We start from the raw sequence: 418,882 nt of genomic DNA, 5'->3' as shown, positions 1-418,882 counted from the left end.
ATTTAATAAGGACAAAGGGTATTTAGGTGTATTTAAAACAGATTTTAAGATGTGGTTGGTCAAAACAGGAAAGAACTGAATTCATGATTCAGGAAACTCCCTCTGAAGTAAAGCTAGTGGATACAGGGAACCAGAGAAGGTGGCGACAACGAAGTAGTGGCTGTTAAACATACAACTAGCAACACAAACTTCTTTCTCTATTCGGAGAAATGCATGGCATTAGCCTTTTTCTTCCATCACATCATGAATTTAGGATGTCAGACTGTAATTGTTTTTTTTTTTTAGCCAACACAATGCAGTTCGCAAGGACTTACTTTAGATCTTAGTCTAATCCTACAGTCACCATTACTAGAATTGTTCTGTGCATCATCAGTCCTAAGTACTTTACAGATGTCATAGGAAACCTGACTGTTGCATACTGCCTATCCACAAACTTCTCATGAAGAATCATCTAATTGTCATCTGCAAACCTTGCAGCACAACAGAGCAACAAGGAAGCTAATTACCATCATGCATCTGCAATTTCCATTGTGGTATACAACTTTTGTTTCTACTGCTGAAACTGTAATCATTTCAGAAATATTGTGGTTTTAATAAGGCATTTCTATTAAAGTTCATCCAGCAAGTATTTATTTTGGTAAACTACACAGAGTACCTTCATGTGCTTGTGGATTTTACATTCGCTTGCTCAAAGAGGCAACCAAGTACAATCTTATACTAGGAAAATGTCAGAAAAAAAGCATGTCTATATGCTAATTAAACTGCAGGTTATCAGAGGTTACCATGCTCAATGAAAAGACAATTAACAAATAATTAACAATAAATTAAAAAAATAATAATAATAACAATAGCTTTGTCAAAACTATTTGGAGAAATGCATCCTAAACAGAAAAGGAAGAAATGCCCCTAGTAGATCCAAGGACTCAGTGATTTACAAATAATAGCAAATTAGAGCTTGAAATCCTTGATGTTTCTTGACTCCCAAGCTTTTTCCACTAGGTTACTTATGCAATTTCAGGTTTTTAGATACGAGATTCCCTACAGTGGAGCAATAGAAGACCTTTAGGATTTCTTGCCTAGATTTTCAAACTTCAGAGAAGGCAATGCCTCTTTCTTCAGCCTCCTAAGTAATAATGACACAGCACAGGCTTTACAATCAAGCAAAATGATGCATTACACTGTGCTTGCAATATTGTCCTTCACAAGAGTGGCCACTGAAATTTGAAAATTCTGCAAAGCAAGGTTTACAATACACCACTCAGCCAGTAACAGAATGGATGGAATCAAATATAGCATTTTTAAGATGGCAACTGTTTTTCTACTCCAATTCTTTGTATTTGTCACTGTGATGTCTAGCATACAGCTGAACCTACAGATAATGGGCTCTTCTGACACACCGGTTTTGCAGTGCATCATTCCACACGGGAAGAGACAGCTTCAATCCCTCGTAACGCATCATCGTTCATCTTCAGGTACTTGTAAGGACTGTGGCAAATTCCACAATACCTTTTCTGTAAGTAATGACCACAAATTGATCTTTCTTCGCAGAACTTTGCATTTCGTACATAGCTGCTGACTAAATAGAATAGCTCTTCAACTTGAAATCTTTCAACTCCGAATCTTTCTTACATGTTAATTTTCTTAACAGAGAATGACAAGAGTTTACTACAGAGGGACAGATCAGAGAAATAACATGCTCTTTTTCCTCTGCTTATTGCAATAGTTATCAAAGACCTATCCAGCTTTGCTGCTCATTCTTTTCCTCCATCTATTTCAAGGCTTATTTTAAAAAGAACACTGTGACCTGAAAAATGCGTGTAAGTGGCCAAAGATTGAATATTAAGTTTAAAGAAGAGAAGGGGAAACAAAACATCAGTGAGACCAGTAAAAATGAGGCAAGTTTTAACACATTTAATGCTCACTTTGAAGAGGTGAAATCTTTGCTGTGCTTTCAATTTTCAGGTGCCTTGCCCTTCCAATTAGAAATTAGAATTTAGCACTGAACCACTCAGGGAATTCCCCAGATAGGAACAACTAGAACAGAATTTATAGATTTTTAATGGGTTTCTCACTTTTGGATGAATGTGGCAAATTTTGCACAAAGGTATTTGAGGTGAACACTGGCTTTGCAGCTTTCTCTATGATGTTTCTAATTCATTTATCAAAACAGATGGGTGTAAATGCATCAGAAATAGTCATTAGTACATAAGCATGAACAGGTACGTTGTAGAAGAGGGGTACTTCTACTGTATTAGGTGAATCCACTGCAGTACAGCTGAACAGACTACCAAAGGTTGTGTATTAGCTGAAATTGTAAAAAGTTACAATTCAGAATGGCTTTCCTTCTGCTAAAACTTAATTCCAGGTGAAATAGGTTTGGGGGAAGAAATTGGAAGTTTCTGACCCAGCAGTACAAGGGTCATGGAAGAGGGAATTCCTATTTGATGACATCCCTCACCAAAGTATATTGCTGTGCTTTTCTTTTGCAAACAGGGAAATTCCAGTAGCAAGGGTTTGTGAGGTTTTCTAGCCATATGAACTTAGTTGTTAGTTCAATTCTCCGAAGCCCTACTTTATGAGGGTGTAATTCCATTATACTTTATTTCCTTTCCCGAAGGGTCAAATGTGCATAGAAATAATAGAGCAATGTAAACTGAATCTGGTGTCTCATACCCCATCAATGAAGGCCATATATACAGCACCATTTATGAGCCAGTGACTGTTCTGTAGTCCCTCTGGAAAAGTATATTTTGTGCAGTGCAAGATGCCTTCCCATGTGCTTTAGAAGTTAGGGGGAAAACAAAGAAAGCTGCAGAATTTAAGATAACTTGCATCCACTTTAATTTGCATTCCTGATACCATGTTATCCCCTCTTTCCTCCAAAAGGAGATTCATTATACTAAAAAAAGGAGAACATTTTTTTTTCTGGACAGGTGTTCTTGCCAATAAAATTGAACTTTTATTTCAAATTCTTACAATAAAGCTGTATTTTGTAATACAAGTAAGTAAACCCAGAAGACAAAAGATTCACTTATTCCATTTTAAAACAGTGGGCTCATCCAGTCTGCATGAGTTCCTGTTCATTACCTGCACTCTTAGGGCTTTTTCAGGGAAGTAGAAATAAAGACATAAACCAAGTCATCTAGGTAATTAAGTTATGGTCCAAGGCAATTTGTACCACCACAGAAGTGGTGATCTGCTCATTCTTGAGGCTTTTTGAAGGAAGGGTCGAGTGGCAGAAGTTTCTTTATAAACTCAGAAGTTTTTCATTGAGAGCAATCTGTGACTGCGTGAGGTTTGCCAAGTAGGTTACCATCAGCAGGTCCTGAGAGGAAGGGAAATAAAAGCAATGATCAGAAATATTAACAAAGATTATAGCCTATTATGGAGATGTGAATTTTTAACAGCTGTAAAGCAGTGTAAAATCAGCTACTGGAACTATTGCTGTCTTCAGTGTCCTGCCCTGAGGAATGCTTCCCTCACAGGAAGGAGGTTTTGGTATTCCTGGAACATGAGACACTACTTGTGAAAGTTTAACTCTGAGTTCACCCATGTTAACCAGGCAAGTCAAAGGGTATAAGCAAAATTAAAAATTATTTCTGGTCTTGCAGACTATGGATGAACAACAGATTCAGAAACTTAGCCTTCTAAAAATCTGTGACAGAAATGAGGTAGCACACTAAAACCTTGCTCATGCTCTAAGTGTCATGTAATGAGACAAGAACTTCAGCTCAGGCAAAGAAAGGTGGCAAATCACCAATTATCCTTGAAATCTATAATGCATTAAGCTTGGTAATTCATATTACCAAGCCACTCTAAAAAAACAATCAGCACTGCCTTTCAGATTACTTGCATAATTCATAAGTGCTTTTAAATTAATTCTCTCATTTGCAGTTGTCTTTAAATTATAATGAGCTCCTTCATCCACCTTCAGCTTTTAAAACATCAAATTAGAGATGAGAAAGGGCTGTATTTTCTATGAACGTGTTGGTATGAAAGAGTAGTTTTGATCATAGACAAATCTGTGTCTGTAGGACAGATTTTCAAAATTATTGGCAATACACTGAAAAAATAAGACAATAAACTTACATTAATGTTGCTGTTTAGCATTGTCTCAAAGTCCTCTGCTGAAATCTTTGGCACCTGGTTAATAAGATCCATCAGGAAACGCCCAACGGTGTTGTCAGCAGCCACTTTGCCTGACTACACATAAGAAACATACTTAGCGTGAGTAAAACCCTTTGAGTTTACGATCCAGAAAGAAAACATACAAAAAGAAAAAACAGATGTGTAATCGTCTATCAAACTTATCTGCTGGGTCATTAATAGTTGGCCTTACCAATACATCCTCTGCATACTGCAGCACCATAGTCAGGGTATCCTGAATCCTGGCCGAGGCTGACCCCACCTGTTGTAAGTCACTGGACAAGCCAATCACTCGATTAGGGCTAAAACAAGTCTTCATGATAAGATCCACTGGAAGCAAAAGAAGGATCAGTAAGAAAACTGAATGCCACTGAGGACAACTTAAATCCTTAACTTGTTGCAGATTTTTAGATAGCTAAGTAAGACTGTTTAATTCTCTGCAGAATGGCAGTTTTACCAGGATTAAAAAAAGAAAAGTACTTGAACAGTGTCACAACAATGGTTAGAATCAAAATAGGAAGAAAACATTCACCTCCTATCCGCTCTGTATCATAATAAACATACTTCACTGTTAGAGGTGTGAACATCACGCCCATAGTTTTACCAGGGACTCCCATCGGGGCACTAGGAGAAAAGAAAAAGTTTTCAGTATTGACATATAAAAGAAAGGAAATAATATACTTCCATCTCAGTGATCTCTATTAGCACTGACGTCTGAGCAAGTGTTGGTTACTCATTCTCACTAAAATCAGCAATACGAAGACCCAGAATGAGTGAGGACAGAAAATCAATACAGGCGTATTATTAACTGCTCATTTTTATCTGAGAATATTCCTAGCTGGTCTGACATTTGTTGACATGACAACATGAAGCGCTAGGTGCTATTTTAGCCAGTTTCTTCTGGCTTGTACAGCACTTATTTTTTCTATCCTGGAATACTCCATGCTCTTTGAGAAATCATTTAAGGGACAAACAAAAATAGGACAAAAATTCAAGAACAAAACTCCGTATTGTATTAAAGTTTGTTTACGCTTTCAGTATGGGAGATGTGATGGAACAGCTTTCTTTTTGAAGATGAACAGGCAGGAAGCAGAATGATTTCTGCTACAAGAAAGGCTGGGGTTTTATCTTGGAAGGAGGAGAGTTCTTCAACAAGTACGGGGAAGAACAGTGAGGTGCAATAGTTTCATTTCATAGTATCTAATCTCTATTATCAGTTGATAATTGCAAATGGAAGGGGTGAGGGGAAAAAAGACTGATCAGTAAGATGTTCTTTCAATCACATTCTGATTGCACTAGAACTTGGACTGCTGAGCAGTAAGGCTCAGTGAATAAAGGCTAGCATTCAAAGAGTACGATGGAAGTTAATGACATTAATGCTAGCTATATGAATCCTGTGAAGTGCCATGAGTATGTTCAGAACACTGTTAATACCCAGTTTTCCACCCACAATGAAGAACCACCTTATGAAGGTTAAGTCTTTCAACATATATACACTGGTCAAGACACTTCAGTGGAAAGAAAGCTATGATCTCTGGCTCAGTTATGGTTCAGCTACTGCACAGTATTGTCCAAAATAGAGGACACTGCAGCCCACTAAGTTTCTCATTATTCTCATATGGTCTTTCTTGGTAATTCAGACAGCCCCTTCCCAGAGTACCTGACGTAGGCTTTAATGCTCATGCGTGAATTCTGCAGACTTGTGTCCACAGTCAGGTGGATTGGATTGTGCGCTTCCCGGCTGTAGTACTCATGGATCAGGACAGAGTGTTCTGTGATGTCGTGACCTGTTGCATACCTTCAAAAAAGCAAACATTGAAGAGCCATTCTTCTAACATTCAAGTGCCAAGTATTTGGTATTTAACAGCTTTGTATCCTAAAACCCTAATTTCCAACCACTGAGCTGCGGAGCATAGTAAGTACAAGTGTTTTAACTAAGGAATTTGTAACTTTATGGCCAGCTGTCCTAGAATTGTAGGGTTCAGGCTGGGTGCACACATGCCCAAAATGTGCAAAGGGCCGTTGTAGTACTATCCACAAAGAGTCCAGTCGCCATCAGACACTGAACAGTCAGTTATTGGTCACTATGGCCTGGACCAAACCTTTATTTCCTTGGAAACAGAAGCATGCCAAGCAAATTTGGACCACCCAAGTAGATCTTAAACAAATCACACATCTCTGTTCAGGAGGCAAGACTTGTTCATCTAGCTCCTTCAGCTGCTCTGCAATTAGCCTCCCACATACACAGAAAAACTCCTGTCATTAGAAGTGCACTTTGCCATGCCATTAAGAGGTTGCAGAGGAAGGTAGGAATTCTGTGCTTGCAGGATTTTGCTCCACAGGAACAGCATTAAGCTATTTTGTAGCATCAGAGAAGACACGAAAAGCCTAACAAAGCTATCCACGCACACACATATTCTGTCCCTATTGCACCCTACTGGACTTGCTTGGCATCACCAAGTCCTGCCACCTTTTCTCAGCATCCAGGTGCTCAGAGTGACATCAGACTCCTCATGAGGCCTTTGAAGCTAAACTCGAAGCTCCTCTTTTATGTTCTTCACTCCAACCAGTCACCTCCCACAGTGCAGACTGCATTACAAGTGGCTAGGCAATAGCAGATCCACGCAAGCATTCTCTTGCTCACTTTTGTGATACTTTTTCTAGCCCTAAGCAAAACCAAACCCTCCAGGACTCCAGATGCGTGTCCTGTTCTAAGTTAGAGCGCTTTTACAGCTGGCTGTCTAACAGGGGCCGTACTGTGAGGAGGAGGAGGTATTTTGAGCAGCGCAGGGACTCTCTCAGAACTCACCAGCCCAGGATGATCTCGCTGGGCGACACCTTCTTGTGCAGCTCGTACATGTTCTTGGCGAACTCCATATCCACCGCCACCTGCAAAGCGGGACAGGGCCGGGTCACCCCTTTGCGGCGAGGGGGAGCGCAGGGGGGGCAGCCCCGTCCCAACCTACCTCATCCTCGGACTCGTTGTGCGGCACGGAGAAGCAGTTGGTCACCTCCACCGAGTGCTTGTCCACGGTGCCTGCGGGGAGAGGGCGCCGTTAGCGGGGCTGAGGGGCTCGGCGGCCGCCCCCCCGTCCCGTCCCGTCCCGTCCCGTCCCGCCCCGTCCCCGCGGCGCTCACCCAGCAGCGTGCCGATGACCCGCGCCGCGCCCTCGTTGCGCCGCTCGAAGCTGTCGACGATGGAGGCGAGCACCACCGGGTGCAGCCGCACCACGCGCCCGCCGGGGAAGGGGCCCGACAGCGCGGCAGACAGCGGCGGGGCGGGCTGGGGCTGAGGCGGCGGCGCCGGGGTTGGGGTCGGGGTCGGGGTTGGGGTTGAGGCCGGGGCCGGGGCCGGGGGGGCGGTGGCGGCGGCGGGGGGAGGCGCGGAGGGGGGGGGCGCGGCTGAGGCGGCTGCGGGGGGCGCCGCCGGCGGGCTGGGAGCCGGGGGGGCGGCGGGAGGCGCCGGGGCCGCAGCGGGTGCCGGAGCCGCCATTTTGCGAAAGAGAGAGGGTAGGAGGGGCGGCGGGATGGCGATTGGCTGAGCGGGGTGTCTGTCACGCAGCGCCGCGTTGCTATTGGGGAAACGGGTGCGCTAAGGGCCGCCTGGCAGCCGGCAGCCAATCAGCGGGGACGGGTGTGGGTGGTGCTCCCGTTGGGGCACAGCACGCTGCTGCGGATGGAGCATGGCCTCGGTCCCGCCCTCTGGGCGCCGGCAGCTTCTTTGATTGGGCCGTGGCTCGCACCGCCTCCCTGCCCCTCAGCTCGCTCATTGGGCGGCGCCGCTCTTAACTCCCGTCCGTCAGCCTGAGGCACTCGGGCGGCGCTGCGCCAGCGCGCAGCGGCCGCAGGGGGGCGGGGGGCGCCGCCTGTCCCGGCCCGTCCCCGCCCTGAGCAAGCCCCTGTCCGGCCTCGCTCAGAGCCTACCCCACGCAGCCTCCGACAGCGCTACGGGACAGCAGGTGGCTGCAGCGCTTGCTTTTCGCCTCTAGCAGTGCTTTCACTCGAGGCTGTTGGTGCTCCTGGGAGCGCCGAAGGAGCCAACGGTCTCCCCCCCCCCCCCGCCCCGAATAAAATGCGCAGTGGGGTGAAGCTGTGCCAGCCAAAACCTGCATCAGCGCTCTGGCACTGCTGTGTCCGTCGTGTGGGGCTTCAAATAACCCAAAACATCTCCAGGGCGCTGTTCTGCAGGACAGAAGAGCGCAGAGGTGGCTCCCACACCTCTGCTCCCCGTGGCTGGGTTCCCTCTTCACCTTCCCACATCACAAGCTACTTGAGCAGGGGGCTTCTCGATTCCAGCTGGCTTCATTAGCTGAGGGACAAATCCCACCAGGTGGTAAGCAGCTTCAACCTGACTACTGAAGCACATCGGGAGCAGCTCAATAAAAAGAAAACACTTTCTACTCGTGTACTCAATTCGGGGAACACCTGTAAAAGCCACAAAGGAGACTAAATGCTAAAAACAAGCAGTTTAATTTTTTTTCTAAAAGTGCATCCCCTAGTGTGTGCACCTGTGAAAACTGGATCTCCTGTTAGGCTTTCGCTGTGCACCCTTCACTTCCTATAGGTGTGCCCGGTCAAATTGCGTAAGGCTTTAAAACCTTCCTACTCCAGGAGCTTTGGTGCGTCAGTTTAATGTGTGAGGCGTGCTTGTTAGAAAGCAGCTGTTTGATCTCATTTTGTTTGCATCAAACTAAGCCTCAGTGCTTAATTTTGCATAGTCAGCAGAGAGTTCATGTGAAGTAAGCAAGTTCTTTAACATCTGCCCATTATATCTTCACATTGCCACCTTTAAAATTGGGCAACTTAATACACACCTGCAGCTGTGCTTTGAAACTGGCAACTGTGACACTCTTCGTTTAATATGTTGGCAACAAGGTGCTGGACAGCATGCCAGAGAGTGCATGTAGTGAGTTAGGATGGGTAGCCTTTATCTCCAAAGTCAAAGATCTGCGGTCATGCAGAGCCTGCTTTGTACAAAGCCTGTATAAATCTTTCTAAGGGTAAGAAAATCAATCGTGGGAGAGTGCTTGGAGCAAAGGCGTCCAAGCTATAAAACTGTTTTTCTTTGCTGAGTGACTGGTGAAAAATAGAGACCTTCATAATTAATATCGTTCTGTAAATGATCAGTTTACAGTCTGAGGGGAGCAGTTACCAGTGACGCATATTTGTGGTGCCAGTTGTTGCAAACTGTGTGTCCATCTCTGTGAGGCAATTAAGATGTTTGTATACCACCCCATTACAGTAAAATTAACATGTTTGTATACCACCCCATTACAATGAAGTCTGTCTGGAGGAGAACAGAAGACACATTGTCACATGAGAACGGATCAGTGTGATAACACAGGCCCTTCTGCTTTTCCATTTTTCCTTGCTTGGTTTCCCTGCATCTGATTTTGACAATGAATATAATTAACCTTCTATCTAGCTTTCGTATGATTTCACAGTCCTTATGTGTGACTGAGTCATGATTATTGCATATGCTGTTATGTCAGCTGCATTTTCACAGATGATATATAATTTCTGTATCAGCGGCTATCTTCTCATCTTGCTTGTATTACTGGAAGCAGCAGCATCTCTTGCACCAGAGGAAAAAAAATATTGTGTTACAGGTAAAATAAAATATTTACAGTTTATTTGACTTCTCATTTCAGGGCATAGTTTTATCTGGTTAGTTTCGTAGGATTAGATCTGGCACTTTTATTCTGCTATTAAAAAATAATTTTCTGTTGTGTCTAAGAAGTTAGGAGAGCCTTTCTGTCATTTCTGCCAAGAGAAAAGTCTGTCACTGAGCTTGACATACATTTCATGCAATCTTTCTTATTTTGGAAAAAATTAATATCAAATCTCATTTTCTAAATCGCTTTGGGGTCAAAGGAGGGAAGTCAGTTTTTCTTCTTGGGATCTCAAGTCTGTCTCCATCCTTCACTGTGCTCACAGAGCTCCCTCTTCACCTTCACTCACAGTCAAGTGGCCCCACTTGTGTTGTCTCTGGGTTATCTGTGTTTTTCAGGACCCAAATGTTCTACCATCTGTCCAGGCTTCCTTCTGTATAGGAAGTACTGATGGGCAGCGGCCTCTCTAAATAAAATAGGTAGTAGTTTTCTTGTTTAGTCTTCATGGAAAGTCTTACTCACCTGCTTCCCGTGCTTTTGGGATTGCTAGTAGATGAAAGGTAGTTGTTGGCAGCAGCCTAATTCCCACTGTAATGGGTCAGCTGATTCATCTTTGTGTTAGCAAGAGGAATTCAAGCCCTTCCCCACATTTGCATAATGTTTTACAGGACTGCCTTAATTATCAGAGAAGAGAACAGGGAACTACTGAGGTAATGCTAGAGTGAAAACCCAAATACTACTAAAAAATAATGAGGTGTACTGTTAATTGCATACCACACTGATATAAAAATATCCCTTCTCTAAAGTTAGAGTGATAATGAAAGTTATCATCAGGTGTTCAAAAATAGCACACCGGAGACTGCTGTGTGCTTGTTAGTCACTATGCAGAAATACAGAAATCCAAGCTAAAATAGAAGTAATTTCACAGAATAACTGGCAGTGAAGAGTGACTGAGAGAAATGTACGCAAGCTGGCATATGTAGGGCAACAGATACTTTTGTCGTTAGAGTTTTAGAGACATTGAAGATGGGGAAATAGAGACATATATTGAACAAAGGAGGTAGCTGGAAATTTAAAAAAAAAAAAAAAAAAAGAAACCCAAGCACTAGCAAACCCCCAGAGGTACAACGTAATTGGCTGAGGCAAATGTTGACATTTTTAAATTGCAGAAATGTGTCCCCATGCCATTTATTTAGCTGTTCATTATTCTTGTATGTACCAGATCCTTTGCTTCTGATGGTGGGAGCTAAAACAAAACAAAACAAAAATATAATAAACAAAAAATAAGGTTGGAAAAGACCTCTAAGACCATCTGGTTTAACTGTCCCCCAACCACCAATGTCACCCACTACACCATGTCCCTAAGTGCCATGTCCAACCTTTCCTTAAACACCCCCAGGGACAGAGACTCCACCACCTCTCTGAACAACCTGTTCCAATGCCAAACCATTCTTTATAAGAAGAAATTTCTCCTAACTTCCAACCTGAAGAGGCTGTACAGTAACCCCCTCAGATATCAGTAATAACTTGGAGCAGGCTTTTCCTGAAAATAGAGTGGGTTTTGAAGTTTTGTTTGTTAGTTTGTGTGTACTTGTTTTTGTTTTACTTATTTATTATTATTACTTATTTATTATTTTATTTTATTTTTACATGATAGCCTGTTACCCAGGAGAAAAGGAAGTGGCACATTGTAGCACATTAAATTCTGACATGCAGGGTAAATGCTCCGTGTCTGGAGGAACAACCCAGAAATGAAAGAAAAAAGAAGGGGCGGGGGGCGTACCAGAAATACACTGAGAAAAATAAAAGAATCAACTGAATAAAAATGCAAAAAAGTGGAGAAAAGTAGAATGAAAATTTTTTTGTTAGTGAAAAACTGGAGGATTATTTAAAAAGGTTGCAATTAAATAAGAAATGACAAAGAAAGTTTAAAGTTTATGAAGGAGAGGCAGACAGGTATATGGACAAGAGAAATCTTTATTTATAGAAAGTGTGAGGTAACAGAAAATTCCAAGAAAATGGAGTACCTTCTGATAAGTGAGTGAGAAAAGTTGATACTAAATCCCAGTAAATGATTATAAACCTCTCTTTTTCTATATAGAGGAGGACATTTCAGAATAACTGCCAAAGATAAATTTTGAAAAAATCATTTATTTCGTTGCCATATTTACAACTCTTTTGCATCAGAAAAACATGCCACAGGCTGCCTTGTTGAATGGAGGAAAAATTGTTAAATGCAAAAAATAAAATATTCTGAGCTATTTCAAGGCACTGAAATGGGATGTAAGAAATTACTCCATGGTCCAGAGAACAGGAGCTGAGTTTGTTGGTTTGAGGGATTCTGCCTCCTTGTTTTTTTTTCTGGAGTTATAGAAAACCTAGTACTTAATAAAGAACAGAAAAAAAGATTTAAAAGTAATTTTGCACAATCAAACGTATTCCTTGAATAGTTTAGAGAATGGTTCTCATACTTTATCATCAGATATATTGTATCTTGAATAACTGCGCTGTATTTTGAACTGTTAACTCTAATGTGTGTTGACTTTATCACTACACTTATCCCTAGCTGTGTTAGCTGCTTTTGCAAATGCTCTGAAATATCCTTAGATGGAGAGTCCTGGCTGTTTTCATGTCCTGGCCAAGACTGTATAATTCTCCAAGAATTAAATCAAGGTGCCTAAAAGGGCAGTCTTTCATCCCCTCTTACCGGTGCTCTTTTCTGGCTGCGGGGTGTCCAAACACCCACGGCAGGCTCTAAGGCTGCTCAGATGGTGCTGGCGAAGCCAACAAGGCAGGATCCCAGCGCAGGCATTGCCCTGTAAGTCAAGTGCCATACCAGCAAGTTGAGGAAAATCGGAACTAGTCAGTAGTGACACCCCAGCTTACACAGACACATTGCAAACATTTGCAGGAAGAGAGATGTTGCCAGAGCAGTTATCTGTGAGGCATTTGTCTTACTTTAGGCATTGTACAGACCATCGTGAGGGCTTCAGATCCACTGAAGGAAAGGCACCAGGAACAGGCCTTGCTGTGTGCACTGCTGCACAGGCTTTGCTTTTGAGAATGCAGGAGAAGTGCCAGGAGGGAAGCTCGGAGGTGCGACAAGGATTGCCCGTCTCTGCGTGTGTACAAGGGGCAGGGAAGAGGAGCTCGCATTTGGGGAAGGTGAGGCTCAGTGGTGTACCCCTGCACCCTGCTGGCAGCTGGCCGTGCCCATCATTGCTGGCAGGTGCTGTTTTGTCATCCACAGACACCCAAACCACCACCTTTGTAAAAACTTAACTCTGATTAATCAGTGACTTAACTCGGCCTGCTTTGAAGCGAGTTGTGTGAGTAAAAGTTTGTGCATGGCACTTTTGCCTCTCATATTTATTGTAGACATTTCTGTGCCATGCCAGTTTCTTTCTTCAGTTTATAAAATTAAGGTAGGATCATGAGGTAGAATTAACTGAGGTGAAATTAATGTTTCTGTGGTGTTTCACAGAAAAATGGCACATGGAGCTGTAGGTATGGATGACATAGCGGTACAAGCCTGAGACGTGCTGTACAACCCCCAATTTAACTGAAATAAATGGTAATGAAAGGTATTTGGGGCCCTTGGTGAAAACACAGACTCTCCAGCTGCTTCAGGACATTCCAGCATCTGGATGATCTATGACTGTGATTAGTTTCTGCTTTTGACTGAAATCATGCTCAGAGTCAGGTTTCAGGTCAGAGGCATGCTATCTACTGCTTGGGCTTAAAACTAAGAAAGAATGTGCTCGCACTGACCTCTCAAGGCAGTTACACACACTGCTTTGCAAGATCAAACTCGTGTCATGACATTACATTACATTCCTCTTGCCTACCCCCTGCAGTGAGAAGCAAAGAAAACCTAGATATGACTCCTGGCTTTTCTTTTTTTCCTGTGTAACGCGGGACAGAAGTGTGGCAGCGCTACCATCCTCGTGGTGTAATCGCCCTGCGTGAGGCAGGCAGCCTTCAACACAGGGCCCTTTCGGCTGCTAACTTGCTGCTACTGTGCTTGGCTTGATCATGTTTGTAACAGAGCAGTGCCGTGTCCTTGTGTACCTACTGACAGCCAAATAGAGTGAAATGTAATGTCACCGATTGCAGATACGCATGGAAGTCCTTGTACAGGCAGATTTCAAATATTAAACATTTTTCACACTTGTAACAGTTAATGCATTGGTGTGCTGTTTGTGGGAAAATGTAATCTCTTCCCTCCAGTCTCTTGGTTTTACCAAATAATTTTACAGCTCAGCTTTGCTTCTCTTACGAGCAAGCATGTCCTTTCCTTGGTGTCATTTACAGCTTGGGTCAAAGTCACCACTTTCTGTTCACTGGAGCCCAGACCAAAATCATACGTGACCCCATAGGCCCTGAGCCGGGCCCTTGGGACTGGTGCTGCGAACGGCGTCACTCAGCACGGCTTCTGCCTTGGTGCCTTGAGGTGGAACCTGCATATGAGGTGAAATAACTAGACTGGAAAATCTGAATTGCATTTCATGGGGTAGGGAAGACTGCCTGGAGATGGAATGGCAAAAATCTTGCTATTTTGTGAACTCCAAGGATTTTGTTTGCAAACTCTGATGTGATTTTTACACCATTAATGTCTGACAGTGTTGTCTGGTTCCTTTTTTTTTTTTTTATTTTAGCATAAAGCAGTTGCATCATGATAAACATGGGGGCAATGAGGGAGAAGGTGAGAAGATAATCATTTGCATACAGAAATGGGAGCTGAGGCAGTAAAATCTAGGGGACAGTTACTATATAGGAGCTTGGGAGACAGGAGGGCCCATTGCGTTTCTGTCACTGGCATCTTGGGTAAGAGCAAGTTGTCCATATAGCTGGAGCAGTGGCAGAAGCATGCTTTGGGCAGTATCTTAGCTCTTCTGATGTAGCATTTGATAACAGTTAGATAGTGTTATTCTGCTCCTATCTCTGCCTCTGACTTTGGGGAAGTCATTTAACATTTATATCTCAGTTTTCCACTTCTGTCATACTGACTGATGATATTCGACTGGCTAAGTTTGCTTATAAGACACCCACAGACAGTCTTCAGAGAAAAGACAGGAAAGCCCTTGCTCTTTGAGGAGACAGCTTCGAGAGGAAGCTGGAGAGTGCATTTCCTGACCCAGAGACTGAACTTTGGAAAGGGAGGAAGCGTTCCACTAGCCTAGGGGGGAGGAGGAAAGTAGCTGTCTGTGCTGTTTTCTAATAATAAACAGAAGTAATTCTTTAGATGAGGTGAGTTCATGCTGCTGAGACCTCAGATATAGCAGCAAAATATGATTGTATTTTATATCAATCCTGTTCATCAGGAAAGCTGGGGCTGTGCTACAGTATTTGCAAGGGCTGCTTTTGCTAAATGCTGTCCCAGCCAATCAGTCTGGATCTGAAATGCCCCAAGCACTGGCATATAAATTCTCCTTCTATAATCTGTTTGCTAATCTGCCTTTCTGCATCAGAAAGCAAGATTCAGCACTGGCTGAGAGAGCTGCACAGGGCTGGTTGGACTGATCCGCACGAAGAGCTAATTCCAAGCTGCTCGATACTCCAGCAGAATCCCAAGCCTCTACCTCTCTGTTCAACCTGAGTTCCTGTGGCAGGTAGAGGAGTACATGAACATGAGTAATTAGGCTGTTCTGGTGAGATATCCAGGCCCGTTCTGAAAAGTGAGAGGTTTTGTTTGCAGATACAACTTCACAGCTGATTTTGTACACCCAGTGTAATTTGACCTGAAAACTTCATCATTTCCAGGGTGGGTTTTAAGTGTTCTGGGGATTTTCTGTTCTAATTCTCTCAAATATTTGCCATTTAATACTCTGGATTACATCCCTCTGCATATTTTTTTTTATTATTTTTTTTTTCATTGGAATAAATCACAAGAGCTGATCCATCACTGAAATACCAGCCCGGTCATTTGTTTCCAGAGCTGCCAGCAAGGCTGCCCTCTGCCAATGGCAGAATTTATGAGACATCCCTCTCCATGCCCCGTCATCCCTTAGCGAGCTCTGTCTAGAAATCTGTCCTTTTCATTCTCTGCCTTCTCAAATCTGCAGTGGATTCTGTCTCTCTTAAAAAATGCTGTAAAACTTCTCTCCCAGATCCTTTTGTTGGTAGAATTTTTCCATACCAAATCTAAATATATTTCCCCACTTTAAAATGTGTTTCCAGGATCATACATTTCATGTGTATATGCCTTGGGATATTTTATGGAGCCTCTTAACAGAATGGTCCAATTTAGTAAGTACATGTTATCTGAAGAACCAGCCTTTTGCATTTACAATTGCTTGTCCCTTTTTAGCAAATCTGAGAGATAAATCCCTTCTTCAGTTCTGAAACAAAAGATTTTTGAATGGTAGGAGAGGCCTACCCAGAAAAAGGCATTGTTTTGACTTCTTCATAAGGTGTCTCCCAAGGGCTCTGAATGGTAGGAGCATATAGGTTTTGCAGCCTTGAGAAGTACTGTTTAATATTCATTCCTCTTATATCTCACATGACATTTTGAAAATTGGGTAGCCAAAAAGTTGCTAGGAGATACTTTTCTGGTAACTTTAGGCCAAGGGGCATACCATGGAATATTTCCACAGTTTATCTGTTTTTTAGATGACTGCCCATATCTGGAGCTTGGACTCCAAATATTCACTCTGTAGCCCGTGGTAAAATAAGTACCCTCAGCAGGTGATTTGAGCACCTTGCTGCAGTCTAACGTAGATGCTCTCAGTTGCCCTCTGAAGGCAGTTGTCTTCCTGAGTGTTGGTTGTATGGAGAGTCTGCAGAGCCTACATGTCTGACGTAAGCATCCAATTGACCTGCTTCATACAAACTGTCGGAACGCATTCCTAACCTGTGAAAAGAAGATTCCAGCATGAGACAAAGTACTGGGATAGCATAGACCCTAGGCCAGCTAGTGCTGGCCTGCAGGAGGGCAGCTGCGTTCTGAATATTTGGGAAAGAGTGGGAGGCTGTGCTAACAGCTTGCTTTCCTGTTCTTGCTTCTGCACTCTGATCACCATATTCCAGTTCATTTATGCATTCTTTCTCATTCTGAGCAAGCCTGCTGCTATGGCTTCAAATGTCTGTAAAATACAGTTCAAAAAAAAAAAAAAGTATTATAAAAAAGTATTATCTCTATTAATTATCTACTTTTGCAGGAAGGGTTTTGTTTGTTTCAATGTTGTTGTTTCCTTCGCTTATATTTTAAACAATTGAATGAGTGATTAGAAAAATAAGAAGTAATGCTAAAGACTAGTTTTGAAGGTAGTACAGCATCTCTCCAGCAAATGAAAGTCTGGAACATTGGACAAGGAAACAGAAGCTCTCAGAGAAGTAGAGGTCAGACATATGTTGTGTTCAGTGGAACTGAGTCAGATTTTTCCTCAGTCTCTGCACTCAGTCCCTGTCAGCCAGTACAGTCCTGTATTGGCTGACATCACCTTCAGAGATACCTAGCGTGTAGGAAAAACTATGCTTAGGGGCACGGATGGAAATATTGGTCATTTGAATGTAGCCTGGAGTCTGTCTGCATCAGAAGATATGGATCACAGCACCACCTTGCCTTGCAGGAGAATTATGGAGATAATTTTTTTAGTTTGTTAGAAGCTCAGATATTCTGTTCTGGGAGATGTATGAGTACTCTAGATAAATAAAGGGAGTGAAAAAAGCTTCTCTGCAACATTTCTTCTTTAAAGCACTTCGGAGACTGGCAGTCTGCAACCTTTCATCAGTGTTTAAATTCAGTCTCTTGAAAAGAAAAGCATCTCGCTCTCTGTGGTAGTTTGCCGTTTCTCAGTTTGAAACCAACCCCCAGAGGGTTTCTTAAACAGCTGACCATTAAACACAGTAAAGAACAAAGATCAATTGAAAACACATTTAGATGCAGCTTCCTGGCCTGCTTTTAATTTATTTGAATGAGCACTGGGAATTATTGCCATGGCTATTTTGGCCCTTTATTTGTTCCATAGTTTTTCATATAAACAATCAACTCCAGGGATGCCCAACCACTTTCTGGATTTATTTTTTTTTTTTAATATATATATTTAATCTTTTCCAAATATTCCCAAAGTTATCAAAGGATTATATTTTTAATGCAGAAAACATGTTAAATAGAAACATGTTACTGGAAACAGAACTATGCTTATGAGCCTAGAGGGACTTTGCAAGAGATTTGTTTTGCAAACAGAATTTGGGTTGTGGGACCTTAAATGTTCAGTAGCCTCTTGAGTCTGGGATCTGGATGATCATCTACTCACCTGGAGCTCCACAGGCACAAAAGGATATATGGCTCCAAAGGGTTTGCAGTACAGATGGAAATAAGGAAGTCAGTGGTTTGCCTGAGTGTACTTGTGCCTTTAGGGGGCAGACAGGGAATCCTTAATGTAGCTTGTAGCAGCCTCTGGGCATGAAAACCCCTGAAGCATGTGCAGTTCTGTCCATGGCTGTTCTGAGACCTGAACTCCTTTTGTTTAAGGTGCCATGCCACAGTATTGCCACCAGACCTGTGGGGCCAAACACATGGCTTTGTTGTGAGTCTCGCAATATTTGCTTGGTTTTGTTTCTGGGGTTTGCTTCTTTTCTTTTTTCTTTTTTTTTTTTTTTTTCCTTTTGAAAGGTTACAGGAATGCTAAAGTAAGTGATAATATTAGCTTTTAGATTTTTTATGTTTTTAATTCTCACCATTGCAAAGAAAATAATGCACATTGTATCAAATAACTATTGCTTTGTCAATACGCAAAAACTTTCACATGCTTCTTCAGATTTTAAAACCCCTTTCACAGTTTTGGGGAGTTTTAGTTAGGATATTTGAAAGCTTTGAAAGGATATTTGATATGTTGAAAGCTGATGGCAATATAGCATCACTGTATCACTGTCAAGAAGAAAAAAACAATTAACACACCAACATACATATGCGGTTAGACCAATGCATGGCAAATCCAGTGGAAGTGCAAGAAGCCCTAAGGCCATATCAGCAGAGCAGCCCCTTTGGGTTAATACACTCTTCTCAGCAGGGCCACTTAATTTCTGTGCTCAGGCAGCTCTTACGTAGCGTGCCCAGGCTAACTTGCTCAGCTAGCACAGCTGCCAGGTGATCCATCATACACCATCTACAGTGAGTCTGGGGGCTCTGGACAAAAAGGGTGTGTATGGAACAAACTTCTTCGTGTCTGTGGGAGCCGTGTACTTTCTTACAGGTAGGCTCACAGAAATATGGACGTTGTTGGTTAAGACTGGCAGAGCTGTTGATGGTTGGCCACGGCAAGTTAGCAAAGCTTTCCCTTGGTGTGCCTGTTACCCCTGGGTGCCTGTGGATGCCAGAACAGAGCTCTTCCAATTTTACTTAAGTTAGTGTTCAGTGTTTATCATCTTTGTACAGCGTAGGAACTAGAATTATGTTTCCTGTGCAACAGTAGGCCTTTTCTAAAACTTAATTCTGACCATGGGTTCATAGCAGTACTGATTTGAGTGATTTAATTGTTGTTCAATGCATTTGTTTTGTCAGCTGAAGGCAAATTACAAGACATATGCTATGCAAACACAACATGGCTCTTAATTGTTTTAGGTGCTATGTCCAGCTGCTGTCACCGCAGGGGGAAATCATCTGGGTTTTGGGTAGAACTTTTGAAAGGTCCCAGGACTGCTCCAGTTAGGGAGAAATATACTGTCCTTTAATCAAATGTGAACCAGGGCTTCCAGGGACTGTAATAATGTCTCAAGTTGAATTTGGCTCTTTTGCAGCCCATCAAAAGAAGTCGTCCTTGACAAAAACAATATTTTAAATATCTGCTCACAAGCTCTGGAGCCAAAAGGTTGCTATTTCATTTGGCTAAATACCTTCCCAGGAAAACAGCAGTCCTGAAGCTGAGCCAAAATAAGCCCCAGCAGATGCTTAGCCTAGAGAGCACTAGACTGAACAGCTAAAGTTGTTGAAAGAATGGGGAGGACAGCCGGCCAGTTCTGCTCCTGATTTACTGTGTGGGCAAGCTTCATCTCTTCTGTCCCACTGCTCTGCCAGCTACAAGACTTCTCTGGTCTGCTTGCCACCTCACTTCAGCTTCTAGGGCTGAACCCAGTTCTTGCTGTAGTCACCAACAGGCCTTCTGTACGTGACAGCCAAGGAGTCCAATGTCATCCTTTCCCAATGGACTCTGTCTAGCTTGAATAGTGGGAACTCTTTGCATCAAGAGGTTCTCCTGTGGCTTTCCATTCCTGCTTTTCATAACACATCTAACACTGGAGCTTGTAATAATAATGATAATGATAATGATAATGATAATAATAATAATAATAATAATAATAATAATAATAATAATAAACATAAACAGATGAGATTAAAGAATTGTGAAAGCTGTGCTACTTTGATAATTGAGATTGATCTAATTGGCTACACAGCTCTCCTTTCCTTCCCATTTGCTGGTTCTGGCCTTGTCAGTCCTCATAGGATGCTGTCTTTGTGCTCAGATCTGGTGAGAAACATATTAACTTTCTTGGTGTGTTTTTTCTTAGTGCAACGTAGGGGTTTGGGACTCTGAGGCAAGGACAGAGCAGGACTGTAGTGGCCAGCAGCTGGATTGGTTTGGGTTGTTGTGGAAATACAGCCTGATGGTGCTATTCTAGGACAGTTTCTCTGAAACTGCAGCATAAGGACTTGGTCATTTACCAGGTCCTGAAAGTGAGGAGAGGTGAGGACAACCAAGCTGAACAGCTTTCCTGGGGCACAGAGATATTTGACCAATAACCAGAACTATTCAGACTGGAGGCACAGATCTCACCAGGATCTAAGCAGCTGATTGCTGCTCTTCTGGAAACAGGCAGTCACTCTAGATAGCTTTGTTCAAGTTAAGAAATAGCAAGTGTCAGCGCTCAAGGCGAAAGCTAAATATATGCTAGTTGTGCTTTGTGCTGCAACAGAGGCTGGGGCAGATTCTTATCTCGCTGACTTTGGGGTATGCTGGAAGAGGTCTTCTGTCTGGTGTAACTGATAGCAGGGTGACTTGTGAAATTGATGTTTTCTGGAGTTTGAGGGGAAGAGGAGTGGTAAGGAAAGAAGGGCAAGTGGCAAGGATACCAACCCTGTTCAAAAACATCTAAATTCAAAGAAGCAGGTCTTTTTTTGTATGTGTGGCTCTATTTATTTAGACTAGCTTTGGCACCGGGTTTCTTCCTCAGACAAAATTCAGAAGGAGCTTTGCCTTGGCTGCTCCTGTGAAGGCTTTGCCCATGGAAATCGTACAATGTGATTAATGCTCCTTTATATAAACTCCAGCATGTCCGAATCTAAGGTAATCTTCCATAACTGTAACTCCAGAAACACAGAGGAGAATGGTGGTGGGAGAAAGACATGGATTGCTTCAAAATGGGAGTCATTTGCACTTAAAAATAGCCAGTGTACACTTTGGCAGAAGCATGCTGTGCCCTGACAGGATACAACCAAAAAGAGATTAGTGGCCAAGCAGTACTCATCGTGAACAGGAGATGTCCTTCAGAAGGTGCTGGCTCACATTGTCTCCAGTAGCTTTTGTTGGGCAAAGGGGGTCCCAAAGGTACTGAGCTGGGGCTTTTGCAATCTGGGTAAATTAATATCCTGATAGTACTCTAATGAGGTGGCATAAGCTGGCAAAGTTCTCGGGAAGTCAGGACCCAGGGCAATACGCTGAAAAGCTCAGCTTGACTAAGAGCATCTGACTCTCCTGTAAGTCTGTAGTAAGTATGTAGCAGTGCTGGGTTACCAAGAGTGCATCTGAGGAAAGAGCCCTGCCAGAAAACTCTTGTTCCCTGTGTTTCCTAGGGGTCAATTTGGGCACATCTTGAACAAGATTGCTGCACTGCAGACTGCTTGGTTTGTATGGCTTGGCTAGGGCTGCTGTTGGGGGATGTTTGAACTTTGATTTGCTCACTGGTCCAGATCTTGTGAGGTCTGGTAGAAGAGGTTTTCTCTGTCCTATGTTTAAAAAACCTTAGTGGTTTGTGGTAAAAACTGGAGTATTGGCTTCAGCTTCGAGTTAATGAAAGTGTAGCAACATGCCACGGGGTGCAGCAATTGACAGATGATATACTAAGAATTGTTCAGTTCCTGTGGAAGTGGGAATAAACCTCTGATACCTGATATTAAAGAACTCCTACAAGTTTGGCTAAGGCTCTTCATTTAACAGTGCTGGGTCTAATACGTAAATTAGCCATTCAGGTTCCATCTAGCAGAAGCTAGATGTGGTTGCTTTGGGGTAACTACAAAGAACTTTATCTTCAGAGAGGGACTTAACATAATCTGAAACCAGCTGTCTCTCTTTCAGGGTAGACAAAGTCACAACAAGAAAGAAATGCTGCTCATGGAATAGAAAATGCCATGGGGGAAAAAAAAAATGTCTCAAGGAGCAGGCATGTTATTCTCTGTAATGGGATGCACATGTTTTTCCTCCAGTTCCTCTCTGACCTTGTGCAATATTTCAATTAAAAAAAAAAAAAAAAAAAAAAAAAAAAAAAAAAAGGCAACTAAATTGCTGAGATTAACTTCTTTGGTGTGTTTCAGGCAGTTTTGAGTGCTACCATGAAAAAGACATTCGCAATTCTCCAAGCACTTACTGCTGCTGTACAAAACCGGAGTACAAGCAGTATTTATTCTTGAGCACTGTCAACTTGCAGTGTTTCTGGCACATAGGAAATCTTAGCTCATGCGTATACAAGTTCAGAATAGAACCACTGCTTGCAGCAATGTGAAAATCAGAAAATTTTACATGCCCCCTTGGAAATGGCAGCTGCTGACTGAAGTCACCTGTTTGCTTCTTACACAATGAGGTGCTGAGCAGCACAAAACAGCTGAGCAGAATAGGGATGACTCCAGCTCTACCAGTGTCCTCTATGTCATTAATGTGATCTTACTTGAAGATGTGCTTGGGTTTCTCAGTTTTCTTGGGTCTGAGATTGTCTCACAATTTAGCTTGGGTTTCTCAGTTTTCTTGGACTTGAAATTGGCTTATAATTTAGCACAGATAAGTGCACTGGCAACTAGAAAGGAAATGGATGCAACAATACCGCTTACTTGGGACCTTATACCAGGGCTCTGTGATCCTCTTCTGCTCCCTTTTGTTGTTGTTGTGTGGGTTGGAAGTGAGAAGGGCAAGGACACAGATGAATTAAGAAACACAACGGCTGCTTTGCTCTTGCAGCTCCTAGCAAATTAGGGTATGCTTCTGAAAGTCTAGTATGACACAGATGAGACCAATTTGTTCCTCAGTTAAAGAAGATAAATAGCAAATGTTCCTGTAAGCATTTTTTTCTGATCATGTTTATGCAATTTATCACATCTTTGTGATTTACAACCCTCCTGTAAGTGGAGGACAACATGTTTTGGGGTAGTGAAGTCCTTAGAGCTCTGGCAGCTGATTTTGATCCAGCTAATAACAGAATTTCAACTGTTTTTGATTGATCCAAGACTTTTCCCATGTATGACAACGAGCTGCACTTGAAAGTCCTCAAAGCATTACTTCTGAAGTATTCTGTTTCCAGATAAACCTTTCTTTTTAAAGCTGGACTTACTCTTCTGAGTCTTCTAAAGCATTGATCAGGCTTCTGAATGTGTTCTTTGGACACTATACTAGTGAGAAATGTAAAAGTGTTTTCTATAGAAAATTACACGATTGTTTTTATTAAAAGCTTCATACCTCCACCTGCCTGAATATGACATCAGGGTAAGTCAGCTGATGGTATAGCATTGAATAAAAAAACTCTTTCTTACTTAGGATGAATTGGAAGTATTTGTTTTTTGTTGTTGTTGTTTTTGTTTGTTTGTTTTAAATGGCATTATTTGTGTTGCATCCTCTGTTTTAGCTGAAGTTTCCTGTGCTTGGTTTTGCTGATGGGTTTAGTGGTATTTGTGTCCTACAGCAATAAATTAAAGTTTACCTCCCCTTATGGTGTAAGTGGCCTCATGAGGTGGGACGTTGGGTCAATGTTGAGCTGTATTGGGAGAAAAAGAAGGCTGTGTATCAGCTCTCCAACTGCCTCTCCATATGACCGAGTCTGACTAGATGAAAGTTGATGGCTTTGTTTTGTAGTTGTTCTCAGGACTTCATGTGGGAAAGTGACCTTCTTTGTTGGGATTCCTTGCCTCTGACAGCTGTAAACACATAGCAAGTAAATAGGAACTACCACATTTAGTCAGTTTGGGTTTCTAGGCCAGTACCTTTTTCTCCATTAATAAATACTTGCAATTCCTTCCAGGCCATTGGAAGCATTGGGAAGATACTCTGCACCATGAAGGTGTCTTCCTGAAGGAATAAAAAAATGTTAGATGAAGAACCAAAACTAACATGAAATAACAAGCTCCTGAGTATGCCATCTTTCAAATAAAGGGCTGTGGCTTAAGGACTGACTCCATGAGCATCTGAAGAATTGACAGATCCACCCTCAACCCAAACATCTTGGGGTGGTTCTCCTGTGCTCGGAGGGAGGGAACCAATTCCAGGAGAGCACTCCCCAGCGTGTTATGCAACCTGAGCATGCAGGCATTCAAAGCATTTCCCATAGGTGATCTTGATGTTTTCAACTCCCTAAGGAGGCCAGCCTTGGCCTCCACTTTGATGAACTCTGGCTGCCTTCCTGCTGTTTTGGGAGGTCAAGGGAGTGGCATCTAATCACTTCTGCAAAACCCTGTGTAACACCGTGGTGTGTGGCACTGTCGAGATCCCACAAGAAGGGATACTTGCACCAGATAGCAGTAAGGCAGAGCTGACAAACAACACTGAGCCAGAGGAGCTGGGAGTTTTGATCTGCAGCATATAGAGAACCTTATAAGCTGTGCTTTCTGTGTGCAAGACTATGCTGTTTATTGACAAATATAGGTTTGATTTTTTAGGACAGATCTTGGAAGTATCATCAGATGTTTGAGACCACCAGTCAACTCAATGATCCTCATGTTTGTTGAGTGGGCATTTGATACAAAGATCAACACAGAAGGGCATTTACAGTGGAGAACACACAAGTGATAGTAGAAAAGTAGGATTTTGTATCAACTCAGCATATCTGATACCATTGATTTGAAGATGTGTACTGTAGTTTGGCTTTCTAGCAGGCCGTCTGCCTTCTTGAGATGGAGAAGGACCCAAGTGTTTTCCAGAGAGCTGGGGGCTAGGAACAAGTCAGGAATTGGATGAAATGTGTCCAGTCTAAATGGAGGGATGGGGTGATACTAATGTTAAAACGTGAGAACTGAAGCATTCTGGGGATTGTCTGTAAAATTTCTGAATATATCAGGTGAGAAAAGCTCTATTGGGAGGCCAGAGCAAAAGGGTAAGAAAAGAGATGAAAGAACTTGTAACTAATATCGCCTGTGTCTCTGGCTCTGGATGAACAGCAAGATCCAGATTCCATTGCTGTCGGGAATCTTTCAAATGTAAGAAAAAGAATCTGTGAAAAAGGAAGCACACAAAGCTGTAAGATGGTGGCGTACTAAAATCCTCACCGCAGCTAAGAAATACGAAGTTGGTCTTAACATATCTACTTGCTAATTCCTCTTTTGAATTCTTGCTGCTCCTCGGAAAATTCTGCCTCTATCAATCAACTTCTTTATTCAGGAAAGCACTGTGTTTACAGTTCTTCAAAGAATTATTGTGGGTTTCCTGCAGGCTTGTAAACCAGCCATTTATTTCCTTTAGTCATAATCTTATGCTTGCAAGAAAAAGGGTTTGGAGACTTGAAGTTAGGCTGAATTGTCTTCCCATTCCTTTAAAGCATGGTTGCAGGAGCTGTCTCTGCTTATTACTAGCTAACTGTGTTACCCTCAATGCTGTTTGCTTTGTCAGCTCTAGATGGGCTGCTTTTTCCCAGTTACTGTTGGACTGGAGATGGTAAGGGTCTGTCAAAATCACTTGAACAATGGTGTTGGTTTAAATACCTGGATTTTACCACAAACTTCTCTTGATCATCTTGTAACCATAGGTCTGTATTTCCTATCTTCCCATCATATGCATAATTATAAGCTCTTTAGGATAGTGACTTTTCAGCTCATAAGGCTTTGAGGGCCACTCATAACCCTTAAGCATAGTATCAATGCTGTTACCAATAAAATGAACCGAAGTCATTGGCCACTGGCTCATTATTCAAGCCACGGAGCACGGTCAGAGCTGATACTTGCAGGGAACATATCCTAACTGAGCCCTTGGTATAAAGCAAAGCACTATTTCTTGCTATTATTGACATCAGCTCAATACTGTTATGGTGTGGTTTGTTTGTTGTTGTTTGTTTGATTGTTTTTCCGGCCAATATTATTTTGAAGGATGTTTCCTCTATTGTGTGTTTCATCACAGAGTACTCTGTTGCATTAGCAAGTCAAAAAAAAAAAAATCTAGCTCAAGTTTACTGTTCTGGAAATGCAATTTCTACTGGTATGAGCTAAAACTCTTCCAAAAATAACTGAGGGTTACATGGAATATACAGTTCCATATACAGTTCTGTTTTGACATTAGGTAGATCTGGCATTATATGTTAATCTGAAAGATAACTGATCCAATTAAAGTAGCTCAACACCATCTCCAGCTGAGAGAGGAGGGGAAAAAAAAAAAAAACAACACTATTTTTATACACTATAGCTCTTGGGCAACTTGGATTTGTGTCTTTTGGAACTTTTTTTTTTTTTAACTTGGAGACCAGATGGAATTTTGGATCCCATTTGTTAAGTTTAAAATATGACTGAAAGGGGCAAATCTGGCACATAGGTTCTCTGTGTCTGCTGGTTCAGAATTTATTCATAAGAGTTCTTCTGAGAATCAATTCAGTAGCATTTTTGGAAAAATAATCTGATATTAATAGAATATTATACAATGAAACTATACATGGCTGATTCTGTACCTGACCCCTCCATGCCCAGAAATTTTTGGAGCAATTGTCTGTGTGCTGAAATAACTGCCTGGAGAGGAAATTGGATAAATGTTTTCTGTCATGATACCTGTCTGAAAAGGGTCTGAGTCACTTACAGGGCGATATGGGATGCCTTCCATATAAATAGCAGTAGTTGCTGCAAAGCTGGTTGGGCATACTGGCAGGAGCTACGCAGTTAGGTGTGTTCTGCTGAGCACAAAATTGTTCAGAAAATCAAAGCAATTGCCGCAGAATGGAAAATTACTAAATAAGTGCACCATAGAAGACGTGAGGGTATAAACTTAGTATCTAGTCCTTCTCTTCATTCCTCATTTAATTTCCCCTTAGGGTGAGTACCAGTAAAGTTCAGTTTAAGTCATGAGCCCTAAATTTGTCAAAAGTACTTGAATAGAATATTCAATCAGTAAATATAGGTGACCTGAAAGACAGAGAAGATGGTTTGTGATAGGCATGTGAAAGGTCATACTGTTTAACCCTGCAATGGAGTTTGTGGTATTTGGGGTTGACCTTTCTCTTTTGGCAATGGAGAATATTTTCCAAAATAGGCACAAGCCAGAAAATTCCTACGCAGGAGCTCTCTGAGTTGAGTCCATTCCTAGCAAGGGCTCAGATTTAAAGCATCCAGTTTTGAGCTGTCTTGAGATGGAACTTCTTCTTCTTTTCAGATGAGAAGTGGGGTTATTCTCTTGTAGTGAATTAAACAGTTGAAGAGAATTCTTATTCATATGTATATATATATTTATTTTTTTCCCTAGAGTCCTGAAGTCTATTGCTAAGTTGATGAATTGTCTCATTCATCCCCAATCACTTTTTCATTTCTGCCCTTCTCCACCACTACCCCTACCCCCAGCTCCCAAATGTCCAGATACTATTTTAATAATCTTTTACCTAAAACCTATCTAGCTATGACCTTAGAAATATTGTTAGTACAACTGATTACAGTGCCAAACTCTGCAATAATTCTTTCTCCCTTCCCAGTTCAGATTAAAATAGGCAGTGCAGTGGCAGTGGGGAACATCTTGCATGCTTGACAGATACAGAATGGCATTTTGGTATGCTGGCTTACAGCAAGGCCAGGAGTTAACCTGGCTGGAATAATAGACAACCAGCAGAGTCAGAGATCCCCTTGATAGTGATCTGTATCTGATGAAGGTCATAAGGTTTTGCATGATACATTTGCTAAATAAATAAATAAACAAATGCTGTGGCCCAATAGGCTGTTTGCTGCTTCCTACCACGTGGAAGACTTGCATGCAGACTGCTTCCATGAGATAACATACAAGCAGAAAGAAGATGGTTTTCTTGTTTTACTCACCTTTTAAAAGCATCCTCTTAAGGGAGTTATGGACGATGACTTTCAGAAAACAAGGAAAGCTTTGCTGCTGGTAGAAGAAATCAGAAGACAACAGATAGCAGAACTCTCTCTTGTTAGCCAAGCTCAGTCTGTTTCTGGCTTTTTCCTGCATGTGTTTAGTCCTTGTCCCATTCTCTTTTGTCTCCCAGCTGTGGGACATGTGGGACTCATGGCATGACTTGAGCATTGATCTGAATACATAGTTCCCAGCCCTGTGTTCTTGTAAATCTGGTGTCCATTAACCACTACCTAATGGGAGTTTTAATCCAGGACTGTAGATTACAGACAATGATAAACAAAATCCTTTCTCTTGATGACTGGTAAGTAGTATTAAGTGATGGCAATGATACTCACCTGCTTGTCAAAAATAAAAAATAAAATAAAATAAAATTAATCTTCTCTGTGGGCTCCTAACAGATGTAAATGGGGAATGTCTGGCTTGGTTGATGTAATTACTGTTTGTTGTATAAACTCTGAAAACTGCTTATTGTTAGAGAAGAGGTGGGTGTAGCAATTATCCTCTAACAGGCTCTGTTAATTAAACAACAAAGATTTTGCCCAAAAAGGCAGTTAACAACCCAATAAAAATGAGAAAGATTGAAGTTACAGGATCACCTCACCGTTTACAGCAAATATTTCTTAGCAGCAGAAGGTGGTGCCAGTGTCACTCTGTCATTCATGTTATGCAATGGACAGCACAGAAAACTTGCCCAGGCTCAGCAGGACCTGAAGCCATGGGTTCCTCAGGTGTCTACTTCTCTGCTGTTTGCTTCTCTGTCAGTAACTGGTTTGTTTGGTAGCACAGTGCTTTACGGGGCATGAAGCCAGAGGGTTCTCTGCTGCTTCCTGGAAACCTGATAGCCTGCGCTACTGACTTTATAGAGTTTGGTTCCTTCTTTTCTACACAGACTTCCAAACCATTTGTTCATTTGCATTCTGCCAGAAGATAACGCTCCTCCAGGCAGTTGAGACAATACTCTGCAATGCGTAGTGCCAATGCAGAGAATGAGAGACTGCAGCTTCTCGTGAGCTGCTTGGGAAGAAGTCGTGCATGTGTGTTGGAGAATTTTTACATTTTTGCAGGGAAAGGCTGTTGCAGAAGACTGCAGGATGCATCGCAGTACTCAGTGTAGTACATCACATGGTAATGACACTAAGTCATCACCAGATGTTTTAAGGTCTTCCTGGAAGACTGTTCCAGTGGTCTGTATATACTGCCTGAAAGGAGTTCAAAACCAGGCTGGCAGTATATACATCTGAACTGCCCTTCTGCAGGCCAACATGAGTGTAAAATATATTTGAGAAGTAGCTTAAGTGGTAATTTGTTCTTGCTCTTTCTTATGTTTCCCTTTATCTTTAAGCTTTGCCTTATAAGTGTTATTGCAAGACAAAAACTGGAAAAGAAATTAGAAGGAAACACAGAAAAAGAGGCTAAGCGCTGAAGGTTGAATAGCATTGCCATGTTGATTTCTATGCTTGCATAACATAGTCTGAAATGCTGGGAGCCGCTGCGTTCTTTGTGCTCTGTTTTTTTAACGTTGTACCTTGCATAACAATATACATAACACGCAAATGCATAACATTGTTCATATACTGCAGTTTAAGGAAACTCCCATAGAATCATGACTCTACTTAAGAGCAACAGGAATCCAACAAGTTGGTCTTTTTTTTTTTTTTTTTTTTTTTCCTCTCTCCCCTGTTTAACACTTCCCATAAAGGTGTTTAATTCTATTAGGAAAACTCTACCACTTGTGGATTTTTTGATACCCCCTTTCCCTTTTCAGAGGGAAGAAGTAGCTGGAACTGTGAACACTTTAACTGGTTACTGGTATTCAAAATCATCTCCCTTTCCCAGAAAAAATACTTGCAAACTCATCATGCAGCATGAACTCCAGCTTGTTGTGATGGTAAAGTTGCCTTGTAACAGAGACGACCTTCTGTTCAATGGTTTCTACTGTTACCAGACTCAAGTATTTTTTACAGATTGAGGAGATGCTCTGCAGAGCCCTGAACTCCTAGATTTCTTTTTCATTCAAGGATCAAATGCTTGCAGCTGTATGTGGAGAAGGAGATTGACAGGGAGAGAAATGGCAATGTCAGACAAAAATATTTGTCGTGATTTAAATGTCACAAATTATGTCAGGACTAAGTACTCCATTTAGTCTACTGCCCATTTAAAATGATCAATGTCATTATTTTTCCAAAGCAATTGACCAGGTGGTTAAAGCATCATCTTGCTAAGTTTGCTAGCAACTACAGAATAATATCACAGTATAAAAGCACAAATTAGTGCTTGGCATAACAAAATTGATCTGCAAATTGTACATATTTATGAGGAATCATTCTCCTCACCCATCCCTAGTTCTGGGGAACATTTTTTCCAGTTTTGCAGTGTGATTTTAAGTCCTTGATTTTTGGTATTTAAATGACTGATGCTGCATGCAAAAATCTGTGCACAGAAATGTTGCTTTTGGAAGGATATCGTAGCTGAAATTGGAGAGTCACTGAACTAAAAAAGCCAGAGCAGACAAGGAAGGAACAAAACTGCTGAACCTTGGATTGGTTAGTGGAGTTTCCACTCTGTGCAAATAGAGCTGTCCCAGAAACTACTGTTCTGAACAGACTTCACAATGGGTCCCTACAGCTATAAAAAGGCCTGCATGAAAAGCCCTGTATTTTAAGAAATATCTCTTATTCATATGCTAAATGAATGACTTAGCTGTTCAGTAGCTTGAACTCGTGCAGAAAAACATTAAGAAACATAGCTACTGAAAACAGTCTCCTCTTAGTGTGGATTTCAGCCTGAAAAAGTCTCATGTGTGATCTTAAAACTAATCATACCAAAGTGTTCCTCTTATGTTGTCTAACGTCAATCATGGATGTCTTTGAGGCTTCTCTGTCAAAATTAAAGGTCAGGGTAGTATGTTTTGTACTTGTGACCCAGATAAGGAGATGGCATAACATGTACAAACTTCTGAAGAGGCTCTTCAATGAATATGTGAACAGCAGGTAGACATTGATATATCATAAATTTCCCAGGTGATACAATGTCTGGGGCAAGGCTTGTTGGAGGCATGGCTTTTCAATAACTTCTCTGACTGGGCCAGGGTTTCAAGAGACCATCCTGAAATCTTTTGTCTGGGTCCAGAGGCTATCGATGGGAAAACTTTATCTCTGGGGGAATGGCTGGTACCAAGCCAACATGGTACCTGAGAAAAAGGTTTGGGGTGAAGTGGTAGAACTGGAAAATGAAATTGCTTTCTCTGAAGTCTGAGCTGAGCTGAGAGTCAGACTCTGAGGACACTCAGACTTCTACAGAAGTTTTGGAATGATGACATTACCAAATGTTTACTGACCCAAATGATGGAGCCTCTCTGGTGGCACTTGACTATGATCTCAAATTATAATTCACTTCACAAGCTTTAAATGTCTGGAAATGATGTGTGTGATGTCTATGTTCCCCTTCTCCCCCACGCCCATGGGGATCTCTAAACCCTGTAGCTGAAGGGACTTTGAGTGTTTTCCACTAGATAGAAATATTCTTGTGCATTGGATAACTGCTCTCTACTTGCAGCTAAGCTCTTTAAGGATTACTAAAATGACAGGCAAACTGTAATTATGCTACAAATACTAATTATTGGAAAAATATGAAATTCTAATTTTAAGACTGCTAAATATTCAAAGCTGCTAAATATTGTTGTTGGGTTTGCTTTTTTTCCCCCAAGACTAAGCTTCAATTTAACTTCACTTTTAATTTAAGCAGCTTTATGAAACTGATTACATTATTTTGGAATTCAACTGGTAAGCTCTAATAGTTGAAAATCACTCATAGTTTGAAATCAGTGAAAACACTTGAATGGGGAGAAACAACCATAATTCCTTAAAGGGAGTACTCTTGCTGTAAAATATCCCCTAAAAGACAAGTGCTACCTTCTTATTTTTAAAGAAACACGCTTGTTTTAGAGCAACTGCTGGTGACTGACGTTGGTCTGGAGCCAGGCCTCAGGGAGCACTGTGAATTCTTGTTTCTGCCACGAGCTCCCATGACTCCGGAGTGCCAGCAGGTCCCTGGGAGGTGTAGACAAGCCCTGCCCGCTGATGCCTCTTCAAGAAGAAAACAGGGAAAAGTAACAACAAACTACTGACCCCATTTACTTTTTAATTGTAGTTTAACGCTTTGCTCAAGTTCTGTTTAAAATCTTTGTAATTAAACAGCACATGAAAAGAAAAGAGCCATATATTCCCGGCAACCCAGCAAAAGGCACTTCATATCCCAAAGAAGGAGACAACTGCACGTAAATTGATAGCCTATTAGGTTTGTCAAATGTGATCAGTAGCAGGAATGGGGATATAACCCATGTGGATTAACAGTCCCGTCGCCATAGTAACTTCAGCAGAGTTTAGAACTGAAGCCTGATGAAGAACACAGCCCAGGATGGTTCGTTAGCCTTGAGCCTTTATCTACGTGTAGTAGCTGTTCATAATGAATACGTGATGTGATTTCTTTTTGCCCTCCAACCTTCTATTAACACTGCAAATGGGTTGTTTATGGTTTATTCTGCAGTTGTTCGAGCTGCTGAGGCTCCCTCCATACCAAAGGCCTGGTGTTGCAGGTATGATGTAGGGAACAATAGGCTGCAATTTGGTATTTAGCTTTTGCCGAATGGGTTTGGTGGCCACTGCCCAACTTCAAGAATTCACGTGTACCTAGCAGGTTATGCTCATTCATATACTGTTCATTCTTTAAAACTAACCTATATAACTGAGTTCACCAGATACCACATCCCAGCTCCTAAACTGGATCTAGAGTGACCCTCTGTGCATGATTCAAAGGGCAGATAACAGCAAGAAGACCTTAAGTTTCTAGGATGGTGTTTTAAATCTTGTTGTCCTCTCATTGCTGTTTCTTCTGTGCTTGTTCAGCTCTGTGCATGTGCAAGTTAGATATCTACAGCTTTTGAGAGCGGCTACCATTATAGCATGCAGAGAAACATGTTGCTGAAGCCCACATTTATATCTGCCAGCTGGATCCTGGTGAGGAGGATGAAAGCCTGGTCCTCTACTCCCCTGTGGCGGGTGCTCTCTGTAGCCAGGTCTTTTGTCTTCAGAGCTGTTAACCTGATACGTCTTGTGCTAATGTCCTTTGACATAGAGATCTTACTGAACCGCTAGAGTATAAAACTAAAAACAAGTGACTTAATGCAAGAGAGACTGTCAAAGCCTTCTTCAACTGAAAGTGAAGGGATATAAGACAGGAGTTTTGATGCAGACTGTAAATGGACCTCCAAGCCGCAACAAAACATTATCCATAAGGATGTTTTATTCAAAACTTTGTTTAAAATTGCTATTTTAAGCAGTTTTGTCCTGGAGAAACCTGAGACTTGGCATGAAAAGAGACAGCAAAATCTTTAAATGGTTACCAGACAGCCAGGCCTGGCTAATCCACATAGCTTTTAAAATCCCCTATTAGATTAATAGAAAAGCCTGTGTTGCTGACCTATTGGCTTGCTTACACTTTAAGCCTTTGGATACCTAAACATCTGGATGAGGCATCCTTGGGTTAATGAAGTCTCTGTGCAGTAATAGTTAACTGAATCCCTCTTTAACTTTTAGCCTGCTGTTTGACATATATCCATGTGTGCCCAATACCTTGTGCTTGACCAAAATGTAATATATTTTGAACTCCTATTAACAGATGCGAAAGCATATTTGAAACTGTACTGCCTTCTGCGCTGACTTCTCCATCAAACTAAGTCTGATTCCTCAGTTTTCAGCATTTTGTGTCTTGTGAGATCTAGCTCTTTGCTGTTATTTTCAATCTGTTCTTTTTCTAGGAGTGCTGTCTAGATTTAACTATTTGTAATGGCCCTGTGATGTGCATTTTGGCTGTCCTTACCACTTACAGGAAACTAAGACTGTAGTATTATAACTGCATAACTGGTGCACGCAGTCTTGGGCTGTGTGCCAAAACCAAGAGGGGGCTGGGGGGCAGGGGGAAGCAGGAACGAGAAAGGTCACGTTCTCAGAATAAGTGGCTGCAAGCTGGCATAAATTTGGAAATTACATCTGCTTGTGCTAGTGATGAATGTGGCATGAAGTGGTTGCCAATTCTTTTCAATCTAGAATTTAGTTTTGTAGCCCTTGTGAATACCATGTAGGACTCCCATCTTGACTCCGGGAGTCTTACCTGCTCTGTTTCTTCAAAGATGATGGATTAAAAACATTGGATGGCTAGGTCGAAAGGTTTGGAACATGATTCCAAATGTTTAAATGGGCTGAAATCCTAAAAAAAATCCTATTCTGGAGGTGAGATTTTAGCGTACTTGGTAGCTTCACTAGGGTTGTGTGTGTGCTTGCTGCTCAGATTGGCTCAGGAAATAATAGTCACTGATGTAGTTCAGAAGTCCCAGCCTAAGATGCCCTCTTTTAGGCACTCTGTGAGCAGACACCCATAAGTTTAGGACTGTCTCTATGATAAATCTGAAATGCTGTTAGGCTCTGAAGAGACTTCTGTGTGTCCTGAATAACACTTCTCTTACAACACAGGAATTGGCTCTGACTTGGAGGTGCTTGGCATTTCATTTTAAATTATAGCAAGTAAAAAAAAAAAAAAAAAAAAAAAAAAAAAAACCAGTTACGGTAGAAGGAGATATCAGTCTGTTATGAGGCCATAGTTCCATCTAGGATGTGAGCCCAGGAAAAAAATCAGGCTCCAGTATACAAACAATTGATGCAATTGAGTCTTTTTTTTTCTTTATAGAGCCCTGCAGAAGACCTACAGTTTGCAGGAATGGGACATTGACTTTTTACTGTATGGCAGAGTTGTGACAGATATTCTTTTAGTACATTGCATCCTACTGTTTTCATGGATTTGATAATCTGCACAGCATTAACAGTGGGTATTATGTATCCAGTCCTACTGAAGCTAGCAAGCCTGGACAAGTTTGTGTTGTGTTGTAGTTCTGCTGTGCCAACAGGAGAAGATTTAGAACCTTTTACTTGTCTGCAGGTGGGTTTCTCTCTTTTTTTGTTTCCCCCCCCCCATCTGTTTAATTGACAGCCCAGCTGGTTACTTTGCCACAGAAGGGAATACAGTTCCATAGAGCCCAGAGGCCTACAACTGTTTCTAGACTTTATACTTGAATCCTAGCAGTAGTGGAGTTGGGGTGGGAAGGGGAGTGGAATTACATAATTGCAAAACCAAAGATAATTGGAGTGACATTTCGTAAAATTATGAGCTAGGCTAATGGAAAACTGCAGATAAAAAAAAAAAAAAAAAAAGGCAGGAGATGTACACAAAACCTGATCCCGTGGGAATCACTTTCCACAGTCCTCCCCTTTTGACAGTGTGTAAAGGGCAGGATCGTTGGTTGGTGTTTGGTGTTAGTCATCCCAAAACTGGATCAGAAGAGCTGCAAAGATTGCCAGCTTAGGCTCTGACACAGCCCAGCTGCCTTCCAGCTTGCACTAGTGCCTGGCTTTGTGCAACTGATGCCACTTCTGTTAGCACAGGATATAAAAACGTGCGTGGCAGAAATAGGAAAATGCCACAACTTTTCTGCAAGAGTAAAGGATGGCACAAACAGACCAACAAACAAAAAACTAACTGAAAAGCCTTGAATCTTACTGTACTTACTGTTTGTTGGTATTTATCCATGCAGCCTTTTGCTCACAAGAACGTTCCTGGGAAAAGAAGAATGAAATAATTGCAGAATGTGCTTGCATGAGCACTTGTGCACGATTTTGTGTACTCGCTGTGGTTTGAGTCATGCAGTGAGCCACAAATGGGTACCATGTAGGTTAGGAGAATGAAAAAAAGATGGTGGGTGACTGACGTAAAACAGCCTCAAATTGGCTGCCTTAAAACTGCCAATTTATTCATGCTACTAGGAGCTCATATAATGAATAAAGAGCACACTTCTAAACTCAGTGTTCCTTTTTTATTTAACAATTTCATAAATGTTTGTTGGAGACTTCTGTTATAAGCAATTGCTTACATCAGTTTTCAAGCATGTTTTGCCAAATTAATTAGAACCATGACTTCACAGCGGAGCACACTCAAAAATCTGAACCACAACAACTTTCGCAAATAGATCTATACTCTACATCTTCCCAATGCAGTTGATCGCTTTACAGAAATAGATTCACTGAATTAAACAGGTTCCTTTGTAGAAAAATGAAAGTACAGCCTAATGCTGGACTTCATTTAGGAAATGCTGCAAATGCATAGCTAGATACAGGCCTGGAAAGTCTGGTTGGGACAAGTGTTGCAAATATAAGGGGATGTGGGTCTGCTGAGGTCACTGGATCCCCTGCACTTACAATTTGCTATAAAACCTTTTTGTGCTGTCCATGCTTTTCACATAAAGTGCCTCTAACAGTAGGATTATAAGCTTACTGCTACTTTGCCATCAGGTTGCTTCCTGACTGTAAAAATTGCTCTTAAATTCTCCAAAACTGCATCTTAACGAGAACGGACCTCTTACTTTATTTGGTCATAAAATATCTGTGCCCAAGAATGATGCAAAAGCTCTGAGAAAAATATTTACCTCCTTCATTGAGTTTCCCAGAATCTCATTTGCTTGCTCTTCTTTGCAGCTATGAAAAAGAAGCCTAAAAAGAGGGACATGTTGTACTCAGCGCAGAGAAGAAAATTTCACAACAGACAAGGCCAGTGAAGATCAGTCACCATTTTTGTGCAAGTAGGTATAAACTTTGCCAGATTAAATGTATGTTAGAGACTAAAAGAATTGTATGCTTCCTGTGGTACAACCTAATATACACGAAGTGGCAGCCACACAGCTCTTTATGGTCACATTGCTGGGCTACTCCATTGTATTCAAAGTGTCCGGATCCAGCTCTGCCTGCAGTTGTGCAGCGTCACCCTTTCTTGCTTGGTCTTACACAAGCATGGCCAACTGCTTAAGATGATGTGAATGTTGCCTAGTAACATCCATGCATGGAGTAACTGTCAGAGTAGTCCCTGCAGGGATTACTGCCTTAAGGAGTGCTAGACGCAGGGAAAGCTTAAAGTGTGTGTTTTAAAAATACATGACTACATTAATATGCTTACTCATTCCTATACTTCTAACATGAGGTAACACTGAGGTTCTGGTAACATGGAGATTGGCCTCATTATCTACGATATGCTGCTCAGATCGGCTCAGCAGTAGCAGTTGCTGTATCATTATCTGTAATAAGGGTAAAATATCGGCTATTTTTGATGTTATCTTTTATTTGCAAAAGATGTTCAATCGCTGCTATTGACACGAATCTTTAACTGCTGTCTTGTAGTAATTGCACAATGTAGTGGATTAAATTTTTTTTTCTTGTCATCTGTAATTTTGCAAGTGGCAATTCTTTTCCCTGCTAAATGTGTTTCTAAGCATTTTAAATGTTAAAAACTTGAATAAAATCCTAAATATAAAGCACCTTGGATTATCAGGTTGCTTTTGTCTGCTAAGCCATGATAATCATCATGTACCACAGGATTGTCTCTCAAGAAAATTGTATTAAACATTTTGACCTTGGTGAGTTCATAAGACCTGGCAGCTTGTGAAATTTTGTTAAACTGCACTTCAGAAAAAGCTTCTAAGCTGACCAGAGCTAAATTTTACAAAAAACAAACAAACAAAAAAGTATAAAGTAATAGAAAAACTCTTCTTGGTATGACAAAGAAACAATTGAGGATTGAAAAGCTTGAGGAATTTTGAAAGGCAGATGATGACTAGATGAGGTAGCTGGGTTTAAAACAAGCAAACAAACCTACACAACTTTAACACTACTGTGTGCATGAGATATACAGTCAGTAATGTTTTCTAATCCAGTGTTGTTATCGGGCTCTGAATTGGTCCTGTTTGTAGCCAGACCATATCCTGCAGGGGAATTCTCAAGGTGGAGCCTCTGAAATAAGCCAGATTTTAGTTTCTGTCTAGCTCATGCAGCTGAATTTACCTCCTTATTTTAAAAATAATAATAATAAAAAAGGTTGTTCTTCAGCTATCTGTTGGGGATCCTAGTAACTGCCATCCAGAAATTCAATGAACTGAATATAGTTTTCTCAGTAAAACTGAGAATTTCTACAGTTAGTACAAATCTGGTGCAATTTAAAAAAATATATATGTGCTTATAGTTCATGGTTTTAGCTGAATTTGGCAGAGTGAAATATCTCACCATGGCAATGCAATCTAGATAGCTCAGACTAAAGCACAGACAGATAGCGGTGGTAGGCAGAAGTCAGCAAATTAAACTAGAAATGGTATGTAAGCTCTTAATGCTGTGAATAAATTAATGGCTGCAAAATGTGCCTAGAATGGAGTGAGCTTTATGTAGCTTGACATCTTTATATCATGCTTTCCCTCTAGTCCTCAAATAGTGAGTGGCCTCCTCCTCCTCCTCCTGAGCAGTTCTTGAATCACAGTGGCAGAGCACAGGCCCTGTGGAAACCATCATCGCTACCAGGTTAGGGGGTGCCAGCAGGTGGTCCCTGACAGGCTGAATCATCACAGTTGTGGCTTGGCTCTGGCAATTCTTCTTTGCCTAAGTTGACGCTAGCCATGGGAAACCACACATTAATATTCTCGTTCAGCTTTGTTGTTTATCCCCAGCTACCAGCCTGCTGCCTCCAGAGGCAGATGTTCTGCAGTTGGAAGAGTAGGAGCTTAGTGCACCTTTCGGAGCCTGCCTGTGTTTTTGTGCGACTTACACGCGCTCTGGGAGTCTTGGCCTCCAGCTACCAATAATGGTTTGTATCCAAAACACAGAGCAGAGGGCTCAGAACCATCAAAAGAGGAATGCCGTGACTGATGTGAGATGGGGCACCGGGGAAGCTGGCTGTGCGAGGCAGCTCAGGTTGCTCCGCGGTTGTGCTTGGACACATTATGGAGAGGGTGCAGTATGTGACGGAGGGGGGTCCTTTCCCCAGATCTGGTGGGATCGGGTTGGATGCTGTGGCAAAGATGCTGAAGCTGACTTTTAGCTCTCTCATGCTGTGGATTCTGGCTCTGATCCTCACTCAGACCCTTTGGACAAGTTCAGCCTATTAGTGCAGATTATGTTTAAGCTACTGGGAGTAAGGATTTTGTCTGCTGTCACTATGTTTTCCTTGCCTTGAACAGTGGTCCTGCAGAGAGCACAAATCCTTTTTTGTCTTGCTTTCTCTGAAACAAGATTACCTTTGTTTCACCCTGGGGTGAAGAACCTGACCCTTTTAAATGACTAATGGTGACACAGACCTTCCCTTACCGGTACTTTCAGCATCTTCAGCACTGTGTGCCATTTCCCAAACACCATGCACACGGATTTACTAAATGTACCAAAGATGATAAATTTACTTGGGGAACTATTTCCAGCCCAGAACACAGTGTTGCTCTTATTTGCTGGTGGGCCTCTTTATTTCTTTGCCAACATTCCTGCATGTTTCTGGTTCTTATTTATTTATTTTTCTAATGCTGGTTTCCTCCTGTTAATCACTCCAAACCTATACAAAAGTGATTTTCTCGTGTTACGAGAAATCTCTTACAGGGCACAGACCTTATGTTACTTCCTGAATATTTAATAATCTCTTAATTAGACTATATATTAAATAGCAAAATACTTGCTTAGATCATTTACTATTTCTGTCTATGGCAAACTAGTATCTGCAAGCTGAGCCCTAGGGACTGATTCTGGCTAATCATATAGCACATAAATCATAAGCAGCCTCCATGTAAGCTGCTTTGCAATACCTCAGTGTCTCAGCCTTGATAGGACCCTTCCCTGGAGGATGATCCAACACCTGCCTATTAAGTGTGAAAAGACAGGAATATGTAAGGTAGATTCATTTGTCTCCCTCTTACCCAGCATAAAATGAGCTGGCAAGCTTAGATTTTTGGGAACCTGGTTTGGGACTAAAGATTTGGATTTTTTAGCATTTGGGGACTGAAATACATGAAGCAATCCTTGCAGCAGAAATATGTCAGTTATAATTAAGCGTCATCTGTATGTGTGTGGGGGAAAAGGACTGAAATGGGTGATTTAAGAGCAAGTTCCTCCCACACTGCATCTCTGAGTGAGCATGGGGGTGAGCTGTGCTGCACTGCAGTGTTTTTTACATCTCTTCTGTTTTGAGGACCCAAAAAGTGCTCAGGAAACAAATGAGAGTCTAACAGGAGGGGGGCTTGTGGGAAAGCAGTTTCAGGCCTTCTTATCCCACGCTGCAAATGTGTCAGTCTGTGAGGTTTGGCAAACTGTGCATGCATTGGGAGGATAGTCACTGAAATTTTGGGAACCAGTACTGGCAGAAGAGGTCACATTGAGTTTTGTGGTTATTACTCAGTCATCTCTTTTTGAGGTTCATGCAAGCAATTTTGGGGAGTAAAACTACGTTGCTTTTAAAATGCATCTTTTTATTCTTGAAGAGCAGGTATTTGGGGAAGGAAAAGGAGGAATATTGAGGGAAAGATCAACCTCATTCCCTTCACAAAGCCTTCAGCGCTGCTTTTGGTTATGCCTGCTGAGCACTGTGCACAGCTATTGAGTGTGCTCACTCCAGCTTTCAAGAGCAGAGAATAAACACTTGCAGCCTATTTACTCAGGAGGAACCTGTCTGCCAAGTGGAGCCACCTCCCTCCTTGGTTGTGTTTATGAAAACGCTGCTTAAATGGGAAGAAACAAGAGAAGAGCAAACAGATTCCTTGACCCACCCAGCACTTCTCCCTGCAGCATGGCCACTCCTGCTGTGTGGGATCCGTCACATGATGGGGAGATGCTGCTGGGAGCTGTTATTTTAAAATACTGGCAGCACATCCTCGGGTGGGACCGCTCCGTCTTGTATCTTCTTACATTCTCCTACTAGCTACTTTTCTTGTTTTATACCTCTTCTTGTTCTGGCTGTATGACCTATAACAACGTAATTCCTGCTTCTCCTCTGTCTGACTTTCTCACATGCCTTGAATAAGGGCTATTGTGTGGATGGTGTGCCAAAGACCAGTCACCAAGTTTGACTCTCGTGAGTCTCCAGTACCCCTTTCTCCTCTGGTGAGGAAACAGTTACTCATCTCCAAAAGGCCTGGATGACTTTCCACAGGGCATTAACCCACCTGCGTGGGGCAGTCTGTGCTCAGCTGCGTAAGGAGGCAGCGTAATTCCAACCGCAGATTATCTGTGCAAGGCATGGTAAATGTCCTTGGGTGCCTTTGCTCCCCAGAATGGTAGCGTAGCCAGAACTTCAGTCAGACTGCAGGCTCCTGCCGCGCGCTGTGCAGCAGCTCGCAGTTCTCTCAGAGCCTGGCTCCAGGAAGTCCTGCCTTACCGTGTCCCCTTCCACTCACTGCACAGCAGCCTCCTTCCCTTTTATTGTTTGGGATGACGGCTGTGTGTAGGCAGAGGAGTGACAAAGCATATGTGAGCCCTCACATTATGTTTTTTCAGTGTCTTGCTGTTTTGAATGGTAGTTAACGATATTTGCAAAGCTTCTTGCTGTTACACAGGGTCATTCCGTTCCAGTGAGGGACACCCACTGGTTCTTGCTGGGTGTTCAGAAACAATGCACTGGTCACAAAAGCATTTTGCTTTAGCAGTTGTTTCTGTTGGCTGGCCTGCTCGTGATAACATCTCCTCCTGTCGTGTACAAAGAGTGCTTGAGCTAAAGGCTTTAATATCTTGCGTGGTCAAGGTTTGTTTTAAGGGGTATAGTAGTTTATTTTTGGAAGGAACTGAGGAGCGGTCACATAGCATTGAACTCTCCTATCCTGTTTATCATCTCTGAGCCCAGCCCTTCTCCCAAAATGGGTTTTCAAGATGTAGCACTGTGCTTAACTACAAGATAAGATTTGGCAGGCAGTTTTCTGCCTTTGGAAAAGTATGGGTTGGCACAGGAGTTTGAAAATGACTAGAGGATAAACTACTTAGGCTAATTCACACCTAGAATCATATCACCGACTATTGAAATTCCTTTACAAGTGGATTTGTTCTCTTTTCCCCATGTGTTGCCATAGATCTGTTGGAGTGTGACTGCTCTGGCCAGGGAAAGGCTGATTAAGTCAAAGAAGGGCTGATTGATACCTTAGCTGAAAATACTTTTTTTTTTTTTCTTTTCTTTTCTTTTTTTTTTTTTTTTTTAATTGCTTGAATTTTCTTGTTCTTATGTATCTTGTCCTGTTTAGTGTTTTGCTTGCACTCATGGCAGAATCTCCTACACATGGCTTTTTCCGTAGTGCAGAAATGTGTGCGAGGAAGGTAGAGATAAAATTACTACTTGAGAGCTGTCTAAACTAGACTGATGGATACCAGCAACCCTAATTTGCAAAGTAATGGAGTTCAGAATAATCTAATTTAGTTGTCTGAGAACTATAATTTTGCTAGGCTCCTAGTTGTGTGATCAAGCAGCACAACTTTAGGCTATAACAGAAACTCTGGTGTCCCTAAATGCCTTGCTTATATAGTTTCTCAATGAATGCTGATAAGCAAGGCTGTAACAACCCAGGTGCTTAGGTCTATTGATGTTAATGAGACTTAAGGATGTTCTCAAGTGCCCTTCTTGAATTGGTGTCTGACTACTCCACGACTTTCCCAGAAATTGGATCCAAGTCGAGAGAACTAAGTAAACTCAAGTTGAGCAAAGCCTTACAACCTGCCTCAGTTGAGGGAGGGTGATGAATATTTATATTTGAGTGATGGGCAGAAGATAAGGAGTACAGAAGGCTGCAGTGTGTGCCCTAGTGCTGTAAAAGCATCTTTGAAAACATTACCAAAATCCCCTGCCTATCACTTTGACCAATCAATAGATATAGGGTAACCCTTTTGGTTTGGAGTGACAGTCACGCAGCATAAGCTAACAGGGCTCCTCTTTGTATAGGCACATCTACAAATACTTATCTACAGTGTTTGAAATGGATCTTCCCATTTTTGAAGAAAAAATCATTTTCTAATGTTCTAATCAAATTCTAATCAAGTTCTGCTTCCCTTCTGTAGAAGATGTTGGCAAATGCATTTGAAATGGTAGTTGAGCTCTGTGCCAGCCACTGCGAACCTGTGAGCAGATGTTATCTAGCGAGGTTCTGAATTAATTGGACACCAGCTCTCTGAAAGACCTGTATCCTACAGGGCTGTTTTCTCAAATGTAATTAAGTGCTGAATGCAGATGGGAATAGGGCAGGAGAGAAGGCTAGGGTCGCAATGAACAAAGTGGTTTCCCTGGTTTCTGGCAAACAGTGTGCTAAAATTGGCCCAGCAAAAATTGGCCCTTTGTATCTTGCTCTAAAAGTTATCTGGACTGTTGCTGAGAACAGGAATTGTTGCTGTTCAGGCTTTGCTAACTTTCTCAGCTGCATTTCCGACAGGAGGAGCCGAGGAAGGAACAGCTGCAATTGTCCCATGGTGCAGAAGGATTCCCTCCCACAGAAGAAATCCCCGGCTGAGTGGATTCACTAGCATTTAAGCCTGCTTAGTGTCAGACATAAGGCAGCTGTAACAGCTTCAGAATTGGGTCTTTCAAAGATAACCCTTGGTGCAGAACAGCTGATTTCCAAGAAGTGGTGTCAGAATGCCTTTTTTGATGTTTGCCTTTCATGGATTTCAGTGTATAGTCCTTGTGCATCCCATTAGGCATTACATATGTGGCTTGCAGTTGTCTATAATTAGCACAGTTAATCTGTAACCGTGAGGTTTCAGGGCCTTGTAAGTAGTACCATCTCTGACAGTAATGCTCTACTGTCCCCAAAAAGGATTCATCTTTCTGGGTAGAGCACTACATGAAATTACATCCTCTTTCTCAAACTGTATATCGAACTGTAAAGTCTCTTTCCATAGCTTAATGTACTGCCTTTGCCTTCTCATATCTTATGTGGATGTCGTATTCCTACTGGTGATGTAGGTAGCTAACCGTGCCTGCTACATGGGTATTTCACCTTGGCCTCTCCTTCCATCAGTCCCGGTGATCTCTTCTTTATTAAAAATAAATCGTATTGACTAGGTCTGTTTCACAAAGCATTAGAGAGATTACTGGCAGAAATGAAATGCAGAAGCAGTTGCTGTTTCTTCGAGAGGTCATGCTGGCCTGTTAGATGTGAGAAGCCCCCGGCAGTACCCTGTCATCCTTGCTGTTTAGGTACAGATCTTTGGGATTAGAAATGCTTAGCAGTGGCTTGATTTTAGGATAAGTGTAACTAAAATGAAAAAAGAAGGTTTATTCATAGTGCAAAACTTCTGAACAAATCCACAGATTCTAGAAGACTGGTCAGAACAACCGAAATGCTGTGTTCTAAGTGCTGTAATTTTATGGTGGGTTTTGAACACCTAACATTTTACTGAGTCCTTGAACAACAGGTCAGGTGGGTAAGAATTTTATCAACAAATTTCTGTTCCTTTTAATAAAATAAAACACTGTGGCATCTGTCCCAGCCAGAATTGCGGTAGTTGCCTTCCCTGCTGGAGGTCATCTTGTTCCATGAACAGAATATTTACTTAAGCATAGAAAATTCCTTCATGTTCCCTGATAGTTTGCCTGGAAAATAGCAGTAAAATCACAGTGCAAGCCATGTAATTACTGTGGTAGTAAACAGCAATATGATGCCCACACATTTCCTAGAATTTAATTCCTGTAAGCTTCTGATACGAAGCACTTTGTAAAGCTGACCAACACATGCTAGATGAGAAGTTTCCAAACAGATGTTTGCTGTGACAGCACGCCTAGCTATGGAAAGTCCACGGTGGATGGAGTCCTGGAGGCTGCACTAGGGGTTACTTGGATCTGCATAGGCCTTGCACAGTGTTCCTGGTGGCTTCGTCTGAGAGATGCTGTGCTAGGCCTGGCCCAACGTGAAGGTCTGCAGGACAGTAAGTGTCATCCCACCTTTTGTCCTGTGAACTGTAAGGGAAACGGGCATGGGGCAAAGGGACTTGCCTAAAGCCAGACTGCAGGTCTGTGACAACAATAAACTGCACATGGTGGTGGGAGAACTGCAGTGAGTCTCCTCTCCTCCTAGCTTATCTCTGAGATCTTTCATTACTGGGGGGGCGAGGGAGCAGATGGGGTTGCTACAGATCATTGGCTGCCCCGTTACCCAAACCAGTCAGCTTAAACACAGAGAGGGGACGTTTGGCTGATACAGCCACAGAAGTGCATAGGAACAGCACAGCCAAGCTCGCAGCACAATCTGCTTGAAAGAAAGGCAGGTATTAGCGCTGAAGATTTTATTTGGGCTGTATCTGTGCTAGCAAAATAGAAAGCCGTGTTCCTCTTTAAACAGCCTGACTAGGACTCCAGGTGTTCTTATCATGATGGTATCTAGCCTTATTTTGATAGCAGCGTTGCTTAGGGCAACACAGGAAAGATTGCTGGTGGTTTGAACTCTTATCACTGTTGAGCAGACCCAGGGTCATCTCTGCTGGGGAAAGCCATTCTCTGCAGCCTCCTGGGACACGCTGCAAGAGGAAGAGGTTTGGTTTCTGGAACTCCCATAAAAGAAACTTTGCTAGCATTGACGAAGAGGTGTCAGACATCTCACCCTGCAGTGATTTTCTGTGTTGAAAGCCTCAGATGATTTTAAGCTGAGATTGGATATGCTCATTGGCAAAATTATAGAAGGTGTAGTGGGAAACTTCATGCCGTATATGCGACTCAGCAGTAACGACAGTCAGAGCTTATGTGGGGACAGATTCCCAGAGGCTCTATAAATAGCACAGCGTTACATGGGCTGGAGCTGACTTACGCTCTCTGTGGATTTGATTCCTTTTCTCTGGAAGACTGGGCTGTGAAGTTTCTGTCTAAGAGAAATTCTCTGCCTGTGGCAGCTGTGCTGCTGGAGCACTAACTTAGGCTAAGAAGTCACCTAGTAGCCCCTTGTGTAGGTGCAAGACACGTTCACAAAGGGGAAACCCTGGCTTTGCCAAACCAGTACCTACCAGTTTGATGCACTGTAACCTTCACCTTCATCTCCCTCCACAGCTGATGCTGAAGCACCATGCACTGATGCATGAGTCAAGTTTCTTTTCCTCTGCCAGTTTTGAAATACTGTGCCAGTGTTCGTTCAAATTACTGCTGCTCTCATTCAGCTTGTGAAATTCACAGAAAATTTTAACAAACGCAAGCTTGCAAAGTGCTTTTTTTTTTTTTTTTCCCCTCCATAACCAGCAGTTGGAGAACTAGGTTTCTTGCTAGGTGCTGTACTAAGTATGGCTCATCACAAAGCAAACAGATTTGTGCTCGATCTGCTCTTCATGGCAATTGTTTTAGGAGGCTTGTACTTGCTGTGAGAAGCCATGTTTGAGATATGACAGCTAACACAGTTTTTAAGCTGTCAAGTCCGGTCTTTAGGTGGTTTTTGGAATATAAAAGCATGTGTATAACAAACCTCTTCCCCTGAACCAAGATTTTATTTTAGATATTTATCTTTCCCATTCCTATTGTATTTGAGAGACTTGTAGTCTTTATGTAGGAATTATCTGAGTGAAAACAAGGTGTGCATCCTGGAGATAGGTATGTGTGGCAATAGGCTGGGGGACTTTGCCTTTGATATTTGACTTCAAAATTAATTTTAAACCTGAGATGATGAAAATAGGCTAGCGCTGGAGCTTTCTAGCTTCTCAGCACTGGCTGAGAGATGGTACTATGAGACGTGCTCTGCTTTCTCATCAAATGGCATTTCTGGGGAAGCTTCAATATTCCCCTTAATAAAAAGCTGCAGCTTTGTGTGATGTGACCTGAAGGCTGTGACAAGGCGACCCTGCACTCTGGCACCACCAGCTAGGGCTCTTATTGCAGCCTCCAGCAGAGGTGCTAACGAACAGAAATTTGTTTCCTGAAGAACATTTTAGCACCTACCTTGAAACAGAAGAATCTGTGAGCAGAACAGTGTGTGAGATCTGCCTGTATTCACGGAAGGGTGAGAGGAAAGGAAAAAGAAGTGTCTGCCCCAACATTACAAGGGAGGGGTAAATCTTACCAGCATGATGCAGAGGGGGAAGTTGAGTCAGGGAAGGGCCTTTTCTGTTGTCACCCAAGAGGCGGTGGCAGATCAGTTTCATTTCCCTGTTCCACGTTACCTGTGCTGAACCCATCCTTGTGTGCTTTAAATCTCTCTAGTTACAAAACCAGGCAGGCCAAAATGTAGTTGAGATCCAGCTAAGTCATTCCCTTTGTCAGGGACGCTAAATAAATTGAGAAAAATTGCTGAAGATGACTTCACTGATATTGGGGTGGAAAAGAGGGGTAAAGGGAGAAAGTGAACATTTGGAGAAATCCTCATCCCTGATATTTTAAAATTAAAATCCATATAATTTAACTATTTTCAAAAATTCTGCACACTGCAGACACTCAACATTTGTGAGGAAAGGCAAACAAGTCCAAGAAAATTCCAACTGGGCACCGGCAATCAGCAGTCACTTAATCTTTACTCCTTGCATTTGCTGTTCTTTTTCTTTTATTACTTCTCCTTCCCCAGCACAGCTCTGTTTTTAATTTCCATGCTAGTGCATTCCTAATGTCATGTAAATAATGCTAGGGGACATGTTTCTACCTCACCACATTTAATTTATTTGACAGTTATGACACCAAGATACTTGATTTGTGCATTCAGAGTGTCAGTTTTAAATAAACATTTCTCATTTTAATACTTCGGAGAATGCTGTGAGTGTTACGACAACTCACTCACCAACACTGATTTTTGGAAACTACAGCCATCAAATTATCCCAATATACAGTCATAGAAAAAGAGCCCGCTATATGCAATAATTTTTGCAAAATAAAACTATGAGCACATTTGGTTACAGTTTATGCTTTGCCTGTGTTTGCTGAGCTCTAGCTCAGGCTCACCAGAGCCTGCATGGTTTGAGGTTTGGGACCAGAGGTCAGGAAATACTTCTTGTAGCACAGCTGCTTGCTGACTGGCCTTGGACAAGTTTCATCTGCCTCTTCAAGGGCTTCGTTTGTCAAGAATAATTAATAGATTCTTAGATTACCTGGGATTTCATGATTACGTGGAGATATTTGGAACACTGCAGTGACCTTGAGTTTTGAGGTGCAGAGCTAAGTACCCCTGTGTTTGTGTTTGGATAACAGGGATCTACAGCACTGACAACTTCTGAAAGAGAAAGATCTGATAACAGAACACAAAGAGAAGCCTACGTGTGATGGATCACTCGCACCTTGTGTGCTTGACCCTGCACCGTGTGGAACCTATTACCCTCTCCTTCTAAAGCAAAAAGAGCTCTCTGATGATGTTTGGGGGGGAAAAAAAAAAAGGAAAAGAGAAAAGCAACCCCTCTGTGCTGAGCGCTTCGTGGATGCCTGGACGCAACAGGAAGAGAATGTAGAAAATGTTTGTCAGAAATGAGAATACATCCAGATGGCATAGACCTCATTTTTACAGGAATGGCATTCACACAGAGCAAGAGTATTTCCTTTAGGAGAGTCTGCAGGTAGATACAGAACAGTTTCTGTCAGAATAAAGGAAGTGCTGCTACAGAGAGCAGCGCTGTGAAAGAGCTGGTGTAAGGAAACCAGTCAGTGGAGGAAAGCAGACGTACCTTTTGGGACAGAAGGAAATCAGGAAAAAAAGAAAGGGGAAAGAAAACAGATGGAACATGGCATTTATATAAAAGCAATTAAGACGCTATCAGTTACTTGGCAACTGTATGGCTGTTTCTACTACAGGGAGGAAAAAGTGAGCACTTGCTGTTAGAGCTTTTCCCTTGGGATTCTTGAGGTTGTTATTACTTAAGTTCACGAACACCATGTAAGTTAGCAAAGGAAGCAGGGAAAATAGATGGACTTGGACTTTCAGGCTCCCAGGACCTGCAAGATCTTCCCTCACTGGAACTGGAGGGAGCAAATAATGTATGTTCCCCAAGGCTCCAACGAGTCTTTGGTTGTTCTCATTACCACACAAGTGCTGACTACACAGGGTCTCAACAGAACCTCAGTCTTCCCTTACTTCAATCCCAATAAAGTCCCTTAATAAATGTTTATCTTTTAGCAGAATATCAAGTAGTAATAAAAAAAAAAAAAAGTAATATGACACATGAAAGCATGATAGTTCTATCAAATAGAAATGTCATCAGCTTCTCTTAAATGCAAGTAAAGCAAGCTTGCCAAAATTTTGATCACTTTGTGGCATTAAAAAAAAAAAAAAAGAAAAAAAGAAAAAGAGAACACCTTTGGATAAACACAACCTCCACAACTATGTCCTGACCTTTTCATAAAGTAACAGGACTGGTTTGCCAAGACTTCTTGTTGTTTTAGATGCCTTTGGTTTCCTCTCTTTTCTCAGGGGTAGAGCAAGAAGGTGGCAGTTGAGGTGTGGAAGCTTTAGGCAGGATTCAGGTCAGGATTTTGTAGACCTGGTGAGCTGTGACTTTAGCTGCTTTTTGGTTCCAGGAAGAGAAAGTTGCCCTCAAATGAATCTTGGATTTTGTAGCACCTTGTAGTCTACAACTGGAAAAAGTATTAGCCACGTCCAAACTCCCATCTGACCCAACCTCAAAATAGCTGAGGGAGGGGACATGGCAGTTAGCATTTAGATTTACTCCATGGGTGCATGGATTGCGTTACCAGTTCTGGCCTGGTTCCAGCTTGTGTGTGAGCCTTGTGCAGATCGGTGATGTGCTCAGCAGGAGTTTGGACACACCAAACGGAGCAGGAACCTCCTGCTCCATACAATGCGCCCTGAATGCGGGAGAAGAGTGTGTGGGTTGGCAAACCCTAAGGAGTTCCTGCTTCCTCCCACTCGTCTCCCTCCTTACAAGTGCTGAAGTCAGAGCTGGTCATTAACTAGCAATGTCAGATACCTGTTACTGGAAGAGTCCTTCTTACCAGATCATTTCTACCAAGGCACTCCTCTTCTTTGATTTTTATTTTTTTAAGGTAACGGTGTACTGTGGATATATTTCAAGCACAGTCGGCTTGTTTGAAGTTTCTCTTTGAAGAGCAGCACACTGCTCAAGCAGTAAAGCATCACTTTCAGGAGTCAGATACATGCCCAGCAGCAGAATTTTTGTCTTGCAAAGAACAAGCTGGTTCTGTAGGTTAGCGTAATGCTGAAATGAGCCAGTGAGTGGCTCCTACAGCTGTGGTGTTTTATGCTTGGATTTTTATCTGCAATACATGGCAGTAAGGAAGGTGTGAAATTACTCTCCACCTGAAATCTAAGGAAATCAGTGAACAGGATTTTGCCTCCTCTTTCTCCGCTGATGCAGAGAAATTGGGTGACAGTTTACTAGATGGCCAATGATACCTGAATGGGGCTCTGTCCTTTGATGATTCCCAGAGGCAGATGAAAGGCATGGTGTCTGTCTGGCAGGCCTTTAACAGGCTGGGACCCAGCCTTGGAAATTTGTTCTAGAACGGTGCTTATTGGGAATGTCAGATTTTGGCTATTTAGACAGTAGGTCCTTTGGAACAAGCCTTTTCAGTGAACATATTTATTACAGAAGTAAGTAGTCTAAACATGTCTGTGTCTCACCCAGGACTTTATTATTCTCTGTAGTTATATTGCTGGTGAGCATAGTCAAAGGTTTGAGTCAGAGGGTCAGAGAAGGTAAATCCACTGTGAATGATGGAGTGTTTCTGCCAAAGACTTAGGAAGCAGGCATTACCAGAAACTTGCCTGTTTTTTCTCAGTTGTATCAGTTAATTTACAAAGAGATATTATCTTTGTCTACAAAACTTGCTCCAAAGGATTTTACTAGTAACATAACTCCTAGCTGGGGTTTGGTAAGCATTACCCACACCCAAACATGGTATTAGTGAAAGATACTACCTGGTTAAGTACCAAGTATTAAGTATTAAATTGTATTGTATCAAATTGATTTCTCATGCACCTGGTTTCTTAACAATATATTAATATACACTGTTTTCACGGCTCTTCCAGTGGTAGTTGTTACTGTTTTCAGAACATGGGTGCTCATTATTTCTCCAAGAAAAAGGAGAGGAAAAAAAACAAACAAACAACATGCTTGTTTAGATAGGATAAGTCAGAAAACATTTTGTTTTGAAAACAAAACAAAAATCATGTTTTACTAGAAAAATATCAGCTTTGGTACATATAACAAAGCCAGAGAAGCAATTTATTTTTCATAGCTAAAATTTCACCTTCTGTTTAATGCAATTACACTGAATTCTTGTGTCTGCTTTGTACCATCGATATTTATCTCCTTGTTTGACTGCTTTTTTCTGCTCAGGCACCTTTCCTATAGTAGGAGGGACTCCTTTACCGAACTTCAGCTACTCCCCAGCTGTCCTTCACAAGCCTCCTCAAGGCCTTTCTTTGCTGCACTGCCTACAAATCACTGTCACCTAGTAGCTTGGAGCTGGAGGCCATCTGTGACCATGGTGACTGCTGATTTATGGAAGCACACCCATCTTTGTTATTCACACCACCTTCTTGTACACATTTTCCCCTTAGTCACTGTATTTTTTCTTGTCTTGGGAACATGGAGTGCAAAGAGTCTGGGGTGGGAACTGCCTAAAGTAATGAATAAGAGGTGCAAAATAGATCAAGCAGAGCTTTGTGAAAAATATATTGAGAAATAATAATATGTTTGGAGTGCATATTTGTCAAAACAAGATTGTATCAAATATAATTACAGAGAAGGACATATCTACTGAGGTATGTAGGCCAGAATCACTGATCAAGCCAAAGACTGGAAGGACCGTGGTGACATAACACTCACTATCATTAAATCTAGCCAAGCCTCAATCTAACTTAGTGTAGCCTTGAAGCCATTCTGAATTTTCTTGTCTTTCATAGCTCTCAGGGTGCAGTTGTCTCCCAGGGCTCACCAGGGCTTTGACACTTTGGGACATGCATGTAAGCCCCCAGTACTGGTAGCTGAGAAGAGGGCACAGTGTGACAGAGATTTCTCTGGTAGATTTGTCCTGTGTCTCCTCTGTCCTGGAGAATTCTCAAGGGACAAGTTAGAAGAGCTTTATGGCTGCCATGCCTCTCTGGAAAGAGGCCAAACATTTACCTTTTTATAAAACTATATTAAGGCAATCTAGGAATGGATGTAAGTGGGAAACGCTTGAATCTATGTAAAAAAAAATACCTTGTTATATTAATCAGAAGATAAATAATATGGAAGACCCTGTATCTAGCAGGTATAAAATCAACTCATGGTAGTTCAAACATTTCAGAGATACATGCTATATTCAACAACGGGGGCCCAGTCCTGCCACTGCTGAAGCAATGGTTGCCATAGTCAGGACAGAATTCCCGAACTGTTAAGTGAGGATTATTTATTTTTCATAGCCTTATACGACATGTAATCTGTTCATTGCCCTTGTCCTGCCTTCTACATTTTTATACACCGTAGCATCAGTCTGAGATGATTTTGGTGGAAGAGGGTTTATATATGCACAGATCCTTGGTGCAGAATCAGCTTAACCTTTTTGATTTATTTCTCAAAGCTCTCCTGCATGTTTTCTGTCTTGATTTTCTTGTCAAAATGATTTAGTGCAAGTCTCTGGGGATGCCTGGTGCATTATGTGAAACTGGTGTTATTGTTGTCCTAGCAGACTCAAGCAAAGGACTGCTTTTTGTGGAACTGTTTCATGTTACATATGCTAATAATGTCAAACTTCTGAAGGAAATTCTCCTGGAACAAACTCAAGCTGCCTTTGCAAAGCAATCTCTTTAGTCTTCCCTGTAGTCCCCTTTTTTCTCTATTCGTTGCTTCCCCTGATGAGCTGTTTTTGGTTTGAGACTCTGCTGATTAATAGTTTCATCTCAGTGCTCTAATTTGAGCCTGATTTTCTAGCAAGGTGCTGAGTGCACTCTGTGAGTCAGTGGGAGTGGCTGGTATTCAGCACTTTTGCAAACCAGGACGCTTACCTCAATGCCTTAGTATGGTTTAGGAGCTTAATTTAGGCTCCTATTTTTATAAACCAGAATCGTGACATCCAAGTATACTAACTGATGTGTTCTTTGAATAATTGCAGCTAGTATTTTTAAAAAACGATGAAGTCACAGCCATTTTTAATGAGATTTGGGTGTCCAGCTCCTGGAACTTCTCTGAAAATCCTGTCCTGTCCCTCTTGTTCCACACAGCTTAGGACTGGAAGGGATTTCTTTCCTCTGTGTATCAACTGAATATGCTGAATACGTGCTGTGTACCTCTGCTTGTCTGAAACTACCATGCCAGTGTAACTGGGACATGGTGATTGCCTTAAAATGTGGGAACAATCAAAATGTATAGATTACTATAATTCTGGTTTCAGTATGTGAGTGTGCTGAATGTGCTTGGGAATGTAGAGGGGGAACAAGAAGGTAACAATAAGGGTTTCCATGTTAAGCATTTCTCCAAGAGGTCCTGCAAATCTTTGGTGCCACTGGCTCTCTCTTGCTGCATAACTCGATCTGATGAGCATGTCAGATCCTGAAACTTCAGCAAGCTTTTTGCAGGTGGTGGCTGAAGCGAGGTGCAAAACAAGACAGCCTTTGATAGGTGTATGAATTTGTAAGTGTATGAGGAACTGCTCACATAAATCCCTGTGCTGCCACAATGATTTATTATATGTGCAAACCTCAGAACATGGAAATGGAGCTGTCGTTGTGCAGGCTAATAGCTAGATCTGGAATGAATTAATACAATGTCATAATTCACTAAAGGAGCTCTGCTCATGCCACAGAACCAGAGAGTACAGTATGAGTGTTTTATTACCCAAGCAGTGACCAGAGAGTACATAAACAAGTATGGAGTGTGTACAGCTGTTCTATGCACTGTCTTGCTTAATAATTTCTATGGCATTGTACTTCGGATTTAAATAATAAGTGCAATACAGGTGGTACTTGGATGAGAGATGTCAAGTAATACTAGTTCATGCTTTATAGGATAACCTCTTCAAAAATAATGTTTGAGTTTTGTTTTAATTTACCTCTCCAGAGCTCTGTACTTCATACAAGTCTGTAAGGAAATACAACTATTTCCACTGCAATCCAGCTTTTGACAGCCCTTTTTGCCCTGCTACACAGAACATCCCACTTTTTTGCTCTGTCCTCAGCCCACTCCCTTGCCACTCAGACCAGACTCACCCTGTGCCCCACCAGGAGCTGCTGTCCTGCCAATGACAGGGGACACTGCTGGGTGCCAGGCTGGGGAGTCTCTTTTCTAAGGATGTCCTGTCCCACGCTTATACTTATAGTCTGGGCACTGTCCTCTCGAGCCATTTCAGTCGGTGCGGAAGCACTGCTGTCACACAGAGAAGGAGGTAGTACTCAAACTAATGAAAATATCAACCCTATGCAGCACTGTTCTCCATTAGTTGCAATTTCAGAGTGGTCTTTCAGTAAGGTGTATTTCACTGGAGTGACTACAATCCATCCTGGCTGAGAGACAGTGAATAATGTCTAAATTGAAAAGGAACAGCCTTTGCCCTTTGCTGCAAAAACTGATAAATATAAATGCCATTGACTACCACAACTGTTTGAATATGTCAAAGTAGACAAGAAGCTAAAAACATACAGCTAACTGCAAATATTAGTAGAAAAAAAAAATAGAAAGCAGACATAACTTCTGCCATTTCCTTTGACTGTTGTTTTTTTTTAATAATTAATTTTTTATAATATACTATCATCTTCCCCACCTGAAGTGATGCACGTGGCCAGATGTCTCAAAATCTCTCCCATCTGAGCATTAGGAAAGCTGTACAAGGCAGGTGAAATACACAGAAACTCTGGAACTGGATGGCCTCATCATCCTTGTCACAGCCACTAGCAGAGACAGTGAAGAGCTGTGGGCTGTGATGTGTAGAGAAGCTTGCCTGTGATATATATATTACTTATCCATGTATTTTCTACAGAGATTTTCAGGGGAAAAAAAAAAAAAAAAAAAAAGTATTTCATTCACAGTATTTCATACTTGGTCTGGTCAGGCAAAAGAAGGGAGAGAGATTTCAAGAATATTTTCTTCTGGTTTTAGGGTGCCCCGAGACTGACCAGCAGTACTGAATGATCTGTGAAGTAAAAGGCATAGGGCTGAGCGCTGCCTTCCAGTTCCCATGTTTATGTGGGTGGGATGGCTGCCTTGTGGGGCTGAGCTGGGCATAGCAAGCAAGCTCAGCAGCTGTGAAAACTCATCTTTTCTTCAGCTACACATGCACATAAACATAACACTTGGTGATACATGGAATAAGGACGTGGCAGGAGGAAGAAGACTACAATCAACAAGATGTGAACACTGCTGACCCCCAGTCTCATGTAGCATGTGTTTCTGTGCACATCTCTGTGTCCTTACACAGGTATCTTGTGAATGATTTGTGGGTATTTTTATGTGAAAGATGCATTCTGAAATGTTACATCACAGAGCTCTGTGGGTTAACATAAGGGATGCTATTTTTCTTAATCTCCCCTTATTTCTTTATCAAATACTGCTTGAATCTCTCTAATCTAGTAGTCCTGCTGTCAGTTTCAGAACTGCCATGAAGCTGATGCTTTTATAATGACCTTTCCAGATATTCTCATTTTTATTGTATTATAAATCCTGGTCATAATAAGCTCATTTAATTTGTTTTCTCTTACTTCTAAGAGTAGACACTATCTCTTTCTTCACTCTTACAGTTGGTGTGAACGCATGATCAAACTGGAGAGGGATGCTTTGTTCTCCTCCATCCTGTGCCCCTTCCAAAGCTCCCCTGTGACTCGGGCAGTTCATTTATTTCCCAGTCCCCATTAATCATCGCCATGTGTGCATCATTCTGCAGCACAAACTTTGGGCCACGCATGGCTGTTGAGCAAATGTGGCAGACAGACGTGAGTCGCTGGTCATACTTCCCAGGGTGAGCAGACCACACACAGATACAACCGCCGGAGGCTGAGAAGTCAAAAGGGGCTGATAATATGGTATGGAGCAGCTTTTTACAGTCAGAGGGTGAGGGGGAACTCTGAATCTTAGTTTTGCACAGAAACTGATTAGAGTGATTTATTTTAAAGAGAGATCAGGTCAGATCTCTGCTGATAGTATGTTCCTAGGAATCTATTTTAATGTGTAGCCAGCTTGAAGTGAACCTTATCAGTTTAAGTGGAGTTTCACAAGGGATTTGGTTTTTTATTCTTCGAATTGAAGTATGCTTCACATAGGAGATGTAAATCTATCTACACATTCCAGGTTGTGTATAAGTAATGTTTAGCTGCTTTGAGATGTTCAGTTAGTTCCAGCATCTGAGTTGCTTAATTGTATGGTTCTTCTGGGTTTGTAATGTGCCTTGCTGCTGCAACAAAGAGGGAACAATAAAAAAAACAACAAAATGTGGTGATGTAGCTATAAAAGAAATATATATATTATTTTTTTCATACAGCAAATATTTAAGGAGCAGAGCTTACTGTTGTTGAATGTCACAGGTCAAGATTTTAGCAAGATTCAAAGTGATGCTGGGTTTTATATGCCCCTCTACTACTCTGTCTAATCACAAAAACAGCAACAACAAAAATTATGAAAAGTTCTGTGTTTCATGCTGAAACCTGAAGTTTGTAACCATTTTAAGATGACAGCTAGTAAAGACATTAAAATATGAAGTTTTTGCTAAACCCTTCTATGTTGCCAGTGGTGGCTTGCCTGAAATCTGAGCCCTAGTATTTTCCTAGTACTGACTGTTTATTCTGCTACCACATCCCACTTACTTTTTATTTTTGTATGTATATATTCCTGTCTAAGGGTTCCTGAAACCAAAGTAATGAATTTTAGTGAATTAAGCTTATATAAAAAATATTAGCATTAACGTATCATGTGGCATGTTATCAATTCAATTCTCTATATAATTATTATTTGGAAAAGTTGTCTTCTCTTTCTCTTTCCTAATAGTAATAACCCAGATTTGTGCATGCATAAGAAGATATCGTGTTTCATGAATATACACAGACTTATAAACATTTAGAAAAGACAGAAAAAGGAATTTACAGAAGCATGCAGCATAAAATGAATAAGGAAGCGATAAAGGCTTTCCTAACTGTCAGTGCCTGCTTTGCATGCCTCCCTCGGGGCCCCTGGAGCATTGCAATTCAGCGTTGCCGAACTCTTACTTGTGGAGGGGCTTTTCTCAGTTTGGTCCCAATCTATCCATATTCTGAGATGAAGGTAACTCAGGTGCAGGAGCGATGTGCATAAAGCCACCAGGGACCTGTTCAGCACGTAGCTCGTGTACTGTGTTGCGCCAGAGCAGCTTTGCCCAGTGTGAGCAGTTCCAGAGTGCTGCCCTGCTTCGAGGCGTTATTAGCACTGATGGGATGGGTTCAGCAATGTCACGAGGTCTCTGCCAAAGACTGAATTGCATCATCTGTTGATTTTGTTGAAGACAAACCCAACACAGTGATCTGAAAGCACAGTTCACTCCTGTTCTGCCTCCCATGTCTCTGATGTGTTCGTTTTCCTTCTCCAAGCAAAGGCAGCTGTGCTGCAGTCAGTTTTGCCATAGCACGCTGGGAGAGCCCTTGACTTGCTTGGTCCAGGTATAAGAAACGTCTTGACTGAGCATCCCAAGACCTTTCTACACCTCAGGTACCTGGCCTGTTTGTATGGACACTGTTGTGCAGGCTGCCTTCTCTGCCCCAGCTATGCAGGCTCTCCAGTGCAGCTAGACATACACAGTGTCACTCTGGTGTCTGCTTCCTCATGCTGTTAGAAGGAAAGGCAGGCCTTAAAATATGTAAGTTTGTACCCCACAGCTTGGTCACCTGCAGTAATTATACCTTTGCTTTCTACAGCCTTTTTTTTTTTTTTTTTCTTTTTAAATTCACTGTTGATAAAAGTATGGCTAGCTTTCTGCCAGAGGTTTGGAAAACCTCTGGATGTCTCCTTTTCTACTTCTAGTCTGAGTCTTGAGACTTTTGGCAGCACAGCTTAGCCTACAGTCCTGCTGCTGCGACTCAAAGTTATGACAGAAAACATTTCGTAGCATAGTCATTAAGTGTGTTGCTAGCATCAGGTTTCAACATGCTCATAAATATTGCTCCATCAAAAATGCTGGCATCAGTGGCAGGATTTGTACCTTGAGATTGAAAGATGATCTCTAGAGTAGCCATCAGATCACCATTCTTCTTTCCAAGGCGGTCTTTTGTCCATCACATTTTTTCCTGAAAATCTTTGAAGTTTAATCCCCTAACACCTGATGCAGCAGGGTTTGTGTCATTGACAGAAGACAATTACCATCTAGTCCAGCAACTTCTATTTACATGAAAAGTGCTTTCAAATTATGTTAACATCTGATATTTTCTGCAAACCACATACGGTATGAAATGTTTCTGATTCTAGTGCAGTAGTCTCTATTGCACTTTTATCCTCCTGACAAAGACCATTTTTACCTGGTCAGTGAAGGCATAGGATGACTCCATGAATGCACCCAACTCACGAAGGGATGTGTAATTTTTATATTGTTTTGAAGCACTAGTAAGCTGGTAATAGACTTTCTCTATTATATGCAGTTAATTTTCCTTAGCCACTGAGCACCTTTTACAGACTTAAGCTGCAATGAAATAACAAAGAAATGGATTAAATTTTCCAAGACCACATTTATTACAATCTGTTTATCATAACAGCCAACATTCAGGCAAATTAAATGTTCATTGGAAGGCAGAGCAATTTCTTTAATCTGTGTAGCTTCAAGCATCACCAGAAGACAATGTTCACAAAGGATAATGATTTTTACATAATGCATTGTGTGCCTTGGGCATGAGAATATACATATGTACGTACATACTTGCATAGGTTTTTGCATAAGAATGTATCTTGCAGGATTGTATTTCTCCATACCTTAGATTGTGGCTGTGCCTGGCTATCAAAATTGCTAGTAGCTGTGTCCTTATAGCAATCACAATAAAGCTCTCATAAATAAAAAGAAATAAATAAAGAAAAAACAATAGTACGCTCTCTGGACACAGTGCTATAAACTGACATGTGGCTATGTTCTTAAAATGGTTGCCCCAGCCAGTATGGATGGCATGAGTGGTCCTGATGCCATATCTGAATATATTTATTAAGTAAAGCCATATGACTGATGGTTTTAATATTTGTTGCATTTGCATATATTCACTTAGTTAATATGCAGAAGACAAAAATCTGTTCCCAAGCTTCTGGGCAATAATGGCAATCAGACTACCTTGGCACTTGAGATTCATCATTGCAGTCCAGCATCTAAATCAGCACCCCAAGGCTTTGCCCAGCAGTCCCCAATGTTGTTATCCTGCAGTCACTTCTGGAGTACATGTGCTAAAAGGTTCTTGGTCTGTTTGCCTTTGTCTGTCCCATCGGAGTCAGTCAAGCAAGGGGCCAGCTGAATAAGGAGGCTGTTTGTTCATTAGGAATGGTCTTGCAACAGTCTGAGCACAAAGGCAATAATACAAACACACCACTGAAATACTCCAGTAGTAACAATATCTGTCACTGTTTAACCCAGTGTGGTTTCATATCCATAATCCTTAGGTGGAAGCTATATATTTCCCTCCTTCCACTACGTTATGTTACCTGCTTTAAAAAAAAAAATAAAATAAAATACGGTTTTGTTTATCATAGATAAGGTTTGTCTTGATAACAGCTTGGAGACAATAGCCTTAATACAGATAGGCTCGCAACTAATGGAAATGCTGGGACTGTGAAATAAAACTGAGATTATACTAATGGCTTGCAGATAATGAGAGAAATTTTGAGGGTAATTCAGAGGTATGAAAGAGCAGATTTCTATTCTGGAATATAAAAGCTGTCTCAATTTGAGTTAACAGAAAGGATCATGCCTTGCAGGCAGTGTCCACTGAAGAAGGGTTTGTGCATAGGACCTTAGACTGGGACTCAGAACAGCAGGGTTTCTGTCCCAGGTCTCTGGCTTGATTTTAGACTGTGCCAGCCATTTAATTTTCTGAGTCTCAGAAATAATGAGCTTTGCTTTCTGTCTGAAACTGCTTGAAAGCTACAGAGGAAAGGTGACTCCCAGCTTGGTCATTAAGGGTATCCCAAATTAAATAGCAGAAGTATTTCTATATGCTTATAAGATGCATGTCATAAAGATGTGGCTCTTTGATCCTTTGTGTGTACAGTATAAAGCACTGACACTCCCAGAGTGGAGAGGTTTATTCAGTGAAAGCCCAGTGACTCAGGGTATGTCTTTAAGTAATTCTCCATAATTTGTATATGTTTATTTCAAACAAATGCTAGCACAATGACGTGAAATTAGCTAAGTATTTCAGAGCATTAGGGATTCTGTATACAGAGTGCATGTCTCACAGTTTTAAGCCTGAGATGGAGACAGACATAAATTGTGTAGCAGAACACAAATGTGAGGACTTAGGGTTTTGCTTGACTGCTTGTGAGAACCTAAAACATTGCTGCCCCCAGTTTTCCTTTTTGCCCCTCAGTTGGAATTAACCGCTCTGTAAAGGGGGTGCAGAGCAGGATGTGGGCTCTGTATGCATGAAGTATACCTCACGTACCACGGTCTCTCCTAGGACTCCAGTACTGGAATCCCAGCTCAAGCTACTTGGTCAGTCAGCTGCTGGGCCCATGCCTGAGGCTTGTGAATAACACTTAATTTACCTCAGAGGAATGGCGACTACTTGGAAGAGATGCTTTTTAGGATGTATATAACAGATAGATTTAGGAATTAGAAGAGAAAATGGATGAGTCAACAAGGCGTTACACTTAAATCAGCTGTGAAGGATGCAAAGGCCTGGCACTGAACCGGATGCTGGAAGCGGGCTCCCCATGACGGGCTGGGGCTCAGCAGGAGTTAGCAGCCCAGTGCCAGGGAGGTTTGTCAAAGGACAAGGAGCTGGAGTTGCTCTTTTACCCTGGCCCTGGCATTGTGCAGGTTTCATGCTAAATGTCCACTCATCAGGATAAGAGGCTCTCCAAGTAGGAAAAGGACTATTTTGGGAGCTTAGGACTGGAGAAGGGCTCTGCAGCTGGAAACAAGTCCCCCCGAGCATGTTTTGAGCATGGCTTTTGAGTGAGGCTTTGCAGGTAGTGACTGTTTTTAGCCTAAGTTGTAAGGAGGTGAGAGGGAGCACTCACGCAATTTTACTTCATTCTTTGATGTAAAAGAAATTTCAAAAACAAAACAAAACAAAAAACCCTGTCTCTTTAATAGCTGGGCTGTGAAAATTACTTCACTGATGACCCCAAAATGACTTTAGAGCCTTTAAAGGAAAGCAGGATTATGATGATATGATGATGATTATTATTATTACTTCAAATTCTGAGATATAAGTTTACCATTATTTATTAAGGTTCTTTATGCAAGATCGATCTGAACTTAGATCTAATATTATATGCAAGCTGAAATTTCCATGATTAAGGAAAGATGAAGGAATCTTTTTTTTTTTTTTTTTTAACCTTAGGTTTATTTTGGGTTTTCCAGTCTGTATAATGTTCTTTCACACTGTAGATGTTTTAGGTTTTCTGTAAATGGAGAAAGATTTCCTCATTGCTGACAGAAATACAGTGAGAAAACAAATTAATTCCTAGCAGAGACTACTTTACTACTCTCTCAAACTGCATTTAAGACTTGAGTTTTCAAGTGGCAGTAGTGAGGAGTAAGTAAGCCTGGCAGTCAGTGCTGCTGAGTGAGAATCAACAGGTTGGGGCTCTGGGGATGGACCTTGGTCTAAAATATCACAAGCTTGGGCTCTCTTGCCATATTCATTTCCAAAGACATTTAGATTCATCACATCTCTTGGGTGGTTTCTGTTCTTACATTTGGGTTAAGAACAGGTGTAAAGAAATGCAAAGATGCAGAAATCCTAAAGGAAATAACAGATCTTTTCCAGATCTGTTCAGTTTAATTTGTATTTATAATGAAAAGTTAGGCTGCAGAATCTGGATTTGTATTTTATCCAAAGCAAACAGCCTTAAATGGTTCTGAATAAAGGATAAAATCTATCATCACCTGTACTTTTGCTCATCAATTTGTCCGTGCCAACAACTAAATCTGTCTCTAAACCTATGTTCTTTCAGCAATTTCACTTTTCAGATGTGTCCTAAACAACACAGCTCAGCTTCTCGTACCATTTTTATTTATTTATTTATTCACTCTCTTTCCCAGGGTGGATGGAGCAAGAAGGGACAGAAGAGGCCTTCCAGTTCTTCCTTGAGCGGAAGGGAAGAAATTGTCCTGAGTCACAGGCGATTCCTGTTCTTTTAAGGTAGGAATAATATGAAATCTTGGAAAGGGAGATCGCAGGAAACACAGCTGATCCGAGGAAGTTATTTTTACAGGTAGCCATGGACATTGCATGGTCTTATTGATTGTTTTGCAGTTTCCTCACTATTGACTTTTGAGATCTGGCACACTTGATGTATTGCCAAGCTTTAGTTTCTATCTAGAAAAAATATGTTGCTACCTTTAGAGAGGGAGGGGGAAAAGTCTTCTAACATGAATGTGGTTGTTCCCTAGTTTAGATCTTATAATTCTTGAGGACTGGATTTCCCTATAGATTTTGAACAGAGATGAGAACATATCAGTTAAAGAAAAATATGTTTAGATTTCCCTGAACCAAATCCTGAAATGCACTTGGGCTCTCTTTGTGCTCTTTTTATGCTATTTATTATTATTTGCTCGCAAACATTCTGGTCGGTTGTCAGAACTATTCTTCACAACAAGCTGAAGTAACCATTATAATGCATTTATGGAAAGCACTTCAGGTTCATAAGCGATTACCATTTATATGGAAAACCTTATTCTAAGCTTTATCTATATCTTATCAGGGAATACAACATTACCTGTTAAAATAACGAGCTGTGTTAAACTAACAAAGATGGCTTTGTATTTTGTGTGTGTACATGTGTATATGTATTCATATATACAAATGACCCTGCACAGCCTGCCAGAAAAGAATCATTTGTTGAAGTGGTTTAATGATTAATTATGCCAGGCAGAAACATGCGCCCACACACCCTGTCACAACTGCACAGCAAGACATCGCCTTTGAGGAAGCATGGATTTCTTGCACATATGGTCTGCAATCAACTCAGCTGAATACAAACTTTCTTGAATTTCTGCATTAGAGACAGGGAACATCTCTGTGGAAAATGGTATGCATGGCAGCCCTTGCTTGAAATGAAGAGGCAATGCCACAGGGGGGAGAAGTGTTTTGTACAAGGCAGTACACAGAAGTGGTGGCAAAGCTAGAAACAGAGCAAGGTCTCTGAACACATAAGTCTGTATATCCTCCTCCATATCACCCTGTCTACCAGGCAGAGAGAGGAGTAGGCTGTGATGGTGGAAGCCAGTGCAGGAAAAGTCCAAATATCCCTCTGTTCAGAAGAAACCGTCTCAGTTGGCAGAGCCTGCTTGTTCCATTCACCTAGTTCCCAGCAAGAGAAGTGTTAAACCAGCACTGAAAGCCCTCATTCCTCCTGGGATTCAGAATATAACAACAGATGCCAAGGTTATCTTTGTCCTCTCTCTCCAGTGAGGCTCCAGAGTAAGCACAAACAGAACGTGGCTTTCTTCCCTTTTTCTTATCGATACCAACAAGAACCGTATTTCTTTACTGTGATTCCATTTATATTTTGAAGAATAATGGTAGCAGAACTCTCTGGAGACTCTTAAATGGTTTTAAAGTAATTCTGAGTCTTTCAAGGACAAATAAGGGCTGCTAATAGAACAAGTGCAAATCTTTTTTTATAAGCATTCCTAGAAGACAATGCTATCTTTACTCTATAGGTGAGCCTTTCCAGAGAGCAGCTCCCCTCATTAGTCTGTGAAAAATTGGCATAAATCACTGTAATCCCGATTTAATAATTTGAAATGATTCAGATGTAAAACCAGGGCAGTGCTGCGTAGTGGATACAAGGTGAGATCAGCATTAAGAAAGACTGGGATCACTGCTCTGCTGTGCCACTGGTTTGTTGGCTGGCCACGGTCATATTGCCACTCTGCCTCAGTTTCTCCATTTGTAAAAATGGAGGCAAGATTGTCACCTTACCTTTGCTCACCACAGATGTGGATGGAGGTCTATGATATAGATGAGGTGGATTCTGCCTTTTAATTTGCCTTTTATATTTGGGCCCTCAAACTCTGCAGCTTTGTAGTTCACATCATCATTTCCTCCCTACACTTTTCATACAAGACTAAATGGGAGAGTACTCCTCTTTTGATGGAAGCCCGTGTGCCTTAGCCAAGATACAAAGTCGACAGAAACAGCAGTGTGATGATGATCCTGGCCCATTCATCCTGACAGCAGAAACAAATGTGTCTCACTTTTGCTCTACCATTTACTCAAGCAGAAAACAAAACAATAGAGATGGGAAAAGGTCTGAAAGAGCTGTCACAGAACAAGTGCACCATGCCAATAATTTAAAGGATTAAGAACCCCAAGCCACATGTACTGAGACAATAGCCGGGGCCATCCTGTTCACTGGGTTCATGGATTAGAGGGATGTTTCGTATCATTCTGTTTTTCTTTTCAGCTCTGATTGAACAAACATAGCCTGCATGCTCATAAATCCCTTGTTAGTAATGCAAAATTCAATACAATTTCCCTTTCACTACACTCTATGATTTTGCCTTTGGAAAATGTTGCAGTTGTTCTGTCTGGATGCCTTCACAGAATAAGCATGCCTTTGTGTCTGGTTCAAACAGTATGATGTTGAAGAGGAACCCCGAAGAGGGGCCTGGTGTTGGTATACCTGCACTGAGGCTGTGAAGATGAGAGGCTGACCCTAGCTACATCACTTGATTCGCTTGTCTAAACTGCTGCGTATTATGTGGGGTAGTTCACCTTCAAGGTGCACTTTTGCTCAGAAAATAGCTATGGAAATGTCATGCTTTGGAATCAGTGCGGTCAAAGATTTTGTTTTAAAAATATGTTTGTATTTTTAAATAATAAGATGCATGTTTAAATAAGGTGGCATTCTGCTGTGCAAAGTGTATATGGGTTTGAGTCAAGCAGGGATTTTTCTTCCTCTCCAATCACTGCCAGCAAGGTGCTGGCAAGCGGTGTCCCGTCCAGTTCCCACTCAGGGCATCCCCCTCCCAGCACTTCATGGCAGCACTGAGCCTGTTTTTGCAAAGACCTGATGGGTGCCTTCTCCAACATAATCTAGAGGTACAGTCTGGGGAATGTAATGGTCAATCGGGTAAACCCTCATCATCATGATGATGATCACAAAAGTCTCACAGACTTCAATGACTTTGGAGTATTTGTGACTGTATATTTATCTGAATATTTATCATTTAGAAGGAACAATGATGTTGCATCTTTTGTGAGAGTACAGAAAAATTCAAGGGAGGTATCACAGCTCCTGCAACCTGAATGCGGACTCAGATGCAGACTCAGCTGTCTGTTGAATGTTTGTGTTTATATTTTTGTTCAAAAATTCAGAATTTCATTCTAAAAGGGGAAAAAAACAAATGTGGTGAAGCCAAAGCCTTCCTAGTAAGAAAGATTCTGATCTGCTTTTGAGTGCTTTTTGTCTGTGTTGTACCGTAATCCGTTTATCTCTGTTTTCTCATAGCAGCTATTTAGCCATTACATTTATCTTGTTTCGGTGAGGGTATTTAGTTTAGAATTAAAATTCCAAAGCACCTGGGTAATGTCTCAAGGTTGCAAGTGTGGGACAGTTGTTAAATTAGCACACGGGACAAACCCTTAAAAGAGCGAGATGGATGCCTGTCAGTTGGTGTCACCGTGAAGGCCATTAGACATTTTTACAGGCCTTTAATTGAAGTATCAGTGCGAGCAGCCTCCTCCCTGTACTTGTCCTAGAAAGAAACCATTCAAGAGAAAAATAGAGCTCAGTCCTTGCCCTCTGGGGCAGTTTTGCTGAAGATGGACATCATCACAGGGAATATTCATTCAGACTGAGCTGCCTCTGCTAAACACCTTCAGACACTCAAACTCTATGACGAAACCTAGTGAGTAACCTCTTCTCACCAGCAGCTTTGTGATGAAAGATTCACTCCCTCTGCTAACGCAGCACCTCATGGGAGGGGCTGAGCTCACTTCCTAACAATCGACTGGCCCTGCTATATACCTGCATTCATGCTCTTTTCTCTCTGTGTCATCCTAGAAGTGAAATGGCTAGCTGCTAGTAACATAACAGTCAATAACAGGTCTTTAATACAGCAGGGGCACAAGCAGGAAGGCAGGCTTCCTCCTCCTGAGTGGAGTTTAGGGATGGGGCATTTCAAGAGACAAGTTTTTGCAGTTTCCAAAACTCTTAGCAGGTGGGCATCTGTAAATTAACCTGCTGACATCAGTAAGGTGCAAAGCCACAGGAAATGCTGGCTTCTCATGGACAGCCTGAATATATTTTGGTGGTCTTTTACCCATATGAACTAAGTGGTGCAGGCTTGTTTTTCTGGGGATGCATTCTTGAAAGCTGTCTGCTCTAATTAAGTAGATGTTCAGAAAAGCTTGACAGGTCTTGAAAACTGGGTTGTGTATGTAAGTATGCAGTCATAGTTTGTCCATGGTTTGACTTACAGCAGCCTGCTGCTGGAGGTAGGACATTTGGTGGTCGTTCCTCAGATGTCAGCGCTCAGTTCGAGTCCTAACAGACCTGTCTCCTCTGTTCCAAGCAAGAAAGACCGTCACTCATGCATGCCTTGTGATCCTGTCATCTCATTTGTACTGATGCAGGTCCATAAAGCAGCTGTGTAATCTTTCTAAGGATTGTAGGAGTGTATACTGACAGTGAAGACACAAGGCCCAGGACCTCTAGCACTGAGAGGTGCTAATGAGGTAGAAGGGTATGGCCAGCTTCGCTTTGTGCCCCTCATGTATCTATCTGATATAAAGATCTGTTGTGTTTAGCACCTGTCTGCCTTCCCCACACTAGAGCCTGTGACAGGACAGGTATTCTAGATCAGAGTTGGCATTCCTAGGTCCAGGGACAAACTAGCAAATTTACTGCTTAAATTGAAGGTCCTTGAGCTGGTCCATAGAAGCACTGTTTCAAGGCAGGCAAATAACCTTTACAGATCCTGACCAGGTCAAGAGAGATCAATGCTACAACAATTATCTGGCTGTATGTTGTTCTTGGGCTCTGCCTCTTTTGTATGGAGATGTATACACACGCAAATTCACACATATTTTGCACTTCAGCAAATCCCTAAATCGAAAATGAGTGCTTCAGGTGTTAGGTCTACCCCAGGGGGTTACCCTTGGGATAATTCTCACAGACTGCTATCCTGACAACACAGGGAGTCTTTTGCAGGGGAGAGGGGGGAATCATTGAATAAAATCTCATCAGTTTTTTTCTCCTTGATGATATTCAGCGTGAGTACTGTGAGGTTTTGTGCCTATGTTGGTTCAATGGTTTTGGCAGGATGCCACAAATTTTATCGCCCTTCTCCCCATTGGGCGAGAGAGAAGCAGACAGGTGTGGCGAGCGCTTGCCCCGCAAGTTATTTTCTGCCCAAGCTGGATTTCAGATTTGGGATTTCCTGGCTGGCCATCCTGCTCTGCGATTGTGGTCACGTCCCTCTCCCGTGGGGATTGCGAGAAGCGGAGGGCTGCTCAGCTCATCGTGGCAAACTTCCGCTCCCCATCTGGAAGGCAGAGAGCTTGCCTTTTGTACGGGTTCAGCTCCCTGAAACTAAGGAGGTTTTTCCAGCTGTCCTTGAGAGGTTAGTGGGCTTTTGAATGGGGCAAAGTCTGGTGCTGAGCTTCCTTTGCATCTTCGGGCAATTGTAGCCAAAATACATTTGATGTTTTCTCAGCTGGCAGATTGATGTCTACTTCATTTCTTTTGGCAATTGCTTTGAATTATTTGGAGATATTTTTTGATCCATGGGTAGCAATCAAGACAAGCTAGATTTCTATGCCTTTCAGCATATTAAAGGTAAAAAGAACTTGGAAGGAGAAAAAGAAAGAAAACAGAATTGTGAGTGCTGAAGAAGAGAAAGGGATGCAAGATGTCATGGTAGTCTGGGGAAGATGAAATTCCCTCCGTGTCCACTGCGTTTCCTCCTTACACAAAGGAGCTCCAATCAGACCTAGTGTGGATTGATTCATTTCGGTGTTGTGTGCATGTGCTCTGCTCAGGACCGGCTGCCTTACCCTCACTTTAGGAGAGCACCTAGGCTGATGCCGTGCCTCTAAGCATGAACGGAGCCTAAACGGCAATACCGATCCTATGTAAGGCAGGGTGAATGGGGCAGGGATCTGTTAGGGATTTCCCCTCTCTATTTGATTTTTTTTTTTCCTCTCCGGATGAAGCAGTCAGCAATGTACCGGTTCTCTCCTCGCCCTTCCTTCACCCCTTCCTCCTTGCCGTGTAACCCACACGTATAAACCCGGCGGCGGATGCACCGGAGCCCCCCTCGCTCAGCACCGGTAAGCCCGCTCCTATCGCCCCCAGCCCCTCACCGCTGCCCCCCCGGCAACAGGTCGCCAGGGGCTGGGGCCCCACGGGTGGCTCTCCTCGCTCCCCAATTTTCATTTTAAAAATTTGATTTATTTCTTATTTTTCCGACCCCCCTCCCCTCCCCGGGTGCTGTGGCAGGGCCCGCTCGGTGCCGCGGGGGGGCGGAGGGAGGGGAGGCGGCGCCCATCGGCCCCCGCCTGCCGGGGAGAGCCGGGGCCGGGCCGGGCCGGGCCGAGCCGGGAGAACCGAGGGCCGGGAGAACCGGGGGCCGGGAGAACCGGGGGCCGAGGGAGCCGGGACCGGGGGAGCCGCCGCCTGGGCTGCCCGGTAAGCAGCGCCGGGTGTCGGGCTGGCCGGGGGCGGCGGCCGGTGGCTGCCCCGGCTCCGCGCTTGCAATGTCTTTGGCTCCATTTTATTCCGGAGCTTATTTATAGCCATAAGGACTCGGTGTTCTTTAAAGGACCGCTCTGCCGGGGGTGTCAGCCCCTCCGGGTGTAGGGCTGTAGGTGTATGAGGTCGGCGTTACGCCGCGGGTTTTGCGCGCTGTGATTCACGCGTTGTTATTTGCAGGTTAAAGAGATCGCGGGTGCAGAGAAGTAGGTTTGGGAAGGACTTTCTCCTGCTTGAGAATTGAAACGGTATTCTTCCGTCGGTGGGAAGAGGGAGGAGAACGTAAGGCTGCCTTTAAAATTAAAGGCAATGCGCACAGGCATTTTCTGTGCGCCTTCGGACTCAGCGAACTGAGCGAGGCTGGCGTGGGGAGGCTGCGCCTCCTTGTCCCGGGAGAGCTGGGGCCAGGATGTATGCATTACAGTTGTTCATTCATCAGCGCCTGCGGATAATGCAATTACCAAGTCAGCAGCGCATGGGGGCTGCCCTGCGTGTGACACGCTGAGGGTACGGTACCTCGGGAACCCAACGCTTGCCATAGTTCGGGTAAAACAGGAGCTGGGGATGAAACCCTGGTGCTTGAGGTAGAGAGGCTGCTGGTTAGCCGTGGTCACTGTCACTTCTGAGGACTTGGATTTTGTGTGCTTCTATGCAGAGGTGTAAGTACCTTTTGTGATCCGCTCATAAGCAATTCAGGAGCAAAAGAGGATCTCTGGCAGCTTCAGGTAGCCCCAGTGCTTGGTGAATGGTTTAGATGCTTGAGAATTCACAGTGCTTTAATTAAATTCTGTCACAAAAAGGGCTTCATTTGGCTCTCTGTTTTCTATTTACATTATCAGAGTCTGCAGCCCCGATATGGCTACCTCTCTCCTAAGTCATCTTGGAAAGAAAAAAAATCACCAGCATGATTGTCGTGGACCTTATTTATTTATTAGGCTATTAGGGTAATGAAGAAAAGCCATGCATGCCCTGCTGTGCAGATCTCATTTCAGCAAAACTGCCTGTGCTCCTGCTGCTACCCATGTTTGATTTTTAACCAGTGAGTGCCCTGTGCTCATAGCAGCGCCGCGGCTGCTGTGCCTCCACGCGTGGCTACTGATCGCGGCTCCCCGGTCAAGGGGATCGGAGTGGAGCCCACAGGATGCTGCTGGGGGTTTTTCTAAGCTCAATATGCTCTTCACTCTTCCATCCGAAGAGCAATGTTTGCTCGCTTGCAGTTTCAGCTTCTTATTCTGCCCAGTACTGCTGTTTGTGCTGCTGTTCCAGGGCGATCTCTGGTACATTAGTAATTTGTTTTTATGAATTGTGCTACTGAAAGACTGCTCTCTTTTGTATCCGTTACTTCTGTGTCACAAAAAGGAAGCATTTGTCCTGGACAGCTTCTCTACCAAGAAGGTACTGGGAAGGCAAGGGGACGCTTAGCTTGCTCAAGGTTATCAGCAGAGGTACTGTCTCCTGAGTTGTAGGGACTGGACCATGTTGGTTCCGCTGCATATAGGTGCATACAGAAAACACACATATGTGTCACATTAGTGTCCCTGTTGACTCTCATTTCTTCTGTGTTCCTTTTTCTGGTACAGTAAGTATATTTATAACCTTAAAATGATAATAGTATTTTTAAAGATAATTCCGTTCTATAAAGCCAATAACATTGATAAAATCATAAAAAGACAGAAGTAGTTATATTTAGGCAGTCAAAACACAGTGATTGTGCCTTCTTTGCAATGTATCAGATTTATTGCAAACATAAACACACACAAACACACAAGCTCATGCCTAGCCTGTCTACAAGAAAGAAACAGTGCCCAGTAACTTGCACATGCCCAGAAGGCTAACCTAAAAGTCAAGAACGTAAGAATTGTGTTTTCTCTGTGAATGCTATTTGCAGCTTCCTTTTTCACCAACACATAGGCGGCTCAGAGAGTACAAATGTGAGGATTCCTCCAGAGGAAGGTCATGTGATGAGCAGGTCTCTTCTTGTGTTTTTTATATGTAGGGGAGGGAAAATATTTGGGGGGGCGTGAGGAAAAAGGAGAGCTCAGGGAGACTTCGAAGCACCTTGCAAATGTGGAGTGGCTGAGTTTACTGTTTTTGCAGAGGTTGAGTCTGGGAGAAAACCAAGAACATTAAACCTTTGTCCAAGTTACATGTTCCGTGTTTAAGAATGGGCTCTGCGTATGTATGCTCAGGTGCACTCATGTGTGCAGGCACACAGGTCTCTATTGAAAGATGGCAACAGATGTTGGTCACAGAACGTATTTATTGATTGATTTGTTGCTATATCCAGTGTGATAATCAATTGATGAAACTAATAGAAAATGCTCTGTCTCAATGGTATCCTGCAGCAGAGAGCTACACCAGTTAATTACCTGTGCCTGTATGTTTCACGGGTGTTTTTTTTGAGTTTCCTAGTCTTTAACTTCATTAAATGCCTCTTTGTTCAGGTACAGAATAGGGCAGACAGGGAGGTCAAAGCAGTGTTGTTAATGTTTTTATTTATTTTGTTTGAGCAAAGTCTGTGGTATATGTCTCCTAAGATGGATGAACAGTCATTGTGAGTCCTTTGCAATGAGCCAGAGAGGTTCTGTTGGTCTAGTCCTGAAGTCTTCAATCCCCTCCATAATCCCATTAACTTCTGTGGAGCTATATATGTGAATGAGCATTACGGAATTAGGTTGTACAGTATGTGGCATTTCTGGTGCAAGTGCTAAGACAGGGTCAACACTTTCATTGCTAAGCCTAATTTATGTCATAGCAGAGAATACCAGAAGAGTTGTAGAAAATGCTTGCACTTTTAAAAGTGAACAAGACGTTTTCAACAGGGAAGCTTTTTTTTTTTTTTTTTTTTTTGGTGAGATTTTTTGTTTTGGATTTATTTCCCACTGGGAAATGCACTGGCAGAAGGATAACGTCCAGTGTTCCAACAATTATTTTTTTTTGATTGAGGCCTTTGAAGTTCTTAGCCATGGGTAGGTTATTTTATTCATTGCTCTTATAGTGCAAAAGAATATGCTAAGGCTTTTTCTTGCAGCTCAAGATTTCTGAAGTAGGAGTCTATCAAAAGACTGAGTTTTCAACAATGCTGAGTATCCAGATGCTTCCCTTCACATCTTTTGTTTTCCTTGAGTGATTGGCGCTTAATCTATATACCTAAATAGGCATTTATGAACCTGACCTTCAGCTTCAGTGTGATTTCAGCCTCGTTTCCTGTGCAGACCCTGTTCCTGTGCTGCTACCCTTCTCCGTGCAGGTTTTGGTCTGACTTGGTATTGGGATCAGCTAGTGGAGAGGGTTCAGGTAATGATGATGCCATGTCTTCAGTCTCAGCTGAGACAGCATTTATCCAACCAAGCATGGAAGTAAAGGCAAAGGTGCTCCTGGAGATGTCGTTCAAAGAAGGTGTTACACTACCACACACTCTCTGGTTCCTCAGAACTCCACTGTTCTTTCTGCATGAGAATTGGTCTCTGCCAAACTGCAGCATGGGTAGTGGTGACTGGCCACACTGCAATAACACTGCTAACCAGGTGCAGTTATGCCTCATTCTGCTTCTTGCGTATGGGTGCTGAATGTTGCTAAAACGGACACTATGTGCCATCCCACAGATAAACGCTGTTTAAAAACTGGAAGGAGTAACACCTTTATATACATGTATACCTTCTCATGGTCTCACTAAGATGTCATGAAACATGATTAAATAATTTTGGATCCCCGTGTCATAGATGCTGTTCATTGGAATGTGCTTAGAAAAACAAATAGTATTAGATGAGAGTTATTAGGTAGAGGAACTGGTTTAGTGATGTGCTTTTCCAATCAGAAAATTCATATCTGAATTTGGGGTGTGAATGCCTATATGCCAGCCAGTGTCTTATTCTCTCTCTCTTTTTCCTTTACTTTCACACCTGTCCAATGTATACAGTGTAAACCCGGGTGTTTGGATTTCTTACCCATTCACAATAAGGGGAAACAATCTGAATTGATTTTCAAGTATTTTTGTCTTATATCCTGTGTTCAGTCCCTCTAGCATTACAGAATAGCACTAAATCTGTTTATCTACAGATGCCAGCATAGGCAGGCAACTTTGCCACCATTTTACAGCTGAGAAAAATGACATGTGGAGAGAAGAAGCAATTTCTACAAGAAATTATCTTTGATATCCACAGCCAATCTTGTAATAATTTATTGATGTTTGCCCTCTTAAAAAAACAATGCAAACTTTGAAGTGAGTAGCCTTATCTTAGAAAGCAAACTGTTGCTAAAATTATTCTTTGTTAGGATGACTACTGAAATAATTCCATTTCCTCTTATCCTGAGAACCAAGAGAAAACTACTCAGTGCTCTAATGGCTGGGATCTGCAATGTCTGTATCAAAATGAGTAAACAGGAAACACAGCAGCATGCATGAAAACAGTTTGCCTACAGGTTTGATTTATAGCTATTCTGGTCTTTCAAAGAATTGATTGTTTACATAATATCCATGAAATACACCCTAAGACCAGGAGACTCTTCTTGTCTTGAATAAACACAGTGGCACTCACTCACACAAACAGCAGAAGTTACCTTTCCTTAAATAAAAAGGAGCACAATTAAGCTGAAAGTAACTGTGTGGAAAGGGAGACTCATAAAAGAATGCGAGTCCATTTTAATTTGTTTCTATGTTTGTATTGATCCTAGCATGTAAGATCAGAAGTAGCAGTTGTTATTATGGGTTTTGTGATTTCAGCCCACTTCCCAGAGCCCACAACATTGCTGTTACAAAGATCATCAGTGGTGGCCTCACAGGAAGGCCAAGCCAAGGTCCTCACAGTCAAATGCCCTTTGCAATCATAGCCATGGCTCTTCCAGATCACGCAGGGCCAGACAGTCATGTGAGACCCTGAGAGGGGAAGAGGCCAGATTTAGGGACTGTCCGCTTGGAATTTTGCCCAGCTGTGTCAATAGCAGCAACGACATGAAAGGTAGCCTTAGCCCTTGCCTAGCTCAGGTCAATCCTGTAGTTCAGAAAAGCTGAAAAATAGCTATGATTCCTGTGTTGGAACAGAATCTGGTATGATGTGATGTCAGATTATAGCTATCATTATCCCAGAAATATTCAGATCAACTCATCCAAGAGTTTATACAGTATTTATGGTAGATCATGATACGTTCACAAAACTATCCCAGTCTAGGAAAATTTATAGGTATTAGCCATATATGGCTGGTGTTATTTAAACAACGGGTAGTATTAGATCATGCCAGGTCTGTTCTGCTCAACAGACAACTGTTTCCTACTCTTTGTGTTCATTTTTTTGCAGTATGCTTTGAGCTAAGTACTGTGATAAACTACTTACAAGTGGTTCTTCAAATAAGTTGTCTTTGCCGTGGTGGTTTTTGTAACTCTAATTTATAATTTTGTAGAATTTGGGGGAGGAAAGTGTTGCTCTTACAAATGGTTGCTTTTCTAAAATAATGGGTGGAATTTATTTGCACACGAACTACCTCTTATCCTTGTGGAAAGTCATTTTTGTGTTTGGGGAGGAGGTACTGAGGGAGCAACCAGTCATGCAGTACTGAGCTCCACAAGCACGTAGTGGATTTTGAAGTGTGGCTGGCTGTCTTCTGCTTAATTCCTCATTGAGGCATGTTTGGTCATCATAAGAGGCAGCTCAGCCAGAGCTAGGTAAAGGGTGTAAAAGCCAGGAAGACTAATGTGATCTGTCCATATCCACGTTGTATGTTGGAGAATGACTGAGGTCCCAGATGCTGGGTAACCCGCCAGCACCAGGGATCTGACAATGCTGTCCCTTGCAAAGTCTGAATTCAGGGTGAGCTCAGGCTGCCTAAAAATCCTACCTGTCCTTGCTTCGGGTAATGTGAGGCTGAGGGGTATTTTCAAAGGATTCCCGCCTCATCTTACCCACCTGAAATCATTACTGCAAGGGTAGATGGTATGACTAGAGTCTGTACCACGTCAGGTCTCCTCGCAGTGCTGCCTGTGTCTGAGCTTTTCTCTGGGAACACCAGCAGGGTCACTTGATGCCCATCCTGAGGTTCCTTCCAGGAGGTGATTTCACTGCTCTATACAACTACCAGGATACAATCTCTATCTCCAGAAGCCTTACAGAGGAACTTTGTATTAATTACAACGGAGCCCCCTCCCTCACGTACTGGGAGAGGTACTGCACATAGTATTCTGTACATCATCTTAGACTTACCAGTCAAGTTTTGTGCTGCAAAGAAAATTATGATGAAATACTGCTTAGCACCCTGTACCAGCATAACATGTCCCTGAAGAAGAAATCTTCTCAGAAACGCGTTGGGCACAAGTCAGCATCACAAAGAAATTGGGAAAGAACACGTCACATGCTCAAACATGTTGGGCGACAGTTAAAAGCTACACATGCCCCAGACTTACAGCTTCAGAAAAAATGATTAGGTTTTGCAGTTTCTTCTGATGCAGTGTGACATTCAGAGGGCTAGAAATAGCACTCTGACAACACATTTTAATAGATGACTAGGTATTTAGTTTTATTTCTTCTCTTGAAAGGTCTGGCTGTGCTGTCAGTACAGCTAGTCTGAAAAGCTCTTGGGCTGATTAATTATTAAAAGAACCCTCTAAATATTTTACACCTTTATATTTTTTATCTTTTTATCTTATCTATTGATATTTTTCCTCTTCTAAGAGTTTACAACAGCAGAGGAAAACCTACTCACAGTATGCGCTAAGAACCTGTATGTCTCCCTGTAAAAGATTCAAAAAGAACAAAGATTCTGTAAATATTTGTTTCCTTGATGCATCCTTGCTTGAGTTTCTTCTTTCTCTCTTTCTGTACAGTACCTCTCTGAGTCTGTTTTCTTGGGTAAGTAACCAAGGAAATGATTTTGGGGGTGTTTTTTTTTTTTTTTTTTTTTTAAAAAAAAAAAAAAAAGAGATTTCTGTTGTACATTTGTATGTCCAGCAAAGTTATGCAAGGTGTTATGTGAATGTAGAATAAATGCAAATCCATGTGGCAGAAGAATTACTTCCTACAAGGTAAGATATACCAAGCAAGGGTGGCATGGTTTTGTAAGACCAGGTGAGACAAACATTGATGAAGAATTCTTAGTTTGGCTCCTCCCTTGCATGCTGCTAGGCACCTGGCTCTTGGCTATAGAGACTCACAACTCACATATATGCCAACTACACAAATGTGTGAAAAATCACAGAATCAGAGAACCCAAACCTGGAAATCACTTTTCTTCAACATTGAGGATACTTGTAGCTGAACATAGTACCTTGTGCACATCAACAGCCTTTGCTTGCTGTTCTAGCATCTGGATTTTGCAAAGACTTGCACAAACTGTGTTGTGGTTCTCCTAAAAGCAGTGCTTGATTACATGTATCATGGCAGTGCTGTAATACAAACAACGTATGATTATAACTGTAAGGTGCTCTTGGTCTTTTTTTGCAGCAGGTTCTATTTTATTGCTTGGATTCAAACAGCATAGGCACCAACCAAGGGCAAGGTCCTTGTAACAATAGGCCTTGAGCAAATATGCCAGAGATGGCAATGAGCACACTTTTAGTCCAAATAAGTCAGAAGACTGGGAGTGGGAGGATTAGGAGGACAGAAAGGCAGCGAGGCATAGTGCTGCTGACATGGACTCCAGTGTGAGGACTGAGATGGAGCCTTGCGGGCTGATGTCTTTTCCTATCTGTGGCTTTGCAGCTAGACTTTGGTCTGTGACCTAGCATCCTTGGACAGTTTGTGTCTTCAGTAGTGAGTCCTCTTCTGCCACAGACAGGTGAGACAAAACTAGCAGTAGAAAACCCATAGGCTTTCTGTCCTTTCTTATCAGTCTGTGTAGTTTTACAAGAGTTCTCCTATGAAATGAAGACTTTCATAAATAATACACTGCTCATTCAATCATGAGATACATTATCCATAGAAAAAATGACTGAAAGTACTTAGAAGAAGAAACTAACAACATCTTCACACAGAGATGGCTATCTGACTGTGAGATTGATACTCAGGATAGAACAGATCTTCAGGCCTGGATACACTTGGTCTTTATTAATGATGAGGTTTTTATTTTAAAAATTCTTAAAATATATATCATTTATAGCTTCAGTTTGTTGATCAATCTCTGGATAACTATTTTTAAAATAGCGTCAATATTAAAATATTGATTAAAATATTGAAAAATATTTTTAAAAATTACAGTGTTAATATTTTAATATTTTACTGAGCTTGTTTTATTAAAAATTAGAGAAAAATTAAAAATATAGAGAAAAATGAAATGAAGAAAGCCCCCAAAGACTGTTTCAGATTAGAGTTCCTGGGTCAATGTGTCTCTTTGTATAACAGATGGATGTGAATGGGGAAAATGACTGGCAATCAATCTTTTTGCTTATGATACTGAATGAGAGATTATTACAGTTACATCAGGCTGTTTATGTTTTATTTCTAATTAGCTGAGAAATGTGATGCACATATTTTTACGTGATGGTTATGATCTATAAAAATGCTAGTCTGTCTCTTGGTGCTAAAAACAAGCAGTAAGAATTCTATGAGAAATGGTATATCAAGCAAATAAATATGCTGGAGATTCTTGGGTAAGAATCCATGGAAGGACAAAAGGGAATCCTGTTATTTAGCTCAGAAGGATGGAAAGTGGGATAGGCTGGGCAGTCAGGCATTCCACATAAAATCATTTTGTTAGGTGCAGGAAATGAAAGAGGCAGAGGTGTTCCTTCTCACTGCATCTGGCTTTAACTCGTGGCACTCCTGCCAGTAAGTCTTTTTCCTCGATTTACATATTTGGTACGTCTGTTTCTCTTTGGGTGGAATTTTGATTAAAAGGAACCCAAGAGTCTTGTTTTGCAATCAGGTTGCTGGCAGAATTAGGAGTACCTCAGCATCTCCACTCGACTCCTCTGTCTCCTGGCATCTCCTCCCTTGGAGGAAGGTTTATAACGTTAATGGCTCTGATGTGCATAGTTGTGAAGTTGGGAGATGGCTGCTGGAGAGTCACCTGCTATTTTGTGAGGCCTTATTTAAGAGAGGGCAACAACTGTCTGCCATCTCCCAGCCTTCATTTTTGTTCTTTCTTGCTGTCTTGCTTTGTATTTTACTGGAACAAACAAGCTATGACAGCACTCAGATTTGCATATTTGTGCTCACTGAAAACCATAGTGTCAGGCATGCGCTCATTGTGTTGACCCAAACAAATGTTCTGCTGCTGATACTGCACTCAATAGAGCTCAGACACTGCGAGCTGTGGTGTGTGGTGACTCATGTTTCATCAGACTCTGCGAGCTGCCGTCCAGCCTCAGATTCTTCTTGCCAGCGCAAGGGACCCCAGACCTGATCCAAACTTAGTGGAGTTGATGGAAACAATCTCATTGGCTTCAGTGAACTAGATTCATCCAGGAAGGTTTTGGGCTGAGCCTTCGGACAGGATGTCAAATAAATTCTCCCTTTTGGTTTTTAAATTGAAATAAGTTGGCCTGGAATTAATCGGGAGTGAGAGAGAATGTAGAACCACTGCAGTGGCACTTCAGTTCTTTGTTCCTTTCACGCAGTGCTGTAGGCTCAAAGGCTGGAAGCCCCTTACAGATGTCCCACAGTCGGCAGGGTTCACAGAAGTCCTGTCAAACACCACACCGCTGGCCCTGCGATTCTCCCTGATGGTGTGGAGGGCCTGCACTGACAAGGGCTGGTGCGGGCAGAGTCCAGCCCGCAGGGAAGGCCCAGGCCCCAGCGGTTCAGTGCTCCCTGGTGGTCTCAGGCCTCCACACATTCCTCAAAGGCAGTTAATGGAGGAGCTCTGGAGAGGGCCCAGGGCATTGCCAGCTCAGCACAGCAAGTGAGGACAATGTGGGCATCTCCACCTCTTCCTCCCAAAGCAAAGATGTTAGAAATTTCCCCAATCTTAATCTGTATGCACAAACATTTACTTACTTTTTTTGATTGTCATTAGAACTGGGTGGAGTTTCATTTTTTCTTTTTCCATTAAATGTGAAGTTTCAGCTGGTTTTGTCAATTTTTGTCCTGCTTTTTTCTTAGATGCATTACTGTGTATTTTAGTTTGTTTGTTTTTAAAAAGGTAATTATTGTTTAAATTACAGAGCCTGGTATTCATAAAGACTCATAGGTCAGCTATATGAAATACTGTGACTAATTCGTGGCATGCCCTTGTTCTCTTATAAAAGATTATAAGCCATTGGAGAAGAGAGATGATAGATGTTTCACTTAGTAAATTGTTCCTTTTATTTTACAGGAAGATTAAAATTTTATGACAAACGATTTCCTGTCTATCATAGTTTTTAGTCCTCTAGTAATATCTGTCAGTACTGTAGCAGTTCTAGACCACTGGGTCCCCTGTTTTTGTTACAAAGACAGAAAAGTCTGTAGGAATTTCAGGCTGATTATGGACTTTAATTGTGCACTAGTATGTTCCCTGTTACTTGAGGTAAAGCAAAATCACTGTTAGGGGATAGTTGCTCATGAATCTGCAATTGGATTCTGTCCAGGTTATATACACACATAAGTCAATTCAGGGAAGTTTTTACACATGAAATCTAGCCATTGAAATGAATTTTTTTTCATTTTTTATTTAAAAAAAAAAAAGGGTAATTTTACATAGACTCATGACCTTCAAGAATATCATGCTGCTTCTCTGGCACATCAACTAAGACAAGAATTCAGTCACCCGGCAACAAAAGTCTTTCGTGAATCCCAAAGTATGAGTACAAGGGCACACCAGAGCCTTCTGCTCGTCTGCTAGCAGTGAGTGACAAATTCTGGCTTCTTGAGCTGCTGGATGCCAGAGACCTCCTTATTCTAGGCAACTTCTTGATGCTGAGTTAGTTAATGGCTGACAGTTAGCTTCTCAGACAAAGCTTAATCCTGTGAAAAGTCTGCTTTACTTGGCATCCTGCCAAACCATGATCCGTCCTTGCATTAGTCAGAATTAATTAATTCTGTTTCTAATAGCTTAGTAAACTAAGGTCAAATCTGAGAATGCAATTCATTTTGTATTTGGGAAGGCTCCCACTGAAATGAAGACCATTCTGCACGAGTGAAGAGCCTTGGGATTATTGCCTTTCATTATCAAGGCTCTATCAGAAGTGAGTCACAGTTCTGTTACCTCGTCTTGTCATCACGTAGGTGCAGACAGAACGATAAAATTCATCTCCTGCAAGCTGTTGACTGCATGCAGGATAGATGCAGGGGAAAGCATTCGCCAGCAAGCCTAAGTGAGCCTGTCTCAGCACCCGTCCTTGTCTCCCCTTGACGTTATGCCCATGTTCTAGTTTGCACATGCTTTGGAACAGAGCTCCATGAAGCACCTGTCATGCCTCTTGATGTGGTGTCTTTAATAGGGGAGGTTTCTATTTCCAGCTCTGTTACTGATATAGAGCAGGGTGACGGGTAAATTACACAACCTTCTTTTATGCTTCCACTCTCCCATCTATGATACGACTGGAGAATTTTTGCCTGCCAGTAAGTGTTGTGTTCTGCTGTACAGTAAGAACCTTGTTTTTTTTGTGCTGGTGCTCAAGGCTGTGATTTTTTGAGGTGGGCAGGGAGTGTTTTGTTACATCGCTAATATTCAAATTTACGTGAAAACATAAATGATTCAGGAAGCAATGTTGATGGCTTAGTGCAAGGCAGTCCTGCTAGGTGCATGCTGATCATGATACCATGATGAGTATGATGACTACATATTGAGTAGTTAGGGAACTCATAAGAGAAAATGTGAGAAGGAGTTCTCACTGTCTCTGCCTGGCACTTTGCAAGTGTACAGAGGCATTAATTCAGGTGATAGCCCATTTTTTGGATATGGCATAGTGGCACAGTTCCCAGCATCCATTTTAACCTACCCCAGAAGCATCTGGGTTCCCTGCAGTGAGTGGAGGAGCTCCCCGCCTGTGGTTTGTGGGAGTGATTTTTGAGTCATTATAAGTGGAAAGTGCAGCAGATGTGTGAGACGCTATCTTCGGATTTAAAATTAAGAAAGAAAAAAAAGTTGTCTTATGATCTTCATTACCATAAGCTTCTGCTCTAAATATTGGAGCTTTCTACATTTTCTATTGTTCGGTCAGTATTTTATGCGAGTCCACTAATCACACGAGTTTTCAGAAGCCATGTGTGTGCTCTTTCATTTCTGTTTTGCTTTGCCTTCCATGAAGTGTTGAGATAAGCACTTTTATAGCCACTGAGTGGTTGTGGACCATATGTTCCTGTAAAAAGCTATCATTTCCCACTGAGGACTTCTGTTTCTATTAAGCCATTCTGGACGTGCGCTACATGCTGGAATACCTACTGACTTGACATGCTGCATTGTAACCCCCGCTCAGTACAGTACTGAGGCTGAGACTTCAACACAAAGCACAGCTCAAGTATTTAGAACCTAACCAAATCAGGATCTGAATCTGAATGAGGAAAAAATGACTTGTTTAGTTGTATGCAACAGAGAACACATCCAGAAATTGTCCTGGCATGATCAAGGATAGAGGAGCATTGTTTATGCTCCTGAAACATCTAAGAGTGCAGGGGCACTGAGGCGGATACACAATGAAATAGAGGAACATCCATTCAATCCACTAGATACCCTGGGTGTTAAAGAAATGAAATAACAGACTGTCACTTTCCCAAGTCATTTTATACCTCAGAACACTTGCATGTCACATAAATGGCTTAAATTAATAAGTCCCATGCATCTTCCCAAGGTCCATGCTGTTGCTATAGAAGAGCCACTATTTCATGAGTATCAGCCAAAGTGATTGCTAAGTGCGCCCAGTATGCACACAGCGTTCACATCCTTCTGTGTGAATTACATGCTTGAGCCCTCCCAAAGTACTCATGTAATTTTACTCCATTTTTATTAGCATTATTCTAATAAGGGGTGACCAACCTATGCCTGAAAGGCTGTCTGCCTCTTCCTTTCTTCTTTTTTTTTTTTTTTTCCCCAGCTAATTCAGAATCAAGCAGGGCTGTGGCTGTGATGGAATTAACTGTTTTTTGTTGTTGTTGTTGTGGCAGCTGCTTGCGTAGCATGTAATACAGATTTGGATTTACACTGAGGAAGGGGTTGTGCACAAAGCTTGCTCCAACTATTCAAGTAAAGTGGGTAGTCTTCCTGCAGGAAAAATTGGGTTCTCGTGCATAAGAGCCCCAGTTATGGACGAGGAGACTATTGTGCTCTGTGCTGTCTCAACCAGAACAAAATAACAATCTGTCTTCAAAGAGTTCAGTCTAAGGACTGAACCGTCCATGGATGAGGAACACCAAAAAGATAAAATGTGTGGGCTTCTTCTTATTTCACTGTAGCCTTCTCTGGTTACTCTGATAAGTTATCCCAACTCCATTTACTATAGAAGGAATCTACACGACAAGTCCTCGGTTAACTTTTGGATGCCCAAATTAGGAAAGCTGGAAGCACATAAGCCAAGGAGCACAAGGAAGCAGAAAACAAATACACTTAGCCTGGAGAGCAAGCAACTCAGCACACAGACTTCTGTCAGCTGATGTCTCATGCAACTGTTTTCTTTCCTTAATCTTAAAAAGATCAAAAGTGTCTAGGGTTTAAAATTGTATGTTTTTAGTCCAAAAAATTTAGCTTGTTATGCAAATCTTATGATAATTTCCCTTCATCCTACTTTAATATTTTATAAGATAACATAATTATGAATCTAACATTTATATTTATCATATGAATGCAGAGCAGCTAAATGCCTGCTAGATGGTTGTCCTCAAGCAGATATTTTTATTTCTGTACCCCTTACTCCCCATATGCAAAGTGGATGAACTAAATGAATGAAATATTTAATGTCCTTCTGGGGACTTTTGCAAGCTATCATTAAGTAATCTGTAAAGGATAAAAAGTACACGTGATATTTTTTTTCCCCTGTTCTATATAAAAAATAGGCCAAAAGGGTCCCTCCCCCCCACACCCCCTTTTTTTTTAACCTCTGGTCTTCAATAGGAGAAGAAGCATTTCTCATTTCCTCTATTTATTTATTTGCTTCTGCCAGGGTGTATGATCATAACTGATTATCTGGTAGAATTATCTAAAGAATATTGAGAGAATGAAAACTAACTAACTGTCTAGGGAAGAGGTATTTTCATTCAGATTGCTTAAAAGTTTAATACAAACAAAACCCCCAAGCATTCAAGCACCTGAAAAAAAATTCGGGAGAGAAGTTGTTCTTTTCTAGAATGTAATAGATGAAAGCTCAGATAGATGGCTTAAGGAGTTCTAAGTCTACATCTAATACCTCTAAGGAAACTACAAAGTTCAAAATGATGATGAGATATTTTTAAATGAAAAGGGTAGGCAGCAAAAAAAAGTGTCCCAAACACTCTTTTCTCTCATTTTAAACAGTTTTCAGACCTTTAGGAATTAGCAAAAGAGGATACAGAGCTTTAAAGGTCATCTTTTATGTATTTTACTGTAGAAGTCAATGTTAAGTAAATTAGACTGTTAAGCAAGATAATACTTATGTCAGTAAATATTAACTAAATATGTTGAACAAGTCTTTTTGTATGAAGTTAGTCAAGCCGCCGCTGTTTGCTCTAAGTGGAAAAATTTGTCTTTGAATTGCAACTTTTTTTTTTTTTCCCTCACCAGTCACACAGCTTCACAATTTCTGTGCCATTGAAAATGGAGGAGTTTAGAGAATATCCGTTTTTACTGCTGTTGATTATTTGTAATTACTCTGGCTTCAGGGAGTGATTCCATTTCTTTGTGTGTGAGGGTTTTCCTTTCATTTGATCAGGTCCTAATCATGGCACAGTGGTTGCTGTGTAAAAGCTGACTTGAATAAAGGCTCAGTGCTTCTGTCGGTGTGCTGGTGTGACTGGGGGTGAGAGACGAACAAGGCTGGGAAGGAAGGGCTGGGGAGGCTTCTAGGCAGAGACTGTCTGGCAATACAGAGCAGGGTTGTTCTCCTTGCCTAGGAAACAAGATAAGTCATAAAGTCACACCCTGTCCTTTGGTTCCAGGCAGAAAACAAATGCTTGACTCCTGCTTTTCTCTTAGTTATCTCCACGTATCTTGTTAATGCTGTGAATATGTCTTACATCTTTCAGATTAGGTCTTTATTTTTATTTATTTATTATTTTTTTTTTTAAGAAGGCTTCCAGATATATAAATTTGCTTTTCTCATTAGGTGTTTGGGATTGTGAAGTACTTACGGTTTGTGATGGGCTGGTTTTGTGCACAGCAGCACTGGAGAGTTCAGGTTCCTGTTAAATACTGTATCGGTTTGTATGTGGGTACACTCAGTACTCTGCAGGATACATGGGAGCCATTCACTTATGTATCCTAAGTTCTCCGCTGCCTTTGAAGTAGCTGCTAAGTATTCACTATCTCCTAGCTTAGGGATTGATGGTTTTGGGGGAAGAGGGTGTGTTTGCCATCCTCACCGAGGAACCACAAATGCAGTGTGCTTTGTTGCCCCAGGTAATGTGCGTGTTGTACTCAGCAAGGCTGCACAGTGTTACTTCACTAAGGTGCTAATTGTTTGCATAAGCTGTTGTTTTATAGATATTATGGGAAATATGCCTCTCAGAGCTTCACTGTGTGAGAGACAGCAACTACAAGAAGATGACATTGAGGAGAATGCAGACTGCAAGAGGAGAATCCTAGATGAGTCTACAGCCTCAGCTCATCGCCAGATTGTTGATGCTTTTTTTTAAGAATGGATGAGGAGGTGATACATTCTTCAGTAACTGGATCACTTTAAACTCAGGCTTAAGGTCCAGGCTACATTAAGAATAGAGTTTTGACATGGATTTGAGCAAACTGTTCTCACTAGAGCTGCTCACGCAGTAGTAGCAATATAGGCTGTTACTAACACTGGACCGTCCCAGTAAGGTGTGAATCTGAATTTCCTCTCCATCTGGGTTTGAGCTGGAGGTATCTGGAATAGTCAGGTTTAGGTTTCATCCTTATAATTCTGTGTGTGTAAGTACCTGTTGTGTGAGACATGGGGTGTCCCAGTGGATCAGTCAGTCCTTTTGGCCTTACAGACATTGTCATTGTGAGTTTGGAGTGATCATTAGTGTGTGTTTTCCTGTAGAGTACAGTGCCTGTCCATTTTCTCTAAGGGAAAATGCTTTCAGTTATTTTTAGCTCATGCTTCAAGGAACCTTTGTATTCTACAGTATTGAAATATAGCCAATGACACCTGCAACAGAGGCAAAATAGCCAATGTAATGCTAAAAACCTTTACATTTAGTTCGCTGAACCTGACATCATTTCACTCTGACTCATCTTTCAAGATAATCAATCTATACTAGAATTTAAAGTCAGGATATTATTTTTATCATCCTGGTTTCTGTTTGGAACCTTAGGTGTTGGTTTTAGTATTTCCCCTCACGAGCAGGGTGCTGGTGAGCTGTGAGGAGCTGAGTGGCAGTAAGAAATTGTTCAATGAACATGTAAAGTATCTATAGCAGTTCTTGACTTGCGTATGTGGGTATCTCCAGAGCTGATTCCCCAAAATGAGGTCTGAACTCTCAGAATTCTCTGACTGCTCTTAGAATTCCATTTTGTCTTCCTTCTTCTTTTGCTAGCAAGGCTTGAACTAGCATCCTTCATCTGAGCATCCCTAAAGATTGCATTTATGTGGTATTTTAAAACTGAGATCAAAATTGGATGTCTCAGGCTCAAATGGTCAGACCTAAATTAGTTTATTAGTTATTGATGTTTTTCAGGCATTTAAAATGATTTAATAGGCACTTCAGGTGATTAAGCAAGGGTCCCTTTCTCCTACCCAACCTCTCTCTTAACTTCCTTGGAAAAGAAAAAGTGAGGAGTTATTTCCATGGCAGTACTGAGGTGGTGGATTGTTTTTCCTCTGCAAAGCATCAGAGGAAATTTTCAGAGGAAAGCATCAAAATGTGATTTCTAAAAGCTTTGAACCCAAGAAGTAAAAATGAAATACTTATATATATATATATATATATATATATATGTATACATGTATATGTATATTTTTCTCAGACAGGCTTATCAGTCTCTTAGTTATTACTCTGGTGCATCTAGATGCAGGTTATTGAACAGATCCTGCTAATCATTTCCATGTATGCAGGTAGGCTTTGGCATAAAATGCCCACCCACTTTCTATCAGACATGTTCTGTTGTGCCACGCACGTGTTGTACTGTTTGCTCTCCCATGTGTTTCATATGTGGCAATAAAGCACGGGGGCTGGTGTTTAGAGAGAGGAGCTCTGAATCACTCTGTGCTTCTAATATCAGCTCTGGTGGAGTCCAACTGTCATGTTGGGCAAACTCCTTCATTCCTATGCCTCATGGCTCGTGAACCAAAAGTGCTGTGACAGGCAGGCGCCACAGGCCATGATGGATAGTCGTGGCGAAGCATCCCAGTTTCACGCTGTTGCTTGCTGCCTGAATTGAGACTTCCCAGCCCACAGGGCTGCTGGCATCTGTCACAGGCCTGTATTTCTGCTGAGGGCCACCCACCACTTTACGCTGTGCTTAAATCACACGTGAAACAGGAGGAATGCTACCTATTCCAACAAATCCACCCCTGTGCCTATAGCATGAATTGAAACACACTTTGATAAATGTTTGTGACGTGCTGTGGAGGCTTCAGCTACAACATGCTGCGGCAGGAAGCCCCAAGGGATGGGAATGGGTTCTAGAGGGTCCTAGAGGAAGGAGATGGATGTAGGGACAGGCTCTGTGGAGCACTGTGTTTCAAGTGGCTTTCTGTCTGTTTATTTTGGTGATTTTGTTTCTGTGTAAACCCACACAGTTCTTCTGGCAATTTTGATAGACTTATTTTCAGGCGTTCAGTAAAGATTGTGAAGCAGAGCTAAGAGATATTTACAGTCTGTCTTTATGCAGTATGTTGCTGATCAACATATTTCTTTTTTACCCCCCTCTGCCCCCAGATAAAACGGGAATTGTGGTATACAGTGCACCAGGAAGTAGCGAGGGTTAATTACTCATCCCACAATGCTTTCAATGTGTATAGAGTTCTTGACAGGGTTTTTATGTCTAAATACAGATTCTGCCTCTCTGATCTATGGTGAGGGCTGAAAGCAGGTACTCTGAAAAGCATCCGTCGGCATCTAAGTCATGCTGTCTGAGAGCTTTATGTAACTTTTGTTAAAAGTTTATTGCAACAACAGTGTGAGGACTTGAATCACCAGGGAGGTTGCTTGAAGAGTAGAAAGGGCAAAGCTATTCCACTTTTATCAGATGAGTAGGGCTGAAATTCTGCCTTTGCTTTGAGCGGGGCTCATGTTGTTTGGTGAAATATAAAGTAGATTATAGAAGTGTTTGTTATGAAAGATAAATTTATAATAAGTGTTGCATTCAATACATTTCCTTTTTAAGTAGAAACAATATAAAGAGCTTAATCCAGCACAGAATAAATCTCAGTTTTGTTGCACAGATTGTATAAAACTAGGCTGCTCTGCTCTACATTTGCCTTAAACTGTTTATGTTACCTAAAATGTCATTCCAGACGAGAGTTTGGCTTAGGACTGCAGTGAAAGCCATTTTATTCCATGTATGGACCTGGCCTCTCAAAGCTATTTTAGTGGGTAGCTAGAAAATGTTTTTTAGTGAGCCATAGTTTCATTTGTGTTTATGTGCATTGGCCAGTTTGATGAGGGAACTACATTGTTCTGCAATTCTGCTCTGCTCTCTTTCAGGGAAGAGACAGGAATTTTCAGGTGCAGGCTGGTGTGTTTTTTTAAACACTTCATTTAAAAACACATTTCAAAATCACTGTGCTCTCAGTTTAGCTACTGAGGAATGAAACCCTTCTGTGACAAGAAGAGGGTCTATTAAAAAACAAAACAAAACAAAAAAAACACCACCACCACCAAAAAAAATTAAATCCCCTGTTGGGGTGTTAATCAACATTGCCTTTAACAGAACCAGACCATTTAAACCATTGCAAACACTGGTTGCAGCTTTCACATCTCAGCCTTCATAAACTCATTCATTTCTTTTATTAGAACACAATTATAAATGGGGTGAAGAATATCCACTAAACCAGCAGATACTCTTCATCAGTGAAATCAAGAGCCTTTATTTAAGCTGTTGTCCTTGTGATCACATTGTGGCACTTCTGCAGCAGTCCGATGTAAGGATATGGCGTAGATCTGTTCAGCTCCAGGAAGGGCAGCAGGGTATTTGCTCGCAGGACAGCTTCCCTTAGGGTGGATCCCCAAAGAGTGGTAAGGGAAGTCTATTTGTTTGACTGTATTTTTAATTCGTCATTATGCCATCCCAAAGAAATCATCTGGAGTCTTTTTATGCTTGAGGCATAATTCGGTGCTTGTTCAGAATACTTGTAGGTAATAACTGGTATGATGTGATCTTTTAACTTAGAGAAAATGTTTTAAAAGTGATGTATATGTGTAATATTATATATAATTATGCCACTGAATACTCATTTGAAAGTGCAGAACCAGCATCTTCCGCTGTAAGTAGCAAACAGCCATTATAATACGGCTACCTAGTTTTCTCCATATATTTTCTAATAGATCCTTTATTCCTTCTGCAGAGGATTTACCTCTGGAATTAAAAGCCAAATTGCATGCCTGACAAGGCACGCAGCCATTGCATTGTGACTACCAACTGCTGTCATCCGTTGTTATGATCTTTATACTTTAAGTGACCTAGAGTCAGATTTTCAAAGGTATTTATTTGCTTAAGAGCCATTAGACTCTAAATGGGATTTCAGAATTGCCTAAGTAAATTAGGCTCCTAATTCACACTGTAGATCTGATTATGAGGCTCCATGTATTTGTAGGTGCCTAAACACCTTTGGATAGCTGCCTGCTGGATACTAGGAACTAGCCTGAAAGCACTATGGCAGTCCCTGAAGGCCATGAAACGTTGGTCAGAACACAATAATTTCAGATGGATTTTGAAATGAGTAGTATTTAAATTACTGAAGATGTGAAAAGCTCTGGATTTTATTATTTATGTTTGTCTTCCAGAGCACTGAGTCACAAGCTTGAGTGAGCCCATATTGTAGGGCTGGGCTGGAGTGGACGTGGGGCTGATAGGATGCAGACGTAGCCTATGCTCCTTCAGCATCAGTTGGTCTACAGTCTGGAGCCATTTCATGCTTCTTCCTATAAAAATTAATTAAAAAAAAAAAAAAAAAAAAGTCCTAGAAGAGACGCTAGCAACAGTCAGAGAGATCCATGGACCTCAGTGTTCTTTATTGCCTTTCCTTGAATGATCGCTTTCATTCAGCCTCAAGTTCCTGCAAAAGAAAGTTTGTCCTTTGGACATATGTTCAGTAGGCAGTTCTTTGGGAACTTCTGTTTGTTTCCAAAGAAATTTATTGAAAATGTTTTAAATTTATCCATTAAACCTAGTACTTCAAGTCGTGTGGCAGTCTGACTTTTAAATACTTGGAATTAATATGATCATTACTGATTTCTTATGTCTCAGAGCATTGTTACTAAGCTCTTAACAAACAATTAAGAAGGTTCTTGCACAAGAGAGAAGTTTCATTCCAAGCCTGAGACTAAACTCAGCTAAGCAGTAAGTTGATCCAGCTCGCCTATTCTCTGCTTCTGTGTTATGCAGACTTAGATCAGTGTTGAAACTCATATACATTCTGTATGAATATTCTGTGGGTTGAGAATCTTATGACCTACCTGGGATATCACTTTGGGCTATATGCAAATTCCAGTTATAGGTGTGCAACAGAGACATTATGTTACTGTCTTTCATAGATGGTGTAAGGAGTTTTAGATAGTCTGAAATGCTCAGTGATGTCTTAAACGTAAATGACAATGGACAAATTCCAAAAAAGTGTTTTGTCTCAAAAACCAACTTTGAAAAGTCAAGACAAATTCCTTTTTTTCTTCAGCTGGGAATTTCACAGGTGCTGAAAGGCATGAAATTGCTAATAACAGTTGGGTTCCCAAATACCTTGAGCCTATCTGAATATTTGGAGTAGGAGAAGTCAATAACACTCTTCTGAGAATGTACCAGATGGAGAAAATAAAACACCTGTTTTTGAACAGTGGTTTGCAAAAGGCTGCAAATAGAGCTGGGGAAACATTATTATACTCACAGTTGTAATGGCATGCTGCTGTCATTTGAAAATGCTGAAATTCTGTAATAAGCTGTTAAATGGAAGTCCATCCATTAATATACCTTTTAAAGTTTTCCACTGCAGGTTCTTGAATGCTTTTTTTTTTTTTTTTTTTTTTTTTTTTTTTTTTTTTGCTACAATAGGCAGTTTTTGTTTGTGCTGGCTTGAATACCAAGTACAGTTAGTTAATAAATATTTAATTGCCATTAATGCAGAGACTCTTGTTACATAGGAAATTATATTGTTCAAGAAAAGCCTCAGACCTGTCCTCATATTGGAAATGGAGTTCTAAATATTTATTCTAAGTCCACTTTTGGAAAGGTTGCTAGTTTATTCCAATTTAAATTATCTTTGAAATGGCTTGATATGAAAGCTCTGTGTTCTACTGTGTTTTTCTTGTGATCATGATGGGAGTTGCCAGATTATTGAACTTGCTAAAAGGGGAAGGATCAAAATAAGGAAAAGTGTTGTGATGTTTGATTCTGTAGTGGTAAACAATCTCAAACCATCAGAAAAACTGATGTGCATCTTAATATCTAAACCCCCAAATGAATTTGTCCTTCAAGATGGTCGTTCTCTTTTGTATGCAGCAACAGGTTGCGCTGTGGTTTGGCCAGTCTGGTTTGCTGCTTAACAGGCATCAGGTTGCTCGTGGGTGTGGATAGTGAATTAGTGCAAAATCCCCACAAATAGGGCATTGAATGCTCAGACAAACAGTGTTTTGGTAAATGACATTGTAGCTTGAGAGCAGAGTAACTCTGTTACATTAAATGATCTGTCCAATGTAACGATCTGTCCATTTGATAGCATGCTTGGAGTGTCCTAAATATTATGTTTATTTGTTTGACAGGCATTTTGTTCTCCTACTGAGAGTTTGAATGGTTCATTGACAGTAGCAATTCATCTATGATAATCTACCTTGAAGCTGTGTGTGTGTGTGTGTGTGTTTTAGCTTTCATTAAAAATGAACTAAAATGATTTGTTGGGGAATCAGAATGAAATGCCATTTAGATTTAAAGCACTTTAAGCAAAATTGCTTTTCATGCAAGTTCCTTTGTAATGTCTTGTTCTTTTCAGTGCTTTTTGTAGCACTATTCTCGGAGAGATGAGCTCACTAACAAACAAGAGACAGGGACTGTAAGATAAAAGTCTAAAGCCTTGATCAGATACCTCAGTGTGTGCTGTGGGAAATCTTTGTATCATGGAAAAAGCTGTTTAAAAAATAATTAAAGAAAAATAACACCCCATTGTTGTGAGATCTGTGGATATTATTCTTTGTGTACAGCCAAGAAAAAGATCCAGACTCAGGAAATGGTATTTAATTTTGTTTGTTGTCTTAGAATTTAAACTCCATGATCTTTTCTCAGCAGATACTGAGACAAAGGAAAGGAGGCTAATTTTCAAAGTACCTTATGGAGTTCCCTGAGACTGGTTTTCCCCAGGTCATTCAGTTTATCTGCTCTTTGACTAGGAAGACCAAAATGATAAGTTGTTGTCTACCACAGCCTGCGTGTTAACAGAGAGTGGGAAGGATGAAAAAATGTTGTTTCTCCTTTTTCTATATGGCTACATTTGATGGATCTAGCACTTCATAGATGGGAAGAAAATCTGAAATTATTTTTTAACTGCTGTTAAACAGTTAGGATCACGGATTCTATTCCTTAGGCTCTGAACAAAGGTAAATTTAGTTCCAGCCCCAAAAAGTTTACAGTTCAACCAGACATTATAGGACATACAGATTTTGTCTGTGGCCAAAGGAAAATGTCTTTGCTTACCGGTCTAGCTGAAGAATAGTATAATGAAGTGGCCTAAAACAATACAGTGTAATTCTGGCTTATGACACTGTTGAGTGCTTTTGCATACTTATAAACTATAGCAATGGCTGCTACTAAACCTCACCTTATCTAATTTCAGCTCAGACATCTTCCAATTATTTTATTCTCATTTAATTTGACATATACATCCTGAGTCTAAGTCTAGCTACCTTTTGACCATCAACAAAGGCATTTTTGAAGTAAAATGTTGTATCAGTTCACCAGTACTAACTCAGCAAAGAAAGCTGTGTATATTGTGTGTCAAAAAAAAAAAAAAGAAAAAAAAACAAAAAACAAAACAAAACAAAACAAACAAACAAAAAAAAACAACAACAACCAGCCAACCAAAAAAAAAATCTTTATTTGAAAGTCTTTTATCTTCTCTTGTTACCTTGGCTCAATTTGCAGTATATTTTGAGCATACATGTTACTTTGTGTGCATGGTCACAGTACAGATAAAATTGTGGGTTGAAATATGGCTGTGCTTTTAGAATCAATTCTGCATGGCTTTTTTCAATGCCTCATTACAGGAAGAACATTTTAATTTCAGCTATGCGACAGATCTGTTCAACTTGTGCATACCATGGAAAAGACGGTAGTAAAGCAAAATGAGTTCAGGCCTCATGGCTTTGAGAGCTTTCCGAGCAAGTGTAATGCTCCAGATTCTTGGTGCAGCAGTCCATGCTGAAACAAATAATGTTAGGAGATTACACAAGGGAGGGTATTTCTTTATATATTAAATTCACTCAACAAATCACATTGACTTTGGGTTTCTTGTCAAATCACCAAACTTCTACAATGGTTTAAAAAAATGAGGAAAAATACTTTGTTAGAATGGCAGAAGTGTTATGTCCTAAGGAGTCAGGAAAAGCATATAGATGTTACATAATGTGTTTTTTTTAGCACTGTTACAGTAGCTTCTTCATTGTGACCAGAATTTGGTTATATCTTTCTAGCAAAATGCTAGATATGTTTCCACAGGGAATATGTTGTTCTTCTAACATTGAAGAAGCTTGTTGATTTTTTTTTTATTATTTTTTTTTTTAATGGAATAGCTGAGTCAGTTGTGGTTTAAATCCTGTGAAACGGTTGAAGCCTTTTTATTTGAGATATTGAACAATAAATGGCCCTTCTATTCAGATGGTCCCAAAGCAAAACATAGGAAATTCTAGCTGTGGTGGACTCCTGCCAAGCAAGGCACATACTAAAAGCTTTTTTTTTTTTTTTTTTAATAAAATAAAATAAAAAATTACCCAAATTTCACTCAAACCCAAATATCACTCATCAGAATGAACAATCTTAGCCAATGCATGAAACTAAAAATTCTTCTGCCCATGAAAACTCTTCACATTAAACCTATAAATACTTTCTGTAGGTTAGATAACGCTGATGCACATTAAAGCACATTACAGTTTGTTTCCAGTGACTGCAAAGTTTTGGAAAAATTCCAGTACAATATATTTAGCAAGTCACAAATTCCTTGAAATCGAAATGTGCTGCAGAGATAGCTCAACTTTGACAAAACGTTGACAGGATCCTAACTGCCAAACACATTTCCTGTCTGGGTGCCTGTCTGGTTCCTTGGTTGTCCATTTGCTGGCTTGCCTGACCTCTGAGTTGCTGCCTTGGGGAGATCCTAAGTGTACCCCCTCTGAGCTCCAGGTGCTCAGGATCCCCAGCTTTCCCTGGATGAGTACTCTGCACCTTTTTTCAAAGAATGGATAAGGCTTGATACTCTTTCATTCTAAAGAAGAGAAAAAAATAATTCAAGATGGAAAATTTCCCTGTGAGTAAGAATTACCTTTTTGTGCACCATTCTAGAACATGCATCCTACTGGCACATAGAAGGACAACTTAGGTATTGTATTCCTGCACGGCAGAATATTAACGCTATCCTTGCATTTTGGATTTTGGTTGGGGGGAAGTACTGTGAAACAGAAAGATTTGTTCACATTGTTCAGAAAGCTTCCTTCAAAGGAAGCTGAACTCAGCTCTTCAGCCTTTAATGCTGGGTCACCCTGCTTTCCCTTACGAAACAAAACCAGTGTGGTCTTCAGCACTGAAACCTTGCCACTGTATTCCTGCTGGCAGTCATGGTGTTTGATGGTCTCTTTGGATGTAATGGCATCGCTCATGTTGCAAAGTGGAACCTTCTTCCCACTTGAGTGCTGGCTCCAGGTGCCCGTGTGGGTGTGCTGCTGCAGTTCTGGGTGATGGTATGAATTGTAACTAAATCAGAAGATCTGTTCCTGTGTACTTCAGCTATAAATACAGACATCTTGTTATGCGCTATGGTTCAGCCACATAATGCTCAAGAGAGGCAAGTGGGTGAAGTTGGGGGAGACTTCTACTTTCTTAGCTTTTAAACTAAAAACTGGTAGACTTAGATCATATTTTCTTTATTGTTCTGTTTCTTATTTAGCTTTAACACAGCTTGGCAAAAACAGGAAACATCCACAGAAGTTGCTGACCTTATCTCCAGTAGCATTTCCCTTCCCTCAGCTGCACTAGTGCTCACAGCAGTTACAGCTGCTGATATTTTAATTGCTGCCTGGTGTCCTCTCCCTGTCAGCATGCTGGCATTATTATTCGGGAGTGCCAGCTGGTGGCCATGGGCCACTAGGGCTAGCAGGAATACAGGCACAGCTGGTCTGGGTCACGTCCCTGCATCATTTAGTTTGTGAAAATTTCTGATGGCCTCCAGCTTGTGGTGGAAAGGATATAGCAGTTGAAAAGTATCTTTCATTATCATAGACTAATTAGAGCTATCCTGTCTTCCTGAGGGAATATGTACTAATACCCAGTAGTTACAGAAGATTAAAATCTGGCAGGAGTTATTGGGCTGAGGAGGAGAAGATGTGCTTGTTTCTGCTCCTATGTCCTTTAGCACCTTCTTATGTCTTAACAAAATGTAACTGGATGTAAAGAAAAGCTGGGAAAAATGAGAAAACATTCCCCATTATTCAGAGTCTGTATAGCCAGCCCCCAACCGAGGCTACAAGTGTTTTCTTTCTCACTGTGGAAGTGTGATTACATGGCAGCCTTGCTCTTCATAATTTGGATATTTTTTTCCATCCTTTTCTTCTCCTTCATTTTTGTTTTGTTTCTCACTTGTGCTGCTGAGGCTGGTGCTATTTTGCCTGCATCTCTAGAGTGACAACAGGCTTTGCGTTTGTGCCTTCCTAATCGGAAGTGATGACAAGCCCTTGAACAGAGCACCGTTGCCCTTGTCCTCATGAAATATTTTATCCCCTCTGATATCATTGGACATGCAACCTTAATAAAGGCCAGTTTCTGCCATTGGATATGCGTAAAAGCTGATCGCTGTTATCTTTGTGCAGGAACACCTCACAGTGACATCTGTGGCTGTGCTGAACACGATTTCCTCCATTTCATGGGAATAAGATGATACTTGTGCATTATTAAAAGGGCCTAACAAGTTTCCTGGGGAGAGGATGTGAAGTGCAGTGTACAACAGTATTTATGTAATTAGCTCCTTGGGATTTTAATGAAAAATGCTGCTATTTTACAACCATAATTTTCATTTTCTGGCAGCCTCAGGGTAACAAGGAGACTGTAAATAGAACAGGGCCCCTAAACTGTTGTTTCTGAGAGGAAAAGTGGATGATGTTGCTGTCTTGAAGTGATGATTAGCTGGGATCTGATCAAGATTTTAGTGTATAATTGTGAGGATTTAGTGTTTTGTCATCACAGAGTCATTCGAAGGATGAGACACAGTGTGAAACTTTACCGTTGCCCCCCAACCCCCTTTTTCTTTCATAATAGTTAAAGAAGATTCAGAAAATAAGCAGCAGGAGCTGAATCAGAATATGTATATTGCCTCTGACTTCCCACTGCACCCTTTTTCAAGTGGAGTTATGTCAGACACCTGGTCAGACACTGGGTCTCTTTTGATGGAGTGTGGGATTAAGTCCTAAGCAGACTTCGCCAAGGAATCTTTACCTGTCTTACAGTATGCCTTGGACACAATCATTATGTTATCTTCCACACATTTCAAATGCTTTGTGTGGTTCAGTCCTGTATGTTTTCCTTCAGACCAAATTTTCAGGTCACCTGCCAAATGGTGACGATGGAGAATACAGGCTGAACGAGGCAGTCTGAAGGACTCCAGGGGGTTAGATAAAACCTTGCTGGTGGCATTGTATTTTTTGACAAAGTACTGTCTGTCTTGGGTCCCCAAAAGTCTGCAGGTGTGTTCTTGGCTTGTAATGATTGATCTGTTTTCCTTGAGTTGCAGCTATCTTACTGCAGCTTCGGAGCAGCTTAGATCCTCTTGATTCCAAGACAATTTCTGGGAGAGTTTCTCAGGTCAATGGCTTAGCGTCTCTTGCCCTGTTGCCTTCTCCCACAGAACAGAAATATTCTAGTGACCTCAAAACTAATGCATTCCAGCATCTCTGGGTGGAGACACTCACATTTTTGGCAATGTAGTTTTGGAACATCGTTCTCCATTCATTCCCACCATCTTTAGGGATGCTTGTAGCAGAAGTTAGAACTTGGAAGCACCTGCTGGAAGCTAACTCCTCCAGAAACACCAGAGAGACAAATTTTGCTTTATATACCATAGTACCCCCAGTGAAGTCAGAACAGATTTCTGTCTGTGCATAAAGGGAAAGCATGTCATCTTCTGACTAATTATGAACCTTTATCTTTACTGCCTTAATCAGCCCACTGAAGTTCATGTTTATTTATTGAAGTTTCTCATGATCTGTGGCTACTGCTATATGTCAGAAGTTCACAAACAAGTTTCACTGTGGCATTTCACATCTGAAATTTTCAAAAATTATTCTTTATTAAAAAAAAAATATGTTTGGCTTATTCCCCCTACATTATTGTAGTCTTTCTTTCCCAAATCTTTGGATATGATTATTTAGTTGAAACCAGTTCTTGCTCATACAAATAATCTTGCTTATCCAAATAAGTTGAATATGCCACTGTTGTGAATATAAGGTTGTCTGCATTATCCTGGGATGTATTTCGAAAGGTTTGTTAAAAGTGACAGATAATTGGCTCTGCACTGAGATGGACAAAGGAATGTATTGGGTCTTGACATGGGTACACTTCCATTGCATGGGGATAAGAGTCAAATCTGCAAGGTTAAGGTCCGGATTGTATAGTCCGTAAAGTACTCTTGTACATTTGTACTGAGTATTGTTTTACCTAAAACAATGTGAGGAGTTGGACTAGTTACGATGCCTTATGTATCAAAGATACTACATCTCATTCTTACCTACACTGGTGTAAATCTGGAGTAATATTCTTAGAGTGAAGGTGTTGGCTCCAGTGTAATGAAGATCAGAAGCTTGTATAGAATCTATCTGAGAGAAACTCAGATATATGAGGTCTTGAAATTGCAGTGCTGGTAAACAAAAGCAGATGGAAGTCAAGTAAAATTATGCGTTAGTATTGGCATTGTGGCATTACACTTTAAACTGGTGTAACGCCATTAGCTTGAGAAGATACTTTCACTGTACCAGTTGAGGATCTGGTCTTTTGAGCCTATATGTACTCCAATTAATGCTGCTAATATCATAATAAGTTATCTTAATTACTTCTAAAAATGTTCTCTTCGTTTTCCAGATGGTGCCCTGGATATGATGGGAAATTGCCCACTCAATTTTGCCTTCCATGGGCTGATAACAATCTGTTTATAAAAGATTTAAAATCCTCTCTTCCTACATTCATGTTCTGCTTTGGCCTTGTTTATTCACAACTGAATGCCTCTGATTATTTTAGCTGTCATGTGCTCAGTATTTGATGCTTTGCATAGCAGAATTGGAATAAACTGACTGTGCTATAAGATGTTCAATGTATACTTAAAGCAATGACCATTTAGCTATCTTATTTCCTTAGCAATATTTTAAAGATTAATCATAGAGAGTGATGTAAACCAAGAAAAAGATGGTGGAAATAGATCAGAAATTACATAGTTTTCCTGATGATGTTTGCTTGAAATTAATACTTTGTTAACTTGGTGCAGAATTCACAACAACTGCAAACAACTTGTTTTGTGATCAGATATGCAGGGCTAAACTTGCTGAGCCCATTTCTTGGTCTTTGATTAGTCTATAGCAAGCAGTCTAATAATTAATACCAGTGGCAGATGTGGCTATGTTTCCCTTGGGGTTTGGAGGCGTGGCTGCTCATTTGATAAACCCCAGATAGGGCTGGTGATTCAGTATTGTGTCGACTTCTAAGCAGCTCAACAACAGCCTCTGTCCCCCCAGTAGGGGACACCTGCGGGGAATCCCTGAAGCTCAGGCAGGTCTGCCTTGCCCATATGCAGCCTAAGACAGCTCCTCAGAAAGGGTTACCTGGTCACTGTGCAGGGGAGCAGACCTTTGCTGGGCCATGTTTATCAACAGTTATGCCTTGACTAAGTAAATAGGGCTTTTGAGCAAGGCTCAGATTTACTAACTGAAATAGTGCTGTTCACGCTTCAGCCTCAAGCATGAATTAAATTCCTCAAACTCACACCTGAGAAGATGTCAGCAGATGAGTCTTGTTCCTGAAGGAATGGGTGTTGTCTTCTGTGCTATTTATTGTAGTGCTTCGTGTATCCTCTGTACCTCCTTAGTTGTGTATATATGTTTTTAGTTACTTTGTAGGATGTATTTCACATTGCTTGGTGCTTTGTACATCAGCACGAAGAGATTAAATTTTGCCATTCTGACTGGGTGTTGTTCAGAGCAAGATGTACGCTTGTTCCCAAGATGTACGCTCATCTTGTTCCCACTGGGGCGATTGTTTATACTGCTCACACAGTCGCTTGTCATTGTACCCAGGGATATGTAACTTTCTCTTTTTACCTAAAGGCAAAATTATTTTCTTACTGCATTGCTTTGGGTAGTTTGGCTTTAGGTATAGATGTTTGATGACAGAGCAATTTTGGAACTGCTGAAATAAAAACAGTAAATAATTCGTAACAGGTTTGATGCCATTGATTCCTGTTTTTCAGTGTTAAACTATTTGTTAGTTAGCTTTAGTTACATATAATTTTTCTATATGATGATTCATTTGTATTGTGATTGTTTCAGTGATGAGTCAAGGTCTTCACATCCAGGCTTTCTACAAATGCAAAACAAACAGCCCATATTGCCCCTGGGGAAAAAAAACAACCAACCAACCAAACAAGCAAACAAAAAAACTAACAAAAACAAACAAACAAACAAAAAACCACCTTAGACCTGCTTAGATCTGTCCTACTTTACATGTAGAACAAATGTGAAATTATTATTAAATACAGTTCCATTGGTTTTGAAAGTGGATTTTTGTGCTAGCATCACAGAGAATGCATGAAGTCTGTTTTCTGTGCCATGTAGATATTCAGTATTACAGCCAGAGATGAGGAGACCATATGCAACGAACTGTCCCAGGTGACACAAAAGATTTCATTTGGCTGGGGGCTGCCTCAAGCCAACACAGGTGGTGTTCTTTCATTTACAATAGCTCCCTTTAAAATATAAATGACTGCATTTATAACATCAGCTCCTTTTCTCTCTTTAGAATACCCCTGCTCAAATTACATTACACATAACAAATGTTCTCACTCCCTTGAGAATTAGTTTAATTACTGATATAGGTGGGTAAAGGATATATTGTGTCTGAGATATTAATTTTACCATGCTTTAATTAAGAGGTCAAGTGTGAAAGGCTGCAGAACATCTTCGATTTAAAGGTGCTGAACAGAGTGGTGGAAGGATAGAAGGCTCTGACACTGTGAGGCTTTTACTGTCTGCAGGAGTATTGGTTTTCCTTCTGCATCTCATTACAGTGAAGTTTGCATCTGGAAAATACATGCCATCTTTCATTCAGTCATCGTATTTTCTAACATTAAAGGCTTTTAAGTCCAGAGTCATCTGAGCACCAACATGATGTGGCTTTTGCCTTTCAAAGGTGCTGGCTGCTCCTAAGTACCACTGGTTCCCATTAGAGCTGTCAGCATCATGTTCTCTCAACCAGCATGTTTGAAGAATGGGGCTGCAAATGTCCCGTACCCCTGTGCTCTGGCAATGGGGCATGAGGGGGATTTGTAGGGAGGACTTGGTACCAGAGGGTACCAAGTGCTGCCACTTGTGAACATCCAGTTGTTTCTTTCTTATGGCTTACTGTGAGTGTGGGTGGATTTCTTTCAGCATGGAATTTGAAAGTCTTGTTTCTTGCTAGCTCAAAAATCAAGGAAATGGACTTGGAAAACATTCAGGAAGAAAGAAGTAAAAAAATGGGGAGGCAGAAGGAAGGGATGTCTCATAACAAGATTACAGAAAACTAGGCAGTAAGAGTGCCTTGCAATAGGGGGGGGGCGGACATCAAATGAGCGTGTTTTGCTTGCCTTGGAAGCTGCAGCAGCCATAGATAACTAGTTGTAGATAGGAACAGATGTTCGCTAGCCAGCAATTGAAAGTTTCCTCAAAAATTAACCTGTTACATGTTCAGAAAGACTAAGTGATGAAGTAGAGCAGTACTGTCACTCTCTAAACATCTGTAAAGAGGACAGATGATGATTTTTATTTACATCTTTTTCATCATGTAGTGTCTATATGAGATGCTGACTTATTATGATGTTCTTGTGATGTGATATACAGAAAGTTTCTTTACAGAAATTTTTTGCTCTTTATTTTATTTTTCTATAGCTGTTTTCTGTAAGTAGTGGCTATTCTCCTTTTTACTTTTAAAGGATAGTAACGGTTCAGCTATGCCACTGCCTTCCTTTGTATCCCCGGAGGAAAACTGGTGTAATACTGGAAAAACAAAGAGTTAAATATTTAACATGTACTATTGAATGTTCTCGCTGAAAAAATCAGGAACACTTCCAAGCAGTGAAAGCAGACTTTCCTTTCCTGTAGTTAAGTTTTGCTGTTAACCTTCAAAACTGCAGCTTGCTTGGTCATTATTTTAACGTGGTTAAACATTAAAAATCACGAGTCCTCCATTTCTCAAGTGCTCTGACCAGGGCTGCTTCTCCTTTCCAGGTGATAGACTTAGTGGAAAAATCTCATGCAGAACATTAATGCTGAAACATATAATAAGTTTTTTTTCAAGGTAAGGGGCTGATATTTTTCCTCTGCGCTTGGGCTTAGAAGTACAAGTTCAATGCTTGCTCTTTTAGTCAGAAAGGCAATATTAATACATATTGTGATTTGGTATTGATGCTACAGTAACTTCTTTAGGCAAAATCAGAAAAGCATTCCTATTGTGTTAGAACACACATAGCCGACCCCTTTCATATTTGCTGAGGACTTGACTTGTACTTTCAACAAATCTAAGAAGAAATACTAGCTTCTTAACAAATTTCTTCCTTGTCTTAACTGTGTTTACTGTAACTTGGCTTAAATCTCCTTTTTTTTTTTTTTTTTTTTTTTAATCTGGCAGCAGCAGGATTTTATATTAGATAATCTTTTTTGACTTGCATTAGTCTTTTTATCATTAACAGAGTTTCTAAATAACTTATAATGGCAAAGTCTGCTGTGAGAGTGCATGAACTAGACACAACCTACTGTGCTTTCAGAGAGGCTTTTTATTTGTTTTTCATCTAATTCAAGATCTATTCAAATCTATTTCCCTCAGTAACTCATAATTTTCCAAAAAATCAACCCCTCACATGGAAAGCCCAGGAGAGTAACACATATTGCCCATTGTGTACTTCTCATCATCTCTCTTAACTCTTAATGTAGTAAGCAAAATGATTTTAGCTGTACAAAACTGTGGGTGCTCCCTAGGACAGGGATTAAAGTCCTGCTCCCGTTAAGTGCTACCCCTAGCCACAGCTGTAAATGTGCTCTGAGGAAATGCCTCCTTTTCTGCTGCTGACTTGAAATGTCACTGCCAGTCTCTGCTGACATTTTAATTTTTTTCTTTAAGAAAGGTGCACAAAGAATGTTTTTTCTCTCTTAGCAGAAGTGATATGTTCAAAACACATATTTATTCTGTCTTCCTGATTGTCTCAGGTGTCATGACTTCTGCCTTTATTTACTGGGACTGGGAATCTCTGCTAAAGTTCAGGTCTTTGAAGAGCAGCTCAGGTATCAGCTTTGGTGAATCAGGAGATGTAAAGCTTGTGGCCCTGAACTTGAAGGATTAGATTGGTTAATATACTATTTCTGGTGTGGTATTGTTGAAGCTTATGTCTGCATATGTAAAAATTATGCAAAGCGATACAGAGTCCTACAGAAAGAAAAAAATGTTTTTTGTTGTTGTTGTTTTAATTCTGATTACTTGCACTTGTACAGTAGCATCACAAAGCAAGAGAGGTTTTGGCATTTGCATGAGGCACGTGCTTCTGCCCACAAACAGCCAGTAAGATAAGTCAATAAAAACAAGCCATGCAAGGCATGAATTGCTTAGAGGTAGAAGAGAGCTATTAGGCTATCTAGCCCTCCTGCATGCCAGTGAAGAATTGTTTCATTTGGATTGGCTTTAGAGGAGAGAAGAATAGCTGGGTAAAACATAGGATAGCATTTTCCTGTGTGACAGGGTGGAAGCCCCTCTGTGCTTCAGTTTTTACATTTGCATCTACCTTTGAACCTTATAAGCATCAATAGCCCACAGAAATATTTTTTTGACTTAAAGTATAACAACAGTCTGAACAGGGGCAGTTCTCATTGCACAAATGTGCAATTTTGCTCTGTGGTGAATTTTTCTCATTGAAGAAGAACAAGAAGTAAAGGCAAAAATCTGTGAGTATGGTTAGCTATGAGAGTGCAAGTAAGTGTGTGCGTGTGTGTGTGTGTTTGACAGCTCTATCCATGTTATACTAATTGTAAGAACAAAATGGCTACTCAGCCTGACCATGGGGGAAGGAATTTTACAAAAGCAACACATTGCAAAGAGAACAAAGGCCTCACTGCGTTGTGGCTCTGTGCAGCACACTGTTAATGCAAAGCAAGCTACCATTTCCTATTAAAGTAGTGTCTCACATTCGTGAGAGGCTGTACTGCGAAGTGATTTAACTTACTGGGAGCTGATGCATCTAGTTCTGGCACAGACATATGAGGTCTCTGTGGTCAAAAAGGCAGACAAACATGTTGGAGCTGGTGTTTTAAGCAGCTTCATCTGGTGACTGCACAGGGAATTGCAGGCACATTTGTTTCATTGCAATAATTTCTTGCATTATTCCCCCTTTTGTCTGTTATTGTTTCTTTACCAGTATTTGTGTTTGAATTGAAAAAAAATTCTGTGGTAAATTATGGGCATGTCCCACTTCTTTCCAGGCCTGACATGTTTATATATACAAAGAATTATGGATGAATTAAAGAGGACCAAAGAAGCTCAGAAATTCTTTGGAAAAGCTTGTCAGATTTTTAATTAATGGGCATGTAGCAGAGGGAATGAAATCTGTTGCTTAATACCATAATAGGCAGTGCAGTGCTTCTGCTTCTCTCTGTCATCCTTAACAGACGGATTTATTTTTGGTAATGAGACATTTATCCCCTTTGCATCTATTAAAAACCGATTCCAGTGTCAAAAATCAGTTGGAAATAATATGAAGAATGTTAGCAGTGAAATGTGTCTGGTTTTTTTGGATGTTTGTCAGAGGTCCGCCAAATCGCGAGGATCCCCTTTCACTTTATTTTAGTGTGTTTTTGCCTTGCTGCAATTTACATTTCCAGATCATTAAGATGTTATCTTGATTGCACCAAATAATTGTGTGAATATTTGGATTCTCTATAGAGGTGTAATAGAATTACTCGCAGAACAGTAATTAATATACTGTCAGTATAAATAAGTGTTTTTCAACATTTTTCCTGTGTGAGGACCCTTAATTTTTTTTATTAGCCCCAGATCCCCCCAGTACCTGACTTAAGCCGCTTGGCAGCAGACTTGCTTTTCTTCATGCACAGAAAACCACTGAAAAATATCAGTGGTAAGTGGCAGCCTCGTTCAGCTCACCTAGTGCCATGGAGAAGGAGTCCACACAGAAGTAATTGTGGTAAAAGTGCCCATTAGTAAAAATAAATAAATATATAAACATATCACTTCTGCATGCATTTCCTACCCTGATGCAAAGCAATTCAGTTTGGAAAGTATTTTCATACTTGTGGACTGGGTCATTAATGTCATATGTAAGCAGGTCAACGAGCAGACCAGTTTTCTTTATCTGCCAACAGAGAAGCCTGTGTGGGCTCTAGATGAATGCAATGCATTTTTATAGGCATTTGTTCGAAATCCTGTGGAATTTATTAGATGCCCCCTAATAGATTTTCAAACTATACTATGACGTTCTGAGGGTGGGATATAATTTTCCTAGTGAGATCTGAAGTGCTTGACAACTGGTGAAAAAACAACTGCTTTCTTTTAGGTTTATAAATAAGCATTTTTTAAACAAACTGGTGCCTCTGTGCACTTCCATTTTGTTTGCAATAGAAGAGAGGAAATGGCCAGGATATCAGAAAGGCTTAGTGATACGAAATGACCTAAAAGCTTATTCCAGGAAGTTTATTTTCAGAAAGTGTTGAGTATTCAAACTTTGAGAACCCTTTAAAGTATTTGTGATTCACACCAGGCATTCCTTTCAGTCTTGGTTGATACGCATCTTGTAAAGGTGATGTAAGACAAAATGGATTGATGCACAGAATGCCTTGACTTTTTAGCTGATGAAGTGCTAATTATAAGTAAAAACTGCAACCTGTCTAGTAACAGAACCACAGATAACAAATATTAAAAGGTTACCATTCCAGATGAGTTATTTCATCCAACTCCATGGGTGAAACATCTTTTCCATGGAAGAAATTGCATCCTTTGTGATTCTCTTCTGTACAGTACAAACCCTACAATTGTCCTTACCTACCCATTTCCTTCCATTCTTCCGTTCATGCATAAAAGTTATTCTCTTCATTTGGCTACTGCTGCAGCCTCTATTTCTATGTATTATAAACAGTGCTACCCTTTCTTCCCTCTGTCCTCCTACACACACTTTTGAACAGCTCTGGTTGCTAGGATTACAGTACTCATAAGGCTGGGGATGGGAAATGTCCCTTCGTCATCGGCTTCCTTTTGTGATCTTCTGTTCTTCTTTGCATTACTGACGTCATTTTTTCCAAAGGCATTTGTTGTAAGACCTCTCAGCAGCAGTGCTGTTGCTGCTGCTGCTGTGCTCCTCAATGCTCTTCCTGGCTTTTTGTTTGAAAGGCATGGAAAGTCAGTGACTAAGCTGGAGAAAATGACTTAATTTCATTCTGTGCTCTGAGTTGAACCTTCAGTGTCTTGTCTGGGGGCTATTTTAATTTGTGATGAAAAGGGGCAAGCACTCCAAAGTGGCAGAGGCAGTGACAGTTTTGTTTTCCCTCTCCTTCATCTCTGCTCCCCCACACTCAAGTTTTACAGACATGAATGCTGACTCTGTGGTGCATCACATACAGTGCAGAGCTGGGCATGTTTCTCCTTCACAAGAAGGTGTGTGGAAAATGATGGCCTTCATACTGCTACAAGTGGCACAGCAGCCATCCTTTGATGTGCAAGACTAATTTTTGCAGGGCAGAATTGAAATGGTGTTAGACTCTTGTGGGTAGCAGGATGGATATACATGCTCTTTGCTTTCTAACGTGTGCTTCTATTCCACGAGGGCACTGGTGTGTTTTGTGTTTTTTTTTTTTTTATTTTATTTTTTATTTATTTTTTTATTTTTATTTTAATTTCTGCTTTAAAGGCTTAACAGGGGTAGTAAAAGTATAGACTGGGAGGTTGAGCAGAGAGTGTGTGAAAAGCTCAAAGCTCATGGTCGAGGTAGGGTTTAGAGGAGGCAATGACGTGAAATAGTTATGAATGAGGTTTCTGCATGAGATGCAGGAAAGATTGCCCAGAATATACCTCATTGTACCTCCAGCAGCTTCCAGAATCATAACGTCTTTGTTCTTGGTATCCAGGATGTGCACTTTTGCTGTTAATACTTTGATATCCAAACATTTCCACCCTCGTAAGTAACTTAGAAAATTTACTTGAACCCTAAAATAGTGTCCCAGTCAGAACATATGTTCTGTACATTATTTATACTATTTAATTTAAAAGACAGTAATTCAGATATTTTACTTCATCTTTCTCAAGCTGTCTGGACACTGCATGGCTGTCACATAAGCAGGTTAGACTGTTGGGCTTGCCAGAGAGGAAATGTATACATATTTTGCCCACACCAGACCATTCTGCAGGGAGCAGGCAGCATCCTGGACACTGTTTCTTCAAGCTGTAATCCAGCAGTTTGAAAGTAGAATTTGGTTGTGCTATTACTGCCCTTCTGGCTGTTAGGAATGTAGTTGTAATATGTGCCTGATCCTCAGGGATATCTGTAGGAAGCATGTGTTCATGATTGAACTTAATTGGACTCTCAAAGAATTTCTCCTCTGTGGCAAACGAGTGGAAATAACAGTCCTTTGGCACTCCAAATCAACATTAGATAAGAGTGGTTCATGTCAGAGTTGCTTATCTAATGGCAACACTAACTGTTACTGCTATTCATAATGTTGTGTGCTCCAGTTATACTTACGTGTTTTGCTGTCTTCTGGTAAGTGGAAAGTGTCAATTTCCTTGAATAACGTTCTTGGAATCAGGGCTTATGTATTTTGCTTCATGTTCTCTGTCTTTGGACTCTAGATTTTAGCCAAAACCACCGAGTAGTTTTTCTTGAAATGAGGTCTGACTTTTGTTTATTACTACTTTCAGAAGCATTTTTTTTTTCTAAGTATGGCTGGGGATAGGGTGTGATTTGAGTCAAAAAGCTATTTTTGCAGGTAAACAATCCAAGTTTGACACATTACAGGTAGTGTGTGCTCAGCATTTCCTTCCTAGGTAAATTAATAGAAAAGAAAAATGTGTTGTACCTCTATGTTTTCCATAACAGCACTGGCATTAGAGCAAGAGTAAGTCAGATTATGATTTGAGTAGGCTTAGTTGACCCCATGCCTAAAGGAAAGGCATTGGGTAAGAGATTTGATCCCAAGTTAAGTTTAGGATAGAAAGAAAATATATGGGTGTGCCTTTTTTCTTTATTAGAGCTTTTCTGTAGGGATCTTAGATTGTCACGGCACCCAAATAGGGTATAATAGCATTACTTTTCTCTCAAGAGGTAGTAAATGAGAAATGAAAAGCTGAATACCATGGAAAGACAGACAGCCAAGCTGGGCTGGCAAAAATGTGTCTGTTGGTGGAAGAGGCTTTAGGGTAACCGTGGTATCACACCATGTCTTACAGGTATACCCAGTAGTGTTATGGCATGGTTATGGGTTGCACTGCCCAATGTGGCGGGCTTGATGCATTGAATTGTGAGGAGAATGAGCCTCAGAACCTGAGGGTTGAGATCTGTGCAGTGCCTCAGTCCTTGCTTCTGGGTTGATGCAACTGGTGAGGTGGATTGGTTCCTGAGAGGAAGAAAGAGGTGGGAACACTTGAAGGATTTTACTTGCTCCCCAAAACAACACTGTTGAAAAGGAGAAACTCCTCACTGACTGGCAAGGGCGTTCCAATGAGTGCACAAACCTTACAACTGAGAAGGAAGAGCAGGACAGAAGAGACAGGCTGTCTCATGTGGAGCAGCTCCCTGGGGGCCTGCTAGTGCACAAGGCAGCAGGCACGAGGGGTCACTTGCTGGTGTAGGCCGGAGCCCTTCCCTCTGGCTGGAGGCATGCTGGGGAGACTTTTTCTTCTTCCTCTTTCTGGACTGCAACTGTCCTGACAGAGATAGAACTTGTACGATGAGAAAGGGAAGTTTGGATGTAATATATTCAGCTGAAGGAATACTTTTAGTCCTATAATGCCCTTCCTGCAGGGAAGAAGCGGGTGTCTTTTCCCCACCCAGAGGTACCTATGGGCTACCATTTGAGAAGCAAAGAAAGAAGCAGGGAGGAGGTTTTCAGTTTTAAAAAGTGCCTACTTATATATTGCTAACTGACAGCTTTTCATTGGGAGTATACAGGAACCTTGTCATGGTCGTAGCACGATGATGTTGCTAAACTGTGAGCTCTCCCCATCCTGAGGCTCTGTGGCAGGGGGACAGCTTGGAGTATAGGCCCTGCTCGTATCATCCGCACTGGACTTGGAGAGCGGCAGTTGAAATCTGCTGCTTTTTGGCATTTCTGATTACTTGTCTATGGTGGTAACAGCAGAGAATGGATTTCCTATCTGCTGTCACTTGTTGAAGACATGTAGAGAATTGCCTGTTGTGAGCAGGGAAACGGATAAGTGAGTTCCCACTGTACAGCCTTAATGAGGTCAGAAAAGCCCAGAACCTAGAATTAAATTTGAGTAGAAATCCTGAAAGCAGAACTTCTGCAGGGTTTAGATCTCACTGAAATGCTCTAGACAGCTTTTGTAGATTTGTCTTTCTGGGCAGCTGTTTTCCCACTTGATTCTTAGGGGGATGTTCAGGAAGAGACAGGCAAGAGACAGGAGGAGGCACTTTTCTGAGAGCCTGTAAGATGAGAAGCAGCAGCATAGTGTCCACAGGAGAGAGCTGGCCCTGTATCCCACTGTATCCCTACTTGTGCATATCCACAAGCTGCATCCTCTGCCAGTAGGAAGACACCTGACCAAACAGCAATAGCCCCAACTGCAACACAGAAATCTCTCTTCATGAGAAGTTTTGTCTTAGTCCTGTCTCATGAGTATCTTTGTATTAAGTACAATGTAGTAAGAGTAGTGTTAAAACATTAGTATGCATCAATTAAGCTGCGATTTATGTGATGACCTGGGAGAATTCAACTGTTTACTGACTTTCGTGGTATTTTTAGGGTGTGTAGAACACTTGGAGATTTTCAAAGATGGTGAATAGAAGTTATCCTGTATGAGTTGAGTATTTTGCACTACTTTAACCTGCTCTGGAATCCAGTACCTTCTAGTTACCAAGCAAGCCTGTGTCTAATATATTAGATCAAAACATATTTCTGTTTCCAAATGCTAACAGCAGCACATTCAGTTCTCTGGATTTCAGCAGCTAAAGTGGGTGTTGCAGGAAGTTTGGCACTGTTTCTCTTTACAGAATAATAAACACAGATGATGTTGCTTTGGGTTTCATGTAGACATGGAGGCTCTTTCCTCATAAAAGCATACTCGTAGTCAAATGGTGACTTTTAGCTTTTAAAAAATAACAATACTAGTTGAAGTAGATAGGCTAGAAAAAATCATATAGATTTCTCACAGACCCCAGTGTCGTGGTGGTTTCTTCTATTTTAGACTAAGAGACTATTTTATAGTTCATTTTTCCAATAGATGCATTAGATTATTATATTGTAAAACACTTGCTGCTTTTCTCTTTTTCCAGGAGGAGGCCAGGGCATACCTGTGGAGCTGTGGCTTCTCTTTCTGCAAGCTCTGCCAAAGGTATGTATTTTATGCATTGTTACACTCCCCAGTATTCATCTCAAACACAGTATGGAAACTTTCAGAAAAGTGACTTGCAAAGCCATTGGTAGAAGAATACTTGCTTGATTTTGAATGCAATATTTTAAACACCAGATATATGTCTTCCTCAGAGAGTTGCATTGAATTAGAACTAAGCTTGAGAATTCAAGTCAATCTGTACATCATTTACCACCCTGCTTGTACTGTCTACCGTGAATGATGTTCAAGACTGGGCTTTGTGGTAATGGGAAAACGCTTGGTTTCAGAGGCTTCAGGACAAGAACCAAACTATATAGCATGTATGTATACACTGACTTCAAAATCATGGCCAGTGTGTGTTGATTAACATGATTCCCCAGGGTTATGCCCTAACTCACTCAGTTTTCACTCCTGGGCAAATACAAGACATAATGGAAGTGCTGTGTCCTTCACTTGCTGAATCTGAGAGTCTCCATAGACCTCTGTAAGGAGGTCTTGTTTTCTAATCAAGGACTGAATCAAGGTTGTACTGCTCCTCCTCAGCAGCTTGGTACCTGAAGCAGTTCTACCAGGAGAATTGCCTCAGGTGGAGAAAGTGCTTTCAGCAGATGTGTAAGATTTTGACCTAAAGATAGGATGGCAAAGTAAATAAGAACCTGATGTTCAAAGGTTCAAAGCTGTTCCTGCTGTCTAGTTTGTTTTATAACTTGGAAGAATTGAAATAGCTTTTGTGGCGATAATTGTTAGCGTATGATTACAGAGTTAAGAATAAAGAATCTTTTTTTTTTTCTATAAATGTTACTATGAAAGACCAGAATATAACTTCATATTTCCAGTTTTTCTGAACTAATGTAAATAACTCTGTAGTCTGGTTATTAGTTTCTATTTAATTCTATAGGATGTTGCAAAATTCCTGAGTAAAAATCCGTGGTTTGTAACAAACTCTAGATTTCCATGTGTCTGCTTTGTCAGCTTGGCAATGTCTGCCCATCTGCCCAGTAGCAGAGAAAGCAATGTCGGATGAGGAACAGTGGGACTGACTTATTTATTTATTTATTTATTTTTATTTATTTATTTTTTTTTTTGCTTTTGAGCAGAGAGCAGGAAGTGGTGCCTTTGAACCATCACAACGCATAAGCTTTTACTGCTTCAGTTTATGCTTCCCTCTGTACCTTCTAGCCTCGCACCACTTCCCCCACGTCATTTTTAGTTGGATACATGTAGAGAGGGTGCCTCAGTTCCTCAGTGAGCCATGGGCAGGGAATATGCTCAGTCTGCCTTTCAACATCCCAAGAAGCATGAATGGTTTCTAGTTCTGCATTTGGAAAGCCAGATATTCTGTGACCCTGTGTGAACTCACCAATGCTTTTCTCCCTCCATAGACCCCTCTTTTCAGTGTGGAAGAAAGAACTGAGAGTGATTCAGAACTAATTTACACAAAGTTTTCCCAAGTAATTCTCAACCACCCATGGGTTTTCCTGGAGGAGCAATATACAATAGGCTTTTGTCTCCAAATGGATTTATTTATTATTTTTGAATCTAAATGCCCAGCTTGACCCCGATCTTAAAGGGTTTTTTTGTCTCTGAGGCATAGCAGTTCATCCTTGAAACCTTTTGAAGATGGGACTCTTCTGTGAATACATGAGGTATCATAAATCGTTCAGTACTAGAATTAATGCAAATTATTCTAATTATATCTGAGTCAGAGCTTGTTACATTTTAAATGAACTAGAGACAAAGTAAAGTGGTCATGAAAGAAGTTTTATAGTTTCTACAGAAATATATTTTTGTGAATTAGATATGGATTCCTTGACAAAAACAATGAGGTGGCGGAGGGGGAGGAGAGGGCAACAGGTTTGCAGTTCCTACAAGCTGTGAGCTCTAAATAAGCTGTGTAAAATTAGTTGTTAACTATTCATTTTAGCTATACGTTTGGGTACTTGAAACCATGTTCTTTAGAGGCAAAATAAAATAACTAACAGCTCTCAGTTTTATTTTCTTCACTTCAAATTACTTTGTGTTAAGCATGAAGGCATTGTACTACTTGTCCTCTTGTACCAAGAGGCTTACATTGTACTTAAAAGTGTTTTTTGATGGTCTCTGACTAGGCAGAATAAGAGAGTGGACTTTCAATGTGGTCTGTTTGAAGACCCTTCCTGTTTTAGTTTGATTGTAAGTATTTGGCCTCGTAGAACACAGCTTTCACATGTAAGCTCTGGTATTTGATGAGATGAAAAGTTAATGAAAATTATTATAGCTCCAGGGAATGCGTTTCTGATACCAGTTAGTATAGGTAGAGAACTGCAGCCAGTTTTCTTGTAAGAGCCAAATGCTTGCAAGTAAGTGAGAATCTGTAAACAGTTTAGCTTCCAGTCATATGGGAGCAGATTTTCTGAAGTTTTTCAGTTCTGATCTTTCCAAATTCTATGCTGCTAGCTCATCTTCACTTAGGAGCCATGCCTCTCTTTGCCCCTGTAATATTTCTAACTTGATAAATAGCAGACAACTTTCTTCCTAAAGAGTTGTTATTGTCACTAAAATCTAAACCCTGAAAATTGTGCTGGTCACAGGTAAATAAACTTTGACTAGTACTGAAATCTTGTCATGCACAATTGTGAAAATGGGAGAAAACGGGGTTCTTAGCTCATCCATGATGATATATCTGTGTTCCCTGCAATACTGCTTGGTCAAATCTACTTTTAAATTGCTACAGTGGTGGTTTATGAAACTGAAGAAACTATATAAAGTCCATGAGATATGCCTGTAATAGGATTTTTTCATAATAGAGTCATCTTCTGCATTTTAAACTGACTTCTCTTGGATACAGCTCCTTTTCTTTCCTACTGCCCACTGACAATTGTCAAATCTTCTAAATTCATCACTTAGTCAAATCTCTTCCAAGGATAAAATATCTTATTAGTGAAACTGTATAAAAATTCATAGGAAAAAGATCCGAACCCTAAGATGTGTTATTGGAGATAGACGGCTAGACAGGGGCCCCATTTCACTCCTCCTTTCAGAGCCCCTACAAGCATGCCACAGTAGCAATTCTTAATATATCCCTGGATTTCATGTCAACAGTGCACAAATTGCTGAGATGAAGGGATAAGACTTGTCATCACTAGCTTCACCATCAGTAGCAACCTGATACAGAAAGAACATGGGCGGAACAAACCCCAAAGATATCTATTTGTGCAGGTTGTGGAAATTTATGTTGCGGTTTGTCTCTATGAGTGCTAACCTTAGGCTAGATGACATGAAGACCTGAGATGCTTGCTGCCCTATTGCATATTCTCCGTTAGCATCACCATATTTTATTCATTGGCCCTGAGGCCAAGACATCATACATTCCCTGTTTGCTTGAGCATTCATTATTTGTGTGGTGTCAGTGATGAATCATCTGGCTCCTATTTGGTCCATGAAATAAAAGCTATGCGTCCGATCTGCTACTGGGCTTTCTCCTTCAGAATTATTTCTAACACAGGTCTTGATACACTCAAAGAAACATTATGCCAAGAGTGGAGTGGAGGATGGACAGAACCATTCTAGAGTCTTCAGCCAACATTAAAGAGGAAACAAAAATTTGAAATACTTCTTTAAAATTTTGTCATTGTGGAGGTCTGGATATAGATAACATCAAGGAGATAAATCTCAATGGCTGAAGCTGAGCCTACATCCATAGCACCGAGCTCTTGAGCTCTATGCTGATTCAAAACTGGAAAGAGGAGATGTGGCCATTTCCAGTGCTATGATGGATGTTCATGGACCATTTCAACTATTGCATCTTTTAACATTGAGACTGCAGTGTCACCAAACAGCTGCATTTATTTATTTATTTATTATTCCAGAAGCTTCTGACAGTCAGCAAGGATTGTATCCAAACAGTCTCAATGAGGAGTAGCGCACAGCTTGTTCCAGCAAATGCATTATTACCTATTAAACATTTATACAGCAGTATAAAGTTAGACGAGGATTCACAAACATAAATAAGACCTGTTCTTTGCACTGTAGAGCTCCCAGTCTAAATCATGCCCAGACGATGACATACAGCACAGCTGCTTGTAGGAGGAAGGGTGAGAACAGTTTGAAAGAAAAGTGATTTCTGAGAAGATGGTGACTGGAGAAGGGGATTTGCAAGTCTATGAAATAAAAAATGAAAAGGTGCAAAACAGAGTGAAAATAGGGTTAGGAGGTAGTAAGGAACAAAGAAGAAGTTGTTAGTTATAAGATAAATTTAACATGAAATAGATTGGAGAATTCTCTGTTTTTACCATTTTTTCAACATTCAAGCTGGATGGGACACTCTTAAACGGCTTTCTACCAACTTTCTCTGCATAATAGCAGAATGGAATAAAGTCTGTGGAAGTCTCTGTCTTGAAAAGCAATTAATATAATTTCTTTGGTCTACCCTGATCAAAACACAACAGTGTTCCTTCAATATCTATTGATCTTCTGAGCTTTGCACTTTATCCTGAACAAGAGCTCATTATGCTCCACCTGGGAAGCTTCTTTGTTTGCCTGGGAACTTCCAGTACTGGATTTATTCTCTCTAGGTTCATTCAATCTATGTTCCCTCTCAGCTTTTATTATTATTATTTTTCTTACAGCAGTATCAAGGAATTGAAAAATGAAGGGTTGTACAGATGTTTGTATTTGTTGTCTGGAGCCTGTCCTGTAAGGGAGCTACAGAAAACACTGCATGATTAGTCTAGTGAACTGTATGGGAAGAGAGAAATAATGGTAGTATTATCTGGGGCTGGCTCTAAGCAAACCTGTCTAGGGCACAGGTACTCTCTGGTCTCAAAAAACAGGCTGACTCCACTGTGGCACTGCTGACAGAAAGAGTATATAAAACAGAGGGCTAGTTGGTGTTGAGAAAGGAGTGGCACCTTCCATAAGCATCAGTTTCTATTTTTCCTCTTTGCTCTGTTGACAGCATCAGGAACAGCGGGGCTCCTCAGCAGCTTTGACACAGCCAGATCCATCATTCAGATGCATTCAATTTTGTCCATACTGCTGGGAAGCTTTTAGCCTGTTAAAACCAGCTAGTGCTAGTTCTTAGTAGTCCATACAAGTAATTTCATGGTAGTACTGTGAAATGATACAGGTTTCTGCAAATTTTATGTTACCTTGAGGTTTCATCTAAGATCTAGGCATGGTGCAAGTACAGTGAAAGACAATTGCCACTATGAGGAGGATGCACTGTGAATACACAGACTTGCTATATGTAGCATTAATGTAGACTTTTGCCTGTTTTTGAAAAAGCAGGATATGAAGTGACTTAGCTGAAGTCATCGAGAGTCATCGACTCTGGGCAAGGCTGAAAATGAAACTAAAGTTTTTGCCTGGGGCTTCTCAGTGCCTACACACCCACCCATTATGTCCCCACAGTAAATCTGCGTGTGGCATTTGGAAAGGAAAATTTTTCTTTGCCCCAGGACTGCACTTAATGATCTCAGACCATTACTCTTTTTTCTCACTCCCACGGTCATTTTTAATACATAGCTATCAGAGGAGTTACTAAACATTTGGCTGAATGCAGCAATTTTTATCAGAGCGCTCATGGAATGTGAGAAATCACACACTGGAGAGCTACTTGCACAGAGGCAGCGAATTTGGGAGCAAGCTGTCAGGAAAGGGACGTCCTGTCACCAGCTCTTGTACTTCGACACAGTTACCAGCAAAGTGAGCGGTCGGTCACACCATCCGTCCTGCCTGGCCGGCTCTGCCAGCTCAAGTCCATTTGTGAGCAGTGTAACAAAGGCCACAATGGGGAGGACAGGAGCATAGACAGCATAGCTACTGGGTAGGTCCTGCCTGGGGCTGGGACCAGAGTGAGGGCTTTAAAGAACCAAGTCCGTGTCAACAAGGTCTTCATAGACTGTCTCCATGTAAGTCTCCATCTAGAGCTCTCTGCCCCTGGTTTGGGCAAAACCTGGGTGACTTAGTTTCATGTTTCTGAGAGCTTCATCTGATCCTTTGGAAGCTGCTAGAAATTAATAGTCTTATCTGCTGTTTGTGGCGGGGCTGACCGACCAGCCGATGTGGCACAGTTATGTGCTCCTTTGTAGGCTGACGGCACTTTCAGGATTTGGCCTAGGTGAGTAGTCCTGCTTAGAGAAACATCATACTGCATGGGGAGCCATCTTTCTCCCAGCAAAACCTATCTCTACATCAGAGTAGCTGAATTTGTAATATCCTAAAGCTGGGATTACAGCATCCGTCTGCTAAAGCGTGTTCCTTTTAGATTTAATTTAGGTAGCATAAGACTGTGAAACTGTCTTGAATTGGCTTGATATTGAAAGCAGTTTTGGAAACATGAAGCAGAGCAAAGGTAATTTGTGTAAAAGTATAGGGCCACTGCAGGCCCTGGTGCCAAGGACAGACAGCTGGAGAGGGAAATGTCACAGAGAAGGGGGATGGGGCACATGAGATATCCGTAAACTGAAGATTTCTATTTCCAAATCCCAGTTTAGTGGCAGCTAGAAAACAAGGGAAAGAGGTAGAAAAGAAAGTGAAAAATAATTGAGATTATAAGTAATTCTGCTTAGCAAAATATTGCTAAGAAATTAAATTTCATTCCTGAAAAGAAAACAAAAAGTGCCAGACTAAAGCTGGTGATGCGGAGGTGAAATGGGAACCAAAGGCTGTGCCAACGTTAAACCTTTTTTTTTCCTTCCCACATATTATCACAGGGAAAAGTCAAAAAAAAAAAAAAAAAAAAAAAAAAAAAAAGTTTTTCTCCTGTTCTGGAGCCAAGCTGGGTAGATTGATAAAGCTTGCGCTATTTCAGGTTTGGATCTGAAAGATCAAGGAGATAAATTGTTACTTTCATGGGAACAAATAGGAGGGTGGCAAGAAAATAAAGGGTGAAGCACATGGGAAACATCTGCTCCGAGGAGGCTCTTTAGAAATAAGCTTCAGCAAGAGGGCAGGAGAAGCAGCTGTACTGCTTGCAGACCAACAGAGCTGCAATGACAAAGAGGAGAGGAGAGGAGTGCTAGTGGTAAGGTTTCAGCCAGACCTGAGAAACAGGCAGAGTAAGGACCTAGACCACAGCTTTGTGGCTGAGGTGCCTCTCTAGTCTAGACTGAAGGTGAAAATCTGGAGGGTGTGTGGGTAGTGCACTACCTCTAACCCAGACCTAGCTCGGGGAAAGGTACAGGGCACTGGATTTGTGCTGAAAGCAGGATAGGTGGTTAGTTTACAGAATGATTTACCAGAAATGGTGCCTCCTTCACAAAGAGGATCTTAGCACTCTGTAATCACGAGGGAACTGAGCTCTCTGGAGAACATCCAACCATCCAAAGAGGGATGGTGCTAGTCTAGGGCTTCCAGACTCTGCTTTTTGCTGTGTGAGAGGTTCTTTAGGTGACCTTGACCAGAGCATTTATGAGTAGATTCAGGTGTTTGGTTCCAACTCTTTAGAAGTGCCAGGTGCATTTCTCCAGACATACAGACAATCCTACTTGTTCCCAAATGTTTGTCTTAACCAAACCTGACTTATTTTCTTGGTTTCTACTTGGTAAAAGATTTCCAACTCTAAGAAATTTCACTTTAAGTTCTTCTGTGGAGCTATCTTTTCGTGACTCGTGTAAACTGATCCAACTCCTGGCTAGCACTGGTGAGGTAAATTGGGAACTGATCCAGCTAAAAACGTATCCATCAAATACAAAATGGTGCCTCACTGATGCAGGGAAGCTGCTTTGTGTCATCTTAAGCAGGAGAGGTGCCCAGCTGCCACTTTCCCAGAAGTGCTGATCAATTTCTTGTATGTGACTTTGAGGCTTCTGGTACTGAAGGCTTTTAGATTAAATAAATCAATGATCTGACCAATGGTGGCAACTCCTCCTTCCTTCAGAAAAAAACAGCTCCTGTTTTCTTTCTGAAAAGTAAAATTTTTCCCTCCATTGCTAAAATTAAACTGTCTTTTTTCCCATTGTCTGTTTTGGTTTTTTTTGCCTTTTTTTTTTTTTTTTTTTTGCTTTTTTTTTTTTTTTTTTACCACATTGCTTTTGGGAGACAGATCCAAATCCCACTGAAAGCAATAATAGGATTCATGTTACTGATAGCAGATTTTGGATCAGTAATAAACTCGGTTATTGTGCCTGGGGATTGTACTGTTTATACTCCCTAGCTCAGTCTCTATATCTCATAATGTATAATAAAAGATAAGTTGGAATAAAATTCATCCTATGTACCCAATTGTCTCTTATTACCATTTGAATTTATGGGAAGTCTTCCTACACTTAAAGACCACAATTGCCCTAGAATTGATCTAATCCCTATTTTCATAAATCTTTTTTTGGATGAAAGCACCTCAAAGTGCTCTACAATGACTGTTCAAACCATTCCAGTACAAGTCTTCCTGTGGTTGTGCTACAGCACCATTCCCATAATGAACCACAAGAAATGCAGTTGTGGGATTGCTTCCTTACTAGTTGAAAAGAACTATCCACAGATGGGAAGAGTTGCTAATACTGCGTTTTGGTTGGGACTAATATTTTTTTCCAGGCTAGGTGGGCTGCAGAAGGAAAGAAAGACAAAACTTTCCATGAACCACAATAAAAATAAGTTTTGCCTCCCTGGTGAGAAGAGCCACTCCCAAAGCAGAATGCTTTTAGGGTGGGTGGGGAAGTTAGCTGGAAGGGAGAGGCTTTGTGCTCCAAAGAACAGATTCAGACCATCGAGGGTCTGTTCAGCATCTCTGATGCTTGGCTGCATTTCCTCAGCTTGCCAGATTTCTGAGTTAGGTCAATCTCTGGTTTTATACAGCATGTGCATTTTTTGGAAGAATCCTGAGACACTTGAGCCCTCTGTGCTCAGAATGGATATTAAAATATCCCATTGGACTTCCATATAAATTATTTTCCTTGGTCAAGAAAGATGCTGGGCATGGGCACCCTGCTAGTCTCTGTTGAGGAAATGTTTATGTTTTTGAAAAGATTGCACTGCTGAGAAAAAGAATTAGGATGTGTTAGGTTGAAAGTGGTGATTGAGAGTTTATCCAAAATTACTGCACTTAAAGTCCAGGATCATGTTTGATTTTTAAGGAGACCAGATTTGCTTGCAGGTGCTAGTTAAGGAACAGTGGCCTTTCATTATCTGTTAGTTTCTGTGATGAGAGACCGGTTGGGATATAACTTGTTGACCAACAGCCCTTCAGTGGTCTTTGTCTCTGTGAAAGCACAAAGCTGTTTTTCAAGGTAGACTATAGAGATGGCTTGAAAAATTCAAATATGGCAAAAATCGGAAAGATCCTACGAGCCCCCTCATTATGTCATAGAAACGGTGGTCTAAAGCCAAAGTTCATAATCTGGGTATTGATAAGGTCACCAGGAATTTTCCAAAGACAATAGCATCACTAGTAAATCAGTGCGTGCCATTTCAGAACCAAAAACTGGAAAGTCATTGTTTTGATACATTTAGCCATCCGGTCTGTTTATATTGCAGCTCCTTTCTCCCTCTCAATATTTAATTTGAAGTAGTTACGAGTGTTTCCGGAAAGCAATGATTGCTAATGAAAACTGTAAAACAATGTGGCAAAAGAAGATCTTACATTTTAATGGCAGGATTAGCTGTGCTATGCTTTCAAAACCGGGAAAAAATATTTTTCACTTTTCAACTTTTAGATCAATTTTTTCCTTGAAAATCAATCTATAATTTTCCCTTCCTTCACCTGAATACCTTTGCTTTCCTTTCCTTTTCATTTCTTTGTTCCATCCAATGGAAGAGGGGTAAGGAGAACTTGGTAGAAACTTACGGATACACCTAAGCTATTGTATTACTTAAAAAAAAAAAAAAAAGAAAAAAAAGAAAAGAGACAATACAAAAACTCTGAGGAACTGTACAGAAAATCTTACTGGGTTACAGTTGCTGCAATAAATTATATTAAGCTGCTTTAGACCATAATGCATGTATAATTCTTGTCAGCTGGGCATACAGAAGTCTATATGGGTGGACCCTCAGACCCTCTAGTGACTCTCCTATCTGTACAAGTCCATGTGTTTGAAGGCTTTGTGCTAAGGCACTTGTTCAGAGGAGAACATAACTCACTGAACCACTATCTCCCTCTGTAGCACCTAAGAGACTTCCTATTCAGCTCTTGAATTGTCACAAGTCTGCTTATTTTAGTAGATTTTGGTGCAGTTACTGTGTAAGGAGGAAAGTCCATGGATGTGAGCATCCAAGAACGTGTCCCATCAGTGTCCTGAGCTCTCATTCACCTACTGACCAAGTATCTGATGGCACCTTGGCTGTTGGGATAAACTAGATTCCCCTGCCCTGTAGTTACATGGGTTACTCCATCACTACTTCCCTGAATGTCTTCTGCCAGGAGGTGTAGTTGCAACTACATGAAGGTAATGACATTTCCTCTGATCTTCTCTTGATTTACCGTGTGACTCTTATTTAAAAGAGGGAAAGAAAGGGGGAATGGATGGAAATAGCATTTTTAGTCAAGCCTTGAAGAAGGGAAGGTAGGACCATATCTAGGAAAGGCAAATTTTCTCAAAGTGACTTTTAATTCTGTTGGTTCTCTAGCAGTAAGTGCATGGTAAAGTGAAAGAGAAAGGATGGACTTGTCAGGACACAGTGGTAAAGACAACTTAGGACCACAGTTTTCTTCCATGAATGGGTCAAAGACCAGGACCTGAAGATTGTTCAGGTGTTCCTCCTGTGCAGGAGGAAGGAGAACATCAGTTCTTGCTTTAGCTTCCCCTGCGCTTGCTATGGAGGGGATGTTACTTGCTCTTCAGGATGGGTTAAGTGAGAGAGTATAGAGGGTATGGAACTAGGAAACAGAGTCTCGATGACATGGCGGTCTTCACTGTTTCTCAAGCTTAGCACTGAAACACTTTCCAGAAGGCTCTTTCAATATCAGTGTGAAGCCTTGCACAGGAAGCACTCACTTTCTGAGGTAGGCCAAAAGGTCTGTGATTTGATAATTTGCAACTTTCTGAGGTCTGTGATTTGATTCTGGTGATCTGATTTGTTTGTGGTGATCATGCTTCTTGCATGAGGAGGAAGGCTTGACCAGCCCAGGATTTAGAAACCACCTTTCGTTTCTAGAAGTGTTTTGCAGCTTAGAGGAACTGTCTGGCAAAGGTGGTAGCGGAGCTTTCTTTTGATACGAAAAAAAAATCTGTCAAAATCTGACAGTACCAGACCTTAGACTGGAGATTGCTTACACAAGAAGTAACCAAAAATAGGCAGCATTTGAACTCTACGGTGTGTACGGAAGGCAGTAAATATTTATCCGTCCTTTCCTTCCCTTTGAAATAAACACTGAAGACTTCACTGTCATTCAGACAATCTCTGTTTCTATACTAACCCAGCTCTTTAAGGGAGACGTCTATTTCCTATTACAACCATAACTAAACTTGAACTTGAACTAAAATATTTTGAAACTTGAACTAAAATATTTTGCGTGCTTTTGCAGGCCTACAGGAAACATTAAACACACAAAGACAGACAAACAGCTCTTAAGTCCCAGTTTCAAATTAAGTGGAGAAGGGAAGCAGAGTTTGTGGCTGCTTTTCTCAGACCAAGTCTGAAAAGGATCTCGAGTCAATTGGATTATTTTGCATAGAAGTATCTTGTTTCTGAATATTAATTAACACCAGCTGTCGAACCAACAAGAGCTAGTGGGCAGTTTCGCCTTTTGCCACACAGTGAATGCTTGGCTACTACAAGTCTATTTTTAAAGTATGTCTCTCATTTAAAAAAAAAAAAAAAAAAAAAAAAAAGAAAAAGAAAAAAAGGAACCTTCATTGTCCAGCTCTTTGCTGCTATAAGAACAGTCATTACCCAGTGATTGTCTGCTTGCCTTACATTGAAAACTGCCAACTGACAGTATATAAAAGTCACATATGTATTTAAATTAGCTTAGATGTTAAATATCAGATTTCACTACCAGAACGCGTTAGCTAGTGTAACTGTAGGCAAAGGGACAGAGAATAGAAAATAGGAAAAACGACTTCTGAAATCTGTTAGGGAAAAACTGTTGGTGAGAAATTTTGCACATGAAGTGGTTATACTGGAGTGAATGATATAGCAGGGAAGAGACATAGGCAGCAACGTGAAAATCAGGACACTTCGGGTGCTGCCTTTGAGGAAGCACAAAGTCACCTCAGGCCAACTTTTAAGGGCAGTATCCAACTTTCTCATTTTGGCTAGTGGTCAGAATTTCTAAATAGTTTGATACTTGGAATCTTAATGTACATAGTTAATGCCCTGTTTGTGAAATAGACCTAATACTACTGACAATTTCCCATTAAGGGAAATTCTCTGTAGTGAAAATTAGGTAAATGGGAATATACAACCACAGGTGTGGCTTAAAGATCCTCCTAATTCAGTCCGCTGTCTTGGCACTGACCAGTGTCACAGGTTTTGGGAAAGAGTTAATGTAGAAGGCAAATGCAGACTGCTACTTCACCCGAGGTATCTGCACCTTCTAGTAACTTGTGGCCAAAAACTTTCCAAGCTAAGTGTTTTAGCTTGGGATCATACCTTTTTTTCTTTCTTTTTTTTTTTTTTTTTAATATATGTATATATATTTCATTTTTGAGCTTGCTTACAGAGCAGAGAGCTCCACAAGCTCCTGTGGCAATGAGGTTTGCAGTCCAGTTATGTACTCCATGAAAAGGTATGGTCCTTTGTTCTAAAACTTCTGCCTGTGGTTTCTTTCAGTGCCCCTTAGTTCTTGTGTTACCAGAAGGAATGAGCCACCATTCCCAAAGTAGCGGATTCGATGCATTTCAAGATTTCATAGAGCTCTCTCATTTCCCCTCTGTCAACACTTTCTCAGACTGAAGAATCCTCACTTATTCAGCATTTCCTTGTCAAGAGACAGTTCTGGGTCTTTGATTGTTGTTACCCCCTTCTTCTCTTCCTTATCTAGTTTTAACTTTGAGGTGCTAATCTGTAAGTGGCACGATATCAATTCTAGATGTTGCAATTCGTGAATTAATACTTGCTGTTTGCTTGGGACTTCTTGGTGGGCAGTCAGTCTAGATGAATGGAGTATTACATTACAGGCAGATTTAAGATTCTGAAAGTGCACACATACTCACACTAGTTCTTGCAGGGAGGAGAAGGAGGGTCTTTTAAGGATCTATTTCCCCTAATACAGTGTAATGATTTTGAAAATGGAGAGATAACTATCCAGTATGTTATATTAATTTCTGAGCTGAGTTAAAGACAGATTTCCTTTCCTTTCCCATTGCAGACTAAGAAGAAAAAATGTTTTTCTTATAAAGATTCCAGAACTAAACTATTTTACACCCAGGAAACTTAATCAAAAACTGCCTGGACATCCTTTTCCTTTCTATGGCAGCTGTTTCCACTCTGTATTTTAATGAGTGGGCTGAACTTAAACCTTTGGGGAAGGGCTTTCCTCTCCTTTCGCCCCCCCTCCTGGCATCGGTACGTAAAAGGCTGCACTACAGTATCGTGCTCTGTGCTTCTGGTGAATGAGTAAATGCCTGTGGCTGGACAGCCCAAAGGAAGGGCTACATCATGTTCTCAGCTGGTTAAGCTCCTTAATGCAAGCTTTTTAAAAATTTCCTGGATGTTCGTTTGATGTGATTTTGGCTGCAAGAAGTAAGTATTTAAAACCTCAGAAGATTTAAGACCTTTCCAATCTCTTCTAATTTTTCCACTATAAATAACTTGTGGTGTATCTGTTGTCTTTGGAAGGAGATTCTGTTGGAGTTGTTTTATGTTACATTTCCTGTTAACTGTTTGAATCTCTTCTGAGCGATTTAGAAATTCTTGCCTAATGTTGTATGCTGAGATTCACGGAGGGAAGTAGCTCAAATGGTGTTGTATGTGATGTGCAGTGGAAAGTATCAATTCCTTTTGACTGTATAACTAAGTGGGACTTACTTATATCTACAGATGTTGTGTCCGAAATAGTTTTTTGAGTCTCCTTTTTCTTGCTTTTTCTCTGCCAGCTGAATGACTTTAAAAAACAGAATGTAAAAAGCCTGGCTGTGTAGTTTTGTTCAATGTCTAATCAGTCGCTCTCGTTTGTGCTGAGAACATCTGCTTTGCAAGTTTCTGTCCGCTTCCACAGCAACACAATAATTTCTCTGTTTTCCGTATGCTTTCTCATACTGAGCAGAACTGAGAAAATGGTGAAAGCAGCAGTACTTCTGTGTTTCTTTCTCTCTTTTTTTTTTTTCTTCTGGTTTTCCTTCAGCACTAGATTACATTCACTAAACTCAGCAAATAGCAGAATTCCCTCTGGAGTACTGGGAAGCAGCCCAAGCTCGCTACAGTTGCGTTTCGCAGGACTTTTCTTGTAGCAGGGTTTGCTTTTTTCTCTCTCTCTTTTATGGTGTGCTGAAATTCTTTCTGTTGTAGCTGCGTTCCTGATTGATTCCATTCTCTGATGGGCGTCTTTTGCCTGTGAAATTTCCCCAAACGAACATCCTGAAACAAAAGTAAGACGGATGCCATGTGTATAACTGCAAGTTCAAGTTGAGAAATTCTTAACTGAAACTGGGAATAAAATGAGTTCAACTTTAAGTCTTCTTAAGAGGTGCTAATTTGGGGCTGAAATTGCCTTAATTTATCAGAAAATTGAGGCTGACAGGAAGCCTTAGAAACTAAGTTTCTAAGAGCAGATGCAGGTCGTTATGGGACTAGAATAAAACTGGAGAAAAAGACCAAAGATCCAGCCCAAATGTCAGTCACTATTCCTGCCTTATAGTCCAAGTGTCCACATACTCACACCGACTGGGACTTTTAAAATGAATTCTCCCATATTTATATCAGTGTAACCAGAAGAATCAAATCTTAGGTCTCATATAAATTGTTTTAACTGTGATAGGAATTACTGAGTCAAATCATTTGGTGTGCTGCAGCTGGAACCATTTAGACTAGCCTCTGTCTAGAACCAAACCCAAATGTTTGCTTTTAGGTAGATTGGGGTGATAACTGAAGATTGTAACCCTGTCTCTTTCTCCTGATTGTTGCTGATTTTAATGCTTCCATGAGGTGTATTTCATGCTTGCCAGCACCTTCCAAAGCACCCTGAGCACCTTCCTAGTCCCCCCATCCGTGACTGGAGACAGCTGTTAGTGGTCTGAGCTCAGGAGGCTGAACAGAACTGAATGCTGTGCCTCGCGTCCCTGTTAAGTTTTCCCAGATGATTTCATTGAGACTTAAATACCAAGTTTGCTATTTTAGAGCATTCTGAGGCAAACAGTCCAGCAGAGGCAAATGCTTAGAGCCAGAACCCAGAGCCTGGTTGCTAATAGCTGGTAAACCACCTTGTATAGAGCTTTCAGCCTGTCCTACAGGAGGATTCCCCTCGTAAGGCTCCTCTGAGGTGGCTGAATGGTCTCCCATTATAGAAAATCCTCTCTGTTATAACCTGCATGATAGCTTACTGTCCTGTACAGCTATCAGTTCCCGCCCAATGAGAGAGAAAATAACTGGGCATAGCAGCCTGGGAAGTCTAGCCTCCCTATGGCAGGTGAAAATTAGTTTTGGCAGTGAACTGGGGCTCACTAGGAGGAATAAGCTGAATACCTAGCTCTGCTGCACACAGTGTGATCTCTAGCATGTTATTTGATCCATCTGCATCAAGTTTCCCCACCTTTGAAAGTAATAATGCTTTATTTGTCTGTGTTGTTTGTATCGGCTCTGAACTAGCCTGATAAGGACTGCAATCCTAAATGTACCCAGCACTTCAGGGATGGGCTGTGACTGAGCTGTTAGATACTGCTCTAATAAAAACATTGAAATATGAAAACAGATTCTTTGAGGTAGCTGCATCATCTGCATGTATCCATATAGAAAGCATTTGCTGAACTAAATATCTGCTGCAAGCTTTTTTGGGAAAGAATTGAATCTGTCACACAGCGTATCTATTTTACTTAGATTTATTTCAATTAATCAGTAAAAGTGAGGTCTTGGTTTCTTATTTTTGATTTCAAGTTCTGATAATATCTGAATGGAGGCAAGCACAGATGTGTGTTGAATGTGCCCTATGAGGCAGGCTGCAGTGATGTTTAGCACATGAATATGTTTTAATGTACCATTCTAAATTATTTTTAGATTCCATTGAAATCTGCTGGCTCTCTCTGTATGTGGTAAAGATACCCCAGGGCCAAAACTGCATAACTTAGGGGTGTCCTGTTGTACAAGAAACCCCATATAAAAAAAATCCTCCATTTCTGAATTCCAAAAACTGTGTTATGAGCTTCCAAAACTCTTAAGACCTACTTAATTTTCACAGAGAATAAACCATGAGAAACAGAGAAAAGCGTATTTCTTTTTGTTTACCTCTCATCATCTTGCCATGTTCGTGAGAAGCTTTTGGCACTCAAATCTGTGCTAACCTGTTTTGCAGCTCCCTCTCAGATGCTTCTTCAGAGTTTTTATTCTCACCGTGTCCTGATAATTTCTTTGTGACTTAATTGCTTTCAACTCTGTTGATTGCAGTGATGAGGAAAAAAGAATAAATTGAGCAAATACTGGGTAAACAGAACAAATTTGAGCCCCCCTTACCAAGAAAGGAGGAGTAGGTAATATATAAAAAAAACTTGTAGAGAACGTGTTTAAATATGATTTTCTGCATGGTGTGTGGCTCCTTAAAGATATATACTCTTAAAGATTATATACTTTATGAAGAATAGAGTATTATCTGTAACGATGTACTTAATTGTGGATAGTATATGTAGAAGGATTGTTATCCATGATGTACTGAAAATGTATGGGTGGATTTTGCCTTCAGTGTACTTGGTATTCTCACTCTTCTGAACTTATGTTGTGAATTGGGGAGCAGTTGGAGTGGGAGAGAAGGTGGGGTTCTCAAGTGAAGTAATCATTAATGATGCCAATGGAAATCAAATGGCACTAGGAATCACTTTGGACCAGTTTTTCTCTGTGTTATTCATCCCAAATGCTTTTTGTAATTGGGTAAACACAGCCCTTCTGGTGGGAATCTGTGTGGCTGCAAGTGCTGGCATGGATCAGATGCCATAATGAGGACCAGAGGTTGGGTTTACAGCAGTAAAACTGAACTCCAGAGTAAATGTGTTTGGGATTTATGCTGGGTAGAGATGGGTAAGTGAAGTTTCTGCTGTTGAGAAATGCTGCTATGATTGAATAAATATTAGCCAGAGTATTTTAGGAGCATATAGCAAGTAAAGGTCAAAATCCTGTTGTTTTGGGGTGGGGAGGCTGAATAAGTGCATACTTTGTACATGGTATTGATTATCTCCTTTTCAAGCACTTAAAAATTGGTGGCTTTAGTCCTGGTTTTTAATTGAGAAAATGAGGTGCTGTGCAGAGGTAGCAGAAGGCAGGGAATAAAGCTCAGATTTCCTGAATCCCAGTTCATCAACAAACTCTTTGAGAATCCGAGTCCTGCCAAATTATCTTGAGGGAGGAAGCATGATGCTGAATTGTGATTACTTAGCAGCACTCTGGGTGCATCCTAAAAGGTTTGAAAGTTGACTGTTAACAGTCTGTTTTTCATACAGGTGAATCTTGCTGGTGTGTGGCTACACATCTTCTAAAAGCATGGGGGTGGAGGGGGGGGGAGAGAAGAAAAAACATAAACATTGATTTTATTTGCATATTACAGTAATACCAGGAGCAGGATATTGTCCCTGTTAAATCCCACATGCTCATGGGTAATGTCATTTGGTTGTCTGAGCTTCCACATGACATCTCCTGGATCTTTCCTCAGCACATTGAGTTGTGATTTTTTTTTTTGTTGGCATTTTCTTCCCCTCTGATATGTTTGTTTTTTATAGGGAAGCTGAAGACTGCTGTAATGCTCTCTCTATTAAGACAAGTACTGTGAAAAGAATTTGTAACTTTAAATTGTTAGAGCTTTTCATATGATCAGCCACTCCTAAAAATGGCAAAACATCACTGTTTCATGCACGCTGAGGGGTTGTAAATAAGAAACTATCCAAAAATACTGTAGCTCTTGGCAGGCACTATAACATTTGGCAGGAAGTTTGTCTGCAGATAACACACAAGACTACTACTTTAAACGTTGGTTTCTTTTTTTCTTTGGTAAGATCAAAAGGTTTCCCACAGTTTTTGGCATAATTTGTATTTGAACTGTTTGGGGCACATTGTGTGTAATTAAGTTTAGGGACTTGTCCAAAACCTCAGATTGTCAGCTCCTACACATAAATGGTAACTCATCTATCACATCTTCAGTAGCAAGGGGGAGCAGGCTGTCTCAGAGCCATTTAAAATGCTTTGCTTTCATATTTGCCAAGTTCTTTTATTCTCTGTAGGTTTTAATGACTCAGACTCTGAAGTCTCTTCCATACATGGTTAAAGTATAACTGCTGCTTGGAGGTGGAGGGGGAGGATGGAGGGAACAACTTACTAAACTGATAGCTTTAAACAAACTTGAGTGGTTTTCTCAAAACAGCATTTTGATCCCCTCAAAGTCAGATGTGTACGTTCACACAGGGGGCATCTCCATCTTAGCTTCCAGCATAACGAATGGAAGTAGGTCCATGTACAGTGAATGCCATGTGTTTGCATACAAGAGTAGCCAGCTTTAATTCTCTATCCAGGCCTATCTGAGCAAGGAGCCTCTTCTGAGGTGGTATTTCTGCCTTCAGCCTTTCTGCCTTCATCCATCTCTTACTCACACCCTAAAGAAATAACTTCACTGCCATCTTCTAACAATGCACGCCTTAGTGCAGACAGCACTTGGGAGCAGGTCAGCAATGGATGGTTGGCAGAGCTGTCAGGTCACATGTCTTGCATCTGATTCTATTTTAAAAAAATCCTCCAACATAATTTAAAATGTTGCGTGACTTACTGAGCCCTCTGCAAAGCAAGAAGTGTATTCAGGTGGGCTGGTTTGCAATATTGCTCGCTTGTGTCAGACGGAGTTGTCATTATTCTTCTCTGTTGCAAGCCTGTTGTGTCATATTGGTCAAACTATCAAGCTGTTCTGGGTAGGAATTTCAGAAGTATATAGCACAGTAAAATCTGTTCCTGTTCAAGCTGATGGAGGCCCAATTCTTATTTCCACTAAGGTTTCATTATGCTGCTTGGCAAGGTCAGGATCCTTAAAACTAGGCTTTTTGCTCTGCCAGAGGGGTATAAAGGGACCTCATGCAAATGCAAATCTGGCCCTGGCAAATTTTCCATTGACTTCAGTGGAAGGAAAATTAAACAAACGCAACGGCTTTCTTAAAATTTTGTTTTATTCTTCTTCATTTCCTGACTGTTAAAATAGGCCTAATAACACATACTTATCTCATACAATTGCAGTAAAGCTAAATTAATGTTTGCACAGCCAGCTGAAGTTGTCTGGTGCTATGTGAGTGTCAACTAGCAACACCGGCTTGAACTAATTTGTCTGCTAATCAGTGAAGTGTACGTGGTATTTTTTTTGTCTCCTTTAGAAACATTCCCAAATTCAAGTCATTTAGTTTTATGAAGAAAAACAAAGTATTGATTATGAATTGGAGACCCCAAGGTGTGGTATGGACTTGCGATGTGGATGGTTTTTGTGCTGTGCTAACTGTGCTGCAGGTCACAAGACTGTTATTGGAAGCCAATTTCTTTCTGTCGTAACGCTACAACAATCCATCATTTGCGCATGGCATTTTGTAACAGATCCTTGCTAAAGTTCACAAAGATACGAGGATCACTGTCTTCTAAATGCCACGGGTATTTTGCAGATAGATAATAAAGCATTTTGTTACTGAAATGAACTGCCTTTTCTTCTGCCGTTGACATTCTGAAGCTCAAATTAATACCACGCCCTGTAGCTCAGGATAACATCGCTCAATTTGTATTAAAGTGCTAACAGTAAATAAAAAATGTATTTTAGGGTGTTCTTGTTACATGATCTTGTTGCATGAGCAGTTGTTAGGTAATTTAAGAAACCACTATATTAAGTGTTGATTTAATATGAACACAGATTGCCATACTAAACAGATGCTTGCAAACCCTGTGATTGCAAGAAAAATCCTTGGTTACATGAGTAATTGCTTTGCTGTTGGTGAAATCACTCATGAAAAGGCTGTTTGCATATGATGGTGCAAAATCACATCCTAAATACAGAATGCACCATGGCTATTTTGTGGAAATGGGGGACTAGTTGAGCTGTGGGGCTTCTGCCTTCCCTTCAAATAAGTGAGTATGGTGCAAAATTGATTGTGATCTAAAATCTTACTTCAGGAAACCTCATTTCACTTCTGTTCCTTAGTGCTGTCTCTGGATTTACATGATCAATAATGTACATAAATCTTTCATGGGCTTAATCTGTATTTCCTTTTTCATGGTGGCATACTTAATCCCTTTCGACGTTGAAATAAACAGGATCTGCCAGAACAGATTATTAAATACAGCTAACAATATTGACTATTTTTGGAATGCAAATTGGTTCACCCATAGAAAAATTAACTGTGGTTTGTGCATATGGGTGTCGTAAAGCAGGCTGGAAATGGGTAAACCAGTGCTCTTCCAATAACTGTGCAGGTAGCTGAGAGGGCTCCTTACCATCTCAGATGCGCAGTGCATGTAAAGCATCTTGTTTCTAAATGCATTATATTTTATCAGCTACAATATTTTATAACTGATACAGTTGTCCAGATCTCCCAGTATGCCGAATGGGCCTTATCCAGAAACCCCCCAGTGATGAACATAGAGTAAGGCTGCAACCAGGGTGCGCATTTCATCTGAAGAATCTAAACCCAAATCCTGCCTTAAGGAAAGGGCCCTGACCTCATCTGTATCAGAGCAGGGAGGGGTGCTGGGACTTTTGAGTCTCATTTGAGCACTCAAATGTACAACCTGTGTGGGATCTTTGGGAAGGTGAAAGTGTTATGAAATTGCTGTTTTAATGCTCAGGACTTCCATCAAGGAACTGTAGGCATCTGGTTAGTGATCTTTAATGTCACAGGATCCCAAATACTCTATCATAGGCTGGTCTATATTTTAAGTACCACCCCACTTACAGTCTGGAATTGACACCTTCAGCTGTGGTATTTGTACTGTGTGTGGTTGTGTCCAAACCAAATTGCTGTCAAAACTCAAACCACAAGTTTAAAACCCACAGCTTGAGGTCTATTACAAGCTGACATGACCTGACTATGTATTTACTGTTCTTGTAGGAAAAGGCAACAGCCGTTTGTCTGTTCAATATTTCCTTTTTCTTTTTGTAAAGGGCTAAGTATCTACATGTAGCAGGGAAAGAGGGGAGCCCTGCAAAGAGGAGCTGCTGCTGGGGTGCCATAACCTAGGTCTAGCTAGTTGCCATCATCTCAGCTGTTCCACCTGGGCCTGTGACAGGGGGTTTATTGCTGTGCTTGCTAAGGTGAGGTAAATCTCTTAAACTGGGTTTCCTGGCTCTCTCTGTAGTTAGCAGAGAAAGAACAGCAGTGCTGTGGGGTGCTTCGTTCCAGCTTGTATGCCTGCCTTAGGACAGGTGACTTCTCTGCAAGCCCTTGTCACTGACTGCAGAGGTAACACTCTAAAAGTCTGACATTTTTCTAGCTCTCCTGAGGTGAAGCAGATCCTGTCATTAAAGGATTATTTATCCTTTGTTTGTGCATGCGGAAGTGTCCATTTTTAGAATCAACAGAATAGCAAATTGTTTTCATTGTTATCCTGAGTGAGGGTTATGTTTTACAAAGTTCGTTTGCAAGTCACACTTTGACAATGCTTTTTGGAGGGGAAGGGGACGTGGATTCCTGCTGCTGAAGAGCACTGAGTGGCTGATCTTGTTGGGAAATAGAAAATAGAGGATTACAGAGAGATTACACCTGCAGCAGTCAGCAAGATCTAAAACTTCTGAAAAAATAAAACCCTGAGAGTTTAAGGCTACTAATGTTTCAGACGTGTGGTATGTTTGGTGGTTATTTAGAGCCAAATGGGATTTTACCTGTTTGTCTGTGTGAAGTTGTTATCAAGGAACAGAGTTTTGCTCTGAATGTGTCACATAATTGTTGTGAAAACTTACTGTTACTAATTTCTGAGGTCTCTAGTGTTCTGTCACTGTATTACTTTATTCCATGTGGCTCTTAAACTATCCCATAAATATTCTTATTATAAGGAGGGCCATCCTTATATGTGCTGTGCACATAACACCTTTGCTTAAAGATAATAAATGAAAAGTTGCTATACCTTTTGTTTATTTTTTTTTTTACTTGCCTATCTTAACAGAGTAGGGGTTAGAAACTCTTCAGGTTTACCTACTTGTCTTTTTGTTCAGTAAATACTTGGCAAGCTGAAAAGAAAAAACTGCAGATCTGTGTGAAGATGAAAACCGAATGCCTGCAATGTGAAGGGAGCTCAGTTCTAGCAAAGAACAGAAGTGTCTGGAGGAAGTTAGGGACAAAGTTGAATCTGTCTAGCAAAGTGCAATGGCACTTGCTTGTTGTTTGCTCCCTCAGAAGCCATCTGCAACTGCAGTTTTATAAATGCCTAAAGTTACAGTACTACGTAATTCTGGTTAGTGACACTGATCATGTGCACAGAGCTACATAGCTGCAGGAGTATATTCTAGTTCTGTGGGTTTTTTGAAACCTGGACCTGCTGGAATCCAAGCTACACCAGGGATTCCTTAACAAACATTGCATGGAAAGATCCAGGTTTTTCTTTTGGCACAGGGGCTGGCATACTGTTTGTTTTCCTTCTGTCAGGGGTGGGAGAAAAGAGATGCAATACGATACTGTCTGTGCATGTCTTCTCTTTTCAGATTGATGGAAGAAAAAAAAAAGACTAATTTGATTGCCAAGCGCACTGAATTCCTTTAGTCACAGGCCTCACGTACCATGGGCAGAAGCAACATCAAATCTCACTTTGCAGACAGCAATGTCTACCTTGCTCTGACGTGACCCGAGCTGTGTGCTGGTGGCACAGGTTTGGATAGAAGGTGCTGTCGTGCATGTGTGGCGAGCTCCTCTTCACAAGGCACTGGGCAGCTCATCTGGGGGAGTCTTTTGTTTGCTCCTGGACCAGTTTCAAAACAGTGTTCTAGTGGGATGCTCACCACACAGAGCAGCTCTCTTTGGAGTCATCCAACTTCTGTTATGCTGTTTACATGCTTCTCCAGGCACATTTGTGGAGTGAGTGACTGTTGAAGGGTGTCAACACTTCATTGTACAAGCTTATTAATTAACTCAATATCATGATTGTAGACATGAATTCCCAAATCACACTGGTTATTTAGAGAAACAGTGTGGAGAGGGCTTGCTCTTTTATTAAGGATTCCCTTTGTGGTTTGGGAGTCTACTGGCAACTGATTACACAGCAAACTCAGTACATGTGGCTGCTTGTGACTTCCTTGGGGACTTCAGAAAAGTCACATCCTGCCTGTGCTCCAATTTCTGCATCAGTGGAGTGGGAGTGACACTTGCATAGTCATAGTAATAGGGACTTCTTAGAGCTGCTGTGAAGTTGAGGTGGCATGCTATAGAAATGCATCTTTTCTTTTTTCTGACTGAAATGCAGCATTACCCTTGTGGTTCTTGATATGAAGAGTAGGCTGGGGCTTTTGTACCTATAGCAGTTCTCTTACTGCCTCACAGGACAGGTTCCTGCTATTTGTAACAGCATAGTTTCCATTTGCCATGACAGACTATTTCTAAGCTTTGCTCATAATTTAGGACTAGCTTATGTCACTTTATTTGTCTCTATAGATGCTTTCATCAGAAACTAAATCCAGATGCAGAGGGTTGGCAGCGGATCAGCTTGAACTACCCAAGGTTTTGCTGAGACTAAATAAGGCTTAAATATTTTTGTTCTGTTTCCTCTTCACCTTACTTATTATGCTGGCATCGAGAGAAGCATGTCTGCTTTCCTGAGTGTTGATCACCCTTGTGCATAGTCAGTAAGTGCTGTTAGCAATGTTTAAAATACAAGTGACTTGTTGATGCAAGAGAGAGACAGGGGTTTGAATTGCCAACCCTCCTTGTTTTGGCAAACCTATTAAGATGTCAACTAGCTTGTATGGTGGACAGGGTTGGGGGACCTGCAGTAGCACAGCCCTGACATTTGGAGCTGGCAGCCAGCCCTGAAGGTAACCGTGCACTCAGTCTGTTCTCACAGCGATTCTCCTAAGAGGTCTATATCTGGTAAGATGCTGCTGCTGGCAATTTGCATGACAATTCAGACTAATGGCCAACAGCATTGTCACCTGCCGCTATTTGTAATTAAATAGTACCTCTCTGCATCTCTGGGTAATTACCATGTGGGTTATAAGATGTGCTATAACATACCACATTCAGTAAAGACCATTTTTTTTTAACTTTTGCCGTCTGCTTCCTAAAAAGCATTGATGGAAGCCAACTTTCTGCATGATGTGGCTACCTACACAGAAGATATCCTGAGTTTTCTGTGCACAGGAGCTGGGGGTGAGGGATGGCTTACACCCAGAGGGGTGTGTGTGACAGTACCACTTCAGGGGCATTGATAGCCCAAAAGCCCTCATGGTAAAGCAGCTTGATATTGTCATTCTTTCAGAATAAAAGCCACAATCTCCAACCCCTCAGACTTTAGTCTTAGAGCAATAGAAAGTGCTGTTCTGATCCCTAGCAGTTGAGTCAGTGAAACAGCATGACTTGGCACCTAGTTATAGAAGAGGTTGGGGAGGGCTGTTGCTTGCCAAATATGCAAAGCGTTTCTGTGATTTACTTCAGCTAAGATGTGAAATACATCCCACTCAGTCTGGGCAAAGGAGGAACCCTGGGGCTAGCAAAGTGCAGGGATTTGAATGGCAAATAGAGATCGAAAAAAGCTGTAGACCCCCAAGGAGTTGCCTTGTCTCCTGCCTGCTGGAGGCCAGCCTGTGGTCATGAGAGCACTACCTCTGAACTGAAGCCCTAGAACAGCTCTGTAATGTGATGCAGTGTAAAGATGAGGTTCAGCATGAGATGAGAGTTCAGGCTTCTCTTGCTGAAGAGCCCCTGTAGTGCTTTGTTCAAAGGCAGATGCTATTGGAACTTCCTGGTGCAGTTAGGGCTTGTTGCTACTTTCCTGCTGGTAGGAAGATCTCTAATTTGTGATACAATTTAGTTATGCATAAAAGGATAAAATGCCAACTGTTCTGGTCTTGTTTTCTTAAAGCTATTACGGGAAACATCTCAAACACTGCAAGTTAATTAACTGCAGACGCTACTTAGTTACCACTATTAAATCTGTTGTATCGTCGTCTATATATGGACTTCTGCATTCTGAAAGCTGTAAATTAGAATTTGTCCTTTTACTTATCTTAGGCTTGCTGAATACTTTCCCATGAATTATGCAAATAACAAGGAGAATAAAACAAGCCAGTATATATCCAAACTTGGTTTACAGAAGTTACTGAAGTAGAATTTCTTTGTATTTCAGAATAGTCTTCTTCCAGGAAACACACATACCAGTGACTTCAGCAAATCAGTCTTCTATGGAAGATCTCATCCTGTACCATTGAGATAATTCACTTTATGTAGTCTAAACTGCATTAGAACATGTTTAGTCACTGACCTCTTCACTGAGCACGTGTAGCATTCCTCTTTCCTTGTTCCTACATGACAATACTCTGATAGCAAAACAAGAGGGGATTAATTTGTACAAGAAGTTAGGCCCACATGAAATGTATGGCTGCTATGCTGTGACAGAAGTATGTGTACTGTGAATGTAAGTTATGGAAAAACTGCACCTTCTGGGTGCCAATGACTTCACCTCCCTCTTTCTTTAGGGAAAAAAAAAAAACAACAGCAGAATCCCAGTTCATGGGTATAACTGCACTGACGTGAGCTTGGTAAAGTTGGTCATGGATCTTGCTTCATCTCAGATCTATTTTCCCCTCATCAGCTCCCTTTCTTTTTATGGGTCCTGTTGTAATAGAGATGACACTGTTTCTCTCTTGTGGAGCTCAAGAATTCATTTACATACAGGTGCCTATTTTTTTTTTCTACAATGAAGCCTTAGGGATCCGCTTCACCTGAAAATCAGTAAATGTTTTGCCATAGAGTTTGTAAGTACGAGTCCTGAACTTAGATGATTTATCCTAATTGCATCATCAGCAAACCCAAGACGTGTGGTAAGTGCTGCCTCAAGGGGGCTGTGAAAAGTGATGGGCCGAGCTCAGGACTTCTGGTATGAAGGGGACTGGGGTGAAGAAAGCTGTATGAACAGTCTCTGTCTATTGAGCTATTTCCATGGCATGGATGTACCTTGGTGGTCAAGGTAGTGCATAGTGCTTTGAACTGTTAAAGAGTCTCCTTGGACCTGTCTTGTGGAGTCCTGGCTGGAAGGAAAATGAGAACAAAACCAAATAAAAGTTTGAAGCGTCTGTCTTAATAAAATGTGGGAAAGGGGGAGAAAATTTTTCATAACTACTGTGAAAGCTTGTTCAGCTTCTCTTGGCACATGATACAGCTGGAAGTTTCTATACCATATGTGAGCCATGGGGAGTTTAGAATGAAATAGTTCTCCTTCTAAGGTCAGAATCTGTTTCAGAAGTGAAATATGTTAGCCATGAGCACACATTGCAAATAAATATAACAGTCGAACAGTCACCTTCACTGCTCTCAGACCCTGTGGATTTTAGCAGCTGAATAATAAAGAACTGAGTCTGTAATGCTGGCTGCTGCTATTGATCTTTGGAATGGGAATATCTTCCTAACTCTTTCCAGTCCTGTCATGCTGCAGCAGCCTTGTTTGCCCTGATCACAGGGAAATGTGGTGGAACAATGCTGTCTAACACTTGCCGAGATCAGAAGTAGAATGCAGGGGAAGGTCCTAAGATCCTGGCAGTTTAGCTAATGGACATCGCATGTCCTGTGGTTTGCTAACTAAACAGATGTTCACTTACAAAAAGACAAGTGAGTACCTTGCTCTTTTTAGGACAAAACCAATAATGTTTGAACAACTTGTTGAAAATATTTTGGCCAAGTGTCCTTATAACTAGCCCAGTTGTGTTATAATAAAGCCAAGCTTTCTATTATCTGAATGGATGGGAAGGAAAAAGGTATTTGTCATCACATTATGGGCTAGATGTGAAGCAGTTGAGTTACAGATCTCCTGAAATGGGCTGCTTTTACTGTGAAGTTATATTCAAAAGGTCTGTCAGCCCCTGCTATTTGGATAAAACTGTCTGCTTGGGCCAAAGCATTCTCTGCTTTTGAATGAATGGCCAGGCTCTGCTTATCAGCCCCTTGGTTAGGTCAAGCAAGCTTATAGGGGAGTGTTTGCTGATTTCCCTGCCTCTGTTAAAAGGAGCATAGGTAGAATTGATGGATGAGTGAAGGGGATGTGAAGAGAATTTATCCTTTCTCTGTTGGTATACTAGTTTCTGCACAGCACTGATGTGGTCTAGCTTCCATGAAGCTAAAATAGTAAAATGTGAAGAAGTGGAAGACAGTCTGCACGAGCTCTGGCATAGGGTTAGTACAGAATTCATCCAACCAAGATGTGGTCTCATAAATGGCAGCACTGTCTCAGAGTGAAAATGTTGACTTGGATTGAATGTATAAACATTTGCAGTCATCAGTAAGAGTAGTAGAACTTTACACAGTGCTGAATAAGAAACAAGCTGGGTTTGATCTGGGTGTTTGATGTCAGAAAAGTTAGGCTTGCATGTACTTCTTGGATTTCAACGTGTTTTCATGTTTTAAAAATAGAAAAATGGAACAATTGCATTTCAGTAACATTTTTGCAAATCACAAGATTACTGGATAACTTTCTCATAGCCCTGCAATGGTATCCTTCGTCCCTTTTTAAATTCTGCAACCATATTTGACTGTTTTGTCTGAGCTATCCTAGACATCTGTTGCATTTGTCAAGCACGTAGTCCTGTTGTCTCTTGGCTCCAACGTGTAATCTGGCATATCTTTTGTCTCTGACTTTTTTTAATGATAAATCTGAAAAGTTTATAGTTCATTTGAGTATTTGTGAGGTGTCCTCATCTCTCAGATATTTAATGACCATATTAGGGAAGCTCTGAAAGCCCAGAGAACCTAGTTTATAGGAGTAGTTCTGAAAGTTTAGCATGCTTAGAAAATTTGAAAAACAACTTGACTTAATGGCTTGTATCTTATGCAGAGATGTAAACAACAGCCGAGTAATCAAAGCTTGGCTGATTCACCAACATGAGGGCTTTAATATCTCACAGGAGGTAGAAGAAACGTCCAGTTAATCATGTTCATGGGTAGCAACTATTCTGACAAGTGACCTCTTGGCCACTTGTAGAATACAAGTCTTCTTGGAGACTTCTACAAGACTTCTTGGAGAAGGTACAAAGGTATGTACATCATCCTGTTCTTTCACCATTCCAAGTGACACCCCTAAAATGTTGGGGACGACCATCATGGTGCAGAATGAGAAAGTTATAACCACAACACGTGCTTTCTTGTAGATAGGTTCTGTGATGTATTCTGCACAACCTGAGAAGGTATGCTCTATTCTTAACTGGATTAGCACGATGTCTCCCACCCCATGGGATATTTAGCTATGAAATGTATCTGCATTTGGACAGAATCTCAATGCATAGAAGCACCTTCGGTGGACAAACAAGATTGTCATGGTTAATTCATTATGATACAGATAAGAATCCATTGGATTTTTTAAAAGTATACCAGGATTTTCTCTGCCGCTTTGACTTTTTTTCTTCTGAGCCTTTAATACATCTTTCAAACTTATTTTCTGTAGCTGCAAAGAAGGCTGTGGTTGTTACATATTCATGTGTTTTTTTAAAAGTAGAAATTAAGGAGGCAAGGCCAAGAAAAAAAAATATTCCTTTAAGAATGAAGATGCCTACTCTGCAAGGTGATGGTGCCATTACTGTGCTCCTCTGCTGTGGAAGTACAATGCTCACTGCTGCAGAAAGAGCAGGTAGTTGTCAGCTCTGGAAGATGGTGCTTACAGCTTGGGCCTTCAAAGGTGATAAATAGGGCCTCTACAGGGAGCTAAGTCTTTAGGAATGTGTGAAGTAAACAGTGCCTAAGCCTTGCGTATATTTACATTAGGAATACCGATGTGAACGCTTAATTGATCTCACCTGGAGACCCTGAGCAGCCTGTCTTGTGCCCTGGAGCACAGTGCTAAGGCAGCTATGTAGCAGCTAGTTCAGGGCTCGTGCACATCTCTGCATTATGTAGAATAGACATTCCCAGAACACTTTTTTTTTTTTTAGTTGAAATATAAGATTCCTGGTTACTGCATAAGTTTCAGCAGCTCAGATCTTACAGGGGAAAAAAAAAAAAACAGCTATCACAGGAATTGCGGTTCAAACACAGGAGTTGGCATGACTGGGCCTTTTGTATTCAGTTCACATCCTACTTTCAGCTTCTTACTGTGCTTTGACTTCACAAGGAAGAAAACCCCTGGGACAAGGGTACAAATTCTGTGTTGTGCCCACTGTGATGTAAACTGTGGAAGGCATTGGACCCAAGGGGAGCTACTGCTTAGACTCTTACGCTGCCTTTTCACGGAGCTAGATAGGCTCTTGTGTTTCTCAAGTCAAAGCTAAGCAAGGCGTGTTCTCCTGGCATCAGAAGAAAAGGACAGAGCTTCCTGCCATACATTCATAAAGACAGATGGGGAAACAACGTCCCCTGTTAATTTTAACTCTCCCCTTTCTTGAGCTTTTGGAGTTACTGGATATGTTAGACCTCAGTGTGAAGAGACTGAAGAAAACCTCTGACTTTGTCCAGGCTTGCTCTTTTTTTTTTTAGTGATGTTTGGCACCTGGCAGGATGCAGCAGCAATCTGAGACCCTTTTTGCTTGGTGCCTGCACATGGGAGAATGATGGGGTCCAACTGGGGGTTCCTAAATCCAGCATAGCCAGGAGCACTAGCATCATCCTGCCTCTAGAGCACTTGTGCAATGATCAAAGGGAAGCAGTGGCTCCTGAGAAATGTCACAAAGTATTTCAACAATTATTCTACTTGGCATCTTTTCAGCTTCTTATTTTGGCACTCTCCTCTCTTGTCCTCTGGTTCTGGAGGTCTTTGCATTAAAATAGGATCTGTGTTTCCCAAAAGAGAATGGTCAGAGCATGCTGAGATGTCATGTGCTTTAACTTTGTCGTTCTGCCACTTTAAATATTCTTGAATCATCATGGGGATTACCCCCTGCCCCAAATTAAAGGATTTCACTTAAAGAATCATGAGGGGTTTTTGTTTGTCATGAAAAAATATATTAGAATAAATTTCACTTGCCTCTTGGTTCCTGATCTATTCTGGTTGTTCAAGTCTTTCTTTTCATCATGTCAGTAACTTACTGTGTGTGTTTTGGGGAGTTGTTTTTTCTATGTATTTTAGTTGAAAGCTGAGATTCTTGTGCAATCTTTTGTTTCCATCAGGTCAGGCTTTATGAAATCACACATCGTAAAATCTGACAACACCCTGCTAGATGTGTGGTGCTCAGAGGTGTATCAAACTGGGAGATGGCACTTAGTGCTGTGCCCATTCTTAATTGAGAGATTTTATAATGTTTAGAGCAGATCATAATTTCTTACAGGCAATTTTGGACAGGTTCAAGCTTAGAGAATTCCCCAGAATATTCTTTAGTTAAAGACTGGATGCTAGAGCTATGTGAGAAGACTTCAGTATTTTTGCAATGATGCTTGGGAACTAGTGCAGCTGCTAAACAGCAGAAGCTAAAAATCTGGACTGGTATTTTAGCACCAGGGCATCGTTGGAGACGGGGTGGTTTTTCAAGCCAGTTCACAAGAAATGAATCTCTGTCGAAGTCTGCATGCTTTGTGGTGGTCTGAGTATGAAGACCAAAGATGGAGTGTTTTGGTCTTCATCTTCATTCGTAGCAGCGGACTGAGTCATCGCTGGGACAGATTCTAGGGGGAGAAAGGCTGTTGATCTAAAGTAAGCAACTTGCTGCAGTGCTTGCTAGCTTTCCAGCTCGCTGGAGGAGTAGAAATAGCAGTTGTTGTACCAGACTTTTGCTGTAGGGTTTCTTCTTGGCATTGGTGCAATCCAAAATTCTTCAGAAGAACTTGTATCAGTGTTCCCTCAGAGTCTGAGCGCCCATCTCACAAGACGATTTAAAGGCCAAACAGGAATTTTACATCCTTTCTAATTCTGATGATGACTTGGAAAATGCACACTCTGCCTGAAGGTGCAAATACAGGATGGCAAATGGAATAGAGAGCGATGCCATTGAGCTGGTTATTTGTGTAACTCTTCATGTAGCTCTCCCAGCTGTAGGTATTATTTATGCTAATAAAATTATCTAATCCTTTCTGAAAGCCAGTACAACTCTAGTATTCCGTCTTTGCCCTGTAGTAATAAATTCCTCAGACTGATTTTATGCTGCTTTATTATAATTTTAATAAAAGAATATCAATTACATTTACTGCCTTTCTATAGCATGAAACAGGATAAATCAGCACATTCCAATCTTGCTTCACAATTATTCATTGCTTTACTTGTAGCCCAAAATCAATCGGCTTTTCTTCTTTGCTTCCATCTTTTCCAGCTAAATATTCCTCTAATCTTTCATTATAACCTCAATGTATGTTTGCTGCTTTTGGTCTCTCGAGCATTAATTTGACTCAGCTGTCTAATTTTTTGAGGTTCCCTGCTATTATTTAATTATACACTGGTTAGTGAGTCAGGTTTCCTGGGTGGCTGCTCTGAGGGTCTGCCTGGTCCTGGAGCATTGCAAATCTCAACCCAGGGAGTGATGTGGTCCCCAGGAGTTCAACAGCTTACAGGTACCTGCTTTGGGGCTGCTCAGTCTCTGCTGTAGCAAGCCTAGTTTTTCCATTCCTTGCTTTCTGTGCTTGAAATGAGCAGAAATTCTCTTAAAAGCATGTCTGTGGTGCAGCAGGGAGCTCCCCAGTCTAGCAGCTATCATAGCATCCTTGAAAACCCTTCCTGCATTTCCCCTTTCAGTATCCTGTAGCAGTACCCTGCAGTATGTGGTAGATGTAACCCAGAGTGCTCTGAGAGCTTCTCTCCATTTGCTTTTTAAATTCCTTGAAAGGCTTCTTAGCAGAAAGTTTCTTATTGAGTTGTTTTCACCCATTGTAAGGGTGCCTTGCAATTAATGTAACTGCAATTGTACCTGATGTCACTTTGCCAGCTACTTTGTCACTTGCTGTGTTCGAGCATAAGATGCAGAGTTGGCAGGGAATCTCCTGAGTATCTTTCACATAGCAATTACAATGAAATTTCTTTTGTGTTCTATATAACAACATCAAAACAGCGTGAAGCTTAAAGAAATATGGAAATGTGAATTTATTCTTTAGAACAGGAAGCTTTTTTTCTGTATTCCTGGTATAGACCCTTAGCATTTGTTCTTTTTGTCAGGAGCAGGTCATGTTTTAGACTCAGGATCTGAGTCTAATTTTCCTCAATTAGGAGAGCAACAAAGAGAAGAATATCCCTATTTACTAAGTCTCTGCAAAAATTAGGCAAATATATGAACAGATGTGTGCGAAGGTGTGTAAGCATGTGCACAGTTGAATGGAAGCAAGGAATGAGGCTTGCTGCCATAAGACACAGTTGTGGTTTTATTCCAACTTGGAACTTGCATAGAGAAGAAGCAGAGGGGCGTTTCTGTCAGTTACGCAGCTCTTGGTATATTTGTACTAGCTTCTCTGTGAGCTGATAGTGACCCTGTGCAATGCACTTTTCCTCTTCTCGTTTCCATCTGTTCATCTTTTCTGTTTCTCAAATGACTGGAAGCCTGCTATTGATTTTGAGATGCATCCTTGGTTTGATGTATATTTTATACAGTGACCTCATACTGGCAGAAAAAATGATTTCAGGACACTTTCAGTCTACCCTCAAATAAAAGGAGGATATTTCCAAATCGCTGCAGTCTATTTGTAATCCTCTGGGAATAATTGAACTGAAAGAGAATCACTATGACCCTAGTGGTTATTGATCTCCACAGAGCAGGTTCTTTTATTCATGGAAGAATTCAGCCACTTTACACCAAAATATAGAGAACAGAGTACGATAGTCTTTCTCTTGGTGTATGCACAGCAGCACCAAATTATAACAGTTGTTTCTGTCTCTAGCCTGTTGTGATTTCATTTGCAGGCAATGCAGTCACTGAATTAGATCCGACAGATTCTGCTCTGGCAACAAGACGTCTGCCTGCCATGCCCCATTGCTCCTGCAATCCATAGCAGAGCCCTCCCTATGCCATTCCACGGCTGTATTTCTCATTTCCATCTGTTTGTCATTCCATTGTTCCTCGAATCGTGGAGAGGCTGCTATTGCTTTTGAGATGTGTCATAAGCTCGTTGTAGGCATTTTCTTTCCTTTAATAGCCCCCTTTGCCAAGCAGTGCAGTTGAAGATACAGTAAGGGGAACTGACAACTTACTCCAGCTGTTCTGCTCAAGCAAATGCCAGTGGCTCTCCTGCGTGTCTCCCCGCTCCCTGTCTGCATTGATTTTCTGTTTTTCTTGGCAGAAATTCTGAGGCCCATTATTACAGCCACTTAAAATTAAGGGGGCCTCTTCTCTTGAAGTGTTAGAACAAGAGAGGTTTTACCATTATGAGGATGAGGAAAAGAAGTACTTGTACTTTAAAGGATTATTGATATGAAATCTAAGGCCAAGAAACTTATTCCTGTTCTGGATTCTGTATGCTTCATCTTTTCTGTGTTCATTGAGATAAAATTCATTACCACAGTTGTTAGCTATGAAAAATTATATTCACCATGGAGTTAACTCATGCGGCTGGATTTAAAGTCCCAGCTTTATTTATGGCCACTTAATGTTTCTTTCAACCAGTGAACAAAGATTTTGTACCCTAGGGCTTAAAGTGATTTGCAGGAAGGTCAGGTAGATATAGAAATACAGTCTTTCTTGCATGGTGCTGTTGAGACGCAAAGGGAGGGAGGCTGTGGGAGCAAAAGGCTCCTGCTTTCCCTGGGGATGCTAGGTGCTGGTTGGGGCTGCAGTGTGAGTGCAGCAGGGCTGCAGCCTGCACAGGGCTCCTGCACCCCAGAGCTGTGGCTGCTGCCCCTCCCCAGGTGGAAATGCCTCTCTTCCTTATGGTTAATCTTCCCGTGTGCCCCACAGAGCTGTGGGTGGAGAATCACAGTCTTACTGCAGCATTTTCATCCTTGGCACCCAGCCCTTTGTGAGCGGTGTGGCACATGGTGAGGAAGACATTTGCTGCCTCCTCTTTTCTGCTGGTGCCTCCTGCCCCAATCCCCCTCTCCCAGGCAATTTTACTGTCTCAGCTGTTTTGAACCAAGAATGGTGGGCTTGACCTCAGTGAGATTTTGTTGTGCTTTTTTTTTTTTTTTCTTCCCCATCCTCTCTGGTATATGCTGGCTATTGAGTCTTAGACCTGTAATCGATGCTATGCCCAGAGGCCAAGTCACTGTGTATTTGACCCTTTGCCTTGGTCACTGACCCACATTTCATTCAAACGCATTGGTAAATAGTGGCACTTCTTATGTCTTTAAGATTCCTGTACCAGACAGGGAAGATTAAAACTGTAGGTATCTCCTACTATCTTGGGGCCTGGGCTGCCTGCCAGCTCTACTTCTTGAGGAGCAAGTGTTTAGTTTGAGAGCGAACAGTGTGACTCATTCTCCTCCTTGACATGCTTTAGTACATGTAATGAGTGGTGACTTACATGAGGATGTACTGAGGCTCTGCTGGAGCCGACTGAACTTGGGACACTTTAATCTCACATGTGGAAAGAGGAAATGAGTTAATCTGCAGTTAAATATAGAGGTGCTGAAAGAGGTGGGAGTGGGAGGGGGTGATTCTAATCTCATGTAGGTTGGGGTCAGGCAAGAGTAACCTCTGTATCTGGATGGTATTACTCTGCAGTAAGTCATACGTCGCCTCTGTGGAGCTGACAATATTAGCTAATGGAAAACGGAGACAAAGTGAGAATGCGCCCTGAGCTCTGGCGTCGCAGTGATACTGTTCTTTCAGTTCAATCTCTACATGGTGCTGACACTCTTTCTCTTTCAAGAGGTAACCACTGAATTACAGGGGTAGGCAACTGCACGTTGCTGAAATTATATCTCGAGGACTAAATTTGAGAAGAGCTGATACACAGCCTTGGTTCTCTGTGACCATGAAGATGTACCATGACTTTGTTCCTTTATTTCGCAGCGTGCATTTTTCTGATTGTTCCTGTCTGCTGTATTGAGCTGGGGATGCAGAAGGCTCAAGAAACCAGGCTTGTAGCACATAAGTTTATCTTGTTCTAATGTGCTTTCCTGATCAAAGAAAAGTTCCTTGAAAAACAATGCTGTATCTGCCCTGTAGCTATCCCCTTCTCATCTCCCTTTGTGTGCAAATGGGGTCTTAAACTCCGTGTTAGACTGTGAGCTGCCACTGGGCATTCTCCACATCCAGCTTCCTGCATATGCACTTGCTGGGAAGGCTGTGTTATTGGACACATTACTGGTGTATATTAGCTGCTTCTGAGCAATTTTTCTCTACAAGGCCAACCTTAATAGACTGCCATGCCTGAGCAGAGAAGGGTCTTATGTACTGAGCTGGCACTGCTGACCAGAAAGCGTGTGCTGCCTGCACCACTGGGGAAGAGGTGAAATGGATCTTGCTGACTCACTTGGGTGAGTAAAAGCAGGCCTTCAGACATGGGCTGAGCAAACCTGAGAGGAATTTCAGTGGCAGCTAAGTGTTGCTGCTTCTGAGAAAGCTTGAGCTAACGTGCTATGTGCCAACAGTGTTTCTTCAACACAGTTGAATCCCAAGTAGTCCGTGTAAGGAATTTGTGTTCGGAGATCACATACTATATAGGGCACGTTTGCTGAGCAGTAGGTGAGTGAAGCTACTGGTTTACATTGGTTTACATTAGCTCTCTGAGGTGAAAGGTCCATCAGTTAGAGGAGTTCGGTTTCATATTGGAGAAAATCTAAGACAGCTTTTAGAGATCAAGATCTGCCCTGGCATGTACTTGTGCCTTTTCTGTTGACCTCACTGGGAATTGTATGCCTTTACAGGGTTTGGCTTTGAATGCAGATTCATAATAATATCACTGTTCTTTTTACTCTTCCTTTTGGCCCAAAGCAGTTTTCTGTGAGTCATTCAGTCCATAGACCCTGAACACTGGTCATCTGATAGGGACTGGCCCGATGTCCATGAGCAGTCCGTATAGATGACATACAAAAAGCTTGGTAAAATCTAACAAACTATCTAAAAGTTAACAGCCAATAACATTGGAGATGGCGTGTCAATAACAAGCTGATTCAGTCCTGATTATAATTAGCTAAAACACTTCCAGAATCTCATCTTTGCTGCATTAGCTAAGGACAGCATTTTTGTTGGATGTGACTTACTTAAACTAGAACTCACATGATGGAGTGGTGCAGATAGGATACTTTTAAAAGATGCATTGATAGCTGTTCTTATCTGAACCACCAGTCTTATGATTTCCGGAGTTGAACATGACCATATGAGACCACGGACAAAAGTAATTGCTCTGGCTGAAGATGTTACCCTTGTCTTCCCTTCCCTGCTCCTGCTTGTTGCTATATTTGCTCACAGCTTTACCAGCTGCACAGTGCACATGAGTGAATTCTGCTAACCTGCAGCTGATGGGATGGTGACAGGCACCTTGTGATGGAAACACCTTCAGTCTCTCTAGCTAGGCCCAAAAGATGGGTGTCTGCTTCCAGCCTTGGAAGCAGGATGGACTAGTGAAAAGCATTGTGCTGGGAGCCAGTTTCTTCCTGGCACTGATCCTGGTGTTATGTGATCGGGGTCAAATCACTCCTCATCTATGAATGTGTTTCCCCTTCATCCGTCTTGTCCGTTTAGATTCCTTGGAAAATGGACTGCTTGTTCTTATGCTGGACAATGGCGAAATAAAAATATTGTTATCCTGCTAATCTTAACAACTTCAAGCAGCTCTTTTCCGAAATGGCTGTAGAAATGGCCTTTAAATCTGAGTATTGTTTTTTCTTTCCAAACCTTTGCTTTTCCATTGCAAAGCTGGCCCCACGCTGATGTGTTTTATTGTTTTCATTGCCATTGTACTTGCTTTGATTTTGCAGCTCAGTGCACAAAGCGCAGGGCCCTGGACAAACAACATGATGAAGTCAAGCAGGGTCAACCCCGTTCTCTTTTTACCTTGGAAACAATGTGGAACTCCCGGGTTTCTTTTGCTTGGCACCTTTAGTTCTTGGGCTTGAGGCTCTGTGTGTGTCTGCTGCCCTCCTGTCGTGCTCAGGTGCAAGATCACTTGGACAGGGTTTTTCCATTGCTGCCTAGGAGGGGACAGGAAGCTGTGCTGTCTGCTTTGTGGTTGCAGGGGCTCAAGCTGTGAAGAATGGAAAAATCAATGGATAGCAGTGTGCTGAGGATGTGTCCATGTCTACAGTGGATCAGGTGTTACCTGGGCTCACATAGGCTTGTCTTGCTGGGTCATGCTTGGCTTCTGTTTGGGATAGTTTTCTCCTGTTTCTCACCTCTCCTTTCTGCTTTTGGCAATGTTCCTTTCTCCATGGAGATGTGGTTTGAACAAGTGTGGCCTGTGGCCAGCCCTTTTAAGAAGTGCCAGGTTACTGGTTGTTGATCTGAGAAAGGGAAAAAGAGCTGGACAATTTGATTTTGCGCTACCATGGTATCATCAGGCATTGTAACAGCCCTCAGCACGAATAGAGCAGCTTCAAGAAACACTTGTAAAATCGTGGACCTTGCTGCTTTTGTACTTGCTGCTCATTCCCATCTTGTTCCTGCTATCCCCTTCCTGCGTCTTGTGAAATGCCCCCTAATCCTGTCTGGGTACTGGGACCAGCTGAGGTTGTACTGCAGTGTGCCATAAGCAGCAGTGATTTAATGAATTAAGGATTGGAATGTTGTAAACTCGAGGAGTGTTTAGACTTCACCATCACTGTTGGATTTCTGTTTTAAATATTTTTTTTTTTCTTCCCCTCAGTTTGCTTGATTTCAGCACTCCCCTCTTACGTGGCCACACACACTCGAAGTGCCTGGGTGGGAGCCCTGGCATGGTTATGTGCTCCTGTGTGCTGATTTTGTGGCTGGCCCAGTGGCTCAGTCGCTGTTGGGGGGCCTGGCAGCTGCTCACACAGGATCTGTCAAGTAGTTTTTGCACTATTCAGTGCAAAGTCTTCCAGCAGACTCCTTCAGTAGACTCCTCTGTTACAGCAGAGATCAAATTCTAACAGCACATAACACAAGAACACGGCTGGAGTTTTAACAGAATTAAAATGTTAAAATTCATCTCTGCACTGCTGGGTTCTCTAGTTTTGCTACCACTGGCAGGAAAGGAAGTTTCGCCACTGACTATAGTGGGCACAGTGTTTGTCCAAGCTCAATCTTCTTGTCAATCCTAAATTGATTTTTACCAAAAGTAATTTCCAATAATTCTCCAGTAGCCAATGTGAGGCGCGTTTCCAAGGAGGAACTTTGAATGTTGAGCTGTCTCTTCAAGACTGTGACACTGAACTGACCACAGTCGGTGTTCCCACATCTTCCTGTGCTCCGTGGCTGTGTGCCAGGCGGGAGCCTTCTCTAGAGCAGCTCTCAGCATCAGAGGAGATCCTATCAGTTGCTTTTTGTACTGCTTATTCTCTCCTCCCCCTCTCCACCTAGCTGCTAGTCCTTGTGATGAGCAACACATTCTCTGCTTTGGGCAGCTTTTGGTAGCTGGGACTCAGGCCAGCTTCAGCCTTTTGCCAACTCACAAGGACAGGTCAGGTTGGAAGAGCAAACAAACAGCAGTTTGTGCCAGCATGGCAGCTCCTTGTCTCACAGCAAAACCAGACTTGACCTTGTAACTGGAGTGTTAACTCTTGATGCGTTCTCCAGACAGCTTTATAGGAAGCTGTCTTCCCAGTGCTATCAAATGATCAAGTGTGCTGCTTAATGTAGGGAGATTTTTGGGTACTTTCATCTATCCCTTTTTACCTGTTGGAGATGGAGAAATTAGTAGGCTGTCCTGGACAGAAAACTCTGATTTGTTTCATCTTGTGTCTTCCTAGAACTATTCCAGTTTTATTGAAAAACTGTCCTGATTCTCCTAGGCTCATTCTTCAGGATGTCAGTGGTTCCTTAATGAAATCATGAGCTTCTTTGAAGTTATTACTGGCGCCATGTGAGCATGTTCTGAGATGGCTCCCAAATAAGATTGCTGCAATCTGACTTTTTACCTCTGACCATCACCTTCTGTTTTCTCTGTGCCATGTTCATGTGCACCCTGTATGGTCACAAGTACTTCCAACCTGCGAGGCTTGCTGGCTGACAGGCTGGTGTCATACCAGGCCCTTGGAGGATCTGGACCTGCATTGCTTGTCCAAGGAAACGTGATTCCACTGCCCTCAGAGCTTGGTTAAAGCACACATGGGGATTTGTTTAGTCTTCCAATGTGGGCATGTAACTTGGTCAGTTGGTCTCCTCAGGTTCTTTATAAAATTGTATACAGGCAAGTGCCAAGAAGGCAGCGTGGGGGAGAGGCTGAATTGCCCACTGGAGAACCCCCCTCTTCATTCAGTGCAGAAGAAACCTATGGAGACTATCTGACTAGTTCAACGCCATAAATGACATGAGTAAAATTGAGTGGTGTCAATATTTACCTTATAAATCGACCTGCAAAAACAGCTTACTAAAGCCAGGCTGCTGTTAATGTTATTGAGTGAAACAATAAAGCTGCACAGCCATCTATCAAATCAATGTCAAATCTAACCATTTAGATTTAATACTGGACTGGAGTTAAATTGTCACATTTAGTAACCATCAACCTGCTAAAAGGGAATTTGTCCTCTGCAAATTCAGCCTCCATGGTTGTCTGTCTAGCTGTATACCCTAACCAAAGAATGTCTGAAGAGAAACTGATGTGTGTTTCTTAGTGCCTCTCCCCTTCTTTCTGAGGGTGTCTGCTCCTTGCGGCAGGGAGCTCCCATCTCACCATTGTTGCTACCCCAACTCCCAGCCTAGGCTCTGTATCAGACAAGCCTATTCATGAATCAGGGATAGTTGAATAAGATGTGCATTCACTCCTCTTTCTCTGCATTTTTGCGAACAAGTATATTAAATTAAGCTGATATCAGCAGTGATTTACATCAGTAAATAGACTGTAGGTTGTGGGGAGGCGTGAGTATTTCTGCTATTCAGCTGTCCTTGCTGCTTGGGGGGATCTCCAGCAGAAAGGCAGGAAAACGGATGTGGTTTCAGCCTTCCTTGGAGACAACCCAAAACATCAGTTCTCACATAGGGGATGATGCTATGATGTGGATCTGGGCAGCCTGCTGTTTATGCTAACTGTGCTTCCTGCACAGTGAGTAGAGGTTTTTTTTTTCCTAAAAGTAATGCTATTTCTGTGAACAGCTGATTGCTTTGGTACAGACCTCTCTGTAGTTTTGTTGAGCAGCCGGACCAGTGGCACTTATCTTTTCTCCCCGTTTACCTTTTGTAGGTATGTGCTGTAACAGAACAGTTGCATGTGAAGAGAAGCTGGAGTGGAAGTTACTGGTGGAGGATCCCATCCTTCTCAGCTGGGTCTGAAGAGTTCGTCGACTGTGGTGAGTTACCCTGAAGGGAAGGGGATGGAGCACCTAATCCTGACCTAGGGCACCAAAATTGTATATATCGCTTTCTCACTTCAGCAGTGAAAGAGTTTTCTTCCTAGTAACAGCCTACTTGGGCTGTGCAGCAGAAAGCTATGTGTTGGTCAGAGCACCACTGTATCATTTGGGGTTATTGTAGGTGACCAATCAAAAGCTCCACTGCTTGAAAAAGGATCAAGCTCCAAGTGCTATTTTGTGGTGACTCTTGGATGTATTTGATCTTTGCGGGAACTACGATGTTTTATCTAATTTACTTATTGTATCTTTGGATATGTTCTCAGATATGTTTCTCACTTGTTATCTGCACTTGTGATATCCTTTGTTGTCACCAGGATCAGAATAAACAGCAGATACTTTGTGACTTAGTCTAGGTCAAGAACATATGGTGGTGGTTATATTTTGGAATTGTAGTGAGGGCTGGGAGGGCTACATCCAAGAAGCGGCAAATACAACTTCTTTGTGCTACTTATTTTTTACTTTCTAAAGAGACTGAAAGCATCGGGGGAGCAGTCTCTCCTGCCTCTACCCTTCCCGTTTCTCTGTACAGGTGCTCTAGTGATCTCAAACTTCAGCTTGGTACAATCATCTTGACTTCTTCCCCACGTAACACTGTACTGCTTATTTCTGTGCCAGAGTTGCATACATACTGACCCTATGATTCTCAAGGGTTGCTCATCTCTCTTCTTCGGTCTGACTCTTCCTTTTTCCAGAAGCTTATGGGAATGCAGGAGAGTACACATACACCATGCTAGTTTGCATTTATTGTTTAAGATCTAATTAGGGCACTGTATTATTTTTTTTTACCATGACCTGCAACCTAGGAGAACACAGTGGGTAAATCCTAATCGTATCTTTTGCTGTTGTACATGGAGGAGCAAGGTGTGGAAAATGCTACTAAGCAACTCCAAGACTAGACTAGATGTTGATCCTTTTCTTTCTCTCAAAAGAGAGTGAAACTACCTGTTAAAATATTAAGTGCATGCAGAGAACAGTTGCAGCGAATGCTAAAGGGCTGCTGTTCTCACTGGTGGCTGGATTTCCCAGGGCTTGCAGGAAAGGCTGTTGCCTTTCTCAGTTCCTTAATTCATTGCTTCAAGTGAAAGCTGAAGGTTATTCAGGATGCTGTGAAGTGCAAAAAGACCTCTTTCCACTACTTCACCTGACTGTCTCTTAGAGGAAGGTGTTGCACAAAACATTATTTTGGCTACAGGCAGCTGATCACACCAGCTCTACCTGAGTTGCACTACAAAAGGGGTATAAACAGTGCCATGCTGCACCGGCAACCAGAGCAGTAAAAGTGAGTTTGTAGAAAGCAGGAAAATGGCATTTTCATGTTTTCCATTGAACTTCTGGGAACAGATGGAGAGCTGATGAGGCAGAGATGCTGGAAGGGACAGTGTGTTTCAAATGTTTTCCTTAATGTCTTCCCAGTTTGCTCATAGACTCGTAGTTCTTGCTTATTCAGTACAGGGTAGTTAGTGTAGGACATGAGAACTTCAGTGCCTCAGAGCTCTCCTTGTGTTTTTTGGGCTAAGGGACTTTTTGACACAAAGGGTTGTGGGAGCAGCTCATGGCCTGATAGGCGACATCTTTGTTTACTCCTTTCCAAGCTTCCATGGCAAAGGGTCTGGACTTTCTGCATAATGACCCAGGAGTGTCTTGACTGAGCCCTGTACTGGCACTAATAGGCTAGTCCTGCCTTTCCAAACAGCCTTCTTGCTGTTATTTTTTAATCTATTTAGAAGCCAAGAAGAATCTAATCAGAGCCCAGCAGTGCACTCAACAGCAGTCATTATCATTACTTAGTCATCCAGTCGCTGTTTCTCTGCTCTGACAAGAAACATTGGAGCAGTGGAGAGGGCATGGGGGAAGATTAGTTTTTTCTCTTAGGCTTGAACCTCTTCACGGACACACTTTCAATAAACATATTCAGGTGTTCCCCTTAGAGGACAGATAAAAGTTCACTGATGCATTCAAAGCATTATGTGGCAGCCAGTTTGTGAGGGGAATCAATGAGATGGGGTCGTTAAACCTTTCTTAACTCCACAAGGCAGTGACTTGCTGTGAACTGTGAAATCTGATTATCCTCTCATTAGCTTTCATCATTACAAATGTAACTGGTTAATAATTCCAGCCAGCTGGCCAAGTTAGAGTCAAATGCAAATTTCTCTTCAGCCTGGTGTTTTGGGCTGGATCTCTGTTAATGACATATTCAATAAGTGCAGTGGGCAGAGCTGCTGGGACCAGATTTCCATGAATGCACAGGCTTCTCTACTGGAAAACATGTTGCCTCTTTTGGCTGTATGGTTGTGTTCCTGGAGAACAGTGAACCAGCTGGGGGTAGTCTGATTTGATATTCACTTGTCTTTAGCTATTAGGGTGCAGAGAAGATGCATTGTAGGAAAATACTGAGATGGGTAGACAGCACAGTCTGCGTTTTCTTTGTTGCTGCTTCTGCTAGTTTCTTTCTTTACTGTTCTACCTCTCCTTTTTTACCCTGGACCAACATACAAAATCACTGTTGTTCAAATAGCCAGTAAGCTCATCTGCTGGCCTGGAAACTGTGCCAAATATCTGAGTATTTTGAGTCTGCAAAAAAGGTAAGAGGATTTTACAAAAAAAAAAAAAAAAAAAGCTTCCTTGCATGTAATATAGGAGATGATTTTCTCCTGATTCAACCTTAATGTTGATTCAAGCTCTACAGCACAAAGGTCAGTAACACTGGTAAATAGCTAGTGCTATTACACAGCTTTTAATATTGGTTGGGTTGTATTCTGTTACTTTCACAGCCAGCAGTACCTTTCATTAAATGTGGTGCTGGTTGGGTTGGTAAGGATTGAGGAGTCTGGACACTGGTTAGCTAAGCTTACTTTAAGAAGTGTCATCATTTTCTGCAGTAGGGGATCAGAGCCTGCATTCTCTTGCCACACACTCCAGTGATCACTGAGCCTAATCCACAAATCACAGTGCAAGTTTTTTGCTTCCACTTTGCCTGAATGGTAAGTGGCAATGTTGGGTACAAAGGGCTGGGGATGCTGATGTGCGGGTGAGGGTACACATTTCCGTGGTTGTATGGTGTAACTACCACTAATTTCCTTAGGATTTGGGTAAGCATAGCTGAGTCCTAAGGTTTTTTTTTTTTTTTTTTTTTTTTTTTTTTTCTCCTGCAGTGTTGCATTTAGCAGGCCTTTAATTATACATGATCGCTGGGATCGAGATCAGTAACTATTCAAGGTAGATGGGCAAGGTTGTACTTTCTTTAATGCGTGAGAGTTTAAATAGGAGAGCAGCTCAGTGGGATCTGGGAGAAACTGCTTCTAGGAGGCTGCTCAACAGCTGATCACTCCCTGCTTGTGTCAGCGTGAGGCATTGCTTCACAAATCCTTCTGAGTCCTCAGTTCAGCAGGAGCCATGCCTCTCTCTGCAGGCTCCCTTAAGATGCTGCAGACCTGAGATCCTGATCAGCTGTAACCCTACCAGTTAGCAAGTCTGGCCTTTTTAAATACTCTTACAACATGTCCCTTATCTCCAACAGCCAGAAGGGACACGTAGTTCTTCAGTCCAGCAAAGAAGCCAAATTATGCCTTTTTTTATTTTTCAGTTGTAAGAAACAATATTCTAGCTGCTGCTCTACACACTTAGCCGGCTACTTGCTTTCACCGTATTGATACGCAGGTTACTGTTACCAGGGCCTCTTGCTAGCTCTTAACTTCTGCCTTGCAAATTTGTTCCTACTAGCAGATTACATTCCTGTCTCGGGTTCCTAAAAGGCCTGTACATATCATTGCAAGGAGCCTTGCTCAGTCTCTGGTGATAGTCTGAACTCCTTCATGCCACACAGATCAGCTGTAAGTGCGTCCTGAGTCCTTGTGCGATTGCACTGAGCTGCCTGGCAGGCTGCAGGGGCTGCTGGCTGCAGTGTTTCATTCCGTGGTGGCACTGGTTCCCTTAGCTTTCAGCTGGGGAGGTCTGAACTGTGGGCTTCAGGCTCGGGTCTGAGACATGCAAGGGCATCTGGGTGTTGGGAGCTTTGGGGCAAGCTAGGGCTCATCTCTGAGCAGAAGTGCTGTAAAACTATCCTAACCAGAACCCGAGAGGCTGTTTTGTAACTCAGCAGAAGCTCCAGCCCAGTAGGGCGAGGATTCCGGGTGAGTGATTTTGCTCGATAATGGTCCTGGGTGTAACTCTAGCAACAGCGTGTTATTTTGGCCAAGCTTTGCTGTGCAATTCAAACCCCAGTTTCTCAGAGGAAACTGAACTAAAAACATGAGCACGATGCAAGTTTGCTATTGTCTTCCATCTGCAGAACCAAATAAACTTTCACTTTTAATATCTCCTGGATCTATCAAAAGTACCGTCTTTTCTAAACTGCTTTCCCTGGTTTCTCTTTGACCAGGGAAGACCCAGTCCCATGGCACATCAGGGTGGCATAAAAGAGCAAGCATGGCTGTATGATGTTTATCAAAACAAACTATCAGTTGTGCAGCAGGCTTTCCAGGGTAGCTTATAATGAGAATCAACCCACTCCCTCCAGTGACAGGATTTATGTATGGCTGTGACAGTAAAACAGATGTGATGAGGGTAGTCTTGTCCAGGGGCTAGAGCTGTGGTCCAGGACATTCTAGAACTGGTATCTGTCTCTGTTATGCCAAAGACCTCCTTGTTTAGTCTCTTTTGCTATTTCCTTCAGCTGTTGAAATAAAGCCATGGTTATTGTGGGGAAATAATGTGGCAGTGGCTGTGCAGCACTAAGTTCTGGGATGATTGCAATGGATACTACACTCTTGCTGGGGGTTGATGGTAAAACAGCAACAAAACTTCGTAAAGCTTTATATCTTGTAGTCAGGGCTGACATCTGGGGGGCAGGGAACAAGACATCTGGCTGTGCTGCGCTTGCTGCCCAGTCCTCCCTTCACCCATGTGGAATAGCGATTTCTGTGAAAGTCCTTCAGTTTTCCATCCAAGTGTTTGTCTGTAGCAGAAACTCCTCTCTCCTTGCCAAGCTACTTGAAGGCTGTCTAGGCTGGTTCCTGCAAAGACCAGAAGTGTTTTGGACCCAATTCTTGACCTGAATTTACCAATCTGAATTTGACTTTGGGCCAGCCCCTGGATCCTTCCCTACTTTGCTTCTCCAGAGCTGCCATTCTCTCATTGACTAGAGAGAATTATTTTCCAGTACGGTTTCTGCTCTCTTGACACTTTAATCACAGTCACTGAAGACGAACTGTCAGAGGCTTGTTTATAACCCCCTGCTACACACAAGCAGGGCTCCCAGCTGATAGAAACTCTCATGTGGTCAGGCTCCAGAACAGACCTGGGGAGGAGATCAAGGAGATTATCTTTGGGTAGTGAGGGAGGTCCCCTATTGTGCACTGTTGTATAAACAAGTTTGCTTCAAGTAGTTGAAGCTGGTGATGATTGCACAGTTTACTTTGGAGAATGTAGTGTTTTGCTTTGTGTTTTGTTTTGTTTTTTTTTTTTTTCTTGGCTTTCCTAGTTCACTGGTGAGAACAACTTTTTTTCCCCCAGTTTGTTTTTTTGTTGTATTTTTGTTCTTTTTTACTTTTGTAGAGGGGACAGTAGGGTCTGACCACTCGAACTTTTTTCTATCATCCTTTATTTTGACTGTTTATATGTCTGAAATATGTCTAAACCTTCCTCTTCCACCTAAACCAAATATACCTGACTTAAGGGGCTGGAACCTAAACCTAGATTCAGACCTGAATTCGGGGTAAATGAAACCAAAACTCCAAATCCAAGCTCTCCCCAACATTAGTCTTTTGGCATTTGGTAATAAACATGGGCATGGAGTCCCTTTGTTTTCTGTAATCAGATACTACCAATGACATGGTCACATTGAGGTGTGGGATTGGTCTTTAAAAATAATAAATAAAAATAAAGTAGAACTTCCTGGCCTCTTCTGGCCCCTTGGCCAGTTTACTGAGTCAGAGCTGTGCGTACATGTATACTGGCTAATAAATACTTCATTTGGTGGGGTATAGGTATTGTGATACCAAAAGGTATATTGGGGACAGGGAAAAAGAACATCTTGTGTTGAATATCAGACTCTCAGTCAGCATTTCACAACACATTGGTAGGGGTTTATGTGCATGGGTATTTGGAGACCTTTGTTCTGTGTCCTTCACTAACACTTTACTGAGAGTCTAAAGGTACAGTAAGTGTAGCAGCCTTTGCTCTGTGTTCTGCTATCAGCAACTCTTGCCATCAGTGTTGCTTTTTAGGTCTTGAGTGCTGAGCTGCCTGCCTTGCAGTGATTTTCAGTACGTTTTTTTCCAATTCCTAAGTTTGGCAACAGATCAGTGCCTGTACATGCATGTTTGAGCCATCAATATCTGGAGACAGGCTGCAGGCAAAGACTCTGGAGTGTCAGTCACAAAAGCCTGCAGTGCTTGAAGCTCTGGGTGCTGTGGTCTGGTGACAAAGACAGTACTGAGAGATCTGGGGCTCTCCTTCAAATTACTTCCCTTATCAAACTACCAATTGGCCTTGCATGAACCAAACTCTAAGTTCTGCTTTCAGGAGGTCCTGTTCTCGGTTACTTGTTCTGTGGATGTTTGCTGTGGAAGGAGAGATGATGCTGTGGTGCTACCACAGCATCCTCACCAAGAGGCAGAGCAATCCCTTGCCCTCCTGAGAGCTGGCACCGCTTCCCCTGCAGCGTGTGCATTGGGCTAAGGGGGAGCCAGGCTGTGCTGTGGTGGAATTGTTCCACACTTGGACATCCTAGTACAGCTTATGGCTCAAAAGGTTGCTAATGCCCCGTGGGGTGGGCATTGTACAGTATCTAGTAGCCATGCAAGTGATTAGTTTGTGTCACGTGAGGTGTTTATGCGACAAATCTGGGCTGCCAAGTGTGGAAACTTTAGCTGACCCTTCAGCTCCAACCCATTGAAATAAGATCCGTCATGTCTAGTGCTAATGAAAATACCCCTCCCTTGACAAGCAGACGCTCCCTGGTTATTAAAGTGCTTTTTCAAGTACTTCCCCTGTGCTTTAATCAAGTATTTCTTCAGGGTCTGCCTGTCGCTTCCCGTCCCCCTGCTACCACGGAGTGTCATCTCCCAACTTTCTCTCCTACCCCCAGCTCTGGAGCCACGCACAGTCACTGTCTTGCATGATGACAGTGGCATGCGAGTGACAGGCAGGCTGGGTGGGGGTTGGCTGCTGGTGAGCAAGCCTAGTGACAGGATGGTGTGACTAAGAACCAGCTGGCTAATTAAAGCACAGGAGGAGGAGGAGCAAAGTATTTAAGGGCGCCAGAGAGGGGGAGAGAGGCCTCCACAAATTTCTTGTTATACTTCTGCAGCCAAATGACTGGGCAGCACAGTGAAAGGGTTCCTTAACTCATTAGTGCCTCATATGGGGTGAAATTGAGGGACTAAGAAAATGGCACCATTAACTGAAAAGTCTGAGTCAAGGTAAGGGCACTATGTTTATTCCCAGTTGGTTGAAGCTGGAACTCCTGGAGCTGCTGTGAGCTGAGCTCCCAGGACTTTACGTGGCACTGGCATCTGCTGACATGCAGTGGGTGGGTAGGTCTGTTGGGGCACTACTAACTGATTTTGAAATTGCTTCTTTTGTTTGTGAAGGTATTTCCAGTTGTTGCTTGAGAAGAGAGGGGAGATATCTAAAATGGGCTTGTGCTTACATGGGCTTGTGCTCTGTTTTGGAGGAACGGGCAGGTCCTCACCTCCATACCCAAATTCTTGCATCTTTCTCCTGACTAATTTTATGGGAAAGAGTGGTTGAAAGCAGTTCCTGAGAGCAGATTCCAAGTCTGTTGCTAAAATGAAAGTGAGAATGGATGTGGAAGTCTCAGCAATAGGGAACTTGGTCACCTGAGGCTGGAAGAGTCAGGGAAGCGAGGATGAGGTTTGGTTTCTGGAATGTGACATCCTGCTACTTCTGGAGGTGCTTCAAGTGTCAGACCACTACTTAACCCAGCAGTTTGGTTTTCTCTCAACATTTTCAGTACTGAGCAGAGGAGGAATTGCTGTGTCCCCATTCCAGCATGTTAGGTGGCTTTAGAGGCAGTGCTGTCCAGTGAGGTTAGCCAGCCAGGACTTCAGCCTGGACTCCCTGGCAGGCGTGGCTTTGTTGCCTGGCCTGGGATGTGTGACGGTGACCAGCCTTCTGGGTTTTGCTGGGACCATTTTGTGCCTGATATTCAGGTAGATGAACTGGTTCTGGGGGAATTTTTCCTGAGTAGCAATGCCTCCAGCTTGGCAAAAGCTAAGGAGAATGACCCTGTCTAACTTCTAGTGCACCTCTGACAGGGCTATAGGTGGAAGTGGGGTATGCCCAAGTCCCCTTATGCATAGCCTAAACTTAGCTTTTCCTGTGGTTTCTCGGAGATCATTGCAGTTGTGTTTATATGAGGGCAACTTTCAAACTGGTTTTGCTTATTCTGAAGCCATCGTAAAACACCTGTACAACTGACACACACACACCTTGTTTGCACTGTGCTGGCTCAGTTAATTTCAGATATTGCGTGAAGAGGCTTGAATCTTCCCTCTGTGTGTAATAGGAGTATCAGCTATATGGCTTGCAAGGTGTAGCTTAGTGTTTGTTTGTGCAGAGCTTGAAAACAGCTGGTGCGAGCAGAGGTTGGGAGTAAAAATTGTTCGATATGGGTGCCAGTGTGAGCATTCAATACCAGTGCAACTCTTCTGCCTTACACAACTAGGAATCCCAGAACGTATCTGGGTTTGTATAGGGTGATCTGTAGTATTAAAGTTATCTGCTTTATATGTCTGAGACACACAAGAATCTTTTCTCTACAAACATCTCACAAAAAAATAGGCTAGTGTGGATCTGAACTTTGTGATGCTAGTCAGTCTCTAATTGATATTTCTACTTAATGCAACTTCCACTTATTTACTACTTCACTGTTTGGGAGCATATGACAGCAGTGAAAACAGCCATTGTAGTCTTTACTATACAAAATCATGCAAGAGAAGCTGCTGGATGTTGTTTAGATGATCTAATTAATTGTATTTACAGAATGCCATTCACTGTATTAAATGCGATGTAGTGTATGTGTGCCCCTCCATCCTGTGGTTGGCTGAATAGATCCATTGTTATACATAATTAGGGCTTCTGGAACTTGGGTTTGTTTATTTACAGCAATTGTTCAGCAGAGACACAAGTGGCCCCATATCAGAGGTGTACACAGAGCTGAGCGCAGCACACAGCACCCCAGCTGCACAGAGCGTACAATCGGTCTCAAACCAGATGGAACTCAACCTTCTGTTTCTTCCAGCTGAAGTGTAAAACCAGCATCCTCGTGGCTAGGTGTGGTCACTGCAGATTGCCCAAAAGATTTCCCTTTTGCAGAAAGGTAAATCTGGCACTGAATTAATTTCCCATTATTAACCGTAAATTGCGGTTTCAGTAGTTACATGTGCCCTGCTTGAATTCCTGTGACTCAGTTAAGTGTCCTGAACTGTCCCAGGTTGTGGCAGGCTGTTAAATCATTTGCTGCTTTCCCTCTGGAGCTGGCAATCTGAGAGCTGTGCCCAGAGTTCCCATGCACAGGCTGCACATGAGGTGTTAGCATACTTATCACAGATAAATCTGAGCAGAAAAGCCCATTTCTAATGTTCTCAGATGCCGTGCCTTGAATCTCCTGCTAAAATGAGTACAAGACTTTAAAATATTCCAGATTTTTTTTTTCTGTCTGAATCTGTGATGTACTATGAGCTACTTGGTCATATAGGTGTGACACAAAAGCATTTGTTTCTTTAGTAGGCACAGATGATGCCCAGGCTGCAGCTAATGTCACTGTGATCTCAGCCACAAAATACAAAAAATAAAGGGTGGTCATGGCAGACTCAGGAGGAAGTCGAAGCCCAGCTACAGCGCATTTAAAAACCTATTGTCATAAGAAGAAATGTTTTTGACTGGAAAGCTGCTGATAAGAGCGGTTAACTTATTCAGAGGGAACCAGTGACCCACTGCATGTCAAGTTACTCATTTGTCTCCTCTGTGCCAAACAACCCTCTGGACTGCTGTTTTACAAGCCCTGGATCTGTGGCTGAGCAGAAGGCTGATGGCTCACTCAAGCAGGAGCCACCTTTGAGCCCCAAAACCCTGCAGGTATAAGCCCTCATCACTTAATGAGGGTTCAGCAGCTGATGAAATTTTTCCAGTCTGTTTCTTTACAAGGGAGGTCCCTGTAGACATCAAGTCACTGTCTGAACTAGCACTGATCGTAAAGCTGTGTCTAGTAGGCAGGCCAGAATTAGAGTGGACCAAAGAAGCTGATCTGCATTTTAAACCTTGCCTTTTCAGCTCTTGGGCGTGCCAGCTGTAGGCTTCGCTCTGATTCTGTGATATTAAGCAGAGTTTAGGGTTTGGACTGCCAACCTTTTAAAACCTACTGCTGTTTACTAGATTTTAATGAGCTGGATGACAACATGCAGACCAGTTGCTTTGGAAACATTTGTTTATGGGTTTGTGAAATGAAGGCTCTGAGGTGCGATCTCTTTCTGAAAATGCATGGAGAGGGGAGCACACGTGCTACTGAAACAGAAAAACAATGTTCATGCAAAACAGTGGAGTGCTAGCTGTTTGTAAACTAAATTTAGGCTGCAAGTCAGAAACTTTGTTCCAGCTACAAGAAAGGAGTTGTGGAGGCAGGCCATATTACCAGTTTCAAGCTGGAACTTGAAATGTTCCTGCCCAGGATTGTATGACACAGTTGCCTGCAATAGCATGGGAGTAGGCTTTGATGACCCCGGAGATCCTTTTCTGCCCTGTGTTCCAAAGTGGTGACCTTGAACTCAGTTCAACTCAGGTTGTTGGTAAATTTTGTTTACTCTGAAGTTGGTGACTGGAAGATGACTTGATTCAAAAGCATCTGATTTCTTAAAGCCACATCTCCTGGTTTACATTTCCTATTTGACTTTTCTTATCTATGCAGTGACATGTTACTGCTAAATTGCACAAAACTTGGCACATGCCCCAGATATACCCATTAGGAAGAAAACAAACAAGCACCATATTTAAAAAAAAAAAAAAAAAAAAGACAGCGATACTGCATATGAAATGTGCTATGCTTGTTTATTCCAACAGCTGTAAGTTCAATTATTTATAAGAACACACTATTTCAGCTTGCATTCAGTGCTGCCATTTGTTTCATGTAGCTGAGCCTTTGCTGCTCCTGCTTTGCTGTTTTAACACTTGCTGAGGAGTGTGGGGCGGCTGTGTTGTTCAGAATCAGTATGACTCTTCTGTGTACTGCTTATTCATAGTCCTTTCATGGCATTTATTCTTAGGAGCATAATGTCTTCTGAAGAAATGACAGAATGTTCTTTAACTCTTAAAATAAAAATGACAGCCAACATGTTTCTCTTTTATTTCAGGATAAGAAAATAATGATACTTAGAGATGATTGCATGGGTTAACCTGCAGCTGCCTATTAGATGCTAGTTATTTTCTATTGCCACATTTCACATGACAGAGTGTGAGAGGTGGAGCAGAGATGTACTTTCCAGAGACTTTCTTTAAACAGAACCTCCTGGTAGGAGACACTGGCTGCAGCACAGCCCTTTGCCTTCTTTCCAGCTTTGGGAACCCATGTTGCCAGCACAGCTGGTTGAGCAGAGCATCTGGATCAGAAACACTGGTGACAATGTGAAAAAGGGTCTGAGCCAGGGACTAAAAGACTGAGTGCCATCAGTGATGTACAAAATCTGACGAGTTTTTGTGATTGCCAATCCTCCCTTAAGTCTGAAAGTCTCTCATTTTCCTAAAAGCCTTATCTCATAGATTATTTATAGATAAGATTTTTTTTTTTCCTTTTAAATGCAGCACTAAACTCTCAAAGCTCTTGTACATGGAGAGAAACTTTTGCAAATATAAAAACTCAAAACTGAGAAGCTAACATAGGAGTCTGAGTCTCAGGGATTTAAGGGGCCTGTCTGATAAATCTTGAATGCTTGTGGTTAGCAATTGTTTTTAAATCCTAAGCAAGTCATCAAAGCTATCAGTAACAAGAGTATAAACCAAAGGAAATTACTCTTCCCCACATGTACATTAGACCACCGAAAATAACCACCGCCTGTGACTCTTAGCTGAGATACCAGTGACTTAAGAGCGTGTGTCCTTACTTGGGACTATTAATGAGCTGTTTGTTACCTCTGGCCATTGCAGGGGGAGTACTTGAATGTTTAGAGCATGTGAGATAATCCAGAGACATGTTGCACAGCAGTAGTCACCACTTATCTGCATTCCTCCTAAATAGGGCTCTAAATCCGCTGTGCTGTGTTTCCACACCAAGTAGGGAAGGAGCTGCAGCCTTCGGAGAAATGTGCTGGGGTGAAAGGGAGGAAGGAGCCGTTGAACATCTGCCTAGATGTACGAGGGAACTGGCAAGGAGCTGGTGGACATTAAGTACAGACACTGGCATCTTCAGGACTACAGTCGCTGGCATATGCCCTTAGGAATTCATTACCTTTCATTGTGTTTTGAATGTTTGCAGCTTTGAAACCGTTGTTGCTACATCTGTCATATTTCAGGAAAGGCATGAAAGCCTGGCAAGGAGACAGGGGACTGCTGGTTACGTCAGGGAGCTGGAAGGAGATACTTGGGTGATTTTGTGTGTGTGTGGTTTGGTTTTTGTTTTGTGTGATCTGGCAGTACCAGTTTTCAGTTTAAGACTGACACGAGGGATCTGTTTCTGGTTCCTTTTGAATGGCTCGGTTACGAGGTGTGGGTGAGCATACTGCCCATGTCTATGGGACTGGCTTGGCTGTGTCTACAGGAAGTTCTCTAGAGCAATTGGGAGCAGCACATGCTTCCAGATCCATCCCTTTTGCAGCCCGTGGGCAGGTTGTCTGGCTAACCTGGCAGAGATGCTTTGCCCAAGGATGCACCACCCAAATACTCGCAGAGCACTGACCTTGTGTGTACGTCCCCAGGTGCTAGAGGGCAGCACTTTGTGGGGGCCATGGAGCCAGATGTGCTCTGTCTGAACCATATGTCTGGTCCCAAGAGCGGCCTTAGGCTACTCCATAAAATACAACGTGGATGTAACAGCACTTCAGTGTGTGGTTTAGGTTAAGCTTGTGGGAGACAAGTAGGAATAACTCCGTGTCCTGATGCAAAAATGCACTGAGGCATGTTCTCAACTTCAAACATGCACCATAATTTCTTCAATCTAAACAGCAGGTATTTCTACCTGTGTGCAGTGAATCTGCACAAAGAACTGCAAGTGACCTAAATCAACTTTAAAATCAACTTTAAAACTGAACCTCTGGAGTTACAGGAGTTGAAGCACTCTGGATTGCTTATGGTACTCCCCAGCCCTCTGAATCCATTCTTTGTATGGGAACCTGTGTTAAGTGTGCACTCACTGGAGTGCTTGAGCAATGCTGATTGGTTTCACAGTTAATGAACACTGAATGCTTGTTATTTTAATTGAATTCTGAAATCACTAGCAAGCATGGGGATATGTAGAAAAATCATTTTTCTGCATCTAGTACCAATGAGTTTGTACACCTTCATTTAATTTTAGAAAGCTTATTTCTTTAAATGCAACTTTATTTTTAATCTCAGATCACTTTTTATGAGAAAGTAGTTTGTTCTTCTAAGGTGAAATAATTGAGGTTTATAGGTGTGGGGTTTTTTGGCCTCTCCTCAGTCTCCTTCAGTCTCCTCTGCTCTAGGCCGAACAAGCGAAGTGACTTCAACCACTTCGCATACATTTTGCTCTCTAGATCCTTCACCATCCTTGTAGCCCTTATTTTGACACTGACTGATAATTTTATACTGCGGTGCCCAAAACTGCACACAGTGCTCCAGGTGAGGTTGCACCAGGACAATCACTTCCCTCAGCCAGCTGGCTGTGCTGTGCCTGCTGTACCCAGCATATGGTTGGTAGAAACCAAAGACAGATCCTGTATTGGCAGACGAAGTAGGGCAGCGGGCCTTTAAGTTTCTGTTCAGGTGGTTTGAGACTGTACCCCCTGAACCCACACTGTGTTCCGGTGGGATCAGCTTCAAGTTGGCTGTGTCTTGCTGAGCCTTCCCTGGCCCACAATATATATCTTATGTGGATATTTTAATGAATAAAATAATTCAGTGTTGGTAGCTCTTCCTAGAGTGACGTGCCTGGAGCCCAGGTGTTGGCTAGTTTTACAGACTAGTCCGTTACTATATCTGTTTGTTTAATTTTCTTTCCTTTTTGAGTATCTGTTGAACATGCTCATTATACTCTGGCTGATACAAAATGAATACTGGATAAGAATGGGGGGATTTCAGGCAAAAGGGCAAATTTACTTCCCTGAAGACAATTTCTATCTCTTACAATGTTGTATTGTTGATTCCAGTTCTAGTAACAGGAAAACAAGTATCTCCGATTCTCTTCTTCAGCTTCTTAGCAGCTTGGAAGGAGAGAAGGTGGGGAAGGTGTTGTATCCCCTTTCTCCCATGTTTCACAGATTAGTGTCTTTTGGTTATGCACGATTGCACGGCTTGTGATACCTACTCCTATTCATGCCCTGGGATGCATTTAACTACCTGGAGTCACTCTTGCTCTCTTTAGTGCTTTTTTTTTTTTTTTGAAGTCAAAATGAAAGGGTCTCTAGGACCTTTAGAGAGTTAAGACATCCTGGCAAACATAGACATGTTTTGTAGACATGCTGTTCTTTCACTGTCGAGACTAACATCAACAGTGTGATGCTGTGAAAGCTGTTAGGCTGCACACATCAAATCCTGCTTGGAGTGGGTACTGGGTAAGAATAGGCTCCACAGTTGTCCCCTGTAGTTTCTCAGGACTGAAAATTGACTTTTCCAGTCCCAGGCTGATAGTTTTTCCTCTCGGGTTGGTGATTTCATTGCCTTTGGTTCCAGGAGGATTAAAGCTTCTAATTTTAAGTTTCACGTACTGGAGTTTGTTCCTAAAGATACCAGTAGCACTGCAGGACTGGAAATGGTTAGCACAGAAGTTAATATGCATTTCTACAAATGTTTCTTCTTCACTGTAACATCTTCCAGAGGAGTGGCTGACTTTGATATGAGCAGCAGATTGTCTTGAAATCTGGCAGTGGCCTAAGCTGAGGGTTTTAGCTTAAAGATGGTCTCACTATGATTTTTTTTTCTCCCTGAAAGTGATACACTTCATATGTTAGAAGCTAACCAGACTTGTAATTTTCCATATATAGACTTATGCTTTAATCAGTATCTCATGATTTGGTGTTGAGGATTCACTTTAAGGTTTGAAAGTAGTGCCTCTAATTGGGTGGAAATACTCATCAGTTTCTGATGATTATGAATAAAAATTGTAACTGCTGACTGACATAAATTCGTTTGGGTTCTGAACTAAATTTCTTGATGAAACTACAATTCTTACCTTGACTTTTGTAATGATTGTTCAGCATCATATCTACTACTGCCTGGGCAGGCATGAAAGAAATTAACCATTCTGTCTTTCACTTTAAACAGAGATAAACAAAATCCAGAAGTGAAAAGGGCAAGTCCCTCTGCCACAATGAGCTCTGGTAAGTCTGTTATTTTCTATTTGCAATCATTAGCCTACCTCTTTATATTCTTTTATTCCTCTTCTGTATCTTGGCAGGCAAAGCCCTGGCATCACAGAATGGTTTGGATTGGAATGGACCTTATAGACCATCTAGTTCCAACCACCTTGCCTCAGGCAGGGATGCCACCCACTAGGTCAGGTTGTCCAGGGCCCTATCCAACCTGGCCTCAAACACCTCCAGGGATGGGGCATCCACAACATCTCTGGGCAACCTGTTCTAGTGCCTTACCGCCTGTGGAGTAAAGGATTTGCTACTAACATCTAATCTAAATCTCCCCTCTTTTAAGTTAAAAGCTGGTACCCCATGTCCTATCACTACACTCCCTGATAAAGAGTCCCTCTCCAGCTTTATTGTAAACCCTCTTCAGGTACTGCAAGGCTACTATAAGGTCTCCCTGAAGCTTTTTCTTTGCCATGCTGAACAACACCAGCTCTCTCAGCCCTTTCTCATAAGAGAGGTGCTGCAGCTCTCTGAGGAAAATCTCAGGGAACCTAACTATTGGAGAAAGAATGGGGTGGCTTCTTAATAAATAGTGTCCTGGATTGACCTTTGCTGTGTTAATTTGGCTTATAAAGCTCAAATAACTAGAAATATTTTGAGACAAGGTAGGTCCCTTCAGCTTCTTTTACTTTGTAATACAAGATTAGAATTCAAAATTATTGTGACTACTTGAAAAAATAAAAGATCTGAAAGAATTGGGTATGTTTTAGTAGTGGTGAATGCAAAATTTGACATCTGGACAAGAAAAATCAGCTGCTCAAACAAAAACAAGGGAAGAGGAAATGGGGCTATTTGGCAAGAGTAAAACTGCTGGGCTTGTCTAGGTAACAGGCAAGCCACAGTGAAAAACTAAAGCAGACACCATACTGAAATGCCATATGTAGGACCCATGGAATAATATTCTCGACTGATTTTAGCACTTTATCATGTTTCAGCGGGGGTATCATGTCCAACGTTTAGCACCACATTTTGATAAAAACATGAACCATTTGGAGACAGCCTAGAGGAATTATAGAAAACTAATCAGAAGTCTGAAAAACACGATCTGGGAATTTGAATTAAAAGTTGCTAAGACTTACAGCTTGTAAAACACTGGAGTAGACTGCTGTAGGGTAATACCATAAGTTGGTAAGAACTGTTTAGCCAAATGTTTGTCAGCAATGACAGAGGTAGAGTTGTTTCTGCCGTGGGTCAGGAATAGAGCATTAGATGACTTTTGCAGGTTCTTTCCAGCATTGTCTTCTGTGTTTCTCTGAATTCACAAAAGCCAGTTTTATTCATGTCAGCTGAGGACCCTGCAGGCTCACATCTCTCTTTTTCCATAGAGAACATTGTGATCTTTATATTGGCCCTGAGTTCAGCAAATGTTTTCTCATTAAGCTGGATTTCACATTAAATTTCCTTCAAATCTCATATTTGAAGTGGTGCAAAAGAGTTATCCCATCAGCTTTAAGAAGCAAGGCTTCAGTGTGAAAGATACTTGTAGCAAAAGGTGGCCGTTCTCCTCGTTCCCCTTGGGCCCCAAAGTCAGTAGTTATTGGGAAATTGCAAAGCAGTCCGGAGTGCCATAATGCAGCATGCAGCTTGAGTACTGGGGATTGCGGGCCAGCTCCATTATCTTTGGGTTTCTACACACATCTGGCTGATGCAATAGTGAAGAGTATTTGCTTTTTCTGTGCTAGAATGTGCATGTCCCATTCAGAGCTGGAACACCACTGAGCTGGGTGCAATGTGCACGTATAGAGAGAGTCCCCGTTTAAAAGAGGCTGCAGTCCAAGTAGGCGAAGAGGAAGGCAAAACAGAGCTGTCATCCGAGGGAGATCTGTCTCCAAGCAACATCTCCTGAGACAGTAGGAATAATTCCTAGCTCCTGAATCAATAGCTCTGACCCATGGCATAGTCCGATGTTAAATTCAGTTGCAAATACTTTAACCCAGAAATAATCTGTTTCTTTGTTTGTCTTGCAGAACACAAAGAAATTGATGTTGCAAAAACTGTTGTGAATGGGCTTAGCAGCAATGGACAGGAAAAAGGTGGGTTAAGAGCTTCAGACGCACCTCTGCAGCTCCCCCTGCATGTCAACTGAGTGATGTGGTTGACTTCCTGGGCATTCGCTGCAGCAGGGGTTTCCAAATTTAGTTTGCCTGGCGACTGATACAAGAAAGGCTTTGTTCTGCAGCATGCCAGCAGCATTTTTTAGCTGAACAAGTGTTCTTTGTCTCTTAAGTAACAAAAGGTGGCAGGCTAGATTTGCATCTTTGTATATTTCCAGTGCTGTTTTGAAGAAATATGTGCACTGCTTGTGTTAATTGTCACCACCTGAGAATCCATATTTCAGTGTGTTTAGACAGCATGGATTTTCAGATACCTATGTATGAATCCTGTTCGTTTCAGAGGGAGGTGAAGGTTTGAGCCCAGGATTAAAGAGCTGGAACTAACTCTTTAGGTAATAAAGTGATAAAGAAATCTGTCATTAGCAACAAGGATTTTAAATCCCAGCTTACCTGAACAAACTGGTCATCACGTTAATGTCAACAGGTCTGAAGCGTGCTTTACAGCATTCGATATTATATAGCGATGGTGTGTGTTTTGGCACAGTGGAAGTATACGAGTGTATGGGTTGGTTGTCTGCAGGGTTCATTTCCTTTCTTTTCCTTTGATGCCTTTGTATAGTGGTTAGTATTATGACTGCTTTGTAGATGGCTGAATTCCATCAGTTACTGAGCAGAACAGAATTAAGGTTTTTCCCTAAACTGTAGACTGTTTGGAGTTGGGATTTATTGTTTTCACAGGATTTGCAGTGCTCAGGGAGAAGCTTGGAGAACAGGGTTCGATTTGGGTTCCTTTTTTTAATACAAGTGGATTTAAAACCATCTCATCAAATAAAAATAATTTTATCTGGAGTTAGAAAAAACTCTTATCAAGCTCTTCTTATATCCTCTTGCTTGAAATCCCTTTGCCAGGTTGAAATCTCTGCTTTCCAGTTTAGCCTGGGACTAGAAAGATCCCACCAAGAGGGGGTATAGACGCCATCCTGATGTCCATGCCTCCCTCAAAGTGGCCCAGCACTGAGAATTGGTGTGTTAAATATTAGTAATGTAGTTCTTGCTCCTGATTTTGCCGGCCTGAAGGAGGTGGAAAGAAGGGAAGCACCTGGCATTTTCCTGTCAATACTTGCAGAAAACTAGCAGGTTTTAAAGGAGAAAATCCTGGCTCTACAGAAATCAACAGTACAATTCATTACTCTTGTGGAACTGTGACTTAAAAGGTGTTTATCTTGGCAGGTCTCGTTAAGCTTTACCAATGAGTAGGGTGTTTTTTTGTTGTCGTTTCTAATAGTTCTACATTAGTAGCAATGAAGAGTTGGAGAGGAAGTAGCAGGTATTCTGGAGAGTTTTGCAACAATTGCTAGCACTTTGCACAGTGTAATATGGTTTCCCCCTGTGTTACTATGCCTGGCGCAATTAGTATGCAAAATGATGAAGTGCAGTAGAAATTTTTAATTCTTAAACTGATATTTTTTTCTGAACTGGGTTTTTGATGCTGCACTCTGTCATGAGACTGTTTTCAGGATTATTTCATGTTTCTCTACTCTCTGTTGAACTTGTAAAGCACGTGACATAAAATCCAGAATTCATGTAATGCACTAGTTTAATTATCCACTCTGAACTTCTCAATCTGTGTTTTTTTCACTTTAACTGAGCCGTTTTAACATTGACTTAATATTTTTATTGTTTTGCATGTAGTGTGTCTCAGCAAAATGATTACACTAAAAGTTTTTGATGGCTTCTAAAAACTAATGCTTCCAGATTCTCATCCCCTGCAGCGCAGTGGCAGTCAGCAGTTAGTCGATTCAGTAAGCAGTTCTGCACACTGCATAAAATAGACACGTCCTGAATTAGGACAAGCGAAGGGATATTTTTAACGGTTGCATCAGTGCTCTCTGGACTGCTTTTGTATTTGAAATTTCCTGCTATTGTGTCTCCAAGTACATTAGAAATTTTTGTGGCATGCTTCCCAAACTCTGTTCTTCCCTTTTGGATGTGCCATTTACACTTTTGTGTTTGCAGCTGTTGATGTCCCTTTATATACACGCTCTATTTCTGCCGTTAAAATAATCCCTGTGAAGAAAGTGAAAACTTCTCCTCACCTAGTGCTGCCTACAGGTATCTTCTCCCCACCCTGGCCTTCCCTGCCCCACCCCGCATTAGTTGGCCATCCATCATCTTTCTTTCTCTCTGTCTGTCTCCTTCTCTCTCTCTTTCTCTGCTTCACCCACATGCTTTGGCTAGTTTTCAGCTTCATCCTTCTCACTGTTTCCAGAGCTGTGGATTTCATGAGTAGGTAATAAAGTTAGCTCCTGACGGCACCATGCACTGTTCTCAATTATGCTGCTCCTCTGCAGACATAATTGTGTCTACTTGAATCTGGGATCGTAGTAAGCTCTTCTACTAATGCTTGGTTATGAATGATACTGTTAGTACAGCCTCATTGTGAAACGAGCTCCTGATGAATCAAAGAATATTTCCTGCCTATCTTTTAGTTTTTATGAAAGTAAACAGACATCTGTGCGCACGCTGACTTTATCCATGTAAAGAATCTGTAAATAAGGATGTCAGGCTCTGTTATACCCCCCACCCCCAAGCACATGTTTTCCTGCTAAAAGTACAAAATTATTTTTGTACTCTGCTGGATTTGGACAGTCGTGCTAGGTTAGCTGATACTGCTTGTCTCTTCTGATCTGCCACACATGTTTTGCTGTACGAAGTACAGGGCTGATGTCTTCGTGTTTGTTAACATCTGGTGGACTCCTGTAATGAGAGATCTGGATATTTGTTTTATTTTTCACCTAAATTGTGAGGGAATTCAACATCTTAGCTGTTTGTCTTCCTTTCCCAAAATGAAATAGTCTGACAACTTTATTTTCAACCCTTTTTAAAACACCCTGATTTTTTTGAGTTCAGACTTTTTTTTTCCCCCCAACTCTTACTGCTTTGATTTGTACTACATCTATAATTTGTTATATTATAGTGAAGTGCTTTGGTAGTATCCCATGAGAATTTCTATTAAATTGATTGGTTTCTTAATATTTCTATTTTGTTGAGTCACTGTTTTCAAACACAACTTCTAGTGGAAAATTCTCAGCAGATTACATCAATATCTGGATTTTTGAAAACTCAAAGTTCAGGGATGGTCAGATCTGATGAAAGAAATCCAGTCCCATCTCTTATTTTTTTTTATGGTAAGCTTAAGAGACTAGCTAGTGAATGTTTTTCTTCACACCATGGTAGACCTTGTAAAAGTGTTGTTTTATGGACCCTGAAGGTTAGAACTATGCATTTGAGTGTTCACTAATCAGTGATGATTTGACTATTGTTTATCCAGTTATCTCCGGAAGAATAATGAGCAGCAATATACTATTGCTGTTAATAATAGTGGCCAAGATCATACCTGACACCTCACCAAATCACAATGTATGTGCAATATTTGTTGCAAAACAGCCCAGCAAATGTGATAAAAGAAGCCTGATACAAACAAGGAGAGTGTGCAGCATTAACCAAACAAGCAAAATAGTGGAGTCAGAGCACAGGGGAGAGCTTCAGGATCCAGCTGTAGTTCAGTGCTGGTTTTTGGATGTGGGCCTCAGTCCCTTGTGCAAGCTGCTGGTATTTGCTGTACAGCACAGGTGAAGTCTTCCATGTCCTGCTAAAACATCTCTCCTCAATCTCTGCGGAGGGGTCAGTCCCAACATTTTTTTGTATTGTCGAGGGTCCTGCCACCCGAAACTTAGTATCTAAATGGAGTACAGAAATGACAAGAGGAGTCAGGCACAGAGCACTTACTGTTTTTTTTCCTGGACTAATAGTCCATGGTCAATTCCAGGGCCCTTTTCCTCCAATATAATGGGGACACTTCTATTTTGTGGTGAGCTCTAGGTGTTTTTCTCTCTCTCTCCAGCGCATGTGAAGGGTATATAGGGGAAGAATATAGAACAACGGCAACCCTTTACTCTGTGGATGTCTGAATAAGGTGTGGTGACTCCCAGCAATATATCTATGCCTCAAAGTACTCTTGAAACTGGATTCACAGAGCTTAAACCTTGGTACTCTGGTTTGAACATGAGTCCAAAGAGTCCCGAGGCTGCGTGTTGTGCTGTGTGGATGTGAATTGTAGACAGAAATAGTGTCCTGTACAAGAGTATTTCCTAACCTTGTTCTGCATCCAGTTCTTTAGGACTTTTTCAGAAAGGATAGCTTCGGGTAGCAGATTTACGTGTAGGACTACAGGAAAAGTGGATTAAGTAGGGAATCAGGATATTTTCTATCAGTACAGCCTTTATTTAATTTGCAACATTGAGGCAGCCTCTAGAGGGGCAAAACTATCCACACAGATGTATTAAATGCTTCTCGGTCAGAGAAGTCACTTTCTATTTCAACAGCCACGTGGGTGACCTTAAAGCGTGGTCGGGTGTGTGGTATGAGGCTGAAGTTGGCATACTTCAGCAGCATTTGCTAAGTGCGGATCCGCTACCTGAAACTGCTTTTTGAGGAAGCCCTAAAGCATTGGAAGCCCAAGTAAAAGCCTTCACCATGGTGATTTCGGTGTCAGTCTTTTCCCTTACTGCTCTTGTCCACCTCTGCTCTTGGTGTTTCATTACGTTGTGGCAGTGTTCTGCAACCGTGGCAGAGGTGTTGTCATGGTCTGTAGGCACAATGTGGATGTAGTTGGGCACTGTCTTACTGATGTCAGCCAGGCGATGCAGTTTTGCAGTAAACATAAGCTGTTGTTTGGGCAGCAAGCAGCAGCTTTTGCCCCCTCTATCCAGTCTGGAGGCATAACTGTCACTATAATAATACTTCCTAAAGGGCAACTGCATTGCTCCCGGGGCATAGGGAGCTTAATCCTCACCCCGTAAAGCTAAAAATCATCATGTTGTCACTTGTGCAACACAGCACATCCTCAGAACACCTTCAGGCTCCCTGTGCATTGTCATGGTAGGACAAGCACTTCTGTTTAGGTAGGTCAAAATGAGAAGTCTGGCAGCTGCAGGGGCAGTAATAGTGCATAAGAAAGGGAGGTGATGTGTTTTGCTATGGAAGTAGCTTGGGTAAGTAAGAGTCTCTTTAGGCTTATTGTTTCTACAGATATGTTAGAGGAAACAACTCTCTGGAAAGGTTTTTAAATAAGGGTAAGAAGATAACAAACTTGAACTTCAAGGATAATGAATAGGATGACAGGGAAAAAACCCAAACCATGGACTGAAATGCACAAGGGTAAGCGTGCGCTGAAGCTGTGCTGAATCAGGCCTTAGCCAGAAAGCTGGCATGACCTGGTGTTGTGCTCCACCGGGTGATCTAAGCAGGTATGTTAAATCTCCTACTTTAGTGATTTGGGTTCCCGTGTCAAAAAGGTGCAATACTACCATGAAATGGGAGGAGATGGCAAGGACGTAGCTTGCATTGTCCTGCCGTTAGATTGTATTTGGCATAGTTGCAAGATTTTGTCCTCCAGTAGGCCTAAGAGTTTTTCAGTCCAGCACAAAAGGAATTTTTAAGGCCTTAGCATGAAAATCCCGTTGCTTTATACCACTGTGACATCCCTACAGAACCTACAGAAAAGTCTTGGGTATAATTGTGTCCTGCTAATTCATGCAAAGCAGACCAAATAAAGCAAGTGGACTCATGAAATTTGGTTCAAACACTCATGCTTTTTTTCCTCCTCTCTTAGCTCTGTTACACTGACTCAGAACTTTTTCTACATTCATCAGTTACTTGAATACAAAACTGCTTTGATTTCTCAATGCTTTAAATCCAGAGCTAATCTTCATCAACATAAACATTACTAGATCAATTCACCCAAAGACAGCCATGCTAAAAATACTCCATAGAGCTCTGATGGCTTCTAATAGCTTTCATCTAATATCTCTTTCAATGTGTCTCCTCTGGGCCTGTGCATTTCCTGTAGAAATGGATCCCACTAGAGTCTGCAGTGGAAAAGGAGCTGTGACCCTCCGGGCATCTCCAGCCTACGAAGAGAATCAGAATCTCTCTTCACCGTGTCCTCAGGATGCTGAGCAACCTGAAAGTAAGTGTAGTGGGTGCGAGGTTAACTGGAATATGTTACCTCATGGTAAGCTCATATGAGGTCAGTCCAGAGTCCTGGGGAGGTGTTGTTGTTTAACTTTTAAACTAAGACTTAAAGCCCCAGATCCTGTACCAGAGTCAGAAACCTCTTGTAAGACCCAGACCAGCAGAGGGAGATGAAGTCCTGCTGTCTCCTAGAACAGGTTTCATGACCACTCACTCTTTGTCTGTAGATTGCTTACAGCTCCCTTTCGCTGTCAGGAGCAGCAAAAAATCTCAGCTGGTTGTTATTCTTTAGTTCTGTTTTCCTGGCAGGCTCCTATCCACCTCCTTTTATCCCAAGCCAAGGTGGACCAGAAAGAGGCCGGGTGGTGCTGCTGCCACCACGGCATTCACTTGGGTTGTCAAGGCAGCAGGGATGGCATCCCAGACAGGCAGTGTCGCCACAGAGTTCTGCCATCGTTCAATAGCAGATGTGTAATTACTTAATTGTAGGAGACAGGCAAAGCATAATAAACCTGTCCAGTGTCGTGGGTCTGGCAGAGAGGATGAACTCCCAAAGGCAAGATGCTGTTAAGGGGAAAGAGGGGGGTCAAACTTGCTCCTGAAAGCAAAACACACATCATTTCTGGATGCATTGTTGTAGGAAGGGTGATTCCATTAATTCCAGCCTCAATGTGCCACTTTCTGCTCTGTCTTCTCCTCCCCCTTCTGCTCCACCTATGACCTCCCCTCTTTTCATGCTTGCCATTCCCTATTTCTTCATTCCTGCCCCCCACCATTGCCTCACTCCTTTCTGCTGATGGCTTCATAAATTTCCTGCAGCCTGAATGGCAATGAGCCTATTACTATGGAAATGAGATCATTAATACTACTTTTGCTTACTCTCTCAGTCACTTATGAAATGTACTTTGGAGCTGGAAGTCCTTTTTGCATGTAACTCGAACAGCAAAATGACTAGCAGGGGGAGAGTCAGTGGGGAAGAACCCAGTGGGAGGTGGGTAAATAGTTGATGAGACTAAAGCATCTGTCTGCAGGGACTCGGTTGTAAAGTGACGTTGTATTTTATTTTTTTTTTAATCCTCTTCACATGCATGCCCTTAGTCATCAAAACCTGATCTGTTTGCTGGCAGTCCTCTCCCCCTGTTAATCATACACAGTGATGTTGACAAGGGTAGATATCTCTTCATAGGCTGTATTAGGGCTGAATACGGGGTCCCTGCATTTCCAGTAATGTGTGGTGTTTGGACTTAAAAGCTTCAGCTTTAGAAACTAGCTAGCTGGGCTGCCTTTTTGCCTCTGAAATAAGAATGTCAATGAACAATTGTTTCTTCATTGCTCTGAATGAATTGCCTTGTGTTTACAAAGGTCAGAAACAAGGAGGGCATCATGTTTAGGACTGGTCTCTATGGTAATTAGGCAGCCCTGTCAGAGAGCATTTTATGTGTGAAATGAAGTAATTTGACTCTTAACTTCAGTTGGTACATGTTTTCTGTAAATGTAACAGTTTATTTCTTCCCCCCCACCCCTTTCTTTTCCTTTATGCTTATCCTCCACCCCCATCTCTTCTGTCCCTCTTTTCTGTGAAATGCCTAGGTCTGGAGCCAGAAAACACAGAAACAGGTACAAACATTGGCTGCATTTGTTGTTGCTTTCTTGGAAGTATTTCTTGTTGACTGGAAAAAAATCCCCTCCTTTCACTCATTCTGTAGCTGGAGGGAATCCTCTGTGATCTGACTTGTTTCCTTCTGCTTCTAGATGACTGGAGGTCATCATCTACTACTGATGCCAATGGGGATGCCCAACCATCTTCTCTGGCTGCCAAGGGCTACAGGAGTGTGCGTCCAAACCTTTCCTCAGACAGCAAGCCACAGGTAAGCCTTTCTTCTGCGGCTCTGAGGGTGATCTTCTGGGTTCAAACACTCATTTCATGGTCAGGAGTCCTGGGTTGAACTCCAAGCTTTGCTGCAGACTTGGGTAAGTTGCCATGCCTCAGTTTTTCCTACCTGTCAAATGGGGACAATGCTTATGTCAGCAGAATGCTGTGGAGCTTTTGTGTTCAGACAGACCGCAGTGTTTCCTTGGTGGATGAAGAAGGATAACAATGCTATTTCTTTGCACGAAAAAGGTGAAGTAGCCATCTATTAGTCTGTCTTTTGTGTTGGTTTATTTCCTGCTGCAGGCTGAAAGCAAAGTTAGACAGGGTGTTAAAAACAAGTTACTGGGGAAATACCCTTCAGTTTTAATGCTGTAACTGATACAAGCCTTCTAAGGCTATCAAGGGAAAGGTTATTTGAACCCTAAGATAAATTGCTGAAATGAATCTATTAAAAGAGGTGTAACTTCATCCTTTTTCTTCTGGGTGGTTGGTCTGTAGAGAAGCAGTCTGATGAGGAAGCCCTTTGTTAGAAGCTGCTTTCTTGTATGAAATGGAGTCCCTTGGAAGTCCCTTTGTCTCCTAGCAGGGTGACTGCTCCCATCATCAGGGACCTGTAGCAATGCTACAGAACAGACACCGTTCTTGAAATTGTAAGTGAAAGTGGAATATGGCACAGCTCAGAAGATGATGGGGAAGGGAGCTGCACCCTAATGAAGATATCCATTTGCTGTCTGATATTTACAGCTGTAGTCGCTTACTGATCTTGTTGATGAACAGACAGAGCACTGATGCAGTTGGTAATTCTTACAGAAGTCACAAGGACTATTGTCTGAACAGAGATGAAATGGAACAAAATGGAAAAAGGAAATTGCAGGTAGTAAATTAGTATTTCCTGATACCATACAGTGATAACAGGAGGCTTAGCCCAATCATTTAGGGAAATACTGTGGCAATTTGAATTCTTCCAAACTGAAGCTACTTTCCTTAAGAAACCAAAAGTGATGAGCCTCTTCCAAAACCAGAAGCCCTTCAAAAGGAGCACCTACCAACTCACTTCTGCAGTCCTTGCACATCAGGGATGAGGATGAAAGAGGAGTAGCATGAGTTCAGTAGATCATGAAGATCATGAGACAGTAGCTGCAGTTTTATGAAACTATTCTAAACCTATATCCATGTAACAAGAATATATGCTGGTCCCAATTCGTCCTGCTGTGTGGATGAATTTTAAAGGTGATATTCTTTCAGATTTGGGTGTTGTGAGCTGTTAAGACATTTTAATTCTCTGCTTTTTTTGCATCATGTGTGTGTGCATTTTAAACTATGTTAGCAGTGATTTAGCCAGTCTTTGCCCATAAAGATACAACAATGGTGTGTATGTGTAAAACCTCCTTTTATAGTCTCCAGAGGGTTAATTTGCAGGAATGCAGGGAGCTACTGTTCACTAGGCTGGTGTTTTAGTTCTATTCTTTTCAGTAGTTCATTAGTTTTGGCTACTGGCAACAAAGAAAAAAAAACAAACAAAAAAATACACTTTCTATTGCATAGTTGCTTTACTTCAGAACAATCTGGCTTTCAGCAAAAATTCACTGTGATTGGAATTAGAGTTTCAGTCAGCAGGCAGTTATGGAGTACCAATATGTTGTAAAGTACCAAAGACAGTAAAGCTGCTCCCCTAACCCTTACTCCGCTTTCTCACCCCTATCTTGGTTCTGGAGACAAATTATGATTTCAGTTTCTCAAGAAACTTTAATTGTTCTGGTTTTGTCAAGAGCATTTTTAAGACTGAAAAGTCCTGAAGAAAACTTAAGAGCCAGTTTTTCAGTGGGATAAATGCTGACTTTTTACTTAGTCATCTGTGACAATCTATTGTGTTCGCAAGATGTTTGCTTTCAATAGCCCTGGCAAAACTGTGTAACATTCATCTTCTGGCAATGCACTTAACGTGAAGCAGAGATGGGCTAGAGCTCTGAATTCAGCTTTGTGATTTAGATGTACCCAGTGCTGGAAAGCATGTGGTTACAGAGACATGAGCCAGGGTTTAGTTAGCCAGGATGTTAGATCTTAATTCAGCAGTGTGTAGGCAGGGCCTTGAGATCTGAGTAATGCTTGTGTGCTGCAGTGAGCAGTGCTGAGAGAGGCTGTGAGAGTTGATGTATGTGGATGAGTTCTGCACTGGCTTTCCAGATACTGTATTTGCTTTTTGTTCTTGCTGTATTAAAACCTGCTTAACCCAAGTCTAATGACCGAATTCATTCTTCAAATTTATTTTTTCCCTCCTTTTTCTTTTCATTTTGTGCTGCTTCTTCTATCCCTCTGTTGCTTCTTGACTCTGCCTGGGCAGGCCCTTCCTCCTCCCCGTCCCCCTCTTCCCAAAGAGGAAAGCTTTGCATGGCGTCCTCGCACTGACACTAAAGTGACCAACCTGCTGCCGGTGCCCATCATGGACTGCGTGTACCTGAATGCGCCCAAGCCTTATGCGCAGCGTGCATCACCAAATGCCAGTGCATGGAGTTACTTCTCATCACCCACCCCCTATGGGGCAGTCCCCAGTGGGAAGCAAGGCTTGCCAGCAGGGCATTTTTCTTCAGGTTCTAGAGATGAGGTGCATGCTGGGCAGCCACTCTTGGAAAGTTGCTCCTTGTCAAATGCATCATCCATACAACGCAGCTCTGACGGGGCAGGTCCCAGTAGTAAGGCTGGAATGAATTCCAGTCATGAGACGAAGGCGGATAAAAAGGTCACCAGACTATATGTAGCTTGTTTATCTAACAACACTTGCTCGGCCGCATCTGAAAATTCCACTGGCACCACACATGACCCAGCAGCCAGCACCAGTTTGGGTGCTGAGCTCACTCAGGCACCAGCCACCGACATTGTTTCCTCTGTACCGGGAAAAGCTCTTCCTGCTCCTTCTCCTCCTCCTATTCCTCCCAGGCCGTACTTTTACATTGTCCTCAATAAAGACGCAGTTAGTTATGGTGCGGGCCAGCCTTCCTGGACTCAGTCATCACCTCCGCAAGCTTTGAGGGACAAAGTGCTAGAGCCCCAGAGCACAGCTGCCGCAGAGGACAGAATGAGAAAAGAGCCTTACCTTACTCAGCAGCGGCAGCCGCCGTACAAGGCAATGGGACGCAGCATGGTACATGTTTTCTCTGTAACCTTGTTTTCTTCCAGCCATGTGAACGGTTCTTTAATTCATTGTAATGTTCCCTTAATGCTTTATCCCCCTCCTTCCTAATTTCTGAGCATCTGATATGCCACCTGAGTCTTGTGGTCTTCCACTTGATAATATTTAACACTCTGTGCCCCCCAACATTGATCTGTGTGTTTGCGTGTGTGTGTTGTTTGCAGGGGGTTGGGTTGGACTGGCTAGGATCTTGCTATTTTAGGAAGGTGTAAAAGGATGAAACTCTGTAATGTGATGGTTAGTGCTTCTCAAGTGATGGGTGAGTGCAGCACTGTTTTGTGGTTTGATTTAGCCTCACTGCAAATGACAGGAGAGAGGGGTGGTGAGGGGAAGGAAGATATATTTTTATTATTATTTATTTTTTTTTTTTTTTTTGCAAGAAGTTGTGTGTGTGTGTGTTCATGGAGGCCAAGGCCAAAAGACTGAAGAAATATGTTTCCCTAGGGAAAGAAAATCTGCTGGGGCTTTATATCATTTTGGGTGCATCTTTGCATGACACTATATGGCTGCGTTAGACTAAAGTACCGGTCTTCCCCATTGCATAACAACACCTTGTTTCCTACAGGATGCCACTGCCACCACCACAACTCAGCCTGGAGTTATAGTAGTCCCCCTCCTCCAGGTTAATCCAGACAGACAGCAAGAAGGCAGCTCCAGCACTCCACCACCGCCTCTGGTTCCTTTCGGGCAAGGCTCCGTATTCCCTGAGACTGTTTCTCCTGGCACACCCTTGACTTTTCCGACTTTAGATGATTTCATTCCCCCACATCTCCAGAGGGGTCTCCACCATAACCAAGCACCCTCTGCATCTGACACATTGCCCTCTGCTTACCCGAAACTGCCATTCTTCTCATCACCACCTTCACTTGTCCCTCCGGTAACGGGGGCTTTGCACAGGGGCTTGAAGCCTGAAATCACTGGAGTCATCTCACATACAGTAAGCTTGCCAAGTACCCTCCTCACCCTTTTCCTAAATTTATATACCCAGATAAAAATGACTTTCTCCTTGGCATACTAAACTTGAGAGGAGTGATGACTCACTCCCTGCTAGCAGCATGACAACTGAAACCTTGTTTACGTCCTGTGCTAGTGCATGCGTGTTGCCTGCCTTGTGCAGCTTTGAACTTCTTATTGACTTCTCCTACATGACATTTGACTGTCTACCTTTGTGCCCATTCTGCTAGGTGATACATATCTTAAGAGTCTTCACCAAAATTATCTGAGAATAATTAACTCTGTGTAAACAGAATAGCTGCAACTAACTGATCTCTTCAGGCTCTTTTAATAGCATCGTTAAATGTGTTTCAATAACATTTGAAGTAGCGACAGCAGACCAGTTAAAGGTTAGGGCTGGCTTTCTGTTCCACTTGGAGCCACAAGACTGTATGGTGTCTACGCAAATTCCTGCTGAAGCCAGTGTAAGATTGCCGGTATTCAATGACCTAGAAGCAATAATATCAGTTACTGAGCTAAGACTCCTCCAAGTGTGTAGGCGCCATGGGATAGATCAGGGAAGAGTATCTGTTCAGTTTGGAATTCCATCTTTCACTGAAGTCTTTACAATTTTCAAAATGTACTGCAATAATTTCAGCTTGAACTTTACTGCTTTCTTCCTGGGTTATTTTTTTATAAGCTCATCACCTTCTTTTAAAAAGTCTTTAGGAATAAGGAGGAAAATGGCTGTAAGTTAAAGTTGCAGAGCAGGAGGGGGAAAAAAAAAAAAAAAAAAAAAAAAAAAACTGACCCTCCTCCCTCCTTGTAGAGAAAGTCTTTAAACAGCCAGATCTCTTATATGGCAGCTTGAGGGCAAGTAAACAGGTCAGCAAATGCTCCCTTCTCTTAGGATGGTACTTCCTTTACTTTCTTTGGCCTTTGAATCTATATTCAAACATGTGCCCTGAACAGGCATATGGGGACAGGGCACAAAGGGAAAAAAAAACAACCAAAGATGATTATTTTTTTTTTTTTTTTTTTTTTTTTTTTAAGTTTTTAGCATTGGCCTTTCTGCTCCTGCTGGAATCAGTGGGCTTTTATTGTTGAGAATAGTAGAAGTATTTTTATGGAGCCTGTCTGCAGGCATCCAAATCATAGGGGAGTAGTAGAAATTTTTTTCTACCTGGCTTTCGTAAGATGAGTTTTGAAACGTTAGTTTCATGCGTTCTCACTTCAGGCATGTGGCCAGAGAGCTGTTTTCCACAGTGATTTAAGGGGTCTTTGTTCACCTAGATTGGTGACTTAACTGGGACTCCTAAGCCTAGATCTAACTCCCCTTTTCTTTTTGTGATTCTTTGTATGTTAGTTATCAAAGTGAAGCTCAAGCACATCTCTCCTACCTCTTCCAGATTGTGTTGCTGAGAATATTATCCCAACCAGTGAAATAGGGCAAAATGTCTCTTAAACCCCTATTTCTGAAGACTGTTGGTTAGAAACCTTCTCTTCTGTCCTTATGAAATGTCTATTGCCTGATCAAGATGCTTCTTGGAGCAACATAGCTCTATCCAGCCTACCCTTCTCCTCTAGGCTGGACTGACTGTAGATGCTTCTTCAGATTACAGCAAATTCTCAGTATGATTTGTCTCTGATCTCTGGCCCAGGCTCAGCCCCTTATCTGATCCTGTAAGTCCTTTCCACTGACACTGGTGGGTGTGAAGGGCACTGACTTGCACATAGCCATAAACACCAGGAGAAAGGATTCTTCTGGAGTAATAGTCTGTCTATTGATTTATTTTTTTTCCAGCGGTGATTAAAATCCCCCTGAATGCTCAGCTCCATTTCACACACCAGTAGCCTGCAGCATTCCAATCTGATGATGGAATAGTAGAAGTGCAAAAATTTGGTACACCATTATTCCACATTCACTCTGATTAGATGCTTATTCCCCCTTAACTTTAATTGTAATCGTGCGTCCAGATTTCTCAAGAAGCTTTGAAAAATCTCAGCCTAAACTGGTGCATGCATTCTTATGCCATCACCCCTTCTTTATCTTTTCCCCTTACTGTCAACAAAAGCTTGATATTCTTGGACTGAGAGTTTTCAAAGATGAACTAGTTTTTTAAGTCTCCCAGTGGCCACAACTTGTATTTCTACAGAGCAACCAGAGCTGTGGTGATACGAAAGGTGGGTTTGAAATTAATAAACAATGGAGCTGGATGCATTAGGAAAGCAAGAGCAGCTTGCTAAACATGTTCCAGCAGCAAAGCCACGTTGAGTATCTTCCTTGCAAGAATCCTGCTATTTATGCTCTATCTATTTTGTTTTGTTTTTCATGATTTTAACCATGTAGATGTGTCGCGGTCTCCTGAGCGATGGTGCTAACCTAATTTCCTGGACCTTCTTTACCATACCAGCTGCAGTAATAATGTTTCACTCCAGAACTGCATGAGTTTTGCATGCTTGACTTCTTGCAATGAAAGGAATTCTTTTAAAACAACTTCCCCCTCCCAAAAAAAAATGTTTGTGTGTGTATGTATCAGGGGAAGAGTGTCTGCATCTTTCCCCACAACCAGAATTGCTTTTTTTTTTTTTTTTTTTTTTGCACCCTGTGTTTGCTTCAGGAAGCAGAATTAATTTAGTGCCTTCTTTTGGGGTTGGAGTACCATAGTACTGCCTTAGCAAACTAATCACGTTAACAAGGAGCAGGGTACATACGTGAAGCAAGGTAATGCTCGTGCTTATGCCTCTTTTTACTAAAACTTGCTGTGATTATGCTTATCGTTCAGTCTAAAATGGCTTTTTTCTTCGGATTTTCCCAGTGTTGTAATTTTCCTGCATGCTGATGGTATGTTGCTCTACTTTTCAGGACCCAGGTCCTGTGCTAAATGAAGTGTCCCAGCCTAGCACTGGCACTGACTACTCAACCTCCTTCACGTCAATCAACAAATCGTCATCTGCCTATCCCTCTACCACAATCGTCAATCCCACTATTGTCCTCTTGCAGCACAATCGAGGTAAGGAGACTTACAGATAGGTATTTGGACTCAAACTGAGTAATCTGTTGAACTGCAAGAAACTAGAGAACGTGTGTGCCATGGACAATGAAGTCCATGCTACTACGAGATAATAAAGCTGCCTTCATGAATTGTAGTGACCAGAGCATACAATACAGAGGTGAGGGGCAATGCGTACTTTTTCTACTTAGAACCCGTAGATCAGAAGCCACTCTGACATTGAGGGAAAGGTCTGTAACTGGACATGTGTATAAGCTATGGCAAGTTGCATTTTCCAAAGAAAAAAAATATATCAGAAAATAAAGGAAAGGCCTGCATTCATCTCCTTTTAATCAGTCTAATTAAAAGCATTCATTGGTCCATTCATTTGTGTTTCTCAAGGTATTTTATTTTTTTCTTCGATGCCTTTGTAAAACAGTCTTCTGTCTTTGGCTCCAAAGATAGTGTCCTCGCTGTAGCCCAGCTGATTGTATCACTCATGTAAATAGATTATATCTTTTCCTTTCTGCTAGCATCTGAAGCAGCTTTGTGTATGGCCTCCTGAATGAGGGTGCCTAGATTCCCAAATGTTTTATCTGTATCGAGAGGAGAGAACGTTATCTGAGGCAGCCATTTTATCTCAAATCTTTTTGTTGCCTTCCTTAAGCAGGGATATTAATAGTAGGTTTTTGATATTAAATCTGGACTATTTTGAAGCATGTGCCAAACAAGAATATTTTCTCTCTGTAGATCTTAAGAGCACAAGGGACAAACTCGTATAATACAATGGTCCGTATACACACTGGCGTTGAGACAAGTGATGTCAAGTCATTCTCTTGATCAATTACCTTCACAAACAACAATTTGTTCTGTCTTGAATGTCTTGCCTCTGACCATCAGCCCTCATGATACTGTAGCCTGATATATTGAAGAGCTTCTCTTACAACGTTTTTTGTCAGTGTATAGATCACAACTTGATAAGCAACATGACTGAGCTATGGTAACTGTATTCTGATGCATGTTTTCCAGTCTTTATTAATCAAACTTGTAATTTGCAAGAATCATATTGAGCTGGTTTGACAAGGCACCTTAATCATCAATCTGTATCAACTGATGCTGTATGTGCCATGCCGTTTTCAATAATAAAATCTTGTATTAGTCATTACGATATATTCTTTTCCTGGGATTACTGTCAACGTGACAGACATCTGGCAGTCGCATTTATGCTTCTCAAATATTATCACATCTACCTCCTTCCTGTCCTGTGGACTTTCCTTTGTATTCCAAATCATACTGAGGATGAATGTCAACAGTCCAGCAAGCTGTCCTTCCTGAAAATGCTTTATTTAGAAAACTGTTCTGAAAGTCTTCAGTACAGTTTACATGAGCGTGCTGATTTTCAAGCAGATGACCTCAGTTGTCATTCAGCATGGACCTTAGGTACTGTTGAAGTGGAAAGCATTTCTCCACCAGGCAGTAGGACGTCAGACTTTTTTTCTTCATCCCCTCCTCAAAATACAGAATGTAAATAATGATTGGATGCATCATCTTTTCAGCCCTCTTACAAGCAGTTCCAGTGTGCCTATTCGGTAAAATACCAAGACTATCAGTAGGTTTCTGTTTATTCTTCATGAACCTTGAATTCTCTTGATGAGTCTTCTTGAACATTCTGTGAATTTTCACTTCCATTGTCGTCATCTTGTACTTCCTAGCATGTATTATTTACTCATAGGTATGTTTTCTTACTTTTCTATCAATGCATTAAGAGTTTCTCAGTTATTTATGCTTCTTCTCCTATCTAGACTTTATTCCAGCATAGCATTAAGACTTTTTTTTTGTAGTGTAACTGATGTGTTTTTTAAGTGATTCTTAGATTTTAGTGATCTCCTGTGTTTCTCCCCTGGCTGACATGATTCATATTTGGTTTCATCTTTATGGATCTTATTCATTCAAAGCTGTTTTGGTCTAATGGCACATAACATTTTTATTGGATTATGGTCCCCCTTCCCCTGATAGTTAATTATATTTTGTTCTCAAATCAATTTCTTTATGTCAAGAACAGGTTTAATATAAATTCCTCTTATGTGCTATGAATACCCTTAGAGTTAGAAATTTCAAGGTCATCTTAATGCTGGTAGTCTGAAGTCTCCAGTAGTTCAGTTAGTCTTCCTGATGAATAATGTGTGTTTGTTTGTTTTTTCTCGTCAGTGGATTATTGATTAATCTTTCAGGAGCTTGTTATCTTACTCTTTGGAGGGACAGTTGTAGCAAATAGGACAGTAGGTGATATCTTATACTTTATTTGCTAGTTCATTAATATATAAGCATGTAAGATACTTTGCTTTGGTGCTATAAAAGTCTTAGAAACAGGTAATGATTTTTGAAGCACAGAAGATACTTCATATCCTCTCTTTTTTTGTCTGCTTGATCTTACTTGGTAAGTCATGATGAGAGATCTGTTTGTTTCTACTGGATTTCAATGATACCAACTGGTATTACTGACAGAAATGCGAACAATACCATTAATGCTTATAAACAAGTCATTTCACATCCTCTAGTTCATTCCTAGCACCAAAGTAAGAATTTCTTCCCTTCACAGTTGTTGGTGCCTTGATTTTATTTATTTTTTTTTTTGACATAATTTTTCAATAAATCTACTCAAATATTTGTTTCCTCTTCCCCCTTTTGTTATTAGTTTCAAATGTTAGTCTCTTCCACTGCTTCTCTGGGAACTCTCAAGGCATGTTTAATCATTCCTTTACTATTGCCAGCAGTTTCTTCTACTATATTCTTCTACTTAGCCCTTTCTCTGAGAAGCCTACAAGTCTTTGGCCTTTGCCTACCATCCTGGAACACAAGATCAAGGATAAAATCCTCATTAGCAGGTGTGGACCTGGGGCTGCAAGCTGATTTTGGTCAGGTGGGAGAGTGAAATAGCAGATGCCTCCCCCTCCTCAGCTTCTATCTATCAACAGCTCTCTTCTCTAGTCAGAGACAGAAGTGAAAAGAAAACCCACACTTCAGATAAATACATTTTTTTCATGAAAATGCTATTCATCCATGATATTCTCTCCCTCATGGATGAAGAGACAGGGAAGAACTCTCTAGCATGGATCTTTAAAACACCATTATTTTTGCCAGAAGACCTTAGTGACTGAACACAGTTCTCTTCAGCAATAGCAGTGACTGAAGCTGAGATCATCCTTGCATCCTTTCTCCTCTCTCATAATACACAAGACTGACTCCTGATGGCCTGCATGGAAGAGCAAACCCTGCAGTAGGTGATTCCCATCTATTTATTGGCTTCAGATTGCAAACCCTTTCTTTTCCTAATTGCACACAGTCATATGTTGACAACTATCACATGAGCATAATGCACGCAAGCAACTTGCCCTTGGTGGTTAACAGAGCAAAAACACTGGGATTAAAAAACAAAGTTCATACATATTGGCAAGGGAGCTGCCCTTAATGAAGAGACATATCGTCCTCTCTTGCTAAGTTGCTCCATTTAGTATAAATGTCCATTGAAGGTAGGTTCTGCTAGTAAACAACATACAACTGGAGGATGTGTTTCACCTACTACACAGTTATTTCCTGGGTAGACAGACATTGCATGGCATGATTTATTATGAATATTTAACAGGTGTGATTAATATATTAAAGTTTTGGGATCTTTGCATTAACTCTATGAGCATTCAAGAGTGTTTGCATTTTGTATGTCAGTAAAATAGCTTCTTTTCAAATGTCTTTTGTGTTGGTTGACTGGATTGATTACTGGGGAGTGGGTAGAGCAGAGAACATAGATCTAAGAATCCTTTCTTTATTCCTAGCCATGACTTGGATAAGTCATTTGGGCATCCATTAGAAAGCAGTTCCGAGTGTCAGCTTCACGGTGGTGAAACACTGTGGAAGCTACCACAAATGTCCTAGTCTGGGAACTCAGAGATGGAAGGCCCTAAAACAGTGATCATTCTGAAACTGGCTGGGGGCAAATCATTCAGTCTGTGGTGCAGTAGTGTGTGATGAGGCTCAGCACACCAACAGTGGCTTGGTCCTTTCCTATATCCCTACAACATGCTACAGCATTATTGTTTTAAAATGTACTTAATGGTAACAGTTATTTATCAAGTTGTTTGACTGAGAGTTTATTATTTTTAAAATTGTCTCCTGTCCAACTTTTTCCATTCTCTCTATTAAAAAATAAAAAACAAAAAACACCTCTTTGCAAATGTATTGGTCACTGCATCATAAAATTTGTGTTATTCACGAGGCTGCTGTGTGGAGAAGAGGCTGTGGATTGTCACTTTGGCAGGGTATTTGAAAACAGATTCTCTCCAGCAGCTGCTGCTGTTCTGTCTGCAGCGTATTTCTTGCCTGTCAGAAGTGCAGCACCGGAGCACTTGCTGTTTGTCTCACCCATTTGTTCTGTATTTCTTTTTGTTTTGTTTCTTCCTTTACCACAGAACAGCAAAAAAGGCTTAGTAGCCTGGCAGGTATGATGTGAAAGGTCTACTACCTTCCAGCTGCTGCCTCTGCTGGAGCAAAGCTGCTCCTTCAGCTCTGCTAGCTTGTGGAGTACCTTGAGCAAGCACACGTCCTGGGAACTGTAACAATAAATAAATGTTTGTCCTGGTTTAGTCCAGATCACTGAAATGTCTGATTTCAGTCTCTTCTCCAAATGTTACTCTCTGGACATGCTAATATACTTAGGTCCTAAATTATTAGTTTATTCCTCCTTAAAACATAAAACACTTTAAAACATTACAAATAAAAATACAAGGAAGCCACTGCTCTGGCTCTGCTGTGGGGGACCAGGTCTAGCAGGCTCTGCGGAGCCTAGTCTGACTTCTTCCACCGGGCTCCTCTGGCTGCTGCACCAGCCTCTCTCTCTTTTGTGCTGCCCCTTATTGAAGTGATGGGCTGCCCCCAGCTGTCTCCCTGCTCCTTCCTTTGGTGGTGCCAAGTGGACACCGCTCAGCTGTGAGTTTAAAGCTGGCCTGCGAGCCCAGACAGAGGTTTCCTGTTGGTTTTCTCTTTCACAAGGTGTTTCCCTTCATGATCAGGAACTCCTTTTTTTTTCTAATTCTCTAAACTAGAGCTAACTCATGGTGCAGCTTGTTCTGGCCCAAATGATCATTGATCCGCAAATGAAGCCTGTTTTGTACAGCTGGGCCTGCACCTGCTCTCAGTATGTCCAAACAACCACAAAGGTGCTGCCTGCCACCTCATCCCCCTGCTTCTCACATTTGCCACACAGTGGTAAAACTGTTGCTGCATGACCCCATATTGATGCTGCTGCTCTGGGAAAGGATGGCTCAGGTGCCATGGGATGTACTACCTGGTGCAGCCTGGTTATCTGTATGGTCAGGCACCAGATTTGGCTATTTGATTTTTAAATACCTCAGAGCCTGGTATATGCCTCCAACAGTACTTATGAAATCATCAGAGCTGTGGCAAATAGTTCAGTGTGGAATTTAGCTGTTAATTCTTCCAGTTGGAGGGGAACAAACTGAGCACTTCATATAAAATAGTCCTTTGCACCAGGAACATAGAAGGACCGAAAGTGCATCTGCATTCCCAGGGAAGGGAAACAGGATGAAAAAGCTAAACAAGGATTTAATTGATGCTTTGCCCCGTTTTGACCTTTCATAAATGTTATTTCATTTTTTTTTAAGAAAAAGAAGACAAAGATTGAGTGATTGGCTTGAAATCACCAAACACAAATCCTACAAGTACAGAGTTTCACAGGACAGAATTGTGTTTGCTCGGGGTACCAATAGACCAAAGCTTTGTTGTGCACGAGCTTTTCCTCTGCTAACTGCCTCTTTCATTTTCCTTCACCTTTAATGGCTTTGGGCAGCATGGTGATGTGCATGTGAATAAAACCCCTTTCTCTCTCTTCAATGCATGCAGTGATGTAAAAAGGATAGGACCCAGCAAAGCCTTGATGAGGCAGACTGTGAAATCACAGATGTTTCCTCCCCAGACATGCACATAGAAAAAGTTTTCAGCAGAGCCTAAGGACTGCAGTGCTGCAGCTCTCCAGAGCATAGCAGATCTTCAGAGCAGTGTGAGCTCCCTTGGTTCCTTGCCCAGGGGTGCTGGTGCCTGCACCTATGGCTGTCAGTCAGGCACCATCAAGGGATTCCAGGTGGAAGCAAAGCAGGCTGCAGCAATTAGTTGTTTCCCCTCATAGAGAGGAAATGTGCATGTGCTAACCAAGAGTATAGTAATTTGTTGTTTGCAAATTCTGGTTAGGGCACAAACATGACCTGGAAATATCACATACTGACTGTAACAAATAGGATTGTCAGGCAGGTGAGTGCAAGCTATTAAAAAATAGTGCCTCACTGCCACATGGGCTGCTCTGTTAGATTGAAATCACCAGCAGAAAAAGGTGAAGAATGAGATTGTGGAGTTGTTAATTAGACCAAAAAAGCAGTCTCCAAAACCAAATATCTCTTGTCTTACATAATAGCTGAGCCTATCTCGAGGTGTGTGAAGGTGACTACCACAGAGATGCTAACCTGCTTTTACTCATACCAAATATTTTCTTGGTAGATTCCTTCAGTCCATCTGCTGGCCACAGCTGATGGTGACACAGTCTGTCTCATCAACTATTTGCTAAGATTTTTGCCTTAAAAGAAAGTGAAATACAGCAAAGTGGTAGAATGCTGGAATGAGACGATAATCTTCTATTTTCATTTCCAGATTCAGTGCCAGACAGACTAGTTTCTGATAAAGTAGATTTGGCACTCACACGGGACAAGCCAGTTCAGGAGATAGCACCAAGTGAAAAGAGGTCAATGGAGGAGAAGAGAAGAATTGTCAGGAGCCCTCAGCACATGCCTGATACCTCCGTTGACGATATTGGCATTCCACTGAGGGTAAGACAATGCTGGACGAGTGATCACTGTAAAAATATGGGCCAGATTCTGCCTGTCTTGAGACTTAGGGTATTCCCTAAAGCTGCAGGAGCTGCAAAGATAGAAGATGTAATTCTAGTTCCAGCATATCTTATTACCAGCTTTGTTATCAATAACATGTTTCAGCTGTATCAGGTTAAAAAAATAAATATGATCATCTCTTTTCATCCTACTTGAGAATATTGTTCATTCACTGCTAGCAGCTAAGGGAGAGAGATTAATCTTGCATTATTTTAACCATCTTAAAGGCAGTTATCTCTTGTAAACAACATGTGTAAGTTACTTCAGTGATTGGGGAAATCATAATGAAAACAACTCATTCTTACAACTAGTGTCTGGAGTGACTTGAGCACTACGTGTGTCTGACTGTCCGTTTGATACAGAGGAAATCGGCATATATGACTAAACTAGGCATAGTGTCTGCTTTTAGATGAATATAATAAAATTGGATTACAGCAGACAATCTTCTGCACAATGTAAAGTTCTACACGGGCTAGAACATAACCCCTAAAGAACTTTCAAAGTATTATCAAAGTATTATTAAACTAGAGCAAAGCCTGTAGCTTCATTAGATAAGAAATTCTACGTCAGAGTGAAATTACTCATATTTTATTATAGCCTTGATTTTCAGGTAAACATAATAAATGAAGTAGGAATCAGGGTTCTAACCATACTGCTGCTGCAAGATTTGGTTTTTTTGTTTGTTTGTTTGTTTTAGAAAGAAAGCTTTGAAGTGCTGGTAGAATTCATGTCTGTGATTATTTATTTGCATATTTATTTTTCTGATAGAATACAGACAGATCGAAGGACTGGTACAAGACGATGTTCAAACAGATCCACAAGCTAAACAGAGGTACTGTAAAACAGATATTTTTATTTACTTCAAAAGACCATCATAACAATACTTTGTTTCAGATATGTGAAGAATTGTACTATGGATGATCAATAAAAGCCTTTTATGTTAACTAGTATTTACTCTGCACCACAGAACACAACTGATGTATTTAACATCTCTGGAGACAAAGATGACAAAATAGTGAAGTCCAAAGAAACGTCTGAGTTATTCTGAGGTGTACTGCAGTGCCTTCATGAAGGCTGTTTGAGAACCGAAATCAGAAGGCTGTAATTAATTTCATACTTAGAGAAAACAGATCCCTGAACTTCGTCTTTAGCAGCTGACCCTCCCTGCCCCTAACACTTCTAATTGATAGGAAGTCCTCTCTGAAACAGCACTGTACACAAGAGAACTTTTTACACTTTAAAGCTTTAGTACCTGCCTAATAGAGCTTGGTTTGAGGCACACTGAAACCAATGGAAAGATATGCATTGATTTGGGGGAATTCAGAATCTGAATTCTCTCTTCAAAACCTCAGATTTTCTTCTTTCAAAATTGTGGTAAGCTCTTGCAAACATCATCACGGTGTGTTCTCAAGGAATCCACTACTTTGAGGCACTTCTGTGCCTGGCTGCTGATACATTCACATTTTCTTCTGTGTGAGAAATGGCTGCAGTAGTGTTTGCAGACTGAACGCTCTGACCAGCCTAATGTCCAGGCAAATGCAATTCAGAACTGCGCTTACATAACAAACCCTATAGCATGCAAAACTGGAGCTGTATTTGCCACTGCAGATGCTGTCATGGTGAGCTTTGTGCATATATAGGCACTGCATTGTATTGGATGGAATGAGAAAGAACTGAACAATTTCCTCCTCCCAGCGCTCATAACAGGTTCTTCAGCTCAGCCAGAGCCTGTACTTCAGGATGTAGAGAACGAGCTCAGTACTTTCTGCCTCCAGGATCTCCCCCAGGGCCTCTACATGCAAGGCAGCAATGAGCAAGAAAGCATCTGGGTAGCGTTATGCTGTAATGTCAGCATGTGAGAGACTGTTCTGCAGCTTGTGTGGATTCTTGTCTCTCCATTCTTCCCCTTTAAATCTTTACTCTCTGTTCTTTTTTCAAACCATGTTCCTCTCCTTAGACACTCCTGAAGAAAACCCTTATTGCCCTACCTACATATTTCCTGAACTTCCTGAAATCCAGCAAAAACCTGAAGGTACCAGAAGCTTAGTCAGAGTGTATGTTGTCTCGTGCTTTGAGTTAACTGTACTATAGCACCGTAATAGTAACTAGATTCAGGTTCTAGATTTCTGTTATCCATTTGTTACACTAGCTGGAAATTCAGTTATGCCCAGCATACCTTCTTGTGTGATGCATAAAATAACTAAGTCTTTGCTAATCCATTAATCTTTTTAAAAGTACAATGATGTTTACACAAGTGTTATTAAAGTAAACGATAAAACCATCTGGTGGTAGGAAATTGGGGGATGAAGCAGAACCTCCGCTTCACTGTGGATAGTCTCAAAATCCACTGCTTTTCTCTGCTGCAGAAGACAATCCTTATTCTCCTACATACCAGTTTCCTGCGTCTACTCCTAGCCCTATCTCTGAAGGTAAAAATAAAGGACCCTATATATTTTTCTGCACAAATGCTGCCTTGTCCATTTATTTTCTTCCTGGAGTTTTTTCTAGTTGCTGAGCATTATCCTGCATCATAATTATTTGCTGCACTCTAAGCATTGCCTTGACTGTATGCCGCCTTTTGGCTTTGCAGTGCTCCTCTGGCTTTCTAACTAGTAGTTGACTAATGCTGCAGACCTGGGGTTTGCTTGGTTTTATGCGCTTATCAGTTGTACTTAGCCATGTGTGTGCAGTGATTATTTAACATGCCTAAAACGCTGACATACATGTAAAGATGCGGTTTAACTGAGATTTATTCTGCCCCCCCCCCCCCCCCCTTTAAATCAATATGTTTCTTTAATTATTCACTTCTGTTTTTGACTATTAACACAGTAATAGGGCCAGACCAAAATTCCACTGAAGTCTATTGGTGAAATGACTGCTTGCTTCAGTGGGTTTTGGATCAGTCCCTTGATGTAGTCCTTTAAAATAAATATAACTCACTAATATGGGTTCAGGGCTGGTCTTATGTGCACTGGCATATCTAGGCAAGGACAGATTTTGACAGTCTTGTCAGCATATCTTGCAACTTGTAACACTGTATTTACACCAGCTTCCTCATGTGCCCAGCAGATTCTTTTAAACTTCAAGTACAACCTAGAATCCTTTGTCAGTCATGTTTCAGGGATGATGGAATTGTATTTACTGTCATGACAACCCTATAACCATGTACATGCGTATGAAAATACTGATATATGAAAAACATTGGAATCTGCTGCGCATATTGGGCATGCAGATGTTTCCTGATTAGAAATTTGTTGGTGGTGACAGCCTTATTGGCTTGGTGTTTTGCTATTTCTTTGGATCCTGCAATTTAGGAACTTGCCTATTTAGCCTGTGCCTCAAGCCAACCCTAGTGAGACTGTTAATTAACCATTTTATTCAGTGTTTGTATTAAACATTTGGTGGGTACTGTGTAAAAAAAAAAAAAAAAAAAAAAAAAAAGCATTCAACCTGGGTTCCAGCTGAGATGCTCAAAGAATAGGGGATGTAAGGTGCATTTCAGTGTGACAATGAATATGGACTAGTGTCATAGAGGTATCTAATATGTTTATTTCTTGGTGAAACCTGCAGGTGAAGAGTCCTGTCTAGCAAATCACAATGTAGTATAAATCATCTACTGTTGGCAGAATGGCATTTCAGTATGGATGAGAGAGAAACAAAGAGCCTCAATAACTAGTTGCTAAAGGAATTTTACAGTGATTCAATTTTCTTGTTTGTAATGAAGTTTGAGAATTCATTTTACTCTTGTCTGAACTAACGTAGTTTGCAAAACCAATGATCTTAGTGTATTAAAAGTCTGGTTTCCCATAAATGTCCCCTATGCGCTTACGAATGTGCAGATGAAAGTAATTTGCTGGTTTAGGTAGTTGAAATTTTATTGGACCGAATGCTTGCTCTTTATTCTCAATACATTGGGAAATGCTTCTCTAACACACGCTTGGATTCCTTTGTCGATAAGGAATCCAGAATATCTAATGACATAGCAGGGTTGAAGTCCATGTTTCATGTTCAGATAACATTTGAAAGTGATGCATTCAACTGCAGAGTGCTTATACACAGAGGGGTTGAAACCTCAAGCCTCAAATTTCATGCAATCTAAGTGTCATAGTCTTTTTGCCTTGGGTTGATGGTCTAAAAACACTAAGGTTTGTGTTTCTCTTTAAAATGCCTTCAAAGTTTAAGGATATTGAAATCTAGAGATTTTGGCCAACCAAAAAAAAAACAAACACCCCCCCCCCTTTTTTTTTTCTTTTCAAAAAAGGAAAAACTACAGATTTGCTAGGAAGTACAGGGGAGCTGTTTCTTCTCACAAAGAAGAAACATATTTTGAAAGTACAAACTGGTGATACCCAGCTCCAGTAAGGAGCGTCCCATAGATAAAATGCAGCTCTGAGAAGCAGGAGATCTTATTCTAATGTTCACCTCTGGTTTACTCCTTAAACTTTATTGAGTCATTCCAGTTTTCTGTGTTTTAGTATTCATTGTTGTAAAAGGGGAGAAAACACAGATATTATTCTTCAAAAGGTACTTGAAGAGATAAAACATTATACCTGTCTTCCTTATTGTAGATATTAAAATATTTGCAATTGGAATCTTGCATTTATCTGAAGTGATCTTTTTTCCTGTTTTTCCTATCTGAATGATAATCGATAACAAATATTGATATTTCTCTTCAAGTAAGTAGATCGATTTTTTCATTGATCACTAACATTAAATACAAGAACTGAATGGGTGCGAAGATATTTTTAGATATGTTTACATGTTTTTGTAGGGACAGACAGTGGCTTACCGAGTATTTTGCTACCTGAATAAACCCATCTTTTAAATGGGAATAGCAGTCAACTTTTTCAACAATTCAGTATAATAACATAAAGTAGATCAATATTTATTTTCTGTCATTTAGGTCTAAATCATGGAAATTGGCCTGAAAATTGTCCTTCATTACTTTTTTAGCCTGAAGGTTATAATAAGCACTGAAGAATCAATAACTATCTGCTTGGAACTTAAACCTTCAGTTTAATTCATTCTCCACAAGAACTCAACAGAGGAGCTAAGAGTTAAGACTTCTTTGAGCCTTTCTGAAAGGCTCGATTAAGCCACAAGTGCAAGCTGAGGTCAGCTGTATTAGCCAAATTGTTTTTCCAGGGGATGAAGTTGGGTGAAGCAGCTCCTTGACGTCCTTCTTGAGAGAGAAGCTGCAGATTTTTTCAATCTGTTGATTGACATCACTAAGTTCATGTGACACTTGTATAGTATAATCTTTTCTTTGTATATTTCTGGTTTTCTGTATTTTTCTCTGATACTTTTAGTTGTTTATTCACAGAGATAATAGTAATACCTTTGCTTGAAGTTTTCTTTGCAGTCATTGCATTATATTTTTCTGCGTTTTGCCTTGAAGTCCTGTACATATCTCATGTATATTTCCTGGCTAGTTTGAACCTCATCTGTAGAGAAAGGTGATGGGCCTGTGGGTCTACTTTCCAGTTTTGAGCCCAACTCCCCCTGCTACTATATGTGGTTCATTGAGGATTTACTCCAAAGCATGCTGAAGATGGTGGAAAGATAGTGCTAGGCTTTTGATCAAGCCAGAAATACTCTCTAGGATGATGTTCACTGCTAGCCTTTATAGAGCTGCTTGAACATCTCAATTACATTATCTAGGTGTATCTTTCTTATTTAAAACGTAAGCTCTTCAGACAAGGACAGTCTCTTGGTCCAAGTAACATTCCTGGCACAATACACACACGTATATCTGTGCTTAAAAGATAATATGAGTCTGTGAACATACTTCAGTTTGGTGTGCTACTTAATACAAGGAAGATGGCCCACTGATTATCATGTGTGATTGAGAGCAGGACTCCTCAGACCTATTACTGTGTCTAACACTTGATGAGTAATTTTAGGTATATACTTCATCTTTTAGATCCTTGATTTACCTTTCAGCTTTTGATAAAGTGGATCTAATAACACTTGCTCTAGAGGTGTTTTGTGACAAAAAGTGATTATTTTTAAAGTGCTTTGAGAGACTGGAGAAAGGTATTAGTGTAAGTACAACATTAATATTTATATCTCATTTATAAATTATTTTTAAATGCAATCTAAACCTCAAAAAGATTTTTCTTTTTTTAGGATCCTCTTTGTGGTAAGTGTTGGGCAGATTACTCTCAAATTATGTCCAGTGTATTAGTATAAGAAATGAAAAGGATCTCTGATGCTTCTCTGGGGCTTTTTCATCTCACTTGCAAAATGCTTTTGTCTTTCAGATGAAGATTCTGATTCATACTCTCCTCGTTATTCCTATTCTGATGAGAGTAAGTAATTCCTATTTCTTGTGTAATCTTTCAGACATAAGGGGTATGTAAAGGATATATTTGTTGGCCTCCCATCCTGTTCACTAACATTCCTACATTTGATTTACTCTACAGCCAGAAGCCAGCCTTCAGTTCCCCGCTCCAAGAGTGAGATGGACAATATTGACTCGGAGAAGGTGTTTAAGAGGTCTGCCACTTTGCCATTGCCAAACCGTTCTTCATCGCGGAAGTCAAGCCCAGAAAGGTGACCTGAACTAAGATATGTTTGGATCAGTACTGGAAGAATCTCTGAAAGCTGTAAATGGGAAGGGAACAAAGGTGGAGGATCTAGGTCCACAAGTCCAGTTAAACTTTTTAGGGAGGTAGAAGTGTAGTTTCAATTCAGATTATTCTACCAGGCACCCATGAACTCCTTTATTGTCATAGTGCAGTCACCCATTGCAAGTCTCTCTGTGGTTGTATTTGGTTGTTACCAGGCATCGCACCCTCTGTTAGATAGGTAGCTTCCTTCTGGGGTGAGTGTTTCCTGGATGTCGTGTCTATACAGTACCTACCACAGGAGCACAGCAGAAGATCTCTGCTCAGTGTGACACTGTAAAGGCACCTCTGAATACAAGCAAATAGCAATAATTGCAGAGGAAAAGCATTTGAATTTATGTTGAGCCTTGGTTAATAAATAAATAAATAAATAAATAAATTCTATACTATTCTTCTCTGAGAATCCCACCCACATGGACTTTATTGGAAGCAGGTTCTAGTTAGGTGTGTCATTTCTGATATTTCAGTATTACTTCTATTCTGATCTTTTGTTTTGTTTGTTACCATGTATTTTAAACCTCATTGTAACAGCAAAGAATATATTTACCAAATGAAGGAAAAAAATTGGGCAATGAATATTTAATGTCCTGCAGAATTCTCCCCGCTTTGAATATACTACTTTTTGGGAAGGCGCTGGACATCATAGGATATGGACACTACATGTGTTATGACTAATACTGTCTGAGCTGTGCCAGTGTGTATACAGAACAAAATTATAGTTGTTTGGATAGTTAATGGACTATTTTTACAAGCTATTATTTACAAGCTATTTTTACAAATGTCAGTCAGAGGTAATGGGTTCTTATCTGTAGAAAAGACCATTTCTTGGATCTCAGAGTGCCACCAGAGTCAAGAGCAGTTCCAGGTACTGCACAGTAGTCAGTTAATCAGTGACGTGACCAAAAAGAAGGGGTTTAGCAAAATGAGATTTTATCTGAGTTCTGCTCAAAACTTGGATGTGTTGGTACTTGTGAGTTTAGTTGAAGTCCATTATTAAGCTATTTCCAATCAGGAAAGATATGAAAGTCTGGCAGTTTATTGAAAGTACAAGGAAGAAGCCCTTATGCTCCAGTGGTTTCAGTATTTGAGTTCTGTCAAACTCTGCCTGCTGTAGAAAAACAACTACATGCTCAGAGCCCTATCTAAACTGGGCCTCTTGCAGCAGGTTTCTTTCCTAGATGAAAGAAGTACCCTGATTAAACCAGGATTAACAGGGGAAGGCGTCTGTCAAAAGAAAGTATTTGTCTCCGTGGAAACCACAGCATTTTGTGTTAATTGATCTTTCTTTCCTCAGGACTGACTGGGAGCCTCCAGACAAGAAGGTGGACACTAGAAAATACCGTGCGGAGCCCAGGAGCATTTATGACTATCAGCCAGGAAAGTCTTCAGTTCTGAACAGCGAAAAGATGGTAATGTTTGTCTTATCCTACTCTGTACCTTGATCCCATGAATGTAATACACTGCCTGAGTGCTTGTCCAGTTCCATTCCAATATGACTCCTTATGTTTGCATTGCAGTGCTCATGTGGTGTATTTCCTGTATATTTTGTTTAGAAAACTGTTTTGCATAACTTCTTAACATTGTCTCTCTCTATAAAGCAAGATCCAGGGTGACTGAGAGGCTTCTTTACTTTTGGACATGTTGTTTTCTGTGTTAAGTATGGATCACTAACCCTAGTTTTTAATCCATGTTTGACACTGACCTCTTCGGCAGCTGTTTTGCCAGTTGTACTTTTTCTAGGGCACAGCAGTAGAGTTGAAGGAATTATACAACAAAGCAGGATGGTTCAATTTATGTGTTCTTCTGATGCCATTAGCTTTAAACACCAAAAAAAAGTAATTTTTAGACTGCCTGTAATGTGCTTTAGGGGATGCTTCTGAGGTGCACTGGGATATGCCCCCCTGGCTGCTTTATTCCTCAGCCATGGCTGGGGTGGCAAAACTGAATGTGAACAGGCTCCCCAGCTACACAGGTGCATAACCTGGAGTACTAAGTGAACTGTTACCGATTTCATTTTGAGTTAGTGAGTAAGCTGTCAGTTTTGATGGCTAGGGGACATACAGAAGTCTCATTCTGCAGGCTTAACTGGGAAGACTTGGCAAGGCAGATAGGTGGTGCTAACCTCAGCCAGTCCTGCATAAATCACCATGAATCAGTGTCCTTCAGGCTACAAGTGCAATACTGTAAGCACTTGATTGGGGTTATTAGTGAATAGCCAGTTTGTTAGATAAAGGTGTAATTGTTCGATATAGGCATTAATTTAAAGGATTTGATTGGAAGTGCTAATTGCATGTGGGATTCCAAATGTAAACTGGACTCTATGCCTTAATAGCTCAGACATTGATCTATACATGGAGTAGGTAGATGAACGACCCTGAAAAACATACCATGGATTTTGTGCTGAAACACGAGCATTGTACAGCAGTTTAAATCAATAGAAACATAAGAATCAAGTCTGATCTGGGACCTGGAGTTTCTTATTACTGTGTCTTTTTTCCCTCCAAGTGCAATCAAGGTCCATCACTTTTTAAAGATCCTGAAACGAACTTCTTTTCACACCTGTGTCCCTTCATTGACTTCAGTGAAGTTGCTCCTGGTTGGAGCATGATCTACTGCCGATTGAAGTAGGCAATGGATTACTCCCTTGATTGTGATGGGAGCTGCCTCAGCCCAGTACAAAAAGAGCAAGTGAGGAGTGGTTTGAACATAGTATGACTACTCCATTCCTGCAGCCCATCCTGGAGCAAGATTTCTGCTGACTTCAGTGGCAGTTTTGTCTCATGATAAACAGCCAAGATTAAACCTTGTGGCAAAAGGCCTGCTTCATCTGTGTATTTAAGCCTTTGCAAAAATTCTGATCTCACCAGTGGCACTGTTTACATGTTCAGACTTCATAGAGTATTTAATTGAGCTGTTGAATCAGAATCTAAAAGCCATGAACAGGATCATCATCAGCATAATTGAAAAAATTGTACAGAGCTCATCAAAGTTGAGAAGAATGTGATAGCTGTATTACTTCCAATGTTATTTTTTGAGCTTTAATTTCAAGCAATAGAAAGAAACATCTTGAAGTAGTGGCTTTGTGGTCTCCATCAGTCTCATTAAATACAACAGTAATATGCTGTTTAGCAACTAGATCTTTCTTTGTGTTTCTGAGGAGGCTGCAGGAGATTTGTGGATATCTGCTAGTAATCACACCCAGAGCTGTGGCTATCAGAATCCTCCATCATATGAAGCATTAGGACAGACTTTGTTTTGTATGATCAAAAGGGAATTTTCTTTTCAACTGTACTGTTTCCTGTCCTGTCTGATTTTCCTTCATTTTAGTTTTTCTGATTCTCTAACATTTATTTGTGCAGAAACAAGTAATAATGTCTCTCTCTCTGTGTCCCTTCAGAAATTTCAGAAATGCTCTCTGTCTGACCTGTGTCCCCTTTGTTTTAGAAAACCACCTTTCATGCTGTTTGCAGTGTATAGAACAGGGTTTCTCACATATTCATGTACTGTTAAAGATGCAGTATTTTGCTGTATTTGATTTGTGTCTCACTGAAACTGCCTTTTTTAAAACCAAAGGATGATTTTAAAAAGTTCAAGAAGTACATGCAGCTTTGGTCTTAGTGGAATTGTCTGATAGTAGGACTGAGGGACTGGTTGACTCCCAGCTCTTCCATTGAGTCTCCCTGTGACTCTGGGCAAGCTGCATAATCTCTCTGTGTAGGTCTCCTGATCTGTAAAATGGAATTCATTCATATTCATGTCTCTCACAATGATGCCATTAGGCTTAACTGATGTTTGCAAAGCGGTCCATGGCTTTTGTGAGAGAGGTGCTATAGAAATTCCAAATTATAAGGCTAAATATCAGCATTTTAGAATGGAAACCATGGGATCTGCATCTTTAACAGTCCCTTTCCGTGTATTCTTTGCATAATGTTATCCTTCTCTTTCTTCCATTCCCCTGTCACCAACTCCTTTAGACTCGGGATATAAGCCCAGAAGAGATAGATTTAAAGAATGAACCTTGGTATAAATTCTTTTCGGAATTGGAGTTTGGGAAACCGGTAAGTTTGATAGTTGCAGTGACCAATAAAATCAACCTACCATTTTTTTTTCTTTTTTCTTTCTTTCTTTCCTTCTTTTTATTATTATTATTATTATTATTATTATTATTATTTTTAATTATTGTCACATCTCTTGCTAGGCCCTAAACCTGGAACAGTTGTTTTACTCATTTAAAAATGTGATTGTTCATAACATCATTCTGGTGTTGATGTAAAACAGCTGTTGTGTGACTGCTTTAAAGTACTTTGAAACCATTTACCAACACTCCCCACCTTCCAGCTATATTTACCAAGAAGGCAATATTTTTTTACACCACAGTTCAAGCTCTATTTTTATTGTTAACAGTAGCAGTAACGTCCCGTTCTTACTAATGAAAGTCTTCTTTCAATGCTCTTATTCTCTCTCTTCCTAAAAATATTTGGGATAGCTTTAATTCAAAGTGAATCACTCATTTATTTCTGGCCTTGGTTTGCAAGCTATAGATCAGTAATTTCCAGCTATCCATAACAGATTATGACCCCACTTCCTGCTCCTTTCATTATGCACTTAGCTGCCCGTTGTCTGAACCGGGTGCATCAGTCTGTTTGAGCAGCCCCGACCATTCCTTGAAACCAAAGGAGTTTGAGAACAGCGTGCTTTCTTTTCAAATGGAGCTGTGTTTTTATGCTTGAAAAAGCATAGCCTTGATTTCTTACTCGGGAAAAGGATGAAGCAAAGCTTAATTATTTGAATTATTTGTCAAAGGGCCTTTCTGATGGAGGAACACATCAGTGGTGAGGGCTACCTGCAGAAAAAAAAGAGGTAGTGGACTTTGAGAACCAGGCCATAAAATGCTACCCTGATTAGATGCTCTGCATTTCATTATTAAATAATGTTTAATTGTCTGTTCTTACTGCATCAGAGGGTCAGCATCAGCCTTTCACATTTATTCAAGTGTAGCAGCGATTTCTCCTTTCTCCTTGAGGTCTGTTGTCAAATGCTCATGCGCACCACTTCTGAGCACTGCTGGGATTTCCTTCCATGTACAACCAAAAAAAACATTTAGGGTTCAGTACTGGCTTCAAAGGCTATTGAACGTGGACACCAGAGGGCAGACTTTCTTTAAACCTAAGCTTTGCTCATGCTTCTCAAGAAAGTGACAAAATTCCTCTGCACAGAATATAGCTGCCTGAATTTGGGTACCTAGCCTGATCACATCATAGAAATAATGTAATTTCTACTGAAAAACAGGCATGATTGGTGTCTGGATGTTCCACTCTGTGTTTCAGCACATACTGTTTCAGCATTACATCAGGCACTTTAATTGAGGATGCCATCTCAGACTTCTATAGGTAGCTGCTCTTGAACCTGACAAATTCAGCAAAGCTTCGTCTGAGCTTGGTGGCCAGAGCCAGCAGAGTACTCTTTATGGAGTACTGTGAACTGTGCTCAGTTCAGCCATGAGAGGACCAGACTTTTGTTATCAGCTACTGGTTAGGCACAGAGCATTTCAAGTGACATCTCCTAGGGCCTGTGATTTTCAAAAATTCTGTTTGAGCAAGCTTCCCCCACTAGTGCTGCAGATAATATATCTTGTAAAAGCATAATTTCCCCTAATTTTATGTCTTTAACTGCAATTATGTGACACGGGCAAGAAACACCCTTGCTGAAAGGCAGCACAGGATTCTTATGAGGCTGTGGTATTGCTCCCCGAACACACCAGAATGACCATGAATAGGGATTTACATTGAGGAAAGCACATGCACTTCCTAGGGCAGCCAAAGCAATGCTCTGCTTGTCCAGCATCCCAGATGCATTTCTAGGCAGATCTACGGACATGCAGCCAGGGAGATCACTCTGCAGCATGGATGATTTTCCAGGGCACTGCTGATACTGAATTCCCACAGGTTTCTTTCTTCTTCCTTCTGACTGTGACTTCACAGCTCCGTGAAGCCCCCCAGAAAAACCCCTGATGGTCAGTAAGTCTAGAGCTCAGTTGCCTTCTGTTGTGATTGTGGGCACTTTTCTCCCAGCCCCTCCTGGGATGGCACTGAGCAAGCTCTTTTCTATTAACAAAGAAGCAGGGGGTTGGAGAAAAAGGGTCTGTGTCCTGTCTTCTTACCTCCTACCCTCCACATCTCAAACCTAAATCTTTGTAGCACCATCTTACCTATTCACCTGCAGCTGCTGATCTTATAGATAAGAAATAGGGATTTACAGTGGTTGCAATCCCCACAGTGGCTGTCCAAGTTTAGAAGTGAGTCTAGTTCATACTACAGATCCAGGCCGTAAAGAAACCTGAAGGACTTTGGACGAAGACCCGAGTGTTGTAGCTCAGTCTTACCTTTGATGGACTGACACCAGGAGATTCTCTGTCAGAGATGCTTTGATAAAATAGTTATATAAGCCAGTATGGACATACATACAGGGTGAAGTTGAGCTTGCCAACCAACAAAGGTTATTTTTGTTTGGAAACACAGAGTAAACGTATTTTGATTTCACAAAGTAAGAACAAAGTCTGTTTGAGTTTATCAGTGAAGTGCATGTTTGATGGGAGACGGTTATCATGGCATTATTTGGATATGACAAAGGTCTTACATTTTGAATATTCCTTCCCAATTTATTTACATGTATATAAAACAGGAAAAATCCTATTTTGAAATAGGAGCCTTTTCCTGTAGAATATTTTTTAAATAACTTGTTTCCAAACTTCACTATCTCCAATGAGAAAAACAAAAGCCAAAAACCACCACAAACACCCCCCTCCTCCAAAATAGAAAAATAGAAAATAACAACTCTGCGTTCTCATTGCCCCACAATGCCAACACTGGAAATTCAGCCATTTGTTCACATGGTATGTATTCAGAGTCTGCCGGGGGTGGGAAAGATATCTCCCTTTTCTTTATCAAAGGCCCTTGTTTTACCCTTTCCTTTTGAAAAGAAGAATGAGCAAAACAAACGCTTTTTATGACCATGTGTTTTTTTCCTTGTTTTGCTTTGTGTTTTTTTCTTTTATTATTTTTTTTCCTTTTTTTTTTTGTGTGTGTTAAGAATGCTTTAACCACCAGCTGTGGGCTCCTCCTAGAGAGTCCAAAATGCCTCAGAGCACCTTGCAAAAATAAAACTGTCCTCAAACATTACTGAAAACAACCCCTCCCTGACTTGCATGTATGCTCCCTTTTACCTCCCATGATCTCCTGATACTTGTGCTAGAGTGTTTTTATCCCTCTCTCTCTCTCTTTCTCTGTTGTTGTTTTTTTTTTTTTTTATATATATATATAATTTCTTTTCAGTGTTGATGCAAAACCCCTATTGTATTCCCTCTCTGTTCTAATCCAGTTTCCATATTCTCTGTGATGTCTTTCCTTATCTTCATTTCCTCATTTCCTTCCTCTGCTTTCCATCAGCCTCCAAAAAAGATTTGGGATTATACTCCTGGAGATTGCTCTATCCTTACTAGAGAGGATAGAAAGGTAATTGTGTCTCGCATACGTTGTACTACAGCATCCAGTGCGTATGTATGTGTGTATGTGGATTTATTTCTTTATTTCTTTTGTAGCACTGCTTGGGTTTTGTGTGCTTGTGATTTTTTTTTTTTTAATTGGGCTTCAGCTCATTAGCCTAACAAGTAGCTAGTGAATTGATTTAATAAACAATTCTCAAAAACATAATCAACAGTAGTTTAGAGTGGTGGTTTTGCTATCTGACTTGCAATGATAATTATACTAACATACTATTGAATATTGTTACAGTATCTTTTTTTTTTTTTTACAGGTGGGTTTTATAACTTTATGGTTTGTAGAAGTAGATTCTAGTAGGCCTGCTGTGCATCTTTTAATTTTGGATCTTAAATGCCTAAATCAATTTCCTCTGTAATGATTGAAATGTGATTAATTACTAGTGAATTTCTGTGTATTGTCCATACCATCTTTGTCTTTTTCAATTAAAAAGGCTCGCTTATTTTTTTTTTCAAAATTAACATTCCTTTGGTTTCCCCTAACCCTAAGCATTATTTTCCCATTCTTCTTCTCCTTCTTTAACCAGACTGATCTAGAAAAAGACCTCTACCTCTACCAGACTGAGTTAGAGGCAGATTTAGAAAAAATGGAGAAGCTTTATAAAGCGCCACATAAAAAGCCACAGAAGGTATTTCCTATTCTTTTCATGCTGCCAATCCCTGTTTCCAAACTCTCTGCTCTAATCTATTCACTGCTGGATGATTATTAAATGAGGTTGGGATAAATAATGGTTCTGACCATTCTGACTGCATGGCTTGCTGTGTCGCTGTCAGAAATAATAGAATGTGATGCTGAGAATCCGGCTTGAAATCCATTTCAGATACAGTGATTTCCTCTCCCCCCATTCCCTTTCAGCTGTCCTCCACCCCCACCCACCCCTTTCCCCCTTCAGGGTTTTGAGTTCGGTGTCTGCAAAAAAAAAAACCCTCTCTATTTTTCACATGAATAGGCAGCAGCAATCAGATTAAAATTCTTGGTTGGTGTCACGTCATCATCTTGTGCCTTTCAAGCGTGTTGCCATCAACCCTCCCTTCGTACAAACCCTGCTGCTCCCTGCTAGGAGCGCATGCCTACCCAAGATTTGAATATTCCCAAGAGATTTTGCACAATTTTCCTTACGCTGCACCTTGTCATGGCCTTCTAGGGCAGGTCAGCTGCTGCTGCTGGTCCGAGGGTCTGCAGGACTTGAACCGTGAAATGACAGATTAATTTGGTAACACGCCATTTTTTCCCTTTGTTGTTGGCTTTTTTTTTTTTTTTTTTAAGCTGCAGCATTTCACCAGGACTTGAAAAAGCTTCTTTTTCAAACACAAGATTTGCTTTTTTTTTTTTTTTTTTTCATACATAGGAATCCTCAGGTAGATGAGAGGAGACCTAGTGCAGCATTTCTTTTTAAATTGCCATCATTTTTTTAAATAACGTACCTAGGAAGTGTTAGATGGATTTAAAGCAAGCGGATAAGAACTGGCTTTTGCTATTGAACCTGTGCAGCTGGCATTGCTTCTCTTAAGTAAGGAAACTGAACTGAAACATTGCTTTTCTTGTTAGTGCTTTGATATTCATCTGAATGCTTAGGAATGTATTGTGCTGCGGAAATGTAATGTACCTTTAAAGCAAAGGCGGGCAGTGACTGGTTGGGGGAAAAGCTTGGGGAAATAATTATGAGCATGTCTCCTGGTCCTGGCCCAGCTGGTTATCTCTTCTTGCTTTTGGCTTTACGCACAATGACTCATTGGCAGACAAAAGAATAGGCGCTGCAAAAAGGCATCGGCTGTGCTAAAAACCTGTCACTGCCCTGATGGAACTCAGGAAAATTGTCGCTTTTCTGCAGACATTGACAGCTTAAATTGCATTTAGACTTAAACTTCAATGTCTCATAAAGGCTAATATTCAAGCAATAAATGGAAAATTACTTAAGCAAGCCTTTTTCTTTCTCCTCGTGTATAAGTGGCTATCAATGACTCCTTTGTTTGGACTTTTGCAGAATACAGCAGGTGTTACTCCTCTGGAAACTTCCACAGACCATTCTTCCTAGTAAGTTTTCCAATTGCTTTTTGATGTCTCTCGTACAGTCTGAGGGCATGTGGGGCAGGGTTTAGGGTGTTGGAAATGGGCTGGCTTTATTTTTTGGTGATGGATATAGACAGCCATATATCCCATGAGAATTATGTGTGTGCTTTAGATGAATCCAGATACTCCGTCTGCTCTTTGATCTTGAATTAATTTTGAAGTGATTACTTAAGTGATTGCATTGTCTAGATAAGAATTGCTATTGTGCCTAGGCAGCTACTTTCAAAAAAGCAAACAGAATCTTAACTCCGTCTTTACGAAACTGCATGAAGCCACAGCCTATTTGCAAACAACTTTATTGCCTGGAGGGGAAAAAAAAAAAAAAAAAAAAAGTTCCTTGTGTATGGCAGATTGGTTCCTGTTAGAAGTTTTCAGTTATGCATTCCAGAGGAAAAGGATGCTGTTGATGAAACACAATAATTTTCTAGTTTCCAGGAAGGGAAAAGTAGTTGCAGTTGCAATATTTCTCAGATCCAGTGTGGCACTGGTTTTCTGGATGAATACTTAATATAACAGTGAACTCTGTCTAAATGAGTTATACATTGAACTGGTTCATTTTGAAAGAGGAAGAGAAAAAAATCAAGGGCAATATGCTGAGTTGTCCATGTAACTGGACTAGGTGCATCGCATTTCTCATAGACACAATCTCCCCTGCATGCATGGATTATTAGGAAAGGTGCTTTCTCCTCCAGACATCCATTGACATCATTTTGTTCGTTGTTCCTATGACTTTAGTTTTGTTTTGGTAGGGAGAGAACAATAAAATACATGGAAATCCCAGAGATTAACATAAAAGGATAGCTTATATTTGCCAAAGACTGGTAAGAATCCTGAAATCCTGACTGTCCCCCAAGTGTTACAAAAGCTGTGAATCTTCTGTTTGTTTTTGCTAGGCAGGCCAGCTTTGCTCTCCTGCATTCAAGTCATCTTATAGAGCCCATGTTAGTTGCCACTGATGGTTGTAGGAGCTGTTCTGGACCTTGAAAGCTGCATCTGTACATACAGAATTAATATTTACAACTCAAGTCAAGGAAATTGCCCTTCACCTAAACGCTGTGCATAAGCATGTGCATAATGTATATGTGTTATCATACATTTTAAAGCCAACTTACCTCTACTTTTCATTACACAGAACAGCATTCTGTTCTGCAAGGCATCTCTCCCCTGTGCACAGACTGATCTGTTAGCAAAGGCCAAGGTTTCCACCCATGGCAGCACTGTCTGTGCCCTTTCTGATACCATGCAAAGCATTCAGAAGTGCCAACGTCTGTTCTGGCGGATGAGAAGCAACCTGGGTAGGGTGTGAATGGGAGGCAACAGAGAGGGCCAATGAAGTCATACATTCTTACCTAGCCTGCTTATAGAGAACATGGAGAAGAGCTATCTGGAGTTTAATGCTTTTTTTTTTTTTTTTTTTCTTCTCTCTTTGGTGTTGCTCTTCCCTCTGCTCACCTGATTCTAACCTTCTTGCAGACTGCCCCAGCTCTTAAATACAGCTGGCTGGCCCTGTCGGGGAAGAAACCAGTATAGGGACTCCTTTGCCAAATACCTCCTCTCTCTCCCCTACACGCTTTCCCAAAGCAGGGAAATTATTTTAACCCTTTGTTTTTAACAACTGGGCTCAAGTGCTCTCACATCTCAGGTGAGGAACCTCAAGACAGTCATGGGTCCCTGCAGCAGCTGTCAGGGTTTCCTCAGGAACCTGACAAATAGAGGCACTGGAGTAACACACACAAGACAGAACAGCTCTGTAGCTATGGTTATGACTCAGGCCCTTGCTTCTATTTGAGCATTGCCTAGGTAGAAGTGGTGATATTATTCCATTTCTCTTTAGTGGTGTTTTTCACAAGGCCTTTCACTTCAGAAAATAATTGATGGGACTGCATATGACCTGATTTTCCTTGTCCGGAAACTAAAATCTTCTTTGTGATCCAGACATTGTGTAATTCCACCCCCATAGCCAGTCCTCTGATGTGTTTGAAAGCTTTCTCTTTACCCTGTAACTACAGTGTTCATCCAAAATAACCAGATGCACGTACAAATTTAGCCACAACAAGCAGGCTTAACCACAAGCATTTCCACACTCTCAGAAATTTGAATCACCCCTGGACATCACAGTGAAAAGAAGCTTTCAAAAGTTTCCGTGATTTGGCAAAAAACTTTTTTTTGTTTGGTTTTGTTTTAACTTTCTAGCAGACATGCTTTGGCCTCAGAATAGCTTTGTGTGTGAGACTGCATCTTATTCCAAAGAGCCTGGTTGAGCATGTACAAGGACTGGTATTGGATGAGCTCAGCTTTTAGGAAAACACAGTCTGCCTGATTGTTCAGCAAATCTTTTGCACCTGGGAAAACCATTCATACCATGAAATATTGTTTTTTGTTTGGTTTGGTTTTCTTTTTTAGAGAGAATACAGTGAAATTTAGAAATCATGTGGGAGATTACTGGTTCATGACAGAGGAAAGGGATTTGTAATAACTCTTCACTATTTAAGGGCCTAAGAAATTACAGTTGTGCCCACTTTTAACATATATTTCAGAATCCAGCATTTTGTTTGTATGTCTGCATGGTAGACCTAGAGTCTGTGACTTCGTATTTCCTCTAGTGCAAGCTTGAGGCAAAGCTGAGCAGAATTGTGCCTGTCTGGGAAATTTCGCTGGTGTTTAAACAGTAGTGTCTGTAGCCCAGTGCTTGTGCTTCTCTGCAGTCCCTCACTGATTAGCTTGGAAAATTGCTCTGTGAGTCTTGGTTTATAATGTTGGCTGGGAGGCCGAACTGGTTGAGATGAATTCCTGAGCAGCAGTGCTTTGTAACCAGGGGACAGGAATGGCTGGCGTTTAAGAAGAGAGGGCTAGGGCTGGAAGATGTATGTGCTACTGCTAGCTAGCCACTGAATTTCTGTATGTTTGCAAGGAAATCATGCATTTGCTCTGTGACCCCGTTGTCTCGTCTGTAAAATAAAGGAGGAGTGCTTTCCTGCCTCCTGTTTTCTGGGGGATTGGGCTGGGAGAGTTCCCTCAGGTGGAGAATGTTGTGGTAGTGCAAAACTTGCAGCACTATTGCAATGTACACATAACCTCTTCATTCAGCATCAGTTCTTTATGTACAGTCCATTTTGGGTTTGTAAGTGTAGTTTTCTCTTTCATTGCACGAAGCTCTCAGCAAACAGAAGTGACCCACTGACGTTCTTTGCTGTTTTTCTGTTTTGCAAACTGTTTTCCAGCTCCACGTATTCTCCCAGCTACCACGCAGCGAAGAGGGAGACAGAATCAGCACCAGGGGACTTTGCTGGCTTGGAGAATGAAAGACAGATTTACAAGAGTGTGCTGGAAGGTGGAGATATCCCATTCCAGGGGCTGAGTGGTCTCAAGCGACCTTCTAGCTCTGCTTCCACAAAAGGTAGGCGGTCAGGGTCCTAACCTGACCTTTGTTCTGCACAAAGTGTCAAAAGTCTGGTGATATGGGGCAAACTCCTGCAGGGTTTAGAGTCCTATTCAAGCCAGTCGAGGTTTCCTCTGTCCTTCCTCTTTGCCATCCCTGGTTTTCTCTCTTTTTATCTCTCAGACTACACTGGCCAGTATTTTTCATGACCCCTTTATCTGATCCAGGTTCCTCTTCTTACCAGGAACCAGCTCTCTCCCTCCTGCACCTCAGCCACATTCCACACCCTCCTGTTCTTCCTCCAGGCTGCTCAGGCTGGCCTTGCTGTCCATCTGCTCCCACTGCCTTGTCATGCTAGAGCCCTTCCCTGCCTTTCCTGCTCTTCCTGCTGCGGGGGTCTCAGCAGGCCACACCATGGCTGCTGGCCTGGCCACCCTGGCATAGCCAGCACCATGTGCTCCGCAGCCTCCTGCCTGCGAGGGTTGTACAGAGAATGCACAGGACATTGAACCAGCAACACCCTACGGTCTCTGAGGCACCAAGACAGCAGAGGTTGCTGCATTCTCCTCCCTCTTCCTCCCCCCATTGTGGACTTTCTAGAAGATTAGGTCAAGGAAGAGCCTGACTCCCATCAGGGAGTTATATTGGGGAATGCGTCCCTGAGCCAACTTCAACCTAAAAATGGATTGAGATGGGGAGAGGACAGGGGAAGGAATGCTTTGGGTTTCTGAACTGCTCTCCCTAAAAATAGTGCATCACACCAAAAAGGTCTCTGTCTCCATCTTCCAGCTGTTTTTCAATATTATGTCCGGCCTGTAGGGCAAGGAGTCAAACTGGAGATGAACAAAACAAAATCTGGTCAAACAGTAATTGTTCCCCAAACTGCAGTTGAACCTGAATGGTTATTTTGACAGTTTAATTTGAACTCAGATTGGAAACAGACCTAAAAAAATGCAGTCACAGCTCATCTCAGTCTGGATCTGATGTCAAAAAAATGTTCTCATTTGACTTCTTGATTTTTAAAGCAAACACAGGCAACACCACACTGTCTGAAGCACACTCAGCTTATTCCTGGTATGGGAAATCTCTAAGCAAGCAGCTCTTTGACCAGGCCAGCTAATGTGGCATGCTTGTGCTTGCACAGTCAGCCCTTGATTTTCTTCTCCCTCTCAGGAATAAACTCTTTGGCACATGCACTGTTGTGAGACCATAGTAGGTGTGATTACAGGCTTGGTGCATTAAGCCGTTTTTGCAATGTTAGTGCCTCTGCATTCGTGCTGACACCCTGATCCTGCCCAGAGTTCAGCCGCCCTTTTTCATAGTGCCACAGCTCCCCTGGAAGCTGATGATGCTCAGCACTTTTTAGGAGGGTACCTTGAAAGTGCAACAGGCCTGTTTCTGGCCAAGCCTCTCAGCTTAGAAACATTAGCAGCACTTCACCTACTCCTGTAAGTGCAGCTTGTTGTGCGGTGTCTTCCTGCTTTTCTTTATATTTTGGAACTTTGTTTCTTTAAAGTGCATTGTATGAAATCCAAGCATGTTCTCTCTCCTTTCTCAATAGCTTTCTAGCACTTAAGCTAACAGGTTGTATTTATTTTATTCTGCATGCTTACCAGTGGATCGTAAAGGTGGGAATGCTCATATGACTGCACCCTCTTCAGTTAATAGCCGAACCTTTAACGCTAGTCATACCGGTATGTTAGGTCACTCATGTAAAAATAAGAAGCCCTTATCAGCTGCAAAAGCCTGCATTACTGAAATCCTCCCTTCCAAATTCAAACCCAAACTAGCAGCTCCAGCTGCTCTTGTGCAGGACAAGAAGGGTATCTTGCTATCTCATGAGAAAGCTCAAAGTTGCGAAAACCTTCGTAGCTCCATTGCCTTGTTTGATAATAAAAAAGCTTTTATGGTAGACATAGGGGAAAGCATAGAAGACATGTTGATGAAGTCGAAGCAGGAGTATGCCATCAAATCTGGCAGTACCATGAGCCTACAGGAGTATGGCACCAACTCTAGGAAAGGCTACCTGTTCCCTGCCTCCAGGAAGAGCGGGATGGAGTTCACAATGCTGTATAAAGACATGCATCAGATCAACCGGTCCAGGATCAATTTGAGCACAGTCTCCTCCTGCAGTGTGAGAGATATCGCATCTCAGTTTGAGAATGAAGCAAAGGACAGGATGGAGCACGGCCTTAGTAGAGAGGATTCAGAGCAGATCCCCAAACACACCGTTTCCTCCCGTATCAGTGCCTTTGAGCAGCTGATCCAGAGATCCCGATCAATGCCCGCGCTTGATTTTTCTACCGGACCAAGCAAGTTCACCACTTCTCTCCAATCTAAAACTTGTCTGAGTTCTGCCTACTCCGCAGAGTTTCTTCTGGATTTGCCAAAAACACACCGAGAAGAGAAGGATGCCACCAGCTTGGCAGACAAATCCTCCCGCTCCTGCAGCAATGTGGAGGACACAGCTTCGGATGTCAGTGATGCCATCCCTATGGACACACTTTCAGTTTGCACAGATGAGATAGATCTCCTCTCAAACGCATCCAATGACAGTGGTGGCAGCAGCAGCAACCTCAACGGACCTCAGAAGCATAAAATCAACAGATGCAAAGGCACATGCCCAGCTTCCTACACCAGGTTCACTACCATCCGAAGGCATGAGCAGCAGCAGGCCTCCAGGAACCCTGATTCCAAAGGGGATATCTTTGGGGACAGACACACACTCCCCAGAAATGTCTACCTGATGAGCCCACTCCCCTTCCGATTGAAAAAACCCTTCCAACACAAGTCCAGCAGGACTCCACCCCCAGGCTGCCTGGAAACCCAAGCAATGCCCAGGCCCGACAGCCCAGATGACCCCATACAGCTGCAGGGGAGCACAGGAGATGAGAGTCACCACTCCCAGCACAGACTGTGCTCCAGAAGTAGGCCTCTGGCTCCCAGGCGCCTGTCTTCCTTTGACATTGTGGAGAGGCTTAGCTATTTTCCCACCAGGGGATCTAGCCGAGATAGCTCCATGGGCCGGTCTGATACTCCTGACTCCTTACACAATGGGAACCCAGTCCCATATGCTCTATATCACAGCTTGGACACAAACAACAACCCGCAAAGTGAACTTGGGACGTATCTAGGAGGTGGCTTTTTGTGTTCTTTACCAGTGTCCCTTCATCTGTCTTCTTGCTTTCCTTTCTCCTCCCCTTTTCTTCCACAATCCCTGCATTTTTACCCCCCATCTTTGCATCCCCTGACTCTCTATTTTTTATTTTATTGTATTTTTTCTGGTATGTCTAATGTCCTTTGCGTGTCTTGCTGAGCATTTTTGTTCAGGACATATTAACAGCTGCACTTCTGAGAAACGATTTCTGCTGCCTTTCTAATCACATCGTGTTCAGTTGGTCTCAAGCAGCTCCTGGGATGCAAGAATCTCAACATGAGTTATTTCTAGTCCTATATCATTTGCAGACATGGGAGTATAAAACAAACCCAGATGATTTGCTATAAGGAGCAGTTTCTCAAGGTCATGTTGTGTGTGTGTGTGTGTGTGTGTGTGTGTGTGTGTGTGTTAAACTTTTCTCAGTAGTAAAATGCCAAATCATATTTTGATGGCAGCAAATCTTTTCTTCACAAAGTCCTTCTGTGTTTTTACTCTTTCCCGTACCTTTATTTTCTTCCTGGTTTTGGATCTTTGTTAACAAGTATAGTCCAAAAGGGAAAAAAATGAAAATGGTTAAATTATCAACATCTGATTGGCAATTTGGTCAATGGCAATTGAGAATCCTTACCGTTGTAATGGAAGCAAATTTTTAAAATATATTTATTTTTTTCCTTTCTGGTTATGCTAGATAAATCCATCTGTATTTTAACTTCCTTATGTTGTTTCGAAGTAGATTCAGAATCACCAAGGCATTTTGCACCATTTGATTACATGGAAACTCCCGAAGAAATTCTCCGCAGACGCTATGATGATAAAGAGGTAATAATGCCTATAATGCCTTCTTTTGTGGCCTAGTAACAGTTGCGGCAGCTCTACATGCAAGAAATAAAGCAGTAACTCTTTTAGAAGGACAACTTATATGTGCATTGATATGTATGTTGGAAGTTAGAGCAAAAAGGTAGACCTAGTATGTTTTATTTTTAATACTACTTTTGCCACTAATTTACTGTATAATGTGTAGTCCAGTTTAGCTTTTATTCAAAAAGAACCTGATAGTTCTTATCAATTGCACAAAGCAATATATGGGGGCTTTAAAAATGTATAAAGGCTGGAGAGGTATGTGAGATGCGGTATAACACCTTGGTACTTGCAGATAAAGCTGAAATGGTATTTCTACAAGTGAATTATATTTTTATTGTTCTCCATGAAAGCCACCTGAGTCAGTATTAATCAAGCTGGTCAGAAAGGGTTTATTTTCATGCAAGAGTCCTCAGGTTTTGAATAACAAATGTAAGGCGTATCAAGCCACCAGGAAGTGTGAAGCTTTTCCCCAATGCAGATTAGAATTCTTTGATATCTCAAATTGTCAACAGAATGTATCAGCCCTTTTTGAAATGGCTAGGTGATGTATGGACAAGCTGAAATACTAAGAGAGCGACAAAGGATGTTCAGCACTGACCGTATTCAAGTTGGGTTAAAGAAATTATAAAGTGATTGCGTTCTAGGGAGCTTGTTTAATAAATAAACACAAAACCAAGCAACAATTTTACTGAAGAATCATGTTACCTTTCTGAGTTCAAATAATGTTTGTGTGGGTTTTGAAATGTGTGTAAAATCTGTTCTTAATTCCAATGTGAAAAATATACCTTTAGCTTTCTTCTTCCATGAAACAGTAATCCCCCCACTGCCAAAATCCAGCAAGAAAACTCATGTAAGAGCACAACTCTGAGTTCACTAAGACATGATGGCTTCAAATTATAAAATCATTCAGTTGGAAGGGACCTACAAAGGTCATCAACTTCAACTGCCAAACAAGTTACCAAAGAGCCTAACTCTTCAGCCTACAGTCAGTCCCAAAACGTGCAAGAACCCTTCTGCATGGTTCCCGAGAATTCTCATTTCCATTAATGTGCCAGAGCCTAAAGAAGTCCAAAATATTTCTGTGGGGTTTGTTTATTTCATGAAGTGTGTTACATGAACCCAAAATGAAGTATGGGAGAATCTGATACCTGAAGGTGGGTTAGGCACTCTCCCAAGCTCCTTTCAAAGCTCAGAGGGGTTTGGTGCCTCAACTTACCTGTGGATCTGATTCAGGTCTCTTGGAAGTCGAGAGAAACTCCTTATTGGTTGGAGGGGGTGTTGCATCAGCCCCCTGCATTATCAGCAAGCTTCGAATTTTCTTAGAAGTTCCCAAGACCTGGCCAAAACTTAGAAAACCTCATTGACTTCCATCAGTGTTGGATCAGATCCACTGTATGAGCTGGATTTCTGTTATGTGATAATGGGAATGTACTTTTGTGCTTGCTAAACCAAAGGGTATTGTGTAATTAGTAGAATCAGTGTTTTATGTTGAACTGTAAAGTTCCAGCTTTTTGCTGGGACCTCAGGAATTTTATGCAAGTCACATTTGTGGCAGCTTTCAAATGGCCTTAACTAGATAATTTACTGCCCATTTTATGCAATTTTATGGCAGAAACTTTTAGAGGACCAGAGACGGCTTAAACGTGAGCAAGAAGAAGCTGATATTGCAGCTAGAAGGCACACAGGGGTTATTCCAACGCACCATCAGTTTATCACTAATGAACGATTTGGGGACCTCCTAAATGTAGACGATACAGCAAAGAGGAAATCTGGGTCAGAGGTCTGTTTTAGTTACCTCAGTCTGCTGCTTGACCCAAAGCAATATTTGCCTCTCACAATGTTGTGCTATAGGCCAACATTAGCTCTTCGGAGAATGTCGTTTGTTTTTTTTTATCCCTTTTCCCCTTTCCCATTCTGGCTTCATTTAGAACTGCTTTGACTCTTGTGCCTGGTAATTTAATAGATATCTCTATACCAAGCTGCATATGTTAAAGCATGCCTGCTGAGAATTGCTGGTGCACACCTGTGATGCATGCCTTTAAATATCAGCTACTTGTAGTAAATCAAAGGCATTCTACATCCTTTGCATCATATTGCTACATCGCCTTCTTGTCTGTGCCTTATGCTTAGAAACTTCATGTCTTGTTGATTCTGGCCATGCGACTGTTTCATAGTTGTTGTGTTTTGTTTTGTTTTTTTTTTTTTTTAAAAAAAAAAAGATTGTTTCTTCTCCTATCTAAACATGCTTAATGTCCTTGGGAAAAAAACGGAAAAAGTCTCAGCATGTTCCACTGAGTACAACCTGGTCAGTCTTTCTGAAAGAGACAAAGGAGGAGATAGATGTGTTTTTTTTCCCTGAGCCCGAGGCAGTTCTCCCTAGACTCTCCCTGGATGTTAGGCCAGGTGTGCTGGCCACATGCTATCTCCTGCCTTACGGATTGCTGCTGTGGCTCTTTACAGCTCCTGTGTTTCCCCAGAGGTGCAGCACAGTGGCAGTGGGTGAGGTGGTCACCATGTGGATGGAGTACATTTGTCTGCCCCTTGTTTACATAGCTTCAAATGCAGTTGTGCCATATAAATGCATCTACTTCTTATTTTATGCTTCATTACCAAAATGACTTTTAAATTGTCTGAGTATTCAGTAGCTATTAGAAAAACAGCCAGCTAAATCATGTTTTGAAGCCTAGGCCTGCTGTCATCATGTCCTCTTTGGCTTTTTAGCCACTGAAGATGTTTTTTATGCACAGGCCTAATTTATTTGTACTTCCTCCTGACCTTCGTCTCTTTGCTACCAATCCATACTTGGATCACATTGTAGAATTCGTCAAGGCCAGGTAATAATCAGTAAAGAGCCACATCAAATAAAATCCTTTTTTTTTTTTTTTTTTTTTTTTTCCCTCAGCTGGTTAATTTTGCTTTCTGATTCAGACACTGAGGGGATTTTTTTTCGAGTCCCGGTAACTGTAGTTACTGGAGCAGCTCTTGTTAACCAGGGTTTGTCAAATTTAAACGTTTACTGCTGTTAAATCCCTTTTCTTTAGAGCATTAATTATGGTTATACCAAAAGTGTTATACCACTTTTTGCCTTGGTAAGGGAGACCCATCCAGCATATTTGAACTGTCATACCAGTTGCACACCAGCTTGTAGCAGAATACCTGCATTCAACATCCTTCCCTAGACTAATGGTAGCTATAGAAGAGTTTGGGTTGTTTTTCCTTAGAAGAGGATGGAAACCCTAATTATTATCTTAATGTGCTAATTATTTTTTTTTTTTTTTGATCTCTAGATGAGACCTGCTAGAGCCAAGTTTGACTTTAAAGCGCAGACGCTGAAGTGAGTATAGCTTGTTACTATTGCTTTTGGTGTTCTTCCTCTGTCTTTTCCCCTAGGATGCAGCATTTATGAAGTTTCATGCCATTGGATTTGAGTGTGTCTTTCCAGCAACTCAGTCGAAACAAAGTTCACAATATGGCAGGTGAAAGTAATATGAATCTTGCAGGTCATAGCCTGTAATGGTCCTTTAGGAAAATGTCTTCTTTCTCAGGGTCAGCAAGAGATTTAAACAGGTGCCTAGTTCTAATCATGTAGCTGGGCCTTTGACTCAGGGTTTTCCTGATTCAGGAACTGTAAGGATACAGACTGGTCACTGCTCCCCTGATATCTGTGGAAAAACTAGCAGATGTTTCTAGTGGCATTGTACCTTCAAACTCTGTTGTGGTCCTTGTGATGAATCAAACAAGAACAAGAACCTTACTTTTTGCATTTGCCTTTTCATGAACCTGGAGAGTCTCTCATTTTAACATTGCTAAGGAGGGAAGAAAGAAAAGCAGATTTCAGTGAAGGAGCAGCTGTTTTCCTTCTCAGGTGCTAACGCCCTGGGATGGTTTTGTTCTATGTTCTATAGGTGATGATTTGTAATGATTTACACAACATCTCCCCAGGACCTGTAATAAAACTGAAGCAAATGTAAGGATTAACTGATGTATCCCTAGAGGAGAACATACCAGAGTACCAAACAAAAATAAAGCAGAGCTTGTGAAAATCATGGTAAGAAAGGCTGGGTTTTCTTGTGAGGACCCATGTAGTAGATTTATAAGCCTAGTACAAGCTTCCCACAGTGGTTGTTCCTCAAGGTGCAGATATTGATAATTTTAGCACTGAAGACTCTGGATTGAAATCCCAGTTTTTAAGCCAGGTGAGGTCAGTGGTTGTACTGGCTGACCATAAGCATAATAAGGATCAACATTTGTGTGTGAGAGAGGTCATCTAATCAGCAAATTAGTTTCCATTAAAATCATGTGTCCTTTTCGAAGGCTCTTGTGTAATGCCTGTTTTCAAAACAGGAATTGAGCAGAACTTTCAGTCCTTCCATATCCAACACAGAAACCAGCCAGTGGCATCTGTTGCTTGAGTTTGACCCCAATCCTGCGGGGAGGTTGTGTGGTCAGTAGGGCCCTCATAGGTCTGCTTTTTTGACACGATTCAAAAGAACAAGAGAGTCCCTGCACATCGCAGTGTGAACAGGATAATAATTCTCAGCATGTAGCTTTCACTTTGGTTGGAGTGTGATATATCAATAGGGCTGATGCAGATCTTGGTACCTATGAGTTGCTGGACAGTTAACACATCTGATCTTCAGTGATATTCTGATGGAGTGCTTGTGTTGTTAACAGGGAACTTCCTCTGCAAAAAGGAGATATTGTTTACATTTACAAGCAGATTGACCAGAACTGGTATGAAGGTGAACACCATGGCAGAGTTGGCATCTTCCCACGATCATACATAGAGGTAGCTGGAAATGTTCTCTTTTCTCACTCCCTTTCTCCAGTGACCACTTCATGAACTTTTTGCATGTTTATCACTTGATTTTGTTTGTTCATTCTAGCTCCTTCCACCAGCTGAGAAAGCTCAGCCCAAAAAACCATCACCATTGCAAGTATTGGAATATGGAGACGCTATTGCTAAGTTCAACTTCAATGGGGACACCCAAGTGGAAATGTCCTTCAGAAAGGTGGGATTTCTGTTGTGCTATTGAATTGAACCCAGACAAAAGTGGTTTTTTTTTATGCTAGCAACTTGCAATTTCCAAATGAAAGCTACAACAAGATCAAGTGTTTAGTGGTCTGATCCTCCCCAGTGGAGATGCATACAGTCATATGAAAATGGTGATTTGACAAGAAGAAAGCTGTTTTCCCCTTCTTTTACTCTACAACCTACATTGTTAAGCAGAGGCAGGCAAGGTTCTGTGGTGCTGGAGTGGCTGCCTACATTTGATTGCAGAGTCAGAGAATAGGAATGGGTTGTGGAATGGCTGTTCAGAGCAGTCAGGCATGTTTACAGAGAAATGCTATTTAATCTCTCAACCAACTCAAGTTTTTTTGATGATCAATTTATATCTTGTCAGCCTTCTTTTCATTGTAAGTGAAGGTGGCACTTGTAGTTTATATTAAGAGTCTGGAAGTCACTTCATTTGTCAGCAAAACATGAGAGATCATACAGACACCTAGTTTAAACTGCAGACTGGTGCTTACTCCCTGTACACCTCATACCCCTAAAGGTCTCACAGTCATTCAATTTTTTCATGTGGCTTTAGTACATATAGTCTTGAAAACATGAGGTAAGTGTAACTGAGTCTGTAGGCAGCATGAAAGAGCACCAGAAGATCTGCATCTCCTTCTCTGAATAGACAAGTATCATTCCCACCCAGAGATTAGTGTAAGAACCACATAATTTGGGAATAAGGGAGGCTGAGAGCCACAGATTATTTTAAATCATCTGCAGCAAGATTAAAAGCGTAATATGCTTTGGAATGATCATATGTTAATATGTTGAAGTCAGAACTCCATTGCCATTCTTTCGACAGGGTGAAAGGATCACATTGATTCGACGAGTGGATGAGAACTGGTATGAAGGAAGAATCTCTGGCACCACTCGCCAAGGCATCTTCCCCGTCACTTACGTGGAAGTACTCAAACGGCCAGTGGTCAAGAATGCCATTGATTATCCAGACCCACCTATGTCCCTCTCCCCTAACCGCAGCATGACAGCTTCACCACAGGTATTTGGACTGGCTGCAGCCAGTTACTGCACCTTGTGGAACAGAGGGATGTTGCCATTATTGTGCAGGAAACAATAGGTGGGAAAAGATCTAGCTAACACTAGTGATCTGCACTGTAAAGCCCTTGTGCTCCCTGCAGGATGCTGAAACTGCAGGAAGAGGTGATGTTTCATTTACCAGAAAGGTTAATGAATGGGTAATTTGGGGATTTGGAGACTCAGTTTTTCTTCTCTGATCTGTAGCTTGAATTCAAGCCAGGGCGAAAGGGCTATAGTTAATAGCCATCTGAATAAGTTTCACTGCCAAAGATGGAATGAATCGGTGATCCAACCTCTCCTGAGTGGGTGTTTACAGGCCTCCACTGTGATGAGTGGATTTTTTATTATGATTATTAAAAGAGCATTATCATGGACTGTTATGTGCCATAGGAGCTGTTACTATGGATCCCAGTCGGTTTGAATCGTGCCATACCTTTACTCCAAAATGTTCCAGATCAGGACCAAGATTTTAGGAGACAAGGTCACGAGGGTGTGCTGCAGTATTTGCAACTCTTGCTAAATGAGCTCAAGTTTAGAGAGCAGACCTCTCTGGGATCTCTCATGATTTCACTATAAACCATACTACAGTTCAAACCAGAAATCAAAATAGCAGCAGATAACTGCATGGGGAATGTTGGAATCCCAGAACGTTTGCCATGGAAAAGGTGTCAGGGAGGCAGTGAGTCTCTAAATCCCTTTGTTTTGCTCTCATTCTGCAAATACTCACACTTTCGAAGGTCAGCATACATGTCGAGGATGTGTCTGTGAGGTTCTGGTGCGTCCCTTTTCTCACTTGGGACTGAAGTAAGGTTGTTCTGAGGTCGAGACTGCAAGGAGTGAAAGTTGAGAATTGGGATCAGGAGGAGGGGATGTACAGTACAGGACAGACGGGAAAGACTTCTGTGACTCAAGCCTGGAGTTTGTGTGGATTGTCCCTAAAAGGAGTGGTTTTATTCTTACCTCCTGTGTAAGGAGGAGAGGCTTGTTGCTTCTTTGGGGTTTCCTGTGAAAGCGGTCCCCAGATGCATTTTTCCATTTGAGCTTGGCAGTCTCTTTGTAGCTGTGGCCCGTCTGCCACCAGCTCTCTGCAAGCTCTTCTCCCTTTGGTGGAAGGGATTGTAACCAACTTTCTTTGGTTTCCTTTGCTACTCCTTTGATTCCTTCTTAGTAAAGCAGTTCTCTTCCATACTTTTCCGCCTAACTTGGCAGAGAACTGAGAAACAATCTAATCAGTGCTAATGTAGTTGATCTCACTGATGTTGCTGATAGTAACAGACTAGGGCAGAATTTGGTCCTGTGCTCTACCTTTATAAACATAGGACTTTAATCATCCAGAGTCTAAATAGCCATAGCAGGTTTTTTTTTTGATCTGTTTCTCCTCCATGGCTTCAGCAATGCAATTTTCTTGAGGAGCAGGCATTACTTATGGTAGGGTTGGATAAAGTCAAAATTCAATGCAGCAATGAATTCTGACTGCTTTCATAATGTGAGCTGCTGAAGTCCCGGGTATTACTGCCAGGCCAGTCAAACGCTATGTTGCTATCCTGGATGATGGCTTCAACTGCTCCCTGAGGGACTTTGGGCATATGGTAAAAAGTGTAAGGTCTTCCACAAGACATTTTGTGTCTGGAATACTGGTAAAGACTGGGAAAATGCATTAGGAGCACAGATGAGGACTGGACTCTGTGGTTGGGGTAGCTGTGGACAGCACGTTCTCTGACAGGGTGCGCCTGTCTGTGGAAAACTTACGCACATGCTTGATCACAGATCTGCTCCTCTCCATGCTCGCTCACTCTCCTTTTACTTTTGCTCAGTTGCTTTGTATTTTCCTTTCTTATTTTTGTTCATTTCTTTCTTTTTCTCTTCTGCTTTTGTCTCCTTAAAGTCTCCCAGCTCTGAGCTGCTCCATACACCAACTCCTCCGCCTTTGCCTTTCGCACGCCGCGCCTTATCTCCAGAGGTGCAGGCGGTCACATCCGAGTGGATTGCTCTGACCGTGGGAGTGTCTCCTAGCACCACTCCTGCCATAACTCCTCCATTGCCTCCTCCGCCTGAAGCCTCCCTCCCTCACACTGACTCTCTCGCGCCTTCTGCTGCAGCCAGCCCTTCCCCCTCGGTCAGCCTCCACCACTCTCATCTCTCGGGCTCCTCGACTCCCAGGTCCATTAAATCCCCATTGCCCTCTTATTCATCCAGACCTCAGTCCTCCGCTCGCAGTTCCTATCAGGCCACTCCGCAGAGCGAAGAAAAGTTTGTTGGCTCCCCGTCTCCTGGCGCGAGCTACTCTAACTCCCCTCGCTGGGCAGGTGGGAGCCCTGAAAGCGTCCTCGCAGAGCAGCGTGGCACCCCTGGCAGCCAAGCCTGGCTCCAGAAGACCAGAGAGGGCAGCAGTAACCCCGAGCAGGGTTCCTATGCTGGTCCCAAGATCTCTGTTGAGCGCTGCCTGAAACCGTCCCAGCTAGACATGCGTGTGAGCCCAGAAAAGAGACCTCTGAGTTCCTATGAGGACAACCAGTTGTGTCAGGAGCTAATGGCTATTGTGCAGGGAGGTAAAGCAGAGAAAAGAGGCGTGAGGAAAGGTGATCTGGGAAAGTTTCAAAGCGGGGAAAATAAGGTACTTCTCCTGCATGTGTGTGCACTGCTCTGAATCCCTGATTTTACCAGTGTGTTGGGGTTTGCGCTGCTCTGCTGGCCACACAAAGCCAGTGGCTGCCACGTGTCCTGTTGGTGACTGTAAGACCTTCATCCAGGATTCACCAGTGGCATTCACTGGACAGCAGGTCAAAAAATTTTAGAACAGGGCTCAGGAGTAGTGTAGTGAGAATTATTCTAGAGTAGCACAGCAACTGACTCAATTGGTCATGTCTAAAGAGGTGACTGTCCCAGACAGTGGCTGTTACCAGATGTGTCAGATCATAGAATCACAGAATGGTTTGGGTTGGAAGGGGCCTTAAACATCGTCTACTTCCAGCCCCCCTGCCACGGCAGGGACACCTCCCACGAAATCAGGTTGCTCAAAGTCCCATCCAACCTAGGTTGGATAAAAGTATCACACAGGCCTCATGCCCCTGTAATTCACCACATAGAATACAGGCAATTATTTGATATTCAAAGATTTTCCAGTGTGCAATGGACCATCTTTGGTAATGGGATTTATTTCTTCCCCCTTAATGCAAGCACTTCTTGTAAATGTCAGCCTGGCTTGTGGAATCACAAAAACGATTCCTTGCTGTGGAAGTGCAGGATGGTTGATCGTGGAGTCTGTGCATTAGTGAGCTTTAGTTTTGGATGTGCAAGACTAAGTCAGGGAGGTTTGCTTCTTATCTGTGCTTTGAGTGGAATTTATTAATTTTGCATACCCAAAATGCTGTGACGTAGTCCAGCCCCAAATGCGAATTAGACCAAGTGTTACTTTCCCCCAAGAGTATTTAGGTATGTTACAAGAGGGAACGCAGGGGAACCCTCTAGTGGTTTCTACATCTTCTGCCCGCAGTCTTCTGCCTTACTTTGCAGCCCTCAGTTGGCTTGGTGTCCATTGTGGGCTACAGCCAGCCGAAATACATGACAGCATCCTCATGCTACCTTGTACAGGAGTGGGAGTTTTGAGAGCTCAACATCGTAGCGTTATAAGTAGCTTCTTGAATGCAATGTGATAGCCTCCTTGGCATGCCCTATCTAGCCGATGTTAAATAATGAAGGACTGTGGTTTCTAAGATGACACATTTCACACTGGGAAATCTTAGGACAAATGGCGTGATTTCTGCTTGAATCATAACCAGAAGCATATTGAAAGCTGTGTAAAATCTATGCTGTTTACCATCTGGATGTATTTTTAGCAGCATTTTCTACAGGTGTAACTTGCATGTTCAAAACAGAATGAGGTGGTGAGTTCAGACAAACCAGCTAGGAAACTGCACCTGCCCTTGCATGGAGTTCAGTTTGCTGTGTGTGCATCAAATTTTACTGCATAGCAAATGCTCTTATCACTAGGAGTGATTGTGATAAGAGTGCGTGTGCCAAGCTGACCAAATTTTCTTTTCTTCAAAAGACTGCAGACTCAAAAGCATTGTCTTCATCTGCTCCTCTCTCTTCCTCTGCCCTCTCTTCCTCTACTGTCACAACACAGCCACCTCCCAGACTTACACGCAGAGTCAATAAGCCACAGGTAATCATCTTTGCTGATTACTCTTCCATTACCTAGAGTTGTTTCCATGCCACGACATTGTTTTGTCATATGTTTATCCATTCACTGATTCGACAGGTGAGATATTTCTCCTGCCATTTAAGTAAGCATTTTCATTTAAAAAATAAAATAAAATAATTTTAAACAGTTTCCAGGGTGTGCAGAAGGACAGGTATGAGCAAAATCTTCAGCTGGTGCAAACCCGCATAGCTTTGCAAGTCAATGGGTTTCTGCCAGTTTGCACCAGCTGAGGATCTGATTTTCTGTTCCTTCAAAGGATTAACTCAGGACCTTTCAGTTCTTCAGCTGTTGATAGGTTCTGACCTTGCATTCCTACAGCTTGATTTCATTGCAAAGCGGTATCGGTGCTTTGTTAGCAGGAACAATATAATGTAAGGTACTTTGATTCAGCTTTTGTTTAACCACCTGAGATCAGGATTCAGGGCTTGAGTGTCTCAGAGCTGGGATGAGGCACGCTCAGGTTGGTATCAGCTGTGCTGGGGACCTGTCCCAGCCTCTCAGGTAGGATAGCTGTAGTTCAGAGGTTCTCAGCTCAGCTGCTGAGAGCTACAGTCATCTTTAAAGAGGGGCACAGAAGTGTCTGTGTGCAGTAACCAGCTCGACCTCAGCACTGTGTGGTGGCTCTTCCCGGCTTCAGGAAGGAGCAATGCTTCTGGTGACTCCTCAGTCCTTCCAGGCAGCTCCCACACGATGGCGATGTTTGAAACAAAATGCTCAGAATCAGCAAAAAATGGACTGAGGTTGGAGCAGCGGGTTTGGGGGCAGCACTCGTGGCTTGGTCAGTGAATCAAGCAGTTGCTCACACAGAATGAGTGTGGGAAAGAGTTGCCAATTATACTTATTTTCTTGATTGCTTTCTGAGAGAGAGATCCAGTTTTAACCCTGAAGTTTCCCTGTGTCCTTTACTCACCTCATTTCCCATGCTGACTAGCATGCATTTCTATTTTGGGTGTTACACCTGTATGTAACAGGACTCTGTTGCCTTTTTTTTGAGTTGAAGTCAAGCCAAAATTTATGTTATGTGCCTTGACAATTGGCCCATTGTCAGTGTCAAGTAAAAATTGTTTGACAGTCAGTAGTCTTGGCCTCCTTTCTAGCTCTGAGCCTACAGCTATTTAGGGAGCAGGAGTGGGATTTATATGTGCAAATGACTTTCCCATCACCTGCATGGCCCATACAGAGGCTGATACCTTCAGCAGAACTGCTGCTAATCCCCTGGGGGCCTTCTTAAAGGTCTGTTGTCTTTTCATTGATTGTAATCAAATGAGAAGAGCATTTAGTAGACATGGAAACGAGACATTGCAGACATTGGGAGGGCAGGGCTGTGTCCTCACGAGCAGCTGGATGAGGGTCCTGGCTTTGCCCTGGTGGTGTGAGGAGTCTCAGTCTGGGGACAGCCTGCTCCTTTCTGCTTGTGCAGAGGCAGGCAGAGAGTTGAGTAATTTCACTCACTTTGTGCTGGCAAAAAGGAGAGGAGTGGGCAGAACAGGCCTGCTCGGGCATCAGCACAGACCAGCTATGCTGCGTTCATTACTTAGCACTGCCTCCGTGGTAAGCTTTTACCCCCACCCAGTGGTTTGCTGCTGCTGCACTGGTCCAGCAACACAAGGCTGGTTAGCCAAGCCACAGCTGCACGTCCTGCAGCAGGCACTAGTACCTCACACCCACAGGAGATTCATTTTTCTGCTGTAGACACAGCCTTTAGCTCCTGCTCCTGGGGCCAGGGAGTATTTGCGTTAACTCTGATAGCCTTTAGGTCAGGCTGCTGTGCACTGCAGCTTTTTCAGCATCCTTTGTGAGAGCTCTTGGGCCAGCTTTCCCCTCACTCCCACCGGAGCTGGGGTTTGACATGCGCAGCAGGTTTCCTGAGCAGTCCTCCCTGCTCATGGTTCTCTGTCCACATGCAGGAACGTTGCTGCTGCTGTGTGCCTGTCTCTGAGGGATGCCAATTTGTCTGCCTTCGTCCGTCTGTCTTGTTGGTCTGTTCTGCTTAGCTTTCTTTGCTCATGTGGTCCTTTTAACTCCCACCAGAAAAGGATTGGAAGACAACACATAAACAAGAGCTACAACAGGTAGACACCCCCCTGATGACCCTTGATTCTACTAGGAGTGTGGTGAAAGCACTATTGAGTACCCCCAGGATCTTTCTTCCTAACAGTAAACACCTGCCTGGGGACTCCTGTAGGCTCTTAACATGGAACATCTTTCTGGTATTCCCACAAACCTGTGGTGCTCCTTAGATCCCTTCTCTGACCCCATATGAGATGGAAACAGCAGCCAGCTGTGCTTCAGAACTGACTGTCTTGCATACTTGTGTAGTCTGGAGACAGAGACACTTAAACATCTGCTTAGTCTTAACAAAGCACTTAGTGTGACTGAGAGGGTAGCACTTGGGTTGTCCTGATGGTTCGCGAATGCTTTGTCACTTGTAGGGCCCTCAGTTTAACTGCAGCAGCTGCAGGACTGGATCAGCTTTTTGGGGGAACCTCTGTGTTTTGTGCTTCCAAGGTACCAGGAAAGGGAACATGGCCAAGTTTCTGATGTTTGTAGGCTGTGTCTGCTGGTATTACAGATATAAGCCAGTACCATGGAGCACTCAGAAGTAGCGCTAATTTTTTAGCTCTCAAATAACTAATTTAATTCAGAGTTATTAATGCTTTTTAGAGAAAAGCTGGCCAGGGAGGTCACAAATAATCAGTGAGAAATGGACCATGCGGTCTTAAGGAGCTCATGGAGCAATTCCAGCTGTCAAGGTATTAGTAAGGAGCAAGGAAGCACTTTCTTGAATTTTAAAAAATCGTTCTTACAGCTGTCTCTCACCTCAGACTGGAAATTGGTTTTCCCAGCCACTTTACCACCTGGGTTAGTCTGATCACATCAGATTTGATGCACTATATTCAGTTGCTCTGCACAACATTAATTTTAAACTTCTAATTATTCTGTTAACCTTTCAGGGCTGATGACAGACAGGCAGAAATGACTTCCAGAAATTCTGTCATTATTTCAGGCTTTGAAGATAAATTCCACTGCAATTATCCCATCCCAATGACATTTTGTTTTCTCTCTACAGAAATATGCACAATAATAGGACATAGTGTCTTAGGGCAGTGATCCCAGATCCCAGCCCCAGGCAGCACAGCTGATTAAGGGGGTGTTGTTGTGGGGTTGGGTTGGCTCGGACTGGGTCACAGTCCTTGAGAAAACAGACAGCTCTCAGTTGGAACCATGCCCATTGTATTAGAGGTCCAAGATGTGGTTCAGAGGAGCTCTGAGAACGGGAAGTAGGCAGGGATGAGCTCATCACCCTACACTTATCCAAACTCCTTGAGCATGCTTGTGCTGAAGGTGTCACAAAACATCTTTATCCTCTGCTTCTGCTCAGTGTCAGGATGCCATGAGAAAGCAAGCCTTTCCCTAAGACTGCGGTGCAGCCACAACTTTGAGAGCACAGGATGACAGAAGGGCACTGTTGAAGTGAAGAGGAGGAGGGAAAGCATAAATTTGAGGCATTTGGGTGAAATATTATATTGAGTGATCACAGAGGAAGGCAATGTTCTGTATCTTATCTGGTCCGGTTTGCTAATCGGTACTGCACAGATCGTTAGAACTGCAGTAGTTCAGGCATCCCATTGACTAGAGCACACGCACAGCATTCCCCTTGCTTTCAGTAGGTGTTCGAATCTACAAAAGCATGCAAAACTAGGCTCTGGATATCTGTGTGGCTGCCTCAGTGACAGTCCCCTTCCCCATAAAACCTCCACCCCCTTAAAGCCTGGTTTTCCTTGCTGTGCCCTAGGACATGTGAGCTCCTGTGAAGAGGTGTGGCTGGGGAGGAAGGCAGAGTCAAAGGTGGTGGTGTTTGGAGCTGAGTTTTCACTCAAGGCCTCCTCTGACCTGGAGCTCTGCCTTGTTTGGGGGATTAACAGAGCAGTTTGCATCTTCACGTGGTACAAGCTAGAGTGATGTTGGTGATGGGGCTATGCTACATTGTGCCTTTTGAGGACCTGAACTGGTCTTTTTTTTTTTTTTTTTTAAGAAGCAAGCAAGTTCTCTCCTGTGTCAAAGTCACTGAGGATTTTTCTAAAACCAGCAGCAGATTCCTCTCAGCAAGTTTGATGCACTCAATCACGTGCTTCTGTCCTTGTTTTTCACCCCTACAGGAATGCAACATGATGCTGTGTATCATTTCTGGTTGTAGCTGTGTCCATAATCTTCCAGCTCATCCTCTGAGTCCCTGCTCTAAGCTTCTGTTTCGCTGTCACCTTCCTCTTTGCAGCATCCTGTGTGCTGCATTGCTGTAGCCCTAATGTCTTGTTTAAATGAAAGACCTTGTTGTCCAAAAAGAGTGGTGTTGGGGTGGGGAGGGGAGGAGTTGTTCTTTTTCTTTTGTTGTCTGCACACCATTTATTTATTTATTTTTAATTCTGACCAGTATGACATCTGCTAAAATGTCTTCCTTATCATTTGCTTGGTGATCACACAGCCTTCCCACCATTCATTGAGAGCTGGACCAGATCTCACAGAGTCTGAAAAGAGCTATGTGGTAAGGCCACTGTTTAAATCAGATGTGTAGTCCTAGCCTCTCTTCACCCAGGCAGAACCATCTCAGTAGAGTATAATATGCCAGCACCATTTTTAGCTGCAAAGTAGGTACATTTTTATCTATTTACGTTGTCTTGTTTGCAACGGAAGTGGGGAATCTAGCACTTAGAAAAACTGCCATATTCAACAAGAAGTTGGGCTAATTGTGCTGCCAATCCCTGGATATAAGCTAAATGAAGCCAAATGCATGAATGGAGCAGCCCACCTTGTGGTCTTGAACTGACTTCATAGCATTTTTAATGATGCCACTGCAGAACTAATTGCAACCTCTTATGCTGCTGCTTTTTAAAATATATGTATATGTATTTGTGACAAATCTTCAAACTAAATGCCAAATTCTTCTGTATCTTGCCTGTTTTTCCATGCTTACACCTGGATCCCTTCTGCACTCCACTACCTGGATGTTTACCTGGATCTACAACTTTTTTCTTTTTTTTTTTTTTAACTGGACTTATGTACTGCATCTGGAATGTCCCATCTCTTCCTGTCTATATTTTCCCCTCCCTCCCCCCTGTTGACTGTTCTTTGGGTGTTCTTGGATGTCAATGCTGCCTACCACGCAGGAAGCTGTTTGCAATGAGATCATAAACATTGCAGAAAAGTCTGTTCATTACTGCAGTACTATTTCTCAGCCTCTTGACTCTCGCCACAAGGTGACCTCTAATGACAATAAACCATCTCTCATCATTTCTCAGCAACCTCAAGCACAGCAGCAAGGAGCCAGCCCTGACAGAAGTCATACACCACGAGACATGTAAGTCCTTTTGGCTCCTGTCTCTTCCAGGAGCCTTGTCTCTTACTGGTGGTGAAGATGGGGTGGTGTGAAAGCTTCAGCATCTCAGGGGTTACATTCAAATAATGGGAAAGTGACAGCTTTTTTTTGAAGAACAAAAATAGCCACATGATCATAGTGAGAATTCTAAAACTGGGACCTTTTTGTCTGTATACCACCTGAAGCAATGACCTCATGATCCAAGACTGGGTCGCCTTTGGGCTCTTGATTCATGCTGCTTACAGAGGCGCTCTCACTGCCTTTGTATCTGAAGCTGGAGGTGAATTACCATCCACTAGCTACACCTGGCTCATACGGCATGAATCATTATGTTCATCCCTTTACTTAGCTTCTCACAGTACAGTGAGCAATCCCAACACCAGCCACCTCATGCATTGTTGGCTAGGTCCAGGGGAAAGTATTTGGTTTAATGATCTGAGAGACCGAGGCTGAGATCTTCAGTGGTCTCTGTTGGGTTTAAACCTGAAGCTGCCATTAATCTCAATGGTGTGTTTCACTGTTGGTTTTGAGAGAAGTAACCTGCACTGTGCACTGGTGACTGAAGTTCACTGACAATTGGCTCCTAAAATGAGTCTTTACTTCCCCCAGCCTCCTTTCAATTCTCCTGTGAGAATTGAAAGTCTCGCATCAGCTTTGTTTTCACTCCCCACAGCCAGGGGACCCATGCATCCACCAAATTTTCCCAGAAATTTCTTAACAAAAGGATGTCAGAAAAATCCAACAGCTAACGTGTGCTATTTTTCTGGTTTCAGAGTTAGCTACCAAGCCCTCTACAGCTACACTCCTCAGAACGATGATGAGCTGGAACTGAGGGATGGTGATATTGTCGATGTCATGGAGAAATGTGATGATGGCTGGTTTGTGGGTGAGTGTGACACTTGGAAGGCAGCAGGGCTCTTTGAGATGCAGATGAGCGATTTTGCAGAGCATCTAGAAGATGCTTTCATCTGAAGAATCAAAAGAGGGTGAAAAAAATCAACTCAACTTTTTTGGTGGTTTCTCATTTTTTCACACCAAGAACGTTAAAATTAGGCTGCAGGGTGATGGAACTTTGTTTTCTTTGCTAGCTGTCTAGATTTTCCTTTTTGTACCTTTGATTTCCCTTTTCCTCCTGATCCTCCTTGCTCACACAGATAGCAGAGCAGCAGAGGGAACCAAGGAAAGCTGGATTTCTGTATCTTTTCCAAAGCTGAGGGAGCTATGATGAGTTACAGAAAGTGGCAAGTAGGGGACAAAGGGAACACTTGTACGGGAGTTGCAGTCCCTGGAAACCCAGCCTCCTTTGTAGATGTGTATTTAGCAAAATCTAACCCTGTATCTTCAAATAGTCAAGTCTGGACAGTGCTATCTGTCTCAGCAGTGCAAATCTAGGCTCATCCTTGGTTGTTGAGGAAGATTAGCTCATTTGAACTGGTAGGAGTTTGGCTCCTAGACTATAGGCCCAGAAGCTTTCACCAGCACCCTATCCATTGTTAAAAGGAAAGATCAAAGATGATGATTAGCAGAACTAGTTCTGATCTCTTCTATACCAAAAGGCTCTTTGGCCCAGACTCCTATTTATTTTTAGAAAGCAATGCCTGGAAGCAGAAAGGGCTGCCCTCTCAACCTTGTTAAACCCCTAAATCTTCCTTGCATGGCTCTGTCTTACTCTGGCTTCCGTGTGTTTTATTTTGCTACAGGTACGTCCAGGAGAACAAGGCAATTCGGCACCTTCCCAGGCAACTACGTGAAGCTTCTGTACCTGTAAAGTAACAGCGATCCCACAGTGACAAAGATGGGGTTGTTTTCCAGGTGGTGTTTTTAATCAGCAATGAAAGAGACAATTTATGAATGTAATAGACAGGAGACAAAGTGTTAGGAGGATGTGGTTATGTGGTACAGTATTGAGTTGAATGTGCAGCCCTGCTTCCACTGATTCAGGGTATGATTTGTTTGCTGAAGAAGAGACAGTTTCTAGTTTACAGTGCTGCCTTTGTGTATTCTTCTCCCCTCCCCAGCAAGAGTTCTGGTGATAATCTTAATTTGTATGGAGTACTTTACCTCTGAGAAGGCTTCAGGGAAGCAAATGGTATAGGTTTTGTTTGTGTGTTGAGAAATGATAGTGCTTTTGGAAAGTACGCAGCCTTGCAGCTGCTCCCTTTCACTGGCAAGGTTCAGGAAGGCCAGGCTTTCTGCCTTGCTGGAGACTTACTCTGCTCTGCCTTCCATTTCCACAGAAAACCTTTCCTTCATGTCATGCACCTTAAGACCCAGCACAGGCAGAGGATAGTTGGTATGGTTTAACTGCGGAGCTCTGTGTGGAAAAGGAGTTTGGGACTGGTATTTAATCCAGAGAGGTCAGCCAAAACATACTGCAAATGCGCAAAAAGCCCAAACCCCTTCATATACGTAACATATTACCTACTTCTGCAGGGTTTTTTCTTTTGTGCAGGGTGTGTGTGTGCGAGTGTATTGTGTGCATCAAAACAAACCTTTTTTAAAGAGAAATCAGCCTGTTTTTGAAATTTATCTGCACAAAGACTAGAACCAATAAAGAAAACGTCAGTGAGAGCAAATCCTGCTTCTGAGTCCTATGGCTGGTCACTTTCTCAGCTTCTCCTGTCCTGTTGGTAGCCCTAGAGGATTTGAAGCATGCTCTTTGGGATGAAGACTTTGCTTTTTTCCTGGCATTAAATCTTAGTGGCGTTGATAAATCTGAGCAACGTGTCATTGAGGGTGCCTTTTTTTGGGGGTGGGGGTGGGAGGGAGGTGGTTGACAATGTTGATGCTAGATCTCTGATAAATACACGCATTTTGGCCACCTCTTAGTCAGACAAAAAAAGTCTAATCCATTTGGAAAGCTGTGTTTCCAACGGTTATTACCAGTTACAGAGATTTGTATTTCCTTGAGAAAAAAAAAAAAACATGGCTTGCCTGTGTGCTTGCCTGTAAACCCACTAAGAATACTCTTTTGATAGACATTTTGTTATTAAGAAAAAGCATAAACAAAACCAGTTCTCTCAGACTCTGCTTCCTACAGTTACCATACAAATAGCAAAGAGTTAGATTGCTATTTTGTCATAAGCCGTATTTAATAATATAAAATGCCTATTTTTATGCTGATGCTTTTATACAGATTTATTAAGAATAACTACAACTAACTGTTAGCACGACTTGCAATATGTTTTGATAAATTAGCCATGCTCCTGGGTTTAAAATCAAGTAGGCTTGTCTTCCGCCTAGGTCAGCGGAAGAGAAGACTCGGTGTCTCAGAAGTTTGACTGTAAATATGTATATTTAACTTTGTACAGACAATGTACTTACCTTGTATAGAAAAATAATTTAAACACATTGAGTGAAGGGAGGAAAAGAAAGGCAGTTGTGAAAGGTTGGGATTTTTTCCACTTTTATTTAAATGATGGAATTCCATGTGTGTTCACATAGAGTTTTAGCACAAAATATCCACTATGAAAAGGTTTCAAATATGACACAAAGTACCACTGTTTTGTTTTTTTCTACAGGAGATATCATTAATCCTTCATCTTATTTATGGGTTTGTTTTTCTGCTTTGGGTTTGTCCTCCAGTTATTTGCAGCAATATTTAGACCTGTTGTTAAGATTGGATAACACCAAATTAATCTATCCAGCAAGTTAACACGATGATACTGACTGTATATAACCTACTCATGTAAAGGTTTATTTTCTGTTCTTGCTCTTGCCATTTTAAGTTGCGCACACACACGCGCGCACACACACACACCCCACAACTTATTTTTGTGTTGATTTTTGTTTCTTATTGCAGTGGATTACTATTTGATGATTAATAAATGGAAGTATTGAATTACTACTGTGTTTCTTGTACAGATTATTAAATAAAGCCTATTCCTGCTGTTCCTGTAGCAATGCACTTTTGTAACAAAGCCCCCCTGTGGGGCTGTGGCCATACTGAGTGGTAGATGCCTGCCTCGGGTCTTCCCTAGCATCCTGCACCTCCACATCCTGCTTTTCTTAATGATTAAGAAAATTAGGTCTAGAAATGCTGATGGGAAGGCTACGTCTTTAACATGCATCTGCCACCTGAGGCAGGCTCTTGCTCCAGGGTCCTGCACCTGGTCACCAATGTCCTGGTTCAGTGGCTGCTTTGATACTTTTCTGTGCCACTTGTAGAGCATCTTGTGATTTCATACTTAATAAAAGGTGCTTTTAAACCTCACCCTTGGCTTTGTACCTGAGCAGTCCTGCCAGACCCTGCTCTTCGGTGTCAGCAGCACTGCAGGCAGGGGCTGGGGGCTGCGAGCCTTGGGCAGCAGGCCCGCTCCTCAGCTGGCTGCTCCTCCATGTCCGAGCCTTACCCCTTACACTTATAGTAGCTCCAGCTAGATCAGCCCATTAGTTATGTGTACAGCTCATAGGAAAGCTTTTAACTTTAATTAAAGTGCTGGAGGTTGTGGCTTCCCTGCTGAATGAACTGAGTGATTAAATGAACGATGAATTGAATCATGCTGCGCCGGATCCCTGCTGGAGGTGGTGCACCTACGTAGATGTGTACGTGATGTTGCACGTGGTGCGGTGGGTGGCAGTAAGCTGAGGGCAATACCTGACGTCTGTAAGGGGGGGATGGATCGTGATCACTGGATAATTAATCCTAGCAAGTGCCTCAGCCTCACTTGCTGACCTGTATGAAGAATTCCTTCTTTTGTTGGTGATGCCACCCGTAAGGGTACTGGGAAAAAATAAATAAAAGCAACATCCTGCCTAAAGCAGGGGCTAATCAGATCTAAACTAGTGAACGCGTAATCCCCTTGCCAGGCTCCACTCGCACTCAGCAGCTCCCAGAGGCGCGTCCCTCCCTTTGGGAAACCGCAAAACTCATCTCCCCGGCCACCATTAGGTTTCAGAGTTAACACGGCAGCTCCCCGAGGCGGGACGAGCCCCGTTTGCCCCGGAGGGGCCGCACCGGGGCACTCTCGCCTGCGGCTGGGTCGTGCCGCCGGCTTTAGCTCCGGCACCAGCAGCTCCGCACCGCGGCCGCCGCTCCGCCTCCGGGGCCGGCCACGGCTCAGCCCTTCTCCTCCTGCCCGGGGCCGCGGGGCCGGGAGCCCGGGGCGGGCCGGGGCGGGCCGGGGGCGGGCCGAGCCGTGCCGAGCCGAGCCGAGCCGAGCCGTGCCGTGCCGTGCCGGTGGTGCCGGGCTGTGCGGCGAGGTGCACATGGGGACGCTCCGCATCGTGCTGCAGGGCCCCGGGCCCTGGGGTTTCCGCCTGGTGGGCGGCCGGGACTTCGAGCAGCCCCTCACCATCTCTCGGGTAGGGCTCGGCGGGGCCGGGGCGGTGGCTGGGAGGGGGACAGGGGCTGCCCGGGACCCCTGGAGGCTGGCACGGCTCGGCTCGGGTCCGCGGGAGGCGAGCCGGGGCTGACAGGTGGCTGCCGGTGCCGAGATGGGGTTGGTCACACAGCCATGTGTCTGTGGGGGTCTTTTCCTTTTCTCTTCCGTTTTTCTATATATGATTTTGGACGATCTGGGAGAAATCCGCGGCAGCCGGTGCCCGTGCCGGTGAGCTGTCCCCGCTGCGGGACCGGCCGCTTCGGCTTGCCTTGTATAGCTACAGGAGGAGCCTTTGTTTACAGGAGCCGCATTGACCTCTGCAAGCCTCTCCCTGCTTCTGTTGCAAGCCCTTCTTACCCCCACTTAAGGAAAAATTGGGAAATGACAGTGAAAAGTTTCACATCCAAACGGTTTCAGAGGTGTAACTTAACTTGCCTCTCTCTGCTCCAGACGGCAAAACTTGAGGGCTCCTTGTGGCTGCCCTGCTCCCACCTGCACCCTGCTGTCACCGCCTGCGGGTGCTCACGTCCTGTGGTGCTCTGGCAAAGAGCTGGGCCCTGCTCCGAGCTGCTTGCCACACACCCATGAAAAGTGGGGCCGAGTGTGCCCATCTCTTGGTGCTGGGGACAACGCACCCCAAGCCACCCGTTGCTTCACATGGGGTGCCCTGCTCAGCATCCCATCGGGGCTGCCCGTGGTTCTCCCTCTGATGTCATGGAAATGTCCAATACATCCCACTTCCCACGGCCCTTCCTCACCTGGGGCCATTGGGATTTGAAGGCAGTGCAGAACTGGGACCAGGCCACCGCATTCTGTGAATCCCTCTGAGGGTGGCAAAAACTTGAGATTTTTCTAAATGCCTCCTGTCCTGGGATCCCCCGCCACTGGTCCTGCTGCCGGGCTGCGGGATGGCAGTGCTGGCGAGGTCAGACCCACAGCGGGGGGGCCGTTATTAATTTTCCCTCTGTTCTCCTTCAATTGCAGTCATAACGCCACATTCCTGTAAAGCATTTGTTTGGGACATGAAAGTAGGTTTAGCGTAGGGGAAGTGATATTTAGTACATTGTTATGGTAATTGCTGCCATTTCCTTCCAGCGAGAGACTCAGGCAGCACTATGTCTGAAGTCCCACCTCGCTGCTCCTACCTCTTCTCCATGACTGTCTGTGCCAGTGCTCATGGTCGCATACCAAGGGATGTAGATCAGCAAAGCGGCAAAAATAACTGCCTCGTGAGAAATTGGTTGTGACCCTGGAGACTGAAATGTAGTAAAATAGCCTTTCTGGTTTTGGTGACAAAAACGCTGACAATTGGCAGCTCCTCTGACATTGTTAATTCACCCTCCAAGCCTTCAAACCATTAATCTTTCTTGTGGTTCACTCTGAAGGCTGCTGGGTTTCTCCCCTTGGCTTAGTGACAAAGCTGTCAGCGAGCTCCCCCCTTCACCATGTAAAAAAGGGTTGTGAGGGCTTCGGTCCCACCAAGGTGCGAGATGGGGGGGCAAGCTGAGGTGAACAGGAGGGAGGGGAGTGTGATGAAAGCATCGCCTGCAGCAGGGAGGGTGCGGCTCTCCCTCCCCAGCAGTGTTATGTTTGCTCTGTGCTGCAGCACGTAAGTCGTGGGGCCGTGGCGCAGGCATGCCCAGAGGGTTGTGTCCATCTGCCCACGGGCTTGAGCTGGGTGTCTTACACCTCCCTGTGAACCAAGGTGCCTACGTTCAGCCTGTGTTGCCTGTCAGCAGCTCAGATTTGGCCTCTGCTGACCCTCAGGGTGAGCTGTTCAGCTGGTCTTGGTATTTATGGCCCTCATCACCATTGTACCTCAGCGCCTTACCACTGGCTTCTATCTTCGCAACCTGTGACTGCTGCAAGGGGGGCTTATCCCAGTCCTGCTGGTGGGAGGCAGCACTGTTTGAGATGTAAACATGAATTGTTGGAGCCTGAAGCCTCAATCTCAGGGCCAAGTGGGGAGCAGCGGTGCCATGGGCATGGGAACCGACAGAGCAGCCAGGCCGTGAGCTCCCAGCTGGCAGTGGCTGTACGGCACCAATGTCCTGTTGTGTTTTACAAAAGTAGCAGATGAAAGATAACTGTATTTCCACAGCTGCTCTTGTCCTGTCTTTCATTGCTTCCCTAACTCTCTTTCCACTTGAACTGTGTGTTTGGCACTACCTCAGGCTCAAATACTTCAGGAGCATCTTCTGGTGCAAACACTCCTGGTTCCTAGGTTGGTTCCTAGGTTGTGTTGGACCAGTCTGCCCAGCAAGAGCCAAACGTGGGAATTTCCCAAGTGCTCCACGTGTGACTTTCTTGTGGATCTCCCATTTCTTTCAGAGGGATTTCTTCATAGAAATCTCTCATTTCTTCCTTTCTTCATAGGCATTCCTGGCTTACGTTTCTTTTAAAAAAATGTACGGTTATGGTGGACATTTTATTTCAATCTTTGCTCAGAACAAGCATTGTGTTGGTCAGTGTAATGAACCTGAGACCAAAGCCTGCAGGATTCGCTTGCAGGAGTAGGCAAGACCATTGTCTTTATCACCCTTTGAGTGATAGCAGCAGTGAGCCCATGGGGCAGAGCTTTTCCCAGCTCCTGCCCGAGCTGTGGACTGACATGTTACAGGATGGTGGTGATGGTGGGGCTGCCCTGTGCACAGGGTAGTTCCCTGTTAAATTCCTGTGAGACCAGCAGGGCTGGCAGAGGAAGCAAGCAGCTGCATAGCGAGACAGCTGATAAAGCTGCACAGATAACAGACCCCATCCCCCTCTGTCCTTCAGGTAATACGAGCTCTTTCCTGTTAGTTTGCATTTTATGTTGATAAACACTGGATTTCTGTTTGCACTTGAATATACACATGGAACTGTTCCATAAGCCCTGCTCTTGAACTAAATTTATATTTTGTACTAGTGGTGTGCTGATCTTTCATGGCTGACGCAAAATACAGGTAAAGGGGAGTTTTGATTTACACTTTGTCAGGCCAAGAATCCCCAGCCCCACTGAGGAGTGATGTCTGCCATAATCTGTGGCGCTGGCCAAAGCCAGAGCACCTCAGTATCCACATTTTGGTATGAAACTGAGCATTTTCCCATTGAAAGAGTGGTTTAAAGACAACCTAGTTCTGCAGATGTATTAAAGACCTGAACGCCCAACATTAAGCATGTTGCTGATTTCAACAACAGTGACAGGAATTCATCCATGCTCGGTCTGATATTTCATCTACTTATGGTGTTTGAACATCTCTGGATGTATAGCATGTATAGAACTGGAAGGTAATCAGATGTTGGTTCCTTACACCCAGAGATGTGACTCAGTGCTAAAACCAGGCCCAATGGCCTGAAGTCAGACGCCGAACTAAGTGCCTGGGGTGTGAAGCTGTCGGGTTTGGCTTGGCACTGTCACACACACACGAGGGGAGCGGCGCCAGCCCAAAACCTGCGTGAGGGGGTGTGAGTCGGATTACCTCATGGTATCGTGTATGTGTGTGGCAGGCAGTGACTCGCGAGATACCCGGGGCACCTAGGCTGCCAGGCGGGAGGAGACATGGCTGGCTGGGATTTTCGGGGGTGTGGGGAGGGGCGTGAAGCAGAACCACAGCAAAATGGCGGGCTGACATGGTACGTGGGGGTGATCTGCCCAGCGCATGCCTGAGCATTTGCTGTGCATGCCGGGGAAGAGCCGTCCCCCTGTCCTCTCCTCAGGCCGCATCATGTCTGACAGGCCTGCCCTGTGCAGAGGTGGCCCTGGTGGCTTTGGCGTGGGTGCTGCAGATGCAGATTTCAGTTGCCCCTCTGCTCCCCTCTTGCCTAGCGGCCTGAGTAGGAGCAGCCATGCCATGCTCAGCCCCATAGCGCTGCCTGCACAGCTCATGGTGCTGGAAACACCCCTGTCTTCTGTGCAGCATCCTGTGCTCTTAAAGGCAACCAGGCGCCAAGTCACTACCTGCCAAACCGAGCACCAAAACTTCCCTGCTCGCCTCCCTGCAGCTGCTGGGAGCTGATGGCTCCCAGCTCCCCCAGCCGTTTCCATTTTCACTTACACTTAGCACAGAAATGGATATCTGCCTGTTCCCATCCTGTTCTCCTGCCCCATGGGACTGCTGCATGCCCCACATCATGGCAGGGATGCTCGCCCTGTTGGGCCCTGGGGCACTCCTGGGCAGGGGTTGTAAAATGCTTTGGGTTTTAAGGGTGCTACGTCAAAATAATTGCAGCAAATGGATTTTTTAAATATTTTTTTTATTTTCAGTATAAACAGGGAAGGATTTTTTTTTTCATTGTAAACACGGAAATTGAGAGAGGCCTAAACTGCATAAACAATTGATGCAGTTCTGGACCATGACACAGTATCTTAGATGGTTGCTGATTACACCACATCTTGTTTTATTTAGAGGATGAAATAAACCATCAGGAAAGGCTCAGCTGATGAGCAGCATTCTGTAATGTTTTGAGCCCTTGTAAGAAAACTTTATACTTCTGTGGTTGTGTTCTTTTTTTTTTTTTTTTTTTTTTTTTTTAAATACAGAGCACATTACAAAATGAGCTGTGGGAATGCGCAGCCTCCAGCATTACTCCTGTGCAATGCAGGGAGTCTGACCCACGTTTTGCATTGCCTTCCTGAGGTCAGCCCTCTCCACACTGTCTGATGCCTTCCCTTTTCTGTGTTGAGAATCCCCTGGGCGAGCCCTGGGCTGGGCAGTGTCTGACCGCAGCAGTGCACGGGGTGGTGGCAGCCTGGAAGAGCAATCTCCTGGAGCTGCTTTAAGGAACCAGCCCGTGGCCCCCCTCCCTTAAAAAGAGCAGGGGTGGGGAACGTGCCTGCCTGCATTTTCTCATAGCCTCTGATCTCTGCTGACCCAGCTGCATGCTTTTGCTGAGAGAAGCTGTGACTGCTTAGCATAATGCTCCGGTGCTGAGTACATTACTCATGGTAAAACAGCAGTGTGCGCGGGTGGGGAGGATTAAACAATGTCAGGGATGTCTCGTCACTGGTGGCCTTATAAGTATGTTGCTGCACGTCTGTTCTGTCCAGCAGGGACGCAGCTGGATTTTCCTCTCCAGCAGAGATAGGTGCTGTTAATCCAGATCTCTTCTCTCACTGTTGTTCTTAATTTTCTTGTTTTCTTATCTCTTCATCGCTTCTTGAGATGTGTGTCTAGGTGTGGAGTGATGGGTGGTGCCGGAGGCTGTAGGGTCTGTGAGAAACTGCAGAGGTTTGATGGAGTAAGCAAGCAGTGTGCCTGAATGGACAGGGAGAAGGGCAGAAAGGGCACTGAATTTCAGACCTGCCCATGTGTCTTGACTCACTCTGAGCTGCTTTATGCAGCATTTTGTTCATGCTTCTCACCCTTCCTCTCTCTTGTTTGCTGTGGGCAGCAGCTTTCCCTTAATAATCCCACTGCTGCTTCTCAGATCCTTGCCTGCAGAAGGAAAGGAGATGCTGTGTATCTCTGCAAACGGCTCACAAGGCTTGTTAGAGAGTATGTATGGAGTTAATTGCAGCAAAAGTAAAGTGTGGTTGTGTTTGGCTAGCTCTGGGACAGACAGAGGTTTTATAAAGAGGGCCTTGGAGCTGGGTAAGCAGCCAAATACGTCTCATTCCCTCTGCTAAATCAAAGCATTTTCTCTCCTAGTGTAAATGCTCTTTCCCAAAGATACTAGCTGAGGGATTAACATGTCACAGCCCAGACCTTTATTGGCTGCCTGGCCCCCAGTGCGAGGGAGTGACAGCAGGAAAACCACCTGGGAGTCTGAAACCTAGACTTTGCAAAATCCTCGTGGTGTTGGCAAGGTGGAGCCCAAAGCATGCGCACCAGGAAGGCAGAGTGGGGCAAGGTGGTGCCCATGGACACAAAATCTCACTTTATAGTATGACAAAAGAGGGTAGGTTTTTCTCCCAGCCATACCAACCCTGAATCTGAGGGACCACTTCAAAAAGAGGGGTCCAAGCATACATTCATTACTTCAGTATAAATGCCATAATCAAGCCCATGGACCGTGGGGCTTCTTCTGTACTCTGGCAAATGAGTCTGAGCTGCTTCTTAGTTTTACGGAGCTGGTGTCAGGGGCCTGGTTGGATGGTCTGGTTGTAAGTGACTGGATTATTGCAGTAGTAGCCCAGGTTATGTGGGACAGGGAGATCTTGCCTGTCACATCTCCAGCCGCACACCCTCCCCACCTCCAGAGGTGGGTCTTTGGAGGGTGAAGTTGCTCCTGGCCCAGTTGCTGGAGGACTGCCCCTGCAAGCTGGGCCTGTTCCCATGTCACAACTGGCATTTTTTGAGGCAACTGCTTGACACGAGACAGCTTTGCTTGCATGGATGGACCCAGGCCAGGTACCTACACCAGCCAGCCAGCATCGTTGATGTTTCCATGGGCAACACCTAAAAAACAGTTGAGCTCTGGGACCTATTTCAGGTACAATATCACGCAGTACTGCCAGCGTGTCTCAGCATTGTCTGCTCAACAGTGAAATGACCTAATGGCAAAGTCTTACACAATTGCACTGGAGCAAGCACTGGGAGGTAGGGCATGGCTTACTTCCAAAGGAAGCCTCAGGGCATGATGTTACAGGATGTGCAGAGCTTTATTCATCCCATGTAGTGTCCTGAGGGCCTGTGGTGCGGCACGTCCCCTCTGCCAGAGGCTGCCGGACCCAGTGCGGAAGCCAGCGGGGAGCAGTTTTGAAGGAGGCAGGAGGTTCAGCCTTTGCACAAGATGTAACTTGTGCAGTCGTGCTTGCAGGTTTTGCTCCTCGCAGCATCTTTCAGCCCTCCTCGCCATCCCACGCAGAGGTGCAGCTGCATCCCATCGTGTGCGAGGTGGCTGTGCCACCATCCCCTCCGTTCTCCCAGGCTGCTGCTCTGATGTTGGTTGAGAAGGGAGAAGGGGGAGAGGCTGGTGCAGAGCTTTAGGTCTGAGAGGAGCAAAGCAGGGTCAGGCAGTGCAGCATCGATGCCCTTGTGCAGCTTGTGAGCCTGTAGGCTGTTCATTTTTGGAGTCCTTGTTGGGTTGTGCAAGCTGGCCAGTAGCTGCCAGTGCTCTGAGCACCCTGCCTGCAGCCACACTGCCACGGCCCAGGGAGGGACACCACGCAAATAAAGGCAGAAAAAGGTCCTTGTTTAATAACTGCTAGCTTTCTGCTATCTTGATGCTAACTGGCAGGTGAGCACCTCTCAAAAGCAGCACTGAGATGAGAACAGACTATGCTGCAAGGGGGGAGGGAGCATCATTAGTAGTTATTAATCATGCTAAAAGGCTGGGGGATGGGTTCCCTGCGGTGCTGAGCTCTTGTGTAGGCACGTTTGCTATGAGCAGTCCTGGCAGAGAGCATGAGCTGGATGTTGCAGGGAAATGGTTTGTGGAAGGTTACATTTCAGGGCAAGTTATTTCAAGAACTGGAGCTGGGTGTTTAAGCAAGTTTCCTTTTGGCAAGTTTGCTTATCTTCTTCATTACTGTGCATCCTTGTGGCTTCCCCTTAGGGGAGAGGTTTGCAGGGTACCTAATGGGTGTAATCACCAACTCTTATCTGATGGAGAACAGCACTCAAATTTCAAATTCCTCTGAAGTGGACACAGAAGAGGAACCACAAGCCCAGGCAAAGCACTGAGGTGTTTCTGCGGGTGCCACTCTTTCATTCTGGTGGTTTTTGGGGTTTCTCCAGGAGGCTTCAGTATCAGTGTCCAGCTCAGTTGCTCCTTGTGGTACAGGATCATTTCCAGCAGCCTGCCAAATGCTGCATAGGCTGTCAGTCTTTAAATACAAGCTATATGGCTGAGCCTCCAGCAGTGTGCCAGTGGTGGTGTTAATCCAGCGTTATTCTTGACCACTTAGCAGCCTTGTCTGATTGAAAATGAATCACGGTAATTGTGTGCTGAGCTCAGCGCTCTTCATGGGGTTGAGTAATGTGCCCCTCTCCTGTCTCAGGCAGTGGAGGAAATAAAGGCACTGAGAAGGGACGAGGTAAAGGCCCAGGGACAAGAGCAGGACCCACAGCTCTCCTACGAGCTCCCTCTGCTGTAATGGTGTCTTCAGGGATCTGTCCCACAGCTTCTCAAGCAGCAGCTCCCAAATCCCATGGGACTGGTGGCCACAGATTTTCTCTATCCACCTGGTGCCTTGTCTGGGCTTTCCGTTAGCACTTCCTCTGTTCACAGTCTGCTTACAGCATTACAAGCGGGGAGCAGGTAGACAGGCACTGTTCGTTGACCCCTCCGAAGGTCCTGGGGTTAATGTTGAGCACCTTAGCCAAGTTGGACATCCGTGATATGCATCTGTGTCCTTCCCTTTTCCATAAATTAATGACTTAGCAGAGAGGTGGAAAAAAAAAAAAAAAAAAGCATCTTGTCATCTTCCTTCTGGTTAGGGAAAATATCCCACTGCAGCTGTGAGGGGATGTGCTGAATAGCCTCGTTTTTGGCCCAGGGAAAGCAGTGATTGCAGCTAATGGGTGACACCTCTAGGAAGAGAACATTTCCCTAGGGGGAATGGTTTGCCATCCTGTCCCACGTTAGGAGCACTCTAAATCTTCTGAACAGTGTTTATTTATGCCTGACAGTCCTGCTGGGTTTGCTCAGCTGCTTTCCAGCATGCTGAAACCTAGCACGAATGCGTAGAAAGAATACCAGTTGCAACGGACTCATAAATGAGGTGTGTCCCAGCTGCAAGGCATGTTTTAGTTGGAGAAGGGTGGAAGCAGTCCACCCTTCTCATTTCCTCTGCCTGTTAAATAATTGATGAAAGCCCACATTAATCATGATGCCCCTCCCACAAAGTCATTAACACTGCACAAAATCTTACATAGCGATTGCAAAGCCACCAGCAAATGTGACATTCTTCACCTTCAACCCTGGCAATAATTTTTCCCCAAAGAGGTCTTGGTTGTTAAGAGGACACCTCTTTAGCAGAAATAGAGAAAAGTGAATAAGCTCTTCACTTGACTAGCTTGAAAATGCCAAGTTTTAGCTGGGATCTTTTTTTTTTTTTTCACAAGGAGTACCATACCGGTGTCATTGCTGCATCATGTCTTCTGTCTGGGATCTCAGCAGATTACCCTGAGCTCCTTCCCATCCCTCATTTCTCAGGCAGAGCACAGCAGCTCTTTAGCAGTGCCATAGTATATCTGGGAAGCAAACCAAGCATGAAGAGGAAAGGGAGGTGCAATATGGCAGAATGTATCAAGGTGAGGTCAGACTGGGAGGCTGGGGATCATGCTGCCATTTTTTCAGATAGTACTGTCAGATTGTGCTTTAAAGATGAGGTTTGTGATGCCTTTCTGCCTCCCCTTCTGCTTGTTAGATCAAGCACTGCTTTGGAATTGATCACACTGTAGTCAGTGACTCTGCTCCACCTGCCCCTGGGCTGAACCAGCTTACTGAAGATGCAGTCCAAAATCTTGTGCCCAAACGTTTTTCCCAAGGAAGGAACCAAATGAGATTGTGATACAGATGAAGGTGTTTATGATTAGCATTGACTCAAATTCTCTCTCTCTTTTCTGGCATCTCTTTTCTTAGAGGCTTGGGCTACCTTGCTTTTCTCAGCACCCTCTGCTTTGGAGAGCACTTCTCTGTCCAGCAAAGAACAGAGTTGCTTCTTCTGTTGTTACTCTATTACAAAGCCAGTTGCTTTGAATGAAAATAAAATTTTTGCCATTTACCTGTCTCTTCCCTGCTAAATCTCTATCTGTGGGTGTCAAAACAGAATCCTGATCCTCATTTTAATAGAGTTGGTTATCTAAAAGACCTGTATCCATTAAGATTTCTGCTGAGATTTGCTTTCATTAGTTTTCACCTCCTTGTTTCCAGGTGCTGCAGCTGCTTTTCAGATGTCTCTTGGAAAGTGGCTCTCTGGACAGTCCATTCACTCATTTTGTCTTCTTGCAGGTGACTCCAGGTAGCAAAGCTGCAACAGCCAACTTGTGTATAGGCGACCAGATCATAGCCATCGATGGCGTGAACACAGATAACATGACGCACCTCGAGGCGCAGAACAAAATCAAGGGCTGCGCAGACGAGCTAACCCTGACAGTCAGCAGGTAGGTCGCCTGGCGAGACTGGGGACAGGGACTAGGAGGGAGGTGGAGTGGACAGTAGCTGTGTTTTGGTTTGACCTCTCTGGCTGGTTTGTTTAATTTGACCTCTTAGTGCTTTATCTGGCCAGGCACTGAATGGCAAGGGGGGACTGCATTTCAGCCTTTAATCCTAGTGCTGCTTGCATTTGCTGCACTTTGACCTTATGAAAACAAATTTCCCTGTGAGAAATCAGCTGATAATTTGTGGCAGAGTCTGTCAGCCTGCTCTGTGGCTCCTGACAGCAAGAACTCCAAGATAGGTCTCACAAAAACTTCACTCATAGCAGAGGAGGTGTGACCAGAGATGACCTTTCTTCCTGTTGCATGAATTTAGCAGTTAAAATACATGGCTGTGTGCTGTCCAAGCTATTAGTTATCTAGGTTTTGCCACTCACAGATTCAGAAAGATTGTGCATTTTGGAGTCTCTTGATCCAGCTTCTTAAAAGTACTGGGGCCTGGCATTTCAGGGGTACAGGAGATTTACCTGAATTGCAGCCACAGGTACCAGCTTCAAGGCAGGGGAAGCACAAAAGCATAAGTGATGCAGTAGCTCAGTTGCTGTGGCTCTCCTGTGATAAGGGAACTCTTTCTGTAGCTTGCACAGGGGCAGCAGTTCAGCAGGCATTTCCCAGTTCAGGAAGAAGTGATGGGCCTTGGCCAAACCAAGCCTGACAATTCATCGAGGGAGTTCACAGAGGGAAGACCCGAGCAGAGGAAGGCAGTGTGAATGGGTGGTGAGCATTACAGCAGCGTGTTAGCCCCAGCATTTCTCATGCTCACCCCTAGCTTGGCAGCCTGTGGTGTTCCTGTGAGGGAGTGCTTCTTGTCTGCCCACAAATATCCGGCTTCTAGATCTTAGCAAGCCAGTGCTGCCTGGTTCTGGCTGGGAGAGGGGAGAGGGGAGAGGGAGAGGGAGAGGGAGAGGGAGAGGGAGAGGGAGAGGGAGAGGGAGAGGGAGAGGGAGAGGGAGAGGGAGAGGGAGAGGGAGAGGGAGAGGGAGAGGAGGGCTCTTTGAGCCTGTGGGCAAGCTCACTCTTACCAGTCATGAGTCTGGAAAATGTGTTTGCAAATGTTCATTATCAAGTCGTTAGCTTTATAGCCACTCAATGCATGTTTTTTCAGCCTTGGATGTGGAAGCTGCCCAGAGGGAGATTTCTGTGCAGCAGTGTAAAGCCATGCAGGAGCTTTGAGTTAAAACTCAAGACTGTCTTTAAATGTGGAAGCATGAAGAGTGTGGTAGACCCTGCTGCTTTACTGACCAGCAAGTACCAATGACAAAATGGCGAAGGAGAGTGTAAAGACTGCAAGGATGTGAAAAAAAACGTGATCTAACTACTCATCCACCCCAGGGTTTGATATTACTGCCCATTACTTGGTATGAAATCCATTTCAGGTAGTTCCAGGGAACTTTAAGTCTTTGGTCCTCATTCTTTGGGACTAAAATTCTGCTTAGGGAATCGTTTACTTGTTTGGAGATTTGATAGCTGCTAGAGATGTGTTTCTATCAGGAATATGATACTACAGGATGCTTTCTCAGAGGAGAAAGCTCTGCTTTAATGCAAAAAGACAGACATGTGCATCATGCTGTCCTTCCTGGTTGTTCTCTGTTGAGGATATTTTATCCCAAGCTCTGAGCTGTCCCCTTCTGGGCCCCTGTAACTGCATCTCTTTGTCCACCTGGCTTTGTAGGTAGTTGCGTATGAAAACAAAAGGATATCACTTGTGCTTCAACACTGCCAGCTCCTAGGTCAGGTCTCCATGCTCTGCAGTCGTGGCTTGTTAGCTGGTCCCTTGTGCCAAGCAGCCGTGCTGGCCAGGGCTCCAGGTCTGACGGCAGCAGCTCCACGGTCTGGGAGGCACTGCAGCTGGTGCTGCTGGTGTGCCCAGCTGTGCCGGGTTTCTGAAGAGAGAAATTTTCCAATCCTTTTTACTCATCATCATAGGGATGTCTTGTGAAAGCAGAAACCTTTATTGATTATTAATTTGATAGCTGATTAATTTTAAATGATTTCTTTGAGAGCCGGGTGTGCAAAATGCTGTCAGATCTGCATTTGGAGTGGCAGCAGGGACGGGCGAAGAGGGATTTTACAGACACAGGTTGGAGCTCACATTGGGAATTTTATTTCCACAAAGGGACACTACCATTGTGACAGTGAGGACATACCTTGTGAATGCTGAAAATGCAAGTGTTCAAGAGGAGATGGGATGAATTCATGCAAATAAAACCTGTAAAGGCTAGTATGTACCACAGTAGTATCTCTGTTGCAGAAAGCCCCTAAGCTGCAAAGACCTGAAGGCTGGGAGCATTTTGGGGAAGTACGGGGATATGCTTGTCCTGTTCTTGTGCCTCTTCCCCAGGCCTAAACAAACCTTATGTGTACTCAGCATCTATGCAACCCTCTTTGCTTTTAATGGTAGCTGAGTGGTTAAAATGTCCTTATCTTTGGCTGCACTACTGATTATTTAAGAGAAATGTAAATGTAGAGAACCAAAAGGACTTAAACACTTCTGGTAAAGGAAATGCTGTTTGCACTGTGTACTTGATTGCAAATATCAACAGCATTCCAATGTTTCCTGTTTCGGTATTTTCCTTAACGATGGTAGCAGTCCAAAAATATTTCAGATCAGATTGTAGGCAGGAAATCTAGTCTAACACATGTCACTGTTAAAAATGGATTGAATTTCTAGCAGAAGAAAACATGCCTGGTCTGCTTTTTTCACCCAAAGGGGCAAATTTATTGGTGAAAATCTGTTTATTTCCTAGGATTTAGAACCAGCCACAAATTGTTTTCTCTGAATGTGCCTCTCTAAGTGGCACTGCCAGGTGCTTTGCTGCCTGACATGTGAACAGAACTGGAAAGGTCTGCTTTCTGCCTTGGAAGCAGTTGTTTTACAATATTGGCACACATGCCAAATTCCTGCTGGACTTTGTATCTCCAGCAGATTGCTGCTCTCTTCTCAGCCTGTTTGTTCCTTCGTTTTGCTTTTTATTTCAGGCTAGAGAGTCCTCTTAGAATCATAGTTCACAAAAAATGGAGGTAAAATTTCCATTATTGTCTTCATCAGTGTATGGTCAAGCTCTGCATGGTGGTTTTCTTTGGTACACATAGAAAGACCAACCTACAGCAGACTTTGCACTTCAGTTAATTCAGAACCACCCTGTTGCTAAAGCAAGAAATTTCACAGGCAGGGTTGTGAGCCTCTTGGCTTTGCAGAAAAAAGGAAGTTTGGTTTCTTAAGTCTTTGGGAAGACCTCTTTTTTTTTTTTTTTTTTTTTTTTCAGTGAGGGTGTGTACCTCAGCACTGACAGTCTAGGGTCAAGCAAAGTGTTGCCCTTGGCTGCCCCCCTCCCAAGCACACCACTGATTTTCCTTTGACAGAGGTAAGCAGCGACATGTCCAGCAGCCTGGAGAATGCTGTCAGCTTGCTTTGGAAGCTCAGTGAATTTGGGGAAATAAACTCACTTTGTTGAGAGAGGTCTCAAGACAGGAAGGCTCGAAAACAAAACTCACCTGATATCCAAAAGGTCCAACATTACCCATGTCACTGGTAATGCTCACAAGGAATTTGGCACACAGCTCTGTGGCTGTAGCTACAGATGGACAAGAGCAGACAAATGCTCATTCCAGTTGCAGTACAGGTGAAAGTAATCTCTAAAAGAAATGGCTTTTTGCCCATGTCACCAAGTTTGTAATGGATCTGTGCTCATGTGCAGCCATGAGCAACTCAAAGGTGAACTGTTTATTTATGTTTGGTGAACAAAAAATAAATATTCCTACAGCGAGCCTGCCCTTCTTTTGTGTCTGGAGGCAGGTTGGGGTGGTAACAGGAGAGGAATATTTGTGAAAAGGGATTGCAAATGTAATCTCTTTTTCTGCTCCTGCTGTCCTTTTCTTCAAATATCCAGCTGTTCTTCTGCACCTCCACTGCCAGCATATGATATATTGATACACCTTTTCTTTGTTTGCAAAACAGTCTGTTACTCTGCTAAGAGTGATGCCAAGGAATGAAGCTATGCATTTTTTTTCTTTGAAAACTGCTCAGATCAGAGAAGTCAGATGTCCTACCAGCAGATGTTAAGTGCATTGTCAAAAAGGATCATGTGTAGATGCTTATGGAGAAGGAGTGAAGGGCAAGGGAGAGAGAGAAATGCCATCTGGGCTTTACTCGGTAGGCTCGGCTGCACCCCCACTGCGGGAAGCTCCCCATCCTCGCTCTGCTTGTCCCTTGTGTTCGGCCGTGGCTGCACAAAGCCACAATAGGCTCGAGGTTGCTTTCTGGGAAGTCTGCAGAGTTTGTTGACTCATTTAGGCTTGCTTTTTGTTTCCCTGCCAGCAAGAGTTTTCCAGCTCTGTCATCTTGCTAATAATGCTCGTGGCCCTGGGAAGGGCCGGTGCTGTGCAGCAGCTATATAAGGCCATGCACACCGGCCGCCCTCCCTGGCAGCTCACCCTGCTGCTCCCCAGCCCTTGCAGGTGCCCGCCAGCAGCTTTTACCAGTGATGGGGGCACTCAAAGGCATTTTGGCAAGTCAAGCCTGGCTTTTGACGTGTTGTTACAGCCTCTTTGGGAAGGCAAAAGCTGTCAACGCTGCAGCTGGCTGGTGGAGGAGCAGTGTGAGCAGCCAGGTGTGCCCTGTCCGCCACGCTGTGATGAAAGGGCTTGTGGTGCTCCTCTGGTGCTGCTACTGAAGCCAGAGTTGCCCTTTTGCTTTTAGTGGCTGTATGAAGTGAAATAAGAAATTAATTCGGGGCCTCTTGTCTCAAGGAAGTTGTGACTAGCATTGCTCTTCGAGATGGTTTTGCTTGCCAAAGAGAATTTGTCCATTAATGGAGGGCTTGCTAAAAGAGTCTGCTGGTGTTTAAATCCAAGGGCACGTACTTCCGTAGCTAACAGGCTGAGTAAACAGGTACCTTCCCGGTAGCCTGAAAGCTCCTGTAGTTAGTCACTAAAGCTGTTAAAATGCCTGCCTAAAACCCTGGGGGCTGTTGAAAGAGGAATTGCCTAATCCTTTCCTTGTTTTTCAGCCGTCAAACCTTCTGATGTGCAAGAAACTTTTCAGTATTTAGGGGTTTAGTTGCTACTTGGGTAAATTAGTTGTGTCCATTCCCGTGTTTGAAACGGGAATGTAAATGTGCCTCTGCCCTGCAGAAGTTACTTTACGCAGTTCCTGGCTACAGAATTAGACCCTCATTTTCCAGCACTGAAGTTTCCCTTGAAGCTATGGCCCAGCCCTGCACGCAAACCCCATTGATAGCAAAATGTAGCCTCTTGTGATGTTTATATTATACCGTGTTCGAGCCAAGCTTCTTGAAAAATGTTGTATTTCACAAATACCTCTCCACATTCTTGCCTTGACTTGCATGCAGTTTCCTTCCTCTCCTTCCTACCAGTACCTTCCCATCCAAGCTAACCTCAGACAAATTTTCTAATCTTGGGTCTTGTTTTCTGCCTGGATGGAACAGCAAATGCATGGCTCACTCCCTGACCCTGCCTTGGTTGCTCACTGTCCTGTGGTGAGGAAACAGCACAGAAGTGTAAACTGCAAACACGATGAAGTTTGTCTATTTGCATGCCCACTATTAATTTGTCTGGCAGTTGTTCCTGGGCTTGTTTGACTGTCATGTTTTTGTCTTCTCTTTTCACTGTTTGAATGTCACTCTCTGTTGGAGTCCCTTTTGCTGGAATATAGAGGAGAAACCATGTTATAAAATAAATTTGGATTTCAGCTAGCCACTCCAACACTTGATTCCTGCTTCACATAAACAATACAAGCACATGCAGATATGAGAGAGATATGACGTCTAACCAATCCACCCGACTCATGTCTCGTACCTGTACTTCCCAGCCTTACAGAAATCAAGTTCTGGGTCAGAAATGGGACATAGGTGAGCATTTGGGTGCTTTTCCTCTTTTTCCTGCCATGCTTCAGTACAAGTGCAGACGCTGATGGCAGGAACGTAGGCAGGAGACCGTGGCCAAGAGCTGGGATCGCAGCTCCACGGGTGGTGTGGTGGGACAGGACACATACTGTGCTGGCCCCTCCAGGCAGGGCATCCACAGCAAAGCTGCCTCCTCTTTGCTGGGGCCATAAATGGGTGTTGAGAGAGCAAGTGAGGGGCTCTGTGACAGCTGTTGTAAAGACAAAGGGAAGCTTTGTCCTCCTGGCCTTAGAGGGACAACCCTGCTGGCTATTTAACCTATCTGTTTGGATAACTTTTAAGCTGAATTGAAAGTAAAGCCTGGAGTGACCTTGCTGCTTCCATTTATATCCAGTGACAGACTGGAATGGCAGCAGGCTGGGAATCAAACTGGGGCTTTTTGTCTTGCTATTAAAAAAGGGAGAAAAATCTGGTCAGAAACCCAAATTTGGCTGTGGTAACTAACCCAAGGTGCCTCCCAAGAGCTGGAGACCAACGCGCTCTGCCACCTCCAATGTACCAAGCCAGGGCAATGGGATGAGAGCAAGCACCCAGGGACCTGATGGGAGGTTTCTGCTCTGTGCTCATACACTGGCCTGCTCTGAGATTAAATCCACAGTCTGAAAAAGGCTTTTCGGTGCTTCTGAAATCTGGTAACGCTAACCTGCTGCAAAAGAAAGTACTGCCTGGAAAATACTAGTGAGAATTGGCACCAGGGCTGCCTCATGCTAGAAATCAGCTGAAGTGTTTAATGCTTTCTGAACTGTTCTTTTATCTCCAGCCAGCGTCCACTTGCTTGCAGCCTGGCTGGCAGGGTATTTGATTTCCATGTGCTTTGCTGTGTCCCCTGTATTTCCAGAAGAGGTGAAAACCCAGTCACATGTGATCTGCAAGCATTTCCAAAGAGTAAGGCTTTGCTCTGCTCAGTGGGCTGCTCCCCTCTGTGCAAATACAAGTCTTCAAGTGCAAAAAGCAACCATCTGAGAGGTGTCTGTGACTTTGTTATGCTTGATAGCTGTCATCTGAGTAAAGCTGCTGGTTTCTCTGGCCCCTTAAAGCACTGGTGGCCAGAAGTAAGGTGGGAATGACTGTTTCACACTCACCTGGGGTGTTGTGCATCCAGCAACAGCAGCTGTTGGGGCAAGACAATGATCAGATTGTCATAGAGTTGACCCCATGCAGCTCTTATGTCCGTAGTTGTCAGTCTACGTGTTCTCCAGAGCATCAGATGCCAGGATTTGGGTGAAGTAGGCTGTGGGCTATTGGCGCTGCAGCTGTGCCCACAGGATGCAATAGCCCAGAGGCAAAGGTTTGCTCTGCCTGACTCATGGTGTGTAAAGCCTACCATCAGGTGTGACCTGTGTCTGTGAACTTTCCTGAGAAAGGAGGTACAGCAGGTACAGTACAGCAGGATTCCGTCAAGGCTTCTTCTGTGTAAAGTCCAGAGTGCAATAGCTGCACCAACAGGTAAATAAATGTCCTATAAAAAATCTCTTCCTTGAGTAAGAGTGTTGGCTCCCACCTCCTCCCACTGAGCTACCCTCTGGATGTTAAGCATTAAAATACTATTTATGCAGCAAGTGTCTGGAGTATACACGTGTATCACAGTTAGACTTTTTTGCTTGTTTTTATTTTAAAATGTTCTGACATTGGAGGGCTTTTAGAGAAATGAGGTAGACGAGAATTAATTTACTGTGGGTAGCTCTACACCCTGCTTCTCTACCCCTGTCAGTTTTATAAGCCTTTTCTGTTTAAAGTATCTTTCCAGTTGTCCAGTTAATTCTCAGTGGAAACATTCCTGTTTTGCTAACTAAGAACTTAAACTGTAGCTGGCCCTGGCCCCACAGATATCTGGGAAGAACATCTATCTGCAGTTGCAGAGTCACGAAGTTGCAGGATCTGCTGTCAAAACAGGACATGGCTTTCAAAATTAATCCTAAGAGTTTATCAGCTATCTAGTTGCTGCACCATGCAATGTGTAACATTGAACAATAGGTTTCATTCAGCAATTCTACAGCAACTCGTTCCCTACTATTAAAAAGTTTGCAAAAGTAGCACTGTTTGGTCCCTCCTCGATGCTAGCTGCTCTCTGTATGTCTGAGAAACTTAGGTAGCATGTGTTTCCCATAATATATCTCAAGCAAATCTAAGCTTAATTCTTAATTCTCCCTCACTGCTTGCTTGTCTGCTGTTCTTTGGGGCATAGCAAAACTCCAGAATGATGATGGTAGAAGTGATTGGCTTTGGTCAGAGGTCTTGATTTGTGTTTCAGGCCGCTGTGAGTAATTGGGTCAGACCACAGAGCAGCAAAGGTTATGCAGACTTTCCCTTGGACACATTATGTCGTCTCAGTTCTTAGTCCCATCGCAGACTTTGACCCATTTTTTCATAACTCCCAAACATTTCTGTTTGCTCTGCATGGATACCACTGCATAAATAAGGAAATTCTGGAGACCCAAACCAAGAAACATTTCCGGCAGCTCAACTTCAAGAACAAAATGTTCTCTGTGTATTCAATACAGACAAGAATCGTTCCGTTTCCCTGCTACCCATAAAAGCTGAAACACATAGTAATTTGAATTGTCCCACTTAGTTAAAGGATCTGCATCCCAGGGGTATTTCCAGCTTCTGCTGTTGGGTGACTCCCAGCTCTACTGCCCGGGCTGGAGCCCATGCTTGTTGTGTCGCCAGTGGAGTCCCAAAGGACGAGCCAGGGCAGTCGCTGCTGAGATCCTGTCTTGCTCCAAGGACCTCTTACAGCGTTACTCAGCCATCCGAATTATGTACCTGGAATGAGGCTCTAGTAGGGATTCCCTCTAGTATGGTAGTGCTGCATACAAAATTCTGGGGGAGGTGTTTTTAGCTGATGAACTCCAAACCCTTTAATAACAATAATGTTGCTCTGTGATGGAAGTAGGTTAACTATTGAAAATTCATGTGTTGCAGGACAGAATCAAAAGTCTGGTCACCACTTGTAAATGAAGAGGGGAAGACGCATCCTTATAAGATGAATCTGGCCTCCCAGCCCCAGGTAAGTAAGAGTATCTGCATGATCCTGTTCCCGCTTACTCCTGGCTGGCTTTGGAGCAGTTTCTGGCCTGATCCTCCAAGGAGTCAAGCATGTGTCACTCCGCTGGTCACACTGGGGGCAGCGCGTGCCCCTTACCTCCCTTGGAAACCTGCAGAGACAGACAGACAGACATGGTCAGAGCTAGTCGGATACCTCGCCACAGGTAAGCTGCTTGGGACGGATGTGGTGTCTCCTGCCATGTGCATGCTCACACCTGTCACAGGGTGCACAGAAGGCACTGTGGAGGTGTGGCTCAATAAATCATCACTACCGTTGCAAAGCCTGTTGATTTTCATAGATAAGAAAGGTCTCAAGAGGAGAGTAAAGTGATTTGCAATGTTTTCTGGTTTTGCTTCTCTTTTTTTTCCTCTTACTAATAGACTCTTATCAGCAGTCTAGCCCTGGAAAAAGTAGAAGAGAAATATATCAGCCTTCTATATTTTTATCTGTGTGGCAGATCTTGCAACTCCTTTCTAGGAGATTGGTTCTGTAAACAGTTGGTAGCCTTGCTTCATCGGTCTGCTGCCTCTGTCAAGTAAACGTGGTAATAACAGTGACCTGTGCAAGGGCATTGCCTGGGCTAGGCTCGGAAGATTACACTGCAGAAATCTACAGCTGTGCTAAAATCAAAGACATTGCTCTGGATTTCACTGGGGTAATGACTTGGATTCTGGCCCTAGCGCATTCCCCCTGTGAGTCTTTCTAGCAAAATGAGTAAAGAGAAAAATAGTTTGACTCTGCGATTAATTAAGTGCTAATATGTCTGTTTGGGATGGAAAGGACCTGAACTTAAAGTAGCATGTGTGCAGCAATGCCCAGCCCAGACCTTGGCTTGGGATCGATCCATGCTCCTTTTCACACCAAGCTGCTGTGTGTTACTTGGCTTGAGAGCATGGTGCTGCGTTCTGCAGGTATTTCATGACTTAGCCAAGGCACAGTGCGAGACTGAGCTGTTTGGACTTAGGTTGGGCTGGGGCCCTGCAGTGACACTTGCCTGTGACACTGTTGAGCTGGGATCTGCTCTGTGTCTTCTGCTCCGAAGATGCTCTGCTGCAAACATCAAGACTGTGGGGCCAACTCTTGGCAAAGGAGTGCGGAAGAGGCTCCCCTGCAAGGCTGCAGAGGGCTGTTTAAACAGCATGTTTTGGGAAAGTGGATAACCCACAGCCTTTGAAAATAACCTCATCTAGTGCTCTCATAAAAGGCAAAGATAGCTCAGTGCCCTGCTGGTGCTTCATCTTGGAACACAACAGAATTTGTCTTGGTGCTTCGTAAAACCCAGTGCTGGCTGGTGAATCTAACTGTGCAGCTGCTTTATGGCACAATTTCACTGCTCACTAAATCTCCCTGAAGCACTCTATTTTGAATAGAACCAGCAGTGAGTTTCTCCAGAACTCAGTGTTGAAGGGCTCCAAACACCAACACACAAAGAAAATTCATGCTTCTGAAGTGCAACTCAAGCAACACTACAGGGCAAAGGAAGAGGTGGTCCAGCCACAGTGTCTGTGCCTGTTGTCAGCTGAAGCAGAAACTTCACCTTGACCTGTAGAAATCAAAGTGAGAGCCTTCAGTGGCTTTGAGTATGTGTATGTACTGCAGCCCTGCTTCTCCTGAGTGATCCTTGGATCAATGTTGGCAGAAATCAGGAAGAACTAGACGTAGAAATCACATGATGCCTGGGTCTGAACAGAGATAAGAGCTGGAGCCCAAAAATCTAAACCTAGGCAACCAACCTGATAAGGACCTGTGTTCATTTCAATGTGCTCATCAGAACTAAGTGAGAAAAAGCCCTGTAAAAGCATCCTCTCCTACAGCTTTTTGCAGGTCCTTACCATGGTGCGGGGCTGGATGGGACCCTGAGTACTGGGGGAGGCAGTGGATGTCCCTGCTTAGACCCCTCCAGCCTGGAGGCAGCTTCTTAGCAGGAGAGGATTCAGCAGGAGACCTCACCCTGGACCAAGACCCTAACCTAGGCATTAACCAGAATTTAGCTAAATGTTCGCCCTTTCTCCCACCCTGGAATTAAACATGGGGCACTATACATGCCAGGAGGAACTTAACTTGGCTCACGAAGCTGAGTTACCTGCTGCAAGGCACCTGCTGCCGCAGCCCCCCTGCCACCAGCCACTGCACCACCACCACCCCCTTTTTCCCCCAGTCCAGCCTAGGTCACTGGACAGACATCTGCCACTGGTCAGACATTACACACAGGCTATTTTAATCCCCTGATATCACCTCTTACTTTAACTCATTTACTCTGGCATGTTTAACCCTAATCAATAGTTCTTCTTTAGTCAGCTGTCCTCGGGGGCACTTCAGAGTGCTGGCTGCATATGAGTCAGCCCTTGACTGCCTGGGGGAGCCTGCTGCAACTCTGGAAGAAACAAGGGTGTGAGGAACTAATCTTAACTCTTGTCTTTGGCTTGCAAGTCATGCTTTGCTTCCTAAAGTCCGAGTAAAGGGCATCACAAAGATCAGACGGCACAGGATTCATCAATAGCCCTGGCTGCAGGGTGCATTCCTGTTAAACCCTAGCCTTAGCCCTACCCCTGGCTCTGGCTCTGGCTGCTATGTAGATACCCTGATGCTGCCAGCTTGCAAGTGTGATATGACTGCATCTGTGATACCCACCCTTAACTGACCTCAGCAGAGAATTTGGAGAGAAACTGACTGTAGCAAGATTCCTGTTACAAACCTTGTGTCTAAGCAGGGACCCCTGTTTTAGTCTGGCACTAGGAGCCACCTGTTGCCTGAAAATTAGGCTCTGAGCCCTTGTTATGGTTGATACTAGGAGAAATTTATTTCCTGGTGTAAAAGCAACCCTGGTGTCAAGATCAAACCTGGTGTCAAGCTCTCATAGAACTCTTGCCTTTCTTCCCTTTATTTTGAAAACAAAGCCAGTTAAGTCATCTGTGGTGGCCTATGTGAGTGGTTCTTGCTGGTGCGTGGAGCATGGGGCTTTCCTTCACGTGGGTGTGGACTGGAGCAGAGGAATTTAGCAGTGTGAGCTGTTCGGCTCATGTCTCCAAACCACAAGCTGCCATTTACCCTTCCTGCTCCACAGTGCCTGAACATCCTAGTCTGCTGTGCCAAGGGAAAGTGGCATGAACACCACCAAGTGTTAAGGTGTGCTCATTTTTTTTTTTTAATGTACACCCATTTCCTTTTTCAGTAGCTGACTGCAGCAGGGAAGGTTTAGTGGTGAGGGCTGTCTGCTCGCAGCATGATGTCAGCGCAGCGTGCTGACTTCTGCCAGATCCGTGGTGAGCCCTTGGCCACGTTTCTCTGGGGCTGCATCTTTGCAGCATGCCCAGAGCCCTCAGCCAGGCTTGCTGCAAAGCAGCAGCAGCATGCAGAAGGTGCTGTGCCTCTATACCAGTGTGGCAAACTGGTAGGAATTTCCCCACAAAGGTGCCGATCTCATTTCACAACAGAACTGTTAGAAGTTGTGAGTGGAGCTGACTCTTCGAAGGCAGTGCTGTCTGAGCTATTTAGTTTTTTTTCTAGCTGCCTCGCCAGTGAAAACAACCCATGTGCTTTCCTTGGCAGCTGCCTTATACAGAGCACTTATTAATTCACTTACCAAAGAAAATAAGACATACTGAGTCCAAGTAGTTCATTTATGGCCTGATCCAGGGTCCTCTGAAGATGTTTCTCATAGTTTTCGCACACAGCCCTTTGCATGCAGAAACATCATCATATATGTAAATAGAGTTACTGCAGACTCAAAAAAAAAAAAAAAAAAGTTTTAAAGCCTTTGCTGAAGAGATCAGGCTGCAATTATTCAAATAAGTTCCCCACTTTCTTAAAATGAGGTTCTGTTTGATGTTGCTCCCAAAATTCACCATCTAAACTGAAACTTCTCACAGCATTTGTCCACCTTTTTTTCCTGTTCCCATTTTATTTGTGCAGTTAAATAACTTAAGTCTTTGTAAATGATCTTACAAAAGAAATTATTTTTTTTTTGTTTGTCAAGAACTCTATGACTAAATAGACATTAAGATCTCTGCTTCCACATGTTTTACTATTTGAAATAGGCTTTTTGTTTACTGCTGTAGTCCTGTTAGAGGCTGATACTTGGTGAAATGCTGCGTCTGTCTGTGGAAGTATTTTCCCTTACTTGGAATGCAACTTCAAGATACTTCTAAGGGCCTTTGGAAAAAAAAAAAAAAAAAGACATTCCACAACCTCCCATGCATTCCCCAAAGTCCTGAATCCTAAGACTGACTTCATTGTCTGTGCTGATCTTTGCAAATGAAAGAGCTACAGCCTTATTATTGTTTCATTACCATTATCTTTATCTTTCTAAATTAATTTAAACCGAGGCAAGAGTGATGACAAAATCACATTTCATCAAAAGGTGCAGCAGCCTGTCAGTAGTGATGGCTCAGGGGCTGAACAAGCTTTGTTTTGGATGTGGCTATGGTTACATCAGGGGAAGGAAATGACGAGACTTCTTCGTATATTTACTCAATTATTTCACTTGCACTTCTCACCCACATCATGAGGGCGATCACTCAGTGTCATTTTCCCATCAAGAGCTTTTCCTCACCGTGGTGGGAAAGATTAAAATAATGTCTGCCTGTCCCTTCTGCTTTTTTTGATAAAAATGATTGAAATGAGGGAGAACAACTTATTCTGGTGACTAAGGTGATTTCAGTTCTTGTGGCACTGGCCAGAGATGAGGATAACTTGGAACTGCCACACTCTGGTAACCTGGCCTGGGCATTAAGCTCCAGAGCCATGGGCTGCTGTGCGTGGCTGTGTTGCCCGTTGGTAAAATGAACCATAAAACTTGTTATCCCTCAGGCTGTGCCAGATTTAGGCTCTCTGGGAGAAGATTTGTCTTTTTCCTGTGTTTGTACGACACTGAGGTCAATGGGGCCGAGGTCTCTGTTTGCTCTGGGTGAGCTCATGTAGGAAGTGAGCCGAGAGAAACCAGTTTTGAGGGTGGTCAACACCAGGACTGTCTTCAAAAAAAGCTGAAAGCTCTCGGTTTGACACCACCTCTTTTTAACCGCAAAAGATACGGGCTTTTAAACTCAAGAATGCTCTTTAAAAAAAAAAAAAAAGAGAGAGAGAGAGAGAGAAATAACATCCAGACGTAGCCAGGGGAGTTCTGGAGGTGAATCATGGTACTTGTGGGATGGCAGGAACAGACAGCTGCTTCTGTCCTCCCGAGGCTTCTTGAGAGAGTGCCTGCCCTGTCCCTGTCCCCGTCCCCATCGCCATCCTTGCCGAGTGATGTCATTGTTTCCGCCTTGTGTATTTTATCTCCTTGGATACTGGGAAGGCTGGGGCTATAGAAACTGGGTGTGTGGCTGGCCTGGCCTTTGATAAGGCCTTGCATGCGTGGGCAATGTATGAAGCAATAGGTATATAAAGTAACAAAGTATGGTGACCCGCTGTTTTCAGTTAAAAGGCGTTACCGCATGGATGTGGAATGCTTTGGGGACTCGGAGGGAGAGGATGTGGGAAGCCAGCCTTGTTGTTTTACCCCCCTACAATAACAAAGCCCCAGACCCTTACTAATTTCTAATCAGATTTCAAAGCATTGCAGAAGATTTTTTCCATAGCTGAAAAAACCCCAAACAATAACAGAGGGAGAGGTGAAAATGAAGGCATTTCTCCTTGCAGCTGCAGCTGGTGGGATGCAGCATCAGCTAGAGCTTGCCGTGAAGATGTCCTCTGCAGAGGTGTTGCTGTGTTTTGCTGATGTGCTCCATGGGCATGATGCAGCTTTCACTCCCTGCACGGCCTTGCGAGGGCAAGGACGGGGCTGGGCAGTTTGGCTGCCGGTCTCTGCTCTCCTTCCCCACCCAGAGCATGACTGGAGCGCTCTCCTTTGCTGAGGTTTGGTCAGGGGCCCATTTTCTTCGAGCTGAGTAAACAGTTGGACTGAGAAACGTTTAATCGTGTTTCCTCTTGGCGTGGCTCTCGAGGCGCACGCGCTGGCATCGTCTGCCCCGAGCCTCCGTTTCTGCAGCCCGGTGAGGTCGACAGCTTGGCTGGCTTGCTGCACTGCTCTGGGGCCTGCAGGGCTGCTGTTGCTGAACTTGCTGGGTGCTTTTTTTTTTTCTCAATTTGTACCATAAAATCAGAGCGAGTCCCTTGAGCTCCACTGACACTATGACCTGGAGCTTCAGGCAGTGCCTCAAGTGGCCTTCAGTCATGATTCAGCATCTGAGATGAGTGGCAGGGGAAGCAGCCAGCCATGCCACCAGAGCAGGCACAGCCGAGGGGATTTCACAGGCTCGGGCGTCCCCGAGCGTGGCCTGGTGCGAGCGGGAGGAAGGGGCCATTGTTCTCCCAGATAATTCCCCATGACGCTGGCGCGGTAGGAAATGCTGAGCCGCTTCCTGCCCCGGCACAGGGACGTTGTCCCCGTCCCCGCAGCTGGCACCGAGGTGGCTGGTGGCTCCCTGCCCAGAATAGGCTGCCCCAAAATCCCATCCGGCAGGAGACCTGTGCATATGAACTAGAACCAGGGTCCTACGAACTTCGTTGGTTGTGTGGCTTCTTTTCTCCTTGAAAGCCCATGTCACTTTGAAAGGAAAGCAAGACAGGACTGCTCTAAATTCAGAAGCTTGCTGGCAGAGATGTCTGTGCAGTTGCTGGTGGGTTTTACCCTGGTCTGCCACCCTCCAGCCACCATGAAGACACAGTTCAGGAAAGTATTGGCCACACTCCTCTGTGCTATGGGGAAAGAAAGAGCAGGTCAAGCCCTGCATTTCCATGTGTCTGACTGCTGGCTCGCCTCCGCGAGCAGAGCATCGCTTGCTGTGCTCTTGCAGGCTGTGCTCCCGCTGGGGATGCTGCACATGATGCCTCTTTCCCCCTCTTGGGTTGGTTCTGGAAGATCTGCAGCTGCAGAGATGCTGCAGACCCCAAACATTTCAACTGCCTAAATCTGGCACTGCCCCCACGCAAGTACACGCAGCATCCCGGTGGTTTTGTGCTAACGTTTTTTTTGCTTGCCTGCTGGTGGTCAGGTGCTTGGGAGTGCCACATTTCTGACTTTTTTTTTTCCAGTGTTAAATCAGAGATCCTCACATAAACAAATGATCTCAGGAGCTGGGACTTTCACAAAACTAATGCCCAACACAGGGCCTGGTTGGCAAGTCTGGCAAATCACTATGTAAATATATTTGACAGTGAGAAGAAGTTATCTTTTCATCTTGGTTTTGGTACATGAAAGCACTTGTTCTTTGCAAATTCCTTCCACAGCTCAAGCAGAAAAAGCAGCACAGCACGACAGGAAGCACTGGAGAATTTGGATTATCCAAACGCCCTTTATAATGTTATTGCTCTTGCAATATTGTCTGTAGGCTCTCAGGTTACAGACCTACATTCTTCCTGAGATGGGATTTTTCTAACCTAATCTTCAGACACCACCTTCAGCCCAGCTATCTGTATTTAAGCTATTTTAAACTGCCTTAAAGTCTCCTGTGGGCCTTATCCATGAGTGCTGCTACAGATGACACTTCTGGAAGCTTCATTTATGGACTTGGTTGCCATTACACAACAGTGGGCCACAAGTGGGCCAAAATCCCCAGTGTGGCTTCTGTGCCCAAGCACAACTTGCAGTTCGTGGAGTCAAGGCACTAACATGATTTCAGTCTCTTTTCTCCATCTGGCTGCCTATTCTCTCAACGCTTGTAGGAGCTTAACCATCCTTCACAGAATCACAGAATTTCTAGGTTGGAAGAGACCTCAAGATCATCGAGTCCAACCTCTGACCTAACGCTAACAGTCCCCACTAAACCATATCCCTAAGCTCTACATCTAAACGTCTTTTAAAGACTTCCAGCGATGGTGACTCCACCACTTCCCTGGGCTGCCTGTTCCTTGAGGCCTATGTCACTCTGTCACAGTGATCTGGGCTTGGCTGACAGATTCAGAAGTCCTTGGTGGGGTGGAAACACGCCCACATGCATACAAAGCATGTAATTGAGATGCCTTACTTCCTTAGGAAACCAGATCCTTAAAAAAAAAAATACCCTAAATGACTTCCCTTTCTGTAATTCTTGGTTAGTAGTTAAATGTTTCCATAATACAGATTGTGACATGATTTAAACTTTGAGCCTATGTGACCTAAAGTATAACCCCTTTGTCCTAAAACTCCTGCCTCTGTCTTTCATTAAACCAACTGCTCATACACACAGCATATCCTCTCTCCGGCTTGCGGCCTCTGAATAGAGTTCTAACATGTGCGCTTAATGCTGATAAAAGAGCACTGATACTTTTCCCCATGGTGTGATTTACATGCTGAAGTAATGATTATTTTTTGCTAATATCCACAGTTTCTGCCATGGGAAAGACTATTTTTATGAGCCCTGTTATGTGCTTTGAATGAGATTGTAACAAAGAGAGATTAGCTAATTACTCCAGTGTCTTTCTTCCTTCGGTGTGTGGGAAAGTTTTGTGGCTGACTTCCATTTGTGTTAGCCAAAAAGCCGTGGGAGAGCAGTCCTGCCACCCCACACCTGAACTTCTCGAGCTGCCCTACTGATTTCAAATGGTTTGTGACTCATGAGTGAGTTTGGACCTACACTGCTCTTCTGTAAGGGGTCCTGTGCTGCACATGATGTGTGCCATGGAGCACGATGACTCCCAGCTGTAAGTTTGGGAAGGCAAGCCAGCTGCAGAAGGAAATCTGGGGGCATATAAGTGATTTAAAGGAAAATCTGTAGGAGAATTTAGTCATACTTGTTTCTAACGAGTGTTTATTCTGTAACTATAGCTCTATCAAACAAGTGCCGTGAGACGTTCAAAGGGCAGCGAAGGCTCACATCGTGGCTGTCGAAGTCAGTGTGTGTATGGAGTGGGAGGGAAACCGGTTGTGGTAATTAGGGCTGGAAGCTGGGAGCCCAGCATGCTGAGAAGGGCCCTGTTTCATCCTGTGCCATTGGGCGTTAGCCCTGTAACGAAGCCATTCCCAGCCTCTGGCTGGAACATTTCAAAATGCACATTTTGGTGCCATCTGTTTGCCCTGGCTATTTCAGCTTCTGCTGTGAACTTTCTTCTGCCTCCTCTCTTGAGGCCCCATTAAGCTCACCTTGCTTTGGTCAAGGAGGAACAAGACCTGGCTGTCCTTAGCTCTGCCCCAGGGCTGCAATTCCCAGACTCTGAACTAGAGCCGGGGTTACAAAATTTCCCCTTTTTGTTAGCGATTTGGAAGAGTCTCGTGTCACGTCTAATTTAACTTGGATTTGGCCACTAAAGTATCCACTAATGCCTCTGGAAGCCTCTGGTTTGCTGTAAACCCAGAACATCTGGGTGATTTCTGGTACTAAAGAAGTCTCTGGTCTTGTCAAGGCATTTAGCTGTCACTGCCTCTGGACAATGCTTTGTTTAACAAGGATCATCTTCCCACCTTTACTGTGGCAATTTCTTGTCCAGAGAGAACAAAGTTGTTCATGAAAGACAGCTGTGAACTCCTGTCTCCAACGAAGGCACAGACATACTCCAGAGCATTTGTAGCCATGACAAATCCCTTCTTTTAGGCTGCCACTGAAGAGTGTTCCTCCTTCTGCCCCTCATCTCCACTTTCCCATAGAATTCCTGCTTCCAGAAATTGCAAAGAATACTTACAATCTGTAGTCTCATGTGAGAAGGTGGGTCTGTGGTTTGCAGAGCTCCCAAACATGTGACAGTTGGAGCTAATTGCTCTGGCAATATTTCTGAGCTCTTTCATTCCTGGCGCATCACCTCCAAAACCTCCTAAGTGCCAGCCCAAGGAAGGGTATGTTGACTAACCAGGAGGGGACGGGGACCCTGCTGGTGTCTGGAGGACCCTCGCCAGCTTCGGTGGTCTGGTCTGGGGTGGTGTGAGCCGCAGGTGACACCACGTGCCTTGCAGCAGCTGCTCGCACCATGCTGCCCGCCACATCCCACCCGCACGCCTGAGCACCTCTGATTTGTGCCTTTGCTCCTTTGCATGCAGGAAATAAGGCACATAGGAAGCGCACACAACCGGAGCGCGGTCCCCTTCACTGCTGCCACGGCTTCTGCCCCCAAAGTGATCACTGCTCAGTACAACAGCCCGGCGGGCCTCTACTCCTCAGAAAACATCCAGACCTTCAACAATGCCGTGGAGTCAAAGACATCTCCCGGGGCCCCCGAGCCTAGCAAGCCGTAAGTATTGCCCTCACCTCTCCCTCCCTGCCTGGCCCGGGGGAGGCTCGCTGGCAGGGTCCCGGTTTAACCCAAAAAGCTCTCTTTCAGGACAGAGGCAGCAGCAGACGTGGCACCCAGGGGCAGGGCTCAGAGGAGCAGGGAGCGTTTCGTGCGGTGCGGGAATGAAATTAACGCTCTTGTGTTTCTTTGTTTAGCAGAGACCGACGCAGTTTCCGCGTGCGTTCAGCATGACATACCAGCCCTCTGGTCTGAACAGGTGCCTGACAGCTTGTTATGAGCGCTTTGTACACTCAGTGTCTTGTTTTGGCTGTGTGGGCAGTGCAGGGCAGGAAGGGTACGGCTAGCGCAGGAAGCACGTCCGTCCGTCCCAGCTCCCGTCTGGCCCAGCGTTCACAGACAGGCTTGGATCTTTCTATTTTTATTATCAAACTCAGTTTGTCACACGAGTTTTAAAAAGTAGTTTAAGCTTTTATACCTGTATGGGACTGAAAATGGTCCCAACCTTGAAAGGTTTGTGGTTGCACCTAGGCTTTGCCAAGACCAGGGCTTTTTCCCAGAAGTCCAAGGTTCCTTTTTTTTTTTTTTTTCTTTAATAGAAGCTATAAACCAGAAGCCAGGAGCTTTCTGAAATCTTTCTGGCTGTGTTGCTGAACTGCCCCAAGTCTCTGTATAGCAGTACCAGGCTGCCTGGAAGACTTTGGCTACTTCTAAAACAAAAGCTGCAAGATCCCTGCTTTTGGAGATATTTGACTAAATTTCTCACTTGTGACTAAGGAGACAAAAGTAACTTGAGACACTGCTTTTGCAGGGTACAAAGTGTGGTTTAATACAAGCATGGAAAGTTTTCTCGGCTGAAACCAGTTTCTTGCCCAGCAAGCAGCATGGGCTCTTCTGGGCAGAGCAATGGTGCTGCAGCTGGTGGACAGGGTAATGGGTATTCACTCCTCATTTGCTTCTGGTAGACCTCAGTGGCCTCATTCAAGAGCTGAGTCAAGGCAGAGCAGGGACAAGGGAAATCTGGCTTTGTGTTAACCTGCTGGGACCACTTGGCAGTCAAATTCCACCTCTGGACTAGCCTAGAGTCCCCTCCAGTTGAGAGTGCTCCCTGGAAGCCAAGACTATTTGACAATTAATTTGTCAGTGAGGCTAATAAGTTGTAGGGTTTGGTCTCAGAGCAGAGGGGGAGGGCAGGACAAAGCCATACCACTGAGCATGGCCATTTTGGTATTGGACTTGATATTGCTGCTCAGTGGGCTGCCCAGGCCAGCTTTGGGTAGGGCAGAAGTGAAAGTGTCATGCCTAGATAGCGGGACCATGGATTCGTGCTCACCCCTGCTGCCGTCTTCATTGCTTTTGTAAGTGGAGTGGCTGCATTTTGCTTTGTGTGTGGACACACCTGGAGTGTGAGATTGGTGTCCCAGCATCAGCTAGAAGTTTTTAATGTAAAGCGATATATTCAGTGGTGTATCCCTCCGGCACAAGCAATAGGTGGTGTTCTGTTTATGTCACTTGGTGTATTTGGTTTAGCTCTTCATTAACTACTTCCTTCTTTCCCTTTCTTCCTCCTCTGCCACTTTCGCTCGATTCCACCACATAAAAAATAAACACCTCAAACAAACACAACTCGCACTGCCCATCCCATGTGGGCACCCGTGCCTGCAGCCGCCCATCGCCGACGAGCGCGCAGCAGGCTCCCTTCGCCACCGTCTATAACCCCCTGCAGTCGCCCGGCATGGAGCCGCAGCGCAGGCTCAGCCCCTCCAGCCAGGTCCGCGTGGGGCCGGAGCAGTTGAAGCACGCGGCCCAGGTCTGCCCCAAAAGCCCCGTGGAGGTGGAGGTGCCAGGACTGAAGGTGCTGCACGTGCAGTTCAATTCTCCCCTGCAGCTCTATTCGCAGAGCAACATCCTGGATTCCCTGCAGGGGCAGATCTCCTCTGTCAGCCCCGATTTCCCCAGGTAACCTGCCTGCTGCCTCTGCGGCCAGCGCAGCGCATCCACTCATCCGCATCTTGGTGTCCACGAGTGCCTCGTCCCCGTCTGTGGCTCACAGCATTGGTGGTCACAAGAAACCAGCGGTTACATTTCGCCTTCCCAAGGGCAGTGCATGACACCATGGGAGCTTTCTCTGCATCGTGTCTGTGTCCAGCGCCATGATGAGCACCAAAACATCATTTCAGCCTGCCCACGTGTCTGTTACTCCATGCAGCAGGGAGCTCGGTGGTTTTCCTGGAGGAGTTGCTTGCAGCAGACAGATTTGGGGGTGCAGGGCATCTTATCCTGAAAGCTAGTCATTCTCCTGGACCAAAAGGGCTGTTGCTGGGTGCTGCTGCACATCTGCACAGTGAGCTGTGGCTTTCCTTTCTTTGTCTGTGCCACAGGTGTGCACTGGCCTGTGAGGAGTGTTTCATTTCTGCGTGATGCAGGTGCCCACAGGTCTCCCTCTTTGGCTGATAATGCTCCAGAGTTTAGCACAGCCGAGGTGGGACCAGGTGTGTGAAGGAACCAGGCTCTTGGGGCTCTTTTTGCCCATGAGAGGATGCTTGATGTGCTCTGAAGGCTGCAGGACCTGGGGAGAGCCTCAGCACCACAAGGCCTTTGGGCTCTTTGGTGGTTGCTCTTTGTGGCGGTTTGGGACCGTGCCTCTAAATGACAGCCCATGGGGTTTTACAGGGAGGACTTTGGTATTGAGACATGAAGCACAAGGCACACTCTGCCATCTTGTGGGATGGCTCCAGCCAGAGCTGGACTGTTCAGAGGAGGTGAACCTTCAGTAGTTCCCCCGCACATTACCGAGCGTCTTGCTGCTGTATGGCCAGGGAGCTGCTTGTCTTCATCCCGTGTGTTTGACTCATAGCTCCTTGGCTGCTCCCAGTCCTCTGTGGCCCCTGGGCACCCACGGCCAGGCTTTGCCATTTGACAGCAGCCAAGTGATAATGGGAAGCTGTGGATTTGCTCCCACGTTGTTTCTCAGCCTAGTTATTTGCAGCAAGTCACTGCTCGGGCCTGTGGTCAGTGCTGAGCTCTCCAGGAGCTGGCACACTGCTGGCTGTCTTTTGCTGTGCCAGAGAGCTGATGCCTGCTAACAAAGGAGCCCCAGGCATCAGCAGTTTTTTTGTGGCACAGGCAAGTACGAAACCTTCCTGAAGCCTGGCTTTAAGACCCCTGTAAACTTTACAAAATGTGCTAACATAAAATAGTAAAATCGCATTAGTAATGAATATGCTGTGCTTCCCTGAAGATGCTGTACAAGGCTGTCTTTGTGGCTTTTATTACCATTTTCCTGCCAATTTTCAAAGTTCAGTAATCCAGCATTATTCCTTCAGTGTTGCAAGTTGCCTGGGGCAGAACCAGTGAAATCCAGCAACAGTTGCTGGAGTTTGAAGTCCAGTAAAGGTGGCTGAAGCTGTCCCCTGCAAAATTGCTGTGTCAGGGTACTCCTGTGCTTGAGCAAGGACGCCAGCTTGTGGTGTTTGCTGCAGGTGGAGTGCCTGGGTGACAGCAGGTACCATGCGTCTGCTGACATAGGGATACTTGTTATCCTGCATGCTCTACATTCATTTGTCCCTGCCCATTCTAAAGATGTACTTGTATGTGCTTTGTTTAGATTTTCTTCAAGTAGTGCAGCCTTCTGCCCTGACACATGGAGGTGTTTCACTCTCTAGGGTTTGAGGTTTTTTTAATGTAGCTTTTCTGAAGTCTTGTACATGCAAGTGTATCTATCTGGGAGAGCTGATCTGTATGTTTTGCACACTATCACAATGCATGGTTGAAATGTGATGGCTCTGTTTGACTCTTGTGCTCGTTAAGATGACTTAGCCTTTGCTTTTCGAATGCATGTTTGTGAAACGTTCTCGGTATGCACACTGTAAGGACAGGCTTCTTGTCCAATGTTTTTGTAGGTAGACAGAGTAGAGGCAGTATATCAGTTTATGTAAGAGGAATGTAATATGGAGCATGTATTCATTTGGGATAACTTGGGCCATTTTCTGTGTAATTGAAATATTATTTTATATCAAGTGAGACACTTCAGTAAACGAGATTCTGGCTTCAAGAGTTCAACTACTTGCAAGTCTAATGTGCTTCCTGCTCCAGTGAGAATTACTGAAGATGGAAACACTTTATGAACTAATTGTTTATGGAAATAGCATTGTATAGCATGTGCAGTGATTATACCTCTGATGCTTGGAGAGTTCATTCTGCAGAGTACCTCCCAGATGACTCAATTGCACATTGGCATGGAAAGTCTGCAGTCGCCTCCTCATGAAAAAGATTTCCCCCTTCAATTCAGTCTGAACTTCAGGATGTTTATGTACATGTCAAGCAATCACATGGTGCAGGAATAGTGAAACCCAATAGAGCATTTACTTTTATATGACTGTGTTATGTAATTGAGCCATCAGAGGAGACTTGTTAGTTTTTACCTCATTTTTCCAGAGACGTTTTATTCCATCCACAGAACACTTGGATGGGAGGAACCTCCTATGCCACGTAGTACAAGACCTACCCCAGCATTTCATCCATTTAAGCCACTGATTTAAACTAGTAGACAGTAGATATTTGTCCAGACTTTTGTTAAATTCTTCAGTGCAGAGCTTGCTCACCTGTCCACAGCAATCCATGGCATTTCGGTGTCTTGTCTGCTGGAAAGCTTTTCCCAAGGGATACTCTGAATATCCTCCTGCAGATCAATCCCATGGTTTGTCCTGTACCTACTGGACATGGAGAAATCCAAACTATTGCCTCTGGCATCTTTATATATATTTTTCCCCTGAGGACCCTGCTGGTGGCACAGTGACCACAGTTTCAGCTCCAGTGTGGAGCAACCCTGTGCAGTAGCACTGCAAACTCTAGGCTTAGGATGCAAGTCGCTCGTGACATGAGTGGCAGCAGCAGTGCCTCAGAAAGCAGTTGAAACGTGGGCTTAGTCTTAGCAGGCAGAAATCTCTCCTTGCTCTTGACGTGCTCATTAACTCCAGTTAATAGGCTGTGATTATGGGTTTCCACCTAGAAAACGGAAATAATAATGCCCACTTGAAAACCACAGAGAACTCTTTCCAATCAGAGGATCTTTTTAGCTGCATCCTACAGCTGTTACTGTGTGAAGGTGGCCTTCAGGACCAATTCAGAGTATACCTGCAAATATTTTTTTGACAGAATAAAGCATACTGAATTTGAAAATCACAGCAGCTTAAGGTAGCAATCTCAGGTGGTTTGTGCATGTGGGGACCATGTAGTAATGACACAGCTACCATGTGGGATTCCCATCCCGGCACATTCGTTCTTTATTTTCCTGGTTCCTGGACAGGAAGGTTTAGTTTCTGGAGCACACAGCAGTTGTGAAGCTGGGGGAAAATATAGAGGCTGGCTGGGGGCGGTGGGCGAGGACCCACTGACAGTGGGGCGTGCGGGTGGCCCAGTGCCTCAATCCCACCGGGGCTGCAGCTGTCTTGTGCAAGCACGTCCAGCACCTCCGTGTCTCATGGCGTCCTGTTCTGCCTTCATTTTGCACGTTCATTTCTCAGTCATATGATGCATCGTGATGGTTTTGCTGGAGGAGCTGGCTTTAGTTTTCAGCCATTTAACAAGCCTGTACTCTGTTTCATCCTCAGTTTAGATCAGCACAACCAGCCCCCGGGCAGTATCGTCGTAGACAGAGAATCTGAGGTTTACAAGATGCTCCAGGAGAACCAAGAGTCGCACGAGCCACCCAGGCAATCAGCTTCTTTCCTGGTGCTGCAAGAGATTTTGGAGTCAGAAGAGAAAGGTAAGCCCTTGCTGCACACCTAACCTGGGTGTGCTCTTCCCTTTTGACATTTCTTCAGCTGTATACAGTGTCTCAGAGTAACACCTGAAACTTTGTTCTCCTTTCTCAGCTGTTGCTAATTCAAGATAACATGTGTAGATGGTTTCCAAAAAAAACAACCTACAGACCCTTTCACTAACTTTACTCTTTTAAATTTATTTTCCTTGGTTCTTTTCAGCGTCTGTGGGCCTATTATTGTTGCTCATTCATTGACTGAGTGCTAAAGAAATAAACCCCTGCAATGTTTATTTGTCAAGAAGGAATTCTAAAAGTTACAAAAACCCTTCTACACTTTCTAAAGTTTTGCCCCTCTAGGATAATATTCACTGATTAAGGAACATCTTAGAGTCAAGACTTCTAAAGGTACCACGAGATAGCACTATTTAGTGAGTCCTAGAGCTTCTGGTCTCCATCCCTCTACACAAGAAAAAGAGATCGACTTCTGCAGCTGAATGTAAAAATTTGGAAACTGAGTTACAGCAATCAGTTCACAGCTTTGAACCTCTGAAACTTCATGCTACTTGGCACTCTTGATCTGACATCTGGACTAGTATAGTTCAAGGCTATAGACTTATAGATAAAAACTCTGATTAACTTAGGTGGGAGCCAAATCATACTCCCTTCTCCCCTTAAATAGAATAAAATAAACAAATAATTAGGAAAAGAATGCAAAGAATGACTTTTTTCCCCCTTTAGACCAGTTGAGACTTTGTCTGTTGTGTTATTAGCTTGGCAGAGGAACATTCAATTTCATCCAACAAAAGCCTGGTGCCGAGATACTCACCAGAAGGGGAAACAGCTCAGCCAAGTGCTCTTAGGTCTGAGTGATCTGTAAGGGAACAGCAAAATGAAGGAAGTAAGGAAATTATAGGAAGAAAGAAACCAGGATTTTGGAGTCTTTAATCTGATATTAAAATACCTACCTGAAAGCATCTGTTAAATTGTGAGTGTTTGCAGCTCGACCCTCAGAGTTCAGCTCCTGCAAGGAAGGGACTGGAGGAGCCAGGACTTCTCACGCCTCCGAGGTCCTCCCCTGTGCCTAGTAGTGCTGAAGAAGATAAGAAGCAAAAGCCTCTCTATTTTATCAGGCTTTGAAGATTTGCAGCATTACTGGGATTCTCTGGCACGAGGTTTGCCTGCCTGATCACAGGCTGGGATAGGCTTGGGCACTGCTCCACAGTGAGCTGTAATCACGTGTGCAGAGCAGGGTTACACAGCCCCAGAGGAGACAGTGCCCCAGCCGCGCCGCTCGCCCCGACTCAAACACCGCTGCTGCTGACTGATAACATCCATGGTGATAAACAGCACCCTTGTGGGATGCTTCCCTGAGCCTGTCTTCAGGCAATGGCTTGCGTGCAGCAGCAGGGAGCTGTCATCTCCCCAGCTGGGGCTGGTCCCCGGGGTGTGGGCTGCGCTGAGCCACACCAGCTGGGAGGACCTGGGGTCTGTGTGTGGGCGCTGGTGCGTGGAGGCATGGCGGCTGCTAGCTGTTTAGACTTGAGCCTGCACGCTGAGGCTTAGGGTGTTTGGCAAGGTGGAACAGGTTATATTTCCTGTGGGTATTTTATTAAGCTGATTCCCTCAGAGAGATTTAAAAATGTGCTGTCAGTGTTATTGGTGTGAACAAAGTGCTGTTTGAAGCAGAGGGAACAAGCAGGGGTGATAGGGTAGAGCTTGAAAATGGGGCTGCTGCCCTTCCCAGCAAGGGTCACCTGCAGTGACGGTAAAGAGGGCCAGGTGCTTGCTGGCATGCTTGAAAGGTCCATGGACTCCTGTCCCCATTAGGGCATTGCACTTCTGGGGCAGCATCTCAGCACTGAACTCCTTCAAGACCCTGGGCTAAATGCTGAGGCACATCAGAAGTGACTGTAAGCTCAGCCTGGAGTGTGCTGTGTGGGGCTGCACGAGGCAATGCAGTGGTACTTGGACTAGGTGACAGGAATGTGGGATGGGTAGTGCCCCAAATTTTCCCCTCAGTTCATCTGTCGGAGGCCCTGCCCTGGGCTGCAACATGTCCCAGAACTTGCTGGTCACCAGGGTGAGCTTCTGTGGGATTCTTCATCCCTTTCCATCACTAACAACGGGTGCAGTTTGATGTTGGCTTGGCGCTAGGCTGAGGGGTTTTGTCAGCCTTCCCCTCTGAGGTGGCACATGCCTGCCCATCAGCCTCCTCTGTTCCCGGTGAAACGTCGTGGGAGCCTCTGCAGCCCTCCTTCCCTTCCTGCCTGGTATTGAACCTCTTTCAAAAGTCATACAGATAAGGCTAGTTGTACCGATCGTGACATTTTGTAAGAGGCTGCTTTTACACTGCAGATGTTTGAAGGCTTGCCTCCTATCCTGCATCTAGGATCCACTGCCTGTAGGCACCCAGGTCAGCAGATGTCTCTTGTGAAGGTCCTGCAGAACATCCCTGCCCCAGAGAGGTTGCACTAGGGAGGTGCCATCCCTGGAGCATGCCACACACCCTGTGTCCCTGCAACAACAAGGGGTTCGTTAAACAAATCCTCCAGGAGTTGTGGGGGAGTCAGCTCCATCCTACAGCAGACAGCAGAGTGGAAAAAGGCTTTGACAGGCCTCCTTGTCTGCCAGGACACCCATCTCCACTTTCTGAACCCAAATCTGGCCATCAGCTTGACCCTGAGTGGGTGCTCAGGACATGGCAGGCAGGCTCTGGTGTTGCTGAGGCTGGAGCTGAGGCTTTGCTTTGCTTTGTGTCTCTGTGCATGCAAGATACATTAGCTGATGTCCAAAGGGCTTTGAAGATGAGACGGGGCAGAAGCTCATCTTACTGCCCACAACCTCAGGCCCTCAGTTTTCCAGGGCCAGGCTCAGCTGTGTCCCTTCTCTCCTTCCTCCTCACATACCCTAAATGCCTTGCCTCCTTCCCATGCATGAATCCCTGCCTCAGAGCTGGTGTTGAAGGACCTCACCCCTCCCTAGCAGAGTATCTGCTTGGGAGGAGAGCCTACAGCCACGCATCTCACATGCTCTGAAGCACTCTCCTTCCACCCCCAGGAGACCCCACCAAACCATCCGGATTTAGGAGCGTCAAGGCCCCCACCACAAAGGTGGCCTCATCGATTGGGAATGCCCAGAAGCTGCCCATGTGCGACAAGTGTGGATCTGGCATTGTGTAAGTAAGCCTGTCCCTGTCCCGGGCACCCCATGTGCCTGCGCACACCTCACCTCTCACCTCCAGCATGCCCAGGAGCAGGCCCAGGCATGTTGGTTCTCACCAGCTTTGGTAGCGCTCACCCTGCAAATCCCTGCAGCAAGGCGGAGTTGGGTTTCCCTCTACAGATCTGTATCAAAGCAAGTCCCTGTGAGACAACCCCCGGTGCAGTTGTGGCTGCAGTGTTTCTCTTCCTACCTGAAGCCTGTATATAGTGCTCAGAAACAAACTGACCTTTCCCTTCAGGGACAGTATTTAATGATTTTCACATTTTGGTGCTCCCAGTAATACAGCAGCGCAGTGCCCAGGCAGTCAGAGGCAATGTGGACTGGGAGAACTGCCTTCTGCTCCCTGCTCTGCTGCAGGACGGCACATCTCTGCTGTGCCGAGGCAAAATGAATTTTTGTTGCCCTTGTAAGGGTACACCTGACTTGTAGCACAGCAAGGATGATACAGAGCTTCTGTACTGTGTGACAGCACAAGGGAAACAGCCCATGTCTTTTATAAACCCTCTAGTTTCTCAACCACTAGTTCTTCTTCACTCATTTTCTCCTTCAGTTCCCTGCAACCCCCTTAGCTTAGCAGCAGGCTCCAGCAGCCGAGTGCTGGGAGCCCCCTGCACCGCCATGGACAAACTCAGATTTCTCCTGTGTGATCAGACTGTCACACTGCTTCCTGAGACCCGGGGCGCTGTAACTGCGTGGTCCTCGCACACTTCCATCACCAAGGACCAGCAGAGTCATTACAGAGGCAATCTGTAGGCTGTAAATGTGAATCTGACACAAATCCTACAATTACTCTGTCAGCTAGGGGGATCTGGAGGGAAAGCACAGGACAGGCCTGTGAATAGCTGTAAAAACTAATGAATTACGGAAAATATAGGTGGCTGCTGAAACAAAATCATACTCCTGGCAACCTGTGCTGCTGCTGTTGCTAGCTAGCAAGTTGCTATGTAGTTTCTCTTGTTAAGTGTTGGGTCAAGCTGTGAGGGTTTCCAGTCAGACTGGCCCATGCTGAGTGGGACCACTGCTCCCGAGCGGCAGCACCTGAGGCTGGGGCCAGGAGCTGGACACCCTGTGCTCCTGCCTTGGCGTCACAGTCGCTAGCAGTGTCCCCACTGTTGGTGCTGGCAATTGTTCCTGGGTTTGTTCTGGAAACCAGTGGTTGTCGACCCACATGGATTTTGTTCCCCACTCAATGGCCAAGCTGCTCCCCTCATTTCATCCCAGGCCTCTGAAAGCCAGTGGGCTGCCTTCAGAATCACCATCGTGATTCATGCCGACACAGGTGGTAGGATTGGCCCTGTGAAATTTAGGGAGATTAGGGAAATTTAGGCTAGGATATGCTTTCCAGAGCAGGGCTCCCCTGCTGGGTATAACTGATCTGTCAGCACCAGCTCAAGCTGGTAGGGTGTATTTGGGAAGATGGTCGCCTGTCAGACCTGGAGGGGATCAGGCCTGTGTGAGGTGGCTGGGGTGGGGACAGCGTTGGCGTGTGCCTGGTGCTGAGGGTGCCGGTTCCTTCCCCAGAGGCGTGTTTGTGAAGATCCGGGACAAGCAGCGTCACCCCGAGTGCTACGTGTGCAGCGACTGCGGCACCAACCTCAAGCAGAAAGGACACTTCTTCGTGGAAGACCAAATCTACTGCGAGAAGCACGCGCGGGAGCGGGTGGTCCCCCCTGAGGGCTACGAGGTGGTCACTGTCTTCCCCAAGTAACTGCGCTGCTGCGGGGCCGGCGTGGATGGTTTCTCCTCTGCTGCTCTTCCTTGGAAAGTGTCGCCCTTGCCCTCTTGCCGAATCTTGTTTGCAATAAGGAATGCTAGGCACGGCTTTGAATTTCCTTGCCACATTAATCCTCCCGTCTGTTCACGCGAGGTGTCACTAATCATTCAACATTCTTTTCATCTTCTCTTTCACATTTTTTTTAATACACAGATTTTTATGTTTTTTCCTCCTCCTTTGTGCTGCCAATTGCACAGGAAAAATGGAAGCCAATGTCAGATCACAGCCCCACCATGTCCCAGTTATTTGCCTTCTGTTTGCATTCAATAAACGGGGTGACTCCACCAGGTGGCTGTGTCCACTTTCTCCTGGACTGGGCTTCCTGGGTGCCTGATGGAGGTGCCCAGCATGTGGCTGTGCCTGCTCTGGGGAACAGCGGGAGGGAATTGGTGAATTGGGGCACAATAGCCTCACATGTCGCCCAGCTGCTGCCAGACCCCCAGACATTCAGGATGCTGCCTTTCCAAAAATTAGTAAACAAACCACCACAACATCACAAGCCTCTTCTTAGGTAAGGCTGACCTGCCACTAAGGCTCTGGCTCCAACTGTCCAGATCAACTGTGCAGCTTTCTTGGTGGGTTGGGGATGGGAATAATTCACAAACCCAACTAAATTTAGCTCCTCTCCTCAGGCTCCTTCTATGGGCAGTGGTGAGCGAGCAATGACGGAATAGCTCGGCCGGCATCCTCAGCTGGCTCATCCCTGGGGATAGGCCGGCTTGTCCGTGCTGCTGGTGCATGCACGTGCATACACACACGGCTCCTGATACTAACACAGGTAGCTTTATTTTCAGGGTGAGGGTGTGATTTATTTATTTATTTATTTATGGCCTGCCTGGGTGGCATCTTCCCTCAGTGCTGTTACACAGTTAATACCTTCTCTTCCACTGCACAGTTTTCCCAGGGAAATGATGTCTCTGATGCTGTACTGGCCAGTGCAGACGGGCTGGGCAGGAGCCTGGTCAGTCACAGCATCACCTTCCTGAGTGCTGGTTGCCAGGCTTGAGCAGGACACAGTCCACATGTTCACTGCAAAGTACTGCTCGCAGGTATGGGAACGTCCCAGGTATTCAGTTCAGGTCCCACGGGCACATTAAACTGAAGGTTCTGATACCTTCATGCTCAGGCCTAGCCCTGGCAAGGAACTGTGGCTTCCCCAGCAGGGCAAACTCCTCGTTGCCCACTTTCTCAGCGGGCTGCTGGCCACACACCACGCGTGGCTGCATGTTTGCCTCATGGGGCGAAAATGCTGGCCATGGGCTCCCTCTGTTGTACTGCACACTGACACCAGCCTGTGCCCTGCAGGCTGTGCGAAGTCCCTAAATCTTTCCACACCGTATAACACCCGTCAGCAAAAAGCGGCTGGCTCCAGCTAACCTTGCGAGCTGGCTCTTGCAGAGAGCCTGAGCCATGCCCGGCATTTCCCCAGCCCCAGCCCCTCGCTGTAAACAGACAACAAGCACTGCTTTGTCCCAGGCCGCATGCTTTATCACCCAGCTGAGCTCCTGCGGCGAAGGTTGGCGGTGCTGCTGGGAAAACACTGATTGTGCGGGGCCTGACGCACGAGCCGGGAACTACAAAAGGTTTGTGGGCCAGCTCTGGAAGTGGAGGTTTCTAATGCAGATACCAGTGTTGATCCAATTTATTACTATGGGAACAGGCTGGCCAAGGCAGTCTACATTCATTGCTCAGGGAGGACTTTGCTCACTCTCTGCTGCAGCTCATTGGAAAAAGGAATGCGTTCATTTTTTATGATGCAGCCCAAAATATTTGGCAACTGCAGCATTCACTGTAGTCTGACTTTCCAAATTCCTCTTGAGTTTAGCAGTTGGCATCTGGAGTTTGTCAACAATAAAAAAATAGGCAAAGTGGGGTCAAGCCTGCAATACTGAGCCGCCCACTCAAAAAGTATAAAAATAAAGCAAGAAATACGTAAAAGATTCCAATTTGAAGTGTCGGGCAGTTTGAAACTGAGCTAGCATCCTCCCAGAGAGGGACTGGTTCCCATGGGTGTGCAGCCCGGCACAGTCTATCATTTTGACAGACTACTTGGGTTTTTGGTTGCAGCCTCTCCCTGCTGCTGCCACATCGCCCTTTCTCCTCGTGCCCTGCTGCTCCCTGCTGGCTTGCAGGGCCCTCCTAGGCACAGCACATTGAACTGGAAACCTGCAGGTAGAAAAGGGCTGCAAAAGTCTTAGAGCATAATCAAGCCCAGCAGCATAATGAAGACAGACCTCTTATTATCATTCCCCCCCCAGCCAACATGCAAGCTGGAGCAGCATGGCCAGTTGCTCCAGCTTGCACATTTAAATTTCATTTGCTAATGGCATTCTGATAAGCACAGAGATTCTTGTCATAGTGAGGGCTTGGCAGCTCAAGCAACATGTTTGCTAAGCAGGTAAGTAAAAATACCTGAGTGGTGGTATGTGCTAATTTATTCAAGTTCTGGTGAAATGCCATTAAGGAGAATCTAATGCATGAAATAAATTCACCACATGCATTTTCTTATGTTATCACCTGGAAAAGCCACCAGCAGTTTCTTTCTCTGCCCAGCTTCCAGATAAGAATATGAGCTGCTCATCAGCTAAAAATAAAAATCTGCATGTAGACATACAAAATCTGCATGTAGGAGCAGGCAAGCAGAGACGCCAGCTTTCCAGCCCCTGCATTTGGTCTCAGACAACGCAGACATCTCCCACACACTTCCAAGAGGAGGAACAATAGTTGTATGTATTAGGGTGCAGCATGTGACAAGGAGCACTGCTTCCAAGTCGCCAGGACACGCCTATGCATCAAGAATTTGTCTTTATCAACTATGTTTTAAAATATTTTTTTCCCCTCTAATGGCCAACCAAGAGGACATTACTTCATCCAAAACATTATAAAGCTGCTAGCCTCAGTCATCCCCTCCACTGTCCAAGCACCCTTACATTACCATTACCACATTTACTTGTGTATCTCCTCCACCTCTGGAAAAGAAGGCTGCTTTCTGAAACGCCAGAAAGTGTGTCCCAGCTTACAGACATTGAGGGCACAAATGTTCAACTGCTTTGAGCAGCTGGTGGGTACCTGCACAGTTCAGGTGAGTAGCAAGCATGAAAACTGTTCTTGACTGTTGGCATAAGAAAGGCAAGGTCGTGCCAAGAAGATACTGCGTTTGCTTTCATCAACTATATTCTCAATACTTTGGGAGCCAAAAAAAAATAAATGAGAATCGGGCTCTTCTATGGCAGGAAGTGCAAAACTTGGCATTGCTTTTACCTTCTGGAAGTGGGCTAAATAAAGCAGTCACACCTCTGCAAAGCAAGTCTCTAAATAACACATCACTGAACAGCAAACACATTTCACTAATGCTACCCTTAGTATTAATACTAGCTTATGCATCCTCAGGTAGGAAGCAGTTATGACTAAATCCTAGCTGTGCTAGTGTATGGGTTAGAAATAGTTGTTCATTTTTATTTCCTATCATACAGTCCTGCCGTGACAGTCACATAGCTGTGCTGGCTGAACATAGTAAATTAGTCTTCTAAAATTGGGTAAGCTTGTGTGGAAGCAGGTATGTCAGTTTTAATAAAAACTGTTGCAATGATTCCATTTAGATTCTATTGTATGCCTATCATTTACTCTCAGTTCCTGTGGTAGGTCTTTACTAGCATAAAACAAGGCATAAGAGACTAGGATGGCAGCTCAGCAAATATAAGGAACACACGGAGACAACACAGGTTGGACTTTGTGTTAGTCAGGATAATAAGTAACTGAACAAAAACTTGAAAACTTCAGTCTTCAATAACTGCACACAAGACACGGCTTTCAACAGGCAAAAGTCAAAGCCAGCATACCCATTAACAGTTATTTGTTTATCTTTACTTCTGTAAGGCACCACGTATTTTGTATGAGTATAAAGTAACTCCACATCAGCTAACATATTACTCCCAATGGAGAACATGAATTCCCTACTTGTGAGGTGGCACTCACCTGGTGTTTATATGTCTCATCTACAAATGATCATAAAGCAACAAGAAAGTAGTTTCCAATAGTTTGATGAATTAAGTAGTTTATTCTGAAACGTTACCCATGCCTTAGTATAACTAGTGTAACTGCAATTGTGACAGCTCCAGCTGCAATGCCATAACTGCCATTTCCCATTAAGCCTAAAAGACATTTCACAAAGCATAATACAGTTTAAAAGCTGATGCCCATGTTGAAAAATATTGCCTGCAGCTGTCTGTTAGAGGATAGATATGCAATTAGTTATATACTTCACCTTCTTTATTATCTACTTCCCCTCCTGTCACTCCTGGAATAAGACCAGGCTTCCCGCTGATTTGGAATTTGAATTCCTGTCTTTTCTGCCCCAGTATAGTCTCAGACTGACCCTTGCCCAGAGTTAGTCCTTGGTCTTCCACATATCCACACATTCTCCTCTTTCCAGTACCCAGAGCTCCCTCTACATACTTTAGAGGCCAGTCAATAGATAATTGCTGTCTGCAGCAGGAAACCTTACAGTTTTGTTTGGGTACTCTTAGCTCCCTCATTTTAGAGGTTTATTGTAGTTGGGTGTTATTTTGATGTGTGAAATGGGCTAAAGGGTTACACGAATAGAGAAAAAGTGAATAATAAGATTTTTAAATAAGCAAAGCCTAGGTGGTATCCATGTCAAAAAACCTGCAATGCTTCGGACAAACCAGACATTTATTTATCAAAATAATTTGCAGAAGTTAAAAAAAAAAAAAACAGAAGCTGTAACAAAGGCATATGCTCTTTCCCTTCCAAATAAAATCATAACACCGTATTAAAAAAAAAAAAAAAAGTGTTTTAGGACTTCCACAGGAAGATTTTACACAAGTTTGCCAGTTTTTATCACTGATCACAAAAGCTAGCTGAAAATGTGAAACATGCTTATTCTCTTAATCCTTTATCAGAGGCTAACAAAGCTACGAACATGAAACTATAACAAGCATTACACTTTAGAACATGTTAAAATTCACTGAAAGAACTGAGGGATTTGACAAAGGCCATGAAGAGTCAGCATAAAGGATCAGTATGTATAATGACATCTCTGAGAGCTGATGTCAGTCATGTTTGTCATGCAAGACAACAGGCCATTTGCACGTTAAAAGACACATTCTGCATTGGAATCCGATGATTCCTCCAAGACCTTGAAGACACCCACTTTTTCCTTCTTAATTGCTTCAGGAGTTTTCATTTGATCTAGAATTAAAAAAAAAAAAAAAAACAACTAATAGGTGAATTGTCTGCAACCTTTCTTTTCAAGTACAGCAATGCAACGTGAAAAGTCATATATACTCTTATTTCATCTGGATTTGGAAATCAAGTTGATAGATCATTTTGCTCCTTCATAACCATTCAGCAACTAAAAGTTTGTGCTTGAAAATATTTTACAGTTGTGTATCAAATTCTGCTTACAGTGGATAAGAAAAAAAGAAGCAACCATTATAAAATATGATGCCTGCTAATAACACCAGAAAAAAGTGACACCTTTTCCAACCTGAAAGGACAAATCTGATTATTTCATAGCTGGAACTTGTAAAGATACAAATGGATTATGTTGTGTCAGCACATCACGAACCATTTCTATATCAACAGTACATTGAAATATTCTTTAGATAAAACAGGAGAAATTTTCAAGTGTAGTAACTGTTCTCTTCTCCTCAGGCAAGTTATTTTACTCAAAATTCACATACCATATGTATTTAAGACTAGCTACAAATTATTTATTAATTCTATAATGACTGTTTTTTCTTCTGTATCTATGTTTTGAGTCTCATCTCTCCTTTATTTCATTCACCATCTTATATCTAATGTTTAGAGAAACTAAAAGTTCCTCTAAACAATTTCTCAGTAGAATTAAGGTTTTTTATAATATCTTTGCCTGGTCTATTTACAAAAACAGACAACTGAATTTATTTTTTTTCCCCAAAAAAAATATTTGATCCACAGACAAGGCATGGTAACCCTCAAAGTTTAGTTTTCTCTCCTTTAAGTTTTACTAGGCTATATTTTGAATTATGAAAGTATCAAAATAGGTTTTCAAATAGGTTCGCTGAAATAAGCTTTTTTTTTTTTCCCTGAGAATGACTTATACTTTGACCAATTACAGCAACTTGCAGGGAAAATTTCTTTGCAAAACATCTGCTTTTCCTTTACAGCATGTATGCTTGGGGCATGCTATCCATGAACGAGGTTTTCTGGAATACTTTTGTCAAAGTCATCCTCTTCAGCAGATCCTATTGGAAACATCAGCCTTGGGGACAAAGTGTCTTTCTTCACATGTACAACAGTTGTGGGAAAGTGAAACTGACTATTTTCTACATATAAAGAATCTTAAAAATATTATTTATTGTCTAACATAAGAGATGGATGAGAATTCTGACTTACCGATAAGATCACTTCTATCCAAGAGTAACTCAAGGTCTTTATCACTGATTACTTTTTCTTTAGATCCTTTAACCTCTCTGTTGAAGAAGAAACACTCTCTCAATACAGATAAAAGTGCGTAAGAGTTAATGAAGCACAGAAGTCAGTTTTCCACATAGCAGAATCCCTAGGACATTCTTTTCACTCTGAAGACCCACTTTGTAAAACATGAGAACTATTGACAGCTGCTTGCAAGCTGCAAGTTACAGACTTAATGGTCAACAAAAAAAAGTAAAATTTTTACATACCTTTCATAGTCTCTGGATTTCAGTAATTCTAGTAATTCCTGAGGGTCCAGACAGCTCTTTGACTGTGCTAGGCCAGATTTGCCACCTTTAAACTGATCTGTAGAAAGTAGAAATTTTAAGTGGAGACAGAAACAAATTCCATAAACTGTTACAACAATTCTAGGCACAGATGGAACAAATCTACTTTTGCATATCGAGGCTAATGCTATGTTTCATTGTTTCAGCCCTGAACTAAACACAACTTAGGCTAACTGGTCAAAAAAACAGAGGTGCACGAGAAGTTTACATGCAGGCCTTTCACCTTCTAGCTGTAGTATGCAGAAAACTGATTGAAACACCAATTCACCATGCACACACACACACAGAGCAGAAAAGCCATTAGTTCTACTTACAGTAAAAAGATTGCAAATAAAGTTAGATGGTAGGTGCTGAAGTTTGTTCGCTTTGTAATGTAAGCTGGTTGGAACAAAGTAAGCAGCATTAACCACAAGACAGGAAATATAAGAAGGATAATGTTGTTCCACTGTAGGAACTCCTTCAATTTAATAATGTTACAGAAATGACAAAATACATCTGATAGGTTGGTTTCTTGAAGAAACTATGCTAGCAGTTATCACAATGTCAGCACCAACATTCAAAAAGTTATACAAGATTATTTATTACCTTGCTAAATCTAAGCATGGATGAAGCTAAGCTTGATCTGTGCACTGCAAGGCCTACTGTCCTGTGCCAAGCTTCCCCAGTTTTTATTAACACATGTACCCATTTCACAGCAAGTCTTCCTCATACCCTTTTATCAGCCTTACTGCTGTTGTTTCCTGTGTCTCGGTCTCAGAATACCTTCCCACACCTCTCCCCATCTTCCTCCAAGGACTAGCTGTTTCTCAGCAAAGTGCAAATCAAATGAAAGTTCCAGAGAGGTTAGGGCTATACAATTTCTCTCCTGCTGTGACACACAGGACCCAGGTCACATCCCACATTGGTAGTGATGGAATTTCTCCCTTTACTCATTTGGATAAGTTTTCAGAGTTTCATAAACTATACGGCTGTACAGATCTTGGGCTGTAATAGTGACATAGAGAAAGCTACAGGAAATGCACATAACATAAATGTTTATGTGCATCACTTCATCTTAGTCTAACATCTACTAAGTTAACTAAAATCTTGCTGGTTCTCACACAGTTACCTAGGCATCTTTCTATAAGAAAACAGAAAGAAGACAGAAGGCACAACATAGTGCTGAGCTCAACAAAAACACAGCTTTGCAATATATTTCAATCCTTCAGGTCTGGTACTTGTACTGTACACACCCTACATAGGTTGACACCATAGAAAGGTCTGACAGACATGCAGACTTTATGATACTACTTCCTCATTCATTCCTCCATTTCTGATAACTTCTAAGTATTCAGAATTGCAGGATACATTACATCACCTTTACAATTACTGAATGAGCCCTAAAGGCTCCTGCAGAGAACATTCCTACTGACAGGCTTCACCAAAAGCTAGCCAGATAAACATTCAACTTGCTGCAAAACCAAAGACACAACCCTTGCTGCTCAGTTTCCTTCCTGTACACTGCCTAGTCCTAGTTCCCACTGCTACTTTAGCATATGGCAGTCATCTAAATGTTTGAGTCCATCTGCTTTGTGGGCTGATGGCATTAGCTCCTCTGGAGAAAAGTCAGATGGCAGTCCTAACAGTCACACGAAGACAGCAGTTACAAAAAGGCTAGGACAAAGGAAGTACTGAACCATTAGCCAACAGCATCCAAACAATCCACAGCAATCCACAGCTTAGGCATGACAAACACTGTGCAGTAGACAGTTGCAGGTGTGGCCTTTCTGCCCCCCTTCTGCCTTTCCAAAACATTGTGGTATTTTTTTTCCCCCCTTTATACACTACAAGACGTTTTTAAATCCTACAAGTTTAATACACAGCTAATTACATGTATTGTCAGAGGTTGCAAGATTTTTTTTCCCTCCCCAACTGAGCTTACTGTTTGGAAAATGCTATAGCAAGCTAGCATCCATATATAATGCAGAGTATGCTACAGAAGCAGAGCAGGATTCCTACAACACTTAAACAAAACAAATTTACCCCAAAAGAGAAGCTTTACCCCAAACATTTTTTTAAAGACACTTTAGTATGACCAGCTAGATGATCTAGAACACAAGAATCACCATTGTTCTGCAAACACAGACACAAAAAAAAAATGGACTATGGTGCCATTCAGCACTGGTTAATTGCCCCAGAAGAGGGCTTATTCTACTTTGGTTATAACAGACTATTCTTAAGTTTAGAAAGACAGATGCAGAAAGGATTCTGAAATTTTCTAGTGATTTTACAGGTCTAAGACTTGCAGTCTCAGCCACATTCACTAGGAACTCCCAGAAACCAGCTCCATATAGTCCCTGCTTATTTTACCAATTTTAATGAATGCTCCCTATTCAAGCAAGTTTGCCAGTGCAGCTAGAAAACCTATTGATAAACTTCATATCATTAAACACAGCTTTAAATATCATTAGGTAAGCCTACTGCTTCAGATGAAGAATTGTTATAAGCTAAACTGCAAGCAATATGGCAATTTTTGTCTGCTTTTCCATTTATATTCTGGTTCATTTAATTTGGTTATAAGAAAAAAGACAGTCAACTCAGACTTGTCACTTACTCCCAGCCTTGACATTTTCCATCCTAGAATTCTAAAACACTTGGGTTGAACAAAGTATCATCTTGCTGACAAGCTGCTAACAAGCCCCAAAGCTGTACTCCCTCATTGCCTGTTTTTACTTTTATTTATTCCAGGCAGGCTCAACATCCCATCACTTTTTTTTTCTAAATTACCTACCAGTAAAGTAGTATTAATAACATGGTAACCCCTGAAATAATACAAGTGTTTTCCTTTAATTTGCTGTAGAAGTTATCTGTAATACATCTAAGAACACATTTTGAGGAGCAGTTTTATATAGCCATTGTTGGAAGGATGAAGCTATTCGTGTTTGAGAAAAAATACTGAAGAGTCTCAAAACAGAGTAGAGGTCTCCAAGATTTAAAGAAGCAACACATGCTTAAAGGAAGGCATAAGAGGATACTAACTTTTGTGGATAATCAGCTTCTCCAACTTCCTCTTGGCAGCAGCTCTCTCCACAATCTTCTGATCGATTGTGTTTGCTGTCACAAGTCGATAGACAACCACTGGTTTTGTCTGGCCAATTCTATGACACCTGTCTTGGGCCTGCAAGTCCGACTGGGGGTTCTGAGGAGATAAGAAAACCAAGTTAGCTGCACTGTTAACTTTTCTCTTTTTAAATGTTACCACAGGCAGCATTTTCAGTAAGTGAGCTGAGTCACAGCTGAAGCAAACATCAGGGCAGCTATTGTATAATAAAACCATACATCTCTTCGCTCTTAAAACGTGCCCGTGCCAAGCTCTGCTGGTATAGCTGCACAGCCAGAGCAACCCAGCTAGCTTGACTGCTTCTCCATTATGCGCTGCAGTTTTCAACAGATGAACTTTTTTTGTATCAAAAATTCAGCCAATGTTGTTGTTATATTCAAATTACAAATAATAACTTAGAAAAAAAGAAATGCAAATAAAATAGTAACAGAAACCAAAAAATGCTCCTACTTTTGGTATAACCCAGGGGACAAACATGCTGGTTTTGCAAACGAGCTCTAACACTGTTTGAGAAGCTATTTTCAAATCAGGTTGTATATTTAACATATAACATGGTAGCATACGTGGCTTATATTGTTATTTAATGATGTGTTACATAATGACAAAGAGCCCCACACCATAATGGCTTACTAAACAATTATTGAAAGCATCAGTAAAGAAAGCATTTTATGACATCATTAGGTAGAGTCTGTCAACATACCCAGTCACTATCGTATATGATAACTGTATCTGCCGCAGTTAGGTTAATGCCCAAGCCTCCAGCTCTTGTACTCACTAAGAACAGGAAGACTTCAGGGTCATTATTAAATCGATGCATCTGGAAGAGAATAAGACTATTACAAAACAGCAGATTGATCAAACAAAACATATCCAACATTTTATTTTTTAAAAAATCCACGTCTGTAATTTAAAATGTAAACAGGTAGAATATAACATATGCTGCCAGAGGCAAACTAAAGTTTTAAGAGACATTATGTGCATCTGGGACGGGGCAAGAGCAAGAAGTAAAACTGTATTTTCTTATCTGCCAATTTTAATCAATGTTAGTCAATGAGCTGTCCAACACAGAGTGCAGATAACTACAGTAACAAAATCTACCATCCAGAGCAATCTAAAATTCTGATGCCATCTTGACTGTAACTTCCAGCCTCCTTGTATATCTCCTTTTCTTATTTCAAAACTAAGAACAACTTTCTCAACTCCTACTCAGCATCTAACCTACTTTCATAGCAAGATCCTTCCAAGCATCATTAGAGCTCCTACCAGGTCTACGAGCAGTTAAATCTGTTCTCTTGTTCTGCACCTACGCCACTCTGTGGTAGGCACTGAAGCCAGGAACAGAGAGGAAAAGAAGCAAATTGGACCAGCACCTTTAAAACTTGCTGCACTTATCCATTGTTCCCATGGCTTTCTTGAGCCACTCGTTGCTGTTTATGCAGCTGAAACAGTGGGTACCTAATGCCAAGGCATTTTAACTGTATACTAAAAAACCCAACAGACAAAAAATATCATGCTTAATAAGGATACTTCAATGAAGGGAAAAAATAATAAAAGTCACAGGGGACAAAAGATGGATGTAACTGCATGTCTTCTCATAAGAGGAAGTACCATATGCAATTCTTAACCCATGAATGAAACACGACATCTTGACTTCCAAAGACAGAAATATTAGCAGGCACGTTCTGGTTACATTTTCTCTATCAGATATGTGCTCAGATGCATGCGCTACTTTGAATTTCTCTTGTACCTCTTGGGCCTGCATTGGGTCTATTTGCACTCAGGTTTCATTTTACACCAAGATTCCCTCTAGCTTCCAAATTACTTTGTAGAATACAGAAGCTGATCTCCAAGTGACTCTTCCTCCAAAGCACGGTTTGCTGGATACATATTACTAAATGAAGTAATGTTCCAATTCACCTCTTGTTACCCTGAGAGGCTGTTCTTTCTCAACTGAGCTATGCATACCCTGCTGGGAGTTTTCACTGGAAGAGAATAAGGTTCTCCTTGCTCAAGCATGTAAACACCTGATTTCTTCAGATTTTTACAGCTGTACACTTCTACATTGATTTTTTTTAGTTCTTTTAACTCCCCTACAACAATCAAACTTCCAAAAGTAAGGCACAGCATGCTTTGTTTCAGAAGTTTCAACCACATCATAGGATGAAAACTTGTGAGGAGGTGAAAAGCAGAAATACAGAGTAAAAGTGTGCATGTCAGATCACAAAACAGTATGGAACAGTATGGAATTCATACCCTCCAAAAGCCATTCACATTTTATTTGCTGACAATTTACAACCACATAACAACTGCGTAATCAACTCCTAAAAATGCTTAGAAACCAGCAGCACAAAATTTTATCTGCTTCATATAAGTCACATTGCTAGTTAGCCTTCTGTCTTTCAGAATCATTTTTAACAATAGCAACTTAAATGTTGAGGGGTGTGGCTTTCCTCAGCCACATTGTGACAGAGAAAAAACAGTGCAAACAAAAGCAGTCTGAGCTAGATGATCAGCAAGTCACTGTTTTTCCTTATCTGCATAAATACTGGTACATACTTGCAAGATCATATTGCAATTGCGGCACATCGCCTATATACATTCTGTGTTCTTCTTCCACACTCTGTATGTATTGCTTTTTCATATCCCTGCAAATCCTCAAAGCTTTTCCAAAACCACCCTACATGGCTGCCCTTCATGACAAATACGTGCCTCAACAGTAAGGCATTCTGTGATCTTTTCATTATAAGCATGCAAGAACAAAGGATTACACTGTAATGAATCCATGTTTACTTTCAGGCTGAAGTTACAAGCGTGCACCTAGGTACACAACACCACTTCCTGGAAATCTATTCTTATCTACTCTAACACCTATTTGGTGTTAGGCAGCACACTCCCACAGACACTGGTATAACACCCTGGACACTAGGAAACAATAGGGCCAGGGGTAACACTGGGATTAGCACCTGTTGCAATCTGCATAAATTTCATACTTTGCATCTGGGCAACGAGAATACGTGAGCATTGTGGTGGTTTTACTCAGGTAGGCAGCCAAGCTCCACCACAACTGCTCTCTCACTCCCCCTCTCCTCAAAGAGGAAGGGGGAGAAAATACAGCACAGAGAACTCGAGGTTTGAGATGAGAAAGGTTTAATTAAAGGGAAAGGGAATGGGGAGAAAAAGAAACAAAAGAAACAGTAAGTCTGCGCGGAAGCACAGAGAGAGGGAAAAACAATTTTTCTCTACTTCCCATTAACGAGTGATGTTTGGCCACATCCTGGGAAGCAGGGCCTCAAAACGTGTAGTGGTTGTTCAGGAGGAACAGCCCCCTCCCCCATGAGAGCCTCCCTTTTTATTGCTGAGTGTGACATCAGGTGTTATGGAATATCCCTTTGGTTGGTTTAGGTCAGCTGCCCTGGCGATGTCCCTTCCCCATCACTCGCCCACCCCCAGCCTGCTGGCTCCTGGGGGCTTGGAAGAAGTCCTGATGCTGTGCCAGCACCATGCAGCAATAGGCACAGCACTGGAGTGACACCAGTGTTGTTCCAGCTATGAGTGCAGAGCACAGCACCGTGTGGACTGCTGCAGGGAAAAGGTGACTCCAGCTCAGACAAACCCAACACAAGCATTCATCATTCTAGGCATACCAGGATGTTGTTTGGTAACGTATTTCACTACTTCAGTGTTTCTCAACTGCAGTTTTTAAAGCAGCAGCAAGAATATCAGTTTTCAACATAGATGTCTGTTGCCTGTTGAAGACTAAATGCTGTGCAAAGTCTCATCCCAATGTCACGTTAACAGGCACAATTTGGTAACAGGCTCAAAGGACATGAGCATGTACTTACATTTTCTTCTCTGTCTGAGTAAGACATAGACCCATCCAATCGACTAAATTTGAAGTCTCTCAAATAGCAGTAATCCATCAAGATGTCAAGCATTATAGTCATTTGTGAGAACAACAAGACCTAAAAAAAAAAAAAAACAGGAAGATTCCTTAGTACCATTTTCGGTCATCAAGAGACAACTGTGCCAAAAAGAAAAATTGGGTTTACCTTATGTCCCCTCTTTTTCAATTCTGGAAGCATCCGGTCCAAGAGAAGGAACTTGCCTGAATTCTTTACTAAATCTTCATCAACCTTAGAAGAGGGGGAAAAAGGGGAGGAGCAGTTGTACATTAGAAGGAAGGATGCCAAGGGCTTTCATCATTCAGAAGCATCAACAAATGCTTACTGAAATAAACTTGTAAAATCCTTTTAACTAAAAGCCATAATATTGAAATTGACAAATTGCAAAGTAAGCCGAATCAGTTAAATCATGATGAAATTAAATCAAACCCCACTGTTTTATATGCCCAAATATTTTTTTTTTAGATGAATTAACTTTCATCCCATTTCTGGAAGGAATAAAAGTCATGAAGGTTTCTCTCTTCACATGGAAAAGTAGTTTATTTCCCAGCTTATATCAGTGGTAATTCATGCACAAGGCTTCCACCTGCTGGAGACAAGGAAGCACTAGCTGAACAAGCTACAGGTACTAGCTCCTGCAAGTGTGAAACAATCTGTTTTCTACATGCTAGTATGGTGTTACCTTCTTTTATGCACTGACCTTGCATTGATAAACTTTAACAGTTTTCTCCACAGTGCAGCCAAATCTGTTAACCACACACCAAGCAGGAAACATGCCTACAAGAGGCTACAAACTTCATTTAGAAGTGTACAAACAAAGCAACTTCAAGTTGATTGAGCTTTCCTTTAAACTCAAAATACTTTCCACTTTCCTATATTACCAATTGCCTTGTCTAGATTAAACTGTCAACTGGTCTTTATGATGTACTTCCATTGGACTTTCTCCCTTTCAAGGCATAGATCTGATGCTGTAAACCTAAGTAGACGATCCTGTTGTACTTGTCTGCCCTTAGCACATCACTCTTAAAAACTGCCATCGTACCTTTTGCAGTGTTTATAGTCTACATCATGAACAGTTCACAAACATCAGCATTTTTAGTTTGGAAAATAAGCCTTTTTGAGGACAGCTTAAGGCAGACCCTAAAACAGCTTGAATAAGCAGAAGCCAGCTATTGTTTTAGTTCAATAACTTGCTTCCAGCAGATGAGTGCCTTCATAACAGAGAACACCACAGTACTGCTTACTACAGAGGCTAAAGACACAGAGGCTTGAACTGCTCTTTGCAACTGCTGCTTCAAATAATGATTCAGTCACATGCTGGAATTCAGTAGGGAGGCATATGTAAATACATCGTAAAGGTCATTCCTAACTGCTGTCAGCTCATGATCTATTGCTTCTAAATGCCTAGAATAATTCCTCTTCTAATCCTTTTAATATACGTACCTTGAATTGTTGCGTAGCAGGGTCCAATGGGTATTCAATAAGATAGGGGTGATTACAGCATTTCCTCAGTAACATCATAATATTCTGTAGTTTAAGGTTCACCTCCGAATCCATGGGCATGCTCACTTCAACCACCGGCCTTGAAAGACGTGCCATCTTATTAGTACAGAAAGTGTTACAGAAAAAAATACACACCCCCTCCCCAGAATAATAAATAAAATAGAAAGCAAGATTCACATGCTGTGTCAAACTTCCTTTAAACCCCTCACAGTTAATAAAGCTATTACCAGAGAAGACCTCCTTTAGTGTCACACTTGACACTAAAGGCACTAGAGTTTGCCACTATTGGTTTAAAATACAGAAGGATGGTAAAGTCGTAATCAGAAGCAAAAAAATGGAACAGAAAAGGGAACTCTGAAACTGTCATATCTCCCACTGAACAGTACATGAACTACTCCAAAATCAGCTCTTGGCCTATCCCAGTTCAGCCACATAACACACTGAAGGATTCTACTATAGCTCTTTTGCTCTTTCCAAACCTAAGAGCTATATCCAGCATAAGGGAACCATGCATGTCATAACACTAACACAAGCAAACATTTAATACCCATTCTTTCAGAGTACACTGGACTGAAAATCTAACAAAATACAGTTCAGCCCTGTAATTTAAGCCCAATCCTGGCTTTCCTTTTGCCCAAAGGAGTTCCAACCAATTTAGAGCCACCAACAGATCTTGTCAAACTCAGGATTACTCAGCACCCTCAGTCTTGGCCCTCCATTCTGATCATAATCACCAAGCAGTAAGTGATCTGCACATGTCACAAACACAGCAGTAACCATACTGGCTATTTGGGTTCTAGCTCTCAGTTTAAACCTAAGTTTTAAACTTAAGTTTAAATCTAAGTTTTTATTTTATAAAAACTTAGCAAGTAAATCAGTTATCCCTTTACTCCAGTCCTGAGCCCAAACTTTGCTTCAAGTATTCCTGAGGAACTCTGCAAAAGTCTGGGAGTTAACTGTAATTAATACACTAATGTTATCCCTTGTCCTATCATTGAGCCAATGAAAGATACAGCTGACACAAACATAACTGAACAACATAGACAAAAGTTTTACCTGAACTTCGCAAAGGGTGCAAGAATTTAGCAGTAAAATCATATAAGCAAAGCTCTGAAGTAATCTTAAGAGGACAATACTCAGTACAACAAAAAAGATACTTTTATAGCAGGTACCTCTCTTTTTCCACTTCCTCTTGCATTTTGCTGATCAATTTTTCCAAGTCATCAGGTGAACCATTATGTTCTTCACAATAATCAACCAGTTTTCGACTACGGCGTTTTGGTCGGCCTGTTGGACTCAACTCTATTACTTCTTCCTGTGGGAAACAGCATTGTCATCAACAGCAGATAGCTCCAAATTCAAAGGCCTGTGCAGACTCAAGAATTCTCAATCCTGAAAAGAGGTCTCAGCAACATGCTCCATCTAATACTTAGTTTCTGCAGCTGTAAATTTTGTTAAGCAGAAAGAGTGGCCCAAACTCTAAAAGTCTTTAATTGTAGATCTTGAAAGCAGCTTTTAAAAATTGAGCAGAAGCATTAGTACCACACTGATTTCACAGCAGAAACGGTCAGTTCAATTAAAACTGTCTTTTTCCACTAAGCTACAAGCAACCAAAAGCACACTAACACTCACATATTACCAGTTCTGTGACCACAGAGGCCAGTCACATCAACTGTCACTGAAACGCTGAAAAGGTCAGACTCAAAATGTAAGCAAACAACATTTTGGTTACACTAGTAATGAAGCAATGTCAGCATGGCTTTGCTTATAAACCATTAATAGCAAGCACATTTATAACACCCGTATCAGTAGATACCTCGTTATTTCCAAGCAGTTTCCTAATGGTGCGATTTACAATGGCAGTATAGAACGTTTCTTGCTTCTTTGCCAGGGGCGCATATACCACAACTTCTCGTTTGGGAGGAACCTCAAGAGCAACATCCGATTTCAGTCTTCTCAATAAGAAAGGCGTCAGAATCTGAAATGTTGAGCAGTTGCGTTATAATTACTCAAAGCTTTCAACAGGGCTAGTTAAAAGAAAAAGACACGCAAATAAGTTTACTAATAAAACATTATTTTTACAATTTAAACTAAGGGATTTAATCTGCAGAGTTCCATGCTTCACTTTTAAATAGAGATGCCTGCTCCAAAACTTTTACACACATACTCGTCATGTGTGTTAAAAGAAAAACAAAACCCCACATCTATGGACATCTTAAAAATTGTCTTTAATAAGGGTTGCAGACCTTTCAAATAATTTTCATAAATGAAAGTAATCTTATTACAAATTAGCTCATTTTGCTTGTTATATTTCTTCAACTTATTCTAGGATAGCCATAAACCTTTAAAAACAATATATAAGTTGCCATCAACAATCATATCTAAAAAACATAAATCGCATCTCACACCATCAGCTTACAATAGGAAAATGTGTTTTGAAAGCACTTACTTTCCCCTCCACCACTCCTTAAAAAACATTTTGAATGTTAGCTTTGTTTTGCCTTTGAAGAGAAGCAAGTTATAAAACTAGTTTGTTAAAAGGCTTTCTGTTCAACACCTCAGAGCTGCATAAATTCTCTCAAAGTTATATTTCCACAAGTTCAATATACAAATTAAATCTTTTGGCAGACTGAAGTAAGCAACAGCAATTAAGTTTAACTGAACTCAATTCAGTTCCAAGAACAAAAAAGAGTCTTTATCAAAGAAGTACATTGTTCCTTTCAGCACTTATAAACGCCTTAAATATTGGAGGAAAAAAGGAGATACCTAAGTGTAGAAGTGCCACAATAAAAGCCTCAGGATCAGAAGTCAGATCCACAAACAAGATTTTGGTGCACTTCATAATAATGGTCAATGTCAGAAATAAACCATGAAAAAATAACACAAAAAAATGAAAACCTGATGTAGCATATGCAAGATGTTTTGCTCCCTTTCTTTAGCAATGATGTCTTCGGCAGTTTCTGTAATGCTGGTAATGTCAAACCATGATTCAAAACTATAAAAACAAAACAAAAAAAAGAATAGCTTGTTTCATAGCTATGATTCTCCTTCCTTATATAACTATGCTATTTTTCCTCTCATCCTGTGATTTAAGGAAACAAAGCACTGGTATCTATCACGTACAAATGGTGAACAAGAGACATTTCTGAAATATACCTGTCAGATGCTTGAGATTTTAAAATCAATCAATAAAAATACCTGTATTAGTTGGAATATTCACTATGATCAATTATATTCAACGTAGTCTGTAGCTTTTTTTCCAAATTTTGACTAAATTCAAATTTGACTGGTTTTGGCAATGTTCCTGACCTCCCCATACTGCTTCATGAAAGCGTCAGTCTCCCATGGGTCCTATGTTTGACAGCCTCACACAACTGTCTGTAACACCTTACAAAATCTCAAGCAACTCCAGACACTTATGATCAGACAATCATCTCCCATCTCCCCCCAGTGCCCATGTCTTAGTTCAGAATTGAATTTCCACTACCCATCGAGCTGACAATTCCTTCCTTTCTGAAACTACTAGTGTGAAGACAACACACATTTCAAAGTCTTTGTAACCAGATGATTATACCAAATTACAACCATATCATAAAAGAACTCTTTAAAGGCTGATAGAAGTTTAATTATTAAAGAGTAAGAATAATGCCCAAACAGAACAAAAGGGAATCATTCTTTTTTAACCAGACTGCAACTCACCTTTTCAAATCATCAAACACATCTGGCAAAAGGAAGTTAAGCAACGACCAAAGTTCTGCCAAGTTGTTTTGCAGGGGGGTACCAGTCAACAGCAGTTTATTGTCTGCATTAAATCGTTTCAACTCTCTGATAAGGCGGCAGTTCATATTTTTAATCCTGTGACCTTCATCTACTATCAGGTATTTCCAAAAGCAGTTCTACAAACAAGAAACGGTATTTCAGTAAATCTTAGCTCACTCCATCAAAATGTGCCCAATGAGCAACACTAGTAAGACTGCCTGATCTTGACCATTAGAAAGATTCTATTTGCTCGTTTCTCACTTTGTCAGACTGGAAGAGCAGAGTCCAAACAGTTTATGCTTCACATATGCTTCACAGTGACTGCATTTAGTTTTGGTGATTACAGTGAAAACTTCTACAAGAAGCTCTTCTCACTGAAGCAACCACTCTAATATTAACTCTGTTACTTATATAAAAAGGAAAACTTTTCTCCAAGTGTCTCCCCTCCATTACCTACAGAGAGATAATGGGAAAAAGCTGTAATATGTTAATTACAACTGTGTTGTAATTATCTGCTTGCTTCACTTTTTAAAACAGCATTCTATTTGAAGAATTTCTCAAAAAAAAAAAAAAAAGCCATTTCTACCAAAGAAACATATCACAGCAGAACTGAATGCCAACATAGCTGCTACAGTATAACACTCATTGAACAAGCAGCATGTAGGATTTTTTTTTTTTTTTTTTTTTTTTTTTTTTTTTTTTTTTTAAGTGTATACTCAAAAGCACTGCCATTAGTGATGAGGCAGCATTCCACCTGTCACAGGATTTTCAGTAGAACATAGATACCTGCAGGGCATTTCTGTCTCGCATTGCGATTTCAAAGGAAGTAATGACCACAGGATGGATTTGCAGTGATCCTTGTCGCCCATGAATTTTTCGAACCAGTTTACGACGTTCCTGCTGAGCTCCATGATACAGCATTATTGGAATCTGAAAGAAATAAGACCTTGAAGTCAGTTGAATTAACCTCACTTAAAACGGCAAACCTCACAGGTAACAGAAATAATTAGCTTAGTTACAAGAAGGCTGTAAATACATAGTAAGACATATCATACCGTGTGCTAACAACATAAAGAACTATAGTTAACTTGATGTTCTATATAGAGAATGTTTTGATGCAAATAATTAAAACTAAGAACTGAGGTAGGAATTTTAAAAGATAGTTCTGTTAGACCCGAGGAAGAAAAACCTTTGTTTCTCTTACCTCTGGAGTAAATCTTTTGAATTCAGACATCCAATTTGGAAGAGTAGACAAAGGACCACATACTAAGAAGGGACCAGGGACTCCTCGCTCCACCATCAGTGCTATTGTTGCAATACACTGGATTGTCTTCCCCAACCCCATTTCATCAGCTAAAATGCCGTTGATACCATTTTCCCAAAGCATCTGCACACACAAAGAAAAATACATAAGCATAGATTAACTATCACACCTTAGGAACAACAAACATCCATAGGAATGTAACATCTGTGGAAACTCTCTACTGGGCATATTCTATATTGGAGGTGAATAAGATTTCTCCATGATGAAAATAAAACACCAGCATCTTGTAAACCCCAGACTGTCATATGTAGGGTAATGTGCTTTGAGCAAGTTAGTTGCCTGACTAGGAGGAGAAAAAAAAAAAAAAAAAAAAAAGAACAGTATCAAAGGAAAGGATGTGAATTATCGTTCTATCAAAAGCACTTCAACAGCAAATATACCTCACAGTACTCTGACTTTTACTCGTCTTGATTCTAAATTATTCCTATAACTTCTATCTCCAGAAGACCAAGTTACTGTGTTTCAGTTTTATCTTTTCAAGTAGCTTTTATAGCCATGGCTACTTCAGCATAGGAAAAAGGTGCAATACCTGACCAACGTTGCCTGCTGTTCTGGCAAAAATGATTTGTGCAGACACTGCCTATTTCAACAAGTGACAGAGCAACTTCTCACAACAGAACAGAAAGGAAGCACCCTTTGACTATTCAATCTACTGTTCTTAAAGGCTATGAGTGATGGTCCAACAACAGAATCATAAGCTGTTTATTCCCCCAGAACAGGCCAGCCTTCCTCAGGCACTTCCCAGAGACAGAACAGAATGAGTAAGTTTAGTGGCACTCACTTGTGAGATGAGTTTAAGGCTGTTAAAACAGGATATACATGCTTGTGGGAGCAAGAAAGAGATAAAAAAGGAAATAGATCATCAGCAGAAGTTAGTTCTGCGTGATTCTGACAACAACAAAAAAAAGTTATTCTAAAATGTCTTGCAAGCAAGAAAAGGGGAAAAATATAATAAAAGAAATGTCCACATACGTAAGTTTCACTGGCTTTTGAAATCAAATGTTAAAGACAACACAATTTAAAGACATTATGCTAATACCACTAGTTAAGAGTCCATAATGCAGAGAGAATTGAAAGCTTATTTGTGTTAGGTGTTTAAAAGACTCACTTTGCAGGCCTAAGGGGCCAGGTATTCAAGTCCTTGAAAGAGGAAAAACAGTAAGACTGTCCCTCAAGTTAAGTATACATAGACTTACTGCTTTCACAAAGCACTTATAAGAAGAGACTGAAAGGACAGTTGAGTTGAACGTGAAAATAGATGAAGAAAGGAAAGGTAGAGAACACCAACCAAGAAGATTATAGAAGTCTTTACAGGGTGGGGAGGATATTTGGGTTTGTAACTTTCTATTTGTGGATTGGCAACTTTTTTCATTATATAAGAATCTGGTGTTATATAACCAAAAATTTCTAGTGTCTCTTCCCCTTTGTTTCTGTCTCCAGTCAGCAACACATTCAATTTTGTAAACAATTGCTCCTTACCCTTAGCCACTCCATGCCTTCCACCTGGTACCACCTCATGACACCTCCAGTAAAAATCTTTGGCTGTTGAAAAGGCACTGGTTGTCCATTAAATTTCCGTACTGGATCAAGGAATTGCTTGGCACTGTGTCGTACAGCTTGACACAATCTATCCTTAATGACACTATTTGAGTCTCCATTTTTCTGCAGGTCTTCTGGACACAGGTTATCAGAAGAGCTTTCATCCTATGGAGGAAAGTTCAAGGAACATGTGACAAGTGGCATACTTTAACAAAACCCAGCTAAGACATACTTATGCCAGGTGCTGAAACTTGTGGTAAATTTCTGCCAGCCTGTTATTATGTAGCAAAACAAGCGAGCCCCTGACACAAAGACTGAATAACTGTCAATGAAAGAGTAAGATTTATTTTTAGAATTAGTATCACCACAAAAGCAGAAGTAACCATGCAAAATTTCAATACCTTACTGGCATCCTTTACTCCTTTGGAACTGAAGAGCAGTGATAGCTTCCAGAACAATTAGGCTATTCTACCCATGAAAGCAAGCAGACGTAAAACCTTGCCAAGAGGCTGACATTTAATGCAGCAATTTCTTTTCTGTAAATGGATTCTAGATAATATTAGAAAGTAGTATATAGTACTGTGCTTGTAGTTCTTAAGCCACAGTAGAAGCAAAAAAGGCCACACCTTTTGTCTCCACAATTTAAATGCTTAAAAATGGCTGCATCTTAAGTAAGGTCTTATATACTAGCACAAGCATTTCTTTAGTAAGTTATTTTCTTCATTTTTGAAAACTACAGTAAAATTCAGAAGTTTTCACCTGTTATATAAGAATAGGTGTTTAAGTGCATTTACTTGCACCATGCTTTAAAACTACTAACTCAGAACTACAATACATAGCTAAAAGATATTTATTTACAAGAAAAGTTTAAAGATATTCTATAAAGTATAAAATGTTCTCCCTCCGTTTGGGCTTAACACACAAACCATAAGAACATGTTGACAACATACCTGATTTTCCACTTTACTTTTTTTTGCCACTGATAAGATTTCCTGCAAGAAAAAAAAATTACACTTATGTGCTTTTCAACTTTAAAGGCTACAATTTGTATTTCAATAAGTCTTTTAATTGAAGAGCATTTACATACTTGAAGCAAATTTCCATACATCATCTAACATATGTGACTTTAAGAAGGCAACACATCAGCAAATGTATTTCAATCACAAAAGATAATTTAATACATCTTCACAGCTTGCCTCCCTAAAAATTTAAGAAAAGCATTTGGATTCTACAGGTCCGACAACACTGCTTATTATACAGAATTTTGCTGGGAGGAAGTCATACCTTATAGGTAGGCTACTGTTGGCTGTCAGTCAATAATTTCTGACAATAACATATAAGAATGTGTTGCTCCAAAATACAGATGTCACACAGTCATAGTCTCACCAGTTAAAATTTGAGCGACAAAAACCCAAACAAGTCCATTTACAAATACAGCCTACCTCTTTGGACATAATTTCTGAGATGTTGTATGTTCCCTCTTCTCTTCCTCTCTTCTTTTTTGCAGCTATAAGATAACATTTGAGTTTATACAACACATCAAATGTGAAAGAAACTGAAAACACCAGTACTGACTAAAGGCAGAATTTAATACTTTACCTGATTTCTCCTCTTTGCCATCCGCTGGACTTTGACCCTAGAAAATAAATATAGAAAGATGATCATCATCTCATGCATGTCTAACTATCATGGCACAAATGAGAGAAATATGCAATCCAACTTCAAGCATTGTCTTGGAAATCTTTTTGAAAGACTTAGTATTATGTAGTTTATAAAAAGTATAGCAGAAGTAGTTACCGTTTATCTTTTTCAACCTTACTTTATTTGGTATGCCAGCACTTAGCCTACTGAATAAGATGAGCAATCATTCATAAAAACAAAATCAACTAAAAGGCAACCCCCACAAGGCAAATCCAAATTTCCTTGAATGAAAATTACAGGATCATAGAATGGTTTGGGTTGGAAGAGACCTTAAAGATCATCTAATTCCAACCCCCCTGCCATGGGCAGGGGGGACTCCCCCTAGACCAGGTTGCTGAATGCCACATCCAACCTGGCCTTAAGAACTTCCAGGGACGGAGCATCCACAGCTTCTATGGGGAACCTGTGCCAGTGACTCACCACCCTCATAGTAAGCAGTTTCTCCCTTATATCTAATCTAAACCCACACTCTTTTTAGTTTAAAGCCACTTTTCCTTGTCCTATCACTATAATCCCTGACAAAGAGTCCTTCACCAGCTGTCTTATAGGCCCCCTTTAGGTACTAGAAGATAACTCCACATCTCCCTGGAGCCTTTTCTTCTCCAGGCTAAGACATACTTATGCCAGTATGTCTTAGGGCTCTCTTCTCCAGGCTCAACAACAACTGCAATCATCTCAGCCTGTCTTCATAAGAGAGGTACTCCAGCCCTCTGATCATCCTTACGGGACATGCTGGACATGCTCTAATATAATAGGTCCTTATTATACTGAGGGCCCAATTAGTCAGAAAAGTCTCCTTAGTAGGACTGTCATGCTATGTGATTTTTGAGTAGATTTAAACAGTCTTACTATGGTTAAAAATATGGTACAATAGATCTTACTGCAAGTCAAATGCTGGGTAAGTCTAACTTTAGCTACCTTGACCAGATGATCAAAATTGACATGGCAATTTGACAGACTTATAGCAAAGAGAAGTTGCATAAAACCTCTAGTTAATCTCACCTTTGCAGATTTTAACATCATCTCTCTCTTTTTTTCTAACTTCTCTTTCTTTCTCTGTTCCTAAAAAAACAAACAAACAGACACATTTCTTGTATTTAAATGACACTCACAAGAGAACCATCCATTATAGAAATAAAAACAGATGCAGATTACATTGGTAATGTAGATTGCTGTGTACTCTACAGACTTGGAGTGTTTTGGCAGTCTCAGTAAAAGCCTCTATGCTGACATTGTTAAAAATCATAAAACAGAACTTGGGCATGCAAGTGCAACTGCTCTGAATTGCTTGTCAGTGACTACTTTAAACATTTTCAAATACAGTAATTTAAGAAGATGCCAACAAAAATATACCCAATTGCAAACTCCTGTAGAGATCATATTAACTACAGCAAGTTTTCCATGTGTGTATCTTCCCTTTAACTTCTACGAGTTACCACTTGTGTTCATTGTCAAACAGAATGTAATATAAGTACCCTACAATGCCTTTAAGGAAGAAATGCTTTCATATCTTTAAGAATCTAAGATTTTCATTTCATCTATTATTTTTACTTGCTGAAAGCAAAAGGACTTTGGGGAAAAAGAAAGATAAGGAACCTTTATAACTATCAGATGGAGCAGTAAGACTTAATATTGAAATAGGCATTCTATCATTGTAGTAATCATGAATTTGAGCTGACAATAGACACTAGAGAAGCATTTTAGAAAGGATGTTTCTGCAGCCTGTCAAGTATCACTTTTCTGAGCACGTGATTATCCTGAATCTTTTCTTGAGATTCTTTCTCCCTCAGGCTCAAATTCTCACAAGTTTGTACGTACAAGGACAATTAATAAAGTAAAGACAAAGCCAGATGTGACCTCAGCAACTCATAGATTTAAAAAGCAGAACACAATCATTTCATGGAAGCTCTTGTTTGGGAACAGCATGGTCTGAGATCACTGTAATTTATGTTTGTCCTACATTATCATCCTGAAGACAAGCCTCATCCTCAGCCTTCAGTAATCAACAAAACCAGGCTGCACAACTTCTACATGTCAATTCTTTGCATCCTTCTGTCCTCCTTACAGGTTTTCCAGCTTCCTTAAATTTCGTCTTATCTCTCAGGCCAACAGAAAAATTGTAAAGACATCACCACTACCTTTATACTGTGATTAAAATTCATGCTCTTTCCAGACTGATTTGTATATAAATTTATAGGACAAACTCTGAATATTACATAAAGCACCACCTCACTCCAAGGCAGTACCTTCCATAGCTTCTCAGCAGAACTGAAGCAAAAAAGCAGGTGACAGTTCATCTTAAGAATCCCCACCACAGAGAATACACTTACCTCCAGTTGCTGCTGTTCCATTTTGGTTAGCAAGAACTTTGAGTAAATGTTGCTTTTTTCAAGCAAATGCTGAAGCCTCTTATACCGCATTTCACTTGACTCCCTGTCCCAAGAAGTGCGAGCCTGGCCAACACAAGAAGAGGTCAAGTATTTAAAGATGATTCAAATTCAATGCCTTACACATAAGAAAGGGTTCTTTTAGAGGATAATCACAATCATCTCACACCTGTGTAAGCTTTTACTCTTTGAGTCATTATACATTTATAATTCATGGATGTACTGACCCATACATATCTCTCTATGAAGCACTTGCTGCAAGATCAGTGTAACTGAGGGATGGATTCACTTGCACATGTAAACAGCTCTGCAGAATATACCTGCTTCCAGTGCAACAGCACAAAGCATTCAAGGGCTTAAAGAAGTCTAATCTCTGATTTGTAGACTTAGAGTTAAAAGGACATCTAATTTTATTCATACCCTGCAAAATCTGGGTAAAAAAAAAAAAACACATTTCAAAATTCAGCAGTTTCCTAAGTATTAACTGGGACACTTCTGTATACCATCTGCACAGAGGTAGTTTTTCATTAGCAAGATATTCAGGTAGCTACAAAGTCATTAGTGCCTGATTTACAGTGGCCAAGTGAACTCCCAGTGTGAAAACAGCAACTTCTCTTTGTTTTAGTTACAAAATCCAAGTGCTTGAATTGCCACTATTTTTAAAAAAGGATACCTGTTGAATTAGTCAAGGCTGTGTAATTGATCAAGACTTCTCCAAAAAGTAAAAGAGCATTCACCCTGCAGCAGTCACATAAAATAAATTGCCTGTTAGGTGGAGACTTACCTGTTAGATGGAAATGTCAAGGAAGTGAAAAGGTATAAATTAGCATCTCCAAGAGAAACCCAGGAAACACAAGATGCAGAGCTTTACAAGATGCTTATCTGTGCCATTGCCTTCAAAAGGAACACTGGGGGAAGGGCACAACGAGACAGAAAAGCAAGAGAATTTTCTGGAACTAAATAGATTAATAGGTAGCGAAAATAGGTATTAGCTGACTGAGAGGAGAAACTGCAAAGAAATCAGGGTTTCTTCATCCCAAAAATCACACTTTTCTTTTCCACTAATGGTACGCCATGTCATCCTTATAAGTAGCAATCTCTCTATTCGTTTGTGAGCAGAAGATCTATCTCAAAGTGTTCTTTGGGGGCTATGTGGCCTTCTTGCAAATTCTCCATAAAGGTTTTGTTTGCTACTGCTCTCCTCATTCCAGGTATTTTCCTTCAGGCAGAATGTACCTGAGTCCAGGAAAACCAACCCTTGATGGCAATGCCAAGAAACAATATAAGTGAAACTGAAGCACTTCATTCATTGAGTTGGTATTACTCAATTTCTGTTGGTGTGGAACCCAGCTTCTTTCCATTAATTACTTTATCTGAAGGACTTCATCCTTTGAAGGAACCTCCAAGCCTCAACAAGGTTGTTTTTATACCTGTTATATTGACTATGGCAAAACTGCCACTCATTTTTCATCACTCTACATTCTCAAATATTTGCATTGTGGTATTTTGCTCTTAAACCACAAAAAGAGCAAGTGACTCATTTGTTGAACTGCACAAGTCACCTGGCAAGGGGATTGCAGAAGTGACAAACATAAAAAAAGAAACAAAACAGGAGCTTTGAGAAGATCAACTGTGCCCACGATGCCAGTTAAGTCTGAGTTCAGTGACATGGGTAATCTCCCCTGGTCTGGCAGACCCCTGAGCACAGAGCGAAGGCAAGGTAGAAGCACACAGGAACAACACCCTTGTTAGAGGTAAGCTCTGCCGATCCTTAAGAAATGGAAAGAATAGTGAGTGGCAAAAAGCCCCAACCACCTCCACCACAACAACATAAAAAGGAAACACAAAGCAGTATCATATTACAGCTATGACACCTAAGTGGCTGGTTGTGAAAGAAAGTAAGTTGTCCTTTTCTCAATACTTCCTGTGCAATGAGATATGTTTACTCTACACGAGTTTCCTCCTTATCTCCAAAAGGATTGCCATCAGATTTTCAGTTCCAAGTCTGGTCAAGAAATACCTGAAGAAACGTTCAGTCATGCTCTATCATGAGTTATTGTCTGCAAGAAAGATGACTATGAGACTTCTGGGAGAATGAAGTAATAAATACAGTAATACTTTCTAACCACAGAATCACAATGTTGCAGCCTAAAAATGTACTTAGTAAACGAAAATCTTTTTTCAGTAAAGACAGAAAGAGGAGATGAAATTGGTTCCAGGCTTTGGAAGCTGTATTTTTCATGTCCCTAAAGTAACGTTTCAACCTCCAGCTACCATTCTCCTGTGGGCTGTTCAGTACAAAGGCAGATGGTTAAGCAAAAAGAATAATGAGAATACTCTGAAAGATGGGACGGGAGGGGATTTCTCAGGTGTTTTGAGTAAGAGCATTAGCTTCTTGGAAAAAAATCTCAGGAGAGCATTTAGGATGCGTGTTCTTCCACACTTACATTGCCTTATGCCTGAAGTACAGTGCCTTTTATTTCTGGCTCGCTGGTACCGTGATGATTTGTACCAGCAGTGCCGAAGCACCCTGTTTTCGGGCTGTCTCCCCAAAACAGATTCGTAACACCAGCACTCGCCAACACCCAGAGCAGGGGAAATACGAAACACAGCCGTGACCGTGTCATATGTGCTAGGGAGGCTTCACCTCCCGGAGGCTGCTCCACACACACCCACACGGCAGGCAGGCGGCAGCCCCGGGGCCGGGCGGGCTGCCCCCGCTCCCCGCTCACCTTCTCCAGCATCTGCCGCTCCTTCTCCAGCCCCGCCGCCTCCAGCTGCTCCTCCTCCGCCAGCATGGCCGGCGTGATCACCGCCTGCTCGCCCATCTCGGCTCCCGGCGGCTCTGCAACGACGGCACGGTTACCGCGGGGCCCGTCCCGTCCCGTCCCGTCCCACCCGGTCCCTGCCCGCCCCGGTCCCCAGCCCGGTCCCGGCGCCCACCGCCGCTGCCGCCCGCGCTCCGTGCCGGCATGGCGCGCCCTGCACCGGCTCCGCCGCGCGCCGCCCGCCTCGCGAGACCAAAAACCGCGCGCTCCGCGGGCCGCGCGAGATGGCGCCGAGCTCTCGCGAGGTGGGGGCGGCTCCCGAAATGGCTTCCGCGGGGGGGCCCACCCCCTGTCACGGGGAAGGGCCCTACAGAAACGCCCCGCGTGCATTGCCTGCTCGCCTCGGGCGTGTCAGTTGGTTCCTATCCCTGCAGACACGTGTATTTCATACAATCACAGAATCAGTACGGTTGGAAAATCCCTCCAAAATCACCTGGTCCAACCATCGCCCTGCCACCAGTCACCCACTGCACTGTGTCCCCAAGCACCACGTCCAACCTCAACCTCTCCCTGAACGCCCCCGGGGAAGGTGACTCCACCATTTCCTTGGACGCTTCTCGTCTGTGCCACGAGAGGGCAGGGGGACGCTTAAAACCGAGCGAGAGTCGCACCGCCAGCACCACCACTGATGGAAAACCTTTCCCGCTGCGCAGATTGCATTCGAGTAAATATTTCTGGTGTTGAGAACACAAACACTGCAGCTTGACCCCAAAAACACCAGCTGTCAAAATAGCTTTGGGCTTATCTCATCACCTCCGATCCATAAAAAAAAATAAAATACTGTGCTAGCAATATCTCACGCCTGACCATCTGAGGGGTTACTAGTTTAAACTCCAAACACATGGGGAGCAGAGCTCCCGGCTCTGAAAGAGACTTGGGAAGGGAGAAAAGGGGCAGAGAGAAGCAGCAGCAGAACAAACAACTCCAGTAACAACTGAGGTGGATGGCATTCTTCTCATTCCCAAGCCTTAGAGGCTGATTCTGGATGTTGTAATGTGGTTTATGGAAAAGTGATTCTGTTTTGCAAGACATAGTTTGGAGGCTAGCACGAGATGGTTTTACATTGACATGAGGAAATGTTAACAGGGAAGAATATTATTAACCCCTAATAAAGTATTTTACTGGCATTGTGGCAAATGAATGCAGCCTTTTTCAAGATTCTAGTTCACTTTCCACTATTCTCAAGACATCACAATAAATAAACAAACAAAACTTATTTTTTAAGGTATCTTCCATTCTGTGAGGCTTTAAAATACTTACTAAACTATATTGTTAGAGTAATCACCTAGACTACTGCAGAAATGCAGCCCAGCTAGAACATTGTGGTGGCTTAAGTGACTCCCAGCACCAGTTCCAGGCAGGAAGCAAGGATGAAGGTGCCACAAGAACTTCAGGAGCACTTGGGAAAATGAAATTGCGAAGATTTTGATTGGGATATAAATGTTAACACCTCTGCTTCTTAAAACAAACAAGCCACTATAAGATCTGCACAATTTAATTTACACACCTTATCAAAATAAGCCTCCCAGTACAATACTTAACACAATCCAAATGTTCCATCTCACTCCTGTATCCATACATGTTACTTTGTAATATATTAAAACTAGCTTAGAATTGTAAGACTGAGCTGCCTTACATCAGATTATCACTTTGAATCAGACAATTTTATTTCATCTGTTTCTGATGTGCCTGATACTGTGGCAGTAAGCTTTTTGGGGCAAGGGGATGTGCTGGCAGGTAGAGAGGCTATGGCTCAAGGTAGCCTCCTCCCATTGCACTTCTCAGCATCATGACTGCCATCCCTTTCACAAAGAGGGACATTCGGATGTCTTATACCCACAAAACTTGATGCAGTGAAAGACTCCTTGTAAAGCGTGCCTTTCAAAAACTATATTAGGCAAATGCTGTGAGATGTTAAATGGGCAGAGCTGGTAGGCCCTTCCAGAAGTGCAGCAGGATCCAGAAAATGGTGTGTCTTCGTGGCATAGATCTCCATTCACCGTAAAGCCCAGGCAAAGAGCCTGTAACATGTAACCTCTATCCAGAAGAAATGTCTTTTATCCCAGTAGTTGTTGACTTGTTACTGAGGTGTAGAAAGTTGCCGGTCCATCACCTTTTGTTTTGGAAGATGAACGTCCCTTGTAACACACCTGGACATTTACACAGTATAAGGCAAGGTGCAGAGAAAGATGAACCTAGAGGCACAGAGGGGGATGGGGGAAATTACAGTGCAAGAGAGGAGATAAGAGTTAGAAAAATGCAGATCGTAAACAAAGACAGTTCTGTTCTCAGGTCAGCCAAGTGGCTGCCACTAAGACACAGTAACCCTAGGCTGTCACCTTTGAAATTTACTTGTCGCTCTGGTATGCAACACAAGAATGTGTGCTGTTTCATCATGTTCCATGCCTACACGCTTTTCCTAATAAATTTATTCCAAACTGTAAAAGCAGTGCCTTGTACTAATTGCCCTGCCTGCTGAAGGACCAAAAGGAAAGCTGAGACTTTGAAATAAGCTGTTTTTCTCTAGATGAGAAAAGTGAGAAATATAGATTCAGGACATTTGTCCTACTCATTCACAATATATGTACAAAGCTTTCCTACTCCTGAACACATAAGAAAGTCTCCAAAGCACTTTGGAACCTGCATACTGGCAGATAGCAGTGGCATTCCTTTGGTTTGCTCACTCGTCTTCAAATCTCCTGTCCTCAGTGCTGCTAGCATGCAGCAGCAGCCAAGACACCCTGGTAGCCCTCTCCCTCTCCCTCTCTCCTCCCCTCCCCTCTCCTCCTCCAGCTAAAAGAAATACTGTAATAGGAGCCTCTTCTCCATCCACAACTACCATTTTTTATGTGGCAAAAATATCAGTGGTCACCAAGATTAGTGGATTAGCAGGTTTAACTAAATTTCCTTTACCTAGAGTTAAACATTCAGCTGGGAGCCGTTTAGGAGAAGTGACCTGGGGGCTCAGACATTACTCCGCGTGCTATATGTGCAGTAACGCTAGATGGCTGCACAGCCTCCGAGAAGGGGCTCTTGCCTTCAAGTTCAATTACGTAGTTTGTGGACTTGAAACATACAAGGTGAGATGTGTTGATGAGTGAGGCAGGAGCGTGTTTGTGCGCAATCCCCTCTGTAGTAGTAGTAAACTAGTTCTCCTCTGAGCTGGCAGCCAGAGCTGCAGGGTACTAGGAACAGTGTTTGCTGATGGCTGGACTGAAGCTCTTCACCAAATGACAAAAATATCGTGCTGCAGTGAAGCAGCCTTCCTCCAGATTTGCTCCATCTCCACCAGCAGGAGCTGAACCACGTGTAAAGCAGCACCTGAGACACCCATTTCCAAGCTGGCCTTTCGAGTAACCTGAAATCCCCATAGCTGCAGAGAAAAGGGTGGGGTGTGCAGAGAGAAGCAGAAACCTCCATGGGCAGCCAGCTTTAATCAGGTGTATTTGTTTGTTTACAAAGACATTTAAATAACACCACCCACCATTCTGTACTTCAACATCTCAAGATTTTTCTGCATACATCTCAGTTTTCTAGCTTCTGCTGCAGCATGCAGCCCAGACAAACCAGAACAGGATTAACGTTGTCAGGGATAAGGATTGATAATGTAGTTCAGCAGGTAAGCAGTTCTCTTGAAGGGCAGGATCCTCCCTCAAAAAAGCTGCTGCAAAAGTGGCAAAAAAAATTCACCACATTCATCTGAGCATTACAGTCAGCTCTTAGCCCGGTGCTTGAATACAGACCTTTTATTCGTGCATTGCTTAAAAGATTGCTTGTGTTCACTATGATTAAATCTGGGTGTTACAGCACTTTCACTTGTAACTGAGAATATGAAGTCTGTTAAGAAATGACAGTTTTATCCAGCTCATCACCTGGTCCAAATCTTTCAAGTGTAAGCTCTGCCAGCAATGAATTTCACGACTTATAATCAGGTAACTGTAACAAAATCCTCTCCTAGTTTCTCTGACCACAAATGCCTACCTCTGCAATGATTTGTGGCTGTGCTTTCAGACAGGCACCAGCTTTGTACACGACTGTATGAGAAGCAGAACTCATCCCAATAACCTGTTACAAAACTCCAGGCTGTTCTTACCTGATGCAAACACATACTAGGATCAGAGCTTAAAGCTTCATTTCCAGTCATCCCAGGAGTACAAGGTGTATCCAAACCCCAGAAAGCATCCAATTTAGTTGGTTCCTAAACCATCTCCTTGCTTTTGTCTGCCAGAAATGAAAATATTACTGGCGAGGCAGAGAGGGAGAGCACAGCCTAAGATCTGTGGGGAGTTTGCAGGCTGTTTCTAAGGGATCTAGAAAAATGATCACAGGCTGCAACTTTGCAATTGCAGCACTGCAACCCATAGACGTACAGGTCCAGAGAGCCTTCTCCTGCATTTGTACACACCAGCCCCCTGCTTCTCCTCATGGTCTGAGTCAACTCTGACCAGGAAAGATTACATTTTTGAGCTGTCACATGAGACAATGACCTCTAAGTCATGGTAAAGAAAAACTGTTGTGAAATGTTTGCTGGCAGGCAAAGGGGGAACACAAACATCGGTAGGCCAAATGTACCAAACATGCAGGTTGAGAGCTTGGTACAGGCTGAGAGCACAGAGAGAGGAGACACACGTGTGCAGGCATACACCAGCACTGACAGCATGCGAGTGTGTTCCAAGCGCCGTCCATCCATGGGCAGCACACCAGTTCCTTCTTTTGTGGCTTTTGATCACTGATTCAGTCCCGTCGCATGACAGCTGGTTTGCCTGAGATGACCAGTCTAGTTCTTTTGTAACTCCTTCAGAAGTGGGCTAGCATACAAGCTTTATCAGCAGGAAAATGTTCTCTACCCATCCATTTGTCATAACAAACACCAGGAAATGCTGCATTATTAGCCAGACCATGGTTTAAGCCTGCAGTAAAGAGGACCAGAATCACATTGACATCACCCTGTGAACCACACCACAGCCATGGTGGAAAGAGACCTTTCAGTGCCATTGAGAACCTTTTCCTAGGGCATAGACAACACCTTTACCAAGCTCAGACTGTCTTCAGGGGGATCTACATTATACATGCTTTGCCTGCAACTGTACTTATAAATGTAATTTACTTGAGCTTTGTAACACAGACAGGGCACAAAACTCACCTGGTTCACAGCTTGCAGAGAGCAAATGGAAGTTACTATCTCATTTGAAATCCCATTCCTTCAGATTCTTTCCAGTTTTTCAATGAGTCAGAAGGGGCTTGCACCCGGCAAGACAACACTGACCTCCTGCAGCAGGCAGCGATGTACCCAGAGCCATTCTCCAGCCCGTTAAGTCCACTAGGTGCCAGAGATAAGGGACCAGGGAACCAAAAATGGCTCCCTGCAACCTGGGTGGGGTGCAGAGCTCAGCCTGTAATGTATGCTTTTAGCATATCTTCGAAGAAGTGAAACTCCCTTCCCTCACACTCAACGCAGCACAAAGGCATTTTGAATCCTACAAAAGGTATGCCTGAAAGCAAATTTCTTGCCAGCAATAAAGAAAATGAGGAATGTAATGTAGCTGGTCTGTTGGGCTCAAAGGGGGAGATGATTAATCACCAGTGAGGGAGTATGACTGTAGAGGGCAAGTCAGCGTCTCTGAGTATTTTGTTTTTCCTCCCCTCATCTCTTTCTCCTTTTAAAATGAATTTTAAGGTATTGTTTACAGTGGAGTCCTCTCTGCATGCTTTGGCATCTTGTCTGAAGTCAGCAAGTCCCACCATCTCTGCCAGCATTCAGAAAACACCAGTCAACAAGATAGAGCCTTCCTTGAAGACAAACATGGGAAATTCTCTCAGAAGATTTTATGCTGTGATCTTCATCTTGAAAAGGCAGAAATGCTAAAAAAGACAGTGGTTTCCATTGAAAGGAAGGTAGTTTTCATTGGTAGCTTTGATAAAAAGTGTACCTACAGCTGCCTCTCTTGTGCAAACCCCCTCTTTAACCTCTGTGCTGACTACATAAGCAGAGCTCCCACAAGGACCTGTAGATGCATCTAACTACTATTGACCTCACAGAACAGAGTGATGCTAGGTAAGAGATGATGCACTACAGACCAAGTGAGCTCACCTTCTGAGGGGCAAGTCTGTAGCATCCTAGGGTGCTGTGCAATGTAACACCAGTCCTTGGGGGTTAGCACTGACCTTTCTCTTTTCCTGAAGCACCAAATATTGGCACTAGGACCTAAGCAGGAATCACCAGAAGCTGTGAAGTTGGAGACACTACTGTGCAACTCATACAAGCACAGATCATCAGTCGTTACAGTACTCTGGTCACGTGGAAACAACACAGGATCAATAAATCTGGCTTGCAGCAAAAAGCCAAAGAAATCTGAGCATTGTGGACGTACATAAATAGGTGCCAGACAGGAGGGCTTAGGACATATTGTACAGACTATTTGTAAAGACACGTTCCTGGTGTTCTGAGTCCATAAATAATGTTTGCTAAAAAGTATTAGGTGCCTTCCCCAAGGGCTGCCAGAAAAAAAAAAAGAAAAAAAGAAAAAAAAAAAAGCAGACCAGAAGGAGCTTAGGCACATTCCAGTTTGGGGAGGAGCAAGAGGCTGCAAAGACATCTCTAGCAGACTTATTACGGTACCTTTATGATATGTTTGTCTTTTCTTACCCAGAGGGCAGGGGTGGGGGAAATACGATTCCTCACTCTGACTACGGTGGGGTTTGAATGCTGTATGGGTACAGACAGCACTCTCTTCTGTTTGAGCCACTCCTGCAAAGGTGTCTTGAGCTGGACTGACAACAGCCAGAGGGGGTTCTGGCAGCTGCTCATATCCCAGGGAAGTGAGAGGTATGTGAACCCATCACATCAAACCCCAGAGAAAAGCAGGAGGAGCAAGGAGAGTGTTTGGATCTGTGCAAAAAAATCTTTTCTCACTCCAGCCCTGTTTACAAAGTTGATCCAGGGCAAAGCATCACCCCTTCAACCTAAACAAAGAAGCATGATGCAGAGAGTACCACATATCTGCCAACGTCCCTGCTGTGATCCTGCATGGGCCTTGAAGCACTCACAGTGAAAGAAATGGATCATGACAATAAAGGAGAGTTTTCTTTGCCTTATCATCATATGCCCAGAAACTCCCATGAAAACTCTGCAGACTCCCAGTGCTGCTTCCCCAAACGCCTGTGCCTCAGGCCCAGGCTCGGTTACCCCTTTAATCCTGTGCAGGAGATCCAAGATCAAAGTTGGTGGGACTTGGTTTTGTTGCAGCTGTTCCCAGCACCGTGCCTGGAATTTGGACAGCCACTGGTTTGCATTCCTCAGCCATGGGGCAGCCAGATCTGACACTTCAGCGTTAACCCCTGGGTTTGGCATGGATTATGGACTGGAGTCTGCCTCCTGAAAACTCCCCTGCTCGGTGGAAGACGGCCTTCACTGTGGTACCTTGGGCAGCTACACAGTTAAATGCTGTTTGGCCCATGGGCAGCAACATCTCAGTGCCAAAGGAAGCGATCCCTACACAATCAGGAATCTTGTGGGATGGAAGGTGATCTATAACTGTCTGTTATGTTATCCCCGGGAGAGGGGGAAGAGAACTGAAAACATCAAACATTTACTGGAAAAAACAAGACCAGCCCTGTATTTAATCAAAACATTTTGTTTTGTTCCATTTGTAATCATTTCCATCCAATGAGCAAATATTTTAGTAATGAAAATGACAGTTTTCTTCCACAGGCAAACAAAATAAGTATTCATGTCAGCTTGCCTACAATGCCACAGCGAAGGTGACATTTTTAATGCTGTGTTGAAACTTTCTTTACTTGTATTCCAGTAATACTAAAGGCACCAATTTAGATTTAACAATCCATTGTGTTCAGTGCTGGAGGCTCTTGTTCGGGTGGTGGTGGGAAAACCAACCATTTGTGGGAAAGAAGCTGAAGTGACACTTCGTCTTCCCCTGAAGTCCATGAGAACATGACTGAATATGCCCACAGGACTCTGAGCAAGGCAGCGCTTCCTAGCAGATGAGTACCAACCTGAGAGCCCGGGTGACTTATGTCTTTTGCCAGCAATGTTGGTACCCTGCATTCTTTATTGGAAACATTACTTACTGCTGGTAAAAAGGAAACAGGTAAAAAAAATCCCTATTCCTGTACAGGACTTGATCTTATACTCAAAGGACAATCACAAAATAGAAGCAATGAATTGCAGGTAGCTCTGTTTTAGTTTATGGAGACTTCATAGCAGCCAAAGGCTCTCCGTATGTTGTCCTTAATTATCATAGGTCCCTAAAGAGTTAGGAACAGTTAATGGAGATTTCCTATGACACCTGACTCCCCACCACTTTCTGTGCCTCAGGTACCTGAACTCTGTATTCCCCCTGAAAATAAATAAATAAAAATAAATGGAAATAACCGTAGAGACTTTCTCTGCAAAACACATTGAGATCTACTGGTGAAAAAAGGCTCCCTGTTTTCATATACTGGGATATTCCTCCTCACTCTGCCCCTACTCCCCGAGCCCTCTCAGGCAGTGATCAGCAATCACAGTTGCATTTTCCTGGCCAGAAGAGGCCAACCATTTTCTCTCTGCTACCAGCTGACTTTGTTGTCCAAGTGAAAAGGGAGATGTAACTCACGGGCATCTCCTCTTGCTTTGACGTGGTTCTTTGCTCAAGCCCACCATGCGCATTTCTGCGCCATCATGGTGTAAGCCCTGCTTCCTGGTGCTGTCTCTGCACCTCACCCATCCATCCAAACATGTTTTTTGTGCCCTCGAGCAACTCTACGGAGGAGTCAGCATCTGCCAACTGTGGTTTAATACTAATTAATGCAGGCTCCTCGCCATGTTCTGCTCCAGCTCACAACAACAGTGCACTGATCACACACATCTTTTTCACTGGCACATCTTATTACCCCAAGATCAAAATATCTCACTGAAATCCAGCTGCAGCACAGAGTTCAGTCGCCTTTCCCAGAGTGGTGTGGCAGCGTTGGCACCTCCTGGAGGAGCAGGAGTTTCTGCTGAAGACAGCAAGACATTGCGAATATACGTGGTGATAGGAAAGGAGCAGCTGGTTTGGGGAAAAGGAGGAGGGCTTTGAAGAGCCACGGGCTCTTCAAACCATCTGGGAACACTGCCTGGGAAGCAACCCTGCAAAGATCAAGAGGCCTTTTTGCTGGCTGGTTGGATGGAGCAAGAACAGGGATGCAATGCTTTCCCTTGCTGGCACCCAGATGGCAAGGGAGGCGAGGTTACTCCTTTTTTTTGCAAGGAGAAACCAGGGTGGCCATAGCCCACTTGGCAGACCAGATCTTCACCCAAATACCAGGATGAAATCACAACTTTTGTCTGAGACATTCAGACCTGCTGGTACCAAACATCCCATTACTCATCAAGAGCTCCACCTTGTCCTCCCTTTGGGTACTGCTGACATTGTGAAATCTTTCCTCACCACAGCTCTTTCCACACAGTATTTTCTGTGCCAGCAACAAAGTCTGGTCTGGGAGGACAGGAAATCTACAGAGCACCCTCCTTCTAATACTTACAGCTAAATGTATGATGGTCTGCAAGAAACTGAGAGTTTAAATTGATCAGTTGACGGCAAAAATTTAGGATCTATGCCAAAGAATCCTCTATAAACTCTAGGTAAATCAGAGTCAAGCGCTAACTACAATCTCTAGCCTGCCTAGCTCTGTCTGTCCTATGTTTCACTGACTTGCTCCACTCACAGCTTTAAAGTTTGCCTGTGTTTCTCCTAGAGCTTTCTCAAAGTGTTTCTGAGCTACTAAATCCCAGTTTGATTTAAATCTCTGTAAAAGTCCAGTTGTTCGGATAAAGGGCTTTGGTTATTTTCATGTTTCATAACCACCTGATCATTAGCTTGCATGTGTGGGGATGAGATGATGCAGACTCGCTTGTACATTTGCATCATGACGGATTTTCTCTAATAGTATTTTTTTTTACAATTCTAAAGGTCGTGAGACATTGCAAGCACGAATTTACATATCCATAAAGGTTAAGGCCAGGAGGCATATCAGTCAACAGAGTACATCGACCACCAAGAGAGGATAGCATATGAAGACAGAAGCCAGGGATGTTCAGAGTTAAGGAATATTTTTATTCCAAGTGGACAAACACGTAACGCTACCTGTGAGGCTTGCTGATAAGGATGTGCAGACGCTTGGGTTAGTGCTGGAGCCAGAAACGTTACACCAGATCTGACAGGGCTGTGGCTCCAGCAGCGCGGCAGTGCTCAGCACAGCTCAGCCTGCTCCCCTGCTGCAACGCAACCACTCGCCATGCCCCGAGCTTTCCTGTGCCGGGGAATTACACTGCTCCACCTGTGTGACTCAGGCACGATCATTTTAGGAGGTATCAGCCCTCCCCTTAGAACACCCACCACCAACAAAAGCACAATGACAGCATCTCTAACTCATTACTGCAGATACTGTTAAAGCAGCTAGTGAGAGCAACAGATAACAAGTGGCTCTGAAAACCTTTTAAATGAGCAAGAGCTCTCTCTTTAAAAAAATAAAGTCTCTAAGGTACAATCACACAAACCTGTGCTACCTGCACAGGAACTTCCACAACTTATGCACCTCCACCAGCCTTCATCTTTGCTTGGGCCAAGTCATCCACAAACACAAGGACAACAGCAACAGAGGCTTGTTATTTCTGAGGTTGCTGGTGCCCAGGGCAAATGTCTGCCTGCAGCACACTGCCCTCTGTGCCTGCCATCGGGGATGGCTGGAGGGACACTGGCCAGGTATCTGCTGTTGAAGTGGGACACCCCTCGGTAGAGCAGTTCTCTGGCATCTCAGCTGAGGGACCCTAACCTCCCTCACCTCCTCTTTTCCCTGGGTTGCTCCTTCCCCTTCCCTCCACGAGTCCTCCCCCGGCCTTATCACATTCCCTCCATTCCTCTCATCGCCCTCCTCTCTGCTTGCCTCCGAGGTCCTTCCGGCCCTGCCATGGGGCCTCCAGGTCCCTTGCTTGCACCTCTCACATTGGGTTCATGGATGCCACAGTGACAGGGTGGGGAAACCCAACACTCCCACAGCTCTGAAGACCACATACACTCTCTACCCACCTTTGCTGTGCAAAGTACCACATAACCCCCCGATTCTCGATGCTATCTCTTTGCCATAACTCAGTTTCCATAAACTCTCCTCCATTTATCCCTCACTGAAGCACGCTTATCTTATCTTGCAAGCCCGACTTGACACCAGGCAGTTTGGTGTTTATATGAAAAAAGGGTTCGGCTTTCACAACAGTTCAGCAGCCACAAGCAGAGCTAGATCTTCAGAACAGCTTAGCCTGCATTTTTGGGCACTAAAAGTTGCAGCCAGCTCTTCCCAGAGGGCTCGCTGTAATGGCGTGCTTTGAAAACACAGCTTTAAACATCCCCAAAACAGTTAGATGTGGGGCCTTTGTTGTAAAATCAGACTCCATCCAGGTGCCTCCCTGCAGCCAAGCATAACTGGTGTCTGCTCTGCAGCCCTTGCAACCCTTCCCTTGTTCCTCTGCCTTATGAGCTTATATGAACACGGGCTACCAGGGCAAATACGAGCCTGGCCCCCACCTGCTTCTGATTTTGACAGACGCGAACTTGACTGATGCAGTTTACAAACTTTGGACAATATTTTGTTGTGTCTTTGCCTGTTCCGTCATATTAAAACTAACTCAGGAGCGAGCAAATTGTGCTGTGGGACTGCAAATCACTGACATTCAAGGCTGGGTCACCTGGAGGTCAGTATTCACTCTTGCTCTCTCTCTCTCTCTTTTTTTTTTTTTTTCTGTTAAGAGCACTGCCAGCAGCTCTTTGGAAGGCACCAAAGAAAGCAAGCTGTCCTTGTACAAATACAGAAATACATATGCCCATTATTTTTACCTGGCATGGAAAAATGCATGTTTTTTCCTCATCAGCTCAGTTCTCTTGGCTTTAAGTGAAGGGTTGTTGCACAGTGACTGTTTTGTTGTACAACAGCTTTGTGACATCAGTTCTCCACACTATAAGTTGCAGAGTGCTGTGGGGTCATGAAGTGATGTATCGCAAACCTTCTGTTATTTCAGGATACGGAAATATCTCTCAAGCACTGCATATAGACTACAGATTCATCACGAGCCAACCTGGAAATTTCAGTCTGAATGGCAGTCTTAAATTAGAAGCACAGGGAAGTGTGCAGTGGAATAGCAGACTGTCTCTATTCACCCCACAGTAAACAGGAATACCAAGAGAAGCAGAGATTTATAGATAAAAGCACAAGTACCACTGTTAAGATAGAAGTTATAGAAGTCCTGGTCCCAAACCCCTGAAAGTCCTCGGTACTATTTCATCTCCTTTAGTGGATCTGGTCTGGACAGAGAAAGTATCACCAGCATTCCCCATCCAGACCTAGAAGAGCCCTGCTCTGGGGTTAGTTTGAAGAGGGAAAAAATGTCTCTTTATGATGAACATTCTGGTGTTGCTCTGGACAGCAGTGGTCACTCACTGCTCATAGAAACACCGAGTTCAGTGCAGACTCACAGATTTAATGCCGAGGCACCTTTAGAGAAGAGACTCATTTCACCTCTTTTCATGGGCAGAAAGATGAAAAGTAGAGCTATGGACCACCGTGCTCGGGAGGCAGGTGCTCAATGCTTGTGCCAAATTTGAGCTCCTGTGCCCTTTCCACTGCGTGAAAGAGGTGCTAGATGTGGGGCCACATAACAGCACACACCTGCTGCTTGCACGCAGTCATGTACACAGACCATGGCGTAAGGTCCAGAGTCACGTTACCGACTTGATTTCACAAACAGTGGAGCCAGAGATATCCTCCGGGATGTCCAGAGGAAATACACACCCAAGAACTGGATATCAGGGCTGTACACAAATGAAAGAGCACTGATCTGGCTTCAGCAAGAGAGTTTTTAAATAACAGGTTTGCAGAAACAGATGCTATTTGTAAAGTATGTCCTGGGGTTATCCAGACAAGTCTTTGGCTACTGAATGCCACACCACCAAGGACAGTTGTTTTCAACCTTTTTTTGGTCTGGGAAGCCCTGTAAATTTTTATGGTGGAGATGAGGTCTCGTGAAGCATATTTAAACCCACTCACAGTTGGCCTGACTTCCACAGTTACTTCTGACTACCAGAGTCAGGAGTAGGTCTACAGGAACTGACACCCACTGCTCCTGGCTTACCTTTCAGTATCTCTTTTAATGGAAAAGTCCATGGAGCAACTCGGTGTGCTCATGGACAAGGATCTCCATTGCTGCCCTGAGCAGTGCCGATCATCTCGCTCCTGACCCAGGTTCACGTGCTGCAGCTCTTGGTTCCCAGTTTTCTTCTGGAGGAGCACAACAATGTATGCCCCCTCCAAGTGGTCAACTCTGTAATCGAGCTGTGAAAGTATAATTATGAGCACAATTAAGGTGAAATATAGCTCTATTGAAGTCGGTGGGAGTTTTATTATTAACTAAAGTTTCGCCTCTGTGTTTCGGGTGGATAACTATCCTGTTCGAGGAAAGAGGTGATTATTTAATCAAAACAACATTTATAATGCAATGCCTCTGTCATATTCAAGCCTTCAGAACATGTTTACTTTAATCAGTTCTAATTAAATAGCTACACAAGAAAAATATTTAGTTCTCCTGATGTGTGTACATATATTCAGGGGAAGCAGACCTCATGAATTGCTATTTGTACTGCCTTAAACTCAGGTGATGTGCTTAGCAAGTCACACACCTAACTCTTCTCTTGCACTCCACTGAAACAGATTGCTTTAAAATGGGAGTGAGTGGTTCCAAACTAAAGCAACTGCAGCATTTACAACAATGCAGCATTTACAATGAGGCAAAGGATTGCCAAAGTCTCAGACCTGTTAATTGCAAGGTTTAAGCAGCACTTTCACAGTTGACAGGATTTTCAAGGGATAAAAAGCAAGCAAAAAACAACCAGGCTGAGGGATGCTTGGGACACTAGCACTCACCAGTGCTGGCCATGGTGTTGGCAAACACCGCGGAGAGGGGAAAAGGAGGTCAAAAGCACCTTTTCTGAGCCCTGGGAGCCCCTCCCTGTCACCTCTTCCTTGATTTCATGGTGGGAAACTCCCTGTCCCTGCCCCTGTGCTCTCTGATCTCTTCTGTCACGGTCCCTTGGTTTCCCATCCAGCTTTACCAGTCTCCTCTCGACAAAGCTGAGCACAAAGCTCTGCAGCAGGTCCAGAGTGCTCAGCTAGGGCTTTGCAAAGGAGAAGGCTGCCCGCAGCCATGCACCCAGCCCCAGTGAGCTATGCTGGCATGCCCCAACCCTCACCTCACCCTCACCCCCTGTGTATTCTGGGGCACACCTGAATGTGAGGTCAGGCGTGATGTCCCACACTCCGGTGGGATGATCTCAGTGACATGGCCCACAGGAGCAAAGCTGGGCCCAGCTTTGGGACACACTGACAGTCCCTGTGACACACAGCTGTGGCACTGCTCCTCCTAGGAAAACCCTGGGGGTGGGCACCCCTTGTACCAAGGGGTGCTGCCAGGTGCTTGGTGTGAGCAGGCTCAGGTCCCCCCTGGGGCAGGGCAATGGCTTACAACCCACTCAGGACACGCAGGTCCCAGCAGAAAAACAAGGTGCCTCCCTCTCCAACATGCCCTTCCCTCCCTCCCGAGGGGCTGCCCCACTCCTCAGGTACCTCTGCTGCTCTTCCCCCCCCTCGCCAGCTCCCCAGCCTTCTCTCCCAGAACCCATATACTCAAACATACCTGCTCCGGGATCCCAGCTTTGTAGCTTTCTCTGCTCATGGTGGTGAGCAGTGAGCAGCAAGGGCAAATAGGGCAGCAGGGTGGCAGCTTTCTTCCTCCTCTGTGGTTCAGTAGCAGTGACTGTGCAAAGGACAGAGAAGGTGCAGAGGGGCTTTGCTTGTACAGGCAGGCTTTGCTCCTTCTGAGTTTTGCTGCATTTATCAGATTCCTTGATCAGAGAACAAATGTTGCAATGCATCTAGATGGAGCAGGTCCCAGGACTCGCAGGGGTTAACGCACTGCTGCTGAGGGCCACTTGCTGTCCCAGCAGGCTATTTTTTGCACTGTAAGGACATCGCAGTGAAACAACTTCCTCTTTTCTGACCCCGAACCTTCACCTGAGCAGGCTGTACACGTGCAGGCCACTGCCAAGTTAGCTGGAGAACCATTTCACAGGAAACTGGGGTCTTTTGGAAACTTCTCCCTACAGGAACACAAATGTCATGCGTTTCCTCCTCGAACACCCCCTCTCTTTTTGATCTTTCGGCCATGCCCTCGACCCAGCTCTTGTCTGAGGGGCTGCTGGCTGAGGCAGCATGGGCTGCAACAATCCGTGCAAGGCAAAGATAGGCAAAAGTTAAGGCAAAGAGCAGCCCCTGATGGTCTCCCAGTGGGGACAGGTCCAAGCCAACCCTGAAGGCTGCTGCACAAACCATCCCCTCCCTGCTCTTCCTCTGCTGATGGGGAGCCCCCAACAGCATGACATTACATCCCCCATTCTCTCCCACTTGTCACATAGATCCAATCCCAAAACCTTGCTTGCACCAGGATGAAGGACAACGCATTCCAGCTGGGGAGCTGATAGCATTGCACAGGGTCCTTCTGTGCCGCGCTGCAGGTGCACAAACCCAGCCAGGAGGCAGTCGAGCAACCTGTCCAGATCTGTCCTTTAAATAAGGGTCAGGGAACAGGATGGAAAATAATGTCTGATATACGCATATGATGAAAGGTTGACAATTATTTCATTGTGTGCATCAGTAAGAAAACCACAGCAACAATGATACTGGAATGTGTTTTTCTTTACCATGAATAATTTGCACCAGGTGGAGGGGTCCCTTGCATGCACGAAAATTTCTGTGATTTGGGGGCTGTGTACCTTGAAGAAGAAGGGTCCTGAAACTACCTACAAAAATCCTGTTCTGCCAGACAAGCTGCAGCAGCAGGAGATGAAGTTATTTGCACAGGGGACTTGCCTAAAGCAAAACAGCAGAGGAACACCTGTCCCACCCATATAAAGCTGCACACACTCAGGGCTCTGCCCTGCCACTGCTTAATTTGGCTTTTGGGGAGTTTTTCGAAGAAAAGATCACGTTTGACAGTCAACCTCCTTTGCAACCGCAGAGCCTCTCAGTGGACACTTTAAGTCACTTACTGTGGAAGATCTGGGGGGGGGGATTTCAACCTCTGTAGCACAAGTTGGTTTCAAAAGTCACCACTAAATACAGATGTCTTGCTTTCCAAGGGCCTAGCTTGGGAATCATACTACAAAGGGCCGACTTTGCCCGGCATTTTAATCTGAAGAGCCTGAGGAGCTCAGCAAAGACTGGGCAACCCTGGGAAGCTCATGCCTCTGCTGTAGGGAAGTGCCCTCTGCTCTCAAGTTGCTTCCTACCAGCCCCAAGTCTCACAAAGTTGACAAGAGAGATAGGATGCAGCTGTACGCCCGGGGGATCCAGAGACACAACAGCTCTCCACACTCGGGGACTTCTCTGGGTGGAGAGTTTTCTTATGGGTAAGGAAACCGATGCATCCATCAGAAACCAAGCTGATGCTGACTAAGAGGTTTTTCCTCTTCCTCTTACATCCTCTGCAGCTCGAGAGGGAATTTCCTGCCCAGTTGCGATTTGGAGAACCCATCCCACACACTCAGCACATGGATGGACAGGAAGGAGCCCTGGCACAGGGTCCAGGCCAGTGCTGGCAGCTTACAGCATCCCCACAAGGCGCCTGGCAGCAGCTGAGCAGCCTGCTTGCCTCTCTGGCTGGTTCCATTTTAATGCTAATATGCAAATAACCTATGCTGGAAAATAGAAAAAAAAAATAAAACACAAATCTTATTAAAAAAAAAAAAAAAGTTATGCTACTAAGATTTGTTAAGTGCAGACAAAAATAACCATGCACAACAGCTAACAATAGCTTTATGGGGCCCGCTAGACTCTGAACACCATCACACGTTGTGTCAACAAAGGGCACTTCCAGTAGTAATTGTCAGTTGCATACACACACACACACCCTCTCATAAGAGCACCTAGAGCATTAAAATCTTGCACTCATTTCCAGCCATTTTCACTCCAAGTTTTGCCCTAGCCCAGGGCTGGAGTGCTTGGCCTGTGTGCACTCCAGAGGATGTTCTATTCTTGTTCAAAAGCTGTCACTGGATTCTTTTATGTATTATATTTTGTTGGCCCCAAGCATTTGCTGAACACAAGGAGGTAAACTGAGCTTAGAAACAGCCAGTTTGAGACTATCAACCTGGTTTTCTGACAGCATCAAACTTGTTGTTCACTGTGTATTAGAAACATTTCTCTGGTAATAAGACCCCAGAACTGCAGCACCCAGATCACAAGACATTTCTGGAAATGCTGGATGTAATCCTCAGTAACTCTCAGGTTTGGTCTGAGCTGAAAGCAACTTCAAGGGATGTCTTCTGGAGAAGGGCTGGGTAGGAGAAGCCTCGCAAAGATGAAAAAGCACTCCATATACCTATTAAAAAGGGAAAGTCCCGTGCAATAATTATGGTATGCATTTAGTCCTGCCCAGAGCACTTTGAATTGCAACTGTATAAAGACATCAGCACAGTAATTTTATTTATTTATTTATTTGCTTTTTTTCTTTTTCATCTCCAAACTACTTACTTAAAAAAAATAAGATTCTGGGTAGTATAGAAGTGTGCTCAGCAGTGTATAAAACAGTGGAGGTCTATGGCAGGAAGAAAGCAGTGTGCAAACCGAGTCAGGGAAGGTATATCACAGAATCACAGGATTTTTAGGTTGGAAGAGACCTCAAGATCATCGAGTCCAACCTCTGACCTAACACTAACAGTCCCCACTAAACCATATCCCTAAGCTCTACATCTAAACATCTTTTAAAGACTTCCAGAGATGGTGACTCCACCACTTCCCTGGGCAGCCTGTTCCAGTGTCTAACAACCCTTTTGGTAAAGAAGTTCCTCCTAAGATCCAACCTAAAACTCCCCTGGCGCAACTTAAGCCCATTCCCCCTCGTCCTGCCACCAGGCACGTGGGAGAACAGACCAACCCCCACCTCTCTACAGCCTCCTTTGAGGTACCTGTAGAGAGCAATAAGGTCGTGATATATATGACATGCCCTCAGAGGTGAGAAGGCAATGCTTTGTTGCCACATCCCTCTGTCTGCTACTGAGTTGAGCCTAAGGCACCTGTAATTCTCCTTCTACTCCAACAATTTAATGCACTGACACCATCTCTTCATCCTGGAAAATACATTATGTGAGTAGGTGCCCAACACCTACCACCATCTGAAAGCTGGCACCATTTGCAACATGAGGCTGAAGAATGGGAAATTTGTTTTAAACATGGTAAAGCAACAGGCACTTTATCATCTACTATAGCTATTAAGGCTACCTTAAGCCAGAGTTCAGATCTACCCAAAAGCAATACCCTGTTTTTGTTCCTACAAAACAGTCTCTAACCGAAGAACACCTCACAGCAGGATGAAGAAGAGGCCACCACAAACAGTCCCAGCTCTATCTCTCCTGAAAGCCACCAGGGCCACAGCCTCTCCACCTGTTTCACCCAAACACTCCACATCTGTATGTGGCAGGGGGTTTCAGAGAGGAAAACCCCTGAACCAGGTGGGTTACACATGGACCTCCTTCCCCAAGTGACCTTATGGCCTCTCCTTCTCACCAGCCTTGGATGTGACCCTCTTTTGCTTTACCAAACAAACAGGAGCAGGTGCTGGATGCTCACTGAGAGCCGTAAGGACAGGACAAAGGTGTTAGATGAAGCCTGCAAGCACACCGTCCTACCTCAGCAGGGGAGCAGGGTGCAGCACAATGGATCTCTCAGCGTGGGGAGGAGGGACGTTCTTCTGCTAGGTGATGGGAGTTTGGGAGCAATAAAATCATAATGCAATACAACACAATCAGCAAACCTCACTACAGCAAAAGTTGATTCACTTCAGCTGGTATCTGGCCATTTGTTTCAGAGGCATGGGATGAGGAGTGCTGGGAGTGTAGGGAGGGGCGGCTGGACTGGATCTCCCCTGACAGCTTCCTTCCCGCTGCCTTCCTCATGGCACTGGTAGCAGGGCTGGTTCACTGTAGGGGCAGTCCCAGACCGATCCAGCCCTAGGTAGCACCGCCATCTCTGCTGTCTGCATGGGGCCGCTGATCCTGTCCACTGACCTGGGCTGGTTTAACCGGCAGGGCAGCACATTTCCTCCTGACAGCACTGGAGTCAGCACAAGTCTGGATGGGAGAGTAATGTAGGGATGGGCACTTAGCAGACAGACCCCATATCGGTTATGGGGCTGTTGCTCATAGGGAGCTTGTAGTGCTCAAATCTAGCTCAGAAGTAATTTGTTGTGTGTGCTAACAGAGCACGAGCAAGGCTGGCTCCTGGCACAGCACTGAGGTGCATGCAGCCATGCCCAGGGCACACCAGAGCCCTGCATGTTTAAAGCTCACTGCACCGGGGTGGCACCATGAACTTGCCCATGGAATCTCGTGTTTGGGGCCGTTCTGCCATGCCCCTCACCCCTCTTTCCCACAGCTTGCAGCCCGAGGTACAATCAAGGCAGTTTTGCATTATGATTGCACAAAACCTGGAATTTAAATGGGAGAGGAGAGAAATGGGAGAGGGAGAGAAGAGGAGCCCACTCCACTCTCGCTCCTCCCCACCCAGAGCATTCCAGCCTTTCCTTTCCTGCCACTTGAGAGGGGGGTTGTTTATTGACATTATGCAAGTGCTGAAATATTTTTCCTTTTGCTTCTCTCCCGTCTTCTCTTCCTCCTCCCCCCTCCCTCCTCTGGGGGTTGCAAAGGTAGTTCAAACCCCTCCAGTCATCTCGGCTTATCAGCCGAGGGAGATGCATTCCTCAGGGCTGCTCCCTTTATAAGCCGCTGCTGGCCGCCCGCCCGCCGCTCCGCAGCCCTCGCCGGGAACCCAGCTCCGCTCCCGGCCATGCCCTAGCCCGGACCCCCGACCCCCGGCCCCGGAGGGGGGGTACTCTCCGCACCCCGGCGACGATGCCTCCACCCCCGGCCCCGTCCCGGCGCTGATGCCGGCGGCATGTTCAGCTGGCACCGGAGCTTCGCGCTGGCAGCGCCCTGGAGGCGAGGTGAGCCCGGCCGCCCCCCGCGGCACACCCCCGGCCCCGCTCCTCCCTCCCGGCCGGGGCCGCCCGGGCGGTGCCCGGCCCGCCGCGGGCAGCACGGTCCTGCCCGCCCCGCCGCCGGCCCGATGCTGCGCTCGCTGCTCTCCGGCTGCCTCTGTCCCCACGCAGGTAAGGCGGCTCCGACGGCTGCTGCTCCCGGCCCCGCAGGGGAGGACCCGGCTCTCCCTTCAGGAGAGACTGCTGTGGCATCTGGGAGCATAGAGGGGCTCCCGAGAAGCAGGGGTGACCCGGCTGCGAGAGGGTGAGGGAGGGCAAACTGCTCCGGGAGAGGGGAAGGAAGATGGGATGAGCACCCGCAGGGGCTGCATGCACCCCATCTCCTCGGGCATCTCAGGAAGGCGAGGCAGAGCAGCTCTGCCCTCAGCGCTGCATGCCTGCCACCGCTCCAGGCATCAGCTCACGCATCCCCATCCAACGGGGATCGCCACAAGGCTGAGCGGTTTTATTCTATTCGCTCCCTCCTCTTCGATGGAGTTGAGGTGACCCGGGCAGAGAAGGCATCTTTGGCCCCACTGTGGACAAGTTGTAACTTTGTGAGTCTGTCAGATGATGTAGTCTCAGCCTTTTTCAGGCACAATAGGTCAAAGCACATTTTATCCCTTAGCCAGTTCTGTAGGCTTTGAGACCAGAATCCTCTTGGCATTCTTGCATGCCCATCAGCTTGGCTTGTACCAGCTGGAAGCAGAGCCCGTGGTTTGTCCCCACTGACATGGCTGCAGTGCATTGGTTTGCTTGGCACGGGTGTGGCTGCGGTTTGCCAGGGTCTCAGCAGACTGTGCTGTGCAACAGCAGGACGGTAAAGATGTTGCAAGGCACCGTGTTGGAGTGATTTTGCTGCCCGGGGTTCTGACTTTCCATCTGCATGCTGAACTTGGACTGCTTCAGGGCAGGGAGCTCCTGGGGAGCCACCGCAACTGCTGTGCCAGTGGGCATCTCCCCGGTGCAAAGGGCTGGCTTGAACAGAAAGCTGCTCTAGAGCAGTGCTCTGTGAAAGCACTCCAGCATTGCCACAAGATGCAGAGAGTGTTTGAAGAGATGCCTTTTTACAGAATGGTGGAAACTGAGCTTTTTTTTTTTTCCCCCCCTGGGTGTTACTTGGCCATGAACTTGTTTCCCAGTGGTATAGCACAAACCTCCCAGGAGGGTTGGAAGAAGAAAGGAAGCTTGTTCTTCCACATGGAAGTGTCCCTCATCACCCAGACAGCCCTATTGCCATGGGGTTGCTGGAGGACTTGGTGAGGGGAACAGAATAATCACACAGGGCACAGAGGAATCAAAAGAGATTCAGCTAGAATCTAAGAAAGAAATAAGGAGGGCACTCCCTAATCACCTCATCTGGAAAGGGACATCAAATATTATTTCCATCCCAGTTTGGGCCCCCTCTCTATATGGAAAGAGCCAAGAATTTGCTGTTTCTTGCAAGTTTTGTGGCAGGAACTTTAAAGTTGCAGATAGAAATGCAGTTTAGGAGACAGAATACAAACCAAATAATGTTTTCAGAATGGCAGCTCAATACCAGAGGTATAGGCTGGATCTGGCTCCCATTGTTAGGAAAGCTGCTGGAGCAGAGGGTATGAGGGTGGCAGGACCTCTCCTAACAGAGAATTTGGTCTAATGCAGCTGCAGGGTGCTGCATCACCTGCCTCTCCTTGTCATCTGGCCCCAGTGAAAGCAACAAAACCAAGAATCCTCACCACTGTTACTGTCACCATAAGATTTGAGACATCACCTTTGGTACGGTTATACCTGCCTACTGCTACCTTGTTTGAGCTGAAGAAGCTTTCCAGGGTTTTACCTAGGGACAGCAATGGCTGCACATGAAGAATGGGTTAATAGCTCCTGCGACCTTTCTGACACCATTCGCGAGTTCCTTTGACTTCAGCAGAAGCATTGGGGTCTTAATGACTTTAGTCTGTAGGGCTATTGAACAATTGTTTATCCAGGCTTATTATAGGCAATAAAACCTGAATTACTACATACCTGTCATCCCTGGGGGGCAAGTTCCATCCCTGCAGAGGGCCTCCTGTCTCCCAGCACGTTTCTGGCCAAATACACCTTTATGATATGAGGTGGCTTGAAAAATCAGACAGGAAGGGAAAGGTCTTCTAATTTAAGCAGTTTTGTCAAGGTGTTTTCATTTTCTACTCAGATGCATTATCAAGCTGCATGCTAGATAACTAGTTACATTGCTGTTATGCTAGGCTGTTTGTGAAATACAGAGGTAGAAATAACTATACGAATTGCATACTATTACTATAGTAATAGTTTAATAATTATAATTGTGTACTATTAATATGTTAAATATACTAATATTAATGCATTAAATATATTAACAATATAAAAAATTAAATATACTAACAAGCATATACTATTACTACACTATCATAACAGTATTCAAATTGTATACTATTACTACTGTGTATATAATACTGTAAAGATACTGGCCTGTTTCCTTCTGTAACATTCCCACATGAAGGGACACAGGACATATCAGCAGTTGTCATACCTCTGATGAGGTAAAGGTTAGTTTCTGCAGTGTCCCCAGTCAAGGAGGCCAGAGCATTTATGCAAGACGATTTCTGATATTTCATCCTAGAGACAGCTATCTGAATGTGAAGAAGTTCACCAGAAAGGCCTTGTACCTACAAGACTTCCCAGTGTGTTTAGCCCTGTGCAGTAGGTTGGAGATCTTTCCTCTGTGCTAGCCTCCAGTACCTGCAGTTAGCCTATTATCTACTCCTAGCAGATCCAGGGGCAAGATAAAAAAATAATAATAATAAAATAAAAATCTGTTTTGAACCTCCCTCATGAAGGAGGGCACAGGAGTGTCCGTGGAGAACAATTCACAGGTCTTTAGCAAGAGCTGTGATCCTCCCTGACGGAGCCTCCCCAGAAAGCCCCACAGGTGCCTGCTGGAGCTGAGCCACCCCCTCCCCAGGAGCAATTATGAGGCAGAGCATGGAGGATTTAGGCAGGGATCCTGTGCACTGGAATTCCCCTTGGCCCGATTTCTCTTCTGGTTTGCGTATTGAGAGAAATAAATTGCAAGGGAAATGCAGTAATGAGTGGGTGATGCTCTTTAGCTGGTGCTCTGCACAAGGTCAGGTGTCAGCCTAAGAATGGTGGCTGCCAGCCTGCACAAGCACCTGATAAACCAGGTGGCCTGTGGGGACCTGCTGGGCCTCAGGACTCTGCCAGAGGTCACTAATTTATCAGACCTGTTGCCCTGTTTCAAAAACTTAACAGGTCACTTGGAATCAATAGGAGCAAGCAGTAAAAATGTCAAGTGGCCTCACTATTTGGAAAAACATTTCCTCTTTAGTTCCCCCAACTATATCCATCAGTAAACAATCCATCTCCAGCTCATTGCTCCTCAAATGCCTGAAAACAGCTATCATTATCTCCTCCTCTTCCAAAACATACATATTAAAGCAATGAACGCCTCTTCAGAGTCCTTGAACCCTGTTATCTTTCTCACAGCATTTATTTTATATGGAATCATCATTACCTGCTGCAGCTCTGGGGTTATCTATAATGTCTCTGGTCACATTATATTACCAAACTATCATCCAGAGGAACTTCATACACTTAACTAATAGTGACATTGGAGAGCACCTCAGAACCAAACAACCCAAGAACTTTCTGTTCAAGGAAGGACTGTCCAAGATCTCAGCTTGGTCATAAGCTTTCCTTTACACTTGACATTTCTAACTAATCAAACTGTATTTATGCTCCCAAAAAATTCAAATGCAGCCGAATATAAATACAAATTCTGAGAACCAGGTCTATCACTCACATTCAGCTACCACATGGGAATACATTCCTCTGCAAATACGGGTTTTGCAGTTACACACGTACGTCTTTCCCCCCCCCCCCAAAAAAAAAAAAAAAAAAAAATTTCAAGCCTTCATTGATTTCCACCCCTGCAGACAGAGGCTGTAACTGGTGAGCTGAGGCCACAACACCTTTCCAGAAGCTCTCCTAGAACTTCCAAGACTCCAGATCACCCTAATTGCTTAGGAAAAGCCCTCGCTCAGAGCAGGCAGCTCAAGACACAGCACTGTGCTCACAGATTAGCTTTGCTTGAAAGACTTGGGAATGCAGACTGAATGCAGAAACTTTGTGCCCAGTAGCACCCCCAGCATCACCAGGACTAGGATCTGGCCTTCAACAGACATCAGGAGGTGGGGAAATTCTCACCCTATGGGAGTTGATGGAAAAACTTCATAGAGCTAGATTTCCTTCTCAGAAGGTCAATCAGGGAGTGGCTGCTGCTTGTTTTTCCCAACAGCCTAAGAGCGATCCAGTTTTTCTAAGTACAGGACTCCCATCCGTGCAACAACACAGGACTGTGTGAGCGAAGCCATTGCCCAGCTGCAGAAGTAACAGCTCCCATGCACCCTGCATCAGGGCCAACTGGTGGGCCAGGGCTCAGAAGGAGGTGACAACCCAGCCCCACCTCCCAGCACATATGGTGGAAGAGTCAGCAGCAAAAAATGCCTATTGTTTCAGAAAGGAAGTGACCCTTTTCTCTTAAATGCTGGGAAATTGAAACCTCATCACTGGTGAGGAAAAAAAAAAAAATCCCCTCTGCAGTGAAAGGGAAATGCCACCTGAGCTGTGCTGCCAGCAACATTAGAGAACATAGCAGGCAACCGAGCTGGGGGGAGGCTGTAAAGGAAGGAAAATGATGGAATGCGAGGACTGAGAAGGAGAGGCAGCCTTTCATTTCCAGGTCATGAGCGTGACTCCACTTGCTACTCAATGCTGCCTTGTGATTCTTCTCAAGCTGGTACAAAGTGGTTATCTCTTAGTGTGTTACCTGGAGACCCCAGCCCTATCACTGGACAAGACTGAACCTTTGGCATAACTGGAGATAGAGAGGGGTTACTACACAGGCTGTGTTGGTCCTCTGTGCAGTGCCCAAAAAAAAAGAAAAAAAGAGCCTTTTATGTTTTTTTTTTTTTTTTTTTTTTTTTTTTTTTTTTGCAGTGCTCAGAGCTGAGCAGAGACCAGTGGGTCTGACTTTGGTCTTCCTTTGCTGGGCAACTGTGCACAATTCCTGCTGCTCCAATGACCCAAGTCATTGGTGATGCTCTTTGTTCCTGGTGCTCTGCTCCCTGTGGAACACTACAAGCCTTCCAGACTTGGATCTAGAGAGAGTTGTGTGTCTTGTGGTAGGCAGGAGTGGAAGAGGCTCCCTGAGCACCTCAGGACTGCTCAGCTCACACCTCTGCCTAGGACTGCCAGCCTCAAAAACCCTGCCAGCACCGCACACTGTAGAAGGGTTTGTTCTGCACATGAACCTTGCAGTAGCTCTAGGGACAAGCAGAGGGCTTTGATGGCTCTAACGCTGCTGTCACTTGTAGCACAAGTGCAGAGAGAGACAAACAAAGCATGGCTCCAGCTGTGTCAGTGCACAAGTCAGGGTGAATGTTTTGAGAAGACAGACGGACACAGATCAGAAGGGAGGAAAGCAGCAACATATGGTTTACAGCATGGTATGATCAGAAGCATTTGCACCATGCCAGGTTCTCTGGAAGCTTTGTACTACCACTAGCAGCAGTCACCCCACTAACAGCCTGGCCTCTTCCATCATTGGTCCTTCTACTAGTCTGATAATGCTACAATACGAGTCAGTACATCAGAGGCAAAGTCAAAAGAGAAAAGACTAGACTTTGACTTCAAATATTTTGGAGTACAGGGATATAAACGCAGGCTGCTGTTTACTAGAAGGTTTGGAGCTTTCACAGGAGTTGGGTCTGGGCAGGACTGGGAATGCCTAGGAGTTTCGTCTAGACAGTTGTCTGTGTGTTTTTCTTACATGTAGCTTACTTGGGATAAAGAAATTGCTTGAAAGCATTTTCATGCTTAGACACCCATCCTCCTTCCTTAGGTCAAAGATCTCTGGATTAATGTACTAGGCTGTGCCCTGGCAGCTGCTGGTTATTGTGAAACAGGAAAAATACACTTGGAATTAAACCTCCAAGGAAAAGAAAGCTCTGGGACTTAAACCCCCAAGGAAAGGAAAGAGGATGTGAGAGTAATCATCTCTGAAGGATTTAAGCCTCTCTGCCAGGCTTTGCTAACTGCCAACAGAGAAGTATCCTAGAAAGCAATTTGGAAGTGAAGCAAAGCAAAGTTCTAGAGATTTAGCTGGGTACATCAGCTCCTTTTACTCCCTACCAGTTACCTCCAGATATTAGCTGCTGCACTGTTACTGCCTCCCTGCTAGGGGGAAGCAGCCTTATCCTCCAGCTCTGCAAGCGCAGGAAGCCCAGCAACTTGCCCAAGGTTATACATCATCAGTCACTGTCATTTATAGATGTATTACAACCCAGAGAATGCTGTTTATCTCTAGTGCAATTAAAGAGCCATATAATCCCTTGAGAGGGCTACTAAGCAAGTAGCACAAGTTAACCTGAGACAACACTTGGTCTGGGCATGCATTGCCAGAGATGTTGCAGGAAGCTATATTGATTCCTAAACATGCACACACAGCTCCGTTCCCCCCAGCACTGCCTCACCAGCATCCCAGCCAGATGTCTGAATGCTGGATCTCATAGTACCTTACCCCTACCCCAGCAGGGGTGTAGAAAACCAGCCTGAGGAAGGGAAGCAAAACAAAACAAAACATCTTGGCTGATTTCCCAGGGAGCAGCAGCGTCAAAGCTGGCCAGCCTCCAGCACAAGTAAATACGTCTTACCAGCTTTAATGCCACCCTTCAGCTCTCTGAAGTGCTTCACACCTTCTTTCAGAAGCCACCGCACAGCCCCGTAACTCTACCCCCACAGCATGCTCCAGCCAGCGCCAAGCAGGAGGCCACCTGCCCAGCTTTGCTCGGGCCCCTTGGGTGTTGTTGGACAAAACACTGGCAGACTAACATCTCAAACTAACTACCACAACTTTGTTAGGACCCCACCTAATGAGCTAATTTATAGCAGCTGATGGTCAGGCCAATTTTTTTTTTTTTTGTAAGTTGCACAGGTGAACTTTAATTGCACCATTCTAGGCTTTGTTGGCACCAGGTTTCAAAGAGCTGAGCATTGTTGTTAGCCTCTTTCAAGATCTGTAGCAGAAACAGTCTGCATCTTGGAAGGCCCATGGCTTACAGTCCATAACCCAGTCAACGAAGAGGAATAAGAGACTATTACTTATGTGAGATGAAGCAAGAACTCCAGTTTCAGGTTGCTGCCTTTATCACAGCTGATCTCTGCAGTAGCATGGATGACCTTGCTGATCATGGGAAGGTATCATTGAATGAATGAGGATCAGGTGCCTAAACATGTTGCAAAATCCTGCTGTCTTTTGCATCCATTCTAAACTTGTGATGGAAGATGATAACATTTTGCATCATCACAAGGGGCTGGGAGGATAAATCAGAAATAAATCAAGCACTGTGGTTACAGGGCCTGTCAGTGACAAGATCAATGGTTTGCAGCCTACAAGAGATAAACAATAAATTGTTGTGAAACTATTTGATATTGCTAATGGTCATGGAATGGGGACAACTTTCTCAGCTCTGGAGCTGGTGGAATTGAGGGGACCTTCTCACGAGGGTCAGGGGGTTCATCTCTTTTTTATTTTTTCTATCTCCACCAAACTTTGCAGCTCACATTGCAGCTTTGGTATTCATAAGAGATAGGAATTAAAGCATCTGACATCTCCTTCTGTAAGCAGCAAGACCTCACGTTGTTACGCTGCTTCCTGATTTCAGACAAAGAAATATTTGTGTAGGCCAGGGTGAAACCGGTTAAGCAAGAAAAAAAAGGGGCAGGTTGAAAGACAGTGAGAGAATCTCCAATCAAACGAGAACATGGCATGATTAATAAGAGAAGGCAATCAGATCCTGTGGGAATAGACTACTACTGCATTCAGTCATTCCTGGTAGGAATGACAGCTGCATCATTTGCTCTTAAAAAGAAAACCATTCCATTGGCAATGTCTTTCTCTTGTCACCCATCCCAACAATGCTCTGGCAGTCTGACAGTCCAGCACTGACTCAAATGTGGCTCTTTGCAGTGGAGAGATGCCTGTGAATGCTGTCAAGGGAGATGAGCATAGGTCTGTATTGGATAAACAAGATCTTTTATGAGGGGTTAAAAGCACCACATGCTCATAGAAAGCCCCAAAGAATTCCCATCAGATAGGAGTCTTTGTCACTCTGAACCTTTTTGAAAATCCAGTGTGAAATATTAAATCTGTATTTGCCAAATAGCAGTGAAGGGCATGTTTCAGTGGTGTTCCAAGAAATTCTTAAGATCAAATAGAAGGAATATTTAAATAAAGTAGAAAATGACTCATATAATAGCTAGCTTGGACTTGATGAGTAAAATTCTATCGTCTGCTGACATTGCGGAAAGCAAGCTGGAGGAGGGAAGGCTGGAAAATGGGTTGTTTCAGAAACAGGATTTTTTCTGGGTTCCCATGAAGGAAGGCTGCACAGAGCAGAGCTCCCTTCCACTGGGCTCCAGACTTTTCTACCTGCTTAGGGACAGTTACGCTACCAGGAGTGAGTTTCTAAAGCAGCTGCAGGTTTGATGCTAGGCAAAAAGGAAGGAAGGTAGGAGAGGGGATTGAAAGGAAATGAAGTAGGAAGTAAGATATCCTGAAGTGTGTGCGCATTGTAGCCCTCCGAGGTACCCTGGGTCAGATGGTAATAAGGGCTCAGGATTCTGCTCTGTGAAATGCTAGATCCAGAAAAACAGTGAAAAAACCTGGGGCCAGATATTCAGCTCACATAGGTCAGCCTTTCATCCAGAAGCTGTTCAACACTTCATCCACATCACTGCATAAAATAGTTGTGATGTGAAAATGCGTCATCTTTGCCCACGTGCAAAAACTCATGAACAAAGCTGCTCCCATACCCTTTCTCTTTAGAGGGAAGGTAAGAGTTCATTTAAAGAAATGACTTCATAGATAAAGCCATGCAGGGACTACAAAAGATCTACAATGCCTCATTTACTTTTCCTATCAGTACTTGCTTTTCATCACCTGTATGTGTGCAGAGCACTACTGACCAAACAGTTTGCAAATTACTTGTTGCAATCTGAAATCCACTCAAATCTCCAGAAATACACACTTAGTTTTGCACATTTTTTTCTGCTGCTGCCTCAGAATACATTTAATCAGAAGAAATAGTTTAGCCTTAAATTAATGTATTGTGCTTCTCTGTGTCTGCATGCAGGTAATCACTAAAATTCATGTGACTTTCTGTACTGTTTCCTACCTACCTACTAAATCAGAACTCTGTGCATTTATGACCCTCCCCCGAAGGACACAGTGTCTGTGAAACAAAACACTTCTGTTACAGCAAAGTCTACAAGAAAGTGTCATATATCTTCAGAAAAACAAACCAGGGCTGCCCCCTTCTACTGCGTTACTATATAGACAGCTTTCAATCTCACATCCCTCAGGCAATGCCGTATAGATTAGACTGAGCTTTGCAGCCCCTTGTGACTTTCTACTTGTTTTCCTTTATGCAGGTAAGAAGAGCCCACCTGCTGAGGACAAAGTAGTGCTAACACACATGAAGATACTGAGCAACGAAGGAATTCAGAACCCAGCGCTAACACCAGAGACCACTACTGATGCAGCCTGCACTGAAGAGCCCCATCTCCCTGGTGCCAGCCTCCCCCAGGACTGCCAGGGAAGTCCCAATGCTGTGGCCCCGGAGGCAGAACCAGACTGTGCAGATGCCCCGGCAGGCACAGACTATGTAGCCACACTGCCTGACCTCAGCACCTTCGAGTCCAAGTGCCAGCTTCACAGATTCTCCAAATTTGAGTCTGAGGACTCAGGGGTCGAATTGCCAAGTGGGGCTAATTCTCCATCGACGCCAACAGGTTCAGAGAAGAGCTTTGTGCTTCACAACAGAGACTCATTTTGCGACTCGGGCGTGCTTAGCACCTCTTCGTCTCCAGAAATTGACCATCTGATAATGAGAACATGTAAAGAACGTGCCAGAAAAGTCAGTCACCAAGGTCCAGAGAGTGAAAAGCAAGCTGAGTACTACAGCCAGGAGTCTGATGCTGTGCAGGTTCCCACAGCTCCCCTTGACAACTTCAGTGTCCCTCAGGAAGGAGAAAATCCTGGTGAACATTTTGACCAGAGTGAAAGGCAATCTCTGGAAAAGGAACCTGCACCAGAGATGGACCTACCCAGGGAAAGCACTCTTCCCACCCCAGATCCTGTAGAAGAGCCAAAGACAATTGCTGACAATTACCCAGAGAGCTTTGGCAGCATGCAAGACCTTCAGATCCCTGGGCATCCGCTGAAGAAGTACCCCACAAGTGACAGCCTGGATGAATACATGGATGAATGCTGTCGACTGAGTGAGGTAAGGAAGGCACCTGAACTGAATCTTGTAGCTAGGCCTGTCCAAATACCTCCATCAGGGTGCTGTTATCTGTCTCAGGTCAGGACACGTCTGAGTTAGAAAATCTCCCCTGAAACTGTTGTGAGCTGCAAATCATGGCAGTTGATGTTTAAGGTCTCTTTTCATAGCAGGGAAATTCTGAAGTGATTCCCATGTAGTCTCTAGGTAAGAATGACTAACAGTTCAGGAGGGTCTGAAGTTTTCAAAAAGCTTTAGATTAAAGCATGTGCTTGCGTCTGTGCTTCAAGTGAAAACTGTAAGGTAAGTCACCTTCCAGAGCCACACCAGCTCTGATACATGGGGTGGGAGCAGAACACAGTTTCAAGGTCAGGTTATTCCTGTTCCTGGGAAAAGCTGAATGGGTGCTCTGGGGCTCTGAAGTTTGGGAATAATTCATCTAAAGCGTAGTTAATTTCTGTCCAGGTCTGAAGCTGTCTCAAGAGCCAGCCCTTGAATATTGAGTGGACAGGGATTTAATGTATAAATTCAAATCTTTGCTGGGGTAGAGCTGGAGCTCCCGCTTTGCTTTGCTAGAACAGCTGTGATGGAAACTCTTGTGTTCAGAGACTGACCTAACTGCAAAGACAAAATATTTCCAGCAGCTTGTCCTATTCCAGACTAGCTCTTTCCCCGTTAACCGGGTACACTGTGCAACACACAGGAGAATAAAATGCCCTCTGTGCCCCCTCTCCCACACTGAATGCTGGCAAGTGCTCAGGCCAGAGCTGTGCCCAGAGCCCCACACAGGCACGCTGACAGATCGCAGGCCCGCAGGCCTGCTGCTGCAGGGGTTCCAGAAGCCAGTGACAGAAAGATCTCACTGGGGAGTCAATGCCTGACTGAGAGCCAGACCAAAGTCCCCACGGGCAGAGGGAAAGGAGAGGGCAGGCTAGGTGCAGAGGGACACACGAAACGGTGCATAATGGTGACTTTTCCAGACAGATACAGCACACTGCTTTTCTCTCTGCTGCTCGTTTTCCTTCTGCATCAGAGCAGTGGGGTGTACCACTCACATTTTCTTTTTTCACTTCGAGAGGGAAGAAAGAGGTCAGAAAGATGTGATGTACTGAAATCTTGGATCCTAAATACGTGTTTAAGCATTCTAGCTGCCTCCTATTTTAGAGGGCATTAGGTGCTTGGATGCCTTAAAGAAAGCCATTCTGCCAATATTTCCTGTGTTTTGGGGAACTGCAATTTCTGATGGCTCGACCTGAAGGATGACACAGGGAGCAGTTGCCAGAAAGTGCCACCCCAAGCCCCCCGAGAGGCAGGACGTGTTAGAGGCACTGCGGAGGGAGCCGCTCCGTGTCTCACATCAGGCCTGGGGATGCAGCCTGGAGGATCAGAATTTGGGGCCATGTTTCCGTGGCATGCCCAGCCATCGCTTCTCATCCAGGGTAACAGCGATGGATTGGAAGGCAGAGAGAGCCAAGTGAGAGGTGCTGCTGTGCACATGATGAGTGTATTCCACCATGACCTCTGCCCAGGCCCTGAACCACGAGGTGATGGCCATCCTCTCCAGCAGGCTAAACCCTCCCAAGCAGTGAGGAAGGTCAGAGATGGCACTGTAGGCCAGGCCTGTCTCCCTTAACACTAAGTGTCTGGGCAGCACAAGCATGCACAATCAAACTGAGCACCCTCTTCTTCCCCAGAGCTGTCTCACTTTTTGGGGGAGGTGGGAGGAAGAGGCTTTGCATGGTTCCCAGACAGCAACCTGGCCTTCTGACAGAGGGTTCAGAAAAGATTGGAGCAGGAGACTTTGAACACAAGGAGACTTTTTATGAAGTTACCCAAATTCTCTGTTGCTCTCTGGAGGGCTTGCAGCTAACTTGATCTCATCCAACAGCTCTGTCTGCCCATGAAATTCCTTTAAATCCCATGCGAAATGGAGACTCAGTTTCCCAAAGCAGAGCATTTAAATAAACAATAGAATAAATTAGAAAGAGGCTGAAGAGGAAATGAAGGCTTGGTGGCTTATCTCCCCTCCTTTTTAATATCCTCACTGGCTGAGCGCTAAAGCTCTGTGCCCCAGAGCACTTTTCTGTGTTTGTTTTCTGAGCTGTATAAATACAGCTGTGACCTGGACACCAGGGAAGCTTGCCCCTCTTCACAGAGCCCCTCCAGGCTGCTGTATCTCAGGAGCAGCACTCTGCGAACTGCTGGGATGACAGGCAATGCCCAGGGCTGCTGCTGCTGTGGTTTGTGCCTCAGACCACAGGGGCAGCAACAGAGCTTTGTGCCCTCTCTAAACCTGCACAAAGTTTTCCTGTCCTTGCTGTCATGCAATTGTTCTGTTGATCATGCAACAGAGGCAGGGTGAGACCCAGGTGGCCCTCTATCCATGTACCTTGGTTTGCCCCAGCTGAGGCTCTGCTCCAGGCTGACACAGCGGTTTTCACATGTTCCTGTCACCTGTCCAAGATGCAACATGGTTGTTAGGAGCCAACCTTTTCTGTGTGTCCCTGAGACCCCGCCAGTCAATGGAAATGCAGTCAGTGTTGTCTAAAAGACAGCAGGCTAGTACAAGGTATTCCCACTCTGCTTGGCAAACAGCATGCCCCTTCAAATTAATTCCCAGTGCATTAAATTTGTACTGATATAAACCAGTGCAAGCACTCTTATCTGTCTATTTAATGCCAGGTGAAAGTATTATTTAATTATAGGTGAATTATTAAGTCCCAAGCACCAGGAGTGCAGATGAGTTTCCCCGACCCCACTGGCTGTGGCAATGGCACTGAGTTTACCGGCATGCTGCCGCCCAGCAAGGAGGCAGTGCTGGATGAGGATGGCCCCCAACATCCTCCAGCCTCCCTCACTGCTGAGGCTGCTTCTGAGAGAAGGGGAGGGAAAATGCTGAAAGAGAGAGGCTGGAAAAGACCAAACGTTTTGGTGGTTTAGATTCATTTGGTGAATGGGTTTGGCTTAAAATATACATCACACCATTTCAGTCTGGCATTTCTTAAACAAATCTTTCTGATCTTTTATTTTGTACTGTCATTATTTTGAAATGTGTCTACATTTAAAAAGATGAAAGAGAGTGGAAGCTGTTAAACAACAAATGAAAGAACTTTGAAGCCTAAATAAAAGCATTTCCTTTTAAGCCAAATGAAATGTTTTGGGTCAGTTTGAAGACGCATAGCTTTTGATGCTTTTGCTTTGCAAACACTTCCTTGCATTTCATAAAGTTTACATTTAAAGTCAGCCCAGACCCCTAGAAGAAGAGACAGGGTTGGAGCACTGTCGTCACTAAATGGGAAAAAAAAAAAGAAAAAAGGCTATTAATCACATAGCATTAATTATCCTTGTCCAAAGAAGTCAAAATACTTCTCTGGAGAGCGGTATGGTTCAGGGGAAGGATACAGCAAGCTGTGACGCTCTGCCCTGTGCGTGCCATACGGAGGAAACCAGAAGCTATCAGCCAGCATGACCACTCCTGGACATCAGGGTGGAGCAGTCAGAAATATACAGCACGATCCCTCTCTTTCCTGTTATTCACAAGCCTCGTGGTGCTGTCAGCTCCCACTGACAAATGTTTCCCGCTCAGCCTATGGCGTCACTGATCAGTCACCCCAAGCCCAAAATGTGCAGTGTGCGATTACATTCCTCAGCTGTTGGCATGTTCACTGCATGCCATCCTCGCTGGCCATGCCAATATGGTGTGGGAGAGCAGGTAGGGATTTCTGGGAGAATGAAGCACTGAGGGAAAGCAACGAACATCCAGGAACCTAAGTCACTGCAAGGAATATTGACGAGCTCTCATCTGAATGAAGTTCCTACCACTAGCTCCAGCTGTTGCTGCCAGGTCCAGCGCAGAGCTGTTTACCATCAAGCCTAACTGATGAAACGCATCAAAGCAACAGATCAGGACTGAGATCTGGCAGGACAGAGTGCCGAGTAGATGATCAGTAACAAAGATTTTTATTATATCTCAGTTGGGCACGGGACTGGTAAACATCTGTCTTTCCTGCAGCTCCCACTGAACTTCATACCTCTGTAGCGACCAGGTACAGCAGCAAGACAGAGGGACTCTGGTGACTTCAGAAGTGTGATTTTATACCAGTTAAAATATTGGCTCTAGATAAGATCTAAACTTGCCACTGCATATGTTGACCATGTATTTTTAGGCTTCCTATGAAATATGTGAGCTAGCAGAGCTGTGAGGATTTATTGCTAACTGAGCAGGGCTCTGTGTGCTAAAAACCTGTCCCCAAAACTTAGGTGAGTACTCACAAGGGCAGAGATCTTCAGTATCTTCAGTTCCCTTAACTCCATAGGGTCAAATCCTTAGTAGGAGCAGCACGGTATGGCTGAGGGCCTTGCCATCCTGTTCTTTCAGCTGAGGTCTGGTTCTCACTGATGTACCTGAAAGCAAAAGCTGGCACCTATTTATACATTATGCTGTTGCTTTCCTATTGCAGCTTTAACCATCTGATTTTTAAGTTGTGCCTACCTCATCCTCTGCATCTTCACCTTCAAAAAAGTAGGTGAGATGATTTTCCTTCTCAATAGGTTTCATGTACCCCAAAATGGGTACATGGCTTTTGTTCCAATACTACTTAACAATCTCCATATGGGGAATGGGAAAAATGTCATCCCCATTAAGTGAATGTTTTGGGAAGCTTGTTTTGGGAGGACAGAGACAGAAAGGGACTCCTCCTGGAAAATGTTTGCTGTTTTCCTGTGGTAGCTCCCCCAACTTAAAGCATAAAACTCTGATAGTTGCTGAGAGGAAAATATTCAGACCGGTAAGTGACAGAGCAGGTTCTGTGCTGCACATGGTACGTCCAGAAGATAGGGATGTGTAGGTGTTTCCAGTCTACAGAACAAAAGGGTCCAGGAAGAGTCCCTGGAGAGGCCTTCTCTGAGGGCAACCCCCTCATTTTGGGGGCATCCCACCAAATGACACAAATTTTCTGTGTTGAATGCCTGCCATGTCTGAGCAATCCCGATGCTAACGGGCATTGTGGCAGGGCAAGCAAGGTGAAGCATCTCTTTAAAAGCTTTTATCCTTGCATGCTGACCACAGAGATGGCTGGCCCTACAGGGATCGGCAAGCACTGCTGGCTCTGCCTGGTTGGCCTTCTGCTCATTTGCACTTGCTGGGATCACTGCAACAAAAAGCGAATTAATTCCCTATTAAATAGCCCAAACTTCCTGCCCTGAGCATCCTGTGAAGGAGGGCTGTGAAATGGGGAAATGGGGTTCTCTGGCAGAAGGGGAACAGTTAAATGTGCAGAAAGAGGGTACAGTGTGTCAGAAAGCCTACATTTTCAAAGGGAATGAGGAACTTCTGACTACCCGTTTTGGGGCAGCTTAGAAAAGCCAAATTTTCAGAAGCTGACACGTACTTTCTGAAAAACATGCTCCTGAAGCTGTGCACGCCAGAGCCACTAACTGCTTTCAGATACTTGAGTAACAGCACAGTGGAGTCCAGCTCTTCCCAGTGGGTGCCAGCTGGGCTCTGTTCCCCCTGCAAGCCCTAGGATGGATCCTTTCCTGCAGCACTGGTACACCAAGGGCTCCGTTCTGTGGCTGTGACCTCTGTCCTGCCGCCGCTCCTACAGGCACTGCCCAAGGAGCACTGAAGTCATGAATGTGAGGGGCTGACCGGCTCGGAGTTACTGTAGCTTTTCATATGATTTCATGTGACCTCTGTCCCAGCTTCAGACACAAAAGCATCTGGACATAATAATGCCTATTTATAAACAACATTGTATCATCATTTGTTTAAAGAGAAGTAAATCCTAATGCTGATTATTTTTGAACACACCATGAGCTTTCTGACATAATGAAAAGACAGGAAGAGTCCCAAGGCTGGCATTTCCCCAAAAATGTAGATTGTTGTGGGAAAGGAGACAGAGTAGGCTTCCTGCTTTTGTAGAGGGAACTTATTTTTTGAAGTAAGATAAACTTAGAGTACTGCTTTTGTAAAGACTGAGGCTTATTTTACTTACCGATATCACACGCACGCCAGCAAGCAGAGCCAAGGTGGAAGCGAGACGCTGTCCGTATTTGCTAGCAGCAAATAGCTGTCCATATTTTCCCTGCCTGTGCACGGGCCCATCCATACATGCCATGCAGTAGGGTCTCACCTGTTTGTAGGGGTTCTGTCACATGGAAAAAAAAATAAAAACCTGGGAGGCTCTCACAAGGTTTCCCTCAGTGTCAGCCTGTGATCAGTCCCTCTGACAGAGCTTCTTGTGGGCTAATTTAGAGAAGAGCCATGAGCTAGCAATGTACAGCTCAGTATGATCACAACCAAAGCTCCTTGCAGGCCTGAGAGTCTTTACCCCAGCCCACACAAACACAAGGAGCTGGTAAGGACTGCCCTGCCTCTGCACCCTAGCCCAAGCTGTATTGTCATTGCAGGTGAACCAAGGGAACAGCAAGGCCCTGGGATCAGGCCTGGGATACCTGGAACACATCTGCCAACTGATAGAGAAGATTGGGCAGCTGCAGGAGCACAACCTGCGGCTCCAGAAGCAGGTCTGCAGCTTGCAGAAAGAGCAGAAGATGAGCCAGCTAAAAGAGGTAAGCAGACACCAGAGAATCTTTCATTAAATGATATAACTCAAGGCCCACATGCAAAGTTTTAAGTCCATCTAAGAGATGATGCTAACTTACTTGACCCCATACCCACCTGGGCTGGGTGTTCTGGTCTTCAGGGAACCTCTGCCCACCATGCTCAGCTTCCCTTAGGTCGGCCTTCTTGTTCCTTTTTGCTCTCAGATGTCCTAGTTGCCATTTGCTTGCCTCTGGTGAGTTACAGAGTCCCCTCACCTCAGGCGATAGACAGCTCAGTTGGTAGCTTTTGCTTCTCTGCAGTTGAAAACTCAAGAAGGCACCTCCTTCTGTCAGTGCTATCAAAACAAAATGTTTCCATGGACCTCCCTAGCAATTGCATTTTGAATTAAAAGCTCTTTTCCTTCTGATTTCAAGCTGTCAAAATCCCAGAATTTTCCACAAAATTGATACAATAGGAAGTAGTGGTGGTACCACTGCCCAACCCTGATGCTCCTTTTCCCTCCCTGGTCTTCTGAGCTGCTAAATGAAAATCTCTGACATGAACATCTCCGTGTTCCATTTGTCTTTTTTTTAAATTTTTTTTTAAGAGAGACAGATCTAGCTGTGGACTTTGATTGAAATATTCAAATCATTTCATCTTCCTCCTAAACAGCATTTTTTTTTTAGTCCCTGCATACTCTGTTCAGTTCCACCCCACCTTTTATTCTTGGGTCCTTTTCTTTGGCCACTACACCAGGTTACCAGCTTTTTGCCACCCCCCACTTTTTCCCTTTGTATTTATTGTATCACCCCCAAAGGAACAGAAGGGGTTTGTCACACTCAGTTATCTCATCCCCACCATGCTGTGGTGACTCTTTCATTCTGCTGACAGCATCATTCCTCCCCTGGTGCTGCTCTCCCACCTGCTGAGGCTGGATCTGCAGTAGGTGACCGACTCCTCAGAGCCAAAGCCAAGTCATGAGTCAGGTTGCAGAACAGCATAGCCTGTCATTTCCATGTACCCATCTCTGATTCTCAGAGGAATGCAGCCTCCTACATAGAGCCTGGGAATTGTTAGCACATTTCCTGAAGCTCTACAACTGAGTCATTGCTCAAAGTAACTCTTCCGAGCTGAAAATTCAGGGTCAAATCCTCATCTGGTGTAAAGGCCTCCTCCTCCCCAGCTCCCACTGAAATGAAAGTCACTGTTCTTTCACATAAATATTTGAAACTGATCTTTTCAGTATTTTCCAAGGTCTCTCACCACAGCCTTCTCAACTGCACAAATCCCATGATACTCAGCAGGGAATTGGACCCCTGACTATAACACTTAGCACTTGCTCTACAAAATGATGCTCTCATTTTGCTGATGCTCTCTCTTGGATATCCTTGTAATGCCTGTGTGCCTGCTTCTCCTATATCCAAGTAGCTCTCAATCGTTTTCTTTTCCAGTCCCATAGCACCTCTGTGTAGAAGAGAACCACTACTACTCTCATTTGCCATGGGACACAGTGGTTGCTGTCCACATCACAATCTGGGGGGCATTCTCAGGTTACTTTCCAAACCACATTCACTCCATGCAGAGTGAGAGCATAGAAAGGTTTCCATGCCCAGGAAAGACACAAATCCCAGCACAGAAATGGGTTACTGGGGTAATAAGAGCTGGTTTGGGGGATGGACAGAAACTGATGATATTTCCAGAAACACTCAGACAATGCAGGTTCCTAAAGTTGATAGAGCTATACTGGTTTATTCTATAAAGCACCAGGCAGTCTATAACACCGAAAGCTTATAGCAATCCATAGCTTGCAGGACTAGCCTTCATCAGGTAGGATGACTGAAAACTTCAAACATTTGAGTAACCTTTTGTCATAACTCTCCTAAGCATGTCTTGCCCAGAGAAGTAGTTAATCTTTTGCAAAATTCTGTGCAGAACACAGCTTTTAACAAAGGAACCATGGATTAAAAAAAAAAAAAAAAAAAAAAAAAAAAAAAAAAGCATTGATCCTGGGATGCACAGGGAACGCATACTCCACATCCTTTGCTTCAAAAGGAAGTCCTCAATGCCATAGGCCAAAAGCAACACATTTAATCAGATTTTCAAAGCACCTGTCAAAGGCATAGGTACTGCAAAGTGCCATGCTGCTGTGGCAACTTATCCAAATGACATATTACATTAAATCTGTCAATCACTTGTGGGTCTAAACTGGTGTTGGCTTGTCCAAGTTCCAACACAGTTTGATTCTCTTTCCACTTTGACTGTACAAAACTGTTCTTTGCTTCCTGCCCTCCTAAGCTCTTGCACAACATGATCATGCAAAGCTGAAAATCTCCCCTTTCCACCACATCAGCTACAGAAGTACCCCAGCTAAAGTACCACATACAGTGAATGTTTGATAACACATAAGCAAACTATGACCTCCCATCAATAAAAATACAAGATACTGTTGTCTGTGCATGTTCCAAATCAAATAACATTATCATAAAATGTGAGTCACTGTTATAATGGATCTGTTTATTTACACAATTGCCTCAGCTGAGCAGCTATGTGTTTAGAAACTTGTCTTCAGCTTTTTCTGGGAAACAAACCCAAAAGATGCCAAGTACCAGGCAATTCAAGGCAAACACCAATGAACCCATGAAAACTCTTGCATTACCGCCTCCAGGCTGCTCAGTTTTTTAGGGAGTAAAATTGTTTGTCTGGGTCTTGGGACAAGGCTGAGCTGGGATGCTTGCAATTCGTCTGAGCCATTGCATTGCCCATTACCTTGAGCTGCTGCAGCCTGAAAGTCTGCATGCTTTCTTCTTGTCTGGTGTAGGAGTACCTCATGCAGCATTGCTCCTGCGGAGCTGCCAGCGTGTTCCTCAACTCGTACCAAGACATGAAGACATTTTTCGCAGGGAGAAGCAGACCTCACAGCCTCTTGGTTCAGACGGGAAACCCTTCTGATCTTTCCATCATCCCAGAAATAGGAGCCAACACCGAAAAGCTGAGCAGCTGCAGCGGTGAGTTCGACTGCCTCTAACCTGCCCTCCTGCTTGTCACCAGCTGGTGAGATAATCTGACCAGCAGCTTCCTTTTCCCTACGACAGACAGATGGGAATAGAGCAAAGTGTCAGCTTCCCAGCTAAGGCTTAGTTCCACTAAGAGGTGCTTTTTAAAATACTTTGTCTACATCTAGGATTGCTCCTTCACGTGTGAAGCAGGACTTCTTGCCCACTGTAGCTGTGGCTACAGATATTGGGACAAATACGTTATCAAATGTCACTCTCTTTTGGAAACTTGGCATACCTGCCTGAATCCATTAGTGTAAGTCCTCCATGTGGCTGTAAAATCCTCCCAGTTGGGATGTGATTTTATCCAAGGTGGAAAGCCTTACACCTGTTATTAGTCTCCTACCCTCTCAAGCAGGCACAGAACACACTCCTGGAGGATGACTTACTCTATAGACCATGTGGAAATAAGCCCCAGCTGCAAGGCTTGGATCCAGAGACCAACTTTTCCAGAAAGCTGAGAAAAAGTAGGCTAAGACTACTGGCAATAAAACCAGTTGGAAAGTCTGTATCCAACATTAGATGTGAGTTAGCCCGCTAAATGAGGCTGATTAGTTCATTTCAAACCCTGGACTTAAGCCTGCCTTCATAACTGGTGAAACACCACATCAACACCTCCTAACGGGATTGAGTCGCTGTAAATGTCCTTTGGGATCTCTAGTGCTGAGCACTTCTTTCAGGGAAGAAACTCTTTCCTAACAGTTTCAGAGCAGGCCCAGAAGGAAAATAAGACCTTGAGGAAGCCATTAGAAAGTTTGCCCTGGCCAGACACTTGCTTGAATCATTTCCCTTCTTTGCACTAAAGCATGTCATGAAGACACAAAAGGTTTCATCCCATCAGGAAGTCCTAAGGGGTTTCATCCAGTTTTGTCTGCACTGTCCAGAGGCTGTCCTAGCAGGACACTGCTGAGAAACATGAGCAAGTCCTTGTGTTTCATTGCAGGAAGTGAGAGATACCCAGAATCAGGAAACAGCCAGCCAATGTCGGGGCTCAGGAAGCTGTCAAACAATAGGAACAACAAGGAGAATGAGTTCACAGAAGCTGGTAGCATGGCTGAGGGGCAGGCTTTTCCGTCAAAGGACCCTGCAGCCCGAAAGGTGAGTGATAAGCTTGGAGCCAGGCTCCGAGTGGGGTCGGTGGGGGAAGCAGGGAGAAGTTCTGCTCACACAAGTGCAGAGCAAGGTACCAGGAGAACAAGCCAACGTTGCCTGCTCCCAACCAGAGCTGGGGCTGCGTGGGCTGGGGTGCTCTGTATGTATCTGATCTAATAATGATGAAGGATATGCTGATGGGGCAAGAAAGGCACAGAACAGGTACCTGGTTCAGGGGAAAGAAGCACTGCAGGCAGCAACATGGGCTTTAGCCCTCACTAACTCCAGGTACTTTGGTGCATGAAGTCAGTTGTAAGAGCCTTCACTACTGCTGCTAACAAGGATAAACCAAGCACACATTCATTACCATATAAAAAATTCTGTGTCAGTCCATAGCTGGCAACACTTACTGCCAGACTGGCTGCATATCAGTGTAATTAACAGCAGCCCCCAAAGCTTGTTTCAGGGAAACCCTATCGCTGAATTCCAAGGAAGCCAGGACGAATGTTTTTCCTCTCCCTCTCTTTCCCATTGTTTGTGGCTGCCTCAGCACTTTGCTGTTCCAGTGGGGATCAGAAGTGCTAAAATGCCAGGGCAGAATCCCTAATCAGAGTATTCCCAGCTCTACAGGAAAAAGGAAGGAGTAGGTCTCTCACGGGAAAGACTTTCTCATGAAGTTTCCACCCAAAGTTGCAAATGGGTTGTGAACATTTGGATGGTCTTCAGGAACCCAGTCAAAGATGAATCCTGAAAGGTGCTCAGTGCTTGTGTCTAGCGAAGCTCTGGGTTTTAGAATTATTTCATGCATCACAGTCCCATGATGGCTTCACAGGACTCCAGAATCAAGATCCACACTCCGTAAGCTGAATCTTAGCACTGTCTTCTTACACCACACCTTGGTATTGTTGCTCCTGCATTTTGTACTCTCAGCATGGAGTGCCCCCTTTCCTTCTACAGCTGCAGCACTGTATGGGGGTCCTGCCACGCCAATCAAGGTGCTATATACATGAACTGACAGTCTAAATACAAAAGAGAGGCAAAAGGTAAAGGAAAGAAGAGATTGTCATGCACATGTGAGGGTCAGAACCACAAAGGGATAGAGGACTTGAATAAGGCCATGGGTGAAGCCTAGGGCAGAGATGAGAACAGAGCCCAGCCTGTTTCGAGCACTGTGAGGTGGTCTCACTGCCATGTTATTTACCAGTTTATTTCCCTTCGTTTTTAGGGTCTGGACACCAGCAAGAACTGCTTGGTATGTAATACCTTTCTGTAATGTATTTCACTTGTATCTGCTTTGCCATGGAGAAAGCCTCTGAAGCACACAGCATTTCACAAAAACAAAAGAGCTTCACTGACCCCAGAAAGTTTACTATCAAAGTAACAGACCGCATGTGTCCTTAGTATGACTTACTGCACTCGGTCTGTTGTTCTCCCACTCCCACTGTAGGAACCAGCTAGCTAGCCTTCAGGAACAGGCAACTGCTTAGGCTTCCTCTGATGTTAGCAGTGCTGGCTCGTCTGGGACACCAGCACAGCAAGTGAACTGCTGAGGCCTTCAAAGCTTGCATTAATCCTAGTAACAAATACAAAGATTTGATATTTCCATGAGTAAACAGTCCCACTTACTGGCAATTAACTCAATAGCACAAAAAACAGTGGTGAAGTTTTCAGCTGAGCCACTGACCTCATCTGAAGCTTTGACCTGAAAACTTAGCAGAGCCTCAGGAATTACTGCAATAGCTGCCAAGCTGTGCTCTGAGGTGCCCACAACTCACGGAGGAATGGCTCTGCTGCTGGCATAGTAGGAAGGCACCTCGAGACAGGGCAAGACAATGCACCAAATGTGACAATGCCACTGAGAACTTCACTGAAATGGGCACTGACATCGTTTCTGCTCATCACGTTAGCCCTAGGACATGATCTTTTTCACTCTGTTCCCAGGGTTTTCAACCATTATTTTAGGAAAATTAAAACAATATAGAAAAAAGAAATTGAAAAAATTTAATACGTGGTTACTTCTGAGTTCATGAGTCTAAATGAGTTCAGTCCTAAGAGAGCAAACATTAGGGAGAGCCTCATGAGAATCCCTGACCTCCTGATAATCACTATTAGCATTTCAAATGTAAGTGCCCTATAGCTGTGGCTTGCAGACGTGACACAGAAACAAAGGCCTGATCTCTTCTAATTCATGGTCCGCAAAAAAAAGTTGACACCTTTAAAAGGGCTGATACCAAGGCACCTGGCCTAACAGAAAGGAGAAGAGAGCCAAGCTGCTTTTTTTGGGTTGTTTGCTATGTAAAGCTACTGCCCCCCCACCTCTGCCTCCTGGGGTGCATATAAGTAGGTAGAAAACCAAACAACTTTTCTTTTCCTTTAGTACAGTATAACAATAAGGTAAAACGTGCCTTTAGGCAGCTACTCAACACTCTCCAGTGAAGTGCTCTCACTCTCTGCAATGTGAAGTCAGAAGGAACAGCAGGGCCTTAGGCACAGAAATGATATGGGACAAATACAAGGAGGGCACTACTACTGATGGTTGACCCATCCTGTTCCACTGTGCCCCGTGTAGGTACAGGCTGGCTACCAGGCTCCGCTGCAGGGTGTTAAAATCTTCTTTGTGAGACCTAACCCCAGACAACCTAGGCTGAATTAAAAATAAGGTTCTTCCCATCTCTCCAAAATAAAGCAGCTGAAAGCATGGCACCATATGCACCGGTGAGCTGCAAAACTGGGGAGTCCCAGTGCTGCACCAGCTCTGTCAGGAGTGAGGCTCTTGCTAGGGACATATCCTGAGTGGGAAGCCCTTCCCATCACCCTGGAGTACCCAAAGTATTGTAAGGTGGCCAGCAACCTCCCTCTGGTCCTTCAAGTTATGGTTTCTTTTTGCTCCCTAGGGTGAGAGCCATGCTTGGGGGAGAATGAGAGATCTCATGAGGAAGACACGGCTGCGAAACCAGAGCAAGCTGGGGCTGTCCTCTGCTGCTCTGAAGAGGTCATGCCCACAGTTGTACAGGTAAGGCAGGGCTGCGGGAGGATTTCACTTGGTGGTGAGAGGACCTGGTGAGAGATTTACCTTTGGTTGTTGCATTTTTCTGAGCAGAAGACCCTTCCTTACCTTCTTTCTGTTACGGATGGGGATCCTGGCCAGCACATTTGCTTCCATAGTGCCCAGGCACTCTAAAATCCCACCTGATGTTACCTGTGTGAGAATAATGGAGACATTTGGGTACCCAAAAGGAGGTGCTCACCCCCACTCACCACCAGCCAGAGCCATTCCATCGCCAAACTACTATTTCTGTTAGGAGATCTGTGCTGGTCCCTCAGGGAATTTTGTCTGCTGGGCTGCTCATATCCTGGCACCTGAGCTGTACAGCACCGTGTTTGTCAGAGATGACAAGAGCACCACCAGCCACCCATTGCACAGATACTCTGCCTGCTTGCCAAGTCCTCCCAGCTGGCCTGCTGGATTTGTGGTATTTGTGTACATAAGCGGGTAACAGGAAGAGCTTGGGTATCTTATTCACCAAAGCAGGAGCATTACATAGAGAACTGGGCACCTCCCTGTGTTTTTTCAGCTGAGGTTTCAGTAACCTTGAGGGGAACTGCTTGGATGTGCTTAAGCCCTCCTTGGGTTTTAGAGGGGGCGATGGTGGGGAAACGGCAGTTGTTTAAGCACTCAGGAATGTCCCATTGTTCCCCCTTGGATGGCCTGTTCCTACCTTACAAGACTCATAAGGGAATTGGGAATCTTGTAATTACAGCTGGGGGAAAAAAAAAAGAAGAAAAAAAAAACACCTCTGCAGTTCATGGAGTGATTTTTCCAGCTGGGAAAAGCTTAGTTGGGGCCCAAACACACGTAACAGGCAAGCTTCCTCCCATTGTTTGGGAAACTGAAAGAAACACAAAGCAGAAAGAGATCAAACAGTTCCATCTAAAATAGATGGTGAACCAGCTGGGGAAAACATTCAAACTCTTGTGAACCTTCCCTCTTAAATATGAAAAACTGAGACTTTATTTGGGCTTCAGAAAGGTCCTGTCGCTGTAACCTCCTGCTTGGCCTTTCCTCTGGAGGGCTGAGGATGCTGCCAGGGCTCCCTGCCTGACAATTACAGGCTAGATAAATCAATGCTCTCACAAAAAAAGGCCACCCCAGTAGCTCCTAAATCTCTTTTGTTATTTTTGCATGCATATTGAATGACTAAAACTGTCATGGGAAGGCTGGAGAATGAGACTCCAAAGAGAAATTTCTTTACCTGGCTGGAACTGACCTTCAAGACCCAAAGATCTTGCACACTGAATTTTCCAGACTGCTTCCTTTAGCTGATAAATGGCTTTCTCTGACACATCTGCATACACTCCTTGCCCATACCCCTTAAATTCCTCTATTCCCTCTTCTTCTCTTATCTCTGTTCTCTATTTGCTCTTGCCTTGCTGATCTGGTGGGAGGTGTCCCTGCCCATGGCAGGGACTTGGAATTAGGTGAGCTTTAAGGCCCCTTCCAACCAAACCCATTCTGTGATTCCAGCCCACGTCCTGCAGTAACAATGCATTGACATTGGGCTTTTCGCTGGTGCCCAGAAAAGCTGGGCACCTTTTTTTTTTTCCAATAGCATTTTGGGTACCTAGCTACACTGACTCATTTAAAATAGAAGGTTAAGCCTTTGTGGATCAGTGACAGCCCTGTAAATGCTGCTGGATAGAAAGCCAGGTGCTTCCTACGGTAGTACCTGTCTACAGCTCTTGGCAAAGCAAGCGTTGTCCTGATAGTCTCAGCATTTAAAGCCACTGTCTTTGTTACAATTTATGAAATGTGTTTGTCCTGGCTCCTGGTCCTGTTTGTACACACAGGCATACGGAATTGGCTGGCTTTTGCTTACCCAGGCTTCCTCAGGCTCGGAGACATCGCACAAGGTCTTGAACTGGAGCAGGCAGGAGCCCAGTGTCCTGTATTAGCATATAGCTCTGAAGGAAGCAGAGATTTGTTGCTTTTGACACTCAGTCCCACTTGAGTCATTCAGGCAATTAGAGAAAGTCTCTTTGTTTTTGTTTTTGTAACTAGGTCAAAGCAAATCCCCTTTCATGCTCCCACTCTGTTTATGATGAATGATCTGCTCCAGGGTGGTGTTTTTTTGTGCGTGTTGTTTTTTTTTTTTATTTCTTTTAAAAACATCCACAAAAGAATTCTTATAGTAGAGAGAGAATTTGGTTCTTCCAGAGGGAGAGATGGGGGCCTGCCAAGGTAAACACACTGGCACAAGACTCAGTGGTTTCTCACACATTGTTTCAAACATGTTCAGGTTTTCATTTCATTTTCTTTTTCCTGCTAGCATTTATACTACCTCAAAGCAAAGTCTGTTCTGTACAGAGGGCCAGAATAAGCTGATGAATTTATTGATCGCAGTGTTATGAACAGTACGCAGACCCGGATCTGACACACAGCAGAAAAGTAGATTTCTTCCTCAAGTCATTGCAGAATGAACCCTCCACAAAGAGCAAGCAGCTTACTTCCAGCTCAAACGACCCCTAAGAAAATAATTTTTCACTTTCCACTGTGACTGGCTTTAGTGACAGAAGACTGTTTTCAAATGGTAGTTGAGCATCAGAAGGTCAAATATTCACCTTCATTAAATGATCACACAGTCTGCTGCTGTTCTGAACAGAACAGAGAAGCCAGCCTAGTCTGTGAAATCTGGGCTGCAAGTTCTGCTGGAGCCCACCTTGATAAATTTAGCTCATTTATTGCCAGTCTATCTGACTCTACTAAATACATGTGAAATTGTCTCTAGCTAGATCGATGTTGCTACCAATCCCCAGAACTCCAGCGTCAAGCTGGAGTGCTCCTTTAATTAAATAAATAATTAATTTTTCCTTATTTTTCCCAGCTCCCTTTGAGGACAGAGGAGACTTTTAGTCCCCTGCTGCTCATCCTGACTGCAGCTGGGAAGCAGCCTGGCCCAGCACTTGTTCTCATCCCGGCCATCTTGATAAAAGCAGTTGAGCTCAGGAGCTTCACTGATGCTATCCCACAGTCCCTTGCTAGGGCAGGATCTAATTTAGGAAGCTTTGGACAATCCCAGCCTGGCATTCCTGTTCAGACACATCCATCTATTTATCTATGGGAGTTGCAGCTTTAAGGTAGCTGCGTGGGCTTGAGCTAACCTCAAGGTACGCTATCTTTCGTGGTAAGGATGTTAGTTTCAACGTGACAGCCACGGAAAGCTCAGAGCTGTATGACAACTACTTGGTGGTTAGGGCAAAGTGAGTGAGGAAGGGCAGCACAACTCCAACATGACAAAACCCTGTTCAGAACTACCCAGCATAAAGGCTGAAAAAATCCTTAGAGCTTGCAGACACAGGTTTGAAGACTGCTCTTCAGAGGGAAGGTTACTACCAAGGGAGATCTCAGTGTTCAGAGGCAGCCAAAGGATTAAAGAAAAGCATCAAGGTATAAATGGGGCGATTTCACTGCAAAAGACATATGTCAATGAAACAAAAATACTACAACATTTAGATTAGAAAGAAAATAAATTAGTAGCTACAAAATAAAAGTCTGCACCACATCAGTCGTAGCTTTGACTTGAACAATTTTTCAAGTTGAAGACAGCTATTAGTTGTTATCTATCCATAAATAGTTTTGAATAGATTTGAAGTAGTGCATTAAAAAAAGCTCACAGCTCCTCTTTCTTAAACAGCAGTTGTTTTTATAAAGGTTAAAAAAAGCTTTTCCAAGAGGTTTCTCTTTCCTAAGTCCTGGAGGCCTAAGCTCAAACCAAACAGGATGTCTTGCACTTGGAAGCAATAAATAATGAACAAAAGAATTAAGATGGGGACAGTCCACAGCAGTTAGCTTAGTCCTGTTCTTTAAAATTCTTTATTTCCTATTTACTCCTTCAGGCCAGAATTTTTAACTTCCCTGTGACATTTGCCCACCAGTCTCTTCCCTGACCTCTAGCTACGCAGAAAACAGATTTTTTTTCCCCCTCCTTCTGGATGCTGCCACAAGTGCCTGGACAGCATCTGTTTTGGAATTTCTGACTGGTGAGGGGGAAAGCTGCTCTGGGTGCTGCTTGGACATTGGGTACATATGCATGGCTTATTAATACTAAAAGCACCACCATGTGTTCTGACTACCGTCAACTTTAATTGTATTTTTCTATTTGTTAAGGCCAGATATTATAACTTCAGAGCTGAGGAAAACTGAGAGGAACTCCATGATCATTCTGGGGCAAAACACGAAGAATGAAAACATATGGCCTTTCTGATAACCTGAATCAAATGGAACAAGGTAAAATAGGTAAAGCAGCAGGTCTTGCCTTTTTTTTTTTTTTTTTTCTTTTTTGTCTCCACACAGCACAGAAATAACACAGTTCTGTTCCTTCATCCAAACATCCTCCAACATGCAAAGGCAGGAACAGGACAGATTCTTGAAGTTCAAATTGACTGGCCCATACACCTTTGTATTAATGGAAGACATCTCACCTTCCCTCCTCCCCTTTTTTTAAGGTAGTCAATTTAAGGCAACCATAGTCATTTAGTCTGTATCACACAGCTGTTTTGCATTGCACAAAGAAGTGCATCAGAAAATTCAATTATCTGCACTCGGTCAGAAGGGCCCCAAATAATAAGCCAACCACATGTCTTGGGAAACCATCTGCCCATTATCAAAACAGACTCACCTTCATCTTCCATCTCAACTCAGCCCACTGAGTAAATGCAGAGAACCCCTTTCTTATCTCTCACATTCACAATGTGTTTCTGTTTCAGAAAGAAGTGAGAGCAGCAATGGACGCAAAATTGAAAAGTCTGGGGTTGCTTTGTGCACCATGCATCCTCCAGCTGTTGACAGAGCAACTCTGACTTGAGTGCTGAAAGGGAAAGAAGGAAGGGGGAGGTGAAGAAAGGTCCGAGGACAGGCACGTGCTCAGCTACATACGGCTTCACTCCTGAAACTGAAATATACACACAGAATCAAGCAGCAGACAAAAACTGCAGCCCACATCTTGGCAGTATGATCAGCAGAGACTTTTAAATGAGATTTGGTAACCGTTCTTCCTATCTGAGTTCAGAACAGAACTGCCCAAAATGCTGAAGCTTTTAAGTTGTCATAGCTTTGTGGGGACCACCTCCAGCTGAAATAAACTTAAGCCTCACAGTAGACAGCAGCATCTCAGGGGGTTCAACTTGCCATCTGCTTGTCCCCAGCAGAGTTCCTTCCTTCAGAGCAGCGTCCTGCTAGCTCTGCAGTTTTACTCAAATCCAACAGGAAAAAAAAGATGTAAGTTTTTTTTCAGGTCCCTTCCCAAATCCACCACCAACTTCTACTTCCCTGGGGCTGCACCTTCTGCAGATTCCCCTTGACTTCAGTGGCAGCCTATGCAGAAGTCACTATATTGAGTGGCTCTGCAGAAACAGGCATTTTGAGAGATGGGAGGGCACACCAAGGGCAGCACCTTGCCCAGCTCCCGGGCAGCCCAGCTCCCTGGCAGGCCAAGATACTCATCTTCTCAAAGAGCAGAGCTGCAAGGATGAGTAGTTCAAATATATACATCCTCTATAATCTGTGCCTTTTTCCCCAGGGCTGTTCTTTTGGGTCTGTTAACTTCTGTGTAATGCTGCGGCCCTGCTTGGTGGCTGCCTTATTGCTGTGTGCCCACTGATCTGACACAGAGGACAGACAGCACCTGCTTCTGAAGGTCCCATGGGAGCAGTGAACTGCTCACCAGCTCTTACTGGTAGTAGCACAACAATTCATGCACATGGAGTAAAGATTCAAATAAGCCAACTTAGCCTCTTATTAAAGGGATAAGAGATTTACTGCCCTTAATTGTAATGTAATTGGAAGTCAAACAATTGCTGTTTAAAACCCCTTCCAATCCATTCTTCCCTGTGAACGGAAGATTTGAGACACTGGCAGGAGTGGGTCAGTTTCACCAAGCTTAGCCTTTCAGTAGCAGGTGCTTCCCTTTGCTCACCCAGATCAACTGGAGCCCCTGAAGTTCTCAAAGCCAGAGCAGGATTCCTCCTGAGATGCAGAGTACCCCAGCCCCAGAAGGCTGGTCTGGTCCCAGTTCTAGTAGCAGGTGGTAACATGAGGCAAAGAGCTGCTGCTCACTGGAAAAACAGGTCACCCTTGCTCAGCACACCTACAGTTCACAGGTGAAGTTCATTGTGATTGTTGTTACTTATCTCAAAAACAAATATACAAACAGGTCCATGCTGACTCAGTTAGCACCCTAAAAAAAGGTGCTGCATATAATATTTCAGTTGTCCTTAGTTGTAGCTGCTGTTGTGAGACTTGGTTATTCACTGTATATCTTGCTAGCTTCACCCAGAGCTAGAAAGATTTATAACTTGATTATTCTGTGAATAGTCTGTATAACTCCATAAATACAGGGGGCTAAAAATCCTGCCTTAACTTACACCCTCCTTTATCTCTCCAGCTTTACAGAGGCCATGAGGAATGTGAATCAGTGCAGAACTGGACTTAGTTTTTTTTAAGACAGTCATGGACTGGTATTTCCCCATTCCCCCACCCCATTCATTTTTAGTTTTTTTTAATAAGATAAACTAGCACTCTAATTACAGCATTATATGAAATATATTCATGTATTTTCAGAAATATTTATAACATGTAACATACTGTATAGTTCTCCACTCCAAGCTATGCTTGTATTACAATGTAATAAAAAGCACCACTTACAAAATAACCAGTTTCAGATGTTTTATTGGTGAACACCAATAAATAAATGCATGAATAAAAGCATGATCTTGGCCTCACCACAGCTGCAATGATGGAAGGAGTTTAGCAGCACTGACCCTATGCTCCATACCACATAGTTGTACAGCTGAACTAAAAGTGTTGTGGGTCACTGTAGGCATTGTTTTAGACCCCTTCAGATGAAGGAAAGCTGTTCTGTTCAGGAGGGTGGCACAGCCTGTGACTGAGACAAAGGCTGAGGACAAGCAGCCCTGAGGCCAGTCGGTGCGTGTTATCTCCATTCACAGTAAGCTAGAGAAGGTGCTGACACAAGAAATCACATGCACTTAAAGAAAGCAAATCAAGGAGAATAAGTGAGACCCAGCAAAGGAGAGGAAACACCTAGAGAGGAAAAAAGAAACAAAGCCTGAAGTGAAGTCTGAAGTCCCACCACTCTGAGTCAGTTCAGCAACCCATAGAGGGCAGCAGAGTATTTAGGCAGGCGCTGCCCTCTCCTCAACCAACCACCCTGCACCTTATCATAAGCTTTCTGCACAAGTACTGCATGCCTTACAGATGCATGGGAAGGCTCCAGTAGGAGCCCAGAACATGCTTGTAGATATCAGCTAGCACATGCAATTAAGAGCAGTGCAAGAGGACCCTGACTGGTGTACTGAAGAGGTGTGGCAAGCACTACTCATTCAATTGCCCAGATAATTAACATTACAGGCTGCCAAACACTGATCATGAGGCACATTATGAGTTCATGCACTGCTTTGCCAGACAGAGCTCCACCTGTACCAAAACCATTTAACTGCAAGAGGCACTCCCTAAAGGAGGAAGGTATTGGACCTATCCCCAGCTGATGATTTCTCCAGCCTGTGATACCACCCACTCACTCCCACAAAACTTAAAGGAGAATATCATCTGCTCTTGTCCTAACTAGAGTCAGGAAAAGAAGTCAGGACTAAGAGCATTTACTGTCCTGTCCTAGAGATACCAGGAGAGATCAGTTCTGCTGAAAAAAGACAGCTTAAACTTAGTGATAGTCCTCCCTATAGCCATACAGCTGCTCTATATGCCCCCCAAAAGACAGTGCACATGCAGAATCTGCTTCGCATTAGTTTCATAGCAGTCATGCTCAGTGTTTGAGAGGAACCAAGATAAGCACTTTGGTAAGTACTTCTAAAGGCTAGCTTAGCCACTGACAAACACAGACCCCACCCAGCATCGCTCCTGGTTCAGCCTGCAGCTTCCCAGGGCACAACAGGGGCTCCTTCTTGACAAGGAGAGAGTTAGCACCAATTCCAGAGCTGAACAGCCAGAAAGTGAGATGCATTTATCTCAAGAGCATTTGGAAAGCTCTTGCAAGAATCATTTTTGTCTTGCAAAAAAAAAAAAAAAGTTACATCCAGGGCTTACCCCTGTTCCACTTCTCATGACCCAGGCCAAGCAGAAGGAGGTACCCACAGACACAGACTGTTTGGGAGCCACTTTATTGCAGTGCATTGACTTCATGTGCTACAGGCACCTTCCTCCACCTCAGCACAGCAGCCACTACCACCACCACAGTTGCCACAGCAGCAAAGCCAAGAGCCCAGGGGGCTGCAGCAAGCACAGCTGCTCCTGTAGGGGAAACAAAGCTCTGGTTAAGAGAGAAAACAGCCCTCTTACCCAGCCTGGCTGTGCTGCATACTTACTGAGGCTATCCACAGCAGCTTCTTGTCTTAGCTCATTCTGGAGGAAAATAACAGGGCCTTTGCTGGAAACATGGGAAGCACCATCCTGGATGTTGTGGTCAGCACTCCTCTTACCCCCTGTGGAATAGCAGGAAAGTCTTAGGTGACAAGATGACTAAACTATGAAGGTCAGCACACTTTGTCCAGCTCACCTTCTCACCACATGGCCAAGCCTTCCACATGAGTCAGAACAGAGTTAACAGGCTGAAGACCCCGTATCTTTTTGGCACAAGGGCAAGAGCCCTTCCTCAGTGGAAGGGATCAGGAAGGGCCTGTCAAGCTGTACCAGGGATCCAGCCCATTGCTGGGCTCCTACTAGCTGGGAGCCTAGACCCCTGCTGCCCCTCTGGATGGGGATGCAGTAAGGCTAGGACACTTACTGGCTCCAGCAGGACAAGCGGTGGTGCAAGACTCCTGCGCAGACCGGTGGCACACTGAGGCACTGCAGTGCAGGTACACCTAGAAAGGGGACATAGCCTTGAATCACCTAGTATCTGTGGGCAGATATCTCAGTGTGGTACATTGATCTGACCAGCGGCTAAACACCCACATACCACTCACTCACCCAGCAGGACAGGGAGAGAAGTAGAAGAGCAGAACCAAGAAAGCTTGTGGCTTAAGAGGAAAAAGTTTAATAAGTGGAGGAAGTGGGAGCAGAGAAAACAAAAACTAAATGACAGGTGATACAAAGGCAATTCCTCACACACCCCTTCCCACAGCAGGAGGGAAGTCCAGCCAGTGTCTGAGCAGTAGACTAATCAGAAAAATCCCTGCAGTTTTCATTCCTGAGTATGTTGTCATGTAGTATTGAATATCCCTTTGGCTGATTGGGTCAGCTACATGAGCTGACCTCCCTGCTTCTAGGCTACTCCATATCTGCTTGGTTGGATTTGGTGAACATCACCTAAGTACTATGGAGTTAGATTCAGTCCAGATATCTCCCAGGTACCAAAAGGACAAGAAGAGTCTCAGACATGAACGAGTTTATTGTTCACATATTACTTGCTGAGGAAGGAGCTAAGCAACCAATACACCATCTTACCAGTCCAGAGAGCATCTCTTGGGAAATGGAGTCCACAAAGGTGAATGTGTAGAGGGTGAAACGCTGGTAATGCGATGGGAACTGTAGTCCTGAGGCAATACTCAGAGGCACCAGCTGTGTTTGATAGTTGTCCCCTGCATAAGGGCACCTAAGAAAGGGGCCAGAAATTTAAGTGCATATCACTCCCCTGATCCCCAAAGCTATTTACAATACACTTACCCATCCACCAACACAGGCCACTGCATCTGTTGGTGGGGATTGATACTTGGAGTGGCCCAGCAGTGGTGCAGGACCAGAACCAGCTCAGGGTCTGTTCTCTGAAGGATCCTAACTTCAACATAAACAGGGTCTCTCAGAGCCTTCACAACAGGATAGTCACTGTCAGTGTAGTAGGAACCATAGCTTTTATCTGGGAGAGAAGAAACAAGTCATTTTAGAGCACGAATAATCAGACAGAGCATGTCGTTCATAGTTATATCATTAAGTCCCTACAGGGGCAGGGGAAAAGCAGTACCCATTAGGTACACCCATTAAGAGACCCTTAACACCCAGTGAAGACCAGAGTCCCACCCCAAGAAGCTAGAGCAAGTAGCATGGACCTCATACCTGAAGCAACACGCAGCTCCAAGGACAGAGGACCCGGCTGGGACACGGCAGGGAGTGGTGGCAGTGTGAAGACCTGAACACTCAGGGGGATGAAGCTCCCAGTGATCAAGTAACTACAGCGGACATGTAGCCTGGTAGAACAGGAACACCCCAAGTCAAGCAAGTTCACTCTGATGCTGAGTATCTACCTTTCTCCAAGGCTGAAACCTAATGATCTCCTTAAGTTAGTTATAGTCCCAGTCTCCCCTCCAACACTTCCTTTTACCTACTAGAAGTTCCCTGGAGTTCAGATTGCAATCTGTAGCATCACTGATCAGCAACAGCTTTACTCCTCTGATTAGAGAATCAGGGACACGCCAGTCCCTACCCTACACCAGTGTCCCTGTTGTGAGCTCAGAACTTGCAACAAGCAAGAATGCCTCCAGGAAGGCTGCACATAGCAGCAGTCCCAGCTCCAGAGTATTACCTGAAAGTGCTGTCCCTAGTGACAGAGCCAAGGCTCCCAGTCTTCACATCCCTGGATGCCACCAACTCATTCTCATACACAGCGTGGTCTCCAGTGACCTGCAACAACAGACCAGGCACTGTGGCTGCAGTAAAGCCAGGCTGCAGAACAGTGTTTGGCCTCCAGAAGCCTGTAGGGTGCCCACTAAATAGCCAAAGCCACATCAGGCTTCTCCAGGTCTATGTGGAGCTCGCAGTCCTGCCTGGTGACAGCTGCAGCTCCTACCTGAAAAGTAGTGCCACAGGCAGAAAGTGGGAACTGGTACACAACAAAGGCACTGTTCTTCACTACAGGGGTGCAGCCAGCACTTGGCCCACTGGCCAGACGCACAGAGTCCAGGATAACAGGTGGCAGGGTCACATCCCGAGAGACAGCAATGGAGAACCGGCCATCTGGTGTGCAGTGAGCTGTCACTGGAGGAAAACAGTCAGCTTTGAGTTCAGGGACAAACAGCCCTACGCATCACAGCGGAGACAAGAGCAGCAAGTCCTGCAGGTCCTCCTGCCTCTAAGCCCCAGAGCACACACTGAGCACAACAACGTGCAACTGCAGCCAGCTCTATAGACTTGTGCCCCACAGTAACACTGATCCTGGCCCTAAAGCCAGCTCTGTTGCAATAATCAAAGTGACTGGACACTTCCATGAGGCAGTATCCTTGACAGCCAAAACCACAACCCTAAGCCACCTGTGGGCCTGCTATGCACCAACCCTGCTCTGCCAAGGAAAGGAAGCTTCCCAGCCAGCAGCTCCTCCAGGAGGGGAGAACAGGGGCCTACACTTACCTGTGTTGCCATAGTAGCAAGTCTTCACCCTGTCCCTGGGGTTGTAACAACAGCCCCGTGCTTCACAGTCTCCCTGGCTGACAGGGGAGGAGGCACAGGGCAGCCGGTCCTGGCTGCGGACAGCAGAGCAGACGCTGCTGCTTGGGGCATCCAGGGCTGCAAGAGGTAGCATAAGTTTTCAGAAAGCACAGGAACAGTAGGGGTATGTGTGTGTGTGACAAAAACAGAGAGGACAGTGGTGTAAGTTGTCCTGATGACTCTGCATATAAATCAAGGGAAGTTTCATGGACTCAGGTGAGAGTCAAACACACGGCCCAGAGCTGGCTGAGGCACAAGTGCCCAGCAAGCTGGGCTCCTGCATCCACATCCTTCCCCAGGGAGTCTCCTGGGCAGCCATGAGCTCCCCTTCCCAATCCCAGGCTGACTTGGAGCAGCCACTAGGCACAGGCAGGGTTTCCTAAGGAGCTGTCAGAGTCTTACCAGGAAGGTCCACAGGGCACCTGAGCAGCTTCTCTTCCTGAAGAACCCTCTGCCCGGTTGCATCTGTGCCTTCAAGCCCCACAATCATGAGGTAGTTGCCATCCTGGGGGAGAACCACACCAGTCAGGGCAGCCAGAGCAGCAGTAAGCACAGCCCCAGCAGGGTCCCTGGGGTCACTCACCCATTCAAAGACATAGCAGCTGGTGTAGGAGACTGACACTTTCCTGGAGCCGTCTGGAGCCCCCGAAACCCAGAGCCCACAGCCAGAGTCATTGTGCAGGGCATGTGCCTTCCCCTCAGTGTCTAGAGGAAAAGCAGACAGCAGCAGGGGCTTCAGCATGCCACACCAAAAACAGGGACCTGCAACAACCCCAACTTTCTGTAGGAAACAGGGTCCCAACCAGCAGAGGGACACAAGGGAACCCAGCAGCCAGGGCCACCTAAACCTTGCCCATGAGGGCTGGGTCTTATAATCAGCTCCCAAGTCACACACAAAGCACTGAAGCTGTTAGCACTTCACATCAGAGCCAGCCCTTTTCTTCTCATTCCAGCCATACCTCTGCACTGTGTAAAGACAGCAGCAGCCAGAAGGCCCCTTGACATCGCCCTCACTTACCCCAAGCGGTCAGCACAAAGGAAACATTCCCTTCCCAGCCCACGGGTAAGGTGAGCTGCAAGCTATCTGGACCACAAGCCAGCAGGCCAGGTTCATCAAGAAAGCTACCCTGAGCCCCCACAACCAAAGCAAAGGGACCAAGCAACCCCCAGAAGAACAGAGCTCCACACACAGGCCTAGCCTGCCCTACAACACCCATCCTGCTCTCCTGCTGAGGACCATGAAGCACCTGCTCCTACTCTGGCCTTTTAAGTTGTGGAGCCAGCTGGGACCACCAATTCCTGGCGTGTCCAGGTGGACCCAGCCCAGCAGTTTAACACCTTCTATTGCTCTCACCTGGCTCTGAATTGGTCACAGGCTGTTTGCATCCCTTCCAGCAAACCAACAGGTAGGAGCTGAGCTTATGTCAAGAGATGTGTTTGTGTTCATATCACACAGCTGAGAGTGGCTCATCCATGCAATTTACTCTGGAGCCTCGGAAGAGCCTTCAAACTCCTTTTCTGACCCTGAGTTCTTCCCATCACCAGAAGAATCCAGGAGATGTACCTTCTTTTCCCCATGGACCCTACTGCTGCTTTGATTACTTATTACACCACACAAGTGCAAAAAGCCAAGTGTCGATGCTCTTTTTCTCTTTTAAAGGTGCCACTGCTTCAAATGCTAGACACAGGGTGCTGACATGTAAGCACAGAACAATGCTCCACATGAAACCTCTGGAAAACTAGGAAGCTCAGGGAGCTTTGCACAAGCAAAAAGAGGCGATACCCTTGAATACTCCCAACTCCGGACTTCAGCCTTGTTTGCAGTGCAGCTTGTGTGGGGATAGCTGCAGGACTGTTCCAGGGCAGGCTGTTGGGTGACAGGCCCATACACACTGTGGGACATTGATCCTCAGAAGCTGACTGGTTTCCTTTGGGAAGCCTAAAATGGCCCAGAAACACAGATAAGGGTGAACCTCCGTGATCCCAGGAAACATTTTGCCTGCCAGTACCCACTGCCTGCCCATAAATGCAATGCATCTCACACCCTCGCACATACAGTCTTTCCCTTGCAACATGTCAGCCCTTCTGCTCTCGGACTAAAAGTACTGCTCCACAAAGCACAAGACCTTCTCAGCAGTTTTGCACAGCTGGGATTGAGGGAATGGATCCTGACAGGCTGCCTGCTTTTGAGCAGTGCTCATGAACTACGTGTGCTCTCCCCAGCACCTCCTGGGCACTGGGCAGCCATGGTGGAGAGGCACTGGGGAAAACATTTGGACTTTAACAGGGAGGGAAGCTTCAACCTCAGCTAGCACCCTTTTCCACAAAAGGCTGGTCCAGATAATCTTTCAAAGTCCCTTCTAATGTGGACTGCTGTATAAGCCTGTGATCTCTGTAGAAACTGATGTCATACGGAGAAGTGTGCCAAGAAACTTTTGCCCAAGTCTCACAGCCACTGTGAACACCTGAATGGTGTACTTGACTGGATTACTTGCTGATAATTAGGATAATGAAAACAAATAAATAAAGTACTTTGGAGTTAAAGAGACAGTTTTCATTAAATTTTAACTCGCCAATAGTTTGTTTACGCTGATAGGAAAAATATTTACAGGTACTTGAAGAAAACTCTATTTGAAAAAACACCTGGAGTGCTGTAGACTCACCACAGCAATACCTGTGCTGAGAACAGTTTCAGTTAAGTTCCCTTCCCCAGTTTTGGCTCCCCAAAAGCGAGCCTTTGGACCTTTGGGACTCTAGTGCCAGTTGATGGAGGGGTGTACAGCACTGCCACATCCCCTCAGCTTGAGATGCCAAACCCCAGATATGATCTCCTCACCTCCACACTAAATAAAAGACTGTCCACCCAACCTCTTGGAAGATGAGAGCCAAGGCTACAGCCTGCAGCATTGTGCAGAACAGCTGTGCACAGAGGTGTACCACAGTGGACACACTGTCCCCAGAAGCCAAAAGGCATCTGCAGACACCAGGGATGACATCAGAATATCAAAAACTAGCTTGAACTTATTAGCAATAATCAGATACCAGTCTATAAGAAGTGAAATGAGTTTAAAAAAGAAAAACAAGTAAAGATAAAAATATAAAAATATTTGAGAAAGATAAGCAAATTATTGCACCTATGTTAGAGTGCAAGGATGACTTCAATACCCATAGGTAAGCTATTGAAATTTTTGCAGGGGGTGGAGACCTTCACTAGCATCTCTGAGTGAAGGCAAAACTCACATGAATGTGCTGCTGCGCCTCAAACCCAGCACACTCCGACCAAGCATCCAGTTCACCCAGGCCCTCAGCTAATTCCCACCAAGTCACCCATCCCCTAACCTCGTTGGATGAGATCTGTCAGCTTGCAAGAGTCACAGATTTTCTGGGCAGCCTGTTCCACTATACAACCACCTTCATCATGAGGAATTTCTTCCTTAGATCTACTCTAAATCTTTTAATTTAAAACCATTACCTCTTGTACTACTGCTGCACACCCTGGTAAAGAGTTTCTCTTCATCTCGCTTGTGAACCTCCTTTAAGTACTGGAAGGTCACTATACGGTGTCCCTGGAACCTTCTCTACTTTAGGTTAAATGACCCCAAATCTTCCTAGGAGAGGTGCTCCAGCCCTCTGATCATCCCTGTGGCTCTCCTCTGGTCCCACTCCAACAGGTCCATGTCTCCCTTGCGCTGGAGCCCCCAGGGCTGGACGCAGTACTCCATGGGAGGTGTCATGAGTGCGGAATAGAGAGGGAGAATTGCCTCCCTTGACCTATTGGCCACATTTCCTGAGACAGCCCAGGAGATGACTGGATTTCTGTGCTGCAAGTGTACACTGCCAGCTCACATCGAGATTTTCATACACCAGTACCTGCAAGTCATTCTCCAAAGGGCTGTTCTCATCCTGTTCACCACTCTGGTGTTTGTAATTGCCCCAGCCCAGGCGCAGGACCTTGCACTTGGCCTTGTTGAACTTCCCGAGATTTACATGGGCCCACCTCTCAATGTCAGTGTCCCTCTGGATGGCATCCCTTCCCTCTAGAGTTTCCACTGCACCACTCAGCTGGCATCAGCCACAGACTTGCTGAGGGTGCACCCATCAAACATTAACAAAAGAAGAACTTGTTTTGATGATGCCATGTTCCAGAAGTAGGTTGGGTGGGCATTTTTGTCTTTGCAACTGCAAACTATTTCTCAGTTTGCACTAACCTTTACTCAGTCTCTCACAAGTTCAGCTCTTTCTCAGCCTGGGAACCCATTCCCTAGAAGCCCTCTCAAGTTCTTGATTACTCTCTTCTCTACCTCCTCATCTCCCTCTTTCTCTCCTTTACAAAAGCTTGAAGAGGTCAGAGTCTCAAGGTTCCTTTTCATACGTCTCTCTTCTAGTAGGCCCATTGTGTCTATCACCATGCCGGAGACCTTTCTGCCTGTGCTAGGTGAATATTTTATACCTTCCTCTCTTGTGAGGCCATATCATCCCCTAGGGAGAGAAACTGAGGCACTTGCTTTGCTCACAAGACAACACATCCGTGTGTTCAGCACACTGCCTGCAGTGTGACCTCCCCTGCTAGCACCAGGAAGCCTTCAGGAACAAGCAGGGATGGCTGTCCCCACTGAGAACTAACGCAAACAATGCTGAAGAATGGGAAACCCACACGGCACCGAGGTACGCGGAAGGTGCTCTCATAACAGCAAATTTCTGGGAGCACCTCAAGTGGAATGCCCAGCCCATACTATTATGTCCGTAACAATGAAGCTTAAGTGAAACAAATCAAGTCTTACAAGCACATTTTTAACTTAATCTCTGTTGGCCTCTGCAGTTGCTTGAGAGGAGGTGTGTCGTTAATGACCAATTAACTTTGGAGAAGTTCAGTCCTGGTTTTGCAACACGGCAGTCTCAAATGATTGACTAGTAACATTGGATAACTCAGCCACGTGATCAAAAACGTGATGTTGACCCAACAGAGCAGAGCACTTCAGTATATAAGCTCAGGCTTGGGCAGCCCGACTTGATTCCTCCTGAGCCTCTCAAGCTCTCCTCCACTTGGAAAATGGAGCTGCTGGGGGCAGCATCTGTTGTTCTCCTGGTTTGTGTTGTTTGCCTGCTCAACTTCGCAAGATGGAAAATCAGGTCTGGAAAGGGGAAGATGCCTCCAGGACCAGCTCCTCTTCCCATCCTAGGGAATCTGCTGCAGGTGAAACCAAAGGACTTAGCCAAAACCCTTGAGAAGGTAAGGACTCTCTTTTTCCCCTCGGTTTCTTCTCGGGGTGAGAAGTGTGTGTGCTCTGTGCATGGGGACAACATGTGGCTATAGCCTGATGACTGCCAACCCCGGAGGAGCAAAAAAGCCATGGGGATCTCAGCTGTCGTCGTCCCCTCTCCCCCACGCTCTCACCCTTGCTTAGGATCTGATGGCTGACTGACATTTGCCATGAGAGGACCAGATCTTAACCCTGTTGGTCTGTGAGGCTGCACTGCCCGCAGAACAATGCAGCAGTGTGGTCACTTTTCAACTCCTCCTCTCTACATGGCCGTGTTCTCTCTTGCATTTTGACAGCTCAGCGAAGAGTATGGGCCAGTTTTCACAGTGCACCTGGGCTCTGATCCAGTGGTGGTGCTGTGTGGACATGACGTGGTAAAAGAAGCCTTGATTGATCGTGGGGATGAGTTTGCTGCCAGAGGAAGGATGCCACTGGGAGACCGGGCTAACGAAGGATTAGGTATGTTCTGACTGAGCTCCTCCTAAGGCTAAGGGAAGGGCTGAGGACAAGTGTGGCAGGGTATGCATGGGGCATGCCATGCACAAGGACATGAGTGACATGGGGGGGGTCCCACCTGGAGAACAGCAGGCAGGGCAGCCTGCAACTGCTGGCTTCCACCACCCAAAGAGGATTTCTAAGAAATGGGGCTCGATTTATCTCACTGATGCACAGTGGAAAGGCAAGCAGCAACAGCCTCAGGCTGCAGCACAGGAAGTTCTGTGTGGATGTGAGGGATGAATTGTTCACAAGGAGGTTGGGGATCACAGAATCACAGAATTTCTAGGTTGGAAGAGACCTCAAGATCATCGAGTCCAACCTCTACCTAACGCTAACAATCCCCACTAAACCATATCCCTAAGCTCTACGTCTAAACGTCTTTTAAAGACTTCCAGGGATGTTGACTCCACCACTTCCATGGGCAGCCTGTTCCTATGCCTCACAACCCTTTCGGTAAAGAAGTTCTTCCTAACATCTAAGCTAAAACTCCCCTGGCACAACTTTAGCCCATTCCCCCTCATCCTGTCTCCAGGCACATGGGAGAACAGACCAACCCCCACCTCACTACAGCCTCCTTTAAGGTATCCGTAGAGAGCGATAAGGTCGCCCCTGAGCCTCCTTTTCTCCAGGCTGAACAAGCCCAGCTCCCTCAGCCGCTCCTCATAGGACTTGTTCTCCAGGCCCCTCAGCAGCTTCGTCGCCCTTCTCTGGACTCGCTCAAGCACCTCCATGTCCTTCTTCTAGCAAGGGGCCCAAAACTGAACACAGTACTCGAGGTGCGTGCTGGAGAAGGTCAAAAGCAGGCAGCTGGACTACGGGACCTCCAGAGGTTGTCTCCAGACCACAGTACTCTGTGATGCTATGTCATTGCTATTTACAGGGTTAGCATTCACTGTCATCATGAGTCTCCATTTATCTTACATCCAGCGCACCAAAGTCAGGTCTTCGCTCTTTCTCCTTCCTCTGCAGGCATTATTTTCAGCAACAACGAGGGGTGGCTACATGTCCGTCGGTTTACTCTCACCACTCTGCGCAACTTTGGGATGGGGAAGAGGAGCATTGAAGAGAGGATCCAAGAGGAAGCCGAGCACTTGCTTGAAGAGCTCAGAAAAACAGAGAGTATAGTCTATTTTTAATATAGTTTATTTAAAAAAAAAAAAAAAAGAAAAAAAAAGACTGCATTTAGGGAGCCCACGTCCTTAAGCATAAGCTGTGGAGTCTCCATCCTTAGAAGTATTCAGAAGTTGTCAGGACATGGTCCTGGGCAAATGGTTCTAGAAGGGGCTGGACAAGATGATTTCCAGAGGTTTGCCAACCATTTTGTGATTCTGCGAATTGATGTTCCCATGCATTTGGTCTTTGCAACAGCTGCCCCTCGTTACAAAGCACTGTAAGTTTCCACTAACCTGTGAGTTTCCACTAACCATCAGAGGTCAGGTTACCCACGGTAGCTGTAAGTTTTTAGGTTTTGCCTTTTTTTGTGATTTTTTTTAATGGCTTATAACTTTTCTGAACTCACAGAAATGCCCTTCGACCCAACATTTATGCTGAGCTGCACCGTCTCCAATGTCATATGCTCCGTTATCTTTGGGAAACGATATGACTATAAAGACAAGAAGTTCCTGTCTCTGATGAACAACATGAACAACATCTTTGAGATGCTCAGCTCCCGCTGGGGACAGGTACCTTCAGCAACTATTTCACAGTGGTGACATTCTCCCAGGGGAGCAGGAGGCTTCCCTCCCAATGAAGTCTCACTTCAACCTTCAAACCAGGACCCATCAATGTTCTGCTGCTCAAGAGCAAGAAACACCCTTGCAAATGCAGCTGGTTTTGCCAACTAAGTGCAGCTTCTCCCTAGTCCTAACCACTCTTTTTCTCCACCTCTGGGATTCCTACTAAGACCTCCTCTTTCTTTCCTTCCAGCTATACCAGATGTTCCCAGAGATCCTGGATTACTTCCCTGGCCCACACAACAGAATATTCAAAGAAATTGATGCTGTAAAAGCCTTTGTAGCAGAGGAAGTGAAGACACACCAAGCCTACCTGGATCCCAGCTCTCCTCAGGATTTCATTGACTGCTTTCTTAGCAAAATGCAGGAGGTAAGGAGAGAGCATACAGTCCCAGCTCATCCCCAAACACCCTTTCCTTTCCTAACTAATACAAATATTGGGATATCCCCTTGTGAGGGCTGAACACAAGCAACTGTCTGTGCAAGTGGAAAGGCACTGACAACACCCCTGATGTTGCCTGTGCTGCAGCTTACAGCTGGTGGTCTGCACCCTCCATGTTCATTACCCACAGCTGCTTGGACACCAAGACCTACAACTGCTTGCACCAAAACACAGGGGTGTTTGCAGGCTGGTCTTACAGCTGTTGCAATGGAAAGCAGTTGGCACAGCAAGGGCAAGCAGACGGCTATATACCTAACATACAGTGTGCAGTTTCAAAGAAGGCTGCTCTGGGGTCTTGCTTACTGCACAGAGATAGCATTGAAATGTCCTACATGGCTGCCGCACCTTATCAGAGAAATGCAACAGTTCTGGGTGGAAAGCAGGGCCCACGGTGACACAAGAAAGGGCCCTTTTCTCAGTTCAACTAGAGAAATAACCCAGCCTTTTCTCTAGGAAAAAGACAATCCCAATTCCAGCTTCCACTTGAAGAACCTGATAACCACAGCCTTTGACTTGTTTATTGGTGGAACTGAGACGACTAGCACCACCTTAAGATATGGGTTTCTGCTTCTTCTCAAATACCCACAGATACAAGGTACCAGTCTATGATCTCTTCTCCTCTAGCCATTCCCTTGGGCTGGACACAGATCTAATGCTACTGCCTTTTCAACTTTTCTTCTCTCATATGCTACCTAAATGGGCAAAATCCTTGTATGCTCATACCCCTCAAGGGCCATTACACATCCCTCAGCTTCACTGGCCATCAACAGCAAATGCACCCCCTCATCAGCGAGGGATTTGGCTGTGTCCACATCTTTCTCTCTTGCTACTCCTATTTAGCCAAGTTTGTTATAAGGGCATTGTTTGCACAGGCTGCAGTGGAGTTGCTTTCCAGACTACACCAAAATCAATATAAATGCTCCCATCATTTGCTAGCAAATCCATGAGGTTTGTGGACAGCTTAGGACAAGCTGTTTGGGTGGGTTTGGCTTTATTCACCCATCTTATGGTTTGTGCTTCTCTTGACAGAGAAAGTTCAAGAAGAGATTGACCGGGTCGTAGGACGATCACGAAGACCTTGTGTGGCTGACCGGACCCAGATGCCCTACACAGATGCAGTGGCCCATGAAATCCAGCGCTTTATCACCCTCATCCCCTTGAGCGTCCCTCATGCTGTGACCAAAGACATCTACTTCAGAGAGCATTTCATTCCCAAGGTTAGTGGGCAAGCTCCCTCAAGTCCAGCAACAAGGTGGCAGCATGCTTGCTCTCAGGCTGTCGGTTACACGCCTGAAGCTAGAAATGCTGTGACCTGACCATGTCATCACCTGGGCCTTCATAGAGTTTTCCTCAGATCCACAGGCTGCTGTAGCATACCTGCAATTCCTTGTTGCTGTCCCCTGGGCTGAGACTGGAACACTAGGTCTGCCCAACACCTCTGCTCACTTGCTCTGTGGGTTGACCTATCAGTAGAAACATGCTGAGCTCACAAATAGAACAGAGCAGTGTCTCCTCACAAAGGCAGCAAAGCTGGGGAACTGCTCACTGCCATCTGGGGGAGCCTGGCATCTCCTTGGAGGCAGAGTCAGTCTGTGATTATTGAGAGTAGAGACCCCAAGGCAAAATGTGATGGAAACTATTTACATTCAGATGAATGAACAGAACCTGTTTGCCCTGTTCTTACACAATTACTGAGGCAATCCTTGTTGGCCACTCCCAGAGGCAGCCTGATAGGCTAGGGCAGCCCATGGCCTGGTTTGGCCTGGACCACTGCAGTGATGCTCATGTGACTTCCCATCTTCTGAGGGACCACAAACACTGGGGGAACAGCAACATGGGGCCTGTTGGCGTCACGATTTTCATCTGTCACTGTAAAATCAAGACAGCACCCAGGGAACTAGCAGAGTCCAGCTTCTAGCAGAGTGCTCTTTTGTCATCACTTCTGGATCATTTATCCTGTTCCCCAGTCAGGGGCTGCTCAGAAAGTAAGAAGAAAGAGGATGGAGGCGGGAAAAAAATTGTCAGAAGGGAAGAGAGCTACAATCTTGTGTGCTTTTGCTTTTCAGGGCTCACAGAAAAGAAGGAACATTGTACATCTACAAGTTCATTATAGTGAAACACCAAGAAAGAAGAATTAGGTGGGGTGTCCCCAAACAACCAGAGAAAGGAGAGGATAAATGGGCTGAAACAGAAAGGGAACACAGGAGGGGCAGCCAGAACAACTGTCTATGCTGTAACATCTAGCAGGGCCTCCCTAAATGTGCCTCTCCAAAGGGAGAGTCCCCAAAGGGCCACTGAAAGCTCTGGGAGGATTGCACTAGTCAGCTCAGCCTTAACTTGACAGGCAGTTGGGGTAAGTGACCTTAGTCACCTCCCCTTCACTTCTGCTCTTCTTGTCTTACTGCAGGGCACCACAATCTTCCCCGTCCTCAGTTCTGTGCTGTATAACAGCAAGGAGTTCCCAAACCCACATGAGTTTAATCCTGGACATTTCTTGAACGAGAACGGCACCTTTAGGAAGAGTGAACTCTTCATGCCCTTCTCAGCAGGTAACACACAGGCTTCCTCTCCCAGGAGCTGCTGTCCTCCCCTGGGGGAACCACCCTGCTTTTTCCCATAACACCTGCTCCCCGTGTGGTCCTGCCACTACTTCCCTGGGGCTCGCTGCTCTCTGTGTACCTACTCTCTGCTGTTCCTTCCCACCCACATCAGCCCTCTCTTTTGGGGGCTTTTTAGAACTCCTACTGGGAGCTGCCACTCTTTCTGGGCACCTTTAAGTAGGCTACTCGCAACCACTCACCTACCAACAGCCCCAGCCCTCCTCTTTCTCACCCACGCTGTGTCACCTCACTCTCTCGACCTCTCCACGTGATGCCTCCTCCCTCCACTCTCCAGGCTTCTCCTGTTCTTCGTTCACACACCCAGTCAGTCACCTCCCTGCTGCTATTTACTAGCTTTATTTACTAGCTGCACCTAGTAAACAAAGCTGCATAGCACGTAGGCCTAGCACAAACTCCAACCCACACAGCAGCACCTGCTCAGCGCTATTTGTTGTCTTTACTTCCAGGGAAGCGAATATGCCCTGGAGAGGGCCTGGCACGCATGGAGATATTCTTGTTCCTGACCACCATCTTGCAGAACTTCACCTTGAAGGCTGTCCTCAAGCCTGAGGAGCTCAGCATAACCCCTACGCTGAGTGGATTAGGAAATGTTCCTCCCTTTTACCAGCTCTGTGCTCTTCCCCGCTGAAGGGCACAAAACCTCTGTGCGGTGTTCCCTAGCCCATCTAGTCTTCTATATCTCTACGCCTCTACTAAATCCAATGACAGGAGTATTGGCTCACCTACACAACACCTCCAGGAAGATAGCTCCCAGAGTCCCAGGCTCTTCAAACCACTGACACTGTGTGTGCTCACTGAGTGCAGAAGTCCCACTGAACAGCCAAATTGCTTACAAACAGGGCTCCTGCGGCTGCCCACGACCTGCAGCACGTGTCCCGCTGAGGGCAGCATGCTCTACTGATGGACAGTATGGTACGTGTACATTAACAGCCCAATAAAGAAAAATCTATTTATGAGGCCTTGAGCTGCTGCTTTCTTTGGGTTGGGGCAGTCCCCGCAGCCACTGCTCCACTGCAGAGCAGGTCACAGCACCTGTGGCCACGGTGCTGCCAGAAGAGCTGACCTTCCCAGGGCGAAAACCCCTGCCTGCTTCACCACCAGATTCCTGCTGCTGCCTGCAAGGAACCCTGCCAGCGCTGCAGCCTGCAGAAGAACAGCGGCAGCATCCCTCCTGGATGACAGCACTCCTCCATTCACAGGCTGAAGCTCTGGCTACTTTCAGTGCTGTGCCCCTTTGGTGGGACCTCTGTCTCTGCCTGGGTGCCCCTCTCATTCCTAGGGTACTCCATGGCCCAGCCTTTCCACAGGCGGGGAGCATCTTCCCTACGGCTCCTCTTTCTTCCCAAAGCATTTTCCAATACAACCCTGCCTGTCACCGTGGCCACCCAGCATCCTCGCATGAATCAAGATGGGGCTGCAGAGGAGACCATTTCTCTGAATGGTGTCTCTTACTGAAATCATAGAAGAATAAGCATTCCTACTTCACCTCCTGGCTGAAATACCTGTTGTAGGGGCACAGAGAAAATAGTGTGAGTGAGACACCACTGTGGGTAAGGATTAGCCGAGAACTAAGGGAAATTGCCATCCCTGGGGCTAAAGTCAGCAGCTGGAACTTCACTCCTTCCAGTTTTCTTGGGCTTATCACTTCACCTCATTTACAGTCTAGTCTCCTTCTGTCAAATGAAAACATGGGTTCATTCATGTTTTCCCAAGCAGTTGTGAGGAGCTCAAGAACCTGAATGTGGGGATTCCAGCAAACACTCTACTTGTCCACTCTACTGTCACTACAAGGATTTAGATGTTCTTTATTAAAATAAACTAAATTCAGGAGAACAGCAAGACCACCTCTCCCACAGCACTTTGTTACTTCCAAAATGAGGGGAATCTCATTTTGCTTCCATATCTCAGAGGCATAATTCCAAACGGGTTCTTTCGCCATGCAGTCTCTTTGTCCTGTTCTCTAGAATTTCCTGTATGCACAAAGAGAAAACTCTTGTTCATGAAATGCAGCTGTGTAGCCCCTAGTGTCCAGGAAAAGGATTGTGTCTGTTATTTCTGGTTCCAGCCACAATTTGGTGCTTTTCTCTCAGTGAAAGGGAGGATGATTTTCATAAACGTATTCCACCACAGGTGGCTCTCTTCTGGGCTTATTCATCCTTGGGGGCTTTGCCTGTGCTTGGATGTCTGGTCTGAAGTGTTTTTGTTGATCTCCATTTACGTAGACGTTTGTCGTCTCCTCCATCATGGTCAGATAAAAGTCCTAGAAGCAAAATATTATTTCTGCAATGGCTGTAACAAAATACTCAGGCTAGAGAGAATACAGTGCATGAGAATTCCTGCCTTCCTTTGGAAATGTTTGGCAGTATTTTGAAGAAAATGTATTTGCTCATATTTCAGGTTCATTCCTCCCTCCATTTTTGCCCATGCAGGATGCAGCTGGAATACCTGTGTACTCTAAAAACAATGGCACTCTATTGCTGGCCCCTCATCTGAGATTGCACCAGACAGACATACAGCTAGAAACAGCAGTAGTGTAGGAGCCACAGGCAAGCATGGGGAGAGAGCTTTCCATGAAGTCTCTATTATTTGTCTAGGGCTACCCTTAAAGCCAGTCCTTTGTTTAGTAACTCACTCGGAAGCCTGTGTGCTACAGTAAGAATCAGTTAACAGATGACTTACATCTGGAGGTCTGGGAGGAGATCGTTCATATTCGTGTTCTTCCTGTATCTCAGGACAGCCACTTGTCTGAAGAGGTGAGCAGAAAGAGTGACAAACACCACCTATCTACAATTCACCAACAACAGTTCAAGAAGTACAGAGCAGGGAAAAAACGTCCTGTTACCAAAGTGCTCAGAACTCAGAACATACTCGGGGCCGAAATAACCACATGGAATAATATCTAACAATCTAAGCTGGACGTCAAAATGATTTTTCATCTGGGACAATTACACGGGCCACTTGATGTGAGCCCATGGGAATTACCTTGTAGCAGTGAACCCTTGATGCCCAAGAATCGCCTTCACTACATCATCCTAAACCCACCTGGTCCCCTTTAATATAGGGGAAAACACTCACTAGCACAATTACACACAGAGAAAACAAAACAAATCAAAAAAACTTCAACCAACAACAACAACATGGAAATCACCTCCCTCGGTACTGTTACAGGTTTTGTTCTGAAGTAAGAAAACAATGAGCCATGCAAGCCCTAGAGCTGGTTAAAACACCTAGAAAAGTGGTAGGGGGAGGAAAGGGCCATAGAACCATCAGTGTTTGGCTGCCACAATGCTTCCTGATTTTCCTCTTCCGTGGACACATGAATGCTTTTTCACCCCAGAGGAACAAGGCAGGGTACTACACAACCCCCTCGCTCTACCCCACCAATGGGGAGGTGGGCATTTAAACCCACCCCATGGGCTGGAACAGAGGAAAAAGTTGACCACATAGTATGAAACGATGCGGCAGTGTTTGGGGAACTAAATAACACTATTTTGTAGTCAGAGGATTCCTGAACGAATGATTTCCTCTAGCAAATAACAAGAGAAATCCACTGAAGAACAATGATGATAGATTCTTTGGTTACTTCCTGCTAGTTAACGGACCACTTGGCAGTAACTCTCCCATATTTTCACACGAATTTCTCTTTTACCTTTATGATCCTGTAACTCCTAAGCAGAGCAGTGACGGTTTGTGGGTAGGGGTGCCTAGGGGTTCAGTCTTGAACATCCTAAGAGCTGCAGAAGGTACTGAACCAGAACTCTGATGTAGAGGACTAGGCTCACAAGTGGCAAGGCATCCAGGAGATGGAAGGTATTTACCTGCTTTCTGCTGAAGTTTGACCACTGGAGAACACAGACCACTGCCAAGATGACTGCAAGGACCAAGGCCAGGAAGCTGGGTATCCCTGCAGCTACTCCAATCACCCAGGGCTGGTACTAACTCACAAAGAAAGAGAATCAGGTCAAATGCATGCATGGTGATCCTTTAATGCTGTGCTCAGTAGCAGAGTGTGGGGCTAGCATGCAACAAGGATAGCCAATGTGAGAGACAAAACTGCAGCCCTGGGCCACAACAGAGGCATCTAGCCCAGCTGCACCACACATGGGAGTGGACAAAGGTAGCAAAGATTTGATTTTAGAGGGAAAATGCTCCATGAAAACAATCTCATTAAATAACAAAGCAAAGTCTTACCCCATAACAATCTGCTTGGACAGCTGTGTTTCCTATTGTAGTTGCAGAAGTCTAGAAATAAGATGGTTAAAGAACATTGCGAAAATATATTTCATATAAAGCTAACATGGACAGAGGCTAAGCAAGCAGTTGCAAGACTTCAATAACAGCCCATGGTAGGTTACACACTGAGAACTCGGCTGCACCCTGAGGCTGTGGCCTGTGAGTGCCAGTCATAAGCAAGAACCCAGACTTTGGTCCTTCCAGCAATGGCTCTGCCTGGAAGGAATACATGTTCTTCCTCAGAAAGGGGCTTAGGGCTGGAAAAAAAAAAAAAGTGTACGCAGGAAATAAGCACAAATATATGCCAGAGAAAGCTGGACTCTGAAGGGGAAGCAGCAAAAAGGATAGCAGGAAGCCCCAAGAAATGATGTGCTTTTGCAACAGGCTGCTCTCTGTCCCTGCCACATCATCTGCCTGCTTGGCCTTCCCTTGAGCATCAGTCAGTGGAGGGTGCTGCACACTCTGCCTGGGTTCACAGAAGCAATGCATGTAGTGCAGGGCCCTGAAAACTGCGTGTAACCCAAAACAAAACCCTCTGGATTTTTCTGGCCATTGAAAAATGTCCCACCCAGCTCCAAAGGCAGCTGAGGCCCCACGACAAGAAAGCCTATCACACAGTGATGGTGGCAAGCGCATCGCTTGTTATTCCCTTGCCCAGACTGACCCACCGCCTGCAGCTGACAGCTCATGCAGTAAAATACTGCAAACTTACTGGATTTGCCCATTTCTAAATAAACGAGAAAACAGGCACAAATGCAGGACTGGGGGTTCTGTAAGCATCTCACCTGCCCTTATTGCTACAATATAACGTCAGTGGCATTAGGACAGTATGTCAGAGAAGATCCCCAGGAGCCACCCACCCAGAACAGCACCTCCTTCTCTTCCAGAACTTCCCCAGCTCCTATATGTACCACAGTGCTGAGTAGGCAATAGATCTTCATCCTATGCAGTGTACTTACTGTTGTGTTGTAAAAGGCTTTGGAAAATGTTGTTGTCTGCAGAGAAATAACAAAAATACAAATAGAAAATAAAAAACGGAATTGAGTATCAGGTGCCCTGACCATCTGTGGGAGTGGGCAGGGATATTTCTGAAGTGACTGGAGGTGACGGCATGAGAATATACCGATCTGATCTGAATATTAAGTTGTGATAGTTATTCCAGAGAAAACAAAGAGCATGTCGTACTACTTAAGAAAGCAATACAAATAAATAAACTTGAACCGGTTTACTGGAATTGCTTACGCCATGCAGAGCCTCCTCTGAGTAGTCGGGGATTATCGCGCAAGGAGCTCACCCTGGCAGCTAGCTCCCAGTGAGGGAGGACAAGGCTCTTTGTCCCCACAGTGGCTGGGGAGCTACAGGAAAGTGGCAGCTGGTAAGACAGCAAGCACCTCCACCTGCAGCCTCTGAGCCCCAGACCAGCTGCAGTTCCTGCTCTTGTTGATTCAACAGACAGATGAAAAAAGACATTAACTCCTTCCTGACTAAATTGTTTCCACAGGCAGAACAACAGCTGTTTGGTGATGTTTTGCTGCCTGGGGCAGCTGGGATACAGACACTACCATTCTAGGAGGAATGCAGAAAGAGGCTTGGAGAAAGTTAAAAGCTGCTCTCAATCTCTCTTGCTGGTGTAGCTGTACTGTTGGAAGCAGTACTGCGTCCATTAGATGGTGAGCTCTGTGGGCAGCTGAGGCCGCCTGTAGGGACGGGTGCTACTGACAGTGCTGGGAAGGGAAGCTTAGCTTTGAGGCTGGCAATGAGGGCAAGCAGTGCAGAAGCCTCTCCCTCCTCTTCTTTAATCCACAGGAAGCAACTCTGTTAAGACAGGTAGGTTCAATGTTATTACTGAACCCTGGTCAGCACCAGAAACACACAGGAATTAAATAAAAAGGAGCGAAAGAGCAAATCTGCAGAGATCTCCCCTGGAACTGATGTGGAAGGTGACAGGAGAAGACTGAAAGGGAGCTTCACTTTGCATCCACCAAAAGCCAGTAGGGAGGGAGCTGGCAGAAAGCTGCCCTTTTTCTGCCTGCAGGAAGTTCTGCTGCCATGCCCTGAGTTGGGCATGGTTATTTCAGATCAGGGAGGTCAAAGCATGCCAATAAAAGTCTGGATTGCAGTTTATGGAGAAGGAAGGCTCGAACGCAAGCAAGCTGAGAGAGATTTGGCTCTTCAGTCTCAGCCCAGTCTAAGGCCTGTGGTCTAGGAGCACGACACATCACCGGGCGTGAAGGATCATAATGCTCATTGAAAGGTCCAGAACTGATCCTCCCACTACAGACTGCAGCTGGAGGCATGTTCAGAACCGTGGCCTTTACAGGCAGGCCGTGGACATTGAACTGGAAGCATAACCTTTCAACAGCTTGTCGTAGGGACTGCAGATGTTGGGAAATGCCTCTGAGCAGACACAGTTAACAACTGGTCACCAAATGAGAAGGATTGATTTCTTTCTAACTCCCCAGAGGCCCAGGTACCGCTGCACCCAGGCTGCCAGCTGGGAATGAAATACAACAGAGATGTTCTCACCTGAACTTCCTATTGTGCATTCTTTGAGCTTCCTCACTGACACATGCCTTTCTGAACAGCTGACCTGTTAATGTTTGAGCTTGGATATTTATCTTCTCTGAAGCTGTACATTTATTTTATTTCCTTCTTCTCGGTTAAAGACCGTACACTTAATGGACTTCGTGATTATTTCCAGGACTGTGCATATGCAGGTTAAATGAAAGTCCGAAGAGAAGGAGCCACATAAAATGTGTTGTTTACCTCTGTTCACCTCTCTGTGCTCAAGGTATTTGTGAAACTAGATCTGTGTGCGCCGTTGACTGTTAACAAAATCAAGTTGCCAGCTAGCAACAGGTCTATTTGTTCCTTGCAATAACATGACTGGAAGCCCTTGATTTGAGTAGAAATGCTTTTCCTAGCTTATTTAATCATAGTTTCAGACCAGGGGTAAAGACTTAATCCCTTAACACTTGAGGACAGAAAGTATAAAGTAAGCCCTTATTTAAAGGAAAAGCCTGGTTCTGCACTGGAGCAAGACACAGAACTAGCCCGTTTCTCTCAAGTGTACAAGAGCTTAAAGCAATTTTCTCAAGTCAGTTGCAAAAAAAATAAATTACGGAAATTTGTACACTACCCATTGTGAGAGAAAGGATCTTTGCATGTAAATTACTATTGACTTCCAATGTATCAATACTTCTAGTTGTCCCAGCTGAAAATCCTGATCTGCCTGCTCTGACATTTCAAAACTTAAAGTGAGCATAATTCAACATAGTGGTTGCAGACAAATGACTGCAGTGCCCCTGCTTTTGTTTGCCGATTGCCCAGATTACTCTAGCATGATGTTTACAGGGCTCTGAGTGTCAGTGACCTGACGTGAGTTGGGTAGATTTCCCTGCAGCATTAACTACAGGAGCTACTGTCTGCCGAGGGCACATCCTGGGCAAGAGAAAGCTTTATACTGCAGTTTAGCTTAAAAAAGAAAACAACACAACCATGCTTCCACTTTGCCCCAACTGCCCAATACCAGGTGACACCTCCAGGACAGAAAAGCTGAGATAGACACTAAAACCCAGTCAGGTGTCAGAAAGCATTGGTTGCACTACAGGGAAACGCAGAGAGAGCAGAAGGGCCAGCTCGACTGACTTGGTTGGGACAGAAAACAGGAGGGCTGAATGCTCCCAGGGAGCATTCCACCAAACACCTGAGTGTTCCAATGGCCTCACTTCTCTTGCCCTGACTGCTCCCCTGAGTTCATCCATCAACCGAGAGAGACAGCACGGCTCCCACTCACCATTTTGCTCTCCTCCCTGAGAAATCCCTGCACGCGCTAACAGCTGACCGTCCGGCTCCAGGTTAGCACTCCTTTTAAGATACGCTTCTCTTCCTGCTAAAAAACAAACTGCAGACCTGTAAAGAGGAAGAGACGATGGCATTTCTGTCAGGGTGAGTCAAGTAACCTGGCTGGATCCCAGCACACCTGGTAAAGCAGCTCCTCTGCCGGGGGCAGAGTCTGGCCAGCACGTGGAAAGCTGAGCTTCAGGGCACTGAGGACTCCACCTCCTTTTTATCTGCCTTATGGCAAGCAAAAGTGCTCCTGGCTCAGATGATGTGTTTAATTCGTACCAGAGCCCAGCCTGAGGGGAATCCTACTTTTATTCTCTAAGGCTAACACCTTGTCTGACAGAGCACGCTTACTGGGAATGCCAGGACAAAGTGGAGGATTTCTGCCAGCTTGTTTCATGCCTGATGCTGAGACCAACGGCTCTCTGCTGTGGACAACCTTCTCTGTCTCCACTGTGGTATACCACTGAATTCATGCTTTTAGAGGATAAAGCATCTCCTGGCAGACAACAGGTATTCCCTTCAGCATCTCACACATGGTGACTGGACGGTTCTTGGGCACTTTCTGGAAAATTAAGTCCCGTCTCTTAAAATGAGGCTTGGCCATTTCCCACAGCACTGGTAGCTGGCAGTCAGAGTGGAAAGAGAAATTAAAGGACAATGCTATTTGAACCACAGTGAATATATATATAAGCCTGTGAAAGGTCCCCGCACGTACAACAGATAGATCATGCACACAGTGAGAACATACCTTGCTGCAACTGCAGATGTCAGTGTTTCTCCATGAGCTGCTGCATTGGTTCATATTCCGTCTTCTATTTTACCTCCCATTCCCCACTGGCTTCCCTTGGTCTGCATCGTTTCCAATGCTTCAACATCACTTTAGCCCATAACTGGCTATGTGACTGAAGGCTTCCTGGCCCTCATTTTGGAAATCATGTCTACCAAGTGACTTGATTGTCAGCATCCAGGCTCATTCCAGAGTCATGCTGTGCAACAACACTCTGGTGCAGGAGGCTGCACGGGGATGCTTATTCCTTACTGTGCTTCTGTTGCTGCTCTGCCTTTGGGAGCAGCTGGGATGAAATTCAGTCACTATGAAGTTCTGAGTGGCCCTGACACACACCACAGGAAGCATACTGGGTGGTGGGACATGCATGAACTGTGTATGTGTTGGGGGAATAACACAGATATGATCCGTAAGGAAGCACGACAGGCATCAAGCAGAGGACAAAAAGAGGAAGAAAAGCATCTTAGGTGCTGCTTGGCTACCGGACATTTTGCTGTTACAGTGGGAGTGTAGACCACAAGGCTGCAGTAAGGAACACCTGCCTTATGCGCATCCTGCTGTCCTTTACACACGAGTTTCACGTCCCAGAGACTTTGGGACCTGCTGCTGAAGGCTCTACCCTGTAGAGTACTATATGACCTTTCTCTTTTGAAATCTACTTATGGACTAATTTCCACAACCATGTTTATCACTGTAGATCTACATCCCAGATCACTAAAGGATCAGCACAGAACACAAGACAATGATGTAGCCTTTGGCTGACCAAGTGTCACTGCCTAAGTGTCCTTCTGATTCACAAAACCAAGATCAAGCGAAGGCTCAAGCAAAAGTTACTTTCTGCAGACAGGAAATCCCACCCGCTATTAGCTGCGGACACAACCAACAGTCAGCAGAAACAAGAAACGTATTAAGAAATTCTCTCCCCTTGACGACGTGGTAAATGCATGCATACAACAGAACATGCAACTGAATCCAGTCTTTAATGAATGCAGAGACTCATTCTGCACATGTACATTTTGATTGCCCCCACACCCTCCCACTCCCTCCTCCTCTAAAAAAAATTATTTTAGTTAGTGAAAGGTAAAACCACACGAAGACCAGAATATGTATATACACCTTAGAGGGTCTCATTTTTTTTTTCTTAAGAAACTTTCACATGTTTAGAATTATTGACTGTTAAGCCCAGTCAGTACAGCAGAAATACTCCACACAGATCATTGGTTGAAACGTACAGTACAACAGTTGTGAGTACACTGTCACAAGAGACACCTGCTTGAATGGTAACAAATGCAGCAGATCCATCAAACCCTATTGCAACAAACCAGAGCATTGAATACAGTCTGAGAAAGATGAGAAAATATCGCAACAGAGAGCACAGATGTTGAAGTACACAGGAAGCTTCTACAGTAACTTCTCTCCAGAATCATTACTCCCATTAGAGAGCCAGGAAATCTGAACTGCTGCTTGCCACTTGGAACTTTCCTTCTGCTTCACAGGGACTGGCGTCAGGCTTTTATTTCCAGACCTGAGTCACCGCACTTTTGCTTGAATGGGGGCAAGGAAGAGACCCCAGCTAGCAGACCTCACTTTCCCAGACCTCTATGGACAAACAGCTTGAGACAAAAGGACTTGCCTGTAAAAAGGCCACACAAAATGAAAACAGAAACAAAACAGAGCTAGAAAAACAAACAGAAATAACATGGTTTTATGCAGTCTGCAGTAAAGCTATAGTCAATGGATCAGTATTGGTCACATGACAATTAAGGCTTTGACTACTGGTCTTCTACATGCACATTTTATATACATACAACCATGTGTGTGTATAAATTATTTTATTTTTCTTGTTCTAAGCAAGAAAATATTTTCATGCATTTGCTTCCCATAGTATTCACAATACTTGGATCGCATTCTGTTCAAGGACTTCTGGAGAGGGATGGGTCAATTTATTATCCATCTGGAAAAGGCCTCATCTCCAGAAAGGTCATTTGTGCCTGACAGTGGCGCTGGCCCCCCACTTCAGTCATACACCCAAGCAGAAGGTGTCACCCCAGAGCCTGACAGTACATTGGTTATGTAAACATAGTAATCCTTGGATTATAAATACTTTATTAAAGCTAACATACCTCAGCTTTTAGCTCATAATTGCCCATGAGTGCCTTAATGAAATATTCCTAATAAAATCTTTTTTTTCTCCCATAACAGTTCAATTACAGTGCTTCCCCACAAAGCGCATTTTTCCCTACTTTTTACCAAAGAAGTGCCAAGCTATCTGTTAATTATGCAAGTCCATGCTGCAGTAGCTTCCACATATATAATTAACTGCAACACAGAGCACATCTCAGACTTACAGCTCAAAGTGCTTAATTCATCATCTCGCACGCATGCCCGGGCTGTAGGACTGCTATGACACTAATAGACCGGGTCATGGGCTAGCAAAGAACGGAGAAGCAGCAGAAATCAGCAGAGCTCTTCCATTCCTCATCCTGTGCCTGCAGCATGCACATATTTGACAGGTTCCCAGAGTTCACCAGAACTGACCTGCAGCATGGCCTGTGTTCCTCTGCCTCAGGAACAACCAGTGACACTATGCTAAGATATTCTGTCCAATTCTGACTCAGTGTGTCCTTCTGTGCGATGCTCTGGCTAGCTGATGTCACAGAGCACCCCTAGGTAGCTGTGGAGAGCTCTCGGGAGAGCAACTCAGACAGCTATGAAAAGGAAGGGCTCACAAAAAAGTGGTACTAAGGAACAACAGGAGTGTGGAATGGAAGCAGCATAAAGAAGACTGGGAAAGCAAACACGGGTGGAGTGAGGAGAGAGTTCTTATTTAAAATAAGGCCTGGACTGCTGCCACAGCCCTCTGAGCTGCCTTGCCTGGTAGTGTAATGGGAGCAGGCTGCCAGCATTCCAGTTCCTAAGCTTTGCCACCATCACACATTCATGCCTTGCCTCCTACAGAAGCACTGCCCTGTCAGCCACAGCATTTCATTTGGCCACTGCCTGGAAGTACGCCCATTCAACACATACTGTGACAATTACTGCAGATCAGGCACGGGGCACTTCTTGTTCATTGTGGTCCAAGTAGCTAGCAGCCCTAAAGAGACCGTCCCCATACCGTTTCCTACCTCTCAAGCCACGATAACCAAGACAATAAATAGATGGGATAGGAGGAGCCATGGAATTTGGAGTCCTGGCCGTCTGGTCGTTCACTTATTGCACAGAGTACTTTGTAGGGGAGAGTGGGTGCTCCCCAAGGTCCTTTGAGAAAATCCTACCGGGTGGCTGTCCTCCTCATCTGCTCCAGGAAATGCATTCACACAGCTCATGTACAGGATGCCTAGGAAGTGTCACCTAGAGACAGGATATTCAAGAGACTGAGACTTCTCTCAGCTCAAGCTCAGTCTTCACTCAACCCCACGGGAAGCTGTGCAAAATACAATGATTATGCCCTGACAGATATGATTAGAAGACAATTTTTGGTCCTGGGTATGTTAACAAGAGAGGGTCAAGCTAATGATTTCAGAGGCGAACTTTTGTGACTGGATTTAGTTTTAGTTACAGAAAATGCTGTACACTGCTTTAGGCCAGGTGCACAGAAGCTTAAAAAAAGACAAAGATCACAGTTAAATGTCTCAATCTTCAGATGGGGAATGTCTGAAAGGAGCAGTCACATTACTTTCTCATATGCAGTGCATCCTGAAATTTGGTACTAATGTATCGGGCGTGAAAGCCTTTCTTGTTAATGGTGTCATCTGTGTGAAATCGAATCATGATGGAATCCCCTGCAGAGTAGATTTCTTCCAGAGGCTGCAGAAAAGGAAGACCAAAACAAAAAACAAAAAAAAGAAGAGAGAGAGAACATAGATTGGTCAAGTTTGCATGCTAAATAACTGCATTACGATACCAGAGTTCAAGCTCACAGTGAAGACAGACTGGCCAGAAAACACTAATACTGAGAACTCAGTACCTCCTGCCCTGCCCGCTTTCCTGAGCATATACCCTTGCTCTTTGCATGCATGCCTTTTAACATGTGACGACTGATGCCAGTCCATTCTACAATCCCAGTTCTTCCGGTTGGTTTTGGTAGGTCACATTCACAGGACTCCCTTGACATTCTTGTTCCAGCCTTCTGAGTATGCTCTAATTTGTCCTAATCTTTTCAGGAAATGACACAATGCAAAGTGGACCCTGTAGGCAGCTGAGGCCCTTCCAGGGTCGATTAGCAGCAAAATAACTTAGCCATATATCTTACAAGCAAAACTGGCTATTTCCCTCACTGTTGTGTCCTGCAATAGCCTCCCCATGCTTCTCTGCAGGACTGATGCTTTCCCCACCACTCTGTTTGACAGCATGCAGGTAGGTGATTACTGCCCCCCTGTCCTGAACTTCTACGCACCAATCTGCTATGCCTTTGCTTGTTTTCCAGACTATTTCCCCAGTTTGCACAGGCTGGTGTGACACACGGGCTGCCTGATTGTTTCTCTTTAAATTCAATAAGCACATTCTCTGTTTCATCGCTGAAGTCCTAGAGAAACCAAACATGGAACCTCTGGTTTTAAATACCACCCACTGTTGGAGCGAGTAACTCCAATTCCAGAGTCACTTCTGTTAAAGGGGGACACAGATAACAATTTAGGAGACAGGACACCATCCCAGAGTCAAACAGCTCCGCCCTTCACTCTCTCCAGAGCATGACTGCAATGTACCTTGGCTGCAGGCAGGAAGTAACTGAGGATTAAACCAGTCTCTGGAAGTAGTTTTTTACTTTCACACAATGCTTTTGGGGCCAGGCTAGGGCACAGCAATGCAGCAGTCCCATGCTGATTGCACACAGCCCTAGCTTAGCAAGGGAAAGCCAGTTGGAAGGGTTTTCAGACCAACTCTGTATAGCAGATAAAATGACTGTAATCTTTACCAAGAGGGGAAGAAACAAAACACAGACACACAAGGCATTCTCATCACCAATTTGTGACTGCTGACCCTCTCCGAAAAAGGACACGAGTTCCCTTCTTTCCCACCTCCAGCCAGCACTGTGAATTCACCATCACTATGGCTTACCCCTGAACCACAGAAGCGTCCCAGGCGGGGTGCAGTGCTGTCATAACCATCGTAGATCTCCATGTAGTCGTACCCACAGTCAGCTTCTTCCTCGACCTCAAATGTCTGGAATATGAGCTCCACCCCATAACCATCTTCAGCTACAATCACCCAGTCACAGTTGGCTTGACCTGGATAGTTGTTGTCCCCAAACTGAGCATGGGAATACAGCTCCTTAGTTTGCACTTCAGCCTTTAAGAGCCCGCCACACACTGAAGGAAGAAAGGGCACAAAACACAGTCTCCTCAAAGGCCCTACCTCATGACAAAGACTTGCCATCCCGCTTTTGGGCCGTCTGTGGGAAAAGAAAACCTCCAGCACATGTACAACAGGGAAGGTAACTAAGCACTGCACCCGATTAAGACAAAACAGTGAAGTCTTCAGTCATCCATGAAGCCAATGACCCACATAATATAGAGGAGCCTGATCCTTTTGGTTTCCCCGCTGCCAGTGAGGAAGATGCCTCTCACATGCACTGCTGCTCAGTCTGCTTCGTTCACTTATTGGCAAAGGTTTCAGAAAAGTGAACCTTGATACAACACACCCACCTCTGGGCTGCCACAAACAGAAGATCAAGTTTGCTGTGTCTGTTCACAGCACATCTCTACTTCCACCATAACCAATCCGGTATACGCTCATTCCGTGTGTGGGCCAATATACCCTAGCGGCATCCCTTGCTAAGCTAAGCTGTATCACCTCAATTTCTGAGGATGGATGAGGAACAGATGCGGCTGCTGCTCAACCAACCATCTTCAATTTAAACAAGGGAAGATGAGTAGGAACACCTGATGTCAGTAGACCTCTCAGCTAGCATCTATGGTATGGTGCTAGCAGTGGTCTGAGAGCTGGTTACAGCTCTCAGACCACTTAAGCACAAGTTAAGCACAAGTTACAACCAAATAAAACCCAGGCTAAGCTCCTTTTGCAAAAAAGTGGGTCTGATCTTCACTGGTAAACAACACAGTGAGATCTGATGACATCTCATCACACTGGGATATTGGCAGGGAATCAGCTTACCTGTGCTGTGTTTTGCCTGGAAACCTTTTCTTTGCACAGAAGCATCAGAGTAAAACCTAAGGAACATCTTGTTGGTAGAAGCTACCACAGGGTCTGGTTTCTTGCTGCCACAGAAGCAACCGAGGATAGGTGACTTGCTGTTGGGCCCATCATACATTTCCAAGTGGTCATAGGCACATTCTTGGTGCTGTTCAATCTCAAACTCATTGAAGATCTACAGCAAGAATAAGGAAAGTGACAGAGACACAATTCTGAGCATGTTTCTCCCCTGGCACTCCCATTCACTGGTCACTCACTACTTTCACTCGGTGGCCAGATGTTGCAGAGATATTCCAGGTGCACTCTTTCCGGCTTGGGTACTTGTCAGGCCAGTTTGGACTGCTCATCATTCCCTCGGCACTGCTCAGCTTATGCTCACAACCAGCTTGAGAAGGAGAGGGAGATCATGAGGCAGAGGCATCAAGGTAGGTCTCATACAGGAACTGCATCACTGAAATGGCCTACATGCTACTTCACGCCCAATGAGACCCTAAGCATGGCAGAACTAGGGAAGACTTCGGTCACTGGAGAAAGTCTTTCAGGACTACTGCAAAATTCTGCTGGGTTTGTCCCCAGGAAGGCCTATATGTCTGGCATCCCCTGGTGCAGCCGCGCTAGCTGGCTGAGTTAACTGGTCAGCTGGTGAAAGAAACCAGTTTATTCCCCTGGGCCCCATTAACCTCATCTGCACCCTCACTCCCAAATGTATTCTCCTGCTCCTCCTTCTCCTCTGCCCTGCTCCCGGTGACATGGTCTCCAACCCTGCCACCGTGTTGATGTTGACTGGGAAAAGGATGGAGCTGAAAACAAGCCCTGTTTTTCCTTTCCCAAAGTAGTTTTTCAGCTAGCAGGGGCTTTTTCAGTGCCCCAGACTGGTACGGCACTTGGCTGCACAAACTAGCTTCCAACATAGGCCTGAAGCACTCTGTGTTTGTGGTAGCTCATCTTTCCTGAATGCAGAGAGCAGGGACCTACCTTCTTTACAATCGTGGCCATTTTCATGCAGCATAAAGCCATTTCTGCACTGGCATACGTAGCTTCCAAAAGTGTTGATACATTCATGCTGGCAACCACCATTGTCTTTGGAGCATTCGTCCTTGTCTGGGCAAGATCAAACCAATAAATACTGAGTTGCCAGTGAGAGGCAGACTACCGCCGTCACCAGCTGTGAACCCCATATCCAGACTGGAGAATACAAACACAAACCTCCAACCCCTATTGCTGGATTAGTCCAGTCACCACCTTATTAGCCCATACAGAGTTTTCTTCAACTGTTTTTCATTCCATAAGATGTATCACAGAAGTGCATTACATAATGCAGGTTTTGAATTATTAACGACTCCTCATCTAAAAGAAACCTACAGCAACACCTCTTTCTTTTCAAATAGGGACCAGGAAAAGAATCTCACAAATTCACTAGCCTAGGCAAAAGTCTGCTGGTCAATCTCTGTATTTTCAAGTTTGTAAAGGCTCTGATGAGCCTCCGTCTTCAGGCTGCTCTGTTCAAGAGCACAAGCAAACAGATAGAGAAGATAATCTAAGGTATGAGCTGCTATCTGAAGCTGAAAAAGAAAGCACTATTCTTAATGACACCGGAGACAGAGAGAATTTCTAGGACCAGGTTCCCCTTTGCTTCCATTGAGGAGGGACAAGAAGCACACACCTGCCAAGAAGAGGCATTGGACTCAGAATAGAGCATTTCAGAGAGAGGGGACAGGGGCTTGACTGACAGGGAAAGAAAATATCCATATACACATACACACTCCTGATTTCCCTCAATTCTCTTTTGTCAGTGTTCTTACCCCATTCCCTTCTTGCCCTAGTCTTTCAGCAAGGCTGTGTTTATTAGAATAGTAGGCTTTCCATTTAATTTAGGTAAAATTATTATTCCCACCTTATTCAAGAGCCTAGTGGTATCGAATGAACTTCAGCAGCTTCCCAAATTAAGGAAGAGCCATTTCCAGTGGAGGAAGTGAAACCTGAATGTTTTGTTCAGAATCCATCCTGTCCTTGGCAGGGCAGAGAATAGGCTCTTTTCATGGTTATTTGCTTTACCCTTGAAGAACTACCTCTTTATTCACTTCTATTTTCTTACAAAGGCAGCCCGAGGGAAGGGAGGGATGGGACACCTATTAAGGATGGAGAACACCCACTATTTTGCAAAACTGGCTGAGGAAAGAAGTCCATTTATAACAGAACAACTTTAATTCTCCACTCCCTGGAGAAAGAAGATTCAGACTTCAAGGAGAACAATCAGCATTACTGGCTTCTTATAGCAAGGGTCAGGAAACAACCAGAAGCTCCACCAGCAAGTCAGGCTCCTCTGGCTTGTACCCGAAGGATTTACCCAGTTCCAAGTTAGCCAATAGTCACACTTCTGAGATGCAGGAGTTGGTTACGTACATCATTGCCTTCCAGATCAAACACTTCAAACTGCAGAGAGATCCGGTATTGAGCTGGAGCTACCACCTGCCAGATGCAGTTTTTGTTAGTAGGATATTCCTTGGGCCATCCAGGGCTAGTAATGGTCCCGTTGAGCTTGGTGATGAAGCCCCCACAGGCAGCTGGAGAGGCAACAAATGAACACAAGGTTTGCTTTGTTTTATTCAGACACAGAGCGGGCCATGCTGTCAGCTGGGAAACGAGTCAGACCCCGACTCGTGGCACATTTCAAATCCCAGCCTGCAGAACAGGTAGCAAATGTTAGGAGTTGCAGAGAAGGCAGAAACCTTACCTGCTACAAACCATCAGTGAAACACACACAGCCAGGCAGCAGCCCTACGAGTCACTTGAACTGTGTAATATTGAACCCTATTTTACTCTACAGCCTTGGGCTTACTATGGATCGGTTGATTTCACATGCACAATACAGTTGTAATGGTCAGCTTAGTAAATTCAACCACACGCAGTCTGACAAACCTTATTAAGTTTAACAGGAAGGATTACTTAGAGGACAATGGAATCTCCTCAGGAAGACACTCCTGTCAGCTCTTTGGTGGCTTATTTCAAGTAGACTGCATTTTCACCAGGGAAAATTGGAGGTAAAATCACAGACTTAGCTTTACTCTCTCATTTCCTTTAAAAATTCAGGACATCTCAGGTCCACCCTCTTGAGAGAGGGAATGGTTTTTACCTTAAAGAAATTGACCTCAGTTTGCTCTTTTGATGCAAAATTCTACTTGTAACAACGCATTTTTTTCCGTGCTGTTTCTTTGGAGTAATGAGATATGGCCAGATCTTCAAAATCCACAAGGTTCAAATCTTCTGTGCTTTGTTCCTGGCATAGTTTTGCATTAAGAGAATTAACCCAAGGGGGCAGCTTCAATGCTAAAAAGTGCAGCAAGTGCTTTATGGACTTGATAGAGCAAAGAGTAATACAAAATCCAGAGTGTTGTAGAACCTAACAAAACAAAAATTGCACAAAGCATTTGGAGTTTCACCCAAACTTTCCAACTCACTTGCTTATTACTCTTAGCACCTCACGAGTTTTAGCAGAGGTAGAACAACCACCTCATCTGGGGGACAATGTGGTTGCATTTACATTCCCCTCCATCAGAGTGGGCAACACTGTCTAGGCTATCTACCCACACAAACCATCCGTGTTCTGCACGAGAGCAGGTAGCAGTGACAGAAAGGGGAGCCCCACTGTCCTTTCCACAGATCTGCACCTGCTGCTGTCTGCTCCGTAACAAAGACATGCTCTGCGCTGAGAAGGCCGGATAGCATTAGGCATGCAGCCTAAGGAAGCCAGACCAGGAGCTTTAGCTGTCAGCTTCCAATGTTCCCCCTACCCCACATGGTGGATCATGGGAGATCTGCTCTGACCAAGGACAACAGTTTTTTAGAGGGATTTAGCAGTACACAGAATCACAGAATTTCTAGGTTGGAAGAGACCTCAAGATCAACGAGTCCAACCTCTGACCTAACACTAACAGTCCCCACTAAACCATATCCCTAAGCTCTACACCTAAACATCTTTTAAAGACCTCCAGGGATGGTGACTCCACCACTTCCCTGGGCAGCCTGTTCCAACGCCTCACAATCCATTTGGTAAAGAAGTTCTTCCTCACATCCAAGCTAAAACTCCCCTGGTGCAACTTTAGCCCATTCCCCCTTATCCTGTCACCAGGCACATGGGAGAACAGACCAACACCCACCTCGCTACAGCTTCCTCTATGGTACTTATAAAGAGCTATAAGGTCACCCCTGAGCCTCCTCTTTCTCCAGGCTGAACAAGCCCAGCTCCCTCAGCCGCTCCTCATAGGACTTGTTCTCCAGACCCCTCACCAGCTTTGTCACCCTTCTCTGGACTCTCTCGAGCACCTCCATGTCCTTCTTGTAGCGAGGGGCCCAAAACTGAACACAGTACTCGAGGTGTGGCCTCACCAGAGCCGAGTACGGGGGGATGATCACTTCCCTAGCCCTGCTGGCCACACTGCTTCTTATACAAGCCAGGATGCCATTGGCCTTCTTGGCCACCTGAGCACACTGCTGGCTCATATTCAGCTATCAACCATCACTCCCAGGTCCTTCTCCACCTGGCAGCTTTCCAACCACTCATCTCCCAGTCTGTAGCTCTGCTTGGGGTAATTGCACCCCAGGTGCAGGACCCAGCACTTAGCCTTGTTGAACTTCATGCAGTTGACCTCAGCCCATCGGTCCAGCCTATCCAGATCCTCCTGCAGAGCCTTCCTACCCTCAAGCAGATCGACACACGCACCTAGCTTGGTGTCACCTGCGAACTTACTGAGGGTGCACTCGATCCCCTTGTCCAGATCAAGGATGAAGATATTAAAGAGGACCAGCCCCAGCACCGAGCCCTGGGGAACACCACTAGTGACCGGCCTCCAACTGGATTTGACTCCATTCACCATGGCTCTTTGGGCCCGGCTATCCAGCCAGTTTCTAACCCAACAAAGCATACGCCAGTCCAAGCCAAGACCAGCCAGTTTCTTGAGGAGAATGCTGTGGGAAACTGTGTCAAAAGCCTTGCTGAAGTCAAGGTAGACCACATCCACAGCCTTTCCCTCATCCACCAAGTGCATCACTTTGTCATAGAAGGAGATCTGGTTTGTCAAGCAGGACCTGCCTTTCGTAAACCCATGCTGACTGGACCTGATCCCCTGCTTGCCCTGCAAGTGCCACGTGATGACTCTCAAGATAATCTGCTCCATGAGCTTCCCTGGCACTGAGGTCAAACTGACAGGCCTATAGTTCCCCGGGTCTGCCCTCCGGCCCTTATTGTAGATGGGCATCACATTTGCTAGCCACCAGTCAACTGGGACCTCCCCAGATAGCCAGGACTGCTGATAAATGATGGAAAGCGGCTTGGCCAGCTCCTCCACCAGTTCTCTCAGTGCCCTTCGGATGAATCCCATCCAGCTCCATCAGCTTGCGCACATCTAAGTGCCATAGCAGGTCGCCAACCATTTCTTCATGGATAGTGAGGGCCACATTCTGCTCCCCATCCCCTTCCGCCAGCTCAGGGTACTGGGTATCCAGAGAACAACCGGTATTGCCACTAAAGACTGAAGCTAAGAAGGCATTAAGCACCTCCGCCTTCTCATCTTTTGTAAGAAGGTTTCCCCCCCGCATCCAGTAAAGGATGCAGATTCTCCTTAGTCCTCCGTTTTGCATTGATGTATTTGTAAAAAGATTTTTTGTTGTCTTTAACAGCAGTAGCCACATCGAGCTCCAGATGAGCTTTGGCCTTTCTAATTTTGTCCCTGCACAGCCTCATAACATCCTTACAGTCCTCCTCAGTGGCTCGCCCTTTTTTCCCCAAAGATTATAAACCCTCTTTTTCCTCCTAAACTCAAGCTGCAACTCTGTTGAGCCAGGCCAGTCTTCTTCCACACCAGCTCATCTTTGGGCACATGGGGACAGACCGCTCCTGCACCATTAAGATTTCCTTCTTGAAGAGCTCCCAGCCTTCCTGGGCTCCTCTGCCCTTCAGAACCGCCTCCCAAGGGACTCTGAGCTGCTCAGGACACTGGTTGCCAAAGTCAGCCCTCCAGAAGTCCAATAGTGGTTTTACTGGTCCCCTTCCTGGCCTCACCAAGAAGGGAGAGCTCCACCATTTCGTGGTCACTCTGCCCAAGACAGCTTCCGACCCACCCATCTACCACCAGTCCTTCTCTGTTTGTGAAGAGAAGGTCTAGCGGGAAAACAGGGACAGCGATGTCAGCCCCCCAGGCAGGCCTCGAACCTGTGACCCTGAAGGCTCCTGCCCAGGTAGGACAGGGTTATGTGAGCACCTCTTGCCACTGGGCTAACGCCGCCTCCGCCCACCCCAAGAAGCTAGAGCAAGTAGCATGGACCTCATACCTGAAGCAACACGCAGCTCCAAGGACAGAGGACCCGGCTGGGACACGGCAGGGAGTGGTGGCAGTGTGAAGACCTGAACACTCAGGGGGATGAAGCTCCCAGTGATCAAGTAACTACAGCGGACATGTAGCCTGGTAGAACAGGAACACCCCAAGTCAAGCAAGTTCACTCTGATGCTGAGTATCTACCTTTCTCCAAGGCTGAAACCTAATGATCTCCTTAAGTTAGTTATAGTCCCAGTCTTCCCTCCAACACTTCCTTTTACCTACTAGAAGTTCCCTGGAGTTCAGATTGCAATCTGTAGCATCACTGATCAGCAACAGCTTTACTCCTCTGATTAGAGAATCAGGGACACGCCAGTCCCTACCCTACACCAGTGTCCCTGTTGTGAGCTCAGAACTTGCAACAAGCAAGAACGCCTCCAGGAAGGCTGCACATAGCAGCAGTCCCAGCTCCAGAGTATTACCTGAAAGTGCTGTCCCTAGTGACAGAGCCAAGGCTCCCAGTCTTCACATCCCTGGATGCCACCAACTCATTCTCATACACAGCGTGGTCTCCAGTGACCTGCAACAACAGACCAGGCACTGTGGCTGCAGTAAAGCCAGGCTGCAGAACAGTGTTTGGCCTCCAGAAGCCTGTAGGGTGCCCACTAAATAGCCAAAGCCACATCAGGCTTCTCCAGGTCTATGTGGAGCTCGCAGTCCTGCCTGGTGACAGCTGCAGCTCCTACCTGAAAAGTAGTGCCACAGGCAGAAAGTGGGAACTGGTACACAACAAAGGCACTGTTCTTCACTACAGGGGTGCAGCCAGCACTTGGCCCACTGGCCAGACGCACAGAGTCCAGGATAACAGGTGGCAGGGTCACATCCCGAGAGACAGCAATGGAGAACCGGCCATCTGGTGTGCAGTGAGCTGTCACTGGAGGAAAACAGTCAGCTTTGAGTTCAGGGACAAACAGCCCTACGCATCACAGCGGAGACAAGAGCAGCAAGTCCTGCAGGTCCTCCTGCCTCTAAGCCCCAGAGCACACACTGAGCACAACAACGTGCAACTGCAGCCAGCTCTATAGACTTGTGCCCCACAGTAACACTGATCCTGGCCCTAAAGCCAGCTCTGTTGCAATAATCAAAGTGACTGGACACTTCCATGAGGCAGTATCCTTGACAGCCAAAACCACAACCCTAAGCCACCTGTGGGCCTGCTATGCACCAACCCTGCTCTGCCAAGGAAAGGAAGCTTCCCAGCCAGCAGCTCCTCCAGGAGGGGAGAACAGGGGCCTACACTTACCTGTGTTGCCATAGTAGCAAGTCTTCACCCTGTCCCTGGGGTTGTAACAACAGCCCCGTGCTTCACAGTCTCCCTGGCTGACAGGGGAGGAGGCACAGGGCAGCCGGTCCTGGCTGCGGACAGCAGAGCAGACGCTGCTGCTTGGGGCATCCAGGGCTGCAAGAGGTAGCATAAGTTTTCAGAAAGCACAGGAACAGTAGGGGTATGTGTGTGTGTGACAAAAACAGAGAGGACAGTGGTGTAAGTTGTCCTGATGACTCTGCATATAAATCAAGGGAAGTTTCATGGACTCAGGTGAGAGTCAAACACACGGCCCAGAGCTGGCTGAGGCACAAGTGCCCAGCAAGCTGGGCTCCTGCATCCACATCCTTCCCCAGGGAGTCTCCTGGGCAGCCATGAGCTCCCCTTCCCAATCCCAGGCTGACTTGGAGCAGCCACTAGGCACAGGCAGGGTTTCCTAAGGAGCTGTCAGAGTCTTACCAGGAAGGTCCACAGGGCACCTGAGCAGCTTCTCTTCCTGAAGAACCCTCTGCCCGGTTGCATCTGTGCCTTCAAGCCCCACAATCATGAGGTAGTTGCCATCCTGGGGGAGAACCACACCAGTCAGGGCAGCCAGAGCAGCAGTAAGCACAGCCCCAGCAGGGTCCCTGGGGTCACTCACCCATTCAAAGACATAGCAGCTGGTGTAGGAGACTGACACTTTCCTGGAGCCGTCTGGAGCCCCCGAAACCCAGAGCCCACAGCCAGAGTCATTGTGCAGGGCATGTGCCTTCCCCTCAGTGTCTAGAGGAAAAGCAGACAGCAGCAGGGGCTTCAGCATGCCACACCAAAAACAGGGACCTGCAACAACCCCAACTTTCTGTAGGAAACAGGGTCCCAACCAGCAGAGGGACACAAGGGAACCCAGCAGCCAGGGCCACCTAAACCTTGCCCATGAGGGCTGGGTCTTATAATCAGCTCCCAAGTCACACACAAAGCACTGAAGCTGTTAGCACTTCACATCAGAGCCAGCCCTTTTCTTCTCATTCCAGCCATACCTCTGCACTGTGTAAAGACAGCAGCAGCCAGAAGGCCCCTTGACATCGCCCTCACTTACCCCAAGCGGTCAGCACAAAGGAAACATTCCCTTCCCAGCCCACGGGTAAGGTGAGCTGCAAGCTATCTGGACCACAAGCCAGCAGGCCAGGTTCATCAAGAAAGCTACCCTGAGCCCCCACAACCAAAGCAAAGGGACCAAGCAACCCCCAGAAGAACAGAGCTCCACACACAGGCCTAGCCTGCCCTACAACACCCATCCTGCTCTCCTGCTGAGGACCATGAAGCACCTGCTCCTACTCTGGCCTTTTAAGTTGTGGAGCCAGCTGGGACCACCAATTCCTGGCGTGTCCAGGTGGACCCAGCCCAGCAGTTTAACACCTTCTATTGCTCTCACCTGGCTCTGAATTGGTCACAGGCTGTTTGCATCCCTTCCAGCAAACCAACAGGTAGGAGCTGAGCTTATGTCAAGAGATGTGTTTGTGTTCATATCACACAGCTGAGAGTGGCTCATCCATGCAATTTACTCTGGAGCCTCGGAAGAGCCTTCAAACTCCTTTTCTGACCCTGAGTTCTTCCCATCACCAGAAGAATCCAGGAGATGTACCTTCTTTTCCCCATGGACCCTACTGCTGCTTTGATTACTTATTACACCACACAAGTGCAAAAAGCCAAGTGTCGATGCTCTTTTTCTCTTTTAAAGGTGCCACTGCTTCAAATGCTAGACACAGGGTGCTGACATGTAAGCACAGAACAATGCTCCACATGAAACCTCTGGAAAACTAGGAAGCTCAGGGAGCTTTGCACAAGCAAAAAGAGGCGATACCCTTGAATACTCCCAACTCCGGACTTCAGCCTTGTTTGCAGTGCAGCTTGTGTGGGGATAGCTGCAGGACTGTTCCAGGGCAGGCTGTTGGGTGACAGGCCCATACACACTGTGGGACATTGATCCTCAGAAGCTGACTGGTTTCCTTTGGGAAGCCTAAAATGGCCCAGAAACACAGATAAGGGTGAACCTCCGTGATCCCAGGGAACATTTTGCCTGCCAGTACCCACTGCCTGCCCATAACTGCAATGCATCTCACACCCTCGCACATACAGTCTTTCCCTTGCAACATGTCAGCCCTTCTGCTCTCGGACTAAATACTGCTCCACAAAGCACAAGACCTTCTCAGCAGTTTTGCACAGCTGGGATTGAGGGAATGGATCCTGACAGGCTGCCTGCTTTTGAGCAGTGCTCATGAACTACGTGTGCTCTCCCCAGCACTTCCTGGGCACTGGGCAGCCATGGTGGAGAGGCACTGGAGAAAACATTTGGACTTTGGCAAGGAGGGAAACTTCAACCTCAGCTAGCACCCTTTTCCACAAAAGGCTGGTCCAGATAATCTTTCAAAGTCCCTTCTAATGTGTTCTACTGTGGACTCGATGATCTTGAGGTCTCTTCCAACTTAGAAATTCTGTGATTCTGTGATAAGCCTGTGATCTCTGTAGAAACTGATGTCATACGGAGAAGTGTGCCAAGAAACTTTTGCCCAAGTCTCACAGCCACTGTGAACACCTGAATGGTGTACTTGACTGGATTACTTGCTGATAATTAGGATAATGAAAACAAATAAATAAAGTACTTTGGAGTTAAAGAGACAGTTTTCATTAAATTTTAACTCGCCAATAGTTTGTTTACGCTGATAGGAAAAATATTTACAGGTACTTGAAGAAAACTCTATTTGAAAAAACACCTGGAGTGCTGTAGACTCACCACAGCAATACCTGTGCTGAGAACAGTTTCAGTTAAGTTCCCTTCCCCAGTTTTGGCTCCCCAAAAGCGAGCCTTTGGACCTTTGGGACTCTAGTGCCAGTTGATGGAGGGGTGTACAGCACTGCCACATCCCCTCAGCTTGAGATGCCAAACCCCAGATATGATCTCCTCACCTCCACACTAAATAAAAGACTGTCCACCCAACCTCTTGGAAGATGAGAGCCAAGGCTACAGCCTGCAGCATTGTGCAGAACAGCTGTGCACAGAGGTGTACCACAGTTGACACCCTGCCACTAGAAGCCAAAAGTCATCTGCAGACAGCAGGGATATCCACACGGAGCATCCTGTGGAAGAGGAGTGCTGGCTGCATAGTGGGCAGGGGTGGCACTGGCAGTGTCACCTTCTGAACCAAGGTCCAAGAAGAAAAGGAGCAGACAGCAAGCCTGCAAGAGATTCTGCACAGTTATGCTATTTTCCTCAAGCTTAAGATTTATTTTAGAAAGAAGAGGCAAAGCTATGACACTGTTAGCCCTTTATTTGAAAATCCCAAATGCCTGCCTCCAAAGGATTTAAGACAAAGTTCCTGGAGAAGATGGAGGGAGGGGCTTTGAGCTTGGCTTCCCTGCACTTTCACGTGGATGGAGAGGAACAACCAGCCCTGCATACTCATGGCTTCTGCAAGTAGAAGCAAGCACCCAGAAAATAGTGTCACTTGGATGACATGAAAATGCCCATGGCTTCCCTCGGGGAAAGGTCGGCGTGACTAATTTTCTGAGTTTTCCTGCCTTGTAAATCCTCAGTGTGTCTGCCGGGGGTGGGGATATTTGGAATACACTGATTTCATCTTGATTAAAAAATAAAAATAAAAGAGAGAGAGAGAGAGAGAGAGAGAAACCTTGAAAATATTTCTGCTGGGGAATATTTTGCCTAAAATATACAAACTGTGAGGCAGAACTGAGAAATGAACCCTTCCTCCCAGGAACAGAAGAACTTTACAGAAAAGGTGACGGAGTCATGAACTAGCAGCAGAGAGGCCACATGCAGCAGAGCGAACTCCCGTGAACTCCACTGTCACTGGCTAGATGTCCTTAGACACACATAAACTTCCATGAACTGCCCTGGCAAGGCCTAAGCTGATACAGCAGATGAGATCAGAAGATCACAAACTAGCTTGAACTTATTGGCAATAATCAGATACCAGTCTATAAGAAGTGAAATGAGTTTAAAAAAAGAAAAACAAGTAAAGATAAAAATATAAAAATATTTGAGAAAGATAAGCAAATTATTGCACCTATGTTAGAGAGCAAGGATGCCTTCAAAACTCATAGGTAAGCTATTGAAATTTTTGCAGGGGGTGGAGACCTTCACTAGCATCTCTGAGTGAAGGCAAAACTCACATGAATGTGCTGCTGCGCCTCAAACCCAGCACACTCCGACCAAGCATCCAGTTCACCCAGGCCCTCAGCTAATTCCCACCAAGTCACCCATCCCCTAACCTCGTTGGATGAGATCTGTCAGCTTGCAAGAGTCACAGATTTTCTGGGCAGCTTGTTCCACTATACAACCACCTTCATCATGAGGAATTTCTTCCTTAGATCTACTCTAAATCTTTTAATTTAAAACCATTACCTCTTGTACTACTGCTGCACACCCTGGTAAAGAGTTTCTCTTCATCTCGTTTGTGAACCTCCTTTAAGTACTGGAAGGTCACTATACGGTGTCCCTGGAACCTTCTCTACTTTAGGTTAAATGACCCCAAATCTTCCTAGGAGAGGTGCTCCAGCCCTCTGATCATCCCTGTGGCTCTCCTCTGGTCCCACTCCAACAGGTCCATGTCTCCCTTGCGCTGGAGCCCCCAGGGCTGGACGCAGTACTCCATGGGAGGTGTCATGAGTGCGGAATAGAGAGGGAGAATTGCCTCCCTTGAACTATTGGCCACATTTCCTGAGACAGCCCAGGAGATGACTGGATTTCTGTGCTGCAAGTGCACACTGCCAGCTCACATCGAGATTTTCATACACCAGTACCTGCAAGTCATTCTCCAAAGGGCTGTTCTCATCCTGTTCACCACTCTGGTGTTTGTAATTGCCCCAGCCCAGGCGCAGGACCTTGCACTTGGCCTTGTTGAACTTCCCGAGATTTACATGGGCCCACCTCTCAATGTCAGTGTCCCTCTGGATGGCATCCCTTCCCTCTAGAGTTTCCACTGCACCACTCAGCTGGCATCAGCCACAGACTTGCTGAGGGTGCACCCATCAAACATTAACAAAAGAAGAACTTGTTTTGATGATGCCATGTTCCAGAAGTAGGTTGGGTGGGCATTTTTGTCTTTGCAACTGCAAACTATTTCTCAGTTTGCACTAACCTTTACTCAATCTCTCACAAGTTCAGCTCTTTCTCAGCCTGGGAACCCATTCCCTAGAAGCCCTCTCAAGTTCTTGATTACTCTCTTCTCTACCTCCTCATCTCCCTCTTTCTCTCCTTTACAAAAGCTTGAAGAGGTCAGAGTCTCAAGGTTCCTTTTCATACGTCTCTCTTCTAGCAGGCCCATTGTGTCTATCACCATGCCCGGAGACCTTTCTGCCTGTGCTAGGTGAATATTTTATACCTTCCTCTCTTGTGAGGCCATACCATCCCCTAGGGAGAGAAACTGAGGCACTTGCTTTGCTCACAAGACAACACATCCGTGTGTTCAGCACACTGCCTGCAGTGTGACCTCCCCTGCTAGCACCAGGAAGCCTTCAGGAACAAGCAGGGATGGCTGTCCCCACTGAGAACTAATGCAAACAATGCTGAAGAATGGGAAACCCACACGGCACCGAGGTACGCGGAAGGTGCTCTCATAACAGCAAATTTCTGGAGCACCTCAAGTGGAATGCCCAGCTCATACTATTATCTCTGTAACAATGAAGTTTAAGTGAAACAAATCAAGTCTTACAAGCACATTTTTAACTTAATCTCTGTTGGCCTCTGCAGTTGCTTGAGACAAGGTGTGTTGTTAATGACCAATTAACTTTGGAGAAGTTCAGTCCTGGTTTCGCAACACGGCAGTCTCAAATGATTGACTAGTAACATTGGATAACTCAGCCACGTGATCAAAAACGTGATGTTGACCCAACAGAGCAGAGCACTTCAGTATATAAGCTCAGGCTTGGGCAGCCCGACTTGATTCCTCCTGAGCCTCTCAAGCTCTCCTCCACTTGGAAAATGGAGCTGCTGGGGGCAGCAACTGTTGTTCTCCTGGTTTGTGTTGTTTGCCTGCTCAACTTCGCAAGATGGAAAATCAGGTCTGGAAAGGGGAAGATGCCTCCAGGACCAGCTCCTCTTCCCATCCTAGGGAATCTGCTGCAGGTGAAACCAAAGGACTTAGCCAAAACCCTTGAGAAGGTAAGGACTCTCTTTTTCCCCTCGGTTTCTTCTCGGGGTGAGAAGTGTGTGTGCTCTGTGCATGGGGACAACATGTGGCTATAGCCTGATGACTGCCAACCCCGGAGGAGCAGAAAAGCCATGGGGATCTCAGCTGTCATCGTCCCCTCTCCCCCACGCTCTCACCCTTGCTTAGGATCTGATGGCTGACTGACATTTGCCATGAGAGGACCAGATCTTAACCCTGTTGGTCTGTGAGGCTGCACTGCCCGCAGAACAATGCAGCAGTGTGGTCACTTTTCAACTCCTCCTCTCTACATGGCCGTGTTCTCTCTTGCATTTTGACAGCTCAGCGAAGAGTATGGGCCAGTTTTCACAGTGCACCTGGGCTCTGATCCAGTGGTGGTGCTGTGTGGACATGACGTGGTAAAAGAAGCCTTGATTGATCGTGGGGATGAGTTTGCTGCCAGAGGAAGGATGCCACTGGGAGACCGGGCTAACGAAGGATTAGGTATGTTCACTGACTGAGCTCCTCCTGATGCTAAGGGAAGGGCTGAGGACAAGTGTGGCAGGGTATGCATGGGGCATGCCATGCACAAGGACATGAGTGACATGGGGGGGGTCCCACCTGGAGAACGGCAGGCAGGGCAGCCTGCAACTGCTGGCTTCCACCACCCAAAGAGGATTTCTAAGAAATGGGGCTCGATTTATCTCACTGATGCACAGTGGAAAGGCAAGCAGCAGCAGCCTCAGGCTGCAGCACAGGAAGTTCTGTGTGGATGTGAGGGATGAATTGTTCGCAAGGAGGTTGGGGATGTGCTGGAGAAGGCCAAAAGCAGGCAGCTGGACTACGGGACCTCCAGAGGTTGTCTCCAGACCACAGTACTCTGAGATGCTATGTCATTGCTATTTACAGGGTTAGCATTCACTGTCATCATGAGTCTCCATTTATCTTACATCCAGCGCACCAAAGTCAGGTCTTCGCTCTTTCTCCTTCCTCTGCAGGCATTATTTTCAGCAACAACGAGGGGTGGCTACATGTCCGTCGGTTTACTCTCACCACTCTGCGCAACTTTGGGATGGGGAAAAGGAGCATTGAAGAGAGGATCCAAGAGGAAGCCGAGCACTTGCTTGAAGAGCTCAGAAAAACAGAGAGTATAGTCTATTTTTAATATAGTTTATTTTTAAAAAAAAAAAAAAGAAAAGAAAAAGAGACTGCATTTAGGGAGCCCACGTCCTTAAGCATAAGCTGTGGAGTCTCCATCCTTAGAGGTATTCAGAAGATGTCTGGACATGGTCCTGGGCAAGTGGTTCTAGAAGGGGCTGGACAAGATGATTTCCAGACGTCTGTCAACCATTTTGTGATTCTGTGAATTGATGTTCCCATGCATTTGGTCTTTGCAACAGCTGCCCCTCGTTACAAAGCAGTTAATAATTCCATGATTATGTGCTGTACTTTTTGAAGAACCCTTCTGTGTCAATTAGGCACTGTGAGTTTCCACTAACCTGTGAGTTTCCACTAACCATCAGAGGTCAGGTTACCCACAGTAGCTGTAGGTTTTTAGGTTTTGCCTTTTTTTGTGATTTCTTTTTTAATGGCTTATAACTTTTCTGAACTCACAGAAATGCCCTTCGACCCAACATTTATGCTGAGCTGCACCGTCTCCAATGTCATATGCTCCGTTATCTTTGGGAAACGATATGACTATAAAGACAAGAAGTTCCTGTCTCTGATGAACAACATGAACAACATCTTTGAGATGCTCAGCTCCCGCTGGGGACAGGTACCTTCAGCAACTATTTCACAGTGGTGACATTCTCCCAGGGGAGCAGGAGGCTTCCCTCCCAATGAAGTCTCACTTCAACCTTCAAACCAGGACCCATCAATGTTCTGCTGCTCAAGAGCAAGAAACACCCTTGCAAATGCAGCTGGTTTTGCCAACTAAGTGCAGCTTCTCCCTAGTCCTAACCACTCTTTTTCTCCACCTCTGGGATTCCTACTAAGACCTCCTCTTTCTTTCCTTCCAGCTATACCAGATGTTCCCAGAGATCCTGGATTACTTCCCTGGCCCACACAACAGAATATTCAAAGAAGTTGATGCTGTAAAAGCCTTTGTAGCAGAGGAAGTGAAGACACACCAAGCCTACCTGGATCCCAGCTCTCCTCAGGATTTCATTGACTGCTTTCTCAGCAAAATGCAGGAGGTAAGGAGAGAGCATACAGTCCCAGCTCATCCCCAAACACCCTTTCCTTTCCTAACTAATACAAATATTGGGATATCCCCTTGTGAGGGCTGAACACAAGCAACTGTCTGTGCAAGTGGAAAGGCACTGACAACACCCCTGATGTTGCCTGTGCTGCAGCTTACAGCTGGTGGTCTGCACCCTCCATGTTCATTACCCACAGCTGCTTGGACACCAAGACCTACAACTGCTTGCACCAAAACACAGGGGCGTTTGCAGGCTGGTCTTGCAGCTCTTGCACTGGAAAGCAGTTGGCACAGCAAGGGCAAGCAGACGGCTATATACCTAACATACAGTGTGCAGTTTCAAAGAAGGCTGCTCTGGGGTCTTGCTTACTGCACAGAGATAGCATTGAAATGTCCTACATGGCTGCCGCACCTTATCAGAGAAATGCAACAGTTCTGGGTGGAAAGCAGGGCCCACGGTGACACAAGAAAGGGCCCTTTTCTCAGTTCAACTAGAGAAATAACCCAGCCTTTTCTCTAGGAAAAAGACAATCCCAACTCCAGCTTCCACTTGAAGAACCTGATAACCACAGCCTTTGACTTGTTCACTGGTGGAACTGAGACGACTAGCACTACCTTAAGATATGGGTTTCTGCTTCTTCTCAAATACCCACAGATACAAGGTACCAGTCTATGATCTCTTCTCCTCTAGCCATTCCCTTGGGCTGGACACAGATCTAATGCTACTGCCTTTTCAACTTCTCTTCTCTCATATGCTACCTAAATGGGCAAAGTCCTTGTATGCTCATACCCCTCAAGGGCCATTACACATCCCTCAGCTTCACTGGCCATCAACAGCAAATGCACCCCCTCATCAGCGAGGGATTTGGCTGTGTCCACATCTTTCTCTCTTGCTACTCCTATTTAGCCAAGTTTGTTATAAGGGCATTGTTTGCACAGGCTGCAGTGGAGTTGCTTTCCAGACTACACCAAAATCAATATAAATGCTCCCATCATTTGCTAGCAAATCCATGAGGTTTGTGGACAGCTTAGGACAAGCTGTTTGGGTGGGTTTGGCTTTATTCACCCATCTTATGGTTTGTGCTTCTCTTGACAGAGAAAGTTCAAGAAGAGATTGACCGGGTCGTAGGACGATCACGAAGACCTTGTGTGGCTGACCGGACCCAGATGCCCTACACAGATGCAGTGGCCCATGAAATCCAGCGCTTTATCACCCTCATCCCCTTGAGCGTCCCTCATGCTGTGACCAAAGACATCTACTTCAGAGAGCATTTCATTCCCAAGGTTAGTGGGCAAGCTCCCTCAAGTCCAGCAACAAGGTGGCAGCATGCTTGCTCTCAGGCTGTCGGTTACACGCCTGAAGCTAGAAATGCTGTGACCTGACCATGTCATCACCTGGGCCTTCATAGAGTTTTCCTCAGATCCACAGGCTGCTGTAGCATACCTGCAATTCCTTGTTGCTGTCCCCTGGGCTGAGACTGGAACACTAGGTCTGCCCAACACCTCTGCTCACTTGCTCTGTGGGTTGACCTATCAGTAGAAACATGCTGAGCTCACAAATAGAACAGAGCAGTGTCTCCTCACAAAGGCAGCAAAGCTGGGGAACTGCTCACTGCCATCTGGGGGAGCCTGGCATCTCCTTGGAGGCAGAGTCAGTCTGTGATTATTGAGAGTAGAGACCCCAAGGCAAAATGTGATGGAAACTATTTACATTCAGATGAATGAACAGAACCTGTTTGCCCTGTTCTTACACACTTACTGAGGCAATCCTTGTTGGCCACTCCCAGAGGCAGCCTGATAGGCTAGGGCAGCCCATGGCCTGGTTTGGCCTGGACCACTGCAGTGATGCTCATGTGACTTCCCATCTTCTGAGGGACCACAAACACTGGGGGAACAGCAACATGGGGCCTGTTGGCGTCACGATTTTCATCTGTCACTGTAAAATCAAGACAGCACCCAGGGAACTAGCAGAGTCCAGCTTCTAGCAGAGTGCTCTTTTGTCATCACTTCTGGATCATTTATCCTGTTCCCCAGTCAGGGGCTGCTCAGAAAGTAAGAAGAAAGAGGATGGAGGCAGGAAAAAAATTGTCAGAAGAGAAGAGAGCTACAATCTTGTGTGCTTTTGCTTTTCAGGGCTCACAGAAAAGAAGGAACATTGTACATCTACAAGTTCATTATAGTGAAACACCAAGAAAGAAGAATTAGGTGGGGTGTCCCCAAACAACCAGAGAAAGGAGAGGATAAATGGGCTGAAACAGAAAGGGAACACAGGAGGGGCAGCCAGAACAACTGTCTATGCTGTAACATCTAGCAGGGCCTCCCTAAATGTGCCTCTCCAAAGGGAGAGTCCCCAAAGGGCCGCTGAAGGCTCTGGGAGGATTGCACTAGTCAGCTCAGCCTTAACTTGACAGGCAGTGGGGTTAAGTGACCTTAGTCACCTCCAATTCACTTCTGCTCTTCTTGTCTTACTGCAGGGCACCACAATCTTCCCCGTCCTCAGTTCTGTGCTGTATAACAGCAAGGAGTTCCCAAACCCACATGAGTTTAATCCTGGACATTTCTTGAACGAGAACGGCACCTTTAGGAAGAGTGAACTCTTCATGCCCTTCTCAGCAGGTAACACACAGGCTTCCTCTCCCAGGAGCTGCTGTCCTCCCCTGGGGGAACCACCCTGCTTTTTCCCATAGCACCTGCTCCCCGTGTGGTCCTGCCACTACTTCCCTGGGGCTCGCTGCTCTCTGTGTACCTACTCTCTGCTGTTCCTTCCCACCCACATCAGCCCTCTCTTTTGGGGGCTTTTTAGAACTCCTACTGGGAGCTGCCACTCTTTCTGGGCACCTTTAAGTAGGCTACTCGCAACCACTCACCTACCAACAGCCCCAGCCCTCCTCTTTCTCACCCACGCTGTGTCACCTCACTCTCTCGACCTCTCCACGTGATGCCTCCTCCCTCCACTCTCCAGGCTTCTCCTGTTCTTCGTTCACACACCCAGTCAGTCACCTCCCTGCTGCTATTTACTAGCTTTATTTACTAGCTGCACCTAGTAAACAAAGCTGCATAGCACGTAGGCCTAGCACAAACTCCAACCCACACAGCAGCACCTGCTCAGCGCTATTTGTTGTCTTTACTTCCAGGGAAGCGAATATGCCCTGGAGAGGGCCTGGCACGCATGGAGATATTCTTGTTCCTGACCACCATCTTGCAGAACTTCACCTTGAAGGCTGTCCTCAAGCCTGAGGAGCTCAGCATAACCCCTACGCTGAGTGGATTAGGAAATGTTCCTCCCTTTTACCAGCTCTGTGCTCTTCCCCGCTGAAGGGCACAAAACCTCTGTGCGGTGTTCCCTAGCCCATCTAGTCTTCTATATCTCTACGCCTCTACTAAATCCAATGACAGGAGTATTGGCTCACCTACACAACACCTGCAGGAAGATAGCTCCCAGAGTCCCAGGCTCTTCAAACCACTGACACTGTGTGTGCTCACTGAGTGCAGAAGTCCCACTGAACAGCCAAATTGCTTACAAACAGGGCTCCTGCGGCTGCCCACGACCTGCAGCACGTGTCCCGCTGAGGGCAGCATGCTCTGCTGATGGACAGTATGGTACGTGTACATTAACAGCCCAATAAAGAAAAATCTATTTATGAGGCCTTGAGCTGCTGCTTTCTTTGGGTTGGGGCAGTCCCCGCAGCCACTGCTCCACTGCAGAGCAGGTCACAGCACCTGTGGCCACGGCGCTGCCAGAAGAGCTGACCTTCCCAGGGCGAAAACCCCTGCCTGCTTCACCACCAGATTCCTGCTGCTGCCTGCAAGGAACCCTGCCAGCCCTGCAGCCTGCAGAAGAACAGCGGCAGCATCCCTCCTGATTGACAGCACTCCTCCATTCACAGGCTGAAGCTCTGGCTACTTTCAGTGCTGTGCCCCTTTGGTGGGACCTCTGTCTCCGCCTGGGTGCCCCTCTCATTCCTAGGGTACTCCATGGCCCAGCCTTTCCACAGGCGGGGAGCATCTTCCCTACGGCTCCTCTTTCTTCCCAAAGCATTTTCCAATACAACCCTGCCTGTCACCGTGGCCACCCAGCATCCTCGCATGAATCAAGATGGGGCTGCAGAGGAGACCATTTCTCTGAATGGTGTCTCTTACTGAAATCATAGGAGAATAAGCATTCCTACTTCACCTCCTGGCTGAAATACCTGTTGTAGGGGCGCAGAGAAAATAGTGTGAGTGAGACACCACTGTGGGTAAGGATTAGCCGAGAACTAAGGGAAATTGCCATCCCTGGGGCTAAAGTCAGCAGCTGGAACTTCACTCCTTCCAGTTTTCTTGGGCTTATCACTTCACCTCATTTACAGTCTAGTCTCCTTCTGTCAAATGAAAACATGGGTTCATTCATGTTTTCCCAAGCAGTTGTGAGGAGCTCAAGAACCTGAATGTGGGGATTCCAGCAAACACTCTACTTGTCCACTCTACTGTCACTACAAGGATTTAGATGTTCTTTATTAAAATAAATTAAATTCAGGAGAACAGCAAGACCACCTCTCCCACAGCACTTTGTTACTTCCAAAATGAGGGGAATCTCATTTTGCTTCCATATCTCAGAGGCATAATTCCAAACGGGTTCTTTCGCCATGCAGTCTCTTTGTCCTGTTCTCTAGAATTTCCTGTATGCACAAAGAGAAAACTCTTGTTCATGAAATGCAGCTGTGTAGCCCCTAGTGTCCAGGAAAAGGATTGTGTCTGTTATTTCTGGTTCCAGCCACAATTTGGTGCTTTTCTCTCAGTGAAAGGGAGGATGATTTTCATAAACGTATTCCACCACAGGTGGCTCTCTTCTGGGCTTATTCATCCTTGGGGGCTTTGCCTGTGCTTGGATGTCTGGTCTGAAGTGTTTTTGTTGATCTCCATTTACGTAGACGTTTGTCGTCTCCTCCATCATGGTCAGATAAAAGTCCTAGAAGCAAAATATTATTTCTGCAATGGCTGTAACAAAATACTCAGGCTAGAGAGAATACAGTGCATGAGAATTCCTGCCTTCCTTTGGAAATGTTTGGCAGTATTTTGAAGAAAATGTATTTGCTCATATTTCAGGTTCATTCCTCCCTCCATTTTTGCCCATGCAGGATGCAGCTGGAATACCTGTGTACTCTAAAAACAATGGCACTCTATTGCTGGCCCCTCATCTGAGATTGCACCAGACAGACATACAGCTAGAAACAGCAGTAGTGTAGGAGCCACAGGCAAGCATGGGGAGAGAGCTTTCCATGAAGTCTCTATTATTTGTCTAGGGCTACCCTTAAAGCCAGTCCTTTGTTTAGTAACTCACTCGGAAGCCTGTGTGCTACAGTAAGAATCAGTTAACAGATGACTTACATCTGGAGGTCTGGGAGGAGATCGTTCATATTCGTGTTCTTCCTGTGTCTCAGGACAGCCACTTGTCTGAAGAGGTGAGCAGAAAGAGTGACAAACACCGCCTATCTACAATTCACCAACAACAGTTCAAGAAGTACAGAGCAGGGAAAAAACGTCCTGTTACCAAAGTGCTCAGAACTCAGAACATACTCGGGGCCGAAATAACCACATGGAATAATATCTAACAATCTAAGCTGGACGTCAAAATGATTTTTCATCTGGGACAATTACACGGGCCACTTGATGTGAGCCCATGGGAATTACCTTGTAGCAGTGAACCCTTGATGCCCAAGAATCGCCTTCACTACATCATCCTAAACCCACCTGGTCCCCTTTAATATAGGGGAAAACACTCACTAGCACAATTACACACAGAGAAAACAAAACAAATCAAAAAAAACTTCAACCAACAACAACAACATGGAAATCACCTCCCTCGGTACTGTTACAGGTTTTGTTCTGAAGTAAGAAAACAATGAGCCATGCAAGCCCTAGAGCTGGTTAAAACACCTAGAAAAGTGGTAGGGGGAGGAAAGGGCCATAGAACCATCAGTGTTTGGCTGCCACAATGCTTCCTGATTTTCCTCTTCCGTGGACACATGAATGCTTTTTCACCCCAGAGGAACAAGGCAGGGTACTACACAACCCCCTCGCTCTACCCCACCAATGGGGAGGTGGGCATTTAAACCCACCCCATGGGCTGGAACAGAGGAAAAAGTTGACCACATAGTATGAAACGATGCGGCAGTGTTTGGGGAACTAAATAACACTATTTTGTAGTCAGAGGATTCCTGAACGAATGATTTCCTCTAGCAAATAACAAGAGAAATCCACTGAAGAACAATGATGATAGATTCTTTGGTTACTTCCTGCTAGTTAACGGACCACTTGGCAGTAACTCTCCCATATTTTCACACGAATTTCTCTTTTACCTTTATGATCCTGTAACTCCTAAGCAGAGCAGTGACGGTTTGTGGGTAGGGGTGCCTAGGGGTTCAGTCTTGAACATCCTAAGAGCTGCAGAAGGTACTGAACCAGAACTCTGATGTAGAGGACTAGGCTCACAAGTGGCAAGGCATCCAGGAGATGGAAGGTATTTACCTGCTTCCAGCTGAAGTTTGACCACTGGAGAACACAGACCACTGCCAAGATGACTGCAAGGACCAAGGCCAGGAAGCTGGGTATCCCTGCAGCTACTCCAATCACCCAGGGCTGGTACTAACTCACAAAGAAAGAGAATCAGGTCAAATGCATGCATGGTGATCCTTTAATGCTGTGCTCAGTAGCAGAGTGTGGGGCTAGCATGCAACAAGGATAGCCAATGTGAGAGACAAAACTGCAGCCCTGGGCCACAACAGAGGCATCTAGCCCAGCTGCACCACACATGGGAGTGGACAAAGGTAGCAAAGATTTGATTTTAGAGGGAAAATGCTCCATGAAAACAATCTCATTAAATAACAAAGCAAAGTCTTACCCCATAACAATCTGCTTGGACAGCTGTGTTTCCTATTGTAGTTGCAGAAGTCTAGAAATAAGATGGTTAAAGAACATTGCGAAAATATATTTCATATAAAGCTAACATGGACAGAGGCTAAGCAAGCAGTTGCAAGACTTCAATAACAGCCCATGGTAGGTTACACACTGAGAACTCGGCTGCACCCTGAGGCTGTGGCCTGTGAGTGCCAGTCATAAGCAAGAACCCAGACTTTGGTCCTTCCAGCAATGGCTCTGCCTGGAAGGAATACATGTTCTTCCTCAGAAAGGGGCTTAGGGCTGGAAAAAAAAAAAGCGTACGCAGGAAATAAGCACAAATATATGCCGGAGAAAGCTGGACTCTGAAGGGGAAGCAGCAAAAAGGATAGCAGGAAGCCCCAAGAAATGATGTGCTTTTGCAACAGGCTGCTCTCTGTCCCTGCCACATCATCTGCCTGCTTGGCCTTCCCTCGAGCATCAGTCAGTGGAGGGTGCTGCACACTCTGCCTGGGTTCACAGAAGCAATGCGTGTAGTGCAGGGCCCTGAAAACTGCGTGTAACCCAAAACAAAACCCTCTGGATTTTTCTAGCCATTGAAAAATGTCCCACCCAGCTCCTAAGGCAGCTGAGGCCCCACGACAAAAAAAGCCTATCACACAGTGATGGTGGCAAGCGCATCGCTTGTTATTCCCTTGCCCAGACTGACCCACCGCCTGCAGCTGACAGCTCATGCAGTAAAATACTGCAAACTTACTGGATTTGCCCATTTCTAAATAAACGGGAAAACAGGCACAAATGCAGGACTGGGGGTTCTGTAAGCATCTCACCTGCCCTTATTGCTACAATATAATGTCAGTGGCGTTAGGACAGTATGTCAGAGAAGATCCCCAGCAGCTGCCCACCCGTAACAGCACCTCCTTCTGTAATAAGTTGCCCCCTTAATTAATTTTCAGAGAGCATTGCATTAATAATAGAAAGGAATTTATTGAGTAAGCAACAGCAAGCAAAACAGTGCTGGGCGGCCGGGGAGTCTCGGCTCCGCCAACGGCGTGCACCTCACCCCCGCCAGGGTCCCTTTTTATATCTTGGTAATTCCGGGATTACGCAGCACATCCTTGTATATTCTGTGACTGCGCGCACTGTTGCTAGGGGGTCATCTCTGTCCCTCTGGTGGTCGTGAAGATGAAGGCCATAGTCTTCCTCCACGTTGTGGTTCAACTTCTTTTTTTATTTGGTCATGTTGGCCCAGCGTGAGACAGGAAGGCAGGATGTTGATACACTAGTTTAGCAACTTATCAGGAGATGGTTACATGAGCTTTGCAGCAGGGTCTTTGAACAAAAGAGGCAACTGAGATGCAGAAGAAGAGAAGGGGAGGGGGTTCTCTTTTTGTTACATTAAGCAAAAGAATTTTCATAGTGTCTAGCCAAGCATTATACAGCTCCTTACTTCAGCAGGGAGTTTTCACAACTCCCGTTCCTCAAACAGAACTCCTTGTTTTATAATACAAAAGACAATGAACAAACATTTATTGTGTATTAAACTTCTCTTCCAGAACTTCCCCAGCTCCTATATGTACCACAGTGCTGAGTAGGCAATAGATCTTCATCCTATGCAGTGTACTTACTGTTGTGTTGTAAAAGGCTTTGGAAAATGTTGTTGTCTGCAGAGAAATAACAAAAATACAAATAGAAAATAAAAAACGGAATTGAGTATCAGGTGCCCTGACCATCTGTGGGAGTGGGCAGGGATATTTCTGAAGTGACTGGAGGTGACGGCATGAGAATATACCGATCTGATCTGAATATTAAGTTGTGATAGTTATTCCAGAGAAAACAAAGAGCATGTCGTACTACTTAAGAAAGCAATACAAATAAATAAACTTGAACCGGTTTACTGGAATTGCTTACGCCATGCAGAGCCTCCTCTGAGTAGTCGGGGATTATCGCGCAAGGAGCTCACCCTGGCAGCTAGCTCCCAGTGAGGGAGGACAAGGCTCTTTGTCCCCACAGTGGCTGGGGAGCTACAGGAAAGTGGCAGCTGGTAAGACAGCAAGCACCTCCACCTGCAGCCTCTGAGCCCCAGACCAGCTGCAGTTCCTGCTCTTGTTGATTCAACAGACAGATGAAAAAAGACATTAACTCCTTCCTGACTAAATTGTTTCCACAGGCAGAACAACAGCTGTTTGGTGATGTTTTGCTGCCTGGGGCAGCTGGGATACAGACACTACCATTCTAGGAGGAATGCAGAAAGAGGCTTGGAGAAAGTTAAAAGCTGCTCTCAATCTCTCTTGCTGGTGTAGCTGTACTGTTGGAAGCAGTACTGCGTCCATTAGATGGTGAGCTCTGTGGGCAGCTGAGGCCGCCTGTAGGGACGGGTGCTACTGACAGTGCTGGGAAGGGAAGCTTAGCTTTGAGGCTGGCAATGAGGGCAAGCAGTGCAGAAGCCTCTCCCTCCTCTTCTTTAATCCACAGGAAGCAACTCTGTTAAGACAGGTAGGTTCAATGTTATTACTGAACCCTGGTCAGCACCAGAAACACACAGGAATTAAATAAAAAGGAGCGAAAGAGCAAATCTGCAGAGATCTCCCCTGGAACTGATGTGGAAGGTGACAGGAGAAGACTGAAAGGGAGCTTCACTTTGCATCCACCAAAAGCCAGTAGGGAGGGAGCTGGCAGAAAGCTGCCCTTTTTCTGCCTGCAGGAAGTTCTGCTGCCATGCCCTGAGTTGGGCATGGTTATTTCAGATCAGGGAGGTCAAAGCATGCCAATAAAAGTCTGGATTGCAGTTTATGGAGAAGGAAGGCTCGAACGCAAGCAAGCTGAGAGAGATTTGGCTCTTCAGTCTCAGCCCAGTCTAAGGCCTGTGGTCTAGGAGCAGGACACATCACCGGGCGTGAAGGATCATAATGCTCATTGAAAGGTCCAGAACTGATCCTCCCACTACAGACTGCAGCTGGAGGCATGTTCAGAACCGTGGCCTTTACAGGCAGGCCGTGGACATTGAACTGGAAGCATAACCTTTCAACAGCTTGTCATAGGGACTGCAGATGTTGGGAAATGCCTCTGAGCAGACACAGTTAACAACTGGTCACCAAATGAGAAGGATTGATTTCTTTCTAACTCCCCAGAGGCCCAGGTACCGCTGCACCCAGGCTGCCAGCTGGGAATGAAATACAACAGAGATGTTCTCACCTGAACTTCCTATTGTGCATTCTTTGAGCTTCCTCACTGACACATGCCTTTCTGAACAGCTGACCTGTTAATGTTTGAGCTTGGATATTTATCTTCTCTGAAGCTGTACATTTATTTTATTTCCTTCTTCTCGGTTAAAGACCGTACACTTAATGGACTTCGTGATTATTTCCAGGACTGTGCATATGCAGGTTAAATGAAAGTCCGAAGAGAAGGAGCCACATAAAATGTGTTGTTTACCTCTGTTCACCTCTCTGTGCTCAAGGTATTTGTGAAACTAGATCTGTGTGCGCCGTTGACTGTTAACAAAATCAAGTTGCCAGCTAGCAACAGGTCTATTTGTTCCTTGCAATAACATGACTGGAAGCCCTTGATTTGAGTAGAAATGCTTTTCCTAGCTTATTTAATCATAGTTTCAGACCAGGGGTAAAGACTTAATCCCTTAACACTTGAGGACAGAAAGTATAAAGTAAGCCCTTATTTAAAGGAAAAGCCTGGTTCTGCACTGGAGCAAGACACAGAACTAGCCCGTTTCTCTCAAGTGTACAAGAGCTTAAAGCAATTTTCTCAAGTCAGTTGCAAAAAAAATAAATTACGGAAATTTGTACACTACCCATTGTGAGAGAAAGGATCTTTGCATGTAAATTACTATTGACTTCCAATGTATCAATACTTCTAGTTGTCCCAGCTGAAAATCCTGATCTGCCTGCTCTGACATTTCAAAACTTAAAGTGAGCATAATTCAACATAGTGGTTGCAGACAAATGACTGCAGTGCCCCTGCTTTTGTTTGCCGATTGCCCAGATTACTCTAGCATGATGTTTACAGGGCTCTGAGTGTCAGTGACCTGACGTGAGTTGGGTAGATTTCCCTGCAGCATTAACTACAGGAGCTACTGTCTGCCGAGGGCACATCCTGGGCAAGAGAAAGCTTTATACTGCAGTTTAGCTTAAAAAAGAAAACAACACAACCATGCTTCCACTTTGCCCCAACTGCCCAATACCAGGTGACACCTCCAGGACAGAAAAGCTGAGATAGACACTAAAACCCAGTCAGGTGTCAGAAAGCATTGGTTGCACTACAGGGAAACGCAGAGAGAGCAGAAGGGCCAGCTCGACTGACTTGGTTGGGACAGAAAACAGGAGGGCTGAATGCTCCCAGGGAGCATTCCACCAAACACCTGAGTGTTCCAATGGCCTCACTTCTCTTGCCCTGACTGCTCCCCTGAGTTCATCCATCAACCGAGAGAGACAGCACGGCTCCCACTCACCATTTTGCTCTCCTCCCTGAGAAATCCCTGCACGCGCTAACAGCTGACCGTCCGGCTCCAGGTTAGCACTCCTTTTAAGATACGCTTCTCTTCCTGCTAAAAAACAAACTGCAGACCTGTAAAGAGGAAGAGACGATGGCATTTCTGTCAGGGTGAGTCAAGTAACCTGGCTGGATCCCAGCACACCTGGTAAAGCAGCTCCTCTGCCGGGGGCAGAGTCTGGCCAGCACGTGGAAAGCTGAGCTTCAGGGCACTGAGGACTCCACCTCCTTTTTATCTGCCTTATGGCAAGCAAAAGTGCTCCTGGCTCAGATGATGTGTTTAATTCGTACCAGAGCCCAGCCTGAGGGGAATCCTACTTTTATTCTCTAAGGCTAACACCTTGTCTGACAGAGCACGCTTACTGGGAATGCCAGGACAAAGTGGAGGATTTCTGCCAGCTTGTTTCATGCCTGATGCTGAGACCAACGGCTCTCTGCTGTGGACAACCTTCTCTGTCTCCACTGTGGTATACCACTGAATTCATGCTTTTAGAGGATAAAGCATCTCCTGGCAGACAACAGGTATTCCCTTCAGCATCTCACACATGGTGACTGGACGGTTCTTGGGCACTTTCTGGAAAATTAAGTCCCGTCTCTTAAAATGAGGCTTGGCCATTTCCCACAGCACTGGTAGCTGGCAGTCAGAGTGGAAAGAGAAATTAAAGGACAATGCTATTTGAACCACAGTGAATATATATATAAGCCTGTGAAAGGTCCCCGCACGTACAACAGATAGATCATGCACACAGTGAGAACATACCTTGCTGCAACTGCAGATGTCAGTGTTTCTCCATGAGCTGCTGCATTGGTTCATATTCCGTCTTCTATTTTACCTCCCATTCCCCACTGGCTTCCCTTGGTCTGCATCGTTTCCAATGCTTCAACATCACTTTAGCCCATAACTGGCTATGTGACTGAAGGCTTCCTGGCCCTCATTTTGGAAATCATGTCTACCAAGTGACTTGATTGTCAGCATCCAGGCTCATTCCAGAGTCATGCTGTGCAACAACACTCTGGTGCAGGAGGCTGCACGGGGATGCTTATTCCTTACTGTGCTTCTGTTGCTGCTCTGCCTTTGGGAGCAGCTGGGATGAAATTCAGTCACTATGAAGTTCTGAGTGGCCCTGACACACACCACAGGAAGCATACTGGGTGGTGGGACATGCATGAACTGTGTATGTGTTGGGGGAATAACACAGATATGATCCGTAAGGAAGCACGACAGGCATCAAGCAGAGGACAAAAAGAGGAAGAAAAGCATCTTAGGTGCTGCTTGGCTACCGGACATTTTGCTGTTACAGTGGGAGTGTAGACCACAAGGCTGCAGTAAGGAACACCTGCCTTATGCGCATCCTGCTGTCCTTTACACACGAGTTTCACGTCCCAGAGACTTTGGGACCTGCTGCTGAAGGCTCTACCCTGTAGAGTACTATATGACCTTTCTCTTTTGAAATCTACTTATGGACTAATTTCCACAACCATGTTTATCACTGTAGATCTACATCCCAGATCACTAAAGGATCAGCACAGAACACAAGACAATGATGTAGCCTTTGGCTGACCAAGTGTCACTGCCTAAGTGTCCTTCTGATTCACAAAACCAAGATCAAGCGAAGGCTCAAGCAAAAGTTACTTTCTGCAGACAGGAAATCCCACCCGCTATTAGCTGCGGACACAACCAACAGTCAGCAGAAACAAGAAACGTATTAAGAAATTCTCTCCCCTTGACGACGTGGTAAATGCATGCATACAACAGAACATGCAACTGAATCCAGTCTTTAATGAATGCAGAGACTCATTCTGCACATGTACATTTTGATTGCCCCCACACCCTCCCACTCCCTCCTCCTCTAAAAAAAATTATTTTAGTTAGTGAAAGGTAAAACCACACGAAGACCAGAATATGTATATACACCTTAGAGGGTCTCATTTTTTTTTTCTTAAGAAACTTTCACATGTTTAGAATTATTGACTGTTAAGCCCAGTCAGTACAGCAGAAATACTCCACACAGATCATTGGTTGAAACGTACAGTACAACAGTTGTGAGTACACTGTCACAAGAGACACCTGCTTGAATGGTAACAAATGCAGCAGATCCATCAAACCCTATTGCAACAAACCAGAGCATTGAATACAGTCTGAGAAAGATGAGAAAATATCGCAACAGAGAGCACAGATGTTGAAGTACACAGGAAGCTTCTACAGTAACTTCTCTCCAGAATCATTACTCCCATTAGAGAGCCAGGAAATCTGAACTGCTGCTTGCCACTTGGAACTTTCCTTCTGCTTCACAGGGACTGGCGTCAGGCTTTTATTTCCAGACCTGAGTCACCGCACTTTTGCTTGAATGGGGGCAAGGAAGAGACCCCAGCTAGCAGACCTCACTTTCCCAGACCTCTATGGACAAACAGCTTGAGACAAAAGGCCTTGCCTGTAAAAAGGCCACACAAAATGAAAACAGAAACAAAACAGAGCTAGAAAAACAAACAGAAATAACATGGTTTTATGCAGTCTGCAGTAAAGCTATAGTCAATGGATCAGTATTGGTCACATGACAATTAAGGCTTTGACTACTGGTCTTCTACATGCACATTTTATATACATACAACCATGTGTGTGTATAAATTATTTTATTTTTCTTGTTCTAAGCAAGAAAATATTTTCATGCATTTGCTTCCCATAGTATTCACAATACTTGGATCGCATTCTGTTCAAGGACTTCTGGAGAGGGATGGGTCAATTTATTATCCATCTGGAAAAGGCCTCATCTCCAGAAAGGTCATTTGTGCCTGACAGTGGCGCTGGCCCCCCACTTCAGTCATACACCCAAGCAGAAGGTGTCACCCCAGAGCCTGACAGTACATTGGTTATGTAAACATAGTAATCCTTGGATTATAAATACTTTATTAAAGCTAACATACCTCAGCTTTTAGCTCATAATTGCCCATGAGTGCCTTAATGAAATATTCCTAATAAAATCTTTTTTTTCTCCCATAACAGTTCAATTACAGTGCTTCCCCACAAAGCGCATTTTTCCCTACTTTTTACCAAAGAAGTGCCAAGCTATCTGTTAATTATGCAAGTCCATGCTGCAGTAGCTTCCACATATATAATTAACTGCAACACAGAGCACATCTCAGACTTACAGCTCAAAGTGCTTAATTCATCATCTCGCACGCATGCCCGGGCTGTAGGACTGCTATGAAACTAATAGACCGGGTCATGGGCTAGCAAAGAACGGAGAAGCAGCAGAAATCAGCAGAGCTCTTCCATTCCTCATCCTGTGCCTGCAGCATGCACATATTTGACAGGTTCCCAGAGTTCACCAGAACTGACCTGCAGCATGGCCTGTGTTCCTCTGCCTCAGGAACAACCAGTGACACTATGCTAAGATATTCTGTCCAATTCTGACTCAGTGTGTCCTTCTGTGCGATGCTCTGGCTAGCTGATGTCACAGAGCACCCCTAGGTAGCTGTGGAGAGCTCTGGGGAGAGCAACTCAGACAGCTATGAAAAGGAAGGGCTCACAAAAAAAGTGGTACTAAGGAACAACAGGAGTGTGGAATGGAAGCAGCATAAAGAAGACTGGGAAAGCAAACACGGGTGGAGTGAGGAGAGAGTTCTTATTTAAAATAAGGCCTGGACTGCTGCCACAGCCCTCTGAGCTGCCTTGCCTGGTAGTGTAATGGGAGCAGGCTGCCAGCATTCCAGTTCCTAAGCTTTGCCACCATCACACATTCATGCCTTGCCTCCTACAGAAGCACTGCCCTGTCAGCCACAGCATTTCATTTGGCCACTGCCTGGAAGTACGCCCATTCAACACATACTGTGACAATTACTGCAGATCAGGCACGGGGCACTTCTTGTTCATTGTGGTCCAAGTAGCTAGCAGCCCTAAAGAGACCGTCCCCATACCGTTTCCTACCTCTCAAGCCACGATAACCAAGACAATAAATAGATGGGATAGGAGGAGCCATGGAATTTGGAGTCCTGGCCGTCTGGTCGTTCACTTATTGCACAGAGTACTTTGTAGGGGAGAGTGGGTGCTCCCCAAGGTCCTTTAAGAAAATCCTACCGGGTGGCTGTCCTCATCATCTGCTCCAGGAAATGCATTCACACAGCTCATGTACAGGATGCTTAGAAAATGTCACCTAGAGACAGGATATTCAAGAGACTGAGACTTCTCTCAGCTCAAGCTCAGTCTTCACTCAACCCCATGGGAAGCTGTGCAAAATACAATGATTATGCCCTGACAGATATGATTAGAAGACAATTTTTGGTCCTGGGTATGTTAACAAGAGAGGGTCAAGCTAATGATTTCAGAGGCAAACTTTTGTGACTGGATTTAGTTTTAGTTACAGAAAATGCTGTACACTGCTTTAGGCCAGGTGCACAGAAGCTTAAAAAAAGACAAAGATCACAGTTAAATGTCTCAATCTTCAGATGGGGAATGTCTGAAAGGAGCAGTCACATTACTTTCTCATATGCAGTGCATCCTGAAATTTGGTACTTATGTATCGGGCGTGAAAGCCTTTCTTGTTAATGGTGTCATCTGTGTGAAATCGAATCATGATGGAATCCCCTGCAGAGTAGATTTCTTCCAGAGGCTGCAGAAAAGGAAGACCAAAACAAAAAACAAAAAAAAAAAAAGAGAGAGAGAGAACATAGATTGGTCAAGTTTGCATGCTAAATAACTGCATTACGATACCAGAGTTCAAGCTCACAGTGAAGACAGACTGGCCAGAAAACACAAATACTGAGAACTCAGTACCTCCTGCCCTGCCCGCTTTCCTGAGCATATACCCTTGCTCTTTGCATGCATGCCTTTTAACATGTGACGACTGATGCCAGTCCATTCTACAATCCCAGTTCTTCCGGTTGGTTTTGGTAGGTCACATTCACAGGACTCCCTTGACATTCTTGTTCCAGCCTTCTGAGTATGCTCTAATTTGTCCTAATCTTTTCAGGAAATGACACAATGCAAAGTGGACCCTGTAGGCAGCTGAGGCCCTTCCAGGGTCGATTAGCAGCAAAATAACTTAGCCATATATCTTACAAGCAAAACTGGCTATTTCCCTCACTGTTGTGTCCTGCAATAGCCTCCCCATGCTTCTCTGCAGGACTGATGCTTTCCCCACCACTCTGTTTGACAGCATGCAGGTAGGTGATTACTGCCCCCCTGTCCTGAACTTCTACGCACCAATCTGCTATGCCTTTGCTTGTTTTCCAGACCATTTCCCCAGTTTGCACAGGCTGGTGTGACACATGGGCTGCCTGATTGTTTCTCTTTAAATTCAATAAGCACATTCTCTGTTTCATCGCTGAAGTCCTAGAGAAACCAAACATGGAACCTCTGGTTTTAAATACCACCCACTGTTGGAGTGAGTGACCCCAATTCCAGAGTCACTTCTGTTAAAGGGGGACACAGATAACAATTTAGGAGACAGGACACCATCCCAGAGTCAAACAGCTCCGCCCTTCACTCTCTCCAGAGCATGACTGCAATGTACCTTGGCTGCAGGCAGGAAGTAACTGAGGATTAAACCAGTCTCTGGAAGTAGTTTTTTACTTTCACACAATGCTTTTGGGGCCAGGCTAGGGCACAGCAATGCAGCAGTCCCATGCTGATTGCACACAGCCCTAGCTTAGCAAGGGAAAGACAGTTGGAAGGGTTTTCAGACCAACTCTGTATAGCAGATAAAATGACTGTAATCTTTACCAGGAGGGGAAGAAGCAAAACACAGACACACAAGGCATTCTCATCACCAATTTGTGACTGCTGACCCTCTCTGAAAAAGGACACGAGTTCCCTTCTGTCCCACCTCCAGCCAGCACTGTGAATTCACCATCACTATGGCTTACCCCTGAACCACAGAAGCGTCCCAGGCGGGGTGCAGTGCTGTCATAACCATCGTAGATCTCCATGTAGTCGTACCCACAGTCAGCTTCTTCCTCGACCTCAAATGTCTGGAATATCAGCTCCACCCCATAACCATCTTCAGCTACAATCACCCAGTCACAGTTGGCTTGACCTGGATAGTTGTTGTCCCCAAACTGAGCATGGGAATACAGCTCCTTAGTTTGCACTTCAGCCTTTAAGAGCCCGCCACACACTGAAGGAAGAAAGGGCACAAGACACAGTCTCCTCAAAGGCCCTACCTCATGACAAAGACTTGCCATCCCGCTTTTGGGCCGTCTGTGGGAAAAGAAAACCTCCAGCACATGTACAACAGGGAAGGTAACTAAGCACTGCACCCGATTAAGACAAAACAGTGAAGTCTTCAGTCATCCATGAAGCCAATGACCCACATAATATAGAGGAGCCTGATCCTTTTGGTTTCCCCGCTGCCAGTGAGGAAGATGCCTCTCACATGCACTGCTGCTCAGTCTGCTTCGTTCACTTATTGGCAAAGGTTTCAGAAAAGTGAACCTTGATACAACACACCCACCTCTGGGCTGCCACAAATAGAAGATCAAGTTTGCTGTGTCTGTTCACAGCACATCTCTACTTCCACCATAACCAATCTGGTATACGCTCATTCCGTGTGTGGGCCAATATACCCTAGCGGCATCCCTTGCTAAGCTAAGCTGTATCACCTCAATTTCTGAGGATGGATGAGGAACAGATGCGGCTGCTGCTCAACCAACCATCTTCAATTTAAACAAGGGAAGATGAGTAGGAACACCTGATGTCAGTAGACCTCTCAGCTAGCATCTATGGTATGGTGCTAGCAGTGGTCTGAGAGCTGGTTAGCACAAGTTACAACCAAATAAAACCCACGCTAAGCTCCTTTTGCAAAAAAGTGGGTCTGATCTTCACTGGTAAACAACACAGTGAGATCTGATGACATCTCATCACACTGGGATATTGGCAGGGAATCAGCTTACCTGTGCTGTGTTTTGCCTGGAAACCTTTTCTTTGCACAGAAGCATCAGAGTAAAACCTAAGGAACATCTTGTTGGTAGAAGCTACCACAGGGTCTGGTTTCTTGCTGCCACAGAAGCGACCGAGGATAGGTGACTTGCTGTTGGGCCCATCATACATTTCCAAGTGGTCATAGGCACATTCTTGGTGCTGTTCAATCTCAAACTCATTGAAGATCTACAGCAAGAATAAGGAAAGTGACAGAGACACAATTCTGAGCATGTTTCTCCCCTGGCACTCCCATTCACTGGTCACTCACTACTTTCACTCGGTGGCCAGATGTTGCAGAGATATTCCAGGTGCACTCTTTCCGGCTTGGGTACTTGTCAGGCCAGTTTGGACTGCTCATCATTCCCTAGGCACTGCTCAGCTTATGCTCACAACCAGCTTGAGAAGGAGAGGGAGATCGTGAGGCAGAGGCATCAAGGTAGGTCTCATACAGGAACTGCATCACTGAAATGGCCTACATGCTACTTCACACCCAATGAGACCCTAAGCATGGCAGAACTAGGGAAGACTTCGGTCACTGGAGAAAGTCTTTCAGGATTACTGCACAATTCTGCTGGGTTTGTCCCCAGGAAGGCCTATATGTCTGGCATCCCCTGGTGCAGCCGCGCTAGCTGGCTGAGTTAACTGGTCAGCTGGTGAAAGAAACCAGTTTATTCCCCTGGGCCCCATTAACCTCATCTGCACCCTCACTCCCAAATGTATTCTCCTGCTCCTCCTTCTCCTCTGCCCTGCTCCCAGTGACATGGTCTCCAACCATGCCACCGTGTTGATGTTGACTGGGAAAAGGATGGAGCTGAAAACAAGCCCTGTTTTCCTTTCCCAAAGTAGTTTTTCAGCTAGCAGGGGCTTTTTCAGTGCCCCAGACTGGTACAGCACTTGGCTGCACAAACTAGCTTCCAACATAGGCCTGAAGCACTCTGTGTTTGTGGTAGCTCATCTTTCCTGAATGCAGAGAGCAGGGACCTACCTTCTTTACAATCGTGGCCATTTTCATGCAGCATAAAGCCATTTCTGCACTGGCATACGTAGCTTCCAAAAGTGTTGA

At 43.9% G+C, this 418,882-nt stretch overlaps 12 protein-coding genes across 68 annotated transcripts; 6 read left to right on the top strand and 6 right to left on the bottom strand.

The window, feature by feature from the left end:
- Window positions 1-2,936: 2,936 nt before the first annotated feature.
- Window positions 2,937-7,654, bottom strand: EIF3F (eukaryotic translation initiation factor 3 subunit F). The gene is made up of 8 exons (XM_082764930.1): window positions 7,285-7,654; window positions 7,113-7,183; window positions 6,956-7,035; window positions 5,807-5,944; window positions 4,679-4,770; window positions 4,340-4,476; window positions 4,090-4,203; window positions 2,937-3,325 (listed from the first exon to the last, which is right to left on the bottom strand). Exons 1-8 carry the CDS (start codon window positions 7,637-7,639, stop codon window positions 3,248-3,250), a joined length of 1,065 nt encoding a protein of 354 aa, XP_082621056.1. The 5' UTR covers window positions 7,640-7,654; the 3' UTR covers window positions 2,937-3,247.
- A 59,828-nt stretch (window positions 7,655-67,482) lies between these two features.
- Window positions 67,483-232,112, top strand: SORBS1 (sorbin and SH3 domain containing 1). Of its 50 annotated transcripts, none has more exons than XM_082764862.1 (38): window positions 68,527-68,583; window positions 108,800-108,858; window positions 110,241-110,504; window positions 149,199-149,304; window positions 164,818-164,873; window positions 166,883-166,948; window positions 168,986-169,081; window positions 172,881-173,000; window positions 174,596-174,622; window positions 174,758-174,873; window positions 177,220-178,017; window positions 178,631-179,002; window positions 181,865-182,012; window positions 186,455-186,484; window positions 188,703-188,878; window positions 189,707-189,770; window positions 190,896-190,970; window positions 191,305-191,367; window positions 195,202-195,249; window positions 195,364-195,493; window positions 196,862-196,976; window positions 199,542-199,625; window positions 203,013-203,078; window positions 203,650-203,751; window positions 205,108-205,157; window positions 208,415-208,590; window positions 212,463-212,548; window positions 214,203-214,370; window positions 215,878-215,924; window positions 217,265-217,379; window positions 217,477-217,602; window positions 218,455-218,649; window positions 220,573-221,301; window positions 222,736-222,852; window positions 227,375-227,434; window positions 228,057-228,247; window positions 229,039-229,151; window positions 229,966-232,112. In XM_082764862.1, exons 5-38 carry the CDS (start codon window positions 164,864-164,866, stop codon window positions 230,031-230,033), a joined length of 4,947 nt encoding a protein of 1,648 aa, XP_082620988.1. In that variant the 5' UTR covers window positions 68,527-68,583; window positions 108,800-108,858; window positions 110,241-110,504; window positions 149,199-149,304; window positions 164,818-164,863; the 3' UTR covers window positions 230,034-232,112. The 50 variants fall into 50 exon arrangements, with proteins under 50 accessions (XP_082621033.1, XP_082621032.1, XP_082621028.1 ...); XM_082764861.1 differs by lacking the exon at window positions 68,527-68,583 and adding an exon at window positions 100,508-100,596; XM_082764860.1 differs by lacking the exon at window positions 68,527-68,583 and adding an exon at window positions 101,927-102,230.
- On the top strand, window positions 209,520-212,054 carry LOC309880233 (sorbin and SH3 domain-containing protein 1-like). The gene has a single exon (XM_082764924.1). It carries the CDS (start codon window positions 210,215-210,217, stop codon window positions 211,886-211,888), a length of 1,674 nt encoding a protein of 557 aa, XP_082621050.1. The 5' UTR covers window positions 209,520-210,214; the 3' UTR covers window positions 211,889-212,054.
- Window positions 232,113-233,385: 1,273 nt separating the features above from the next.
- On the top strand, window positions 233,386-273,828 carry PDLIM1 (PDZ and LIM domain 1). 2 transcript variants are annotated; one of them, XM_082764352.1, is made up of 7 exons: window positions 233,386-233,569; window positions 243,466-243,617; window positions 252,521-252,605; window positions 262,979-263,040; window positions 268,394-268,548; window positions 271,603-271,720; window positions 273,289-273,828. In XM_082764352.1, the coding sequence occupies exons 1-7, from the start codon at window positions 233,474-233,476 to the stop codon at window positions 273,473-273,475; spliced, it is 855 nt and encodes a 284-aa protein (XP_082620478.1). In that variant the 5' UTR covers window positions 233,386-233,473; the 3' UTR covers window positions 273,476-273,828. The 2 variants fall into 2 exon arrangements, with proteins under 2 accessions (XP_082620478.1, XP_082620477.1); XM_082764351.1 differs by lacking the exon at window positions 262,979-263,040 and adding an exon at window positions 262,591-262,781 and having other exon boundaries at window positions 233,391-233,569.
- Window positions 273,829-277,311: 3,483 nt separating this feature from the next.
- On the bottom strand, window positions 277,312-327,401 carry HELLS (helicase, lymphoid specific). Of its 3 annotated transcripts, XM_082764511.1 has the most exons (23): window positions 326,686-327,401; window positions 324,466-324,558; window positions 302,253-302,365; window positions 299,464-299,586; window positions 298,136-298,195; window positions 297,032-297,068; window positions 296,875-296,939; window positions 296,383-296,424; window positions 295,373-295,597; window positions 293,774-293,956; window positions 293,356-293,499; window positions 292,510-292,706; window positions 291,709-291,805; window positions 290,627-290,788; window positions 289,983-290,125; window positions 288,751-288,889; window positions 287,455-287,538; window positions 287,248-287,367; window positions 284,106-284,222; window positions 283,324-283,483; window positions 280,228-280,324; window positions 279,941-280,017; window positions 277,312-278,752 (listed from the first exon to the last, which is right to left on the bottom strand). In XM_082764511.1, exons 2-23 carry the CDS (start codon window positions 324,470-324,472, stop codon window positions 278,655-278,657), a joined length of 2,490 nt encoding a protein of 829 aa, XP_082620637.1. In that variant the 5' UTR covers window positions 324,473-324,558; window positions 326,686-327,401; the 3' UTR covers window positions 277,312-278,654. The 3 variants fall into 3 exon arrangements, with proteins under 3 accessions (XP_082620637.1, XP_082620638.1, XP_082620636.1); XM_082764512.1 differs by lacking the exons at window positions 324,466-324,558; window positions 326,686-327,401 and adding an exon at window positions 315,511-315,659; XM_082764510.1 differs by lacking the exons at window positions 324,466-324,558; window positions 326,686-327,401 and adding an exon at window positions 302,464-302,649.
- Window positions 322,089-353,221, top strand: LOC309880061 (uncharacterized protein). Of its 5 annotated transcripts, none has more exons than XM_082764516.1 (9): window positions 322,089-322,593; window positions 331,972-332,825; window positions 339,234-339,395; window positions 342,188-342,374; window positions 343,366-343,520; window positions 344,740-344,766; window positions 346,409-346,527; window positions 350,680-350,808; window positions 351,283-353,221. In XM_082764516.1, the coding sequence occupies exons 1-8, from the start codon at window positions 322,380-322,382 to the stop codon at window positions 350,774-350,776; spliced, it is 1,815 nt and encodes a 604-aa protein (XP_082620642.1). In that variant the 5' UTR covers window positions 322,089-322,379; the 3' UTR covers window positions 350,777-350,808; window positions 351,283-353,221. The 5 variants fall into 5 exon arrangements, with proteins under 5 accessions (XP_082620642.1, XP_082620641.1, XP_082620639.1 ...); XM_082764515.1 differs by having other exon boundaries at window positions 322,090-322,593; window positions 350,680-350,799; XM_082764513.1 differs by having other exon boundaries at window positions 322,090-322,593; window positions 350,680-350,799; window positions 351,279-353,221.
- Window positions 353,222-353,691: 470 nt separating this feature from the next.
- On the bottom strand, window positions 353,692-359,843 carry ZP4 (zona pellucida glycoprotein 4). The gene is made up of 12 exons (XM_082764391.1): window positions 358,982-359,843; window positions 358,547-358,668; window positions 358,366-358,468; window positions 357,886-358,041; window positions 357,329-357,516; window positions 357,065-357,162; window positions 356,599-356,729; window positions 356,212-356,401; window positions 355,993-356,140; window positions 355,331-355,409; window positions 354,912-355,028; window positions 353,692-354,837 (listed from the first exon to the last, which is right to left on the bottom strand). The coding sequence occupies exons 1-12, from the start codon at window positions 359,178-359,180 to the stop codon at window positions 354,707-354,709; spliced, it is 1,662 nt and encodes a 553-aa protein (XP_082620517.1). The 5' UTR covers window positions 359,181-359,843; the 3' UTR covers window positions 353,692-354,706.
- A 3,143-nt stretch (window positions 359,844-362,986) lies between these two features.
- LOC309879932 (cytochrome P450 2C9-like) lies at window positions 362,987-369,423 on the top strand. The gene is made up of 9 exons (XM_082764286.1): window positions 362,987-363,193; window positions 363,521-363,683; window positions 364,692-364,841; window positions 365,244-365,404; window positions 365,649-365,825; window positions 366,351-366,492; window positions 366,927-367,114; window positions 368,305-368,446; window positions 368,965-369,423. Exons 1-9 carry the CDS (start codon window positions 363,014-363,016, stop codon window positions 369,144-369,146), a joined length of 1,485 nt encoding a protein of 494 aa, XP_082620412.1. The 5' UTR covers window positions 362,987-363,013; the 3' UTR covers window positions 369,147-369,423.
- A 10,385-nt stretch (window positions 369,424-379,808) lies between these two features.
- Window positions 379,809-384,636, bottom strand: LOC309880188 (tolloid-like protein 2). The gene is made up of 5 exons (XM_082764787.1): window positions 384,516-384,636; window positions 383,798-383,925; window positions 383,502-383,715; window positions 382,446-382,696; window positions 379,809-381,194 (listed from the first exon to the last, which is right to left on the bottom strand). Exons 1-5 carry the CDS (start codon window positions 384,547-384,549, stop codon window positions 381,060-381,062), a joined length of 762 nt encoding a protein of 253 aa, XP_082620913.1. The 5' UTR covers window positions 384,550-384,636; the 3' UTR covers window positions 379,809-381,059.
- Window positions 384,637-384,961: 325 nt separating this feature from the next.
- Window positions 384,962-393,112, bottom strand: LOC309880133 (zona pellucida sperm-binding protein 4-like; the record flags this gene model as incomplete). Its single annotated transcript, XM_082764662.1, has 9 exons — window positions 391,816-393,112; window positions 391,635-391,737; window positions 391,155-391,310; window positions 390,598-390,785; window positions 390,334-390,431; window positions 389,868-389,998; window positions 389,599-389,697; window positions 385,944-386,104; window positions 384,962-385,039 (listed from the first exon to the last, which is right to left on the bottom strand). Exons 1-9 carry the CDS (start codon window positions 391,972-391,974, stop codon window positions 384,962-384,964), a joined length of 1,173 nt encoding a protein of 390 aa, XP_082620788.1. The 5' UTR covers window positions 391,975-393,112.
- Window positions 393,113-397,116: 4,004 nt separating this feature from the next.
- On the top strand, window positions 397,117-403,453 carry LOC309879955 (cytochrome P450 2C9-like). Its single transcript, XM_082764314.1, has 9 exons — window positions 397,117-397,332; window positions 397,660-397,822; window positions 398,317-398,466; window positions 398,935-399,095; window positions 399,340-399,516; window positions 400,042-400,183; window positions 400,618-400,805; window positions 401,996-402,137; window positions 402,656-403,453. Exons 1-9 carry the CDS (start codon window positions 397,153-397,155, stop codon window positions 402,835-402,837), a joined length of 1,485 nt encoding a protein of 494 aa, XP_082620440.1. The 5' UTR covers window positions 397,117-397,152; the 3' UTR covers window positions 402,838-403,453.
- An 11,697-nt stretch (window positions 403,454-415,150) lies between these two features.
- Window positions 415,151-418,180, bottom strand: LOC309880000 (tolloid-like protein 2; the record flags this gene model as incomplete). Its single annotated transcript, XM_082764383.1, has 4 exons — window positions 415,151-415,510; window positions 416,766-417,016; window positions 417,792-418,005; window positions 418,088-418,180. The coding sequence occupies 4 exons, from the start codon at window positions 418,178-418,180 to the stop codon at window positions 415,376-415,378; spliced, it is 693 nt and encodes a 230-aa protein (XP_082620509.1). The 3' UTR covers window positions 415,151-415,375.
- Window positions 418,181-418,882: the final 702 nt, after the last annotated feature.

This window comes from Aythya marila (assembly GCF_965140915.1).
Source record: "Aythya marila genome assembly, chromosome: 7".
Taxonomy (NCBI): domain Eukaryota; kingdom Metazoa; phylum Chordata; class Aves; order Anseriformes; family Anatidae; genus Aythya; species Aythya marila.
Note: the sequence above shows the minus strand (reverse complement) of the source record. Positions and strands in the feature narration are given on the sequence as shown.

Excerpts from the sequence above, each read along its gene's own strand:
- LOC309880188 (XM_082764787.1), bottom strand. The coding sequence starts at position 384,549 with ATGCTGCATGAAAATGGCCACGATTGTAAAGAAG. Across the intron at positions 382,697-383,501 it reads CCAGGCAAAACACAGCACAG|TGTGTGGCGGGCTCTTAAAG; the intron begins GTAAGCTGATTC and ends TTCTTCCTTCAG. Across the intron at positions 381,195-382,445 it reads GACGCTTCTGTGGTTCAGGG|CCTCTGGAAGAAATCTACTC; the intron begins GTAAGCCATAGT and ends CCTTTTCTGCAG.
- EIF3F (XM_082764930.1), bottom strand. The coding sequence starts at position 7,639 with ATGGCGGCTCCGGCACCCGCTGCGGCCCCGGCGCCTCCCGCCGCCCCC. Across the intron at positions 7,184-7,284 it reads GGTCATCGGCACGCTGCTGG|GCACCGTGGACAAGCACTCG; the intron begins GTGAGCGCCGCG and ends CTCTCCCCGCAG. Across the intron at positions 5,945-6,955 it reads AGCGAGATCATCCTGGGCTG|GTATGCAACAGGTCACGACA; the intron begins GTGAGTTCTGAG and ends GCTTTTTTGAAG.
- PDLIM1 (XM_082764351.1), top strand. The coding sequence starts at position 233,474 with ATGGGGACGCTCCGCATCGTGCTGCAGGGCCCCGGGCCCTGGGGTTTC. Across the intron at positions 243,618-252,520 it reads CTAACCCTGACAGTCAGCAG|GACAGAATCAAAAGTCTGGT; the intron begins GTAGGTCGCCTG and ends CATGTGTTGCAG. Across the intron at positions 252,606-262,590 it reads ATCTGGCCTCCCAGCCCCAG|GAAATAAGGCACATAGGAAG; the intron begins GTAAGTAAGAGT and ends CTTTGCATGCAG.
- HELLS (XM_082764510.1), bottom strand. The coding sequence starts at position 302,494 with ATGCCGGCACGGAGCGCGGGCGGCAGCGGCG. Across the intron at positions 295,598-296,382 it reads AAAGTAAAGTGGAAAATCAG|GATGAAAGCTCTTCTGATAA; the intron begins GTATGTTGTCAA and ends TTTCCTCCATAG. Across the intron at positions 293,957-295,372 it reads AAGGCATGGAGTGGCTAAGG|ATGCTTTGGGAAAATGGTAT; the intron begins GTAAGGAGCAAT and ends TTGTGTGTGCAG.
- LOC309879932 (XM_082764286.1), top strand. The coding sequence starts at position 363,014 with ATGGAGCTGCTGGGGGCAGCATCTGTTGTTCTCCTGGTTTGTGTTGTT. Across the intron at positions 364,842-365,243 it reads AGAGCTCAGAAAAACAGAGA|AAATGCCCTTCGACCCAACA; the intron begins GTATAGTCTATT and ends CTGAACTCACAG. Across the intron at positions 368,447-368,964 it reads CTTCATGCCCTTCTCAGCAG|GGAAGCGAATATGCCCTGGA; the intron begins GTAACACACAGG and ends CTTTACTTCCAG.
- LOC309880233 (XM_082764924.1), top strand. The coding sequence starts at position 210,215 with ATGACTGCACCCTCTTCAGTTAATAGCCGAACCTTTAACGCTAGTCAT.
- ZP4 (XM_082764391.1), bottom strand. The coding sequence starts at position 359,180 with ATGGGTGTTGTAGGGCAGGCTAGGCCTGTGTGTGGAGCTCTGTTCTTC. Across the intron at positions 358,469-358,546 it reads GCTGCTATGTCTTTGAATGG|GATGGCAACTACCTCATGAT; the intron begins GTGAGTGACCCC and ends GTTCTCCCCCAG. Across the intron at positions 356,141-356,211 it reads TGGCCTGTGTTGGTGGATGG|GTGCCCTTATGCAGGGGACA; the intron begins GTAAGTGTATTG and ends CCCCTTTCTTAG.
- LOC309879955 (XM_082764314.1), top strand. The coding sequence starts at position 397,153 with ATGGAGCTGCTGGGGGCAGCAACTGTTGTTCTCCTGGTTTGTGTTGTT. Across the intron at positions 399,096-399,339 it reads TCAGCTCCCGCTGGGGACAG|CTATACCAGATGTTCCCAGA; the intron begins GTACCTTCAGCA and ends CTTTCCTTCCAG. Across the intron at positions 402,138-402,655 it reads CTTCATGCCCTTCTCAGCAG|GGAAGCGAATATGCCCTGGA; the intron begins GTAACACACAGG and ends CTTTACTTCCAG.
- SORBS1 (XM_082764858.1), top strand. The coding sequence starts at position 156,757 with ATGGCACCATTAACTGAAAAGTCTGAGTCAAG. Across the intron at positions 156,789-164,817 it reads ACTGAAAAGTCTGAGTCAAG|AGATAAACAAAATCCAGAAG; the intron begins GTAAGGGCACTA and ends CACTTTAAACAG. Across the intron at positions 186,485-188,702 it reads AAGGCTTAGTAGCCTGGCAG|ATTCAGTGCCAGACAGACTA; the intron begins GTATGATGTGAA and ends TTTCATTTCCAG.
- LOC309880061 (XM_082764516.1), top strand. The coding sequence starts at position 322,380 with ATGTTCAGCTGGCACCGGAGCTTCGCGCTGGCAGCGCCCTGGAGGCGA. Across the intron at positions 322,594-331,971 it reads CTGCCTCTGTCCCCACGCAG|GTAAGAAGAGCCCACCTGCT; the intron begins GTAAGGCGGCTC and ends TCCTTTATGCAG. Across the intron at positions 342,375-343,365 it reads AAAGCTGAGCAGCTGCAGCG|GAAGTGAGAGATACCCAGAA; the intron begins GTGAGTTCGACT and ends GTTTCATTGCAG.